Source organism: Gopherus evgoodei, chromosome 17, assembly GCF_007399415.2.
Source record: "Gopherus evgoodei ecotype Sinaloan lineage chromosome 17, rGopEvg1_v1.p, whole genome shotgun sequence".
Taxonomy (NCBI): Eukaryota; Metazoa; Chordata; order Testudines; family Testudinidae; genus Gopherus; species Gopherus evgoodei.
The window spans coordinates 4,093,095-4,663,835 of NC_044338.1; the positions used below are offsets into that span (position 1 = coordinate 4,093,095).

The 570,741-nt window shown below is 45.8% G+C and overlaps 15 protein-coding genes and 2 long non-coding RNA genes across 34 annotated transcripts; 10 read left to right on the forward strand and 7 right to left on the reverse strand.

The window, feature by feature from the left end:
• Window positions 1-10,188: 10,188 nt before the first annotated feature.
• Window positions 10,189-47,340, forward strand: AKAP10 (A-kinase anchoring protein 10). 5 transcript variants are annotated; one of them, XM_030536412.1, is made up of 16 exons: window positions 10,206-10,461; window positions 20,815-20,862; window positions 21,806-21,897; window positions 23,535-23,717; window positions 28,675-29,232; window positions 32,582-32,680; window positions 33,727-33,811; window positions 34,246-34,369; window positions 35,700-35,836; window positions 36,989-37,133; window positions 37,970-38,146; window positions 40,638-40,747; window positions 42,760-42,842; window positions 43,317-43,369; window positions 44,573-44,668; window positions 45,836-47,340. In XM_030536412.1, the coding sequence occupies exons 4-16, from the start codon at window positions 23,636-23,638 to the stop codon at window positions 45,839-45,841; spliced, it is 1,755 nt and encodes a 584-aa protein (XP_030392272.1). In that variant the 5' UTR covers window positions 10,206-10,461; window positions 20,815-20,862; window positions 21,806-21,897; window positions 23,535-23,635; the 3' UTR covers window positions 45,842-47,340. The 5 variants fall into 5 exon arrangements, 3 of the variants coding, with proteins under 3 accessions (XP_030392273.1, XP_030392272.1, XP_030392270.1); XM_030536410.1 differs by lacking the exon at window positions 21,806-21,897 and having other exon boundaries at window positions 10,207-10,461; XM_030536413.1 differs by lacking the exons at window positions 21,806-21,897; window positions 23,535-23,717 and having other exon boundaries at window positions 10,189-10,461.
• Window positions 47,341-53,904: 6,564 nt separating this feature from the next.
• Window positions 53,905-65,846, forward strand: NLE1 (notchless homolog 1). 3 transcript variants are annotated; one of them, XM_030536716.1, is made up of 13 exons: window positions 53,905-53,927; window positions 54,570-54,713; window positions 55,297-55,514; window positions 55,726-55,805; window positions 56,427-56,503; window positions 59,085-59,182; window positions 60,486-60,678; window positions 61,560-61,695; window positions 62,077-62,123; window positions 62,333-62,535; window positions 62,855-63,014; window positions 63,210-63,280; window positions 64,182-65,844. In XM_030536716.1, the coding sequence occupies exons 2-13, from the start codon at window positions 54,579-54,581 to the stop codon at window positions 64,192-64,194; spliced, it is 1,431 nt and encodes a 476-aa protein (XP_030392576.1). In that variant the 5' UTR covers window positions 53,905-53,927; window positions 54,570-54,578; the 3' UTR covers window positions 64,195-65,844. The 3 variants fall into 3 exon arrangements, with proteins under 3 accessions (XP_030392576.1, XP_030392574.1, XP_030392575.1); XM_030536714.1 differs by lacking the exon at window positions 53,905-53,927 and adding an exon at window positions 53,988-54,184 and having other exon boundaries at window positions 64,182-65,846; XM_030536715.1 differs by lacking the exon at window positions 53,905-53,927 and adding an exon at window positions 54,097-54,180.
• Window positions 65,847-73,396: 7,550 nt separating this feature from the next.
• Window positions 73,397-125,653, forward strand: ULK2 (unc-51 like autophagy activating kinase 2). 4 transcript variants are annotated; one of them, XM_030536416.1, is made up of 28 exons: window positions 73,397-73,810; window positions 75,236-75,328; window positions 76,496-76,537; window positions 89,902-89,934; window positions 90,366-90,402; window positions 93,600-93,773; window positions 94,959-95,032; window positions 96,179-96,280; window positions 96,947-97,005; window positions 98,435-98,517; window positions 102,140-102,190; window positions 102,546-102,631; window positions 103,420-103,591; window positions 104,987-105,047; window positions 105,509-105,601; window positions 110,907-111,044; window positions 112,232-112,377; window positions 112,845-112,925; window positions 115,586-115,872; window positions 115,989-116,182; window positions 116,719-116,828; window positions 117,653-117,805; window positions 118,599-118,807; window positions 119,682-119,860; window positions 120,890-121,008; window positions 121,492-121,649; window positions 122,689-122,824; window positions 123,755-125,653. In XM_030536416.1, the coding sequence occupies exons 1-28, from the start codon at window positions 73,721-73,723 to the stop codon at window positions 123,820-123,822; spliced, it is 3,228 nt and encodes a 1,075-aa protein (XP_030392276.1). In that variant the 5' UTR covers window positions 73,397-73,720; the 3' UTR covers window positions 123,823-125,653. The 4 variants fall into 4 exon arrangements, with proteins under 4 accessions (XP_030392276.1, XP_030392279.1, XP_030392277.1 ...); XM_030536417.1 differs by lacking the exon at window positions 73,397-73,810 and adding an exon at window positions 73,978-74,258; XM_030536420.1 differs by lacking the exon at window positions 73,397-73,810 and adding an exon at window positions 77,305-77,455 and having other exon boundaries at window positions 75,278-75,328.
• Window positions 125,654-141,358: 15,705 nt separating this feature from the next.
• On the forward strand, window positions 141,359-154,938 carry LOC115636391 (aldehyde dehydrogenase family 3 member A2-like). The gene is made up of 10 exons (XM_030536408.1): window positions 141,359-141,712; window positions 142,012-142,243; window positions 142,355-142,440; window positions 145,140-145,348; window positions 147,235-147,352; window positions 147,870-148,011; window positions 149,679-149,845; window positions 151,300-151,399; window positions 151,990-152,225; window positions 153,802-154,938. Exons 1-10 carry the CDS (start codon window positions 141,374-141,376, stop codon window positions 153,814-153,816), a joined length of 1,644 nt encoding a protein of 547 aa, XP_030392268.1. The 5' UTR covers window positions 141,359-141,373; the 3' UTR covers window positions 153,817-154,938.
• Window positions 154,939-156,180: 1,242 nt separating this feature from the next.
• Window positions 156,181-174,272, reverse strand: LOC115636419 (multidrug and toxin extrusion protein 1-like). Its single transcript, XM_030536486.1, has 17 exons — window positions 173,569-174,272; window positions 172,153-172,254; window positions 171,828-171,896; window positions 170,516-170,664; window positions 168,978-169,020; window positions 168,250-168,294; window positions 166,653-166,750; window positions 165,438-165,535; window positions 164,610-164,723; window positions 163,985-164,052; window positions 162,905-163,013; window positions 162,436-162,511; window positions 161,576-161,645; window positions 160,765-160,897; window positions 159,364-159,458; window positions 158,314-158,398; window positions 156,181-156,763 (listed from the first exon to the last, which is right to left on the reverse strand). Exons 1-17 carry the CDS (start codon window positions 173,872-173,874, stop codon window positions 156,543-156,545), a joined length of 1,881 nt encoding a protein of 626 aa, XP_030392346.1. The 5' UTR covers window positions 173,875-174,272; the 3' UTR covers window positions 156,181-156,542.
• Window positions 174,273-176,802: 2,530 nt separating this feature from the next.
• LOC115636417 (multidrug and toxin extrusion protein 2-like) lies at window positions 176,803-195,065 on the reverse strand. The gene is made up of 17 exons (XM_030536483.1): window positions 194,919-195,065; window positions 190,555-190,656; window positions 190,029-190,097; window positions 189,049-189,197; window positions 188,385-188,427; window positions 187,375-187,419; window positions 186,659-186,756; window positions 185,949-186,046; window positions 185,388-185,501; window positions 185,053-185,120; window positions 184,280-184,388; window positions 181,235-181,310; window positions 180,748-180,817; window positions 179,872-180,004; window positions 178,992-179,086; window positions 178,396-178,477; window positions 176,803-177,495 (listed from the first exon to the last, which is right to left on the reverse strand). Exons 1-17 carry the CDS (start codon window positions 195,063-195,065, stop codon window positions 177,251-177,253), a joined length of 1,743 nt encoding a protein of 580 aa, XP_030392343.1. The 3' UTR covers window positions 176,803-177,250.
• NXN (nucleoredoxin) lies at window positions 194,473-307,553 on the forward strand. Of its 2 annotated transcripts, none has more exons than XM_030536485.1 (8): window positions 194,473-194,595; window positions 268,885-269,002; window positions 271,201-271,334; window positions 271,761-271,861; window positions 272,692-272,798; window positions 287,597-287,776; window positions 292,613-292,737; window positions 306,383-307,553. In XM_030536485.1, exons 1-8 carry the CDS (start codon window positions 194,563-194,565, stop codon window positions 306,563-306,565), a joined length of 981 nt encoding a protein of 326 aa, XP_030392345.1. In that variant the 5' UTR covers window positions 194,473-194,562; the 3' UTR covers window positions 306,566-307,553. The 2 variants fall into 2 exon arrangements, with proteins under 2 accessions (XP_030392345.1, XP_030392344.1); XM_030536484.1 differs by lacking the exon at window positions 194,473-194,595 and adding an exon at window positions 206,043-206,363.
• Window positions 307,554-314,219: 6,666 nt separating this feature from the next.
• On the reverse strand, window positions 314,220-319,208 carry MRM3 (mitochondrial rRNA methyltransferase 3). The gene is made up of 4 exons (XM_030537017.1): window positions 318,943-319,208; window positions 316,084-316,328; window positions 315,320-315,487; window positions 314,220-314,891 (listed from the first exon to the last, which is right to left on the reverse strand). The coding sequence occupies exons 1-4, from the start codon at window positions 319,206-319,208 to the stop codon at window positions 314,314-314,316; spliced, it is 1,257 nt and encodes a 418-aa protein (XP_030392877.1). The 3' UTR covers window positions 314,220-314,313.
• A 98-nt stretch (window positions 319,209-319,306) lies between these two features.
• GLOD4 (glyoxalase domain containing 4) lies at window positions 319,307-328,249 on the forward strand. Its single transcript, XM_030537157.1, has 9 exons — window positions 319,307-319,441; window positions 319,943-319,992; window positions 321,562-321,682; window positions 322,661-322,805; window positions 323,014-323,150; window positions 324,734-324,820; window positions 325,081-325,194; window positions 325,302-325,388; window positions 326,242-328,249. The coding sequence occupies exons 1-9, from the start codon at window positions 319,352-319,354 to the stop codon at window positions 326,305-326,307; spliced, it is 897 nt and encodes a 298-aa protein (XP_030393017.1). The 5' UTR covers window positions 319,307-319,351; the 3' UTR covers window positions 326,308-328,249.
• Window positions 328,250-331,051: 2,802 nt separating this feature from the next.
• On the reverse strand, window positions 331,052-334,053 carry LOC115636722 (diazepam-binding inhibitor-like 5). The gene is made up of 2 exons (XM_030537155.1): window positions 334,014-334,053; window positions 331,052-332,565 (listed from the first exon to the last, which is right to left on the reverse strand). The coding sequence occupies exon 2, from the start codon at window positions 332,461-332,463 to the stop codon at window positions 332,200-332,202; it is 264 nt and encodes an 87-aa protein (XP_030393015.1). The 5' UTR covers window positions 332,464-332,565; window positions 334,014-334,053; the 3' UTR covers window positions 331,052-332,199.
• Window positions 334,054-334,134: 81 nt separating this feature from the next.
• GEMIN4 (gem nuclear organelle associated protein 4) lies at window positions 334,135-340,153 on the forward strand. Its single transcript, XM_030537153.1, has 2 exons — window positions 334,135-334,201; window positions 336,776-340,153. The coding sequence occupies exons 1-2, from the start codon at window positions 334,192-334,194 to the stop codon at window positions 339,961-339,963; spliced, it is 3,198 nt and encodes a 1,065-aa protein (XP_030393013.1). The 5' UTR covers window positions 334,135-334,191; the 3' UTR covers window positions 339,964-340,153.
• A 496-nt stretch (window positions 340,154-340,649) lies between these two features.
• TLCD3A (TLC domain containing 3A) lies at window positions 340,650-349,246 on the reverse strand. The gene is made up of 5 exons (XM_030537154.1): window positions 348,992-349,246; window positions 347,403-347,486; window positions 344,709-344,913; window positions 343,420-343,515; window positions 340,650-342,726 (listed from the first exon to the last, which is right to left on the reverse strand). Exons 1-5 carry the CDS (start codon window positions 349,111-349,113, stop codon window positions 342,457-342,459), a joined length of 777 nt encoding a protein of 258 aa, XP_030393014.1. The 5' UTR covers window positions 349,114-349,246; the 3' UTR covers window positions 340,650-342,456.
• A 6,786-nt stretch (window positions 349,247-356,032) lies between these two features.
• LOC115636310 lies at window positions 356,033-369,749 on the reverse strand. Its single transcript, XR_003996881.1, has 3 exons — window positions 369,305-369,749; window positions 364,294-364,297; window positions 356,033-356,044 (listed from the first exon to the last, which is right to left on the reverse strand). It is a non-coding gene; the product is annotated as an uncharacterized LOC115636310 (long non-coding RNA).
• Window positions 366,836-458,226, forward strand: VPS53 (VPS53 subunit of GARP complex). 3 transcript variants are annotated; one of them, XR_003996879.1, is made up of 24 exons: window positions 366,836-366,946; window positions 371,821-371,901; window positions 373,098-373,147; window positions 373,833-373,899; window positions 388,842-388,928; window positions 389,221-389,336; window positions 390,585-390,704; window positions 396,901-396,979; window positions 401,140-401,283; window positions 401,958-402,100; window positions 402,793-402,934; window positions 406,018-406,119; window positions 410,078-410,172; window positions 415,309-415,551; window positions 417,278-417,425; window positions 418,517-418,599; window positions 422,812-422,890; window positions 427,843-427,991; window positions 434,172-434,241; window positions 439,892-440,029; window positions 443,021-443,125; window positions 443,538-445,233; window positions 448,007-448,096; window positions 449,828-449,883. XR_003996879.1 is itself a non-coding variant. In XM_030536220.1 (22 exons), exons 1-22 carry the CDS (start codon window positions 366,863-366,865, stop codon window positions 443,706-443,708), a joined length of 2,496 nt encoding a protein of 831 aa, XP_030392080.1. In that variant the 5' UTR covers window positions 366,836-366,862; the 3' UTR covers window positions 443,709-447,667. The 3 variants fall into 3 exon arrangements, 1 of the variants encoding a protein (XP_030392080.1); XR_003996878.1 differs by lacking the exons at window positions 448,007-448,096; window positions 449,828-449,883 and adding an exon at window positions 458,149-458,226; XM_030536220.1 differs by lacking the exons at window positions 448,007-448,096; window positions 449,828-449,883 and having other exon boundaries at window positions 443,538-447,667.
• On the forward strand, window positions 455,183-462,923 carry RFLNB (refilin B). Its single transcript, XM_030536222.1, has 3 exons — window positions 455,183-455,362; window positions 458,149-458,258; window positions 461,082-462,923. The coding sequence occupies exons 1-3, from the start codon at window positions 455,183-455,185 to the stop codon at window positions 461,410-461,412; spliced, it is 621 nt and encodes a 206-aa protein (XP_030392082.1). The 3' UTR covers window positions 461,413-462,923.
• A 3,700-nt stretch (window positions 462,924-466,623) lies between these two features.
• Window positions 466,624-472,004, reverse strand: LOC115636309. Its single transcript, XR_003996880.1, has 3 exons — window positions 471,947-472,004; window positions 470,653-470,926; window positions 466,624-466,708 (listed from the first exon to the last, which is right to left on the reverse strand). It is a non-coding gene; the product is annotated as an uncharacterized LOC115636309 (long non-coding RNA).
• A 2,079-nt stretch (window positions 472,005-474,083) lies between these two features.
• Window positions 474,084-570,678, forward strand: RPH3AL (rabphilin 3A like (without C2 domains)). 6 transcript variants are annotated; one of them, XM_030536666.1, is made up of 10 exons: window positions 485,899-486,003; window positions 492,197-492,293; window positions 509,786-509,898; window positions 512,834-512,977; window positions 515,019-515,148; window positions 522,526-522,612; window positions 537,773-537,944; window positions 557,619-557,732; window positions 558,695-558,868; window positions 567,123-570,678. In XM_030536666.1, the coding sequence occupies exons 3-10, from the start codon at window positions 509,822-509,824 to the stop codon at window positions 567,155-567,157; spliced, it is 933 nt and encodes a 310-aa protein (XP_030392526.1). In that variant the 5' UTR covers window positions 485,899-486,003; window positions 492,197-492,293; window positions 509,786-509,821; the 3' UTR covers window positions 567,158-570,678. The 6 variants fall into 6 exon arrangements, with proteins under 6 accessions (XP_030392528.1, XP_030392527.1, XP_030392529.1 ...); XM_030536668.1 differs by lacking the exons at window positions 485,899-486,003; window positions 492,197-492,293 and adding an exon at window positions 474,084-474,120; XM_030536667.1 differs by lacking the exons at window positions 485,899-486,003; window positions 492,197-492,293 and adding an exon at window positions 476,626-476,707.
• Window positions 570,679-570,741: the final 63 nt, after the last annotated feature.

Below are 570,741 nucleotides of genomic sequence, written 5' to 3' on the forward strand. Positions count from 1 at the left end.
GTGGGAGAAGGGGCTGGGGGGGCAGAGCTGCACCTCCAGCCCCGCTCGGGGGAGATGCGCCCGTGCGCAAAGGCGCAGCGCCGGCTCTGGCCGCCGTGGGGGAGGCCGGGGTGGGGCGGGCTGCAGAGGGAATGGAGGGGGGGTTAGTCACGGGGCGGCTGGGCCCAGGCCGTGGGGCTTTCCCTGCAGCCCCCACGCCCGCCTGGGCGTTTGCAGGTCAGCCGCAGGGCGTGGTGCCAGGCAGGGAGGCAGGAGCGCGCCAGGACGGGAAAGCCACCCGGGCCATGCAAAACACAGCAACCCTGCCTGGCCTCGCAGCGCAGCTGCCGTCTTAATAAGGGGTAGGGGGAAGCCGCATATCCAGGGAGGGGCCCTGACCTTTGAACTGGGGAGTCCCCCCTACCCGAGCGCCCCTGGGGAGGAGGCGCAGAGCCACTGGCCAGCCCCGCACACAGGAGGGCGCGTGCCAGTCTCTTTGCGGGGGGGGGGGGGAGTTCTGTGCGAGGGCTGGGCTTTGCCTCATGCTGCCCCATCTGCAGTCCACACCCCCACGAGGCCGCCACCCGCTCAGCCGCCCCTGCAGTGCCCTCTTCCCCTTACAAATACATCGGACTCTGCTGGGCCCCCAGGCACAGCATCTTCTGGCCATCGCCCTGTGGCCCAGGCATGCCCGGCTTTGCCTTGCTGACGAGCCCATGGTGGTGGGCACGTGCCAGTGCGTTTTCTAGCACCCTAAGTCCAATACGCCTCTAGCAGGAATGGCTCTGCAGGTGCCAGCCCAAAGCACTTGGAAAGCAGAGGTGCTGAGAGCCATTGAACCAAACTGTAAACCCTGTATATAATGGAAACCACTTCAAGACAGTGGGTGGAGCAGCCCCCCTAGTTCCAGCACCTATGAAGCAAGCTTGCTGTGTGCATCCAACTCCCCCTGCCTCTGATGGGGGTTTCACTACCATCAACTTGTAGGATCAGACCCTGTAGATACATAGGTATCCACACCTCTGGGGTGGAGGATATCAACCAATGCACATGCTAGGCAGGGCAGATGAAATTTTGGCCAAGGACAGAAAGGCAAAGCCCTTCTCTAATTTAAAGGAGCCTGAGGTCTTTAACGTCTTCACAGAGGCGGGTAGCAATCGATTTCTCGGGGATTGATATATTGCATCTCATCTAGACGCGATATATCGATCCCCGAACGAGCTCCTATCGATCCCGGAACTCCACCAACCCGAACGGCGGTAGCGGAGTCGACATGGGGAGCCGCGGACATCGATCCCGTGCCGTGAGGACGGTAGGTAACTCGATCTAAGATACTTCGACTTCAGCTACGTTATTCACGTAGCTGAAGTTGTGTATCTTAAATCGATTCCCCCCTAGTGTAGACCAGCCCATAATCTCCTCCAAAACACTGTCCACACTTTCCTTCTGCAGAAGGATAAAGCCAGAGTCAATTGTGTTGTGATTTGACCCTGTGATTCCCGGCTTTTCCTACCTGATGCTCCACCCAATGACATCCCCTGCTTTATGGAAAAGGCTTGCTGGCTTCTGCTGCTTTGCCCTGTTCTTCATTAGCAATAATTGCAGAGGGTTCAATGAATGAAGCGCCTTGGATGCTCTAAGGTACCATGTTGTTTCCTTATTTAGCCTGGAATTTCTGGAAAACAGCAGATCTGAAATGTTTACCTCAGGTTTGCCAGACCCCCAGGGATCACTTTACAGGACTCTTATTGTTAGGGTGACCAGATATCCCGATTTTATAGGGACAGTCCTGATATTTGGGGCTTTTTCTTATATAGGCTCCTGTTACCCCCCCACCCCTTCCTGATTTTTCACACTTGCTGTCTGGTCACCCTACTTATTGTGTCTATGTGTTTTCTGAACAAAAAACAGTCTTTGCTATATTGCCCAGGAGAGCTGAGGACTACCCAAGGCTGCAGGGTGTTTTCCCCATGCTCTGCACCTAGCAGGCTGACCTGCTTCTCAAGTGGGCAGGGGATGCCAGGGAAGCAGCATGCTCACCCCAAGAAAGAAGGAGGCATCGTGCATTGGAGTGATACCTGGGCCTGGCACTCAGTGTAACTCTGGTGGAGTTTGGAGGAAGCTGCACTTAGCTCTGGTTGGCTAAAGGAAAAGTCACAGCAAGATGGGGCAGTTTGCAAGTGTGTAAATGAGTGGGGCTGCACCCATGAATCAAGGAAACTAGTGCCATGCTGACCGAGCCTTTGTTGTCCTGACATTTGGGGCCGTGACCTTCAACCTGTAGTTGCACAGCTTTGGCATCATAGCACAATTATAATTGATCGTTTTATCCAAGTAGTGCCTTGTATGTGGGTGGAGAATAGATTTTCTAAACACTTGGGCTTTTTTAGAAATAATATTAATAGTACATTGACATTCATTGATCTGAAGTGTCCGATCCTATAACTCCACATGTAATTTTACTCATGTGAGTAGTTCCATTAACTTATGTGGCACTACTCCGGTAAGTAATGTTATATGTACATGTAAAGTGCTGGCAGGATCAGGCCCCGACGAACTGTGAGGCTTTATGTACTTGGTAGATGAAGTTCGTTGTTACTGTCAGTAGGGGGAAGATTTCCTGGGAAAAAACACAAGTGAGTGAGTTTTCCTAATAACTATGGAACACTGTTAATGTCACCCACTTAAAGAACTTAGGTGTAGCATTCAGGCCATACAACGTTTTTACCGCTGTAATATTAAAACTGTGATAACAGCAGATGCACACACATAACTGGATAGGATATCAGTTCCACACTGGGCCTATCTTTCTCTTACCAACAGGTTTTTGGTAGTGGATCTTACACTTCCTTGTTTAGCAAAAAGTTCTGTCAGTAGCTGACTGGATCATTATAACTTAAACATAAAGGATTGTTCACATTTCTTCACCTTCCTTCAGTTACCAGTTTTATTTTTTTTAAGTACATGGCAAACTAAACGTATATGTGTCTGGAAAGATTGATAAATACACATTCATCTTTCACTCCATGTTCCACCTGAGATAAAAGCTGAAAAGCTGTGCAGCCTGGTCTCAGAATTAATGGAAAACGTCAGATATCATGTCAGCGTACTTGTAGCTTCATTTAAGCCCCCAAGCTGCAGTTGGATTCAAGCAGGCAAACCCTTATTTCCATGCCAAATCCCATTGAAATCAAGAGCACATGGGTCCAGCTGCACAGATTCAATTATAGGATTGGGGCCATAGAGATTTAGGGGCAGCTTTTTAAAGGGCAATTAGCCACGCACAATGGAATTATTTTTTAAAGCCTAAGTGTTTTAGAGGCACATATGTTATTGCATTTCAATTGGCTCCATGCTCCTACATCACTTGGGCCCTTGTGAAAATTGGCACCCACCCTCCTAGCTTATATTCGACATCACTGGGAGATGGTCACTTACCTTTCCTTTGTGCCTGTGAAAACCGCTGCCTTCATGTCAGATAATTTTCTACATACAGCTGAAAATGCCAAGAAGGGTAGAAATCACAAAGTGGTTGGGTTGAGGGTGGGGGTGTCGATTTTTCTGAAAATAAAAGCTGGACACTCCCGTGTTTCTCTTCTGCAGAGTCATTTTGAATATACCATTTTGCAGAGAATGTTCAAAATCCTAATGATGCTTCCAAAATCCATGGATAGATCAAGCTTTTACTGTCAAACTTTCAGGCCACTCTTGCCCTGTCCCTTCATTTCAGTTACAAGTCACACTGCTTTTCATGAACTACTGGAGAAACTCGGCCTTCATCTTTGGAATCATACCAGACAAAAGCCACTAGCCAGCAACCCAAGCAGCACCGGTTGCTTGAATCTGGGTAGTCATCTCAGGCCGCTCTGATCAGGGTACAGGAGGCAGTGTCAACCAGCTAGTAGGGCTAGAAACAGCAAGTAAACTGGATCATGGCAAGAAACTGATGTCTTGTTACACAATAGTGTCCCTGGGACAAGTTTCAGGTCAGACCTGCCTTAGGAAATTACTTTCACTTACATGACAGGCCCAGGGAGAAAGACTTCCCAGAGGCCTCAGTTTGCAGGGACGTTTTGTCCAAAGACCTTCCGCCTCAGCATGTGGAAATAATTATGTGGCTTCACAGGTTAGTGTCTTCTTAATTTACGCCCTTGGAGAAGGAGCAAGGATTGCTCAGAGGTTCTCTGTGCAGGTTTTCCCTATGCACGTGCACAATCACTACCATGTCCTGCTGCATAAGGCTGGCCCAGGCTGCAAAGATGTTTTGGCAGTTCTCATATAAGGTGACTAGCACCCTCTGGTGGTTTGTAGTGAGGTTTCCTGGGTAGGTGAAAATAGGCGTCTCAGGCGTTAAGGAAGGGTCATTTCCCATGATGTGGCATGACAGAAAAATTATTGGCCCTCTCACAAAGCTGAGGTCACTGACAGAGCATCTGAATCAAAAGCTGGAAATACGTATGGATTCCATCTATGAGTTTAGAATATTTATTTTCTTGCATGGGTCTGTTTATTCTTCACTTGGCTTTTTTACTGCCCGAAGAATCCATGGATGGGGCCAAAATAACACAGCTCCTCTCCTCCTGGTCCATCCGGTCTCAGAAAGCAGGCTTACACTCAATGGAACAAGACAATGAGAGGTCTCCCTGTTTTAATTGTGGCTCAGCATCATTCTTTATCAAGTCAACTAATTTTTGCCTGGCTGGAATATGGAATAATTCCCTTCTTTGAAAACCTCTACATAGCTGAGCAGGCAGTATAAACTCTCTCACTCCCATTAATACTAAAAGACTGAGGTCATCCACCTATGAAATTTTAAATTAATTTTTTTTTGTGTCTAGCCACCTGTTTTCCTATAAATAAGAATTCTAATCGAAGCCACTTTGATTTCAGCCTGAAAACACTGCATATGCTAATAGTATCAGTCCCTCTTGTTAATCATACAGCTTTCCAGGCATCCTGCTGTATATAATTAGGTGTATTGTATTTTTCTGCCATATCCTCTTTCAGCATTAATTCCTAGATTCGTAACTGTTCACATTTTCATGAATTGTTTTTCTCAACCCAGTGAATACAGTTTGTTTTAAAAAAATCTTTCTCTTCAGAGTTTGAGATGCAAATACAAAGCATTGTGCTAGTGCAGGAAAATGAAATTGACTATGAACAGAAAATTTACTGCTTAGTCCAGTTTCATTGTCCCAAGCTGAGTGAAATGGAAAAAATAAAGCAAGCAGCATGACTGACAAAACACATGTGCGTTTTTTTTTAATGTTTTCTGTTTCAATTAATAGTCTACAATATTATTAACAAAGATAAAGGAAATGTTTGGAATATATGATTTTAAACTGATAGTGCCCCTTTAACAATACGTTCCATCTTGATCCTTATACATTTTGTATACTACAGCCCCGATCCTGAAAATTGATCGATTCCATTAGACCCTTATGAAGTCCCATGTAATTAGTGGGGGTCCACATGGGTTCAGTGGTGATCGTATTGCAGGACTGGGGCCCATAGACCAACATTATTCATAGAAAACCTTGTGTTTCTATGTGAGCTGATTTAGGCCCAAGTGTCCTTCCTCTTTACTCATGTGAGTAATCCTATTTAAAGCATCAAAATTACTCTCATGAGTAAGGTCTGCAGGATCTAGTCTGTAGCATGCAGTGTTTTGGTATATCAGAATTTACCTGCTCCTGTTTCGTTGCCTGACTTACGCAACATGCTGGAAATCAAAACTGATGCTAAAAAAGTCTACAAACAGTGCTCACTCATTTTTGTTTTTCTGAACACAGTAATTAGACAGAGAGATCACTTTGGTTAATTATCTGAATATGAGCTGCTTAGTGATTAATAATTTCTAGTTCCACATGATTAATTATGCCCAAACAGTACATCCCATTTAGTTCCTATTAAAATTTAAAGTTTATTTTTTTATCTAAATATGGAGAGGAGGCAAATTCGCCACTCAATTAGGAGCTTACAAGATTTTATTTTCCTTTGAATAATGGGGAGACATCTCCCCACAGCCTCTCTGATATTGGCCAAGGTATGTCTTGAAGTAATATTTTGGCTGACTGCTCAGATAATTAAACTGTCATGTTCTGCTAAAAGCACCAAAACCTTTTATGCTTCCAGGTTAGAGCTCCAGGACCCAAGGCTGACTGATTTCCTGTGGAGCAGAGCTTTTACTCTTCTGCAAATTCACAAAAGGGTGGAAGGGATTTCAATCATAGATATGCAATTCAAGCCAAATACACTCAGGATTTCATTAGTCATTTAGGACATCCTCCAAAGCTTTACAATGAGAGTCATCCCTTTGGACCTGTCCCTTAGAAAAGCGCTGCTGATCCTTTTCCTGCTGACACAGGGTGATTCCCAAACTTTATCCACCCAAAAGACCACATTAGCAGCCTGGCAAATATCTGAGAGTGATACCCTGTTTATTTCAGCCACCCACGTTTTGCATGGAATGGACCGCCTTGATCCAAATAGATAGCCATAGCTAAGACTGTTGGACCATTGCTACCTCCCATGGAGCTGCACCTTTGGTGAATTATGGGCCCATTTCATTAATGTAGTAAAGGTCAGTGAGACTATGGCAAGGTCAGCAACAGAATTCTGGTGAAATCCTCACTCCACTGAAGTCAATGGGAGTTTTGCCATTGATTTCAGTGGAATGAGATTTCATCTGAAGAATCCTGACTCTCGGCACCATTCTTTAACCACACAAATAAAATCAAGGACATTCAAAGAGATGAACATGCTTTCTCATAAACTTCCCTTGTTTTTAACTAGGCACAGCATGGAAGTATTCATGGTATATAACAAAAAACATAAAATCCTCGCTGTCTGGAGACCAGTAGGCACAATGAGGCAGGATTAGGACCAAAGTGCTGGCTTTAAATCTTTATTAAGATTTTTTTATGACAATATTTTTGGTCACATGGTGTCATAAATATGCATAATTCTTTACAGAAAAAATACAGTGGGTGAAGTTCCGACCCCATTGAAATCAAGAAGAGTTTTGTCATTGAGTTCTGTCGAGACCAGATTTCACCCAATGTCACTGACCTCAGAGTGTAGTACATCTAGAGCCCGATCCTGTAGCTGGATCTGCACAGTCAGATCCTTTTAAACACACGAAGCCCATTGTAAGTTGAAAGGGGCATAGGACTGTGACTGTGTGGAGCACGCTTGAGGATTGTGTTATTTTTCTCTTTATAATGGCCATGTTTAAAAAGACAAATACTTGCCCATGGAAGGCTAATGGAAACTTTGTTTGCCAGGTGCTGTGATTTTAGGGTTTCTTGCTAAGGGCCATGTTTTTCTTCTAGATTTGCTCACCATTTGTATATTTTGGCTATTATCAGCCTCTTGTATTGGGTGTTGATCATTAATTTAATTTGGTATTTATAAAATGCTCCTCTCCGATCAGTCTCTGAGCACAAAAATGTATCAGAGAGCACCACAAAACAAGTTAACAATCACAGTGTTAAAGGGAAATAATTAGTTGCTAAGGGGTGTTGATCAGAAGCTGCATTCTGCTCTAAAGATGGCTGCTTTTCAAAGATGAGTGAAGAGATGCTTCTGAATCTCTTATGTAACCCACAGGTTGTGAGGTTTAACTAATCAATATTTGTAAAGCAAGTTGAGATTCTTCAATGAAATATTCTATTGCAGGGTAAGTTATGTATTTATCTATTTTAATTTATTTTATTTGTTACAGAGTTTTCTGATGAGACAAACTTCAGCATCATCATGATACCAGGACAGTTACGTTGCAGAGTGATGACACTACATTGGCATATCATGATGCAGTGACATCACAGAGTATCACAGCTTCCTCCCATGCATCTTTACAACATGATGATGGTTTTACAGTTCTGGATGCTTGTAATGTCCTACGAGTTGGGCTCCCAAAGCGCAGGTTATCCCCAGCTAAATCAGGATGATCCTGGAAAAAATTGGACAGGTGCATTGTAGAGTAAAGGGCCTTAAAAGGAAATCAGTGTCAAGAGCTGTATACTGGAAAACTTACAGCTAATGCTTGTCTTCACTTGTTTCTAACAATGAGGTCTGCCGTTAGGGGGATTGAGCCTGTGGTTTATTCCTTGCTCTGGGTTACTGATATGCATAGCACTGAACTGGTTTTCTGGCACTCATCACAATGATGAAGTGTGCTTTTTATATAAGGTCTGATTCAGGGGAATCTTTCACCTTGTGGGATCTTGAGGAAGCCAGTTCCTTGCTCTGTACCTCGGTTTCCCCATCTGTAGAAGTGAACTGCAATAAGAATACAAAGCTATTACACAGGGTTGTATTTGTTAATGTTTGTAAAGAGCTTTATACTCTTCTGGGCACTCTTGGAATACAAAGTATCATTATTTTATTATTATTCTACTTCCCATTAATTGTGCTTGTCATCCATAGTATATTATATCCTTTCATTTGAGGATTTTTTAACTACTTATAAAAATCTCAAGCAGGATTTTTGCAATATCTGAGACTGCATGGTGCAATTAAACAAAGGTTTGGGTTTTTCTAAGGTCCATGCTTCAAACTTCTACTTAAGGTTTTCCCACATCCAAAATGGACATTTGAGCCTGCAAACTTTACTTGTGTTGCAATATTTGTATTGCATTGAATAAAAGCATTCTACTTCAGGTCATAAGCCAGATGTAATAGTATCCACTGTAGCCAGTGACTACTGCCCCTCAGGGATTGTTACAATGTAAGACCTTGGGCCCCAATCCTGCTAACACATAGATAGTGCTTAACTCTTTGCACTGCAAATAGTCTCATTAGACTAACTGGGACTACTCGTAGTGTGTTAAACTAAGTACATATGTCTTTGCAGGATGGGTACTTTGCAAGGATAGCGTAGCAATCTTATCTCGGTGAAAGATATTAGCATCAACTGAATCCAGAAGCTACATTAAGGGCTTGGCAGAATCTTATCCAGAGGCCGGCTATTCCATAATTGTCCATTATGGGGCGTTTATACTTTCCTCTGAAGCAACTGATACAAGCTACTGTCAGAAAGAATCTGTTGAGCTAGATGGACAATTTATTTGATCCAGAATGGTAATTTTTGTTCCTGTGTTGTCAGAAAGATTCTATACTTCTCAGCGCAGAGAATTTCATTCAGTTTTCTCAACTGTTTGTAGAGGACTTGGTACCTATACGACTCTTTAGAAATAATCATGGCAATGTTGTGTCATAACTGTAATGTCCTTTGTGGTAGAGAAGAAATAAGATTTGCTTGTCGGAATACAAAGAGGGTTCTGGAGACAGATTAACCCTTACTGACACAGTCTGTGTGGCCTAATGTCACAACTCAAAGTATCTCTAAGTTCTGGCTAAGACTAGGTAGGGCGGGAACTTTTGTTGGCTATACACCACCAGTATGTGGGCATTTTGAGACAAAATGATGAAGCCACATTGTGCTCTGATGACATTTTGACACAGCATGGAAGCACTGTGTGTGCCACAATGATGGTACTTCAGTATGATGGTACCGTATGTCAAGAACAAGGATTTGATCCACTGTGAAGGCACATGGCAGTAGGGTTGCCAGCCCTCCAGGATTGTCCTGGAGTCTTCAGGATGTAAACATTTATCTTTAATTAACTATGATGTCATGTGACAAAACCTCAAGGAATATGTCCAACCACAATTGGCAACTGTACATGGCCGAGATGATGTGTTGATATGGCAGCGTGGCCTGTGTCAGTGGTGTTTTGAGACCAGGTGATGCTGTTATAATACAGCGATGACATCACATCTCAGCATGATGACATTTTGACCCAATGGGACATTACATCATGGCACCAGGACCCCCAGATGCAGCATGATGCTGTTACATCAAAGCCTGATGACATCACACCACAGCCAGACAAATGCGACATCATAAAGGCGGAGTTAGTCCCACAGCAGAAACTGACATTTTTCCTTCTCCGCCCCCAGCCCTTTATATGCGGACAAAACCCCAATTTCCCGGCTCTGGGGCTTCTTGCCCTTATCCAAGATGGCTGACTGGGCCTAACTCTCTCTGGCGCCTTCTGCCCTTATCCAAAATGGGTGCCTGCCCTAGCTTAACCTGGGGCATTTTGCCATCATCCAAGATGGCTACCGGCTCCGGGTCCCTTTGCCCTTTTCTGAGCGGGCTTCCCGTACTTACCATGGCGGCCTGACGCCCGGGCAGCCATCTTGGGGGAAGGCAAGAGGCCGCGGGTATTGCCGCGCCGCTGTTTCCCGTGATGCCTCAGGAGCCCCGCTCTCCTCTCGCCGCCGTTGCCCCCGGAAGAGGGAGCTTGGCGGTGGCGGTTGTTGACAATATGGCGGCTGCTGGCTGCTCCGCGGGAGGAAGAGGCGGAGGGAGAGGAGCCGGCAGGAGGAGGAAGGAGTCTCATTCATAGGGAGCCCGGCCCGCTGTTCTCCCCCCTCCCCGCCCCGCCACCATGTCCTTCTTCAGGCGGAAAGGTGAGGGGGCGGCCGCCCGGGGCAGCAGGGCTGGCGGGGCCATGGGGGTGGAGGCTGCGGGGAAGGCGGGGCCGCGGGGGCAGCCGGCCTGAGGAGGGAGAGGCTGTGGGGAGGCAACATAACATGGGGGCAGGAGGGCTGGGGAGGGGAAGGGACTGGCATGGCGGTGGGGAGGGAACACTGAGGGGCAGGAGGCCCTGGGAGAGGGAACAGTAGCGGGCGGGAACATGGGGGGCAGGAGGCTTGGGGATATGGGGGGCTGCAGGTGACAGGGAGGGAACTGCTCTTTCCTGGGGGCACACAGAGAGGCTGAGGTGTGGGACCCAGACCTTTTTGCCCTTTGGGGTACAGAGGAGGAGGCAGGACCTTGGACAGGGGATTGTAGGAGCCTCCCCCCACCCCTTTCCCCCTTAAGACAGCCTGCCAGGGGTCTGCACATTCTTTTCCCTCTGGACACCCATTTTCTCTCCCCTTCTCTGCTGTCGATAAGTGCTTTCTCTTGCATGTTTTCAGGGATGTCCAAGATATGATGATGTCTTTGATGAAGACTTCAAAACTATTAAGCATTTTATTGAAGCATGCAGTGCAAACAGTCCTCAAACAAGGGAGTCTAAAAAAATAATCTGAAATGACTGAATCTCGCTCCTAATGAGCAGGACCTGTCAGCTCTGGCTTTCAGTAAATAACCCTGACTCGTTCCCACCCTTCACCCCACCAAAATAAAAAAAAAGACGTAGTTTGGGGGTGTTATGGGTTTAAATTCGTTTGTTTTATCCTGGCTGCTGCATCTCAGAGTGAGATGTCAGCTGCAGTTTCTCCTTGCCTCGTAACAAGGATCTTTCTGTGACCTTAGGAAATCTAAGCGTATTGTGAAATAGATCCTGGTTTGAAATCTTGGTGATGCAGCTAGCAGCTTCATTTACTGGGGTGGTTCTCAGAATAGTTGTAACTAGCAAGGTCAGAGTTTGCATTCTCTTAAGGAAAGCATGGTTTAACAGCTGTAAAACAGATAACTATTACATGTTGCATACTTCTTGTTTCCTCTTTAGGTAGACTACTACGAATAAAATTTTGTATTAACCCACTCCATCTTGTTAAATTTTATCAAATTAAAATAACACTTGCATGATATAGTAAAACTCAGCGTATTAGCTATTTGTATTGTGATAGTATCCTAAAGCCCCAAGCACCCATTGTGCTAAATGCTGGACAGAAGCACAGATGATCCAGTCCTTGTCCCAATGAGCTTATTATACAAAAGTTATGTAGCATAACTTAAGATATTAATATTTTAAGAATCCGATTTTCCTGATTCCTCTTTTTGTGCAGTGAATACAGGTAATCATTCAGTTACTGGTTTAGATCAGGGGTTCTCAAACTTAATTGCACTGTGACTCACTTCTGACAACAAAAATTACTACACGACCCCAGGTGGGGGAACCCAAGCCTGAGCCCTGCTGCCCTGGGAGGGAGGGGCAAAGCCCAAGCCCCACCACTGTGGGTGTGAGGGCCAAGGTGGAAGGCCAAGGGCTTTAGTCCAAGACTGGCAGGGTGTAACCTCAACCCTTGCTGCCCAGAGTTGAAGCCCTTGGGCTTTGGCTCCGGGCTCCAGCAAGTCCAAGCCAACCCTGGCAACCTCATTAAAACAGGTCGCAACTCACTTTGTGGTTCCAGCCCACAGTTTGAGAACTGCTGGTTTAGATTTTGTTGCTGAATTGGTCTAAAAGCAGTCAGTTGAAACAAAGAGGGTGTTTTATTTTTTTAACATATGGGTGCTAAATTCCTCACTTCATAATCAGTCTCTAGAGAAGTTACATCCCCCAAGAAATGTAACTAAGCCTTCCTGTACTAAGAAAATGAGATAAAGAAACTAACCATTATTTTCATTACTCGAAATAAATGACATGCATTCTGGGTTTTACAGTTTGAGCTAGTCTATTTAATTTCATTTACAAAAGATGAATCCCTTTAAAACAAATAGTAGAACCTTATTTTTACCTGAAGTAAATCTGTTGTACTTTCAGTTCAAAATGTACAATCAGAGGTGCTCACATTTTGATTAGGGAAAAATATTTTCAGCATGCTATTAGTGTTTGGGGACTAAAGTCTGATCCTGAAAGCTGCCAAGAACTCGAGTCCTGTGGGAGCTCAGTAGATACTTCCTAGAATTCCTGGTGTTCAACAGCTTTCTTTAACAGGCTATTTTTCATTCAGCAGAGTCTTCCATGTTTAACTATTCTTCTGATTGTGGTTGATTAGTCAGTAAGTGTGTCCAGTATTTGACACAGAAAATGGGGTATATGGATAATAACTGAAAATGACTAATAGAAAAAGGTAACAATATGACTTAAAATACAAGATTTTAAAGCCAAATATGTTTGACATTTTTCAAGTCGATTTTATAGTCTTACTGCTTCCTTGTTCTTTGAAAATGAAATAATCCTGTTGGTATTAGTGGTCTGAATCATTAGAAAATTAATGTTGTATAACAACACCTCTAATTTACACAGGCTTGATATTTTTTTTAAATGAAAATCACTGCCACATTTGAAGGGTAATCCAGGTGTTTTATTGTGTGTTAGGCAATCTTGTCAACCCATGATAATACTGTAGTTCAAGTAGTAAAACTATCATTCCTTCAAGAGTTTCTACAACAGTTAAGTGGCTGATATGAGTCTCTTGTAAAGTGTCTTGTTATGGAAAAATGGATCCAAACTGCATTTTTTGTTTGGAGAGAGTGAGAAGATTTTATAAGTTTAGATAGGAGTGTTCATTGGCCAGGCTCATATTTTTCACATATGACTGGAAGTACTTTACATGTTATTACAAGATTTCAAGGCCAAAGTAGCAGCACTAATTCTCTTATGTGTGGGGATTAGTGCAGTAGTCCTGGAAAAACAGTTTTAACCCCCCACTTTTCATGGGAGAGGTTTCAGAGATGCCATAAAGTCCACCACAGACTTTGCTGTTGTCATCAGTTATTACGTGGAAGGTGCTCAGATACCGTAGTGATGGGCAGCAGCATGAAATCCTAATATAGATCCAGCTGTGAACTAATGGTCGGATACAAAATGTTCTTCAACTCTGTACACTGAAGTATTTTTGTATGCAGTTATTTTATGTAGGCTCTTGTGCGAAATAACTTTCCCCAGAGTAGACAGTAATGGGAATTGTGGATCAGGTACTCTGTCTTGATGAACTGGTATGGAAACAAAGTGAAATCCATCGATGGACAGCTCAGTGGTTTGAGCATTGGCCTGCTAAATCCAGGGTTGTGAGTTCAATCCTTGAGGGGGCCACTTAGGGATCTGGGGCAAAAGATCAGTACTTGGTCCTACTAGTGAAGACAAGGGGCTGGACTCAATGACCTTTCAGGGTCCCTTCCAGTTCTATGAGATAGGTATATCTCCATATATTATTATTTATTATTTATTATAAAGACAAATGCAAAGAGATTCTCATAGGAAGGAATAGTCAAATATAAAATAGAGGGATACTGATTTTGATAGTACTATGACTAAAGGGATCTGAGATTATTGGTTTTAGCAGAAGTGGCTGAAACTAAATGTGATAGTGCAAACAAACAAAACCCAGTTTTTCTAGGTTACATTAACAGAAATATAACTAAGACTGTGAGTTTGTCACGGAAGTCATGGATTGTGTGACTTTCCAGGACCACCGCAACTTCAGCAGCCGGTGTAGCCGGCCCGGGGCTTGGGCTCATGCCCTCCTCTCCACACCACCCCCCCCGGCAGCAGGAGTTTGGGTGTGGGAGGGAGCTCAGGGATGGGGGTTGGGGCATGGGAGGGAGGGAGGGCTCTTGGTGGTTCTTACCTTGGAGGACTCCCCCAGAAGTGGTGACATGTCCCTCCCTCAGCTCCTAGCTCTGCGTACTGCTTCCGCCCACAAGTGCTGCCCCCACAACTCCCATTGGCTGTGGTTCCTGGCCAATGGGAGCTGTGGAGCTCGCACTCGGGGCAGGGGCAGCGTGCAGAGCTATGAGCCGAGGAAGGGACGTGTCGTCACTTCCAGGGAGCTGCAAGGAGCCAGTTAAGGAGCCTGCCAGTCCCGCCAAATCCCCCCTCACCCCATCCACACCAGCAGGGGTCTCCCCCCAGCACTAGCCCCGAGCACCCACAGCTTCCCCGGGACCCCGCCCCAAGCACCTGTGGCACCCCACGAGTACCTGCGGCACCCCTGACCACTCCCAAGATTTAGTCAGGGGTATATAGTGCAGGTCGTGGGCCTTGAATTTTTGTTTGCTGCCTGTGACCTGTCCATGTCTTTTACTAAAAAATACCTGTGAGTAAAAATGTAGCCTTACATATAACACAAGGAAGATTGTTGGTCTGCAGCCCTGAGAACTGATTAGGCCTGAGAGAGCTGCTTTCAGTTTTGGATACTGCATTTTAGGGAAGGTGTAAATTGGAGGTGCTGGAGAAAACAAACGGTTTTGAATAACCCCGACCATCCTCATTTAAAAACCAGGGTACTGTGTCCAAAATCAATATAGTTGGAGCAAATTGCTAATATAGTATTTTTATAAGAGACAAAGTTGGGAAAGATGAAGAGAACTGGGTATATTTGGTGAAAACTGAGGAAGGAGAGAACTGTCTATAAATATCTCGAGCTCTTATACCTGGGGAAATAATAAACTACATCTTTAGTTGATGAAGGTGGGTCATAAGGCAAGGGGCTAGGGAAATTTAGGGTTGAATAGTAGAAGGGAAAAAAAGTAACTATAAGATTTGTTAGGCATCTGAACCAGCAGCCAAAGGAGGTTATAGAAGGTTAGGAAATTCTCATTAATGAGGATATTCAAGGCCAAATTACACACCCATCTGTTACCTTAGAAATAATATAAACAGTCCTGCCATGATGTAGGAAGAAGGGTTAACTGATGCACATATAAAATGATACAAGACAGCTTACATTTGCTCATCCTTCTTGGCAAACTGATTTTTCTCACTAAATATATTAAATTTCTTAGACCTCGTATGGCAGGCTGCACCTCAGCCTGATTCTTAGTCCTCTGAAAATGAAGGCTGACAGTGGAAATTCTATCAGACCTATACCCCCTAATGTACATGGTGGCTGTTCAGAATTAGCTTTAAGCACATGATATGACACCACCTAGATTGGCTGCAGCAAGATGAAAGCAGAATTCTTGTATTGATATTTTACTCCTTGAAACATAGCCTATATGCATGTACTATCATTCCTATATCTGTAACTATTGCTTTGTAAATTTGTTCTGCTTGTTGCTGACAGTGATACTAGAGTACTTAAGCATATTACAGGTAGTAAGGTAATAACTAGTTAAAGAGTAACAACTTACCTTTACAGAGAAGTTGGCATGGAAGAACAATTAAGTCTTTAGCTAAAGCAATTAGACAGTGGAAGACAAGGGAAACTGAGTAATCGCTGTCACTAGAGGTAACTGAGACTGGACTTGATCCATCAGGTATTGAGAGTGATGCTATTCTGATGCAGTGTAACAAATTACATATGTTAAAAATTACTGAGCTAGACGGGATATGTGCTGAGTTTCCCAGACAATTTTCATCTGGACAATAATGTTCAATAATCTATGTAAAACCTAGTCATCTTAAATATTTTAATGTCTACAGTCATGTATAAATTGAGGGTCTGCATAAAAAAAAAAAAGGAAAACAAGAATCCCAAGTTGCTTAATCAGGGTTTGAATTACTCTATTCCAAAATGAAAGTGCTACCCTCTAGTATAAATGTAAAATGCTGAGTTGCCAGTTCATGGGTCTGCATCGTTTATACTTCCCATTCTAATGGCTGTCAGACTGATAATGCTGCATTGACTATTGTGCAGAACAATTATATAACTGGAGATTGAAATGCCTCTCTAAAATATTTAAAATATTTAAATTGGGGTAACAGCTTTTTTAAAATGTGCTCATATTTTGCCATGTAAAGACTTGATTCTAGTAGTTATAATTTGTATAGATTGTACTTGGAGGATTTTCAAGGCCAGTGTTCCATGAATGAGCTATTTGTAAGTAATCTTTTCAGCTTGTAGAGGCCAAAGAAGTTTTCACTGGTAGCTTATGCACTTAAATATTTATTTAGATGGAACTGGAAGTTACAAGCATGTTTTCAATATCACTTTCATTTTTAACTCTGAGCCGTAAATATTTTGGTGACTTCATAATTTTTTGCCTAATTGATCTTTAGGGTTGTTTTTTTTTTGTAATTGACAAAAATAATCTGTTTACAGCCGTAAGATGCAGATTTTTTTTGGCTAAAATATCTCCCTACAGTACTTATTTTGTAGACACTTTGCAAGCATAGAGAGACAGTTCCTCCCCCAAACAGCATACAACCTAAAATGTTCACCATAAATGCCAAAACATGTTTTAAATTCCATGGCAGAATGCTAATATATACTAGAAAGTGTACCACCTAGATTTAAACCAATCTTTTTTTCTAGCTAACCACATCAATTACATAGGAATCATCTATACAAAGTTCACAGCTTGATAGAAAGCATCTGTCAAACCTGTCATCCAACACAATCAAAGCATTCTTAACTATGCTGATAAGTCAAGTTTGTAATAAAGTTTCAGGTGATGCATGTGCAAATATCCAAATGTTAGATTATTTAGATAATACTATCTGTGAGTTATATCAGGGCATGGGGAGGAGGAGACATGATTGACCTTCACATCTGGTGCTCTGTGAGGTCTCTGAATTCCCACAAATTTGCCATACACTTCAATTAACAGTACTGTGTTGTTAGAAACTGAATACTCTTTTGGGCAGTAATGCAAACTGCAGGAGGTAAATATGTGAAGAAATGACTTGAATAGCTGAGGAAGCTGACCTTGCATGTGCTGTAGGTGACGCAGAATACAGGTTCCTTTTCTTCATCTAGGGTTTTTGGATTCTGCAGATAGTGATCACCCTTCCTCGGACAAGCATGTATGGGTGCAGGGGCCAAATTAAAATTGGTGATGGTATCTTAAGTGAAGATGCACCAAGTTTCTAGGTATTTGTTGTTGTTTTTTAAATCACCATAATCGGGGGTATGTGTGTGTAAATTATTCATAGACTCTAGGATTGGAAGGGACTTCGAGAGGTCATGGAGTCCAGTCCCCTGCCCTCATGGCAGGACCAAATACTGTCTAGACCATCCCTAATAGACATTTATCTAACCTACTCTTAAATATCTCCAGAGATGGAGATTCCACAACCTCCCTAGGCAATTCATTCCATCTAAATAAACTCAAGTCAGCACTTTCTTTGTTTCTTGGTTAAGCTTAAAAATTAAAAGGCAGTGGTGAACTCTGTCTATAAATCAGTGGCAGGATATGGCCCCCTAAGTGGATGCTTTAATATAAGCATCAGAGCTCTAACATCTCTTAGCAAATGCACAAGGTCCTTACAGTAGTGTAAAATGCAGGTTTTTCTGCCTTTGGCATGAGAGGCTTTCATTTCAGTCATGAGTGGTTCCGTCTCTGCTGGTAGATTGACCTCTTTTGCTTTGCTAAAGAGATCAAATATAGCCTTAGTCACCAAATAATTCTATTAAGATTGCTGTTCAGAAATCTAACAACAATCGTGTTCTTGGTATTGTATCTCTGTAGAATGTTTCTTGTTCCTCAGTAATGGGAAGGAAGACTGAGGTTTGCCATTCTTAATTGACGGGGTCCCTTGCTGAATAGGGCCACAAAGGACTGAAGAATGGAATTCTTGCATGCACCTGTTTTACACTGTTACCACCACAACTAACTTTGAGATTATTTTTGCGTAAGAGCTTGTGAATTGTCCTACTGTGCAACATGTGTAGCATGCAACGTTTGTGAATGGGATGCATGCACAAAGCGTAAGTGATTACTACTTGTGTTTTTTGCAGTGGTGCAAAGTGCTTGATCTTGGGAATGCTGGAAGTTGCAACTACCATTTCAAAGCTCAATAGCACCTTCTGTCTAGTAAATTGGTCAGAGACTGTTTTGAGGACAGGCCTTTAAAGCTGCCAGTTGAAAGAAAACACGTGAAGCAGAAATGCATCTTGGAGCAGATAGGCTGGGGACACATTGCCCTTTTTTTGCTGTCTTCTATGGGGCAAGCCATTGCTCAAACACAGTGTACTTTGTTAATATGTAAGACTTTTGGCTTGCTAAATTACCTTTTTATCTCTGGTCCCTTGTAAGATTCTATATTTGCAAATGTGCAGCAAGATACATAACATGACACAGCAAGAAAAGTGCAGATATACTTGTGAAATTGTGATCTATTTAGTTAATTTACTAATGATCTTAGACATTTAAAAAAATATATATATATATAACTCCTCTGTGGTCTAAGGTTCAGTATCAAGGCTTCTGTTATTGTTTGTGTCCCAGTTCTTTGAATCTAAAGATAAATCATCCATAAATAAGTTCTCTTTTGCTCTCCAGGATATATAATGATAGAGTTTTTGGGAGTCATGTACATATTGCTTTTTGTCATTGAAAGTTACATCTTCTAAATGTATATTTTTTTGAGGTTAGGGAGTGCAGGTGTCAGGAGTTCGAATGATTCTCAAAACCTTGAAGTTTTAGACAAGTGGTCCCACTCTCACACTAATTTAAGTACACCTCTACCCTTTTATAATGCCACCAGTTATAACACGGTAAAGCAGCGCTCCGGGGGGACAGGGCTGCGCACTCCAGTGGATCAAATCAATTTTGATATAACGCGGTTTCACCTATAACGCGGTAAGATTTTTTAGCTCCCAAGGACAGCGTTGTATTGAGGTAGAGGTGTATATACAGTTTAGGGACTTGATCTGATAAGTCCTTTAGAGTCATTAGAGGTCCTGGGTCCCAAGGCAGTATTGACCAAACTTGAAAATCAGTAATGAATTAAAACTTGAGTCATCATAAATATCTCAGATGAAATCGATTTTACATGATCTAATGTAGTCACTAGCATAAGTGTAGTAGACAGAAGTAATCTGCATCTGTTCATTGATGAAGCAAACGAAAATCCAAATTTAAAAATTTTATTAAAGCTAATGTTAAAGTATATAATACACAGGTTAAGAAAAAAGTGTCTGCACATCTGGGTGTACTGTTTAGATTATCCACAAGTGCAAAGTTTGTTTTTAAAGTCATAAAATACATATAATGCTTAATCAGCAATAACCCAAATTAAGGTGAATCCGAATACTTGGGTACATCACTCATGAAAAGATATACAGAGAGTTGGTTGTAGAAAGCAAATATAGGAATGAGTGTAGATTGTCCCTCGGTAATTGAGCATATTACTTGCTTTCTTAGCCAATAGAAATGTTTGCTGGTTTTAGTTTTGCTGGTATTTTTTAGTTTTGTCGTAAATGGATTGGTAAGTAGGTAGACATGTATGTGTCTTAACTTTGACAAAGTTAATGCGAAAAATACTTGTCATAATGCTACATAGAACAGTTTATTTGGTTGTATTGGTATTATCCTAAAACAGTAACCTATTTCCCCCCTGCACTTCTGTATTATGAGATTAGGCTTTCCTTTTACACATGCCAGTGTACTTTTTTTGATTATCACTGATAAATTTATTATTTTTCAGTCATCTTCATGTCCTCCTTCAGCCTTTATGCTTTGTTCTGTACTGTTCCTTACGTTGAGACTTCCTCATTCTTGTCTTTCAGATTCTTCCTAAAAACTTCATTTTTCCTTTAAATCTGTTGTGCTTCAAGTTCAGTCTACCATTGTTTTGTTTATATTTGAGCAATATTGTTTGTCAGAATTATACTTATTGTAAATTTCTATATCACCTACTGCTGTGTAAAGTCAGGGACAAGGACAAACTCCATTTATGTCTATACAATGCTGGGCACACTACTGGTATTCAGATAATACTGCGGGGATATAATTTTTCCAAAATTGTGTGCTGTGTGGTTCACAGAAAACATCTGCCAATATTTGTTTTAAAAAGGAACTAGTTCATCCTTCAATTTTGTTTTGAAAACAGTTTACATTTTGAATTTATTTTAAATAAGAAATCAGATAACCGATCTTGTAGGTTGCCTAACTTGGTTTAAATTACATAGTACATGAGCTTTACGGGATGTTTGTATTAATACAAATGTTTTAATTTTTGTGAAAGTTAATCTTTAAGAATGAACTACCAGGTTTCGTATAAAAAACTTAACATCCCCATCCAGCTACTGGATGTATGTGTAGAGTTGAAAATAGCAAATATATTTTAAGACAAAAAGTTGTTTGTTTGCTAATTTCATTACCCACCAAGTCCTGAGTTTGAGATTTTTATATTCTCCTTCAACAGTCCATGCCATCACAAATCTTAAATAGCTTTTTACTCCTTCTTTTATATTTTACAGTGACAGGCAAAGAACAAGAGAAGACCACAGATGTAAAAGCAATTAAAAGTAAGCTCAAGATTTACTGAACTCTATGGAAAGACAATAAGATCCACAACACTGCCATATTTTTTGTAACCAATTGTACATTTCCTTATCACTGAAGAGAAGTACATCTTGTACTAAAAAAGTAAATAGTTAATCTATCTCCAGGTGGCCTATAGTAAATTGAAAACTAATCTTTCCTGATAACTATCATCTTACCAGGTCCAGAAGCATGGAAAGTTGTTCATTCTTTCTTAGGCTTTATTCCAAAATTATCACCTTGCAAATAGTGATTATTCCTTATCTGCAGTAGTTTGCTTTCTGAGGTTTTTGGGAGCTTTTTCTGGTATGTAATTTATTTTGCAATTTTGATAATGTGACTCTGCATTGCCTAACTTACAGAACAGGAGGCTAGGTTCTGATTTTGCTTTTACTAATGTAAATATGGAGCAACTTGAAATCAGGAGTGCCTTCAGACTTACACCAGTGGAGTGGAGGTCCAAATCTTTTTCAGAAAGAGCGGCTACCCTAATACTACACTAAATAGTTCAGAAATTTTGTAGTCATTACATGACTTAATGTCGAAAATTTTCTTTGATTTGTTGGTAACACTTTGTTAAGCCATGGGAAAACAACACGTCTAATTTGTCCATTGTTTTCAGTTTTATACATGTTCACTTTTTAGTTCAGCTTCCCTTTAGTATTGCTACAATAATTAAGCTGCTTTTATGTGCCTCAAATATAACTTTATTTCAGTACTTTATAAAGTGTTACCTGGGCTTTAAGTAAAGTGTACAAGCATCTTTGAGCATGTTGATTTATCTTTGAAGCAGTACAAGAATCAAAGTCATCCTAACCAAGTTAGCAATTATTAGTCATGACTACTTATTAGTTCAAGCAGATTGCTAAGGAAAGGCTATGACATGGCCACTGTGTAGAGTAAAATAAAACTTAAAATACAATTCAGTTTATTACAGAACAAGAACTGCAGATGTCGAGCAAAATGGGAGCAGCTTCCTTGTTTGGCAGAGCACTCTTCAGTGATCTGCATCATATGAGGTTCGAGATTTAACACTATCTAGAAGTTTTAGAATAGGTGTTTCATCCTTAGAGTTTTATTAAACTTAAATTCTGCTTATAATAAAGTTAGGAGCCTTAAATCTAAATTAGAAAGGTTAAACCGTTATCAGATGGGTTTCTTTTTCTACACAGTGTCCTCCAGCAAGTAATCTTCAATTGCTGTGGTCAGCCAAGCAACTAGCTGCTTCCCACAGGCTTGGAAGAACATGTTTTCCCATTCCTGTCTGTAATACATGCCAAAGGCTTCTTGGAGAATAACAAGCAGAATTTCAGTACCGAATATTTCAATTCAAGGAAAACCTCCACATATCTTACAAATTATTTCCAGCGACTACTTGCCGGAATCAGGCCTGTGTTCATGTTTATTCAGTCATGTACATTCAAACAAGTGGAGAGGGAGACTATACTTACCCAGAGTTTTAGATTAGATTGTAGTCTCTACATAGCTAACTTAGCAAAACAAAACCATACAGCCATAGATTAAAAGTATAGAAAACAGACCACAAATCCTCAACAGGTAATTGATAATTACGTGAACAAATCTGACCTATAGTGTCGCATCTAATGAACAGCAAAGGGCCATAAAAACAAAACAGGATGTCATATTTAGGGTAGGAGATCAGCTCACCATATAATTAATTCAAAGATGCCTGTTGTGTGGGCATTAAAGTGTATTAATTCCCAGCCTGTATGTGTCATTAGATATTGCAAATATGAAAGAAGTGTGAAGAATTAAAGCCACTGAAACAAGTTTCCTTGACACATCAGTAAAATCCATTGTTATGTAATAGTGTAATAAGGTTAGGTGGGATAGATCTCTTTGCCTGGCATCCTAGTCAAACTTAATATCCCAGAAGTCTCTAAAATGAATATTGGCATAATGTTGCCTCTTGTTTTCTTGTGAGGAAACTAGCCTCCTTCTCTTTTCTCTTCAAATTCAAGCAGCCAGTATGATCCTTATCCTAATACTGCTGCAACAGATTTATGTATTAGCACTTATAGTCTCAGCTTCAATGAGCTTTTAATTATTTTCTTTGCTCATCAGTGCTTACTCTGCTAGCTTGTTTTCTCTAGTGGCAAGCAAAGATAAAATTATTTTTGAAAGATTAAATGTACCTATTAAAGTTCACAGATGGTTTCAGAGCATTGGATATTTTCTCTGACCACATTAGAAGGTTTCCAAAAAAGAAGTGGAAATTGATCTATTTGTCCTGAATGGGGCTGCTGCTGATGTTCTGTCATTTACTGAAAAAGTGTAAAACTGCTATGATAGTTCTGATCCATGAGGTAGGAAGACTCACAGGGTTAACGTTCTTTGTGTAAACTTAAACATAGAGTCCTTGTTATCTGCTGAACAAATGTGATAAAGGAGAATGGGCAACACTATAAACGGGCTAAGGTGATCTTATCTTTGGCGTGGAGAACCCACTTATTTGTAGTACCTCTGCTCTGGTCAGATTATTAAGCAGAGACTGACATGCAGTACTACAAATGGTGTTTTTGTAATAAAGATGCAGGTGAGCTAACACTGTAACTCATCTCATAGTACTTAGCATGGGATATGGTAGAAAAGGTTGCAAGTTTTTTTCTTTTAATCATTGTTGTCTTGATTCCAGCTCCAATACCAGTACATTCCCCTCAGAGAAGCACTAGAAATCATGCCTTGCTGGAGGCTGCAGGACCAAGCCATGTGGCAATTAATGCCATCTCCGCCAACATGGACTCTTTTTCTAGCAGTCGGACAGCTGCTCTTAAGAAGCAGCCAAGTCACATGGAGGCTGTACATTTTGGAGACTTAGGTAAGACTTTGCTGTTCTCTAATATAGGTGAGCCATATCTTTTCATAGCCTATGAATATTATATGTGCTGACCACTAGGACAAGGTAGCATTGAGACAAGTAGCTTAGTAAGGTTAAGAAAATTAGACACAAGAATAGTAACTAAGTTACACTACGAAGTGCAAAATAACATGGGCTATCCTTCAGTATAAAGCATACTTGTTACCAGTTAGGATCAAAAGAAATGTGCTGTGCCCTATAGTTATTTACAGTAAAGTATATTATGAAAGTCTTGCACATCCTCTAAAACGCTGTTGATGGCACTGTCAAAGAGGATAGCACACTAGATGGGCAATGGGTCTGTTCCACAGTGGTCCCTCCCGTGTTCCTTCATTGCAGGTTCCTCCATGGGTATATGTTAATTTATCCCTATGCTTAGTACATCTGTAAATATTAGATTCCTGATCACTCACTTTATTTTGTTTTCTGTTTAGAACTCTTTTCATCACCAATGGGCTCTCTATAAATGGATTTTGGGGTTGGCTATGGTGAATGCAGATTATATTTAAAAAAAAAATTCACGAGGAGTCCTTTTTCTTCAGACTAAACATTGTGGCCATTTGTGATGCAGGCAGTACCTTTGTACTAGACCTCTAAGGCTACTCTGACAGTGTCAGTTTGTTTTTTTATTAAGGAACTGGAAAACTTCATTGGACTAACTCCAGAGTAGCCACAAGCTTAGATACTTAGGTTCTTATATTGTACTCATTGTGGTATCTTGCATAAAGGCTTGAATTTGCCCTTCTCTAGGGCCATAGATCCTCAGTGTTGGTAGTCACCAGCCTGTAACTGTAGGGGGAAGAATCAAAACTGATTGGAAGGCTGATGAGGGACTAGCCCCCAGCTTCCGGAGACCCCCTCATTTTTGTTGTGCCTCGTGTAGCTGCTGGCAGGGTGAAATCTAACACCTACTGCAAGAGAGAATTTAAAAATATATAAACACTAAAAAACCCAGGTGGTGTGTCTCCTACCTGGAATTACAGCAGCTGCCCCTGCCAACTGATTAGGTAACGGACTACGAAGATGGTAGAGAGAAGTCCGAACAGGACAAGGCTGTGTTCCTTCTACTCTGTATTCCTGCCTGAGAGTGCAGAAGAAAAGGTGTTTGCCTTGTTCATTCCAACTGCCTCATCCTCTGGGTCGGAAAGGACAATCAGATTTGCTAAAGGGTAGAAGGCATCCATTATAAAGACTATTTTGTTTATTTTAATCTAAACAAGCCCAAGCTAAGTAATGTAAATCTTGCAGAGTTCTTATAGTTGATCTCTCTGAATCACACAAGCTGTTTATACAGAGCAGGCAAAATGCCATTTAAATTGACCTAACAAATCAGTAGACTATTTACCAATTATTTGTAGGTTAGACATTTTTGAAATAGTAAACACTACTGAAAAATGAGATTTTTATGTTTAACATAAGAACGGCCATACCAGGTCAGACCAAAGGTCCATCTAGCCCAGTATCTGTCTACCGACAGTGGCCAATGCCAGGTGCCCCAGAGGGAGTGAAGCTAACAAGCAATGATCAAGTGATCTCTCTGATGCCATCCATCTCCATCCTCTGATGAACAGAGGCTAGGGACACCATTCTTTACCCTTCCTGCTAATAGCCATTTATGGACTTAGCCACCATGAATTTATCCAGTTCCCTTTTAAACATTGTTATAGTCCCAGCCTTCACAACCTCCTCAGATAAGGAGTTCCACAAGTTGCCTGTGCGCTGTGTGAAGAAGAACTTCCTTTTATTTGTTTTAAACCTGCTACCTATTAATTTCATTTGGTGATCCCTAGTTCTTGTATTATGGGAATAAGTAAATAACTTTTCCTTATCCACTTTCTCCACATCACTCATGATTTTATACACCTCTATCATATCCCCCCTTAGTCTCCTCTTTTCCAAGCTGAAGAGGCCTAGCCTCTTTAATCTTTCCTCATATGGGACCCTCTCCAAATCTCTAATCATTTTAGTTGCCCTTTTCTGAACCTTTTCTAGTGCTAGAATATCTTTTGTGAGGTGACCAGAACAACATCTGTACACAGTATTCGAGATGTGGGCGTACCATGGATTTATATAAGGGCAGTAATATATTCTCAGTCTTATTCTCTATCCCCTTTTTAATTATTCCTAACATCCTGTTTGCTTTTTTGACCGCCTCTGCGCACTGTGTGGACATCTTCAGAGAACTATCCACGATGGCGCCAAGATCTTTTTCCTGACTCGTTGTAGCTAAATTAGCCCCCATCATATTGTGTGTATAGTTGGGTTTTTTTCCCAATGTGCATTACTTTACATTTATTCACATTAAATTTCATTTGCCATTTTGTTGCCCAATCACTTAGTTTTGTGAGATCTTTTTGAAGTTCTTCACAATCTGCTTTGGTCTTAACTATCTTGAGTAGTTTAGTATCATCTGCAAACTTTGCCACCTCACTGTTTACTCCTTTCTTCAGATAATTTATGAATAAATTGAATAGGATTGGTCCTAGGACTGACCCTTGGGGAACACCACTAGTTACCCCTCTCCATTCTGAGAATTTACCATTAATTCCTGCCCTTTGTTCCCTGTCTTTTAACCGGTTCTCAGTCCATGAAAGGAGCTTCCCTTTTATCCCGTGACAGCTTAATTTACGTAAGAGCCTTTGGTGAGGGACCTTGTCAAAGGCTTTCTGGAAATCTAAGTACACTATGTCCACTGGATTCCCCTTGTCCACATGTTTGTTGACCCCTTCAAAGAACTCTAATAGATTAGTAAGACACGATTTCCCTTTACAGAAACCATGTTGACTATTGCTCAGGTTTGTTTTTCTATATGTCTGACAATTTTATTCTTAACTATTGTTTCGACTAATTTGCCCGGTACCGACGTTAGACTTACCGATCTGTAATTGCCGGGATCACCTCTAGAGCCCTTTTTAAATATTGGCGTTACATTAGCTAACTTCCAGTCATTGGGTACCGAAGCTGATTTAAAGGATAGGTTACAAACCTTAGTTAATAGTTCCGCAACTTCACATTTGAGTTCTTTCAGAACTCTTGGGTGAATGCCATCAGGTCCCGGTGAACTTGTTAATGTTGAGTTTATCAATTAATTCCCCCTCTAGTGACACTTCAATCTGTGACCGTTCCTCAGATTTGTCACCTACAAAAGCCGGCTCAGGTTTGGGAATCTCCCTAACATCCTCAGCCGTGAAGACTGAAGCAAAGAATCCATTTAGTTTCTCCGCAATGACTTTATCGTCTTTAAGCGCCCCTTTTGTATCTTGAATGTCAAGGGGCTCCACTGGTTGTTTAGCAGGCTTCCTGCTGCTGATGTACTTATAAAACATTTTGTTATTATCTTTGGAGTTTTTGGCTAGCCGTTCTTCAGACTCCTCTTTGGCTTTTCTTATTACACTCTTGCACTTAAGCTAGCAGTGTTTTTGCTCCTTTCTATTTGCCTCACTAGGATTTGACTTCCACTTTTTAAAGGAAGTCTTTTTATCTCTCACTGCTTCTTTTACATGGTTAAGCCACGGTGGCTCTTTTTTAGTTCTTTTACTGTGTTTCTTAATTTGGGGTATACATTGAAGTTGGGCCTCTATTATGGTGTCTTTAAAAAGGGCCCGTGCAACTTGCAGGGATTTCATTTTAGTCACTGTACCTTTTAACTTTTGTTTAACTAACCCCCTCATTTTTATATAGTTCCCTCTTTTGAAATTAAATGCCACAGTGTTGGGCTGTTGAGGTGTTCTTCCCCCCCACAGGGATGTTGAATGCTATGTATTATGGTCACTATTTCCAAGCGGTCCTGCTATAGTTACCTCTTGGACCAGCTCCTGCGCTCCGCTCAGGATTAAATCGAGAGTTGCCTCTCCCCTTGTGTGTTCCCGTACCAGCTGCTCCATGAAGCAGTCATTTAAAGTATCGAGAAATTCTATCTCTGCATTTTGTCCTGAAGTGAGATGTTCCCAGTCAATATGGGGATAATTGAAATCCCCCACTATTATTGGGTTCTTAATTTTGATAGCTTCTCTAATTTCCCTTAGCATTTCATCATCACTATTACTGTCCTGGTCAGGTGGTCGATAATAGATCCCTAATGTTATATTTTTATTAGAGCATGAAATTTCTATCCATAGCAATTCTATGGAACATGTGGATTCGCTTAAGATTTTTACTTCATTTGAATCTACATTTTCTTTCACATATAATGCCACTCCTCCCCCTGAACAACCTGTTCTGTCCGCATTGTACATCGGAATGCTCATCAAACATGCTTTTCAAAAGCCCTTTTGGCACTGCTTCCTGTACCATCCGCTGGCTGCACTGCTTACTGTACCATCCACTGACTCTCACAGATTGATTTCACTCATGGATGATGGCACAGCTTGTGAGCCCAGGAAGGCTTGAGTGTTCAATGTTGCTAAAGTGTTATCAGTGCATTCTTACGGCTTATCTTCAGAGTTTTTAAAAATGCGTTCAGAGTTAGAGGAAAGTTATGGTAGCAGTTATAATGATGTCATGGATTTAATATGTGAAAATGTAGAGCATACGTAGCAGAAAGTGGAGTAAGCAAAGTCTGTGCGAGTAGGTTGGTTTTCACACACTCCCACCTCACATGATCTAAACGTGCATTTAGTTGATTAAGGCCTCTTTTGTGCCTAAATATTTGATACATTGATTGAATAATCAAATTTTTCTGGCTTTTTGACAATAGGATGAGAACTTTACTGGATTGATCAAATATAAATATATATATTTTTAAATGGTAGGCATTTCCACTTTCCAAATACTTGTTGGGTAGGAAATGTATTTTACACCAAACTTGTATGGGTACTTCAGAATCCTCTCTTTCTCTCTACCAGTTGCATTTTGGTAATTGTTTATCAGATGCCAAAATGTAGAATAGTGTGTAAACTCTCTGATGCTTTTTCTTTAGGCCGATCGTGTCTGAATTATCAAGCTCAAGAGACCAAATCAAGCCTTTCAAAGACCCTTGAACAAGTCCTGCAGGACAGTGTTGCCCTCCCTTATTTTATCCAGTTTATGGCACTGCGTAGAATGGAACATTTGGTTAAATTCTGGTTAGAGGCTGAAAGCTTTCACTCCACAACATGGTCCCGCATAAGAGCACACAGCCTGAACACAGTTAAACAGAGTTCATTGGCAGAGCCAGTATCTCCTTCAGTAAAACAGCGTGAAACCACAGTATCTTCTCCAGCTGGATTGCTTGATGAGAGGTTGGAGGATTCCAGCACAGTCCATCTGCTCATGACCAAGACAGTACCTACAAACCTGAATGATAGAATTGACAATGTTCAGAACCACTTGCTGTCAAGCCATGATAGCAATAATGCCAGGGTACTTCGTCTTGGGAAGTCTGAGGCAGGGACCCATTCTGTTCCAGCTGAACAGCAAGACTCTTCCAAGCTTACAGTATCAAACAGAAACAGCCCCTCTTCTGCACTAAAGGACTTGTCAGGAAAACTAATGAAAAGTAAGTGCATCAGTGGTTCTCTTACATGGCCAGTTCCTCTGCCTCTTGTCTGCAAGTGGAGGAATGTGGGAGGGTAAATAAAAACCTTTGTAAAAATACATTTTACTCCTATTGTATGGCTGCAGCTGACTGACATATGTAACTTTTTTTCAAAGAAAATGACTAATTTATTGCTAGTATAATAGCTCAGTATAATGGTGCTACATAATCCTTACTCAAATTTTAGGATTCTCAAAGTAGACCCATTAAATCAGATTTTTTACAATGTAGGTGATTTTTCTGCAGAAGCAATATTATTCCCAAGGGAAGGCATGAATGGAGAGATGAAGAATCATCATGTTAAGAGGACTAATTGTGCTAGATTCATGTCTGATTCTGACAATAGCTACCTCAAGCAGCTTCCCTTATCCTGAAATCCTAGGAAAACTCTTACAAATCTGCAGTTGCTCTAGATCTTATCGATTTCCATTTTAAAGACTACATGCTAACTATTAATAGTTTAATGGACACACTCCCCTAAAGAGAAACAAAAGATGTGGGCTTATTACAATTGGAAGAGGTTTAATGTGTTAATTCTGGTCACATTAAGACCAATGGACACTGTGAAGTGGAACCTCTAAAAGGTTATGGGCAAAATCATTCCTGGGCCTGGATGAAAAGGGCAATTGCTTTGAAACATTTTGTCCCATCAGAGAACTAGCAGTAGTGCGTGCTTTCTCTTCTCTAACAATATTGTATCTGTACCACAGAAAATAATGGCATTTGCAGCAGCATAAAATATTTGGGAACTAAGGTAGAGGGGTTACTTTGGAAATGACCTCTGCTGAATATTCAGGGATATATACCATGTACTGCCATCAGACCACTGAAGCCAATGAGATTAGACTGGTGCAACAGAACAGATATTCTCTTTCACTGAGAAAAGAAAATGTTTGTGAGTTGGAAAGGTGGATGGGCAAGGGTTGGGGGATGAAGCTAAATGATCACATTGAAAACCACCTCGTGTTCTATTAACTGAGTCACTAAAGGAACTCTCAGCATTGATACTCTAACAAACAGACCTGCTTAGACCACAGACCCCTAATGGAGCTCTAACCTTAGATTTATCCCATGTAACTTTCTTTAAGATAAATAAAAATCAAACTCATACTGCTGCTGAGAATGATGCCCCCCATAATAATATAACAAAAATTCTTAGTAGCAGCATGAGTTTAAAAAATGGAAGAATTGTATTCTGAAAGCAGGAACTGTCAAGATACTGTGTAGGCCAGTGTTTAGGCTGAACTCTTTTGTATCATTGCAATAAGTCTTTTGAAAGATTTGTGTTAAATATTATGCTGTCAAACAGATTTCAAAACCATTACATACTCTGGCATTGTAACTGTACCTGTATGAGTAATCCTGTGAAATCAAGGCAATCTCTGTAATGGCTTTTCTATTTTAAAAAATTGTAGCAAAATTTGAATGACAGCGGGGAAGTGGTGTGATAGTTGCCTCTGTCTGGAAGCTGTATAGATTGTATCTTGTAAAATAACATAGATAATTACAAATCCTCTCAAGAATGTGTACGGATAATGTTTTTGTCTTGGATTTATTTGATCAAGCTTCTCATAACTGATTTATTCTAACTTGGGGCTCAATCTTTCACACACGTACTGCTGGGAGTAGTACTTATTACCGTGAGCAGGAGCAAAGGAAGTAATTTGATCATTTATGGTAGTAGGTTAGTAAGTGGCATGCCTTGTAATCCCCCTTCTGCTTTTCTCCTCGTCCTGCACCTGCCCAATTTTGTATGTATGTCTAAACAAAAACAAAAAATGAAACATCCCTTTCACAACATGTTGTCTGCTTGAGTATTGCCTCCCTTTCCTCTGACCTTTATCTATCTTGTATATTTAGATTGTAAGGTCTTTAGGGCCGGGACCATTTCTCACGTACAGCATCTAGCACAATGAAACTCCAATTCTATTTGGGGCCTCTAGTTGCTATTACGATTTAAAAAAAGGTCAGAGGCTGTTTGCAGGAACTGGGATTTTTTTTTTTTTAAATAAAGGAATCTAAAGGGTTTGGGGCATAGATGCCTGAAATACTAGACATTGTCACTGAGTTTGCTGCAGAGTTCATTCAAATTTTAGGGGATTCTTGACATTTTTGCTAAATGGAAACTAAAATTAGCTAATGGCAATTTTTATTCAGATTGGAACAAAAATATGTTATTGCTGATTGGATGTTCTTGTGTATAAGAGGAGAGAAACCGTTTCTAGTTGTAATGTAAACCCTCTGCATAGTATCTGACTCAGAATAGTAATTGTAAAGTGATCTTTCTTTGCCTATTCATCTGTATTAACAATTTCCAGTTACCAAAGACAAGCTTGTCAAAAGAGCATAAATTAAGTTTTGTATGTTTACCGAACTCATTTGATCTGAAGAAACTGAACGTATAACTGAATTTCCAGACGTAAAGTGAAAGTGTATTACCCATTAAGGGTTTGTCATAAACAAATTAGTTTTCCAACAATGTGTCTTAATGAAATATAATATAATTAAATGGAATTTTATACTAAGAAGTGACATTTAGGTTGTATGTTATTCGAATAGTTTCTAGTTTCCATCTATTACATTTATGGACTTGATTACTTGAAAGCGAAGGTAAGAGAAACAACCCTTTATGCAAGCTTTGTGTTTGAGGCTAAAAGCAAATGCAATTCAGGTATTAATAATGCCAAGCTAAAGATAGATGTCTGATGTTGCACAGCCTGGTAGTGCAACTTATTTTTTCATTGACTAATTCTGTCAGGGGGTTGTAATTATAACGTATTTTCTGTATTTAAGGATGGTGTCTGTCAGTAGGAGTTAGGACAGCAACATGGATGAATGACAGAAAATAGGTGCATGGGACCTTGTAGTACTTCTGATACCTCAATTTAAAAAATACCAGAATTCCACTGTAACGTGGCAGCTTTCTGCACAACTATAAAGAGGGCCAGAGTTTGGGAGCTTTCTTAGGATTCTTGCTTTACTGAGGTATGGGTGATCTTGGGAGATAATATATTCAGCCCACGTGGTGGACTTGAGGGATTGGAGAGCTGCTCCACTCTTATTCAGTCCTGTTGGCTGGTGCATGGTATTCTTTCAGTAGCCTGGGGTGTGCTATAACCTGCCTAGAGACAAGGCTGTCATGATAGGAATTGCTGTCTGGAGAATAGAATAGTAAGTTAAAAGGTTGGAGGAAAAGAGAGCCATTTCTGAGTAGATGCTTCCTGTTCCTAAGTGAAAATGCATATCATTTACTCATTTTATAGATATACATCAATGGATCTAAAGTTCAGCATGTGTTTTCTTCTTTTAGGTATAGAGCGGGATGCAGTTAATACTTTTACCAGATATATTTCTCCAGATGCTGCTAAACCAATACCTATTACAGAGGCAATGAGGAATGACATAGTGGGTAAGAACATGCTGTATTTGATAAAATAGACTTGACCCATTGCATTTCCCAAAAACAATAGCATTGGTATGCAACAGAATGCATTCCTTTGTTTCTCATGACAACAGAATTGTGTTTTCACTTTTTATGAGTTTATAACATAAGCAGTAAATAGATTGTAAAATATACACCTAATTACTTCAGAAATCTCCAACTATTTATTAGATTTTTCTATGGTGCTTATTTCTGTAGCATCTGAGCACCTCACATACGTTAAGGCAGTGGCTCTCCACCAAGGGTATGTGTACCCTTGGGCGTACACAGATGTCTTTCCGGGGGTACATCAACTCATCTAGATATTTGCCTAATTTTACAACAGGCTACATAAAAAGCCTAGCAAAGTCAGTAAAAACTAAAATTTCATACAGACAGTGACTGTTTTATACTGCTCTATAGACTATACACAGAAATGTAAGTACAATAATTATATTCCAATCGATTTATTTTATAATTATATGGTAAAAATAAAGTAAGCAATTTTTCAGTAATAGTGTGCTGTGACACTTTTGTATTTTTGTATTGTGTGCTGTGGCACTGATTTTGTAAACAAGTAGTTTTTAAGTGAGGTGAAACTTGGGGTACGCAAGACAAATCGGACTCCTGAAAAGGGTATAATAGTCTGGAAAGGTTGAGAGCCACTGCATTAAGGGATTTACCTTCTCAAAACTCCTCTCTAGTTTGGAAGTTTTATAATCCACATTATGCAGATGGGAAACTGAAGCACAGAAGAGAAATGACCTTGCTTAAGTTAATACAGGAATGTTTGGCAGAGTCAGGAATAAAACCCAGGTCTCCTGAGTCCCAGTTCAGTATCTTAACCGTGAGAATATCCTTCTCATTTTATAGACATTTGAAATAATAAACTTTTAAAAAAAGTTCTTTGAACAGTCAGAGCTGGTTAATCCCAGTTGTCTTGAACTGTTTTTTTTTATTAGATTCATCACCAATGATTTCTTTTAGCTAAATAAACCCACCTCCCCATTAAAGTTGGTCTCATCTCTTTACAGCAAAGATTTGTGGGGAGGATGGACAGGTGGATCCTAACTGTTTCGTTACTGCACAGTCAATAGTGTTTAATGCAATGGAACAAGAGTAAGTTGATTCCATGGTTTGGCTTTATCATGTTGTGTGTTCTTTTCTCTTACGCTCTTTTTCAAAAACAGTTTAATAGATCTAAGGATAAACATATTTATACAGTTGATAAGTGAATAGTAACTGTGCTGAGTCACTCTGTGCCACCCAATATACTTGGAACAGTCTGTCTTCCTGCTCCAAACCCCTTCTACTCCAAATCTGTTATCATGATTACTTCCCTGAAGGCATTTATAAACACTACTGCTAGATAATTACACCACTTCCAGTTCATACGGACATACCACACACTATTGTTTCTTATCTATTTTGCCTTTATTTGACTAGATTTTTAAGAATCTTGGGGTAGGGACTAGATTTTATTTGTAAAATGCCATGTTTGCTATTGGCACTTGATAGCTAATAATATTTAATATTTCTTTGTCCATGTGCAGGCACTTTAGTGAATTTTTGAGAAGTCACCATTTCTGTAAATACCAGATTGAGGTGCTGACCAGTGGGACTGTTTACCTGGCTGATATACTCTTCTGTGAATCAGCACTGTTCTATTTTTCTGAAGTAAGTTTCTCCCCCACTGCACCCCCTCAATGTAGTGTAATAAAACCATGTATGCCATAAAAGCTTTATTTGAAGAGCCCTTTATATAACTTGAAAATATCAGCTATATTTAGTGGTAGGGAAAAATGCTTTAAACTGTTTTTTCCTGACTCACTGCAAATGTTCTAATTTCTGTGTTGTATTTTAGGCTGAGCTTTCACACATCTCTTCTCCTGTTTAGAGCTCCTTCATAGCACTCTTTTTGCTCTGTAGCAGGACATTGTTAAGCACTGGAATAAATTGCCTAGGCAGGTTGTGGAATCTCCATCATTGGAGATTTTTAAGAGCAGGTTAAACAAACACCTGTAAGGAATGGTCTAGATAGTACTCAGTCCTGCCATGAGTGCATGGGACTGGACTAGATGACCTCTTGAGGTTCCTTCTAGTCCTGTGATTCTGTGATTGTAACATTTCATTTACCTGCCCCTACAGGACTGCTAGGAGGTTTAATATCTGTAAAGATTTTTGAGAATCTTGAAAAGCCTTACTGAAGTACCAGAAATTTTTGTAGCAAAGTGATGGGCACAACAACGTAATCTCTTGCAGAGTAAGCTGCTAGCAGGTAGAATTGTTTAATCTTGCCTTGGCTTTTAGCTATTTTATAGTCTTGCCAAAAGAAGCATTGACAAGAAGTACTGGGCAAGATTCTGACCTGGGTCATGCTGGTATAAATCCAGAGTAATTCCATTGGCTTCACTAACATGACTTCAGACCAGAACATGGTGAATGTTTTGAATCTGAAACATCTTCAGAGTAGCAGTGCTCTCTAGGTTTGGGGAATTGGGCTTGTCAGCGGGCAAAACTGTTTAAATGGTCTAATAATGTTGCAAACTACACTGGCCCATATGTCTTTAAACAGCAAATTAAGAAGCTCAAACACACACAGCGTGTTTAGTGTTGCATTAAGATAAAGTCTGCACAATGTGAAAATGATTTTTCTGTGTTCCTGTGTGTTTTCATACAATACAGGTACACGTAATTACCCAAGCATCATCTGAGACTGAAATAGTGGCTTTTATTGTTAGTAATTTTTTTATTGTATATTTGAGTGAAGACAGACTGTTAATCCCTGCTTTGCGTAACAATACATCTGAGCATCTAGAAGACCTATATGGTATCTGCCCAGATAACTGTTGTGTGTTGATATGTGATTCAGTTTTTTTGGAGGAAAAAAAAAAGTGGTATCTGAAAAAGGATCAGGTCTGCGTATGTTCACCTTCCACTTCTTAGCTAAAAGCTGTTTTCTCCTCTTTTAAAGAATATATTTCATATTTCTTAATTTCCCTTACAGTACATGGAAAAGGAAGATGCAGTTAATATATTACAGTTCTGGTTGGCAGCAGATAACTTCCAGTCTCAGCTTGCTGCCAAAAAGGGCCAGTATGATGGGCAGGAGGCACAGAATGATGCCATGATTTTATATGATAGGTGAGTTGTTTTAACAATTTACGTTTTTGGCTTTCTGTGCTCTTGATGTATGGGACCAAAGGGCACACGCTGAAGAGCGTGTTTATTAAAGGTGACCTCCAATGTAAATGTGTGGAAAATTGACTTTTTAAAATTCCTTGTTTGCAAAGAAGTCTAAAAGCTTTGAAAGTCATCTTGCATGCTCTTACATGAGAAATACTGAATATTGTCTAGCCTGTTTATGCTGGAGGATTCTATGGGTGGCTGGAGAACTAATGGCCTTACGTCATCACAAGTCCTGGGCAGTTGGGAAGGGAAGGATTTGTTTGTCACTGTGTACAACTCTGGATTTTGAGTTAAACAGGTTTTAATTCAAACTCCTGATGTACAATTGAGAGGCAAAGCTCACTCTTCAATATTCAGACACCCTCATGCCTTCAAGAGAAGGCTGAGAAAGCATCCCACTTTAATTCTCTAGTCTTCCTAGGAGTCCTCCAGGAAAAACAGGTAAGAAAACACTTGTTGTTTTTGATATTTAAGAAGACTTTTTTTTTATTACCACTTTTTTGGGAGGAAGAAACAAACAAACTTGGACATCCCTTTAGCTCTCATAAAGAAACAAGAAAGAGCACCAATAGTGTAACTGCCACTCCAACACTTGCAGGTTGCCTTTAATCATGTTAAAAAAACGATTTCTTAAACTGCTTCTCAAAAAGCTTGTTCTAAAGCTGAAGTTTGAGTACCCAGGGCCACAAGCTGTGTTGAATTCATTTATTGCTGTGTTAGGAACTGGGAACAGTCCCTGACCTATTTCAAAGTAACTAGCTCACCTCAATTCTCTAAAATCAGTTGTTTAATAGTGCAGAACCTGCTTTGGGTTCTTACTGCTTGCCACCTCCTTGCTTTACAACATAATATTGTGTGTGCGCAACACTGCCCATAAGCGGTCACATAATGTACTTTATTCCATTCACTTTTCTCTCATTTTGAGGAGATATTTATAAAAAATGTTTATTTCCTCAGTTCAGGGATTTTTTCCTAACCTTTGGATATCAGTTGTACATTCATTTTGAAGCTAGTGGCCACCTAGTGGTAAAGTTATTTTGCCCACCTGTGAACATTTTGAAACTTGTCTTATATATAATAGTTTTCTTCTACTGTCCTGTGCTGCAGGTACTTCTCCCTTCAAGCCACACATCCTCTTGGATTTGATGACTTTGTGCGATTAGAAATTGAATCCAATATCTGCAGAGAAGGAGGTCCGCTCCCTAACTGTTTTACTACTCCGTTACGGCAGGCCTGGACCACCATGGAGAAGGTGAGAGAGCTTTTTGAAAACATTCTTGGAAACTAGTAGAGAGAAAAGATGATCACTAATAGAATTTTTCCCCCATCTCTAATTTTATCAGTTCTTAGTCTTTCAGCCTCTTGCTGCCTAGGTAATGTAGAATTATTCCCTATGATATATTTTCCAGTGTTCTTTATCCAGTCTGTTTTTAAATCTTCCAAGCAAAGACATTTAGGTTAATTTTCTTTGTGAAGTGGAGGTTATTCCGCAGTCTAATATCTCTCAGACTTTCTTCTGAGGTCATCCGCTAACCTCAGCTGATTTTTTTGTTTCCTTTCGAAACACACTTCCTCCCTCATTACCTCTCTGCTCAGCCCACATCCTTGCAGAAAAAGACTCATTAAAAATACTGATAGTTGATCGTTGGGACTTGCTTTGCAATTCTCTTGAGGGTGCTGTAACTGCCATATAACAATATGCCACTAACTGAAGTATCTGAGTTATTAAGATAGTGGTTAAGTTCTATAACTGGTAAAAACTCTTGAACAATGTAGTGGACATTTTCAGACTACAAGGATAGGGAGAGACAGATTAGGAGCAAAAAGCACAAGGCAAATGCTTAAACCCTTCAGAGACTGAAATGAGAGTTTAAATATTAATACATAGGTGTGAATTTAAAGCACAATACCTGTTTCTGAATAACTCCATGTATGGACATTCTTGTTCAGGAATAGCTCTAAGGGTAGATGAGCCCTTAGTTCCCACATATGGCCTTCTTCTGTCCTGTGTGTGCCACTGTTATAGTCATTCATTCTAATTGTATTTTCTTCCTTTTTATCAGCAAAACCAATTCCTCTGTTTCCTAGGTTTTTTTACCTGGCTTTTTGTCCAACAACCTTTATTACAAATACTTGAATGATCTCATCCATTCAGTACGAGGAGATGAATATGCAGGTGGGAATATTGCACTGACTGTTCAAGGCCCCAGTTGCTCTCCTGACAATGAGCCTCATACAACTGGTTCTGATGGCTCTGCCTCACAGGTAAAAAAAAAATCTGTTTTACTTCCATCCTAATAGCAGTTATGGTCATTCCGCAGTGACATCACCAAGCATGTGAAGAATTTGGTTAAGGGTACATTTTCATGTAATTTAAGTCTCACATTTAGCTTTCCTTTTAAATTCTATATTATAGTAGGAAATCTTTATTCCACCTTATTGTCTGTCTTCAATCAATCAATCAAAAGTAATTTATATAGAAAAATACAATGCAATATTTAATATAGCTCCTATTCCTAACCAAAGTTGCATCTCTTACGATAATACTATTCAAATACCGCTGTGAGAGGTACAGAAAGTACATCATCTTTGGTTTGTTTACAGATAATTACTGAAGAAATTAAACTATTAATGTGCAATGAAGACTTCCTATTACAATTTGCATTATTAGACAATGGTTGTCATTAGAAGTGACTGCAGTACTACAGAGCGGAATCTGAAATACTGTAGGTCTTCACTTAAAAAAACCCCAGTGTCTATGACATTATGTTTTATCTGCAGGAAAATGCTGATTTTTTTTTTTAGTGTTGACAACTGTGAATCAATTGCTGTATGGTTAAAGAATAAACAATGCAAATTATGGATCTTAGGTTTTATTTGCAATAGCATGGTACTTTACAACAATTTAGTTCTTGTAAATGACAGACATTAACCTAGGAGCAGAACATTTCTTTTTCAGGATAAAATAGAGATAGCTATTGGTGTAGAGAGAAGTAGCAGTTAATATCTAACATTTAGGTTTCTATGAAAGCAGAACAGATCCAGCAAATTCTGTTGTGCTTTTTTCATCAAGCTAACCAGATGTCCAGTCAGCTTAACTAGCTAGAAATTGAGAGTCTCTCTTGACTCCTAGATAAGAACTCTTGTGCCTAACCCTCTTGTAATTAGCTGAGCGACATGGTAGTGATATCTGAGTTTGTGCTCCTGTTTGTATATGGTGCAGCTGAAGATGAGTACATTGTGAATAAAGACTTAAAAGATATATTGCTGAGGCAGGCAGAGAGCTTTTTAATGAAACACTAAATAAAATTAGTTTAACTCTTCTGTAAACTATATGGAAGTGAGACTGCAACTGGAAGTGAGATACTCAATTGCTTTCTAACTTCATTGAAATATGAGAGATTAGATTACATTTACTTTTGTTCAGTGACTTGATGAAAATACAGTCTTGTTTTATCTCAACTCCAGGTTTTTCTGTGCTTCATTAATGGCTTCTCTGGTTCCACTCCCATTTCTCCCCTCTTAGAATGCAGCTTTCTCAAGATTGTTCCCTGTGTGTTGCATTTGTAAGTGGGCCCAGCCTGAGAAGTGGCCAACAGAGCAAAGCACATCTAGGAACTTTTCTCTTGGCTAATGGCAAACACATTTTTAACCTGGAATTGTCTGTCACAAGTGAAAAGGAAATTTTAGTTTTGTTCACATTACATTCAGATATGGAACAGGAGCAGCATATAGCAGTGGGCTCCAAGTTACCAGAGACTTAATTCACTTCAGATATTGAGCTTGGCTTTAGGGCAGAACAGTTCCAGAAATCCTGCAATATCACATTTCCTGTCAGACTAACAAAAGTAATAGCAATAACATCAACTGCAAACAGATATTGACATGGTTTGAACACCATATCTGATAAATAAGGGGGTTGAGGCATTAAAGTCACCAGTGTAGCCTGCTAGGTCTGGAAAAGCTGTGTTGCTGAATGGACTAAGCAGAACAAACTGCTAGGAATTTTGCAATATAAATGGCAGAACATCTTAAAAAATAGAACACTGCGTTTAATGGTGTCTATAGTTATGCAGCTGAAAGGAGAGAGTATTCTTTTTTGTGTGCTTCCACTTTAAATACAACAGGGTCTCCCTACATGCCTCACTAGCCTGCTAGGAAGCAGCTGCCATTAATGTTTCCATTTAAATACAGCATGTTAGTGAGTTACTCTATATGTTCACTCACTCTCACTCACCTTTCTTTGTTTTCCTTAAGATGAAATAAGCAACTAGTGTAGGAAATGTATGATTTGTTCTGTGTATGGGAAAACATACTACATTTCATAGGAACCATATATATCCATTGAGGATTAACCACACATGTACCAAGTAGATGGCTGGAATTAGGGGGATTTTTTAATAGCTGCAGCTTTTGAGAGAGCTCCATTTTAAATTCAGAAACAAATATATGCATGTCCATGCAAATCCACTCAGTCAACCACTCTTTAAACAGACATATTCTGACTTGTGTATTACATGTTTGCTTTTTTATGCTCTGTTCATGTAACTGTACTTTATCACTGCCTGATTAAAAATGTCATTTATTCTGAAATTCATATTTTGTGGGGTGGAGGCTGTATAATATTTTTGAGCCTACTTAGAAACTTCGAACTATTTTATAGTGTGCAAGAAAACTAAAATATCACTTGACCTGGTGTGCTAAGTGGCTATTAGTTATCTGCATTTGGCACTAATATTTAGAATTTCTGTTGTAGTCCAGTGTCAAAAAGGCTAATGTTAAAATCCTGAAAAATTTTGATGAAGCAATAATTGTAGATGCTGCAAGTCTGGATCCAGAATCTCTATATCAACGAACTTATGCAGGGTAAGGTTTATTCAGTGTCTATCATTTGTTCATGTCTGTGCTTCATCTTTGTTTCATTTTTGTTGTGTCTCTTTGTATTAACAGTGCAGATTGATGCAAGCTGTAGCACTCTTGTTTGGTTCCAGTAGATGATTATAGTTGTAATGCATTAGTTAGCTGAAAAGTATTCTACCTCTTTAGTTAACTGTATCAGCCAGGGTCTGCCTGCCTCCCTTTTGAATAAAGCAAGCTGTAACTCGCAGTGGAATTTGGTCTGCTTCAGACTCCTAGTCTCTCAGCCCTGGGAGCACTACTGAACAGGGAGTTGAACAATAGTGGTCAACCATGACCCCAGTTCAGGGGGAGGGGAATATATGAGTGTCAGCCCCAAGGCCTGAAATGCCAGTACTGGCATATACGCTGGGCTTGAGACCCGTGAATAAGAGGCCCTGAGTTTTTCCTTTCAAGTAAATATCATCAAATAGTAATTCTGTGAGAAGCCTCTCAACACCTTCAGCAGGTTAGAATATTGAATCTCTCCAGCTTGCAAAGCTGATGGAATCATTCCACCTTCTCCTGCCTCTCCCCTAAGGGCAGGTTCAGTCTTGATATCTTACAGGATAGTTTCACTCTGTGTATTTGTTCTATTTTATTACTTGAAAGTAATGGTTATTTAAATAGTATGATGCACATAGACATGTCTTCATATTTGTGTCTCTCTGACCAAAAAAGCTCCACCAGTTGATAGTTTGAACACTAATAAAAAAAGCCCTTACTTTAAAAATTATTTTAAGCTGCTCTGTGTTGGTTTCAAGATGTTTCCTCCAGTCCATTTCCAGAAATTTAGTATTTTCTGATCTCTTACTGATAGGTGTTGGATTAGAAGGAAGCAAGCCCAGAAAATCTCAATAGTCTATTATGCACCCTTGATTGTCTTCCTCCCTCTCACCAAATAGAGAAGAAACTGTTGCTGTCCATAAACTCAATGGATTGTGCTTTTCTTCTGCCTCTTAAGTCACTTCCTATTGTGATCATCATCAGAGTACTGGAAGCTTTTGTTTTTCTGCCTTTTTTTCCATCTCTCTCAGAGATGCTTTTTCCATGGCTTCTATAATAAGAAAATGTGAATTCCTTAAAATAAGGAGTCAAGTGAAAGGAAGTTGCTCTTTGCAGATATAACAAAAAATAATAGTACTTTTTAAATGGGACTTGCCCCTTTTTTGTTACTTTATGATGTATAAGGAGGTCATGAAAGAAGATGTCTTGGAAACTTAGTTTTTTCTGCTCCTTCTGTGTGTGTCTTCTCCCTCTCCCCCTTAGAAATATCAGGAATGTCAACTCTGATCATCCCTGGTGTTGCCAGAGGACTATCTGGTTATGGGTGATCTCAGGGAATGCATGTCATTAGATATTGTGTTAACTGAAGGGACAGAAATGTCAAATATTTTACAAAGGTTTCTTTTTTCTAAAATGTTAACTAGCCATGGAAATTATGTAGGTGTCAGGAGAAAGTTTAAAACATCTAATTAAAAATCCCTTCCAATCCAACTGCTTAACTTTCACTGTCCTGGTTCCTTTTTGTGTTGTCAGTGTCTTACAGGCTAGACAGGATCTACATTTCTAATGTAAAGAAGTAAATACTTTTGAGGGATGGGGCAATTTAATTAATCATAAAAAGCACAAGCCCACTTTCTTTCATTTTCAGGTCACCTTTAACTTAAATCAGTTGTTCCCTAATAATTCATTTTGATAGCAGCAATTGGGTCACTTACTGACACAGACTTTAATGTGGTACAATCTAATCATTTTGAGGTTTGTACCTCTGTTGAGTTTCTAGAAATGCATTCTGTAAAATAAACTTGGGATTTAGATGAAAGAGGGAAAATATCGGGATGGTAAAACGCTTGCCCTGGCTTTTGGGTCCAAGGACTTCTCAGCCATTGTAGAGAGTCTTTGCTCTGCTTCTACTGGACAGTTTTTCACATTGCACCCCGGTTAACCTGCATAGCTTTGTCTACTGCCTCTTGCTGCAGGAAGATGACATTTGGAAGAGTCAGTGACCTGGGACAGTTTATCAGAGAGTCGGAACCGGAACCTGATGTAAAGAAATCAAAAGGTTTGCTTTCTCCTTCCTCGTTTGCATCTGTAAATGTTTAGTAGCAGCTGCCCTCTTCCTTTCTTGCAACAGCGAAAATGAGCAGGATTCTGCTGTCTCCAGAGCCAGTCCATATATTTTTGTCAAGCAGAGGGAAGATGCTTGAGGGACCATCCTGTACGTTCAGCCCATGCTCATTCCCCAGCCAGACCCTGCTTTCCTGCTCCAGCAGGAGGAGTGTTGTGGGCAATTTCTGGGATTTGAACTATCAACAGAGCATGGCAGGGGGTAGAGATTGCCTAAGAGCTGAGTTGATAAAACCTCCCATGCATTTGAACTTTAAAAAAAGATCTTCACTGGCTCAGCTCCCCCCAGCATTAGCAGCAGGGTCCCCCAGTCCTTGGCCTGGATAGGCTTTTCCAGAGTAGGGTGATGAGACTACTTGGCTGAGTTTACTAATATTTGCCTTGAATGCATTTTCCTTTTTTTCTCAAGGGTCCATGTTTTCACAAGCTATGAAGAAATGGGTGCAAGGAAACACAGATGAGGTATGCCCTCTTTTCAAGCACCGTTTTTTGAGTGTAAAAATCTGGATTTACAATTCCAATTACAGATGAAGAATATTCTCAGGTTCTCAGTCCTGACCACTTTCTTTGGCAGACATTCCTCCACTAGTTTAGCTCATTAACTGTCCTGTGCCCAAATGTTCAGAAAACATAAATGACTTCCGTGCAGTTGAGAGAACAGTTTGATTTTTGGCATTGCCAGCTGGTTGGCTTAACTAATGTAATTGGTAACTACAGGTTTGTAGTCAGGGATGTATTACCCTTTGTTACCAACTAGCTCACATTCCCCCTCTGGAGGGTGTGAGGGCTTCTTGCACCAGAGGGCAAGCAGCCTCTGCGGCATCTCTGAGAGACATAACCTGAGAGATGTTGGGCAGCTCCTTAGATATCTCTGCATACCTTCACAAGACATTACGCTGTGGTTGAGTCTCCCACTATGGATACAACTGTGGGGACTGCAGTATTACAGTCAGCTGTCTCTACCTCACACCCACCTCCTGTATGACTACTACTTGTTAATCTTCCATGTGTGGAATATGAATAGGGTCCATCACTTGAGGAAGAAATGGAGGTTACTTACCTGTAATTGGAGGTTCTTCAGGATGTGTGTTCCTGATCTGTATTCCACCACCCACTTTCCATCCCCTCTGCTGCCGATTGTTTGGACTGTGAGATTAGGAACTGGAGATGTGCTGGCCCTCACCACCCTTTATGCCATTAGTTCAGAGCACAAGGAGCTATGGTGCACGTGCAGGCCAATGGACACTGCTTGTAAAAAAATTAATAAATTACATTTAAAAAAAAATCCAGACTCAGTCAAATGGGGCACGTGCATGCCCAGGTGTGGAATACAGATAGGAACCACACATCTCAAAGAGCCTCCAGCTACAGATAGTAACATCCATTTTTGCACAGACAGTGATAATTGTTCTATAGTGATGCTGTAAAGTGACCACTGCATCTAGGTTGAAGACTAGATTCCCCTCTTCAGGACTGATCAGCTCCCTATAAAGTAAATCTAAGACTCTGCCTGTCACTAAGATGAGTAGATTAGCCCTGTTTAGAAATACTCCTATTTTACAAGGTTTAAAAGGTGACTGTAGTAAAAGCACTTTTGGACCTGTGACTCAAAGAATTAACGATTTCAAACAACTTACACTCAGAAAACAGTTTCCTTTGTTTTAGGCCCAAGAAGAGATGGCTTGGAGGATAGCAAAGATGATAGTCAATGATGTTATGCAGCAGGCACAAAATGACCAGCCTTTGGAAAAAGTTACAAAGGTAAATACAGGAGCCTCAACCATCTTATTCTTTTCCAGTCTGACTTGGGAAGAATGGCACTTGAGCACACTTTTCCTAGTGAGTTTGATAACTAGAGTGTGTGTCTGTACACTGTGCAAGATTTCTTGAGAGTTCTCATTAATATGAAATCAGCTTTTCAGGCTATATGACTGGCTGGCTTGTGGGAGCATTTCATGGCTGAGACACCAAGATAATAGGTGCTTTATAGATACCTTTGATAGAAAGCATCTGTCCATAGTTGCACAATTGTACAAGTCCTCTCATGTTCATTGTTGTTCCTTTGGATCTTTGTAAACAATCTTAATTAAAGAGGTTGTCTTGTTATGATGGGTGATCCATACAGGAATGTCTTAGTTAAGTTCTCACTTGCTATTTCAAATTGAGTGCTAAAATACTTGCCTCATGTACCAATAAAACATTTAAAAGCTTGAAAGCTGTTGCTTATTGGTCACACCAACTTTATCACTGTGCTACATTTATGGTGTGAAGAAATAGGGAAGCCCAGTAGATTTGGCTTTGATTTAGCATTATGTTTAAGTGTTTAATAATTTTTTTAATAGTATTTCTGGTTTTCTGCAATCACACAAGAGTCCAGGTTATGAAACAACCTTTAATGCAACAGTTTTATTATGAAACAATATGGTTGATTGCTGTATTCCTCTTCACTAATCTCTTGGTATTGGTAGTTTAAAATTTCTGAAGGCGCAGGGTAACCTATGAAATCTACCTGCATCTCTGTGCCATCATTACCAAGGAGTTAAGTGTCTACTCAAAACATAGGTTTGTGACTGTCATCTTGTTTCTGGAGGCAGTGATATGAGTGACTTATACAAGTCCCTCTACTTCCGTTTGTCTGTAAACAATCTAATTCTCATCTGAGTAGAGGAAAAGGGCATGTGGAATCCACTCACTTTGTAAAAACAAGAGCCTTTAAAAATCAGTGGCTGCAGACAGTTGGAATTCAAATTTAAGCAAGTACAGTTGCAGTAATTGAAAGTTTCTTCCTCATCAAAAACTCTTTCCAGCCAACTTTGTGCAAACATTTGCCTACACCACAACTGTCTATCCTTGTACTGGATGGTTGATCTGCACAGTTTTCAGCCACCTTGTCTAGAATGTACTTTAATTCTGTGTTTCCTTTCCCAGCTATGATTTTAGAAATGCCAGAGCAAGAAATCTGGTGTTCTGCTTTTGAAGATGAGTGAACTTTTTCCCTTTTGGTGGAGTCTTCTTTAACACAGCCAATGAAAATAAAACACTGTTACTTCAGACAGCTGATACTCCCTGATCCATCAGGGAGGAGGAGAAGGCGCAATCCTATATCTCCTCAACAAAGTACAAAGTAATGTTGTTTTTTTAATACTGCACGTGGCGTTCACAATAATGAAGGTTTTAAAGAGATGAAGAAGCGCTTCATGAACATGTCACTGGAAAACTGTGATCAGCTTCACAAATACTTTACCCCGTCTCAGAAGGACTGTTAATCACAATATCTGCAATGGGACATGGGCCACACTGGGGAGGGGGGAAGGCTTTGTTGTAGTTTCTAGTTCTACTACTACTTGTAATTTTTAAACACACAACTGTAAAGGCCACAGGGCAGCTTCCCTGACCTTACGCATTGGAGAGGTCAGCCTGAGATGAGGAATACATTGGCAGTGACTGATCGAAAGAGCTATACCCATTATATTTTTCCTTACTTGAACTAGATGAGTATTCAATTGTAAGATAAATAAATACATTTTACTTCCTTCATAACTGCATTCGTTTTGAAAAAAAGCATAAAATGGCCAGGAATGAAGACTGGACAATTTAACTCTTTCTGCCCTTAGTCAAGCTGTTACCCTTGCATACACGACGCATTCCTTGCTTCTAGTATGCAGAAGACTTACAAACCAATCTCTTGCCTGTGCAGCCCTCCGTTTCTGATTCATGGATCTGAGTCCAGCCCACTGTGCTGAGCGGACTGTGCCCAGTGGACTCTGCTCCATTTTCTTACTTCTCCATCATGCAGGTATAAAATAACTCCCATTATGAGTTGCTGCCATTCTCCATAATGTGCTATCGTCAAACCAAGACCATATCTATTCCTAGATGTTTGTTTTTAAGGAAAAAAGATCATTCAGTTTTAGGACATTTTGCCTTTATTTCCCCTTCATTATTTTCAGCATTTGCAACTTATATAGCCTTTGTTTTAAACAAAAGCCACAGCATCTACCATACTACTTCTCTCTTGGTCGCCAGACCAGTGAGGTGATTGTGCAGAGCATCTGAAGCACTCAAGTTGTCACTCCGTTATATTATCACTGTATTTTTATTGTGAAGCATTTCTGGTTTGGGTTTATTTTATTATGATTGCTTTGTTTTCTCAAGATTGTGCAAAAAATCATTTTATAAAAATTCTCAATCATCTCCAATGTTCAGAAAGTCTTGATTGACTAGTAAATATTATTCTGTTGCAATATTTGACTGTATAGAGGCACTCTGTGTATTGTCTAAGAAGAAGCAAAAAGGCTGTGTATAAGGTTTTTGGTACTATGTACCACCTCTTATTTCTCTCATGCCCAAGTATTCATGTACTTAAAACATATTATATTTAATTGTGTTGATTTAAAATATATAAATATTAAAAATTGTGTCAATTTTCTGTTTTGATGGCATTTGATTTTTCATACATATCTTTTATGCATGGGTGTCCTCTTTGCTTTTATGGAAAAAAGGAATCCTGAAATACCTCTTTAGCTGGTTAGTTATGGTGGGCCAGACTTAACGGTGTCCTTAATGGAAATGTCCATATATTGGCTAGTTTAAATTTCTTCCTGATGGAAATTATGCATAGAAACTTAGCAAAATGAAGTTTTTAAATATGATAAACTTAGTCTTTTGAAAGAAAATTAAGCATCAATTTAGAAAAGCATAGCATAAGTACCTGTGATGCTCCTGAGGGGATCACTGGTTTGGAAAACATACTTTTGGAAGAGTAGAAAGACTTAAGTTGTAACTCAGTTACTGTGTGTGTGCACAGTGAGATTTTCTGGGAGAACTGACACCTGTGGAGCTGCCCCAGAATAGCACTCAGCATCACACTATCCATGCAGTGGTACAGGGCGGGGAGCCAACTACCTTTGCAATGTCCTGGATACAATATGCAAATTGAGCACAGCTCCTAACAATTCAGGCTTGTGAAGTGTCTCTCTCCTCTTACCTTTGGTAATGCAGTGCTTCTGACTGAAGCAAGAAGGCTTCTGTAGAACCATGACAGCTACACTCAAACACTGACAAATTCATACTACATGCATATGCATCAACTTGGAAAACTCAGGCGATTGATCCTTTGTGCTATTGTGATAAGAGATTTGTCTGGAAGTCTGTGATCACCTTATGCCCATGTCTGTTGTGATTTCGCATATGTATGACTTCACAGATTCTCAGTTACAGCTTTACTGTTATAGTGGTAAAGCATCTTTGATGTATCTTATATCCTACTGATACGTTTCAGTGGTGACATGTGACATTTGTAGTTACACTGAGGTTGTAGAAGTGATGTACTGTTACAGCAAGTGAATGGAACATGACAAAGAATATTCACTTGGGACACCATAGTAAGTTACTGAAAACTTAGCTATCTATGCTGTCTACTAGAGGATATCAGAATAAACACTGATATACAGTTTACTCGGCTTAAGTTCTGAGATGGTAGAAAATGCAGTGAGGAGCCTTGTGTTTTTATCATTGGAGTTATTTGTTTCAACAAGTTTTCCTTCCTAGCCCAGCTTCTGAGGGGTTCTGCACTTAAATCATAGCAACTTGTCACAAGCACAGGATTCTGACTCCACTGCAGGATCATAGAATTTGGCAGGAAAGGAGAAAACGCTTCCTTAAAGTCATGGTGGGGCATTGGAAGACAGACACAATGACACAAAACACGGTGTTTGGTTGCATCAGAATTTACTCTCTTCCTGCTTGGAAAGCCAAGACTTATTACTGAATCCAAACTGCTCTCTACCAACATTAGCCATTTATCCAGCTTCAGAGGAAATGTAAACTCACCAGGTTCAGCTAAATACTTCAAGGAAGAATAGCATGGAAGCAAAGGCCCTGAACCTACACACAGAAATGGCATCAAGTCTTATCTACCAGCCTTCATAAGCAAAGCTAACTCTGAGGGCTGTTAACCCTTAGTCCAGTGCTATGTCTAGACTGTCAAATTAATGTTTATAGGCAATATGACTATTCCTGTCTAAGCTACTTAGCTCCAGCAGTTGGCAAACATTAAGCACTGTTCAAGAATTAGGCTGTTCTCAGCTAGTAGGGAAGCAATAGTGGGTGTTGCTTCATTCAGGGTGTACATACATTAATCCTTTCTTTTCCCTCCATAAAGCACTCGGAACTTTTGTTGTCCACAGGCTTCTAAGGTTACAACATGAGCCTCTGTTCCTGTGGGTGTATTCCAGTTGGGCTGTGCTGGAAGGGAAAGTTATCGGCACCCAGCCCATTTCGTTCTTTATGGTGAATGTCAATGAACTGCAGGTCCATTAAATCTCCCTGCAGATCAGTTTGGCTGCTCATTTAATCAGGATCAGTAATGAAGATAAGATACGAGGAGATGCTCTAGAAAATATGATATTGGACTTCATCTTTGTTACACAATTTTAGAAAATGCCACCTCTAAACTATGATGAAACAAATTAAACAGTAATTTTTCTTCCTGGGTGCTGGCTTCTGTAGCCACTTAGTCTGATTAATGCTCCCCAAAATCTTCTTTTGTTTGCATCACAAGTCAATATCTATTTTTTTGTGGGGGCTTTTTTCAGCCATCAAATTGTTACGTCATGGAGAGTAGCAAGGTTGTTGCGGTTCACCTTCCAGTCTTCTAACTGTGCACTCCTCTACCACGTGTTTGACGTGGGAGATGGCTACTGCCTTCTTGTGGCATAACGCAAAACCAAAGTAGACAAAATGCAGAACGCAGGCTCATATCCTAAACTCCTGAAATGTTGCCTCCCTCTGCACCTGAATTTCAGGGGTGACAATGAGGACCTTGTTCTTTGAGAGTTAATGGCAAAGCTCATTCTGTTCCCCTTCTGTTCTCTTTCCTGTTGCGTGGGCATCTACCTAACTAGCCTGCATTCATTCATAGCAAGCATGCCTGTGGTAGAGAGGCATTTTGAAAGCACCACCTTTCTGCTGTAAAGTGGCTCCTAGGTTGTTAAATTTAACCCTGGAACAGGCACTGTAGATGCCAGAGCCCTGTCTGTTCCTTGCTGTAGAAATGTGCTGCGCAGAAATGCTTATCAAGGTGGAGTAATTGTAAAGTGCTGCAGTGCCTGAGAACTGTGAACTCCGTCCTGTTATAATGGGTGCTGGTTCTCAAATGGAGCAATGCTAGTTTAGCTGTCAACTATTTCTGTGTCCATTTTAGCACCAGCAGCAGTTAAGGTACATACCCTACACTCTCAAACTGCATCCCTGGCTGCTGGAAGCCCTAGGTTCCCTTTCCCCCACTGTTATGTATGCACAAATCTGCTGCCTATTGAAAACTGGTACTGTGGGCATGATATGAAATTAATGGGATGTTTAGATTAGAATAAATAATAGCAGGGCTCTGGCTTGGCTTGCATTGTTCGTTGTCATATTTAATTAATTAAAAAAAATTAAATGAAGCTGCCACAGAACTTGTAGCCCACACTGAAGAACGCTGCATCAGCCAGAGCCTTTGCTCCAGTGTGTCTGGGTGGGGAGACACTCCAGGAAGACGCTTCTTCAGATCCTATCATATAAGCAGAGAGTTGCAAAGCTAGATATGCAGGGACAGCAGCAGTCTGGGTGATGCATGGCTGGAGCCGATGACCTCTCCAGCCTGGATTGCTGTTTCCTTTTTCCGCAAATGCTGATGCTTTTGCTACAAGCCTAATTGTTGGGGATAAACAGCCTAAAATCAAGCTCTACATCAAGGCATCATTGAACCCATGTTCTCAAGAGGCTGCATAGAAGGATGGCCTGCTGGTTAGGGCACTAGACTGGCTTGTGGGAGATCTGGCTTCAGTTCCTGCTCTGCCACAGATATCTTGTTTGACCTTGGGGAAGTCATTTATTCCCATTTTATATAGACAGGACCTGAGAGACTAATAGCATTTCCCTACCTCACAGGGTGGGGTGAGGATAGGTACAGTAAAAATGGAGGTGTTCCAATACTGTAATAGTAGGGGCCATTTAAGTGTCTAGATAGTGATCCCTGAACAGTTTTACACACCTGGCAACTTCTTGCAAGCAGGTGCCCTCAAAATACGAAACACTAGGGAAATCCTAGTGTTCCTCCATGTAGAAGAATCAAAAAGGGACTGCGACACACCAGAAAGTGGTGTGTCATGCAACATGTGGGCTAATTTGAAGATGTTGGGAAAGACGGGTGGAAATCCAAGCAAGTCCTACCCTGGTTTGTAACTTTTCTGAGGAATATGGAAGTAAAGGATCCCACTTGCTGGACGTTTGAGTACAGCACAAAGCATCTTGATAATGAGAAATCTAGGACAGGGTTTCCCAGCCAGTGATCCCTGGAGAAATTGCTGGGGATCGATGGAGAGCTGGCTGGTTCCAGAGTGCTGCTTCCTCCTTATTTCCAGCTGCTCCGAAAGGAACAAAAATTACATGCAACTGCTTTTCTATGGGAGCACCAGCTCTTGTTGCCGCAGAGATGTTGTGGCATCATGAATGGGAGAGGATCATCCATGAGAGAGTCTTGCTAGTAAGGAGTTGCAGAGTATGCTGTGAAAAAGGCTGAACATTCTGATCTAGTGCGTTTTGGGGGTAGATGTGGTGCCCAAATCACAGTAATTAGCACCCTTAGGTAGATAGTAGAATGTGTTAATGCATTTGGCTTTTGCCTCTGGAGGCTTTAAGTTCTGTCTCTTCAGAAGTGAAAATAAGTCAGATGGTCTCCTGGTCTCTCTGCTTTGCAAAACTTGGGAACGATTCAGCAGGATCGTAGTCTTTTCTGCCAGGAAGGAGCCAGGGCTGGAAATAACAAGGGCATAAGGGATTGTGGGATTGTGTATAGTGGGGAGCCCGGGATTGGATTAGTGGGGTGTCACAGGTCAGGCTGGGGGGGAATTGGTGAGATGTGTAGGGGAAACCCTCTCAGCACCCTCACATTATGCCCGGCTCCTTCACTGGCGGAAGTCCTACAATTCTGAAATGAGGGAGGGGGGACTAAGTGTGAAATCTTGAGAGTGGATACAATTTTCAAACTTGCCTGTGATTTAGGCACTTAGGAGCCTGAATCCCATTGACTTAAAGTGCTACATCACATTTGAAAATGAGCCATAGGTTCCTAAGTCATTTAAGTGCTTCTGAAAATGTTACCAGTATCTTAGTGACAAAATCAATGACAAGAAAGGCCAGGGATGAGAATAGAAACAGCTGTGGAAAGGACTGACCATAAATTGATTTTTCTGAGTTTGACAAAGGATCTGATACTTGTGAGCAGGGAGGGAATGATTCTGATCTCCTTTGTGAAGTGCTTTGAGATCAACATGAAAAATACAACATAACTTAGCACTAGGTATTATTAATTTATCAAAGCGACTCTGCTTCTTCCCAAATGATCTGGATTATTTCTCTTTTTTTTTAATCTGTCAAAATGATCTGGAACTAGAATATCAGACTGTACCAATATTTTCTGCAGCTTTCTGCAGCTCTTTGCTGAGGCGTAACAAATTATTACAATCAATATGGCGCTTAATGGAAGAGGGTGGTATGTACCGTCTAAGGCCCTGATCCTATAATGAGCTCCATGGGAACGGATTCGTGAGGGACCACGGGGGTGCAGGTTCTGCCTCCACAGAGCTCGTTGTAGGATGAGGGACATTGTGGGGTCACGAGTGCAGGTCTTTCTAAAAGATGCTTTAGCTCTCTCAGAAGTTACGGACTTGATGCAGAAATTCCTGGGCAGGCTCTCAAGCCTGAGCTCTGCAGGAGGTCACTGACCACAGTAAATCTCTGAGTTGAGACCTAAAGGCTCCTGCTCTTTTAGAGGGATGCTGCAAAACTGAACTGGGCCCCGGAATAGGTTTGGTAAAAGCCACGTCTAAGCTCTGCAAACATGAGGAGGCAGAGACAGAAAGAGAGGTTTCCATTCAATTACCAAAAGAAATAGGTTTTTGTCTGGATGTTTACGGTGACCTATGCTTGGACAAGGTTTGTAACTCACACATTGCAGATGGTCTAAACCATGACAGCCTGAGAACGAAGTGAAACTGAGTCACCTCTTTTCCCTGTCCAGCTAAGAGATGCAAATAGCAAACAAGCAGAGTTGCTGTAGAAAAGTACATTGCATTTTTACTACAACACATGACTAAGCCAAGGTGATCTTGGTAACATAGGTGAGGCCATTTGTGGAGTGGTTTAATGCCTGTTAACAGGACTGGATCCTTTTAAACGCACTAGGTACTATTCATGAAGCTGAAAAACATTTGATGCTTCCCCACTGCTAGAACCCGGATAGACCCTGTGCCCTCATTTGGTGTGTCTGTCTTTTTACAATCTGGAGTGAAATAACTAAAATACTCCCATTTTTTTCTCTAGTCCCTCTTTTCCTGACACCTTGCCACCAGATGCTGGGTTTTTAAGACTGGTTATTTTCTCTCTCCCTCACGTTGTTCCTGCGGAAACCTGCCCAGGGATTTTTGTCCTATGGCAGCTTGACTCAGATGTGTGCCTACATCACAGCTGCAGTTCCCCTTGTCCAAGGATCGCTTGCTATACCCTCTCTTCTCCAGCAGGTGGAAGCAGAGCTTCCTGGCCGAGCTGCGGCCCAGGCGCACAGAGATGAGCTCACCACTTCCTCTCCACGTGGGCAGGGCTGCAGTAAACACGTGGCTGGGGCTGGCCGGGTGAGTGGGGGATTTGCTGGGGCTTGGGGACGGGGGAGGGGGCAGAGGAGGTGTTCCTAACCAAAACCCTTCTAGCAAGAGCTGCCTGCTGGCCCCCCCGGAGAGCCCCGTGGCTACAAACGAAGCCAGAGCAGCCCATAGAGGGAGCTGGGATGAGGGGCCCTGCCCCATCCATCCCTTCCTTACTTTGGGGAGTCCTAGCTGCTCCTGGGGTTGAAGGAGGGCGTCCCTCCCATTGTAAAGCCGGACCTTAGGGTAGTGTTTAACACACACCCCCCCCAGCTGCCAGGAGGGGGCTGCTGAGCGTGGGAGAGGTGGTGCCCAGCCTGGGCTGAGAGATTTACCTGGTCAGGAGCAAGGAGCTGCGGGAGTGAATCGGGCCCCTGCCTCCTCAGCGCTAGGGAAGGAGTTTGTGGCGGGGAGGAGGGGTTTGTGCTACAGATGGGAGGTGTTGGCCGAATTATCTGGGCTTTGGGGTTACTCGTGCAAAGGAGCCCAAGCCAGCGTGTCCCACTAACACGTGAGGATGTTCAGTGGTGCTGACATGGTGCCCCTGGAGGAAGGGTCTGGACTCTGGAGCACTGTGCTGAGCAGAATCGGGCAGGTTAACAATGTATCTCGGGGTAGCAGGTGGATGGTGGGGCTCTGGCTGTCAGTCATCCTGGGTTCTGTGCCTGCCTCTGCTGGGTGACCCAAGGCTTTTGTGTCTATTTTCCAACCTGTAAAATGGGGATAATGGTCGGGGGGAGGAGGAGGCGGAGAGATGTGAGGGCTAATGGCAGGAAAGCACCTAGAGGTCCTCTGATGACAGTCCCTGTTGAGATGGAGAGTGTCCAGTCACAGGGAGCTGTGGAGCAGCCCTCTGGCTGTGGGGTACTCAGTGCTGTGTGGGTTATGCTGGTGCTGATCTCTGGCTGCGGTGGGTTTGATTTATAGTCGCGTTGCACCTGGTGTGGGGCTGAATCCCTGATGCAGGAATGCGCTTGCAGGTCGCCACGATGCAAGGGGACGTGAAGAGGCTGCTGATCCTGTTCAAAGATGAGGCTGGCGAGATCCTGGGGTCCCCCTTTGACGTGCCTGTCGATATCACACCCGAGAAGCTGCAGCTAGTCTGCAATGCGCTGCTCCAGAAGGTACTTCCCAAAGGGCCTCTGTGCGCCCCTCACTGCTCTAATGGGGGTGCAGCAAACTGCTGGTATCCATAGGCTTCATCCCAGCCCCATCTGGGGAGTGGGATTGTACAGAGGGGTGGGGCTTTTCTCGGTGTTGGGATGCTTAGAACCACTCCTGCTGGGCCAAGGCCAGGGCCCCCAGTCAGACAGTTGTGGGAAAGCGAGAGATGAGTGATGGGATGGCTGCTGCCACACCCATGGCTCTGCTCCTCCTGGCTGTATAGATGCCATTCGTAGCACTGCTGGGCCTGCCCTGCCAGTGACACTGTCCCCAGGACTCCCCGGATGCTGAGGGATTGGCACAGAGAGGGGGTGTGTGTTTGTCTGTCTTTCTTTCCCATCCACCCCAGGGCAGATTTGTCAACCACTGCCTCAGTTCTGAGCTAGTGCATCTCCCCAGCCTGGTGCTGCCCTGGGAAGGAGTAACTGGAAACACACTGGGTCCCAAACTGTTTTCCTGGGGTGGGGGGATAACAGGAGGGCTCTGTGAGCCAGTCCTGCAGAAATCTGCCCCTGGCTAGTGCCTCTGCCTCTTGTCATACAGGAGGAGCCGCTGCCCTTGGCCTTCTATGTCCACGATGCTGAAATCATCACGTCGCTGGAGAAGACCCTGGCAGGGCAGGTGGTGGAGACGGAGAGAGTCCTCGACATCATCTACCAGCCCCAGGCTGTGTTCAAAGTGCGGGCGGTGACACGATGCACCAGCTCTTTGGAGGGGCACACCGAGGCTGTCATCTCCATAGCCTTCAGCCCCACTGGAAAGTAAGCGGGGGCGGCAGGACTGGAGATTGCCGGGTGGGGAGGCAGGACAGCGCCGAATGGCTGGGCTGGCTGGGAACAGGGCTGCTGAAGCTTATAAGCCCCTGGTACCGAGTAGACAGGCTACATAGTGGGGAGGGGGGAATGGACCGAGAAGGAACCTTGGCTCCACCTGCCACCTTGAGCCCAGACAGCCTCTTCCGCACCATCTCAGGTACCTGGCGAGCGGCTCCGGTGACACCACCGTGCGCTTCTGGGACCTCAGCACAGAGACGCCACACTTCACGGCCAAAGGTGGGTGCAGCGGGCAAGGGGGGACCCCATGGGGTGTTCTGAGTCCGTGCCCACCCCTCCCGATAGCCTCACTGGGCAGCAGAGCGTGGGCCCTGGGTTCCCTGAGTCGCTCATGCTCCAGAGGCTAGCGGTGGCTCTGTTGCAATGCTGATGAATTCAGTGGGCCGCCCCAGCCGCTGCTCCCTCCCCTTAGCCTTCACTAACATCGGCTTCCCTTTGTGTGGAGGCTGCTGAGCTGGGCCCGTTGCAGTGACTTGCCTCCCCCTCTCGGTTCCCCCATGTGTGCAGCGCGATCCTGTTCCAGGGCACTTTGCATACGGAGTCGGGGCGTTGGGCCTGGTGCTGGCTCGGTGGGAGGGGCACATTGCTGAGTGAGCACTGCATATGTTGTGCAAGCTGCCTCGATTCCTGGGCCCGGCTGTTCCCCTCCTGGGACGTGCTCTGCAAGTGCCCAGGCCACGGCTCGACAAGAAGAGCAGCTGCTCACTGTGAACCAGCAAAGCGCAGGAAGTCAGGCTGGAAGGAGTGCTGGGGAGACCTGCCCCCCAGCTGCCCCTTGAAGACAGGGCCACCTCCAGGCTGTGGGGCTCTCCTCACCCCTGCACTCTCTCCTGTCCGCAGGTCACAGGCACTGGGTCCTCAGCATCGCCTGGTCTCCTGATGGCAGGAAGCTCGCCTCAGGGTGCAAAAACAGTCAGGTACGTGTTGGCTTCGGCTCAGCGAGGGGCCGGATTCCTTTGTGTGGGGCCAGGCCTGGGAGATCTGCCCCGGAGACATCTCATGGAGAGCTCTCTTCCTCTCTGGGGGAGCCCTCACACCCCCATCGATGGCCTGAAACCAGACTAGGCCAACACCAGCCTCCCGGGCGATAAGTCTGCTCCTCTGACAGCCGTGGAAGGAGTAACGCGGCTGGGGCTTTGTTCAAACCCGGGCATAGAACTAGAGAGCAGGAATCCCTGCCACCTGGAGGGAAATTGGGTGTGGCTGGATTATGATTGATGCGTCCAGTTGCTTCTGTGTTAGTCATCGCGTCTAGGACTATGGAACACACCTGCACTTTAGCTACTCGCCCAGGCATTCCCACGAGGGGCTCAGCGGCACATCCCCAGGCAGGAGATCGTCAGGCTGCTGGGGTTCATTGACGGGTTTGCAAAGATCCCTGTGTGCAGCCCTGGTTGGTTGTTGGATGCATTGTATCCTGTGCTGCCCCCTGCAGGCATCTCTCCATGCTGCGTGGTTGGGAGACCGGCTCCTGGACATTCCCTCTGTCTAGCTGCGGGGTCAGTACAGACTGTAGGGGCTGTGCCTTTGGCTGGCACCTGCAGAGCGGTGAAGCTTTCTGGAGCCTGATCGCGGGTGCCTTGCTGGCATCATGCCCTTGCCAGTGCAGCTGCTGATGCAGCCTCGGTCCTGCTGTGGATTCTGGTGTTTGTTATGAACGACGGCAGCGTCTAAAGGCCCTGGCTGAGATCAGGGCCTCACTGCACTAGAGGCTGGAGAGACCCAGGCAGACCCTGCCCCAGAGTAGGCAGGAAAGGGAAGCAGGCCCAGAGACAGGTGGTTTGCCTGAGGTCACTGGCAGAGCTGGGGATAGAACCCAGGGCTCCAGAATCCCAGTCCAGTGCCCTGCGCACCGGGCCATGCTGAGCGGGGCTTCGCTGCAGACGAAGTGCCATCGGTCTCCAGGGTGCGGGCGAGTGTTTAAATCCTGCAAGCAGCAGTGGCACTGAATCCTCACCTGCACCCATCAGAGCCAACTCCCTGCTTAGTGCTCCCCGGGGCTTGTTCTCTTTGTGTCACTGGCTCAGCCTCTCCCCGGCAAGCCCCTGGGGGAGAACAGATCGCAGGGAATATTCAGTGCTTACGCTCCCGTCTCCGAGCCTGGGAGCTGGGTGAGCAGCATCGAAGCAGGGCTGCTCCCCACAGACCAGACATACTCCTGTGCCGCTCTTGCTGCGTTGGAGACCCCGTGGCTTGGTCGAGGGCTTGTGTTCTGCCGGAAGCACAGGGCAGCCCGTGCTGTACATCAAGGGTTTGCTCCTTGTTTGGGAGGCTGCTTGCTTGCTGGCAATGGGCCCTGGGGAGGTAGCTCTTGGCTTAGAGAGCTGCAGTGGGACATGCTTGTTGCCACTACTGAGAGGTTTTCTTATGTCAGAACCCCAGGCTCAGCTGTCCCTGCTCCTTCAGGGCGCAGGGCCTGCCGGGCACCCTCCTGGGGCCTTCTCTCCTCACTGTAGCAAGCTGGGCCTGACTGTGGGTAGCCATTCTGAGCGGCCATGCGAGATGGTGGTGTGGTTGAGACGTGGGCCTGGGACTGAGGGTTCTGGCTCCAGCTCTCCAGCAGCCTCCCTGTGTGATCTTGGGCAAGTCCCTTCATCTCGCCAGGCCTGTTTCCCTTCTGTAAAATGAGGATGATAATCCTTCCTTTCCCTCTCGGGTCTCTTGCTGTGTGTTTATACAGCACCTAGCACGACAAGGCTCCGGTCTCAGCTGGGACCTCTAGGCACTGCTGGAGCGCTGCTAACAGTAACGACTCCTAACCCAGCCACCGACGCGCTTGGGGAAACGACAGCCTCATTCCTTTGCCTCCGCTCTGAGTCAGCTGGGAGCGAACCGCTGCTAAGAAGAGGGGGACCGACTTCCCCTGGGATTGGTTTAGAGACATGAGAGTAGAGGAGCCTGAGCTGCCTGGCCTGCTGTCAGCCTGGAGATGGTCCATTTATACCATTAACTCTTCGTTAACTTGGTGCCAAACATCTGCAGTTCGGTGCCACTCAGGAGGCAGTTCTGGTTTAAACTAACCCTGTGAGCTGTTCTGCTCCAGTTCCTGGCCTCCCCTGGGCAGATGATTAATGCCTCAGCTCCTTGGAGGAGCATTTATTCAGAGGTCAGGAAAAACCCAACAAAAAGCCAGCGCATATCCCGCCCACAGAGTCCGATGATAACCACCTTTTAGCACGTTCTGGCTCTTCCAGTGCTCGGCAAGCATTCGCTAACCTGCTGGCACCGGGTGTGGACAGCTCGAGCAGGCATGCGAAAAGAGCTGGATAATTTGATGGTTGGTGGTTTTGCAGCAATGTGGGCTAAGATGGGAGTGAACAAAATCTCCTGCCTCAGGGTGTCGCCTGGTGGCTGCCGAGGTCAGGAAAGGAATCCATTCTTCATCCCCCTGCCCGTGCCAAAGCACTGGACTGGAAGGGCAAATGGAGCTGGACTTTCCCTGGGATGCATGTTGGGTAGTTTCTGTGATCTAGCTGCCTCACTTGCTCTGTTGTACAGATATTTCTCTGGGACCCAGACACAGGGAATCAGATTGGCAAGGTACTCGTCGGACACTCCAGATGGATCACGTGGCTGTGTTGGGAACCACTCCACATGTAAGTGACCTTCTGGCCAGCCTCCTTGCTTTGCCAGCAAGGAGAGGCCTGCCCCTTGCCTTGGTGGGGGCAGAGTAAGTGTGTACAGAGTGAGACTGAAAAGCAGCCAGTGAATTGGGATCCAGAAGACCCAGGCTCGAGACCCAGCTCTGCCCCCAGCTTGTGATGCAACCTTGGGCTTGGCATGGCTCTCTTGTGCTTCAGTTTCCCCTGCTGTATAATGGGGATAGTGAAGCCAGCTCTCCTTTCTAATGAGCTTTGAGATGGATGGATAAAAGGCTAGGGTAAGTTTCAGTAGCCTTTGCTTTATGTTTTCAAAACACTGTGCAACTGTTACCCCAGCCTCCTGGGGGGTGAGGCTGTGCTACCTCCATCTTACACGGGGGAGAGTGCAGGGAGCTGGGAGTGGCTTACCCAGTGCTGTGCAGAGAGTTGTAGTTAGAGCTGGGATTAGCACCTGGGTGTTCCTGGCTCCCAGTCCTGTGTGCCAATCACTAGCCCAGTGGAAGAGGCCCCTAGGGAAAGGTGGCTGAGGGGTGGCTAAGACTGCGAGCGTCTCCCTGTGTCGATTCCCCGGAGTGTAACAAGCAGCTAGATGTGCTCTTCCCCAGCACACCTCAGCAGGAGCGCAAAGGGGGAAAAGCGGCAGTCCGCACGGTGTCTGTGCCTCATGCACCCAGCCCACGCTAACTGCTCTGCCTGCAGCCCCAGCCGCCTCTGCCATCTGGTTAATTTCTCCTGCAGGCTGATTAACCACACAAGCTCTCCATCCCCTCCATCTGTTAAAGCTCCACCTCAGAGAGGTGGGGGGGAGCTGTAGACGATGATCCAAGAGGTTATCAACATTAAAAATAACTCCATGGAGCAGAACCCTGCAAATTGAATTCCCCAGTAGGAAATCCCAGTGATTTGGAAACAATTAACTGGATTAACAAAAACTGGTTATAAAAGGAGGGGGGGGGGGGATGGGGAGGAGGTTGAGGATCCTGCCTGTGCTCTGAAGAACTCAGGATCTCTGTCTCCAGCCAGCCAGGCTCCTTGTCCCATTCCTGCAGAGAGCGATGAGCAGCATTTCCACTGCCTTGCACTCCAGGCTCTGCCAGTCCTCTCCTTGATTGGCGCATGCTTGGTGCCAGCTGTTAACCGGCCTGCCCCTTCTTAGCATGAGAGTGGAGGGTTGCCTTTCTGTAAGGGTGCTCTTAACTGATGCAAACTCGAGCTGATGCAGACTCGATCGATGCGTGGGAAGAGGCGGCCAGATTTGCTGTCCTGCGCCTTCACTGGCTTCCAATTTTCCTTCTAGAAATCCCGAGTGCCGCTACTTGGCCAGTGCCTCCAAGGACTGCAGCATCCGCATCTGGGACACCGTCACGGGCCGGTGCGATAAGATCCTCACCGGGCACACACAGTCAGTCACGTGCGTGAAGTGGGGCGGAGACGGCCTGCTCTTCTCCTCCTCCCAGGACAGAACCATCAAGGTCTGGAGAGGCCAGGATGTAAGTGCGGCAGTCTGGCGTGGGTCAGCTTCGACGCCAGGGGCCTGGGCAGGGAGGTAGCGCAAATAAAATGATGCATCAAACCTTAATTGTTCCTAAATGCTGGAAATAACCATGTTGTCGCCCATCCTGGCCCTGCATTGTCTCGTGGCTTTAGCTGCATGTGCTTGCTTGCTTTCTGGGCAGAGGCAGCACGTGCTGCCCATGGCTCAGCAGCACCTCCCTCTGGCGGATTTAAGGAACTGTGATGATTGTTTCCAATTGGAATCTTGTCTGCTCCTGGGCCAAAGGAATTGGGTGGTTGTGTAGGGTGGAGATCCTCGGAGCTGCTGTAGAAATGGGAGCTCCTCTGGATAAATGACAGCTTGGCAGCATTGGGTTTGGCACCGCTTGCTGGCAGGAGGGGGAGTGTGTTTTCCCCATGGGTTGTGGTGCTTGGTAATGTAAACTGGAGCCATCAGCAAGGAGAATGTAGAACTAGCCACCCTTGACTTCATGTCTTGGGCCCTGTCCGTCAGGAATGACGTTGAGAGGCAGCACGGCCTTGATTGAAGGTAGGGCTGAGAGCCAGGAGTTCCTTTGTTCTGATCTTGGTGCTACCCATGGCTGGCTGAAGGTGGGGCTGGGACATCCCATGGCCTGACCCCAGCACTACCCATAACTGATTGAAAGTGGGGCTGGGAGCTGGAACATCCCATGGTCTGACCCTCATGCTACCTGTAGATTGAAAGTGAGGCCAGAAGCTGGAATGTCCCATGGTCTGACACCGGCACCTCCCATAGCTGATTGAAGGTGTAGCCGGGAGGTCCTGTGGCCTAATCCTTGCACTGCTGCTATCTCCCTGTGAGTCCTTTCTAAGCAGGTGGTTTTTTTGCTTTCAGGGAATTCTCTGCCGTACCTTGCAGGGCCACGGGCACTGGGTGAACACCATGGCTCTGAGCACCGACTACGTTCTCCGCACAGGGGCCTTTGAACCCGCCGAAGCCTCTGTCAACCCGCAAGACATGAGCGGCACTCGTAAGAGCATTAAGTACTTTGCAGGCTGGAGAGGAACCGGGGGAGGAGGTAGCATGGCCAGGTGGGTAGGGCACAGTGCTAAGAGTCAGAAGACCTGGCTTCTATTCTAAGGTCACATGGGGCAGCTGGGTTCCCCCCGTTTCTCTTGTCTAGAAAATAAAACCATGATTGCAGATTGGGGATGCTATGCAAGCGCTGCATTTCATTGTTAAAAGTGTGATCCTCTGAAGAGGATGTGTTAAACCCCTCAAAATGTCCCTTTCAAAATCCTTCTTGAGTCACAAATCTGGAGGGAGAAGACGTCTTAGATCCTGGCTTTAGAGATGTTACACGTTTCCGTTAACCTCCCGATCGCTAATCTCCCTTCTCTCCTGCACACAGTGGCAGAACTTAAAGAGAAGGCGCAGCACAGGTACGACCAAGTCAGGGTAAGTCTCTGTGAAGAAATCCCTCCTCCCCACCCCAATGCCAGGTTTCCTACCATTGTTGCTGACAAAACAATGAATAAATAAATCTACGTGACTGGCTAAAGATTTCCTCCAGTTCATGTCTGCATCAGGTTTGTGTCTGAGCTTTGAAAGGCTTGGTCTGTGTGAGCCAGGGCTCAGTGCTGGTACTGACTGATTGTTTATCGCAGGGGCAGGGACCGGAAAGGCTAGTGTCTGGATCGGATGACTTCACACTGTTCCTGTGGGCCCCAGCAGAGGACAAGAAGGCACTGGAGAGAATGACTGGCCACCAGGCATTGATCAACCAAGTGCTCTTCTCCCCAGACACGCGAATAATAGCCAGTGCTTCCTTTGACAAGTCCATCAAGCTCTGGGATGGCAGAACGGGAAAGTAGGTTCTCTCGTTCTATTACAGATGCGAAGTTTGCAGTTCACTCCATGCAGTAACACAGAAGGAAATGCGCCTGTCTCACTGCCATGGCTGAGCCAGGACCTTCCCCTCTGCAGCCTTGCACACGCACACACAGTCATTAGCTTTTGCTTTTGAGGTTGTGCACCTAGTGATTAGACTAGGGCACTCGGACTCTGAGCTCCTGGTTCCCTCCTGTGCCACTGACTAACTGTGACCTTGGGCATGTCCTTTATATCTCTGATACAGAGCGTGCATGTGTGTCTAACAGCCCATCTCCACCCCTTCCCCTCTCTGTCAGATACCTCACCTCCCTGAGAGGGCACGTCTCTGCAGTTTACCAGATTGCCTGGTCTGCGGACAGCCGCCTCCTGGTGAGCGGGAGCAGTGACAGCACGCTGAAGGTGTGGGAAGCCAAGACAAGGAAGCTGGCCATTGATCTCCCCGGCCATGCAGACGAGGTAGGATGCCGTTCACCAAGGGGCTCACACTAATCTGCCTAGAAAGGGCAGAGGGCTCTCAAACACTGTGGCCAACACCAGTGTCTCTGAACAGCTGGGGAGTGTCTTCTGCCAGGGGCCTGAGGTTCTTCCCTGCTACTGGGGCTGTGTGGCCCTAAAGGAGTTACAGGAGCACCTCTCACTTTTTGTTGGTAGGTGTTTGCAGTGGATTGGAGCCCAGATGGACAGCGAGTAGCCAGCGGAGGGAAAGATAAGTGTTTAAGGATGTAAGTATCTCCTGGGGCCTGTCCCCCAAGAAGCAGAGCGTGGTGTCTGTGCACTCTGTGCATATTAACACAGCCTGCAAAGAAATGCACTGAGGGGCACATTCTGTATACAGAGCCACTGGGCCCACGGTCACCGTCTCACCTCACCCAACAAGTTAGGCTTTTGTTATGATTAGTCTTATAGGAGCACCCAGGAGCCTCAGCTGAGTTTGGGGCACCATCATGTGAGGTGCTGCACAAACACAGTAACGGACAGCCTCTTCCCCAAGAGGTTCCAGTCTGAATACAGTCAGGTCTTCGGGTTCTCAGTTAATTCTACACAGTGAAACCATTTGGTTCTGCTCCTGCCTTTTTGCTGAGCTTGCATTCCATTCAGCTCTGATACACCTGCTCGCTGGTGTCTAGGGGCCCTCACTTGCTGAGCCTTTCACGGCACAGGGAAAGCTGACCTGAGCAGAACACTTAGAACACCTTTTTCCCCCTTTGAAAGAGATTTTCCCTTGCAGAAACTGGGCTGCTGGGCCGTATTCCAGATTGATAGGCACCCTGTGCCTCACTACCCCAGTGAGAAGCCCTTTTGCACTCCCCAAGGGGGAGGGCTAGACATGCATGGAAGTCAATATGACGGCAGAATTTAGCCCCGTTCTCTGTACCGCTGTGCTAGCAGTTGGCCAGCGTTGGGGAAGGGACACCAGAGCAATCAGTCTCAGATCGTCTCTTTCCAGCCTTGTTCTCCCGCACAGACCTGTGCATACAGGGATTCTCCAGTGGCCAGTTAACTGCGCTCACCGTATGAATCTAGTGCAAAGTGCCTCGCTGTGTCGCTCTGCTGTCTGTGGTGGATGGTGTGAAAATGAGCTGGTGCTGTGCTGATGACGCCCAATGTCCCTTTCATTTACAGATGGAGACGATAGGAGCAGTGAAGAGAACCTGCCGGTTCTAACTGGCCCTGTCAGTATCGCCAGGCCTGGCAGCTAACCCGCTCAGCGTGGACTGTGGTGTTCTGCCTCTTAGGCACCGTACTAGCTCTCCCTAATTAATTTCTGTGACGGGAGATTAATTCAGATTTAATGCGAACCAAAAAACTTGCCCTTCTGCACCCAGATGACTTTGTCTGCAACCATCAGTACACCTGGACCTCTGCTAGCTCCGATTCAGCCTGGTTTCAGAAGAAACTACTACAGCCTGTTCTCTCTGGAGGGGAGACTGGGGAGGGGGTCCGGTCATGCTGTTTCCTTTCCTCCCAAATGGAGCCTGCAGGGGCTAAAGCTTTTAGTGGGGACGGAAAAGTACGTCCTTTCCTGACCCTCGGAGAGAGAAGAATGGGGAAAACCATCACACTGTTACCTTGCAAAATTCTACTCACCCAGTTTGCCTGGGGCAAAGAACTGTTTAACGGGTAAGGAAGAGAGCCTTGGCTGCTTTCATTATTAGGGTGAGAGGAGCAAGGTGGCTTTGCCCCTGGGCTGGGAAACTCTCCACTTACGTATCGTTCACTCTGTTGGCCAACCGCCTTAGTCTAAGGAGCCCCCTTCTGCTTGGCTGTTTGTCCTGAACCAGGGCAGGAGGGAGCAGGCGTGAAATGAAAACTAGTGCAGACGCTGTGTCGAGTTTCCAGATCTCAGTTCTCTGAATTGTGGAAAAGTGGGCACGCGTGCCTGAGTGAATCCGTGATCCCTCCCTGTTCCATACACGTTGCCTAGCTCAGGTGCACTATGCACTGGGAAGGATGGTGTATGAAGCTGCTATTGTGTCTCTTGTATCCTGTTGGAGGTTGTCTGTAGGGTTGAGATTGTTTCTAAAGGCTGCTGCTGTGCCTTTGAAGTCAATGACAAAACTCCCCTTGACTTCCGTGGTGCAGAATTGGCCCCTTACTGAGTTTATCTAGTGCCTTTCCTCTGTCTGATGGGTGCAGGGAGCTGTGTCACATGTCCTGTTTCAAAATCCAGTGTTGTTAATGTTTTTAAGTTGTTCCTAGCCAACGTGTAGCGGGTTTTAAGTTAATGCAGCCCAACACTGTGGGAAGCAGGTCAGCCTGGATTTAACTCACTTCCAATGAGGTTTGAGAAGAGTGCAAGTCCAAATATGATTAATAAGGAACAGATAGAATAATGTCGAGTTCTCTGTCACAACTGCAATAAATTTACATTAAAGTCCAAAGCACTCGCTCTCTCTCTGGCGCGCCTTTGTTGTGGTTTGTGCTGGATGTTCAGCAAACAGTTGTTTGGGTTCGTTTGGTTTTTTTTTTTTTTTTTCAATCGCTATAGTAAACTTTAGAGTTGTTCCTGGCATGGGGATTGGTGTGCAAGCCTAACACGGTGTGGAGAATGCCAACAACGGGCTTGGAAAGGAAGAGGAAGACAGTCCAGCGATTAGGGCTGTAGCCTCAGCCTTAGGAGACGTGAGTTCAAATCCCTGATCTGCCACAGGCTTTCCCTCTGATGTTGGCCAAGTCATTTAGGGCTTGTCTACGCTGTCACTTATGGTACTGAAACTTTCCTCACTCAGATGTGTGAACACCCTTCCCCCCGAACGATGCAAGTTTCAGCGCTATAAAGTGGCAGTGTAGATAGTGCTACAGTGCTGGGAGCCGTGCTGGGAGCTATTCCCCTCACAGAGGTGGGTTTTTTACAGCTTTGAGAGAGCGCTGCTGCCTCTGCCCCCCTTGCCCTCCGAAGTATAAATGCCAGAGGTGAGTTCCCCAGCTTCCCAGGGGTAGTGGAGCTCAGACTCCCAGCCACAGAGCGGCGGGCTCTGGCCATGGGTTCTGGCCGCGTGGCGGCAGATTCCAGCCGCAGACTCTGTCCCCCAGTCGCAGTCTCACACCATCCACCCTATCACCCCGGGCCCATGCTGCCTCCCTACCCACTTCCCCATCCGACCAAGGCTTAACCTGGCTTGCCAGGCCTAAGGAAGTCTGCTGTGAAAAGTGATATTTGTATGCTTGTTAATATCACTTTTCACTGCCTCCCAGCTACCTAGCAAGTCTGCTGCTATGAAAAGTGTTAACAAACACACACATATCATTTTTCACAGAAGCAGACTTACTAGCTGGCAAATCTTAAAAAACAAAAAACAAAAAGGAAAAGAAACAACAAAAGACAAGAACATGCAAAGCATTTTATTTGTGTTTCTATTCTGTATAGGTCCAGTAAAGAATAGACAGAACTATCTGTTACTTGTATTATTGAATCTGCAAAAACAAACAAACAAAAAACCCTACATACATATATTACTGTGATTTGGACATGTGCATATTTATTTGTTTTTCCTAAAATAAATTAAGTATTTTAGGAACAATTGTCTGGTGGCCACATGCTTAGGCCACCAAAAATTTGTTGAGAGAACCCGTGAAATAACCAACCTAGATCTATAGGTAAAGGGGTAATAAGGCCAATATTGCTGAGGTGGGAAGGACTCTGCTGTAGTACATCAGGAGACCCAGAAACAAATGGATCCTGAGGCATTCTGTGACAGATGCCTGAACAACAGCTATTCCCTACACACCTTGTCCCCAGCCTCCATTCAACACTGCCTTGCACCTACCTAGGTGAAGTATCTATGTCCAAGGAGGCTTTTTCGTACAGGTTGTTTCCACCTGTCATAGCGTGTCTCTCATTGGTTACTGACAGAACCCAAGTCACCAGCGGGGTGGAGAGTGAAGATGCCACAAAGCTGGCTTAGCTAGAACCATGGAGCTTCATAATGGTGCTTATTGGTCTCGCTCAGACTCACGAAGTGTTGGCATTTGCTTCTCGTGGCTTGCTCCATCCCAGGGCTGTGGGTCTGCATTTGTGAACAGCAAGTCCAACGCAGAACATTCAGTCATTGCTTGTCATGAGTAGATTCTCTCATTGCCTATTTATTCTTTTACTGATGCCACTCAGAATGTTGTAGTTTTATAGACTCCCCGAGCAGGATACGTCTCATCCCTGCATGCTGCACTGTCAGAATGGTCTGGGTAATCTAAGTTCAGCTGTAGAATGGAAGATAGAGACCAGGATTCATCGTTCCAGAAATTACACAGCCTGTCAGCTCTTCAGAAATGGTAAGCACAACACAAGGTTGGAACAGAAAGTTACTGCTCTCAAATCACTTCCTCTTTTAATATCTCCCACTTTGCAAACCAGCTCATCTGGCACATCTTCACCAGATCTTTAGGTAAGAACGCAATATCGTGTACACACACTGCTTTATTAATACACTTCCTCTGCTTGCCTCTTCCTGAATTTTAAGGCTGTGCAGCCATCTGCACAAGGGAAGCAACCTACACTTTGTTGATGTAAAGGTTGTGGTACAAGTCAGGACGGTTCTAAATTGCAGCTAAGAATACTGTCCTTCAGTCGCTCTCCTTAGGAGAAGAACAGCACAAAGGTGAATGAAAAAGAAACTTCCACCAGGCGTATCTATAGCCTTACTTTTAAGATAACTGCTCAGGATGGAGGAGGAAAAACCCAGAGACTTAGCTGTTGTTTAAGGCTTTGTGTGTTCAAAGAAGCTAATCCACCCTCCAATTTTTCCAAGGTAGGTTTGTCTCTGGAAAGTACTCAGACAGCCCGTCCTGACTGGCTAGCAGCTGTGTAGTAGGGTTGCCAATTTTGGTTGGACGTATTCCTGGAGGTTTCATCGAATCACATAATCTGTAATTAAAGATTAATTCCTGGGGACTCCAGGACAATCCTGGAGGGTTGGCAACCCTACAGAAATGCATGTTCTGAACTATTTAGGTTTTCAAAAGCCAGTGTTTGTGTAAATGTCAGTATATGTGCCTGTATTTTCATTCCAGTTTCAGATGAATTCTCAATGAAATGTGCCACAAAGGTATGCCTATTGCACAGGTATTTGTGTTCCTTGTCTAACACAAGAATGCTTGTAAGTGTATCCGGCTAACACAGCCCTGCTATTACAAGGATCTCTCATCACACTTTCTGGTATGTAATTTTATGCTGCCTCTGTTTACACCACCATTAAACTCCTTACAACTCCCTCATTAAAGCAATGCCTCTTAGCACTGTCCCTGGTTCGTGAGGACTTTGTGATGGGCATGAGGAGGCGCGCTGCTCCTTAGAGGAAAGTTTTGGGGCTACGAGTGAAAGGTCAGGAGTAGTTAAGAAGGGGGAAGTGATGTGCAATCACTTCTCCCAACCCTGACTCAAACAGAACCTGTACTGCGGGAATTCACAAGCCAGCTGTGTGATGACCTCATCATGACCCTTTAGATCACATTTAAATGACTCTCTGCTGATATACAGCATCAATGCTCTGGCCTCTTCTCACCAATGCAGAAGGCTCATTTAGTGGTTTATCCGTAATCTGTGCAAAACTGCAAAATCCCAATTCCAGGAGCTCAGCTCTTTGCTCATTTTTTCCCAGGTCAATAATTTGACTCCCCTGGGGCTGGGGGGATGTAGAAGTCTTTCAGTGGAGACATTAAAAGCCTAATGTCTTACCTGCTCTGTGTGGAAGTTAAAGTCTCTGGATGCTTTTTGTAACAGAGTTTGGGGGTCTTTGGCCCTCTGCTGTTTGTGGGGTACTGTCTGCAGGTTGGGTGGTGGCTGGGTGTCAGTGGCACTATAGGGACATGTTTGTAAAGTTCTCAGGTGTCCTTCAGAATGGGAAGTTGCTTTGGAAACACAGTACTAACATCTTCATTCCAGGCAGATGGAAGCAGGACGAAATCGTGCCGTACAAACACCAAAGGGTACTAAAACCTCCCCCCCTCCGAAAGGTCCCGGAATTATTAGCCTCATAATACAGCTGGAGAATCTCTGAGGCAGAGAGAGGAACTGACTTGCCCAAGGACATGCAGCATGCCCGTTGCAGAGCCAGGAATAAAACATAGTTCTCCTCACTCCCAGTTGCCTTCTCTAACCCAGTAGATCACACTCCTTGACATGCTGCATGACTTCAGCACCCAGGGAATTTCTAGGAGCGCTGTATGTTTTTGGTGTAGTGTTTCTCAGGTTATGTGGCTCGGGCCTGCAGAGATGTTTATTCCCTATGCCCTTCTGGTCCCTGCCCGTGCCATATGACTTATACCTGCTATCTTGGGAGTCCTGACTGGGGAATGAGTGGATCCTCTTATTTGTACATTTTCCTATTGTTTCCTGTCCTCCCTCCTGGGCTATGAATGGAGCTGGATTTCTCCCTTTTCTAAAGACCAATTTTCAAAATGTCACTTTGGTACAAAATGCTGTACCAAGCTAGAGATTGGAGCCCTTTATTTATCTCCACTGTGTGGGGAGCAGTGGCGATAGCAGAAGTGTAGTCTGCCCATTTATGCCTCTCCTTGTTTTCCTGGCAGTATGCCTCACCCCTGTGATCTGCAGGGCCCACCTCCTAAGGGTGAGAGGGGGAATACAGTTACTTATGCTTTGGTCTTGCTCTGCCAAGAGTACAAATAAAGGTGACACCTGTGGACACCTGGAACTGGACTGACACGCAGAAACTCATCTCAGAGAGGCCAGCCAAGACCCCAGTTCCAACTAGTGGCCTAGGCCAACTCCTCAAAGATATTTAGTCTCCAAATTTCAATGGGAGTTAGGAGCATAAATTCCTTTGAGGGATCTGACCCTAAAGCCAAACTCCAGTTCTTTCACTGAGCCACATTTCCATTTATTTTCTGACTTCATCACTAGAGTTCAAATCCTCTGTAGCCGGTTACAAATCCCCATGCAATGAGCAGTAAATGTTGTTACGCTGATCAAATTTCCCAAGTTCTCCCGGTCAGTGTTTCATTCTGGACCACCAACTTCCTGTACAGCTCTCTTCTGAAATTAACCCATTCCAAGGCCAGCAGCCAAGGAAAGCAAGACAAACAGCTAACAAAGCAGTGTGATCACTTGGTGCTGTCAAGGGAAATGAATATTTTTCGACCCAGGTGGGATAATTTCTGGCTTAGAAATTCCTAATGTGTCTGTCTCAACAAATACGACGTATGGCCCATTTGTGTTGTCTTTCTTCAAAGCAGGCTGCGTGAAGTAGAGTTTTTGGGTGTAGGGAATATGCCAGCATGGAGAGACAGACTCATGCCGGAATGGGAGAACAGAGTCACTTTTCAAGAAAATGGGTTTCTGAATGTCTAGCTTGTTAAGACTGGTTTTGTTTTTCTCCTGGCTTGATTTTAAATCAGTGCTGTTAATATATATTAAAACCCAAAGCCTTTGGGTTACTACCAACACCTTAGATTATGATGAAACTGGATTTTTTATCTCATTTATTTTTTAGCATTGATCTGTTTTGCTTTTGCTTTTACTCTGCTGACTCAATGAAATTAGTCTGATCAGTTTCATTCTGGTTCTTGTTTGTTAGCTCAGGGATCATGTTTAAATTAAAAAATATATCCTTTAGTCCTGTTTGAGACAAAAGCATTCATACTGGTGTTCTGTAACACCCCCCCCACACACACACGCTCATCTGTAAAGCCAAAAGTTGTCCTACATAAGTCTAACAGTGTCCCTTTAAGTTATATTTATTGCTGCATGTCTTTTGTCTGCTCAGATCTTTGAAAAAGATTCTAACTTCCGTGGTTTTGACAGATGAAAAAAACCAAGGTAGTAAGTGTGGTGCATTAAGGTAAGATTATGGAGAGCAGCAAAAAAAAAACCCCACAACAACCAAAATAGGGAGGTTAAGTCATGCTTCCCTGAGTGTCTTGGTGGGATACATGTGCCAGAATATCATACTGTTCAGTCACTGTTTGCAGATGCCAAAGTATCACATGAGAGAATGTGTACTGATCCGGTGCACTGACCCTAACTGGCAGTATCAACAACTGTTTGCTATGAGCACCTTCTGATGTTTATAACTGCCTGAGTGCTGCCAAAAGCAAAAGGCAGCTGGTGCCTCCCATTCCAGGTATATCAGTGGTTTGCTGGAACAAAGGCTGGCACTCCAAAGGTGTGTAGTGTTAAGGGAGTTAATCATTCATTGCAGATAACAGTGTACAGAGGGAGGACAGAGAGATCGGTGGAAGAAGTGGGCTTTAAGGATGGATTTGAGGTAAAGAGAAAGAACTTGGCAGAGGGGCATAGGAATGCTGGTCCAAGCACAGAAGGCGGGTGGAAAGATGAAGGGACAATGAGGAATGGGAGGAAATGGAAGTGGGGTGAAGGTTAAAAGCTTCATGTGACTTGCATGTTTCCTGATGTTTGGATTTGTTGACGTAACAGTCCTAAAGCTGATCTGCAAATGTCCAGGACACGGGCTGGAGGTGGAAGGGGCCCCTGCTCGTAGAGTTTGGCCATAGGTAATGTTAAAACATTGTCCGTGGTTTATTACATTTATACATACTAGCTGTGCTTGTGTGTATCCCCCATTGTTGCTCCATGCCTTAAGTCCTCTGCTGGATTTGAGCTGCGGTGTGGTCTTACTAATGGAGTACCAAGTAAATTTCGTAGCACAGAAAAGCCTAAAGAGTTAATAAAAGGAATGCAAAAAATTATAGTGCAGTGCAGACTCGTTTATCTGCAATGTGTTGGGTGATACCAGAAAATCTTGGTGGAGGTGTGTTGCAGGAGAGAGAGAATTCACATGGGAGTTAGGAAGTTGAAATTAATGTAGGACCACCTTGGGCCCCAATCCTGTAGTCAGATCCTTGTGCTTGAGGGGGAATCCCACTGACTTCAGTGGCACTTCATGCAGGAAGAAGGGTCTGCTGGCATGGGTTGGAGGATCACAGGAGCAAGGTCTTGGAGAATATTTCAGATCATGGAGGGGCAGTGGAGTCATCTAAATTTTGGGTCTCAAACATAGATGTAAAAGCTTTTTTTCCTAAACCTGATCCCAGTGGAAATGTTCTAATTAAAATTCATATATTTTTGTCTTCAAACAAGTCAGATTTCCCCTCTAGCATTTATGACCCAACCCTTCCAGCACTGAGAGTTCAGGGGACTAAGTATGGGAGGTGAATATGAACAACTGACTTTGCAGGTGATTTACCATCCATGAGGAGAAATACAAAAAGTATCTGCATCTTATTTTCACTCTGCACTGATAGGACATAACTGCATTTGTTACAAGGGTACTCTGAAGGAGAGGGAGCTGAGTAAATGTGGAGTGAGGGGAAATGTTAGATTTTAAATTCTATGGGGCAGAGACTGGGTTTTGTTACATGTGCACAGGGGGCCTTACTGCTGACATGGGCTCTGCTGGGCACTAACAATTCCTGGAGGAAACATTCATGCCTAGGGGAGTGGGGATAGATCTGAAAGTGGGGTAAAAGTGTATTTTGTATTAAACCCAATTGGACAGTCTGGGACCTGGATACTAAGTGGGGTTAACTGGGAATTTGGTGAGAGATGGATGTGACCTTGACAGTGTTTTGGTTTGGACAAGGGCCCTGCCCAGGGATGGGACTATGAAGATAACAGGCACATTCAGGTCATTAGGGTCACTCTTCTCCCTTGGCAAGAGGGGTCTGTCCTTGGTGGAGCAGATGGGCAGGTGTTCTGACTCAGTGTGACTTCATGCTGATCTGAACGTGTGTGTGTGTGGGGGGGGGGAATAGGCCAATTCAGGTGAAGCCTGGGTGTGTGGTGGCTGGGGTTGCCTCTGGTCTTTGAGGGGTTATGCAGAAAGTAGCCATGAGCTGAGGGAGGCAGGAGGGTAACCTCATTACCCCTGCCCTTCCTCCATGCCCATGACTAAGCTGGGTGTTGTTGGGGTACTGGGGGGTTGAGCTAGGCTGCATAATAAGGGATGAGGGAGGTTGGGGGGGTCAGATAACCCCAGTGGTAGGGGAGGGAGAGATGAAGGTGCTAGGCTAATGGGAGGGATCAAGTAACCCTGCTGGGGGAGGTGGGGGTTCAGGTAACCCCCCCGGAAGGGGAAAAAAGGAATGAGGGGGTGGTCAGGTAACCCCGAGGGGAGGGGGGGCCGCGCTGCCTCAGCGCGGGAACGGGAGCCGGCACTCCCGGCACTCGCGGACTCCTTGGCCGGTGGCGGAGGGAGCCGAGCCCTGGGATTGGCGCGACGCGGCCTATAAATGTCGTGAGGTGGCGCGGCGGCCCCGACAGCCGGAGCGCGGAGCTCGCCGGGCCTGTGGGAGGAGGCAGTGGCGGCCTGAGACGACCCCCTGCCAGCGCCGGGGATCGGCGGCGACAGCCCGGGGGGCCGGGCCGGGCCGGGCCACCCCTTCCCCTGCAGGCCGCCGGGGGCATGAGGAGCGGCCGCCGCAGGGAACAGTGACGTCCCCGGCGCTCTCCCCCTGAGGGGGCTGAGCCCCCCCCCCGCCAGGAGGCCTCTCCTCACCTCCCCCCCATGACAGAAAGCGCCCGTCGCCTTGGAGACGCCCGCCCGCCCGCCAGGCCCGGGGGGGTCGGCGCCGCCCCTAGCAGCATGACAGCAGCTGCCCCCGTGCCCGGGGGCAGCCAGGGGAGAGACCGCCTGCCGCCCCGCCGGGGGCTGCCGTGAGCGGAGCGCTCGCCCCCCGGGCCCAGGATGGAGGTGGTGGGGGACTTTGAGTACAGCAAGAAGGACCTGATCGGGCACGGAGCCTTCGCCGTGGTCTTCAAAGGCCGCCACCGCAAGGTAACCGGAGCCGCTCCCTGGCCGGTTACACAGCCGCTGCCCTGCCTGCCCCCCGGGGCCGGGCCGGGGTCCCGCGAGCCGCAGGCATTGGGGGTAGAAGCAGCTGCCTGGGCTCCTGTCAAGCAGGAAGGGTTGAACCCCGCGTCAGGCAGGGTGACTGGCCGTGGCTGGGAGACACGCAGATCGGTGCCGCTTTGGTGGGGGGGGGGGTTGTCTGCTTTTATTGGATGTGTGCGACTACACCGCTTTTATAACCTCCGTGCACCGAGTCCTTCCTTGGTCGGGGCTCAGACCTGCCTCAGAGCAGAGCTCCATCTACTGACTGGTGCCTGCCTGGGAGATGGGCTTCCGTGTCAGCTGGGAATCCGGACTCCTGCACCATTGCACTTCTAATCTCACAAAAAGCTGTAGGAACAAATAGCCAGCTTTGATGAAGGTCAAAAGCCAGGTAGTTTGCCCTTTCTTTTTACTGCTATCCGGTGGCTCCCAAATGCAGCTGCTGCTTGGGGGGTTCATCTGTACAGGAGACTGGTTTCTTTGTTTTGCAGCAGTCACCAGTGTTTATCTCATTTGATAACTGGAGACCTAATGGAAAATTGGCTCCTGGATTGGCTGAAGATTTCTTAAATTGAAAGGTGTCTCCTTTCCCAGCGTTGCTTCCCTATTACCCCAATAGTATTAGTTGCATTACACCTTCTCACTTTTTATCGTAAGATTTTAGCCTGTGTGTTGGGGACGGGGTGGAGAGAGATCCTGGCACAGTTCTAATTTCCAAAGAAATCTGTGTGCTGTCAAGGAACGCTTCAATCAGTTTTATTCTTCATGGACATTAGAGTGGCACTCTCAACTCGCAGTGGGCCCAATATTTAGATATTTTCTAAAAACAAGTTGTTACAAAATCTAAGGTCAGTAGAAATGATTCCACAACATCATAAATATGCATAGCTTGTTTTTAAACAAATATTTCCCCAGGTTGTGTGCAATGCAGATATTGTAGCATTAAGAGCCTGGAAGTGAAAGTGTATAAACAGTGAAACTGACACTGTTGATGTTAGTTATGGAAGATAAGAGGAAAAGAAAGAAAGAAAGAAACAGCAACAGTAGTGAAAAGCAAACTGGATTTATACAGTCCTTTTCGTTTTAGCAATCTAAGGTGTTAATGTGATTTTTTTTTTTAACTGGAATTTTGTCTTTCTCAAAACAGTTCACCATTGCAGCTTATAATGGTTTTGGTAGATGTGTAAAGTGTCACTGAATGAAAATAACACTAGAGGTTTTGGTGGCCTTATTTGAAAATCACAAAAATAATCACAAAAGGGACAAATTAGGAATCCTTTTATTGTTTTATTGGGCTAACTTTAGCCAGTCACTAATGAGGAAAGTAAACATCTTTTTTGTTTTTAAAAAGACTCTCTTCCTTTGCAGAAAACTGATTGGGAAGTAGCCATAAAAAGCATTAACAAAAAGAATTTGTCAAAGTCACAAATCCTGCTTGGGAAAGAAATAAAAATCTTAAAGGTATGTTAATTTGCAGTGATTTTTAAAGCCTTCTCACTATGCTTTATTTGAAAGGAAATGGGAATTTCAGTCCAGTTCTTATGAGATGGATGGACATATAAGAATCACCATAGTCCTAGTTTTCATAGCCTTGTTAGTTGCAGCAGAGGTCAAGAAATGAATGGGCTAAGAAAAGAGACTGAATTTTTGTTTTATCTCCAGAAAAGGTCGCAGAACAGGTGTAAGGTAGTGGGCTGGGGGGCACAGGGGGACGATCTTCTGTTCTGTACAGGCTGTATGGGTAGAGAATTTTATACAGCAGGGCTGTTAATCTGGCACTTTCACTAGCACTACATTTACTGCAAATAATAGGGGAGCGAGGAGAGAACATGTTATCAGTTTTTTTTTTCTCTGTAAAGATTACTTGAATTCTTCCCCTTCTTTGCTCAAAGGCAGGGTGGTTACTTGAAAATTAGAATGTTTGTGCTGGGATTTGATTCTCCGGACAACCTGCACTCTCCTAAGTAAAATGTTAACTCAAAATTCACAGCATATGTTCTGTGGAGGAAACTTAACAGAAACCTAATTTATTTTGACAGTACTGAATTATGTGAAAACCCTCCATAAGTCTGTGCTCTTTAGCAGTGATCCTGTACCGCAACTCTGCAAGCTTCCCTATCTGTCATCTCTCCCGCTATTTGATAGTCATTATCTGCATTGCTTTATTCTGATATTTTCAAAATGTCATGACACATTATTATCTGGAAGCTCCAGTGTTAGGTACATTATTGTGGCTCTATTTAGTTCCTTTGGCATCCTCTTTCAAACCAGCTACAAAAGAAGTTTAACCACTTGAGTGTCCTGGGAGTTTTGTTTAGTATCATTTAACTTGTCTTCCAATCACTTTCGAAAGCGTGAATCATTGAGGTGAGAATAATAGTCGAATCAATTTATTTTCCCCTAACCAAAATGTTGTGTGAGAGTACAAAGTAAATTCATTCAGGTTTTGGTATAAATTCAAGTATTTTATGGTGCAATACTTAAAACAAAACATGGAAAATAAATTCTGGAAACAAACACTCAAAGAAATTTACCTATCCCAGGAGTTCCTCCTAGCAGCGTAAGTCATTCTTTAGCTGTTCATTATGCCAGACTATATTTTCATGTTGTAATTATTTTGTTTTACAGGAACTTCAGCATGAGAATATTGTGGCACTCTATGATGTCCAGGTAAACAATCTCCTTTTCTGCTGTAAAATGTGTATTAAAATATACCGTATGGGTATGTTGAAACGAATTTCTGTGCTTTTTTTGAATGCTCAGATCATTCTGGTGAAATATTTAATCACTTTCTAAAAGGGTGTTTGCTGTTAAATACAAAGCTTGTACAAAGCAAAAACAAAATACAAAGCTTGTAAGGAGCACAGTGTACTATAGGCTGCAGGGTTCCAAGAGCAAGTGGAAGCATGTGAATCTCTGCAGAGGTTGTTTGTGTAGTCTGGCCCAGAGGGAAAGCATCAGCTGGCACTTATAGGTAACTGGGTGAAGTTACATTAGTGGTAGCAGCTATTCTTTCCTAATTAGAAGATGGGGCCAAGGAAAATGCTGCTAACTGGGAAGTGGCAGCTGGCAGAGAATGGGTGTGTTCACCAGTTAGGACATTTTTCTAACAGCTGTTGATTTGAAGGAATGATTTTCAGTTGTTGAGGTGGGCAGCATGAAGGAGTTAACATAATTTAGAATTCTAATTGTAGAAGAGGGTCAGCGGCTTTGAGATCCCTGTAGTGTGGAAATAGGCTGTTTAATCCTGTATCAGTGGGGCAAAACTGAAAGCAACTGAAGATATAGTGATATGACATTTATATGTTGCAGATGTAGCTAGTGGAACATAGATCTACAATGACATGTATAACACAGGTGTGTGACTGGAATGGGGAATGGGAAAACAATGTGTCAAACCACTTCGACCCTATTTTCCCCCTTTCTTATGTGTCTAGGAATCTGCCTGTAAATGGTTTAGTCCAGCATATTATGGGGAGTGCATGTCCATATGAATTCTCCTTAGAGAGAGATGCAGCATCTGGACTTGAATGACATCCTCAATCATTTCAAGAGAAATTCTGAATCCTGAGTTTTGGATATTGCGAAGTAAGGGGGGAGCTGACTTTAAAACCTGTTGCATAAAACTTATAACTTGGAACTTTTAAATCTACACTTGTTCTGTTAATATATTAGTTTAAGATCACCAGCCTTTAGTTTAAAAAATAAAATTAAAAAAAAGCTTTGCAATTCACCTTTAAGGCACATTGTCTTAGTTTTCCATGTTTTGATGATCTAATTGTTGTTATCGTTCCATTATAAACTCCAGGGGGGTCTAATTCTCCTTCTGATTCATGCACAAAACTCATACTAGTGTGCAGTTAAGGGAGAATAGTACCCTACATTTGTTTATGGAAGCCATTTCTTTACATAAAGTTTATTTGGAAACATGAGTCTCATACTTTCCTGGTCTGTCAGGGTTGGAAAGATGCCAATATAGTAAATGTTCATCATGAGACTTCTTGTATGAGCAGGCCTGTATTCTCAGTTTGAGATGGGGATGGTTCTGCTTGTCATTCAACCTTGTGCTTAATTAAAAGTCATGGTTATAAGTAGGAGAAGGGAAAACTGTATATTAGACCTTGGATATATTTCAGACACATATATAGCAAAATGTAAAACTTGGCATGCTGAGGTTGCTTCTTTTGATGAAATATGTGCTAAAGAATATGACAGTCACACAAATAGGACTTTCAATTTCTGTATAGTGTTTTGTTTGTGAAATATTATACATCATTAATTTATGAGATTACATCAATTTATAGCCCAGAAAGAAAGGCACTATGCTAGGCATCACACATCTGGCAGCCATTGTACCTACTCATTTGCGTTAGTGTTTCATTTTCTAGCCTATATTGCACTTTTTGTTTCCCATAACATCAAACATTTTGGGAATATAATACAGTAGATTAGACTTTTGGAAATCAAGCAGTTATCAAACCACAGAAATGACAGTCCTTGGCTCTGAATGTTGGAGCCAGTGAAGTCTGTATCACAGTAGAGAGTTCTCAGTGTGACTGGGAGTCTGCTTTTTATAGATCTGTCAGTCTGTACCTTTTGTTAACCTTAGGCAGTTTGAGACAGAAAATGCTCATGTTTTAGACAGCACTGTTTGACAGACCAGTTTACTATGTAATCAAAGAACACTCATTTTGTTTTATTAGGTGTTCTGAATGAAAAGCTGGTGGGTTATAAGTAGCTAAAAAGCATGTGGGGGAAATATAAATGTATTTTAATGTAGAATAAATATTTTCAGTACCACTTAGTGGTAAGTGATCTATTTACACAGTGCAGTTATAGCTGTACATTTGTTTACATTCTACTCTGGAATATCCCATTAATTCACAGACTTGATATAATAGATACTTGAAAAAAAGTGACTGAACTTCTGCTTTATTTTGACATAATTCTCATGTTTGATGCATTTCAGGTAAGATAGTTTCTATCACAGATTCCCTCTCCTCTTATCTCTGTCCAGATCCACTTTTCTTGGTATTGCATTGCCTATCAGCTGTCCCACAGTTGGTAATGTAAAGCATGCCCCGCTAAATCTTTTCATTAAATCTAAAGAGACCTTGATTGTGAACAGTCCTGCTGTTAGCACATGGGCATTTGGAAGCATCATACATTTCTCTGGCTTCAACTCTCTCTGAATTCAGAGCTTTGATATACCACTTAGCATGTGTAGCCTTCACTCCATTATAATACTAAAAGTGCCCATTCATCTGGAAATGTTCCCAAATGAATTGGTGAGCCATTAATATGTATGCATTGCTTGGCATTAATATTGTGTTGTACTGATGCCAGCACAATAATTGCCACTGATTTCCATAAGGTGGCTACATGCAGTGTTGGCAGGTTTGAACTGTAGTTAAGCATTTCATATAAGCAGAGACATACTTGCTATTTATGCTGTATTGGGAGCTAAGATAACTGTAGCAAGCCATAGTATTAGTGAGTATGCAGGATAGTTTTTTAGTGGAGCTGGTATCTAGGGCAAATCGGTAGTGTGCACAGTAGTTCCTCAGAATCGTATTGGAATGCAATAATAAATCTATTTAAAACCAATAAAGCCGCAGATATCTGTCCCCATATCAGTCCATTAAGGACCAGTAGAGAAGGTTAAATGCCCAAAGCACCGGTTTAAGCTGGTGCTTCTTATTTTTATTACTGGAGACATTTTTTAAAACTATTTTTTTCTTTATCTGTGAATGAAGGATGAGTAGTTACTCAGTTGGAAGAGTGAGTTTGAGGTCCCAGGACTCCGAAAGGTTATTTTAATGGCAAACTTAAAACCTTAAAAAATAAACACAGAGCTAAATCAGTAATGAAATAGATGGGTAGTCTTTAACATGTGAAGACGGATTATATGATAAAATATTTTAAAATAACCTCTTGTATTTGCCTTCTGGAGCGTGAGTCCAGCATTCTTTGTCTTACTGAAGAGTGAATTACTCCTAAACAGCATCTAAAATCCATCTCCTTTCCTTGTGTTAGGTGTCCGGGATGTTCACTTTTATAGGAGGAACAGAGAATCCTTGGTTCAGATCTTGACAGGTTAATTAAAAAAAACAAAAACAACTCTCACCCAACACTTTAACCCACCTTTTGTAAAGTGCATTGAGATCCTTGGATAAAAGATGCTACTTAATGAAAATATTGGTTATCTGTACACAAAAATGTGATGGGAAATAACTATTTAGAATTAACTATATTTAGGCTGTGAATTTATCCTTTTTTTTTAAGTTGATGATCCCAACTGTGTGTGTTGAATGGAGATTATCCTTTACATAGAGCCAGACTGCTCCTGTTTTAGCAAATAATTTATAATCCAGGAAGTTATTTAAAATATCAGACATCTGAATAAAAGTAGGACGTACATCTTGGAAGTAATGATATAATGGGGTGGGATGAATGTCTCCACCAAATGGAGATTGGAGTTTGCTGCTTGAATAGTAGATCAGAGATCACTGATTTCTGATCTGTTAGAGAAACAGATTTTCTTTAAAGATATTACCTATGCAGGGTTCTCTTTTCCGGGGCTTACTTTATTGCTGGGCAGAATACCCTTAGTACTTCCTGTTATCCTTGAGGGCAGTGGTAGCAAGATAGAGCACAAGCCAGACAACCTGTTGGCCATTGTGCATCACCCCCTGCTTAAATATAAATGCTAACATTTGAACTTTTCATTCAGTTCCTTCTAGACCATGGTTAGGGAAGGAAGTCCCTGTTGGAGACTGCATTTCCGTATCACTCTGTTTTACCATCATTAGTTGTGTATCCTTGTTCGATTTAACCAAACATTCCATCAGTCTGGCTTGGCTACCTAAATTTTTTGAGGTGGTTGCTTCAGTCACTCTGGCATGTTCTTGTTCTTTGCTTTTCTGGGGCTTTGGTGCTTGCTCCATCACCTACTTCAATGTATCTGCCCTTTTTTTTTGATTTGGCAGTTCAGCACAGCATTCTTCTCGTATCACCAACATCTAAGTTAGGATGCTCCAGTGCCATATTTTTCTCAGGTTCTTGTCTAAGGCCTCTAAACTCAGCAACGTCTGTTCCTGCTCATTTGTCCCAGCACAGCCGTTCCATACATCCCCTTAAACATTGAAAACCGTTTCTGAGCTGGTCTACAAAACCACTGTCGTCCACTTTTTTTAAATCACTCCCAAAGTCCACTTATTCTCTTGTGTTCATTTCTCAACAAACAAGTTACTTTTGCCCCAGCATATTATGCACTCACCTCACTGAGCAACTGAATAATCTGTCATTCCTCACCTACATCTCATTACTCTCTTGTTCTGTGGTATGTTGTGTTGTGTCCAATACTATTGGTAAACTTCTTAGGGCAAAGATATTTTCTCTTCTATACTGGGAGACATTATCATGCTTTTAGGCATTGTTTAAATAGTTAATTTCTTACTTATTTAGTAGGACACTTATGATGGACAGGCCCCAAATATTATACTACTTTGACTTCCCTATTGTTGGGAATGCATCTCTGTGGTAGAAAATACAATCAGCCTCTGAAATGAAGGTTGCAGAAGCCTAAAAATAATGTATTTTAAAAAATGATAAAAAGAAAATTCACTCAAGAATCTGAATTTCTAAATCACATAGCACTTGGTAGTAGCTGGAAGGTTGGCTGCCATAATTCTGGTTTTTGAAGAATGCGATAGAATTAGTATGTAAAATTGGTGTATTATGAGAAGGAATTGAGGGATAGAAACAACCTTGTAAAATGTTTTGATCCTGTTGAAGCAAAGGTAAGATGTTGTCCTTAACTTACCACAGTGTGCCTAGTTATTAGAGTTTGTGGGTCATGGCCCTATTTCAAGCACTTACAAGTGCGTAGGTGCAACAGAATAATTTATGAAAGGCAGATGTTTGGTGTGACAGTAACAGAATTTTGTATTATGTAGCAGGCCTTTCTAAGAGTGACTGTTCAATTTAATTCCTACCATAGCTGGTAGTTAAGTACAGCGTTTCGCGTATCACAGAGTGACTGGCCTTGCTATTGTAGTGTATTTCCCATGGCTGATTGCTCTTTATATGACTAATTGGCAGCATGTAGGCTATTTGATCCTATAGTCAGATGTCAACTGACATTTCGTCTGAGACTTAACATTTAGGCAGGACTAGTCAAATGTTCAGTCCCGTGTGGAAGATTATTGCTGTGGTGTGCACACAGGAAAAACTTTAACCCATGACTGGAGTACAGTGAGAAATAGCTACAAATTATATTGAGCAAATTCCTATTAACTAAATCATTAGTGCTTTTGCCAAATATCTGTGTCCCAAAGAGGTGAGAAGCATGCTTGGTCAAGAAATTATAACTAATGTATGGCAAGTTAATTTTCAGATTGGTTAATCAGAAGACGATAGGTATATGAGCTGTCATGCTGACGTACATACACTTGGGACTCAGGTCATAAATGTGTGTTTAAATGGAGCTAATAGACATAGAGCAAGAGAATATCCATTTGAATTGCTGCCATTTCTAGGAGGCAGGGGGAGTGTTCACAGGGTCCTTATTGAAATTGTTCTTCCAGGGTGTTAAAATAATTGTCAACCCATTAAGATTATTCTCTGCAGATGTTAATTCATTACAGAGAACAGTTTCATAAACCAAAAGAAATCTAGGCTATATAACTAGAGTTATAGATTATTGATGGCCACAATTGTTAATCTTGGATATCTGACTTGCGCTTTGCTTTTTAAAAAATGAATGTGTTCTAAATGGAAATATTTTGTTCTGTACCAGACCCTTGATTTGGGCTGGGACTTCATCCACATCCTCATCCTGAGACACCTCCTGAATATCAGGGGTTAAAACACAGTGAGTTTTGATGGACTTAATGCCTAATATTCCCTTCCTAAATGTATGTGTTTAGCTTTCAGAAGACCTGGAATGTTTTGTTAGCATTTTCTATCTTCTACTAGTCCTTGCTGGGAAAACCCTGAATTAGTTGATTCAGAAGTATCACAGGCAAAAAGAGGGTCTGGAGACTGAAATGCAAGGCATGCAAAGAAAAAAATGTTTGAATGGATGTTCATGTGACTCTAGCAGAATATATGGTAAATTTGTTTTGCGTGTTATTCCTCTAAAAAGAGTAGAAGCATAGGCTGGAACAATTGCACTGTAATGATTTTGTGATCTGTTTTAAAAATGTGAAAGCTTTTATAAATTTTAAAAATGAAGTTTTCAAAAACAGCTTTATTAGGTCAGTTTTATTCTTGAATGTTAGGTCTGTAACACATTGGGTCGCTATACTTTTCGGTTTTGAATACTTTTATCTTATGCTCTGTTTAGCAGGTCAACCCAAAGACCACAAATTGAGGGAATGATGGAGGATGTGAATAGTTCTGCTCCTCAGCAAAATAATTCAAAAGGTTTCTTTATGTATCGCAACTTGGAGTTTATATTCTTCATGCTGTCCAAAAATATGGTTGATACCAGATGTATAGTAGAGAAATTTATTGTGAATTTAGATGGTGATGTGAGCTAATTCAGCTGTTCTGTATAGGGAACTTGTATTGGTGGAACATTGAAAGATGTTTGAGTTCGAGGTAAATTTAGTACTCTGTATGGTTGGTCAACCTAAGGCCAGCACTGTGCAAAGTGTTCCTTACAGGACACAAACTAGATATGACTTTTGACCAGATGGGAAAAAACTCCTTGTGAAACATTTAATCTACTCATCTGATTGGTGAAAAGGATTCATCAGTCCTAGATTAAGGCTACCAATCTAGGGTTAATAAAGTTAATCTGAAGTAATGATTCTTACTAGCTATCTTATTTGGCTGCCAAAACACCTCAAACACCCTTTTCTAGGAATAGTGGTTAAGGAAAAGCTACATAACTGCCTTGGTTTATGGAAGAAAGCTCTAGTTTAACTGTTTAAACAACCATAGGAAACAACACAGGTGTATCTGTAAAAGGAAAATCTTGGTGTATTTTTCCCATCTTAAATCTTACTTTTGTGTTTTAGCACCACATCCAAACTTATATCTGCAGTAGGGATACAAATTATGAAGAAATTTGGAAGATAACTCTTGTCACCAGTGTGAGCAAAAGTTGGTGCATATGGAGGATTAGAGCCTTAGTGTGGTGTCAAACAAACAGCAGTGTGTAGGGGCAAGATCCAAGTATTAGATTATGCTGAAATGGTTAGAGTTTAAATACACTGGGGAAAGCATAATTAAAGATGACTCTTGGTTGTGCTGTATTAATAAACAATATTGCCCCACAAAGATACAATGTACAAATAATATTGTGACGTAGGGACCCCTCAGCACCAACTGGCAGAGGGAATCTCCTTCCATAACTGACACAGTCACTGCCCCAACTTGCTGTTGTCATAACCTGAATCTGAAAGGTGTTGTGTAAGGTATCAGGTGCAAATTGGTAACATGCCAGTCGTTAATATTATTGTGTGATGTATGTCTGGGCAGTGTATAAAGAACTACAGAACTGTGCTGGAAATGCGTTCCTAAAATGTGTTGACAGATGGTGCCTAAGCCCAGTCTGTCACAGACAAAAGAAGGTGGTTTTGTGGGCTTGACTATCTCCAAAGTAAATTAAGCAAGATGAGACCAAAGACAGTGAAAGCATGTTTACAAGTAAGGTAAACAAAGCCATCAGGTGAGCAAATCAGGGAATATGACCACTAATTTAAATAAAATAGATTCTCTCCAAATAAATTGTCTGAACTCTAGAGCACAGACAGGTTGAAGTTTCATTTAAGACTTGTTTCAGATATACAGTTTAAAAAATTTAAACATTATGGGAATTGATATTTAGGGATGAACTTAGACAAAATTGGGAAATTCAGCTAGGTGTTTAAACTTTTGGATAGGTGTTCTATGGAGTGAGGGGCTTGAGTTAAGGTTAACGGGTTGTTGGAGGGGAGAGGATTGGAAATACACCTCTACCCCAATATAATGCGACCCGATATAACACAAATTCAGATATAACGTGGTAAAGCAGTGCTCCGGGGGGGCTGCGCACTCCAGTGGATCAAAGCAAGTTTGATATAACGCAGTTTCACCTATAACACAGTAAGATTTCTTGGCTCCCAAGGACAGCGTTATATCGAGGTAGAGGTGCATTACAGAGTTTGTAATCTTGATCCATTGCCACTTGCCACAGTTTCTCAGAAACAAGTAAATGAAATCCTTGGCCATACTGTATTAGTAACCACAAGGGACATATGGGCTGCCTTCAGAGTGGGCAGAAGACAAGAGTGGTCATGCAAACTGCAAAAAACAGCCCAGGTTTCTCAACTTCCTATGTACAAAAAAATATGTGCTTCTGATCCAACGCTCTCTGGCACCAGCCACCCTTCAGACAGTTGAGAAGGAGTGTCCAAATAACTGTGGCATTGCAGTGTTTACTTTGATTTTTAAGTGATATTAAACTAACCGCTTTTTAGATTCCTCTTATTTGGAGAAGGAACAGTCACTACCATGGGACAACTAAAGGGCTTCCTATTTCTGAAGGGAACAATTTCAGTTGAAAGGATATTGCTTCACAGGGAATTCTGGAACATTTGCTCTTTAGTTCTGTGATGAATAAATAACTAGCATTAGCTGCTTGTTGGATTCTGTCATGAGTTGCCATTTTTGTACAAAGAAAACTGCATAGTTTGAGTTGCTAATTCTGTGAAATTGTCAGTTCTAACTGTTCATATTTTTGCTCTATGGATGGAATATCATGCACCAACCATTCTGTTTGCCAGTGGAGAGTAGATATTGGAACTTGAGAAAACTTGCTATGTAACAGAGTAAGACAATTGAAATAGAATTTCAAGAGTTGAAGTGCAGTATGATCTGATGGTAGGCTCCTTGGTTGCCTAAACTGTCAAACTGATAATTGAAATATATAGTTGAGATCTTATGGAAAATCTGGTACATTACACTTCTGTTAAAGCACAAGAGAGGAATTACTGCCAGTGCCACAGCTTGTTATAACTTCCGCTTGTTTAGTGTCTTCCACCCAAAGAACACAAAGCATTTTACAAACAATGAATTCTCATCATGCCTCTGTGAAGTGACATTGATCCCATTTTATGGGTGGGGAAAAAAGATTTGATGAAGGTTGCAAAGCAGATATGTGAGGGCCAGGAATAGAACCTAGGTCTCCTGGCTCTCAGTACTCTTTCTGTAAGTACTTTCCCATTCTTCATCTGTCAGAATGATGGAAATTAATTGGAATGCACAAGTACTTTAATTAGCACACAGAGTTTGCAATATAAGTATTGTGCTCCAAATATTCTAAATGTTGTTTGGTGTAACTGGAAGACTTCTAGAAGAAAATATGACTAGTTTAGTTGGAAGACTTTATTAAGAAGACACACAGCAAGAACCACTATCAAAGAAAAAAGGCAGCTTGAATTGTCATGAAATATTTTCAGTCATCTAAATAGAGAAAGAGAAAATATGTACGTTAGGATTGCCAACTTTCTAATCACACAAAACTGAGCATTCTTGTCCTGCCCCACCCGTTCCCTGAGGCCCTGCCCTGTCCTGCTCCTTCTTTGAGGCTGCGCCCCCATTCACTCCATCTCCCCTCGCTCTCCCCTACCCTCACTCACTTTCACTGGCTGGGGCAGGCGGATGGGATGCAGGAGAGGATGAGGGCTCTGGCTGGGGGTGCAGACTCTGGAGTGGGGCTGTGGATGAGGGGGTTGGAGTGCAGGAGGAGGCTTTGGGCTGGGGCCAAGGGGTTCAGCGTGTGGGAGGGAACTCAGGGTTGGGAGAGGGGATTGAGGTATGGGGTGCAGGAGGGGGCTCAGTGCTGGGACGGGGTTGGGATGCAGGCTCTGGGAGGGATTTAGGATGTGGGAGAGATTTAAGGTGCAGGAGGGGGTTGGGGTGCGGGAGGGGGTTTGGGGTGTGGGCTCCAGCTGGGTGGCTCTTACCTCAGGTGGCTTGTGGTCGGTGGCGCAGCTAAGGCACGCTCCATGCGGCTCCCAGAAGTGGCAGCATGTCCCCCCTTCGGCTCCTAGGTGGAAATGTGGCCACATAGCTCTGCATGCTGCCTGCAGGTGCCACCCCCACAGCTCCCATTGGCCAGGGTTCCCGGCCAATAGAAGCTACAAAGCCGGTGCTCGAGGCTAGGGCAGCATGCCAAGCCCCCGTGGCTGCCCCTGCGTCTAGGAGCAGGACATTCCCGCCACTTCCAGGAGCTGCGCAGAGCCAGGGCAGGCAGGGAGCCTGCCTTAGCCCCGCTGCTCTGCCAACCTGACTTTTAGTGTCCTGGTCAGTGATGCTGACTATAGCTGTCAGGGTCCCTTTTCAATCGGGCGTTCCTTTCGAAAACCAGATGCCTGGCAACCCTAATGTACATGTTTAGCTGACTTAGTGTATTGCCTTCCTGGAAAAAAACATTGTGGTTTGTAGAGGACACACATGCTCCAAGACAACAAAACAAATGGGAACTTCCTGTAATTTGATCTGCTGCTTCAGTATTGGTTGGTTGTTGGTGGGAGTTAGCCCTTAGTTCCAACAGACTCGATTAACTTTCCAAGAAACTTGCTTCAAGATGCACACATCTGTAATGCTTCTTTCAATGTTCTGAGCTGGAGAAAAAGCACCTTGATTGCCTTTATGCATAGCTAAAGGGAGTGGCTAACATGAATACTTCCAAAAGGTTAATTGGCCTGCCTCTGTGTTGAACAAACATTAAAATACCTAGTGCATCTTAAATGTAACTTATTCTTGCAAATGAATAGAAATTACGATCCTTTTAGAAAACAAACTCCAGGAATTAGAATACAAATACTACTTGACAATAATTTTGTGTGTTAGCGCTCTTAGGTAAGCTTTCATTTTTCAGTCTTGTAATTCATGATACCAGCTGAAATGTCTGGGGTCTTTGAGGAATAGTTTTACTGTATTTTGTTCTCAAACACAGGAATACAAATTTTCAGCATTAACAAATTCACCCTAAACTTGGTTTGGTTTTCAATGGTTAAAATCTGGTGTGTGTAGTATTTGGCAGTTTCAAACCAGCAATTATAAATTATTGTAATTAAAAAACATAAGTAGTTGAGTATCTTACTTTTTCTCATTTGTGCAATGCCTGTAGAATTTAGAAATCTGAACCCATAAGAGGTTATGTACTGTGCTTTTTGATTGTCACACTTAAGCAAGTCAGGTCCCTTGCTCGGGGTCTGATCCAGTGCTCATTGAAGTCACTAGAAAGGCTTCCACTGACTGCACTGGCTTTGACTCAGGCTTTGACATAGCACATCAAAGCACAATTTTTAAATGCCCTTTCTTGCTGAGAGTTCAGTGTACCATCAAATGTTTACTAGTTGTCTGTGAACACCTGACAAATCATTTCATAGTTTCATAGAAGTTCTTCACAGTATATTCAGATTCAATATATGTGAAGATTTTAATATAAGCACAAAAAAGTGACTAATTTCACAGCTACTATTTTGCTGTATAGTGCCCCTTCTGACTTCTTTTGTCACTAGTATACGTACAGGCAAACTGTGTATAAATCTGCTTCCGAATGTGCCTTATCCTGTATGGTATGCTACGTCCCTCTCCTACTTTAAACACCTCAAAAACCACCTCTTCCAACTAATTTTCAACTCCCTCCTCCCCACTCTTATGTTAACTTGAGTTCCATTATATAGGGATTGAATGTATTGTCCCACTTAAGAAGAACCATAACTTTATTTTGTGTGTGCTTTTCTCCCTCTCACTTGTTACCTCCTCTTAGCTCCCCCTGACTCCTCATGCATTCTGTCTACTGTTACCCAGTTAGAATGCAAACTCTGAGACAAGGGCTGAGTTTTGACTGTATATAAATGCTATGGAACACATATGGCGCTATAGCCATATGTTGGAAAACTAAAAATGAATCAATATAGAAATCTGAGTGCTGCAGAACACTGTTACCAATGCATACAATTTGTGTAGGCTGTTGGTACAGATGAGCAGACTTTCTCTTAGGTTAAAAAAGAATCTTTGGTGCATAAAAAGTCCGCGTTCTTATTTCCACACTTAAAAGCAGGAAAGATTCCAGTCAGGCTTGTGAAGGGTATGCACCGTTTACTGTTGGGGGTTAGCTAATCAGCCTTTGAATAACTCTTACCCTATATTCAGACTGGGAGTCCCAGTTCCAAATGAGTTGGAAGAGGTCAGAAGTTTGGAAACTCTCACTAGGGCTGCCATATCAAATTGCAGCCTTGAGGTGAGATGCTTAACTCCATGTCTGGAGCATGCCTCAGCCAATGACTCATTGGGGAGATAATTTCCAGAGGTATACAAGGAGCCTGGATTAAGTACCCTGCAAGTACGATAGTACATTTGGGTATCCAGTTTATTCCAGGCATTTGGCAAACTGATGTGTGATTCTTGATTGACCTTCAGTTTTTCAAGTGGCAGGAGCAATGCTTGTTTGAAAGGAGCAGGGAACCTTAGTTTGAAATCGCTCTTACAGGGGATTGGCTGGCTCTGGAAAATCTTAGGACACCTTTTGCCTTGTAACTAGATCAAATTTGACCTAGGATGTTAAAAAACAACAAATGCCATCTAATGGCTGATTGGTTGGACCATTGTCTAGTTGAAGAGGTAGCCAAATATGGGGTGGACACCTGATTGGTCCTTTGTTAATGTAGAGTTGGCTAAGGTACTGAATAGATATGAAGGCTATAGGGACAATGTGAATGACGGTCACACTGTTGCTCTCTTTGCCATGCATTTTGTATGGCTAGAGATTCAGTCTTTGATTTGTCTGGCAATCTTCATGAGAACTAATGTACAATTTTAAAAGTAAAATTTTTAATTCCTGTTGTATAAAGACTTAGGAACATCAATTATTACACTAAAATGTAGTAATTTTGAGTAAGGTCATTTCAGTTAATTGAAAATCTAATACTACATTTGGTTAGAGTAAGGGTTTTTTGGTTGGTTGGTTTTGTTTTGAAGGCCCTATCTTGTCATTACCCTAAATGAGATTTATTGTGCTTTTCTTTCAGGAAATGTCCAACTCTGTCTTCTTGGTAATGGAGGTATGTGTTTGTGTATGTTTCTGTTTAACAGGATTTGAATTAGTCTTCATTTACAAAAGTGCTATAAAAATGGATTGACTAAGCAGATATAACTGCAATATAACCTTGGCTGGCTGAAATTTATAAATCTGAAAGCTGGATCATTAATTTCATATGCATTGTTAAAGACAACAGTAATTGTATGTGTTCTATAAATTATGCAGTGTTTCTGTTCACAATACCATAATTCTTAGCGGAATGTTTCCATTACACACCAGAATTAATAACTATGAATAATTAACAAAAATAATATTCAAGTCAAACAGATGGAAAAGATTTTCTAGATTTTGTTAGGAAAAAACATATAAGAAATAAAAATTAACATTTAATGAATGGAGTGAACATTCAGACATCTACATTTTGAATACCAGCCTTTCCTTTCTTTTCAACAGTATTGCAATGGTGGAGACTTGGCAGATTACTTACAAGGTATTTGATTACCATGTTTCTGTATTAGTTTACTGTCATGCTAAACGTATTCTACAGTTGTAAAATCCATCAGTATTTCTTTTTTGCTTCTGATGTACATATTTTTGTGTATGTGTGTAATATCTCTAATGTAATTTCATAAATGTTGACACTGAACGTGGTCATTGAATGTCCTGCTTTTCAAATTTCACTGTTACAGTAAAGCAACTAATGTTGAATATCTGAGGTGATTTCTGTTTTAAACAAACTCTAGATATGTGGCACCCAGTTTGTTAATCAACTCAGTTTCCAAACGTAAGGAGGTGCTTGTGCCTCGAGGAGGATTTAATGAGGCTATGTTTTGGGGACTGACTTTCCTTTTTGGTTTATTGCTTAGCATTCAAGACTCCCCAGAACAGAAAGCAATGGGAAAAACTGTTACAATCCTGTATGTGAGGGCAATACAATTTACTGTTTCTGGTTAAGTAACAGGATATTTGAGTTTATTTTGTGATGCCCAAGCACATAGGAAATCAGAGATTTGAGCTCCTATATGGCTGAATTAGGAGAAAATGCTTTAAGATAGTGAAACTTACTATGAATGTTAGGTCAGTAAGTTATGGTTTTTTGGTTAGCAACATGGATCACTGTATGAACCCAACGAAATCCCATCAGTTGCTCCACATTCTGATATAAAGTTACACTGCCACCATCTGTTTCTCCTGAATAGTCTTTCCAGTGAAATTTCCCAATGAAATTAATAGTCAGCAAGATTAAAACAAAAGGACCTATTTCTTCACACAACACACAGTCAACCTGTGGAACTCATTGCCAGAGGATGTTGTGATGGCCAAGACTATAACAGGGTTCAAAAAAGAATTAGATAAGTTCATGGAAGATAGGTCCGTCAATGGCTATTAGCCATGATGGTCAGGGATGTCCCTAGTCTCTGTTTGCCAGAAGCTGGAAATAAGTGCCAGGGGATGGATCGTGTTCTGTTCATTCCCTCTGGGGCACCTGGCACTGGCCACTGTTGGAAGACAGGATACTGGCAAGACCGGGGCTAGGGTTTTGAGCGCCCTAGGAGGATGGCAATTTCACCGCCCCGCGCGCTGGTCCCACGGCTCTGGTGGAGCTGCCGCAGTGGTGCCTGCGGGTGGTCCAGTGCTCTGCGGCTCCGGTGGAGCTGCTGCAGTAGTGTCTACGGGAGGTCCACCGGAGCCACGCGAGCAGCCGACCGTCCGCCCGCAGGCACAACTGTGGCAGCTCCACGAGAGCTGCCTGCCGCCCCCTCCGGACACCCTGGGCTGCTGGCTGCCATGGCGGCGCCCTGACCCAGGGGACACCCTGGGCTGCCGGCGGCCGCGGCGGCGCCCTTACTCAGGGGACACCCTGGGCTGCCGGCGGCCGCGGCGGCGCCCTGACCCAGGGTCAGGGCGCCTCTGCAGCAGCTGGCAACCCGGGGTTTCCCTGGGCCAGGGGACCCCCACCCCTGGGCTGCCGGAGCAGCACCCTGACCCAGGGGGCCCCTGCCCCTGGGCTGCCGGCTGCTGGGGCGGCGCCCTGACCCAGGGGGCCCCCGCCCCTGGGCTGCCGGCTGCTGCCAGCAGCTCAGACTCCCTCTCTGTCCCAGCAGCAGCAGCTGCTCAACCATTTTTTGGCGCCCTCAAATCTCAGCGCCCTAGGCAACCGTCTAATCCGCCTAAATGGTTGCACCGGCCCTGGATACTGGGCTAGATGGACCATTGATCTTGACCCTGTATGGCTGTATTTATGTTTGGTAGCTGTTCTGAAATCTAATGGAAGAAGTATTCCAACTCCTAAATTTGTTAAGTTATAACACACACCTCCAAGTATTTGGAAACCAACTTCTTATGTCTCCTTGCAGCTTCAGGTTTTGCATTTGTATAAAAATTGTCCTTTATCCATTATAAATGTTTCTTTTAATGCTAACTCTACCAAAAGCTAATAAAATAAGTGATCAATCTATAAGATTTCTGTCCATTCCTTTTGTCCTTATTCTGAAACAGTTGAATTTAAAACATTCCATTATTTGTAGAGCTGAAAGAAGAAAAGTTCTACTCTAACACTTTGGTAACATGATGCACATTTTTATCAGATTATATTCTAAATCTGAGTCTGTGGTGCCGCTGACCTTGTTTTGATTCTTCCCACTCCCTTTTCTAGGAATTGCATCTAGAAATTTGCTGAATTACTTGGATAATGAGACTTTGTGGAAAAAAGGCACTTTTGTTTTACTAGTGAGAGATTTCACCCTCCTGCATGCCTCTGCCCAGGGCAATGACACAAATTTCAAAATCATGACTTGAGTTCATTTTTGAACAAAGTCTTCTCTTTGGGGAGAAATAAATCATGCTTCCTGGAAAGTTTTTTTTTTTTCTTTTTTAATCCTTGTCACATTCTTTATATCTTTTTGTGTGGAATGGATTTTTGTTTACTAACAGCTGCTGTTACTGCATCTGTGTATACTAAAGGCCTGATCTAGCTTCCATTGAAATGATTGGAAAAACTATACTTATGGTCTGATCGAACTGCCCTTGAAGTCAATTGGTTGTTTTTTTTTAAAAGCTACATATTTTCTCATACTGCACAGTATATTCCTGCACAAGTCATCTAACACCTTTCTAAGAGCTACACAAAAACATTGGTTTATTTTCTTTGAAGCACAGCTGTCATATATGAATGTTATTTCCAGCATAATTTAGCTGCTTGTATGGAATGTAACTTAATGAAAAGAGAGAACAGATTTAGGGTTTACTATTGACAGCATGGTCTTGCACATCTCTTATACTTGTGCAATTCTAAGTAAATGTTTAGTAAACGGTTTTCCTGTTGCTTGCCTCCTGTAGTTCTGTAGTTTTTAGATGGCTCAGAACAGCATTCTGCAGTGACGATGACAAGCTTTACAATCAAAATGCCACAAAGCTGAGTAGACTATTGTAAATACACATAACTCAAAAATATCACTAGTACTAAAGCTGTGGAAATGCATATTGAATGTGTAATTGGGGATTATGCATTTATAGAAAAGCTTTTAAAATACCATTGTTATTAATTGAATGCAGGAATGTTACCTGTTTGGCTTTCTTTCAGACTTTCAGTGCAGCTCAGTGGTGTTAGATTTATTCCATTTTGCTCAAGATAAATACAGGTGGTATTTACTTTCTCATGTGTTTTTTAAATATATGTATTTTCAGCTAAAGGAACACTTAGTGAAGACACCATCCGAGTTTTCCTCCAGCAGATTGCAGCTGCTATGCGTATCCTACATAGTAAGGGAATAATTCATAGGGATCTTAAACCGCAGAACATCTTGTTGTCTTACGCAAGTCGTAGGAAGTCAAGCGTCAGTGGCATACGAATCAAAATAGGTAAATTCTTTTTTTCCTTAAAAGGTAAACTTCAAATACAGTGAAATCCATTCAGTTGCGACTTTATAGTGCAGTAGAACGAAAGGTTCTGCTTTAGGAGTTTATGTTCATTACATTGCTGCAAATCACACACAAACCTGGAGAATAGAAATCTATGCTAGAAGATGGGTCCCTAGTATTAAGAAACTTGAATTATAATGAACTTTTTGGTTAAATTTTATCAAACAGGTATCTTGAAGAAACAGTTATAAAATGCTGATTAATGGTTCTAATATTAAACTATTTTAACTGAGAGACCATAAATCTTTGGTTTGCTGTAGTTTTAAAAACTTGCTTAATTTTTAGCCCATTTCAGAATGTGTGAGAATCAGCAGTTTGTTCATAATTCAGAGTGTGCTTGTGGTGGGAGGACTCCTAAGACTTATTTTTAAAAAGGTTCTAGATGTAGTTTTTGGTGTATTTTTGGTAGGAAGGGGTTTGGCATTGTAATTGACATGGGATATGAACTGTTTCGACCTTACCCTGACTGAATTTCTGAAAATGTTCTATCTCAAGGAATTAGGGCAGTGAGTTTCCATTGAAACAGACATTTTGTATTTAATTTATTTCTTTTATGATGCATTCTATTGTTGAAAATGAGGTATCTGATGTATATGGCCCATTCCAATAAATTCATTCCTGTCTTCTAATCAGTACAGAAAAGGCAAAATTACTCCCCTTGCCACCATATTTGACAATTCTCCAACCTTCTTGTTTGTGCAGAAAGGTTCAGGCATCTGAAATTTAAATTTCCAAACTTTTACCTGAGTGATTTTAATTAAGCAGACTGTGTATTCATCACTCTTAATGAACCATTTATATTTAGCTACTGTCTTTAATCCTTTCCTGCTGATTCCAAAAGGGTAGTCTGCAGCTGGAGAGTTGGCTGAGTAGCAATTTGTACAAATGCTGCTGCTATTTCTTGGCTTGCTGTTAGGGAGGCTGGTGCATTGCTCCTGTTTTGCTTCTCTTTGAGTTTATACACAGCCTTCTGCTACTCCACTAAGCTGGCATTTTATGACAATGCTGCACGCACTTTTCACTCTTAACTTGTGATTACAGTAGATAACGAAAGATAAATCCATTATAGACTGCATAGGTTTAAGCATTATTTTTCTTTTCAATGACGTGTGTTTCTTTAAACAGCTGATTTTGGTTTTGCTCGTTACCTGCATAGTAACATGATGGCTGCCACTTTGTGTGGGTCCCCTATGTATATGGTGAGTGACAGTATTTTAACTACATTCTGTATTTGATACATTGCTATCAAAGAAATAGGATTTGGAGACAGGCGAGTGCATGCTATTTAACGAGGATGATATTAAGGGGAGCATACAGTTTACCTTTCTACTATCTCTTCAGCATATGCTGTTTTGAGGCCTGGAGGTCATGATTGTTAAAATGAGGGGAAAACTGAGCATTTCTTTAGCAGTGCAGTGAAGAAATATTCTGGTAAATTAAAACTGGCCATGGTATCTGTGTTGATATTATGGGTTATGAGACATGTTGGTTCTTGCATACTTCTTGATGCACTAGAAACTAATCTGTAAGCTTACATACTCGTTGCCTTTATACTTGTTGGCATTGTCTTCTGAAGTAGGGCATTGCCTGATTCCCAGTTTCTGTGGAATAAGAAGGGTCATGGAGGGGGAGAAAGGGAAAATGGCTAGAATGCAAACATTGGAAGAAGACTTGGAGTAAACAAACAATTATTTCAGTAGTTGGAATGAAAATGTCATTTATGTATTTTCCCTTCATACTCATAACTCCAGATAGCAATTTCACTTTAATTGCCTTTTGTCTTTCTGAGGCAGTGTGGCTTAGTGGATAAAATACTGGACTGTGACTCAGGAGACCTGAATTCTGTTTTTGGCCGTCCCACTAGCCTGTGGGGTAACCTTGGAGAAATCATTCCGCCTATAGGTTCCTCAGTTTCCCCATCTGTACAGTGGTAGTGATGATACTTACTGCTTTCTTTGTAAAGCACTTGAGATCTTCTGATAAAAAAGCACTGTAAAAGACTGAGGTATTAATCGTTTGGCATGCCTCCATGCATACAAATTGCCTCCTTTTCCTATATTAATACCACCAAGATTTACTTTTTTTTCTCTCCAAGAATGCAGGTGTTCAGAGTTTAAAAAGTAAACAGTCTGGTATCTGAAATCATACAGTGGTACAGGCTAAAATGTTAATTTTTATCCTATCAAAATATTGACCTTGTTGCAGTAAACTGGACATTCTATTACTGCAGTTTGATTTGTGGGCTGATCCTGCTGCAGTGAGGTAAATATTAACGATTTGATTTGTAACACTGTGGCTGCCGGTTTTTCATAATCCCTTCTGTGTAACTTTCCTGTATTTTCCAGGCTCCTGAGGTTATTATGTCGCAACACTACGATGCTAAGGCAGACCTGTGGAGTATAGGAACTGTGATTTATCAGTGTCTTGTTGGAAAGCCACCTTTTCAGGTAAGACTTACTTTCCCTGCCTCTCATTTGATTGGCTTCTGTCAGATGAAAATAACCAATGAATCCACATGGCTGTGGAACTGCCAGCCAGCCATGAGGATTAGGATTCATAATGTCATCTTAGTCTGTTTTTGTTATTGCTCCAAGGAAGGGTGGCTCATGCTCAGTCCTTCTGAGATCTTAGGGTATGGCTACATTTGGAATTTCAAAGCGCTGCCCCGGCAGCGCTTTGAAGTGTGAGTGTAGTCAGAGCGGCAGCGCTGGGAGAGAGCTCTCCCAGCGCTGCATGTAAACCACATCCCTTACGGGTGTAGCGTGCAGCGCTGGGAGCCGCGCTCCCAGCGCTGCTGCCCTGATTACACTGATGCTTTACAGCGCTGTATTTTGCAGCACTCAGGGGGGTGTTTTTTCACACCCCAGTTGCAGCGCTGTAAAGTGTGAGTGTAGCCAAGGCCTGAATGTGTAGTCTGGGATGCATGTGCCTAAGAATGCTCAGTAAAGTTAGTTCTGAGCTCATATCTCCCTTATGATACTGTAAGCCTCTTTACGCATATGCACTTGAATTGGCCAAGTCTCCTTTTTTGTGCACATGTGCATAAACACGTGGGAAGGCTATTCTCACTGCTGAAGTGAGTTTTTAAACAAAGTCACATTTTTATTTGACAGGCCAATAGTCCTCAAGACTTGAGAATGTTTTATGAAAAAAACAGGAATCTGATTCCTAGGTATGTATATTTTGTATAGTAATTTTATATCTATAGAAATCAAGTGATTTGATGGTTACATCTTTTTTTAAAATACAGTTACAGTTTCCCAAAGTGACTATATAAAGAAGGAACCACCTCACCCAAAACATCTGCTGTATGTGTCTGTCAAATCATATCTGTTGACTTCAGTTACAAATATATTTTTACTACTCCTGTTAGTTCTGCATAGCCAGTACAACTTCTGGTTGTAGTCTGGTTGTAGCAAGCCAGCCCGGGCTGGGGTGAGTGGGAACAGCAGAATTGTTAATTAAGTTCCATTTTCAGAGTGTTTTACTGATGAACAAACCAGAAAGAGCACCCAGCTTGACTCTCAGATCTTTGCTTCAGTTTGCAGGGCTGACAGACAACAGTTGGGTTTTTTTGGTTTGTTTTTTTTTAAAGCAGGTTTGGTGTATAAATCATGGAGACAAACAGGGACTATATGCTGCTTTGGGAACTGTTTCAGAGCATAACACATTGTGAAGTTCTTCATCTTGGCTTTATTTTGTTTTTCATTTGTTTTTGTAGTCTGAACTGTGGCATCAAAATGCCAAATCAAAGGGTGTCTCCCCACTTCTACTAACCTACAATAAGGCACTTACTAGCTACTGGGGTATATTTGACACCCTTCCAGAGATCAAGGCAAAGAGTTTCAAAAGTAACTAGTGATTTTTGGGTGCCTCAGTTCTTGGGTGCCCAACTGAAGACATATTAAAGGGGCCTGTTTTTCTAAAAGTTTGGAGCACTACTCCCTCTCAAGTGCCTCAAGTTGAGCTGTCAAGGTGAGGTGTCCTAAATCACTAGTCATTTCTGAAAAACATGGCCCAACTGTATAGTTCTCATCCAAAGACTTTTAAAGGCAGAGCCTTTCCCAAATCTATATTTGCAGGAGGAGTCTCTTCACAAGTCTGGTTGTGGAGTTGAAATCTCCACTCAGAAATCTGAATAATCAGGAGAATACTGGGGAGAGGGGAATGTGTTTACCTTGATAAATTGAAATTAGAAGTCTTAGTTGGTTTACTCCAGGCTTATCAAGTATGAATTCCCCTTATGCCTGGCTTTAATTACTGACCAGCTGAGTTCTTACAACCTTTGATTTGGGGCCACTGTTTCCCTCTTGACAATTGTATGAGTTAGCCACCCCACTTTCCTTTCCTTTGTGATGCCTGGACCCAGTAGGAATTGACATTTAATGTTGCTGTGTTGACTTGGGAGTAATGTAATGCCTGTGGCACATATTGTACCATCCTTTCACTGCCCATGCTGAGTCCAAATGTGTGTCCTGTTTAGGACAGTCAAGCATTTGTTGTGAAGATGCAGTATTGTTCCAGGATGTTCGTTTCCTGGGTAGGAATGTAATATTAATAGAAATTAATGCATATTTGATTCTCTTTCTCCTTGTATACAGTATTCCTAGGGAAACATCAGCATATCTGGCTGACCTGCTGTTGGGTTTACTTCAGAGAAACCAAAAAGATAGAATGGACTTCGGTATGTAATTTTTTCATAAACATTTCCAGGGGCTTTTTACTTTCTCTATTAACCCTGTTGTTTATGTACAGGTTCAGTATAATTTTCCAGTCATCTGATTTAATTGGGTGTAGACACAAGTGAAATTTTTTTCCCCTCACTCATCTTGGTGGACACAGGATACTCATCCACAAATCATTAGGTAATTAACATCACAGTCACCTAGCAGAAATGTCTTCATGTCTATATGAAAACAAATCAAATAAATCTATATCTATGACTTTGATTGGGTTGTTTTTAAAACCAATTATTAAATGTAGATTGGTGTCACTGATCACTTTCAACTGTGGTCTTTTTCTTCAGTGTTAATTTGTTGCAGTCAAGGGAAAATAAACATCTGAGAGTGGGCAACTTCTATTTTTAAATTGCTTCTTGCTGCTTGCTTCAGTGTTGGGTACGTGCCCAAGAACAGTTGGTGTGGAGCAGCCAGTCATATTTTATTAGGTGGTAAACAACTACTTATGCTCTGCTTACGTAATCCATGATTATTTCTAAGAAATGGAATTTCATAAATAATCACTCTAAACATGAACAAACCTTATGCAACCTGTAAGCACTTAAATGTTGTTAATTAAAAAAGCAAAGCATTGAAATAGTAAACTGGTGTACTATTTATAGCATTTCTTTTCTAATGCCTAGTTGTCCTCTGTAATTGTTGGGGAATGTTTCCAACTAAACCCTTGTTCTGCCAGGCCAGATTTATCTCTTGCTGACCAGCTGTCACATGGTAGCTGTGTGCAGAGGAGCTGTACTTTTCTGACTGGTTTGGTTTGCATACTGTTTTTGAATCGATACAGCTGCCTTCGTTGTGCGATACCTTAAATTTAATTAAAAAAACAGGAGTACTTGTGGCACCTTAGAGACTAACACATTTATTTGAGCTTATGCTTATGCTCAAATAAATTTGTTAGTCTCTAAGGTGCCACAAGTACTCCTGTTCTTTTTGCGGATACAGACTAACACAGCTGCTACTCTTAAATTTCATGTTACAGTGATTTATAATTTGTTTTTAAAGTGCTCTTTTGTCTTTAGATTTGCTGAAAACATTTTCCATACCACTTTGATTAGAGAAATACAGCTTCCACGAAATGGGGATTCTCCCTTTGCTTTCCCATATAAAACACATACATGATGCTCTGTGTCAACACATCTGTTTTAACAGTGGTATATAGATCATGTCTGGTTTGAGCTCACACCTATATGATCTGTGTGTATATGTAGAAGGGGCATGAAGGACTGATGTAACACTAGCTTTGTTTGTGTTCGGCAGAGAATGAGTTCCCAAGTATCTATTACGCCTGGGATGATTTGTTTACAGATTTCTATATTTTTCTTATGATTAGAATTAGTGCTAGTAGAGAATTATCAAAGACTGTTAAACCATAGGAGGAGCAGAAAATAATCCAGTCGGAAATGTAATAGACATGGCTGTGAGCTTGTAAAATCTGAATGCTTTATGTGCTGCTTGTTCCCTACACAATAAATACAACTTTGTGGATTCTGCTTGTGCCATCACAACTTAACTGCACAAGCAAGCCTAGGTATTATATATCATTTATGCAAATACAGAAATTGAATCACAATTTGGCCTGTGTCATTCCTGTGTATGTGCAATGAGGAGGCCAGGGAGGAGAATATTCACAATAGGCTTTTTAATTCTTCACTACATTCTTAAGGCTTTCTTCATATAAAAATATTTTTAATTCTTGCTGTGTTCTGCTAGTGGAGTTCTCGCAGGATATCTCAAAAAACAAAAATACATTTTACCTAATTCAGACCAAAAAATCAATAACAGAATAGCTAAATTCCTGATTCTGCAGTTTTTTACTACAGTGGTTAGTCTTGTTGAAATCAGTAACAGTATTCAGAGTAAGTGCTGCACCTAGTAGGAAGTTTTTCAGAATCTGGCCCTTAGCAGAATCTGGATAAAATACCATATACTGTATTGACTGTTTCAGAAGAAGTTGATTTGTAAATTTACATGGATTAAGAGAGAAGTGAACACATCACAAATGCTGATTGTTATGATACCAGTAAGTAACAACGCACAACTAATCTACAGCACAAAGTTATAAATCTTCTTCCTGATCAGATATTCTGATACAGATGAGTTATTGAATTGATTAATGAAATGCAAACAGTACTAACCAAAGTGAGCATGTAACTTAGCTGTCACCTAACGCCTTACTTTTGATTTGGGTTTTTTGGGGGCCACCTGATATCCGATAGGGAAGCCCTGTTATAGTGGGTGCTTCACCTGACTTTTCAGCACTGCCATCTGGGAATAGTGGCTGACAGTGGTTGCTGAAACACATTTGGGGGACCTGCAATACTGAGCTGTTCCCCCTGGTGCTGTTAAAGGAGCATTGGACTGTTTGTGGTGAGAGTCCCGTGTCTCCCTTTGCTGCAGGGGTGGGGTCTTTCTCAGCTCACTGACAACCAAAAAAGGACTTTAAAGGAGGGTACATTAAATATGGTAAGAATGATTAATAAATGAATGAAGAGTGATCATTTGAATTGCTTGTGTTTTGCTAAAATATAAATAGCATTTGAAATCCTGCCTATCACAGCAGAACAGATTGGAACAGCAGGTGCTGTACCCAACCTCAAGAACACCTCATCCTCAGATAAAAGTTAATCATTAGATTACCAGTATTGAGCAACTATGCTCACTTCTTTGTATTGGGCTTTTGAAGAAAGTGCTGTTGCAGAAAGAGAGACTTGCTTAAGTCTAGTGAGCAGCATTGTTGTGTTTTTCCTTCTTAATTGTTCTAAGCAAATTGTAAGCTCACAAAGATCTAGGACTGTCTTGCTTAATTGATTCATTTTCCCTGTCTAATTAGCTGACGGTCTCTTCTGGAACTATAAAGTGCTATCAAACTGGATGTACTAAAGCAATTAAACGTATCTTGGGGTACCCAGTTACTAATGACACATTCAGATGTTTCTGTTGTTGAAGCAATAACCAATGAATTGCTCCAGTTCATTGCACAAATTGTTGAGAAAAATTAAGTAAATTCCACTTTAAACTGTGAAGCCAGCTACAGAGGCAGCGTGCTCTGCTCCTTGGGGAGTGGAACAGAGAATGCCTCATGCTGCTGTGGAGTAGCGCTGATGAGTTCAAAATTAATTTGATTCAGTCGCTGGCCACAACATGAGGGTTTGCAAAAGGGGGAGTACTTAGTGGTAACAAAGGTAAGGGAGCTTCCCATCCTGATAAGCAACGCAGAACTGAATTACTGTAGGGTTACTGAACCCCATCTGTTAGTGACTATGCAAACATTGCCCATTTGTACATATCGGTTATTTACGACCCTGACATTGAGTCATAAAATGTCCCTTAAACATCCAGTCTGATTCTCAGCGCAAGCCACTTCTTTAAAGCTATTGACTGTATTTCCTTTCCAAGTGTAATAGCAACAAATAGCCTGGAAGACTTTAATCTTTTATAAGCTTTTCAGCCTCTGGATGTGAAGTATTGATTCTGTGGAAGGGTAACCACTTATTTCCTTGTATGCTATAATGCAGATTCTAATATGATTTGTAAGTTGACGCACATTTGTTCTCACCTTTTGTTTTGCAGAAGCATTCTTCAACCACCCTTTCCTTGATCAGGTTTCAACAGTCAAAAAGTGTAAGTAGTTGCATTTTTCTACTTATTCTCATCAGTGAGGCATATTAGAAAAAAATATACTATTGAGTAGCATATTCTTTCTGAAACCTCTTCCACAGATCAGCAGTCATGCTCCAGTGAAATCTTTGAGTGTCATGTTTGGTTGAAATGTAGTTGCCATTTACGCATTTCGTAGGCATTTCAGCTAGTCTTAAGTAGCATTGTGTGAATGCATTTTGCAAGGACATGCTGTGTACTTACAAGTTCTGGAAGTGTTTATAAATTAAATCCAGCAGTAGGAAATCATTGCATTTGTGTCAGTTAATTTGTTTGAAAATTCATCTAATCAAATCTCAATCCTCCCTTCCTCCTCCAGCTTGTCCTGTGCCAGTGCCCACATATGCAGGCTCAATATCTGGCAGTTCCTGTGGTAGTTCTCCTTGTCGTTTTGCTTCTCCTCCCGTAAGTGTTCTGTTTTGCTTCCAGAATAACCCTTATCAAAAACATATTCCTCAATTTGCTATTATGTGCGGGCTGAAATTGTCAAATCTCCTCTAACGTGTTTTAATTTCAGCTCTGATAGCCTAAACAGTTACCTTAAAAACAGGCAGAGCAAGCAGTACTGCTGTCTTTTAGTGCAGCAGTTTTGTAAAGATTTTCAATCCTTTCCCATTCTTCATGCTTTTTTATAAAAGACTGTGCCAGATCATTATTTGTGCTGGCGTGAAATCCAACACAGTGAATGAGCTTCCCAGGTAATCCTTGGATAGCCTCTTTCTGGGCTCCTCCTAGGGTCTTTTCGCTGGCAGAGACTGATGGCCATCAGTTCTCCAGCCCTTTTTGGAGTAAGTGCCACTGTCTCTTCCTGGGCCCATGAAGAATGGCGATCAAATGAATAACTTCAGAGTCAGTATCCATTACCTATCTGAATATGAAATTGTCCGTCTGAAACGGCACCTAAGCTGGCTTCAATATATGTTTCAAAAAAATTTTCTTTACAGACATATTTAGTAATAAGGTTCCTTGCCATATGAAAAGGGTCTCACAATTCAAATTAGTATTTTTAAAAGACTTTGGAGAATTTTTATAATTTAAATGCATATATTTTTCACCTTTACTTTTTTTCCCTATATTCTTTCTAGCTAGCTATGCGCAGGGTAGCATTCACCCTATTGTATTGTAAGCCTGCCCCCTAAAAGGAGATCCTGCATCATGAACCATTTGGACTTATGATTCTCACTTTTCTTCAGTCCTTGCCAGACATGCAGCATATTCAAGACGAAAACTTGTCTTCCCCACCATTGGGTCCTCCTAACTATCTTCAGGTATCCAAAGATTCCGCCAGCACCAGTAGCAAGAACTCTTCTTGTGACACAGATGATTTTGTTATGGTTCCACACAACATCTCTTCAGATCACTCATGTAAGAATCTTCTTTATTTTGATGCTTAAGAACACTTCCCACACTCGTTTTAAAAATATTTTTGTATCCTATTGTTGGTTGCTCTTATTTTCTCCAAACCTATCTTAATTTATATTGGGAGCTTGTTTCTTGATATTTCATTGTGCTTTCTTTCCAACGAATACACTTCTGTTTATTGCAGAATGTATTTCATCATTTGTAAAAGAGTGAGGATTGGGGGTGCACCAGAAGTAGAAGGGTTAGTTTCTGTGCACATAACCCAGCATCCTAGCTTTTATTCTGTGCTGCTTATCAGAGTGCCTAAGGGTAGTGATGGCACATGGTTGAAATTAGAGTCCTTTAATTTACAGAGAATTCTGATTTATTAACACTGGGGGAAAAAAGCCCATTGTAAATAAGAGATGCATAGAATCATTAGGTGTCCTAGCAGTTGAGGGTGAACATGCTGTAGCATGTGACTCGTAGACCAGCTAAATATTGCCAGTCAAGTTTATAAGGTTCAGTTTCTTGCCTTTCTTCCATCTACAGCAACTTACTGTCTCAAGCTAAGAAACAATGAAAGACCAGACTTCACAACCATACAGTTTCACAGAAGGCTTATACTCTAGTATCAGAGGGGTAGCAGTGTTCGTCTGGATCTGTAAAAAGCAACAAAGAGTCCTATGTTACCTTATAGACTAACAGACGTATTGGAGCATGAGCTTTTGTGGGTGAATACCCACTTCGTCAGACGCGTGTGTCTGACGAAGTGGGTATTCACCCACGAAAGTTTATGCTCCAATACATCTATTAGTCTATAAGGTGCCACAGAACTCTTTAAGGCTTATACTGTACGCTGTGTTTCGTGGTACTCAGTGTTTTCATTTTTGTTAAACTTGCATAATGGCAACATAAGCCATGGATGTTTAGTGTTTTGTTTTAATCACCTGCTTTCCCCATGCCACTGCAAATGTCTCCATTTTTTAAAAATGTTGTGCAGTATCTTTGGTTCAGTTAAGTTGTTTTGTGTTCCAAGGAGTTTCTGGAGATCAGTGGTGTAGGTTTTGCAGTGCTAATATGCTGTACTGTAACTAGTTACACTTTTCCTTAAATATTAGGATAATTTGGGAATAAAATCTTTCTGATACTACTTTTCAAAAACAGTCTGTTACAGAACCACTTTCTCTGTAACAGCTTAAGTTTGGGTTAGATTTGGGATATCTTTTGTGAAATTATCTGTGAAGCAGTTCATATTATTTCTTGCTGCTAATATGGCGATAGAGTGTCTTCGTTTGCATGTATGTAAAGTGTAATAGACATTAAAAGGATTTCATATAAGAAAGAATATAGAAGATACATTTTCAGGACTTGACTAAATTATGGTGGTTTCAATTTATTCTCTGCCTTTTTCTGTAGATGATATGCCATTGGGAGCAGCTGGCAGACGGGCTTCGAGCGACTTCATGATGTGTGGAGGGTATATGTGCTGGGTTTTATCGAACTAAGTTTCATAGTCTAAAACTGATATTTTAGCACAACTTTACAGTTGTTGGATTTTGGCAGTGACTGGTTTAATTTTATATTGCTAAGTGTGGACTATCCACTGGAAGATGAATATGCCCAGTAGGATATATTTAACTATTTAAATACACCTCTACCCCAATATAATGCTGTCCTCGGGAGCCAAAAAATCTTACCACGTTATAGGTAAAACCGTGTTATATTGACCTTGCTTTGATCTGCCGGAGCGCGCAGCCCCTCCCGCCCCCCGCCTCCCCGAGAGTGCTCCTTTACCGTGTTATATTGGGTTGTGTTATATTGGGGTAGAGGTGTAGCTCGAGATCAGCAAGTTCTACAGAGAGCTAAATGTTTTTTTTTTCTTTTTACAGATAGTCCTTCATATTCTGTGACAATGTTTGTGGCTTCTTGTTTTAACAGGCAGTCACCATTAACCATTTCTGGAAGCTCAGGAACTTTACAGAAACCATCCTCAAGCTCCACCCGAAGTAGTTCTTCTGGTTCAGCTAACAGGTATGTTACTGAGTTGCTCTCCCATCTTTCTAATGATTTCTCTGTTGCTGTAGGGTTTGGGTTTTTTACTGCTGTTGCCTATTGGAAACTCATTTAGGATAGTGCTACTATCTAAGATCTTTCTTTAGTATTTGCTATTAACTGTGTTTTAGCAGTAGAAGGTTGCTCAATTAACTTCTGGCTCAGATGCACCCAGTTAAGTTCCGTGAGAAAAGACAGAATTGGTGTTAGGCTTTTCGATTAATTCTAAATGTCACTAGCAGCATTAGGTATCCAGGCACAGCCCTCCAGAGAATGGGTCTACATGTCTGATTAGCATTATGTAATAAACCATACCGACCTCCAGTTAGGGATTCAGGACATTAAAAGCAGCTATTGAGCTATAAAAAGGGAGGCTGTTGCAGTTAAATGTTGATAAACTGGTACACTGATGTGTGCAGTATTGGTCCCAGGATATGAGAGAGACAAAGTGGGAGAGGTAATACCTTTTATTGGACCAACTTCTGGTGATGAAAGGGACAACCTTTTGAGCTACACAGACATGAGAGGAAGAACTCTGTAACTTGAAAGCTTGTGTCTTTCACCGACAGAAGTTGGTCCAATAAAAGGTATTACCTCATCCACCTTGTCTCTCTGGTACGCTGATAGCACATTGGCTTTTCAGACATACTAGCATACATTAGAGTTTTTAATTGTTAGTAATCTACCAACATCCTTCAGTACCTTGGAAATCTGTGTGTTGATTAGCTATCTGTAAGGAGATGATGGTTCACAATCCCTTTTTCTGTATGTGGAATTCGGCTTTGCAGTATACCTGACTTAAATGTTCAAAACACTTTCCTCCGACAGTAACTGAAGACAAAGTTCTCGGTACAGCTTGTCAGATGATGATGATGACAAACGGCAATTCATTATTTTTTGACTTGGTGACATTTGGAAAACGTCATGTATACCCATGCTTCTATTAGTACTAAACAGGAGAATTTAATTTGTCATTTGATGTAATAATTCATTTCATAGTCCTATTTTTGATACAAGGGAAAAAGGGGATGATTATCCAAATAGTGACTGCAGATATTGACTGTTTCCTTGGCTTATGCTAATGTTACAGGAAGATGATGATACTGCTTTTTTTTTTTTAAGAAATGCTTGTCATAAGAAGAGAAGTTTATCACTTTTTGTTGATCACAAAGCAGTTTGCAAAATTTACTAACATATGGGCTGTTAAATATGAAAGGTGGAGCTTATACCTATTAAGGGCAGAGAAACAGAATAGCTGATTTTTTAATGACTTTTAGGTCTGAGTTGCTTTATATGCAAAATATTGTAAGTATATTCTAAAAGACTCTTTATGCTCTAAAGGGAGGGATAGCACAGTGGTTTGAGCATTGGCCTGCTAAACCCAGGGTTGTGAGTTTAATCCTTGAGGGGGCCACCTAGGGATCTGGGGCAAAATTGGTACTTGGTCCTGCTAGTGAAGGCAGGGGGCTGGACTCCCTGACCTTTCAGGGTCCCTTCCAGTTCTATGAGATACAGCTATATCTCCATATATTTAATGTTAATTGAAGTTATGAAATGTATTTTAGGTGCATTTCCACATATGTAATATCAAAGAGCCACTTATTTGTGCTGGCTCGGAACAGGTGTTTGGTATTCCAACTACAGGTGTTTTAATTACTGCTTGATCAAATTTTGAATGACTAGGTCTGATTATAGGTGACCTGGTATCAGGTGATCTAACAGCCAAACTGGTTAAGAATATGGAGCTGCTTTGGATGTGGTTTGTTGAAAAAGTAGTGTGTGTCTTTTACTGGTGGTTATGATATTTTGGTTTTATACAGTTCAAACTACAAGGTGATTTTGTTTTTCAAGCTAGGAAATATTCGTTTAAAGTTTTTAATTATGAATTTTTCACCAAGTATAATTAAGCCCTATGGAGAAATTTTTTTTTTTCTGATTGACTGGTTAAATTAATTTTACTAAACTGTGTAACTGTATGAATCATACCCAGGGTTGGACTTTGGGTGTAGGCTTCCACTGTCCTCCCAAGAATAGTTGTATGTTTCTTCAGTAAAACAATAAGCAGGGAAATAGATCACAATGTTGACTTTAAATGACTTTGTCATTAATATTCAGGAGATGAGAAAGGGGCAACTCACTTTTTTTAGGGCGAAATGAAGAACTCGCTGTACAAAGCGAAGTAAATGAACTTTGCATATAACTAAGAGGGAGTGAGGTCAAGTGGGGAGAGAACTTCACCCAACCCAGCAGCATGACCTGAACTGTCTGCAAAGCCACCACCCTTGCTACTGCTACAGATATAGTAACCGCTGCACCCCCTGCGCTTGGAATTTAGATGTGGGGCATCCGGTTCTTGGCATTCCCCCATCATGCTACTGGAGGCCTTTGTATAGATTCTGTGTACAGCCTGCCCTCTGTGCACGAAAGCTTTAGGCCCTTACATTCAGCATGTGGCCTTTAAAGCTGTGGTTTCATTACTGTCTTTTGGCAGATTCACCACTGCAGTAGATGAGGTGCAGAATATCTTAATTGTTGTAAAGCTGGGAAACTTCTTTAAATATGAGCTGGAGTTCTGCAGCCTGATCATCCTGCCAGAAAACTGTTGACAGTATTATCTGCTCAAATGTGCTCACAACAACTCCTGAATTAACAACCGTTTCTAGTCACTGAACAGCAGCAAGAAGAGGCACTGCTCTCTATCATTAAGGAAGCACCATCCCCAGGAAGTTGTAGATCATGTTATGTTAGGAGGTATTTTCACAACAGTTTTAGCCATTTGTTTTGCCTCACTGTGTTAGAGTAAAGCAAGTCATGAGATCTTTTTAAAACGTTTAGTTAATGGGAAATCAGTGCTGTATAAGGAAGCAGTATTTCATGTAATGAAATGGCAAAGTAATGAATGCAGCTGTTTCAAAATAATATCAAGAATCCAGATTTCAATAGAACCAAAGCCAGGCACTGGTTGTGGTGACTGCTCATTTCCTTCAGCTTTAGCAAGATGGGTAGGCAAAATAGTTGCTTTTTGTCAACTTCTGTCTGCCACTTCCTTCCCCTGAGAGAGTGAATTTCTTTCTGAATAAAAGATGACTTGGCACTTCTGCCTGCTTGCAGCTCTCAGCTTTCTGTTATGCTGACTGGCTGCTCCTCTGCTCCATCAATGAGTCTCTCTTCCAGTGGTTTTCTGCAGCTCCTTGAAGGAGCATCTCATTAGACCAGAACATGCGTGGTAGAATAGCTCAAATCTAACTCTGGAAGGAGGGACAGAAGGCTAATCTAGAAGACTAAAGTAGTTCTAAATTCTCTTGAAATTGACTACTTCAGGACTTGCTGTCTGATTAGAGTTAGCTTCCACACAGGAGTGCACGGATGTCCTTTCCTCCTTCCAGTTTGCCTTCTGTTTTGTTCCTCTGTTTGCTACTTCCCCCTTCCTTATGCTTCACACTGTTGCGTTCTTTCCCTTCTCACTACCTTCTCTAAAGTTCCTTTGTGGGCCCAACTATGCCCTGTTGCTCCCACCGTGGCTCACAGGCTAGATTCCCAGCAAGGGTTCTTTTCTGCCTCTGTACGGGTGAGGTAGGCTGAGGCTGATTTTTGGGCACATCATCATGAAGGTACCCTTGGGGTTAAGACCAGGGTTAGAAAAGTTGGTCCTTGTAGTCTGCTTTTTTACGATTACACTGAGGTGGTCCTTTCTCCCAGTCTTCAGTATCTGTGTGGAGTTTGTCATTCAGTCATCTGTAGGTGGCTTCTGGAAAGAAATGTTATGAGCCGTATGGGACGCAGGACTAGTACCAGTATGTTAGGTCATCTGCTAGATTTTCAGTTTCTTGGTATATAAAACTTGCTGAGAGATTTCAGTTTATAAAGGTGAGAAACCAATATTGGAAAAGAATAGGAGCATTGCTTTGGCAATAGGGTTAGCCAAAGGAAGTACGTTCTAGAAAAATACTGTTATGTTTGGCATATATGTATCAATTTCCCCACCAGCTGAATAACCATATGTTTTTCTCCTGTACTGTGGTTTGGTTTGCTGTTAGTAAAATTCAGTAAAGTTGTTAGTCTAGAATCACCAGTGCTTCCTTCATCAGTGTGAAAGCATTGGGGGTTTTTTGGGAATGGAGGACTTCAAGATGTTACATAAAATTTGGTGCATTTAGGTATTTTGTCTACATCTGCCAACGCAGAATATCTAATGCAGACTGGCATGTTTTACACACTAATTATCCAAGTGGAAGCACAAGAGAGCCATGGGGGACAGGAGGGAGACAGCATCTAAGACAGAAAAAAACCCTTAAAGAGGACATAAATTAAATTTTTATTTTAAAAAGACAAAACAAACTTGAACAGGTTTTATATTGTGTATTCACAAGTTACTTTGTCCTGGATAGAAGAAAAGCTATGAATCAATTTTTAATGTAAACTAATGCATTATAAATTAGAAAATGATTGAAATTAAATATCAATCACACACTGCTTGTAAAAATGGTTTGATTGCAATTCTTCCGATAATTTTTCTCTCTCTGAGGTTGGTAGTTTGTATGAGGGACCAGGTAGGATATTTGTCTTCCTGGGAGGAATCCGTTAACTGGAAACTGCTTGTTATATTTTTACTTGAAAGTGGTGATAACTGGATAAATTCTTATCATGGAGAAAGTTGATCCACTTATCAAAACTAACTTTGAGAGATAAGTCACTGACACTTATTGGCTGAAGTACATAAAACTCATCTGCAGCTTGATTAAATGGTTTAGTGCTCAGGTGTGGTGTTTTGGTCATTTTGTGCACCTAGGAGTTGATTACATAACATGTTTTCTTTTTATGAATTCACAATGTCTCTTGGGAAATCTCTGATTGTGCCTTAGTAGCTTTTGTAAACATTCCAGTCAATTTTGCTCTTGAACTTCCTGTACTTTGCACAGTGGGTTTTCCTAGAACCGCTTTGTTTTGAAAGGTAGTGAACAGAGGAGTTTGACGGGGAGGAATGGAGTTCTGCTGATCTGCAGACTGTGCTGCATGATTGATTCTACCAGTTAGTGTTGCAGTTCTCTGCACTCAGAAGGCCAGTATAAGAGAAGCTCATTAATGGCAAACTGGTCTTTATCTTGCTGTGGAAGTGACTGAGCCAAACTTGGATAAACTGCAATCTGTGCTGTCTACATGCTTTGCAAAACTGGAGTTTATTTGCCTGTTTCTGGAATTTTCATTAAATATGGATAATGGTACAAATTAGCAAGAGACCCACTTACCAGCAGTCATTTCCTCTCTCAATACCTTCCAACTTCAGACAGTGTCAGCCTTCAGTGTCCCCACGCAGCGAAACGGCACCTATTCCGGTTCCCACTCAGTTGCGGAATTATCAGCGTATAGAGCAGAATCTCACATCTACTGCCAGCCCTGTTTCAAACCCCCATGGATCACCGAGGTGAGTTATTCCTTTTTCTCTTGGCCTTCCTTTGTGTTTATACACTAAAAGATGGCCTGCTTTCTTGCATAGTAAATTACCACCAGAGTTACATTTGTGTAAGCTGAATTATATGAAGAGTTCAATTGTTTTGCACAGAATAATTCAAAACAGACTTTAGAATGACTACAGTGTATTAGTTCATCACAATCTGCAGTTATATGGCTAGCAATGTAGTGAGTTTTTCAGTAAAAGAGAAGTAGAGAAATCCTAGAATATACTTGGTTTATCCACTCTAAAATGTTGCCCAAGTAAGTAAAAGGATGAACTCTTGCTTTCTTCTCCTTCTTTGTATGTTCTATAGCATTATGACATGCACTGAAATGTCAGTAATAAGTTCTTCTGTTCTTATTTCACATGTTAATGATAGGATAAATGCATGTGTTGTTTTATTAGAACATCAAGGGACAGATTATGGTGTGTGAGTTGTTAATTGGCGCTTCATAATAATAAAGAGCTCTTCTTGCGAACTAGACTTGCTGCTTCCTGGTTCACTCCCAGACTTTTCACTCTTTATCCAGCCCATTTATTTTATTTTGGTACCCACTGGAGCCAGAACATTAGGTTCAAGAGACAGACAACTTGCAACCTAGTTTTCTTTTTACAGTTATCTGGATTTTTCATGATTTCTAATTTTGAGGCTATACTGCTGCAGTTTGGCAAGGGCCTTACTTTGTTTTTAATAACTTGTTTCCAACAACTGATCCGCATACCAGGTCCAGTACTTCAAACTCTTCTGATGGGTATATTCTAAGCTCCCTTTTCCTGCCTTAATGATCAGTGTTTGTGTTGGAGTCTGTTGCTGTTGCCAGCTTTCCCACTCAATTGTGCATGCAGCAATGGGAGTTCACAGGGGTCCATGCTCTATTGTGGGCTTAATTGCACAGGCTATTACAACTAGTATCTGAACTGGTAAAACGAGTTGTCTAAAGGTTGGGAACATTTGTGGTAAATGTCTTCTAATTTGTAATAAATTACAGCCGCGTCAAAAGTTGTGATTCCACTTTGTGACCAAAGGATATAAAATGCTGCTTATGTTTGGTGTGGAGAGTTGAGTTTAAGGCTCATTAAAATCATATTTGGATAAGCATCAATTTCATATGCTTCCCTAAAACGTCAAGAGTTTGTTTTGTGTTTGATCTTTTTAGATCTGCAGTGGTGAGACGGTCTAATACCAGCCCCATGGGCTTTCTGAAGATGGGCTCCTGTTCACCAGTACCAGCAGATACTGCGCAAGGTGTTGGACGCAGGCTGTCAACAGGGTCTTCGAGACCGTATTCTCCTTCGCCTTTAGGTAAGCTCACAAATCAGTAGATAATGAGGGGAAGTATAGCAGGAATAATAACTTTTGACATAGAATCATAGACTATCAGGGTTGGAAGGGACCTCAGGAGGTATCTAGTCCAACCCCCACCCCCAAAGCAAGACCAACACCCAACTAAATCATTCCAGCTAGGGCTTTGTCAAGCCTGACCTTAAAAACCTCTAAGGAAGGAGATTTTCACCACCTTCCTAAGTAACCCATTCCAGTGCTTCACTCTCTGAGTGAAAAAGTTTTGCCTAATATCCTAACATGAGAGTATCTGGTAAATTCAGATCTTGTCCGTTTAGATTTCATTTGCAAGAGTGGCTCATGTTAAGTGATTGTTTGAAGAAATAACGTTTAAAAGAAGCCTGCAGTCTGTTGTTCTTATACTGCTGTCCTTCCCTCATCAGTAAGGTAGAAATATAAACTTATATTCTTGCTTTTAATGTGCTTAGTTGGAACCATACCTGAGCAGCTTGGGCACTGTTGCTGTGGTCAACCTCAAGGGCATGAATCAAGGAGTAGAAACGCCTCAGGTGAGTGGCATTAGGTCAAGTTCCATTTCACTGTAAACCTGAATGCACTGGATGAAGTTAGGTTTTAGTCTCACTTTATGTGCCCCATTACCCCCAAGTGGCTTACCGAAGGTTACATGGTAAGTTTGTAGAATTTAGAAAAGTACCTAGGTCACCAGTCTCCATCCCTGTGGTCAGTCCGCAAGACCATAAGAAATTGACTTGTCTCTGTAGTTCACAAGGTTGAAGAACAGCTCTATATTCTGGTCCCCTGCAGGTTATTAACCAAGGATGGAAATGAACTTGGAATATAATCAGTAACAGTAAAGTACTTCTCGAAATGTGGTTGTGATGGATCAGCATGTCATGAGAAATGGCAGCAAGAAATATTAGTGTCTGTGTTCAACATTCCCATCCTCATTCCCTCAGGGAACTGACTAGTGTCTGACATTAGTGTTGCTAGGCATGCAATAAACTTAGTTCATCATAAATCATTAGGGCATGTAGGCAGCAAACTGAGGAAGAAGATCAGGATTCATGCTTTATTTGATACTATTTAAGATGGGGCCTATGGAAGGACTACTCAAAAGGGATACAGAAGAATTGCTCAGAAGAACACACTACACCATTTCTAACTGAAGTTTAAATAGTGACTTTGCCACCAGTGTTGGTCCATTTCTCTCCTGCTCAAGGGGCGCTTATGTCTGAAGAATCTAAAATGTTAGATATCTTATTTTGAAATAATACCATAGGATTAGAAAGGACTGCAAGGGTTATCTAGTCCAGTGGATCTCAACCAGGAGTCCATGGCCCCCTCGGGGACTGCGAGCAGGTTTCAGAGGGTCTGCCAAGCAGGACCAGTGTTAGACTTGCTGGTGCCCAGGGCAGAGAGCCAAAGCCTCACCACATAGGGCTGAAGCCTGTGGCCTGGAGCCCTGCCACCTGGGGCTGAAGCTGAATCCTGAGCAACATAGCTTTGTGTGGGCCCCTGTGGCCCCAGGCAATTGCCCTGACTTTTATATGCAGAAAACTGAGAATTCAGAGGGAGAATCTGACATGAGCACTCTGGAATTGTGGGCAAGCAGGTTATTTCCAAAACAGTCATTGCTTAATGGAATGGAATTAAATCAAGGTGAGGTAGGTCACAGTCACTTTAACTATAGTGAATGTAGGCCTCATAAGGTAATTAAAAGATTTGGCTAAATAGTTACAGACACTTAATTGAATGAACTTGGAAGAAGGTTTAAGATGAGTGGTTTTGGATGCACCAGTTTATGAAACAGAACCTGAATTCAAAAAACTATTGATTTGGCTGCCTCTTAAGAAACGGATATATTGCCACGTTACTATACAGTATAGCATGAAAAACAAGCAAAGAAGTTAACCACTGTGGTGTATTTTCAAAGTTCTTCAACTTGACTTAAAGATAAGTAAAAGTGTTAGCACTTCATTGTCAGAGTTGTTTAAGATTGTGAAGAGGTATGTGTTATCATCAAGGCTGTGACCATGAGACGTCAGTATTATGTACAATCCTCACTTGGTGCAATACCTCATCTGAAGTAGAAGAGGATGCCATCAAATTTCAGTCAATATAACCGATGGCATTGATAACTGGCCATTTTGCGTTTGAAGTTTGATATTAACAAACTAGTTGCATTCCCATTAGGAACACAGAATTTACAGCATCACATTTTAATGCTCCATCTGGAACATGAGCTGCACAGACAGAAAATAGTTCCTTTAGGAAGGGCACTTGTTTTTGGGTGCAACTTTTGAGATAATACTCCTTACTCAAAGCTCATTATTTAACCAAATGGGTCCTAAAGTTACTTTGTCTAGGTTTGCACAAGAAAAACCTGACGTTCGTGCCAAGGAGTGGACTTGTTTTGGGCACGGGGGGTTTTTACGAAATATTCCCTTTGGTGGAAGGTAGAAAACAAATAATTGAAGTAATAGCTCTTTGCATTACCTTGTTCTGTTAGTATCTGCATTCTTTGCAGAAGCCATGAGATGAGTTGCCTTTTATGATTGGAGACTGTTTAATTAAACTTAAAAAAATAAAATAAAAAAAATTGTGACTTATTATCAAAAGATTATCAGAATAGGAAAAAGTCAGAAGGGTGGGTTCCCTTCCTCACTTCCTGTGCTTTTTTTTGTTATCCATTTCCACCTTTAGTAATGTTATGTTTGAAAAGCTTTCCTTTAGTAATTACTGTCATTGTTTAAAGTAACTTCTCAGTGATACTGTCCTAAAAAATGTTCCCTTCAGATACTATAAACAGTAGTGTAATTCCATTACTCTTTCTTTTATCTTGGCTGCTTTAATTGAGAGTTAAGCACGTGGTGTGCTGTATCTGTTGGAGCTGACCCTTTCATTTATTATGGCTCAACTCTCCAGAGGTCCTGAAGCAGCCAGTACAGCTGTCACCTTGAAATCCTGTCCCTTTGGATGACTGACCATGTTGTGTATCACTCCTCACTGTACATCTAGCCTTTAGTTCGGGCAGTTGGCATTCTGAATCCACTCCTCCTGCCAGCTGATGAACAGACATATCTCACAATGATATAAAACCCTGTCCTTTCAGATTAACTTCAGAGTCGCTTAATGTTTCATATTTTGTAGGACTGTTTTGAAGCCACTGCTAGCAGAATCACACTTTCTTCTTGGTGCCTCTCCCCAGGTTCTCCAGTACCACAGTCTCAGTCACCACAGTCCCTCTTGATGGGAGCCAGGCTGCAGAGTGCCCCGACTCTAACAGATATCTACCAGAACAAACAGAAACTTCGAAAGCAACATTCCGACCCTGTATGCCCATCATATGCAGGGTATGGGTATTGCTACTCTCCGCAGCCAAGTAGGCCAGTCAGCCTGGGAACATCACCTACAAAACATATGGGATCATCACCTAGGAGCTCAGATTGGCTGTTTAAAACTCCATTACCAACAATTATTGGCTCTCCCACTAAGGTTTGTTAAACTTAATTCTGTCTGAAAAAAATTGTTACGATATAGTACTTACCTACAGCTATCTCAGTATCTGAGAGTACTCACTTGTATGCTAACCAGATTCAATGCTTGTTTAGGCAACTGCTCCTTTCAAGATACCTAAGACTCAAGCATCCTCAAACCTGCTGGCCTTGGTTAGTCGTCAGGGTTCGGCGGATGTCCCATTGCAGTCTAAAGACATGACTGACCCAAGGGACTTCACGCACTTCCACTCGACACAAGGAAGTGAAAAACAGGCAGTAGAACAGCACAGCAAGGCTCCATTTGGCAGGTAGAAATCATATCTATTTACAAACTGCAGACATTGTGTAGGCATAACTTGTCTATAGAATTGCCATGCTGTTTTGAAACCGGAGTGCTGTTGCGTGCAATTTATAGCCTGTGGTTTGTTTTGAGATATTTCTTGCTATGGAGACATTGGAGGTTAGTGTGTACCACAGAAACCTCATGTGCAGTGTAAAAAAAATAGTGTTGACGTCCTGGACTGCTTCACCATATTGTTGTTAAGTTCCCTTTTATTTGTTTTGATCATCTAAATTTGGAGTTCTAGTCTCCACTGTTAGCCTCCTTCCAGCTTTTACTTCAGAATTCTGATAAACTTAATATGGCTAAATTTGAAATACCATCTTAACCTTTGCGGTCTTTGCACGATTGTAGTCAGTTTTATTTCAGTAAGTGCAGTGTTGATACTACAGAGAATTCTTGAAATGAGATGTGTAACATCTACCAGAAAGCCACCCTCAGTTATGAGGTGCAGAGGAGGCTACATTGAGAATTTTTTTCATTTTCATTTGCTTTTCTGTGTAGATCTGTCAGTACTGGGAAGTTGTCAGATCAGCAAGCGAAGACTATCCTTGGTGGCCAGTTATATGAGGGCAGCACAGACAGCCTCAATACTGAGCGACCAATGGATACAGGTAAAGAACAGATTAATTCAGATATTATTGTAGTTTAAAGCGTACAGCCAAATTATCATTCCATCGGTATTAGGAGTTTTTATCAACATGCTCACTGGTTAAAGTGGTTGCTGTGTCACGAACACTAATGTTGGTTCTAATAATACTTTGACACAAACATAAACTCTTCAGAAGATTTCTGCATGTCTATGTTGAATATCTTTATAAAGCACCATATATAGTTGGGCACTGTCTGTAAATAGTAGCGTCCCAGAACTGCCCTAATTATAAAAATATCAGAGCTGTGTACGCTCATTTGGGTTTTTTTTCACTACCTCGGTTACAACTCCATCTTCTTATTCCAGCTTGTGTGATTGTGCCTTCCATAAACCAGCCAACAGAGGATGCTGTACCAACCTTATGGCTAGAATTACCAACAGTTTTTTTGAAACCAGGGTGCTATCCATGGAGGCCTGATTTTTTTTTTTTTTCAGCCTCCTTCCTGCCTGTCTTATTTTCTATAGCATCTATTTCCAGAGAGTCTAAGCACTGTCTCCAGGTTTTCAAAAGTCATCTCCAGTTCTCTTCCCGAAGAGAAGCGTTTAAGAGCAAATTTAGTTTCAAGTGGAACTTGGAAGGAGATGTGAAAAGCTAAGGGTGCATCTTAGTTCTGTTTGTGTTCAGCCAAGCGGCCCAGCACTACTTGTGGCATGTGTATTATTTGCTGTCAGACTTTGAAGATGCTCTCGTTTTTGACCAGTCTAGTCCAAAGTCTGGCTCTGTTTCAGAAAGTGCTGTGTATTGTATCATAAGGACTAACATACCATGTAAACCTTTTATTTCAGCTCCAGCAGGGGCCTGTGGAATTGCAATGGCACCTCCTTCCATGGTAACTGGAACAAGTTCTAGGGCAGTAATGTTTACTGTGGGTTCCCCTCCAAACAGTGCTGCTCCTCCTACTTGCACCCACATGGTCCTCAGAACTAGAACAACTTCAGGTAAGACACTCCTTAAAACAATGTCTCTTTGGCAAATGTGATGCCTAAATTTGTAAGCTCTTTGGAACTGGGACCTGATTCTTCTCCTGTGTTTGTAAGGTGCATGGCACAGAAAGGCCTCAAGACAATGCTGTAGCAGGTGTCAAACAATAATCAGGACTAGAGAGGAATGTCAGTCTAGGTCTTCTGAGTTTCTCTCCTCAAGAGAGGGGTGGGGTTGCTAGTTGAACATTCTACTGTGTACGTTTGTGACAGTCTGCGCCATGTCTGCGATGGGATCGAACACTGCTCCGTGGCATACCCAGTTGTTTGTTCCAAAATATAAAAAAGTAGATTTTTAAACCTGTCTCTGCCCTTTGGTCATACACAGTATGCAAGGAATAATGCATAAGGTTTGGAAGTGTACTGGAATCCAGCACGCCTTAGTGTGTGCTTTGAAATATAGAAGCCAACAGGCTAAATGCCTTCTTCCATATGAAGTGTGGATGTCCAGCAGATCTGCATAAGGGTGTTTTTGTGAACTTGATTCTGTCTGTTGATTTTGACCGGGTACCTGCAGTCAGAATCCGTGTCAGCCAATCACTTTTTTTCTTCTCACAAAGCCCATTTCATAAGTCTTCACTGTCTAATAAGAAATGCTGCTCAGATGCTGGACTGACGATATAAAGCATAACAAGAAGCTCCCCCAGATGAATTTGTGGTGGCTTCTGCTTTATCTTTTATTATTAACTTTAGCCCAGAGCTGCCAAATGGACCAAGCTGTTGGACTGAATGTGTTTTATTTTTCTTATAGTTGGATCAAACAGTTCTGGAGGGTCTCTCTGCTCTACTAGTGGCCGTGTATATATGGGCTCCCCTCCTGGTATTTATATGGGTTCTTCTCCTCCTGGAGCAGAGGCAGCTCCAAGTCTGAAGTACATGTCGTATGGTACTTCACCTCCCAGCTTAGAGGGTTTTATCACTTTTGAAGCTCCTGAACTGCCTGAGGAAACATTAATGGAGGTACAGAAAAAATAATGTTTTGTCATGTTTGATGCCAATAAATGATTACTTAGAAATGATGGAAATATGGCTGAGCCTCTGCCTGAATTGTGCTTTTAATAGTTTCCTTTTTACTGGACAATATTCCTTTGTAAAGCTTGAAAAAAGTTCCCTATCTGTTTGTCCTTTTCTAGCTGACAGTTATTCCTTGTATCTCCTGTATTTTCATAGGGGACAAAATGAGCATGTCTACTTTGGTTTAACAAAGCTTTCCACTGATAGGACACTATTTCAGTGCCAAATCAATGTTACATGTGTGCTGACAGTGACAGTGCACACCCTGCCATAGCTTACTGCTTGTCCAAAGCCAGCAAACAGGGAATTGTGCCAGCACTTTAATCAATGAACCTAATGATTGTAGAGCTGAATTTAAATTGGAGTAAAGCAGATGTTAAATACTGAAGCTTTAGATCAACTCTGTTGTTAGATACCAAATATGTTATACAATAAAAGCTGAACACTTCTTTTGGTTTCTCCTATACAAGGGTCTAGCATCCTTGTGGTTGCTGATAAAATAATAAATACATGCCACTTGTGAGTTCTTTAGTCACTCTGCAGATTGGTTTCAACAAACTTAGAGCTCAGTGTCCTGACTCTTTGGGCCTTTGTTACAAGGTTTTAGCATATATCTGCAATATGTTTAGATTTGTTTTAAAAGCAAGATAATTCATCTCGATTCTCTTTGAGCTAGTGAGTCCTTGAGCTCCTGCTATTAGTATTAATCCTGTGTGCGTTGCACAGTGTTGCCAAGATGCTGACCATTCCCCAGATAGGCCATATGGCAAATACATGGCAGCTATTGTGATTAAATTGTCTTCTCTTTTCCTTCTGACAGAGAGAACATACAGATACACTGCGTCATCTGAACATGATGCTGACATTTATAGAATGTGTACTGGACCTGACAGCAGTACGGGGAGGAAACCCAGAACTGTGCACCTCTGCAGTGTCATTGTATCAGATTCAGGAGAGTGTGGTTGTTGATCAGATAAGCCAGCTAAGCAAAGAATGGGGGTAGGTATTTGGCTAAGTAGTTGTTATAGAATTAGTGAATTTCAGATGAATTCATATGTCTGCTCATGACAGTCCTCGTTCTGACTTTGTCAGAAGTGACCTTTCTGCTTTAGGGAACGTTTGGTGGTAGTATGAACATTTTTTAACAACTGAAAAGCAAAAAGGCCCATAGAGTGGCAGATGAAGAACTAGGAATCCTGGAAAAGGGAAAGTGTTTTTGGGGGGGTGTTGGGTTTTTTTCCCTCTGAACTGTCAAGATGAGTGGAGGGCAAGGTTGGTGGCTGCTGCCTGGAGCAGTGTTACGCTTTGTCATGCCTGGGAATCTGAGCTCCAGTCTTCACACCCTCAGTTATGGGGAAAAGGGCGCTCTTTGCATGACTCCATCAGTAACCATCTCTGGCTGACCAGGAGCAGCAATACTGCGTTCCAAAAGGAGTCACATCTAAGCCTCTGTCGGAGAAGCAGCTCAGTCCTGACGTGAAACCTTTAGAAGTGAGGAGAAATAAGGTGAACATGCTGGTGATGGGAGTGGAAATCTCAGTCATTTCTCCCTTCCTGCAGGAAAAAAAAACAAAAAACCTAATGTGTGTGATGGTCCTAAATGTTGTAATTCTGAAAGTAACCCCTGGGCGGGAGGTGGAGGGGTGGTTGTAAGAACACTCAAGAGAAAAGTGCAAGCAGGGGCTTTCTGGAAGGACATTGGCCTCATGTAATTAACCTACAAACAACAAATTGGGTTTCTTCTGTTTTGCACATGAAAGCAAAGTTTATATGTGCACTCTCTCCTGGCCAGAGAGATGGGATCTCTCACAACCAGTGCGGCACAGAGGACCTGGGGTGCTTTGTCATTTTTGTACACCTGTTTCCTCACTCCCTGACAGTTATTTCCTGCCAGCACATAGTGTGGGGAGCAGAGCCATTGGGAGGGTGTCTGGTTAATATCTGAGCGTCTGGCTGTGGGTTGAATATCTTTATTTAACAAAGAAGAAAATCTGTAAAAAATCAATGCTAAAATTTATTTTTTTCTAGACAAGTAGAGCAGCTGGTGTTATATATGAAAGCAGCACAGCTACTAGCATCTTCTCTGCATCTGGCCAAAGCACAGATCAAATCGGGAAAACTGAACCCATCCACTGCTGTTAAACAAGGTATATGCAGCCATTGCTTTTGGACACTGATAGTTTCATTTCCTTTGCTTGTGAATTATTGACATTTCTTTGGCCCATCAGTGAAAAGAATTAAGTTGAAACATTCAGGATCTCACTGTGGCCAAACACCATACTCCTTTCTTGCTCTACTAGTGACTAAGGAAACTTCGACTCAGTCAGCTGGGCAAAGGAGGTATTTTAGCACTTTCCAGAACTGACCATGCTTACTTGCACTTCTGGAGAGAGAGAACTGCAGACACAGAATTGCTTAATTACTATGACAAAAAGATGTCGTTAGTGGTTAGGGAATGGGTAATTATTAATATGAAGTGAAAATTATTTGATAATACTCTCCCGACAGCAAAAATGACACAGTAGATGGTAAAATAAAACTACAAAGATAAACACTCACTTGATTAGAAAGCTGACTTGTAAAGTTGAATTTAAATGTTTTAACCTTTTCTTAACACTGACTTTCTCCAGTTGTCAAAACTCTGAATGAACAATACAAATTCTGCATCACCATGTGTAAGAAGCTGACAGAAAAGCTGAATCGTTTCTTCTCTGACAAACAAAGATTTGTAGATGAAATCAACAGTGTAACCGCAGAGAAACTCATCTACAACTGTGCTGTGGAAATGGTAAATCATTCCTTTCACCTGCATTTAGGGTATTGAGATCAGTAAAAATAGTAACACTTTGTGATGGGCACAACCTCCTCTCACACATCTCTCTAATCTAACGAGATAGCACTGCATGTTTGGCCTTAATCCCGTTCGTGCCAGGGCTGATGTAATCTTCCCCCAGATCATTTCTGAAGTGCCTCGCTGATACAGTTGCTCTGAGGTTTTCCCACACATCAGCAGGTTTTGTATAGAGATACTACAAAATGCAGTGCTAAGCTGTACAGTCTATGATGGGCTTCTGTCCGCCTGAGTATCACACAATAAAGCTTACTGATGCATAGAAATAGAACACACACAACTTCCCAATCAGCTGGTTTTAGTTTAGGGAGTTGTTTAGAGTTGGGGGACTCCTAGGTTGGACAAGTGTGTCAGCAGGTCTATAGAAAATAAAAATGTTAATAAAGAAACATGGGGAAAAGGTATCTGTGTATCTGACAAGTTTTGAGTACACAGATATTTGGGTAAACCCGGGAACAAGGTGCAGCAACTGTATCACTTTAGGAGACTGACTTACTTTCAGATAAGGGGAAGTTCTGGTGAAATGGAAATGGATAAATAGTGGGGTTAGACATAAGATCTTGGCAAGTATCCACTGTATTTTACCTCCATGACTCGGTAGCCACATACGGATTAGCTTGTCTCCCTCACAAATAAAATAAGCTTGATAACAGGTGTGTATATTTGAGTAGTTACAATTTGAAATGTACGTATATATGGTACCATCCTTAATAGTGAAGGATCATAAAGCATTTCACAGTCTCTACATACAGGACTCTGTTCACCTAATGGCACACAGAAACTTACTTTCCTGTAACATCTCCATAAGATTATATTAAAAATTATAAAACCAGACCAGCATATTTAAGGTACAGAAGCACTGTTAATTAGCATCCACAGAGTCATGCTCATTAATCAGTCAGTTCTCTGAGACAACTTTTTATAATAGTATTTGCTTAGAACAATTCATATAGCTAATACTAATGAATGCTTCCAGGTTCAGTCAGCAGCACTAGATGAGATGTTTCAGCAGACAGAAGATATTACATATCGATACCACAAAGCAGCCATGCTGCTGGAAGGACTAACTAAGATACTGCAGGACCCTGCAGATATAGAAAACGTTCACAAATGTAAGTTATTTGGAGACTGTATTTTGTGTACCTTGGTAGTAACTGGAAATTCTGGAGAGCGTAAAAAACTTGATCATCTACTTCTCTTCAAAATGCATAAAGTGCTTCTTTATTATAAAAATAGCAACATCTGGCTATGGAGAACAGAATAAACGGGTCTAACGTTTTGGGAGAAATCCTGGCCCAGTTGAAGTCAATGGGAGTTGTGCCATTGACTTCAGGAGAGCTAGGATTTCACCTCTAGTATTGTTTGCCGATCCATGGCAATCCATGCAAAGCCTCTTCACAAGGCAAATGCTGCTGCATGTCAAGGCACAAAGCCTTTTGCAGTATTGCACTTGTAGCGGAAGCTATTACTGATGACTAAGACAAGAGTTTTTAAAATGTAAGAACTCAGAGGAACAAATCTATGTTCCAAAAGTGGAAAACTGGACAAATGAAGGGCAAAAGTAGATTTGTAATAAATTCAATTTAAAAAGTAAATCCAAAGGATAAATGCTGGACTTCTGAAACAAGACTAAACACAAACAGTGGGTAGAAATCCCTGTGCTGAGCTCTGTGTTTAACTTTTTAAATAAAATCCTCTGAATGCAGCTGAACTTCCTTTGGCTGATATTTATTATCTGCCTTGTATATTTAACTCATGGGGAGGCACCTAGAGTGTAAGACGGGCACTTATATTTGTGTATGTATTAAATATATGTAAATCTGTAATTTCATGGTTAGGCGTAGCCTATAAAAGCAGCAAGCACGAGAGGAGCAGCTAGTTTGGATGGTTTTCAAGCGTTCGTCCTTAGCTGATGGTGCTATATAACCTGAAGAGTCATGTCCGTTTTGATGCAATCATTTTATTCTTTCTGCACTGAAATGAATTTGCGCTTGATGTGTTCAGAACTTGACTGTACTTTAACATTTGTGGGTTTTTTTCAGATAAATCTAGCATTGAGCGACGGCTCTCTGCACTTTGCTATAGTACAGTGGCTGTATATGAACAGTAGCAGTATCCCAAGGACCAGGTGGTGTGAACAGAAGGGACCACTCAGTGACATTGTACCCTTTCTTTTTTTTTTTTTTTTTTTTTTTGCTACTTTTTGTTGTCATTGTCCCACTGCCCTGTGGAAGACAGTTTTTAAAGTTCTATGGTGACTACCAAAGAAACAGCAGTAAATTCAAAGAGGAAAAAATCCAAAAGTACAACGTTTATAGAAAATCTGCCTTACTGATAAAGTCACTCGTCCCTTTTTCCTCTTAGCAGCAGAATTTAAAAGAAATAGGTCTTCACGTTTCTAACTGAACTTTGTACATGTACTTTTAACTACAACGATCAGTTTTATTTTCCTTATAAAGGACTATTCAGAATGGATCCTTCTTCACAAAGTATACAAAGCTTTCATAGGGAGATTCCACTCAAAGGTTTGTGGAGGACTGTTTTTTAATTGCCAGTATCAGACTGTTGAATGAGGGTATGAAATTCCAAATGTATAAACCTGCAGTTTGAAGCTTTTGTGGCTAAGCTTGTCTGGATCCAAGCTTACATCTTGTAAATACAGCTCATCAGTGAATAGAGGAAAGGTGGGAAGTAAGTACCTTTTAAAGAATGGGAGGAAGAGGTCAATGGAAGAAATTTTGCTCCATCTCTTCAAAATACTCAAACAATTTTATCAGCTGATATAGAAACAACTAGATGTTCTTCTTCCAAAACAGTTTGTATTGCACTAATTTACTAAAGCAACTGTACATTCATTTTTGAAGAACTGTTAATTTAATTTAAAAAAAAACAAGAGAAAAGGCACAATGGACTTAGCTGAAAAAGTTTTATTTCAGTGTATATAAAATCCTTTTCAGAATTCCAAATGTAGCTTGTCGAAGACTTTCAGACCATCTGTAAAAACTTGTATTCATGTGAACCTTTCCATTTTATAACTATTTATCTAATACTTGAGTAACTACTGCTACAGACTTTCTCAGTAATGGAAATGTTTTGAGTTGCTGGCTGTTTGCTTTCTATATAGGTTTGGTTGCATCTTTGCTTGTGCATGCAGTATGTGCATTATTGCCTGCAGTCTCTGTAAGTATAACAACAGCTGTCTGTATCCTGTTTCTTGGACAGTATTAGAACAAATACTGTAAATTGAGAGGCTCTTTTAGGAGCCATGTAAGACTAGAAATAAGGTTTGGAATTGGGATGCTGATTTAGTGATGTGGGATTTCTACATACAGTGCGTGAAAAATCAGGGTATTTGTGTGTGCATTTTTAGGGAGAGGTGGGAAGCGTCCCATAGCCTCATAGGCATTTATCATTTCAAGCATCCCTTTAGATCATCAGAACAGCAATTCACAAAGTATTTAGGCATCTTCTCTGGAAATGGTTCCTATATTGTACTTTTGGAAGGTTTTTTGCCTTTTTTTTGGGAGGGGGGTGGGGGGAATTCAACTGCTTGAATACTTGAATAAACCATTCTCCAGGACAAAATCACTTTAATCCTCTCTTAGATACCGTGGTCTGAACTATTTTACAAAGTTGTACAGTTCTCATACATCAATATTGTTTTAGTGTACTGATAACCATGTGTTTCCTTTACTTTGACAAAGTAATGTACTTTTACCCTTATTTATCTGTATGAAATTCCAACAGTTAATTTGAAAGTGTTTATTTATATAATATTTGTATTTTTAGGTCTTTAATACAGTGTTTCTACCTCTCCTTTGTAACTGCATGCATTATTATTGAAACTAGGTAATAACTCACTGAACTGTTGCATAATAGCCTTTTTATTATGGCCTGTATAAATGTATATTCAGGTAAAATAAAGACTGACACCAGATGTGTTTCTATGGTACAACCTTAGTTTGTATCTTGCACTATAATTGGGGACCCTTATATTCAAAAAACACTGCAATATTGGCTAGTGTTTAAATCAAGGACAGAACAGGCCCTGGAGATTAAACTTGCTTCACAGGCCAAGAGGTGCATCTGGCAGCAATCAGCTGAGGCATGCTGGCAGAGCAGCGTGGTGGAGCTTGCATTGCTGCTTGTGCTCAACCTCTCTGGTGACAGAATGGTCTCCAGCACGACATGTACTGGAGCTACCTTTCCTTAAAGCAAAACCTGTTAACCTTGATTTGTTTAAAAAATGTCATGGATTTGAAAAACAAGATGCTAAACAGATTTTTGGCTAAGAGCTGGAAATCTTTCAGTGAAATGCCTGTTAGTTGCCTTTAGTAAAGAGGCTCAGTGTTCGAGTTGCTAGAAACACATGTAATTACATACACCTGATAGATGGGCTGGTTCTGAATGACATTTCTGCCTGCTAAAAGTTGCAAAATTTAGTCCTTTCCATTGTGCTGCTGAAGCTGCTTCCCCAGTGGAGTGTGGCAGAGTACCTGAGAAAGGGCTGTTTTTTCTTTGCTATACTATCAAGATTTTCCAGCATTTGCCAGAAAAAGAGAGAAGCTGCTCAGAACCGGACCCTAATTATAAAAAAATGGAAAGGGAGGAGCACGGTGTGCCGCTGGAATAGCTGAACATGCATCTGGCCCTAATACAAAGGTCTGGGGGATAGGCAGCTTTTCCCAAGAACTCGTTGTCTGTCTTTCACAGAATTCAGGCTCTCTCTCTCTCTCCCCTCTGCTCCTGCCAACAGTCTACAGCTGCACAAACAGGAGGGAGAAGAGAGAGCCATTCTTGTTTGCTGGTTTCCAGGAGGACGAGGCAGCCAGTGTTGAACATGGCCTGTCTTTCTGTGTAAACATTCAACACACAGTCTGAAGTTGTCCCCTAGCTCCAGTTCTCTCCATTGAACAGCAAGTGTCTGATTCTACCAGAAGCTTTTCTCACCCTTTAAAAAAAAAAAAAAAAAATCAAGGGGAAACACCTCTCCCCTTCAGTACTGTATTTCTAATTCAGATGCAGTGGACTTTATCTTCCCTTAAGAGGATCATGGTTAGTACTACGTACATTTTTTTCTGCTCTCCATAGCGCATAATGTCCACTGAGCATCTTGAAACCCCGTTTATGTTCTGACTTTGCTATTTTTTACTTGGGAAAGCTGAATTGCCTTCTTTCCCTCTGGTGCAGACAATGAATTCCGGTTAAATTCATTGTGTAGAACACATCAAAACAGAATATTTTAACCCACCAGTGAGATCTCAAAATATTCTCTTTTCTATTAATATTTCCCCTCCTGTACTGCATTTTAAGTTAGGTCAAATCTGAGGCACTAATTATTGAGTCAATTGATACTTTGAAAAGTATCTTCCAGTTCTTTGACTTGCATTTCAGAGAGGAGGGGAGATTGAGGAAGAGTAAAGACAAGACTCTATTTGCCCAGCAGGACAGAAAAGGGGGGGAAGACAGCTTTTCTCCTTCCCTAGTACAAAGAAAGTTGGATGCTGCTGTTTTCAGACATGCTGATGCTTTGAACATCAGACAGCCAGGCTGCCAGGAGACCTCATTCCTTTGTAGCTTGATCTCCACTTTTCCCTCCTTCACTCTTAATTTCCTCTCCTTTGAAATCTGCTTGACACTATCTTCTCAAATGGCCAAAATTTCCTTGGCAGTTTTTAAAGTCTCCTTTTATCCTAAACTACATCCTCTCTAATGCCTCAACTTTACTTGACCTAATCAATGCAGAGGGCATATGCTTAGCTACTCTGCACCCTAGAGCAGCAAGGCATATCTGAGTATCCCCTTTAGGAACATCTCTTATTCAGTAGGAGCCCAGTCTAGCTAAACGTTGGTGCTGCCTTTTGTAGGCAGCAGACTCCCTGTCTTCAGCTGAAAGCTAACTGAATGCAAGCATTGCTGCTGAGTCTTATTCAAATCTTTGCACCAATTGCTTTTCTTTTCTTGCGTTCACATTTTCCATTGCTCCAGCTGTCTACAATGCCTAAAGATCGTTGCTTTGTACGACTGTATGTTGCTCTCACAAACGAGGTCAGCCACTGCCCCCAAAACAAGTGACACCAGAAAATGAACTGAGCTGCTTTTATTCATTTAGGCTCTTCAAAGCCTTTTTCTTTTTACAGGAATTTCAGAAGCTATTTCTGACTCTCCTTTATCTCCATATGTATGCTGGCCAGCTTCCTGGATTTGTACCTTCTGTGACTACATCTCTTCCATCTTGTGCCTCTCTGGCCTGGTTTTGTGACACTCTTAATGCACCCAGACAATTCTGTAGATACAATGGATGCCAAGGGTAGGTCTGTGCAGCAAAATCTAGGCACAGGCTAGTCAACCCAAGCTAGCTTGAATCCAGCTGCATGGGTAACAAGGATAGTGAAGACAGCACGGGCTTCCACACAAGCCCAGCACAGACTTGGGTACATACTTGGCCCCCCCCAGTCTTCACTCCTATTCTTGCCCACACTAGCTAGATACAAGTTAGCTTGGGCAGGCAGCCAACATGTAGTTCTTGCATTGTGGATGCACCCTTATAAATAGGGCCCTATCAAATTCATGGTCCATTTTGGTCAATTTCATGATCATGGAATTTTAAAAATTGTAAATTTCATTATTTCAGTGATTTAAATCTGAAATGTCATGGTATTGTAATTGTAGGGATCCTGACCCAAAAAAGAGATGGGGGGTGGGATGTCACGAGGGTATTGTAGGGGGGGTTGCAGTACAGCTACCCTTACTGCTGGTGGTGATGCCTTCAGAGCTGGGTGGCCAGAGAGCAGCGGCTGCTCGTCGGGAGCCCAGCTCTGAAGGCAGAACCGCAGCCAGCAGCAGCACAGAAGGAAGGATGGCATGGTATGGTATTGCCACCTTTACTTCTGTGCTGCTGCCTGCAAAGCTTGGCCCCTGGTTAGCAGCCACCACTCTCCGGCCACCCAAGTCTGAAGGCAGCAGTGTAGAAGTGAGGGTGGCATGGTATGGTATTGCCACCCTTCTGCACTGCTGCTGGTGGGGCACTGCCTTCAGAGCGGGGTGCCCGACTAACAGCATTCTCATAAGAGCATAAGAACGGCCGTACTGTGTCAGACCAAAGGTCCATCTAGCCCAGTATCTGTCTACTGACAGTGGCCAATGCCAGGTGCCCCAGAGGGAGGGAACCTAACAGGCAATGATCAAGTGACCTCTCTCCTGCCATCCATCTCCACCCTCTGACAAACAAAGGCTAGAGACACCATTCCTTACCCATCCTGGCTAATAGCCATTAATGGACTTAACCTCCATGAATTTATCCAGTTCTCTTTTAAACGCGGTTATAGTCCTAGCCTTCACAACCTCCTCAGGTAAGGAGTTCCACAAGCTGACTGTGCACTGTGTAAAGAAGAACTTCCTTTTATTTGTTTTAAATCTGCTGCCCATTAATTTCATTTGGTGGCCCCTAGTTCTTGTATTATGGGAATAAGTAAATAACTTTTCCTTATCTACTTTCTCCACGTCACTCTTGATTTTATACACCTCTATCATATCCCCCCTTAGTCTCCTCTTTTCCAAGCTGAAAAGTCTGAGCCTCTTTAATCTCTCCTCGTATGGACCCGTTCCAAACCTCTAATCATTTTAGTTGCCCTTCTCTGAACCTTTTCTAGTGCTAGAATATCTTTTTTGAGGTGAGGAGACCACATCTATGCGCAGTATTCAAGATGTGGGCGTACCATCGATTTATATAAGGGCAATAATATATTCTGTCTTATTCTCTCTCCCCTTTTTAATGATTTAAATGATCTCCAGCCACCCAGCTCCGAAAGCAGAACAGTAGTAAGCATGGCGATACTGTGACCCTCCTAAAATAACCTTGCCTAACCCCCTTTTGGCTCAGGACCCCCAGTTTGAGAAACACTGGTCTCCCTCATTAAATCTGTGCCATATAGGGTAAAAGCACACAAAAGACCAGATTTCACGGTCCATGACTTGTTTTTCATGGCTGTTAATTTGGTAGGGCCCTACTTATAAAAGACACAAATTGAGGATCACTGTCTAGGGTCCTGCCAAACCCCTCCAAAACCAAAGCATGTTCTCTCCCCCACTCTGCCCCCCTCTCCCCCTGGAAAAGGCTGTGAACGCAGATTGGATTTGCCCTGTGATCTCAAGTTGAACACATCTGGTGACTCAAAACTGGACATATTCTATAGCTGATGCAATTTCACAGCAATTGAGATCATCCAGGAAGAGAGGCTCACTAGGGTAACCGGGACCCAATCCCTATAAGGTTTTGTAGGTTGAAATCAACATCTTGGATTGCATCCAGAAATATGTAGGAAGACGGTGCAGATCATGGTGCGTAAGTGTAACAAGTTCCATATGTAGCCAATTTTTTTCACTTAATAGAGGACTTGTTGTTGTGGCTAAGGATAATAAAGTACTGTGTGATGGATAGGTTTAAGTAGGATAGGAGTGTAAGATTGACAAGCCTTTATGAGTGATGAATGTATATTGGCAAAGTAAGGCTGTAATGCAACACTGGGGCCTGTAAGCTTTCAGCTTTGCCATACCAGGCCCCAGGCCTAAGGAGGGCTGACATAAGATGACGACCCAGAAATAAGCCTGTACCAGAGTAAGAACTTTCTTACACTCTTTATTCATTAAGTATTGACAGCTTTACAAATCCTTGCCATATAAATATCAGAAACAAAACAATCATTTACAACACTGAGCTTTTGTTTAAAGAGAGAGTGTATACAGACATCAGACCTCTGTTTAACAGCGTGTGACTATATTCTGGAGTGAGTGTCATTCCAACAGCTGCACCATGTCATTTCTAGTGAGTTTTGTTAACAATATATGAGAACTCTTGAAGTTGGGTGATCTTAGGCTTTAGCCCCAGTGACGAGTGAATCCTGTCTGCTGCTGACGACGGCAGCATGGAACTCCAGCGTGAGGTCCTGCCTCTGAGAGGAAATATTGCCCCTCCTGGATAAGTTTTGGCACCACAGGTTTCTGGAAGAACATGCTTGATGGATTCAAGGAATTATCACTTCACATGATGTGATAACAGGGAGGCAGAGGCTGGCAGTCAAGTGACTCCAGCTTAGCCTTGGAGGTTGCTGGACACAAGTCAAGTGTAGTTTTTAAGCCATCCCAGCAGAGTTCATTGTATCCATCCAGGACCAACTTTCAACAAGTATTCTCTGACGGATCATCTCAAACCTCATTTTTTAAACACCTGTGGCAAATTGCTGGTACTATTATAAGTCCTGTGCTTTTTCCTCTTGTGGGGGTTCAGGGCACCATTTCTCACCCCTGAACTGGGGTATCAACTGTCCCACTAGTGTCCCAGAAAAGGGGAGTGGAGAGGGAGGGACCTGGGCCCACCTTCTACTCTGGGTCTCAGCCCAGGGGCCCTAGGGATAGCAGTGAACCACATGAACTAGCAATTCCTTCCCCTGGGCTACTTCCCCCTTCAGCTTGTGGGGTTTCCTGCCCTCTCTCCACTTGGGCCAAGTTTCTCCCAACCCCTTGTGTCTGTAGAGTCCCTCTGCTCTGCACATGCCGAATTTTCCTTTACTTAGGGTCTTGGTCTTCTGGCCTGCCACAGCACTTTTCCAAACTGCTCTCCACTCCCACACCACACCACTCTGCTTCAGCTCCTCCAACTGTCTGATTGAAGCAGGGGGCATTTATCAGATGACTGGCCTCAGGTGCTCTTATTGGCTTAACTGGTTTCTGGTGCTCTAAATAATCTGTAGCAGCCTCTCTTCCCTCTACAGGGAATAAGGCTCTCATCATCCTGGGGTTTACATATCTCCCATCCATCACTCTCTTGCTGCCCTCTGGCCATGCTACATCACACACCATAAGAAGAAAGCTATAGACAGAAGCTAGTGCATATAGTAGCATGGAACTACAATGAAATGCACCTCTTATGAGCATAATAAACTATGGGAATGGGGAGGTGGTTATAGAATTTGGCTGGGCCCAAAAAGTTTATCCACAGAAATAACCAGTGAATGTCTGTGGCAAAACTGAACCTGCTGGTAGCGAATTCACAACCCAAACCCAAACCCAAACCCAAACCCAAGCCCCAGTTAGGAGGCTTCCTTTATTTTACTTGTTTCACTCGGGGGCAGCAGGCTGGAGTAAAAATCCACAGAAAGAAACTGTTTACCTCCTTTTTCACTCTGAAAAGCCTCCTGCTCTTCTCCCATGCCAGCATGGCAATGATGCAGAGTGAGAAAATGCCAGTGAACTAGCAGAGTATTTGCAAGGGCCAAAGTTCAAGTCCAGGCCTGGTAAGCAATTGGAGCTGTGGGGAGAAATGTGATGCGTACAGAACTGACATCCAACTGCCATCCACTTCATACTGGCAAAGGGAAAAGTTCCATTAGAAGCTACTTCTGCTCTGTGTTTAGGCAGCTGCAAATAAAGTGTTGCCTCCAGCAAGAGTACTTGAAAGGAGGCAAACTTCCCTTTTCAAAAGAATATTAGGAATACAGTGGAAAACCTGTAAAAACCCTATACAATGCAGCTGGCCTTCGCCCAGCCCCTTGGGAACAGAATCTTTTTCTTCTTGGAGAATCACTGCATGGAGGGAATAGTTGGAGTAATTTCAAGCAGACCGTGAGAATGTATTTGTGTCTCACCCAGGTAGAGTGACCAGACAGCAAATGTGAAAAATCGGGATGGCGTGGGGGGTAATAGGAGCCTATATGAGAAAAAGTCTCAAAAATCAGGACTGTCCCTATAAAATTGGGATATCTGATCACCCTACACCCAGGCAGTGCTTGTCTCTTGAATATTTCCTACTGTACACAAATTCATGTTTGTTCTGTTATGATGTAGCCTAAAGCAAAGGAAGAAACTGAGGCCCCAGAGGGATCTGCATATTTACATTACAGTACTAGATGTGGTCTGTCTTTCAGGCAGATCCCTGCCCTTTCTCTTCTTACTGACTTCCTGCCCATTGCTGGACTGTGGTTTTGGCTTAACCCTTGCTAAGAGCCTTTCCCGGGATGTTTTGCTTATCATGGCTCTCCTAAGTCTGAGAGACGGCTCACTGCAGTTGTTGTTTGTTCCTTTGGCTTCCAACTGCGATTGGTTGCAGCTCCCTTCCTCCCCACTCATCAGCACTTGAGCTCTTTTTCTCCTTGCTTTTCTCCTTCCTCCTGGAAGAGGCCAAACAGTCTGTCTGTCGAGGGAAGGTGTAGGAGATGTATACTGTAACAGTGGCAGAGACGATGCTCAGAACTCCACCTCCCTCCAAGCTAATGGCGTGATGAGAGCCAATGGGAGAAGGCTTTGTACCCTGCTCCCACACTCCTGAGTCATCCGCTCCTTTTCCAGGCCATCTCGAGCAGCGTCTGGGAGGGGGAAAGAGAACAACACAGAAGGGTTTGTTCTCCGAACCCTGCGCATGCCTGTAATTGATGGGCATGGAAGATGACAGTCTTGCTAATTGGTCCAAGGGGAGAAGACGCCAGAACAAAGTCTAGTGGGGAAGAGGGCTTCTCTCAAGTTCAGGCACTCAATAAAACCTGTAAAAGCAGCAGAGTCCTGTGGCACCTGATAGACTAACAGACAGAGCAAAAGCTTTCGTGGGTGAATACCCAGGAAAGCTCATGCTCCAATATGTCTGTTAGTCTATCAGGTGCCACAGGACTCTTTGCTGCTTTACAGATCCAGACTAACACAGCTACCCCTCTGATACTCAATAAAACCTGTCACATGATGCCATAATGATATCACTGGCACCCCAGTACTGCCTGCCTTATGATTACTCTGGAGTTCAATTATCTCTCCACAAACACCCCTTCTGCCTTGTGTCTTAGAGACTGAGTAAAAACAGATTATTCCCCAAGCTGCTAGCAGTGAGAAACTACCATGGGCGAGCCCTCAAAAAGCCAGCATGTGTTCTTGTCATGTTCCAACTCAAGGATTCCCCCATTCTCCTTGTATCACACATCTGTCTAATCAGCCTGCCACCCAAGGAGGGCTACACAGATCTCTAGAGATGCTGGATGCTTTCTAAATCCACGTCCCAAAAGTCTGCAGCTGCTGATGCTTTAACAGCTCGAGGGGTCAGTGAGAGGGACATGGGGCCCTTCTCTTTCCCCAAGGACTAAACATGCTGCCTCTTTAGCATTGCAGTTGCTGGAAAGCAGTGACTGAGCCCAGCTGTCCCTCAAGGCATGGCAGAGCAGTAGTGTGGTTTAGCAGACAGGGCATTGGACTGAGAGTCAGGAGACCCAAGTTCTGCCTCTTCACCTTTCTGTTTCTCTTCCCACCATTTCTCTGTCCCGTCCATTCAGTTGGTGTCTCAGCCTGTGCGCAGGGCCGAGCATAGGGACCTCAAGGCACTAATGTAATGTTAATAATAGTGCCTAGGCTAACAGGCCAGTTATATTCCAAGGAACAGACTCGCTTGTTCAAGACACTCTGGGAAAAACAGATGAGAAACAAACTCTATTCCACTGCACCATTCCCTCTCTCTGAAGCATAGAGTGTAAAGAGCACCTTACGTGGCCTTCTCCAGAGGCCCATAATCGTCTGCTCGGCGTGGGAAAGACTTTTGCTCTGCCTGCAGCAGAATTTGTCGTCTGATTTCCCTCCAGTCTGTTCAGATTGAGGTGCCTGAATTCTGATGGGGCCTTTGGGGAGGGAAGTTTGTCATGGTGCTCTGGAGATGTGTGTGTTACAACAGGTCTGATGCTGTAATCTTTACTCAGGTGAAACTTCCATGGAAGCCACAGTCTCAGCTACTCAGATCTTCACTCTGAAGTCCTGCAGGGCGTTCTCTAAAAGCCAGCCCAGCCCTAGCTCAGTGACCGTTCCTCTTAGTGCAAATCACAGCATGTAAGCAGTTTCCTTGGCTTACAGATTTTCCATCCTGTAGAGCTGCTGGCAGTTGCTCCCGTCAATCTTTCCCACACCAAGCTCTTTGCCACTGGGATTTATGCAACAGCTTGTGCAATGCTCATGTGCAGACAGCCCCAGCCTGCCAGATTCATGAGCTGAGCCTGGAGCCTGGGCAGAAGCAAAGACTCCCACTGGATTGGCAGGAAGCAGCCGACTTGGCAAGCTCCCTGTTCCAGATCTGCATGTGGCGTGGAGTGAGACTGATCCGAGATCCCTTTGCCCAACATGGAAATGGGCCTGGTACCGTCTGAATGAAGAGCTCAGGCAAAGGAGCTACTAGAATCTGCGGCTTGTTTGCTGTGATCAGAGCTAGTCTTCAGGTGCTTTTCGGTGTACTCGCTACAACAAAAACCATAAAACCCTTCCCTGCCTCTGCATTCCTTCTCCTTCTTTCCCTCCCCCCCAAAAAAACCAAACCACCACCAAACCGTCTGGGGAAACGTTAGGTACCTTTGGCTCGTGGAGGGGATGGAGGTGGGCAGGGGAAGCCAAAAGCCAGGGCGGAGTAAAGTTGTAGCACTTGGCTAGGGTTAGGCTGCTCCCTGACTAGGGCCAGTAGTGAGGAGATCAATGGGAGAACCTGTAGCACTCTACCACCACCTAGTGGGCAAGACTGATGCAGGTTCCAAGGCCCAACCACCCTAGCAGTTACAGCCAGGTTAGGTTTTAGGTTTGGATTGATCTTTAGCATGTTGGCCACAAACGTCTCTGCCCCTAAAGCCCCACTTGAGGAACTAAGGGGATGGCCATACTGCGGCAGCACAGCTGGGCTGCTGTAGCACTGTTGTGCAGACACTTGCTACAACCACGGCCATTTTCCTGTCCATGGAGGTAATCCACCTCTAGGGTGACCAGACAGCAAGTGTGAAAAATCGGGACAGGGGATGGAGGGTAATAGAAGCCTATATAAGAAAAAGACCCAAAAATCAGGACTGTCCCTATAAAATCGTGACATCTGGTCACCCTATCCACCTCCCTGAGAGGCAGTAGCTAGGTCTTCCATCGACCTGCTTGCCTCTACACTGGGGGTTAGGGTGACCTAACCGCTGCACAGGGTGCAAAAGTTTTCATAGCCCTGCGCAATGCAGGTCGGGCAATCTAATTTGTAGGTGTAGACCTCGTCTAGGGCCCTTATCCACAAAGCTATTTAGGGTCCTAACTGGGCTAATCTCCTCAGCCTAGGATTTTCCATGCTAAATATGACAATGTGTCGTAACTGATGCTTTGGAGAGAATTTTGAGTAACCTTGGTATCGAGAATTATAAATGAGCTGTTCAGACAGGGCACAGCAACAAAAGCAAAGTTCAGAAATTTACCTAAAGTAAGTCACGCCCTGTCCCAATTCCCAAATTCTCTTCTGGATCGTTGGCATGCACTCTGCATGTGACTGAGTTAACACACCTGTTTTTAACAAGTGTCCTGGCCAAATTCCAGTTAAGGTGATTACATGCTACTCCCTCACAAACCACCTGCATTTTCAGCTGTTTATTGGAGTATTTACCTCCTGTCAAAAACTGTTGTATAATGTTGCTTAACATTATAGTTAACTGGCTTGTGTTAAACCTCCAGAGGTGGCTGCATCACAGTGGTGGGTGTGGTCAGCCATCTGTATATACTCGGAGTTTCAATTGTTGAAGCCTTTGAGATGCTCTGGGGTGGACGATGCTGTACAAAGATGAGTTACTAACAATTTTATGCAACAGGGCCTCTTACACGAACATACAGCTCTGCTTCACTCCAGCCTGAGGGGACTATGGAGTGCACTGGACTTGAGTCAATATGTTACATAATCCTAACCAGACTGGGGTGATCCTGTTTGAACAGGACTGGTAAGTTTCCCTGGCATTACAAAGGAATGTGCCATACAGAGGCTGGGGCCATGGAAAACGAAAAAACTCCCTATGCGAGTTTGGCCAGCTCTTCAAGCTCCTCACTCTGGCCTCGTGGACCCAGCACATCAAGGCTTACCAAGGACCGAGAGGCACTCTTTGGCTATGTGAGGAAATCGAGACATTTCAGCCTGTCCAACCATTCCTTGCCTCAGCCTGTGTTTTCACTGTACACGGTTTAGGGTATTTCCTGCCCAAAATGTTGGGAAAATTCCTTTCCTTCCCAGATGCACGTAAGTGGCTGCTGCATTCTCCAGGCCATTACTTGTCCTGTCTGTAGAGTGACCCAAGCCCTGTCCGCAAGCCTATGGATTCCTCAGAGCTTGGCCGTCTCACATTCAGCCATCAAACAGAAGTCAGAGAAGCATCTGCATATATTTATGAACTGAGTGAACAGATCAATATCAAATGGAAGCTGGTTTCAAGGCTCACTTTTTACAGGGGTCGTTTTCCCCTTGCCTACACTACTCACGGGAAGTGATTTCTTCAATTTTCTTTGCTCTCAACAGTGTGACATTCTGCCCAGTTTTTGAAAACAATCGGTCATATGTAAATAATCTCACAGCTTGCGAGAGGCCAGGGGAGAACCTGTTCTATACCATGGTCCTCACATCCAGGCTGCATTGAAGTCTTGCAGAATGCTTCTGCACAACATCTCTAAGGGACAGCCTTTCCTATCCATCCACCCAGCCAAAACTGTCATCCAGGCTTTCATCGTCTCGCATCCTGATTATTGCAACACGCTCTTGTGGTCTTGACAAATGCACTCTCGCCCTGCTCAGACCCATTCGGTTTGATGCTACAAGGATCGTTTTCCTAGCCTGTGGCACTGACCGTGTCCCCCTTCTTTTTGAATCCCTCCACTGGCTGCCTCTTTATTGCATCAAACATACGCTACATTCATTATCCGCCTTCAAATTGCTCCTCCAATGTGATGCCTACAAAACAGTTGACGAGTTAGGCTCTTGGTGTGCTGAAAGCACTGCCTGTCATGCTGACCCATACGGTCTCATTGTTTCCATGGACTCCCCCACTGTCCATCTGCATCCATCTCTTGTCTCTTATCTTCTATTTAGAGTTGTTTGCTCTTTGGAGCAGGGGCCCATCTTTTGTTGTGTGTTTGTACTGCACATGCCACTGGGGCTCCGAGGTACCATGGTAATACATGAAATAAAGAATAACAACCTGCCTGACCTAGTTTGGTGTTTAAAATATGTGGGAGGACTCATTCAACAGCGATTTTTTGTGCACCTGTCTGCTTTGGAAAGTTCATTCTTTCACTGGCCTAGCGGTCGCAGTCATTCAGACAGAACGAAGCAGATGGGCATTGCCTAGACGGACTCTTCTCACATGATCTCACTGGAAACTACTTTTCCTTCAAACCCTCTCAACCCTCCCCCCCCCAAAAAAATAAAATAAAATAGAGAATTCAAAAGTTTCTCTGTGGGAGCAGAAACCCCTTAGAAAACAGGTTTACAGATGATTGGGTCAGATGTTGCTAGAGCTGTATGGAGATTCCTTGTAATCTTCCCTCCTCAAAATCATAACATTTCTTTCTGTTGCTTATCTTTTCTTCCTTTCCTGTCTTTATCTTCTTTACCCTCTCTGCCCATTCCCTCTTCCTTAAATCTCTCCTCTCGGACATAGGTGCAGTGAAAGAAAATCCTCTGAGATGCAGCCAGGAAATGGAGTGAGATAGACTGAGACTTGGAGGGAATGGAGTTAAGATTTTAAGGAGAGTGGGAACTGAAAGGTTGAGGAGCTCAAGGTGGGAACAGTGGCCCAGATCCTGAATTAATTCCAATGGGACTTTGGCCCAGATCCTGAAAGGTATTAAGTGCCTATGTACTTTGGACTTTGTAGAACCTGCCAAGAACCCCAGGCAAGAAAATAATTGGCAACTAAATATTAACAGCCCCCAATTATGTAAAAGGGTGTGTTTGTTTTCTTGCAGATACTATACAGGTGACCCTGGGCTTGTGGCCAAATTTCCTTAGTGGGAGGGATGAAGTTAAAGTAGGGAGGTGTCAGGGTTGTGTTCTTTGCACTCATTGCTGTCGAGCAGTCCAGGGAGAAGCTGCGTTTAAGGTAATGTCTTTTCATAACAAGCCACTTTTGTTAAAGCTTAATAGCAAACTACCTACTCCCAGGGAAGGGGAACCACTGCAGCTATTTACTATGAAATATCTGCCCTTTGTTTTCTCAGGCAAGGAAGAGTGCTTCTGCAGGAACAGTTTTCCTCCTCTTGCTTAGGTGTTTTTACATAGTGGAAGCTGTTTCTAGTAAACTCTGACATACAAAGAATGAAATGCTTGTATTGTTTTAATAGAATAGATTGAATGAAGTCTCCATTTACAGTGAAGTTGTTCTATGAACACAAATGGCTTCATTATAACCCGGGGCTCCTATCATTGTAAAATTTGCAGTGATCAAGCTGTGTTTTGCAGGGTGGGTGCCTAGCCACTAGAGCAAATGGTGCCACACTTCAAAATAAATTCATTCTTAATATTTACAGATTTTGGTAGCATTTAAATAAACATGAGGGTGTGGGGGAGGATATGTTTAAATAAATTCCCAAAGTCTGGGACAGAACGTGGGCAGGGCAGATTTGTCAGCTGCCCTACCTGACCCTGGGAACTGGCAAGAGAGCAGCTGGTACCCCATGAACCACTCTGAAATAGACTGACTTAGAGTTCCCTAGGTCAAGCAGCTGTGTTCTGTTGGCGTGATGTCCATAGGTTTTTGCTATTATTTGCATGAACATAGGGTCCTTTGGTGCTCAGGAGTCTCTCTAGCCCCTGATAAATGTTCCCCAACTGCAGCCATAATCTTGTGACTTAATGATCTCAGAGTTAATGAGCAGAGGATTAGTAGCCTTGTCACCAGCTGCAGGGTACTGGCAGCGATGCCAACTCCCTGGGCCAAGCTGCAGCTCTACCAGCTGGGAGGGGTGAAGTAGCTCCATATAAATGCCTCTGTACCTGTTTGTTCAAATGAGCCCTACATGCTCTGTAAATATTGACTCAGGATCAGGAACAGGCCCCTTGGGCTGGCCATACCTGAACCTGCAAGGGCCCTAGTGTTGTTTGCAAATTTGCAGAGTAATTTACCCCATGCCCTAGATTGCAATGGCTCCTGCATTCTCGCTTCTACCCTTGTCTGTCTCTATCTCCAGCTCTCCTACACCTAGTCCCTCCCTTCCAGCCTAAATGCAGGGCTTTGCCTCCTGTCTACTCCTGATCCTGTATCCATGGTCATGTTGCTGCCCTAGGCCCCTGCATCAGCCTGCTAGGTGCTGCACATCAAGTGCCCCTGTTACCAAGGACAGCTGAAACTGCACCTCTATGTGAAATTGAGATCCAAACACCGTACGCTTTCTTTTGCTTGTTCTATATCATAGCTGCTGCTCAGGCCTTTAGGGTGTGTCCCCACTGCAGCTGGGTTAGTGCCTCCCTGACAGCCACGTGCTAGCTCTGCTCCAGCAAGCATGCTAAAAATAGCACTGTAGACATTATGGCATGAGCTAGTGACCCAAGTGTAGACCCAGGTGGGTGGGGAGGCTCAAACACCAGGGGCTAGCCCATTCCACAACCTCCACACCACTATGTTTAGCGCAGTAGCTGGAGTCAGTGTGCCAGGGCAGGAGGCACACTACCAGCTACAGTGTAGACATAGTGAGGCAGGGACTCACTATCTGTGGCACAGCTCACAGCTGTACAGCACTGGGTTCAATTGAGGGACTACGGGCCTGATTTTCAGGGGTACTTGGTCCCCACAGCTCCAAATAAAGTCATGGGGCTGCAGGTGCTCAATGCTTCTGAAAATCAGGACCTAAGAAAAGCAGAATGGGCTGCAGAAGCCACAGATGGATTAAGTATCAGAGGGTAGCCGTGTTAGTCTGGATCTGTAAAAGCAGCAAAGAATCCTGTGGCACCTTATAGACTAACAGACGTTTTGGAGCATGAGCTTTCGTGGGTGAATACCCTGCATCTGAGGAAGTGGGTATTCACCCACGAAAGCTCATGCTCCAAAACGTCTGTTAGTCTATAAGGTGCCACAGGATTCTTTGCTGCTTTTACAGATGGATTAAGGCAGGTCTTATAGACTGGTGACTGGTTCTGCATGACAGGGCCATGCACCTACCCCCCGCTTGCACCCACTCTGCCCCTGCCTCCACCCACACCCAATGCTGCACTTGCTCACCAAGGACCCACGTCTGCCCTAATGCATCCACCCTGGCTCTCCACCCACCCTGCCAGGGACCATTGCCCACCCTGATGCTGCACCCCCCACACACACACTACACCCACCCCGACAGGGACCCACATCCAGAATCCTCTACAAACTCCGTGAGCTTGGGAGCAGGTGGAGCATCTGGGTGACTCTTCCCAGTGTCCCCTCCATTCTCTCCCTGGGGGGGGCTGGGTTCTCCTAGCATCCCCTCTATTCTCGGGGGGGGGGGGAGTCCCTCCCACGGGCCCCTCCATTCTCTCCTGGGGGGGGCTGGGTTCTCCTAGCATCCCCTCTATTCTCGGGGGGGGGCGAGTCCCTCCCACGGGCCCCTCCATTCTCTCCCGGGGGGGGGCTGGGTTCTCCTAGCATCCCCTCTATTCTCGGGGGGGCGAGTCCCTCCCACGGGCCCCTCCATTCTCTCGCGGGTGGGGGGGCTGAGTCCCTCCCAGGGGCCCCTCCATTCTCGGGGGGGGCGAGTCCCTCCCAGGGGCCCCTCCATTCTCTCGGGGGGGGGCGAGTCCCTCCCAGGGGCCCCTCCATTCTCTCTGAGGGAGGCTGAGTCCCTCGCACAGGTCTCTCCATTCTCTCGGGGGGGGTTTCCCCAGGGGCCCCTCCACGCGCTCCATGGGGGTGGGTGGGGCCCCTCTATCTGTTGACCCGGAAGTGCGGTCGCCCCCTACCTGGTCAGGTGACCGGAAGGAGGTCGTGTCCGCGGGGGAGGGGCAGGAGCAGGAGCGGGGCCGCGCGACGCCTCTGACGGCCCCTCCCTCCCGGCAGCTCGCGGCCATGGACACCAGGCAGCGGCAGCGGCAGCAGCAGGTCGTGGCGCGCGCGGGGGCCGCGTTCCGCTCGGGCCGCTCCCGCCCGCTGGGCTTCCGGCTGCGGCAGCTGCGGGCCCTGGAGCGGCTGGTGACGGAGAAGGAGGCGGAGATCGCCGCGGCGCTGCAGGCGGATCTGCACAAGGTGCCCGGTCCCCGCGGGCGGCCCGGGCCCGGGGTGGGTGGGTGGCTGGGGACTGAGGCCTCAGGCCCGGCGGGTCCTGCCCGCCGCCTGCTCCTCGCGTTCGCCTCGGCCGAGGCCCTGACGCGGGGTCACGTCTGTGGAGCGGAGAGGTCCCCCTCGCCTCCCCGCTGCTGGGCGGTCCGCGCCCGGCCCCTGGGAGCTAGAACCGGCCCTGGCCACCCGCGAGCGGCACCTTCAGCTCGGGCCGCTCCCGTTCCGTGCGCCGGGGGCCCGCAGTGACGCGGCCCGTTGTGTCGCAGAGCCAGTGCAATGCCTACAGTTACGAGATCCTGGGCGTGCTGGCGGAGATCGCCCTGGCCTTGGACAAGCTTCCGACCTGGGTCGCCCCGCAGTCTGTTCCCAAGAATATAATGACGCTGACAGACGAGGTCTACATCCACCGTGAACCGCTGGGTGTGGTCCTGGTTATTGGGGCTTGGAACTACCCCTTTGTCCTGGTTATGCAGCCTCTAATAGGGGCCATCGCAGCAGGTATGGTATAGTCCTTATGCCTTGTTTGGTTGGCCTTCCCGGTCATCCCTTCTCCCTTCCTGTGTTACAGGCTCAAGCAGACAACACATTGTCCTGATTTTTGTCTCTTAGGCAATGCTGTAGTAATCAAACCTTCCGAGATAAGTGAAAATACAGCAAAACTTCTAGCTGAGCTGATCCCACAGTATATTGACAAGGTCAGTAAAGGCCAACACTCCTGACAGTTCTGTTGGTTTTAGTTGTTATTCCTTTGTCTTATAGTGCCTGGGCCCTGCACGGATACAAACCTTGTATCTGTATCTGATCCGCAAACATGATCTGTGGATATCTGCAGATATGAAGTGGATATTTGCAGGACTCTAGACATAACATTTGGGTCCACATCCATCCGTAAACATTGTCTGCGGACATAAAGTGGATATCCATGGATTTGCACGGCTTTGCCAATCCGAGTTCCATCGTGCCAAGTACCGTACAGGCATGTAACAAAGATGGTCTCTGCCCTAAAGAGTTCGCAGGTGGATGCAGCAAACAGACAGGGTGGAGGGGAAACACAGGCTAACGGTGAGACTATTCTGAACAGCAGGATCAACTGAGGGGAGTTTATGGGGGGATTAAAAGGAAAATAATGAGGTGGCTTTGCAGGCGTCCATAAGGAGCTCATGCATGAGGGAACATTCCAGGCAGTTAGTGTATTGTAAAGTCAAGCAGACTGAGCCTTTCTGGTCAGTGTTCCGAACTGCATCTGAAGGACAGGACTTTTTGTGGGACCAAGTGTGGTATCGTTCCTTTTAGGTCCTGCTTCTCTGTTAGAAATTGATAGGAGTTTTGCTATTGACTTCAGCAACGACAGGTTCAGGCCTCCTGAAGGTTAAGGTATGAATGGTGACCTGCTCTGTCCAAAAGTATCCAAACTGCAAGCCGGGATGCTGTGATTAGCACTGTAGCACAAAGGGAATCCCAGCACTATTGCATCCTGACTGCTACTGTGAAGCCCTGCACTGTTTAAATAGGATTATTTTGCAAGTTAACTCAGGCACTGTAAAAGGAGAGCATTGCTGTTTGGTAGTGCTGGGGCTAGGGTGCAGCATTATTTCTAAAGTGAACAGCTGCTGCTTTTGTGCCAGTGACATAGAATCAAAATGTTGCAACCACTCTTAATCTGCAGTCATAGCTACTTGGGTGTAGAAACCTGGCTGTTCCTGGCCATCTCTGGTGGGCTAGTGGGTCTCTGAGTTCTCAACAGAGGATAAAGGCCAATCCAGCTCTGGGCCTATATGTGTCCTACCAGTTCCCTCTTAGGGTGAGATTTGCTGCGCTGCTTATGCTCCTCTTTAAGGCCAGTTTTGATTCTCCTATCCTAGCCCTGACAGGACTTGCGGTGTTTGAGTGTTAAAATCTCACTGGGGATAGATGTAAAACTACCAATTTGATTGGCCCCAGCTAGGAAACTGTTCCAGCCTCCTTTCAGTGGAGAGCTGCCTTGAGATTCTGAAACCTACTAGAGTCGGCACAATGGGATGAGTGAGGGGTGCGCCCCTACAAGTGGTTCTGTATTAGGGGTTTGGGAGCGGAGTCAAGAGGGGGCTTGAATGCCAGACATTTTGGAGACTTTCATTTCCCAACTCCTCTGTGCAGGGCTAGCAGGTGATTTGCCAAAAGGGAGTTCCTCCTTCCCACAATATTAAATCAAGCCAGCGTTTTCTGTGCCTTTTGCAAGGGGAACAATTAACCAGCTTCTCATTCAGCCTGGTTTTGTCTGCAACTCGGGTTAACATGTTGCAATTCTTCCTGACTGCTGCCATGGAGCATTTCGTTATAGGTCCTTTCTTACAGACAGTTCAGGCTTCCCCTTCTTAGGAACATGGGACTAGCCATGCTGGATCTAACCCAAGGTCCACCGAGCTCTGTATCCTGTCTGACAGGGGCCAACGCCAGATGCTTCAGGAGGTGCAAGAACCCTGCCAGAGGCAGATGTGTGCTAATCTTCCCCCTACGTGAGGTCTCATTCTGGGCTCTAATAGTTAGAGATTCGCTTAAGCCCTGCAGCATGAGGTTTCCTACCTGCTGGTGGTGGTGGTTGTGAAGCAGTAGTGCCTGCTAGTACCCCCATATTTGATTCCATGTGTCTGCCCTTTTGAAGAATGGGGATGGGATGGGACTTCCTGGCTAGAAGAGAACAGGCTCCTTCAGCTGGAATGTCGGGCAGTAAACGCTTTAGTCTAGTCCATGCCTTGCTAAAGGAACTCTGGTAGTGGGTTTATCAGCAGCAAAGGCTTAATTCTCCCCCCACAGGCAGCATTAGCATGTCAGCACTCTTTTTAATGAGCGCAGCCAGATGGCCCAGGAGAGACAGTTGCAGTCTGTTGCACGTATTTCCTGTGATGCTGCAGTCATGCCTCTTTAGACAGTTGTCTAAAAATAATGAAGCTGTGAAAGTAAACCAGACTTCCCATCATGCTGGAATATTGTGGTGTTTATTCCGATGACTTCTAGTGACACATCAGTAAAAATGTCCAAGAGCTAAGAAGCAAATGCCATTTCTGCACCAAAAACTCCTGCCCTTGGCTTTGGTTTCATTTTGGCTTCTGTAACCTGGTACTGGCAATAATTGTATCCCAAGTGGCTGCAGCTTTGTTAAAGCAATTGGTGCTTTGCTTGCAGGAGTCAAACTTTGGATCTGGAGTTAACAGCTCACATCAGGCGTGGGAGACATTTTGCAGTGTTGAGATTTCTAGGCAAATGGTCCAAATGGGATGGTGACTCTGCATTGGCAATGAACCTGCCATGCAGTAACAGTAAAGTCATGATCTAGTGTTACGAATCTCTTGACATTTATTGCACCAAAGTCAAGTCAGTTACGCAAACATCTTGCTATTTCTGTCTGCATTTGAAGGACCTGTACCCAGTTATTAATGGAGGGGTCATGGAGACAACTGAGCTGCTAAAGGAGAGGTTTGATCACATCTTCTATACCGGGAGTTCCCAGGTGGGCAAAATTGTCATGGAAGCTGCTGCCAAGCACCTCACCCCTGTCACTCTTGAACTGGGTGGAAAAAGTCCGTGTTACATTGATAAGGACTGCAACCTTGACATTGCCTGCAGGTGAGGTCATCCTCTCAAGGCTCAATTGCTAGGGGTGGGGAGAAGTCCATGAGGAGCGTTTGTGGCTCTCACTGTTGGCCACGTGCCTCTCTGACTATGGTGGCGGCTTATGGCCAGACTGTCCTTTCCTACGCTGGTTTCTCTCTGTCTTGGGGTTTTGGTTGGCTCCCACTTGAAGCCACCTCTGCTAGTTTGAGTTTTGACAAATAGAAACTGAAAGATGAACCTTTTATTTTAGCATATTTGGCTCTGTTAATGTTTTTTTAGAGCTTTTATCTAATTAGTTTAAATAAATTTGATGTAGCAGTTTGCACAGTTGCTTATACACCTCTACCTCGATACAATGCTATCCTCGAGAGCCAAAAAATCTTACCGTGTTATAGGTGAAACCGTGTTATATCAAACTTGCTTTGATCTGCCAGAGCGCGCAGCCCCGCCCCCCTGGAGCGCTGCTTTACCGTGTTATATCCGAATTCGTGTTCTATTGGGTGGCATTATATTGGGGTAGGGGTGTACTTGACTGACTGCAGTCGGCGAGGGAGGAGACTTTAAAAATTAGCTTAACCTGCCCCCTCGTTATTTAAATAGACCCCAGTCTTCCCCAAGTTGCTCCATGTGCAAGTAGCTGGCAGGATCGAGGCTGTGGTTTTGGATTTTTGTTTGTATCATCCCATTCAGTTTCACAGCCATCCTGCAGAATCTAGAACAAAGGGCACAAGTCCAGAGTCCCCCAACAGCAATCTCAGAACACTTCCCCGGACTCATGTATGGCAGCTGTCGTGCCTTGATGGGACCCTGCTCTGTGAATTATTGAGCAGTACACAACCAAATATTTAGAAAGGTCTGTTTTAAAATAGGAGGCAACATTCTTTAGAGGCCTAATTCAGTTTATTATGGATGCTGGGGTATTAACATTTTTCCTGCAGCAGAGCAAAAGAAAATGGTTCAGATAGAAAAGTTGTGGAGAAGAAGCATATTATGTTGTACACTCATAACTCAGTTTTCCATTTGCCCAAGCAGAGCTTGAGTCTCTCGTGTGGGGGGTCCCAAGGCTTGTGTTAATTGTAAGAACGCAGAGTTCTTTAACATAAGAAAATCATAGCATGGCACACGTGACTTAGGTCATGTTTCAGTCATTGCAATCACTGAATTTTTTAATCCCACTTGAAGTCTCGCTTTGACTTTCCCGGATTTGGTGGGTGGTACAATCTTTCCCACAACATAGGTATATATAGTTACATGCCTGTGCTGCTGTTTAATCTTGTAAAATGAGACTAAAATCTGTACTGTTTGTACAGACATGTACTAACGGTCTTGCTAGGCAGAGACTTTGGAAGGCTGCAGCCTGTAGATATGATAGACTGATAGCCAATGCTGATGCAGAATGTTACAGAAAGATAGCTGCTGTACCTTGTTCAAGGCTACTGTTCTAACTCTTGGCTATTTTTAATTAAAGCAGAACACTGCAGGGTTCAGGTGCTCTTGAATTGCTGGAGTTTATGCTGCAGTTGATCCATTGTTTTTTAGCATCTGCATGCAGCATTGGCTTCAGAATCCCGTCAGCATCAGCTGGGGGAATCCTCTGACTCTTAATGGGGGTTCCAATGAGATCAGTTTATCTAGATTTCAAAATTTGTTTACGGATCACTAGAAAAGAGCATCATTGAGGTGCAGTCTCTGGTAAGGAAAACATTCCTTCTCCCCACCATATGAGTCATCCTCCTGAAGGGAGCTGTGCTCCTAGGAGATGCTGAACATCAAGATAGTGATCACTTCAGAATGGTTTGGGATGGGTGTGGTGCATCCGTAGTGCCCCAGGTAGAGATGGCTCCTCTTGTCAGTAAAACACTAGTAAATGGAGATCAATCCTTTTCTTCCTTCCTTAGACGGGTAGCTTGGGGAAAGTATTTGAACTGTGGGCAGACCTGCATTGCCCCCGATTACATCCTCTGTGACCAATCCATCCAGAACAAAGTAGTGGAGAATATCAAGAAGACTCTCAAGGTAAGTGTTAAGTGATGTGTGCTTTGCAAATCTGCAGCTGCTTTCCCTGTAATTGTAGTTGTGTGTTTGCTCCCAGACTTCCAGTAATTACAAACCTGTGTTTCAGGCTCATGATGGTGTCAAGTGTGTGCCTTATAATGTTTGTAAACTGCTTGACAACTCCAAAGCCCGTGTTGTAGCAGTGCCAAGTCTGGGGACTTACTCTGTCAGACGGCCCCACTTGTGTTTCCTAGTGTTGATTCAGTTTTCCCTAGCCTGTAGAGTTTCAGATCTGTGCTGTGCAAGTGTAGCTGGAAATGCACACCTGCAGAGAGCACACCAATACATTTCAAGGAGATGACAGGCACTTTGAGAGGCTGAGAAATGGCCTCATCTGAGTAATGACAGGATTTGCAGCCTCTGCAGAAGTCCAGTTGATGTCTGTGCTGACTCTGGCCTAGGGAGGTAGGTGCCAGATTATTGATCAAACATGTCCAGTTTTTAAACCCCACCCCCTTTTCTTTTCTTCTTTTTACAGGAATTCCATGGGGAAGATATAAAAAAGTCTCCAGATTATGAAAGGATCGCCAACAAGCACCACTTTAAAAGGCTCGTGACGCTGCTGGAAGGACAGAAGATAGCTTACGGAGGAGAGACTGATGAGGCTACATGCTTTATAGGTATTCCCTCTACGTTTGCTTGGGACAAGAGGATGGCATATGGGTGTTACCATGATCCTTATACCCAGCTAGTGTCCTCTCTGAGCTGATGTGTAGTCAGACTTCTGGCTCATTTGGCCTGTATTTAATCCAGTTGGTGCACGTGATTAAAATGAAAAGCGAACACATAGGACTATCTCCTCCTACTGCAGCCTGATGTTCCTACAGGAGAGGTGTTTGTGGTGGCTGTTCCAGTGTTTTGATATAGCTATTCATTCTCCTCAAGTCTAGTATGAACAAAGCGCTGGTGAGTGGCAGAATAACAGACCAGCTTTGGTTTCCTCATTTTCAGGTCTTCTTCCTCCCCCCGCCCCACAAGCTCAGCTCTCAGGCTCCTGTTAATCTGTACAAATCTCTTCTAAGTCACCAAGAGGCTTGTGGTACCTGTTTGGAAGTCACACGATGGTACAAAGCCTGTGATTGTGCTCAGGCCATGAGCTCTGCCTATTGCCTTCCCAGCATGGGCCTGGGATCCAGGAAACCTGGGTTTGTTCTCAGCTCTGCCACTGACTTCCTGTGTGACCTTGGGCAAGTGACTTGCCCTAACTGCTAATGATACATACTGTAGCCTGGTCCTATGATAAATGCCAATTGGTGCTCAGCCAAGGAGAGGAGTCCCTAAGGTTCTTTCCCCCTAGATCAGACACAACAGAGTCAAAAACTGACATGTTAGGTATCTTTTAGAGAACCCCAGGTTGTATGGAAAGGGTACTCACCTGGAGAGCAAAACACAACCTTAACCACCATTATTAATATAATTAATAGAGACAAGAAAGCTCCAAACTACAGAAGCAAATAGCAATAATAGAGTATTAGAGAAATCTTAACTGTTAGTCCTTGCCTTGCATATGGTCATACTTATATACTCACACTCCTTTCTTGGAGCTCTGGTGGTCAGAGACGAGACAAAGGACCAGCCCTGTCTCCAGCATGCAAAATGGGTTCGATGGTCCAGATCCCCAGTGCTTGAAGATAGGTGATAAAGGATTGAAGGATGGAGGGGTAGCTGCCTTCTTCACGTGGTTTCTTGCTTATATAAGGCCTGGGAATCAGGCTGAATATTCATACCAAAACTCTGCCTCCTCTGTCCATATTGAACTTCCTCATCCTCATAATATTGGGGCGCCTTTCCCTGACAGGCTAGCATATTCATCTCTATTGCTAAAGCACATTTGTGGTTAGATGTCTGCCAACGATCCTGTCTGAAAATATCCAAGGTTAGTATCAGTTCAGTATTCCTGCGGTTGCTTAGTCTCAGGTCAACTTTTCTCATAAGCAAGCTATTCCCAGTTCCTCAAATCTAGGGCAACTGTTGGGCCACTTTATTTGTGCTAAAGGTCAGAGGTCTGTGCTTTACTTACTAACTTGCTTTGGCCAGTGTCTTGCAGGATGCAGGCCTGTAGGTTCCTTGTGTTACGGCTAGTGAAATCAGGCTAAGCTGGCCCTACGGGCTACGTGCCCACCTTACTAGACCATGAGAACTGCGTTTATTTTCTTTGAAAACTGAGATGGGGATACTAGTCGTGCTTGACCATTGCTGAGCTAGATGCAGGAGAGTGGGTGGGGCTTCCTGAGCAGAGCATTTATTTCCCTGTGTCCTAATTCAGTCTTCTCCCCATCTGTTGTAGCCCCGACTATACTCACTGATGTTAGTCCAGAATCCAAGATCATGAAAGAAGAAATTTTTGGCCCCCTCCTTCCAATCGTGACTATAAAGAGTGCGGATGAAGCTATTGAGTTCATCAATCAGCGAGAGAAGCCGCTCGCCCTTTATTTATTTTCCAATGATAAAAAGGTAGGTCCTGGACTCCAGAGTTGGACCTACAACTCTGCCCTGCATGTTATAAACACAGAGCCAGGTTCATCCTTGGCACAGCTTCGCTGAGTGTGTTTGGCTTTAGCTCCTGTTAAATCCCAGCTCTTGGGTCCTGTGGAACCAGATATTCCCAAAGCTTCTGGAAATCCCCTATACTCCTTAATGGTGGCAGATTAAATCAGTCTATTTTGCCCTCACACCCAGGTGGGAACACAACATAGATGGGTCATTTTGACAGGCGGTTTCCCACCACTTCACTGCTCATCATAATAGCTCACGGTGACTGGACTCTCGAAATGGGTCAGGTCTGTTCGTACACCACCAGAAGAGTGTTACATAAGAATCTGTAGCTTGACAACATAGCAGAGACTGAAATACTAGCTCGGGTAAGGACACGGTCAGTAACAGAGGCTGGTAATCTTCAATTACAATATTAGGCAAGTTGAGGCCTCTGTACTTGCAAAGATTCTAGCTAGTACAGATCTTGTACAGACCACTGAATCAGCTAGAGCTAGTGGGAACGTGAAAAAGCCAAATACATTGTAGGGAGTGGGGTCTGTCTGCCCGGGAAAGCTGAGTCTAACCCAGCTGCTGGTGCAGTTCCACTGAGGGCAGTGGGGTTGTACTTGTGTAGCTAAGAGAATTTGTCATCTTGAATCTGAACTCCTAATTCTAAAACAGGAAAGAACTCTGTTAAGGCAGAGTATTAAACCTCTGTACAAAGGGTAGCTCCTCCTGGAAGGGACAGTTATCAGGCATCTCAAAGTCTGAGCATCAAAAGATCTTGTGCAGTCAGCACCAACTTCTTCATTGTGACACTTGGCCCTAGTTAGCCTGCTTGCCAGCCCTTGGAATACAGCTGCTAATTCAGCACTCTGAGATTTTATTACATTTATACCCATATAAAACCTGCATCCCTTACGGGTGGCTTCTTAGAGTATTTCCCTAGTTGGCCAGTCTCTTGGATTCTCTCGGGCGAACTTTTCAATCCTTACTTCGTCAGGGCTGACAAAATAGCAGCTGAATTCCAAAGCTGTGTGATGTAACCCTGATCATCCACCCGTTCTCACCTCTTGATTCTCACTGCATATAGCTTTGAAATATTTGTCCCTTTAAACATTTCTAAAACTTGACTCTATAGTGGTGGTCTTAAAACATTCATCACAATGCTGTAATCTGACAAGATGCCAAGGAAAATGTTGGGTGCTACATGAACACTACATGGTGCCGTTTTGGAGACTTCCTCAAAAAAAATTTCCCCATTAAATGTCTGGAGAAACAGAACATTTCTGAAGCCACAAGTAGTTCCCATCGTCCCTAAATTTCTTTGTCAAGATCGTTTCTATCACGGTGTTGATCATCCCTCTAAAACTTTATATTAAAAGCAGATGGGAGGCTATCTGGCATTGTATAGTCTGTTTGTGTTTTATTAGTTGATCAAAAGGATGATATCGGAGACGTCCAGCGGAGGTGTCACTGCAAACGATGTCATTATGCACTACACTCTCCCAGATCTGCCCTTTGGTGGAGTCGGTGAGTTACAGGAACTCCGTGTAATAAACCATGAGTGTGCTGTGTAGTCCTGCCCGCTGTATCTTAGCCACTGGTTCTTTCTAATGAACTCTTGACTGATCAGAGCCTTGGCATTCTGTACAGCGGGTGGCCCCTAGTCCTTCTTAAATAAATACAGACAGCAGGTTCCCATAGAAAGGTGCTGGCCTGAATTCCCCCCATTTATCCTCAGAGCAGGTAGACACACACACATAGGCAGCTTCCAGTGCACCCACATGTGTTGCACCAATGTTCCTCCACCATGGCCTGGAATGACCTCTTCTGTGGATGAGCTGCTAACTCAGTTTCCAGGCCCAATCAGTCCTTGGTCTCTCTGCTGGGAGTGTCATCAAGGGGTCCCATTGTGATGCAGATACCTGTTCTCTGGGAACAGGACTTAGGCCCACCAAAGGTTTGACAAAGGGCAGGTTACTGGAGAGGAGCTGGGTTTCGAAAGGAACTTGTCTACGTTGCATATTCTGTGCCTCTGTCACTGCTTGTGTGGATGTGCCGAACTGATTAACTTGCCCAACCAACTGCATGCTAACTAGTGTGTCTGTTGACACATTCAGGGAACAGTGGAATGGGCAACTACCATGGCAGACACAGCTTTGAGACCTTCTCCCATCGCCGCTCCTGCTTAATTAAGTCTCTGATGATGGAAAGTGTGAACAAAATCCGGTACCCGCCAAACAGTCAGAGGAAGCTGGACTGGGCAAAGTTCTTCTTCTTGAAGCGATTTAACAAAGGCCGACTGGGACTCATTGCTCTGGCCCTGCTGGGAGCCATACTGGCTGCGGTGATAAAGGTGAGCTTTGGGGCTCTGTACCATTGTGTATTTTAAATGAGGGTTTCTTTCTGAGCCCATTTAGCACCAGGAGGTCCCACTTCCCAGCCTTGCTCCTCTCCTGGAAGCTGGTCTGCTGTAACTTTTGAGCTGAGATCTGTGTGGTAGCATGGCCAGCCAGAAGCGCTCCAATCTGCTTCTGTCTCACTTAGGCTAGCAGGATCCGGACTGGTAACAGAGCTGAGCTGGTTCTTGGGTAAACCCTCTGAGTCTGCTAGGCCATTATTGCTCCAATTTGGTGGGTAACGTGTGAGAAACTGAGTCATCCTCCTGAAGAACGGGTTGGGACGTGGCTGGATGGGATCTGCAAGGGTTGTTTCCACCACTCTTTTGCATTAGAGCTTTCTTTGGGAATAGGTTGGCTACTTGCCTGCCTGGCTAACAAACTGAATATGTGGCATTTGCAGCTGCGCATTGCTTACAGGGATACTGTGGAGGGGAAGGTTGGCTTTTGGCTCTGCTGCAGACACCCCATGTAACCTTGGACAAATCACTTCCCCATGTGGGTGTGGGGATACTTCCCTCCCTCCCAGAAGTGTTGTCAAGCTCTGGAGAGGGGGAGCAGGGCTGTCTGGGTGGCATGAGACTTGCAGTTTGGAGTAGGTGGAGGATTCAAGAGGGTCCATGACACAATGTCTTAAGTCCAAATGACCATCTTCCAGTAGTGTAGCAAACCAGGACATACACGCTGCCTTGGGCAAGTGAGGGTAACCAGGGGCTGCGTGTGCTGTCATGCCACACAGCATAATGTCAACTCTAACTTCTGAATCTTTCCTGCCAGAGCCTGGGTAGACTTGCAGGCGGAGGGCGACAGAGATTGGCTGGAGCCCCGAAGCACACAATTCTGTCCCTTCCTGAATTCTTTGTTACTGTGCATTATGAGATGAGGTCCCTCTTAAACTATTGTGCCAGTCTGTGACCAACTCTATCTTTGAAATAAAACTTATTCTACCCCCGCACTGCGATACGTGCCGGCTCAGTGAAGAGGGCCACGTTTGGGTTTTCCCAGAATCAGTGGCCTGTGCTGAAGAGAAAAGCCCTGTGTGGTGTCTTGGCAGTGCAGACACTATGTGCTGGCTCAGTCATCGCTCAGAAGCAGCAGGTTTCAAACCCACCTGGTCCTGCTGAAGCAAGATAGGACTTTCCTTGTGTGGCGTACTACCAACGCCGCTTGTAGAGGGGGAATCTTTCAGAGCGGTGGCTGTGGGTACTGCGTGGAGTGATGCAGGCTTCCCTCCTGTCCATCACTCTGACTCTCTTTACCCTTATAGCCTGGTCACATGGGGTTGTGAATGGATGATTCTTCTCTGGCATGCAGCATCTAGGCTGTGGATTCTACACAGTAGTCAAAGTAAGAGTCAAAAAGGGGTGAGAATAGGGAATAAGAGAATGGCAAGGGGACCAGGAAAAGCAGTGCCTGTTGGATCCAGAGTCTGTCCAAGTGGGGAAAGCACACCCACCTTTGTTAATATCTAGGAGTTGGAATTTATTCCATCTCCTTGCTGAAGTTATACAAGATTTTTCTTTGCCTTCACAGGTGGCCTACTCTTGAAGAAAAGTGACCTGACCTGCTATACCCAATCCGCAATACTTGTACCCTGAGCGCACACTTTATGTAATGACCTTTTTCAACTTGAGAGTTTTACCTTTTTTTCTATGAAATGTTAAGGGCACAAAGCAATGAGAGGTAAAGTAAGAATGCACTAGCTAGTAGCAGTGCTGGGGCTGGCACTTCCTGTTGATTTGAAAAGCCATGCGGCAATACAGGGATTAATGCAACAGTGGGCATAAAGTATTGGTCATGCAACCAGCGAGACGAGAACTGCAAAGCAGGAAGCAGCAGCACTCTCCATTCTGTATAAAGACCATGTCAGACGTGGGCTGCTTATGTCTTCTCAGGATTATCACCTCCTGAGCTCGCCCAGTCTATGCTGGAGAGCTAGAACCTGGGTTTACATTTCGGTCTGTGGGCCATCACAGTTCAGTTCCTCCAATGATTTTTCCAGAGTCCTCCAAAAAGAGGGAAATCAGGACCTGATACACTTAATGTAAAGAGTAAAAGCCTAAAATAAAACAGAGCCTGTTTACATCTTAACAGGCAGAGACATTTTCTTTAGGGTTCTTCCCTTTTATGGTACCTGTCTCAGCTCTCTCTGAGCTAAGATCAAGTGTGAGTAGTCTTTTGGCTTTTCCAAGGCCGTGATCAAGTGTCTTGATGTTTTTGGTCTTTTAGCCTCAAGATGAAAACCTTGTCTGTGTCTCTGGGACCTTGAAGTCAAAACATTATCGAAGTACTATCTTCCACACCTTGGAATTAGTCTTCTATGTCTTCCTTTCTGGTGTGGTGGAGACAGATTTTACTAATACTCAAGACCAGTTCTGACTAAATGTACATTGAGGCTGCTGCTTACCTTCTAACCCAGAACATGTATCCCTAGAATATCCCCCAGAAAAAAAAGATTGTCCCCTCGTTAGCCCTGTAATTCAATCTGACAGCACATTCAACTGGCTGCAGCTTCCAAAGGGAAAGACCTGCTACAACTGTTAGAGGGTTGCAAGGTCTCTCATGTAATGCTGCAGTCACCTGTGCTTCTATCTGCCAGGTGTGCGTTTTGTGATGCAGGGGTTGTGTTTAAAGCATTCGGAATTAAAGAACTCACTCTTGGCATATTTCCATTTGCTGTGGAGAGAAGTCAGAACATACTTTCAAGTGAAGTATACCTAATCTCATGATGACACCAGTTAATTAACAGGGGACCTATTTCAGCTGAAGGGGAAGAGACTGGATAAACTTAAGCACTAGAAAAAAGCAACAGAGTCCTGTGGCACCTTTAAGACTAACAGACATATTGGAGCATGAGCTTTTGTGGGTGAATACCCACTTTGTCAGATGCATGTGGGTATTGACCCACGAAAGCTTCTGCTCCAATACATCTGTTAGTCTTAAAGATGCCACAGGACTCTTGCTTTTTACAGATCCACACTAACCCAGCTACCCCTCTGATACTTAAGCACTAGAAGAGGTTCCAACTTTTAAAAAGAAATATTTTTAAACAATAAGGAAAATAAACAACTTGATATACTATTAAATTTAAAGAATTTATATTGAAAAACTATTTGCCTTTTGTTCCGTAGATGTAAATGGATGCTATTTAGTGAAATATATATGTTTTGAAAGTACTAAATAAACACTGACTGACAAACAGGAATGAACTGAGCTTTGTTGGTTCAATAGAGGAGGCAGTATAGATAAGTACCCGAGGGGGAGTCAGGTTATATGCAGTTCTGCCACTGATTCACTGCGTGATCTGAGGCAAGTCTCTTCACCTGACTTTCCCCATTTGTAAACTGGAAATATTTACTCCCCAGAAAAAGCCCTTTGACCTCTAGGTGAACAGTGCTATGAGTGGTAAGTTATTAGAGATGTCAACCTTCCATGCTCTGTCTGTTAGTATCGCCTGGTGCTGGGCATGACTACAGGTTAGGGAGGGAGCCAGCAAAATTATACTGGAAGCTTCATGCTAGAGCTACCAGTATTACTGAAATCTCTTCCCTGCCGTGAGGTGAGGAAGAATGAGATCTGCACACACTGTTCCTGTGTCAACTGATTTGATGCTAATGCAAACTCCTGTGGAAAGCTGTTCCTTCCCTGACTGCTGTCTCTCCCCCCGTGGAGCAGTCCTTTAAGGCAGCATGCATCTAACGCAGATACGTCACTGCTGAGAGCGGAGATTGAGAATATGCTCTGAAGAGGTTCACAGCTAACTAAAGCTCAGTGATTGTCTTCTGCTGTGGCAGCCAAACACTAACATGAATTTCAAACTTGAGGAGCCAGTGTAATACGCTAACCGACGGCTTGAGAAATTTATTCATCATTAAATGCCATTTAATCACCATGCCAGCAGTCCTGTACACACACAAGCTAGTGCTGCTGCTATCTGATTACAAGCAACTTATCACCACAGTGAACTTGTAATATCAGTGCCTGCACTTGAGAAGCTGCTGCAAGTAGAGAGGGCAGTCCTCCAAAGAATTTCCAGCCTGTTCAGCCAGCTGTGGGCTGAGATTCTCATAGCAGCCTGTGGCCATTTCCAAGGGCACCACGTAGAGAAACTCATAGTGCTGGTCAGCTCTAGTCTTCTGATGAAGTGGGATCTTTGCCCTTGCTGTGACAGTAGGACCTGTGGAGTGTTAGTCATCTGTAGCTGGGTCCATGTTTCAACTACCGAGTGAGCCAGAAGGGGTCTCCTTCCCTTTATCCACACCCCTGGTGTGACGCTAGTGGTGGATAGTCATGACCCTTATTAGAATGCCTACTGCGAGTACAGCGATAGCTGCGGTGACAGCCAGCCCGCGCCATATGATCAGCTGTTTCACAGACAGCAATTCACCCACAGTGGAAAGGGCAGGCGTGGCTTCCTGGAGCGTTAGCTGGTACATCTGACCGTCGTTCTTAGTGATGCGTGTCAGAACAACGCCGTTCGGGGCTTCTGCTTCCACTGCAACACAGCAAGGGGGGGGGGCAATGGTAGTGCAGGGCTGTTCAGGCTGTAGAATTGATTTGGCAGCTGGCAGCATTAGGATAGCTGGCTGATACTTCAAAAATAAAACTGATCCCTGGCCCAGTGCTGAAGAAGTCCTTGCCAGTCCTCTCTGGGAGCACTGTCCTTAAACTCCTTCACCACATGCTTGTTTTTTCTCTTGGGAAGAGGGGGTGAATGAGACCTTCTGCAGCCCTTACAACCCAGATGATCCCCTTCTCTTCTGCTTTTATGCCTCAATTCCCATGCTTCTAGCTGGTGTTTTCCCCTCCTCTCCAAAGCCTGCAGGAAGAGCCCTGTGCCTGCCCTTCAGTACAGGATGCAAAGAAAAATAGAACTGAGCAGACTAAGCACTTATTAGAAGTAGGAGGGGTTTTGCTGTCTCTGCTCTTTAAAACCTGTTTATTGTTTTAAAATAAGCTGGCTTGCAGGCCTACTGCAGAACAGGCTCCACCTTCCCAAGTGCTCTGGGCTCCGCCTACTGCAGAACAGGCTCCACCCTCCCAGGTGCTTTGGGCTCCACCTATTGCAGAACAGGCTCCACCCTCCGAAGTGCTCTGGGCTCCGCCCACTGCAGAACAGGCTCCACCTGCCCAGGTGCTTTGGGCTCCACCTACTGCAGAACAGGCTCCACCTTCCCAAGTGCTCTGGGCTCCGCCTACTGCACAACAGGCTCCACCTGCCGGTGCTCTGGGCTCCGCCTACTGCAGAACAGGCTCCACCCTCCCAAGTGCTCTGGGCTCCGCCTACTGCAGAACAGGCTCCACCCTCCCAGGTGCTTTGGGCTCCACCTACTGCAGAACAGGCTCCACCCTCCCAAGTGCTCTGGGCTCCGCCTACTGCAGAACAGGCTCCACCTACCAGGTGCTCGGGGCTCTGCCTACTGCAGAACAGGCTCCACCCTCCCAAGTGCTCTGGGCTCCGCCTACTGCAGAACAGGCTCCACCCTCCCAGGTGCTTTGGGCTCCGCCTACTGCAGAACAGGCTCCACCTGCCCAGGTGCTCTGGGCTCCGCCTACTGCAGAACAGGCTCCACCCTCCCAAGTGCTCTGGGCTCAGCCTGCTGCTTAGAAATTCCCCTTGTTGAGCAGCCTAGGTCTTCATGGGGTGAGAGACAGCAACTCTAAACTGGCATGGGCGAAAGTCCACTCAGCCCAGAGCAGTGCGATGTAACACCCTTAAGTTTCCCTGCAGGTATGCCAGGTTTCCACATTGGGACTCGAGGGTTCCTTTCCTAGCACTAGCCCTAGCATGGCTTGCACTGTAACTAGTGCAGAGCATGGTAATGCTGCTTTTACACATTATATAATCAACGCAACTAAAATCAGCTTTCCCCAAACTGCTTAGACACGTGCAAACACACTGCCCAACATGCTTGCCAAGAACTGGAGTGATTTTAGTTAGCTATCCACTAGGCAGCACTTCAGTTACTCGGGGTCATATGTGTGTTACCTGAACATCTGCAGGTCACAATATTAGGCTATTAGTAAATCAAACCTGTTCCCTACCAGATGGGGGAGAGATCTTGTGCGAGACAGGAGCTGAGTTCAAATCCTCGCCAGCCAGCTGGCTCACACCTGCCCGTTGCTGAGCCTAGGAACATAAACACACTGTACAGTACATAGACGATCGCTGTTGTATGCAGCTGTTAGGAATGGCAAATGTATTTGTCTTACAAAGCAAGCTTTACTAGTACCTTTCAGATATTCAGTTTGTCTCACAGGAGATATTACTGCCCGGCCATGAGATTTGTGTTACATGAATATGGAACTTTTGCTGGCGTGGATGTTGTGAGTAAAGAAAGAACCCAGAGAGCAACGACAGACCAAAAAGTATCCAAGGGCTAAGAGGTTTCAGTTGTGTGTTTTTTATCCAAACTGGTTTGCTCATGAGCTCTCTATCCAGAGTCCCGCGAGGATCCAGTGAGTTATAGGTGACCTGAACTGCTTTCAACTATATATGAAAAACTAGCAGGAGGCCAAATCATGAATAGATTCTGTGGCTATACAGACCCCTTGCATAAAGCCAAAATAGCTACAAATCAGTTTTCATGGTGCTGGCCAGCCCTCTCCTGCAACGTGGAAGCACTCACAGTGCGGGGCCTGGCACCTTTTGCTGGGCTTTGTGTGCTCAGGCTGGCGGCAAAGGTTGCAGGAGCTCAGTGGAACTCAGAACAGGGCCGGGAAGAGGCCTTCTTTCCCTTCTCCTTTGACCACATGGCCAGCTGGCTCCCTGCCATGGGAACAGAGCGACACCACTCCTGGTTAACGTGTTGAGAAGAGTGACTGATTATTGATTATTCAGGAGGGATAGATACGGTGACGAGTGTTAGCCAGGTCACTGGGATTCTAACATTAATATTTAGAGTCAGAGCTGTAAAAGGCATCAGGGCAGAGACCCTCACCCAAGGTCTGCATTGAGCCCACTGCTGCTGTCTAAGTCATCACTATTCAGGGACCCGAAGATGTTCACTGATAGGTCTGCGCCATCACTCCCTGGCACCCTGCTTGTACGCATACCAGATATAACCTGCATTACACTAACGTAAAGCTGCTTACCTCCTCGGAGGCCCTTTTCCAGTTCATCCGCCCAATGTAGATGATGGAGCAGCTGGCTGGGATAAAGGCACTGATCAGCAAGCCGACCCAGAGGCCTGGGAGAGGAAACGCTGGCGTTAACCAGACAAATTCAGTACCCAGATGAAAGCTAGGGTGGCAGGTGCTATAGAAACACGTCGGATGGACACTCCTCCTGCCCCTGCAAGCCTGTGTCTCCTGCTGCTTTGCTGCCTACACATGCTCATCGTGGGCCTGAACACGAGTGCCTGGTACTTAGGACTGGGCCACCAGGGATCTGGGGAATTGCTCCTTGTGGCAGGTGCGCTCCTACCATACGCTTGGCCTCGCCGCACCTGATGGGGAGCTGAGCAACACTGCCACCTAGTGGCCACTGCTGCACAGTACAGTCAGAGCCCTTAATACTACACCTGCCTGCTCAGCTGGCTCCTCCCCAAACCTAGGAGGGACTCCCAAGGGAAGATCCAGGCTCAAAAGAACCCGGCCAGGGAGAGGCCCTGAGCAGCCCAGCCAGTCTAGGCGATCTCCTGTTTCTGCCAGACTCCCCCCCAAGCCCAGGTAAGGAGGGAAAGGGGGGTGTTAACCAGCCAGGGTCTAGATGAATACGCTGGTGGGAGGGAGATGGAAAGGTGGGGGGAGCTGGAGAGGACATTGGTGTTGAGGCCGAGGTTGGGGGCGTGAGGGGGGACTAGGGGTGTTGGGGGTGTGGCCGCAGCCCCTGGCTTGAAGTGGTTTCCATTATATACAAGGTTTGCAGTTTGGGTCAGTGGCTCCCAGCACCCCTAGGGGGGAGGGGAAAAAGAGATGCATTTTGGGGGGTGGGAGATGGAATTTTTCTTGGGCTGTCAGGCAGCGATCGAACTATTCTGGGAGGCAGGGGGTGCGAGACATGGGCTGTGAGAGGGTTGGGTTTTTAGGGAGGGCTGGAGGCTAGATGGAATTTGGGCTGTTTCAAGGAGGGGCAAAGGGAGATAAGACAGATCATTGGAGTCCCCTCTGGCTTTGGAATCTATGAGAGCCCGGCTTCTAAAGCACATTTCAGCTGTGTTAGCATGCACCAAACAGGAGCAATGTCCAAAACCCACCCCCAGCTTCTGACCCCACCCCTCTACCAACACCAGCCAGGATAAGGACTGTGTAACCTTTAGGCTCATTTTAAAGGCACTAAAGTTTTTATGCCCTGGGTTAAAAAAAAAAGGGGGGGGGGCAGCCAAGAGACATGGCCAAAGGCAGGGTAACAACTTAGCCCTGTTCCTGAGACACGACCAATGGAGTCTAACCTAGAACATCTGGAGCTGGGCTCGTTTTGCCCTGGGATTTTGGGCTCTGTATTTCCAGGGCTAATGGGCCAATTCCCTTTCCCCACCTTTCCGATGTTTGTACCTATCATTCCAATCCTGGCCACGAACAGCAGCACGCTTCCCAGTGGCAGGCCCACGGCGTAGTAGCCAACAGCATTCAAGATCGCGCCGATCTTCTGCTTCCCCACACCTCTTAGCACGCCGCTGGTTACGCACTGCAAGGGGGGAGGATAAGACGACTCTGAAGGACGTGCTGGCTGCAGTGAGATCCCTAGGCTCGGTGCTGGCTGCAGCAGCTGCCCACACAGATTGGTTGCTTTACTTCTCCTTATTGACCCCTATCGAACCCCCGGGGGGACACCCTTCCCACAGCTGAGCTCTCACTTCATGGCTGGCTGCAGCCAGGCAGCTGGTAACCCCTGGAAGCTTGTATAAGAGTTTCGCCCCAGAACCTTTCTTCAATCCAGCCCCTCGCAGCCATGGGCTGCTTCCAAATGACCATGGTTTGTCCCTCTCTGTACTCACTGCTCTGTCTCCTGCTCACAGATGATCCACACAGTAATTCCTATAGGCCCAAAGGTAGGGAATGTTTCCTGCATTCCTTTCCTTCTTTCCCATACTTACCCCCTCCCTTCCATCTGAATGCACCATGCACTGCCTATTAACCCTGCTATTAAATGACTTTCCTTTTGGCCAGTTTCCCCATTACAGCGGGTGTATCCGTTCCTCCGAGTCCGTCCCTAGGGCCTGTGAATTTGGAGGCAGATGTTACTCAGGCTCTTAGCCAGGAGCTCTGAATTCTCTCCTTGATCAACCTGGAACTGAATCCCACCAGCATCGGAAATAACGTCTGATAGCAAATGCAGCAGCAGTTAATTCCGTGAAGTACTTACACAGCCGGCTTCAAACACATGGACGGCCACGTACACTGGCATGACCCAAGACACCAGGGCAATGATCTCTCTGTTTAAGGAGTGAAGGAGCCAATCAGGCTTAGAAATAAAGTGCGTCTGTCACAGCTAAACTAATTTGTACCCTGAACACATCGCTGCATCCTGTACAACCTGCTGACCCTCGCAGGCTTGCATAAACGTGCCCGGAGAGAGACGCGCTTACAGCACACGCTTTACAGTGCAACCGAGCCCAACGGTACTACAGGGCTGTACCGCAGGCCGGGACTGAACTGTGAGTTACAGGAAGTTCTGACCCTTGTTTCTTCTGCTGCACTGGGAAAAGTCAGCAGCTCACAAATCACTCTTCACCCTCGGTTGGCTGGTCTTCAACCAGCGGTTGAGGGTTTCGGGTGTCTTCGTGTGTGATCAGGAAAATCAGTTGGGCCGCGTGGCATCTGTACCGCCCTGCTAACTAAGCTTTTTGCAGCAGGCTTTCCCCTCTGACTTGATCAGCTGACGTCTGCCGAAACAAAATGAGCTCTGATCCAAATAAAGAAGAACATACACCGAGGCGCACTCTCTTCTGAGCGAAGCCCAGCTCAGATGCAGCATTGTTTTTCCAGCGAGATCCCGGCTTTGTACTCAGATGACGAAGCAAGACTGAGCATAGGAGAAGGCAAGTGTGTCCACCCCATGCATTGAGGTCCCCTGTAGTCACTGGGAACATTTCCCCTGACTTCAGTGGGCTAGGGAGCAGGCTCTTCCAAGCCTCTGAAAAATCCTTCCCTTGTCTCAATCTTTAATAGTAACCTGTAATCTTTGTTCTGAAAGGACTGTAGTACCAAATCGGAGCAACTCACCTGTCACTGGTAAATATGTATCCCAGCACATCCTTTGTGGCTGCTAATATGACGCCCACCACCAGGCAAAGAAACCCTGAAAGGCAAAGTCAGGACTCAGTCAAGCAGAGCAAGCACAAGCTGACAACTATGTGAAATCCAGTTCCTGTCAGAGTCTGAGCAACCTGGCTCAGGCCACAAGCATAAACAAAACTGGGGCTGTCACCCTGGTCCCTAGGTGTGCATATTTCTCAATAACTGCAGGCGGTCCGGCTGACTCCCAGGACTGCTGCAATAGGATGCTGCAGGGGAGAACTGAGGTGCAACTGGCAAAGATCAGTGTAGGAAGCTTGCAAAAACAGCTGCCCTTGCTATGCCTGGCACTAGGCAGAACCATGAGCATCTCGCTTTGACTGGCACTGTAGCATATGGACTGAGTCCCCATTCCCTGACCACCGAGGAGGGGTGGAGCCAATGTAGAGTCACGCACCTGTGCACAGCATGCTGGTGGTAGAAGATCTCTTGGCCTCCTCTAGGTTCCCAGCGCCCAGCGCGTTCCCCACCTGAACACTGACAGCTATGCTGAGTCCATAGTGAATCTGAAATCCCAAAGCACCGACACACGTTGGTCTGGGGAGGGGACGTTGTGGGCGACAGCGGCCCAGGGGGCCAAGTGTTATAACCCCTCCAGCCGAGACAATCGCTCGGAGGCGGCTGTGAGCTAATGAAGGTGAATGTGGACAGCTCTGCAGAGCAGGAGGCAAAACTTTAGGTCGGGCAGAGGGAGGAGCAACAGCCAGGTGTAACTGGCACCCAGGCAGGGGCTTTCATCCTGTCTCTGACCCCAATTCCCATCTGTGACCTTGGGCAAGTCACTTCACCTCCCAGCCTCAGTTTCCCCATCTGTAAATAAGGGATAACACTGGCCTGCCTGACGACAGGGGAGTGCTGGTAACATCTCTCTAAACCCTGAGCTGCTGGGTATTACGGATTGACAGGCCAGGAGCAGGAGACGGGCACAGGTCTGAGCACATGGGGTGACAGTGTGGAAGCTGGGCCCAGGAGACAGATGTGGGACAGGTTTGGCGCTGACTGTAATTACGGCTAGTACTTCAGTCTGAGTGGCTGTCTGGTGACAGGCACTGGTGCAGTTCTGCCTTAGGCTGATAGGCTAGTTAGGAGTTGGCTCCGTTTGCTAGATGAACAGGTTTAAGGAAGGTCCCTGGGGGCTGCTGCTTGGCTTGTGATTCCCTCCTAGCCCCCACTGAGCATCTTCCTGGGAATTGCTGGAGCAGCTACAAATGAATACAGATATTAGCCCCTTTCGACTCAGGTCTGGGGTTGACTCCCTGCTCTGCCACCAGATGCTCTGTGCGACCCTGAGCAAGTCTCTCTGGGCCTCACCTCCCACCCTGCACGCTGGGGATACTTCCTCTGCCTATTTTGACCATAAGCACGTCAGAGCAGGGGCTGTCTCACATTGCTCACCAGTGCCCAGCACAATGAGGGGGGCTCTCAGGGAGGCCCTTTAGGTGGTGCGGGAACATAAATAATTACCCCGAGTTCTTACCATGTACGACACCGTGGACACCTCATAAATGATGGATTGTGCGGAAAGCTCCACTACGCTCAGCAGGCCTGAATTCGGGGGGAAACATCAGAATTTTGTATTCTGATCCCCAGAAAAGGAGCCTTTTAAAGAGCAGGTGAAACATCAGCAAATCGGTGGCTCTCACCTGTCCGGACTCCTTTCGGGAAGCTGATTTGTCTTGTGTACCCCAAGTTTAAAAACTCCCTCACTTAAAAACTACTAGTCTACAAAATCACACACAAAAATACACAAGTGCCACAGCACGCTAGTACTGAAAAGCTGCAGACGTTCTCATTTTTAACATATCATTATAAAATAAATCGATTTGGAATATAAAGTTTTACTTACATTTCAGTGTGTAGTTTATAGAGCAGCATAAACAAGCCATTGTCTGTATGAACTTTTAGTTTGTACTGACTTCACTAGTGCTTTTTATGTAGCCTGTTGTAAAACTAGGCAAGCATCTAGCTGGGTTGATGTACCCCAAGGAAGACTTCTGCATATCCCCAAGAGTACATGTGCCCCTGGTTGAGAACCACTGTGGGGATCCTCCTTGGTGATGATATTTCTAGTGCCCCATCAGCATGCTACTCCCATCACTAACCTATCAGGAAACTTCCAATTTCGTAGGTCCACCACTCGATGCATATCATGAGCATGCTGGGCACAGCCAGAGTGATGAAGGTGTCCCACTCCTGGAGGCACTCGCTGGACCAGCCTGGGACAAGAAGATGAAGGGTGTAAAGAGTCAGCCTGGGGGTTCAGCACATGAAGAACCAGGAAGGGAAACTGAAACTGCAAGCGACGTAAAAAGAGAAAAAGCCCCGATTCAGGTGCACCCAAACTCCAAGAGCATTTAGAGTTGGACCTAATCTCTTTGGGGCCTAGGCCATGTTAGAGAGAGTGCTAGGGACCAGGCTGGACATTTCTGTAAATCCCAGGGGGAAACAGCCACCCTTTCCGTACTCAATGGGCCCTACCAGACCGCACTGTAACCTCAGCAGGAACTCTGGCAATGGTGAGTGTGGTTCATCCGTTAACATACCCCAGTGGGCCCAGAGAGCCCTAAGTGACACTCACAAACCCAGGCCCCAATTCTACAGATGACTCCCGCACTTGTGCAGAACTGCCAGCAGAATGGGACGGGTGCTGTTCTGATTGCAGCATGGGGACCTCTGGCAGTTTTAGAAGCGAGATTCAGTTCCCCGGGAACGACTTTCTTTCCAGGCTCACCCAGTATTCATAATACGCCCTGTTGGCCTGAGCTGTCACTTACACAACACGGCATCTGGCAGACAGGCTTATACCAAGGTTAATATTAACCCTTCTCACCAACGGAATGAAAATCAATGGAAAGGGAAGCTGAGAGGGTCTCCCATGTGCAGCGGAGATTTTTGCAGACACACGAGAACATAAGAGAAAGATACTACACCTCCCCAGGTCTCCACATGCAGCTTCTTCGCAACAATGTACAGGAACAGGAAGATGGCTTGAGTGTACTGAGCAATAGTATTTGCCCAGGCGGAACCCCTGGGAAAGAGACCGAGAAAGCAAGTTGGGCTTTCTGCTCTTGCACAGAGCCGGCTCACTGGCAGTTGCTCTAGCTGCAGCTAAAGCCTTGCTTAGGAGCTGCACCGAAGACACTCGTGCAGACAACAGCATCTCGCCCACTCCACACACAGTGTTGCATTGCTGAGCGGGTACTCAGTGAGTGGGGAGTTCACCTCCCTCTGAAGCGTTAGGAATCGGTCCCTTCAGGGGGCAGAATGCTGGGCGGGATGGACTAGACTAGCACCTCACCTGGTTATGGCTAATCCTCATGGGCTGGTTTGCTAAGGCAATAACATCTCACTACGTACGATCTGATTGGCCGGGACTCCATAGCCCAGAAGGCTCCATGGAACCGGCTGCTACCAGTCATTTTCCAGCTGGTGTGTGTATATGTGCCCTGTGCTTTTACCCAGATAAATTACTCCATCCTACAAATAACTAACTAGCACCTTCCATGTCCCAACCATTGCACAAACAGGAACTCACAGCTGCTTCACTTCCTACACTATGCTTTTGGGTCCTGCAGTCCGGCCTCCATCACAGCCAGTGTGAGAGAGCACGTGCGGGTTTTACAGAGGAAGGACATCAGGGCAGTGTCTGTTCTGTATCTGGTGAACGTACCCAGTGAGAGGGGTCTGCATTTCTGCAATAGCCAATGGGATCCCTATGGATCGCCTCAGGGCCTGGTTTTATGGATGAAGAGAGATAGTCGTACCACTGGGCCAAGTATTGAGGCCCTTGATTGGTTTTATCCTTTAAGCAAAGTCACACTGGCCTCAGCTGGAATCCATATGCAAGTTAAGAGAGCTTTAGTATCCTCTAGAGATCTAGGCTGTGTCTCAGTAGCCATCCATGACCAAGTCACATTTGTTCACTTGGGCCAAGATTTTTCAAAAGTGGCTAATGCTTTTGGGTGCCCAACTTGAGACACCTTTAAAGGGATCTGATTTTTCAGAAGTGCTGAACATCTGGTCTCTGAAAAACCAAGCCCCTGAAAAGGAGGTCTCAAGCTGGCCCCCCAAAATCAGTACCACTCAGGATTGAGCCCTAACTGGATGTCTAGTTTCTTTCTTCCAAACATTCTGGCACTACTCACATGACTCCGAGGTTCAGCACATAGAGAAAGACATAGTTTGCAATTGCATTTATGATATTTGCAGCAATGCCACTTAGCACCTCTGGCCAGATTATCCTCTGAAATTAAACAAAATACAGATCAGTGTTTTTCTCCAAGGCTCCTGGATTTCTGTTGCCTTGTCTAAAATACACCTCTACCCTGATATAACACTGTCCTTGGGAGCCAAAAAAATCTTACCGCGTTATAGGTGAAACTGTGTTATATTGAACTTGCTTTGATCCACAGGAGTGCGCAGCCCTGCCCCCCAAGAGCACTGCTTTACCGTGTTACATCCGAATTTGTGTTATATTGGGTGGCGTTATATCGAGGTAGCGGTGTTTAAACATGGCTTCTGGAGAAAGGCGTATGTTAGAGCTTCACCAATCTGCTCAATACCAAACTCTTGGGTAGCAATGGAGGGGGAGTGACCGAGGAGGGTAGAACTGGTGATGCTATGATGGAATTTTATTCAAGCGAGCAGCCTTGTATTGAGGGGAAGTAGCTCTGTATTCTGATTGGCTAGGAGCCTCCAGTTGTATCAGGAATTATTGCTCTTTACAAATACCATTCAGGAAGCAGCGGGTTGAGTGGTGAGAGCAGGAGATCTGAGTTCTGTTCCCAATTCCACCATTAACCTGCCATGTAATCTTGGGCAAGTAATTTAGGCCCTAATTTTCAAAAGGGGCCTCTAATTTAGGGTACCTTTAGTCAGTAGGTGCCCAACTTCAGAGCCCCAGGGCCTGATTTTCAGAAGCACTGAGCACCCATAATCCATTTGAAGTCAATGGGAGCTATTGGTGCTCAGCACTTCTAAAAGCCTGAACACAGATTTAGAGCCCACTCCTGAAAGTTCTAGTTCTTAACTGTTCTGTGCCTCAGTTTCCCTACATGTTGACTAGGCACAACAGTACTTTGCACATCCTTGCAAAACGTGGCTGAGATCCTCAGGGCTGTGCAAATATTGTTTCTGAGTGGCAGTTCTTGTTACAGAGAGCTCCTCAGAGAAGGAATACAGCTGCAGAACTAATAACTGCAGCAGGACAGTAGGGTATTAGCTAGAGTCGGGAATGCCCAGGAAAACCCTCCTACCAGAACTGGCTATAAAGACCGACCTGTGGAAAATAAAGCCAGAGAGCAAAATTCACGATCGCTATTGCCTTGGAAAATAGGCGACATGCCGCAGATCCACTGAAATCTCAGCATGTACAAAGCGAGACGATTGATTAGCTGGAGTCTAAAAGGGCAGCTAAATACATTTGGAGTGAGCACCAATGGGAACATGATGTCAGTTTGTTGTTTTTCCCGAACTCATAACAGAGGTAGAATTGGCCAATCATTAGCACAAATGCAAAAGAAGCTGCTGCACTGAACACAGGCCCTGGTGGTTGGCTCAAACTGCAGCAATAGGACACTACCTGGCATGTGCATTTTGTACGGGCTGCTGGACACGGTGCAAAACAGATGTGAGCTCTTGGGGCCAATTACCTGAGAGAGAAACCCTGCGCAATGGCACAGAATGAGACTTGCCCCTTTTACTCAACTAAGATGTGAACATGAAGGTAAAAGAGAAGCCTACCTGATTCTGCAAATATCTCGTCTCCAACTGGTACAGAAAAGCCGCCTGCAAAAATCAGTGAATCAGACTGTGAGATCGGGGGGACCATTCAGAGCAGAGTCTAGAGATTACAGGAGAAGCAGAAAGCACACTGCCCAGCTGGTGTTCCTGGGGCACAGGAAGGAGGGTCTGGTTTGGACGGCATCACCGTGGCTGGGGGTGCAAGACAAAAACGTACTTCCAGTGCCATTCAAAAGACCTAGCGGGTAACAAAGCCCAGGGCTAACTGCAAAGTCAGGGTGAGTGCCGGATTCATCCTGCTCCCCAAATTAAACCTACCAAAGCAGCTTGGTAAACTGGGAAATGAAACTTCAGCAGCCCCAGCACAAAAACCTTAAAGATGCTCTTGGACACTAGGGAAAAAATAACAGTAGTAATAATATTATCTATTCACTAGCCCTTGAAGAGCATGAAAAAATGAATAGTTTACTAGCCTGTCCTAAAAATCCCACAAAGCACTTGCCCTGGACCAGTGCACAAGTAGATCCTTGCGAGGCTCCACCCAGGGCTGTCCCCAATTTTCAACATTCCTGCAGGAAGGAGAGAGACTATTTCACATGCAAGAAGCCACTGCAGGCGAGAAAGGGGCCGTGAGGGGGCGGGTGCAGGCAGCATCTGGCTTTGGGCTCTGGGAGAAGCGACTTCCTAGCAGTGACCGATTGAGAGAGTTGAGGGTAGTGGAAACTTACGGGAAGAGCTGGGATAAAAATCATCACATAAACCTGGGTTAACCTGGGGGAAGATACAAAACCCCACAATTAGTACCAGGGCATCTTCCAAAACAACCCTCTTCCCCTGCCAGCCCTGGCCTGCCCCTCCGCGCTCACTGTGTAATGTGGGGGGGTATGGACCAGCAGGACCAGCTATCCTCTACCTTCCTCCACTGCGGCTACATCTTCCTATAGCACCACAGCTCAGCAGCATTGTTACAAGAAATGGCTTCCCTGCGGAGACCTGTTTGATAAGCCGTGTGCCACGGGATAATCCGCTGCTGTGCAAGAGGGCGGCAGAGAATTTGTCTTCAAAAGGCAGCAAGATTCAGGGCCAAATTCTGCCTTGGGTTATACCCATGGATGTGACCCCAATTAATATGATGACAGGGCTGCATGGGGCGGGCTGATGGCAGAACCCATCCAATAGGGAGAGAGGGGTTGCCCAAGTGTCGCCGAGGGTTGAGCCCGGCCAATGGAGGGGGATACACTGGTGTCGCTGAGGGCTGGGCCCAGCCCATGGAGGGAGCTACGCAGGTGTCGTTGAGGGCTGGGCCCAGCCAATAGGGAGAAGGGAGTGCTCCGCAGGTGTCGTTGAGGACTGGGCCCGGCCAATAGGGAGAAGGGAGTGCTTCACCAGTGTTGCCGAGGGCTGGGCCCGGCCCATGGGGGGGGCTCCACCAGTGTCACCGAGGGCTGGGCCCAGCCAATGGGAGAAGGGAGTGCTCCACCAGTGTCACCGAGGGCTGGGCCAGCCAATGGGAGAAGGGAGTGCTCCACCAGTGTCGCCGAGGGCTGGGCTGGGCCTGCCAATGGGGAGAAGGGAGTGCTTCACCAGTGTTGCCGAGGGCTGGGTCCGACCCATGGGGGGGGCTCCACCGGTGTCGCCGAGGGCTGGGCCCAGCCAATGGGAGAAGGGAGTGCTCCACCGGTGTCGCTGAGGGCTGGGCTGGGCCTATGGGAGAAGGGAGTGCTTCACCGGTGTCGCCGAAGGCTGGGCCCGGCCAATGGGGAGAAGGGAGTGCTTCACCAGTGTTGCCGAGGGCTGGGTCCGACCCATGGGGGGGGCTCCACCGGTGTCGCCGAGGGCTGGGCCCAGCCAATGGGAGAAGGGAGTGCTCCACCGGTGTCGCTGAGGGCTGGGCTGGGCCTATGGGAGAAGGGAGTGCTCCACCGGTGTCGCCAAGGGCTGGGCATGGCCAATGGAGGGGGCTACGCTGGTGTCGCCGAAGGCTGGGCCCGGCCAATGGGGAGAAGGGAGTGCTTCACCGGTGTCGCCGAGGGCTGGGCCCGGCCCAAGGAGGGGGCTACGCTGGTGTCACCGAGGGCTGGACCTGGCCAGTGGGGAGAAGGGAGTGCTCCACCAGTGTTGCTGAGGGCAGTTGCCTGGTCCATAAGGGGCCTGCTCTGCTGTCACTGAGGCCTTAGCACGTAATTTAAGGCACCCATCCCCTTGGTTTCTTGGAGAGTGTGTGACCCGCAGCATGGAACTGTACAAATTGGAGCACACGCCCAACCTGGAGACCTCCGGGTCCTGCCGGACCAGCAGCAGGAGCTGCTCGGTGTTGATGAAGACAGCCCAGCAGGGGAAGCAGCAAAGCAGCAGGATGAGGATGCTACGCTGCAGGATGGTCCCCACCCGCTTCATGTTCTTACTGCCGTATGTCTGGAAAACAAGAGGTTAAATCCAATGGCATCCTTCAGCCATGCTCTCCAGCTCCGACCCCTGGACTGCACTAGGGGTCTGCATGCTCTTCCTACTCGGGGACGGGGTCTGTACAGGAACTGCACAGGAGTGTCGGGCGTCACCCACTGCCTACTGTAGCACAGACACGTTAAAAACATGCCCTGGGATCCTTCAGTGTCCATGCAAAGCAGGTAGGATGTTGGTTTTAGACCGTGGTTCTCAAGCAGAGGTATGTGTAGCCCTGGGGATACTCGGAGGTCTTTCAGGCGGTACCTCAACTCATCTAGATATCTGCCTACTTTTACAACAGGCTACACAGTCAAGTCAGTACAAACTAAAATTTCACAGACAGTGACGTGTTTATAATGCTATAGATAGTGTAGTATAATATATACACACTGAAATGTAAGTACAATGTTTATAGTCCAGCTGATTTTTTTATAATCATATGGTAAAAATGAGAAACTCAGCAATTTTTCAGTAACCGGGCTGCATTTTTATGTTTGATTTTTGTAAGCAGGTAGTTTTTAAGTGGGGTGAAACTTGGGGTACACAAGACAAATCAGATTCCTGCAAGGGGGACAGGTGTCTGGAAAGGTTGAGAGCCACTAGTCTAAAAGCTGCTACCACAGCGTGACTCTCTGACCCCACTTAGTGGCTTATGAATTTGTGACAGCCGCGGTGTTAATGGACCTGGCCCTTTTGCTGCAGGAGTAAGAGGCTCATATCTTTAGCTCCAGAAGTCCTGGGCTCAACTCCTGCAGCCAGACTGCCCTGGGAGAACACTGCCACAGAATCATGACATATGATTGATCCTTGTGAGATGAAGACATTGTGTGACATTGGCCTCTGATGGAGCTTTGAACTGCGTGTTCTAAGGCATTTAGATAATTGCTTAGACAACTGAGTCATTCCTTGATATGATCCTTTCATAGGATCTGCTCACTTGGGTGTCCTGAAGAGCAAAACCTATGGACTTTGGAATTTCTAAGGGTTCTTCTTCTTGGCTCTGACTCTTACAGAAACTCAGACACCAATTATGACAGCACTGTGCAATATGGGCGACTATATTCACCCAGTGTCTTTAAAAAAACCACACATCTCTAAAACAAAGAGATCAGAGACTAGCAACTGTTACCTACCTGGGACATTAATGTATCACATGCTGCAGATAAACCAAACCCCACAGAGGTGCCAGTAACATTTATAACCTGGAAATAGTCATAATGATAAAACAACAGTGAGAAAACATGAACGTGCAATTTCAGACGGTCACAGGTTTCATCTAGGGCTGGGTTTGAAAGGCAAAGGCGATGTCAAAGGTCCTCCTTTATCCCAGGCTGCTATCTTCTGCCATCAACCCACCGTTCCAGCTACCTAGTTACTATTTTATAAGAGAAGTTTAGTATACACGAGCTGGCATGAAAGGATACAGCCTATGAAAAGACTCAGAACTAAAATACTTACAGCGATAGCAAGCGTGACGGAGGCCAACTCAACCTTCCCCAGATGGCCACAGAATATAGAGCTTACAATGTGTATCATAAAGACCAGCAACTGGACCAAGGTCTAGAAATGGGTGGGGGAAGGAGAAAAACAGAGAACATGGTGACTGCAGGCTGCAGAGTCCGAGGTGGGAATACTCTGAGAGGATCCCTGAGGACACACTCTTCCTGTTCTGTATGAAAGAGAGCGTGAGGGATTCTCTGCATGCAAATGGGTTTAATGAATAACATTAGAATATTTAAAAAAAAAAAAACAACAAAAACCCAACCCCCAGATTAAGCTGGTTTTAGGTTTATCTACCAGCCATTGGAAATTCTCTGCAAGACTCAGCCTGATGCGATGACTTTCCGTCACCGACTCGTTTCCTCACGGTTCTAGCTGGTCCCTGGTCAGCCAGCAGCTCTCGGTGTTTTGGCGAAATAGGCCAGACTCTGATCTCTGCTACATCTGGGTAAGCCCAAAGTAATGCTGCCGAGCCCAGACTGGAATGGGTGCGACAGAGCCCAGGCCCAATTTACACCAGAAGTGTCTCACATTTGGTAATAACTGATTGGCTCCACTGATGGGAAGAGTCTTAGTCTAGATGGGCCCCAAGCTACTGCCACCATTTTAAATGCTGAAGCTAGCCCTGCTCCATTCCCTTTGGGTCACAGCATCTCCTCAACCACCCCAGCGCAGCCTCCGGCTCCATCCTACACAAGACACCTGCCCCAAGGCACACTCAGAGAAGCCTTCAGCAGCACAGCCCGGGGAAGGCTGTGCCTGCACCCACGGATCTCTTGCTCCTTCCAGGAATAGGCGCTTTCCCGCTAGCATCTGTGATGTCTCGTCCCTTTCCCTCTCCAACTGAGCACCATCCACCCATGTCCCCAGTGTGTAGGGGCTTCAGCGGTGCCGCATTGTACCCGATCCTATGGTTCCTCCCTCCTTTTCCTCTCTCGCCCATTCCCCCTTTGCTGATTATACCACAGGAAGCGGCAAGTGGTCGTTTCAGCATGCAGCAAAGGGGAGGGGTGGGATCAGGGGATGAACTGAACCAGGGCTCTGAGCCTTGCAATAAGAGGGGGCCTGGATTTTCTAGGAGAACCCACGGAAGAAGGGTGAGTGCTGAGCTGGGCTGGCTAGCTTGCCTGCCTGCTAAGGGAGGAAGATCCAGGATGGGGCAGGGAGGATGACATGGGCCAAACCCCCAAAAGCCATTTAAAAGCTACAGGATTTCATCCCCTGGAATCCATCCAGCAGTCCCCCGCCTGGCAAACAGGATTCAAACCTATGTGACTCAGGGCTCTGCTGCTCCAACCTGAGGGAATCTGCAGCAAGGGGCCCTGCACCAATTCGCTGGGCAAACCCGGCTATTTCTAGCCCTCTCACTCTCACCAGTGGCCCCGACAGCACCAGCAGCTTCTTTGCCTCTTCCCAGAAGTTGAATGGGATCAGCTGGCGAATCCAGCTGCGGTTCTTCTGGCCACAGCCAGAGGATGGTGCAGGCGGGACGATGCTCCTGGCATCTCTGAAGGGGTTCTCATCAGCGGTACCTGCAAGCTCCATGCTGCCACTGCACCAGGGAATAACTGACTCTCTTTTCCTTCCCTGTTGGTTAAACCCGTTCGATTCACCTGACCCGAGTGGGCGACCCTTATGTAACCGCAGCAGAGTGCACTTCAGCCACAGCTGAGTGAGCATGTCCCTGTCCGCCACCCCCTCTTGCTGGCACAGCCCGAGAACAGGTGATGAGTAAAGTCCCTGGGACACATGGAGCAGGCGCAGGAGAGCCTCTAGCAGATACTAGAACGGATACTGTTCTAGGAATGCTTGGTTCTACCTCCGCACAGGGGGTGCCATAGATGGCCTCTCGAGGTCCCTTCCAGCCCTGCACATCTATGATTTTATGTCAGGGCGGTATAGACAGCCCCGATGCGGGCAGCTGGAGACAGCAACCTCTGGGGATGGGGAATTCCTGCAGCCAAACTGCCTTGCAATGTTTTCTTGCATGCTAAGCAAGGCTGGTACTGGCCCATAATTGAATGGGAGGTCTTAGGACAGAAGAGGTGCTGAAAAAAGTGGCATGGCTGATCTGGAAGGTGGCGTTCCTCTTTCTGAGTTGATACTGAAGTAAAGCTTCTTAATAAACCTCTGGCACTTAGCACGAGTGTCCTGGCCCTGAGCTGCATGCTGGATGCAGTGGACATATGTGGACTGAGGAAGGAAAGCGGAATTTGTCCCCTGTGGATTTCACGTTGCTTGCCTGAGGCCTTGTCTGCACTGGCACTTGTTTGTATGGCAGCAGTGCCAGCTGCCCTCGAGGTCCCATTATGCTAAATGCTCTACAAACACTTTTGTCCCTGCCAGAGCACTTGTCGTCGCCAGAAAGAAGCCAGAAAGGGAGTGGGAGGGGAAGTGACTTCGGATCAATGTCAGGGCTGGGAACAGAACCCAGCTTTCTGACTAATAGTGGAGCCATACTGCTGCACAGGCATAGCCAGGACTCTGGGTTTTGTTTGTTTTTTAACCACCACGCCATCCAGATCTGTGTAGAATAGAATTAGAGGGGCCGGTGGTAACAATGCTGGAGTCCTGTCTACACTGCAGCTTCCACTGGTACTGAACTGTGTCACGGGCAAGCAGCGTAGCCAGTGCAACTTACACATCTTCTGGTTCCACTGAGAGAAGGCACACACTTTCTGCTGTGCTGTTGCTGCTAGGTCAGACTCCACTGCAATCAGTGACAAAGCACCCAGTGACTTCAATGGATGCAGGATCAGGCTCTTAAAGAGCTGCCTGCCTATTATTCTGGTTGGCTGAGGCTTTCACTTGATCCCTTCCAGTGGCGGTTGTGCTGTCCTCTTTATAGAGTCTCGTGGTTGCTCCTCAAATCACCTGGCTCCTAACTTTGGATTAGTCTGTGTGGAGCTGGGACGCAGCCTCACACAGAGACCTCTCCTCCTCTCCAACATTGCTTGATTAAGTTCCAAGCTTGCTCACTCCTGCTGAAGGAAACCATTGTTGCCTTTTAGCCTAGCTGTGTTAATGAAAAACCAAGGCTGGGGGAAGCAGGTCAGAGGTGATGCTGGTCCTATAGCATGTAAGTCTGGCCTCCCCCCATGTTTGCAGGGTCAGTGCCGGGGATTTCATTTAATGTATAAGTCATTGTACCCTTACACTGCCTTGCTTTGTTCTCTTGATTTCCCTGCTAGCTGCAGTTCTACCCTCGGGGTTCATCTGGTGGATTTCTCTCTGCGTGAAAGGTTTTGCCTTCTGAGACTTTCTGCATTCGAACAGACTCAGCCTCTGCTAATTTCTTTCCCGTAGTCCTGTGTTAGGATTGCCCTTTATTCCTTAACATCATTTGTATTCTGGTCATTCTCACAGTGACCTTTGTTACAGGTTACTCATCCATAGACATTTCTTACTGCACAAGTCTGTGCCAGGTAACGGGAGTCCAACTCCCTTTTCCTGCACTGTGGGGCTAACGACTGCAGTAATACAAAGCATCTCGGTGCATGAATCACATGCAAGCAAAATTCTGAGCTGACCCCTGCACTATTGTGCAGAGAGGCGCAGGTATTTCTACTACTGTCCCATCTGCCCCTAGGCTGAACAGGGTGAGATGGAACAGCAGTTAGTGTGTCTGCACCCATCTCCAGGAGGGCTACATTACTCATTGTATTGTTCTGAGTTTAGACTAGATCGAAGATTGACCTGGACCAAGGAGCTGGGAGTTCAGATTAGATGACGGGGTTTTGTGGATCTCTTCTACTCAAGACTTAGTAAAGCATTTCTTAACCAGCAGTTACTGTAGTTCATCAAACTCTCACACTCACTGAAGGGAGAGAAGAATCCCAGCACAGTGTCGCACACATGGACCCGGTTGCAACCATGTGCCACTTCTGTAGTCAGAGAAGCCAGCTAAGCAACGGAAGCCAAGAGCAGTTTAAGACATATTGCTAACAAGTGTGCATGGCGCAGTGATGTGGATGCAGCCGCTTAAGGGGAGAGATGTTTGTTTCAGGATGAGCCAGGTTGTTGGAATGGGACTCAGTCAGAACAAACTGGAAACCGTTGTATTCATTTCAGTACCAGTTAGCGATGATAGAGCAGGTTTTGCTGAGTGTGTCACTCTGGCTTGAAAATCCAGAAGAAAAGTGGATTGCTAGTAATGTGTCCACTGGAGTGCATAGCACCAAATGCATAGTTACGAGATCCAGATGTATCATCAGGAAAACTTATTTTTCTTGGATTGTGGTAGGATGACTAGAAACTAGTAACATCAGGATAATCTGGAAGCCACCCCTGAAATCAATTAAACAACCTGAATGTTTATGCATGAAAATGTACTGTATCAAAATGCTGGATTCCAAAAGTGTGAGAGAAGATTTCTTTAGGCAGCATGCCTGGTGAATGCTAGAGAATGCCACACAAAGTGTGTGTGTCAGTTTGCTCCAGCCATTGCTGGGTGATCCTATAAACACTTTTCAACAAAGCAATACTTACCTTCAGTTTGCTTTGTGTTGCATTATAGGAGAGAGTCACAGAACAAGTTCTGAAATGTAAAAAGTGCTCTAGTATAACATGGGAGGCACATGGCACATTCAGGGAAAACTCTGTATTTTAACCAAACAGTGGAACATAAAAAAAGACATGAACAAATACTCCTCAGGATCAGGAAACAGTGAAACCCTGGCAATGTTTGAGTGTCTCTGTCAGAGCATCAGTACCCATTCTCTGCAAGTGTTGTACAATCTGTCCATCAGCTGCGCTGGGGACTTGCCCTACTGGCTCCGTCATCCTGCTGTAGAAGGGATCAACAAACATCCCCTATTCAGGAGCATTGTGCAACGAATGCATGAGTGCTGTGCCCTCACTCAACTTGTTAGAACAGGAACAATCAGGGGTCCTAAACAGGCCACTCTGACGTCACCATAATGCCAAGAGAAGTGGTCCTTGATGTGCTAGTAGAATGAATGAGCATCCTGTTTCACCCCAGCATCACCTCTTCCTAGTGCACCCGACCATGGCCTTGTGCCAAAGTCCACTAATCCCAGTCTTCACACTGCTGCGCCTAGCCATTACCGGTCAGGAGCCGGACTACAACGCCCACTAGCAGGACTGCAATGGCCACAGCCAGAGCTAGCCCGCGACGGTACACCAGCTCCTTCCCTGACAAGACATTCTCTCCTGGAGAAGTGGAGGCCGGTGCAGAGTCCTCCTGCAGGATGAGCTGGCGATCTGGCTGGCTCTCACTCCTGGAGACAGGGTCAGGCAAAACCACCACATTCTGGACGTCCGTTTCAACTGTGAAGTACTCTGCGTGGCAGATAGGTTAGGTTGGAACAGTTGGAACAGGCAGGGTCTGAGCTGGAAAACAAGCTGCAAAGCTTGAAAGCCAGTGGTTCCCAGCCACTCGCCCCATGGCCGGGACAGGCACTGGTGACAGATCATCCTAACCCTCCTTTCCTTACCTGGATGAGCCTGGCCTCCCTTTGTCCGCTTTTAGAGAGCAGTGTTAGGAGCAGCAGCTGTTGGAGTGCTACTCCAGGTGAGGCAATGCAAAACTGAATGGGAAGCAGGGGGCAAGGGCTGGCTGACAACAGAGGTCTGATTCAGAGCGGTGCTGCAGTCCCAGCTGGCTTAGGTGGGAGCCACACTCGGGATCAGGCCCTCTGTATGCCAGGCTAGGTCCCATTCCTGCCAAAGGCAAGAGCTGCAGCTCTCAATCTCTGTCTTCCTGCCTGGTGAAGGGCCTTGTTAGGCATTGCCTGGGGATTTGCTTGCCTGAGACCGCCACTTTGGGTGGGAGGGCCATGTGTGAGCAAAACCATGCTCACACAGAGGTATTGCGGCTAGTCTGCTTCGAGACCATGAAGCTCTGATATCAGTGGGCCCTGCCCTGCCCCGTTCCAGGGGAAAACCCACCCCCATGCACAGGGTGCAGCCCCAACCTGCTGCACTGCTCAGGCCCCCACAGTCCACCCGCTGAATAGTAAGGGGCCACAGGGTACATTATTTTGGCACTTAACCCCACACGTGCCTTATGCAAAACCGGGCTCTTCCTGGCTGTGCAGAGGGGCTGGCTCCATGGAATATGGCAATAGAAGGCACACAGCCTCTCTGTATTACAGGCGTTACAGGCACGTCCAGTCACCATTAGCTCAGGGGGCATCAGAGTACTGCAGCCCCCTCAAGTCCCAGCCCACAGCCACGAACCTGAATTGCCTGTTTCATCAGGTCCAGCACGAATGGAGGACACGGCTACCGGCTGCTCTTTGAGCCCTGCTCGGATTTGAGCCTAAGATAATTAAAAGAGCGAGGTCAGAATCTCCATGGACCCCATACAGACAACAGCACAACCAGTCAGGGACACACAGCAGTATGAGCATACCGCCAAGAACCCTACCACCATCAAGCCCGACACTAAACACTGTGTTCGCTGTGGGGAGAGAACAAGGGAACAAGCCACACGTGACAGAGCTTTAGTCATGTTGCCTAATGCACTCAGCTACTCCAGGGATGAGGCAGGAGAAGAGATGATGCAGAATGGGATTGAAAGTTGCCAGAAGAGCAGAATGGCTTGTTGCGCTGAGAACTGCCCATCCTGTTGATGTTGCAATGGAGACAGTTAAATATTCCACGTGGTTTAGACGTTATCTAGAACTAGGAGTCTAATAGCACCTTTGCCATTGAGCTGCTGTCTTTGGAGAGTCACTTTATTTCTGACTCTGTTTCCCTGGAGGTCTGATTTGCACTAGTGCAAGATTTGACCCACGATCTTTGGAAGCAACTAGGGAGAGTGTGAGTCTTACCTCCTCTGCAGCTTTCTTCCAGTCCATGCGCAAGACAAAAATCAAGAAGGAAAGGGCTTGGAAGAAGATGCAGACGGCCATCCCTATCCACAGGCCTGAAGCAAAGGGAAATACCGGTCAGTTGTCTGAAGACCCTAGGTGAAATCCTGACCCCACTTGGAGTCCATGGTAGCACTTCCATAGACTTGAACGGGAATCTGCATTTTACTCCATGTGTCTAGTTGGTTTCCTAATACTTCAGACCTGATCCTGAGATCAACTTGGAGTCAAGGCCTGTATTGTGGACTTCCATTGGTATGCCTGAAAGACCACCTCCTACGTTAACTGGACCCAACGCTTAGTGTGTCTTTTAATTGCAAAACAGACACTGTGCCGAGTTCTCGTCCTGCTTGCCTGGGTTAGCTCCATAAAGTTGAATTTGTGTTACTAAGTCAGCACACAAATACAACTCTATTTCTTTGGAGTTGAACTCCAGCTTTCTGAAGGCAACGGAGAAGAATTTGGCTCAGTGTCTGTTCCTTTCAAATTGCAAGACCCAAGATATGACGCAAGTGCTGTAGTCAGAGGGAGGCTTCCATCTCTTGGAGGCCCCTGCGGAAAGCAGATGCTTAGCTGAGCCCAGATTCAGTAATATGCGCAAGTCTCATTGCAGTCATTAGAACGGAAACACATGCGTCGCTGAATTGGGGCCCTGGGGAGGTTAAACCTGGGAGCAGAAGCATACAGCTAGTGGAACCAGCTCTCCCCACATTGCGGCCAATGGCAAGACTTTTACAGACTTCAACAGCTGCAGGACTCAGCCCAACATAAGCAGTGACATTTAATTGCACTAGTCAGGATATTCAGCCTCCCTTGTGCTCAGTGTCAGCCACACACGTACCTAGTACCCCAAGCTTGGCGGCAAACATCAGCGAGATTCCAATGGGGAAGCCAATGACGTAATATCCAATGGCATTGGCAATGGCACCGATCTTCTGTTTCCCGGTTCCTCCCAGCACGCCGCCGCACGTAGCCTATGGAAACATGCACAACTCAGAGCCACATAGTGGGAACCTGATGGACCTAGGGGGAGCTTGGTAGCTACTAATAAGACAATACTGCAGCACGAGCCCACAGAGCCGAGAGGGGTTGAAGTCCCATTTCACAAATTTCCCTCCAACGAGGAGATTGTATATAAAGATGCCTGCCTGAGCTAGTATCAAAAGCAGTGGATCAATGCACATAACATCAGCTGCCCTCTGATACCAAGAGGTGTAGCAGCTGGTACACCTGTCCTTGTGAGTGTCCTGGATCAGCTATACTGCATGCAGCAGCAGGCACCCCAATGTTTCCATGGGGTGGGGAACTGGTGGGTGCAAAAAGATCTGAAAGTACCACACCAATGGCCATACCTTGGTGCTATCTGGAGCTTGTGTGTGCTCAGCACCTCCCAAAATCAGGCCATGTGTTTAGGTGTCTAAATAGGAATCAAAGCACTAGCATAAATCATTCAAGTTAGGCAACTTTGACTCCAGATTTTTAAACCTTTAGGTGGCAGGAGCTGGGACACCCTGGTTGTAACAACAAGTGATGGCTACAAGCACCCTTGCTGTTTAAAGTGCCCCAGAATGCCACAGGCTGCTGCTTTCAGATGCATCTGGAATTTTTTCCCTTCAATTTTAGCAGACTGCAGGCAAGCGTCAAAGGACTCAAGACAATAGAAAATGCCAGCCAGTTCCAATCAAGAGTATGTAACTTGGTGCACTAAAATACTCACTGCTATGGCATCAAGCAAGTGGAAGGGAGCAAATATCAGCATCACCTTCGACACCAAGGTAATAATCTCTCTGTTGGGAGAAAGATGTAATGATCAGTCTGGAGTGTGATATAAGCAGCATGGTCTGAATGCAGGGCAGGAAGCAAGGAACTCCTGGTTTCTAATCCTAGCTTGGACACCGACTCACCACCGCTTACGAACAAAGTCACCAAGAGCCTGATCCAAAGCCCAACGACACTCTTTCCACTGCCTTTAGATCGGGCTGAGTTAGTGGTGCCGTAGTGTTTCACACTGGAACCCATGCTACCCAATGGCTTCCTGTGCTGGGGAGATTCTCTAGGGGGTTGGGCTTGCCAGATCTAGGAGAACATACCCCATCCCCAGCCGGCTGCTTCTCAATCTGTCCCTCATACTCAGCAGCTGGAAAACAGTTCCAGAAAAGCCCTTTAAGTTAAATAATCGTCTTTGATGGAATCAAATTACCCACTTGTCGCTGGTGAAGATATAACCCACTACGTCCTTCAAGGATCCCAGTAGGGCCCCAACCACCATAGCAAACGCTCCTGGAAGACAGTCAAGCAACAGGGGATTTGATCAAGATAGGTACCATGTTCTTCTCCTCTCCTGGGCTGCCGTTTGGGACCAAGATCTCTGGGCTGTTGGTAAAATGTTTGTTCCCTGTTTAATATAGTGAGGGTCTGATCTTGGTGGGGAATTTTGGGCGCTATTCCAACAAGCAGCGGGAGAATTTGCTGAGTTAATTCCCCATGGATGCCTTCCCCACAGGTTCTGGCACAAGGGGTAGAGCACTAAATCAGATGCTACTGACCTACAGAAACCTTAATGTCAGACCTTCCATAGAGGAGCTTCACTGAGCCTTCTTTACTGAGGAGTACAGTCCTAATAAGGACAGCATGTGACCCGCCTTCACAAAGAAGTTAAAAAAATAAAAGTGACAGTCCCCATTTCCAAGGCATTTGAAGGCTATACTTTTAACAGCGACACCTCCTTTTTCCCCCCCAAACACTCAACTCACCGTCAAAACTCCATAAAAAACAAATCAGCCTGAAATTTAGTAGGGCTGTCAAGTGACTACATTTTTAATCATGATTAATTTTTTTTAATCGCACTGTTAAACAATAGAATACCATTTAAATAAATATATTTGGATGTTTTCTACATTTTTAAATATACTGATTTCAGTTACAACATAATACAAAACATACAGTGCTCACGTTCTATTTTTTATTAAAAAGTATTTGCACTGTAAAAAACCAAAATAAATATTCTTCAATTCACCTAGTACAAGTGCTGCAGTGCAACTTCTAGCATGAATTTAAAAACTTACAGGTGTAGAATTATGTAAAAAAAAAACTGCATTCAAAAAGAAAACAATGTAAAATTTTAGAGTCTGCAAGTCCACTCAGTCCTACTTCTTGTTCAGCCAATCGCTAAGACAAACAAGTTTGTTTACATTTGCAGGAGATAATGCTGCCTGCTTCTTGTTCACAATGTCACCCGAAAGTGAGAGCTGATGTAGCTGGCATTGCAAGATATTTACATGCCAGATGCGCGAAAGATTCGTATGCCCCTTCATGCTTTGGCCACCATTCCAGGGGACATGTGTCCATGCTGATGATGGGTTCTGCCCAACAACAATCCAAAGTAGTGCGGACCGACGCATGTTCTTTTTCATTATCAGAATCAGATGCTGCCAGCAGAAGGTTGATTTTCCTTTTTGGTGATTCAGGTTCTGTAGTTTCCGCATCCAAGTGTTGCTCTTTTAAGACTTCTGAAAGTATGCTCCCCACTCCATCCTGATCAGATTTTGGAAGGCACTTCAGATTCTTAAACTTTGGGGTGAGTGCTATCTTTAGAAATCTCACTTTGGTACCTTCTTTGTGTTTTGTCAAATCTGCAGTGAAAGTGTTCTTAAAATGAACAGCATATGCTAAGTCATCATCCGAGACTGCTAGAACATGAAATATATGGCAGAATGCGGGGGAAACAGAGCAGGGGACATACAATTTTCCCCCAAGGAGTTCAGTCACAAATTTAATACATATATTGTTTTGTTTAACGAGCATCATTAGCATAGAAGCATGTCTTCTGGAATGGTGGCCGAAGCATGAAGGGGCATATGAATGTTTAGAATATCTGGCACGTAAATACCTTGCAATGCCAGCTACAAATATACCATACAAAGCCTGTTCTCACTTTCTGGTGACACTGTAAATAAAAGGAGGGCAGCATTATTTCCTGTAAATGTAAACAAGCTAGTTTGTCTTAGCGATTGGCTGAACAAGAAGTAGGACTGAGTGGACTTCCAGGCTCTAAAACTTTACACTATTTTGTTTGAGTCCAGTTATGTAACAAAATCTATATTTGTAAGTTACACTTTCAGGATAAAGAGATTGCACTACAGTACTTGTATGAGGTGAATTGAAAAATACTATTTTTTAATCATTTTTACAATACAAATATTTATAATCAACAATATACACTTTGATTTCAATTACAACACAGAATATAATATATATACAAATGTAGAAGAACATCCAAAATATTTAATACATTTCAACTGGTATTCTATTGCTTAACAGTGCAATTAAATCTGCAATTAATCACGATTAATTTTTTGAGTTAATCGCTGGAGTTAATGAAATTAATTGACGGCCCTAAAATTGAGGTTGGACATTAGGAAAATCTTTCTAACTGTCAGGGAAGTTAAGCACTGGAACAAATTACCTAGAGAAGTTGTGGAATCTCCATCATTGGAGGTTTTTAAGGCAGGTTAGACAAACACCTGTCAGAGACAGTCTAGATAACTTAGTCCTACCTCTGCATATGGGGTAGACTAGATGACCTATCAAGGTCTCTTCCAGCCCTACATTTATCTGCCTCACAGCAACATCCAGTACACGTATAATATCAAGTTTAAAAGGGAGACTATAGCTCGTAAATTCTCAGGGATGGGGATTTTAAAGTGCTTAGCTCATATTGTTAATAGATTGGAACAACTGGCTGTAATTTAGGCTTCATTAAAAAACCTGTCTGGGGTAGGGTACAAAACCTAGTATCAGCAGAAAGGTTTTTAGGGTCAGATTTTCGAAAAAGTTGAACAATGGCAAATTCCTCCCCCAACTCCCAAATTAAAAAAAATCTTGCTGCAGTTTTGCATCTGCCGCCCTTTTGAAAATCTGCTCTTTAATTTTTTTTTAAACAGTGAGAGGATTTTCTCCCATCCCCCTTAATTTAAGAAGTTCTCTTCTGTGCTGGAGCACTGCCCCACTGCACAAGCCCTGTGCTGCTTGGTTAGGCCCAGACAGGGGAAGCGGCTGTGAAGAGAGACCAGTCTAGTTTAATCAGCTGCAAACTGATATTACACAGAGTCACCAATGGTGAAAAGGAAATTAAGCCTCTGTAACAGAGTAGTTAACAGGGAAGGAATTTTTCTCCTCTTGGTGCTGTCCCCTTAAGGGCCACCAGGAAAACCTCACTCCAGCAGGCACTGGAGAGAGAACATGCCCACCTGTGCACAGCAGAGCTGTTCTGCAAGACTTCTTTGCCTGCTCTGCATTGCCCGCTCCCAAGGCGTTGCCAACTCTGACCGTAGTAGCCACACTGAAGCCCAGTGGCACCTAAGCATGAGGAAACAGATGAAACCATGTGTTTGTGGTTGGAGTCTGTTTGGCCATGATCATGACAGGATGCCAACGGCTGGCAGAGTCTGCAGCAATCTAGCTCCCCTCTTGCAGGAAGGATCTGTACAAACCAGCATAACTTTCACCCTGTCACCTCTTCATATTGTCTATGACCCTCCCAAGCTATCTGTGCCCTGGGGTAAGTACCGCAGCATACTGGAAATGCAGCAAGTCGTCACTAGTTTGAAGAATTTTCCTGCTGGGTTTAGCATCCATGACTATTGAAGTAATAGCACAGACATAAGGGAAGTGTGACAGGCAGAGGCTGTGCTAGCTTCTTCAATGCACCAATCAGAGGCAGCACCCTCTTATTCCAGACCTATAGTGCCTCCCATGTCAGTTCTGCCAACGCACCTCAGTCCTGAGGTGCATTAAAAAAGCCCCTGCCATTCCAGATCTCTGAACCACCCACCACAAGCCCCAGGTTCACCAATACATCTGAGCCTCAACAGGCAGCAGCCCCTGCTATGCCAGTCTTCTGCTCTCTGCCATGGCTCTGCCAACCCTCCTCCATCTTGCAGTGCCACTTGCTATTCCAGTCTTGGGACCCTTGAGTTCTCGATCCGGACACAAAACGTGTCTCGCAAGCTCGAGCTCTTACCATGTATGCTGCAGTGAACAGTTCGTAGATCACTGACTGTGCTCCCAGCTCCACCACGCTGATCAGACCTAGGAAAGAGGCACAGCTTTTGTTCTGCAAACAAGAATGGAAAGAGACCCTCACTCCTGTGGGAAGACATTAGTGGGCTGTGATCTGACAGCAGCCATGGAGGATCAGCCTACCAAACCCAGGAGAGGATGACAGGCTGGAGTTACCTCTGGGAGCACCAAGAAGGTCTGCTCAGCCACCTGGGGTGGTCCCCAAAACAGCACGAACAACGGGAGACCCCTGCTAACGTGGAGAAGGGAACAGGCATTTGTAGAGGGCTCTTTCACCTGCAAGAAAGCTCCCGATCTCAAAGGTCCACCATTCGATACACTTCATGAGCATGCCGGGCACAGCCAGGTGAATGAAAGAACCCCACTCCTGGAGACATTCCCTGGTCCAGCCTGTAACAACAAGCAGGGAGGGATAAGGAAGGTGGAGTAACTGCCTCCCTCAGTTCCCCGCAGGGCACTGGAGTTGTAATCTCCACAGGCAGCAGCTCAGCATGACAGAGGAGAGCAGCCATAAGCTCCACACTAGAACTCCATGGGCCGCAATCCAGCCATTTCTGCAGTCCCATGCACTGGTGCAATGTGCTCCAAGTGACTGAACTCGGGGCCATGCTTAGGCATGAGCCGGAGGCCACAATCCCCCCCATGCTCCATGCACTGTGCATGAGTCTCAGATGAAGAGGTGGAGGGGATATCCTCTGGCAGCAGCTAACACGTTTACACCTTGAATATATAATCTACAGGGCTGGCTTCCGAGGCATCAGAAACCAAGGCCACACTCCCCTCTGTTCAAACAGCCACGGGATCAGACGAGTAACATAACAAGACTACCAACGCTACCTCCCCAGGTCTTGACATGTATTTTCTTCCACCACACATACAGGAAGAGGAGAACAGCCTGGGTGTATTGGGAAACAGTGTTGGACCAGGCAGAGCCCCTGCAGAGAGAGGTTGAACGGTTACAAGGGGCACGTCTCTATTAAACTGGGCATCATTCCCTCCCCCACCCCCATGTATTTACTCCGCATGGATTCAAAGAACAGGTTAAGCCGGCACTTTATCAGTCTTGAGGCAGGGGAAGCTTTTGCACACCACTCTGGTAATGCACTGGGAGTGATATGCAGAACCCACCTGCAGTTCCAGTCCTGGCTCTCTCAGTTGCAGCTTTCCCAATACACCTGCATGCTGAGCGGTAGCCCCTAGTTAAACCATAACTCAGCTCAAGACAGTCGCGTGTGCAATCCTGTCACATATCTTGGCAAGCATGCGTGTCACTGCCCTGGACTGAATGGACTCACCCATGATGAAGTGTAGCACCATGATGGCCTGCCAGGAGCACACGACCCTCAATAATAGTGATGCCAAACAGGTGTTTCCATTGGCAATCATGGCTGATTCAATTCTCTACAGGCTGGGTGCACCCGAGGACAGAGACCAGCACTACCAAGTCAGGGAACATCCATGAGAGAACAGCAGCCCTGGGCTGGGCAGGTCCCAGGATCTTTGCTAAAACCCAGCGACCAGGAGTCTCTGGCCCCGTTCATACTCACACTACTCCCAGCTTCAGTGCATACAGGAAGAAGGCGTTCATGGCCACATTGAGGAGATTGGCTGCAACACCCATCACGACCTGAGGCAAGATGATTGCCTGAAAGGGAGAGTGAGTGTCTTTGGAAAGAGTTTCCCAAGTGCCACAGCTGGACCCCCAACTCCTGGGCCAGTTTAGGAACCCAGAAGCCATTTTTAAGTGTAACAGTATCATTTGGGAGGGAATTAAGCCACCTACAGGGCCCCAGGAGGCAGCCAGGCTGATATCTCCTGACCAGAGTTTTCAGCCAGGTCCAGCTGAAGGCAAGCAGGAGACCTGAAGGGAGCAGAACCTGCCATTTGGGAGGCCAAATCAATGTTTAGTGCACAAAGTTCCTATGCGGACGGGGATGGGAATGGGCCTGCCATCACCCGCTCTCTCTCTCTCCACCCCTCGAAGACCCTGTATCAGACAGGCTCATCTCTCCAGCCAACGAGGCCTCAACAGCTCCCTCTGGAGCTCACCAAAGCAGCTCTGACCATGGAAGAGGGACAGCGAGTGCCAGGAAACACTGCGCTCCCACCACTGTAGGGAACAAATCCTCTGCCATGTTTCCCAGGCTGTGCCTCCCGCAGGGAGGGAATAAGCTGTGATCCTCTGCTTTTGTGATGGTCAGAAAGACACGTTTTAATCTGTGTCCCACAGTCCAACTAGTTATACAACTAACAGGAGCCCTACCTGGCTTTGTAAATATCTTGTCTGCAGCTGGTATAGAAACGCTGCCTGCAAGACAGAGTTAGGTTCCATTTCATTAGAGCCACCTTGAGGACATACAGGGCTTCCCACAAATTGCTTTTTACCATAACTTAGTGGGGGTCCAGGGATTAGACACCCCACTGTCAGTCCTAGGGCAGGCGTGGGTTACAATTAAGGTCACAGACAACAAGATTCCTCTCTTCTTCAATCACCCCAACTCCCTCTCCAAAGCACTGTGACATGACCAAATACACTGCAGCAGGTCGCTACATCCTGCTTTGTTTTAATGCTTCTAGTTCAGCTGCTGAGCCCCTAATGTTAGCAAAGTTCAGCCATTTGTTTTCCCTTCTCCCCCTCACTGGCTGGATATCTTGCTCTCCTGCTGTTTGGAGCAGTGCCCTTTTCTCAGTTGAGTACTGAATATCTCCTCTCACGCAGGAATAAGGTGATGGTCTCCGAACTGCAGAGAGACATCCTGGGCCTTGCCATTCAGGATGAAGGAACCCAACAGCCTCACAGAAAGTGGACAGAGCATGACTTATGAACAGCCTGTGCTCTAAAGCCCCAGAACACACCTAGTAGAACGCGGTACTTAGATGGCCAGGAAGGCACTTTGTCCAACCCAGGCCTGTTCTGACTCCTTGCCATGTGCCTGGCAGCTACTAATGCATGTGAAATCAAGCAGATTGCAGGTGCCTCTATCGCCCATGGAGACATCAGTTCCCAATGCTCCTGGGAGATAATTTAATATACAAAGATGCTGTCTGCATCGATTCCAGCATGCAACGCTCAGTCTGAGTGACAAGAGGGAAGGTTGCAAGGTAGGACCTGTAGTCTTGGGGGGCTGCACCTCTGTATTAAAAGATTAAAATAAAGTGGGGCACATTGTCAAAATTCCATAAGTCACACAGGCCTCTCGTGTTCTGCAGAGCAGGGAGCACATCCCATTACTCAGAGTAGTAAATTACACAATAACCTTAGCTACAACTTACAGGAAGGGCTGGGATAAAGATCATCACGTAAATTTGGGTTAACCTGGAAAAACAATAAGATTTCCATCCAGTTAACAGTACAGTAAGAGAAGAACCAAACCAAGCAAGTGTGCACCCAAAATCCCCCTCTGCTTTGTACTGCATGTCTTTGCCTGGTAATCCACCAGCATTCCGGGGTTCCTTGCACACAGAGACAAGTAGGGGACCTACACTATAAGGTAAGTGACTTGGAAAATTGTATGAGTCTGAACAGGTCTCTCTCAATCCAGTGCTGGAGAAGAATGCTGGAGTGAAAGCCCTGGAGACAGCAGTCTTCTCAATGCAGAGAGCAGGGGTAGCAGGGCATCAGCAGTGTAGGTGCTCCTATCCCAGCAAGCTGACTCAGTCATGACCTGGAAGGGACAGAGGGGCACGGAGTCTCTGCTGATCTGCTAAAAAGGGAGGCAAGTCTAGTTCTTTGGCTCCCAGACTGACTAAACAGGGCTTGTGGGGCCTGTCGTCACCACACAGGGTCTCCTTAAGTCCTGGTGTGGACTTCACAATCACAGAAGGGCCTGCCAACTATGCTGGAGTGGTTGTCGGGACCAACAGGGGAGTCGGAATGGGGGCAGAGCCTGAACTGCTGAGAGGCAGGGACAGGACCAGATTAGGTATCATGCAGGACCTGGAGACTTCCGGGTCCTGTCTGAAGAGCAGCAGGATCTGCTCAGTGTTGACGAAGAGAGCCCAGCAGGGGAAGCAGCAAAGCAGCAGGATGAGGGTGCCACGCTGCAGGATGGTCCCCACCCGCTTCATGTTCTTACCGCCGTACGTCTGGGGAAGAGAAGTGTTGCCAACAGGTGAGTTATCCGTGGCAAGAGGTGTATGAGGAAATACGGTTAGATCAGTGGTCCCCAAACTTTTTACCTCATTCTGCCCCCCTGACCCTTGTCTGTGCTTCCCTACAGCCCCCCCAGGACCAGGAGTGGGGCCGTGGCTCCGGGAGGGGGGATGCAGATAGGTAAGGAGGCCAAGGTTTCAGCCACAGCTGGGGCACGGGGCCAGCAGCCAGGGCAACAGCTGGGGCGTGGGGCCAGCAGCCAGGCTGGGTGGCTCTCCCTCCCTGCCCCCTCATAGGGACTGGCCCGGGCCCCAGCTGCCTACCCCCCCCCCCGAATGTTCCTTGGTGCCCCACAGACTGAGGGCCTCTGGGTTAGATAAATGGAGCAGGGGAGGGGAGGTCATTTAACTGACCTTGCTGCAGTGCAAGACTTTATAAAAAAAGACTCCAGCCTTGTCACTGGGATCAGAGATGGTATGGTGAGCAGGTCCCAGTAGGGACTGTCAACAAATTACATATGGTCCAGACCAAGATTCACCAATGCCAATAGGAGTTTCTTAACCTCAAAGGATTTGGATCAGCCCCATACGTTGCTAACCGCCTACATTTGGTGGGGGAAGCCCCCTAGGATCTGCAGCGACAGGGGGGAGGAGATGTGCTTGGAGAACCAAACAGGCCGTGAAGCAGACGAATGGGAGGGTGAGATGATGATTGTCAGTTCTCAACCTCCTTCCCCCCTGCATCCCTAGAAGGAAAACCTCTGCAGGCGCAAGACACAACCAAAGGGAACAAGTAAGTGAGCCAGCCATAGGGCAGTTCCCCACCTGGGACATTAGGGTGTCGCACGCCGATGCTAAGCCAGAGCCGACTGAGATGCCGGTAACATTGATAACCTGGAAATGAGAGCACAGAGACAAAGCAACCGATCAGGGAAGGAGGAAGCTCAGGCTGCCAGGCAAGCTCAGAAAAAGAACAGCTGTATTTTTTCCCCTCAACTAGATGGAGGTGCAGTGGTGGTTTCAGTGCCTATTTTTTTAGGCTTCCAAACTTGTGTATAGATAATAGCATATCCTCTTGTTACCAAGGAGAAACACCAAATTTAGTGAAGGGCTGTATTTAGTTGCAAATCAACACATTTAATGGTTACTAACTAATGAGAATAAGCCTTTCTTTCAAAAAATTAACTATAAAAGTACAATGCAAAACAAGATTAAAATAGATTATTTTCACAGAGGTTTCCTGCTTGCAGATTGAAATATGGATTAAAACTAGTGCTTTAAATCACTGATCTGAATCCATCCATCCTGCAGCTGAAATGTTTAATTAGAGGGGAAACAGAATAATACGTACGGATACAGCAAGTGTCACAGCATCTAGCTCCGCTTTTCCCAGATGGCCACAGAATATAGAGCTCACCACACTGATCAGGAAGATCAACAACTGGGCTAGGAACTGGGGTGGAAAGGAAGGAAGGAAGCCAGTCAGACATGGGGTTAGGTTGGAACAGTGGGGAGGGTATTTCATAAACCAATGCATGCAAATGAAATACTTTAGAATTAATCCCAGAATAAAGTCAGTTTGATTTTGTCCGTTAGTGTTACAGTAATACTTAAACCCAGTTTGATGTGTTTGCATGTGTGTTTATATATTACAGTAATACTTAGTATAGTAGGAATAGAGCCTGAGACATGAGCCCTTGTCAGAGGCCTGGTATGAAGTCTAAGGCCTGAACTAAAGTATAGTCAAGCTTTAGGCCTCATACCAGACCCCTGACACATGAGCTTATGCCTCAGGCTCTTCCTACTACACAGCTCCACTGCCCTAGGCTCTGCACATACACTATAAGAGAGAGTTCCTGACCTAAAGAGCTTACAGTCTGGCAAGACAAAGCAACAATCGGAAAACCTGTCAGGTGCTGTGAGGTTTTTAAAGCTTGCTGTTGCCTGCCCTCCCCCCAGGGGGCAGTGTGGCTGTTTTAGTCCAGTTGTTCTCAAGCAGGGGTACTTGTACCCCGGGGGGTACGCGGAGGTCTTCCAGGGAGTACATCAATTCATCTAGATATTTGCCTAGTTTTACAACAGAAACCACATAGCAAAGTCAGTGCAAACTAAAATTTACATAGAAACCACTAGCAAAGTCAGTGCAAACTAAAATTTCATACCGTGACTTCTTTATATTGTTCTATGTACTATACACTGAAATGTAAGTAAAATAATATTTCAATTGATTTATGTTATTGTATGGTAAAAATGAGAGAGTAAGCAATTTTTCAGCAAGTGTGCTTTGACACTTGTGTATATTTGTCTGATTTTGTAAGCAAGTAGTTTAAGTGAGGTGAAATTTAAGGGTACACAAGACAAATCAGACTCCTGAAAGGGGCAAAGTAGTCTGGAAAGGTTGGGAACCACTGTTCTAGGCTATCGCCTGGCAGATCTCTTTTCTCTGGGATTTAAACTCTATAAGCTTTTGCTCCAGGAGGTAAATGTATCTACAGAGAAGAGGGCAAAAAGATTGCACCAAGTGTTATAACTACTCAGTTAATAGTCCCAATATCACCTAACTACCATATTGTCCACCCTATGGCTGGAGGAGGCAGCAATACCCTAGTTCTTGGCCTGGAGAGCATGTGATAGGGCTGAAAGATGGAGGACTGCCACCACACCATTGGCACCCACTCTCCCCTAGCCCACTGGAAGTCTCTCTGTGGATGCCCAGTGGGGTACAGAATCCAGGCAGAGAGACAGGGCTGAGAGGAAGGGGAAGATTATGACAGGATTGTACTCCTGGGTCTTTGTTCATAAATCTGCAATTTGGAAGCCACCAATCTCCCTTAACCCCATGGGGAGCCTCTGGCAACACAGTATCTGCAAGAGCCAGGCTCCTAAAGGGCCAGAGAGACAGTACCTAGTACAGAAGCACAAGGCCTGTTTCTCTGTGAATCTCCCATAATCCACTTGTTTAGGAGGGGGGACTTCTCAGCTAGCTCCCCAAGGGTGAAACCCCACTCATGATGGAAGACTTCCAGCAGGACTTATTGAGTTCAGACTAATGGAGAACCCCAGCCATGCAGTGAATAATCTCTCTGGGGACGCATCCTTGCCCTCAGCAGCATCCGAGCCACGTGTCTGTGCAGGAGCTTGCTTGAAAATGTACATTTGTTCCTTTCGGCTAAATGTGGAGCCTGGTTTTAACATAGCCTCTGAGTTTTGCATTTAATTGTTGCAGTGTTTGTGCTAAGAGGGGGCCTAGAATAACTCTGGGAACACAAGTCGGCGAGGCACGTGCCACAACAAAAACAAAGGCCAGTGTTCGGAAGTTGTGAAGGCGCAGTGTTGGACTCAACTACTGTTTGACACACACACACACACACACACACACACACACACACACACACACACACACACTCTCCAGCACTTGCTCTGAAACGTCTCAGAAGACAGTGAATAAGACAATTGTGCCTCGGTGAAGATTTTCAGTTAATGTCCATTTGCCAGATAAACACAAGAGCCTGCCTCAAGTCACAAGATTTGGGTCTAGGTTTCACGCATGCCAAAGTTCAAGGGGGTTTGGATACGTGGGATTGGTTCAGATCGCATCGCTTTTTGCTTTCATTACAGCAGGGCCTTGAGTCCTCCGCAGAGGCTGGGAATCCTATTGTGCTAGGCATTGTCTAAACAGCGAGAAAGAGTCCCAGACCCAAAGAGATTCCAATCTAAATAAGACCAGATGGACAAAGGAAGTATTCTCTATTTTACAAACAGGAAAGGAGGCACAAGAGAAAGTAAGGGCCAGACTTTCAGAAGAACTCAGCACTCATGGTGCTTGAAAATCTACCTCCGATTGTGGGTGCCAAGCTAAATGACTTGTCTAAGGTCACATAGGAACGTTTGCAGCAGAGTCTGAAATTGAATCCATGTTTCTCAAGCTCCAGTCTAGTGCCAGACTGTCACTCCTCTCAAAACAACATTCTGATCTTCCCTCTCATAACACCTCATCTTCCAACAGTGCCGACGTTGGCCCAAGAACAACATCAGGAGAGGATGGAATCCTAGTCACACATTTCTTCTAGGGCAGAAAGGACAGAGAGAGGTTAGCCTGGGTCAGTACCAAAGGGAGAGAATGACAGAACAGGGCTCCAGTCCCGAAGGCAGCCCTAGGGAGGAGAAGAGACCCAGGAACCTGAAGGCCTGTTTGGCATCAGCCAGAATGTACCCTTGTCTATCATTGGTTTTTAAGGAACTGTCCACAAGAGAGGAAATGAGGCAACTGACCCCGGGATCCCTTTGAGACAGAACAAAGAGTAGAAGCAACCAGGGGCGGCTCCAGGCCCCAGCACGCCAAGCGCATGCTTGAGGCGGCATGCCACAGGGGGCGCTCTGCCAGTCGCCAGGAGGCCGGCAGGCAGGCAGCCTTCGGCGGCATGTCTGCGGAGGGTCCGCTGGTCCCGTGGTTCTGGTGGACCTCCCGCAGGCATGCCTGCGGAGGGTCCGCTGTGGAGCTGCGGGACCAGCGGACCCTCCACAGACATGCCCCGGAAGGCTGCCTGCCTGCCGCCCTCCCGGCGACCGGCAGAGAGCCCCCCGTGGCATGCCGCTGTGCTTGGGGTGATGAAATGTCTAGAGCCTGGAAACAACCCAAAAGGTTCTCGGTGATTGATGCCATGAGGAAAGGAGAAACATGTGACTGGCCACGCTAAAGAAAAGGCTGCAGAAGGGATATTACTAGAGGATTTACATCCTTGCCATTACTGTTGTGATGAGGCAAGATGGATCCAGGTAGGGCAATTTCCTAGGGAGCCAACTGATGCCACTTAGTCCCTGGGGTTGGTGATGAAAACCACAAGGAACTTCCTTCCCCTCAAGGAGTGCATCAGTCTGCAGAAAACCAAGCCCTCAGTTCTTGGCTTGGTCCAAGAAAGTAACTTGAATGTTCTTTGCACCTGGATTCTAAGGCAGTTGTATTAGGCACAAGTCTGACCTTTGGACACAGTAGTAACACAAACATTGATGTTTTTATTTCTTGGTTTGCCAAGGAGCCTTGACTATTGAACTAAATCATGGATCATTTAAGCAGTGATAAGACACGGCAGTTCTGGCAGACAGCAAGTGACACCAGTGTAACAAAAAGAATTTAACCCACAGCCTTTCAAAGGTGAAGATACTTTTATCTTTCAGCCCAGGAAAACTGGCCTTTTTAAGGCATGTCAAATTTGCACATTTCTTCACACTCACTATTTCTTTTAGGGGGAAACTGTAAGCTTCAGGATCATCTTTCAGCAACTGATTCCCTGTGGCTGTTGCTTCCCGAGTCGCATTCTCTGTCTCCATCACAGGAGGACACAGCCTGCTTTACCAGGGGATGCCAAGACAGGCGTGGACAGCCAGCAAAACGGTGAGCTTTTCCTGTCTTGGTTTGGGGGTGACTTTAACCACTGCAGTCCCCCCAACTCCTTGAGGGAGGGAGAACTCAACCAGACCCCAATTTCCCTCAGTTCACCCCACATCAGCTCCATTCTAGTCCCCCTGCTCCTTCCAGGAAATCCCCATCCGGATACCGTCTAACTCCTTCACCTCTTTCCTGCCCCAGCGCCCCTACTCTTTTAGGGGGGTCCCCAACCGGGCACCCCCCAACCAGCGCCCCCCTGTGGCTGCTCAGAGCCGGAGGTCCGTCCCCAGCCCCTGGGCGAGAGCCCCCGGGGCAGGCCGCCTCCTTACCACTGGCCCCGCGATCTTGGCCAGCTCCTGGGTCTCCTGCCAGGCGCCCACGGGCAGGAGGCTGCGGAGCCTCCGCAGGCAGCTTCCCCGCAGCGAGGCTGGCTGGGCTGGGCGCGTCGCGCCGCCGAGGACCGGGGCTCCCTCCATGGCTGGGGAAGGAACGAGGGTGGGCGGCCGGGTTTATATATCCGCAGCCGGGAGCCTCCGCCGCTTTCCCGCCCCAGACACCGGCACCTCCCTCCCCGGCTCCGTCAGAGCTAGAGGCGGGGAGGGGGGCAGCTGGAGGGGGATCCCCGGGCCGCGAACCCCACCAGCCCCGGGAGACCCCCCCAGGAGGGTCCGGCCACGTGGGGGAGGCTCCGCAGCGGGGAGCCGGCGGGCCCGACCTGGCCACGTGGGGGAAAGTCCCGCCCGCGCCGGCCTGCAGGCGCCCATCCTAGTTCCCCGGCTCCGGGCAGGCGCCGCGACCAGCAGGGATCTGTCACTGCACCCCAACCCTAGAGAGACCCCCGTCCCCCCGGGCGTCACTGCACCCCAACCCTAGAGAGACCCCCGTCCCCCTACTGTCACTGAACCCCAACCCTAGAGAGACCCCCGTCCCCCCGGCTGTCACTGCACCCCAACCCTAGAGAGACCCCCGTCCCCCCGGCTGTCACTGCACCCCAACCCTAGAGAGACCCCCGTCCCCCCGGCTGTCACTGCACCCCAACCCTAGAGAGACCCCTGCCTCCCTACTGTCACTGAACCCCAACCCTAGAGAGACCCCCGTCCCCCCGGCTGTCACTGCACCCCAACCCTAGAGAGACCCCTGCCTCACTACTGTCACTGAACCCCAACCCTAGAGAGACCCCCCATTCCCCCAGCTGTCACTGCACCCCAACCCCAGAGAGACCCCCCATCCCCCTGACTGTCACTGCACCCCAACCTCATAGAGACCCCAATCCTTTGGCTGTCACTGCACCCCAAACACAGAAAGACCCCATACCCTTTGGCTGTCACTGCACCCCAACCCTAGAGAGACCCCCGTCCCCCCGGCTGTCACTGCACCCCAACCCTAGAGAGACCCCCGTCCCCCCGGCTGTCACTGCACCCCAACCCTAGAGAGACCCCCGTCCCCCCGGCTGTCACTGAACCCCAACCTCAGAGAGACCCTCAGCACCCTTGGCTGTCACTGCACCACAACCCTAGAGAGACCCCCCATTCCCCCAGCTGTCACTGCACTCCAACCCCAGAGAGACCCTCAGCACCCTTGGCTGTCACTGCACCACAACCCTAGAGAGACCCCCCAATCCCGCAGCTGTCACTGCACTCCAACCCCAGAGAGACCCCCATCCCCCCAACTGTCACTGCACCCCAACCTCATAGAGACCCCAATCCCTTTGCTGTCACTGCACCCCAACCCCAGAGAGACCCCCGTCCCCCTGAATGTCATTGCACCCCAACCCCAGAGAGACCGTCTCAGCCTCAGAGAATGCCCTCCATCCCCACTGACTATTGCTGAACCCCAACTCTAGGGATGCCCCCGACCCCACTTAATCTCACTGCACCCCCACCAACTCCTCATCCTCTAAATTAAAAATTATTTTAATCATTTGTATGAGGCCTATTGCCTTGTTAAAAACTAACAGAAATTTTGTATAACTAGAGTAATTAGATCAACGTTGCAGAGCGATTATACGTGTATACAAATTGTGGGTTGTCTGTATCAAAGGGCATGAAAAGCGACTTTGCCTAGGGATATGATAGACCTCCCACTTTTTTCAGACCATTTTAAGCACTTTCAGGGCTTCCAAGGGCTTTGAATCCCATCTGCCCAGGCACATTGAGAAAAACCCTCTTCTCAGGGGTACTCAGCCCTGACCACAGCCACATGTTACTCCTGAGGGAATTCTGTGCCAAAAAATAAAAAATTTGGTGCAAAAAAATTAAAAATTCTGCCCTCAATATTTAAAAAATATGCAAATTTTGTCAATAAATAAATGTGGCTCCAGCATGGCAGTGGGGAGCACAGGCCACTGGCTGCATTGAGGTAGGAGATCACCCTACAGCTGCCACCTCCCCCAGTATGGGGACTCGGCAGTGAGGATGCACCTGCCCCTGACACCGTGCAAGGGCTGAGCCTCCCCCGGAAATACCCTGTGGCCCTGCCTCTCTGTGCCAGGCACCCCAGGTGTAGCGGGGCAGGCTCAGCCCAGCAGGATCCAAGTATGAAGATGCTTACTGGGGGAGAGAGTGGGAATCCAGGTGTGAGATGAGCGGTTTCTGTGTGGGGCAATCTGGGTGCGGACGGCTCAGTGGGAGATCTAGATGCACAGGGGCTCATTGGGGAGTTCTGCGTGGAGGGGCAATGGGACTCTGCCGGGGATCCAGGTGATGGTGTTTGGGGTTCAGCAGGGGGTCGGTGTGGGGAGATGGGGCATGGCGGGGGGATCTGGATGTGGGGGTTCAGTGGGGGGGTCTGGATGCTGGGGGAGTGGGGCTTGATAGGGTTGGCGTTCAGTGGGTGGGGGTCTGGGTGAGGGGGGCTTGTCTGAGAGGTTCAGGTGTAGGGGATGGGGCTTGTCAGGGTGAGGATTCAATGGGCCTGCTTAACAGGGGAGCCTCAGCTTCTGCCGGGCTCCCGCTTCTCCCTGTGATTCCCCAATCCCCTTTTCTTCTCCATCCCCCTCCCCTCTCTCCCACCTTCCCCTCCCCCTTCCCTAATCCACCCCCTTCCTTCCCCACTCCCTCTCCCCTTCAACCCCCATTCCCTCATTTCCCCCACCCCTCTTACCCAGCCCCACTGCGGGCACTCACTGTTTCACAGAAAATAGGAAGGCTCCTGGTTTTGGGGTCTTTTTCTTAAATAGGCTCCTATTACCCCCCACTCCTGTCCCAATTTTTCACACTTGCTGTCTGGTCACCCTATGCAGAAATGAGAGGGGCAGGCAGTGGCACATAACTCTGTGTGCCCCCACATGCCTTGCCTTTGTTTGGGGGGCAACCCGCCAAAAAAAATGCGCACATGGTGTCCCACACACACACGTCGCTTCCCTTTGCTTCCATGACGTTTTCTGCAGGGAAACACAGGAATTCTGTGGGGGATGGCATTTTGTGTGGGTGCTGGAGAGCGGCGCTTGTTGGCTGGGCACCCAACTCTGAAGGCAGTTCCCCACCAGCAACAGCCCAGAAGTAAGGGTGGCAATGCCGTACCATGCCACCCATATTCTATACTGCTGCCTTCAGAGCTGGGTGGCCAGAGTGGCAGCTGCTGACTGAGGGCCCGGCTTGGCAGGCAGCAGCGCAGGGTGGCAGTACCATACCATGCTATCCTTCCTTCTAATCTATGCTGCTGCTAGCAGCAGCTCTGGGATCCCAGCCAGCAGCCACCGCTCTCCAGCTGCCCTGCTCTGAAGGCAGCGCTGCCAGCAGCTGCGCAGAAGCAAGGGTAGCAGCACCATAACCTCCCCCAATAACCTTGTGACTCCCCACAACTCCTTTTCGGGTCAGGACCCCCTACAATGACAAGTTAAATTTCAGATTTAAGTAGCTGAAATTATTAAATTTACAATTTTTAAAATCCTGTGGCTGTGAAATAGGCCAATATGGAGCATGAATTGGTAGGGGCCTAGTCATAATCGTGTGATTAGTTTACCTACCATGGTGAAACCTTAGGCACATATGGCATGGGAGGGCCTGATTCTGGGGTATGCCAAGTCCCCTGACTTCAGTGGTAGTGGAGGAGACTCAGCACCTGCAAATTGTGGTTAAATTGATTATTATTTATTATTTGTATTACCTAGAAGCCCTAGTCATGGACCAGGACCCCATTGTGCAAGGCACTGTACAAATGCAGTACAAAAAGATGGTTCTTCATGGTGTATTCCAAAGAGTTTTCTTTTCCAATCCCCCAAACTCTTTTGTTAGGCTCTGAAAGAGGGGGAAAGAATAATGAGCCGTTGTTTAAAAATATAGAGCATAGCCCTGTTCCCACTAAATCCATGGGAGCTTGGCCAATGGCTTAAACGGAAACGAGCTTGGGCCTGTGTTTAGCACTGTTCTTTACACAGTTAGTGACAGTTTTCCCTTCCTTAAGGAAGCTGCAGATGCCTGTCACCTGTCAAGGCTGGTCTCTCATAGGTGGGGGAATGTCTTTGACACAGAGGAAAGTCAGGACAACATTTTCAAATGCCTGGATCTAAGTCAGGTTCCTAAATTAATATTTAGGGAGATGAATAATGGCTGATTCAGCTCCCACTGAAGTAAATTGCAGATACAATTGCTCATCACCTTTGAAAATCAGTCTGAAAAGGAAATTAGATGTTTAACTGTAGGTACCCATGTGTGAAAATCTTCGCCATAGCCCATTAGGGAAGGCAGTAGACTGAAGAGATGGAAGAGACACACGTCATCCCAGTCCTTTGATAGAAGGGGAAAACCCAGCATATTTTATTGCGGGTCTTCCTAGGATCTCGCCCCTCACCCCCCAAGTTAAGATAGAATCCAGGGAGTGAGTCTTTGTAAATTTCAATCTGCTCCCTGCTCAGGAAAATGACCAGCAGAGGAGTACAGTTTGATGTGCATGCAGGAATTTTAAGAAACTCAACACTCAGAGACTTGTTGGCTGGTGTCAAGGATGTGGAAGTTGCCTGTAACCATCTATTAATATTCCATCTGCTAGTTTGATTGTTATGTTGTTGGTTATCTACGTGATAACCAAGAGTTAATTTCAGCAGAAGCTGTCTTGCAGGTGCACAGAAAGGGAGACCATAAATTTCAGATAACACCACTGGCAATAGTAATACAGGTGTTACTCCCTTTACCTTCGACCATATTGAGTTCTCCACCCCTGGGTGGGCACTGAGGAGAGGGGAATCCCAGTGGGAAAACTGGAACAAAAAATATTGGGATAAATAAAAATGGGATGAAAAAGACTGTCCCCCAACCCCAGCAGTGCGTGCCTGGGTTAAGATTAGGCCTATCTAAGCTTTAGGTGAGACAGATGTGTAGACTGTTCACTGTGTTGAAAACCCTCTTCTTGTTATGCTTTGTGCCTACTGTTGAGATTAAACAATGCTTTGATTTTGGAAAGGTTGGTTTATGTCACTGTATTCATGCACTGGTCACAGCCCTGAAAGGAATTATTGCAGGGCAGCTGAATCCACTAATCATGGTTGGTAAACAGGGTTCCGATCTGAAGAGTGGAGGAAGAATCCCACCCCAGAGAGGTAAAAGCTAGTGACCTGTCACCTGAAAGGTGCTGCTAGCCCTGAATTGTGACAGCAGATTGCTAGGTGAGTAGTGATTTTATTGATGTTGCAACACCAGTTTAAAAAAAAAAGTTGTGGGTCACATTATCCCATAGTGTAACATCATTGTCTTCAGTAGGTTTACACCTCAGACTTCAGTGAATTTGGCCAGCATTTTGTAGCCTGTTGTTTTGACGTATCCCTATTGAAAAGAGGTAATGTGTAACTAACTGTAAGCAAACTGGAGCATGCAGATACTCTGCCCTGTTAGCGCTGATTTTAGCATCCGGTGCCCAGTTCTGTTCTCAGTTACCCTGGCAAAAATCCAGAATAATGGCATTGAAATCAACGTGGTTACTCCCATTCTACCATGTGAGAGAGCAGAACTTGTCCCTTTGTCTGCAGATTTGGTATATGACTTTTTAAGGCGCAAGCACATCCATATTCTGAACAGCAGTCAAGATCCAGTTATAAAAATAAAAACCACCAATGTACCATGTCTGGAACCCGTAAGATTAAGAGCTACCAAATGAGAGAAGTGTCAGAATACAATAGGTTTATGTCAAAGGCTTAACTGTTTGAAGAGTGTCCCTTTCTTGGAAGAGGCCCTGTTGCTCTCTGATGTCCAGATGCCATGGAAAATCCACTCCCCTTTATGGTGGGCTTTCGCAGTTCTGAGCTGGGGGGTAACACAAAATTAAAAACTAAAGAGTCTTTTGGAATCAAATTCGCTTTTATTTAAGAAATAAAGCGTTGCATGATCAGAGGCATTAGTTGTCAGCGGGTGCAGTGAATCCACAGATGTAGGGCTTGTCTATACAGGGAAATAGTTATTGCAGACTAAGCTATTCCTCAATAGCGATTCCAGAATGGCTTCCTGTGTGGACACTCTGTTCTGGAATAAAAGTCGCTTTAATTTGGAATGATGAGGGCACATTATTCCAAAACAACATTATTTTTATTGCAGAATAGCTTATTTCACAACAGCTGTTCCAGTCAATTTTCCTGTGTATACAAACCCATAGGCTCATCCTGCAGCTTGTGCTGTTCTCAGGACCTAAGCTTTTAACTGCTTCACGGCTGCCTCCTGTTCCCAGGGTCGTGGGCAAAAACCACCTCCAGCAATACTACAAGCAAATCACCTTTGAAATGCTGGATGCTGGTGCAGCCATCACACAGAAGTTGGAGCAGGGACTAACAGCTGCCCAGCTGCATGAAAAAAAATCAAAACCTACTTGCAACCTACCAGCTCACCCACATGGGATGGAGATTACCTACTTATTCTCCAAAAGGTTATTGTCACTTGCAACAGTGCTGTGACCCCCATCACCAGTGAAGATGTACCCTGGAGGTCAAAATAGATGGATAAGGGGAAAAACTTTAATCCCAAAATAAGGACATCTGGAAGAGAGGGTTTCAGAGGACCTAGTAATGGAGACATAAAGGATGAAAAATAGTTTGAGGGAAATCAACAAGGAAAACAGGATGCAGCAGGATACGGGAGGAAAAGTAGAAAATAGGAAGACTAAAGGAAAAGGAGGGAAAAGAACATTGGGCTTGATATTCAAAAGGGTTGAAGCTTAGGGCCAATTTCTCACCTAAGGTGCACCTGCAATCCCTGTGAATTGCTCATGATACTGAACACCTACTTGCTCTAATATCCATTTGTGCATTTTGTATGAAAATCAGGCTTGTATTTGCATACACATTTTCTCCACATGACCCTGGACTTCTGCCTTTTTGAAAATCAGGTCCAGCAGGGTGTTTTTCTTTTCTTTAAGTTCCATGGTAAATTCTCTTATGCATCTGCTTTTAATCTATGGCATCATGGTGATTTAGCCACTGCTACCTAAAAAAAACCCAAATCCAAAACCAAACAACCTGAACGTTTTCCTGGTTTTGGATATCTTAGTTTCATCTCCAGTCTGGCCCCCTTTTGTGGCCATTGATCCCCCTCAATTTCATTTGGAAAAACTGACAGGCATAAATCTTTGTTTTAAGTATCAGAGGGGTAGCCGTGTTAGTCTGGATCTGTAAAAGCATCAAAGAATCCTGTGGTACCTTATAGACTAACAGACGTTTTGGAGCATGAGCTTGCGTGGGTGAACACCCACTTCGTCAGATGCAATTGAACTAACCTCGTTATCTCTAGCTTGCTTGCATATATATACCTGCCCCTGGAAATTTCCACTACATGCATCTGATGAAGTGGGTATTCACCCATGAAAGCTCATGCTCCAAAACATCTGTTAGTCTATAAGGTGCCACAGGATTCTTTGCATCTTTGTTTTACTTTTTCCAGATCCTAATCTCCCAGTCGGGGTTGCTTGGCTCTGGGATTTTGGTTTGGATCCTTCTGTAATAGTAAGATACTCATATGATCATTTACAAATATTTACATATTGATAAGATCTATGTTTAATTTCTTAATATTACCTTCCTACTGACCTTTCCCCCTACTCAGCCACCAACAGATCCCCTTTGCCCCTCTCTGCTTATTTCTCTGTGACTACTCCTTCCTGTCCTAGCTCTCCACAACCCCACCTTCCCTTTTCTGGCAGCTTGTGTCTTCACAAACGGTATAGCCAGACCTGTGCAGTCTCTAGGCACAAGTGGGAGAGTTAGAGAGGCACTGTGTTTTGCCAGCTCAACTCAGAAATGTATGGTTGTTGGTATTGCATTTCAGGTTGGTCTGCTTGGTCTGTAAACTCACATTAATTGCTGCCTGTAGCCACTAGATGTCACTAGAGTATTATTAACTGTGCTGCTAACTTTTGTTGTTTTTTTACTATATCAGTACAACCATAGCACCATCTATTTAAAATTCATATTTGTGTCTGAAATTGTTGCACCTTCACTAGTTACAGGCAACACCCCAGGTTACTAGAACTGAAAGAAGTTAGGGATACAAATTATTTCCCTCTCTTTTCTCCGTTTGTTCGCTTGTTTGCATTTGACAGCACTTTGTGTACAGTCTGTTTCTGTTGTCTCCCTTGTACACTCAGGTAAATAGTCAATTTCCCGCTGGTTGAAATGACCTGTTATGATTAGACCTGTTATGAACGTCAAGAGGAGTGCAGATCCACTTTTACAAATATTTTGTAAAGAAACATTCAGGACATACTATTTCAAGTAGGCTGGTATTTTTAAAAAATAATTTGGAAACGTCAGTTGGCCACATCCCTTTAAAGACAGAAAATAAGTGTATTAGAAGCCCTTGGTTGGCTCCCTGTTTCTTTTCTCCCTCTCTGTCATTATAGTTTAGTGACATTTTTTCCGGTCCTGCAATGAGATCTGTATGGGGACAGGGTCCATTCACGTTGCAGAATCAGGGCTTTATGTATTTGCATAATTTTACTCATGTGAGTAGAGTTATGCTTTTGTTTAACTTTTCTCATTCTTACAGCATAGAAAGCAGAAACAGATTTTCATTCATTCTGTATTTCTTGCAGAGCATCATAACTTCACTTGCTGAATAATTTACTGTGACTGAGAGAAAAAATATGATTGTTCTTACAACGCTTATATCGGACTGCAGATTTGTCTGTGAATCAGGACTGTACATTAAAAAACATGTTCCCTGCTTTGAAGAGCCTGACTAGCTAAATAAGGCAGGACAAACAAAAACAAGACAAAACACATCTTGCTTTGAACCATCTCTGGGGAGCAGGTCTTGGCAGAGGAAAAGAGAGATTGTAATGTTGTAATAATAGTAATTATAATTAATAATAATGTTATTTATATAATATCCCCAGAGGTGTTCTGGATACAGCACAACAATTTAAAATATAATAACAAGCAGAAACACTATAAATCCAGCTGAAAAGCCAAATGAAACATCATTAAATTAAGGGTGCCCTTTACAGCAGCTGGCAGAATTTAAAACTGTTTTCAGGTCTTTTTACAAATGGAAGGGGATGTGCTGTATAATATACACTATATCTGAGTCTGTATAGATACATGTATCTATATATATCTTTGTGTGGCCAGAGAAAGATACTTGTACACAGACATTATATGTAGAAGCCAACATTTTCAGATTTGGGATTGGGAATTTAAAACTAGGCACCAAAAGCCATATTTTGGACCCAATCTTGTAAATACTGACACTCTTGTTTAAATTTACTTGTATGAGTAATCCCATTTCACTCAATGTATCTATCGTCATGCTTAGAGGTTTTGCTGGTGGGACCAGAGAGCTCAGCACCTCGCAGTAGAGAATCCTGGGAGTGGAATAAGACAAATCAGGTTATTTCTTGTCCTATGTTTCTAGTTAATACTTTGGGGAAGATTTTTCCCTTCTGCAATATGTCATAGCCCCATTTCAGTCAATTTTCACCAGTCCTGCAATGGTCTCTGTGTAGGCCCATGGATCTGACTACAAGGATCAGACCTTGGATTACTACAAAAGAAGTAAATTTTCAAGCCCGGTTTGGATGTAATTGTTTATCCTTTGTTTCCATTTTGCATTTCTGCCAGATGGACAATATAATCCAGTTACATAAATGTCACTTTTAGAGTCTTAGTACAAGTGTTTGTTTTTGAAACGCTGCAAGAGAGAAATATTTGTTTAAAAATCAAATGGTTTCATTGGAATTTATAAAGAAATGATGGTAACATTTCCTATTTCTGTTAGGCCTTGTGAAAGCCGTGTAACCCACAACTTAAGTTTGGGGCCAAACTGAAACTGCTTGTCCCTCGTATAACAATACAGGATGGGTAACCTGGCTGAGTTAACTTCCAGGTAATTTACATGTGCATTCATGAGGGTTTGCTGAGTTGTTTGGCTCTTTCCTGACTACAGTTTATATACATCAAAATCTAAATTACTTATGCGGGGCCCTGATCCTGCAAACACCTATCTACCTGCTTAATTCTACTAGTGTGAGTAGTTTCAGTGGGATTGCTAATGTAGTGAGTTAAGCACATGCCCAAGTGTCTTTAGGATCAGGGCCCTAAACTTAACCGTCTGCCAACAGGGCTGGCGGGATCCCAGGGGGTGGGTGGGTGTGTTTACTCTCCAGCTGCAGGATCGGGGGGTGGATTTGGGAGTGCCGGGGCTGGCGGGATCCAGGGGGGTGGGTCGGTGGGTGTGTTTGCTCTCCAGCTGCAGGATCGGGGGGTGGATTTGGGAGTGCCGGGGCTGGCGGGATCCAGGGGGGTGGGTCGGTGGGTGCGTTCGCTCTCCAGCTGCAGGATCGGGGGGTGGATTTGGGGGTGCCGGGGCTGGTGGGATCCCAGGGGGTGGGTCGGTGGGTGTGTTTGCTCTCCAGCTGCAGGATCGGGGGGTGGATTTGGGGGTGCTGTGGCTGGCGGGATCCAGGGGGGTGGGTCGGTGGGTGCGTTCGCTCTCCAGCTGCCGGATCGGGGGGTGGATTTGGGGGTGCCGGGGCTGGCGGGATCCAGGGGGGTGGGTCGGTGGGTGCGTTCGCTCTCCAGCTGCAGGATCGGGGGGTGGATTTGGGAGTGCCGGGATCCAGGGGGGTGGGTCGGTGGGTGCGTTCGCTCTCCAGCTGCAGGATGGGGGGTGGGTTTGGGGGTGCCGGGATCCAGGGGGGTGGGTTGGTGGGTGCGTTCGCTCTCCAGCTGCAGGATCGGGGGGTGGATTTGGGAGTGCCGGGGCTGGCGGGATTCCGGGGGGCGGGTGCGTTTCCTCTCCATCTGCAGGATTGCGTTGTGGGGTCCGTGACCGCCAGGCTCTGGGGGCGGGCGGGCGGCCAGCAGCCCCTTCGGGCTCCGGGAGCCGCGGTCTTGGGCGTCCCGCGGCGGCGGGCAGTGCTGCGCGGCAGCGCCCCCTGCCGGGCAGGCCGGGCGCAGAGCAGGGCTCGGCTCCGCCGGCGCTGGCTGCTGCTCGCTCGGTGCGGGCGGAGCGGAGGCGGCCGGCGGCGCTGGGGGCATGGCGGGCGCGCTGGCTGAGGTGCTGGGCGAGGTGCTGGTGGCCCCGGACGGGGAGGAGGTGGCGGTAGCGGCGCTGGCCGCCCGCGGGGTCTCGCTGGTCGGGCTCTACTTCGGCTGCAGCCTGAGCGGCCCCTGCGCGCAGGTCGGCGCCAGCCTGGCCGCCTTCTACGGGCGCTTCAGGGGGGAGGCGGCGGCCGGGGCCGGGGCGCAGAGGCTCGAGATCGTTTTCGTGTCGGCGGAGCAGGAGCAGCAGCAGTGGCAGGAGGCCGTGCGGGCCATGCCCTGGCTGGCGCTGCCCTTCGCCGACAAGCGCCGCAAGGTGAGAGCGCCCGGGGGAGACAGACCGGGCACCGGCCGGGGGGGGACCGGGCACCGGCGGCGGGGAGGGGGCTGAGGCGACGGGGGACCGGGCAGCGACCGGGGGGGGGTCTGGGGCGAGGGGGGGACCGGGCACCGGCCGGGGGGAGACCGGGCACCGGCGGCGGGGAGGGGGCTGAGGCGACGGGGAACCGGGCAGCGACCGGGCGGGGGGTCTGGGGCGAGGGGGGGACCTGGCACTGACAAGGGGGAGGGGTTGGGCGAGGGGGGACCGGGCGCCGACCCGGCGGGGGGTCTGGGGCGAGGGGGGGACCGGACATCGGCCGGGAGGGGGAGTTGGGCGAGGGGGGGACCGGGCATCGGCCGGGAGGGGGGACCGGGCACCGACCGGGCAGGGGGGTCTGGGGCGAGGGGGGGACCGGGCACTGGCGGGGGGGTGGCTGAGGCGAGGGGGGACGATCCTGTGCAGGGAGGGTGGCGGCGAGGGGGGACCGGGCTGGGGGCCGGGAGGGGGGACCGAGCACTGGCCGGGGGAGCGGGGGGGCGCAGAGGCCCACGGACCCTAAGGAAGAAGGGGGGGTGGGGGGCGGAAGCCAGGGGTTGGGGGCGAGGGGGGCCGGGGATGGCGCCGCCTGTCGGGGAGCAGCCCCGAGGGGAGCGATCAGCCGGCTCCCAGCGGGGGCAGCGGCCCGAGCTCTGTCGGGAGCCGGGTCTCTGGGGCTCGTGCTGCCCTGAGGGGACCCCCGCGGCTCCTCTTGGCCCGGCAGCAGCCGCCCTCTGGGGTCCCCGTTGTGCGGAGCCTGGCCCAGGCCCTGGCCAGGTGGGGCTGCAGCATCCTGCGCGCAGGTGCCCTGGCCTGTCCCCCCTTCTTCCCCCCCACCACCCCGGGATGCAGTCCGGGCAACCCCCTGCGTGGGAGCTGAGAGCCGGCCCTGGGCCCTGGCATGCCCGGGGGTGCAGCCGGCTGGTGGGGGATGAGAGAATCTCTGCCCTTCCTGGGTTACTTCAGACATGGATGGGCTGCTTGGGAGGAACGGTTGGGGCTGGGCACTTGGACAAAGCTCCCTCCTAGTTTGGGCTGCATCAGCTTTCGGGACAGTTGCAAATGTGACACCACCATAATGGTCTATGGGAGTTGCCTGCTTTAAACTCAGGAATGTAGAAGCTTCGTAGCTACCTATAATGTGGGCTTTCAGGAACGGAGGAAGGGATCCGCTCTTTGTTTCTCTTTGTACATGCATGTGGCAGGAGGAGGGTAGGGTAGAGTAGGGTGACGGAGTGATTTCAGTGCCACGGGGTGACCCACGCAGTGCTGCATTCCTCAAAAGCCCCTCTTGTTAGAGGAAAATGGAACACACATATAAAACCACAGTTAACATTTTGTATCACTACTGTCTTATTGCTGGAAAATCACATAGCATACAATTTCAGTATGGTCAGTAGAACATCCCACAGCATTTAGCGGGCGAAAGACACATCTGAAGTGTAAAATTTACTAAACTCCCAGTTCCTAGGGTTCGAATTTGTGGCTGCAGACAAATTGTCCTAAACTTCTAGTCAGTAAAATTGGTTGACACACTTATAGTCATAACCCTAGAGTAATCATCTGAATGAGTTAGTTGTAAGGTTAGACAGTACTTAAAATTGCCCATCACTTTGGCACAGGGTTGCTCTTCAGACTCTGGGCTTGTCTATACAAAGTTGTACCAGTTTAAAATATGATTTCAAACTGATTTAGCTAAACTGATGCCAGAGGTTATGTGGATACTCTTGGTTTAGCTGAAGTTAATTAGAAACAGGTCTCAGTTAACCTGAAATAAGAATGTCCACACAAGGGATTGCACTGGTTTAAATAAATTGGTGCATGTTTCTGTGTAGAGAAGGCCTTAGATAAGTCATTGATATGTGAGAATTACTAATGCATGTGTATAATATTTCACAGTTTCAAAGTACTGGTGGTTGTTGGTTTGTGTTGGTTTTTATGATCCTTCTAGAAGAAATAAGTCAAGGATAAATGGTGTTTAAAAAAGTAATGTTTTTGTGTTTTTTAATACCAAGGCTTACTGCTGATTTTGCTGTGTTTAAATCAGGTGTCAACTTATAAGCCATATCTAGGAGGGATGTGTAAATAATGTTTTATCAAATTGCACACATGTGAAAAAATAAAATCCACTGCCCTTCATTAGGGGAGTGGGACAGAATCTTTGCTTGCACAGAATTTAGGCTGTTTATGTTTTTCATATATAAGCAAAAAGTTAACTTTCCATAAGTGGTGTGGAAGGGAGGAATTATGGTGGGTGTTTGCATTTAGAAAAGTCATACAAATGGTATTTTATTGATAAACATCTTAGTTCCTGGCTGTGTTTGCCAGTGAAATTGAGCAGATATAATTTAGTATTACAAATCCAGGCCCCAGACCCAGAATTTGAGGCACATTGGCAAACAGTGGCACCTAGGTGGGGTAAATTGACTTCACTGTGGTTCTGTGCAGGTTTAAGGGATCTGATTTCAGGACTAGGCCCATGGTTATTGTTAGCTTTACAGAGCCAATTCAGCTCCAGGGATGTGAGCGGGATTCTAGACTGCGTTATGAATTATCAACAAAAACATCAGCTGGATTCAAATAGTGCTATTAATTACCACTGTTTATTTAAGCATGGATGAAATACTTGATGCTGTCCAAGATGCAGACAGTTCCTATCCCGAGCAGTTTGATCTAAAAGACAGACAAAGATCAGACAGTAAAACACTGACAGACCCAGAGGCTGGAGTTTGTGAGAGGTAGAATGGCTAAGACTGGATTTGAAGATTCTGGTTTGAGTATGCAGCACTGGCAAATAAGAAAACTTGCTCTTTACAAAGCTAAAAATAATATGCTCTGAAAGCAATGGAGAGCAAATGAATAAGGAGCCCTGCAGTGCCGTTTTTAGGCATCTTTTTAGAATAGAACTACTCCTGAGTATCTGAAAGTGATGGTTACTTCTGTTCCCTGTGATGAGAGGCCCCTCTGCACCAGTGATTGTTTACTCTTTATAGAAGAAAAAATAAGTTAGTGCACTTTGGAATGGGAGTGGGTTCCTAAGTGAAGACTCTCAGCTGGGCTTTGATTCAAAATTCTTACCTATAAATTCCAGATTGGCCTAAGCTGCAAGGCATCCAATCCGGATTTCAAACCTCTTAAAGGTGTTTGGCTCCAGGGTTGAAGTTCAGTGTTTGGATTCAGGAGCCCTCTGTCACCATGCACCTGGGACCAGACAGCCCTCTTCTGTCTCTGCTAAGAGTCTTTGAATTCCACACTGGCTGGAGTCTTCTCTGTTCTTTAGGTGAAAGCTTCATTGTAAAGAGAAAGTCCAGTGGAGTCTGGGTTGCAAGTCTGATGCCCTCTTCCCAAATATAATTTTATGCATGTTGAGACCTAGAATTCTGGTTTGTGCTCATCTACTGTCGAACTTTTCACTAAGGTCCTCATCCAGCAAATGAATAGACAACAGGCTTAACTTGATGAGCTGTGTACTCCCATTGAAGTCCCCAGTTCTTGCACAATGAAGTCAGGGGAACTATTTGTGCGTAAAGCTAAGCCTACGTGTATAGGATCAGGGCCTTCTTTAACAAGATGGAGTGGGAGGGCAGCTTCATCCTTTAGAGAAACTGAAGTTCCAGTTCCCATTCCAATTTTTGAAAAATTTTCTCTAGCATCAGCTTTTCCAGGCAGTTTGCAGTTCCTCTTCCTATTGGTGCATGAGAGGAAGATGGTTCCAATTAGTAGCAGGCATTTCCCTACAGAAAACTGAGAATTTTTAGCTGGTGGGAATTACATCTGGCATATTTTCTTTAAAAACACAACAACAATTCCCCTTCAATATATTTAGCTTGTGGGGGAGCTGTAAAAGTGGGAGGTGGCATTGACTTGACCTCCTATCTCTTAGATTGTGAGAAAACATTAAATAAAAAGATTACTGAGTGTGAAAATCTTACCCCAAGAAACCCTGAGCTATTCTGGCTTGTCTTTGTGTGGCATGTAAAGTAATTGAAGCTTGTGCTGTATATTTTCAAAACTAAACAGATGTGATGTAGCTTTGGAGAAAGTTTAATCTATGGCTAACAGAGAACGTACTTGTAAGTTATAAGGGCAATTATGACAGGATATAAAATTTCTAAACAGCAGATTTATAACGTCTAGTTCAGATGGTTAAAAGTTTCCTGGTCTAATAGGCGGGTTTTTAAATAGTAGGTTTAATGATGTGACTCATCCAGAAATGCACAAACTTTCTGTTTTTCTCATAAGTACCATTTATTACAGGGGCCCGATTCTACACCAGTGAGAGCTGAGGGCACTTAGCATGTGTGCAGCACCTTGCAGGCCCTAATTTTGTTAGAAAATGTATAGTCTCGTGGCATCTGGACACCCCAACTGAGATAAGGACCTATTGTGCTAGACACTGTATGAACATGCAGAATGAGACAACTGCCCCGGAGAGGTGTCTAGGCTTGGCAGACGAGGATCATTTTACAAATGTGGAACGGAGGCACAGAAAGATTGTGATTTGGTGAAGGTCATACAAGGTGTATGTGGCAGAACCGGGAATTGAACCTGGATCCACAGTCACAGTGCCTTAGACCTGAGTCTGTCCTCTTTATGGGTAGTTGATTCAACTGCCAAGACTGTAAGGTCTTTGGGGCAGAGACTATGTCTTGTTCTGTAAAGCCTGTAGCAGTTTCAGCTGCTCACAAATAATAATAGAACAGCTAGGGTCCTGATTTCGTGTTAGTTAGAGAGATATCTGAGGTCCTTTCTGAACACCCAGGGTGGACTCATTATACCAGTACTAGTATTGCTACAGAGATGGGTCCATGTAAATGTGCATAGTAATTAGCATTACATTTTGATCATTGCTCAGTGGGAGAAGAAAATAGTCATGGTAAAACAAGTTTTTTAAAAAGATTTCAAAAGATCAGTGCGAAGTTCTGTCTTACTCTTACATTTAAATGAGATCAGGATCAGACTGTTTGGTATGTGTACTGAAGCCGATGTGTTCACCAGCATTATCCACTATTAACCAACACTGTTAGTTTAACTTTAGACCTGTATACGTATGGAATTCGAATGTGCTAGCTGGAAGAATCTTGTGCCTTGTAGTGAGCTTGGCAGAGATACAGAAGATGCAAAATTTTCTTTTTAAAGTTATTGTTATTAGAAGGAAAATGCTGAAGGGATTTTGTTTTTTGGATTTTTAAGTACAAAAGAAACAAAAATCCAAAGGGGTGGCAACCAATGGTGAGTTTGTTTTTCTGTTTTGTATTTTCTATAAAGAGCTTAGTGTATTTGTTGGTGCCGTAAACTAATAGTAAATAATGATTGTAAGGATAAGTAGTACTTGTGCAGTATGCCAGACAATATGACTGATCTCACATAGGACAGGCTCTTAAGGAAAAGAAATGGGTCTAAATGTGTGTGTTTTGGTCCATCTAAGTTGGGTGGTTGGTAATTACTGTGCAACACACTGATGGTTCTGGATGTTTACAAATGTAAACAAATTATCTGTCTTGGGTGCTTATCCAACCCAGTAATAGAGCATCTACACAATCTTTAATCCTAACAACATTTTAATGTTATCACAACGCCCTGGTGGGGAAGTAACATTATCTCATTTTACAAATAAGGAACTGAGTCACAGAGAGACAAGTTAGTTGCCCAAGGTCACATGGAAAATTTGAAGTGGAGCAAGGACTTGAATTTGCATCTCTCAAGTCCTAGGCTAGCGCCCTATCCATTGGACCATCCTTCCTTTCATCAAACTAAGGAAGTCCTACAGCTGCCAGCTGTAACATTTTATAATCCTCTGAAATCAGTTATGTTCTTATGTGAAACTTCTGGATTAATTGTAACTGGAACAAGCCACTTTAACTGTGACTAGGTGAATATTCCACCCCGTGTCACTAAGGTTATTCTATAGCAACCATCACCCTAATTACTTAGGGTGCATCTGGCAACATTCTAAACAGAGCCCAGAAATTGCTTTGGATTATTTTTTCTCAACAATAGCTGTTGCTGCCTGTCCTTGGGATAATTCGAATAATACCAGTTTAATACCAGTTGGTCTTGTACAGATGTTACATAGTGGCACAAGCATTATCTAACCCTTTACTCCTCCCCACCCCCCCCAAGAAATGAAGCTGAACAATATGGCTGAAATATTTGACAGTGAATGAATTTTCTCTCATCTTAAAAAAATGTTGAGTGCACAGAAGAGATTGCTCCTCCCACCATAAATTTCTGACACATCATTAATAAATATTGCAAACCTCACTCCCCCCAGCACTAGAATTCCTGCACCCCCAAAATCAAGACATAATCTCAACCCTGTGTTATTGGTAAAAGTGGCATGGTTGGTATCTAGGATACCAGGCACTGTTCTTCTACTGCCACAATAATTTGATAATGCTAATGGTGCAGTTACCAAGGATATAACAATTGGTGGTACTTTCAGCAATAAACTGAATTTGAATAACATCAATATATAGCAATCGTTGTCTTTCAAGCAGGAAATGTAAGGGTGCAATGGAAATCGGCAAAGGAAAACCTTTTGATTAAGGATGGCATTACGCCTCATTCTGAGCCATGGAATGTGATATTGCGGGTTTGCTCAAGAATAAAACCGTTATGTGCTTTGTGTGATTAGGGGTCTTTAACTTTTAATAGACATCTTCCAGTTAAGCTGCTCAGGCCTGGTTTTGGATAGCTGTTGGCAGCTGTTGCTAATTGATTTGCCTTCTGATAATGATTGGAGCTGCTGAGTGGAACATAGGAGAGAGATGTTGGTCTGTGTCTTTGTTTTTATTTAGGGGTTTTGGTTTAACATCACCCTGTTATCTGTTTGCATGAACAGCTGATGAGTTTTGGAGGGTTGTTTTACAAACAACCTTAATTTCCCACTGTCATACAAGGCATTGAGAGCCTCCAGTAATGTAAATGTTTCCCACACAGGTACATCTGTAAGTGCACACTCATGACTGGACAGCATCCTCCCAACTACTCCACCTTCATGAGCCCGTCCTTCATATCAAGAGTCTCACCTCTTTAGGTGGAGCAGCAGAGTCCATTCTGAAGTCTAGTATGGCAAAGACCATGGTGTGTTTGCAAGCAGGAAGTGGCTGAGGGTCAGGGGTTCTCTCTGGAGAGGGAGCTAGGTTGGTGACTGTGAGGTGTGGCATCACAGCAGGATGTATCTTCCGCACCACCTATGTTGTTCCTCTTAGAATGTTGGTCATGTACTCCACTGTGTAAATGTATACCCCTCATCCTTTAATGTGTAGCTTAGGTGCTGAGGGGTAGAAAGAAGTGGGTGTGTAGTGGGAAAAACAACTAATGAGGCTGTAAATGAATATGTTTTGGGTGAGATGCTGTTCCTTATCTTTCCCCAGCCTTACTTGCTTTTCCTGCTACACCCCACCCCCCTTTCTTGCACTGTTGGATTGCAAGTGACAGTTATTTTACATGTCCACTGGCCGCTAAAGAACGAGGTGTAAATTACATGCTTTGCCACTTGTTTACTTATCACCTTATACCATATTAACATGTCTGCTTGAACTTTACCCAGTTTTTTCCATGGGGGTTGCACCGGCCTAACCTGTGTTAAATTAAAAAACAAGAACTTAAACAGCAACTCTTAGTTTTAATGGAACATCTGCAAGTGTTTAATGACAATTGATGTGGTGTCATCTGAATGTTGAGTTGTGGGTGCTGGGCGAGGAGGAATCTCTTCAGTGAAGTGCTTAATCTTTACACATACGGAAATGAAACATTATTAAAGATGCTCCCACTGGGCACACAGTGTCCTGAGAATTGGATCTTGTTTGCCTGGGTTTTATTTTTCTCTTCTGTTAGTATGAAAATGGGGCCTCTTTTAATGTGCTCTGTGGCCAGGAGGAAAGCAGTCTCTTTTCTGTTTTAAATAAAAGAAATTTAAACTTGTGTGCACTAAGGCAAGGGAAAGGAACTCATCTTTGTTCTTTGTCGTGACCGGAGTGATAAAAGAAGGCTAATAGTAATCTGGCACTAACTCCGGAACATGCATGCTGTGCTTTAGGGTCACCATCCGTGGCATGTTAATAGAGGCACACTGTAGATAAGAAATGTGACCTACTTCTCTTACACATTAGCAAATCTCTACCCACAACATCTTTTACAACAAATATACTTTAACGACTTCTGTGGGTTTTTTCTTCCTTCTTCCAAAAGCAAATTAAAAAAAAAAATCTGTGCAAGAAGGCCATCCATCATATGAGGAACCCTACAATAACAAACAGATGCAACAATTCAGGATTCATAAGACAACTGTTGTGCAAAGCCTGGCAATAGTAAGCCACCCTCTCATAACAAACCAGTGAGTGCCCAGCTGTGTGCGCGTGAGCAGTAATGTGCAAGTTAGCAGTCACGTGTGGTAGAGACAGATTCCAGTGTCAAGACAAAGGGTGGAGTTTTATAAACAATAATTAAATCAAGGTTTATGCAGTTATGAAAAATAGAAGTATTTCAATATAAACCATGATTTTCAGAGGCTTATAACTTTGCCATTTGAAATCACATCTGGCCGAGATCTGGGGAGCAAGCGGTCAGTCCAGATGTAGGATTTGTCTTTAACAAAAGATTTTGTAAATCTTGTAAGCAGCTTTTGAGCTTCAAAGTAAAATACACACTCACACACATGTAGTTGCTCTCAGCTGCTGTTTGACTTGGTATTTTTGGTGGGGGGCAGAGGGGCTGTAAAATTTTTGGATCACGGAGATGTATTTTTTAAAATAGTGATCCTTTCATGGTATGGCTACATCTCAGTGAATGACATGGTAGTAGCAGCACCAGCAGATTGTTGTTGTTGTTAATTTGTTACTCAGTGATTCTGAAACAGAGAAATGGGTGATGGATGAAGGTAGCCAAGAGATGCCTGTGTGCTGTTTTTCATTGTCACATTTTAATCCAGATGTGGAGATGACAAAACACATTGCTAAAAAATGCAAAGTTGGTGATTTTGTTTGGTTTTCTCAGTTTGCAGATCTCAACTTCATTATTTAAAAATAAATCATAAGTAATTGGAACAGAACTCTCCTCAGAAATAGCCTGTTAAGGGACCAATGTGAATATTTATTTGAGGAAGAGTTTAACTTTACTGAAAAAATACAAAATGTGAAATTTTTCTCTTCTACATAGTTATATAGACAAACGTGACAGTAAACATTGATTTGAGATTGGAGAAGTTTTGACCATGGAAAAGTTATTCAGTATTTCCACATCAGGAGGACAGCAACAGAGCCAAAACATTTTCTAATCCCTGTGTGTGTTGTTGCTGTTTTTCTGAATTACTTCTGAGTACAGTTTTTATAAGCCCATATAGTGAAATTGCATTGGTTTATCACAGTTTATTCCCATGCAATTATTCCTGCAATTAAATCCTGTCAAGTGTCCACTGCTATGGATTTGGTTGCAGGATAAGGGCCTATGGATGAAATCTGGGTCCCACTGAAATAAATAGCCAAAATCCATACTGACTTTAATGGGGCCAGGATTTCACTCTATATCCTGCCCTATGCTGCTTTAGTTCTTCTACCCAGAGGCAAAACTCTACCTTAAATATCTTGCCTATATGCTGGCACTGCGTTGTTTTCCTCCAGTAGGCTATCACAGAGAATATAGGGCCTGATCTAAAAGCCACACATACTTCCTCTATGATGAAATAATAAGCATGCTCTCTGGTCCATAACTGGTAAGAATTAATGGAACTTTAACTAATGTTACCACCGTAGTACTGAGAGAGCTCCCACAAAGTGTTTCATTGTTAGCAGACACCATTTTATGAGAGAATCAAGGAATTTTCTGCATTTCAGTATTTTTATGTGTCCACTTGGACAGGCTTTTAATGTTATAAAGCAGACTATGGTAAGGTTAGCTAGCACAGTTTGGGTAGGGTTTCACTTCTTTTGCGTTTCATCTGGGTGAAATTCTGTACTTTGGATTCTTGTCTTTCAGCAAAGTTTTCAGCATAGAAACTGGGGTATGGTTTTAATCTGTGTAGTCAGAAGATACTGCGTTTTTTTTTAGTGTGATCAGATCGGGACAGCTCTTTCCCCCTTCTTCCCCCCAGATCAAGACAGCTTCAGCGTAACACTCATCTGTTACTCATTGCTAAAGTTTTGATGTGAAATCTAAAGACATGGCAAACTGAAAGTCTTTCCGAGGGTAAATGTGATGTGGCTAGCGGAACTCTGAATTCAAAAGTGTGTTTTGACCAACGCTTGTCAGCGCATTTCGGATAGTTAGAATTTCTCTTGTGTGTGACACATTCTCTCTCTCTCTTTGTCTCTTTTCTCTCTCTCTTACAACCCCACACTCTCACCCTCACACGTTGTTCTGGGCCAAAGTTCCAGGGAAAATGTTTCAAAGTGATTTTTAATTTCTCTTCAAAATGCAACTTTGTCTTCTGTCAGCTGTGTTTGCTGCTTTGATTTGGCCGTTAATGGTTTGTCAGTCTTTTAAACTGCTTACACGCTATGGGAATCTGTGATTTTATGCTTTACAAAGTAGAGATGTTGAATTAACTGCAGCTTTGAACTCTCCAAGGATAATTTCGGACCTCCTGCTTTCACTGGGTAACAAACTGGCTGCTTAGCTTTCAGATTAGATTAAATATTGAATAACTAAGACTTTATAGTTTGCTTTTTTTAACCAGTTCCGTAACACATTATAGCACAATGGAATGGATCTTTGAAATTCTGATTGAAATGTTTGTTCTCTAGATCAGTGGGTATCTTTGTCTTAATGCCATCTCAACACGAGAATAATTTGGATGGAAAGTAGACAAACTAGAGTGATTTCAAATATTGTAAAACTAGTTGAAATTATTATCATTACCATTATATTTGTATCTATAGTCTGTCTTGATTTCTTTCTTTTGGAATAGATTGCATTAACCAGCATTAAAGTTTTGTACTACTTTAATAAAAGCGTCTCTGATCTGTACAACCTTCAGTAACATCTCATAGCTTTCTGTGAGGTAGGTATTACAGCCATTTCACTGTGGAGTAACCTGAGGCACAGAGCGCTAAGGAATGTGCCCAAGGTCACACAACAAGTCCATGCCATTGCAGATAATAGAACTCTACCTCTAAAACCCTATGTTTTAAATAGACAAGACTGATACAGGGAAATTAAGTGACTCAAGGTCACACAGAGAATCTGTTGGGAAATCTGGATTCAGTTCCCAGTTCTGGACTGGGACTTCCCAGTTCAGAGCCAAAACTACAACATTATCCTTCACTTCTGATTTGTTCATTTCCTGGGAAATGAGGCACAGGTATTGGTGTCAGCAGTCCTCCTTAGCTAGATGGTTTTCGTGCAGGGCATCCCTTGCCTGCTTTTGTGACTGGTGCTGTGGGGAACATTAGGAGTCCTGAAAACAGATCTGTAAAGAGCATGGGAAAACCTGGCGAGAGGCAGACTGATTGAGAATTAGAGAACAAGGCCAGATAGTGGCGTTTGGTGAGTGCTAAAGTGTGGGGGAACTTCACTCTTCTTAATGCTCCAAGAATATCACGCAGTTTCCTATAATACCACTTCCTTTTTGTGCTATATCTTCCAGCAGCCTCTCCAAACACTTTAGAGGCAGATAACACAGTTGCAGAGTTAAAACAATAGCAGAGGAACTAAAGAGGTGTGGCAACAGAGAAGCTGAGAAATGAGGTGGAAAAAAAGACATAAACATACTAAATTCACTAATGGCAGAGAAGAGAGGCTAATGAATAATGCATGTGGAAGTACCCCCACTGCAGTGTGACTATCCTGCTTGTTTGCCCAACTCTAAAATAGTTGCGCTTCCTGAGATTTCCTAAGGAAATGTAATGTCTTACTGTACAGTACAGAGGATTAAAACGATGCAGAAGTGACTGCTGAATACTTTCGTGCCTGTCTTAAAACACTGTGAACAGTTGAAACCAATTTAAGATGTTGAGAATTTGTGGTCTGATCTCAGAATTACTTGTTCTCATTCCGATTGCATCAGGACAAAAGGCTGAGATTTTGCAATGCTCTAGTCTGACCTCCTGCTGGGAATACAGTTTGCAGCCCTGGTCTCAAAACAAACACTCTTGGAGCCCCTAAAGCTGTACAGCAGAATGCAAGAGGATGCTGCCTCTCGGCCTGAGCTGTAGACGTGTGAATTTTAAAAAGGACCATAGATTGTAAATTTAGGAGGAGAGAAGCCGATTAAGAAACTCAAAGCCCCAAATGATGTTGTGTAGATGATATGGGCCAAAATAACTGCAGCAACCATAAACTATGCTTCCAGTCCAATTAGAACGGTAGGAGGGGACGGAAGGGCATAAGTGGAATCTCAGAGAAGCAAATTGAGGACAGAACAGACCTTGAAGTGCTCACTCCAAAGCAGAATGAACGCCTGGAATGAGGGATTGGGCAAGGTTACCGGAGAGCTCGGAAAACATCTCTGTCACCCAGGGAAGAGTACATAGATGTGAATATCAGATGAGGGAACTAAGTAGAATGGGTAGGGGGCTAGTTTGAAAAGGAAGAGTTTGTTCCATGTATGTTCTGTTAGTGACGTTCTGATAATGGAACACAAGTTGAGCTACCCTGCATCCTATATCAGCTTGAGAACACTCCACAGAATTCCCTGGAAATGTTTTTCTGCCTTTTAAAACTGTGACTAACCCTGACCTTACAATATTTCAGTGTGGAACCAGAGTGCAGAGGTCCCTGTTTAAAAATCATTTGCCAACACCATTTTTTTTCCTGTTCTACATGCTGAGGAAAATGGTGGCATCATGAGATCTTAACGTGTGATAGCTGTTGGCAAATGGCATCATTGTGGAGACCGCTGGGGGTCTGACTCCTTCCACAGACGATGAGCATGAGATGGGGTTGACAGCAGGAATGTGGGAGTCAAGGGATCTTCCCGGGGAGAAGATTAGAACTGGGCTGGGTTTGACAGCTCGAAAAGGGGCTCTCTGTGACATGTTTTCAATGCAAGAATGCAAGAGTTGGGTGAGATATAGAAAGGTAATTTTTCTTTTAATTGAGGGAAGAATAATCCAGCTGGTCCAAACTGCAATTGCACAAGCAAGCTAGAGAGAGAGAAAAATTCTAGTCCTATCTGGATCCAAAGAGACTCCACCAGAAGCACAAAGTTGCACCCAATACATCATCAGTATAAACTCTACTTGCACTGCACCCTAGACAAATGAGATTAATCTCAGCCATGAATCTAAAACCCATGTACAGTGTATGCAGATGGGGTTAGGGTCTCACCCCAAAGTCCAATTCCAGCAGAGCTGTGGGAGCCTCTTGGAAGGAGCATGAAATCTGTTATAACGCATGCTGATCATCTAGTGACAAATCCAGGCTGCTAGACCTTCTAAACATGAGCCTGTGACTTTCCTGAGGGGGCCTCTCACTTTGCTCTGCCTCACGCTTATGCTTTCAGTGCCTAATATATTTCCATACATGGAAGCATTCCTACCCCAGCCTGGGCTAATGCTGACATGCCCTTGCATCTGAAGGTTGGTTTCTTGCAGCTGACACTGTACTAAGGCAGATCTCTGAAGTTGTTTTTAGTTTAATGTGCTTAATGAAACAAACAAAAGTCTCACCCAGCTTACTAGCCAGAAAAATCTGTCATTTCCCCTACCTTGCAAAGGTGCTGGGAAGATTAACTAGTTCCTCTTTCTGCTGAGCTTTGCAGATGCTTATTATTTAAATTAGGAAGGGGCCCAAACCACTCTCTGTGCCCACATCTGACTTTTATATCTCCAGAACATGCAGAACCAGCCTCCTTTTTATTGGCCCCCGTGGTGTGCAGTAGGTGTGCCCATTCCCAGACACATGCCCTGCTCCTTTGCCCCCTTCATCATGTCATAGTATAGATGCCATCATCTTTTTTTTTTTTTCTTCTCCTGCCCCTCAGGTTTCTCTTTCATCCTGTTTGTTTTCTGTATAGTCTTTCTCCTCCCTTCTCATCAATGATTTATGATCTTCTCCCCTCCTCCTCCTCTTCAAGAGTTTTTGTCTGCCTCCTGCTCTTGGGGGCTAGCCCTCTCACTCTGTAGGGCTGGTTCTCCTGGGCTCTTGTGATGGAGTTGAATGCCAAAGTAGAACAGAAGAAGAGAGGCTTGTGCTGGTGAGCTGCTGTATGAGCCCCAGGGCTGTTTATAATACCTCCCTCGGAAGAGGTGGGTTATGAGTTTTAACTGAATGTTTGTAAGTGCTTTGAGATCCACTGTGGAAAGGCCCTGCGTAAGGGCAAAGTCTTTCAATACAACCTGCAGACCTGTGCCACCCGTTGTGATATGTTTGAAACTAAAATGGCAAGATTCAGTCAGTTTGATCTCAACAGCTGGTGTTTCTCTCCCTCCTTTAGCCCCAACCCTGTGATGGTTCAAAAGAATTATTCTGACTCCACACTTCCAAAAAAAGAGAGCGAGAGAGCAAAACAGTGCTTTTATTAGTGTTTGCTAGCGATCTGAGTTCCAACCTCTTCTGCTCCTAGTTAAAAGATTCCATGCTGTGCTAGAAATATACACAGAGAGAGTGTTTCATTTGTGAGATGCAGAGCACTTTCCTTGGACTTAAGCGCCCACTTGCCAGACTGCGTTTGACCCTGCTGACCTGTTCATTGTCCTACAGTCAGTGAAGGCCAGTCCTCTGTCTGTGTATGAGGAGTAAATTACTTAGTGGCTTTTGCATTGCTTTTCCCCAGCACTTTCTTCAGAAGCTGCTCGTTGGGCAGCAGCGCGGTGTACTAGAGGCTGCAGGGCTGCTTGTTGGTCAGGCAGTCATCTTTGAGGGCTAATACTGTGGCTTTTTCCTCTCCTCACTTGGCTGTTTCTCTTTTAACCCAGTGCTGGGCAGTGCGGAGCCAAAAGATGCAGCAAAGCAGGATTTGAAATGAAAAGGGAACGGGGTGGTGGTGGGTAAAGTGCACTTCTCGTTTGAAACAAATGAGCTAGTTTAATAATATGAGGAGAAGGAGGATCTTAGTTAAATTTTAGTTGACTTCCTAATTGATCTGTTTCTGTTCCAGCCAAGGCTGGGTCCTGAGGCCATGGGTAGGGGGTCAGCAAAGCATGGGTCAGAGAGACACTGTGGCTGTCTACATGAGTTAGCCAGTTTATTAATCACAAATAATAATTCTCTGACTTTCCATAGTTCCTTCAAGCATCACAGTACCTTTGTGAGTGAGGCAGTCTCTGTGTTTTGGTTTGAGTGACAAAACCTTGATGGGATTAGAACTCGGGAGTCCTGACTTACAGTCCTGTGCGCTAACCACAGTCCTTCCCTGGGAACAACACTTCGGCCAGCTCTTCATACCTGTGTGCTTACACATGGTCCTGAGGATTCTTGGCACTGGAGACGTTGCCAAGGCATTTGAGCCACTATTGATTTAACATGATTTTTTTGGACTCCGCTTAGACAGTCTGAGAGCAAATTGCAGGGCACCAGACCATGAAGACAACCTAGGAGTGCTGCCTGGGTCTTTGGCTTGCAAGAAAGCACTTCTCATACGGAGTAACACCTAAGATAATTTCAACAAGGCCATGGTTTAACCCGTTTCTTTTCCAAGTAGTCAATGACTGGTCTGTACAGAACTGCTTTCCTGGCTGCTACCTTACATGCCTCTCTTTCTTAATGGATTAATGTTTTAGGAGTTTACTCAGCAGCATGTGAGTCTACTTTTAAGACCCTTTCTCAACCCTTAATGTGAGCTACTATAATTTACGGTACCATAGGCAAGAAGTGTGATCTAGTGGTTAAAGAAGGGGACTGTGACTCTGCCACTGTCTCATTGCAGAAGCTTGGGAAAGTCATTTCACCTCTCTGTGCTTCAGTTCCTTCAGCTGTAAAATAGGGATAATCTTCTGGGTATCTCAGGTGGTTCTGAGGCCTTATAAAACAAAGTGCTTTGTGATCCTCTGCTAAAAGGTGTGGTGTGTTATTGTCTACTTCTAAATATTCTCCTGGGAAAGCTGTGTTGGAGAAGTCATTCTTCCAGCTCTCCCAAGGAGCTTGCGGTGACATAGTTGATTATCATGCTTAGAAGATGCCTTTAGCAAGACGAGCTACAGCAGAAATGGTAACCAAATCCCCTACCCTGCATCCATTAACCTTGTAGCACCCTTTGGAAATTCTTGAGTCCAGGAGTTAGAAAGGGATTCAACTGTATAATAAGTAACAAATTCTCTAGTCCCACTAGGGAGTAGGTTTTAGTGCCTTAAGCTTGTTTGGCTGATCTCAAAGCACAGGATTTAGAGGGAACATTTGCTGACTGGTTTTCTTAATGCATGTTTCTGCAAAACGAAGCTTTATTTCTGCAATAGCTCATTGCCTGTGGATGGCCCCTGCTGGGATTATATGGCAAGAAAGACATTTAGTCTCTTGAATACTCTGGAGCCTAATAAATATATATAGTTTAAAAAAAAAAGAATATGGCAGTTTCAGAGAGCAGCACAGATGGTCGGAAATTGAGGGCAGAGAGGACTTAAGTGCTAGCGTATGGCATAGCTTTGATTTTAAAAAATAGGAAAAGCTGTGGGCTGCTGTATTAGCATTTTTTTCTCCCATAGAATCGTAGACTTTAAGGTCAGAAGGGACCATTATGATTGTCTCGTCTGACCTCCTGCACAACACAGGCCACAGAATCTCACCCACTCACTCCTATAGTGTGGGCAGGTGAGTGAATGAGGTGATCTTTGTGGGATAGCTTTATTTTCTGGCTTACACAGTGCAGCATCGTCGCTTCCTGCAGATTGCACTGATCTTTTTTGATGTTAAATCCTGTTGGAAGGGTTTAAAGAAACAAAATATAAACCCAGAATTTTACCCTAAAAGCACTTTTCTCCCTTTTCCTAATTGGTTAAGGGGTGATTTGATCATAGTCTGTGACAGAAATTTGATAATAGAGCTCTGCAGTCTAGCAGACAAAGGTATAACAAGATCCAAAGGTTGGAAGCTGAAGCTGGACAAAATCAGATTCAAACTTTAAACAATGGGGATAATTAACCATTGGAACAGCTTACCAGGGGTTGTGGTGGATTCGCCATCACTGGAAATATTTGCATCAAGATCAGATTTTTTCTGAAAGATCTGTTCTAGGTCAAACAGGAAATAATTCAGGGAAGTTCTATGGCCTGAGCTTTACAGGAGGTCAGACTAGATAATTACAGTCGTTCCCTCTGGCCTTAAACTCTATAAATCTGCAATATAGTAAGTGTCCAGGAGTCCTGTGGATACGTGCAACTCTCCGCTTTCATTTCAGATTTAAAAGTGAGAGCCTCGGCCTCCTGATTGCGGATGAAATCTTAAAAACACAAACTCGACAACAGCTGGCAAATGAAAAGAAACCAATGTATTATTTTTTAAATTGTGTGATTTTTAAAGCAAATCTCTTGGTTTTTCAGTGCCTGGGTTGGTGATACTGCAGCTGCTTCTTCCAGCAGCTAGTTTTCCTCTCAGCGTGTGTTTTCAGGGCTAGCTCTGTTGTACACAAACAGGACATTACTATATTAGCGCCTGGATATGACAGGTCTTGGCGCCTTACAAATACTGGATGTAGGATCAAAGTCAGTGACTAGGTCTTCGTGGGAAAATGGTGCGTTTTTTTTACATCAAGATAATTCCCTTGATGTATAAGAGGTGAAGGGCTTGAGATTTAGGGTGGACCTCAGCTAGTTCCATTGCAATAAAAACTATAATTTCTTATCTTCATTAGGGTTTCCCATCAGGACAGGTCTCTTGATGTGAAAAAAAACAACTTTCTTTGAAGTGAAGACAAAGCCAATGCGAGTTTTGACTCTAAAGTCTTTGAAAGTCAGATCAGACCTTACAACAGTAACTGGAATAGTGGGAAAAGATCCTGTCCTTATATGTGGCTGTCTCCAACTCTTCCATCCTTAAATTCAATTGGGTTCAATTGAACTAGCCTGTCTAGTGCATAACTGAGGCCTTTTTGACCTGCTGCTCAAATAGATCTGGAGTGATAAAGTTAAACTACTTATATTGTTTTTTCTAGGATGTGGTGATTGATTGGACTCTTTCTGCCTTCAGCCTTGTGCTTTTGAGGCATCTCCTAGTAGTGTCTATTAGATGGCATTGCCACACCTTAGTGGGGCTTGAATTTTTGTCCTGATTAGATTTGATTTCGGGTAGCTTTTGTTTTGCTGCAGTTATCCCGACCAGATTCCAGCCTGGGTAACTGCATTTTCTTATCCAAACTCCACCTGCATTTTCGTTCATGTAGAGAATTTTTCAAATGCTGCCCTAAACACTTACTATTGTTTGTATGACAGCACGTAGGGTATATCTACACAATGAGTGGCAGTCTGCAGCAGTAAAGTAAAAAATGGTCCCTGCCCCAGATCTCTTACAGCCAAATTAAGACAAAATTCAACAGCCATACAGAAGGAAAAGGGTCTGGGTAGTTTCAAACTGGTTAGTTTTTATTTTGTAAACTATCAGATAAATATTGCAGTCCCAGCTGGCCGCCTTCCTAGTTGTTGCCAGCTGGCAGCTTCTTGTCAATATCCTGGGCAGGGCCGGCGCTACCATTTAGGCGACCTAGGCAATGGCCTAGGGCGCCATAATTTTTGAGGGGGCGCTATTTTGCCGGGGGGGCGGCACGCGGGTCCGGTGGACCTACCGCAGTCATGCCGGCGGACGGTCCACTGCTGGAAAGGCTCCGGTGGAGCTGCTGCAGTCATTTCGGCGGACGGTGCGCTGGTCTAAAGGCTCCGACGGACCTACCCCAGTCATGCCTGCGGCAGGTCCACCGGAGCCTTTCCAGCAGCGGACCGTCCACCGGCATGACTGCGGTAGGTCCACCGGGGCCGCAGGGGGTGGCGAAATGGCCATCTGCCTAGGGCGTCAGAAACCCTGGTGCCACTCCTGATCCTGGGTATCACAGGTTCTGGTCAGGAGGAGGAACTGGAAGGACGAGGACAGAGTCGCAGCTCTGTGCAGTAGTTTGGATAAGATGTTCCCCACACAGGGGGAAGAAAGCCCCGGAGGTGTTGTGAGAAGAGTGGACAGCTGGGTGATGAATCTGGCATGGTTGGTTAGTGGAGGGGACAGGGGCTATGTGATAGGCATGAGTGGGTAAGTAGTGAGGGGCTAAATTGTATTTCCGGGAAGTTGCTGTCCTCCAGGTGCTTTGCCTTGAAATCACAGTGAGTGCTGGCATTTTATTCCATTTTAAAAATAAAATGCCCTATTAATCCGTCGTGTTTCATGTTGTTCTTTGGCTCTGGTTGACAGTCTGCCTGTCTTGGGCCTCCATCCAAAGTTCTCCTTTTGATGTTTATCTCCAGGAGAGTTTACTCGAGTCTGTATGGCTGAGAACGTGGAGTCATCTGGGTAAAAGCTGATTTCTCTTTTGCAAGTGGGAGACGACAACAGAATGTTCCCCCTTTGTCAATTCCCATCCCTCTAATAATGAGCCTTTATTATTTATTGTACTAAGGTAGAGTCTAGGGCCCCAGACATGGATCAAGGTGCTAGGTGCAGTACAAACACGTAGTAAAGAAATGATCCCTGCCCCAAAGAGCTTATATTCCAAGTAGTTATCTCTCGTGACTTTCATCTGAGCATCCCAGAGTGCTTTGTGAACATCAGTGAATCGATCTGCCAGCAGCCCGTGTGAGATGGTTATTATCCCCATGTTACAGAAGGGGAAACTGAGGCTTGGGGAGATGAAGTGAGTTGTGCAAGTTTATGACAGAGCTGGAAATGGAAGAGATGCCTTAACCCAAGTACCAGTCTTTAACCACTTGACCCAGTTTCAAAGCCCTAGTCTCCAGACTGAAATCCTCACTGGGTTGAGACCAGGGTGACTTGGCTATCCAGGGTGCAGCTTGGTGCTTTCACCACAGTTGCTGGAGACATGGCCTGCCCTGCAGGGTGCTGGGGCCAAACAAACCTCAGCTTTATTGGCGTGGAAAGTTTTACCCAGTAGCCTGAAGTGTGCCCCTTTGGCCTTGTTTGGCTTCCCTGTGACCATAAAAGCTGCACGGGTGCTCTCCAGGGCAGTAGCAGGTGTGTAATGAGCAATATGGAGATGTTGGTGACCTCCAAGGTAAGTTTCAATCGACGAACCTTCCTCTGACCTTACCAATAAAACATTTATTGTGGCCAAACTCTTGTAGCTTGTAGATGTTGTTGGGTGCAAAGGTAAATAATTTTGCTAACTTGGATACAGGTCACTGACTTTTCCTTGGACTCCGTTGGTGTCTGGGGTGGGTTTTGGAGCTGGCATGGAGATTTGCTTTGGTACTTGGTGGAGTCGGTACTTGGCCCTCATGTGCCCAGGTATTGTGCTCTGAGCAGCATCTCTGTGGAACATACTGTTTTATGCAGAGGAGAGGCCTCCCTTACCTGCCTAGCACATCAAGTCCTGGTCCCCCAGAGAAACGCATGCCTTAGAGCAACACAGTAAACAGCCAGGGAGGAATGCAGCAGCCAGCTACTCAAGAGTGGCTAAACCCCAGACAAAGACCAGCTGTTTCAGCAAGCAGTTAAAGAACCTGAATGCTTATACTCCAGATGTTTCCCAGTCCAATAAAATGGGTCTTTCTTGCATACATGGTAGTGCACAGGGTTCACGCAAATCTCTAGCCAAAGCTTGTTGCATTTTTCTAAATGTTGTTTTGGGGGGTGGAAGGGTTTGCATTAAAATTGAAATCTCAAGTTTATTCTGCAGTGACAGTAAAAGAGGGGGATAAAGAATACCCTTCATATTTCTGCTTTACTGTAAAAATCTGGCCCGGTGCACTAGATCTCTGAGTGATTGTACAGACCTCCTGATGTCTGCTGTGGAAAGTTTATTATAGCAGCAGCAGTGGCTACAAAGTGCTGCCTCCTTTGGCCAAACAAATCCAGAACTTTACTCCTTGTCTTTAGGAATCTAAATTCCTGATAGCAGGCCTCAAGAACACAGATTACCCAGAACAAATCCTTTTACCAAGATATAGAATTCTATTAAAGAAACCAGAGGAGCGCTGGAATGAGCCATTCCTTTGTCACACCACCAGCACAGGAGCCAATGCAAACATCTGGCACTGAAACTGAAAGCTGTGTTTCTCCTGCAAGACGGGGTTTCTGTAAGATAAGACTTTATGTTTCTTTCAGTCTTCCCCCCTTTCTAAACTTAGGCTGTCTTTGTCTAGAAAGTTACAAAGGAATAATCATTTTTTGTAGAGGAAGAGTGGGAGTGAGACGGGGGCAAGTGGCATTAAATAAGTCAAGTTTGGTATTTGCAGGTTGTTTTTATAATGGTTGAAGCCCAGATTAGAAAATGAGATTGTTTGCCCAAGTGGAGCGATCTCCATTTTGGGGCTTATGATGAGGCATTTAAGAGTATGATTTCAACCCTACAATATCCATTGTACAAATGTGATGGTTGGGTAGAAAATTCTGTGTGTATTCAGTATTTCGCTTCTCATTGGGAATCAGGGAATGAGGAGCGTTCTGTTTTATTCTATTTAATTGGGTTTGAAATACAGGCACTGAAGTCTCCAGAGCATCTACATTCGTGTCTGTTTATCTAAAGCTAAATTGGCCAACAGAAATGTCTTTACATCCAGCCACGTCAAAGGGGAAATTCAGTCAATCCTACTCAGGAGAAAAATTCTTTAAATTGTTTGAACTTTTTTCACTCAGCCAATCACATCCTGAAAAAATCCCCATGTAAACCATTTAAATGTGTTTGCTGACTAAAACCCACAGTTGCTAAGTCATTTGGGTGAAGCAACCTCTCAGGCAGAAGAAGTGGGGCGATTCAGTGATGACACTGAAAGGGTTTGGGGAGTTATTTTCAACTTTTGCTTTTTAATTATTTTCCAGCAGATACCATCTGGTGTAAATTAGCTCTCCATTGCTACCCCATGTACATTATTTGCTAAGTCACTGCTGTGCTGCAAAAGCTCCAGTGGATTGCTGGGTCTTAAAAGAATGTAGCTTTATGCTGAAGCAGATGCCAGCAGTGAGTGGTTAAAGTTATACATGTGTTAAGCTTAAATCACATTGATATTATCTCATAAACCTAACCAGCTCTCTCCCCCAACCAAAATAATGTGCATTATTTGAATAACCCATTCAGTGCGTAATGACTGCATCCTCATAGCATCGTATGTGTGTATCCCTGAGCAGTTGTAGAGGGACAGTATTTCTAATGGCTTGAGTACAGGACTAGAAAGCTGGAGTTCTAAGATTTGCTCTGCCACTGACTTGTTGTGTGACAATGGGCTGGTCACCTAAGCTCTCTCCTTTAGTTTGTTAATTGGAAATAACACTAATCAGCCTTGGGATAATTAAAGTTTGTACAGCATTTGATAATGTAAAGTGCTGTAGTAATGCTAAATATTATGATTATTATTTATTATGTTACAAAGTTATTGGAAAGAAGATGAGACTTTACCTTTGCAAACATGTAAACAAGAAAGTTAAATGTGGTTGTGTTGTATCTGCATAAATTAACTAACTTGTAGTTAGAAAAAGAAGTTGCCCAAGTAAGCTAGTGCAAGTTTCTTCTAAATTTGCTTTTTAAAAAATATTCTCTGTCTAAAACGTTACCACCCCTTTATCAGATGGCCACAACGCCACTTGCCCACCTTTGTAAAGTACTTTGAGCTCCATAATGAAAAGAGCTACAGAAACAATGGGCATTTTAGGAAAAACAACAAGAGATTTAAATATTTTGAGCTTGCAGTGATTGGTGCTGGTTGTTTTATGTGGATATTATCCAGCCGTGTAAAAACCTCTTCCGTCAAAGAAGCCGTTATTGAAATGAACAATCAGTCTGCTGGCAGTGTGGAACCATGTTTTGAAGCTAATGCATGTTGCACTGACAGCTCTCGTGTGAGTGAATAATAAGGCTCCAAGCCTCCTTGTTAGAAACATTGAAGAACACTGCAGGGTTCCCTCCTTCCCCCTGCTAACTAAATTTCACGAAAGAAAATAAGTTTAATCAAGACCAGACCTTTTTGCAGGAATCAACATGCCATTCTCCTCACCCCATGCTTTCTCCCCTTCCCTCTGCAGAACGCAGGGGGCACTGTGCAGTCTCAGCTGTCACTCCTTGATTATGGAGGAAAAGCCTTGTTTGTTTGGTGGAGTTTAAAGATCCCACTGCAGCAGTCAGAAAACCAGTAAAACGTTAATTCTGGTGGTCTGGCTGCCATCCCGTTTTGTCCCTCTCAAACTCTATTGCTCAGGACATGCCCATCAAGTCCCATCCAAGGATTATTTTCGTTCATGTATGAACTGATTTCCCTTCTGCTTATGTTCCACTTATAAGGAGAGGTGCGAGCTAGCTGATTTTTCTGATGATACAAGATGAGAAGGGAGCAGAGGTTTGTAAAATGGCCTTTGGAATTAGCAACAAAAAGATTGAAGGATCTGTGCCCTAATAGGATTTCGCACCAGTTTGGAGTCAGTCTCTCTCTCTCTTTTAAGATGAAATTTCTTGTTTCCATTTGTGTTGATGCCCTGCCAGAGGTTCTAGCCGCTTTAGCCTTCAGATCTGCCGGAGGTTACTTTCTCTTGGAAGCAGTTCAAGAAACCATCACTCCGTTTCTCGGGGTTTTTTTTGGCCTCTGACTAAACCGCTGCTTTGGCAGCCTAATGTGGGGGCTCTTAAGAGCTTGGACGTTTTACTTTTCAAGTTGTGAGTTTAAAATTAGTTAAGCTGGTAACTGGAAAAGCAAAACTTAAAATAATGTCCTGAAGGAAACATGTTTCAGTAATTAGAAAACACGAAACAAAGTCTATTCAAAATAACAGTAAAGATCTCAGTTAAACCTACCCAAGCAAGGAAATTAAAGACAAGGTTGAAGCCTGTGATAGATTCTCTAAGGTTTGGGCAACTAGGAGAGGTTGGCCAAGTGGATCTTTAGAAGAGGCTTAGCATGACCATTTTTAGACCCCCCTGGGGCCTGATCAGTGTGTGTGTTTTAACTAAGTAAAGGACTTCTGGGTAGGGCCTGTTTGTTTGATACTTGGAGCTGGTCTTTTGTGTCCTCGCTGCAACTACAGGAGCTAAACCCAGCACAGAGACAGCATGCTCTGCTGCAAGGGATGAAGATCACTGAGCTGGTGGCAATGCCTAATCCTCCCACCTGATTTAGGAGTAACAGTGATGTACTTTCAAGAATCCTCTGTGGAAGGAAGGTGGCATTGCTGTGGGAAGAGCTAATTTGACCCGGAGCTATTTGTCCATTGTAACACAACATAGTGACCCTTTGTCTGATGATTCACAGAGACCGAAAGTGCCGTCAGGAACTTTAATGTTGTGTTTGATAGGGGTTTATTGCACTAAACTTGGAATGGCCCCAGGAAATCTCAAATGGCTGGCATCCCTAGGTTGCCAGGACACGGGGCCTTAAGGAAAAGGGCTATACGATGGAGAGGAAAGGGAAGCAGAACTTTCCAAATAAATTCTCCAAGTTAAGGGCCGGTCCTCCATTATTCAGGTAGTGGAATCGTAGGGCTACATTTCAGTCGGACCATTTCTCCTTGATTTTGTGGGTTTGAGTTAACTCCTTAACATTACTGTAAACTTGTTCAATTTCCCCTTTTAGGATAGGATTTTAAAAAGTAACTAACGAAGGGGAACCCCTCCCCCAAAAGTTGTCTCAGAAAGGAAGTGAGTGAGACCTTGTATTACATCATGTTGTATCTGGTCTGGGCGGCAGCATGTGAAAGATGCTGCTTTGTGAGAGCTCTGGGCAGTGTTTATGATCTAGATGGAAGTGTATGAGGCAGGTTTCTGGTATGGTCAGTTAATCAGTGTGCAGGAAGGGTCTTGTGTGTCAACCTGCCTCCTGTGCATCCATTTAAAAAACACAGCCCTTTTGCTCTCCATACCTCCATCTTGCCTTGACATAATAAAATGAGCTAAAACCACAATTGGCCGTGGTGGAAAATGGTTTTCTTGGTGATGACTCGGGTTCTTCTCGTTTTTAGGGAAGATGTGTTAAGTTTGCTGACTGGGGAACTAGCTGAACACACTAGCTATTGTTGTCAATCAGAGCCTGCGCAGCATTTGGTGTGTCAAAGAACTGTATTTTCAAGGAATTCCTATCACGGAGGCATTGGCAGATTGCTTGTTAACACCCTTCAGGCCAGACTATTGTGAAAATTCAAGTTAAGCCTAAATTTTATTTCAGTGGCTTGGAAAGTTGCAATCTGATGGGCTAAAAAAATTCAGTCCAACTCTAACCCTTATTAGAAGCTTGATCTGAAATCTAGTGGCAGTCAAAACAAGGGGTAGTCTGAAAAGCAGCAAAATGGAACAAGAAATGTGCATTTAATTTACAAGAATTCTGTGCAACCTTAGTTCTGCCCCTCTGTGCTACAGTATAGCCTTTAATGACACAGTCACATACTGTTTATTCCACAGGACCCCTGCCTCATTCAGTGCACTGGCTGGACCATGCTCTGGGGATGAATCAGGGTTCTGTCGTGGAGGAATCTGTTGTCTGTAGGACCCATTCTGCATTTGTGGCCAAAGTTGGAAGGTGTGTAGTGAATGAGGCAGGGGATTGCAGGAAGAGAGAGGATGGTTGCTTGGTTAAGGTAGTTGAATGCTGCCCTGGAGAACTGGATTCTAGCTCTGCCACAGAGTTTCTGTCTGAAGCTAGGCAATTCACGTTAAACTGAACTTTTCACAGGTGATTGTGTGTTCTTCATTTTCTGGCGCCTGACTTGAGACCGTGGAGTCTGGTTTGTGGAAGTGCTGAGTACTCACAGCTGTTATTGAAGTCAATGGGATCTGTGCTTTGAACATATAAAGTGCTATAAATTGCTAAGAACTCTGAAAAGTCAGACTGTAAGCATCTCAGATTCAGAACAAAAAATTAGTGGATACTTTTGACCTTTGTGTCTCTGTGCCTCAGTTCTCTATCTGTAAAATGGGGATAAAACAATCCCTTCATATCACAGGAGTGTTGTGAAAATACATTAATTAATATTTGTGAAATATTTGAATACTATAGTGATGAGTGCCATGGAAAAACTCACAAGGAAATTTGTAATTCTGTCTTCAGAGCAGGTTTGAATTGCAAGCAGTAAATAAGTCCTAGGGCCACACATTGAACAACAAGGGTAAAATCAAGTGTTGAATAGCTGCTTATTCAGTGAGCACCATCCACCCTGTACACTGAATGAGGTAGGGCCCTATGAAAAAAATAGTGTGATCATGACATTATGTACTGCCTCATAATGGACAGGGAGGCTGAATGAAGGTGGCACGGGCAGTCTTACTTCTGGCATTTCCTGATTTTTGAGAGCTTGACTTTGCAACCTTAATGTTCTTTTCATGTAGTCTCTTGGCTGTGATATGGTATAAATGGCAGGAGATGGGAATGGCAAGATAGTATCTGATGGCTAAACGAAAGCATGAAGTTGAGCATCTTGTTGCCAGAGGCTCTGATGGCTTCTCAGCCCAGATGTGGTAACTTACTTTTTTGACCTGCAGCATAAAGCTGAAACTTTTTCAGATCAGTCAGAAGGAATCTTGTGGGTTGTTTAGGTTAGTAGCACCAGATGTCTGCTTTTGGCTTAGCCTAATGTCGATTTTGTTTGATCTTTTGATCAACACACGACAGTGGTGCAGAGCCTTGGTTGCAGCAAAGCTGCTGTATCTATTGAAGGAAGGGTTGGAGGAAGTTATTTTTCCTGCGGTTTTATGGAACTTTAGACAGCAGTTGGTCGCTAAGGAAGACCTGACGTGTGATGATTCCACAGTTCTGTAACTTGATGGAGAGGCATGTAGCTGTGAATGTTGTAATGGGGGTGCACTAATAATGGGTTTGCGCAGTCTTGAACCAGTAGTGGTGCCTAGTTTGCTGCTTCCTTTTCCCCCCTCGCCTTCGGAACCTGCTCCGATTCACCTCCTTCCCCACAAAACGTGGGCTCAGGGGCTGGCGTTCCAGTCTATCCATATGGAGAAGCAATATGGTAACCCAAACTGTGCTCCTATTGCAGGGGAGGACCCTAGAGCCTGTCCCTCAGGAAGAGCTCTTCTGAAGCTTTCCACTGATCCCCTCTCCCCTGGGGCTTGACAGGATTTTGAGTGGAGCGCTCACGAATCAGCAGATGTTGCCAGGCATGCACCGGCAGACCGTTTGGTCTAATTCATTCTAATTATTACGATTCTTGGCAGAAGCTCCATGTGAGTCAGCTACAAAGTATCATGTTAAAAAAGTTAGAGTTCCAAGTCTGACTTCAGCCCAGGGAAGTGAGGAAAGTCAAAGTTAAGTCTGCAAATCCAGTGTGTCACTCCAGCCTTACCTCACATCCTTTTTGTTTGGAAGGAGCTGGGGGAGGAAGAGAGACAACAGTGTGAGTCAAGACCCAGGTGTCAGCCCAGATTTGCACCTTCAGCTCTCTGAAGCTGGTGGCAGGGTGTGTAGTGTGAATCTGGGAGGATTGTGAAGGTCTATTAGATAGTTGCTCAGCAGCCCTGGGAGGGGCACCTTCTCTCCTTACATTAGTTCAAGGTATAATACACCAGACCAAAATATATTTTATTACCAGCCTTTCCTAGAACAGGACTCACTTCTTGGAACAGGGCTACAGTTTGAGGCTGTATCAGGGAAAAGCCTTGGGTTTGGGGACGTTCAAATACAGGAAGCCATTCACACAAGTCTTCAGCCTCAAATAGCCCAAAGTTGTGCAGGATTCTCATGAGATTTCTACTAGTAAGTATAAAGCACTCCTGATGCTTCAGGCATCTCTGAACCAGAACTGGGAAATAGATTTCTTCTGGATTGGCTCCGAAACCAGAACCAAAAACCACTGCTGGACTAGAGGCTTTGTAACTATGGAGACACCAGATTTAGGAAGGAATTTCCCCTGCTGACACGGGAGCTGCTGACCATGACTTTTTCTGCCTTCCTATGGAGCGTTGAAAGGAGCTTGTAGAGTTGGCACTGGAGACCCATATACAACATCATCTGTATCCTGCAATTGCTGGGGGTGGGGAGGAGACAGCTTCTGTTTAGTCCCTCCAATCTCATGTCTTCCTTTAACCCTGGAATATCTGCAGTTGAACACCCAGACTGTACAACCCGTGTGGCATTTGTCTATTAATGGTGTCATAGCCAAGGAACTTGCAATCTGGCTCCATAGATGAAATAGAGGAAGGTTCAGACCTTGACAGTTGTGAATCAGTTGTGGGCACTATTGGTGCATTTCAGAACACTCCTCTAGAAACGCTTATGGGCAGTTGGTGTTTTTTTGTAAAGTCTTAAACCACACAACTAATTCCCCTTATTCCCCCTGGAATCTTTTGCAGGCGTCTGCTCTGAATGTGTTTTGGCCTGTCTGTCCATTTCTGGTTTTGAATCCCAGGCCCAGTGGTGGGAAGGTTTTAGAATTAATGCCAGTTGTATTTTTTAAATAGAACTGCAGTGTCCGCTTGTGGGTTTTAAAATAAATATCCTTCCCTTCTCATTTTGCCAGCAAGTAGTCAGAATCCAAGGGCTACACAGCCAGCAACAGCTATGCCATAAGGAAAGGACACAACATTTCCCCTCTCATCATAAATGACTTTGGGCTTTTCTTTTAATCCATCTTGTGGCTCCCAAGAGCAGATTCTGCAGCTGCCACATACTAAGAACTGTTTGGTTTGCTTCTCTGTCCTGCTATAGCATTCAGTATGCTGCCTTTATTGTTAGGCTGGACAATGGTCTCCCAAGGGAAATGGTGCGGAATCCCCACTGCTAGAGTCATTTAAAATTAGACCTGGAGAATGTACAGTGGGGAACAATCCTGTCTGGCGCCTTGTGGGGATGGATGTGACCTAATAGGTCTAATCTCTCTTTTGATAAAGCAGGCAGCATCCCCTAGCAGTTATGTAGAGCTTGGCTGCTTTTTTTGTTTCAGCCACTTGCCCTGTCCCTTGTGTAAGGTTGTCCTTTCCAAACAGTTTGCTGCTCAGCATTAATTTTTATTTTCCTCCATTTAGTCTGGAGGTTGCCTTGATTTCCTATCTGTGGTGTCCTTGAACACATGGCCCTAATGTGCTTTCTTCCTCTGCAGATATCCTTCTGTGCCCAAAGCAGGCAGCTGAGTGCTGGTGGGTTAGCAGCCCTCCTGTTTCATGAAAGATGGACTATTAAGTTCTCCAAAGTGCCCCAGCCTGGGTTTGTCTCTTAGCTGCTAGGAACCAGAGGGAGAAATATTTTACAGGGGAGGGCAGCATGCTGCAGCCAGCCCATTCTTAGCATACGTGTGTATGTTACAGTGATGCTGTTGTTAAGGTGGTTGTCAGTGTTTCCATTAAGAAATCTAGGTTTCCACAGTACTAAGTCATCTGTAAGGTATTTTTTAAAATAGACCATTCCCTAAGGATACTTTATGAATGTGAAGAAACCACCTTGTGTTCTCAGATGCAGCAGTGCAGACTGTGGAGTGTTGGTCATTTGCAGTTGTGTAGTGTAGTTTGTTTCCTGTGGTCGGTCCACTCCTCCCTCAGCAGGGCAGTTTGAAATGGGTCAGCTACATAATATTTCAAGATCTTGATGTGCTTCGAGCTTACAGGAAGGGAAGGAACCAAGAGAGTTGCTGACTGTGCAGATGAATGAAGATGCCCTGCTTTGAAGAAGATCAGGCACTGTCCTATGGAAGATGCAAAAAGGAGACTGTATATTTGGGAAATAAAGATCAACTCATTTTCCTTCCCCAAATACAGTTAATCTGAGCTGGCTAAGGTCCTCTGCACTTTCCATGCTGCGGATGCAAACACTTATTAATTCATATCTTAGTTGCATGAAGTGGTTGATAAATTTGGGACTTGATTGTACCTTCCAGACTTTTATGTGTTAAAATGGTACAGAAAGTCCTCCCAGTGAACAGACAGGAACGCCAGCGTAGGCAATTGGTTTGTGCACCAGGGAAAGAGGACTGTAGATGTGCCTTTTATTGGCATAGGGGAGTGATGCCAAGTGCCTGATGCCCGTGAAGACAGTTGTGGAAAGGGATTGCATATGTTGGTGAAAACTTGTAAATGTCTTTTCTGCATCCCACCCTAAAAAGCATCTGTTGTAGACTCCTTAATCCTGAGGTGGCAGAGCATGTGTTTGCCATACGGACCCCTAGCTGTACTGTAAATCTTCCCCATATTTGGAAGGGCCTGTCAGAGTGCTGTGTTATCCAGCTAGGAGGAGAAAGAGGATTAAAACAGAATCTTTCCCTATTACAGACTGTCTGTGTGAATGGAGTGTGTAACGTTCTTTCCTTTGTAATGAAATAAAGGATCACCACATCAACCCAGGACTTTGGAAAACCTATGGGTTGAATCTTCTTCAGGATTATATCATGGGAGGTTGAGGGGGGGAGACAGTAGGACATGATGAGATATTTCAAATCTGCAAGCTGAAAAGAGTTTTGTTAAAACTTTAATGATCTGCCACCTGCAAACTCCCTGGAGAGTATGAAGGGGAAGGGATAATGGAGAACAGCATTTGGGACATACACTCTTCCCCTCTGCATCCCGGAGAGGGATTTGGTTTTAAATCTTGGTTATTTTATAAGTAGTATGTCCAGACTTGGAAGATGTTAATTATTTTGCATTATGTTTAATAGGGCTCTTCCATGGAAGTTGCTAACCCCTTTCCTTCCCACTTTGTAAACTATCTTCTACATTCAGATCTTGTATATATGGGTCTCTTTTTGTTAGACTGCAGGAGTGCAGGAGTAGGCTGGGTTCCAGCAAGCCAGACGGTGTCTGGAAATGTTCAATAGAGCTGCTGGCTGAGAGCAACTCTTATGCTCTTTGGAGAGTTCAGGAACCAGGAACTCAGCAGAGCAGACTTCTTTTTTTTTATTTTTTTTTTTATTTTATTTTTTTTAATGCTAATAACCCAAAGCACCAAGTCATTATGTTTGGGGTTAAGACTTTCTCTTTGGTCTCCAGTTCAGTCCTCGGGACAGAGATGACACTTGGTTAGTGAAGTGCTGGGTAAAAATCAAAGAGATTCAAGGTTCAGGTTGAGTTCCAGTGCTGGATAGCCCATAAACTTGGACCCTGATCTAGGGTGACCAGACAGCAAATGTGAAAAATTGGGATGAGGTTGGGGGGTAATAGGAGCCTATTTAAGAAAAAGACCCCAAAATCGGGACTGTCCCTATAAAATCAGGACATCTGCTCACCCTACCCTGATCCTGCAAAGGATTCGTGCAGGGGGCCTCTTCTGCCTGTTCAGTGTCCACTGATTCGTTGGCTAGCCCATGACACGTCTGTTCCCTGAAGCATAGCACTGTTCATTGGGCACCTTGCAAAACTCTGTGCAGTTTGTAATAAGCAAAGCAAATACCTTTAACTCCATAAATCACAGATAGGCTGTTTCTGTGTGGGGTTTCTATTATATAAACCACCTGGCTCCATTCTTTATTTCTCGGGGGTCTGGAATTTCCTGGGGTTGGGCATTTATGCAAACCCTTGAGCTCAATGCAGACTCCTCTGGCATGTGTCTGCAGGTGGCAGGGAGAGGGGAACACCAGGGCAGGTGACTCTTAAAGTGCTAGGTTCTGCTACGAAACTGTTTCATGTGATACGGACAAGCAGGCTTCTCTCCTCCCAGGGATCTCATTCCTCACTCTTCTGTTGTCCTGTATGGAGTGCACTGAGTCCTTCCCTGAGCCCTTTGTGTCCTGGCCACTTGTCTGGGCTTGCCGAGAGACAGCATAGACTGGCAGGCTGTGGAAAACCAATGCTGCACATTTCTCTCAACTTTCTCTGCTTGTTTAACTGCCTAACGCTCAGCCTTCCCTTTCTGTTTACTTGAGGGTTTGTTATGACAAATAAGATGGATTTTTCCTGGCTCTCGCATTTACAGTACATCAAGATGCAGTACATGGGTGAAGGCATGAAGTGTGCTGTGATCTAGGAACTTTGGCTGTTTGTGTCTTTTGTCTTGTTGGTGTTTACTCATTGCTGTATGTGCCGCTCACATTTCACCTCCTCAGACTAGACAGGACATCTCGCCTCCGATTCCCGCCAGCTCACAATGCAGAGTCTTGTTCCTGATCATTCAGTCTATAAATAGGGACAGTTGATATAGGGGAAAACAAAGACATACCTCTGAAGTCCAGTGAACCCCACCGGGTGAGGTGAGCTGTTGGGGAGAACGGGCTGGAAAAATGGTAGGTGTTTTGCTAACACGTAGGATGGGCTGGTTTGTAGCGTTCTCTTTCCCTCCTCTTCCCCCTGTAGATCCAGGTTTGTCAGACCCCACAATCAGGATGGTTTCTGCACAATCTCTTCATTGTTTCCCTCCTTGATTGTTGGCTTCTTGTCCTCTCCTCATAGGTTCTTTTACTTCCCCCTGCCTTGCTAATCCATAATGGTGATATCATGTAGCCTAGCAACGCTAACTCTTGCAGAAATGTCTTGAAAGAAAATGCCATCTTCTTTGGTTCTCAGCCAGCTGTACACCCTGAAATATCAGTTGTCTAATCAGATCTCTTAGCATGGCTTTTCCCTTGGCAAAGTTTGAACCCCAGCACTTGGCTGGGACAGAAGAAACCTTGGGCTCCACTTTTCAAAAGACCAGATCATGAACAAACTGATCAGAAGCTTATAAAGTTCAGATGGATCAGGTGTTTCAATCAATATGTGGCTGATTATTCATCTTAATCCTGGGATTCATCTCTGTTCAATGGCCAAGACTTTATGATTCTTCCCATTTCACTTCTGATCATAATTTCTCTGCGAGAGGGAGAGGGGAGGTGGAATAATGTTCACGCCTCAGTCAGTGGGCAGAAATTCAGACAAATGGGCCAGCTAGAAAGGGCCTGTTAAGCTGAGATCCTGCTGCCCACTCCTCTCTCCCGGATGTCCGTAAGTCACTCAGAGAGGGCTCCCGTGATTGGACTGAAGAGGTTTAGCTGCTGCGTGAACGTTAAGATGATAATTTGCCATAATTGATCGAAAAGTTCATACTAGTCATCCCAGGCCTGACTTGTACAGAGCCATCAGGGGATGACCAAGGACACCTCTGTGCTTCCTTCCTTCATCCATCCAGTGGGTATGGGATCTCTGGGGATGAGTATGCATGTGCACAGCAGGATGTGGGGAGTGTTTTGGTCCTTGGGCTTGTTTACATGGGAAAGTTTTACCAGTTACACCAGATGATCTTATTCCTGTTTAAGAGGGGGCTCTTCCTGGCTTAGCTAATATTGCTTTGGGAGGGGTTTATGCTAAAACTTGGAAGGAGGTACATAAGTGTGCACCGGGGACTTGTCCCAGTGTAACTATAATGCGTTAAATTCACACCCTATCGCACACCAGTGTAACTCCCTTGAATAGAAAACCTTTATGGGCAGGTCAAGGACAGTGCAGGGTTTTTGTTTGGACGGGGCAGTGACAACATGGCCAGCTCCTCCAGGGAGTTATGTCACAGGTGAAGAAAAGTTTCTCTCCAGCATTTGCTAGCGAAGAGAAGTTTGCAAAGCAAATGGGTGGCAATTTTTTTGTGGGGGGATATTAAAGCTTGGCAACTCTTTGATCCTATTCGGTATGTTTTGCCAGTCCTAGCCACGAGTTCTTGCCTGCCTGCCCACCCCCTTTTCCTAGCCCATTGTAGTATGCCAGTAATTCTGCTAGTGTATCTCTGGACCTGAGGCCCTGTCTGCAGTGGCAACCTTTCTGAGTGTTAAAAGCAGCAAAGAATCCTGTGGCACCTTATAGACTGACAGACGTTTTGGAGCATGAGCTTTCGTGGGTGAATACCCACTTCTGAGTGTTGTTTCTTTTTCATCCAGTGGATGCTGGGGGACTCGAGCATTTTCTGTTTCACAGACTGCATCCGAATTCTGCCCGGTCTCACACCACATTTAATGGTGAAGTGGACTCTTTCAAAGGGAATGAATGCTGTTTAATAAAGCTAATGTTAAAAAATGATTTAATACACAGGTTAAGAAAAGAGAGTCTGTACATCTGGGTATAGTGCTTAGATTATCCACAAATGCACAGGTTGTTTTAAAAGTCATATAGTAAACGAAGTCCAGGCCCAAATGAACTGTAAACTACCCGCTTTGCAGCCTCTCCCCCAGCTCCTGTGTAAGGGTCTGATCCTGTGAGTTATTGCTCTGTATTTGTGGGGTCTTGGAACTACTATGAATGAAAAAGGCTCTGGGTTTGAGGTTTCTGATAAAATCACTTACTTTCCACCTTAGGCTCAGGGTTTGAGATTTAAATGCAATAAATGTGGTGGCTATCAGCTCATTTCCCAGTGAACATCGTAAAACTGTCCCAGGTTGAGGGCACTTGATACAGCTGGCAGTGGTTTCTGTCCAGGAGACAACTGTGCTCTCTTATGGACAGATGATGCAGCACCGGGTGTGGATGGCTGTCGTGGGGACTTTGGATAAGAGAGAATCCGCTGGATCAAAGCAGCAGTCCTGGGGGACGTAGGGGTGGCTGAGAATGCAGAGCTGCGTCTGCCCATTGGTGGTCAGGAGATTGTGGTGATGGAATGCAGCACTCCATGTGATTTGCAGCTTCAGCGATTTCATGATCTGGACAGCTGCCCTGTGGGATTTCGGGGTACTAAAGAATCACGCACTGGGTCTGGGGGGTGGCACTGGGACTTCGGGGTGCAGGGAAAGCTGCACTGAGCAATGTCTGTGGAACTCCTGAGTAACTGAAAATGGTTCTGAGACTGAGGGCTTTCATGTCCAGTTGTGCATATTTCTGAAAAGTCAGTGGGTCTGGGTATCACTGCATAGTGGGTACCTGTATGTCTGTGTGTTGGGTTTTCTGCTGTGAGCTCGGGTAGAATGATGCCGAGGCAGAGCAGGGAAGAGGCTCTAGCATGCTCTCTGGCTGTTAGGAAATCGGGGCTCCTAACCTCAGAGGTGAAAGTAAGCGGGTATGGGCAGGTACAGAGAACTAGTAAGAAAAGGAGACTGGCTGAGGGAGGGGGAGCCTGCCCCCTGCCCTGCATAAGAATAGTTTAAACTCAGCTGCTCCCTGAGTGGTTCAGCCCTCGGGGTTAGGAGTGGTTTCTGGCATCCTTGTTAATTTCACTAACAGTAGCTGTGGGGAGGGTGTCTTTGACCATGGCAGGGGCAGTCCTCCTCTGCCCCCTGGATGAGGGGATCTTGTCTCCAATACTAATATACACAACAAATACAAGCATTTGGCTCCACCGCTTAAATCCAGAGCTAATAAAAGCAGGTGGAAGGGGAAAAGTCACTGTCACATTGGTTTCTCGTCTCCTCCCTCCCCCTCCGCCAGCCAGGCTGCAGACAAGGCTCTGAATTCCTCCCCATTCCCCCCAGCAGGGGTTCTCCTCTAGGCTCTAGCTTGCAATAGGGACACCGACTGAGATGCCTGCTGCTGCTGCCTGCATAAGAACCGTTTAAACTCAGTTGTTCCCTGCGCAGTTCAGCCCCCAGGGTTAGAAGCTGTTTCTGGCATCCTTGTTAATTTCACTCCCAGTTGTTGTTGGGGTGGGAAGGGTGTGTGTGACCATGACAGGGGCAGTTCTTTTCTGCCCCCGGGATGAGGGGATCTACTATACACAAAAAACACAATCAAAATCAGGAACAATTTCCAAGTTCAAATCTATCTCATTCCCTCCCCAGCAGAGGATCATGGCTGAGATGTCCAAACTGCTTGCAGATCCTTTTTGAAATGTTACTGAACCGCGCAGGGAACAGCTGAATTTAAACTGTTCTTATGCAGGAGGCAGGCTTCTCCCTCCCTCAGCCAGTCTCCCTGCTCCAAGCTAGTGGGAAGCCCCTGCAGTTACTGCTCAGTGCCAGGCAGGGAGAAGCACGGAGCCTAGTGTCCACAGCCTGGCTGGAGGAGGAGGGAAGACACAGAGAAAAATGTGGCAATGAGTTTTCACTGTTTCAGGCTTATTCCAATAGTAAAGTTTCATTACAGACAGTACTGGTAGTAGTAATAGTGGCTTTATTTTCTCTATCTATGTCATGGAATGGGAGGGATCCATGAAGTACATAGGAGAGGTGGGTGGGTTGCCTGCGATTGGACCATATGGGTAAGAAATGTAAATTACTTTCACCCCTGCCCAAACCCCAGGGGTCCCAGCTGGTAGCTCCGGGGGTGATTTAAAAGGCCTGGCTCCTAGCTTCAGCTGAATCCCTGAGCCCTTTAAATCCTGATTTAAAAGCCCTGGGATTTAAAAGCCCCACCTCTTCCGATAGAGGCCACGCCTCTTCCAGTTGAGGCCCCTCCCTCTCTGCAGGACTCTGGAGTACCAGCAAGTCCTTTAAGTTACTTTCACTCCTGCCTAACCTTTAACCTTTGTGAGGAGCCATGTTTTTGCAGTCAGCAAGCCTGTGCCCGAGTGTGAAGGGAATAGTTTGGACAGAGCCAGGAGATTCCTCACTTATGAATCAGTCTCCATGTAGGTGAAAGGAATTTCTGTTGTCTGCTTTGTTTCTCTCCTCTGGGCAGAATACTGCATACTAAGATCACAGCTCAAATCTGTGCCATGAAATCCCTTCAAATCTGCAGGGAGAAGAAGTTTCCAGAAAACTTTTGGCAGCATTCATCCAACTTGGGGGAAAAGATAGGATAGGGGTGGGGGCTCTTTCATTTTACCAAAGCAAAATGTATTCTTTGTACTGCCATCTGCTGGAGTTAAAAAGCTTGATGCTGCTTACCTGGATTGTGAGCTGAAGAGAGGACTAAAAGCTAATGGATTAAATAAAAGGATGCACAAACTTCCTTGTGATCATCATGCAGTCACCCTGCACTTTATCCCAGGTCACTGTGGAAGGAATGTCATATAATGCAGTGTTGTTGTAGCCATGGTGGTCCCTTTCTGTGTCTCTTTACCCATCTCTAAAAAGGGGATTAATATTTGGGGATGTTCAGAGCTTTAATTTGTGAAAGGGCTTGTGTTCCTCAGAAGAAAGCTACCATGGCAGTGTGAAGTATTCTTACTATGTTAGCAATGTATTGTGCTGTCTTCCTGTAGTTTATGCATTTGAAGAGTGCTCCTCTCCCATGTGAGACAGGGTGTCACATTTCATCAGGAGAAATGCACACTCTGCTAAATGTACAACCCTTAGATAGAGGGAAAAGTAGTCTGTAAATTTACAGTAGTCTGTAAATCCCAAAGCAATGCTGGTTTCCACTGTTTATCCCATACTTATTACAGATGACATCAAATTCTTCCTGGAGTGAGAGGCAACTAACTCCATCTTCTTTATCAGACCAACTGTCGTGGTATGTGGATTTACCACTCAGTTCTAGGTGGTAGGGTTTATCTAGGGTTGCCATTCTCAGTGCTGGTGGCTTGTAATCTTGACTTCCATCCTGTGATACTGGCTGGACCCATTTGCTGGCTAGAGCAGGTTTTAACTGCATAGAGGCTAGAGCAATGGACTGGGACTTAGGAGACCTGGACTCTATTCTCTGCTCTGCCACTAGCCTGCAGGGTAATCTTGGGCAAGTCATGTCACTGCTTGGTGCCTCGTTTTCCCCGACTGTGAAATGGGGATAATGATGCTGAGCCTTCTTTGTAATGTGCCTTGAGATCTGCTGATGACCAATGCTATGTAAGAGGCAGATGGTATTATTATCTCTGTTATTCTTTGGGCTTGCTTGATAGCTCTGGATAGCACTTGGCCATTTCAGCATCCAAAAAGTCTTCTTGAAATATCTTGCCTAGACTCCTATCTGCCCTTGATCTCTAAACCTACACACACAAAAAAATGGATCCTGTTTGAGGCACATCTGAAGAGAGGGAGAATCTTCACCCTCTAGAGAGATTTTGATGAGCAGGTAATACAGTGATACCAGTGTGTTCCTAAATCTGGATCCACTTCAGTTTCAGTTCTGCAGCTGTGATTGCTTATGGAGGGGCTGAAGGGAGAGAAGTGAATAATATGGGCTTTTCCTACTTACCAATCTGTCGTCAGTTTCCCTTGTCATGTAAATTGCTCCCTGCCTGCCACACTTGTACATGCAAGTCCTTCTTTTCGGGTTGGTTTCCCAATCTATGCTCAGAGGCTGGTGAAAGATTCCTGGCAGACTTGCGCAATGCCCACTTAATGTTGTTAGTGCTGTTTTGTTAATGAGTGAGCCCTCTGAGTGTCTGAAGTGTCCTTGCGAAGGATGCTGGCACGCTGACAACAGATTGGAAAAGTTGCCGATTTCTCATGTGTTCGCTCAGCAAACTATTGGTGCAGTAAACACAAAGGAATGGAACAGAAGTTCCTTTCACATCTGATGGATATGCTAACCTTTGTTTCCATTATTTCTAAAGAATGGGGCTCCCTGGGGGTTTTATGACTGCTGCAGCAACAACTGGGCTTTCATTTCCAAACATCAGGAAACTCCCTAAAGCAATATATATTTTTTTAAATACAGAAGAGTCCCTTTCTTCCAGAATAGCCACAGGTTGGCTTTGTTGTTAGAGGCTTTTAAACACACACTGGTACAAACCAGACATCAGTGCACCACCCCCTGATATTTGTGTGCCTGTGGATCAGAACCAGAAGTGTAGCTTCAATGCTAAGAACAACCTTATTAACAAGATGTAAATTGAAAGACCATTTCATCTCCCTCAGGGCTGGGTTAGCAACAGGGACACACCATAGCCGGCATTGTTCCTTCTAGCCTCATTATTTAATAGCGCATGTTGGTTAGGTGGCTGCTGGTGGCCTAGGGTGCCAGTCTTCCTTAATCAGGCACTGACCTCACTGATCTACTGACACTTTTATTTTGCCATGTGGTAAATTGAGCTGTGTTTATAGCATCTTATCCTTCAAAATCCCTGGTGAATAATGCAGAGATCAGGGATCTGATCCAAAGCGCACTAAATCTGGTGGGAGTCTTTCTACCGACTTGAGTGGACTTTGGATCAGGACTCAGTGGAACTGTGTTTCAGTCTTTTGATCTGAACTGATTGCCAGTTTTTGTTGCATGCTGGGTTTCCCTCTTTGGGGTGTAGATTCCCAGTGGTGTATCTAATTTACAGTAGTGGAGCAAATGTTAGAACACGAAAGTGGAGCACAGAAGTGCTTTACAGAAAACTTGTATTACCGGGATTAAATTTAAAGTTTTTGTGGTGACCCTGGGCTCTGGCAGTCTGAGACCCTGTGGTGCCCTCATTTGCCCTGTGCGCCAGAGCCCCATGGAACCCTTCATAGCCCTGTTCTCAGCTGTTCTCATTCATAGTTTAAAAAAACAACACTTTGCCCCACATTTCGCAGATTAAAAGTTTATTGCTCTTATCCCAGAGGGATAAAGTCTGTCTTATTCCTCATAAGAGAAGGCCAGGTGCTCCAGAGCCCCAGCTGTGATAGCAGCAAACATGCAGGCCCATATTTTTTCTGGTCTGGAACTTGAGTGGAACCAAATGTTCCCTTGTGCTGTCTGGTCTGAGAGGTGGTACAGAGGGGTCAAAAGCTTTGGGACAAGAAACAGCTGATGAATATAACCATGCTCAGGAATGGAACAGCAGCAGGGTGTGTGCGCGTGCACTAAGGGATGGCTCTCTTTAGGTTTCCTGCCCTTTGATGTGCCTCAGTGTGTGTAATGGACATCTGCCCTCTAAAAGGAAACAGATTTGTGGTATAAATTAAAAAAAAAGGTGGCGGGGCGGGGGGGAGGGAACAGAAGCTTTGCTTAATTGTTTTCACACTGATACAGGGGCTGGCTCTTCTGTAAGAGCAAACAGCACCTGGAGCAAGAGTAGTCTAGGCTGCTCCACTCTGGTGTGGAGGTTGGAGTCTCTGGCTCTGCTGCCAACAACCAGCTTCAGTTCTCCTGTGGCTTAGATCAATGACTTCTTCCCTTTCGTTGTCCAGGCACTTTCAGTTTTTGTTTTTTTTTAATCTTTAATTTTTAAAAGTATCCCTAACTGGGGAAGAGAGGACTGCTGCATGAATCCTGCTGGCAGAGTGCCAGAAACAAAGTGTTAATTTGTATCCAGAGCACTTTATCAAATACACTAAAAAATACATTAGTTATGATGATCCATTAGCTCTTGTCAACTCATTGGGAAAAGGTGGGTTTATTGCTTATATTGCTTGCAGATTTAAACTCCCCAAACTATACCTTGCCCACAAGTCTAAAGAATCTTTAGTGGAACAATAGAGGTGATACAGTATGTTACTAGAGCAATGCATTGCAGATGCAGATTATCTTCCAGTTCAGAGTTATTCCATCTAGCGACACTGGGTCCAGACTAGGAATGTGACAAATTCATGTTCTATGGAATTTTAAGTTCATGAATCCAAGCTGCTTTTTTTTTCCCTTCTCCATCAGTTATTGGAGAGTCAGCAACGTTACACTTTGTATTAACCAGCATTTGCTTGAGTTCCAATTGTTTCCAATAGATGTACGTAGAGTAGAATTTGGATCAATTAAATCATACTATTGTGTTATCCTCTATGTTAATGTACGTGTGCTTGTTTTGTGTACTAAAGAGAGGGCTTCTGTTACCAGGACTGTCATTCTGTCACTGGTATCTTTCAATCAGCCAAGGTGGGATGGGATGTGTGATAAAGAAACCAAAAAAACCCCCCATTCAGTCACAAACTTGAACATACTCTGGGATTTCTTTTTTATTTTAAACAACTCATTCTGCAGCCTCAGGTTCGTGATTTACTGTTTCTGATGTAAATAATTTTCAAGGGTAAGAGCAACTTTTTCAAACTTGTGAGGAATGTAGGTGACTTTGGGACTAAAGGCAGTGATCTACCTGGAAACGAGGTATTCTTCAGAGGTACTCTGACAACTTAGTCTTAGCCAATTAGATTCGCACTCTCAGTTTAAAAAGTAGAAAAAACAAGCTGGTACTTTACCTGTATATGTTCGTATGTCTTGGTATCAGGGCTGGTTGGAAATTTAATAAACAGCCACCGTTCCCTTCCCACCCCACACATTCACAACTTACTTTTCAGACATCCTATGCTCTGTTGCTTTTGTGCCCAACACAGACTTTAAACAGCCGCCCTAATTAGAGAAGCCTTACCATGAAGAGTGTAATAATTATGTCTTAACCTACATTTAGCTGACAATTATCTCATTGTTTGTGTGTGTCTCATAAAATTACTTCGTGTGGGGAGTGACAGAGATGAGGCCACACTATATTTTGGGTTTTGTTGAACCTGGGGGCGCCAAGGGCCTTTTTCCAGAGCATTGGGATTTTGTCTGGAGCTCTGTTGCAGCACCTAATCTACACATTTACTGAACATAATTGCATGCCACTTTATCACCTTGGGATTGCATCTTCCTGGCGAGTGGACAATTGCTCTCCAGAAAACAGTTCTTATCTGTCTGGCTCCATTATTGTAGTGTCTGATCGTTAATGGATGGATCCCCACAGCCCCCCTGTAAAGCAGGACACTGCTTTCATCCCCTTTGTACAGATGGGAAACTGAGGCACGGAGACACTAAGTGACTTGCACAAGATCACACAGGAAATCTGATGGGAGCAGGGAACTGAACCCAGGTCTCTCAAATCCCTAACCACTGGACCACCCCACTCCATGTTATCTAGGTCAGTCAGTTTTAATCACTAAGAGCACAACCATGGGATGCTGCTTCGGATGCTATGGGCTGTGTTTGGTTCTTGGCACGCACTTTAGGTGCCCTGGAATGAAAGCTGCTGATTCTTTGCTTATCGATAAAAGTCAGTTGGCAGGAGAACACTAGGGTCTTGTCCTCCCTATTAGAGCAGGTTCTTGTGGCTCAGCTGGTGGAGCTGCATCATGGTATTGGTCTGAATCTCAGCTGTGGGAACAGGCAGTGTTCAGCCAGTCCTGCCATCAGATGGGGAGATGCCACAGCCTAGATTTAGCCCTGTTTGGCCCCTGGCCATGAGATGAGAGACAAAACAGAATCCTATAGTACAAGGTGAAGGCGGGGTGCAGGCTTTGTTCACATCAATAGGATTCAATGAGAAAGGATAAGCTCTGGTGCTTGTGCCTTTAAAGCGAGAGAATTAACCAGGGGAGAATGTAACCAAAAGAGACACTTAGAATTTGCCCTGTGTGCTTTCTTTCTTTAAAATTTGCATGAGTGTGGTAAAAGGTCATCATAACTGCAGAATCTCTCCTTCGGCTCCTAGCCTGTTGGTTGCTGATTGCAAGAGCCTGTTGCTAAGTGTTCCTGGAAACGGAATAAAGATGAAGCAAGATAATTGAACAATGACCGGAGAGAGAGAAGCTCAGAGCTAATAGTCTAACTGCAGAGCTGCCAAATGAGATGAAGATGTTGGAATTTGACTCTTGATGCATTTAATTAGTTCTGACTGAGGGGTGGAGAAGGGGGTGACCATGCCCTGAGCTTCCAGAACAGATCCTTGGAAAAAACTACTTTAGTTTCAAGCTGATTAGTCAGTTTCAATTTCTGCAGATCTTCTTATTCCCAGATCTTTGCTTTCTAACAAACATTTAGGCTCGTCTACACTCGAAACACTGCAGCTGTAGCACTTCAGTGAAGACACTCCCTACGCTGATGAGTGGGATTCTTCCATCAATGTAGGTACTCCATCTCCCTGGGAGACGGTAGCTAGGTTGACCTAGTGCTGTCTACACGGGGGTTAGGTCGGTTTAACTCTGTCGCTCAGAGGTGTGAAGAATTTTCACACCTTTGAACAGCGTAGTTATACTGACCTAATTTTCCAGTGTAGACCAGACCTTAATTTCATGTACTTTATACCAAAAGGGAAAGAAGCAAAACTTGTATTCTGCACACTCTCTGTGTGTGGTGATTGTGTGAAAAGATCTCATTCCTCAGATTTGTGTTTGCTTATGGCCTGTTAAGGGATTTTGTGTAAGCAATTAGAAACCACAAACAAACCCAAAGCCCTAAACTCCAGGCAACTGCCAAAGAATCTCTTCTGCCAATCTTTGCTCAGACTTCCTCGGGCAGTTTGGGAAGCAAGCCTTTGGGGTTGGAAAGTGGAGATGTGTGTTGTCTACCAGACTCTCGTCTAAAGGGATCTTTGGCTTAAGTGAGATCTTCAAATCATGTCTTGAGCTCTCATCATAATTGGTGAGGAAGGACACTAGTTCACATTTCATAGCATTTTGGTCCCCTTGAGGAAACTGAATGCTGGGGGAGGTACAGAGCAACTGAAGGGTCCAGCGAGAGTGGAGGGCTTTCGGGACTTCACAGAATTGGGTCAATAGGAAGCTTTCGATGCTCAATTCTGAACAAGAGAGTGACATTAACACTGTTATTCAGAAGTTTTTCTTCCAAATCCTTCTGAAACAGGAGATTGCTTTGTCACCACTGTATCCAGTCAGGTCTGAGCTCAGAGGGTTGAATGTGGACTTCTGTCTCGCCTTACTTGTCTCTGTGCATGTATCTCAAACAGTTGCTAAGAGCAGATACTAAGGATTCTATATCTATATACAGAATAAGTGATTTTGCAAGCTCTAGGGGATTTTCCCCTTGTAGTGTGGACGTTTCTATTCCCTGATACTCTGAAAGCATCCTGTACCTGCAGTCCTTGTCACCACAACGGGGAACTAACATTCTCCTGGTATGTTGCAAAATCAAGTAAAACCCTGAAAAACCTCTTGTCCTGTTTTCTAGTATTTTCAGCAATGGTGTCCCCCTTACTATTCTTGCATTTCCCTGTTTAAGATTCTAAAACCACACTATTTTCCTCTCTCTCTGGATCAGTTATCTGGGCCCAGTTTTAATAACTATGTTTCAGAGTGATGTTCATCATCCCAAAACACTTTACAAACTCTGTTCACAGAGCAACAATTGAAATGTGGCCACCTCAGCAGTGTGAGGAGAAGTTTTGGGCAAGAACATATGACCAACTGTTAATCTTGTACAAAATCTTCCAGCTCCCCACAGAACAGACAAGGCCTCTCTTCAACCTGACATCTCAACAGAAAGTTGCACGGGGCTCTACTTCAGAAGGATGGAGTTGACTGTAGTGATATTTGAACCTATGGTTCCAGGGAATTTAAATCCTGGTGCTGCAGCCTCTGAGCCACCTCTTCCAGCTGGCTGTGAGCCTAAAAAGACGTAATGAATGCAGAGTGCATCTTATCTGACATTTTGAATAGCCCTATGGGATTTGTGTTGTCATCAGCTATTGGAATGAGAGTCTCATTCAGTACAAATTGCTGCCAGTGTCTCTGCAGTGCTCTAAGGTTCCATGTAAACTACAGGGCCACAGTGAGTCACTGCTCACTTGGAATCATTCATGTTGCAGGATCAGTTCTTGTTTTTCCTGTTGTCGGATTAACTGACTCCACCCTGCATGATAGACTCCCACAGATGGACTCGCCCCTCCAGGAGATATATTGTGACCTCCAAGGGTGAAGTCAGGATATCGCTGAAGATTCTGACCTTGTTGCTGATTAGTAGCTGTCCAGTTTTTTCTTTTTAATTGGTTCTAAGCTTGTAAAACATGCTGCTTAGGCTTAAATTAGAGAAGATAAAATTGCTCCCTCATATGCTGCTGCTTCTCCTGTTGGTAGCTGCTGTCTGGAGTTGTGGGCCATGGGCAGCTCGGGCTTTGCAGGAACAGATTTCCTCAGCTTTGCACCTGGCCCTCCATGTATTTTCTAAAGTTGAGCCTTGAAGGCTCAGAGGCTTTTCCTGGTCTGCACGAAGGTCTCTGCGGTGGCTCAGCTTTCATCTGGTACCCACCAAATGCTTTTCTCATTCATTTAGTGGACCCAGGTTTGCATTGTATGTATCTGTCATAAACCCCTTCACCCCATGGACCTTGTCTCTGGTCCTCATGTCTGCTCATGTAGCACTGGCTTCCTCTCTCTCCCATCAGTACAACTGTGGCATCCTTTTTGCAAGAGCCTTTTTCTCTATAACTCCATCTTGTTCAGTCTCCTGCTATCTGTCTACCTCATCAATTCTCCATCTCCTTTCAGAGCTCAGCTGAAACCAGCTCTACTCCATTGCCCTATGCCGCTCCCTTTCTAGGTAATTATAGTTAATTCTGTAAAGAGTTTTAGGGGAGCATTTTATGAGAGATGCTGTCTACAAAATAAATGATGAATCTAGTCCCTTGTGTATATACATTCGCTGTTCAGGTGTAAACGTTAAATCTAAACTGTATTTGACGTTAATCTGGACTGGTTTCTTAACATATGGGTTTGATTAATTGCTGGTGCTAGACATATGGTGATATTTTCGTATTTAGACATCATTGACTTGTCTTTTGTCAGCTTTGAGTCTCTGGGCTCCAGCCTCCTTGGAAAAGGGATTGAGTTTTGCTTTTGGACACAGGATGAAAAAGAAAAGGGAAGTAGTTTTGCATGCAGCTTTCTGAAATAATCAGTGTATGTATAGATTGTAAGGCAGAAAGGACCATTGTGATAATCAAGGCCAGTGGTTCTCAAGCAAGGGTACATGTAACTCTGGGGCTACATGGAGGTCTTCCAGGGGGTACATCAACTCATCTAGATATTTGCCTAGTTTTACAACAGACTACATAGAAACTACTAGTGAAGTCAGTACAAACTAAAATTTCACTGACACTATATATGACATGTTTATACTGCTCTATATATTATACACTGAAATGAAAGTACAATATTTATTTTATAATCGTATGGTAAAAATGAGGACGTCAGCAATTTTCAGTGCTGTGACACATGTATTTTTGATGTCTGATTTTGTAAGCAAGTCGTTTTTAAGCGAGGTGAAACTTGGGGGTACGTAAGACAAATCAGATTCCTGAAAGGGGTACAGTAGTCTGGAAAGGTTGAGAGCCACTGATCTAGGCTGACCTCCTACATAACACAGGCCATAAGACTTCCCTGAACTAATTCCTGTTTTAACTAAAGCCCATCTTTTGGAAAAAATCCAGTCCTTTTATTTAAAATTTGCCATTGATAGTGAATCTATCATGGCCCTAGGCAAGCTGTTCCAATGGTTAATTCCCTCACTGATAAGAATTTGCAGCTTGTTGGGCCTTATTCAGATCATTAGACTCTAAGGTGCAGATTTCTCCCATTATTTTCCATGGCCCACCCTTGCTGCCCTGCTGACTCCTCTGAGAAGTGGGAAAGGAGGCGATGATATGGGAAAGGAAAGCATTTTCCAGGCAGTCTTGGCCCATGAAGTCATCCATCATGCTTCCTGGTTAGCGGTTAGCCTGACAAGGATTCTTCTGCATGGGAACTTGTGGCAGCACTGACCACCACAGTCACTGGGGTTCAGTTGTGGTTGCAACGTCCATTAAAGGCGAGAGAATTTGAGGCCCAGAGTCAGCTCTGCAAAGGCCGTCCTTTACAGCTCCACCCGAAGCCATTTCAGTGGTGAGATGTTTATGGAAATGGATTTTAATGGCTCAGAAAAAGAATTCCCCAGCCCATGCGCACCCTGCGTATTTGAACAAATTAAGCAGCCACGGCCCTGTGTGTTACTGTAAACAGCTCCAGGAGCACAGAGGGGATCAGCTGAGGGTCCAGAGCTCACCAGAGAGTGCTTAAGAACAGATGGATTTGGTTAATTCTCTGTAAGTTTTGGCCGGGGTGTGTTAAGGAGTAAATCACTTGTATCATTTAACCCCTTGGAACATTGAAAATGACGTATTGTCTGTCCCTCCTTGCCATTGTAGGGTTGCTCCAGTGTGCTTAGGCTGTGGGAGGAAGGATGGGATTCAGACAGCTGGGTTCTTCTATTTCTAGCTCTGTCACTGACTCACCATGTGGCATTTGGAGGCAGTGTGTCCCTTGTCTGTTCCTGACTTGGCTAACCTGGAAAATGAGAACAACTGCTGACTCTCAAAGGGGCTGTGAGGTTTAATTCTTTCATATCCGTACAAGTGCTTTGAGATCCTCAAGATGGAAGGTGCTTGTTACAGTATTATTGTAGGAGTGCTGGGGCTCCATGAGTCTGTGCCTGTTTGATACCAGAGAGTTGCTCAGGAGCGGTGGTTTTGCATGTTTGGGCAGTTTTTAATTTTTGATCTGCAATATTTTCTGACTGTGCATTTTAGCATCCTCTTCACATTTATAGACAGCATTTGCACACAGGGAGCTTTGGTCCTGTGGAATAACTTCCATGCTGGTTGTCTGAATGTCCTGGGAAGATCCCTCTATCCCTGCTGCTACTGGGAAGCTCCAGGGAACATCCCCAGAGTCCTAGCCAGCCTTGGATTCATTAAAGGACTAACAAGCATGGTATTGCTTTCTCCCTGAGAGCTTTTCTGATCTGATTGTTTAAAGTTCTCTTTCTGGATTGGCTGCTAAAAGCAAAAACAAACCTACACTAATACCTCATTGTGTGCACTGAAAACAATCCCAGCTTCCCTGTGGATTTTGGAGGCCTTTGTGTTTGGTGGGAGCCCTGGTGAAAGCTCATGCTTAAAACATTTTTGTTTGTTTCTTAATGACTTGGGATTGTGAGGCCTGAACCCAGAGATTGCTATCTGTCCTGGCTGCTGGCTGCCTGCAAGCCAGTGGCAGCCACAAAAGCAGACTTTGCAGATAGGAAACCCATGCTGCAATGGAAGGTCATTTTGGCAGCTGGCCTATTAAGAATGACAGATGAGACTTGAGACCTTGGGAGACTCTTATTGTATATTCGGCATCCCAGATCACCACCTCACCCCTCTACCCTTTCCTATAAACATATGGAAAAATATCCCTTCCCCATAGAGAGATGGATAAATTATTATTTTTTTGTTATTACATTATGTTGTTGTAGCTGTTTCTTACTCCAAACTAGTCATTTGAGGGCATAACTTATAGGGCCTACGTTTGATGCTCTTTGCCATCTGTCTTGTATTTCTTTCCCCGTATCCTCTCGTCCTGCCATCTAAACACACTCTGTTCTTGCTGCTTTTTACTTCCCTGTGCTGTGTGGCTCTCTGCTTTCCCAGCTTCTGATAGGGAAACAATAGAGAGGTTACAGCCACATTCAAATGCGAAATATATCCCACAGCCCCGTATCATTAACTGGTGAATGTTAATCCTCTTTGTTCATATGGATCAGAGCATTTCACAAGGGTGCTGGTGGAAAAGGGCCTATCTGACAGTCCTGGAAACTGAAGTTCCTCTTTATCCCCAGAACAGGTGCTGCTGGGGCAACCACAGTGCAAGCTTCCCTGGCAATGTGTGTCTCTCCTGCAGCTGTCCCCTCTCTAGAGGTGGGGGAGAGAATTCAGTCCTTGTTCTGCTTCAGTCTTTGATCTCTGCCAACACTGCCAATAAAGATACCAATCAATGGCAAGTGTAGTGGTGGTTCCTGGGATACAGCCAGCTTTCCACTGTGAACCACCAAACAGCCATTGGATGAGAACGTGAGTTGGCCACCATTGTCCTGAGCAAAATTTGAAGCAGTGACTGGGATGTAAAAGGCTCCACATTCCACTACCCATGACCTGCACCATCTGCAATATTATTTATGATCTTTGTTCCCAGCAGTGCCCATAACGTTCTAGGCTCTGCACGAACAAAGGAGTGGCTGTTCCCAAAGAGCTAAACAAAATTTGAATTCAGTGGGAGGAATTGGTGGTCATTAACGTGTGAAAGCAGTTTCTGCCTGGTTCAGCTAGCACGGTCTTTTGGAAACATCTGCTGTTTGCCCGCTTACTACCAGAGCCGCTCAAACTCTGCGCAGGTGTGTGCGTACCATGGTCAGTGCCTTCTTTCCACTCGCTTCTTTCCCCTTTCCAGGGAGAAGAGTTTGTGTGTCCCATTGTAACTTGACTCCTTTTCCATGCCAATGTTCTGGAGCTGCAGGTGTGCCGAGCTGAGAGCTGGCCATGCAGAAAAGCAAAGTGTACTCTCCCTGGGGGATGGGAACGAGAGATGAACTGAGAGGAGATTAGGAAGTTGTGAGCAGCTAATGGCTCCACCATGAAATATGTTCAGAACTGATACCCAAGCCCGTAATTTATACTCAAATAGCACATTTCCTCTGCTGACCTTCAGTTTGCATCTTGTGAGGAGAGTCTCATCATCTTGACTAGTTTATTGCAGTTGGGTTAGCAAAGGCTGCTTTAAACACTCATGCTGAGTGTGGTGGAAATGCAGACTTCAGGCACCATCCAAGTTTGAGGTTTTTACCCAAGTTGCTTTTCTGATGCTGATTTATTTGTTTAGGAAAATTGTAGTTTAGTGACCAAATTAAGCCCGGAGGACTGAAATATCAGGGTGTCGTTTGGCTGGACTTGGGTGGACATCTGGAAATCCGACTTGACCCATTTATTCTTCCCCGTCCCATGTACTGCCCTGTCTCTAGTTATGGCCATACCAATGTGAAATTGTGGTAGTGACAACATCACAGAAAACATGGGATAACAGTCCAGGCTAGTGACTCAGAATCTCTGATACTTTCCCCATCTTACTTGTTTTAAATCTATTTTTTTGAAGATTGTGGTCAGGTGGGTAGAGCAGGATGATTTCGGGACCACATAGCTTCTGTCTCCAACTTTGCCACTGACTTGCTGTGTGACTGTCACAGCATCCATATACCTCAGTTTACCCGTCTGTGAAGAGGGAATGCTTAATTAGTTCACAGAAGGGTTGTGATGCTTAAGCAAGGGAGTGTAGAACATCATGAGCTCTTTGGTAAAAGACACAATATAAATGCAAAACATTATTATTAAGCTTGTCAAATCTGATTGTGATAGAATGCCCTTCCTAGAAATGTACAGTCTGTAGTGAAGTGTGTATTCTAGTATGTGGCTTGCTGAGTTATTTACCCAGTTTTAAAAGTTCTTCTTTCTTTCAGTTCTCCAGTCTCTGACTCTCTCACCCACTATTTGAAGAGCTTTGCTTAGTTCATGTGGATTAGCCAGTGCAGCTGAGCTCTGGTGCCTTTTTGTCTCCACAATGTATGTACACTCTCAGAGGGCAACCCTATTAATAGGCCCATCATAGGTTCTCCCATAAACTTTTCACTGACCAAATTCTCATCCATACACTTAGGCTAGGTCTACACTGGTGTGTGTGTGTGTGTGTGTGTGTGTGTGTGTGTGTGTGTGTGTGTGTGTGTGTGTGTGTGTGTGTGTGTGTGTGTGTGTGTGTGTGTGTGTGTGTGTGTGTGTGTGTGTGTGTGTGGACATAAGATAAACAACTTCAGCTACGCGAATAGCATAGCTGATGTTGGCGTATCTTAGGTCGATTAATCTGGCCGTGAGGACAGCAGTGAGTTGACTGCTGCCGCTCCCCCGTCAACTCCGCTTCTGCCTCTTGCCCCGGTGGAGTTCCGGAGTCGACGTCAGAGTGATTGGGGATCTATTTTATCGCATCTACACTAGACGTGATAAATCGATCCCCGATAGATTGATCACTACCCGCGGGTAGTGTAGACATACCCTTAGAAGATTAGTAAGGTGTAAAGTTGCTGAATAATCTTACACTTATATATATAATTTCTTGCTTTCCTCATGTACCATGGAATCAGTAAATCTATTGCTTCTGGAGCATGCAGCCATTCTAGGTTTCATGGACCATACAGCAAGCGGAAATTCCTAGGGACTGGTAGGAAACAGGTGCAGCCTGCTGGTATTTCCAGCATGAACAAAATCATGTTTTTTTCCTAAGAAGAGTCTGAACTGATGTCTTTGATCAATTACATTGGTGTAAACATGTAATTTTTCTTTTTAATCCATGCCCAAGACAAAGCCGAGTGACTCTTTGTCCACCTTTCTGTGTTTGAAGCACAGGTCTGTATTGCTGATATTGTTTTGTATTACGCAGACCCTGAGATCATGCCCCGTAGTGACTGCACAAACACTTAGTGAAACAGTCCCTGCCCTGAGGAACTTATCATCTAAATAGACAAGAGAGACAAAGGATAGAAGAAAGGAAGGATTATCCTCATTTTATAGAGCAGGACCTGAGACGGAGTGTGATTTGCCTAGGATCTCTCTGGAAGTCTCTGGCAGAGCCAGAGATTGAACCCAGGGTGCCTGGGTCCTAGTCCAGTGTCTAGACCCTAGGAAGAGGTTGACCCATCGCTATCGAATGGCTGTTGGATGTGGCCTGTGTGAAATGATCCCCATAGGTCAGAGTTTGTGGGGCAGCATGGGGGAAGCTTGCATTGGTGCTGCCTGCACTGTACTTGTTCTGGGTACAGCATGTCAATCCACCTTTCACCAGCCCTGAATTCTCTTTACAAGTCGAAAACCTAAAGCAAACCAGGCCTCCTTTGCTCTCCATTTTTAGCCCTGAGGCTTTTACTCTCCGTAGATCACGTGAACCACTGTTCAGTCACTCCAAGCTCTGCTCAACAAATTGGGTGTTTTCATGTCAGCCGTGGGCTGTAGGAAATCCAGTCTGTCAGCCTGTGCAATTTGTATCCTGCGAAAAGGAGGCAGCTCATGCTCGTGCTCTGGAGTGTCTGCCAGAGCCTAGTGGCCATGCACTGCTCTGCCCTCAAATAAAGTGCTCTGGTTGGCTTGGCTGTTAGTGCAGGAAATTGTAAAGCAAGGTAATTGGGGTGGCTTAATTGGTAATGTAAATGGCTTGTACTGCTACCTGGTGGGGGGAGGGGAGCAGAGTAACAGGAGGTCAGGATGGAACCATGCCTTGGTTGAGGATGGAGCGTTAATGGGATTAGGTATGCTGGAAGGGAGAAAGAGATTTGAATCTGGCTCTGGCTGGGATGAACCTAGTTTACACTATAAAGAACAGGAGTACTTGTGGCACCTTAGAGACTAACAAATTTATTTGAGCATAAGCTTTCGTGGGCTACAGCTCACTTAATTGGATGCATAGAATGGAGCATATAGTAAGGAGATATATATACATACAGAGAACATGAAAAGGTAGGAGGTTGCCCTACTCACTCTAAGAGGCTAATTAATTAAGACGAGCTATTATCAGCAGGAGAAAAAAAACTTTTGTAGTGATAATCAAGATGGCCCATTTCAGACAGTTTGACAGGAAGGTGTGAGGATACTTAACATGGGGAAATAGATTAAATGTGTGTAATAGTTTACACTGGGGTTCCTGCCACCCATGTAGCTGCATTGGTAGATACTCCTAGTATAGACAGGGTTTACATGAGGGCAGCGTGATTTGCACCAGGCAGCGTTCCAAATTGGGATGAGCTGCACCAGTGTAACTCACATCTATCCTAGGGATGTGCAGTGTTTGAAATCACAGCGTGGACAAGGCCTGAGTTGGTGAGTTGAATGATTTTTGGCAATGGGATGATTTAAAAAGAGAATTTTAGGTGGAACATCAAAGGAAATGACTTAACAGTGAGATTGTGGTGGAAGGATGGAAGATGACTGAGATTGTGGTGGTACAAGGCTTGTCACTTGAGAACATTTAAAACTAGATGGGACAAACCACTAAAAAGGTATAGGGAACAACCCCGCACTAGCTCAGGAGATCATCTAGAAAAGCCTGCACTAATTGTTCTCTTCCACCTTTGATCTTTAAATAGTTGTTTTTTTCGTCAGTCACAAAATGAACAATATTCTGGGTGCAAACTTGCAGGCAGACACATGAGTCTCCTGTGACTCTGTACACTTGCCATCCAGCAGCTGCTTTGCAAAAATGTTGGCATTGCCAGTTGACTTATGAATCACATTTGCAGGGATGCTGATGGGACTAGGGAGCCGAGTCCGAGGTAGGCCAAAGGAGACAATACAAATAGCAGTGAGGGCTTTTTTATTTATTTCATTTAGGGTGTTTTAGCTGACGAACCCACATTGGTGGAACAAAGTCTGATACTGGAACATGGCGCTGGAAAAGCAGCTCCCAGCAAGAGCTGCTGAGGCATGCATTACTTGATTGTAATTCCTGTGTGGAATAAGAGACTGTTTACAGTGCTGATTTCAGCTGGCCTGTGTCTTCTCAAGGGTTTGGGTGAGGGGGGAGTAGGGAGAGAACCACATGCCACACATATGGTTCCTTTGGCTGCCCAGTGCCCAATACACACACAGCAACAGGAACATCTTGATCATTGTCAATGGACTCCTCATCAGGTGCATTTCTAGTGGGGTCCTGCAGGGATCACTTCTCAGCCCTGTTCCATTTAACATTTTTATCAATGACCTGGAAGAAAACCTGAAATCATCACTGGTCAAGTACACAGATGACACAGAAATTAGGGGAGTGGCTGATAATGAAGAGGACAAGTCACTGATACAGAGCAATCTGGATCGCTTGCTAAGTGTAAGTAACCAGTATGCATTTTTAATATGGCTAAATGCAAAAGTGTGACTGTCGGCCATACTTAGAGGATGGGGACTCTATCCTGGGGAGCAGTGATTCGGAAAAAGCTTTGGGGATTGTGGTGGATAATCAGCTGAACATAAGCTCCCAATACAATGCGATGGTCACAAGAGTTAATGCGATCCTTGGATGCATAAAAGGGAATCTTGAGCGGGACAGAGAGGTTATTTTATCTCTGTATTTGGCACTGGTGTGACTGCTGAGGGAATACTGTGTCCAGTTCTGGTGTTCACAATTCAAGAAGGAAGTAGATAGAGGGTTCAGAGAAGAGCCACAAAAGTGATTAAAGGATTTGATAGCATGCCTTATAAAGATAGACTAAAAGAGCTCAATATATTTAGTTGAAGAAAGAGAAGGTTAAGGGGTGACTTGATCACAGTCTGTAAGTACCTGCACAGGGAACAAATATTTAATAATGGGCTTTTTAGTCTAGCAGAGAAAGGTCTAACACAATCCAATGATTGGAAGTTGAAGCTACATGAATTCAGAGTGCAAATAAGACACAGTTTTTAGCAGTGATGATAATTAATTACCAAGACCTGTGGTGGATCCACCATAACTGACAAATTTAAAGTCAAGATTGGATGATTTTCTAAAAGATCTGCTCTAGGAATTATTTTGGGGAGGTGCTGGGGCCTGTGTTATACAGGAGGTCAGACTATATGATCACCCTATTCCTTTCTGGCCTTGGAATCTATGAATCATTTTCACTGATCTTGTATATTGCACTTTACGAGTGCAAATGCCTTCTCCTCTGTTTATTAATGCTCTAGGAGGAAATCTCTATCTCTTGTACTTTTTTTTTGCAATTGTTTTTCAGAGAGAAATAAGTAGCAACACAGTAAAAAATAACGTATCCAACACCACATATTCAGCTCTCTATCCTTCCAAACTCAGTTCTCCAGCAGGCATAATTTGCCTTGAGAAGTCCTCCTTTCTACCTAAAGAAATGTCATGCCCCCCGTTCTATTAGGATTAAGGAGGTTCACCTACACAAGGAGATAGTGGAGAGTTGTGAAGGCAGTTGGAGAAGTCCTTCCCTTCTGAGCTAAGCTTGAATTGGAAGGACAGGCATTAACTGGATTTGAATTGACAGGGTGAGGGCATGGTCCGTTGTCCTGCAGCGCCCACCTGCTGCGTACAACATCCGGGTGGCCCCCTCACACTTGTAAATCCATTAGGGCACAATGTACAAGCTGTGAGTTAGCATTAGGAGTGAGGACGTGGGGAGGGCATTCATCTCACAGCACTGACTGAGAATGAAGTGTCATGAACAACTGAGGATGTCTCGACATCCTGGAACCAATCCACAGGACAGAGTTGGAGCTAGCCTGTGTTCTCTAGCTCCCGGAGCCATAGTAATTTTTCCAGCAGAGCAATACCTGTACGTTTCTCAAACAGACCTCTCAGTATTTCAGCTGATAGCCCTGTAATGAGAGACCAACAGGAATTGAGCTCATGTCTGTCTGTCTGTCTGTCTGTCTCTTCCACTGGAGAGAAAAATTACAATCCCTGTCCAAATAGCATATGCAGGAGAGAGGAGGAAGAGAGAATTGGATTTGTTGTTAGTGTCGTAGTGAAGAACTAAACTTGTATTGCATTGCTGGCAAGAAGTCCCACCCCAGGAATTCTCAACCTGTAGTTTATGACTTATGAATCCCCTCTGCAGTCGTTTTCTGTTGTGTGAGGGGGAAGGTAGATTACAAATTTCTCCCATTCCCTGTTCCCGGTCTTGTGCTGAAACATGTTTGCCAATTATAATGCTCCTGCTTTACTTCTTGAAGTCACTCACGTTGGACAATGAGCCTACACTGGTCAGTTTCACTTCCTGATTCTTGGTAATCACTCACTGCTGTTGTGTTTGGATTGTAGATGTTGCAGGGAGCAGTTTAACTCCAAACAGAAAAACTTTTCCATGTTAGGTTCTGTAAACCACAACTGATTGTGGGGATTAAACTAACAGACAATGTGCCTTTAAACAATTCTAAGATTTATCAGTATAATTGTGCTCCTAAGGGGAAAATATTTTATTTTAATTTTTAATTTACAGTATCACTTCTCTGTAAGAGGAATTTAGAGGAATTTTTAACTGCCCCACCCACAGTCTCCAAATACCAAATTAATTTATTTATCTGCTCACTAGAAACTACTACCAATATACTGACTTCCCCAAAGGAAAAAACTAAACCCAGCTGCACTGAAGTATGTCCAATTGTCAGGGTGGTGGAAAACAGGATCTTTTAAGGGGCCTTCACAGGAAATTAACAAGACTCTGAAGGCACTGCCTCCAAAGGAGAATTTGAAGGAAATGTTGCATTGCTTTTCATTTAATGGAAAGCAGCAGCACTCCATATTGGGAACACATTCTCATTATTGTTGACAGATCCGCTATTGAGTTTTTAAATTAACTTTGTCTGCTTGAATTTCCCAGGGTTAGGGCAGAAGCCTGGGTTGCAGTAAATATGATGATATTGCTTGGGCAAATGCCTCTCAGAGCATTCATCTGACTTGGATGAAGACAAGCAAAACTCTTTATCCTAATACGGTTTGAGGAGTGGAATCTAGCACAGTTTCACTCAGATAACATGACAGTGAAGACGCCCTTATTATGGATACCAGTTGCCATAGTGGGCTGCTGCTAACCGAGTTCAAGTGGGAACAAATCTCATGCGTGGGGTTCTGCGTGCACTGAAAGCTGTTTCATGTTATGTTTGTCAGTGGTAACCGTCCCTGCCCAGAGTTTGCACTAGTGAATTAATGCATCCTACGCAGATCCAGGGCTGAGAAGTCAGTCGACATGACCAAAAATAGCACCCTGCAGCTGTTAGTGGAGGGAGAGATTCCCATTCCTACTAGCATGCCAGTGGGGAGAGTGAGAGTCCTCTTTCTCCTTGAGACCCAAACCAGTCGGTTTTATTCTGTCTCTAACCCAGTAAGTTTATAACCTGTCCCCTGGATGTTATATGCTTTAGAACAGAGAAGTTTCCCGCTGTGCGGGTGTTTAGTTTAACACCTGTGATCTGATTTTTGTGTCCAGCTCCAGTGTTCTCCCATGTACTTCATGCTGGTGTTTCCAGCTCACCAAGATGGAGGAAACAAGCGAGCAAATGATTAGTGACTTCAATAGCATAGCAACCAAGAGCAATACTTTGCCCTCCCATTAATGCCTCAAGTCTGAGGCTCTCCAGTCACCTTACCAACAATAGTTAATGAAGCAGCAGATCACTCCACAATGTTCGTTCTGTTTAGCAGATGGGGACTGAGGCTCTGAAATGTTAAGTGATTTGTATGTAAAGTCAAACTTGAGTCAGGATTTGAACTCCGGTTCTGATTTCCAAGCTCCTGCCAATTAAATCCATTGATGACTTCGTGTTATGGATCAGATTACATAACTGGTAACTCGGTTTTCCACCGGAACTGTTCTGTTAAGCTCCTGTACAAGGTACTAGGCTAAGTTCCCTCTAAGCTATCCAGGGCCGCACAGGTGCAGAGAGGCACCTCTCCCCAGGTCCCAGCCCAGGAGCTGCCACTCTCTTCGGGGCTCGGGCTGCTGCGGCAAGAGAGGGCTAGGGGGAGTTCTCTCTCCCTGCCTCAACCCCAGGGCAGCCTGCACTCCAAACCACTCATCCTCGGCCCCAGCTGGAGCCCTCAACCCCTCCCCCACTTCAGCCCTGAGCCTGCTCCCTGAACCCCTCATCCCTGGCCCCACCCCAGAGCCCTCACCCCCAGCTGGAGCCATCACCCCCTACATCCCAACCCTATGCTCCAGCTCTGAGCCCCCTTCCACACACAAACCCCTCATCCCTGGCCCCGCCCCAGAGCCTGCACCCCCAGCCCTGATGCCCCCACCTCCTCCCAACTTTCTGCCCTAGCCCTGAGCCCCCTTCTGGACCCCAAACCCCTCATCCCCGGCCCAACCCTGGAGTCCTCACCCCTCCCCCCCGCACGCCAGCCATGAGTCCCCTCCCACACGCCGAACCCCTCGGCCCTATCCCTGCCACACATCACCTCCATATTGATGCATATAACAAAATTCATTACACTCATGGATGAAAAAATTAGAGGGAATATTGGTACCAGGTATATTTCTGTATAAACTGGTAATTCTATGACAGTGGTGTCTTGAGAAGAGAATGCTTCCACAGCTCCTATTCCACCTGGCCTTCTGTGCGGAGTAGACTGTTTAACTTACCAGGAGTACAGTGTGAATTGGGAGTGAGGAGCAGTCTGAAACGATCAGCTGATTTCAGACTGAAAAGTCTAGATTAATTCCACATCTGTGTTAGGTTTGGCTTGATCCTGCAGATTTGCAACAGCTGTTGGGAAGTGTAGCAAAGAATCCCCTCTTTAAATGCATGATCAAATCCTCAGAGCAAGAAGCATGTTATTTCAGTGTAATTCTCCTCCAGACAGGAAAAGCTGCATTTAAAAGTTGCTGAGGCAGCATTCTCCTGCAGCATCCTCTGATCTTCCTGTGGTTTCTGATTAGCTCACATTTGGCTTTCCATCCACCATGCCTAGCGCAATAGATGGTCCTTTCAGGGGCAAATGTTCGCCTATTTGTACTGTGACTGCCTTTTCTTTCTCTTTCATTTGCCTTACTGTGTGGATCACAAATGCCAAATTGCTCAGAATAAATTTAGCCAGCTACCCTTTGCCAGTAATTGGAGTCTGTTTGTGCCACGTTGACAGCCTTGTAGAGACAGTTAGTGTCTGGGGCTTTGTCAAGCTCTGTGCTTTCACTTTGCACAGGAGCATGCAAACGTTGGCTTCAGGTCTAGATCTTCCCTTCAGTTTCAGGCCACATTGGTGACTTGCTTGGATCTAAGAGGGAATTTCCATAACATGAAACGTTGCGGCCATTCTTGCCTTTAATACAGCTGTGTGGCCTGCTGATGCTACAGGATCCCAGCACTCCATATTCTGTCTTCAGCCAAGCAGCTTCAAGACAGAGCATGACATGCTGGGGACCTGTCATCTCTGTCGGCTTCATTTTTTGTATGACAGGTATTGTTCAAAGGCTGCACAAATTAAAATTCCAGATACTTCACTATGAGGTTAATTAACCATTGGAGCAATTTACCAAGGGATGTGGTGCATTCTCCCATCACTGGCATCTTTAAATCAGGATTGAAAGTATTTCTTAAAGCTCTAGCTCAGACAGAAGATATGGGCTTGATGCAGGAATCACTGGGTAAAATGCTCTGGTCCATGTTATGCAGGAAATCAGACTAGGTGATCACAGTGAGCCCTTCTGGTCTTACATCTCTCAATCTATGTTACTGGTCTATAGCAAATGCTGATCGGTCCTCAGTTTTTCTGTAGTGCCCATCCACCTCTGTAGTATCTCAGTACTGATGGAATCTCTTTGCTGTCTTTGTATTTCCAGATGTTTCACTGTGATTTTAACAACGAAAGTTTCCAACCACCATACGGCTATTTATAAGTTTGAGTAGTTGTAAGGTTAAAAGCTGAGGCTGTCTGGCACTTACTAAGGCCACTATTCCCTTTCATCTCTTAACAAAACACAGAATATTCTTCTTTGTACAAAGGGGGGGAAATCTATCCCGTTCTTGGAGTGGAGAGGAGAGAATCCGAGGGAATTTGAATTACAGAAATAAGCAGTAAATGAAAAAAAGCAGTTTCCTATCAAGGTCATGTACTTTCGGAACAGACCTGCCGTAAAATGAGCCATTCGTCTTTCTCTTAGAAGTGTCTGATCTGCTTTGGAAAGTGGAGTGTGATTGAAAGAGCTCATTGCCATGGGAATGGTGGTAAATCTTGGCAATCATCCTTCAGTGCATGCGTTTTTCATTTCCAATCAGCTTTCCCAATGCACAGGAGAATTATCAAATCAAACTGCTTAGACTTTGAACAGCGCATTCATGTACTTTCTAAAACAGACATCCACATTAATACAGCTAGTGCTTGGAGACCACTAATTTGCTATTCAAGCCTTTCATAACTGCGTTTATATGACAGCACATTCTGGTGTTCTTAAATGCAATTATCTTGTTTGTTCATCTGTGTCTCATGCTGCATTTGAATTATAGCCCAACTAATAGTCTGGACTTATATAGCTGTTTGTCAAGGGATTTATTTATTATCATCACCACAGAGCTCTTCACCAATCTGAGCTGTTTAAACTTCACAAACTGCTGCATTGAGGCAGGTAAGCAGAGCTGTGCAAAAAGTTCTCAGCCCACACTGAACAGGGTGTGAAATTTACCAGGTTTCAGCTTCTTTTACAGCTGGGTTTTAGCACCACCCAGCTTTGATGAGGTTCACAGATGTCTGGAGTGGACGAGGGACTGATGGACGATTTTGAGTGAAGCCATGTGATAGTCACAGCTCTGTGTGGATTCAACATGAAAGTCAGCCATTGTGACTGATTTTTCTTATTTTGCTGAGATTTGTGCATAACTGAGCTGGATCCGGTGGGTCTGCACTTAATGCCCAGCTCTACCATAACAGTGACCTGAGTCTGAGTCCCAGGCTCAATCCCTTCTTCCCCCTTTGGCCTTGTAGTCTGTGCAGCTCCAGAACCTCAGGTTGCTCTGCAGTGATACCTTTGGTTATTTATACAGCACCCACAGATGTGCAGGACATGTAAACCCTATTGATTATACATGGCTGAGTTAGGAGCACTGTTGGTTGGGCATAATGTAGAGACTGCTACCACCATTCCCCCAAAAAGGAAATCTGCTGCAGGATACTGTAGGGCCTTGAGGGGAGTCTGTTGCATATGGCAAAGACACAACAAAATAGAGTAAAATGTGAGCAGCTATTTACAGAGAGCTCTCCAGCTACTTTCTGTAACCTCCTTCTTGTTTGCCACACCCTCTTAGATCCTTGTAAAGATCCCTTTAAACTTCACAAACTTGGATTTACTTTCTGTGTTTTGAACCAGACTCAGTTTAACATGGCTGATGTACATTTAGCAAAGTCTTGGCAGCTTTTGTGGCCAAATCAATTTAGCTTGTGCATCAGCATCATCAATGATGCCAGCTTAGCCCTAGGAATAGTGTGTATTAGGAAACTGGTGCTAGCAGGGCCAGCACCAGGCATTGTTTTCTGTAGGTCCTAATAAATGGAGATTAAAAGAAAAAAACCATTATGAATCTGTATATGCACCTTTTTTAGATATTTGTGACCTAGAGGACTTTGATCATCAAAGAAGTTTCAGGTAGGATAAATTGTGATAGCCTTGTCAAGTCTCTCAAAACACAATAACCTCGACAGAATACAGATTTTTGCCTAGGAACAAGTTCCAGAAGAGCGATTTAGATACTGGCATTAAAACCTAAATGTCTCTCTGACTCGTCCCCTTATCTTGAGTGTCTTTAAGCATATAAAAAGCTAGATCACCCAGTTCATTCTGGCTGGAGGTTGCATCCTTTTCCCACGCCCTTCATCTGTCTTGTCCACTAGATTGTAAACTCTTCAGGGCAGGGATTGTCTCTTAGCACAATACAGAGTCCAGTTCTGGGCACCGCATTTCAAGAAAGATGTGGAGAAACTGGAGAGGGTCCAGAGAAGAGCAACGAGAATGATTAAAGGTCTTGAGAACATGACCTATAAAGGAAGGCTGAAGGAATTGGGTTTGTTTAGTTTGGAAAAGAGAAGACTGAGAGGGGACATGATAGCAGTTTTCAGGTATCTAAAAGGGTGTCATCAGGAGGAGGGAGAAAACTTGTTCACCTTAGCCTCCAATGATAGAACAAGAAGCAATGGGCTTAAACTGCAGCAAGGGAGATTTAGGTTGGACATTAGGAAAAAGTTCCTAACTGTCAGGGTAGTTAAACACTGGAATAGATTTGCCTAGGGAAGTTGTGGAATCTCCATCTCTGGAGATATTTAAGAGTAGGTTAGATAAATGTCTATCAGGGATGGTCTAGACAGTATTTGGTCCTGTCGTGAGGGCAGGGGACTGGACTCGATGACCTCTCGAGGTCTCTTCCAGTCCTAGAGTCTATGAGTCTATGAGAGTCTTCAGCATCTCCATCATACAGTGCTTAACACAGTGGGGGCCCAGTTTCAACTGAGACTTGTGCGTGTGACTCTGATAGAAATAAAATAATACGATGGATCACAATACAGAAGCATGTGCTTTGAGGTTTATTCTGGATCCATTAGTTTGCTTTGCAGAATAACTGAGCATAAAGTATCAGAAGCAGTGGAATTGTGAGTTTTATTAACATTTAGGCTCCATTCTGCTGTTCTTCCATTGCGGTTTTTTGTTCTCCACTGGCCCAAGTGAATGTCATAAATATCTATGGCGCCAGGGAGCGTTTGCAGCACATTATTTGATGATGTGGGAAACTAATGATTCATTTCCTTCCCTCCCTTCCCCTCTGTCCTCTCTGGTTCTGTGTTGTGATCTGATTGCATTTAAGAGGTTGATAATTCATCACCGGGCTGTTTAGGTTGAAGTGCCTTGGAAAAATGTAAGTGAATTGCTCAGATTGGAATGTTTTAGGTACTCGAAGCTCTGAGATCAGCTCCTCAGACCACAGCCTTTCCTGGCTTTTAGTTACAGTTGAAAATGCATTGGAGTGGTTACAGAAGGCTTTCCAAGCCTCATGTACACCTGCAAGTTATGCCTTGCCAGTAGCTATCTTCCTCTTTCTATAGTTCCTTCTAGTGCTGGTGTTTTTTTGAACTCAGAATTTATTTATCTGTACATGCAAAAATATGATGCCAGACGAGAAGTGTGTGACCCCAGGTGTGTTTCAGTTATTGGCGTTGGACAAAGTTAAGTTGTTTGGGGACCTCTAGTCTGCTAATCAAAGTGGCCAAAACTCAGCAGGGTCTAGGCAGAATCATCGCTCCACGTTTCTGGATGTCAGCCATGTTTTCAGTGTGAACATGTCTTGGGAGATAAGTGTAATAATGAATGGTGAGGAAGCAGCTGAAACAGGATTGCCTCATGGTGGTGGTGGTTGCATATCCCATGTACAGTGCCTTCCAGTCAGAGATCTCAAAGTGCTCCACAAGGGGGGAAATAGAGGCACTGGGAGATTAACTCCTTTGTCCCAGGTCACATAGCAAGTGTGTGGCAGAGCTGGGAGTAGAGTGCAAACTTAGCTCATGGCCCTGGGCACCAACCGAGTGAAACAAGGAAGTTCCGGTCAACACGATGCCATTTTCTTTTGAGGTCACCAGGCTAAAAGTAGCTGGGCTCCTGTGTGAGACCTTTGGATGCTTTGCTGCAAACTGCCGCTCTGTCGTCTTCTGCTTCTTTCTGATCACTGGCCTGTAAGGTGCTGCTGCTCAAAAGTATTAATGGTCAAGCTGCTTAGAGTTTACCTCTTCTTCTCCCTCCCGCTCTCTTTTACAGCTAAAACTGTGGAACAAATACAGAGTCTCCAACATTCCATCGCTGATATTTATAGATGCTTCCACGGGGAAGGTTGTGTGCAGAAACGGCTTGTTAGTGATCCGGGATGACCCAGAAGGTAAGACCTGGAGCACTGCACACCCATGTGACGGCTGATAGTCTCCTTCTCTTTTAGCTCCCTTTCCAAAGTGTGCCTGGAAGCAAAACATGGAAACAAATGAAGATCATCAGATTTACCTCATCAAAGCACTGGATTATTTTCAGCATGAAATTCCCTGCATTGTTCCCATTAGAGTTAGGGTTTGATTTTTTAACAAACAAAGGCATCCCTTCTAGGTTTGCTGTCTGAAGTGCAAATGAGGAAAAAGTTGGATGAAATGAAACGCTGCAGTATGCATTTCACTGGGGGGCCATAGGCAGACAAACTGAGGACCCACCTTTTTCATAATTTAAGATCTGTGCTGCTCTCATCTAGTGAGTGGTGCGAATATTAGTAACACCACACAGTCTGAGACAGAACAGTTCCCTTGCTACTTACAGATGGTGCCTAAAAGAAGCTACAGTGTTCTTTTCTAAATCATACCACACAGTGTGTTTATACCAGACCTCGCCTTCTCTGAATCGGCAAGTGATGAATACAAACAAACACTGCCGCACATATTTGTAGTCCCTACACAAAATGAAAGCGGGGCACCTGCCTGCCCACCGTTGACCCTTCAGCATATGTGCCTCCGCATTCCATGCGGTTGTCATTTCCCCAGTGCGGGAATGACAGATCCTGAAAACATGCCCCTAGGTGTAACGCAGAGGGCGGGAGCTGTGAAGCATGACAGGCTAAGTATAATTTGTGGTCTAAGCCATCTGGTAATGTTTCTTTAGCTCTTGCTGAATTTACGGGCTGCTTATTCTGGGAATTGGCAGCAGGAATAGTCAGAATATATAGACGCTTTTTTCAGGTGGGCAAGGAAACCTGTGTGTCCATTATCCAGCCTTAAAGCTAGGGACAAAGCAGCCCTGTGCAAGGGAAATGAAAATGGTGACAGCTTTAAGGAAGCCTGCTGATGTTCCTAAAAGACAAAGACTGAGGTAGGAGTTGAGCTGCAGTAACCGAGGCTACATCAGCTGCTTCTCAATGGTTTTTAAATGGTAGCTGTTCAGGAAGCAGAATGGCTGCGAGGAGCGGGATGGGCAGATTGACCTGTTCTCTAGAAGATGAATAGTCAGAGTACATGGCCTGCACCCCAGCCATGGACAGAGGTCTGCCAAACTCATTTAAAAGGGAAGAATGAAGCAGACTGCAGCAATGACCCGGCCGCCCAAAGCAGTACTATTTGCATTGTTCCCAGAGAGCATTCTGACAGCTCGAGACTGGGTGAATGCGCGCAAACACGCTTTGCGGCTTAGAAGCCACAGGGATCCCTAAGGGTCAGATCCTGCCCCTTTGTGGGCACCGAGGGTCCTAACCAGAGTAGAAAGCAGTGCAGCTGTGCTGCGTGGAGTTAGGGGGATGGGGGGGGCGGGGAAGAGAATACTGAGAGTCTACGTAGGAGATGTGGATCCTTTGCATGATACAAAGCATGGCTTCCCTGGGGTGTCCTGAGTAGGGATGGAGATGCGAGGGCAGCAAGTAGATTTGCAGTTGCACAGGTCCGCTGGGTGTAGGATGACCAGACAGCAAGTATGAAAAATCAGGACAGGGGGTGGGGAGTAATAGGAGCCTATATAAGAAAAAGATCCAAAAATCGGGACTGTCCCTGTAAAATCGGGACATCTGGTCACCCTAGCTGGGTGAGTACTCCATTGTGGGGAGGAGGGGGACAAACCTGGGGCTGCATAAACGACTTCATCCCTGAGACCCCAGTAGTGGCTGAACCCTGGGAAGGGGGGGTGAATCTCTAAGGGACACTCTTCCTCTGTCCCTTCCCCCCATGGAAAGCCTGATTGCCCGGGATTAGGGGGCAGAGAATATGGCCCTTTGTAGGGCAGCTCTCCTCTGTATCCCTCGGGGGCTGGTGTGTGTCAGAGGGTGGTTTTCCCTTCAGAACAAATGTGTTGGTTAACATTTGGTGCTCACCCCCCAGGGGGATGTGGCCCAGTATCTGGGTGGAAGGGGGCAGAGGAGGTCTACGTGGAAAGACATCAGTGCAGATGGATTAAGAGGACTCTCCGCTCCTGTCTGTTGCACGATTGCCCGGCTAGATGCCTTTGGAGAAGCGGGGAGGGCCTCAGTAAAGCCATTTAAAGTGTAAATGCTAGATGTGGCTCTGACTCTTCTTCTCTCTGCCTTCTCCCCTTGCCCATCCCAAACTCCCCTAGGGCTGGAGTTCCCCTGGGGACCAAAACCCTTCAGTGAAGTTGTTGCAGGGCCTCTGCTCAGAAACAACGGCCAGTCGCTGGACAGCACCTCCCTGGAGGGCTCTCATGTGGGGGTCTATTTCTCTGCGCACTGGGTGAGTAGCTGGCACCTCTCCATCGCAGAGTAAATGGAAGGGCTTGGAGGTGAGTGGCAGCTCTGTGGGAAGGCTCAGCCCTGACTGCAGCGGCTCACATAAGATAGCCACACCCTGCCCTGGCTGGACTGCCAGAGTCACTTTTGCAGGGGCAGCTGTGCCTGAGGTGAAATTCCCCTTCCAGGTAGCTGGTGGAGGTTGCACTGGTGACTTGCTGAGTCAGTGCCCCCTATCCAGCAGGCCCAGCCACTTGGCAGACTGCGAGACTGCCTCTAGGCCCCCTGGGAAAGCAAAGATCATGGGGGCCTCATGGGGCTCCCTGTTCCCCCTGCTGAGGGAAGCCATGGAGTGAATCGGGCCCATTGACTTCAATGAGAGCCGTGTCCCTGGTGTCCAGGTACTAGGTGCTCCTCTGTGTTTTTCCAGTGCCCCCCCTGCCGAAGCCTCACGAGGGTCTTGGTGGAGTCCTACCGGAAAATCAAGGAGGCGGGGCAGAAATTTGAGATTGTCTTCGTTAGCGCAGACAGGTAATGTCTACTGTTTGCTTTGGAGAGCTCTGTGCTGTGCCATGGTGCAGGGGCTGGAGGGGCGAGGCATGTCTGCAGGCCAGACTGGAGGAACTCATGCCCCGAAGCAAGGAGAGAGCTAGGAGTTACTAGAAGTCCAGTTTTGTGGTACATTCAGCTGCTTGATATGTGCCCATGGGGTGGAAGAAACTCCGAGTATCAATGGATACGGCACCTGCTTTAAAGAGAGAAACCAATCGGGCCTCTCCCTAGGAGTGCTGTTGGATACACAGGAGACCAGGCTGTAGGTCTGGGGTGAGAGGGAGGCAGGACTGGACAGGGCTGTTCCAGATAATAAGGACCCTGCACCCTAACCTGGTAGCACGAGATGGCTCTGATTCCGCAGTGGCCAGATACCTTCACCTTGCTGGCTCTGGGGAGAAATTGAAGGAGCCAGGGGAAAGATGGATTAGTCAGGGCAGGGGTGGAGTCAAGAGCAGGCCCACAACCCTTGAGGTGGGCTCAACATTTTGCTCTGAGGTTCCTGCATGCCCTGGATACAATCCCGAGGACTGCAGGGCCTTTGAGCAGCAGCTGTCAGAATTGAGATTTTCTCTTCTTGAAATTCGCTGAAAAATCCTTCTTTGGTAGAGGCGCTGGGTTTAAAATCAATGTGGTCTCACCCTGGGTGGGTGCGAGTTGCCCTGCCCTGTGTACAGGTGGGCTCTGGGCCCTGGCAAAGTGTCAGGCATCTGCTAGGCTGCGTATGGGCAAAGGGTTAAACAGGAAAAAGGGCCGCAGAAGGACAGTAATGAGGGTGCATTTATCTGACCTCCATGTCCATTGCCTAGGTCAGAGGACTCTTTCAAGCAGTATTTCAGTGAGATGCCCTGGCTAGCTGTGCCATACGCTGACGAAGCCAGAAGATCGCGTCTCAACCGGCTCTACGGCATCCAAGGTAGGAGACGCCCCCAAGCCTGGCATGAAAATCACTCCTGCCCACTTCTCCCATTTAACTTTGTTCTTAAATGTCTCCTCTTGTTTAAATAAAATTAAAAAACAGCAAACAAAGGGCCTCCGGCAGAGCTCTCTTCTCTGCAGACTAATGTTTCTACCGTAACCTGCCAGCCCGTTAGCCAAAACGGGGCTTCAAAAGCAACCTGATAATTCCTTCTGGAAACTTGGAGCCTTCCGGTCTTATGTTTTATCCCTAATTGATTGATTGATTTTTGTTTTGCTTTTCTTTAAGGTTTCTCTGTTGTTTTCTCGCTCTTCAATGTGATAGGAACTCAGGCCATTGTTCTCGGTAGAGAGTGAGGAAGATGGCGTCTGGTTTGTGTTAGTGACATGAGATTTGCATGTTTGATGTAAACCATGGCTTTGCTTCTGCTCTTCCGGATGTCAGTTCCAGAATTACCCAGGCCTTGGCTGCTGAGGCAGGGGGAGGGAGAGAGAGATTGTGTCTGTGTTTTTCAAGGTGTTCCAAAGACTTTGTGCACTCACAGGAGCTCTAAATGTAACTGATGTAATGCACAGACGCTGCAGGAAACAAAGGACAGCATTGATCTCTCGCCTAGTGGGTGTAGGATGGGGAAGGATAAATGGGGCCATTAGCTAGCAGGGAAGTTTTCAGTATTTATGCATGTTTCCTCCCTGTGAGTAGGGGACTGAAGGGATTGATTTATGATGGGAGATGAAAAGAACTAAGGATAATTTGGGTAAGTGATGGCTCAGGGGAAGTTGTATGATGACAGTCTGAGAGATGCAAACACCACGAAAGGAACGGAGTTTCCGAGGGTGGTCCGAGGTGCAGCTACGGGCCTGCCCTTACACAGGGTCTCGCAGGGCCTCTGTTACACTAAGTCCCCTTTACACTGCTGTGGCAGCATCCATGGGCCATAAAGTGGGTGTAAATGGAATTTACCTAACCCTGATTGTCACGTCAACACTATCCAAAGTGTTCTGAAAATCATGAGAGAGTAAATAATTGGCTCTTTGCATCTGCACCAACAGTTATTCCCTTTAACAAACTAATCTGCTCTGGCCTGCCTTTCCCACATCTATGCTGGCTTTCACGTTTCCAAACATGTCCATGAACCATACATTATAAACTGCCCCAAATGTCCCTCTTGGAGCTCTGCACACATACCAAGGCAGAATCTTGCCTGTAGCTGTTAGGTTATCCTTTGCAGATGCTTTGGGACTGTACCATCCCTGGACTTTGTCATTTGTTACTTCTCCAGGATCGAGATAATAGTTGAGTGCTTTAACCTGTCACCCACGTCTCCCAGTGTCCTGGCCAAATGATTGCCTCCCATTCTGTTACCTCAGTCTCTCCTCCAGCTTATCCTCATTAGTAAACACAAGGGCATCCTGGAGGGATGTGGTGTTAAAATCCTCCTTGTCAAATGTGGATTTGAAGGAACTACTGCTGCAACTAACAATAGTTTATTACTCTGCTGCCTTATTATTGGCTTTTCTGGGTTTGTCTTGTTTTCCAGACCTCTGGTATAGTTGAAAACCCGTGTTATTTGTCAGTGATCTCCCTAGCTATATTTGCTACTGTGTTTCCATTGTACTGTTTGAACGCCCCCTTGACATTCCCTCTGTTTCACATAAAACTCTGACAATGCTGCATTGCTTCCGATAGTGCTCAGGAGCTCTGTGTTTGCTCTCTCTGATTCTCCTTAGTCTGTCGTTCTTCCTGGTTTTAGAAGTCTGTAGGGGCCAGCGAGAAACCTGTCAGTGTAACCCTTAGCAGCCCTGCCGTGTCCCTCTTCATTCCACAAGAGGGGTAGCCTAGTATGGTCCTTTCTCCGACGGCAGGTACCAGGCATGTGCCCCGGAAGTGTTTGTGTTTGTTTCACAAGTCTTTGAATGCCTCAGGAGCCATTCCCAGAGCTGAAATAACAAGCTCTTGTCTTCTCAAAGGCGTCCAGTTCCTGAGGGAGGAATGCAGCCAGATGACCAGATCTCTTGTTATTTTGCTCCTGTAACTGGCTCTCTTTGGCACTGAGGAAGCCAGGGAAAAATGTAAATACAAATACTGAGGGGTTTTTTTTTCCTTTTTTTCCTTAGGGGCCTGCCGGCCACCTGGTGCAGGTAGAGCATTAACTTCATACTCTTTTTTCAGGCTGAGCATTTCCTTCTCACACTCACTGACTGAAGAGCCCTGCCCGTTGCAACCAAGGGTGGGGCAGGCAACTTCCTGTGGGGGAAGAATCGAGAGTTGCTGTAACTGAGTTACTGGGCTTTTATTTGGGTTTCCCTGGATGCCTTTCTCCTAGTGTGGAGTCAGGAGGGTGAACCATTCCCACCTATATTAACTTGCTTGGGCATCCAGCACTATGTATCTTGAGATTTATTCATTTCTTGCATTGTGGCTATTTAGAAATAATTCCCCATTGTGTACCCCATTCCCAAGTTTCATGTGAATTGCCTCCTTCAGTTCACTCCTCCTATGGAACAAGGAGCAGCGATGAATTTTATGAACAAATGGGGATTTTCTCTTACTAATTTTTATTTAGAGAGATGTTTTGGATTGGTAGAAATCCCCGTTGATCCCCTCAAATCTCCTTTGGATTGGCAGTGATTACGGGAGATGCTGCTTTCCTTAAAAATCTGTCTGTCCATCTATCTAGGTTTACAAAGTTGCCCATCACCGTGGTGTCTGAGAGCACTTTGTGAGAAACAAACACAGCAATCTCTCTCTTCCTGCCCAGTTGGGCAGGAACAATTTTAAAGTTATTGTAGGGAAATGTCTCTCGTTCTGGACTCAGGAAAGCAAAACAGATGAGATAGCAGGTCCAATTGCTTTTTTCCTTTAAAAACAAAACAAAACCTTCTGCAAATGCTTCACTTAGTTTATCCGTGGGACACAGAACTTTGCTTCTGATAATCACAAATCTATAACTAACAGATTTTTTAAAAACCCAGATTTTCTTGCCACTCATCTTAAAATAAGAATATTGTCACGTGGTAACAGAAAATTCTGTCACTGAGTTTTTGTAAAATGTTAAGTCACGTGGGAAAGAAGAAAGAAGGAAACCCCTTTTCTAGTGGCTAAAATCTAACTGATGAGTCCATCTGTCGTGTTCGTAATCTGAACTTTTATACGACACTTATCACCATGGCCCCTGATTTCATGATTGTATATTCAAAGGATAGTTAATAAAGTCTGGCTTTATCACAGCCAAAGGAGTTGACCCTTAAAAAAAGTTGTTCTGGGAACTAGAAGAGGATCCGGTGGTATGTGTGTGAGGGATGTATTTATAACGTAGGTGTTAGCAGGGGTGAAATATGTTTGCTTTCAGGTTTATATGCTGAAGATGCTGCCCTGGATACCGTTGGCCTGTATATCTGCCATATGATATGACTGCCATAGGATTGTAGTGGTTTCAAGTTTTGCTGGGCAAGGTGTTACATTCTCTTTTCCTCCATGTCCCCTCCCCCACAGTTGCTTTGTGAGCTGACACACTAGCAGGGAAAGAACTGGGGAAGACCTGAGAACCAGGTGACAATATGCTCTGTTTTAAGCAAGGCAAAAAGAGGCTCTTTTGCACCACTAGCAGGGGGAGAGAGGCAATAAAAGTTCTTGTGAATTGTCCAAGTTGAGCAGCCATGCAGAGGGTGAGTCCTGCAGAAGGGAGATTACTGCCCTTTGCAGACTGAAGAGGCTAGTGCCTCCACACAGAGACAGGCCACTGCTGGAGATGGACTGTCCTTGATGCATTTGCTTTAATTCTCTCCCTCCTTTGCCATGCTTCATAGAGGGCCTCTTCAGCCTTGACCAGAAGTGCGGCTTTCTAGGAGGGGTTAGCTCACGGGGGCCAGTTGTTGCTGGCTGAGGAATACCTGGAGCCTGCAATCACTGCATTTTTGGGGGAAACTTTATTAAGGTGAAGTTACAATAAAACTATTAATAAAAATATGAAATTGCACATTACTTGTTATTGATTGAGGATCAGGTTAATAGTCAAAGAAGCTGGGTAAAGAGCTCTCCTCCGCTGAGCACACGAAAAAGGGTGACCAAGTTTCCCCTTTTTGGTGCTTCTCTTGTGTACATACTTGGTGTAAAAGCTTTTCTATTCCATGGACAGTCCATATTTGACTATGCCACAATTCTATTGTCTGTTTTCCAGTAATGAGCAGTACAAAGTTTTTCTGTTAACAATAACAAGTACATTAATTTGTCATTCTGCCTACAATGTAGCTTCCTTACTGGAGCATTACGTGAACCGGTCAGGGGATGTCTAGGGGAAGCTGGATAAAATGAATCTGTTGAATAGTTTTCTCCCAAAACTGACTAATCACTGGACACAACCATCACAAGTGCAAGTGTGTTCCTCTCTCCCTGCAACCCATCCACTACAGCACCTCTCTAGTAGCAAAAATATGAAGAATCTTAACTGGAGTCAAATACCATGTGTACAGTTACTTATACACATATTCTTTATGAGCTACCCAAACTGAAAATATCGATCCCCTTTCCTTTCCCACATAGAGACCAACTCATCCTGATCAATTTCTTTGTCCAAATCACTCTCCCATCTTTCAGTCTGCGTTGTTTTCTCATCACCATCTTTTTTTCACTCAAAATTGTCTCTGTCTCAGAAACGGAACCTTTTGTTCCAACTTGCTCCTTTGTCTACTCCTCAGACGTGGTTACAGGCTAGATAAGAGCCTTTTGGTATCCAGATTTCACAATAAAATGTTTGACTTGTAAGTATTGAAAATATGGGACCTTGTTATTATTTATATTGTTGCCTGTTCCTTGGTATGATATTGAATCTGGACCCAGGAACAGCTGTCTGGATTGAATAGTCTCAGCTCTTACCCAGAACGAATAGTCATTTACGGGATATTTCTTACGGATGAATTCCTGATTGCTAATGAAAGTAGCAAAGGGACAGGGCCTCAGCAGCAGGAATAGACCAAAGCTGCCATGGGGATCTGGATGAATGGGTGTGACCTACATTTCTTTTTCACCCAATAATTACTATGACTAGCTGTATTTGGGCTCTGATCTTGTTCAAACCGAATCACTGCATATTTTAGAGTCGTTAAAGGGACACTGTCAGACTGAAAATCCAGAAATCCCCTTGTGTGTTTACCTGAAAACAGTAACCATTTATTCTTTTAACTTTTAGGCCCTGATTTTCTGGGTATAGTTTTACACTTGCAGGAAATTCGATTCATAGCATTTAGCTGTCTTGCTATCTGATCATGCCTGGAAATCAAATGGAGGTCTAAATGCTATGAGCAGTGCACATGTATTGTCTGCAGATGCAGAATTATGCCATTAAAATGAGGCTAACAATTGAAATCAGTCCCTTAGATTTCCCTAGTCAGCAAAGCTAATGTGAGATCTTTACCTTTGTATAAAGGGAATCTCTGAGAGATGAGATTGAGTGACTTGCCCAAGGTCACACAGGAATGTCTGTGGCAGAGCTGGGAATTGAATCCAGAAGGTGTCTTGACACAGGACGTACGACTGGGAGTCTCAGCACTGTCACTAGATCTGGAGGAGGAGATCAAAATGTAGAGCGAGTTGGGATTGGAATTCTAAGGGGATAAAGGTCCCAGTCCTGTGAGATGTGTCACATCTTCTGTGTCTGTTGACGTCACTGGTCAGGGTATTCTCCTTCTCTTGGTTAGGGCTCAAAGTGAGTTTCCCAATTTCTCGCTCGCTTTCTGACTTGACCCGCCGCAGTTATCTCAAATGCCATCAGGTGATGAATAAGCCCTTCAGTGATTCAAATAATTTTCTTGGCATAACCTTGAGATTTGTAACTCATCCACCAAGCTAGGTTAATGTGCTGTTCTTCCTGTTAACCTAGGGTGTGCAGCCTCAGTACGTATGAAAGAATTTAAAGCTGTGCTTTGTGGGGCTGGAATGAGGGGAATGTAATCGCTCGCTGGGGCTTGCAGGCATATGTCGAACAGACAAATGTCCATGGATTTCTTAGTGAAATGCTTAGAATGCAAAGACGTGTGAGTAGCCTGCTGTTTTTCACACGTGTGCATGCAGGTCCAGGAGTGCGGCAGTAACTTCACTTGCTTTCCATTACATTGAAAATGGTTCTGGGAAGTCTTTGGAACAAGACTCTTGGGCTGAAATGCACAAGACCCAGCTGGGAGTGTTTGACTCGTCTGAATTTGCCAATTCTAATTTACAGGAGGTTGCTGGGTGTGGGAGAAGCAAGACACTCAGTAGCAAATAGATTGATGCAAGAGTGGTGAGAACCAGACACCAAAATGCTGGCTCCATGATTCTTAGCAGCCCCAGATATTAAATTGTCTCTGTCCTTCCCTGTTTCTCTCTCGTGGGAGACAAGGAAGCATTTTTCCAGTGGAGAGTGCCAATGTCAGGTTATTTGTAAAGCCTTCTGAATTTCCAGATCCTAATGTTTCAGCTCCCATCCACTCTGTCTTAGACAGGTCGAGATGGGCACCTGAAGCCAAGAGATCACTGAGCCTCCAGGTCTCCTCCTCCTCTGTCACTAGACAGGTTTGTACAACGGCTGTTCCTTCCTCAGGCTTCCCAAGTGGAGAGACCTTCCTCCACCCCCTATTCATCAAGTCCCAGCTGCTGGTGATTCGTTTTGTTTTGGTAGCTGGCCTCTTCTCATTCCTGAATGGCTCCATTGCTCAAACTTTGCACTCTCATTTGAACAATAATCTCTTCCCATGGCTGTTTGCTCAGCTCCCCCAAATGGAGCAGCAGGGCACAATCTGCAGCAGCATTTTCTCCAGCTTCTTGGAAGCTTATTAGCTGCTTTCCAACCCAGCAAATGGAGCTTGTACTGTGGGGGTCCCTTGTGTGTTTGAATAGGATGTTCTGGCCACTTCAGCCGTGCCTTGGGATTCCTTATGCAAAAAGATACCTGCCTTGATCTGCACGCCAACTACAAGGAGTCTTTCATGGAACCTGTCTGGTCTATGTAAGTTTCAGAGGTACCAAGACTGTGGGTCACATCCTCAGCTGGTGTAAATTGCCATAGTTCTATTGCAGTCAATGGACCTGGGTTGATTTATACCAGCTCCTGTCGCCTTGGTACCATTGACACTTATGCAGACTAGACAGTTATCTTGTTCATTGGGCAGCCATAAAAATCAAGGCAGTGAACCACTACAGGGTCCTGTTGCTTCAAGGATCTGAGCATTAACATTCAAACAGGGAGCCAAAACTCAGGGCTCTTCTGGGACTGGGAGAAGTTAGGCCAAACAAACGCTATGGCCATGTCTACACTACAAAGTTTTACCGACATAAGTTACATCGATCTAAAGCTGCCATGGTTAGTACATTGTTTGTGCGTGTACATACTTGGCTTCTTGCGTCAGCACTGCACGTACTCACCAGGAGTGCTTGCATCAATGCACAGTGCAGTGCACTATGGGTAGGTGTCCCAGTGTGCAGCTGCTTCCATCCAGCGCACTCTCTCGGGAAGTGTTGGCAATACACGATGGAGCAGAAACAAGTTGTGCAGGGGTGACCAGGAGCAACTGTCTGCATCCCATAATGTCATCTCTAGCCCATCATTTTTGTGTCTTATTAAAAAATCCCATGAACCTGCACAGCCTTCCTCGCTGTCTTCCGTCTTTGACAGAAGCATGGAGCCTGCCCAGCTCTGATCTATTGTCATAAGCATTGCAAGAACAGCACACACGATCCTCCAGTATTTGCAGAGCCATAAGAAGAATTGAATCAGCAGGGAGCATGATGACTTTTTGGCAGACAGATTGCTGTGGGACATGGCAAGAACCGATTCAAAGGTGTTGGTGGCATTCACAAAGCAGCTGCAGATGGTGAAATGCAGCTTTTGGGCCTGAGAAACATTATGATGTGGTGGGATCACATCACAATGCAGACTTGGGATGATGAGCAGTGGCTGCAGAACTTTGGGATGCACGAAGCCACATTCCTGGATCTGTGTGCTGTGCTCTTCCTAGCCCTCCAGCACAGGGACACCAGAATGAGAACTGCGCTGACAGTGGAGAAGCAAGTGGTGATTACGCAGTGAAAACTTGCAATGTCAGATTGCTACTGGTCAGTAGGAAATCACTTTAGGGTTGGAAAATCCGCTGTGGGACATGTTATCATGCAAGTGTGCAGGGACAGTAATCAACTCCTGCTACGCAGGACTGTGCCTCTCTGGAGTTTACAGGACACAGCGGATGGCCTTGCAGCAGTGGGGTTCTCGAACTGCAGTGGAGCAACAGTCAGCACGTGTGTCCCTTTTCTCCAGAGTACATCAACAGAAAGGGGCCTGTGAATCGGGTTCCTCAGAGGTTTCCACGGTGATCAACAGGGGTGGGGTGAGTGTGTGGAGGTGTCTCTGCCAAGTATGGCATGAAGGTCTTTGTAAAAGTGGCAGGTCTGCAGCTCAGCACCGGATTGACTATTCGCCACCCTGGCCTTCAGATATGCCTGACGCAGTTCCTTGGCTTTTATGCGGTACTGCTGCTGGTGCTTGTCGTATCCTCCTTCTGCATCCCCCATGCAATGTGCTAGGACATGTCCACATTTCTGCAGCTGGGCCATAGCTGTGCTTGCACAGACTGGATCTCCTGGGGTTGAGGGGAGAAGAGGATCTCCTCTCTGCTCCAAGCCGGGGCATGTAGCCAGCAGGGTGAGCCAAGCAGTTTCACACAACAATGGAGAGCTGCTAGATGTGCTCGCCAAGCTGGACAATCATGGTTCTGGTCTCTGTGGTCCCTGAGCCATGGTGTTGACAACTCTGAGCACAGCAGTCAGTGTCCGGCATTGTGGGACAGCTGCTGGAGGACTGTTAAGGTTGACGTAAGTAATGCACTGTGTACACTCCCGCTGCATCGACCTCCGTACAGCTACCAGGGCTCAGTGCCACTGGGGGAAGTGGTGTTACTATGTTGGCGTAATGGGGCGCTTACACCAGCAGGAGACAAATGTAAGTGTAGACACGTGCACAAATAGGTTGACACAAGGCAGCTTACGTCAGCGTAACTTTGTAGTGTGGACCAGGCCTATGTCTACACTTTAAATGGTACAGCAGCACAGCTGCAGTGCGGTAGGCTTCAGTGTAGATACTCACTACAGTGAGGAGGGGTTTCTGCTGTAGTTAATCTACCTCCACAAGAGGCGGTGGCTAGATTGACAGAAGAATTCTTTGTCAGCCTAGTGCTGTCTCCACCAGGGAGTTCGTTTGTCTTAACCATGTCTCCCCGGGTTATGGATTTTTCACACCCCTGAGAGATACAGCTATGCCAGTGTAACTTAGTCAAGGTAGCAGGTAACTGAGGAACTTGCCTGTTTTCTATTTAAAGCAGGAGTCCACAACCTTTCGGAAGTAGTGTGCCAAGTTTTCATATATTCACTCTAATTTAAAGGTTTTGCGTGCCAGTAATACATTTTAATGTTTTTAGAAGGTCTCTTCCTATGAGTCTACAATATATAACTAAACTATTGTTGTATGTCAAGTAAATAAGGTTTTTAAAATGTTTAAGAAGCTTCATTTAAAACTAAATTAAAATGCAGAGCCCCCTGGACTGGTGGTCAGGACCTGGGCAGTGTGAGTGCCACTGAAAATCAGCTCACATGCTGCCTTCAGCACAGGTTGCCTACCCCTGATTTAAAGGCATTTGAAGATCTCAGGGCTGTTATGTTTAACAGTGCACTTCCCTGCTAGAAGAAATGAATAGTTGTAGTTAAAGATTGGTGGTCGTGATCAAGTTTTTGGGTTTTTTCTTCATCTGTTGGTGTTGAAATGTGCTGAATTCACAGGCCTGAAGACTGAAGTTCTCAGACAGATCAGGTGCAACACGGATAGTACTGAGTGAAGCAAGCTTCTCCATAATGCCCAGGGCTCTTCGGTCTCTGGGGCTTTTCTGTTAGTATTTGGAGGCTAGTTGTGAGGGTGAATCTTATGAAGTGCTGGAGTGAGATCTCAGATCACTGAACAGCTGTCAGGCAGTAACAACTTCCAGTCGCTACCACTCTGGCTGGATTTGAATTGGTGATTTGCAGCAAATCTCTAGTATGACTCCATTTACTTCACTTGATTTTACACAGGGGTGAATTTGGCTCCTAGAGATCAAAGGCTCTGTACTGCACTGCCAATCCTCTAAGTCAATTTTTTCAATTAAGCTGCATTTTTTGATAATTTGTCCTGAATCATTCAGACTGAGCTAAATCCCGCCCTTTGTAAAAAGATAAAAGTCCATTGAATGCACTGAAGTTGCACTGGCTTCCACCAGGGCTGAAACTGATCTTTTGGAGTCTAAATCCAACCTCTGTTTGAGTTTCTGACAATGAGCCTGTTTGCAAATACCACTTGCGGGTAGGGATTCCAGTCCTGTCCCACAACATAGCCTTGTGCCAATAAACACTCTCCCACTTGGAGTTCATACGCCATGTGTATGCAGACACTTTAAAATGCTCTGCTGAATAAAACATTTGGCTAGACTTCGTAGAAGGGCAAAGCCCAGTTGGACCTGACTGAGCAATCCAGCGCAGTAGGGGCCACAGCGCCCTTTGCCCTGGGGACTAGGAGCAGAACTTTCCTTTGTTTTTGCAGGACTTTTGTAGAAATGAAATATGTGCTTGTAACCTCCAGGAAGACTTCTTCTTTAACACATCTGCTTCAGCCAGGCGGGATGAATTAAAAGATCTATAAAGCTGCATCCACAGCAACTTAAGTGCACTAATCTGTGGGAGAAAAAAAATCTGTTAACAATTGTCAGGAGGTTTTTTTACTTCATTTCCAAGTGCTTGTTTTAATAGACTTCCCACCAGCCTTTCCCTGTAAGACTGACCTTTCCCAACCATTCAGTTGTGTGGAGAATCATACACCTTTACCTTAGCACCAGAACCTTCCCTCCCTCATCCGACAAAATACCATCATGATTAGTAGAATCCCATATTAGTTTAGGGTGACCAGATGTCCTGATTTTATAGGGACAGTCCTGATTTAGGGGCTTTTTCTTATGTAGGCTCCTATTATCCCCACCCCAGTCCTGATTTTTCACACTTGCTATCTGGTCACCTTATATTAGTTCCAGAATGTTGGGACATTCTTGATGCAGCTCTGTTAGCTTCCAGGAAATGTCTGTGATCAAGGATGAATCTGGCTGGGTTTGTTTGGCTATATACATTTATTGGACTTTCCCTGGTGTAGGGTAGGGAAGTGTGTGTTCTCCCCACTCCCCAAGGTAAGAATTGATCAAAGGAGTAACATGTGACGACAGTCCTGTAGGAGACGGAACAGCCAATCAAAGTTCTGCTCCTGCACTGCTGAAGTCCAGTAAGGCATTTTGCCATTAATTTCAGTGAAGAGCGGGGCTGGGTTCCAGGTTTCCTGCCACAGAGATCTGCAGGCCAGCACCAGCGTGTTAGGGGATCTCCCTTCCCTCCTGTTTTTGCTAGGGTGACCAGATGTTCCAATTTTATAGGGACAATCCCAATTTTTGGGTCTTTTTCTTATATAGGTTCCTATTACCTCCCACCCCCTGTCCTGATTTTTCACATTTGCTGTCTGGTTACCCTAGTTTTTGCAGACACGCTAGTCCCTTCAAGCTGATGCCTCTTTTATCCTGAGGTGAAGATTGCTGACTTTCAAAGAGCAAAGCACACTGCCAGTGACTATACTTCTCTTAGCTAGCTTGGGATGCTACTGCTTCAGCAAAATACCACCTGTTCAGCTTGAGTTTGGTCTTTGAGACTTTGGAAACTGACACCGGGGGGCGAAGAGGAAAGTATAATTTTGATCTTGGGCCAAGGTCATCAGGTGCCAAAAGACTGGTCTCAGCCTTACATTGGCGAAGGCTGGAGAGCAGCAGGGAGCAGTTCAGGACTGCATTAGGCCTCATTACATTTCAGCGAGTTTGATCAGGCCGCATGGAATGTGTAGAGTCTCAGTGAGGTGAGTTTCAGGTTTCGCTGTGAAAGTTTCACCCACTTTGGGCGTGGAACTAAAAAGGGCTGTGAAATGAGCCCAGCACTGTGTAAGTTACTCAGGACAGAGCTGTGGGAAGGGAAGCTGGGCCCCTGCAAGACTGATAATGACACTCTCCTGATAGCATTTGTGGCTGTGGCCAAGAAGGAACTCATCCCACCCAAGAGGGATTCTGCGTTTCCTTTCGCTGCAATCACACCCAGCTCGTAAATCACAGTCTGCCGAAACAATGCCTGAGAGCAGGGAAAGCTGAGAGTTGCACGGCCTGTTTCTGTAACACAGTGACAGTTCTCAGCCTTCACTCTGGGAATTCGTACCATCAGTCTGTCGGCAGCCTCTTCATGAGACCTGTGGCTCCCCCTCCCCCAGTAAAACACTTTCCCATCAGGCTTAGAAAGGGGCTGCAGCCACATGTGGGACAAGCTCTCATCCTGTCCCACATGCTTGGGACTCAATCCTGCTGAGCACCTGCCATTGGCATTAGCTTCAGTGGGAGTTGAGGGCATTCAGCGCCTGGTGAGACTGGTCCTTGGCAAGTGACCAGCACTTTCACTACCTCCAGAGCCAGAGTCCCAGACAGTGAAATGAGTCTCCATACAAGTGATGCCTCCAGGATGAACTTTCTGCTCTGAGGAACTAAAAGCAAAAGTGACTATAAACCGACACGATGCAGACTACGCCCAACAGCCTCATTCCACTGCCTGAGCAGAACCAACAGCACAAATGATGTAAGTCAGATTGGTCTTAACAGGTTCCTTCAGTGTGTGGCAATAATGCAGGAAAAGAAGAATTGGGAGAGGGAAGGGGAGGGAGATGTTCTTTTAACCATCTTAGCTATTGATTAACAAAGCTAGGCAGCTGGGGCCTGGAACCACTGCTTATAGCACCCAGTCCTCTCTCAGTTGCTGGGTGCTCCCCTGTCTGCTTGCTGAATCCACCACGCTTCTTCTACACTGTACGCTCTCCGGGGCAGGGGCTAGCTTTTCCTTCTGTGTGGACAGTGGGGGGCCCTCGGTGCTCTGGTGATACAAATAACCACTAATGCTGCTGCACAGGGTTTAAGTTTGCACAACAAGCAACTATTGGAGGGAACCATGCACAGCTGGAATTTAATGTGCAAGCCCATTGGGCGAGTATTTCGAATAGCCTAGTGGTCAGCTGTGGAATAATCAAATGTGAAATGATTGCCTGTGAAATATATTTGTAATCTATGAAATAGTGAACAGCTCTGGCTTCTCGTGCCTGTGAACTGCCGCTTCGATCCCAGGAGCTACCTAGATGTGCCATGTTGGAGTGGGGCATTGTGGGAGAGCTTTATGCTGGCCCTACATGAAGGAAGCAATGCTCTGTAACAGCTGGGAAGCAGGTGGTGGCCTCAGTCTGACTGTTGCCCTTTGCCTGTTCACTGCCCCAGTGGAGCTGGGAGAGTGGCAGCGGGGAGACAATGGCCTGATGTGGAGAAAAAAGAGTTAGGAAGAAAAGTCAGGGGATGGCTCTAAATAAATAGTTTCCCCTTTAAAAGCCTTGTTCTGTACCTTCATGTCCCACCTGTGCTGCTGCCATGTTTGGCACAGTGCTTTTGTCCCTAGTTCTCTTTAATTTTGGCCTCTGCTGGAAGGTCTCCTCTGCTATTGCGTGTTCTCGTCAGCGAAGCTTTAACGTTCACTGCTGTTCCGTGCTGCATTCCAGCTCCCCAGAGGCAAGGGCCCGTGATAGAGGTCCCACAGCTAAGAAAACGTTGGTCATGGCATTAATAAATACAAATAATGCATTGAGGCTTTATGAGCTGAAGTCCTTTCAGGACTGCGCTGCCTCGCTGCAGGGGGCGGGAAGTGTGTTCTCTCTCTGCTCAGTGGGGATCCATAGTAAAAATCCGTAGTAAGCTAATATAGTTCCTGCTATGCAGCTGCTTCTCAGACATCAGGCCTTTTGTCACATTGTAAACGTCAGCAGTGTACATTACTGAGGCACAGTCTGAAGTTGCGAGAAAGCAAGAGCATCTAAACCCAGTCGCATGTGTGTTAGTTTGGGACACAGCCTTGGTCTTACGACGACTGAACAGATTATCTTCAAACATCTTAAGGACTGTGACTTTCTGAGGCCTTGCAATGCCACTTATCCCAGAGCCTAGTTTGATAAGTTAATGGCCACTGAATTGTAAGGATTTATAATGGAAATAATTGCACCCACCTTCCTCCATAGATGTTGTGTAGGGCTGCTGTGCACAGCATGGCCATAGCCAAAGTCAATGGAAAGACACTCATGGATTTCTTTGGGCTGTTGATCAGGCCCTGAGCTGCCATAATCTACCCCAGAGGTGGTTGCATTTGAGGTGCAGCTCAACAGTTCCTGTACATAACATATATAGCACCGTTCACCCAAGGATCTGAAAGCACTTTACAAACTTTAAAGAAGCCTGGCAGGAAAGATCCCTGTGTGGGATTTTTATCTGTCTTGCTGAGCAGTGACCAGATTCACCAAAGCCATAATGACGTGTCCTCAAGTTCACATGGCGAATCAGTGGCAGAGTGAGGACAGAACCCAGGAGTCCTGCCCCCTAGCTTTCTTGCTTTGAGCGCTAGACTACACTCCCCTTGCAAGGTCAGACATAGAACCCAGGAGTCCTGACTCCCAGACTCTAGCCTGCACTCCCTCACTTCGGGAGCAAAAGGTGCTGTAGAAACACGAGAGAGCATTTGTTTCACCACTAGAATGACAGACGTAAATACAAACCCTTGTCTCATCAGCTCCCCAGCCTCCTTCCTCCTCCCCATTTTAGTTATTGTTGTGCCTGAGCCATCCCTTTGTTCTTCCTCTGCCGCAGGCATCCCCACGCTTATCGTCCTGGACGCCAAGGGAGACGTGATCACGCGGCAGGGGCGGGTGGAAGTGCTGAATGACACTGAATGCCGAGAGTTCCCCTGGCATCCCAAGCCTGTGCTGGAGCTGACAGACTCCAATGCGGTCCAGCTGAATGAGGGCCCGTGCCTCGTTCTCTTTGTAGGTATGGAGCGCTGTTGATTTCTTTTTTAATTCCTTCACTTATTCTTTGGGTTTCCTCAGGTGGGGGCGGGGTGTCTCTTCGGAAGAGCTATCAGTGGGATGCTGTTCAGTGTGACGTTCTCCTTGGCAGTGGAGTCAGCAAGGTACTAGATCTCTCTCTTCCTCTCTCTCACACCCAAAGCAGTGTCTGTGCCAGCCATCCTGCTCGGCTTCTGCATGAGCCAGGGCATTATGGGTACCTATCCCATAGTTCCCAGCACAGCTTCTAGAAGCCAGGCTTTACAGAAGTAGCAATGTGCCTTTGGAGAGGTGCTTTACAATTCAAGTGTTCCTGTGAGAGCCATGGAAATCAGTGTTTGCAGCACTGGAAATGCATCACAGTGATCCATGTGCTTCTTGCACCTTTATGGAGCAGAAACGTCGGGAGCATGAAGTTTCCAAAGCTGCAGCAGACTCCAGGGGACACTGTGCTCAGTGGTCACTGGAAGGGGTGGCAGGAGCGTTATGGGACTATGTGGAGAAGACAGGTTTCAAGGCTGCAGCCTCAGTGTCAGCAGATTGTCTACGCTAGCTCCTCAGTGGTGCATGGGCAGCCTTTGCTCTGAGCAAGGGCAGCTGCGTGGTGCTGACCATACTTGTGAACCATCCCAGTCTCTTGTGCACGTGAACCCAGGGTGTGTTCCAGGCAGGACTGGGGCTAGCAGTGCTAACATCCTCTAGACTGGACCAGGCATAGAGAGTGGTGGATGTGCAGACCAAGGATTATCTTGCCCTCCCCAAAACCCTGTGTTCACCCCAATCCATGAAAATGGGGCTCCTTCAGAAAGGACACTCCCACCCTCCAAAGAAACCCACATGTGAGATTCAGCATGACAAGCATAGTGCTAGGAGCCATTAGAACAGAGGTTCTCAAACAAGGGGTTGGGACCCCTCAGGGGGTCACGAGGTTATTACATGGGGGGTAACGAGCTGTCAGCCTCCACCCCAACCCCCGCTTTGCCTCCAGCATTTATAATGGAGTTAAATATAAAAACCAGTGTTTTTAATTTATGAGGGAGATTGCATTCACAGGCTTGCTATGTGAAAGGGGTCATCAGTACAAAAGTTTGAGAACCACTGTGTTTGAACATAAAGTTGAGTTACACCTGGTTTCTTCCCTTAAAGTTGCAATTCTGCAAATAATGCTGATCTCTCTCTGTTTGTGGCACTTGGCTGGATTCTTGTTTAAACAGCAAACAGGTTCCAGGGCTATTCTATACTGTGTTTGTGTGTGTGAGAGGGAGCTGTACTTGTGGGATGGAGTGTGCTATGATGTATTTTGTACAAACAAACGCCATCCCCTAGGATATTATTTGCATCTGAATTTTATTGCCTGCAGGACCAAGTATGTGGAGGGTGCTCTTGGGTCAGAGTATCCCAAAAGAACTTCCATGGGTAATGACAAATGCATTTTGGTTTGATCTACCTCTGCTCAAACTGTTCAGACCACAAACCTGCTGGAACAATGAGGGAGGGGTAGACTCACTGATCATAGCAAGAGAGACCAGTTCTCTCCTCCTCTGGGGTAGAAATAAGAACGGTCATACTGGGTCAGACCAATGGTCCATCTTGCCCAGTATCCCATCTCTGACAGTGGCCAGTACCAGAGCTTCAGGACGAATGTAAGGAACAGGATATTTTTTGGAGAGATCCACTCTATCTTCTCCTTCCAGCTATTGGCACTCAGGTTTAGGGTTGCCCCAAGCATGGGGTTGCATCCCTGACCATTTTGGCTAATAGCCAGTGTTGGACCTATCCTGCCTGAACTTACTGAGCAATTTGTGAACCCAGTTATACTTGTGGCCATCACAGCATCCCATGGCAATGAGTTCCACAAGTTAACTGTCCGCTGTGTAAAAAAGTATTTCCTCTTGTTTGTATTAAACCTGCTGTCTATTAATTTCACTAGGTGACCCCTGTTTTTTGTATTGTGAAAAAGGGTAATTAACACGTCTATTCATCTTTTTCCCAGGCCATTCATGGTTTTATAGACCTCTGTCATGTTTCCTCTTTTCTCTGCTGAACAGCCATCACCTTTTTAGTCTTTCCTTGTGCGGAAGCCATTCCATACCCTTGATCTTTGTTGCCCCTTTTCTGAAACTTGTCCAGTTCCACTACATCTTGTTGGAGATGGGGCGACCAGAACTGCCCACAATATTCAAAGTGTGGGTGTGCCATGGATCTGTATAGTGGCATTATGATATTTTCTGTCCCATCCCTAAATGAAGTTAGTGTTGTAATTATGCTGTGGGATGGCTGTATCCAGGGGCAGGGAGGGATTAGGGGGAGTTCCCTGCCTCTTTCCATACCCTTTGTCATGGAGAGCATGCTTTTCCATAGCATTAATAATATGGCTTTTGTACCTTCACTTTTTTCCTTCGCAGCTTTGCTTTTGACTCTGATTATTTATTCAGCGGAGCCCAGCATGGACGTGAGCGCAGAGCGAAAACCCCTCTGACCCCCGCTCTTTCTCCTGCCTCCTTGCTGGGAGGAATAGCTTGATGGGCCCTGTGTGAGTGAGGCTGTAACTGCACAGACTCACACCTCGGAAGTTTATTTTTATCTTGCTCTGGGTAAAGTTTGTCTAGCATCTGTCGGCAAACGATGTGCGGAGAGGAGACTCCCTGATGGCGATTGGGGGCTCCCCGTGAAGTGCTAGGGGATGCTCCGCCTCCGGTCTCCTAGATGTGATTTCCTCCACCCACCATGGGACAGAATAAAACCACCATGCTATTGCAATATCATGTCACAATCCTACGGTGGCAAGCGGCTCTGTGTGGCACTGCACATAATCACTGTTGAACACCCTGATTATCCTTACAGGATGTAAGAGTGCCAGGTGGAAATCGAGGCTGGTTGGCAGGCATCAGAGCAGACAGGGATCCTAAATTCAGCCCACTGAATTTTCTAATTTAACTGAAGAAGTGGTTTTTTTACCCACAAAAGCTTATGCCCAAATAAATCTGTTAGTCTTTAAGGCGCCACCAGACTCCTCGTTGTTTTTCTTATTTAAGTGAATCTTTTTAGTCTCCAGGTATTGCCTAGACCAGTTGATCTCAACCTATTTACCATTGTGGGCCGCATATACAGCTCTCTCTGTGTTCTGTGAGCCACATCCACACAATATACATACACTACCTGTATGGTTGTCACATGGACCACAGCTGTGTGCGGGTTGAGAACTACTGGCCTAGACTGAGGTTGCCATGCACAATGCAATTGTCGCTCTAGCAGTTCCAGGGAAGAGGTGGCATTTACAGAGACATCCCACGTCCTTTCACATACCCAGCATTTTAGGAGCAGTTTCTGCTCTGTTTAATGAATACTGTGCTAGCACTCTCCATCCAAGCTTCTCCAGACACTCTCTGAACACTAAGCGTCACAGCCATCCTGCAAAGCAGGAAATTAACTCCACATTTTACAGACAGATAAATGAAGCACAGAACAGCGAAGAGATTTGACCAAGGATACATAGCAAGTCAGTGGCATCGTTAGGAAAAGAATGCAAGAGTCAGTTCCCTCAGCACCTGGCTCCAGTCACTAGACACCCTCTTTTTGAAAGTCCCCAAGTCAGTAAGATTTACCAGTGTTTTGAAACAGAGAATCTCTCATTTGGGGGCATCTGGATAGCAGCAACTGTGGTTTATTTTATGATCCTATAGCTTAATGATTCAACTCTGCAGGAGGGTGATACCCCCTAAATAATAGGAGCCTCTGGGCGGCTTCAGGCTCTGGAGAAAGGGCTGGGATCTCTAGGCCTTAGGGGGAGGAGTTCTAGGCTGCAGCATTTGGTTCAACAGAGCGTCAGTTATGAACAAGTGACAAGATTATGGGGTAGGTTGGCCACAGCACAGAGAGCTAAGCTGGAGTTTAGTCAGTAGAGTCTGTGTGTAGAAAATCAATCACAGTCCACCCCCATCGCTCTCTCACACACAGAGACACGGCAGATGATAGCTCTGGAAGCTGTTCGCTGTTTAAACAAGCAAGGGAACCGGGGGAGCGGAGAAGCTGTGTCTGGTGGGCCATGTCTCTGTTCAAGGGCAGACAGAGCTCCCTGCTGTGGTGGGGGGGGTGTTCTCTCAGCATCACCACCCGCCAGGTTCATAGCAGCTGGAGGGTCAGTCTTGTGCTGGCAGAGGGGCAGTCTGTGCCACTGAGAGCTCGGTGGTGGCACAGTTACCAAGAGGCATGTCTGGGGGAGTTTATGGTGGGGATGTTTTTTCCTTGGTTTTGATGCTGAAACCTGCCCCACATCGAGATCTTTTCATCTAGCTGCTGCTCAAGGACATGTTGTGTCTCTTCCTTCCAACCAAGCATTGGTACTTCATTCGTGGCTGGCGTTGGATTGAGGTTCTCATCCCTTTCCACTGCACCTCTGCCAAATCCCAGCTCGTTCCATAGGGCTGCTGCTGTAGAGACTCACAAGTGGGCAAGTGCCTGAGCAGTCATCCCAAGGTGGATAGACAGTGTCAGGTCAGCGTGCTCTCTGGTCTTCAAATGGCTGACTAGCTTCTCCGTGTGTGTTTGGCCCTGCGTTGCAAGAGAGCAAATGCTGCAATGTTTTGGGAGCAGGAGCTGCTCCACCGGTAGGATTTATTTCCCAGGCTCACGTGAAAGTATGTTTCAGCTGCTCCCTAATTGCTACAAGGCGACACTGGCTTTCAAGCTGCTGCCACGTGTTCTGGCTCCTGTTTTCTCTATGGAATAAAGCCTCCCGTAACACAGTGTCTTTGGATCCATTCGATTGTAACCTCCCTCTTGTGTTGCCTTTTTCTCTCCCACTGTCCGCGCCCTGCAGATTCAGAGGATGACGGGGAGTCAGAGGCAGCTAAACAACTGATTCAGCCGATAGCAGAAAAAATCATTGCCAAGTACAAAGCCAAAGAGGAGGAGGCGCCGCTGCTGTTCTTTGTGGCAGGAGAGGTAAGAGGGGAGAGGAACTTCCTTGGCTTTATTTCTCCTGCTTTTTACATGAAGGGCCCAATTCTGCGGCTCTTAGACCTGTCATTCCCATTGCGGCCGGGAGTTCTGTGTGGGGCAGGGCTGCAGGACCAGGATTTTTATCAGCTACACAAGCATCTGCTTCTCTTTGGAAAGTAATTTGGGGGACTTCCTGCATGTCTTGCGAAGAGTGAGCTGATCTCCCACCCACGCCGGAGCACCTGCCCCCAACGATCTCCTGGCACTTTACAGACATGAATGAATACACGAATGTTGTACTGAGGAGAGTTGGCAGTATTTCAAAGGGACACTATTAAGGGCCCGCTGGGTAGGAAAGAGAGAAAATGTGGCAAAAGACCAGCTTGGCTTGACCACGAGATCTTGCATGATGTAAAAAATAAATAGGAGTCATATAAAAATGGAAACTAGGACAAATTACAAAGGATGAATAGAGGCAAACAACACAGGAATGCAGGGGCAAGATTAGAAAGGCAAAGGCACAAAATGTGCTTAAACTGGCTACAGGAGTAAAGGGAAACAAGAAGACTTTTTATCAATATATTAGAAGCAAGAGGAAGACCAAGGACAGGGTAGGCCCACTGCTCAGTGAGGAGGGAGAAACAGTAACAGGAGACTTGGAAATGACAGAGATGCTCAATGACTTCTTTGTTTCGGTATTCACCAAGAAGTCTGAAGGAATGCCTGACATAGTGAATGCTAATGGGAAAGGGATAAGTTTGGAAGATAAAATAAAAAAGAACAAGATAAAAATCTCTTAGAAAAGTTAGATGCCTGCAGGTCACCAGGGCCTAATGAAATGCATCTTAGAATACTCAAGGAGCTAATAGAGGAGGTATCTGAGCCTCTAGCTATTATCTTTGGAAAATCATGGGAGATGGGAGAGATTCCAGAAGACTGCAAAAGGTCAGATATAGTGCCCATCTATTAAAAAAGGAAATATAAACAACCCAGGGAACTACAGACCAGTTAGTTTAACTTCTGTGCCAGGGAAGATAATGGAGCAAGTAATTAAGGAAATCATCTGCAAATACTTGGAAGGTAATAAGATGATAGGGAAAGAAAAGCATGGATTTGTAAAGAACAAATCATGTCAAACCAAACTGATAGCTTTCTTTGATAGGATAACGAGTCTTGTGGATAAAGAAGAAGTGGTGGATGTGGTATACCTACACTTTAGTAAGGCATTTGATACGGTCTTGCATGATATTCTTATCAATAAACTAGGCAAATACAACTTAGATGGGGCTTACTAAAAGGTGGGTGCATAACTGGCTGGATAACCGTACTCAGAGAGTAGTTATTAATGGTTCCCAATCCTGCTGGAAAGGTATAACAAGTGGGGTTCTGCAGTGGTCTGTTTTGGGACCAGCTCTGTTCAATATCTTCATCAACGATTTAGATGTTGGCATAGAAAGTACGCTTATTAAGTTTGCAGATACCACCAAACTGGGAGGGATTGCAACTGCTTTCGAGGACAGGGTCATAATTCAAAATGATCTGGACAAATTGGAGAAATGGTCTGAGGTAAACAGGATGAAGTTTAACAAAGACAAATGCAAAGTGCTCCACTTAGGAAGGAACAGTCAATTTCACACATACAGAATGGGAAGAGACTGTCCAGGAAGGAGTACGGCAGAAAGGGATCTAGGGGTTATAGTGGACCACAAGCTTAATATGAGTCAACAGTGTGATGCTGTTGCAAAAAAATCAAACGTGATTCTGGGATGCATTAAGAGGTGTGTTGTGAGCAAGACACAAGAAGTCATTCTTCCACTCTACTCTGAGCTGGTTAGGCCTCAACTGGAGTATTGTGTCCAGTTCTGGGCACCGCATTTCAAGAAAGATGTGGAGAAATTGGAGAGGGTCCAGAGAAGAGCAACAAGAATGATTAAAGGTCCTGAGAACATGGCCTATGAAGGAAGGCTGAAAGAATTGGGTTTGTTTAGTTTGGAAAAGAGAAGACTGAGAGGGGACATGATAGCAGTTTTCAGGTATCTAAGAGGGTGTCATAAGGAGGAGGGAGAAAACTTGTTCACCTTAGCCTCTAAGGATAGAACAAGAAGCAATGGGCTTAAACTGCAGCAAGGAAGGTTTAGGTTGGACATTAGGAAAAAGTTCCTAACTGTCAGGGTGATTAAACACTGGAATAAATTGCCTAGGGAGGTTGTGGAATCTCCATCTCTGGAGATATTTAAGAGTACGTTAGATAAATGTCTATCAGGGATGGTCTAGAGAGTATTTGGTCCTGCCATGAGGGCAGGGGACTGGACTCGATGACCTCTCCAGGTCCCTTCCAGCCCTACAATCTATGAATCTGCTTGTCCCCAGTGTACAGGTGAGTAAACGGGCACTGAGTGAGCCTGGTACAGAACCCAGGAATCCTGGCTCCCAGCACCCCGGCTCTAACTACTAGTTTTTAACAAACCAATCAAAATAGCGTTTTGGGAACACAAACTCCCCAGCTTCAGGCCTCTATTTGATAAAACTCAAACAAATTCCAGAAGTTTCCAAGCAGCCAAAGGGAGCGTGCCGCTCCTAGCAGTCTTTAAATGCTTTGCCCTTAAGACGAATGGGTAAGTGGGGTTGGCAGTATCAGGGCTGGCTCCAGGCCACAGCACGCCAAGCACGTGCTTGGGGCGGCATGCCGCGGGGGGCGCTCTGCCGGTTGCCAGGAGGGCAGCAGGCGGCTCTGGTGGACCTCCCGCAGGTGTTCCTGCGGAGGGTCCATTGGTCCCGCGGCTCCGGTGGAGCATCCGCAAGCACGCCTGCAGGAGGTCCACCGGAGCCATGGGAGCAGCGGACCCTCCACGCCTGCGGGAGATCCACCGGAGCCCCGGGACCCCGGCGAGCGGCAGAGCGCCCCCTGCGGCATGCCGCCATGCTTGGGGCGGTGAAATGGCTAGAGCCAGCCCTGGGCAGGATCGCCGCACCACAGGGGTTGTTGGCTATGAAACTCCTCTTGTGCCAGTTTTTTCTTTGACATTCCTATAAAATTAGGCCTGTGGTAACATAACATGGCTTGGGGCTGACTTCATGAACAGGTTACTTGTATTCAGATGACAACCTGGGGCCAGGGCAGAGTTTTGAGGATAGAACCAGGGTTTTCTAGATTCTCAGATGTGATTTAACTGGTTGGAGACCCTCAATGCGAGACTCTGGTGTGACTTGTCCGTTCCTGACTTTCAAGCCGCATGAGACTGTGGAGTAACCTCCCAAGCAGAGAGAGACCCTTCCCTGGAGACATCGATAGACGGGTCAGAGCTCTAGCAAATAGGTGGTGGGGAACAGTCGTATTGTGCTTTTCAGCAGAGTGGCCTAGCTGGGACCTGACAGGAGCTCTCCATTTCTGATTCAGAGGGGCCACTACTGCCTTTGCCCTCGCTGGATGAGGACTTGATGCAATCAGCGTGCATTCTCCCTCTGTCTGGGGTGTGTGGAGGGGGGCGGGAGGAGTAGAGACCGCTATGCTGATACTGAGGGTTCAGAGGCTGAGAATTGAAAGCCAGCATCTCAGTGACTGGGCTAAAGACGTAAGATTTACAGGCTTCCCCTGATGGGGAAGGTGTGTTTGAATCTGAGAGTGATGTCACATTGTTCATAGCCCTGCTTCACCCGCCCAGACTGCGCTGCTCTGGGGACTCAGTGCCCTGAGAGGAGATGATGCTTTAACTGGGAGAAGAAGCTGAGTGGCACTTGTCAATTGTGCTCTCTGTTTGCACCCCTGCAGCCACTCAGAAAACGTGCAGGGCGGGATGGTCAGGCTTAGGCGGGCGGGGGTGTGTGGAGAATGCATTGCTCAGCACATGCCTTTGGAGCATGAGCCAGACTGGCCCACTTCTGTTGACTGCGACCCTGTAATGAAGTGTGCTCTAGTGGCCTCTAATTGGAGGCATTCCTGCCTGAGATTTATTGAGAGCTCCCAAGTGGAGCCGACAGCCCCGTGATGGATGTGTCTCTGCGGTCCAGCTTCTGTCTGTCTAGAGAAGGAGCAGTGAGCATGCTTCTGGTGTCCTGGAGGGAAGCGCTGCCTCCCTGGCTCTGCAGCACGCCCGGAGCCGCAGGGACAGGCGGGTGTCATGTCCAGAGGTGTCCCTGCTGTTCAGAGGCTTTGCAGATGGTGCCTCTGGCTGGTGAGTACCACACGTACTGGCAGCCTGCTGTGTGCTCCATCACATGCTGCGACAGCCTCGCTGGCAGTGGGGAGGGCGAATCTGTGCTCAGTGTAGTGTTGTCAGTCCATCGTGCTTTCCCCCCTCGCTGGGTGCAAGAGGTCCTTAGGTCACCAGGGCTACACCAGGTTTCCCTTTACACCCTCTCCCAGTTCTGCATGGTAGGTGACCATCAGTCCTCTGGCTGAAGTTGGTCAAATGTGATTCCTTCCTCAGCTGGCCAGAGAGGTTTCTGCAGGGCAATGCAAAGACCCTCCCTCTTCCTGGCCCTGCTCCATGGGCTGAGCAGGCTGCCTCGGGTGTTCTGTCATGGTCCTGAAAATGAACATAGGCAACTGGGGACTCCAGGAGATTAGTGTGTCCCCAGCTTTCTGTCAGGCCCTGAGGTGGGGCCTTGGCTCTGAGCTGGATGACTCCTCGGCTTTGCGTAGTCCCTCTGCCAGGGCTGGCACTAAAGGAGAATGTGTTGGAAGTCTGGGTCACCTCATGAATATTAGAAACTGGCCAGCTGGCTTGGATCTAAGAAGAACTGAGCTGAATCTTCCCTGGAGACTGACAGGAACCCAGGAAGGCTGGGGAGAACTAGGCTCCTTTCCCTGATCCCACTTCCTTGCACCTTGTGGGCACATCTAGAAGTGGAAGTGCCAAAATACAGCAGCAGAGGCAGGACGCCCCACAACTCCTAGGAGAGTCTGCGCACAAGACATACAGCTGCATTTTTGGCTGCTGGGTGGAACTTCTGAACCCCTGGAGGTTTGCTGGTTGCTGTTTCTAATACTAAGCTCCTCTATATTTATTGCACAGACAGGAAACTTGGCAGGGCAGGCAAAGAGATGAACAAATGCAAACCAGCCTTTTCTTTCAGTCCTTGCTTGGCTACCAGGTGTCCAACCCCATTCAGCAATTCTCTGGCATGGTGCGGTGCGCAGAGGTGCTCCTTTAAGGCCCTATTTTCTTGCTACACCCCAGCAGCACCGAGGGGAGTTGGGATCAATGCTTAAATCTTATTCCCTGGGGAGCTGGCAGCTGACCAAAGCAATTGCTGCAGTGCCAGCACTGACTGGCCCTAATCTGCTCCGCTCTGAGCCAGGCTAGCCTTTATAGGACAATCTGTACTGCAGACACAGGCGTGCTTTCATGGAGCCGCCCTGCTCTGTCTGTGCACAGGAGAAAGGGAACTCCAAGAAATCTGCTGCCTCCAGTCTACCACTTCCTCGGGCCAGTGTAGGAAAGGGGCTTTTGCGTCTGACACAGGCACCAGGGGCTGACTCCAGTCTGGGTGTGAGAGGGTGCAGCTCCTGTGAGGATCACTGAGCTAGATTCAGAGTGACGTGCCTAGCAGGGCACGTTGCAGGCCAGGTGGAAGGGCTGACTCCAGTCTGGGTGTGAGAGGGTGCAGCTCCTGTGGGGGTCACTGAGCCAGATTCAGAGTGACGTGACTAGCAGGGCACGTTGCAGGCCAGGTGAAAGGGCTGACTCCAGTCTGGGTGTGAGAGCTGCAGCTCCTGTGGGGATCACTGAGCCAGATTCAGAGTGACGTGCCTAGCAGAGCACGTTGCAGGCCAGGTGAGTGATTTGGCATTCAGTGGGTGAACAAGAGGAGCGGGGTAAATCCTGCCTGTGGGAACTCGTGCATAACTTCTCTGCAAGCTGCTGGGGGTGGCTCAAGGTGCGTGTGGTCAGTGAAACAGCAGCAAGCACAGGGGCTGAGTGATGGGAATGCCTAGGCTTAAGTTTGGGTCAGCACAACCCCAGCAGTTTCGGTGGCTGAGCGCAGCATTTGACTTTGCTGTGTGACTGTTCACGTTCCATGCCTGTTTCCTCACGTGTCCAGTGGAGATAGCGTTTCCTTAGCTGTCTGGCGGCTGTGAGGATGAGGGTTTGTAGAAAGCCTAGAAGCCCAGAGGAAGGAGCTCAGTGTGAACAGATCTTGTCAGCCCTTTACTAGCCTGTGCCGGTCACTGTAGGCTTGAAAATTACAAACATGTTTTAAACAAGGATTGGAAAATCCATGGTGCCCTTTGACTCCCCTTGTAGGGCCCAGGAGGAAGGGTCTGTGTTTCCCTTTCAGGTACCCAAAGCAGGCAGCTGTCCCAGGGAATTGCTGAGCATGGGGCAGTTGCAAAGCTTCCCATAGCTGTGTAACATACGTGTGTGTACCCAGTCCCCGTGCGCATGCCCAGCCCTTAGTGCTCCCCTCAGAGTCAGTTCCCTCCTGAGCTGCATCGTGCACAGAGGGAAGCCTGCTGTCCCACGCTGCGACTCCCTCCCCGACTCCAGGGGCATGCGCTCCTCTCCGTGACAGACACGTCTATCTCTCTCACATGCTGTACCTCCCCCCACACACACAGGGTCATCTGCCCCGCTAACATCACCCCCTCCCTAGCTCAGCCCGGGGTCTCTGAATAACCTCCTTGTTGGAAAGGTGTATAGTAGAACAGTGCTGTGCTCGTGCCCCTCCCCTGTAACCTCTGGAGCGTTTTCTTCCCTAACCCTCTTCCTTGCTGGCAGTAGCTGAAACGCTGATGCTTATTCATGCTGTTGCCAGCTTCCCAGCCTCTGCGGGTAGGGGAGCATCCTGAAAGTCCCATTCATCACCTTTCAATAGCTCTGACTGCCGGCTCCGTGGCCATCCCTGCATTTCCGGCGGCCCTGCTCAGCAGCTCACAATGCGGCCTGCGTGGGCGCCACCCACTTCTCTCCCGGCGCATCTGAGGCCCATTTGGCATTTATTAGAAGGTTGCAGTGGTTTTGCGACAGTCAAATAAAGGGTGGGAACTCCTGACGCCTTGCGTCTGGGCTGGCTCTTGTGACTCTCGAGCCGTCTTCATCTTCAGGCCCATCAGCCGGTTCCAGGTCGGAAGAGGCACAGGTTGGAAACGTCTGGGAAAATGCGGTGCTAAGGCTCTCAGCAGTTTCACAGAAACAAAGCCGCAGAGACTGGTCAGTCATCCCTCCCCTGCCACATCCACCGTCGAACTGGCTGCTCTCGAAACCCCTGGCTTACCAGGGAGCCAGCATTATAAATTACCTTGTGTGGCTGGTCGCAGCTAAGTTCTGCAGTGCTACCCAGCTGCCTAACAAATTTTTTATTACCGCTGTTGAAAAAATGACTCTGGAAAAAGGCCCAATTTCAGATGCTGCATATTCTGGGTTTGGCCACTGGAGCGCAGAAAAAAGCATCCTACTATGGTGCTTGGAGCCAGGAGCGAGAAATGAATCACTCCAGCCCTGGCTTTGTAATTCCGCAGCTCTGGCAGTGACAAATTGTTTTTTACCCTTTCCCCAGAGCTCTAATTTCCCTGCACGCATTGACCAAAATTAATGCAACCCCTGCTGCACACACCCCCACCAAGCAGCGCTCTGGTTGGATTCATTACAGCCTCCGCGTGTATCTGGGGACATCTTGGATGAGGCTCTATTGTTCCAGGATTCTCTCCAAAATATGTTGTTGAATTGTCATTCTTTAATTGGTTGTGTGCTTGCGTACTTTCCGCGTCGGCCTTTTGCAAGCTCAGATGTCACGTCTGTTACTTGGCTCTGCACCTCTGACTTTTCACACCCTTCCATTCGTTCTTTGCTCTTCTCTGGCACCTTGTGTCTGATGATCACAAAGCATTTCACAAACCGCAGCCATATTGGTTCTGAAACCAATCTGATGGTCGGTACTACGCGATCTACCACAACTACTTAGATCTTCATACCCAGAGCTGGAAGAGAACTCAGATTCCCCTGCTCCAAAAGCACTCAGATTCCCCTGCTCCATTTGAGTTAAAGGAGAATCTCCATTAGCAGCTCTCAGCACAGAGCCTGTCACACAATTGCTCTGTTCGGATCCCATCCAGCAGACGGCAGATATGTACATACATTGGCCAGCTCATTCTAGTACTATCCTGTTTTACAGAGGAGGAAACTGAGGCACAGAGAGGTCAGGTGACTTGTCCAAGGCCACATAGTGACTCAGTGGCAGAATGGTGAATAGAACCTGGAACCCTCTAGCTTTTTGTCCTGTACTGTGACCACTAGGTTACGCAAAGAGCGGGGCCATTAGGAAAATTGCAGTTTGTACTAACACTAGTCAGGTGCAGTGGTGCGCAACTTTAATCCCATAGGAACGGCCATGCTGGGTCAGACCAAAGGTCCATCTAGCCCAGTATCCTGTCTTCTGACAGTGGCCAGTGCCAGGTGCCTCAGAGGGAATGAACAGAACAGGTAATCATCAAGTGATCCATTTCTTGTCACCTGTTCCCAGCTTGTGGCAAACAGAGGCTAGGGACACCATCCCTGCCCACCTGGCTAACAGCCATTGATGGGCCTATCCTCCATGAATTTATCTAGTTCTTTTTTGAACCCTGTTATAGTCTTGGCCTTCACAACATCCTCTGGCAAGGAGTTCCACAAGTTGACTGTACGTTGTGTGGGAGGCTGAGGCTGCGGCTGGTGGATCACTCAGATTCTGGGCTGCGGTGCTGATCAAGTGTCCGGTGCCACTGACAGCCTGGCCAGCAGGTGGCTGAAGGAGTGGCTGGAACAACACAAATGACGTGTTGTGATCTATGCTTTCTCTGTGAGGGCTGATGGACCGATCGATCAAGGTGACAAGGTGACTAACTTTGTACCAGTTTGCTAGTCAGACGTGGGCTATTCCACCCAGTGCCCACTGCCTCCCTCCCACTTGCAATGCATGTTGCCCTGGCCCTCCATGGAGCTTAGTTCTCCCAAGTCCCAGGCTTGCAATCAGTTGCTGTCAGAGTGGGCAGTGGAGGCACTGTGCACAGGATGGACGGAGGGAACAGTGTTAGCTGGCAAAGGCTGAAGTATGTCATGCGAGTACGTGCACGACTGTTCTAACAGCTCTCTTGTTCTCTCATGCGTGTGCATGGGGGTGGTTGGGAGGGGGAAGCGGTGGGTGGAAGGGAGTGTATAGTCATGTCCTGGCTGGGGCAGGGTGGGTGGGTTAAGCAAAGCATTGAGAAGTGAAGAGCAAATCCCTCCAGCTCTCATGGGTCACCGAGAAGCTGGTGTGTAGCCTACAGCTGACTGGGCACATTTGAAGCAGCTAAAGAAACAATGGCTTTGTGCTGAGATTGGATTTCTGAGCTGTATCCTGTAGCATGGGGCAGGCATGCCATTCTCTCAGGACACGCTGGGCGGGAGCATCCTGATGTTCTCAGGGAAGGGGGCCTTTACCTCTTGCTCCTTGCTTTCATCTCGGTAGCCTGGGTGGCACTGACTTGCTCTTGGAGCTTTCTTAGTTGCTCTCCTTGTCTTGTGACAGACAGTTGTGGGCAGAGGAGTACAAACAAAGCCCACCTACTACTCAGAGCTGGTAGTGCCTTTCTTTCTTTGAGTTTTATAACTCAAAGGGGCAGGTGGCCTCAAGGAGGTCATTCCCACCCCCGCACATTACAGCTGTCTCAGTTAAGGATGGTGCAAAGCCTCCAGGAGTACGGGGTGTTCTGGCTCAGCCATCCTCATTCCATCAGGCCATCCCATAGTGTGAAATCACTGCTGGAGTGAGTCTCCATTTGTTGGTCTCTAGGAATGCTGGAACTGAGGCAGCTCAGTCCAGGATTTGAGGGGCTACAGTTTGAGCATAGAAATGGGCTCATCTCATGCCTAGCACCTCTTGGCTAACTGCCATAGCGCAGCCCAGTGATAAACGCTGGGCAATGTCATTAATAGAGAAGCTGCTCCATCTTCATCTGAGCAGCCAGCGCAGCACGGTATTAAGCACTACATGATGGGATTTGTAGTTTCTCTGGGCTGCACCTCTGTATTACAGATGATGGTGGAGCAGTCAGTTCCACTGTTTGCAGCATAGGGCCCACCTACACACACAAATTGTCCAATATAATGCTGGGCAAAACCCCATTTTGCCAGCGCACGTTGCAGTGCACAGCAGCATGCTGTATCGCTACAGGTGTGGGGCACTAGGAGTAGGTTTCCCAGCCCTCTGGCTCATCTAGTAGTGAATAGGGCTACCAAGCCCCTGAGTTAGCCTTAATATTGGCAAGCATCCCCTCAGAGAAGAGAGGGAACAAGACATGACTGATGGGAATACAGATGAGAGAGGACAGAGTGAGGTTAAATGACATAAGGTAAATCAGCCCATATGATACCTAGGTCGTGTCCACTTAGCGACCAGGGCCCCTGAGTCAGGAGTTCAGTAAGTTCCCTACTAATAGGTTGCGTGGTGGAAGTGGGTTATAGAGGGATCTGAATGAGGCAAGGCTGATGCTTGCCCAGTGGTCTCTCAGCCCTCGTCCAGACTAACCCGCGGCATCGGCGGGTTAAAATCGATTGCTCGGGGATCGATATATCGCGTCTAGTCTGGACGCGGTGTATCGATCCCCGAGCGCGCTTACATCGATTCCGGAACTCCATCAATCCGAACGGAGTTCCGGAATCGACACGGAGAGCCGCGGACATCGATGCGGCGCCGTCCAGACTGGTGAGTACCTCGATTTTAGAAATTCGACTTCAGCTACGTTATTCTCGTAGCTGAAGTTGCGTATCTAAAATCGATTTTAATTCCTAGTCTGGACGTGGCCTTAGAGAGTATTCCAGGTGGATGGACAGCAGCCTGGAAGTGTTTGTGTGAGGAGGGGAGTGTCCAAACTGACCTGATGGGAGGAGAGGCACAATGCTGTGATAAAGGAGCTCCTTCCTTCTGCTTGCTCTCTAGGGATCTGGGTTTCCTTGGCTCAGATAAGGACTGCTCTGGAGGAGAGAAGTGTGTCTGAGCTTTTTCTGTGTTCTGCAGTTTTGACTTGAGAAACCAGGGCCCAGCAAAAGAGACTCTTCACCTTTATGTTCAAACATGTTGATCAAGTGCAGGCGACTGGGGGAGACACCTGGTTGTTTGTCCGAATCAAGGGCTTGCTGCTAAGAATTTCAACAGAGCGCATTTAGCAAAAGGCCTTTCCAGGGAGGTGTGTTTGAAGGGAACTTGCCTGCAGAGAGAGCTGTTCTCTTTGTACTGGCTTTTTCTGTATCTGAGAAAAATAGATCAGAGGATCCAAGGCTCAGGATAGAAAAGACTTGTCAGGTTGTCATGTTCGTCCATTTCCCCACCACCAATCTATCTCCTGCAGGATCTTGTCCAGTTTTAAATCGCCCAGGCAGTGAGGTTTCCACCACTTCCCTCGAGGGGCCTATTCCCAGCTGGACAGTTCTGGCTTTTGAAAGCTGACCTATCCTTCTTTCCCGCCTCTGCTCCTAGCTATCCCCTTCTCCCTAGGACTGCCCTAGACAATCAGCATCTCTCCCGCCTTGGGGCTTAGACATGCCAAACACATGTAGGTGCTTATTATATTCCCTCCACCCCTCTGGCATTACATAGCCAAGCTGCACATAGTTGGGTCTTTTCATCTTCCCTCCTCCGTGATTGTTATTCCTGCTCTTCTCTGAGCTCCTTCAGTACTGGTAACTGCCTTCCTCCGGGATGGGACATTCAAGTGCTCTGTGAGAGTTGAAGGGCAGAGTGGGCTGATGAACCAGACAGGTGAAGATGAATGCCTGGCAGCACTGTCCTCAGAAGGCAGTGGCCAGCCTGTCACATAGGAACAGCCCTCCCCGGCCCTGCAGTGCAGCTAATGGCGGGCAGCAAGCAGCAGCCAGGATAGGGAACTGCTCCCTGCTTGTCAGTTACATTCCATGATCCCGGTGGGGAGTGGAGGAAGCCTGGCAGGCTTTGGGGGATGTGCTGGTCTGCTGCGTGGCTTTTCCTGCATTTATAGGGAAACCTGCTGGAGAGTTTCAATCCTAGCTAACTGGTAAGGGGTGTTAAGTTAGATGGAATGTGTGGACTAAAGGTGTTAACATAACCCAGTCACTGTCCAGCATTCAGCAAGTTTTGGGGCTGGAATATAGAACCCTCCGCCAACTTGGAGGCAAACACACCATTAACAATCCTTGTATCGAAGACAGAGAAAAGAAGGCAAAACAGGTAAAGCACTTGCAGTGTTAAGTGCTGGGAAAGGCTTTCTTCTGAACCACATCCCTTGTTCCTTTCCTTTTAGCTGGAGAGCGCTGTTAGAAGGCTGCCCCCCGTTGCACCATCCCTCTGATGATAATAACTGTCCTTGGCGGAGGAGAGAAATTTGTTGAGATGGGTAGGAGCTGATGTTGCTGTTAAAGTCTGATCCTGATCCTCCCCAGGTGGTGGTTGGGATTCAGCTGGAGCTGGTGGAAGTGGTGATGTCATCTGGGCTGCTCTCTCTGGCCGGGTCAGGACATTTCTCTGGATCATGATGATGAACCCCGGGGGTCTCAGGAGATTGTGGGGGTGGTCGCCATGATGGTGAAGCTTGCTCCAGTAGCCAGTTTTTCTCCCCAAAGTGTCTTTCTTTAACCCACAAAGGGAGTGGTGGGTCCAATAGCCAATCATTTTGTCCACCAATTTCAGCTCACTGATTTCTGGTTCAAAACTCTTCCTGTTTATCAGGCATGATCTTAACACAGTCAATGAGTTCTGGTCCTAGGAATCTGGGTTGGGTCTCTGCCTTCTCCATCCAGGGAAGTGGGGGAAAACCTGACTCCCAGGCCTTTGCTGTAACCATTGAGACCAGTGGTTCTCAGCCTTTTTTTAACCCAGGGACCCCTAAACTTAAATAGACAAATCTACAGACTCCCAACTCCTCCCTCATTATTTTGTTGCTCATAATTTGTTTCTTTTACATTACTTCAGTAGTTATCACAAATATTACAGTCGAGAAATTTTATTTGAACAGATCAACAACAAAACAGCAAATTAAAATATTGACAGCTTACCTGATACAAATGCGATCCTTGGGCTTGTTTGGCAGCACACAGCGTGTCCAGTTGAGGGGTAATTTCAGTTAGGCAAGTGCAAAGGTCATCTTGAGCATTCATTCTTGAACAGTGTTTGGTTTTTCATGCTGGTGAGGGCAGAGAATCCATTTTCACATACTGAAGGTGCTTTAAATGATAAACTACAGCGTTTAAAGTAATGTATGGGCAGCAGCAAGTCATTATTGACTTGTAATGTGCGAACTATAAGTGTCAGAACATGGTGTCTCATTACTATGATGTAGGTGCTGGCATGTTTGCAGACACACTTGATTATACTGGCGGACCCCAAGTTGAGAACCACTGCATTAGACCATACTCCTGAGATCACTAGTTATGTGGCAGTCCAAGGGCTGCCAAGTTGAAAAGTGAGGATCCCAGTGTTGCCCATGAGCCTGCATCTCCCACAGCCTTGTGTGTGATGCAGAAGACTGGCCAAGTCCTAAGGCTGAACAGACAGTCACTGTTGAGTTTGACTACCTCGGAGTTTAGCTGTTACTGCAGCTAAACCGTACACCAATACATTGTAATAACAGCTGTTTGTTAGTAAGGATGAGCAGGGCTGAAGCCAGAGAATTGGCATCATTCTCTTTGTTTATGGGCTCTTTCTTGCTGGTTTTCAGGATGACATGACTGACTCCCTGCGGGATTACACCAACCTGCCCGAAGCAGCGCCCCTGCTCACCATCCTGGACATGTCAGCCAGAGCCAAGTACGTGATGGATGTCGAGGAAATCACTCCTGAGATTGTGGAAGCCTTTGTGAGCGACTTTCTAGCGGACAAGCTAAAACCTGAACCCGTCTGAGGGGCTTTCAGCACCAACAGACATTATTTAAAACTAGGTCTCTTCCTCCGCTAGCAGAGTGCTCAGCGTGTTCTCTCGCACGACCCAGTACCCAGCCTTCCTGTGGTGCCTTGTTTTACGCAATGAATCCTCCTCCTAAGCAGGCTCCTGGAGATGCACTTTCAGCAGGGAGTCGCTGGCATTTGGAAACTTTGCTTGTGCTTCATGGTGATATATTCTCTAATAACCAGGCCAGAACTGTTACCGTATCGTTATTTTATACACGGCACTAGCTAGCAGGCAAATGTTTTGCATAGTGTGCTTGCCAACTTAAGCATCAGGGAGTGGACTGGGGTCTCGGGGCTCTTATATTACACTCTTCTCCCTTCTCATCTTCACCCTTTTCTCCTCTGCCCACCTCTTCCCAGACAGACAGTGCCAATGAAGCAATAAGAGAATTCTCCACTTTGCCACCCAACCTCCTTTCCCTCGTCAGTCTCAGTGAGCCCACAGTACCAAGTCGAAGTGTAACTGTTGAAAAGCTCAATGCAGATTGGTCATGATGCAGCAAAAGTCTTCCTCCTAGTTCAAGAACTCCTGTTTCTAGGTTGTATTTACCCTCCCGCCACCTCCACACCAAGCACACAGCAGCCTTAGTTAAGTGTCAGTCATATGCATTTGGGGGAAATCCCATGTACCCCCCCTACACCCCCAACCCCGAGTCAAAAGGAGAAACAATGCAGGGCTGCCCTGATCCTCCTCTGCTGTTCTGACATTTTCTCATTCTCTCTTGCCCTTTTCTGTCCTCTCCCCTGCTCCCTGGTATGAAATGTCCTCCCCCTATACATTAGTTGATTAAGATGTTCTTTGTAGCTGTTTCCCAAGCCCAGCCTCGATGGTGCTGTACTAAACACAAACCCCAAGCTCAGCTGAGCCCCCAGAAAATTGAGGTTGTAAAAACTGTACACCGTGATTGGAACTTTGTAATAAAATGGTTACAGTCACCTGGTTCCTGGAGCTGCAGATTCCTCACAACAAAGCCATCGTTATGTCTGGGGTGAGGGTTTGGAGATGGGCCCTGGGGAGGCGGGGCTGAGGGAGAAGCATGTCTGGTGAAGACCTGCAGGCCTTACTCGCATGAGTAAAGGTTTTTGGTCCTCACTGTGGCCTTTCTGTGCCCAAGGGACTGCTGTACCAGTCTGTGGCTGGAACCAACCAACCTTGGTAGATCTTGGTGCTGTGTTTGATACAAAGAGTTTGTTGTTAAATTGGAATGTGACTCCTAATTGCTGCAGGTTACAGGTTTATCCCATGTAGTCCGTTGTTAGAAGCATTTAAATCAGGCTTTCCAGTGCAGGAGAGTCTAGGTTTTCTGCTTGAGCGGGTTAATGGACACTACTGCGAACAGCTCTGCTGCATGGCATGCATGCACACCCATTCCAGATTGGGACCACACATCTCAAAGAACCTCCAGTTACAGTGAGTAACCTCCTCTTAGAGATCCCGCTGTGTTCTTCCAACAAACCGTGTATTTTGGATTGGTTAGTTCATCCATTAGCTCTTTTCCTTACATTGACCAAGCAGTAACAGTATTAGTGGGCTCTGGAGTATCCCAGAAGCCAGTGGAATCGGAGCTGTAAGGTGAGCATATGTAGAGACATACACAGACACCCCATTGTGTATCAACGCGGTGCACGCACTGAACAGCTGAGGAATGGAAGACAAGAGCTAACCAGGAAACAATGCCATGTGCTGCTACAGCCCCTTCCAGCCAGCTAGGTCCCAGTGCCTTACCAGCGGGCGGTACGTAGGTTAGCGCTGTTGGCCCTGTTTCACAGAGGGAGAAGCAGTTTACTGGGAAGGGAAGTGACTTGCCCAACATCTGTAGTGAGTTGGTGGCCTCATCCCAGCAGGATTTCCCAGGCTGTGGGGGAGAGAGTTGAACACTGGTGTGTTGGGTGGCTCACTCGGAGAGAAGGGATTATTTTGAAGTTGTTAGCTGCTGCGTCCTGACCTCCTGAAGGAGGTGCTACTGTCCCCACTTTACAGACCAAAGAGAGGGAGGGAGGGAAAGAAAGTGGTCGAGCAGCACTAGGCCAGCTGCCTGGACTCACGGGCCCCTGCTTAATTTGCCAGACCACATTACCTTTCATAACAAATCAGTCGCTGAAAGCTGGACTGGGAGTCCCTGTAGGCATTTCCTCAGTCATGTAGCTCTGTCGGTGATCATTTCCTTTAACAAACCTACATGTGTCCTTGGGGAGGGGCGTGTTGGGGAGCCATGTGGTGGTTTGTGTGTGTCGAAGAGCTGGGGGCGTACAAGCTGCTGCTTTCCCCTTCAGCCTATTTGTCACTTATGGCGAGATTGTAGCCTCCCCTTTTATCCATGGTACAACAACCTACTAAGGAAGGAGCTTGGAAAGCCAGCCAGCTGTGTGAGAGAGAGGAGTCGTATCAATCTAGACAGCACAGACAGTGCTTCAGGGCCTGAATTTTATGTAGTGATCATTAACTAGGCAATGAATAACTCAAAAAGCAGCAGCATTGGCTGTTGAATTGGAGACAAATGTTGCAGACAATTAAGCAAAAGAGGGATTGGTGGCTGGTGGCACCGATCTGGGTTCTGGTCAAGGTGCTAATGTCCATTGTGCTAGGTGCTGTACAAATACATCAAGCCTGTCAAGTGTGACTCTAATCCAGGGGGAGGAACTGGAGCCTGTTATGCTGCAGGCTGTTCAATAGTCAATGAGATAGCTCAGTCCACATCACAGAGACCAGGCTGCACACTGGGCAGCAGAAAGGTGCAGCTGCTGGGTGTGACCGAATAGTCCTGTGCACTAGAATTCTCCACTTGTCCCTCAGGCTGGTCTGTCCATGTGGCAGTCAAAACATGGGTGGGAAGGTCTGTCCCATTGTATGCCCCCAGTTGGTGCTTCAAGAGGATTTCTGTCTCTGCAGCTGCTAATCAGGCACCTTTCTTGAGTGCTCCCAGCCCTGAATCACTCAGAATACACCATTGTAAGTGGAATCTGCAGCAAAGTACCTTAGGCCATGTCTACATCTAAAATTTTGCAGCGCTGGTTGTTACAGCTGTATTAGTACAGCTGTATAGGGCCAGCGCTGCAGCGTGGCCACACTTACAGCAACCAGCGCTGCAAGTGGTGTTAGATGTGGCCACACTGCAGCGCTGTTGGGCGGCTTCAAGGGGGGTTCCGGGACCGAGAGAGCAAACCGGGAAAGGAAACCAGCTTCGCCGCGGTTTGCTCTCTCGGTCCCGGAGCCAGCCAGCAAACCGCAGGGAAGGAGACCTGCTTGCTCGGGGTTCCGGGACCGAGAGAGCAAACCGGGAACGCCGCGGTTTGCTCTCTCGGTCCCGGAGCCAGCCAGCAAACCGCAGGGAAGGAGACCTGCTTGCTCGGGGTTCCGGGACCGAGAGAGCAAACCGGGAACGCCGCGGTTTGCTCTCTCGGTCCCGGAGCCAGCCAGCAAACCGCGGGGAAGGAGACCTGCTTGCTCGGGGTTCCGGGACCGAGAGAGCAAACCGGGAACGCCGCGGTTTGCTCTCTCGGTCCCGGAGCCAGCCAGCAAACCGCGGGGAAGGAGACCTGCTTGCTCGGGGTTCCGGGACCGAGAGAGCAAACCGCGGCGTTCCCGGTTTGCTCTCTCGGTCCCGGAACCCCGAGCAAGCAGGTCTCCTTCCCCGCGGTTTGCTGGCTGGCTCCGGGACCGAGAGAGCAAACCGGGAAAGGAAACCAGCTTGATTACCAGAGGCTTCCTCCTTCCACGGAGGTCAAGAAAAGCGCTGGTGAGTGTCTACATTGCATTACCAGCGCTGGATCACCAGCGCTGGATCCTCTACACCCGAGACAAAACGGGAGTACGGCCAGCGCTGCAAACAGGGAGTTGCAGCGCTGGTGATGCCCTGCAGATGTGTACACCTCCTAAGTTGCAGCGCTGTAACTCCCTCACCAGCGCTGCAACTTTCTGATGTAGACAAGCCCTTAGAGTAACTTAAAATCCAAATGGGGGAAGAGGAGTGGTAAGTGAGAAATTCTGCAGTCCTGAAGTTTTGACCAAAGCTGCATGCACAGAAGTGGCTGAGAATAGGCTTGTCTGAGCAGGGTAATTGCTTCCAGATCCCATTGCCACCTAGTGCATGTTCGGTTTACATAGCATGGGTTTCTGGTGCTTGAGGGAGAGAATGGTGTCTGTGCAGTTTGAATGAGAATCACAATAAGGCGCTTAAATGGGATACTGCTGGTTCATGCAGCACTGGCTGATTCTAGACATTAGAGGTTAGGAGCAAAAACCCCTTCTGGCAGAGGCTGCTCAGGCTCCCAGAGTAGGACTGTAGGTGTACTGCTGAATCCATGAAGAACATACACAATATTAAGTGATTTTACAAGTGACTGCAGCAGCTACTCAACTAAGGCTAAAGCAAAGTGTAAATGTTTGTGTCAACCTGGCTCTTCCCCTGGCCAGGGCTGGCATCTGGTTCGGAGGGATGAGCTGTTCTCTCGCTGATGCACTTTCAGTCTTGATACTGGCAGTGCCTTTGAACCCTTCCAACAAAGGAAAGGTTGGATCAGGATGTGCCTGAGGGAACAACCACATTCCTTCCCCATGTATTTATCAAGCATCCAGTTCCCAGGATGGCTCTGTGCTATTACTGAATACAAGAGCCAAAGGAAATGGTGGGCCACAGCTAAATCATTGTACGATAATGACAGCCTCTGAAAATTAGGTTTTTTAATCTGGAGTAAGATAGAAAGGGATCTCTTAGCAGCAGCTGGTATTGTAGCAGGAGCGCTTGCACTAGGGATGTCCACTAAACTAACCCTTTTTAAAAAGTTGGAGGGGAGAGCTAGCTTAGTGGTTTGAGCATTGGCCTGCTAAACCCAGGGTTGTGAGTTCAATCTTTGAGGGGGGCCACTTAGGGAACTGGGGTAAAAATCTGTCTGGGGATTGGCCCTGCTTTGAGCAGGAGGTTGGAGTAGATGACCTTCTGAGGTCCCTTCCAACCCTAACCTTCTATGAAATAGTGTAGGGCACCAAGGGGCATAGTTCCCAAAGGGCTTCCTGCACTCACTCCTGCTGCTCCTCTGTGCCAGGACCTGATCAAGCTTGGGGAGCCTCATTCCACTGGCATGTGATCACCCAGGGCCAGGTTTACTGCACATTGTCCTGCTACCATAGAACCTCCTGCTCCCAGACTGAAGGAGGTGGCCAGGAGCGGCTGAGCTCATAGAGAATCTATTTTTGAATTTCTCCTCTGGCACAGCCCAGAGCCTGTCTGCTGGATGGGGAAGAACCCAAGACATTTCCCATAGAATAGGACTCATTCTGCAGTTCTTTCCCTCCTCACCTCCTCTTTCTTCTTCTCCTTCACGCCCCCCACCCCCTTCAGAGTTTAAATCTGTGCCGGGAGGGCCTAGGAACAACTCTGCTCCCCACAGAGGCTGCATTCATGACAAATACTGCCACCTTCTGGCAGAAGGCTTAGCATCTGACTTAAATTTGAACACAATGCCTGGAGCTAACACTGAGGATTAAACTCTAGCCAAGAATGTTTGATGGCAGAATTAGAAAACTGACAGTCTGTGCAGGGACAGCATACCACCCTAATTGTGCCGCAGAGCATCACCCAGATAAGTCTGTATCACACACACGTACCTCCACCATGTTTGTCTGCTCTAAGGGCTAACATCCTGCTGGTTTGTCCCTGGCCTCTTGCTAGGGTTGGTGTTTACTGAACCAGTGTTGATGTTACTAAGGAACTCCATTAACTGGAATAGCTTCCTGTCCCCTACCCCAGCAGCTGTGTTCACCTCCCACTTCCTTTGCCAAATCTGGATGGGGCATGAAGGTCACAGTAGGAATCTTGCAGCTGCAAGGGTAACAAGATTTCCCACAGACCAACAGTGTACATGACAGACTTGATCTATAGAGGTTTGTGGGTAGGTTGCACCTTTTCAAATGTCAGGACTCTGCATCCCTCCAATGTGCTACTTCTCTTGCCTTCCCTGCTGATGGCAGGGACCACAGGTTTAGGAGTAAGTGGGGGAAGGGAGCTTTTGAACTGATTTAAGCTATTACCATGAACACAAACAGCTGTCCGTGCTTCCACATTCTTCACCATGTTTCTTTGTGTAAACCTAGATACACAGGGCCCAGGATTATGGGAAGGGGGGGGAAATACCACCAGCTGTTGCCCTCCACTACAGCACCTGCAGTAGGACCTCCACCATAAGTAGTTTTAAGGGATACAATGGACAGTTTGCTGGCTTGTCCTGGAGGGGACCAGGCCCAAAGCAGTGCTGCAGGAAGAGACAAAAGCCATTACACTGGAACTGTTTAAATAATGCACGAGGCTGCCTGAACAAACAGGCCCGGGGAGAGAGAACTGCATTCCAAAGAGCAGCTATGGCAATTCAGAGCCTGTGGGCCCCCTGCCATAACTGATTAGCCACTTCATGGCCTCATTGGGGGGCTTACAGAGCACTAATGACACTACAGTCCAATGGATTTTACTGCCAGCTGCTGAGACTTCAATGCAGAGGTTTTTCCCCTACTGAAAAAATGGAAGCCAGGGGTGTTTCTTCTTCTGTGAGACCCACATATCGAGCCCTTGTACAATAGAACTTACACTTCATCCCTGCCGCATTAGTTCTTTTACCTTCCCCATGGCCCTGTAAAGCCACATGAAGCTGTGTAGGGTAAGAATCTCTGCTGCATTATGGGCAAGCCAGCTGTGCAGCATGACCAGCATCCTCTGCCTTACAATGAACATGGGAACCTCTGTGGCAGGGCAGATTGAGTGGGGCCTTGGTGAGAGAGTCCCACCTGCCCTTTTCTTCAGAGTGGGGGATTCACCCACCCCAAGAAAAGAGTCCCCTTAGAACAGTGGTCCCCAATCCTTTTTGTCTGGTGAGCGCCAGACAAGGAGCTATGGATGACCGTAGCGACGGACGAGTATCCGCCGAAATTCGGTGGCATATTGGCAGATGCCAGTACACGGGCATACTTAGATGCCCCGTGGGTGCCATGGAGCCTGCGGGCACTGCGGTGGGGACCCCTGCCTTAGGAGAACTGTGTAAACTACACACGTGATGCACAACCTCTCCTTTGCTTTTCCTACTCCCAGTGATGCGAGTCACTGGAACCTACTTGTGCTCTTGAGCTAGCTTGGTGTACAAGGGTCAGAAGCAAGGAAGTGGGGGGGGGGTGTATTATTGCTCGATAGATGGCACCAAACCCAACCTCATTTCAAAGATGGGTGAGCAGGCCTGGATTTGAGGACTTAAGCTCACTTGATAGGGACTTTAACTAAATCGCTGAAGGGCTGTGTTAGCAACTGCTAAGTCTTTTGATGACCTCTAACAATGGTTCTCTGCTAACCCCCTTATGGCATTCCTAGGGAATCGGTCAGAGCAGCAGCAGGTGCAAAGTCCTGCTCTCTCCAAAGCCTGCACCATGACGATGGCAGCTGCGGGTAAGTGTGGCCCTTGGAGTCCCAAAGTTTGGGCATGCTGCTCAAGGCTTCATGTGTTCACCAATGCTAAGGGGCATCAAGTGCAGAAGGTGGGCACTCTGTGGAGCGACTGGGTGTTAAACATGGGCGTGGACCTCTCGAGGGCAGGTCTGTTTTAACAGCTGTGCAAGTGTAAACTGAACAGCAGTTGCCAAACCTGTGATTTTATTGATTCCTCTGCAAGCTGCCTGCAGGGGAACATACAGAAGAGGAAGCGCAGAATGGTCTCCTGCACAGTTCATCCCAAGGCAGGGAACTTCTGTCCTTTGCTTTCTTGCTTCTCTCTCAACTGCAATTGTCTCTTCCACTCAAACAACAGGATGCTTGCGGCCATGGCTGAGTTCAAACTGTCCACGCCTGGGACCACAGGAATAATCAGTCTCTTCCCTCCCGTGCTCTCTGCGAGCCGAAGTGCTTCTGTGCTCAAACCATGGGTCTCCCCACCAATCACCACTGCTGCTGCTGGAGCCAGTATCCAGTTCTCGTGGTAACACTGAGTGTCAAGTTCTGGGATCCAGGCCTCATCTGTTCCCTGCTCCTCCTCTTCACTCTCTGAATCAAAAGCCAAGTCCTCTCTGCCTATCTGAGCCTTCAAGTTGTGAGGTCTGGAAACCCAACCATAGCTGCTGGCCTTTCCCGACACATCCTCCATCTTGTCCTGTGTTCTTGGGTCATGGCTGTCAGCCACATAGACCTGTGTGTCTGTGGGAAGATAGTTGGAAATGGATTCCCACTCCAGATTGGCAATGATGGGCAGGCGGAAGTGAGCCCCCATGCCTGCACGAAGCACTTTGGGCTCCCAAGGATCTACGCAGCCTGTAACAGAAAACAGTGAAGGTGCAAGGTCTCCACAAGAATATGCATTCGGCATCCTGTGCCAGTGAGAAAGCATATCAAAGGAGAATGCTTAAAATCTCCCTGGGGAAGCCATCATCTGAAACCACCGGGACAGGTTATGGTAGCAGCACACAAACTGGAAAGACAACCTCTCTTAGCTCCCTCAGCATGCAGAGTTATCGATGGGGCGCTGTATTTATGAACACGCCTTTGTTCTAGGCCCCTAGATTTGCTAGGTACCATGGGAGTATCCACAGAACGTCCAACACGCTGTGAGCTGTTGTGTATTTCCATGCACATCAAGTGAAATCTCATCACTTTTCCAAATGGTTGATTTTTCAGTAAACTCTCCTGACCCCACAGCTGAAGTCATCACAGACTCCTGCTCTCCAGAAAGAGGGGCCTACCTTTGGTGAGCAGCACTTTGCTGCAGCCTGCTCCAGCTGCAGATCTCAGTATAGTCCCCAGGTTTCCTGGATCACGGAGATTGTCACAGATAAGGGACAGGGGCAGTGAATTCTGTAGCTGGATAGCTGGGTAAGTCATCTTGGCATGGTCAGGTCTGGAAAAGATTCCTGAGAAAACAAAGAGAGAGAGGCCCATTGGCAAATGAGGCTCAATGGCTTTTCTGACACACCACTGCCCTTGGGATGCATCTGTTTTAATCACTTCTGATTTAACTGATACTTTTGTGGTGGAACCGGAAGTACTGAAGATCGCGTGAGGAGCAGTACTGCTGGAGTCTGCATAAGACTGTTTTCCTAGTAAAGACAAGACTGAAAGCATCATTTAAAAAAACAAAAACCCTCATGGGCATCATCAGCTCAGAGATTGTAGGTGCCATTTTTCCTGTATCACCAAGCACCATCTAGGACGTCAGACACAGGCCTCAGAGCCACCATGAGTGTCAATCATCTTCCAAGCTTTGAGAAGGTCTATTGAAATGTAGTCCCCTCCTCAAGTGGAGGGGCAGTGACCAGACAGTCTCTCACATCAGTTTGAGTGGAAGCAGAGAAATCCTCTCAAGCCAGTTTCACTTGACCTCATGTCACTGGCAGAGTAATAGGAATAGGTTAGCGAAGAGACAGTCAAGTCGTATTTGTCACTACGTTTATTTTAATAGATGCTAAGTGCAGCTACCCTTTGTTTACTATTTCTAAAGCAAACTTACCTATCAGCCCTTGAGGAGTTATGAGGTCAGACCAGTTCTTAATGTCTTCAAACTTCACCTTAACTAGAGTGGTTTTCTTCAGCTTTTCTTCAGGCAGTTCCTTCAGGTGCCCCACAGTGCTGAAGAAGAGAGTCTGGGGCAATGCTCCAGCGTCCAGGGCATCCTTGATAAGTCTCCGACCCTCGAGCAGAATCTTACCATGCTGGTCACGAAACTTCTTTGACTTGGCAATTGTCACCACTTTTCTACAGAGATGACAACCAGTTAAAACTGCTGGGATGTTAGTAACATCTCTGGTCTGCTTTGAAGTTTGCCACTTGCAAGTGGGGGGGTGTCACTCAAAACTTTCCTGGACTCAATATTATTCCTTCTGTCCAATGATTGTCTGCATACATATTTTAGAGTGGCTGCAGCTAGTACTGCTATTGTATGGGATCCGTTAGTCTCACCCTTATTAATCTCTGTAGCAGGATCAATATAAAGGCAATGGTTCTCAATCAGAAGGAGGTGCAGGAGCCAAACTTTCTAGGGGGCCTTGGCTGCACAGCGAACTTTCTTGGGGGCCTTGCATTGATCTGCTTTTCAATACCGAACAAGCCCAAATCTCTCAAGGACTGGCAGCAGCACTAATACAGGTAAGGAGTGTTTTTATAATACCATTTGACTTGCATTTTGATGCAAGTAATTTGCTTGGTATCTCTTGAACAAACTCATTAGCAACAGTAGGTGGCAGTATCCTTCTTGCTATTCTAAAGGAGGAGGGGCCACTGCCAATAAAAAAAAAAGTAGGACATAATTCAAAAAAGGATTGAGAACTCTAAGGGATTTACAAACAGACACAGAAATGGGACTCTGAATAGACACTGACCACAGAGTACCTTGTTAGCAAATTCTTTGCAAGTGCTTTAGCTGAAATCTTAATAGTTATGTGGAAAAAATGCAAAAGCAAGAAGGCTCATGCACCGCGGTGCAGGCAGGCACCAGAGTCAGAAACTTGGTGCCTCTCCCATGAGCTGACAGAAGAATTTCACATATGTAGCATATTAAGGCCTTGTTCAGCTCTTACCATATATATTATTTTAGATTTCCTTGATTTTATTGGTTTAAAAAGTTTGCTCCCTAACATTTCCTGGATGCATTCTGGTGAGTAACAGCTGAGGTTTTGAAAATTGTTCCCTCTACTGTCAGGACTTGCTCTGACAAGTGAATTTCACCACTGGCCCCAGTTTCTCTCTTTCCATTATTTCATGTAGCATGTTTATTATGGCAGTGCTGAAGGGCCAGCCCCATTGTGCTAGGAGCTGTAAAAACAGCAAAGTAAACAATCCCTGCCTCAAAGAGCTTCCAGTCTAAACAGACAAAACAGACACTGGGTACAAGAAAGCATGTAACATGAGCAGAGTGAACAATGTGAAGGCAGCAAACATTCTGCTCGTTCCATGGGGTTTTTTTAAGCCAAAGTAAAGAAACCTGAAGGGAAGCAGGGTGAGGGGCACAAGGCAGAGGAAAAAAGAGTAAAAGCAACAGGGGTAAAGTGAAGCTAAGATGAGCTGGTAGCATGCTTTCCTTTCATGGTTCATGTATGCACTCAGCCATGGAGCTTGCATGCTCCACAGTTGGTGGCAACACAGTTGAAATCATTACTTGAAGCCAAATTTAAAAACCTCACTTGTGCACTAATAACTTGGAGACTTATTGTGATTTAGCAGATAGTTAAAATTGTGATTACTTATTTGCCTTGATGATGTAAGTCTGAATGTTGCATTGACTATCTGAAATGAACACTGATTTTTACAATGAGTTTTTGCACAATAAGAACATAACAATGCCATATTGGGTCAGACCAAAGGTCCATTTAGCCCAGTATCCTGTCTGCCAACAGTGGCCAATGCCAGGTGCCCCAGAAGGAGTGAACCTAACAGGCACTGATCAAGTGATCTCTGTGCTGCCATCCATCTCCATCTTCCGACAAACAGAGGCTAGGGACACCATTCCTTACCCATCATGGCTAATAGCCATTAATAGACTTAACCTCCATTCATTTATCCAGTTCTCTTTTAAACACTGTTATAGTCCTAACCTCCTCAGGCAAGGAGTTCCACAGGTTCACCGTGCACTGTGTGAAGAAAAACTTCCTTTTATTTGTTTTAAACCCGCTGCCCATTAATTTCACTTGGTGGCCCCTAGTTCTTGTATTACGGGAACAAGTAAATAACTTTTCCTTATCTACTTTCTCCACATCACTCAGGATTTTATATACCTCTATCATATCCCCCCTTAGTCTCCTCTTTTCCAAGCTGAAAAGTCCGATCCTCTTTAATCTCTCCTCATATGGGACCCGTTCCAAACCCCTAATCATTTTAGTTGCTCTTCTCTGAACCTTTTCTAGAGCCAGTATATCTTTCTTGAGATGAGGAGACCACATCTGTACACAGTATTCACGATGTGGGCGTACCACGGATTTATATACGGGTAATAAGATATTCCCTGTTACACTTTACAATAGCCACAACCAGAAAACAGGACCAGGCATGGCTAGAGTCTGGCTCCCTGCTTCAGATCAATTCCCAATTACATTCTGCCCACCTCCTTACCCACAACTAAAGTAGCACAGAGCCACTCGCTTTGCCAGCGGGTAACTTGGCCTGCCCCGGCGGGGGGCAGCGGGCTATGGCCCCAGGCAACGTGCCCGAGCGCGCTCTGCCTCTGTCACTGGGGAAGGGAACTGGGGCGAGGTGCCCGTGTACACGTGACTGCTGCCATGGTGACGGGGTCCGGGAACTCCGGGGGAAGCGGCCTGGCGCGGGAGAAGAGGATTCGGAGGTGGGATGGGGGCGAGGGGCTCTCGCGGGGCCTTACCCCAACCTCCTGTCTCCGGCCTCCGCCTTCTCGTAGCGCAGCCCCTGCCCGGCCGGGCTCGGCCCCGGCCGGGCTCCCTTCGGCTCCGCGAGTTCCCGCCCGGCCGGGGCGGCCGCTCTCTGCTCTTTGCGCGGGGGCAGCACGCGGACCGGGCTCCGCCTCAGCGCCCGCACCCAGCGCCGCGCCGCGCCCGCCCCGGCTCCTCCCGGCTGAGCCCGAAGCAGGGCGGCGGCAGGACCCAGCGTGAGGCGCCTGAGCGCCGCCATCTTGGCCGGATCCCTGGTGTCCGGCCTCGCCGGATATCCGGCTACGCACGTGACCCCCCCTCCCCAGTTTCCTAATCTGCCGGCGTGGTGGGTGAATGTTTACGTCATCGCCGTGCGCCGGAAGTAGGGGTAGAAGTCAGGCCATGGGAGCCCGCCGCGCGCTGCACTTTGTGTTCAAAGTGGGGAACCGTGGCCAGAGCGCCCGCTTCTACCGCGACCTGCTGGGCATGAGGGTGAGTGAGCGGGGGGCGGGGCCTCAGCACCCCGGGGGCGGGGCCGGCGCGGGGGCGGGGGCCCCTGCGGGGTCTGCTGGGACCCAGGCTGGGCCGGGTTAGCCAGCTCAGGCGGTGGGGCGGTGACATTGCACCGTAGAGGTTTGGGCTCAGACCTTGCGAGGGGAGAGGGTCGCCTCCGGGAATGTCTGCGCTGCGGTTCAACGCCTGTGTCTGGCCTGTATCCGCTGGCTCCGACTCAGGCTGTTTAATTGTGACGTAGGTGCTAGAGCTGGAGCTCGGGATACTATCGCTTTGTGCTGTCCCAGAGCCCGGGCTCAGCCTGAGTCTGACCCTGTACGCTGCTCCTCTTACCCCACAAAACTGAGTCAGCTGACTGGGAGCTGCGGGCTTTTTGTCACGGGACAGATGTGCCCTAAGCGTTCTGTTGGGGGCTGCTTAGGTCTATTTCCTTTTAAGAACCAAGTAGGCTTTATTTGTTGCATGTGTTCAATCTGCCAGATTCTAAGACATGAAGAATTTGAGGAAGGCTGCAAAGCTACTTGTAATGGGTATGTACCATTATTTCTCTTTGTAATCTTTAGCTAAACTAAAACACCCGCAGATGCTGACTAACCAAATAGGCTTCCTTACAGACCTTTGAGCATACTTCCTAAACATTGCTCATTTCATGTGAAGAAAGTAAAAATGTACCTTCTTGTGTTTGTCTGTGGTGCTTACGTTGGAACATAGCCATTGCTATGGCAGATCAACAGTCTACGTGGTCATGGAAGCCCAGATCTTCAAAGGCAGTTAAGTGCCTAAATCCTTTTGATTTGGGCCACAGATCCTGAAATAAATTACTACTTCATGCTTCTGGGATTTTGTTTTATTGTCTTTAATGATATTAGGGTGCCTAGTGCCTTGTATTATCTTAAATCCATTAAAATAAAATACCCCACTACCGCCAGTGGCCTTTCATTTCTTTTCAAAAAGAAAGAGCTTAGGCTATATTGTCTAACTGTACAATTTGTCTATATCATGATGAGGAAATAGCTTTTTTGACTCCACCTGGTGAGCAGTTTATGCTCTGAAACATGAAGCTTGAGGGCACTTAATTTTGTCCTAGCTCTATCACTATAGCTGCAGTTCCTATGCTTGAGGAATTATGGAGCAAATCATATGAAAACTACTGTTGCTCATTCTTTTGGATGGCTGTGCAGTTGTGCCTTCCTAGTCATACATTAACATAGCTTAGCAGGAAAGGTAAAGGGGTGACTTGATTGTGTATAAGTACCTACGTGGGAATCAAGTATTTGATAAGAGGGCTCTTCAGACTAACAGAGAAAGGTATAACAAGATCCAGTGGCTGGAAGTTGAAGTTAAACATATTCAGACGTGAAATGAGACATACAATTTATCATAGGGTAATTAACCACTGGAGCAATTTACCAAGGGTAATGGTGGATTCTCCACAAGAGGAATCAAGATTGGATGTTTTACTAGAAGCTGTAGTCTACTAATCATTTTGGGGCAGTTCTCTGGCCTGTGTTTTACAGGAGGTCAGACTAGTTGATCACAATGGCCCTTTCTGGCCTTGGGATCTATTAAATTAAGAATTTACTGGAAAATTACCGTGTTCTATCACACTTCATGGGAATCCCTTAGTCATAGTGCCTGCTCCTCCTGTTAGCTGGCAGTAATTTTTTTAAATGACTGTTATATGGTGAATAAGTAACCACTGGAACTTGCTGCTGCAAGATATTATCAAAGCAAATAGTTTAGTAAATTTCAAAACAAGATTAGACTATTTGTAGGAGATCTGCATCTGCTGTTACATAAGAAACTAGATAGGAGAAGATAAAACTATAAGGATCCTTTCATGGCTGAGGACATGAAGTAGGCACCGACTGGGATGCTTTTTCTGTGATATAGTATTGTATGAAAGTTGGTATGGTATGGGTTTCTGCACCTTCCCCTGAAGCATCTGGCACTGATTGCTGTCAGGGGTAGGATACTGGATTAGCTGGACCACTGGTTATGCAGTTCCTATCCTGAGGCACTTCTTACGAGTGTGTGTGTGTGTAGGGAGGTTGTTTGTGTCTGATACTGACAACAAATACATTTGATGGTTGTTCTAGCCCTTATGATGGAAAGTGGAGCAAAACAATGGTGGGCTATGGGCCCGAAGATGATCACTTTGTTGCAGAGTTGACCTACAATTATGGCGTTGGAGAGTATCGACTCGGCAGTGACTTTCTGGTAAATATCACTTGCCCTTCTAGCATTCTTTTGTTCTTGTTGTGAGCTTTTTGGCTAGGAGTCCATCCAGACTATGTCCTGGATGCACTTTCCTGATGCTGGTTGATTCCCGATCTGTTTTTGTTCCCTGAGCTTGTTTGCATGTCTTTTATGCAAGGAAGAGAAGGGGGGAGAGGTGCTTTGTACTCATGCTGCAGTTGGCAGGCCAAGGGGCAGTTGTATTTGTTCTGGGTGGCCCTCACTCCCCACCCCACTGACCACAGTCTTCTGAATGCAGTATCCCTTTTATCTCCCTGCACTTCCACCCAAGGAGGAACTTACTTTCTCCTTCCAGTGGAGGTACTGTGTGCGCTCATTGTTTCACTGGTAGCTCCTCTTCCCCCTGTGGAGTCAGGGCCATGGAAGCCACTCCTCTGGAAGGTGGCAGAACTCTGGATTTGATTTGGCCACTGCCTCTGCAAAACCCAGTTGGTCAGTGCTGTTCTAGTGGGCTATGCAAAGACTGGTTGAGTCAGGATCTGGCCCATTAAACTCGCTCTCTCTGCTTCATATTTCCCTGTTGTGTAAGAGGTGTATTGACCTCAGACAGCTGCACTAATTTTATAAAGGCAAGATAACCAGCCTCTCAGAGGCTGTTTAGACCTTTGTTCAGGATAGCTCCAACTCTTACTGCAGACCACTTGTGTAATTATTGCCCTCTATCTCAGCTTTCTCCTGGAGGAAGATAATGGAAAAGCTGGGGGCAAGGAACCAGTATCTGGGCTGTTGAGGTCTCCTTTGACCCAGTAGGTGTTTTAGCCCAGGGTATAGAGCAGAGACTACATTGATGATTGCTCTCTTCCTGGCAATGGATGGAGATTAGAATTCCATGCTGATACTTGGAAATCTATCGGCTTTTCAGTACCACTAACCAAAAGGATGGTGTTGGTACATCTTTGCACTGGTGTATCGCATGTTTGTGCTTTGTATTCTTGCTAGGGCATGACTCTTGTGTCCAGCCAGGCAGTGAACAATGCCAGGAAGATGGGATGGCCACTCAAAGAAGTTGCAAAGGGTATATTTGAAACTGAAGCCCCAGGAGGATACAAGTTCTACTTGGAAGACAAAGAACAACCAAAGCAAGGTAACGCATTCATACCCTTTCCTCTGTTCATGAGAGACTGAGAGCTGGAACTTCACAAGAGGTTGCAAATCTGTCTTGGCCAAGATTTATGGGAATGTGTGTCTGCCTTCTGTTGTTGCTATTTGTTTCCCATTACCATGAGCACAAAAACCTAGAGTTTAAAACTACAAATACACACCACTAATGGGAAACTATTACAATCTTGCAGATCCTGTGCTAAAAGTAACTTTGGCAGTCTCGAACCTGCAGAAGTCTGTTAGCTACTGGTCTGATCTGCTGGGAATGAAAATTTATGAGACGAATGAGGAAAAGCAAAGGGCTTTGCTAGGCTATGCAAATAACCAGGTTAGTCATTTAGAGAAGTGACTATTTTTTGAGAATAGCATGTTGTGGCATTGGTCCATTTCATAATGATTGTCTCAGACTCACAGATCGTGCCCACTCTTGGCCCTGTGCAGTCCGTGGAGGGAACCCCTTTCAGTGAGACATCCCTTTTCCTGGGGTTCCACACTCTCTCTCGGGGTTAAGCCCCTCCACCTCCTGGAGCCACACCTCTCTGAGCCTTAGCACATCTGTCTCTTGCCGTGGGCCCCCTCAGGGAGTCCATTTGCTCTGGACCTCGGGGTCTCCACCCCCCGAAGGGGACGATGCAACCTTGTTCTCTAGACTGGAGTGACTCTCAGCCAGCGTAAAACAGGAGGGTTTATTGAGCATTGAATACAGCACGGGAAACTCTCTGTCCCTCAGGTCTGGCCTCCCTCAGCTCAGCACAGCACATCCCAATCTCTCCTGCATCCAAGTGGGCCCTGCCTGCTCCCCCTCTCCAGCCAAGAGACCCCCCTGCTTCCCAGCTGGGCATCTGAGATCACCAGCCCCAAGCCCTGCCTCTGTCACAGAGTCGTAAACAGGGTCACTGGGCCTCCTCTCTTCTCTTCTGTCCTCTGGTCCCCTCTGGCTGGAACCAGCTGGTTAGGTCATGGGGTCCTCTCTTTACAGCCCATTGTCCTCCCGCTGGCCAGAACCAGCTGCTCAGGTTGTCAGGTCACCAGTCTCTGGGGTATCTGTCCTCCAGGCCATTGGCTGGGGTCCCAAGTTCCCTCTCCGGTCCTCTGTAACAACAAACTCCCTCTCCCCTCACCTCGTTAAACCAGTAACCCCCAGGGACACTGAGTCCCACTCCCTCTGTATGCAAACCATTGGAAAAACAAGGAAACCATAAGAAAATCTCCCACTCCGTCACAATGACTGAACCTTAAATAAATAAATCAAGCAATCTACTGAGAACAGCTGTTTCTCTAATCTTCTAAATGCTTGCTTTGTCAATCTGTCTGCCATCCTGCCTCCCTGCTAAGCACATATGTGTAAAAAGGCGGAATTGTCAAATTGGTTAGTAGTTCTGCTCTTAACTTTTGAACTAAAAGACTTAAAGTACAGGTATAATAAGGCCTATGCTTCATTTCATATGTAGGGCTTTCTTGAAAGCAAGCAAATAGCTATATAAAAACGAGAACCCAGCTGCAGCTGCTCAGGAAAGAGGCGCAAAGGTTAAGATACTATGAAATATGGTAATTTTGAGTGAAAAGAGAAATCGGTGACCTAAGCTTCCCTTTCTACAGAGAGGTTAACATGAACATGAGATTATCCATTCAGTAATTTGCAGTCAGACTAAATTTGTCAAATACTCAGGGTGAATCATTCTGTTTTTGTTTGTGTACCTGCTTACAGCCTCTTTTTCAAATAAGGTGACCGTGGTCACTACCACTTCAATGCACTGGGAAATAAGCACACGTGGCTTTGATGTGATTAGCTTATTATGTAATGCTGATTGGCATGCATGCAAAAATGTAGTAAAAATTGTATGAATTCTCTTTTTGTCTTCAAATTAGTTTCCCTGCAAGCTAGACTGTGTTTCAATCCCTCTCTTTCAGTGTAAATTGGAGCTGCAGGGCATTGGCGGAGCAGTGGATCATGGCACAGCTTTTGGGCGGATTGCCTTCTCTTGCCCAAAGGAAGAGGTAACAATTGGATTTCCTTCTTCCTCCGGCCCTTTCCTATATTTCCGGGGCTGGCCGTGTGGAGGGTGACTCGTGGTAATACCAATAGCCACTTGAAGGTCTCTCACCGTCAGTATGTGAACAAGATAATAACATCAAATGAAAGTTCTGTTTAACTTTCTCTTTGTGGGAATGTGATGGGGATGTGACTAATGGGTACAGTAAATGATCGCAGCCTGATATGACACCACTGACCTTCAGCTCACTCTTTGTTTTTTAAGTTGCCAAACATTGAAGCACTGATGAAGAAAGAGAAGCAGAAGATTTTAACTCCCCTAGTTAGCTTGGATACCCCTGGAAAAGCAACAGTGCAAGTGGTTATCCTGGCTGATCCCGTGAGTGACGTTTGAAATAGTGACAAAATAAACTTTAATTCAGCCTCCTTCTCTTCCCCCCCCTCCCCCCGGTAATTTCACTTTCTCTCCTGTCAAATCTGGTTTAGGATGGCCATGAAATCTGCTTCGTAGGAGATGAAGCATTTAGAGAGCTTTCCAAGATGGATCCTAATGGCAACAAGCTGTTAGATGATGTAAGTAATATATTCTCTGTATTGTTTGTTGGTGGAGAGGTCGGAGCATCAGGATAGAAATGTATAGACTACCTGTATTTTTTAAAATCTCACTACAGTCCAGTCCTTCAGCGGCAGCTACACCGAGTGCTAAAGGGGGTCTTTCAGATGACAGCTTCATGCAGTTCTTCAGATGTTAAAAATCCCAAATAGCTTTTAGGGTTTGCCTCGGTATCCTGTAAAGAATTTTCATTCCCTTTTCTTGTGAGCCACCCCTCACTTCAGAGCTGGCTGCAGGATGGAAGATGCTAGAGGTGCAAAGTATCAGCTACAAAGCAGCCTAAGTAAGAGTGGAAACCGGCTTGTTGGTTGTAACGACAATCAGGTCAGTGCAGTGTAACAGCTTCACAAGATAATGGGCTGCTGCTACGGAAATGACAAGCGGTTTCAGGAAAAGTCTGAAAACAAAAGGGACATTTCAGAGCAGGAGACACTGTCATGCCTGTTGTACCAAATCACTTTGTCAGATACATTTATCTGGTGCAGCAGTGACAGTCGATCACTGTGCCTTTTTTAACTTGCTTCTGAAACTAGCTTGTATTGTTGTAGGGAGTGTCTGTTGCTTTTGTTGTACTGCAGCCTGGAGGTGATTCCCAAAGAACATTGTTTTTAATTTACAGTGTGGTAGAACTGTTTGCTTCAGGTAATCACAGATCAACTTAAGAGTTGGTCCCTATTGGTGAATAAGTCAGTCATCCAGTTGTTTGCTTGGCACTAACCCAAATAGAATCCTGGACACGTTTGCTTCTGTAAATGGCTGTTGTTGTTTTAATAACTTTATCGTTATACAAATTGTTCACTTCTATTTGTACAGGCAATGGCAGCAGACAAAAGTGACGAGTGGTTTGCTAAGCACAAAATGCAGAAGGCTTCTGCTTAGCTGAAGAGAATTGTCTCATAAATGGTGCCTTTAGCTGCTAAACACCTGTGAAATGTGTCCAGTTTTGCAGGCATGTTGTCCCCATTCAGTGGGAGAGTCTGCAATGCCCTTTGATTTTAATTAAAAAATCCAGCTCTTACTTAGAGGCTGGATTCTCCTTGCAGAAGTCTGTAGGAGAAAAGGGGGAAAGTTGCATTATGCTGTGATGGGTAGGTTGAGTACTTGATTTCATAATATGGGAGGTCATGAACTAGTAATAGGCCACCCTCTCAAGCTTTTCTCTTCCTGTTGGATTGAAAGAGACCAGAGTTTAGCCTAGAAATTCGCTGAATTTGTTTTGGTATTTTAGGTAGCATATATCTACTGCAGTATATGTACTGAGCTATCTTTCTGCAGGGATTTAGGAGTGAAGAATAACTCAATTTCAAACTTACCCTGTTGATTAAGACCAGAACCAGTTCACTGCATCCACTAAAACAATGCTAGCAAGGGGGATTTAGATTAAATTATAGTATTTTTATTCTAACTGGCAGTTCTCTTCCAAATAATTCATGCTGCTAAAACTGATAGAATAAAAATTTGTGGTTCAGAGCTGGGTGGAAAAAAGCTCTTTGGAAGTGTTGAAATACTTGCTTCCAACGCAAAGTATAGATTAAAGAATAAAGCAAATCTCATATTGCTGGTTGGGTCCATTGGAAAATGTATTGGACAACTCCAGAACTTAGAACTTACTGCCATGAAGTGAAAGGGACAACATTAATTGTGCATTAATAGCAAATCTACTTAGTGTATGTTACAGAGCATTTTGTAAGGTCATTGGCTTTAGCAATGCTTGATCTGCTGCACATGGAAAAGAAAAAGCCTTGGGGTAGCTACTGTTTGTTGTGAACAGTGCATGTATTGTGTTTTCATGACCTAGATTAAAGTTGGAACTGAGAGCTTGTCTACATAGGGAAATTGATCAGCATAATTACAATAATAAATATCTAGCTCTTAGCGGAATAGCTATGCAGGTCAGTTTCCCTATATAGGCAAACCCTAAGGCTGACATCTAGGTTTTGATTCTGACAAAAACCTCCCTGAAGCCAAATGTAGATGGATAGTTAGTTGCTGTTAGCTGGCATGTGATTAAAATGATTGAGCATAGCTTATCGTTTTTCCAAATAAACATCAAACAAATCACTGCAGTACTAATGAGAACACGGTGATGAGCTTGGTATAAATGCCTGAGTCAACAGAATGTAAAGTACATGGACCAAGCTTCTTAGCTTCCAAACCATCAAGACACAAAGGTGTGACATAGACCTTAAAATACTGGGCAAAATCAATGGATGGAATTGGGGTGGGAGGGAATTCGTAGACACATTAACCAATTCTCAGCATGTTTCCTGTATTCAGAATTTCTAAAGAATGATGCAGTGACTGATTTGGGAAGAACCAATATAGAGTTTAAAATGTGTGACTTCACAGCTGAGAAATCTGCTCAAGTGACCTCTTCAAAAGCTTTGTTTTGTCTCTGTACTGCCAGTGTAACTGTTCTTTCGTTTCCCCACTCAGCATAAAATCCCGGCTCAATCTCAAACCATCCTTTCAGGCCTGAGGAAACGAGGTTATTTTAGAGACTGAGGAAAGCTGAGGATAGGCCTTATTGGACTAGTTCCGTCCTATGGCTTCCATACACATTAAGCTGCGTTGTCTCTATCTGCTAACTGCAGCGCACCAAACACTTGACATTCCAAATGGGGGTTATGTAGCCAGTCAGACTTCGTTATTTGTGAGCAGGGAAGAGTAAAGTGACAAATGAGCAGCTGTCTGGAAATGAGCTGTGTTGTTAACTGTGTTAATTTAACAACTTGTCTTCCTCTGGGTGAACTGACTTGATGCCTGCTATTGCTGTTAGAACTGTAGAATCGGCATGTTCTGAATAAATATCTACAATACACTTGTTGCACATGTTTACTGGCTTTGAATAACTCTCTGGGAAAAGTTAATTAACCTCTTGTGTTACAAAAACAAGTGAGCAAAAATCAACTTGCAAGCAAATGTCACCCACTTACTTTCATCCAATTTCTTAACACCATAAACACCAAAAGACTTGAAATTAGTCTTTGGTTTAAGCAGAGAGGGGCCAGTTAACATTCAGCTTCCCAGTGTTTTTTTTTGTTTGTTTTTTGAAAGATGGGGCTAAACTTTTTTCAGTTCAATTAGTTACCAGTTGTAAAACTAAAACAAAGCCACGAGGTTTAATTGAAGACTTGAAAAGAAAAAGTAGCTCAATGTTGGAGTAACAGTGGGCCCTTCAGCATCTTTTCCCCTTCAATTTTTAATAGTGGTAGTGTTAAGTTTGTTACCAGTCTTTCACTTTGACCCCTGATATCTTAAGAATTTATTCTAATAGTGCCCTCTCTCTTTGTAATTGATAACACACGTGAGACTGAGTATTAAGTATGGTGAGGGAGCTTTGATTTTAGGTGTGGTTTAAATTACGTTGTATGCACACTCTGATTCTAAGGTATCCAGAGATAAGGCTAAAGATTATATTGGAATACATGGGAGCTTATTTCTGTGCAAAGTATACTGGACAACCAGGGAACACTTGAACAAAAATGCTATTCATTGAAGAAGTTTATGTTTCAGCTTGCCGCAACTGCCAGGTGCAGAGTGCCGTTTCATTTGCAGGTAACAGTGAATGTTTAACACAATCTGCTATATACATGGTAACAGGCCTGGAAGAGGGAAGCTGTAGAGAGGAGTGTGTCAAATTTCTTTTGCTGTGGTTTATTATTTCAACCTGCTTTCATTAATGAACACATCCACAGAGTTAATCCCAGGCTATAATTCTATCATAGTCCTCTACTGTAAGACAAAACTTATTAACCTTTTCTCTTGCTGTTTGCAGAACTATCAGAACTCTAAAAGTCACTGCATCATCCTGTCTAGGTCTATGATCTACACAGTAGAAAGAACTGCTTGGAATATCTTTCAGTTAAAACATCTGTATTTATGTTGTGATGTGAATATGCACCGAACCCCTTGGGCCTCACACTCTGCATAATACTACAGATTTGTCTAATGTTCATATTGAAATGGACTGTGAACATACAGTAAATGTTGGGAATAACATGCTCAAACTTATCTCTGAACGGTTCGATCTCAGCTGTTGTTCAGTTTAGTTTTGAGCGTGTGCTGGATATTGTCTTAACCTCACTATTACGTATGTTCACTTTTAAAGGGATAGTGTCAAAGACCCGTTTCAGTAAGAGTGAAACTGACTATGGAAAGCTGTCAAATACAGTCAAACAATAGAAATATTTTCCATCAAGTTCCTTAACATACAGTAAGCTTCACTTCTAATTCAGGTAAGTGCAACGTTTCCAGACAGTAATGTTTCCAGCCAATACACTTTCATAGTTTTGTCAATTAAGTCTGAATTATTGGTAACCGTTTAATAGACCTCTTCAACAATGTCTGGCCTATTCTTAAACTGAAATGGACCTCCACAGTTGTGTGAACTCTCAAATAGCAGTGTGCTATAACTCTCTCCAAAGTTAATGCTTTGGGTGTCTCAGCCCCCCTTCTGTGGTGCCTGTAGGGTGAGTCAGAGCCTGGGTGCTGCATGTGATGACATCACAATGCTGAGGAGTGCCTGAATCAGTCAATGAAGAGGAGGTAAATCCCCTGACCAGCTCAGCCAGGCAGTGCTGCCAGATGCCTGAAAAGCTCTGCCTGGATCGACGTGCTTCAAATACCATATAACTAAAACATCATGTGATGTGAAGATGCATAAACCACACACAAAGCTTCAGATTCTGTGCATGACACTGTAATGATCTGGCTCTAATTTTTGTCTTGAAATGGGATGTGAATGTACTCCCAGTGTCAGGAGTAGCACGCTTGCTTTCATTCTCAAATGGTTGGATCTCAACCTGTCAGTTCACACAGCCCAGTATGAAATTACAGAGAGAGTGAGAGTGAGCAGTGTGGTTGTGTCTGGTGCCCAAGCCACGAAGGAGGGCCCCAGGCTCCTACATACTGTACAAACATAACGAAGAGGTGGGTTCATTTTATAATGGGTTGGCTGCTGTAACAGTCTCAGGCTAAGCTCAGTGTTTATCTTTATATCATTTACCTCTTAAAAGACAGAGCTGGCAGGACAACCAGGAAAGTGAAATGGAAACTTCTTCTTGTTAAACTCAGAACAGGTGCCTGCTGTTTGTGAACTTGGGCTTTGACTACAATTAAATGGGCTGCCACTGACCGCAGTTCCACAGATTTTAAAATCCAGCTTTTCATGACTGGTAAAGCTTAACAGGTGGGATCATCCATGCCAATGACAAAGTTCCTTCTGTACACTCTTCTATATATTGTCAGAGAGCCTACTCCTTAATGTAGTTGGAGCCCCAATACTCAAAGGTCTTTAAGTGCCCAACTCCCCTTGAAATCAATGGGAATTAGGTGCCTAAATACTTTTTGAGGATCATTTAAGTACATTCCAGTCATGCACAAAGTGACTGATATTTGTCATGTGTCTGTTCTTTCCTCATCTCAGCAGGGCAGAAGTGCGTGCAGTGAAGTGGGGTTCGGGCGTGTTTGTTTTTAATTCTATATTAAATACATGCCACTTTGCTGTAGATTTGTCACAGAACACAAGGTCATAGAAATACACCTTGCACTTGGGGCAGAAGATGATGAGATTTGGCATCATCCTTAGCTGGTGGAAGAGGTCATTCCCCAGCCTGAGGCTGGTCTGCAAGACCACTCTGTATTCTGCAGTAGATGAGTTTAAGCTCATTGGAAAGAGTTCCATTGAATCAGAAGAGCGGAGTGGCCAACCGCTGTCTACCTCCTGACCCAAATTCTCTGCTTGTGGTGCTGCATGTGTGAAGGGCACACAGAAGGTTTTCTAAATAACACTTCGAAGTAATCCTGTGTTTTCTTTAGAGGGGCAAGTACTGTATTTGCAAATGGCAGCTTGGAATTCATCTGCTTCTTGGTCCTTGACATCATCATTCTAATGACATCATAATCTTTGCCCTAGCAACTAACTTAAAGTGAGGAGTGGGAGCTGCTGACCTCTCGATGAGCCCCCATCATCCAATTACTTGCATATATCTAGTAACAACCTCCCACCCTGGCACCGGTGAGAGAGAGACAGACAGAATGGTTTCTAAATCAGTGGTTTGCCATGGAGTTGCTTTAGCTTGCTAAACTGATGTGCTTCCTTAAGAACTGAACATAAGCATGGAATCTGAAGCTTAAAAGGTTAAACGGAAATTAAAGTAGAGAGGGAGAGATCGTGTCTAGATTAACCCTGGCCTGTTCTGGATTAATGATTGCCCACCATTTGACCTTGTAAAGGCTATCTGTGGTGTGTCTTCTCCACACCCCTGGATTACATATTGGCAATGTGGTTTCTTGTTTAATTGTCTGAATTCCACGGGCCCATTTTAGTAAGGGAGAAACTGCACAAAGTCACACAGTCCATCAAGTTCCTTTGTCCCGTAAACTTGAGCAGCTCTTTTAACTATGGTAAGTGCGACACTGGCAGACAGTAATGTGTTTTTCAAAGGGAGGGTGTTTCTTTAAACAAATACACTGGCTTGTGAAGTAAGCCTCTTTAAGTATGGGTAAGAGTTTACCAGAAATCATAAACAATGCCTGGACTATCCTTATCCTGAAATGAACTTCCATACATGTATAGGCTCTCAAAGGGGAGCATGCAAACTCTGCACACTTTTTTCCAGCCACATACACTCCACTGTTGATTAGTTTTATTGGCTTGACAGCTACGCTACATTGATCTAAGGGTGAGAGGAAACTCTCTAGCAGGGATGCTGGGTCAAAAGCTCTGCTAATGGCACGTGGCTGCCTGATATCTACGAATGCTTAATTTTACGCTCCATACTTTTTTTTCAGCTCTTCTGCTTTTGCTATGTAATTCTTCATGGCATCGGCCTTGCTCAACCCTTTGCGTCCATTCCAGGCCTCCCATTTGGCTTTGCCTGTTACATCGGTTGCACAAGGACAGGGAATGTTGATGTCCCCAATGGTGGCTTGTTTGTAGAGACTGTAAATCTCCAGTTTTTCTTGCTCTGAGATCGGAACCTTCATTTCCCTGACCATAGCAGCAGCTTTCTCAAATTCCGCCTGAGACATAGTGAGAGCTCAGCGTCAGGACCGCTCCTTCCTTCCTCAGTGGAGGGCTTGCCAAGATTGTCAAGGGCTGACCCAGGCCACGAGAACTGGAATGAAAGAGAGCTGCAACGGCAGAGTAAGATATTTAAATGCCCCAATGGAAGAGTGTAACTGCCTCTAGCAGGAGCAATACAATTTTCAAATGGCCTTAAAATTAATCCCAGATTAGGGGAGTTAGATTTTTACAGTCAATTTTTCTTGGACCTAGCATTACTTTCCCTTCTGGAGACAGGATGTTGGGGTCTTGTTTCTCTTTATGTATGGCAGTTAATCTCTCTACTTGGATTAACATGGGATAAAAATATAGACTGTTTATAAATATAGCTGGTTTGTAAAGCGTGTGGCCATTTATTCATCAGAAGCCTGCTAAGCATATGGACAGGTTTAGTCTCCTTTTGTAACCAGTGTGGAAGAAGGTCAAAGGAAGACTTGTTCAAAGAAAACAAATTGAGCTAGGAATTTGGTCTTAGCTCTATCTACGTCAGTCTGGATTTCAGGGGCGTTGTTCTGGATTTCTGCTAAGAAGAATATAACCCTCTGTGCCTATATATTGGCAGTTTGCCTCAGAAAGAAGTGGTGTTGCAAACTGTTATGCTATTTGTTTTTCTTAAAGCCCCAGCTGCTGGAGTTAGGTGATTATCCCACAATCTCTTCTTTCATTTAAGAGAGGGTAGAAAAATGTAAATTTTTGTCCCTGATCATTGCAGAGAAAAACCTGAAAACTGTAACTCTTAAACATTTAAAAATCCAGAAGGCAAATAAAAAGAAACCCAATATTATTTTTAAAGTTAATTTTTAGGGGGCCTGACACATGATCTTGGAAGCTTTGAGTTCAGTAGTACTGGAAAAGAACCAAAACCCCACCTTAACCCCATGCTGAATTTTTGTGCCTCAAATGACAGTCAGTCACATGTAAACAGCTGTGATACATGCCCCTTAACTAGTACAGCAGTGGAAGGTTTTCTGCTGTACTAAAATAGATATGTAGAAAGTGCCCTGTCCTAGTACCTAGCTAACCAATGCACATATGCCTATTGATGAAAGTACTTCTCTATAACCAATTGCTGGCTGCTTGTAGGTTTAAGTTAAGTTCCTTAAGGGGCCTGGGCCCTCAGTTTCAAAGCTGAGTGCACCTAAATAAGAGGGAGCCAGTTTGCTGAGCATCTCCTAAACCCAGGCTGGCTCAGCTGAGGTGCCTCCACACTCTGGCTTTCCGGGGGTGGTTCTCCCAGCCCCCTTTCATTAAATTTAAAAATGATGGCCTAACACACACCCCAATTTCAGGGGTGTCAGGGATTCTCTCTGAGTCCCGGAACCTGGGAGCTCCCAGCCCATGGCGCTGAAGTGTCCTGGGGGAAGCGAATCTCCCTGTCCAGGACTCAGACTTTGACCCCAGCAGGGGCTGGTCAGTAGCGGGACGGGCGGGGGTGAGAGTTTTAAGAGGGGAAGATTTTCAGTGTCTGTGGGGGAGCCCCCACCCAGGAGCCGGGCGAGCGGGGGGAATTACCGACCGGGCACCGCTCTGCGATCGCCGCTCCGTGCAGTGCTGGGCAGGCGCCTGCAGAGCCCGCGGCCACGTGGCTCGCAGGCGGCGGCTGGTTGGGAGCGTCACAGAGCCGGGCGCGCCTGGCTCACAGGGCCCGCCCCTACCCTGCCAGGCCTGCGCCGGAGGAGCCGAGAGGCCGGGCCATGGAGCTAGGTGGGTGCTTCGCTGGCGGCGCGGCTGCCGGGTGTAGCCGCGCGTGGGGGGGGAAGGGTTGTGCTGGGACGCGCGTGGCGGGGCGTGCATCGGTGTAGGTGTGTGTGGGGACACGCAGCACCTTAACCCCGCCTCCCCAGCCCGCTTGCCTCACCTGCCGGGTGTTTAATAGCTAGCTCCGGAGTAGAAAGTCGTTCCCACGTTTCTGGCCTGGCTGGGCGCCAGGTATCGCAGCTAGTCTAGCCCGGCGGTTGGGCAAGCTACCCTGCGGTAAGAGCGCGCCCCCGCGGAGTTGCATCACACGAGGATGCTGATCCCAGCAGGGCACGAGCCTTCCCCATTTAAATTAGGACCCGGGGGTGAGCTAAGTAATTGCACCAGATGGCTGAGGAGTCAGCAAGGGGATTAGCGAAAGCAGACCAGCGAGAGAATCCTTTGCCCTGTTGGTACACCCTATTGCACGTACCAAAAAAAGGTGCTTAAGGGATTTTGATTCCATGTATGCGCAGGAGAGACAGACACTGGCAAATTCCTCCTTGCTTCTCATGTGGCTCATGCTGTTGCTAGAATGGCCTGCCAGCATGTGAGGAGCAGAGGGTACCTGCCTGGACAAGAGGTACATAATTCTCCTAGAACAATTATATCGCAGCCAGAAATGCTGTTTGGAAATGGTTCAGAGGGGACAATGCACCTTCTGTGAGCAGGCAGTGTAAACAGACACAAAGATTCAAATCCAATAACAAGTACACATCAGCATCCTACAGGGAAACCCCACTTACTGTGGGAAGCCAGTGCCAGTCTCCTTGATCCCTGCACTGGAGATTTAGAGCCCAAAGCTTTAGGCCAATGGGCTATGTTCTATTAGGAGGAGAATTTGCAGAGTCATTGCAGATCAATGATTGTCTTGTGGCAGTGTTTTAGCCACAGGACTTCCCTGGAAGCAAGGCCTACCCTTTCCTCTGAGGTGGGCACTTGTGTGCAGGATCCATGCAGGGGTGTCCTGGAATGCAGCTCACATTGCAACATTCCACCATGCTGGTACGTTGGTCTGACATTGCCGCTGATGTGTGATGTCACGTGAGTGACTCAACCTGTCTGTGCCTCTAATGTACATGTCCCTGACAGTAGCACTCCTCCCCCATCCCCCATGAGATCACAGTGACTTTAGGCAGCAGGGCCACCATATTCCTTCCCCATCTCCCAAGCAGCCCATTATGCACCTTTTGCCACCATAGCAGTGGAGGGGCAGTTTCACAGATTCCTTCCCCATCTGAATTAGAAACCTTGAGTTCTCTGTGTGTGAGAGAGAAGTGGTGGGGCTAGCGAGCTTAGAAACCAAAGCCCTGTTTGCGCTCTGTGGACAATACTAAGCCCGTAGCACATTTTGTAAGAGGAGGAGTTTAAACTGGTGTCCAGAGCCCACCCCCAGCTGTTGCATTGTGGGTTCAGTGCATGGGTATTGGTACACATCGCCCCTGGCCTGCCTGCATTTCAGTGCTGTATAATTTGTAAAGTGCTTTGAGACTATAGGCTCTATAGAAACACAGGGTGATGATGATACAGTCATCAGCTGGAAAACATCCCTTTCCCTGCAAGCTGTTGTGCATGTGTGTGCCTGTGTAATCCTCTTTCCCTGACACTCCCAGGCTATGCTATGCTAATAAAGGAGCTACTGCACCGTGTGTAAACTGAAGGTGTTTTTTTGTGTAATTGGTATGTCTGTTTGGAGTTCAGGACAGTCGCATGATATCTTTAATCCCTGGATCTGGTGGACTTGCTGCATTAAGGGTTAATACAAGGTTGTTTTTCCCCCTATAAGATGGAAGGTTGAATCTTTTACTTCCTTGCAGCATTTCCGTAACAATCCATTAACATTTCCCAATGTAAGTTAGTTAAGTAAACTATTTGTGTTATAGCAGTGCCCCATGCTAGGAGCTGTGTGTACACATAGAAAGAGACAGTGCCCGCTCCAAAGAGCTTGCAGTCTAAGGAGATGACACAGAAGAAGTTCCAAGGAGTTCCAGAGGTTGACTATGCATTGTGTGAAGAAATACTTCCTTTTATTTGTTTTAAACCTCCTGCCTATTAATTTCATTTGGTGACGCACAAGAAGCAGAGGATGTTGTGAAGGCCAAGACCATAACAGAGTTCAAAAAAGAACTAGACAAGTCCATTGAGGATAGGTCCATCAATGGCTATTAGCTAGAATGGGCAGGAATGGTGTCCCTAGCCTGTTTGCCAAAAGCTGGAAATGAGCGACAGGGAATGGATGACTTGATGATTACTTGTTCTGTTCAGTCCCTCTGGAGCACCTGGCATTGGCCACTGTCAGTAGACAGGATACTGCGCTAGATGGACCCGTGAGCTGACCCAGTAGGGCCGTTCCTATGTTCTTAAGAAAGATAGGAGAAAGGAAGTACTACTAGCCCCATTTTAGAGAGTGCCTAGCCTAAGGTCAAACAAGAAGGCTGTGGCAGAACATTGAAACCAGCTCTTCTGAGCCCTAGTCTAATCACAAGAGCGTCCTTCCTCTCAGATTTAATTGCATGTCCGTGTGTGCTTCTCTTTAAACAGGACCCTTGAACATCTGTGAGGAAACAACCATTCTGCATGGCGGGTTCCTGCTAGCAGCGAAGTTGTATCATCCCAAAGTGTTGACAGAGTTGGCCAAATCCGACTGGCCCCTGGTCGGGCAGCCTATAACTGATGCCTTGAAGGAGATATGCACCAGCCGTTCCTCTTCCCCATCCCAACCCAATGTGTGGAAGAAGAAAGCAATTATCATCATCTGGGCCAAAATCCTCTTCCCCTGCCCCTTGTCCTCCGCAGGCCCCACCTCAGTCGACCAACGGTGGAAGGAAGATGTCTTCTTCTCGGCGGGCAGCATGATTCCGCGTATAAACCACACTGTCCTCTTCGAGCTGCTCAAGGCTCTGAATGCGCCACAACTCTTTGTGCAGCTGCTGCTGGCGCTGCCCGCAGTGGTGCGTCAGCAGGAGCTTCAGCTCTTTGTCAAGTACGTTGTGAATGAGACGTCCCTGGTGGACGTCACCTTCTTCCTGGACGTGTGGTGGGAGATAATGAAACACAAGGAGGGCGAGCAAGACAAAATGATCCTGATGTTCAGCACTCTGGCCCATCAACACCTGTCTGAGTCTCCAGATGAGCCCTGCCACCCCGCAAAGAGATTCAAGGGTGACCCCTTCTCCCTGCAGAGCTCCCCCTTGACCACTGGCCTGTTGATGGTTCTGATCGACGGGCTAAAGCAGCTCTATGGGAGCATCGTCCTCCCCAAGATGAAGTGCTGTGCTCTCGCCAACCTGGTGGAGCTGCTGTCGGTCTTCACGGTGATAGAGCGTGAGTCCAGCACGCTGCCCGTCAAAGCCTACCTAGACAAGATCACATCCGTCGTCGCCATCTGGAACGATGACAGTGAGAACCGGTACAACGGAAGGGGTCTGGAAGAGAAAGTGAAGGAGGCCGAGAGGAGTGTGAGCTTGCTGTCTGTGGCCAAGCTGTCCAGCGAAGAGCTGTTTGTTGGCTTGAGCTTCCTTTGTAGGTTGCTCCAGGGCTGGGGGGAGGAGCTACAGTGCATGCTGAACAACCACAAAGAGATCTGCTATGAAAGCTACCGACTCCTTGACAGCCTCACTGCCTTCGGGAAGAACCTGATCTCCTTTGCCAAGTCTGGAGATCTGAGTGAGGACGAGAAGCAGATGGTGTCAGAACTGGGACAGATCATTGTGGACTTCCTCAAGAAGATCAATCCAAAGCTGAAAGGCAGGAATTCAGACAGCAGTGTCATGGCTTTGGTTGCCATGGCAATTATCGAGAAGAGGATGGACCGCCACATGGAAATGTGCTCCATTTTTGCTTCTGAGAAGGCCTGGGCCTTTTCTAAGGACTGGGTTGCCTGCCTTGTTAAAAACAGAGCCCTCTTCCAGAAACCAGAGCTGGTCTTGCAATTGCTGGAGAGCACTGTCACTGTTAGCCTGTCTGCTGATAACAGAGAGAGCAGGGAGCGGCAGAATCAAGTGATCAAAACCATTCTGGAGTGTTACGCTGAGCTTCCACTACCCGACAAGAACAAAGTGATCTCGGGCGTCTTGGCTTCTTGGGGTGGGCAGGGCCTGTCCTTGAACTTGAAGGCGTTCATGGAAGGTTTTCAAGAGGAGCTGAACTTGGCTTTCAACCAGATCACGCAGAGTGCATCAGATCAAGGTCTCACCAAGGCTGTTGCCTCTGTAGCGAGGCTGACTCTGCTCCACCCGGAGGCAACCGTGAAGAAGATCTGCAACCTTGCTGTCGTCAACCTGGGAACGCACCAGTTCCTAGCACAGATCCTGTGCTCCTTCCCGGCGCTGAGCTTCCAAGAGGCACGAGATGACCCAAACCAGTCGGGCAGCCTGCTAGAGAGATGTCTTAAGGAGACTGTTTGGGGGAGACTCTCCTCCGCTAAGGAAAAGGAGCAGTTTTTAGAATTCTTGGCCTTTCTCATGCAGCCGAGTTCAGGTCATCGACTTCTCTCCGCCGCAGAGGTGACCAAAGCCTTTGTCCTTCCCCATTTGAAATCAGACTTTGCTCACGTCGAGCTGAGCTTGCAGATCCTCAGTAAGGTTCTGGAGGTCCAGCCTGATTCAGAGGAACAGTGGCTTAAGTCCTGCTACCCCTTCCCGCTCCTTCTGAGCCTCTGCAAGCTCCTGGATGGCTACACGAAGTACTGGCACCGGTTCAGGGACCAGCACTGCCCTTCGCTGGAGACCAAAGACCTGATTGCCACCACCCTCTCTCAGCTATGTGAGATGGTGGGGCAGAAAGCTGCCCCCTCCCCAGAAGTGTGGATCCAGTCGCTGGCGTGGCTGCACCGGAAGGTCGAGCTGCTGGACTGGACTGTTGGTCTCCGGCTGAAGAAGCTTTTTGGAGATCACTTCAAGAACGAAGTCCCAGCTACCCTGTTTCAAATTTGCAAGCTCTCAGAAGACGAGTGGACGTCCCGCCCCGTCCCGGCATATGGGGCAGGCAGCGGGCTCCTGGCTTGGATGGAGTGCTGCTGCATATCCACGGCGCTGAGGGAGCAAATGCTCTCTCTCCTCATCGTTGATGTGGACAACCCAGAAGAAGTCAACTTATTCAGCAAAGGGTTCCTGGTGGCCCTGATACAGGTCCTTCCGTGGTGCAGCCACAGCGAATGGAAGAGACTCACGCAGGTGATTGAAAGCCTGCTGCAGAGGCAGGTCCTTCACGTACCTTATACTCTGGAGTACGTGCAGTACATGCCGCTGCTCAACTTCAAGCCTTTTGCCCATTATCTCCAGTTCTCTGTGCTCTTCTTGAGAGGATTCCAGCTGCTCTGCAGCTCCAGCTGCTCCAGCTGGCTGCCAGCAGAAGCCTGGCAGCACGTGGTGAGACTCTACAGCAACAGCCTCACTGACCTACTGGGCTCGGTCAAGAGGGATTCCCTCTCTCACTGGCACTCTGCTGATGACAAGAACACCACGCAGGAAGTGTCCTTCATCTACATCCAGGTGTTCTGCCATGTGTTGCACGTGGCGGCCATGCTGCCAGATGACCACTCCGGTGAGTTGCTCCTGGTCCTGGCCTTGGAGATCCTCTCACAGTACGAAACACTCAGTGCCTCCGACAAGTCCCTGAGCAGCGCACTCAGGAAAGCCAACGAGAAGCACTTCCTGGAGTCCATCACCGATAACGTCAGCAACAAGGAGCTCCGGGCCACGCTCCTGCAGAAGCTGAGCAAGCTGTGAGCCATCCCAGGTGGCAGGCAGGTCACAGATTACACCTGGAGCGAGATTACACTTCGGCTCCACAGATCATCAGAGCTCAGAGGCATGACAGAATGAGACACACCGGTGTTGAACAGAGCCTAAACCCTACAAAGATGAGGAGACGTTACTAGGAGATTTGTAAGATCTATAATAAACCTTTTCTTTTGGACTTGTTTGTGTAGCTGTATTTCTTAACATGCCTGAGAGTGTCATGGTGCATTCAGAAATTGATGTCTGCGTCCTCTGTGAAACCTGCCAGTTAAAATAGCCTCCATTTTAGTTGTTCTTCACTTGCACCCGCAACTCCAATCTGGCCTTTTAATATCTTGTTACTGTGTTTGCTATTAAGGAGTTCCGCACCAGGCCTATGGCCCTGTAACCCTAATCCAGAGGGACACTCAGCCTCCATTGGCTATTCAGTAACTGGGCCCCCTGCTAATACTGTCAGCAAAAGGGGCTTAGATCCTCATGGGCAGATTGTGACGTCACCACCTGCCTGCTGGGGAAAATTAAGTGACACCCCTAAATCTCTAGCAGCTTGGTAATGAATTTGGGTTGCTTCTGTGCTGGGCTGGATTCAGACTGGTAACCCTGACTCCCCCTCAGCCAGCTAGAGCCTCTCTACCCAGAAGGTGCACGTTGAACAAGACAGATTCCCCGTCCAGTGGCTCTGAAAAGAGGTCTTTATTGGTCTCTCTTCCAACAGGCGTAGTAGTGAGTAGGGGCAATGTTAGTGCAAACTTTAAAATGCCTCAAGGGCTTTTTTCCTTTCCGTTACATAAGGCCAATTATTTGTAACAAAAACAGCAAGATAAAAATGCCTGCAACACTGAGAGCATGTTACAAAGTGGAAATCCACCCATCTGACTGGCCTGTGTAGTTCATAATAATAATAAAAACAAAACACGTTACTAATCTGACAGTCATTGCAATGACGTGTTGTTAGAGCGAAGCGTGGAAAGAGCCAATTCCTTTATTCTTCCAGGAACATGTGATTACATCCAGGGTAAGGCCTGATGCCTGAAGGAACTGGGATTCGGAGAGCTAAGTACTTTCAAACACAGTCTTCGGCTCTTCCCCAGCGGCTGAATAAAAGCTACAAGGCAGCTTATCCTTTTGTAAACTCCCTGCTCCACAGATAGGTAAGGGCCAGGTTCGTCCCTGGTGGAGCTACTCCCTTCTGTGGAGTTATTCTCCAGGGACGAATGCAGCCCATCAGTGCTGGCACCAAAGGTTACAAAGAGCCGGTGACTGTCCTGGTGTTTTTTGTGCATATGGTGATTGTCCATCAGGGGTGTGTGCTCAGAGTGGTTGGCGTTTTGCTTGTGCGCCTGCTAGGGTCTTTAGTCCACGGTTATAAAGAAAGATCTGGTTCTCGGCCTTAAGCAAAGTGTTGCAGTCTGGGGCTGGTCTTGCAGAGGGTGTGGTACTAAGCAGGGTCAGGGGAAACAATTAGTGCAGCAGATACTGTGGGCCCAAGTCAGCGTTGGTGTAAGTGGGCATAGGATTAGACTAGGGGTGTCAGTCAGTGACCACTGTTCTGGTGCTGCCACCTTCAGCAGCTTGTTGCATTTCACCTATAATTCCTAGCTCCAGTTTCTTCTCTCTGGTTCTTTTCACCAGGGCTGAATTAGTGGGTTGGGTGATCACAGACCTGGGGAAACACTGCACTTAGGTCTGTATGGAGTGTGGCCAAGGGACAAACCCGTGCTTAGCAGCAACTAGAAACTTCCCCAGAGGCAATGGACCAGATTCAGCCATTGCACAAGAGCAGTGTAAGGGGAGCAGACAGTTCAGAACATCACCCCCTTTTCTGTTTCCTGAGGGCCAGATTCTGCTCTGAGCTGGAAGGGTGTAAATCAGAATAACTCAGAACCTGAGTGAGGTAAACCTGCCCCTCAGTATGTATGACACACTGGTTTTCTACAACTACAGATGGTCAGATCACACCAGTGACCCCTCCACAGGTTACATCCAGCACTGAATTTGGCCCAGAGTCTTCTGTGGGCGTTGCACCCACTTCTGCCAGGTCTGGGTCTGTGCCATATCTTTCAATGCCAATTTCACCTATTAATTGACCAGAATATTTATGACCAACTCTCTTGCCTCCCCTCTGTCCTCTTTAGCATTTCATTGACCAATAGCTAGAGAGTCTGACTACAGCGAGGCTCTGTAGTGCTTCAACTACATAACCCTCCCACTAGCCAGGTTCTCCCGCAGACAGAAGGACACAGGACACTTGAGTGTTACAGAAAGAAAGTCCTTCTGTAACAGGCTGGTGCTGCTTCCCTGAACTGCAGCGGGGACAACACAGCTGCTTTAAAGTAAAAGAGCCTCCTAATACTAATGGGCAACAATGTTCCAGTCCCAACCTGGTACCTACAACACTGATTTTAATGGCAAGGCAGCTGGGAGAAGAGCCATGATGCTGGCTTAGTCTCAAACCTTGTGGTCTGCAGCCTCTGCCGGCGATTATCTATTCTTGGCAGACGGCGAACTGCTGTAGAGTCGGACAGCTTTCCTGCAGATCAGCACGAACCAGTAGAGCTGTGGGGCGATGAGAGAGGCATTGGCCACGTTGCAGTGCATGGGGATGTGGAAAGGCACCATGTAGATGGGAATCCCCATATGCCTGGCGTAGGCCCAGTACATGAATGGGAAGAGGATGATCCGGCAGAGGAAGAATGTCACCAGGATGAGAATCCCATTCACCTTGTGCAGGAGCGTGTCCTGCATTTTTAGCTGCAAAAGAAACAAAAGTGTGGGGGGAAACGCACGGTAAATGCTGCATATAAAGAGTGACTGTCCATTTCTATGTCACTGATTATCCCTGCAGTATTGTAATGCATGGAGACATACAGGCGTGTAGGGAAACAGTCCTTGCCTCAAAGCTTTCAATCTATGGACCTGAGCTAGTACACAGAGAAGGCAATGGTAAGACTCATTGGCTCCAAAGAGCTTTGGATCAAGCCCATGGACAAGACAGCCTGTGAGGGGAGGGTGACTGGTGACAAAGGATTTCCTTAAGAAAGAGGATTGGTGAGGAGAGCTACTGCTCTTTGGCTGGTGACTGGTTAGTGAGGACTTAGTCCATCCATCTTTGATTACAGTATGATGGAAGCAAGTGGGAAACAGGACGCCAGTGTGGCCTTAAAACAGGCGTTTCCAGATGTGTGGATCACAAACAGCTGCTGTGGGGTCCTGACTACCTGCTTTTCCCACAATGTTAAATGAAAGAGGGCTCCTAGTTGGATGGAAAGCAGTTCCAGATGGGTCCTGGGGTGGAAAAGAATGAGAACCACTGATGAATTTCCCAGGTAACCTTGCTCTTAGTATTAAGGCTTTTTTTATCCCAATACTTAGAGGGAGAGCAGCATGGGTAAAACAATACACCCCACTCCATTCTTTTTAAAGAAACATATGGGCCAGGCCTACCTGCATCAGGATTTTGCCCAGTGACACGAACGGAGTGCTCAGTTCCGCCACAAAGATGCAACCAACAAAGAAATCTCCAAGCTCTCCTCTGAGGTACTAGAAAAAAACAGTGATTAGTGCATGGACCTTTTCGTGGCCAAGTGAGGTCCAGTCCAAATCCCACTGATGCCAACTGGAGGCTTCCGAGTGCTTTCAATGGCGTTAGCTCACGCCCCCCTGAACAAAACTGGAAGGAAGGTAACTTTAAGGATTATCATGTGGATCGCAGCTTCTCTGTTGGGTCCAGATGTCTCCCTCCCGCCCCCGCCCGGAAGGTGGACTTGGAAGCAAAGATTTTTAAGCTCATTGAAGATACGAATCGATGGTGATAGATACAGGTAAAAGGTACACAGGCTGATTAAAGCTGCCACTTGACTAAATTTTATGTTCAGACTAAACTGGTTTCAGTCCTGACAGGTTCAGAATAAGTCAGAGCAGAGTGTGGCATGTACTGCTTGTAGACTCTGCAAAAGGAGGTGGAGGACTTTGGCTGTCCCATCTTTAGAGTCCCACCTACTAGTCAGTCTGAGAAATGTCCTAAATGGGAGAAATGTGGTGTCCCGTGTTTCCAGGAATAGATGCTGGAACTAGCGGTGCAGGTGGTGCTGCAGCACCCCGATTTGTGGTTTCCATTATATACAGGGTTTACAGTTTGGTTCAGAGTCCCGTGGCACCTTATAGACTAACAAACATATTGGAGCATGAGCTTTCGTAGGTGAATACCCACTTCGTCGGATGCACCGATGAAGTGGGTATTCACCCACGAAAGCTCATGCTTCAATACGTCTGTTAATCTATAAGGTGCCACAGGACTCTCTGCTGCTTTTACAGATCTAGACTAACATGGCTACCCCTCTGATAGTTTGGTTCAGTGGCTCTTAGCACCCCTGTTCCCGGGTAGAAGAAGGTGCCCTGGAGCAATGGTTGACGGGGGATGACCATGGAGCTGCACAGATGGTTCAGGAGCAGAGTGAAGTGGATGAGGTGGAGCTGGGTGTGGGGAGCCCAGCTGCTGCAGTGGGGTACAATTAAGGGTGAAATCCAAGGCAAAACTCCCATGGATGTCTATAGAACCAGGATTTCACCTCTGTGTTTAGAAACTACTCAGGAGGTAATGGGAATCAACAAAGACCACAACTGAGGGCACCATGTGCCCATGCGTTAGTCCTGGTCTGGAACCAGGTGAGCACTTCGCTGTGTGTCTCACTCATATGTTCGGTTAGACTAGCAATCCTGATTGCTGCCCCTACCTGTGCGACGGGTGTGAGGATGACAAGAATGAAGAGATGGTGCGTCACCATGAGGCGATCCTTTTCCAGGAAGCTCCTCACGCTGGCCAGCGAATGCTTCTCCAAGGTGTCTTTGCTTTTGTGCCAATGGCAGAGGTACATGATGTATATGTCGTAGATCATGTATGGGACGATGACCCAAACATACTCTACTGCGAGCCAGTACCTAAGGGGAGGAAGTGATCTTGCATTACTATAGCCTCGTGCACACGCGGATGGCTGGAAGATGGAGGAGATCGATGTGCCTGGCTCATCAGCATAAAACTCTAGGTTTAGTCTGATCTAACTCCATTGTCTGCAAGGCCCAAAGGAAAACTTGCCTCTAATAGGCCAACGCCTGCCGTGGGCACCCACTTTATCCTGTTGCTCACATTTCCATTACAGTTTCAACCTTTACTTCATAAGCTAGGCTGTGGCTGCTACTCTGCAGAACATTCCCTATTGGAGGATTTTACAGCACTTCCCCCAAGGTATCGCCCTCCTGCTGAACAGACAGAGAAACTGAGGCATTCAGAGACAAAGCTGCTTACCCAAGGTCACTTCAGTGCCACAGCCAAGAACAGAACCCAGGAGTCCTGAGTTCTAACTATCTGAGAAGCTACCTCAGCATTGCCGCAGGTTAGCAGGCAGCTCGAGTGTCCTGCCAGGTTCTGAGTGCTCTGGTCCTGATGCAGCATCTTACAGGATTGAGCTCTTCAGCCCTTGCTTGAAGGGAGAGGTACTTTTGTGCAGAAGCAGTCTCACGATTCAGATAGGGCACTAGTAAATGCTACCTAGTGTGGCTTGTAGAACTGGGCTTGTAACATTGGTGTGCCTCGGTTTCTCAATCAGTAAAATGAGGACAAGAGTGCTTACCTAATCCACATTCATTACTGTTTGGAAAGCACTTTGGGATCCCTGAGTTAATCCCTGTTAGTTGCTTTTGAGATTTCTGCCTGCCAGGTCTGAGAAAGAACCGCAGAGTATTTTATTTATGCAATAAAATCCCCCAGGATGTGGGGTTATTGGGGAAACAGCCACATGTGGCAGCCTGTTCTCAACGTATCTTGGTGTCACAATTGCACAATGTGGAATAACTGTAACTGATGCCTTGCAAAGAGAGAGGAGCCCTTGTAAGAACTGCTAGGAATGTTACTGATTGACAACTTCTGTGCAGAAATGTGTTCTGAGGTCTGAATAACCTCTGGTGTCTTGATGTCTAAAGAAACGTTTTCCTTCCATTCCTATTTCAGATGGGGGGTGAGACAGGCCAGAAGGGATCACCAGCTTATCTACTTTCTCCTGTGCATCACAGCAGCCCCCAAGCGTAAACCTAACAACCAAAATTAGACTAAAGCATTACAGTCCATGGTTACTCTGTATTTGTACAGCACTTGGCCCTATGTGGCCCCAGTCCTGGTTGGGGCTTCTAAAAAGGGCCACGGTACCAGTAACAAAATAATCATTCTTTGCCTATTCATACCGAGTTTCTAATTACTGTGATCTTGAGATACCCCTTTGTAACCAAGTTCCAGGCTGTGTAGACCCCTTTCTTAGCCTGTTCCATGACCATAGCCACTCAGCTCCCGTGTGGAACTCTGTTAAATATTGGTTGAAAATCTAAGGCTCTGGCTACATTACAGAGCTTACAGCTGCGCTGCTGTAGCACTGCTAGTGCTGATACTCTAAGCCAACTGCAGAGTTCTCTCCCGGGGGCTCCAGCTTCCACGATCGATGGGAGCAGCTCTCCACACCGGCGCTTCGGTTGGTGTAACTGACGTCACTCGGGAGGGTGCTTATTCACACCGCTGAGTGACACATACCAACCTAAGATGTAGCCTTACATAACTCCTGAATTATCCCTCCAGGCGTTAAGTCTGAAAGGGTGAGATTGATAAACATATTCCAATTGCCTTGAGCTATGATGTTACACAGGACTTTTACCTGTTCACATGCAGCCACAGAGGGTTTTAACTGTGGCCTATCTATGCAATGGATTTTTTTATAATGAAAAGCTGTGACCTGCAGCCCCATGACTTAGCCTGATCTCTTTAGGTTTCACACAATAAACAGGGTTGAACAAGTGTGATAGTTGGATGGGAGACCTCAAATAATACCCACGTGTTGCAAGAAACAGTCCATTCTCTCCTCTGAGTTAATAATGCATCCCTAGTTGGTAGAGCTGTTTCCTTTGGGGTGAAAAATGGTATATATAAAGTGCCTTTAACTTATCTACTTTCAGCATTCTCAGTAGGTTTTTCTTGTTAGGAACTAGGACTTTCAGTAAGTGTGTTGGTATATCTGTGGGGAAATTGATGATGTCCTCATTTTTTCCTTTTTGGCCAACTGAGCAAATTAAAATCTAAAATGCATCAGTGATGGGGGAGATTCCCTTACCCCATTTCCACTTGAAAAAAGAATGGTATAACAGTGTCTGAGAGCATTCTAAAAACCAACACTTTTTAAAGAATGGCATTACTGGAGCATTTCCTTACAGCTGATTTGAAGTGTGAGGGAAGGAGAACACAGGAAGTTTATTCCTAGCTACCCTTGACACCCTTCCTCTTTATCATAAAAATCTATTTACGGGCTGCCTGCCCAGCACCCCTTTCCGTGATTCTTGAATAGCCTTTGCAAAATTGCAGACTGGCTGTAATTTAGGTTAGGTTTAATTACCTGTCATGTACCACATCCTTGCAATTAAGGACAACAATGATCCCAGAAACAGTAGCCATGGTAGCTTGAACAGAAGACACCATCCTGAAATTGACAAATAAGAAAAAAATCATACCGCTGCTAATCTTGCTATGACTAGAATGGAAGAGCCTCAATGCCTGGAGGGATCACTGACAAAAAGGTGCATATTTACTTGATACCTACTCTGCACCCTTCTAGCGTCAAAAGTGATGGTACCTCTCTCCCCCCCACACACACAGTGTTTGTGTCTGAAACATGCTGATCCTTGGGTGATGTAAACTGACACAGCTCTAGTAGTTGCATCACTTTATCATCAGCTGAGGATATGGCCTGCAGTTTTTTTCAAGGCCTAGCCCTATTAAACACATTCCCTGGAAATAATAATGCAGAGTTCCTAAAATACACATGGTCTTGCCCAGTAGCTGAACTATGATATGTTAAACTGTCCCTTCTCCAAAACATTTGCATTCTAAAGGTATGAAACAGTACAACACAGAGCTGAATCATAGATGTCAGGATTGGAAGGGACCTCAGGAGGTATCTAGTCCAATCCCCTGCTCAAAGCAGGACCAATCCCCAGACAGATTTTTGCCCCAGATCCCTAAATGGCCCCCTCAGGGACTGAACTAACAACCCTGGGTTCAGCGGGCCAATGCTCAAACCATTGAGCGATTATCGCTATCCCTCACGTGCTGTTTGTTTCTGGATGTCTCTTGCATTCACACACACTGTGTATCTGAGAACCATGCTGTGATGTTTTAGATGCACATCATGCAAACATGGGGGGTACTAGAAATGTGCTATTCTATTCTATAGGTATATAACACACAAATCAGAAAGTATACACTATTCTAGAGACATGTTGTATAGACACACAGTCTACACATGTCAGAAATGTTATGCTGTTCTAGATGGGTGTTGCACAGCATCACACAGTCTCACCAGGTCTTCTGTTCTAGGTGCCCATCATATCTACACACTGCACACTCTGTCCTTGTCAGGATAATGCTGCTGGGTTCTGTCCTAGATCAATGGGGATGTCTATACTTACATGTAGAGCGGATACTGCATGCCCAGTTAGCACAGATATCAATAGTGGAGATGGCGAAGTGGCTTAGGTGAGTAGAGTGCCCTACATGCCTTAACCTGCAGGATCCGTACCCTACCCGGGCTCTCTACACGGCTATTTTAACAGCATTGAGTCCCGCTGCCTCCTGCCAGTGCCTCCCCCCCCACACACACACACACTGCGCAATGCTCCACCCGCATGAAGCTACACACTGACACGTGTGGATGCAGCCTGCCTTTCACTACAGCAGGCGATGCCTGGACGCTGCATGTCACCATCAGAACAGATCTAGCGTCTCTCATACACGCTGCCCGTGTCAGGCTCATGCCAGTGGGACCTAGATCAATGTCTCACACACACGCTGCCCTGTCCTGGCTATGCCCATGACTGCCCCCATGCCAGCAGCACTGTGCTGTATCTCCCACATGTTGTTAGCCAGCTGTGCCGACCTAGCCGGTCGCCTAAGAGACTCCGCATGACTCCCCCATGCCCCCGGTACCTGCTGCTGAGGAGGATCCGGTCCTTGAGGCTCCATGCCGGGGCAGCCCAGCCGAGACTCCGAACGGACAGAGCGAAGAGACCCGGGAAAAACACCGACGCGATCGCCAACGTTTGCCACATGAGCTCGGCGGAGTGCCCTGCCCCTCTCTGGCTCGCCCCGCTCTCGGCTGGGCGCTGACAGCTGCCGGGCGAAGGGCTCCCGGAGCGCCAGCAGCCGATGCCCAGCGGGACTCTCCCCGCACCCGGTTTGTCAACAGCAGGCCGGGCGGCGGGGAGGAGGAGCCGAGCCAAGGGTGGTGGGCGGCGTAGCGCCTCCTATCAGCCACTCGGTCAGCCACTCCCTGGGCCTTGCTCCTCTGTCCCCCGCGGTGGAAAGCGTTTACACTGGGGGCTGCTGCTGCGGATTCTGCCCGCAGAACACTAGTGGCGCGGGGCTTCTGCTCGGCGTTCCACCGGGAGAACGTTCGTACAGCGGAGAGTTCCACCCACAGAACGCTGGTGGCGCGGGGCTGCTGCTCGGCGTTCCACCGGGAGAACGTTCGTTCAGCGGAGAGTTCCACCCACAGAACACTAGTGGCGCGGGGCTGCTGCTCGGCGTTCCACCGGGAGAACGTTCCTACAGCGGAGAGTTCCACCCACAAAACGCTGGGTGCGTGGGGCTGCTGCTCGGCGTTCCACCGGGAGAGCGTTCGTACAGCGGAGGGGGCGCCCGTGGAACGTTGAAACGCTTCCCCTGCCTCTGTGGAGTTCCCGGTTAAAGTCTGCGCGGCTGGGGAAGGGGGAAGCGCAAGCCATGTACGAGTTACAACTTACCAGAGCGCTGGGGTGGCAAGTGCGGAAGGGTGAGTGGGTGGAAAAGCTGAAAGTCCATGGCAGAGCTGCCACTGACTTCGAGGGGGATGACAACAAAGGATAGGATCCTTTATTTACAACCACGCTATGACCTGAGCTCTCACTGAAGCTATGCTGAAACCAGATTTTTTTTAATTCTTCACCAAATAAACATTAAGCTATTTATAATAATTTATTTTACTCGTTCAGAATACTCCTAAAAAATTACCAGCCTATGCACAAATGTGCTCCCCCTGCTCTTTACCACGGTGATGAAAAAGCTCGTGATATTGTATATCCTGTAGTTAAAATAAAAAAACAAAAAAAAGTGGATAAATAGAATTTTGCAAGCTCCTGCTGATGTTGATCATTTGTAAAAGTGCCTTGGAGATGCAAAATGCTCAGTGCTGTTCACATTAAAACACTGTCTGTGTTCCTAAGGAGGTTACCTTAGGTCTGAGGTCTCCAGCACATTCTGCGCTGATTCTCGCCTCCATTTAATTACATTCTATCTCTTGCAGTCAGACTGTAAGCTTTGCAGGGTAGGGCCTTTATTTTCTAATATGTTTGTAAGAGGCCACATAGAGCATTACATGAATAATGGCCTGTGGGAAATTCAGCTATGCAACTACCCAACCTCATCTTCACAAGAGCTACTTTGCCAAGTAAAGCTGTGCACTTAGAAGTAGTAAAACAGGTTTGGCCATCTTAACCCACAAACTTTGCAGGCAAGTGTAAAGTTCTGGTATTGCCAAACTAATCTGAGGATGAAACTATGGTAGGAAGATCAAAAGGGGGGAGTATCTAACAGTGTGGTACTGGAAGAGGTACCATAACCAGCATCATCTCCATCTTTCCAGAGAAGAGATTAGGCTGTTTAAACATATAACTTTGCACTTCTATTGCATCCTTTATCTGAGGAGTTTAAAGTGCGGTAGAATCATCAATTAATTTAGTCTCAACACCCCAGTGAACCAGGGGAAACCTTGTGGGTCGAGTTAAAACCTCATTCAAATTGATGTATGAAAACACCCTTCAATTAAGTTACTTGTAAGAGATGATTAAGGGGCTACCCCTAAAATGAGGCCTATTAGAGTCTGCCCAGAAACTAGTACCATGCAGGTGTGGGTAATTATAGTGGGTATTGTAACCAGGTGTGAGAGAGAACATGCAGAAGCTGAGAACAGAGAGAGAGGCAGAGTTAAAAAGGAAGAAAGCCAAGCACAGGGCCGTCCTTAGGTATAGGCAGAATAGGCAGCTGCGTAGGGCCTCACTCTCCCTGGGGGCACCGCTTTCCAGGCAGCCCAGACAGTGTAGAAGCAGGGCTGCTGGGTCCTAGAGAGAGCCGAATGCAGCACAGTCGGAGGAATGGGATTGGCTGCTGGGGTCTCTGGGAAGGGGAGTAGGGGTTGGGGAAGGAGCTCCCCTCCCCTCTGCCCCACGGAGCACCCCCTCCTTTCTCCTCCCCAAGAGCACCCCTCTCTCTCTCCTCCCTCCCCTCTGTCAGGGCTGGGTTGAGTGAGGTGCTGGGGGGCAGGGAAGACTGGCTGGCTGCCTGCTGAGGAATGAAAATGAAAGTAACTCACTTCCTGGGCAGCGAGCCGGGATTGGAATGTCACACAGGGCTTGGCTGGGGTTAGCCAGATGTGTGAAAAATCAGGATAGGGGATTGGGGTAGGGTGAGCAGATATCCCTAATTTATAGGGACAGTCCCAATTTTGGGGTCTTTTTCTTATATAGGTTCCCCATCCACCCATCCCTGTCCTGATTTTACACACTTTCTGTCTGGTCACTCTAGGTGGGGGTAATTGGTGCCTATATAAGACAAAGCCCCAAATATCAGGACTAGCCCTATAAAATCAGGACATCTGGATCTGGCCACCCTAGCTGGGGAGCATCTCTCCCCGGGTTGGCAGCTGCCAGCGATCCATCTCATCTGGGGGGAGCTGCACAGGGCAGGACGAGCTGCTGTGGCTCCATGGGTGCCCCGTCCCTGAGATCAGATGCTGTGCTAACTTCACCATGGTCTGTTGAGTTGGCGGCGGTGCCCATTGGCGTGTGATTGGACCTGAGGGTTTGCTGCTGCTGTTGCCACTCTGCACCCCAAGAGGTGGATTTTGGGGTCCTGCAGTTTTCCATCTATCTCCTCCTCTACTGCAGCTGTTGGACCAGCAGGCTGGGCAGTGAGCCAAGCATTAAAGCAGTAGTGTGTTGCCATTTAGATTGTCATTTAACAGCTTTGTTTACCAAAAATTCTTGCTAACAATCCTGAATCCAATTTCAATATTTTTTTTAAATCAGTATCTTAGCCAAAAACAGAAAATTAAGTTGTTAACAATTATTAGTGACAGGTTTGGTTTGAGGCAGGGAGTGGGTCAGTTTTCATCAGAGAAACAAAAAATGTTGACTGACTTTCCTATTGCCTGTTACTCCTGATAAGAGCCTTCCAACAACTGTAATATGCTCATCTCCTTACTAGTGTATAAAGCAGGGGTCGGCAACCTACGGCACACATGTCAAAGGTGGCAGGTGAGCTAATTTTTGATGGTATGCAGCAGCAGGCTGAGCAGCTCAGCCCATCACTGCTCTGGGGTTCCGGCTGCTGCCCTATTGCCAGCTGGAATACCAGCCATCGGCCCCACTCAGCACCTGCTGCTGGCCTGGGGACCCCCAAGGAACCCCAGGCTGGCAGTGGGCTGAGCAGGCCAGTTGAACCACTCAACCTGCTGTCAGCCTGGGGTTCCATTCACTCAGCCGGCAGCGGGCTGAGCGGGCTGGTGGCGGGCTGAGCAGGGCCGGTAGGGGGTTGAGTGGCTCAGTCTGCTGCCAGTCTGGGGTGCCAGCAGCACTTAGCCTACTGCTACTCCGGGGTTCCGGCTGCCGGCCCCTTGCCAGTCAGGAGCTCAGCCGCCAGCCCCACTCTGCCTCCTGCCAGCCTGGGTGAGCAGAATCCCAGGCTGGTAGCGGGCTGAGGGGGGGGGGTTGGCGGCCGGGATCCTGGCTGGCAGGAGTTGGTGGTCAGAACCCCAGACCAGCAGCGGGCTGAGCGGGGTCTGGGATCCTTGTCTAGGGTTCCAGCCACCAGCCCGCTGCCGGTTTGGGGTTTCATTTACTCAGCTGGCAGTGGCCTGAGCAGGACCAGTGGCCAAGACCTCAGATAATAACAATAGTTTATTTATATAATATAGACATAGAAAGAAACCTTCTACAAACATTAAAACGTATTACTGGCACGAGAAACCTTAAATTACAGTGAACTTGGCACACCACTTCTGAAAGGTTGCCGACTCCTGGTATAGAGTGACCATATGTTGTACTAAGATTCTCCTGCTTTTTTTTTTCCCTGTGAGTCAGTATAACTTTTGCCAGCCCAGAAGTTGGGCAGCCAATGTTTTACGTTTTCACAATGTTTTCTCCAACTTTTGTAAAGTAAATACATAGTTAATATGAGTTAAAAAGGCCAGGAACACTTCTTTATGAAGAATCTGTACAGCAGATCATGCCCATAGACGATCCAGAAAAGAAATTTGAGGTTGAATTTTTTAATGTTGTGATGGATAAAGCAGTATCTGCTGTTGATGAAAGGTTTAATACCTTGCAAGTACACCATGAACAGTTTGGATTTTTGTATGACATAACTAAATTCAACGAAATAGGAAAACAAGAGCAACTAATAACAAAGTGCAAGAATCTAGAGAGCCTCCTGAAGCACGGTGATACTTTTGATTTCAATGGACTTGAACTGTACGAAGAATTGAGTACACTGTCATCAATGTTGCCACATGCAAAATCGGTGATGGACATTGTACAGTTTATTCATACCCGCAAACTTGTTGACATATATCCTAATGTGTACATTGCCCCTCGTATTCTACTGACAATTCCTGTAACAGTAGCATCAGGAGAATGGAGTTTCTCAAAACTAAAGCTCATTAAAAACTATCTCCGCTCTACAATGAGTCAGGAACGCTTGACTGGTCTTGCTATTCTTGCGATCGAACAAGACACGACTTTGTCTTTGTCATACGATGACATTATTACTGATTTTGCAGCCAAAAAAGCCAGAACGATTGCTTTTAATTAAAAACAAATCCTTGTTTCAATACCTCTTCGTATAAATTTCCAATGAAATTTTGATAAATTAAAAAAATATATTATTTGCATCATTCTGTCATATCAGAATTTTTTCTATAGTGCTGCTTCGTTAGTGCTAGTCCATCAGCATTACAGTGTGCTTAATTAAGTTAAACTGGTTTTAATAATGTGAATGTGGCAAGTTTTCCAATGCTATAAGCTTATGTTTGTGTTGCTAAGAGCAGATCAGGCACAGGGGCACCAGTTTAATAATCTCGCCTAAGGCACCATAAATCCTAAGGCCGGCCCTGGCCAAGCAGTTGCCTGCAAGCCCAGTGTTACCCTGGAAAAAGCTAGAGAGATTTTGGTCTGGTGTTGGCTAAAGAGGCTTTGGGACTGTAAATTAAGAAACTGCTCCTTTTGTTTTTAGTTCTTCCTGTGTTCTGAGAAGCAGGACTTTGTACATTCCTTGTAAATAAACAAGATTACATCAAAGAGAATACCAGATGCTATCAGTTTCTGCTTCCAAGTGGAACTTTGCCAGGGCTCCAAAATTTGACTAGTTGGTTCCAATCAAAAAGTGAAAACTCTGGTGTTAGACATGGGATTCAGTTTCTGAGGCGAGAGAGTGTGTAAACTGGTATGGCTGTTGAACCAAGATAGAGCAAATAATGGAGGTACTTGCAGAAATAAAAAATGAGCAGTGAGATTTATAACAAGACCTGTAACAGAAGCTGGAGGCTTCACAGAAGGAATTAAAGCAGCATCTGGAGGTCTTACAGAAGGATGACCTGCAGACAGAGATGAAGTCTCTGCTGGAGCAACAGTTACAAAGCATCCAAACAGACTGGGAAGTCCAGCCACAACATGACCAGGTGAGAATGGTAAAAGAGATTGATGAGGTGACCAGCAATCAGACTGCCATAGACCAGAAGGTCTTCCATTTAAATGGTGGAGACCAAGTAAACTTTAGCCAACCTGGAACTTGCCAATCGAGATGAGCCACAGAGGAAATTGAAGAATCACTGACCACAATCCAAGGCAGCTCCTGGATGAGGAATTGGGCCATCTGGAAGACTTGGATAGAACTGGACATTTACAACAGTTTTCTACCATTTGTAATCCACAGAGGGCCAGGGGGAGAGGTCGGATTGTCCCAGCTCAATAATACAAAAGCCCCACTACCTTTCAGGGAAAAACTCCTTGGGAGGCTCCTTTAGTTCAATTCAACTTTATAGCTCAAATTAATGGTAGGGAGGAGGGACAGAAAGGGGGGTTGCTAGCAGCCAGTTCAATGGTTATTAGTCAGGATGGGCATGGATGGTGTCACTAGCCTCTGTTTGCCAGAAGCTGAGAATAGACAACGGGATGGATCACTTGATGATTCCTTATTATGTTCATTCTCTCAGGGGCACCTGGCATTGGCCACTGTTGGAAAACAGGATACTGGGCTAGATGGACCTTTGGTCTGACCCAGTATGGCCGTTCTTAACTTAATCCCACAAAAAAGATGGAGTTATCCAGGCTTAGTACAACAAGCTATGGACATAGCTATCAATCTGAGCTGGCCAGGGCAAGAACCAAGAGTTAGAAAGAGGGGGAAAGAAGAAACCCCACTTAAACTGTCAGAGGACCTGCAGTGACTTGTGTTCTTAGGACACTGGGTACCGCTGAGACCTTCCAGCATAAACTGGTGAGGGACCAATGTATACATGCTTGGCAAGACTTGGACTTGCATATGAAGATCACCAAAAGGTGGCCAAAGACACTCCGAGAAGCTGTGGACTTTGCCACAGAACTTGAATCTTTTTTTGCAGTGGATGTCTAAAAGAGGAAGCAGCTGCTAATGAGGAAGATGGAAGTGGATCACCATGAGTCCTGTAAGTACAGTTCTGTGTCTAATATATATGATAGAGGGGATTCTAATCTATTATCTGGTTTGTGACTGTGATGAACAATTACAACAAAAGATAAATGTGATTTCTAAAATAAGGAAAATAGGCAAAAATTAAAGGGAAGAAGTTAAATGTGGGTACTGTGACAAAATTGGCTACAAACATTTATAAATTGGGGGAAGGCAGGCTGTTGCAAGTGTGTAGTGAAAGGCCCTCTCCCTTTTCAGGAAATCAGGGAGCCAGGGGAGACACTAAGCTGGAGGGGCAAAACTTGGCGGTATGAGAATTAGCCCCACAGTTTTTGTTTAGATCTGGGCAGTTGAACAACAAAAATGGGAGTTTGGCTATTAAGTGCATAACAGGATGTGTTATGTGTATAGGGATAACTGACGCAGTCCCAAACATAAGTTATTAGATTAGATATGCTAAAAAGGCTAGAGAATAAGGGATCAAAAAATGAACCACCTCATGAGTCTTAAACAGAGACAATGACTAGGGCATGGGCACAGGCACCTCTCCTAAAATTGGATTAGAAGATTGGATCTCTGAAATTTGAGCAAGAAGTTTTGATGACTGAAATAGTGGATGAGCTAATAACTGGCTTGGATTTCATTATGGCTAATAACTGTGTAATCAATGGCAGGAAAGATGTCTTACAAATTCAGTCTGTGGCAGTCCCTTTTAAAGATAGTTTATAGGCAGTTGGGTTGCAGTGAACCAGTTGTCCTGCCCCAGGGGCAGAAACGTAACCATTATAAAAGCTACATGGAATTGTGGCTTTCCAGCAAGAAGAAGAGTGGGAGTGGTTGAAAACCTTCCTTTGAGACCCAGGGCCTCGAAGAAATCAAAGAGTCTACACAGAAAACAAACAAACCTGCCCCTGGCTGTGAGTCTCAGAGCCAGGGTCAACTGATTTGGTTTCCTGGGGGTTGTGTCACATGATTGAAAATAGCAGTGTAGATGTATGGGTGTCAGCCTGGGCTCTGAAACCCAGTGAACAGGGAGGGTCTCAGAACTTAGGCTCCAGTCCAAGTGGAAATGTCTATATTGCCACAGCAGGAGCTCAAGTCTGCTGACCCAGGCTCTGAGACTTGCTGTCACGGGGTTATGTTTTTTTGTTTTTTTTGTAGACACACCTTTAGCTGCTAAAGCGCTTGTTGTTCTGAAATAAGAACTGATCCCTGTTGGTTTTGCTACTTGTCAGAAACGTTCAGCAATAGTAAAGAAAGGAAGCCATTCCAGTGGTCAGCAGAGTGATGTAGCATTTTCAGAGTTGAAAAAGGCTTCTGAGATTGCTCCTGAGCACAGTAGTTAGGCCAACCTACACCCGAGTGTAGACATGGCTAGGTTGAAGACCTGCTAAATCAACCGCCGATCGCTCTCCCATTGTCTCTGATACTCCACCGGAAGGAGAAACATACGGGGGGTCGAGGGGAGGGCTTCTTCTGTTGACCCAGTGCAGTATAAACACCGCAATAAGCCGACCCAAGGTACATCAACTCCAGCCCAGCTATGCTATTCATATAGGTGAAGTTGCGTAACTTAGGTCGACTTAACACCGTAGTGTAAACCTTCCCTTTGAGAGGTGGATTACCTACACTGATGGGGAAAACCCCTTTAGTTGATGTAGGAAGTATCTACAGTGTGGTGCTACAGCAGATCAGCTACAGTGCCATAGCTGTGTCACTAGATAGGCAGATCCCTTGTTAGTTAAAACTGCATTCAAATTGATGTGTGAACATATACTTAATTTTAAATAATTGTAAGAGACCATTATGGGGACACCCCTAAAAGAAGGCCTGTCAGAGTATGCCCAGAAACAAGCTTCATGTGGGCAGCAGGGTTCCACTGCATATTGTGAGTGACCAAATGGAACTGGAAACAGAACAGAGAGAGAAAGGAAGAAGCAGAAAAACAAGAAAGCCAAGCAGTAGCCTGCAAGTGAAGTATGACCCTGGAAAAAGCTAGAGAGAATGTGGTTGTGGGTCTGTTGTTGACTAAAGAGGCTTGGAGCTGTAAGCTGAGAAACTGCTCCTTTTGTTCTTAATTCCTCCTGTGTTTGGAGAAACAGGACTTTGTAGATTCCTTTCAAATAAACAAGACTGCATCAAGAGAATACCAGACTCCATCAATTTCTCTTTCCAACTGGGCCCCAAAATGTGACTAGCCGCTGGGTCATCCCCATTTGACAGGCAAGGCAGCTGGCACATAAATAAGTTAACTAATTTGCACAAGAACACAGAGCTGAGAACATGTCCATTTACCCTGCCTCACAGCTCCCTTCTTTAATCACTAGATAAAGGTTCCTTGCTAGTGAGGTTTTCTCTGATACTGCTATATATCTGTGTAGAGTTCAGCCAAAGCAGACCTGACGCACAAGTAGGGTGATCAGATGTCCCGATTTTATAGGGACAGTCCTGATATTTGGGGCTTTGTCTTATATAGGCGCCTATTACCCCCCCATCCCCTGTCCTGATTTTTCACACTTGCTGTCTGGCAACTCTACACACAAGATAATGAAATCAATTTGTAAATATGAATATGAGTGTCAGGCACTTCCCTAGATGTTTTGTAAATACTGTTGATCATCAGAGTTATTCCCCATCCAGATTTTGGTTGTATTAGCAGCACAAGTGAGCTCCTGTTCCAATAATTTTTGTACTGCCCCATGTCTATTCTCACCACCTTGTAATAAACACATGTAAGTGTAAAAAATCTTCCTAGACAGTCATTTCCCATTTTGTATGTGTGCAACCGATTGTCCCTTCTTAAGTGGAGCACTTTGCATTAGTCCTTACTGAATTTCATGTGAATGGGAGCCTTTCCCTTTATTTTGACAGGTTTTGGATCAAGCCTTTAGGTAGGTGAGTAGCCCCGTTGAGGTAAATGAGTAACGGTTCTGGGACTGGCTGCTATACTAAATTGGGGAAATGGTTTCAATTGTGTTCAAGTGAAAGTGTCCATTTAACAAGTCCACAAATCCAACTCATTTAAACTGTACCTCTGAAAGTTAGTCTATAGTGGGTCTGAAGTGGCAGCAGCAGCGTGCAGGAACATGTATTGTGATTGCCCATATTGTGTAAATCCTGTGAACAAACAAACGAAATTAATGTTCCAAAGTGACAGGAGCAAACAAACAGGATTGAAATAATTCAGGACCGGCAGGAGAATCCGTTCTATTTTTATGTATTTATTTGTAATATAAATCTGTATTTATTTATAGGCAATTTTCATGCTAATTTGCTTTCCCTGTTTTCTGTATTACTTTCAGCATTTCACATTATCGGGGGAGAACAAAAGCATGCTTGTGACACAGTGTGTGTTTCTGATTGTTTCATTGATAACAATCTTTGCTTTCCATCAACCATTACTGTTTAATTGTGTGTTCAGTGTTATCTTCTAAGCAACTATGGGGAGGGTTACTAAGTCCAAGGCCACGTCTTTGGTGTTACATAGATATGAAATTTAAACTTTTTGTTTTGTTTTGTTTTGTTTTTCAGAGTGTTTTGGGTAGTAAAGGTGGTGGTGGTGGGGAGTGAAAATTAACATGAGTTGTTGGATGAAGAGGGGTCATGTTGGGAGAGGCTAGGCTAGGGTGGGGTGGATGAAGGAACTGTGTAAGAGCTGCTAGCAGGCCTAATGTTAACAACGGTAGCTGTGCTAACTTGCCAGGTGAGGGCTCTGCCAGTTAGCACACAGTAAGCAAGGAGAGGGAGTGGAGAGACAGTGTTAAGAATGGGGAGGAGCTGTAGATGAGCAAGCCAAGTGTTTGCGATTTAAGTGTGCTCTGAGTGTACTGAGATTTTGATCATTGAGCAATTCCTGATCCATCTCTTAAGTGGCACGTCAGAAATAAAGGGTGATATTTATTATTACAGCAGGGTTCTCAAACCTGCCTGGAATGTGAACCACACTGCAAGATATTGTTTCAGTGTCCCCCTTTTGTTCCTAATTGTAGAATATGGCCACCCAGAGGGCAACTAGTACAATTATGACATGGGCAAGTCATATTGGGAAAGTATATGAGGTAGGTTTATCTACTTTTAATACAATGTAGCAGCTGGGAAAGAGGCAAAATCAAACCACGTGACCAGCAGGTATTCCACAGCCCCTAGTTTGAAAATCACTGCAGTACAATATGTTTAATAGGTTTGTTGCAGGATAAAGGTCTTACTTAGTGTGTGAGGTCTGCAGGCTACGTATCCTCAAATGCAAACACATACACACACACACAATCGCATGGACTCAGTGGGACTACTCTTGTTCAAAAATGAAGCATGCATATAAGTATTTGCAGGAATCTTAGGGACTATTTCACAGGAGTAAGTTCTGTCACTGTTCTCAGCCCCTGCACCTGTATTTCTCCTGAGTGGTCCAGGAAGGGCCCCACTCTCAAGCTTCCAGCTCCTGAGCCTTTGTGAGTGGAGACCTGTATTTCTTTCCCTTTGGACTAGGATTTCCCATGCTGCACTGTTCCCAGCCTTAACTGTGTGATTCCCAGCAGCGACAGGCTGCCCAAGCACACCTGCTTGCTTTCTCTTCAGAGATTTGACAAGAGTAATTGTCAACATTTGTAAGTTACTACACAGGTCTTTCTAAGCAAACCTATTTTATTCTTCAGGTAAAAGCACTAGAGAGGAAACATATTAACAAACAATAAAGTAACCTACCCCATGCTAATAACCTTACCAGGGCCCAACCCCATTCTACAGTCCTGCTACACCCCAGCCACGGTGTTTCCTTCGTGGTCAGGGCCGTCCTTAGCCATAGGCAGAATAGGCAGCCGCCTAGGGCACCACTAGGTCTGGGGGCACCGCTCTGCTGGGAGCCCAGACAGATGGGAAGCAGTGGAGCATGTAAAAGCAGGGCTGTTGGGTCCTAGAGAGAGCCGAATGCAGCACAGCCTGAGGGAGGGGATTGGCTGCTGGGGTCTCTGGGAAGGGGTGGGGAAGGAGCTCATCTGTGAGTGTGACTCTTTCCCCCCGGCTGAGGTCAGGTGAGGCAGGCTCTGCGGCTCTGGAACCAGTATCCTTCGTTGTCCCCCATAACATCCATTCTTCTCCCCCCTACCCCATGGAGCACCCCACATTTCTCCATCCCCCCACGGAGCACTCCTATCTCCCCCCCTCCCCTCCCTGGCTGCCTACTGAGGAATGAAAGTGAAAGTAACACACTTCCTTGGCAGGCAGCCAGGATTGGAATGGTCGCACAGGTCTGAGCTGGGGATAGCCAAATAGCATGTGCAAAAAATCAGGACAGGGGGTTGGGGTAGGGTGAGCAGATGTCCCACTTTTATAGGGATAGTCCCAATTTTGGGGTCTTTTTCTTATATAGGCTCCTGGTGCCTATATAATACAAAGCCCCAAATATCAGGACTGACCCTGTAAAATCAGGATATCTGGATCTGGTCACCCTAGCTGGGAAGCGCTTCTCTCCCCTGGGCAGAGCTGCACAGGAGAGGATGAGCTGCTGTGGCTCCGTGGGTGCCCCGTCCCTGAGATCAGATGGTGTGCTAACTTTACCATGGAATGTTGGGCTGGCGGAGGTACCTATTGGCATGTGATCGGGCCTGAGGGTTTGCTGTTGCTGTTGCCACTCTGCACCTAAGAGGTGGATTTTGGGGTCCTGCAGTTTTCCAGCTATCTCCTCCTCTACTGCAGCTGTTGGACCAGCAGGCTGGGGGTGAGCCAAGCATGAAAGCAGTACTGTGTTGCCATTTAGATTGTCATTTAACAAATTTGTTTGCCAAAAATGCTTGCTAACAATCCTGAATTCAATTTCAATTTAAAAAAAAAATCAATATCTTAGCCAAAAACAGAAAATTAAGTTGTTGACAATTATTTGTGACAAGTTTGGTATGGGGAAGGGAGTGGGCCAGTTTTCATCAGAGAAACAAAAAATGTTGGCTGACTTTCTTATAGCCCTTTTACTGCTAAATAGAGCCCTCCAACAACTGTAATATGCTCATCTCCTTACTAGTGTATAGAGCAGGAGTTCCCAAACTTTAACCTCCCACGAACCCCTTTCACTAAATTGTGAAATGTCATGAACCCCCTCCTAAAAATGAATATTTTCAGGGATTTACGTTTAAATTTCCTCAGTGTGATGGATGCCCCAACTGCCCGCCCCGCTCTTCCTGGAGCTCAGGCTGGGGTTCGGGCTGCCGGCTCCCCTGCTGATGGGGGCAGGGCTCAGGCTGCCAGCCTCAACTGCCCATCCCCATTCTTCCTGTTACTCAGACTGCCAGCCCCGGTCAGAGCACTGGGGTTCAGGCTGCCAGCACCCTTGCTGACCACCGTAACTTGGGCTGCCAGCCCAAACTGCCCGGCCCCGCTCTCCGTCGGGCTTGGGGTGTCTGCCCTGCAACTGGGTCACACCTGCTGTCTCCAATGCCTGGGGTCCTCTGGCCGCCATTAGTGAAATTTTTCTGGCGAACCCCTTGTAACATTCTGTGAACCCTAGTTTGGGAACCACTGGTATAGAGCAGAGGTCGGCAACCTATGGCACACGTGCCAAAGGTGGCATGCTAGCTGATTTTTGATGCTCTGGGGTTCCGGCTGCTGCCCCATTGCCAGCTGGGATCCTGGCCACCAGCCCCACTCAGCACCTGCTGCTAGCCTGGGACCCCCAAGGAACCCCAGGCTGGCAGTGGGCTAAGCAGGCCAGTGGCTGAGACCCCAGCTAAGCCACTCAACCCACTGTCCGCCTGGGGTTCCAGTCACTCAGCTGGCAGCAGGCTGAGTGGGACTAAATTCAACTAAATAGGAAAACAAGAGCAACTAATGACAAAGTGCAAGAACCTAGAGAGCCTCCTGAAGCATGGTGATAGTTTTGATTTAAATGGACTTGAACTGTATGAAGAATTGAGTACACTGTCATCAATGTTGCCACATGCAAAATCAGTGATGGACACTGTACAGTTTATTCATACCAGCAAACCTGTTGATAGATAGATAGATAGATAGATAGATAGATAGATAGATATATCTCCTCCCAAGACCAGATGGGAGATTCCACAGAAGGACCAGATGGGAGATTCCACAGAAGGTTGTGGAGAATAGCAGGGCTAAGATTCTGTGGGACTTCCAGATCCAGACGGACAATCAGGTACTGGCCAATCAACCAGACATCATGGTAATAGATAAGGACCAGAAGACAGCGATGGTGATAGATATAGCAGTACCAAGTGACAGCAACATCAGGAAGAAGGAATATGAGAAGCTGGAGAAGTACCAGGGCCTGAAAGAGGAACTAGAGAGGATGTGGAAAGTGAAGGCCAAAGTGGTCCCAGTGGTGGTAGGAGCACTCGGGGCTGTGACTCCTAAGCTGGGTGAGTGGCTCCAACAGATCCCAGGAACAACATCAGAGCTCTCTGTCCAGAAGAGTGCAGTGTGTGTTGAGTCAGGAACACTTAACTGATCTTGCTATTCTTGCAATCGAACAAGACATCACTTTGTCTTTGTCATACAATGGCATTACTGATTTTGCAGCCAAAAAAGCCAGAAAGATTGCTTTTAATTAAAAACAAATCCTTGTTTCAATACCTCTTCATATACATTTCCAATAAAATGTTGACAAATTAAAAAAATTATATTATTTGCATCATTCTGTCAAATCAGAATTTTTTCTATAGTGCTACTTCTTCGGTGCTAGTCCACCAGCATGACAGTGTGCTTCATTAAGTTAAATTGGTTTTAATAACATGCATGTGGCAAGTTTTCCAATACTGTAAGCTTATGTTTGTGTTGCTCAGAGCAAGTCAGGCACAGGGGCACCCATTTAATAATCCCGCCTAGGGCACCATAAATCCTAAGGACAGCCCTGTTCGTGGTCACAAGTTCATCACAGCTTCAGCTCAGAACAACCACCCAGTCTTACAGAGCCTCAGTAGGCCCAGTCCTTCCAACTCTACCCCAAGGGTTGTGGTCCTCCATGGATCAGGAGACTTGTCTGTTTGCTGGATCAGAAAGAAAGCCCTGAGCCAGTTTAAAACTAGTCTATTTATCCAAAAAGCCTTTCTTTGTCTGTTAGTCCGCAGATAATCTAGTTTGAACTAGTATATGTACACCTCTCCAGGGGTGGCTTCAAAGGGCTGATAACATAGGAAGTACATTAGCCTCCCCTTCCAACTAGAGAACACTGCCACAATCACACATGCACAATTGTATTTTTAATACAATGGACCCCTAAAAGTATTAATCACTCTACTTCAATAAGGTTTAACTTCAATAAAATTCATTTAGGATATTACAGGTTAGTGTCCGTCTGTCACAACTACAACCAGGTCAGGCCCTGAGGCCCAGTTCTCGAAAGGTATGACCTGGAGTTTCTGACTTTCATTGCTAAGAACAGGTTTTGAGAGTGCCAGCTTGGCAAGATGGGAGAGTGGCACCATGTTAACCTGAAACTCAACAAACCCCGTGTGCGATGAAAGGTCTGTGAGCAGTGGAGTTAGGAACTAATGAGTAGACAAGCTTGTTGGCCACAGGGAAATTTGCACTTGTCTGCGCTGATGAGGAGGATCATCCAACAGGGAGTTATAACAGGGTGTGCAGACTCCATGGGCTACTCATCATGGTAGTTTAGCCTTATAGACAGACGTGTGGTGGTTTTTTTTCCCCCTCCAATCTCAAATCCTGGCGATTACAGCCTGGTTCTGATGCTAGTGTGGCCCAGTGGAACGGGCACCATACAGGGACTCAGAAGATTTGGTTCAGTTCCCTATTCTGCAAGTGATGTGTTGTGAGAACCTTAGGCAAATCACCACTCTGTACATTTGTTTCCGTTTCCATCTGTCTTGTCTAGTTAGACCATTAGCTTGGGGGAGCAGGGATGGTCTCTCACTATGTGTTTTCATAGCACCTAATGCATGGGCGCCTCGAGGAGCTACTGGAATACAAATAAATAAATATTATAACAGAATATAATACATGGCAGTAATACCTGTGGTGAGTTCACTGGGGTCTCTGCTGGAGTGGAATTCAGAAGTGCTCTGCTGTGCTACACGAAAACAGGATTTAAGGCAGACATAATTATGCAAAGAAATATGTAATCAAGACAAACAGATTTTCATTAGCGCTGTAAGGGGGTGGGCCAGCCTGAGCATTCTAGCACCAGGAGGAATAATGGACTTTTGATAAATGAAGGATCATTATAAGGAAAATACACATTTTTTTATTCTCAAGAGTGCTCTGAATACAGAACTGGGCGACAAGAGTTCAATGCCCAACCCCCGGCAACTAATTCACCCTTCAAGCTTAAGGGTGATAACATCTCAGAGGGTCTGACCCTGTTCCCCTTGGGAGTCTTTCTGGCCACTCCAAATTTTAACAACAAAAGCAAGGGCCCTGATAAGGAAAGGTTCATCTTTTTCCTGGTGCCTGCCTTCACACAATGCCAGAAATCCTACTGGGTGCCTCCAGCACAGCACCTCACCCCCTTCTCTAGTGCTGGCAGCCCAGTGCCCCCTGCTCCTCCTCCTGCTGGCAGGCCACTGTCCCCAGTGTCTGCTCCAGTGCTGGCAGCTCAATGCCCCCACCCCCTTCTCCAGTGTGCCAGCCTACTGCCCCCAGTGCCTCCTCCAGTGCTGGCAGGCCACTGCCCCCAGTGTCTGCTCCAGTGCTGGCAGCTCACTGCCCCCACCCCCTTCTCCAGTGTGCCAACCTACTGCCCCCAGTGCCTCCTCCAGTGCTGGCAGGCCACTGCCCCCAGTGTCTGCTCCAGTGCTGGCAGCTCATTGCCACCACCCCCTTCTCCAGTGTGCCAGCCTACTGCCCCCAGTGCCTCCTCCAGTGCTGGCAGGCCACTGCCCCCAGTGTCTGCTCCAGTGCTGGCAGCTCACTGCCCCCACCCCCTTCTCCAGTGTGCCAGCCTACTGCCCCCAGTGCCTCCTCCAGTGCTGGCAGGCCACTGCCCCCAGTGTCTGCTCCAGTGCTGGCAGCTCATTGCCACCACCCCCTTCTCCAGTGTGCCAGCCTACTGCCCCCAGTGCCTCCTCCAGTGCTGGCAGGCCACTGCCCCCAGTGTCTGCTCCAGTGCTGGCAGCTCACTGCCCCCACCCCCTTCTCCAGTGTGCCAACCTACTGCCCCCAGTGCCTCCTTCAGTGCTGGCAGGCCACTGCCCCCAGTGTCTGCTCCAGCGCTGGCAGCTCACTGCCCCCACCCCCTTCTCCAGTGTGCCAGCCTACTGCCCCCAGTGCCTCCTCCAGTGCTGGCAGGCCACTGCCCCCAGTGTCTGCTCCAGTGCTGGCAGCTCACTGCCACCACCCCCTTCTCCAGTGTGCCAGCCTACTGCCCCCAGTGCCTCCTCCAGTGCTGGCAGGCCACTGCCCCCAGTGTCTGCTCCAGTGCTGGCAGCTCACTGCCCCCACCCCCTTCTCCAGTGTGCCAGCCTACTGCCCCCAGTGCCTCCTCCAGTGCTGGCAGGCCACTGCCCCCAGTGTCTGCTCCAGTGCTGGCAGCTCACTGCCCCCACCCCCTTCTCCAGTGTGCCAACCTACTGCCCCCAGTGCCTCCTTCAGTGCTGGCAGGCCACTGCCCCCAGTGTCTGCTCCAGCGCTGGCAGCTCACTGCCCCCACCCCCTTCTCCAGTGTGCCAGCCTACTGCCCCCAGTGCCTCCTCCAGTGCTGGCAGGCCACTGCCCCCAGTGTCTGCTCCAGTGCTGGCAGCTCACTGCCACCACCCCCTTCTCCAGTGTGCCAGCCTACTGCCCCCAGTGCCTCCTCCAGTGCTGGCAGGCCACTGCCCCCAGTGTCTGCTCCAGTGCTGGCAGCTCACTGCCCCCACCCCCTTCTCCAGTGTGCCAGCCTACTGCCCCCAGTGCCTCCTCCAGTGCTGGCAGGCCACTGCCCGTCTCCCCAACTCCAGCGCTTGCAGTGCCCCCTAGCGCCCCATCCCCTCACTGCCCTTCCCGCTCCTCCTCACTCGTGCCCGCCCCCCCGGGCCAGTGCCCCAATCCCGCGGCAGCCCCGCCCCCAGAAGCCGGCAGGCCGGGCGGCCGCTGATTGGCCAGAGGCCTCCGGTGTCCCAGCGGCCCGCGGTTGCCGGAAGCGGCGCGGGGCAGGCCGGGATGGAGGAGGACGAGCTGGAGGGTGTGGGGGAGCTGGAGGCCGTGCTGCAGCTGGCCCCGGAGGTGCGGCTGGCCATAGAGCAGGTGAGGGCCGGGCCGGGGGTTAGAGGGGCTGGGGGAGGCGGGGCTCCTGGGGCAGGGACCCTCTTCTCCGGGCTGGGGGGGAGGCAGGGATGCTCTGCTCTGGGGGGAGGGGGAAAGGATGATCTGCTCTGATCTGCTCTGCTCGGGGGGGGGGACGCTCGGCGGGTGCGGGGATGGGCTGGTTGGGAGCGGGGAAGATTTCCTGTGCGGGGGGGGCTGGTTGGGGGCGGGGAGGCTCTCCTGTGCGGGGGGGGCTGGTTGGGGGCGAGGGGGGTCTCCTGGGGCGGGGGGGGCTGGTTGGGGGCGAGGGGGGTCTCCTGGGGGGGGGAGGAGGCTGGTTGGGGGCGGGGAGGCTCTCCTGTGGGCGGAGGGAGGGGGGCTGGTTGGGGGCGGGGAGGCTCTCCTGTGTGTGTGTGTGGGGGGGTAGGATTCTAGTGGAATCTTAGATTAATTTATTTATCGTTCAGATAGCTGGCTAGAGGGGTGAAAACATTATTTAACTTTCCTAGTAAATAAATGTCTCTCCATGCCTCGTCCTGTTACCCTTTCCCCCGTGTTGCTTCAGGCCTGGACTGTAGAGGGATCCAACGTGCGTGTGGTTTTTGTCAACTATTATAGGCTTAAGTAAAGCACAATATAACCCCCTGGCTGATTTGGATCTTGGAGAGATTTCGCGCTGTCCTACGCTTTCATAGGAGGCCATTGATTTGCAGTGGCATGCTTCAGGGCAGTCAAAACCCTTTCCACTTGAACAGCCCATACATATCCTCCTGGAACCAGAGTCCTCAGATATCCCTTACAATTCTTTGTGCTCCAAAGGAGGTGCAATGGAATTAGCAGCATCCTGTGCTGAAATCCTGGCCCTGTTGAAATCAATGGCAGAATTCACATTGACTTTCTTTGGGCCAGGATTTCACCCCTGGTGTTTGAAGAGGAACCTGTTGTAGGTGAAAATCTAGAGGCAGGGAATGGGAGCTGCCTCACAACACATCACTCAGATGACCCTCTTGAGTGTTAAAGTGAACAAGTTGCAGACTTCCTTTGAATGAGCTAGAGGGGGTGATGAAGACTGACACAGTGGCAGGGATGCACAGCACCTATCAATAAGGAAGGCAGCAGCATTTCTTTGTCATTGTTCAGATCTTGCCTGCGATGTATCATAATTCCTGTGTTAGAGATGAAGAACCACCTAGACAACACAAAACAGCTGGCCCATTAACCTTACTGAGAGCTTTAATTCCTTCAGGGTGGTGAGATTTCTTTCCTTTTTCCTCTCAAAAACATTTTAAGCTCTATATGGAGAGTTAAAATGGGGAGTTTTATATGGAGATTGACTTTGGTCTAGTGTCTGGGATCCAATCTGTTCCATATAATCACAACATAAGCATAATTTCCCACTGCTTTGGGTCAGTAAAGATGGTTCAGGGAGCTAGACAAAGCTTGTAACATTTTTGTTAAACTGTCCATCTGTAAATCTCCACTTTTGCTATAACCATAATATTTTTTTACATGTTGATATAGTCAACTGGTTCTAACAAGGAAACTTTGCCAACCTACTGATTGGTTCCATGTCCTACTCCTGGGGGAATTCTGCAAAAAAATATTAAAAATTCTGCACCAAAAAAAAATTCTGCACATTTTATTTGTCATAATAATGCAATATAATCATGCCAGCTTCAGTTGTTTTGGTAGTTTATTTAAACTACAGTACAGTGGATGGAGAATGGGAGTGGGGAGCATTGGAAGAAATCCCCAAGCCCCCTTGCCTAATAGTAATGCTGCTAGGTTTGACCCTTTATTTCTAGTTATTAGTCAACAAATGTATGCAGCCATATGCTCAGTGTTGCATCATAGGCAACTGAAGAGCAAGTGGGGGCTGGGAAATCAAACTCACAATTTATATTGGCTACTGACCATCTCTAGAAAGGTAAGTACCAAACAGTTCATGGAGCACATTTTAATAGGAATTTTTTTCAGTCCAAAAATTTAGACCAGTTCTAATCACTAAAGCACCATAAGCATTTATAAGACCACATTGTCCTTTACACCACTCTGGCAATGTAAGGGAGCCTTAAAACTTTTACACTTGTTTTATATTCCTGAGGGAATTCACAAAGACATGGGAACAATTCACGAAGCAGGCAGGTTGCCCCACACCTACCTCCCCAGAAACAACCCAAAGCCCTGCCTCTCCACACCAAGTGTGCTGCAATAGCAAGCAAGAGGGACTGTGTGTCTCTTTCCCTCTCACATGCATGACTGCCTAGCCTTCCAGGCCCTGTCCTAGTGGTGATTTATGTCTCTACCTGCTGCTCTGAGTGCCTGAACCAACCTGCCTGCATTGCTTAGGAGAGGCACATGACCGCTCTTGTGGACTTCCGTTTGCTTCCCCATCAGAAGTCATTTTTCTGTGGGGAAGCAAAGAAATCTGCAAGGGACATGAATTCTGTGCATGCACAGTGACGCAGAATTCCCCCAGGAGTAATATCTGGAACAGTTTACAGTCCTAGGACTGCATGCAGAATAGCAAGTGATCTTCAGGTAGAAAGGTTCACAAAGTGAGTGATTCTCCAGGAGTGTTTTGAAGGAGGCAAAGGTAATCAATATTTGCTAAACCCCTTTTCCAAGACTCCTGGGTGTGGGGGATTGCATGAAAGAAAGCACAGAACTGGGAATGAACAAAGGATGGTCTTATGGTTAAAGCTGGGGTTCAGAAATCCGAGTTCATGGCCCAGCTCTGCAACAGGCAGATGAGGGGTGGGGAAAATGCTGGATTCATTAGCTAATGCATTAATTGTAATGTTCTACTTGATGGTTCAAGTGGTCTTTTCCAGCCCTACACCTGCATCTTGGTGATGAAGCCACACAGTTCTTTTCTAATGCTGTGTCTTGTAAATAAAACTTTTGATTTGCTGATTTAAAAAAAAATCTGTGCAAACTTAAAAAATCAATATAAAATAATGATTTTTATCTCCCCTGGGATTTTTTATATCAGGCGACATTAGCTGTAAAGGCTGATATGAATCAGCAGAGGAGGCAGGCTGTCAAGGATAGAAAGGGAGATTTCACCATTCTGCTGCACTAGAGAATACTGCAGTGAAGTAACATTCATTTCCTGCAACTTTTCTGTAGTGATTGAGGAAGCTTTACCCAGGCTGCTGCCCCTTCTCTACTGTATTATGACCTCCCGCATTACCCTTACTACAAGCCTGAGATGCTATACTTTTTTCATAAATATTCTCTTAGTTTTATGTGGTGCCTTTCCGTCACCTCTCCACCTGGTTGTCCTTTAGTACCTTGCTGGTCAAGTGCTTAGGGGCACTCAGTTCAATTTCACTGGTCTTTTCGCTTGTGCCCCTGCAGTTTTGCCAAACTCTACACTCGGCTTACAGACCTATTAGCTTTTCTCTTCAAATGCTCAGTCAAATACACTTAGCTGTGTCAGCTCAGTTACCTGCCCAACCACAATCCTCTCCCCACATCCTGAATCTGATGGATGTGTTTAAATCTCCTGGAATCCATGACTCTCCTTACAGCCATTGCCAACTTTCATCTTTCGTAAGAACTATGGGTACTGTCACCGCTTGTCCTCTAGAAACAGCAGACGATAGCAAGACACAAACAGTTAGTAGTCAAACTGCAGTTGCCAGCTAGAGTAGGAGTCTGAGACAAACTGAGTTTTGTTTATTTTTTTGGCCAGGCTATTAGCTATCATAATTGATCTGCAACTGTTGCCCAGTAGAAGATCAGGGAGTTGGGCCACCTGGCTTCTGCTTCTGATTTTTGCTGCTGATTTGCTGTGTGATATTGGAGAAAATAATTTAATCTCCCTGTGCCTCAGTTTCTAGAGTTCCCCAAGTTCCTGAGCTGAAAGGTGGACAGATATCATATTAATAGTAGTGCTGCCCTCTAAGTTACAATCCTTTCAGAAACAATAGATTTTTCCCTCTTGAAAAAAGCATATCAAATTTAGATACTCTGTGTGCTAAAATAGCAAAAAGTTTGAATTGAAAGTTTTGTGTAGGATTTTCTTTTGCCTGATGCAGCTGCCTATCACCAACTTGGAATGACTAGAATAACACACATGAGTGATGTGATTTACTGCACTTCTAGGACGTGGTTTAGACTGGGGAAGGAGGGATTGATGGCTGCATGGCACAGAACAAACATAGTAACTGGGAAGGTAATACATCATATTTTAGTTTTTGATGGAGGAAAAATAATTTAACAACCTTACTTGGATCATTTGAGCACCTCCTGAAGACTGATTAGAAAGAGTTGCTGCTCTTTTCTCCTTTTCTAGGATAACTAGATCATTTAACATATTTACCCTCTCTCTCTCTTTTCCATGTTTTCATGGTGAAATCTAGGTCTCTAGGGATCTGGTTTGACCATATTCTTAATTCATCATGTTTTATATTACAAGTTTGTGAAAGAAAAAGTCTCCATCTCTCACCAGATGGCCCTACCCAAGAGAAGGACGTGGTCTCAGCGTGAGCTTTTAATTTCCAGGCCATGATGAAAACATCAACATGGTTTTAGATACATAATTAATAGTTTCTGACTCTTGGGAATTTGTAGCACATGATTGATTGTGCTGGTATTGAATCTTGGGATGTGCATATGTATTACATCTGTGTTTACCCAGTCTGATGACTGCAGGGATTTTAGTAGCACAAAGACCTACAGGGGTGTAGTCACAAAAGCTATTTATTCTCCATTGAATTGAGGCCTGACTGCTCTCCATGCAGACCTGTCAGGGCCATGCTGTTAAACATAATCCCATGTCTGTGTTTTAGTTATTAAAATAACAGATACTGTTTAAGTTACAGATGATCAAGCTGATATTTTGTGTTTCTTTTCCCCCTCTCTAGGTGTTTCCCAGCCAAGATCCACTGGACAGGGCAGACTTCAATGCTGTGGAGTATATTAATACTCTCTTTCCAACTGAGCAAGTGAGTCAAGTGCTTGAGGTTCTGCTGTCCTAAGAGCCATAGGGTAACCTTAATGGTGACTCAATGTGCAAATCCCCCTTCATGTCCGTAGAAAGGTTTAAAAATAGACCCAGGGCTTCTTTTTAAAGAGCAGCAAAATTAGGATTTTCAGTTGCAATTACTACTTAAACTCAGACCTAGTGAAGTAGAATGACAGTCTCCCAATGTGCTAGCTGCAGTTTCGATATAATGAAAGTTCCGTTTTGGTCTCTAGAAAGAAACAGTTTCACTATGCAAAGGTTTGTTTGTTTTTGCAGTTGAATTTCAGATCCTGCTGGATCAATATACTGGGAGGCCCCAGGGATTCTAGCCACACCAGGGATGTTTTGAATGTGAAGTGTCAAAGTCCAGTCACAATCAGACTAGATTTTAAAACCATTGTTTCCTTTCAGGGATAAGGAATGGAGATCTAGTGGGGTCGAATCCTTCCCTAGTTCAACCCGTGAACTAGGCTTGGCTTGGGGTTGCAAGGTCTGTTAAGATGAGGAGGGCCTTTGGGTGAGCTCCTGAAAACTTGCTGGAACTTCCTAGATTCTGCTGCGTTTGGGTTGACTGCGGAAGCAGAGCAGGCAGTAGGATTTTTCCTTTTAGGAGCTTCTGTTCAACTTGTTCTGCTTGATCTGCTCACACCCAGATACCAGTCAGGCATTCTTCATTGGCGGGTATCCGTGGATCTCAGGCATTCGGGGCCCATTGCATTCCTCTGGGGATTGCTGAAGTTCAAAGTACTGTAAGGTTGAACCCTAACATACTTTGATCCTATTGGCTTTTTGACTGCGTTATCCACTAGAGGTCACCATCACCATTCCCTTTAACTGCTTCCTCTGAGGGAGGATTTGTAAAATCACAAAGAGAAATTGTAGTTGTACTCAGCTTGTTTATGCATGTGCAGGGGCGAGTTGAAAAGTAATTGTAGTCTGTAGATCTGGCTTCTGTTCCAAGATCTGTCACTGACCTCTACGTGACCGTGAACAAGTCACCAAACTACTTGGTGCCTCAGTTTCCCTATCTAAAAAAGGGAAATTATACTACTGAACCACTTTTGTAAAGTGGTATGAAAGAAAATGCCAAGTATTCAAAGGGAAGTTTAATTCAGTGATTTGCATGTATGTAGCGAAAAAACATTTTTCTTTTGAAAAATTGTTTTTATCTTGCAGTCTTTGGCAAACATTGATGAAGTTGTGAACAAAATCAGACTGAAAATAAGGTAAGTAGCATTCTGTTTCCTTTCATTGTCATATAGGAGAGAGCTGGCCATATGATCATTAGATTTTTCATCCAACTCTTTCCTGTAGTGTGTACTACTCAAATAACATCGCTCTAATGCAGTGTTTCTCAGTCTCGCGAAAGACAATTGGACACTGAAAATTCTGTTACAATTCTAAAGCAAAAAAACACAACTCCCAGAATAACTTTGGTGGCCAAAACCACGTATGTTGGTGAGATCAAACGTCGTAGCTATAGTAATAGTTGTAATGCATAAGCTTTATTGTCATTCTTACGTTTGCTATAAAGATAAGAATAAAAAATATAAGGGAGTATTGAAGTTTTTTTTACATTGAAGAAAGGATTGTCTACCTGAAAGCACTGCTCTAGTACAGGAGAACCAGAAAGGGAAACTGCCCAGTCTGATAACATCGGCCAACTGGAGTGAAATGCAAAAAGTGAATTAGATTTAAAAAATAATTTTAATATTTTGCCAATATTCAGTGTTGTTGCTAATATTCAGGAGAATATGAGGTATTTATAAAAATGTTGGTTTTATGCTGTCAGCACCATTTAAAAACAAACCAACCCATGTACAATTTTTTCTTTCTGTGCACTGGTTTTCACAAATGATCTGTGCCATGTATGCAATGGGTTATGTTGACGTTGTCTGCTTTTCCCCAAAGGAGGCTGGATGACAATATTCGAACAGTAGTGAGAGGACAGACAAACGTGGGACAGGATGGCAGACAGGTACTTGTGTCTTATATCACAAAAAATCCCAAGTCTCTCTTCTCCCTCTGCTAAATAGAAAAACAGCTATGTCATGCAGAAGTTTCAAAGACTCATGGACTTTAAGGTCAAAAGGGACCATCGTGGTCATTAATTTGACCTCCTGCACATTAAAGGCCACAGAATCTCATGCACCCACTCCTGGAATAGACCCTTAACCTCTGCCTGAATTACTGAAGTCCTCAAATCAGGGTTTAAAGACTTCAAGTTACAGAGAATCCACCACTGACGCCTGTTTAAACCTGCAAGTGACCCGTGCCCTATGCTGCAGAGGAAGATGGAAACCCCCCCAGGGTCTCTGCCAATCTGAGCCGGGGGGAAATTCTTTCCCGATCCCAAATATGGTGATCAGTTAGACACTGAGCATGTGGGCAAGACCTGGGAAAAGATTCTCTGTAGTAATTCAGAGCCCTCCGCATCCAGTGTCCCATCATAATGATGCTACAAACATCTTGCACACACATATGTAACACTGTATATACCATGGAGAATGAATACACTAAGTCATATTGGAGAGTCACTTACAGGGACAGCTGTTATTACTCATCTTCTAATCAGTCTGTGGAAGGAGGCAAGACAGAAACTGAGTTTAATGAAATCAAAACAGAAACATGATGCCTGCAGCCGAGTCAGTCTCTGAAGTTGATTCCAGAGGTGTAGGAATAAAGCAGATAAAAACAGGCCCACTGTTCAGTGGGAGTGGATCACTCAGGGGATTGGTACTTTTAACTTGGTCATTGGTTGGAATGTCCTAGGTCATTACTGTGTGACTGAGTGGCCCCCATGAAATGAGATGGCAGGTTTCAGTTTATTCCCTGTTTGACAAGTGTCCATACCCCAATACCCAGAACTTAACAGCAAGACCAAGGATATATTGGCCATGAAGACTGAACTACCTTCTTACCTGTAGATGCAGCAAAGAATCCTGTGGCACCTTATAGACTAACAGATGTTTTGGAGCATGAGCTTTTGTGGGTGAATACCCACTTCCTCAGATGCACTGCTGTATTCACCCACGAAAGCTCATGCTCCAAAACGTCTGTTAGTCTATAAGGTGCCACAGGATTCTTTGCTGCTTTTACAGATCCAGACTAACACGGCTACCCCTCTGATACTTACCTGTAGATGTGATTCATCGTTGAGGCAGCTAGCACTGTTGCTGCATGTCTTGTAGCTATTTTATGGGTAAACAGGGAGCTTCCATATCAATCCAGCACCTTCCATGAGTATTACATTTAGTATTAAGAAGAGGAAACAATGTTTAAGTAGTAGTACCAGGAGACGGGACTGCTTTTCCCCACTAGTAAGACCCTTTGGGTGTATTTTTCAGTTTTTCCTGAAGTACAGTTTGTGTGGGTTTGCTTCTTTCCTTCTGGAGCCCACAGTGACAGACTCTGTTGAAAGCCTCAATCTGAAGTGCACCTGCTTGCAAAAATCTACCACGATGAAAGAATAACTGTTAAGCAAATAAAAGCACTTGAGCCCATGTGCCAAGTGATGAAAGATGAGCTGTTCTGCATGGAAAGGACACAGACCACCATTAAAACATGTTCAGTTCACCACTCCCAATAGACTGATCTTGTAGTTTATAGTCACAAATAAAAGAACCTGCACAAGTAGGTCTTATGAAGTGTGGACTGAGCCCAGAGCTAGGAGCCAAGGATTTCTTGAGTTCTCATCCTGTTTCCGCTGCTGATTCTTGCTGTGGTTTGAGTAAATTATTTAACCTCTCTTTTCCTCAGTATTAATGTCTGAAAAATGGGGGTTGTTTACCTATCCCAGGAGGACTGTTTAACAGTGGTATGGTTCCCTGAGCACTAAATATTACTGAGTCTGGGACACATTTGGCAGATATCATGGTGGAAACTGGAGACTATTCCTAGAATAAGAGAAAATGTGAAAGGCAGCCTGGGTCAGGAGTGAAGTAGGGGGCCAGCAGAGTGGTCAGGAGAAGGGTGTCAGAAGAAATGAGGTCAGAACTACACATGGAAGGGGAGTTGTTGAGGCTAAGGAGAAGTCATGCAGCAGTTAAGAGAAGAGGATTGAAAGATGCTCAGGGTGACAAAAGTGGGGCAGATGGTTTTGGCAGCAGCTTCTTAGACAGACTGAAGGGTGGAGGGATGACTGGGAGAACACAGAGCAGAGGAGGAGAGTGTAGTCAAGTGGGAAAATGATAAGAGCATTGCCTGGGTTTTGGCAGGTCCAGGGGATGAATTTGACGAGGGGGACAAAATAAAAGAAGCTGTTCCTACATGGTGACAAAAGGCCACAGCTCAGCAGTGTGTGTCAGTGCTGAGGAAATGCTTGCTGTGGAATCCTCTGTAGAGAAACCTCTTGCAAGAACCGCTGGACAGAACTTGAGGAGCCTGCTTGGGATTACTAGGGGAAATGATGACTTGCTGAATGAGTTTCCTAGGCTGTTGACGGGTGTGCACTGTGCAGGTCCAGCATCCTCCATGTAAAGCTCTGGCTTATATGTCTCACATCCTTGAACTCCTTAGAGAGTCACTGTGCCATGCTGAAACAGTGCAGGCCTTAGCCAGTACCCTGTGCAGTAGCACTGGAGGGGTAAATATGTTTGTGAAGCCCCTAGTTAGTTTGCTTGTTAGGGGACTTACTAAAATTCCGTCAGAATAAAACCACAGAATATTTACGTCTATGGGCATATTTATGCAGAGCCCCTTTGAAGTGGCTTAGTGCAGTATTTAGTCATGAGCGTTTCCATGTTAAATCACTTTACTGCTGTTCAAGGTAATAGCGCTTTATTTTGCTGAACATAACCAGAGTGTGCCTTGTTAAAGGCAAATGTTCTTCTAGCAGTGCAACTAAGCCTTTAATACTTTCAAAGAATTTGAAATATTGACACCAATAAATTGTTAAAGCAACAGAGTCCTGTGGCACCTTATAGACTAACAGACAAATTGTTGAAAGCTTTATTCTCTCTCAAGGATCCGTGTGTATTTTAAAGGATGCGTTCTTTCCTCTGTGCCTGTACAACATACATGTATATATGTGTGAACACATGTTTTGTACATGGATTGCTGGAACAAAGCTATGTCAATATTGGGAAGGGCAGGCCTAGAAGTATAAAGCTTGCAGGAATGTCAGGAATTCCAGGCCTCAGACATTAGTAGGTCAAAGGGTTCTGCAGTCGAGCAGGTCAGATTACAGAGACAGAGAAAGTTATGAATAGCAGTTTAGTTAGAGATGGAATTTTGCATTCATCTCCCCAGAACCCAGACAGAAAGGAAACACAGAAGAAATAATTGCTATTCCTGTCCATGCCGTAGTTCATTCTTTCTCACTAGCTCTGGATGCAGGCGAATGGAGAGAGAGGCCCTTTCAGATAATGGCCTTGTTAATAGTTTGGGAGGGGGTGAAAACCTTGATCTTTAGCACCGGCTGTCTGCCCTTTTGCTGAAGGGAGCTTTGTTTCACTCATGCGTGTTCCGGGAAATATGGATGCTCAGAAATGTTAAGTTGTTTTAGGGCAAGAGGCCCAGCTTTTCCCTTTTGGATGGAACAGAGGAAGAGCTTAATTTTCCAAAGTATGGTAAGAATTTGTTTCTAAGTACCAACAAGTGAGGCGCATCTAAGAAAAACAGAAGCTCAGCTGTGGAGAGAATCAGTGCTGTAGTAAAGAGAGTAAGGGCTTGTCTACATCAGAAAGTTGCAGCGCTGGTGAGGGAGTTACAGCGCTGCAACTTTGAAGGTGTACACATCTGCAGGGCACCACCAGCGCTGCAACTCCCTGTTTGCAGCGCTGGCCGTACTCCCGTTTTCTCTCGGGTGTAGAGGATCCAGCGCTGGTGATCCAGCGCTGGTAATCCAATGTAGACAGTTACCAGCGCTTTTCTTGACCTCCGTGGAAGGAGGAAGCCTCTGGTAATCAAGCTGGTTTCCTTTCCCGGTTTGCTCTCTCGGTCCCGGAGCCACCCAGCAAACCGCAGGGAAGGAGACCTGCTTGCTCGGGGTTCCGGGACCGAGAGAGCAAACCGGGAAAGGAGACCAGCTTCGCCGCGGTTTGCTCTCGCGTTCCCGGAGCCAGCCAGCAAACCGCAGGGAAGGAGACCTGCTTGCTCGGGGTTCCGGGACCGAGAGAGCAAACCGGGAACGCCGCGGTTTGCTCTCTCGGTCCCGGAGCCACCCAGCAAACCGCAGAGAAGGAGACCTGCTTGCTCGGGGTTCCGGGACCGAGAGAGCAAACCGGGAAAGGAAACCAGCTTCGCCGCGGTTTGCTCTCTCGGTCCCGGAACCCCGAGCAAGCAGGTCTCCTTCCCTGCGGTTTGCTGGCTGGCTCCGGGACCGAGAGAGCAAACCGCGGCGTTCCCGGTTTGCTCTCTCGGTCCCGGAACCCCGAGCAAGCAGGTCTCCTTCCCTGCGGTTTGCTGGCTGGCTCCGGGACCGAGAGAGCAAACCGCGGCGTTCCCGGTTTGCTCTCTCGGTCCCGGAACCCCGAGCAAGCAGGTCTCCTTCCCTGCGGTTTGCTGGCTGGCTCCGGGACCGAGAGAGCAAACCGCGGCGTTCCCGGTTTGCTCTCTCGGTCCCGGAACCCCGAGCAAGCAGGTCTCCTTCCCTGCGGTTTGCTGGCTGGCTCCGGGACCGAGAGAGCAAACCGCGGCGAAGCTGGTCTCCTTTCCCGGTTTGCTCTCTCGTCCCGGAACCCCCCTTGAAGCCGCCCAACAGCGCTGCAGTGTGGCCACATCTAACACCACTTGCAGCGCTGGTTGCTGTAAGTGTGGCCACTCTGCAGCGCTGGCCCTATACAGCTGTACTAATACAGCTGTAACAACCAGCGCTGCAAAATTTTAGATGTAGACATGGCCTAAGACTTTTTACAAAACTAGCAGCATGCTTCAGGAGTAAAAGCTATGCCAGCCAGGAAGTCCTATTTATCCCCTTTTGTCTGGATCCTAGATTCTATATGTCATCTGAATTCTCCAACAATTATATTTTTCCTGGCAGATATTTCCCTGCCTGGTGATTCTGGGTGTCTTCTCATTCCTTATCACCCTGTTTTGGTCCATTTTGTCTTTTGGATTTTGCTGGAAGTTGATGCATGTGTAGAAATGGCAGCTACTATGTAACCTTTTTACTTGCTAATCTAGCTCTTTTCTGCTGTGCCTTCCCCTCTCTACTCCCAGAGACTACGCCATAGCAAACTGTTCTGTGCTGCTTATCTAGAGGAGAACTTTCCCTTCACCCATGTGTTGTTTTTTAATTTAAAGTGTGTGGCAGATGCTGTAACCAAGGGACAACAATCTACTCTAGTGGAGGCGAGCTTGGTTTGTGCATATTGGTGGAGGGATGTATAAATCGGTCAAAAACTTGCTTCATTCTTGGAGTGCGGGTTCTTCTGCGTACGTGTTTGGAGAGAGCATTTCATATTTTGTGAGTTTACCCAGTCTGTAATGTTAATGATTCGGTTGACACAGGTGTGTCTGAGCACAAGATAGAGAGCCAGGAAGTCATGAGTTCTAATCCCATCTCTGACGTTGTTGCTTTTTTTCTTCTCCAGTGGTGGTGTCACACTCTTGAGTCTGATGGTGTGCTTACACTCTGCATTTGACTCCGTTCTGAGTGTGGGACCTTTTAAATAAACATAAGAATTCAATAAGTAACATTTTAAAATACAATTCTCTTTATGGCAAGACTCGGTCTCATAGATTTTAAGGTCAGAAGGGACCATCATGATCACTAGTCTGACCTCCTGTCTGAGAGCATGACAAGTCTGACCCAAATAAAAACTGTTATTGCATTTGGACAGTCTTTTGCAAAGTGCTTTGCTTACCAAAGAGGAACTTGGCTGGCAGCGAGTTTGCAATTCACTCATCGTGTCTGGTATTTTGAAACCAAACATTAAAAACAGCCAGGACAAGAACAATTAAACCTCAGATACCATGTCCTGGTTGTAATGATTTCATAGCAGCTGAGATGGCCATTGTGAGTTCATTACACAGCATGCTGGGGGGGAGGGGGGGACCTTTAAAGAAGCCACTCCCATCTCTTAACCATATAACAACACATAGGTGACCAGAAGAAGCTGTTCACATCTGTCGGGTCCACGTGGAGGTAGACAAGTTTCATATTTTCAGCCAGGTATTGTAACATGGGTCCTGATGCTGCCGGGATAGAGTAACTGATGATTTCTTGGGCATGGAGGATGCAGGGTGGCTTGTAGAATTGAGGGTAAATCACTGTTTTTTATAAACACCCTGGAAAGGCTTTGACCTTCTTCCCAAAGAAATATAATCCCCAGATGCTTAGACAACATGAAAGGTTTTGTTTGAGCCAACAAAAACCAGGAAGAGGTGCCAAGCTGAGCTGGCTCCCTTCCCTGAAGGAGGCAGTTCACTATGGTGTGAGTTATTTACGTGTGGGTGGGAGCAGGCAGAATTGTGGATACAGAAGTTTATTCTACCCTCTGTTTTTATTAAGGGGATCGACATGTACATTGCAGGAGGGGGGAAGAATATTCAGAAATGACACCCTTGTCTTTGAGTTTCCCATCTCTCTTCTGCATAACTTGGCTGCTGAATGAGGGAACAGAAGTCTGGAGCCTTTTGTTTGTAGGTGGCTGGTTCAAATCCTTTCTATTCCAGCAAGAGGGGCCATTTAAAGAGCCGAGCACAAGCAAAGTGGGGGTGCTCTTTTTACCTGCCAACTGCATCTTCCCCTTCTGTCCAGGAGGGGGGAGCACAATGTTGCTTTTGAGACCAGGCTAGCATTTGGTTTTGCTCATCAGCTGGTGGAAAAGAGAGAGTCTGAGGAAGGTATGGTATGTACAGTGGCTCAGATTTTCTCACTAGGCCCGCAGAAAGCACAGTTGTTCTCGATTGTGGGTCTTCACCTACAGCAGCAGGATGCACTCCCTGTGGAACATCAGGCCTTGAGAGAGAGTCAGAGACAGGGCCAGGAAGTATGGAGTTCTAATCCCAGGTCCAGCGCTAACAGCCTCTGTGCTAGAAACAGGTCACTTAACCACTCAGTCCCAGTTTCCCCTTCTGTAGTATGGGGATAATACTACTGTGCTTCACAGGGCCCCTGCACACATCAGTGAGTGTTTGTCAAGTAGATGAAAAATGCTGAATTTTACTGCCTTTTAAACGACGTGCCCAAAATGTTTTATATTACCCAAAGGAAAAAAAAAAAGTAGCAAGATGGTTAAAAATAAGTGCTTGAATTTAAAATTAAAATGAATCAAATGTAGCACCAAAGGAACCACTTAAACAGCTTTACAGTCTGGAATGCTCCATTTTCTCCATATAGTATAACATTTCCCAGTTCAAAGCCGTCTGCTTTCTTGAAATTTTGCCCTAGAATTTACTCCAAATGCAAAGGCCTTTAAATAGTCTGGCTCATTTGGCTTCCCCTTCCTTGTGTGATATTTTTGTGACATCTGTAAGCAATACCGTGAACTTCAAAAATTAACTTGCTAATGACCTCTTTATGCGGGGGGGGGGGGGGGGGGGGGGGGGACAACAGCTGTGGTTGGAACATTCCATGCAGGGTGTAACAAAACTTTCCTTAGGAGTCCCAGACATCAACTATTTCTAATGCCTTGGGAGAGGCTGGGAATGCAGAAGCTGCTGTGGGTCAGTTGTAACAATATGTAGTTCAGGCTGTGCCTGTATTTTGTTGAGAGCCAGTGCTATGGATCCCCCTTACTCCCCCTTTAGGGTTTTTTCAGATCTGACATGGGAAAGGCGCTTACACTGCCCTTGCTAGAAAGCTAAGGTCCAGTTACTGCACACTTTCATATCTGCCCCAGGTTATGATATGGGCAGTTCCCATAGATTTTCCACTACGCATTTAACATGTTGTCAGTACATTTCTAATTTGCTGCCGGTTAGTCCTGTTTATTACCGAAGCTTCTAAATATGTGAGCTATAATTTGTCTGACGATCACTGACTTCTTTGTAATGTTCTTCTGGCCTGAGCCGCTTCGCTCATTCCCTCAAACTCCCTTTCTGTAATGTATCCTCTGTATTAACTTAACTCTTTTGTTCCATCTCTGCAGCCAGAACATTTGCAAGCCTGAGGTATTAAAGGACAAACAACTTGAAATCTAGTCCATTTCAAAATTACTTAGAATTAGTTTCACATCCAACCCCCTCTGCCACTGTTTGTGGCTTTACTATTGAATTTCTCTATTTAAATTTTTTCCCCCAAAACTTCCTGACTTTCAATCATTTCCTTGTGTCCCTTGCTGTTCGTGAAACTGATGAAACAGGTTGTCTTTTATAGGGGAAAAAAATCTTTCCCTCCCAGTCTTTTGTTATAATGATCATAGGTTTTACTGTTACAACAGCAGATGAACATTTTTAGATGGATGTATGAATTTGTTTTTAAGTTGCTAGTGTCCCTTTAAGAAAAACAAAATATGATTTGACCTAGAGGATTTCCTAGCTTAATGGAACCCAGTCTAATTGGCTTCTAGGTCCCAGTGCAATATAAACGTTGAATAATAAGAAAAAAGAAGTGCGCATGTTCTGGACAGGGAACAATCTTGCCTTTTTCTGGTGGGTGAAGATACTAGTTTGGTAACTCAATTGGCTTTGACTGGCTCCCCGCTCTGTTTTTTTTGACTCATAATATTGGTAATATGTTTTCCTTAACCATAGGAGTGCAGGAAAAAAAGATGGCAGCTGCTGGTGCTAATAAGAATGCAAGTAAATTGCTGTCTAGCTTGCACCCAGCTCAGCGGTGAACACTTTTATTAGCCGTCTGGTACTTTCATAAACAATGCTGCATATAAAGATAAATGTGTAGCACCTTTGCCACTGGGGTAAGGTTAGCGATGCCTTCTCTTCTCAAGCCATGTGCACAGTGTAGTGGCTTGGTATGTTTAAACCTGTGAAAGGAGGAAGATGGATTCATCTAGTGTAGAGAAATACCCACAGCTCTCTTGGGTTTGGCAAGGTCTTAGACTGACCTGCATTGGAACTTGCCCTCATTCAGCTATTTCAGTGGAGATCATGGAGGTCTTTACAGAATCGATGCAGGGAGGAAGGGAGTTGCATATGGAGATTGAGCAGAGGAAGTGAGAAGTGAAAATGATGCAGGTGCCACTAAGCCCTCTTGCAGCCTAAGCACAGGGAGGGAGACTGGAAGGTGAGGATAAGACCCCAATCTGGCAAAACACTTCAGCCCATCTGTAATTGAAAGCATGTGAGTAACCCACTGAAGACCATTTTTCATAGGCTAATTGTGCCCTCAGTCTCGCATGCTGCCACCTAGCCATTGTCCAATGCTTGTTCCCTCTTGCCTTAAGCTCTGGTCTAGCAAAACACTGAAGTGCATGAATAGTTGCTTTGAATCAGTGAGACAGCTCATATGCTTAAAGTCACAAATATGCCTAAGTGCTGGGCTTTGGATAGGGTGATCAGATAGCAACTGTGAAAAATCAGGACAGGGGGTGAGGGGTAATAGGCTCCTATATAAGAAAAAGTCCCCAAAAATTGGACTGGCCCTTTAAAAACAGGACATCTGCTCACCCCAGCTTTGGACAACAATTGCCAGGCAGGTAAACAGCTAAATTGTGTGTGCAGCTAGGCTAGGCAACAACATGCTCAGGTTACTGTCACGTCATCCTCTCTCCCTCCCAGTGCCCACCCATTTATTTGTTTCACTCACGTGTTGTCTTGTGTTTAAGAAAAGATTGTCAGCATTTTGGGGTAGAGCCCATCTCTTTACTTAATGTTTTGTGCAATGCCAAGCACAGTGTGGCTGCGATTCATGATAAGGGCCTCTAGGTGCTACCAGTATAACAGGTTAGCTGAAACAAGCAGGCTTTGAAGAGCCCTGTAAAATCATCAGCCTGTTTGCAAAAAGTGTTTAAGCCTAACATTTTAAATAATTTGTAGGCTTTTTTGGTCACAATCACTTTAATATCTCCCATGCCTCTTAGATAGAAAACTCTTCTGTCATGAACCATTCAACAGTCTTGTCTCCTATTTTTCTCCACAGAAACTTCTATCCTGATTAGCAGGCAAAGGCTAATTAATATTCAGGATTTTTGTGTGGAGTGTGTGTGTGGGGGAAGGGGAGAATGCAGATTTAGGGAATGTCTTAAACTCTATGTATAAGTTTTAAAAAAAAAAAAAAATCCACACCGCATGTTTCTTAAAACTCAGGCCTTGTGATTAAAGTCACACAGAGTTCTTAAGCTTTTGTAGCCAATGAATAATAAACAGGAGTCAAGCTGCCAAAATAAATCAAACTTAAGATTCATTTAGGGTCATTTCTCTAGCAAGTTATGGCAGTTGGATGGTCTCTTCCAAGCCGTAGGAACACAGTAAGCCTTTCTAGTCTAAAACATGCTTATTGAAAAGGGTTTTAGGCAAATGGCATGCCAAGAAGAAATACTGTTATTTATTATCCTTTTGGACATTGGCCATTAAAACTGGCATCTGCAGCTACACAAGGAGGTCAAGCATAACTTTTGCCATCTGCTGTGTAGCCAAGTTCAGGGGAGAAGCAAGTCGAAGCGTGACCTTTTCTTGTGCTCCTATATCATAAGTGGGTAAATGCAGTTTGCCACCATCCTGTAGCTCTGTGGTTCTCAACCAAGGGTACACCAACCCAGAGGGATAAGCGGAAATCTTTCAGGAGGTACATTAACTCATCTGTATATTTGCTTAGTTTTACAATAGGCTACATAAAAAGCACTAGTGAAGTCAGTGCAAACTAAAATGTAATACAATGACTTGTTTATGCTGCTCTATATACTATATTATACGGTAACGTAACATGCATATATGCACTGTATTAGACATGCATGCATTTTATGTCATTTACTGATGCATGCAAGCGTGTTATGAGGTTGACGTTGTCATGGTGTGTATGTGGTTGTGATGTAAAAATGGATAGGTTTTTAAAACGAGGAGCTGGAAGCAGCAGTAGTGGTGACAGTGAAATTATAATTCACAGCCTCCCAGAATGACAAGGCTCACAAGTGAAAAATAGGCTCAAATATCACACTGAAATGTAAGTTCAATATTTATGCCCCAATTGATTTATTTTTCACTATATGGTAAAAATGAAAGTAAGCTATTTTTCTGTAATAGCGTGCTGTAATGTACTTGTGTTTTTATGTCTGATTTTTGAAAGCAAGTAGTTTTTAAGTGAGGTGAAACTTGGGGGTATGCAAGAGAGCTACTGCTGTAGCTGTCCAGGGTGTAGCTTGGGTCGTGTTTTGTGCTGGCAAACTTCATTCCCAGATGGACCCAAGCCCGAAATAAGTTACAAAGCAAGATCATGCTGGTGCTGTTTGCCTGATGCCAACTGCATGAAAAGTCCACTCCAACAGTGAAAATGTTGACAACAAGCAGGAGTTTGAAGCTTGGTTTTTACTATGCGGTGCCACTTTCCCCCCATGGGGAAACATTTATTCCGGCCATTTTATTTACATGCCTATGGCTGAAGATCCGTCAGCATTTCCATTTATAAATCCCTATTTTCAGGGTTTGTAATGCAGCTGTACAATCATAGGCCTCAACCTGAGAGTGGATTTATCTTACAAAATCTGAAAAGCATTATTTTGGTCAGTTTTTGGACGTACACAGTGTGCAAACCAAACATGCTGTGATTGATCTAATGTGATTTGGTGGGAACAACTGAAATGCTGAGTTATCTAATGGGCTTTACAGGCACGTAATTGACAAGGACAGGGGTGTTTACAGGCTAACTAGGCAAATTCGATGCATACGATTGTAGTTCAAATACTCAGGGAGGTACAGGCCATGTTGGAGTGGAGATCAGATTTGTTGAATCTGGAGGAGTAATGGAGATCACTGAGTGCAAGAGATAAGGGCAGCTCTCTGGAGCATAGAGGATGGAACAAAATGAGGCATGCATGGAATTGTGTGTGGGAGGTGGAGACAAAAGGTGCAGTTAGAGGAACAGGAGCAGCGTGGAGGGGGGTAAAGACTCAACACTTACGAATTCTAAAAAAAATTAGATCAACAAGAGAGAATCACAGCTTGTCTACACAGGGACTTTACCCATACCATTATACAGGTATAGTTATACTGGTAAAACTCCTTGTGTGAAGACTGTTAGTCTGGAATAGTGTCAACATGGGGGTGTTATAGCAGTAGATTTACAGTGGCATATTTGGACTGGTATAGTTGCGCTGGCCATTTTCCCCAAGACAAGCGCTCATCCACAACACGTTTCCTCAGTGGCTCATGATACGTCTACACAGGAAAAAAAATCCCTCGGCAGTAACAAGCCTGAGCCTGGGTCAAGTGACTTGGGCTTGCAGGGCTGGAGCTGCAGAGCTAAATATAGCAGTGTAGATGCTCCAGCTGGCGCCTGGGCTTGAAAGAACTATTGTTCCAGAATGAGAAACCAAATTCAGTTATTAAAATGTTAAACAGAAAAATGTCAGTCGTGCTTAGAGTCCAGCTCTCCAGCCAGACTGAGCCATGGTATTACCCCTGTAATAGAGCAGCAGGAAGGCTGAGCACTTTTACAGATAGGTATTCAGATAAGATCGTGCCCCGATGGAGGGCTGGAATTGAAAGCCAAGTGACCCATATGTGCGGTTTTACATTCCTTCATTCCATAACTTTTGAGTTTTACATTTAGGTTTATTTTCATCTTTTTTTGCTAGCACTTCTTTGAAGGAAGAGCTGATGCTTGCAGGCCTTTGGCAGTAGTGTGATTTGTGGAGGAAGGGAATTGAAGTGAGGCGGGTGTGAAAATAGGAATGATTTGAATGAAATTGTTGTAAATGAGCCCTTCAGGTCTGCAGATGATAGTGGAATTGCAGACAGCAAATAAGTACAACCGCCATCAGATGTGAAAAGAACTGAATAACTTATGCCAACAAATGATGGATGCACTTCATTATAGAACAACGCACAATGCTTTGAAAGCAAAGAATTGGTCATCCAGCCCAGTGGTCAGGAAAAGATTTGGGAGAGATGCCATTGAAACCAGCTGCTCAGTATACAGTAGCAGCAAAGAAACCTGGGGCAAGTTTCCCCACTGGTGTGAATCAATGTGTATGCTGGCTGAGGATCTTGTCCTCAGGTGACTACTTTTGCATAAGACACATGTACAGATGTGTTTAAAACATGAATTAAAGAGCTCAGTAGGGCCTGATCCTGCTCTGTCAAATAGTCTGTTGGTTTCAGGGGTGTATGAATTGGCCCTTACTGAATACACACTTTACAAAGTTACCGTATCATGGGGGATATGGCTGGAAGCTGAAGTTTTACAGCCGATTTACAAATGTCTGCAAACAGTTTTGTAGTTGAAGTGCTGTCACGCCCTTAACTGTTGCAGTGATACAGACAAGAATGCTGTCCTCTCTCCAAGAGAGATGCTAATGTGTGAGCTTGACTGAGTCTTATTCTTACCCTGCAAAGAAGCTGTTGCTGTGTCTGCCTCTGCTCACATTTCCCACTGTGGAAATCTCAGAGAAACATGGAAGGAAGGAAAGGAAAAATTTCTTGCCTTTCTCTCTTATTTGCAGCATGTTAAATATTTCACCACACATTTTTAACTTGAAACAATGGTCAAAGTGTAATGACCTTCCCTATGTAATATTACCGTGCAGATCCTGGGAAAGTTCTGTAAGACACTAGGCACTATGTGAGTTTAGATTAGGAGGTGGTTGTAACCCTGGTTCAGCATCTAAGCGGCTTTGTAAAAATAAAACAGGGTTTGTTCCTTTTTTTTTTTTAATTTAAAACTTATGGGCACTCCTGGGTTTTTATGCTGGCTGCTTCTTTCCTTTTGCTGTCAGAGCTCAAGCTTTATTGTTGTTAAAAAAACCAGGAACCACTCTACAGGTTGCTATGCATCCTCCTGTCTGTCAATATCGCACCGTGTTACTTACAAAAACAGAACCGGAACTTGGAAGTGAGAGAGCCTCAATGTGCTTGATGTATTCTTAATAGGTTCCCTATGTTGCTGTATGCCTCTTTCTGGGCTACACAGATCTCTGTCTCCCTGAGGGCTGCACTCCTTTTGCTGTTTCTGTGTTATAGCGCCCTGTGGCATGATTTTGGTGCATTGGACCAAGGGGAATTTCTTTGTTTTATTTATTATTTGTGTGACAGTGTTAACTAGAGCCCGGAACCAAGATCTCCCCATTGTGGTAGGGGCGGTAGGTACACCTGGGAAGAGGCAGTGTTGCTCCGAAGAGCAAAACATTCTATTTAAACGAGTTATAAGGGATGGAAGAATTTTAAATTTAAAGATTATTATCCTCATTTTATAGATGGGGAACTGAGTCACAGAAACACTGAGGTGAAAGTCTGTGGCAAAGCCAGGAATTAAACGCAGATTTCCTGAGGCCTAGGCCAGTGTTTTAACCACAAAGCCTCCTTCCCCCTTCATTTAGAAGACTTATTCATTTAGCAAACACGTCAAGTTCAGTTCCTCTGTCCCCTAGGTAACACACTCGATACTTTTTCCATTGATGGCACCTCTTTCATTATCACACTTTTTTTGGTAAGGTAGATATTTTCTTCTCCTGATCCACTGTAAATATGTGGATCAGTTGAGGTTTTAAGTGTCTTTCCAGTTTCACTAGATGGGTGGAAAATATTCTGGTTTTCTTAAATATCATGACTTTCCGGTTGTAATCTGTAGAAACAAACTCGTAGAGCTCTTAACTCAGGCACTTAGAGTCCCATTATAAAATTCACATTGAGCCATCGATCACGGGGAATAAAATCCTATCAATTTATTTTAAAAAGGTCTTGGGAAATATTCCTTGTCTCAGGTCTTTCTAGTCAATCTTGGGACAATACAATTGTATATTGGCCTTTGATATACGGATTGAATGTTGTGTAGTAAAAATGCTACAAAATTTGCACTAGGGAGCAACTGCATAGTTCCTTTGATGATGGAAACTGAGTATGAATCTTTTCCTTCTCTCTCAGGCTCTTGAGGAGGCCCAAAAAGCCATTCAGCAACTCTTTGGTAAGATTAAAGATATCAAAGACAAGGCGGAAAAATCAGAGCAAATGGTGAGTGGAAGTTTCTTCCTGGCCTTTAAAGTGAGCGGGAGATCTTTTGTTCTCAGCATTTGTCATTTGTCCATCCTAATGGTCGCATATTGGTAACACATGCTATTGAGAGTTCACTCTGGCTCTAGTTCTACATGCTGTATGTAGGTTGTGAACCCTTGTCCCTATGTTAATATGGCTGTAGAAGCCAGCATGGTTCAGTTCCAGAGAGGACAGGGCCCGTCACATCCTCTCCTTACAATTTGCTGTAGTGGCTTGGATGTTTAATCAGTCTCTTGTTTTTAATCCCTAGGTTAAAGAAATCACACGAGATATCAAGCAACTAGATCATGCCAAGCGGCATCTGACCACCTCCATCACTACGCTCAATCACCTGCACATGCTGGCAGGGGGTGTGGATTCACTTGAGTAAGTCACAGGAACTTTCAATGGTGCTTTTATAAATATGGGACTTTGCAGCTGTATTCTGGAGTACTGGGCAGCATTCTAAATGGTTCTTTATTAGCCGATTCTTCTTCCAGGGAATGCGTGCTCACAGAATTAGCACCGGCTATTATAAATTCTGTTGTCAGGTCTTTTCTGCATGTACCTGGTAGGTCCTGCAATCCCTGTCCCATATGAGTAGGACCTTGAACTCTTGAGTCGTGTCACTGATAATCAGAATTAGAGGACCATAGTTGCTATGTTGGTGAATAATGTTGTTCCATTCAGTTGGATGTCCTAATTCTGAGTGTGGCCTTTACAAATTAGAACATCCTTGGAGTGATATTTGAGATTAGTGAAATGTATCTCTTTCTTCAGTTGTTTGCATTTCTAAAGTGCCCACCACTACTGTGTGCGGGTGCTGTTACATAAATTGCGAAGTACGTTTAATGACCCTTCAAGAGAAGGGAACCCAACTCTTCCCTTCTGCCTGCATTTTGAAACTACGCTTTATCTGTAGTAGTCTCTAGTTGGTTTGCTTGAGGATCACACTGCCAGGACAATCCACAGATTTTACTTGTTGATGAAATGAGTTTTGCAAGCAACTGGAAAGTTGCAAGACAAGGGCTAGGCCTGGTTTGCGTGGTAGTGAATTACCCAACTGAGAGCCCTCTGCAGAGAACCTCATATTTCTAGGCACTTATAGTTTAAACCCAGCCTTCCCAGCTGTACAGAGCCTAAAAAAGAATGCAGAAAAAGAAATAATTCAATTTGACTTTTCCGTCAGTTGCTCATGAAAGACATTAACAATAGAGTCAAGGCCAACAGCTTTTCATTATAATTCTCTTCCCTATGAAGCTGTAACTCATACTCTTCTGGGATGAGAAATAGCTTGATTTGGGTCAATATGGCAAAATAACATTTACTGCCTTCAAACCCATACTGTGAAGTTGATGCATTCAGTAGTTTACATGTTCTTTGCCAAGAGTTACTTTTGATGTCTGTGTTTTTGAAGCACTATTAGATGTATGCTGTCTCCGTTTATTTTAGCATCAGTTAAAACAACTTCTACTGCTGCAATGGAATGTTAATGAAGATTTGTATATTTTAGACAAATAAATTTCAGTATGTGTGGCTGTGACCCAGAGCAGGATGAGGTAATCTATGGAATTGCCACCCAAGATCTGCCCTTAACATTGAGCCTGGTATTATAATCTCTGATTTCCTCTTCAGGGCTATGACCAGGCGGAGACAGTATGGGGAAGTTGCCAATCTCCTGCAAGGTGTTGTGAATGTGTTAGAGCACTTCAACAAATATATGGGGATTCCGCAGATACGACAGCTTTCTGAAAGGTAAAATGATCAGTCTTTGTTCACTTCACATGCCTGCAGGGAAAGGAAGTTAGAAAATGCATTGCACAGGGTAACTTCTCCAGGAATGTAAAGGCAGGATACATTATTTACAATTTATATCCAGCCAAATGGATAGTTTAAAATTGGATCAACTGGTTCATCTCTTTAACAGGCCATTTTATTCATAACAATGATTAAGATGTATTCACAAATGACCTGGGCTTCCCATTGCCTGGCTTTTAATAGGCACAGTAATTAATTTATTATTAGTGAACATTGTTTTATGAGACCTCGTATGAATCAGTATTTGTAATAAACTCAGAGCTGATCTTTTCCACCACTTTCTTAGCCTCATTACTTTGGCCCAGAAGCATAACACAAAGTAAAAGATATGTACACTTAAAACAAAATAATGTTCGGGGTCCGTTTCTGCCCTGGCTTCCACCTGACTTCAGTGGAGTTGCACAGAGCTTAAGTCAGGGCAGAACTTTTCCTCATAGTGTTGAGTCTGGAGCTTCATGTGTGTCCGATTCTCATTGGTTCATGCAGCTAGAGTCGTCGCTTTATTTTCCCAAAAATAACCAGACAAGGCTATTCTCAGTCCACTGAGTTTTGTATGGTTTCCACCTGAAATTGGCCTCACTTGGCTTTGACCTCAGCAGTGCTAGTGCCATTGAGGTTTGCAGCCACCACCCCACCCAGGAAAAAAATAAATGGACAAAACATGCCTGGTTCTGCTATGAAACTTTTTCATCCAGCTTGGTCATGGTGCTGTTTTTCTGGATTTGATTTAACAACAAAATCCAAACCAGTGAGCTGAGCCTGTGGTCTTTCTCTGCAGTGGTGCATGGGATACTCAGCCTTGATCTCTGGTTCTGGTCTCTTCTTGAATTAGCAGTGTGTCCTATCACCCAGTACCATCCTCTTCTGGCTGATTAAGGGTCAGTGTCGAGTGACCCCCCCCAAGCCTTTCTGGGGTGGGATGGCTTCAGTTGGGAATTTGAGAATGGGGCTGAGAAAACGTTTAGGAGACAGTGTGTTTTACCATCCCCTCACTCCTTGGTGCTTAAAATGAACAACACTGTGTACTTGAGATGGTTCTAAAGGCAGATCCAAAGAATCAAATTCAATGTGTGCTGCTAGCATTCATGCAGGGGTTGGCCTGACCATGTTTTCATAGTAATGTGAACTCATAGTCTTTGCTTTAGCCTAATGTTTGCTTTTTGCGTGCATGTGACAGCCATTCTCAGATATCAAAGAGGGGGCTTGGTATAGGAGAAGGGCTTGGTGGAGCTCTGCAGATGCAGCGTTTAGAGTGGCTTTCGATGGCATCCTTCCTAGGGAAAGCAGCTAGCAGTCCAAGGCAGTATAGGATTGCAGGCAATATTGATGTCATTGCTTTGGTGTGTCTGAACGCTGAACACATACAGGCAGAATCTGACAGCTCCTCTGTACTGCCCTGACCCTTTTTCCAGGAAACCCAGTGGGGATGCATGTGTTGCACCCCAGTACTGCTCCCTTCAGAGTCTGCAGCGAGGCCTGGGAATAACAGGCACATGCACTGATTTGACAAAGCATTTAAATGCAGGCTTAACTTCAAGCACTTGCTTAAGCTTCATCATAATCAGTGAGTTTTAAGCAAATTCTTAAATGCTTTACTGAATCATGGCCACGGTCCATGTACGTGCTGTACTCCAGGAATAGGAAGTGTGCCCTTCTTCTTCTAGATTACTGCTCCTCCGCACAGTACCAATCCGCTCTGAGTGGGGAGCTGTGGGTGAGACTGTTGCTGACCATTACACAGCCACATCTTAATGCTGCTTTTGCATCTAATATATGTAACTGCTTATGCAGTGTGCCAGAATTTGGCCCATGGTTCCTTTTCTGATGTGCAGCCATTTATTTTACAGTGGCTTGGACTGTAGAGTGAAAACTCTTTATAATGCTGGTAAAAGACACAGTGGTATCAAGTCCTACCACAAAATATGGTGGGGGCCGGGAAGAAAATCTTTTCCTGTTTTACTGCCTCTCTAAGATAAGGCTATTAGAAATGTAGGGAAAGTCTCTTCTTACTATTTTTAAGATGCTCTTTGTGGGATTTTCCTTTCTCTGTTTAGACAGTTGCAGACGCACCATCTGGTAAAGGTAGAAGTGGTTGTATGCGGGGTGAAAGAAGAGCTACACCCAACATGTTGCTGTGATCTCATTAGTACTTGACAGGCAGCAAATTACTGTGAAATGATTTATTATTCTGTAGTATCTGACTGAGTTTGATTACACGTGTCCATATTCCAGCATAATTTGGATTTTGCATTTCTTTTCTCTTTCTTTCTTGGAAGTGTTTTAATGATTAATGTAACATTGAAGATGATTTTCTAAGCTTTAACACTATTTTCATCCTTTCAAGTTATTGTTTTTAGTGTATCCATTCATTTGTTCTTTGGATTAATAGTCGATGCAACCCAAAGTGAGTTGAGGGGTCTTGCATGTTTGTGAAATCAAGCAATGCCTCTTAAAAGTAGAGTTGGATGAAGAACGACAACAACAATAATCATTTTGAATATTTTATTTGTTAAATTGCTACATGACTATTTGACTAGTTCTCTTGTTCAGAGTGAATGAGATGAAGCCAAATGTGAAAACTTGGGAAAGAAAAGGGACAGCTGAACACTACTGGGTGGATTTTCGCAAGTCATATGGTTTTAATTTAAGTTCTTGCTGCTTGATGTTGCCAGACTTAATTGTATGTCATTTAACTGTTGTATTTCTGCAGTTGTTTGTAAGTAACTCACCAGGTGCTTATAAGAGGTTTGGGTAGATCCTCTTCTATTCAGATTCTTGTACCAATAGTTTATATGGATCTATTGAGCATCAGATTTTGCATTCATATTCAGCTGATAGTTTTTTCCAGCCATGTTTCTTAAAACAACTACTTATGGTGTATTAAAAGATGCTGATTACAGTAAACAGAGATACTGTTATCTCTCATTTCTGCTCTGCTTTCTATCTGTGGAGGGAGGATATAATTAGTGGTGAGAAACCCACCCATGAAAATGGTTTAAAAAGATTTGCAGATAGTGAGGGGAAAAAGCCTGGAAAATATTTAGAAGAGACATAATTATAAGTCTACCACAGAAGAACAGGCTAGTTCAGCCTCTTTTTATCTCAGCAGGCTGCCAGGCGTAGTCTAATATTTCTGGTAGCTTTGGCAAAAGGAATTGTGATTTCTAGCAATTTACTGTTATTTGAAACTTAGTAAAGTTATTTAAAAAAAAAATAGAGGGGTAGGAGAGAATCAAAGCCTTTGCTAATACCCATGTAGCTAGAGGTTGAAGGCATGTACGAGCAGCCACAGCGAAATGCCCAGTCCGGGCTATTTAGGTTCAAGGTGGCTGCTTTGCGGCCGTCCCAGCACTTGCTGGGAATCAGGTAAAGGGATGTTGTCAGCATAAAATTAGCATTAAAAAACGTCCAAAACTGAGTTAAACTAGCAACATCTGGAATGGCTAAAACTGCTGAAATTTTTAACTTCTGATTTATTTTTCACCATCGATGCTATTGGTTTCATCTTTGCATTTCAGCCTGGGCACTGAAATGAGACAAGGCCGTAGTTTTACAAACGCTTAAACGTGTGCTATGTTTTACATGTGCAAATAGGCCTGGGACTGCTAACACGAGTGAAGTCCCTCAGATGTGTAAATGTAGCTGGACTGAGGCCTCACTCACTGCACTTCCTGTTGCCCTGTAATAATATTTTGAGTTTGTGACAATGAGGGGAATGTTTAATAAAGTATCAGAAAATCACACCTGTCATCCTCGACTTCTTTTAAAAAGAGATTTCTGTTTGTGTTAGCTTTAGTTAAAACCCATTTTAAAGCTTTGATTCAGCAAGAAACATGCATGACTTTTAGCATGTGAGCACTCCCCTTGCAGTCACTGGGACTACTCGCTTGCTTAAAGTTAAGCACATCCTTAAGTACTTTTCTGAATTAGTGCCTAAAACACCAAATTCCAAAATTGGGTCTATAACTACTTGACAGGTCCTCTTTAATTCGTTCAGCTTTTTAGAAGCCAGCAGTTCCCCTATTCTGAGGTTCCTTGTACTTTGTATTTCAGCTTGAGTCAAATGCTGATATTACTGTATCCTGTCAAATTTAAGGAAATGGGAATTACAGCAAACATGTTCATATAAAGTCTCTTATTCACGACTCCAGACATGTTTTGAGCCCAGAAGCTTGTTTGTTTGTTAGTCCATTAAAAGATGCTGCTTTCTCAATCCACTTTTTTTTTCCCTTGATGATCAAGAGGTCTGATCCTACAGTCTTTCCTCACGTGAGTTACTCATCTGACTTAAGCAGGATTACACCCATGAGTAAGGGCTGATGGAGTGGGCTTCTCTGTTGCTACAATTTCCCCCCATAGTTTTATTATATTAATATTCTTTTCATATCTGGACTAGAGCTAGTTGGAAACGTTCCGACCAAACAGAGTCAGGCAGCCCTGGGGAGCTGGCCTAGGAGTCTGAAAGCCTTGGGGTCTACAGTGCAGCATGGGAGTGTCTGCCAGCCTGGGCAACCACTGACTGACATTGATGTGAATCTTGTCAATTTCAGTAAGCTGCAGGTGGGATTCTGAGGAGCATATTTTGTTTCAGAAACACCTTGTATTGGTGTTTCCAAACGGATTCCCTCCGTGTGTGCCCCCCCAATTTCCAGTTCTCAGGAAATTTCAAAATTTGGTGCAAGCCAGAAATCCCAAATTTCAGCCAGCTCCTAGCTTGACCACAAAATAGAAGTATGAATGTAGATCTGAACCTGGAGTATTGTATAAACTTTCAAATAGTAGCAATGGACAGAAAAGAATGTAAGTGAGAATTGCATTCAACGTTGCAGGTGGAGAGCTTTTTGAAGGAAGATCCATCTAAATAAATAAATCAGGGAAAAGCAGATCATATTGTGAGAGCAGTAGCTAAATATATACATACAAATAGAAAATCTCACCATAATTTTTACTGATATGGATTTTTCTGCATTTCGGCACCTAAGTGAAAATGACAGTTAAAGAATCCCGCTTTGTTATTGTCACTTCTTGTAACATTTCAGCTATTGCTGGAACTGAACTGGGAATATTAAAGAAGCAAATCCTTCTTCGATATGGTTGGAGGGTCTTTTTAAACAATCCAAATCCACCCTCAATAAACATTAAAAAAAAAAAAAATCCCAACCACTCTTGCTACCATATCTGTCTATGGAAAAATCCACAGTTTTTTATAATCAGTTTTAGTCCTTTAAAGCTGTTCCAGTACAGTAAAAAGTGATGGAAGGTTTCAAGGGTTGCCAGGGGACTTAAGTGCTTAACTATTTACTTTGGCGCATTCCAGAATGTGTAGGCATTTCCATTTCTATAGAAGAATCAATTAAGCCCTGTCAACTTTTATTTCTGGAAGTTAGAAGCTTTGTTCTCTCAGCTAAGTCAATCAAAAGATGGATCTTGTATATGGCTCTTTAAAGAAAACAAAAGATTGAGTTGTTTAAACATTTCTACCCTCTTGATGTCCTAGCTCTTTCGTTCTCCTAAAGAAATAAAGGACTTATTATGTGTGACTGCAGACAAATGATACTCGAATGGAGGTATTTAACAATAGGTCAGGTCCACCTGGGAGCTGTGAATAATTCCACTCTGGAAATGGAGGTTTTGTGAAGGCTTTTATACATTAAAAATACACTTTTAATTAAAATATCAATGATGCACATAAAGGTGTAGAGGCCTAGGTTGTCTGCCTATGTAAACTGGTATAGTTCTACTGGAGTTAAAAGAACTATTTTGCTTTATACCAGCTGAGAAACTGATGCAGAATGACAGCACTAATTTATAAGAGGAGGATTAAAATCAAGGATTTCTTCCATTAGAACTTAATAAACATTGTCACAGCACTAACTTGTTAGCCAGATGTACTTAGTGCCAGTGGGGTGCGCCCCCCCCCCCCCAAAAAAGGGGAAGAAATCCCACCTGATCCTGTTTTGATGAAATAGCCTACATAATGTAGATATTACTTTAATCTATGCTACGTTTTTGTGTATTTTCATGTAGCTGCTTGGGTTGAAGAGCATATTTTAGCAACATTTGTAGATTTCAAACACAAAACAACTAGTTGTAATTCTGGGAACAAAGTAATTGCTTGTTCTTTCTCTGGCAGGGTAAAGGCTGCCCAAAATGAGTTAGGACAACAAATCTTGGCAGATTTTGAAGAAGCTTTTCCTTCCCAGGGCACAAAGGTATTGTGGCTTTTTTCTCCCTCAAATGAACAGTCTGTTGTTCAAATGTCAAGCATACTCATCTTGGGCTTTTATTTACTATTTGATCTGTGTGACTTTTTTTGTTTTAGGAGATATTTTAGAAAGAAACCGTCTCCTGAGTGGTAGTGTAATGCGTGTAATTTTTCTTAACTGTTTTCCATCAAGTAAATATATGTAAATAGGATGACATTCAATAAAGACAAATGCAAAGTATTCCACTTAGGAAGGAACAATCAGTTGCACACATACAAAAGTGGAAATGACTGCCTAGGAAGGAGTACTGTGGAAAAAGATCTGGGAGTTATAGTGGATCACAAGCTAAATATGAGTCAACAGTGTAACACTGTTGCAAAAAAAAACCAAAATATCATTCTGGTATGTTTTAAGCAGGAGTGTTGTAACAAGACACAAGAAGTAATTCTTCTGCTCTGCTCTGCGGTGATTAGGCCTCAACAGGAGTATTATGTCCAGGTCTGGGCACCACATTTCAGGAAAGATGTGGACAAATTGGAGAGAGTCCAGAGAAGAGCAACAAAAATGATTAAAGGTCTAGAAAACATGATCTGTGAGGGAAGATTGAAAAAACTGGGTTTGTTTAATCTGGAGAAGAGAAGACTGACGGGACATAAGTTTTCAAGTACATAAAAAGTTGTTACAAGGAGGAGGGAGAAAATTTTTTCTCATTAATTTCTGAGGATAGGACAAGAAGCAATGGGCTTAAATTTCAGTAAGGGAGGTTTAGGTTAGACATTAGGGAAAACTTCCTAACTGTCAGGGCAGTTAAGCACTGGAATAAACTGCTTTGGGAGGCTGTGGAATCTCCATCATTGGAGATTTTTAAGAGCAGATTAGACACACACCTGTCAGGAATGGTCTAGATAATACTTAGTCCTGCCTTGAGTGCAGAGGGCTGAACTAAATGACCTTTTGAGTTCCCTTCCAGTCCTACAATTGTATGAATATGTTCTGTATCAGGCTTTGGGGTTGCAAGAGCAGGCCCTTATCTTTTACTGTTTATCTTGTTGGTTCACTTTTTGCATTTGTCCCTTCAAGTTCTGTTGTTCTATGTGAGAGACGTGGCATTGAGTTTATCTCATAGTATTTTAGATCTGTACTAGGTAGGTGTGAGACTGCAATCAATTTCATCTGGCATCTACAGGATCCTTATTGCAGAATAAAACTAAAGTGTGCTTGGGTGAATCAGAAGCATATTGAAGTGAGCAGGGGACAGAGCTTGGATCCTGGATTTTCTGAACTGGAATTATGGTTCAGCCACTGACTCAAGTCACTTAATTTTACTGCTTCAGTTACATCATCTGTTTTAATGGGTTTAATTTTACCTCCCTCACAGTTGTGATGTTGGGATTAATTAGCACTTGAAAACATTAACTGTTAATATTTGTTTTTCTTTTTAAATAGCCCTAGATACTCATTCAATATTCCTGTATCCTCACCTTGTGACCACAAATAATAATGTCTTAGAAACTTAGCAAAACAGCACTGGAAGGGACCTTCTGGGTCATCAAGCCCAGTCCCCTGCTATTGCTGACAACCCAATATCATCCTGTTCATAAATTTATCAAAACTAGTTAGACTGTTTGCCCTCGCTACCCCTAGTGGAAAGTTTGGTTGGGTAAGTTCTCATGCTGTTTGGATAGTGTAGAGGCTGCTGAATGCATTACACGCCTCTATGATATTCTGCCTGAGCCAAATCTGGTGCTTTATGGGCTCAGGTGCCTCTGAGGGGCAGGTGCCTATTGACAACATCTAGACACAGTGCTTTAGTTTTTCTGGCACTCTTTTTTCCATCCTGCTTTCGTTGGGTCAGAGTCCCAGTGGATTCCCACAGGGAACTTGGTAGGCACTTGGAGCAGATGACCATACTGCTTCAGAGAGCATTGGGTGACCATTTGAGAGAGTGGAACCTGTTCAGTTAGAAAATGGATCCTTTCATCCAACTTGAAATCATACCATTTGATATCTTTGATCATTCGGAGAGGCTTCATCTGGATGGTGTCCGATTGGAAGGCTGCCTAGGAAAACATTTTTCATGGTTAGAAACGTTCTTCTAATTTCCAGATTACATTTATTCATGACCAATGTACACCCCTTTCTTCTTGTACTAACGTTCTTCAGTTTAAATAGTTGTTTACCCTCATGATGTGTTTATAGAGAGCAAGTTCTTGTGCTTGATCCCAGCTTTTAATCATTCTAGGGGGCACCCAGCGGATTGGCTCTGCATGGCTCTCCTACCATACTCTCTACTGCAGCAGCCACCAAAAATCTTGTTTACAAAAGACAATACTACCGAGAAAAGTTAATCCCAAGGGGAAGCTCTGACTCTCCAGACTTCATAGAGCAGAGTGGCTGGCTGCAGTTGACATTTCTTTCTCTAATTCAGCAGTCTGCCCCATGAGCTCTACCTGCTGCTGGAAGTGTGCGTATATATGGATTGTAAAAGTTAACCAGGCCTCTTTGCCCCATTGCCAGTCCCTGGAGCAGCATAAAAATGAAAACACCACTATGCTGCAATGAGCCGGTATGTTCGTGCATACTAAGAAGCAGAAGTCCAGCAATAATCTTGAATTACTGTTTACTCAGTGGAGAATTTGGATTCCTTGCACGGGAGGAGCTAACTCTGTCTTCCAAAGTACCCCCACTGCTCCTTGACCATGTACCTAATAAATCATTTGCCTTGTCTCTTCAAGGAACTAACAGGCAAAGAGACCTGCAGTTTCATTGCCTAGGGACGTGACCCATGAATACAACAGAGTCTCATCAGTTTCATGGTTTACTTTTAATATCTTAAATGAGCACCTGAAGGTGCAGTTAATGTCCTAAGTTTTTTCCTTCTCCGGAGGCCTGGGCTCAAATCTGGCTTATTTGTCAGAAACGAAATGAGTCTTGTAGTGAGAGGGTTAGTCCACATCAAAGATCAGCAGTAGCAGCTCCTGGCTAGGAGCAGTTAGTGTGTTGCAGGTTGTTACTGAGTTGTGGTGTAAAGGAAACTTGCAAAGTGGCAGCCTCCTAGTCTCTGGCTTCTGACCATTGTTGTCACTATTGCTTTAAAGAGCTCTTATTTTTAATTTAAAAATTCACTTCCAGGATCAGATCCTCAGCTGGAGTCAGCTGTTATAGCTCCATTGAGACCAGCAGAGCTGCACTGTTTTACAGGTCTAGGCCCCAGTTTTTATAAAAGGTAACAACTTTGGGACCAGCACTCTCTCTTGGCTCTGTACAGCACCTCCCACAGTGGGCCAGGACTAGCCTGCTCGGCCCTGTGGGGATGCAAAAGATTGTGATAATACATGTAACAATTCTTAGACGTGGCTTACTTCTTCTTGCTTATCCGTCTGGCAAAGCCTAGAGTTCTCTGTGACTAAAGCATCTTACATGCAGATGGGCCTCAAAACACTTTAGAAATGTTACTAAGCCCTTGTACAAATATAGGGATCGCTTTGCCCACCACTGCACTGGTAGAACGCAGCAAATGTTTAGGAACAGGGATTGCACAATGTCAGCCTTACTTCAAGCTCATTGAAATCAATGGAGAGGCTTTGGAAGAGCTCCTGAACGAAGAGTAACTTGAAACTCCCCTGAGGCGTGGGATTTTACTGAAGATGCTTCTAAGCAACAGTGATGCTTGTGGTCTTTTGCAGTAAAGCTGTGGTATGTGCCAATATTGACCAGCAATCTAATAACTTTCTCAGTGTTGAAGTGTTGCTCAACTCCTGTCTGCTTTTTATTTTTATTTTATATTTTGACCCTCTGTGTGGATGGGAACACGTTTGCATGTCCCAGGATTGCTTTGTTAGCCCTCCTCCTTCATAGAATTATTCTGTGTGTTTAGTGAAGGGCTTAACAAAAATGATGTGCTGAGCTGGCTGGCTTTCCAGCAGGCAGCAATCAAGTTGTCAAGCCACAGGGTACCTTTTGCTGAGAGATGTTTCATTGTTCATCTATCATAACCCAGATACCTGAGCGTCAATAAGCGGGGGCAGCAGCAGCAGTGGTGGGAAGAGGGAACTAACAGTAGAGGACAAAAACAAGATGAAGCTACAAAAGCCAGTAAATTTTACAATCTCTCCTTTAGGCTTTTTGGCTAGTAAATCTTTTCTTCTTCTTGTTTATTTTGACAGAGGCCTGGTGGACCCAGCAATGTCCTCCGTGATGCATGTCTAGTTGCTAACGTATTAGATCCCAGAATCAAACAGGAAATCATCAAGAAATTTATTAAACAACACCTCTCAGAATACCTTGTACTTTTCCATGAAAACCAAGATGTAAGTGGAACACAGCATGCTGTGGTTGGATTTTACGTATTGCAAAAGAAATAGATTTTGCTTTGTTGGCAGCTACTGATTTCATACTTACCCAGCTTGATTTTGTAATATTTGTTTCTGAACTAACTGTGTCAGAGATGAGTAATGACTTAATGATGTGCTATTGAGTGGATGATGATTTAGGAGATGTGGTCTTGTGCTGTACTTTTTCCTTCTACGCAGCGCTAGCAAGGATCCTGCAGGCAGCTGGTGGTCCAAGGGCCAGAGTTTGAAACCCAGCTGAAAATGGGAATCCAGGAATTCCTAAACTCTAATCCCTCTGACTTCGTCAGGGGTTTCAAATTTCCCTTCTCTAAAACGGGAGTAATATGTACCTTGCTGGGAATAAATGAGAGAATGGTTGAGATTTTCAAAAGCACCTGAGTGATTTAAGAGCACAATTCCCATTGACATTCGTTCAGTAAGACTTGTGCTATTAAATCACTTCGGCACGTCTGAAAATCCCTCCTGTATTTAAGCACTCTGAAGATGTGCTAAGTATTACTTTTGTTGTTCAATTCCATATGACTTCGTTTCTTAGCCCTGCTTCTTCTCTAAACCACTAGAATATACTTAGGCAACATGTCTAAATATTAGCAGCTGCAGGACTGTACAGTGTTCATCATCTCATTCAGGTCGCCTGGCTAGATAAAATTGACAGACGCTATGCTTGGATTAAACGTCAGCTGATGGACTATGAGGAAAAGTATGGGCGTATGTTCCCGCAGGAGTGGTGCATGTCGGAGCGTATCGCCGTTGAGTTCTGCCATGTTACGAGGTGAGCATAGTGAATTTTGCTAAGGGTGCATACCGTAGCAATTGGTGTTTTTCGCTGACTTGATGGCAGATCGGTAAGATTTTAAAATGCTGCTGCTAAATGTCTTTGTAAGTCACAGGCAGTAACCATTCTACAAAGGAAAAAAAATGCTGTTTAGGTGATAATCCTGAAAGAGAATCATTTAATACACAGAAATACATTTAATACACAGATATTGATAAAAAAGGAAAAACAATTTCCCTGCAGCAGAGCTGTAGATAAGTACCGTGGGTGGGAAGCCTGGGACTGCCATCTCGCAGAGCTAGCTCGTTGAAAGCCAGTTCCCCCAGGAGACCGAAAAGTATGCCCCAGCCAAGGTCCCCAAAGCACTTGTCTCTGCTGCTGCTCTCTGACCCCAATTATAAGCACTGGTCTTGTCAAAGCTATGTTGCTGTAGGGTTTTCTAGCAAAGAACAGTACATTGGATGTAGGGGCTGATGTCCTGTTACGCACAAACCTCACAACAACTGCGAGTATGAATTCTGAAACCTAATCTGTATGGGAGTTTAGTGATGAGAGCTGGCCCGCTATAGAAACTGGACTGAGTTACGACCATAAGCTTCAAATTTTTTTTTTTAGTATGTGCAGAAGTAATTGATAGTTCTCTTCAAGCAGGAAATCACATCCTTCATTTCCCTCCCTCTCCCTTTCAGGACAGAGCTTGCTAAGATCATGCGCACAAGAGCTAAAGAGATTGAGGTGAAATTGCTTTTGTTTGCCATTCAGAGAACGACCAACTTCGAAGGGCTGATGGCTAAACGCTTCTCGGGGTGCACTCTGGCTGACGGAACCGTGGTAAGGAAACTTCTAAAGAACAGCCCTACAGCCCCAGCTGTTACGGGAAGAAACTCCCATCCTCCGCTGTAACTGGGGCAGTGAGGTGCTGTAAAAGATATCTTTTGAAAGCTCTCCTCTGCTCCATAGAGCTTAGCCTAGATTGGAGAGCAGAGAGTTTGTGGTGGTGGTGGGATCCTGGGGCACAGAGGACCCTCTTCCTCCCCTACCTCTTGAGGTGAATGGTTATCCTACTTCAACTCTCCTATGCCTCTTTAATTAAATTACAGCTGAAGCCCCTTTGTTATGAAGAACCACCACATAGTTATGCCGCAGTGTATTCATCATGACATGAGTTTCTTGCGCACTGATGCAACATCCTAACTGAACATTTCCCCCTCTTCTCAGTGCTCCTTTCCAATTACTGCCTGGGAAAGGTCCCATCCCGCCTTAGCTGTGGGGTTTACTCTTATTTGCTGAGGAAAGCGGCTTGGGGAAAGGACCCTGGCAGCTTGTATGCTGCCTTGTCTCCTTTCAATGTTCCAAGCTCTGTCTGTTACCAGCATGTCCAGTAGCTTAGGGAGTGCTCCTGGGATTGTCACTCTGCTTTTTCTGCCTGAAATCTAAGCTGAGCAAGTGGAGTGCTAATCAAATGCTGCCTAGACAGCACAAATTCCAGATGTGGCTCAAAGACCGTAGATTTGAGGATCGCTGCTTTGCACTGTTCATCTGCAGAGGCCTGTCTGGACTCTTGTCTTTGAGGGAGCTGTGTAGGTGTAATGGATGATGGATTGAACCATTGCTCTTTGTTGTAATGCAGTGGATGGTGCCAGTTAAAGGAGTTCTTTAACACTGATTGATTGGAGAGTTCTTAACAATTTGATTTTCATTTTCCCAGAATATTTATCATCCAATGTGCTGTTAATTATCTGACTGCATTGGGTTGCTCTCATTATCCCTTCAGAAACGGGATGCACGGAAGCAATTATAATTGAAGAACAACTAAAGAGGAGAGAAGAGGGTTTGAAATAAGGAAAATTAATTTCTTTTCCTGGCAGCCTTTCTCCCACTTCTGATTCTATTTAGGGACCATGTAGCCCTGGATTGCTGTCATCTGAACTCTTTTTAAACATAAAACAAAGCATGTAATTATGTACGAGTATATGGACAATACACAGTGGAGACGCGTGGCAGAGGGGAGCCGTAATGCAGGATTTGCTGCAATAGCACTCTTCTCATGTCTGTGGTTAACTGTTGTGTCAGCAATTCTGTCATAAAGCCCCTGTTTAAAGAGGTTAGAACCAAGTCTTCCCAATGCAGTTTGGGCAAGACTTGGCCAATGGAGTATGTGGGCCCCTTTTGAATGGTAGGAGTGTAACCAATAAAGCCCCATTCTGGCTTTGCATGCTCTGTAGTGTTTGTGTGCATTACAAGGAGTTTGCAGAGGTTTCCTGTGTGAGGGGTGCGCAGATGGTGAGGCCCCACCTCACTTTCTACCAAGCCTGCTGGAGACCAGTGGGCAGAACCCTCAGCTGGCAGTCCCTTTCCTTGGAGCTTTTGTGCCCTGAGTCGTAAACAAAAGATTCCAAATAAAACCAAGCAGACCAAGAACAGAACAATGCCGCCCAATTGCTGAAGCTCTCTCTAGCTTCTTAGCTGTTGTGGGGGCAAAGGATACTTGAGCCAGCCATGGCATAGCCACTTGCTCTCTACCTTTCTGTGCCCACCCCTGTGGAAGTGTGAAAGGGAAAAGAGGATTTGTGTGCGGTTTGGTTAAGAGACAGACCGAAAAACAGGCCAACCTTAACCCTAATAACGCGAGATTTGTGCGAGCGAGTGGAAAAGAACTGTGAGAGAGGTTATAAAAATGAAATGCAGACTATAGCAGAAATTGTTGAGAGAAATAAGATGTCAAGAAGGAATACGTATAAACAATATGCAGCTGTTGCTCATTATTGTCCGTAAAAAAGGTATAAATGTTGGCTCTAATTGTTTACCTAGGGAGAGACCTGCCTAAGTGGGGGAAACCCTGTGTCCTAGTGCACTCTCTCCCTCCATGCAATTGCTAGAGAATAAAGTGTGTCTGACTTGCTGCACCCAACCTTAAAATGAGAACTCTGTTTTTCTCCGACACCCCCATTACTTATGTGGCAGGCAGATCTCTGGGTTAACCCTTCATGCACTGGGGCTGGCTACCTTATCACACTCACATATCACCTGTGATTTTCCCCACAGCAGAGTCTGTCTTGGCTGGCTAGGCCAGTTTGGAAACCTTGTGATTTGGAGTCTCACATGGGGGATGTTCTCCCCCATCTCTATATTTCCACCTAGGCCTGACCAAGAAGTGCTTTACAGTGCTGCTCTCCAATGGGAGCCACTTTGCTCCCCTTCCCCTAGCAGGCTCTTCGCCCTGTCTAGCCTCTTAATGCCTCCACAGCACCATTCGCTCATCAGCCAGCAAAGACCAGTGCTGGCACTAGTTCAAACTCTGCTTCTTCCCTCTTGAGTGTTTAGCACCAGTTCTGGGCTCTGCTTCTAATGCTGGATGGAGCAGCGAGCAGAGTTTGGAGCCCTGAACTGTGACCCGCTGATCACCCAGCTTGTTGGCTATTAAAGATCCCAGGGCTAATTTTGGGAGAGTAGGAATTTGTTGTGGTATCATTAGCCAGAATTTCCCATCCTGAGGTGTATTGGCAGAGTTGTTGCAGTTGAGCCCAGCACTGGAACAGAAGGGCATGCTGCATGTCAGGAGTGAGATGCATTGATAGAGCAGAGGAGGAGGACGGACGATTAGACTTTACTTCTCGCAGGAGGTCAGGATTGAGGTGCACTGCACGTGACACTTGGCAGTAGTCTTCACTGTCAGTCTTTCACTTTTATTGAGCCTTGAGTTCACCTTTGCATTTTTACGAAGCAGACCCTTGGCTGATACTTGCTTTTGATGTTCTGTGGTCATCGGTGATCTGTAGGTTTATTCCCATAAAACAATCGGGCAGTGAGGGGAGACGCAGAAAGGGTTTAGGAAGGCAAAACGAGAATGCAGCAGTGTGCTTGATATCCCAAAAGGAAACTCTCTCCCTTTACTGACTTTCTTTTTTTAACAGAAAAAGACAGAGCTGCCACCTCCCTCCACCAACCCATTTCTGGAAGATGAAACTGGGACAGAGACAGACGAAACTGTGATAGAGAAAGGTGATATAGACAGAGTAAGTCTTCCAAGTTCCTTATCTGCAGACAAGAGAGTCCAAGTTTCTGAGACTTTCTGCAAGTCACTAAGCTTTTTTTTCCAAATTTGTTTGAGAAGTTCTTTGTCATTGCCACATGCTTAGCATGATCTTGGTCCAACAGATACTTCGCAGTAATGGTCCCTCACTTGACAACCTCCCCATGTGACTTCAGGTCATAGGTGCTCACTTTATTGAAACAAACCGGTTTTACTCCTGCAAGGTAGGGAGAATGCACTGGTTCTAGTCTACTTTGCATGTCACCAACAAGGTCAGCAGCTGAAGCGTAACTGCAGGACCTTCGCTGACAAGACACCAGAATACATTTGGGTTTTCAGATCCTAGATGATATTTGCTGTGCTGGCCATTTTGAGAAATGATATTTTGCTTTGTCAGCTGAGCACATTAAATCTAGAACCAGTGAATGAGAATAAATACGTGAAGCTCATTATGGATAACTTTTCACTTTCACTCCAAAAAATGAGTGGAGGGATTTTTATCTTGTTTGTTTTTTCTCCATTCCCTCCCCAGGGATGGGAAAGCGAAGCATTTATGTAACACTTTGCATCTTCAGCGCACTATACAAACAGTAAATGAATGTGCTGGAAGTGGTATTGTTTGTTTTTAATAAGCACAGATCTCAAGGCCAGCAAGCCACTTTATTTTGCTCTGTACAGTTGAAGATTGCAGAGCGTTAATTGTGAGCGGCTTGGGGCAGGGACCGTCTTTTTGTTCTGTGCTTGTTCTGGTCCTGCTCCATGACTGCAGATCACTGAAATGCAAATAATTTAATAATCATGATAAAGAAAGTCCTGAAGTAGATATGTTTTAAAACAAGGATTCATTTCTCCCAGTGGGATATTACCTTGATGGCCTTGGCGATCAGGAATCTGGTTTGAGCCCCATCCTCCTGAGCTTGTAGAGGCAGGAAATGATATGGAGGCAGGATGTTGTGGGCTAGGGGAGGTGTGTCCTTTGGGAATGGCCCTTTTTACCAATGGGAGGTGTGAGCATTGACTCGTTCCTGTCTACCCTATGCTGGCTAGGAGAAAGCCAGCCACGAAGAAAGGTGTTGGGGAGGGAGTAGAGTGTAGGAAAAACTGAGGGGATTCTCAGGGGCACCAGAAGGCAGATGAAGGACTAAATGAACTGTAGAACCATCCCCTGTTTTTAATGAACAGCTGAATGTACTAACTTGTCAGAAGGCAATTCAGGTATTTCTGAGCAGGGAATTGTCTAGTTCCCAGCGTGCAAGGAAGTTGTTTCCTTCCTGGCATCAAGTCTGTGCCAGCCTGTCCTGCTATTCCGTGTAGTGCTGCTTGTCGGGGAGGGAGCCCCACTTTTGGCATTCCCCAGATTACTACCCTTGAAAATGGCACCGTGATTGGCTGGAGCTGTGAGTGCACTCAGCAAAGCCCTGCCCAGCTGCGGCACACCTGGGAAGGAGGTTTGCTCTTAGGCAGCACTTGGTGGCTAACGCTTGCACGTTATATATTTCTCTCGCCTCTGCTGGCAGGAGAGGAGCAGAAAAATGATAGGGTGAAGGTGGAGGGGGCTGGTAGGCAGAAAACCTCTAAGATATTTGTGCTGGTGACTGAGGACATGTGTAAGTGGAAGAGGCTACTAGAGGGAGCAGAAGAGTGAGGGGAAAGAAATCCACCTTAAAAAGAAACCCTTCTGGTGATCCTAGCAGTTAGATTTAATCTGTTTACTTTGGATAGTAATAAAAGGAAACTGGGCCAGCTGCAGACCTCCTTACTGTGACAACAGTAACCTTTTATTATTCCATCAAACTCCAGGAGGAAATAGCTTAAACATCTGCAGCTCTTGGACAGCATTCATGCACTCTGAAATACTGCTTCACTGCTACTGTTAGAAGATTTAGTATTCTGTCTCTCTCAGCCATGCAGGATGATGCAAAGACAGAGAGAGAGACACACAAACACACACACAACCTCTGCTTTAATCCAGCTCTTCCAGCCACAGGAACGGTAAACATCACTAGCCTGGTAAATCCCTGATTCCCTGCTGCACAAGGTGGTCCTGTCAGAGCTGCTAAGACCTCTGAGAACAGTGCTTTTTAGAAATGCCACCTATTGCTTTCTTCCTGAAGCTGAGGAATGTACACACCCAGCTGGAATGCAGAGGTGCTGGCAAAGCACAGGGTCAGGGGATGCTGGGCAGTTGCTCTCTCCCAGAGTCGTAAAAGCTCGCATTCCCCAATGTTGTTGTTCATGAAAAGGTTAATGAAACCAGGTTCATGGAGTGTTCTGGCCCCCATAAATCATTGGTTCACGTAGGCTTTGCAGCCACACGTTATTACTCATTTTTGTGTGCGCTTGTCTTAATTATTTCTCTGAAATGCTGGCGTTTCCGGTCTCTGTGCACATTCCACAGGTGACCCAGAGCCTCCTTGTCTGTTGTTCAGGAAAGCACATGGGAAAGAGCTCTCTAGTTCCTTTTCTTAGGGTGAAAAGGCTTTTTCAAAGCGGAAAACTCAGCTCTTCATTGGCTGGGCATTGGACCCCAGTCTCTGGCAAGGGAGGTGAGAATTCTACCACTGAATCACCAATGCTTTCTTTGCAGGCTTTGAAATTGTCTGGTTGCTAAGAAATGGAGACAACAGAAGAAAGTGTCATTATCAACATTTTAAAATTCTAGATATAGTACAAATATTTGGAGCCTTTAAAGCCCCAATTCAGCATTGCCCTTAAGCATATGCGGAACTTTAAAAACACGAACAGCCCCAGTGAGACATGCTTACACTCTTTGCTGAATCAATGAATGAGCTGGGCTTTGGAAATGTAGATTCACAGAAAGGAGGAGGTGCCATGGTTGTGAGAAAGGCTCGGCACTTTAAAAATATTTTATGTAATAAAATAAGAATAAGAGAGATGACCCCAAATTGTGCATGTACTTAATGTTGCTTACTTCGCTTAGGAAGGAAAAATCAAATGCACAACTACAAAATGGGGAATAACTGGCTAGGTTGTAGTACTGCTAGAAAGGATCAGGAGATTATAGTGGATCATAAATTGAATACAAGTCAACATTGTGATGCACCCTACGATTCTAGGGTGTATTAACAGGAGTGTTGTATGTGAGATGCGAAAGGTAATTGTCCTGCTCTACTCGGCTCTGGTAAGGCCTCTGCTGGAGTACTGTGTCCAGTTCTGGGCACCGCTACACTTTAGGAAAGATGTGGACAAATTGGCAAGAGTCCAAAGGAGAGCAGCAAAAATGATAAAAGGTTAAGAGAACCTGACTGATAAGGAAAGGTTAGAAAAACTGGGCAAGTTTAGTCTTGAGGAAAGAAGAATGGGGGGGATGTGATAAGTCTTCAGATATGTTATGGGCTGCTATAAAGATGGTGGTGATCAATTGTTCTGTAAGTACACTGAAGGTAGAACAGGTAGTAATGGGCTTAATCTGCAGCAAGGGAGATTTAGGTTGGATATTTGGAGAGGCTTACTAACTATAAGTTAAACTCTGGAATAGACTTCCAAGGGAGGTTATGGAATCCCTGTCATTGGAGGTTTTTAAGAACAGGTGGACAAACGTCCCTCAGGGACAGTCTCGGTTTATTTGGTCCTGCCTCAGTACAGAGGGCTGGATTTGGTGACATCTTGAGGTCTCTTCCAGCCCTACAATCTATGATTCTGTGGACATCTTATGATGTGAAGGGTCCGAGCCAGGTTGTGTATGTTATTAGCAATACTTCATCTTTCAAAGCAAATAAACCAGGCAACTAAACACATAAGAATATTGCTAGATTGGGGCAAACAGTGACCCTCTATACATTGTTGGTTATCAAGCAATAGAGTTCTGGGTTATAATAAAGTTCTAAAGAACATAAGTCCTGCTGTGCTATTTCATTGCTGTTTTCTGTAGAAGTTTGATGGCAGGTTTGCAATCATTGCTCTAAATGGTTTCGTTGCAGCCCAAGAAGCCGAAGGCCCCAGACAACCCATTTCATGGCATCGTTTCCAAGTGCTTTGAACCTCACCTCTATGTATATATTGAGTCCCAAGACAAGTGAGTAACAAGCATGCACCTTTTTTTTTCTTATGTATTCTGACAAGAGTTGTCTCAAATTCTGCTTTGCTTGCTTTAGTCAGCAACAGTAGTGTGCTGCCACTCCATCTCTTAGAAAGGATGTGATGTACAGAGATGGGCCTCCCCAAAAAAGAAACTGCAGAGGGATTTTTGTGTTTGGGGGACACACCACGCTAGAAAATTCACAATGAAAGGTGGCCAAAATAGGGCCCACCAAGTCCTGTAACGCAATCTGTTGCTTCCTTGCTGAGAGATGTGACTCTCAGAAACTACAAGTTCCAGCATGCACCATTTTGACAGTCTGGGCTGCCAAACCACATTGCAGATTCCATTAATTTCCGCACCCCTTGCTTCTTCATTTAAAAAGGAGAGTGGCTACCACTGGATATTTGTATTCGAATCAGAAACAGAATTTAGGCTTCTGGTAAGTTACTAGTGTGACCTTGAATTGGGCAAAGTTTGAACATCCCTGAGGTGATTGGATCATGGTGTTATCTCTAGTCCCATAGGCTTGGAGCAGTGATCCATGTTGGTTTCTTGGGAAGCAGACTTTTCTCACGCAATATGAGCAATGAAGACTCAGAGCATAGTCAACTGCACCTCCATGATAAATGCTTATCTTTCATCTCATGTCCTACACCTGTAGTTTTGCTTATTAGTGTTTTGCAACTCACTTATCCTTGCTGTGCATGGGTTTACCCCTCTGTAAAATGGATGTAATATCTACCTTACAGGGGTGTTCTGAGATTTGATGATTTGTATAAAGATCTTCCCATGAAGCATCCTATGAATGTGCTAGCTATTATCAAATGTGTTTTCTGTCACTCCCAGCCCATCGCTTTGCTTAGTATCTGTGTCACCGTACAGTAGTAAAGCATCCATCATCATTTCTGACTTGCTGCAGAATATTTAGAGATCCTTTGAATGGAAGATGTTCTAGCGTAGGGGCTCTCAAACTTTTCCGTAGGCTTGACCACATCTTCATAGGCAGTCTCCTGTGCACCTCCCCTCCCACTGGTGACCAAATAATGTCCCTGTGACAACTGCAGTGACTGATTACAGGGAAAAGTGATAATGGGAAAGTATTTAAAATAGTTTAACTTCTTTTAATATAACTTAAGGGCTGGGGGAGCGGAGGAGGACTCACCATCATGTGACCAGCCAGCTCCCTGAGGGCTACCAGAAGAGAGAGACATGAATGGATTAAAAAAAACCCAAGGAGTCCTTGTGGCACCTTAGAGACTAACAAATTTATTTGGGCATAAGCTTTTGTGGGCTAGAACTCCACGTTAAACTAGATAGAGGCTCCTGGTGGTGATATAATTATTAATTAATATTCATATTATCATAGCCCTAGGAGCGCCAGTCATGGATCGGAACCCTGCTGTGTCCCAGTTGCATTGAAATGCCAGGTAGCAATCCTGGGTCAGTTTTTTCCATGTCCCATAAACCTTTTATGCTTTAAAAAACAAGTGCAATAATCTTCCCTTCTGGGGCTGGATTCCACTCGCACAGCAGAACAAAGGGAAATGTATTTTTTTCCTCCCTGTCCGCAAGCTAAACACCAAAGTGTATGAACATTCCGCTCCTCTCCCTGCCCCCTTTGGCCGATTCAGTCCCTGTTTTCGGTAATCCTACCCCACCCTGCTCCTGCTCTCACAACAATTTTTTCCTCCTATTTTCTTCTGCGGTCCCCAAGATGTTTTACATTAGCTTTATAGCTGCAGACAGCAGGGAGTTCAAAGAAAAACTGCCACATTAGCCAAAAAAAAAAAAAGTTTGCTTTTCTGTACTATCTTTTCTCCTGAGATTGAACTTTTGAGGGATCTGTTTGATTGATATCTGCATAGGGGATGTGTCTCAGACAATTAATGGGGTATTTGGGCAGCAAATAGAAAGGATGGTGGAATAGAAGTGTTGTTTAGTGCTCCCTTAGTTCGTGGCAGAACGTAGCTGGTTCCTTTTCTGCTGGAAAATTGTTTCCATACCAGTGTGAAGAAACATGGTGCCAACATCTGTAGCAGTTTTGCAGGAGATACCTGGAAGAAAGCCTTTAAAGACTAGTGGTTCCCCCCCCCCCCCCCGCCAAGATTGATTACAATTTGAATATCAGGCATCGGATTGCACTTCGGTGTCTCTGGGATATAAGCGTCTGACTTCTATGCACAACTTCTTTGAGCGATATGAATAAATGTAATGTTGGAAATAAACAAAGCTATATTATAGCAGAGCAGTAGCTCTGTTAAAGTTGAGACCTGCTAACTGTTATCAACCAATATTTCTAAATCCCCACACACTCACATTGTCTTGAAAATCACTGTGCCTTATTGTAGTCCAGCAGAGGGTTAGTGTTCTGAATGTGGGGTCACTTGCGCAAGGAGTTCCGGAGGAATCCGATAGTGTGTTATACCCTACAATTGACCTGGACTACTTAATGTTGTTTTCTCCTACTACCGAGGTGATGCATGTTATCTAGATTGAACAAATTGGCTTGTTAAACACAGTGTGTTCTTTATTGATTATTGCTTCATTGCTTGATATCCAGCTCTTCTTCATGAAGATTGTGCATCCTCCCATTCGTCTAATGAAGAACAAAACACTGGCTATTAATTCTGTCTTTGCTTAGCTGACAGCTGTGTCGTGATAGCACTAACTAGGAACTTGTGTTAATTGCATACTGTCATAGATCTAGAAAAAGGTACTGATGTTCTGAAGACCAGGCAAGAGAGCGAATCATGAAAAGGGGGAGCGTGCAAATAGAAGGGTTTGAGTCCAATAGAAACAGAGTAAAATTCTGCACTTGAGTGATTTCATTGTAGTTTCTCTCTCTTATCCTGTTTTGGAAAATTTGCTCCTAACTAGTTTGCCATTGTTTGGAGAGGCTTCTCATTTGCATATGGAAATAAAGATGTCCTGTGGGGAGCAGTCTCATCTCCAAAACCTGGATAGGAGAGATTCCTTTTCTGTCTCTCTCTCTTGCCTTGTTCATGCTTCAGCTCCTAATGGTAGGGAACAACTTTTCCCTATCTGGTGCTTCACGCTCCTGTGAGGCCAATATGTTGCTCCCGTGGTGCGTTGGCAGAAAAGTGCCTATTTGTTCACAGTCCAGCTGCCATGAGTTTGCCAACTCCCAAGCAACAGCTGCTGCAAAGAATTGTCACCGTCTCCTGGCTCATCAAGGCCCAAAAGCACATCAGTCCCCGGGGCCGGCTCCAGTCACCAGCGGAGGAAGCACGTGCCTGGGGTGGCACATGCTAAGGGATGGCATTCCGGCCATTCTTGGGGCTGCACAGTCCAGGCCGCTCTTTTTTTTTTTTTTTGCGCTTGGGGTGGCAAAAATGGCAAAAATGCCGCTCCTGTCAGTCCTGCGCTGAACAAGACCTCCAAAATGGCCTGGGGACCAGTGAGGGTGCTCTGCTGACCGTGCTGGCTCACAGCAGAGATTGTGCAGTCCATCAGAAAAGTGACAAAACAGTTATTTGGACTAACTTAAATGCTTTAGGTAGTTGTACTGCATTTGGGCCTGCAGCTACTGAAGTTAATGGGAAAACTTCATTGACATCAATAGAAGCAAAACTGAGCTTCTTGTTTACAATAACTTCCAAATGCAAATTGGATCAATGTCCACAATTAAAATTCCTTCAGCACAGGACTCTGCCCTCCACCCCAATCCATCCGTCCTCTCCAACTTGCTCACCTGGAAAAGCCTGAAGGAATGGACAGCTTTGCAATATGACCAGAAGACCAGCTCATTCAGTCAGTGTCTGATGTATGAAGGGAGGAGAAGTGAATTCCAGAGTTGAGGATCCTTTACTGACATGGTGATCCGTGGTATTTGGCTACCTGACTTTTGCCTGTGCAGCTTAGTCTTAAAACAGGCATAGAACAATAGCATTGCTTTCCCAGCCATTTCAGACAACTGTAGTTGCAGCTACATGTGCTTGTATTGAGAAGGCTTTGTGGGCACTTTAATGATGTATCTCCCTCTTCTTATCAAGAGGAGTGCACCATGGGAGACACAGTCTGGTCAGAACCTAGGCCATAAAGAAGAATGGGAGAGTAAGGATCCAAACCAGAACTCCCATGAAGAAGCATGGTGCCATTTTGAATGGAAATTTCAGTTTTCAGCAGAATTTTTTTGATATTTTGCTGAAAACCCGCTATTTTCTGTTTGCGGTGGGGTGGGAGTGCTATTTTTCAACCAGCTCTAATGAAACCTATCACACACAGACCAGCAAACCCATCCGTACTCTTAAGAACAGAACCTGGTAGGCTAACACTGATGTGCTGGTCCTGGAAAAGTGGGACCAAAGGGAACCACCTTTGATCAGAAGACTCGTGTTGATTCTGTAGCACTTGCATCAGCCATCTGCCAAGCTGATAAGCCTTTTCTCCCTAGTGGGGTAGGTAATGAGTGAACTTCATAGGGGCATATACATCCTATCCCCTGTAGTGATTACAGTTAGCAAAGAGCGGATTAACTCTGGTGTTCAACAACTCAAAGGAGGCAGCAAAGACTACCATGCTTGCATACAATAAGTAGTCTGTGATTAAAAAGAGCTTGAATAAAAAACACACTTTCACGTGTTAATAATAATTGTTGCTATTAATAAAGATTCTTTAAAGGATTTATGTGTTTTCTGCACAACCAGTGGAAATCATGAAACAACAAATGGCACCAATGCTGTACCATTTTGAGCTTGTCCCTTTAAACGGCATGTTCCACATGGCCTGATTTGGAGGAGGCTGAGCTGTGCAATACGACCGTTACTTCAGCTGGTGCCAGGACTGAAACTTGAGCATAGGCTTTATGCACTTGCATTTAATGTGCTGAACCTGGTCCTGGCAGGATTTGCAATATTTTATATGTGACTGGAGGACCAATTGAAGCTGCCATTAAAATTCTGGATACAAAAGGTCATTATTCTTCCACCCTGTTCTTTGTTGTTGAACAAGTTTTATGATGAATGGGTGTGGGCAGAAGAGGTCTAAAGCATCAGGCTGCTAAGATTTGAATTCACTTAATTAGTATCATACGACAAGACATCTGGTTTTAAGCATATCTTTTTTTTTTTTTACCACCGTATTAAAATCTCTTTCTTTTCCTTGCATTAGAAATCTTGGCGAGCTGATTGACAGATTTGTTGCCGATTTCAAAGCTCAAGGACCTCCCAAGCCAAATGTGGATGAAGGGGGAGCTGTCCTGCCCAGCTGTGCTGACCTCTTTGTCTATTATAAGAAGTGCATGGTGCAGTGTTCGCAGCTTAGCACTGGCGAACCCATGATAGCATTGACCACCATATTTCAGAAGTACCTCCGGGAATATGCCTGGAAAATTCTCTCTGGAAACCTGCCCAAGTAAGTTTTTAGTTTCTCAAATGCTAGGCCATAGTCTGGGGATACCATGTGGGAAGAGATGTGTTGTAACGATAACTGGTTAATAAACCAACACTTGTGAATGCCAACATTGCACTTTCAAAGGAAGTACGTAGCTGTGGTATGACTCCCTTACGTAAATCCAAAGTACTATTACGTTGCATTGAGAGACAGCAGGAGGGATAAACAGAAGAGCTATTGCTGGGATTTTCAGGAGAGTCTCTGGGAGCTAGGACCCTCTCCCATTGTAATTCAGCGGGAGTTGGATACCGTGCCAAGACCAATAAACACTTGAGATCTGACTTCCAGAACTGCTTGTGCACAGCTACCCCAGTGGCCGATTCAGGCCCCAGTTCTCCATTGCCCTACACCTCGTGTCACATGCAAAGTGAGTGTGAAACTACCAGATAGGAAGAGTAGCATTGTACACCCACTTTACACAGTGTGAATATCAACACAAGAGGCCAAGATGTAAGGCAGTGAAGAGTCAGGCCCTTTCACATTGGGTGGTTGTATATGCAAAAGGCCTGACATACTCATCTGTGCTAATCACACATGCAAATTAGAAGCAAAGTTGTACAAGCACAGTTTTGAAAATTAGGACAATGAAGTTGATACTGACGGGATTCATATAATAACTGGTAATACAGGTAATTTCTTTGTAGGGTTCTGAAGTGTCTTGATTGGAACTATTTTAGGGGTGTGTGTGTGTGTGTGTGTACACAAACACATAATTGATCTGAGCTCTGTTAAACAGGTGTCAATCCAGTGAAGTCATGGATTTACACTAATATAAATAAGAGTGAAAATTTTCCCAGTGAATTCACTGGGAAATTGTCAATGTTAGTTACAGATAATGTACACACACGGCTATTTGGTATGTCCAGGCGGTCTCCCTTTCTAAATCTGGGAGCAGCAGAGTGAATTTCTGAAACCAGCTAAAATATTTTACATATGGTAGTGGGGTTACGTTTAGAAAAGTGGAAAGATGAATTTAACGTGTGTTCTCCAGCAGATCTCAGTTGCATTCTTTGAACATATGACTTTTTGTGCTCTATTTCTTCTGTCCAAGATAAATATCACTGTCCTATTTTTTTAAAAAAGGATTTGTATTATAGAGAGTTGAAATAGGCAGGGAATTTCCTGACTCCCAACTGTTCTGATCCTTTGATTAACTGCTGTGTATCAACAAATCAGTAGAAAATACAGGAGATAATCTCTGTATGCTGTTATTTACTGTCCTTTTAGTTACCACAGTATTTGAAATGACTGCTAAACTCTGAGATATATGTTGAAATCTATTTAGTTATCAGATAATAAATAGCTTATTACCATGTTGCATAATAGCTATTGAGATCTTCCTATAGCCATGAAGTGGAGTATTGGAGCAGTTGACAACCAAGGCAGGGTTAGCCATGAAATGTGTATTAAATATCGTTAAGGTCTGATACACTGGAGTGGGCTGGATTTTCCATCACTTGAGGTCACTAAATAAAAACTGATCTTTCTATAAGATTTGCTATAGCTGAAACAGAAGGGATGGGCTTGGTGTCGATTTTATTGGGTGACATTCTTTGGCCTGTTTTATGCAAGTCAGACTTGTTTCTCCTGGCCTTTAAATCTATAAATAGTGCATTTGGTGATGTGTGTACGTGTACTAGGAAGCACAGTTGATGGTTGAGCCTCGCCATTTTTGTCTTTCCTGCAGAACAACAAGCAGCAGTAGCGGACTGACCATCACCAGCCTGCTAAAAGAAAAGGAGGGCTCGGAAGTGGCTAAGTTTACTGTAGAAGAACTCTGTCTCATCTGTAGCATCCTGAGCACGGCAGAGTACTGCTTGGCAACAACCCAACAGGTGAACTTCCCTCTGCAACACCTGTAATATTGTATCCCGTCCACCACATGATTATGCCATGGCAAATCAGGCAATGAAGTGCTGCTGCTTGGCCCTCAGCTGTACTAAGTAATAGCTTGTAATATTTAATTTTAAAATTAAAGGTTGCTACTCATCTAATTAAAAAAGTCAGGTTCTTTGCTGAAATTGACATAGTAATTTCTGCTGTGCATAATGCTGGGTTAATTATGGAACTAGAACATTAATTAAAACCATATTTCAGAGACAAGAGATTGTTGATTTTGCTGCCCTCACTGGATCAGGACAGTTTTGTAACTTAAACCCTAACTGGTGTCTCACTTTTGGGTAGCATTCTTTCATACTTGATACATAAACTGCTTTAATCCAATAGAGGGAGAATCATCAAAATCCCTTCTCCATTATCCTTCAAGGCCTAACTTAATATAGGACCAGGAATGTGGTTAATCACTTCACTGAGTGGCAGGGCACAATGAAAAGAGGGGACACAAATGTTTCCCGCAGGCTGCTCCACCATTGCGGTTAACTCTACATTTAACATGCTCTCAGAATGTCTTAGCTTAGTGGATGCCCTGTGTTAGCCACCGTCTTGGCCAATCCACTGGGGGTTCAACCAAGGACCGCCAAAGCTAAAAGCATGAGCTGCTACTGCTTTAACTAAAGAACCAAGGCGCTCTAGCTGCAGCTGTAATAGACTTGTAGCCTCTGCACATCTGGTGCAAATGGGGACCTGTAACGCACATTAGTGGATTACGCACCTGGTTTAGGTGAGGTAGTGCCCTAGTACATTGTCATGTTAGATTTGTGTGTGGTACTGGGCCAGAAACTCTGCTTTTACAGCCTTGAAAGTTAACTGCTTCAAGGACACACCACCATTGTGTCTAGAGCTTCTGACAGACAGGAAATCTCTATTCCGGATACTGTTACCCACTAAGCAAATCTCAGACAGGTTGCAGTAGTCTAGGACCATTTCCTGATTTAACAAGCTGGCTTTTGCAGGAGTTTAAGCAGCTAAGTTATCAGTTTAGGTAGAAATCTGATGTCTGTCTGTTACTCATTTTGTCCCCTGACAGCTTGAAGAAAAACTCAAAGAAAAAGTGGACGCAAGTCTCATGGAACGAATCAACCTGACAGGAGAGATGGATACATTCAGCATGTATGTCCAGCAGAGTGTTTTTCCATAATGCTGGCAAATGTCATACTAATCTGTTCAATGATGTAGGCCAGGGCAGTACTAGCAGAACGGCTGGTAGATGTAGAATATAAAATGGTAATGCCGTGATGCTTAAGTTGAGAAGTAGGCGTTTCCCAGGTGAAGAAGCCATCTCTCTCCTGGCCAGCCCAAGAACATGAGTGGTATTGACCATTGATGTAACTGTTCCCCATCATTATGGCCAAAGGAATAAAAAGACAGAGTGGAAAGGAAATAGTGAGTTCCCATCTGGAATAATATTTGCATTTTGTCAGCTGCCCGAGATTGCTGTTACATTTCAAGAAGGAAGCTGTCCTGGTACATTCTCCTTCCTACAGTAATTTCCCAGTGTTAATCAGCAGTATTTTCATTATTATCAAACTCCATTTCATGTGTCATAAAATGATCGGTCCCAAATGCAAGATCCTGGCATTTAAGGAACATAATTGGGGGGGAAATTGTGATCGTGTATTAAAATAATGTTTATCCCATGTTAATAATGGATCATCAGTGGCAGCTTCCATCAGAGGACCTCAAAGTTCTCTCCAACCATCTAGCCTATGAGGGAAGTAGTCGTCTTATCCCCCATCTTTCTTTCAGGTGAGGAACCCAAGCCACAGAGTGATTGGCTGGCCCAGGGTCACACAGACAGTCCCTGGCAAAGCTGGGAACAGAACTCAGATATCCTGACTCTCTGATCTGTCGCAGAACCACTGTTCCTTGAAATCCTAATTGAACGAGGGTTTAATCAAATTGTACACTCTTACTGATGCTTCTCGCCAGTCCTGGAGCTAAGATTTAGTAAAGATAACATGCCCGTGTTGTTCTGCTGCTACCAGCAAGGCTTCTTTTAGAAGCTTTTTCCTGTTTGGCTCCAGCTAAGACAATTCCCCCTCTCTTGCTGTAATGGGCAGGATGACAAACAAAATGCCCAAGCAGGATTTTCATACTCTGTAGGGCTCCTATTGCTTCTCCAGCCTGGTTTCCTTCTGATCTGAGGAAGCTCCCTTTCTCTGCACTCTTTCTCAAATCCTAAATAAGAAGAGCGAATCCCTGGCCTATGGCTGAGGTTGGAAAGACTTTCTGTGACTTGGTTGAAACACCAAAGCAAATTAGCCCGGAAGTGGGAATGTAATTTGCCATTCTGCCATGTAGTAGAATTCTCCTCATAAGGGCAGTGTGAGGGTGTGTGCTGCATTCAGCCGTGACCAGCTCTTACAAACCAGCTATTTTGCGTCACCATTCAGTTTCCATTGTGGTTGTCTCACTTGGCGGCTAATGAGATGAGGTTTTGGAAGTCGTTTTGACATACTGTTCACACATCTGCCATTTTGCGTGCTTGAAAGTTAGACCTTCAGGACTGATGCGTCTCATAGCGGAGGCTTGTAAAGGCCTTTAAATCAGAGTAGCACTTTGGCTGGTGTCCTGTCAGTGTAGGACACGCCTCTGAACATCATTTTAATATAGACTTTTTTCTTTAAACAATAAACAAGTCCCTTTTACTGGGATCTGGTGCTTAGTTATGCCTAGGAGTAAATAAAGCCTTAAAATGTTGCTGGTAACACGCCCCACCCACTGTTTTACTGAACATGTCATTAGGCCTAGCAGCTGATTTTTTTCCTTCTCTTTGTAATTGCATAAGAGAAGGCAAAAATCACTGGAATGCATGTAAAGAATTTGTATTAGCAATCAGCTAGGGAAGTGTTTGTCATTGGAATCGCTGTGCAGGTCGTTTAGGAAATGACAGGACATAACAAACAGTGTCTTCTTGAGGCAAACTTGAAGGATAAATTGAATTGTGGTCTGAACATGGAACCAAGAAACTCTTAGGGTCTCGCCCCAGCTCCGCCGCTGCTTTGCTGTGTGGTTCTGGGCAAGTCACTTCGGGATGGATTTCTAAAGGGCTTGTTGTGATCCTACTGAAAGGGTATCTAGTTTGAACTTTCTTGCCTCCTTGGAAAAGGCCAGGCTTGGTGTCCATGCCTGGATGTCACCATCTGTAAAACAGATTATAGATAACTTTCTCCCAGGGATGATGCAGGTTATTTGGTTAGTTTGTAAAGGACTGCAAGCAATTCATGGGACAGCTCATCTTCATCTCCAGATTGTTTGTACAGCTCTGAGCTCAGCAAGGCCCCAGTTCTGATTAGGGATTCTGGGCAGTACTGTAACATAGATGACCAAGCACTCTGCATTTGGTGCTGCTCGGTAAATCAGGCGCTGCTGCAATCTCATTGCTCCTGTAAGCCAGTCAGGCTTATTTTTTAAAGTGGATTCTTCTTCTCCCACCCCCTTCCCCCACCCCCCAACTTGCTATCTACTGCTATTTACACCAGACTCTGTGCCTGGTGACAAAGCCCTAGGTAGGCTACTAACATATGGAAGCCAGTCACGAGCTGTTTGCCTTCTATTAAAATGGTCATGTTTCATTTTGGTGCTAAACCACAACTATTTTCCTACATCTCGCTGACAGCAGACGTCCTGTAGAACCCAGACGTATCCAAGCAGACCAGTTATCTCAATCTCAGTTATCTTGGTATTGCTTGAGCTTGTGTAGTTTCCTTAGGGAGCAAATCATGTGGTGCCAACCAGATGGCAGAAAGGCACACCAGCCATGTAGTAATAGCCACAAGTGTTTTAATTTTAGTGCAAATGCTACCTCATTTATTTTAAAGACAACAGCTGCTTCATCTCTAATATTTTTCAGGGTTGTTTTTGACAGGCTTGCCTGTTAAGGTCACTTTTTAGAACCAAATTCTGTATTGGACAGGAGCAATCTTTCTATTTAGGGCACTGCTCCTGTCTTCATGTGCTTTTATCTCTATTGGAGACATCTGACAGCTTGCATGGGCTTTCGTGTGTTCTGTGTGTGTGTGTGTGTGTAGGAACAATGTGGAGTGAATTGGTAGCTGGTTGATGGTGTCCATCTATGTCAATAATTGCGTTTAAATGTCTAAAGGAAAATTGAGCTGGTAAGTTGCAGAGCAGCATCTACAGAATTTTACTTATGGTAGGGGTGAGAGAGAAAGTAGAACTCAGGGTTTGTTCTGCACTCAGCATGTTCTGGCTAGACCAGCACCATTTGCAAGGCAAATAGCAAAACATGATCATGGAGAATTAAGAGGTCATTCATGAAAGGCTTGAGGCTTGTACTGAGGTTAAAATCTGTTTATTTAGTGGGAGGGTGATTCGTTTTGTATACCTCCTAGCGAAAGCCTGAGGTAAAGGCACTGCTGGGCCACATGTCCATGGAGATGATCCGAGATACAGAAGATTAACATACAATGTTCTTTCACTGTTGTTTTAGGTTAAGCAGCCTCCGCAGGCCCATGATTTTTAAGTCCGAACTTTAGTGTAATGGGATCAAATATGGCTCTAAGTAATATTAGTAATTTTTTTTTCAAGTCATGGTTTGGCATGTCCTATAATTCTGGAGAAATGAGAACAATGGACTAGTGCAATTCTAGACATGCTATAAATGCCCCATCTGCCGTCACCCCGGAAAAAGGAAGGCAGATATTCAGAACTCATGCACAGTCTTAGCTGCATTATTTAAAAACTTTATTGTAAAGTTCTGTGGTTAATATGTGAATAACAAAGTATCAAGTGGAAGCCATCCCAATGCTGCGTAGTATAGAACTGCATATTGGAAATGAAATTTTAATTTTAAAAAGACCAGATGAAGTTTTGAAACAGAATCACAAACAGACTTCAAGGGTGAGCTCTGCTGGATGATTTAGTCATTGGGAATGATCCATGTACATAGGTACTGGAACTAGGAGAGCTGGGGTGCTACCGCTCCCCGTTGCTTGAAGTGGTTTCCCTCATATACAGGGTTTTCAGTTTGGGTCAATCACTCTCAGCACCCGCACTATACAAATTGTTCCAGCAGTGCACAGTAAGTGATCTGGCACATAACTGGGATCCCATTCCCCCTCTGTATGTCAAGGCATGGTGAAAAGCTGTCTCTGTCTAAATTATGTCACATCTGCTGGCTCCCCTGTAAATGGCATGCAAAATTTCCTGGATTCTGAGAAGTAAAAATTCTAGCCGTGTATCTCTTCACAATTCAGTACAAATGTCGCCTATGTTTTTTCTCCTTTAACCTTCAGAGAAGTCAGTTTTGGCACTGTGTTACTGAGTACTATCATAATGCCTGTACTTGATTTTTTTCAGCGTGATCTCAAATAGCATACAGCTGTTAGTGCAGGACCTGGATGCAGCCTGTGACCCGGCCCTTACCGCTATGAGCAAGGTACGTTTTTTAAAGGGGTAGCCTTAAGTCATGCTTTGCAGCTGTTGCTCAGTGACACTATTCAGTTTCACTCGGGATGTTTCCTTTGCCCCATTCTGAGAGTAACTGCATGGTGCCAGCTTAGTTTTTAAAGCTGCCACCACTTTATAGCTCAAGTCGTGCTTCATTTCCAAACAAACTTTGGTGTGACTCCGGTAAGAGCTTCCGATTTCTCACAGCTAAATAAGCCACTTGACCAATAGAACGCTGTCAGTGAATGTTCATCCCTGTCCTTCCTTTTAGCTCTCAATGTTCATGGGAATCTTTGAGACTGGGAGAAATTTGGTTAGCTCTAAATGCCATATGCACTTTGTGTCTCACTTTCCCCTCCACACCCTGTCCAGGAGCTTTACCAAGCTGGCCTGTGAACTGTCTGTCTGGAGGTACCCAAAGGGCAGTATAAGGCTGGGTTGTGCCCTGTCGCTTCTCTGATGCTCCCAGTGACATGTGGCACTGTGACTAGAGAGGCCAGAAGTGCAACCTTTCTTTGAGTCACCAGCTCTTTTGGGTTTTGTGGCAGTTGCATTATTCTCTTTCGCTGATCAGCCGAAACGTAGAGCAATGTTTGTCTTGCCAAGGTGTCGTGAAAAGCCCAGGTTGATTTAGGCAGAGGTGAGGACGATGAAAGTAGGTTGACCTATGAGTTGGGTTTCTCTCAATTAGAAATATTAAGCAGAGGTCTCCATTTTGTAGCATCGACTTACTTCCTAACTGCCATGAGTTTTAATAGCATTCCAGTTCGTGATGTGTTCCAGCTGCAACTACCCTCCACCCCCAGTTAGAGTGCGAGTTGGAATGCAGCTGCTAACAGAATTTGTACATGTCCCAAGTGGAAAGAGAATTTTTCCAGGAAAATAACACGGTGGGGGAGGGGATTAGCACTTCAGGTGTTGCTTATGCGCCCTGTCAGTCCCTTAGATGCTCCTACTTGCCTAAGACAGGATGTCCGAATCCCTGAGCTTGGGTTGTTTATACCATAGCAAAACCGCAAGACTGGGAAAGCAGCAGCTGGTCGGCCATTTATTTTTGTCTTTGGAGCATGAGCAAAATGAAATGCATGTGATGGGAATGATCGGCTATAAACAAGCTAAGCACTGCAAAACTTGCTAAGCAAATCCTTGTCATTTGCACACCCATTCCTCCATTTGCAGCAGGCAGGCAGTTGCTTGAATGCAAGTTTTACTGGAATTTTGAAAGAGCTGGATTTGATGTAAGAGATTTTTTTTATTTTATTTTTTTTTACTTTCTCGAGACCTATTTATTACCTCTGTAGCTGAATAACAAAGACATTAACATTTGGAAGAGTAAAATTTCATTCTGTTTTGGAGGAATGAAGGATGTGCCTCTGAATCCACTCTTATTTTCCTATAATATGAATACATGTCTGTTTCAGAGCCATTGCTTCCTTATTTCAGATCTTTTATTGTAGGTAAACCCTCCAAAATCTGCGAGGCAGACTATTCTGGGTTCTTTTTAATTCTGAAACATGGCTGTTTGCTAATAAATTATTTTCCAAGAAATAGAAGCGAATTATGAAATACCCATGACACCAAGCATCTAAGCATATCTTGGCTTCATTATTCATAGAGATATTTCACACACAAAATAAATAATGTGAATATCCATTTCAGACAGAAATGGTCCTGGTTTTTCTCTTATCGTGAGTATTTTGGGCAAATCTTAAGTGAAGATAGGACTCCACCTTCCAAAATGTGTATGTAGCCTTTGGGTTTCATCTTTGCTTCTAAGTAGATAGTTACTTTTAATAACTGCATCCATAGCTATTGTGGGACATGACTTACGTTTTATGATGATTTCTCTTGGCCCTTCAATTTTAGAGGTGGTATTTATAATTATAATTGGAATGCTCTAAGTATGTGTGGTGGTGCTGCAGAAACACATAAGGACAGCACTATCCAAGAGCTTAATCTGACTTGGATAAAAAGGGTACACTGGACTAACAGTTAAAGAGCAAGAATGTGTGTAGACACCAATGGGATACAGTCAGCTTTGGGAGAGTTCATGACAGAAGTGGGTTTGAAGGAGGAGAGGGATGTTGTTGGATCTGGAAGGCTCTTCGGGTGCAGAGGTAGCATGAAAAGTTGTAAAGAGGGTGAGAAAGAGATGAAAGGAGTTCTGGGACAGCCTTAGGAGTACAAGGAACAAATGGGGCTGGGTGGTATGGAGAGATTTATTGCATCAACCAGAAACAGTATGTGATGGTAGGTACCTTAGATCAGTTAGACAAGGTGTGTCTGCCCCTAATGGCATCATTGTGAAAGCCAAAAAGTAGATGGAAAACTGTCTTGAAAGTGAGGATAAGAAATTTTACTTGGATACAGAAAATAAGAGACTCAGTGAAAGCCTTCAAATAGGGAGTGACCTGTGTGAGGAGTTGGAGAGACTCTTTGCCCAAGGGTATGTGCATGTGTCTGTACTGAATGTACACCAAACACTCATAATACACATCTGCCAGCAGGGAAGTTGCATACAGCAGAAAAGCTGTGATTTGTGGTGCTGACATAACTCACAAAGCTGAACATTTCTCAGTGAAAGGAACAAAACTTGCAAAATAAACACTATTGCAGTGAGGTGACCACATTGCTGTAACATGAACTGCCTTCATTGGAACATTTTTTACAAATTTATATAATAAAAAGCAAGGACTTCTGCAGCTTGAGTTACATAGCAAACCACCAGAGTTCTGCTGGTTGGTTTTTTGAGGATCCTTTCAGAACCCCTCAGCACAATATGCTTTTATCCATACAATTCTCAGTTGCTCATTCTTTATTCTCACATTGTCACATTTTCTCTCTCGCACATACATGAGTTGAGACCTTATATTTTTGGTTGTTTATGTACAATACCAGTCAAAAACTATCTGGGGATATCCCAAGACAAACACAAATGGAAAAAACACTTGAGTCCTGAAGAGTAAATTTAAAATGACAAGAGAAAAGTTACCCTTTACCAGAAAAATTGGGTTCATATTTCTTTGGATGACTTTTCAATATGTGTCTCACTATTCCTTTCGTTGCAGCTACTCTTGTCCTATTGAAAAATGCACACACGCAGCTAATTTGAATTTTACATTTTGATAAGATTGTTTATCAGAATTGCTTTAGGAGTGAAACCCAGCAAAACAAATTGGCTACAGTGGATGGGCGGGGTGAGGGGGAAGTGTTGCACCATTGTCTAAGCAATAGTCTTATGATTATTCTAGAGGTGCTCTGTATATCCTGACTGTGTTAATTTAAAATTACCATCAGTGGGGAAGATGTGGTGCTAGGAAAGTGTGGCAAGGAAACCATTACTAGGTATGTTTCTTCAGATGTGGTGGTTGCTGTGAGCAGCTGAAGAGCAGTTGGACTAGTCTGAACAATCCCTCCAATGGGAGATTTGCCGAGTAAGAGTTACAAACTACTGAACAGATAGTGAGAAAAACGTCCCTCTTGCCTACTTGAGTGCATGTGTTTCTCTTCAGTTTTGTTAACTGACAAAGGCTTTGCGTGGGACATATGTAGACTCTGCCACTCGACACTGGAGATTTGGCTGCTCTAACCCACTAAGTCACCTATGCCACTCATCATTTGCATGGAGTTGAATCTGGAAAGTCATATGGAACAAAGCATCTGTAATAAGTTAAAAATAGCAGGGGAGGTATACGTGCAGATCTGGGGCTTAGGCAAGCAAGTTTGAAGGTAGGTCCTATGCAATCTCATCCCTCAAAGGAAACAAAAATAGCTGTATCTTTCTTCCCCCCCAAATTATGTGCAGTTTTCCATCCTGATTTTCTGTTGTTCCAGTCATTCATAATTCATCTTAATGGCTTCCTTGAATGGTAGGGCCGCAGTGCTAACCTGGAACTATGATGCAACATGGAATCATGAGTGCTTACCATTACTCATTAATGTGCATGTACGGTAAGAGTACTAAGCAGCACCTCTTTGGACAGTCTTACTCCTCAGGGGAAATTGCTGTGAACAAAGATGTCTTTCCAGGGGCCTCAAGACCTCAGCTGTTCACGTCCTTTCAGAAGGTTTCTGCTGTTTTGTTTTGGATATTTTGAACATTGTCAAAGCAGTCACACGTCTTACTAAAGACAGCTACTTTGACTGAAGCTCTAGGAAAATGAGAAGGGGAATGGAGTCATTATTCTTTTGCTGTTGTATAGTTTTATGTATGCATTTTGGATGAGCTGAAGTCTTGCATTCTAGCCTTCCACACCAGTAACATTGAGCTTTGCTGTCAGCTGAGCTCATGTGGAATGTTTGAGTTGCACTGTTTTGGTTTTTTTTTTTTTTAAATCTCTTTTCCATCTAGCTGTCCTCAGCCTAATCCATGTTAATGCTCCTACTTCGATACAGGCATCAGGCCTTTTTCCGATCTTGCAGTCAATTTCTTAAAGGCCCAGAATCAGGATTTATGGGAGCTGTTGAAAAGAAACTTTCAAACAGGCTGGAGTCTCCCCATAATTTACACCAAAAGCTGTTTATCCCTGTGCTCTATCCATGTACATGTGCACACCCTTCCACGACCCATAAGCATTGGTACATATTCCTTCCTCAACTCTGTATTTTGATATATTAGGGCCATTCTAGCTGTTCTTTCTTCACGTCTTCTCTATTGTTCACAGGCCCTATGGTTCTTAGACAACAAGTAACTAATTTGATGAGAAAATAGGTCTTAGTTTCTCTGCCAGGGGTTTAGTCCTCAGTCGGCTGACACAGAGGGCTGCCTGGTTAAAGAATTATGGTGACTTTTTCCTGGAGAGTTTCTACAGGGCTTTGTAAAGGCTGGATTGATAAAAGCCAGTGCTCACTTCAACACTCTACACTGCTGTGTCTTTTTACATTGTCTAAAGCCTAATGAATTAAGAGGTCTTTTTTTTTTTTTTTCCCCCCCTCGTGCAGATGCAGTGGCAGAATGTGGAGCATGTTGGCGACCAGAGTCCTTATGTCACATCCGTTATTCTTCATATTAAGCAGAACGTTCCCATCATCCGTGACAATCTAGCCTCCACAAGAAAATACTTCACTCAGTTCTGTATTAAATTTGCAAAGTAAGTCACTGCCTGTCCCAGCGTTCTCTGGTAATTCTGATTGTCGCTAGCCTGGTTATGTACCTGCCTTTTAGTACATTATATCAGTAGCTTTTGACATATAGGTCAAAAGCATCCAAAGTCTAAGGGAATGGGGTCACCTGCAGCTGTCCATGAGATTGCAAGGTGATTCCATTCCTTGTCTTGAGTGTCCTGCTGAAGCAAATTTACACAGTCGTCTTCACTGGTTCCTTCTCACATGCCCGGACCAGCTGGTAAACTATTTGAATGATGGCTGGAGCACTGCTTTCTAAGTGCAGAGGTTTCTGGGGTGGGCCTCTGCAAAAGACCAGTTCTGAGTGTCTGTATGTGGAGTCCCAGTGCAGGAGAGGTTGACAAATCAGCATTTGGTGGATATTTAAAAGAACACTTCAGCTTCGTTATGGGAATCTCTTTTCCTTGGTATAGACCTGTGCCAGCTCCAACTCTCATGACAATTTTTCTCCTTCTAATAACACATTTTTAAACAACCAGCAGGCTGCCAAGCTGCATTTAACTGGAAGTAAACACACAGTACGCAACCCTGTCCTAGAGCTGCTTATTTGTGCAAAGATACTGATCAGTACAGACTGGAAATGTACCTCAGGTATGTGGGGCCATTGTGGTGATCTGATTCCTGGCCTGTCAGTGCTGGACAGGTTAATAGTGATTGGGGGATGCAGAGAATAAGGAGTTCGGGGCCCAGCTCCCACTGATTTTCATTGCAGTCGAGTACCCACCTCTCTTAGATCCCCTTTAAAATCCCAGCTTCTAAATCTTATTTAGAGCCTTTTAGTGCCCTGTTTCTTAGAGCCAAATTACCTTTGAAGGGATTATGGGCAATTTCTTTTAAACTCCCTTTTGTTCGTCTGAGACCAATCAAACACTGCAGGCCTGTGACCCAGGAAAAAGCTGTTAAAGGCCATGGTAGCGACAGCTACTGGCTGTCGAGTTCTGCATGGCCAGCCCAGCGGAAAACATAAGTGGGAAACACTGCACATGCCATAGTTCATACTTAAAAATACCTAAACTTTTCATTCAGTTCTCATAAGCTAATCTCTCCAAAGTAAATCGTATAGACTTGCAGTTACAGTGTGGCTCTTAGAATCAGAGCTTCGGTTTCTACTTCAGCAGAAAAGGAGGTAGTGGGGTATCTTGAGTGCCATTAGCTTCTTCAACAGGGCGGGTGGCCTGAGAGTTACACTCCCTTTTCCGTCTCTGGATGCTCATTAGTTTGCATTGAGGAACAGTTTCTGATCAGTCATATTATGACACTGCCCATAATCACTGTTCGAAACGCTGTCTCTGAAAATTTATTGTGCATAAGCCTCCTTCGTGGTTACACTTGAATTTTATATAGCTACCATGGTGATAAATGAAACATCCATTTACAGCTGTTAGCAGCACAGTCTTAATACTTTGGCTTAGTTGCCTCCATTTAAACTTTATTGTTAAGCACATACCAAGTGAATTGTGGGTAAAGCACCCACCTCTCCCATTTGGGATGAGTTCAGATCTAAGCCGGAATGAGTGAGTGGATCAAAGTTTGTTCCTTGGTAGTCCTTAGAGAACTGCAAAACTGCCACTCAAAAGACCTCTGTGGACCTGCTCCAACGTCCCTTTAATTTGAGAGAAAGTCCTGATGTTGTCACAGGGCTCTGGATCAGGCCCTGCATGTGAGAATTCAGCTCCTTTCGTACTCCTGATGATGATAATTTTGCCAGTAAGACTTCTAAACAGAACCAGTACACTAGTTAATGATATCTTGATCTTTCTCAGCACTCGTGTGGCATTTTAATACCAACCCATATCTGGGTGCCTTTAAGACTCTCAGTCCCTAGAATATTAACGTTATAGGCTGGTCTGTCTACTAGACATTGTACCTTGTATGTGCAAGACAACACTGAAAATCGTGTTCGCATTTTGTATGTGAACATCTGTATCTTTTTTGCACCGGCAACCACTTCTTAAATCTAATTGTATTGCACTAGGGCTGGTTTTGAGTTACTGGACCACAGGGGAGATAAAGTTTCTAAAGTTGCAAAACTTAAAACCAACTCAAGAAATTTGAGCCAAATTTGGAGGAAGAAAATTCCTCACCAGGGACTTGATATGTCTTTCAGTGTATGCCATTTTTCCCCCCTTTTTGGCCAAGACTCACAGGCTCCCAAAATAGACTGGGGTAGTTGAAATTCAAGATGACACTTAAGACCAACACCAGTGAACCCCTATCTTACATTCTTATGGGTACCTAAATCACTCCCCTATTAAATAAAAAATATAGCGCAAAGGAAGAGGCTTCCACATCTGTATGAACATTTGCTCAACCTACCTTTGGAAGTTGCAAGGAGATTGGAACTGACGACGGGGGGGTAGAAATCCTGGCGTGTGGTAAGGCTTTTAAAGGTAATTATCTTTTCCTCTGCCCCAGATTGACTCAGTGTTAGCTACGTACTGTAGAATGTTGTGGATAATTAGAGTGAAAATTTTCCTAATGACTTGGAGGGACTTTGATCAGGCATTCAGTGAGAATTGTGAAAGAAGATTGCCTGAATGTCACAGCATATGCTAGTGCTGAAGCAGCCTGGAGTAAATCTTGTTGATTCGGGGAGAGTGGCTGATCTGAACTTCAGAGGGTTATTTAAACCTAAGTGATTCTCTATTGCTAGTGACTCAAGAACAGCTGGACGCTTTGAACAACATTCTGTAGCAGCTCATCTCCTCTAAAATAAACGTACTGTGGTTGCTTCTCTGTCTGTCTTGCTTAGTGAGGTATTGTGTTTAATGCATCATCAATGCAAGGGATTAGGAAAACACAAGCTTGGCAAAGCTACTCCTGTTGGATGGGAGCCTTTCAAGTGCTGTGGTTTCTGTTTTCAGGCTCCTAATCTATCTTGCTCTGCTTTATTATTACCTTGGGGACTAGTCTGCTTGTACAGAGTGTTTGGATATGATTTTACAGCTCAAACTGTAAATGAATTGTGGCATTAAAATGTAGATCTCAGAGTACAGTGGAGCACATTTTTCAAAGTGCTTAAACCATGCACAGAGAATATGCAGTTGAATAAATGAATATTCATCTTATTGGGACTGTCTGCACGTGCTATAGGGGAGTCGGGCTTTGGAGCTGACTTTAGGAATTGTGGTGTCTAGGGCTTTGGAGACAAGGAGCTCAGATGAGCTGAGATTCTCAGTCATGCTGCAGCACTCTTAATGGCCTCTGCCAGTCAGCACGTGGAAGAGGGGTAGTGTCACTCATCTTGCCCACCCTGCTGGACATGAGAAGCTGTTTCCAGTTAGACAGGGTATAATATAATAGGCAGCATCCGGGGGGGGTGGAGGGGGGAAGGTCACTCCCTCCTCCTTCTGTGCTCGTCAGGGTGGGCTTTAGGCCAATTCATCCGATTCCCCAGAATCGAGCCCCGTGCCTAAGAGAGCCCCACGCCTTAGGCACCTTTTTAATTTTTTTTTACATACCCAGCGGCGATCCGGGTCTTCGGTGGCACTTCAGCGGCGGGAGGTCCTTCACTCGTTCTGGGTCTTTGGTGGCATTTCGGTGGTGGGGGGTCCGGAGCGAGTGAAGGACCCCTCACCGTTGAAGTGCTGCCGAAGACCGAGACTGCCACTGGGTATTCGAATTGGGCCCTGCAGTTCCTAAAGCCGGCCCTGGTGCTCATTGCAGGGAGAGCAGATGGCCATTCTCTGACGCTTTGAAATTTTCACACTAAGCGAAACCTCCCCTATTGAAGATTGTGGATGGACATCTGAAAGGGGGAATCCTTGGGTCACGTGAATGCAGATTCCCTACCTGAAATGCTGCAGAATTAAGCAGTGTCACTATCTCCCATATGCAGCGTGGAAGTATTAGCACCAGACCTGCCCTTGGGTTAGACCTACATGTGAGATCAAAGATCCACGCTCCTCCATGTGCAGTGAACTGCTGCGGCCAGAACTGCTACTGATCGTCCATTTTATAGGCTCGCATAAACTCGAGCTGTTCCTGGCTCTATCTGATTGGCCATTGGGATTTATTTATACACCTGAAAAATGGACTTATGAGACAGGTAACTTCCATCCCTGCCTTAATGCTCCCCTGCAGTAGGGGCTAGTGTTTGTTTTCCTACCGCTGTTTATGCTGGCTTGCCCAGGCTAGTGTTCTCATGTGGCCAGACTGAAAGCCATTTGGGGGCAGCCCCGAAGCTTGTTCTCAGTAATGATTTTAAAATTGTTCCCCATTGAGACTCTCCTCCCATCCAGGCAAAGATTATTCATTGTGAGAGGCTACGGCCATGAGTTGAGAAGAGAGAGGAGAAAATTCTTCCATTTAAAAAGCTGCTTTTCTTCAATAGTTTTTGCTCATTTAATGAGTGCTTTGCATGTGCTGCAGACACACAGCTTGTGTCATTCTGACCGGAGTAAGGGAAAGAAGAAATTACCTGGCGAGAATAACTGGTGGCAGGACAAAGAGGGTCTTGGCCAGGCTGCTTCCTTCATGGATGGAAATGAAGAGCTTGACAGATGCAAAGGGAAAACCAAACTGAAGTCCAATCACTGCAGTAAGTGGAGCTTTCTATAAAGGGAAAGAAAACAGACCAAGGCAAACAAAATACAAGACTGAGCATTAAAGTCTAAACCTGTTACTGGGTCCCAGACATGGGACAGGAAACATGAGACATGCAGATGTTCAGCCAAATGGAGACCAGGTGAATTACAAATGAGCGAATAAGAGGAAAAGGGGGCGTTAGTGATGTGGTCCTACCAAACTGCTCATCGGGGTCCAGGTAACTTCCTTTTGCGTGTGCTAGCCACTCTCCACTTGCAACTAGTGCAGCCCTTTGGTTTTATTGGTAAGTATTGTGGACCAGAGTCTGATTTGCGTTAAGGCCCCTTTACATCACTCTGGCAGCGTAAAGGGGCCTTAAAGAAGGTGTTGTAGGGGTGTGGGGTAAAGGTGGTGTAACTGGGTGGTGTCCTGTGTAGCTTGGCCTTTTGATTGTCAACACGTGTAAAATTCAGATGTGCATACAATACTGAAACATAACGTGACGTGTCTTCTGTGTACGTTTTATTTTTGATACACTGTGACATAGACACTGTAGTACCTTAACCATGTCTTCTGGACTGAGGGGTCAACCACTGAGATGCCACCTTTTTTTCACCCTCAAAACATATACCCAGATGTAGCCCTTTGGCAGTGTTAGGGAGGGGGCTGATGAGCCTAGAATAACCATTCACCTGCTGGGAGACCATCCCTGGGAGCATGGGGCTTCAGAGGGTGCCAGATTGACATGGAAAATACATAGAACATTGATAAGACTTTCCTTCTCAAAGAGAGGAGAGGGGAGAAGCTTTGTTTCCATTATAAAGATCACCACCTACAAAACCTAAAATCAATAAAAAACAGAAACCTAATCCAGAAAATCTATGTCCTACCATGTATCATTCAGGGTGAGCTTGTGTTTAAGCACTGAACTGGGATTCAGAAGATCTGGATTCAGTTCCCAGCTCTGCTAAAGACTGACCATGTGACACAAACTCTGGCAGCTTCCTTTCGCTAGCTGTAAAATGGGGTAGTAAAGCTGCCTTTCTTCCCATCTTTTGTCTTATCTGCATGGACTGTAAGATCTTTGGGACAGGGACTTTCTCTTACTTTGTGTATATACAGCACCTCATACAGTGGATCTCTGATCTTGGTGGGAATCTCACGGTACTTCTGTAATACTTATTTTTATGTGTGTATATATAGTATTTCTGTATCCTGTACGGAATAGGTTCTTGTTGTTATAAAGATGCTTCCACTCCATGAATGGTTATTGTCCCGGTGTTTTGGTGTTTATTATATAGTATGATAACTTACTTAACTGATACTTGAACTGACACTATAATATATTACTCCATTTTTTCAGAAATTCTTACATACAACATGTACGTGGCCTCCAAATTAACTTTTAGATCAGCATGGTTAAAGAAAAAGAACTCTACTTCACCTATTTGTGTATTTAAAAAAAATATTGTATGCTCACAATCCATTTGAGAGCTGTATGCACTTGCAGTGCCATAATGGAAAATCCCGATTTATTTTGCACAGTGTTAGCTTACCATTTTATATGATTCAGAGTATTGAAATTCAAATATGTCATTTTGGTCTCTTCTTCTCCGCAGCTCCTTCATTCCCAAGTTCATCAACCACCTATTCAAGTGCAAACCGATTAGCATGGTGGGGGCAGAACAGGTGAGAAAAATGAATTACACAGAACTAGGGTGCTTATTGCTAAAGAAGTGGGGTGTTGGTGGTTATGCGTTGTCTGAATTTCAATACAATTAAGTGTCCAGTGATTATTTTAGGGCTTTCTGATCAGTGATGTCATGATACATTTTGGGGAGTGGGGAAGTGGGATACAAAAGATTGCCAGGTGCCGATAGGCAGTGTGCTCTAGGGTTAGATCAGGGAAGAGTTCAGATTTCTGGATTTTGTTTCCAACTCTGCTGTTGCCTCACTGGATGACTTGGGACAAAGTCCCTTCATTTCGACATACTTAAGATTATCCTCCCGTAAACTGGGGGTAGTGGAGCTTACAGTACCTGCCTGACCGTGCTGCAGTGAGGTTTAATGCTCCTAAAGAGCCTGGTGAAAAGCACGCACTGTGAGTGAATGGTTAGTTATGGCTGAAGCTACTGTAGGAAGTACAGCTATCCTCCAGGATCCTCCCTGGGTAACCCACCCAACCTCCCACCACCACCTATTGTGCTGTCCACCTGCTGTCCTGTCAACAGAAGCAGAGGATGATGGAAATTGAAGCCTAAGGCTCCTCTGTGCTTAGCCCCTATCATCAGAAGGATTGGTGCAGAGGCATCCCTGGATGGCTGTATCAGATGTGCCCCCAAACTAGGTCCAACACAGTGCTTAAATGGCGCAGGGGGCCCTGCGCAATGGTGAATTTCATCCATTATTCATATAAATGTCTGATCTTGAAAAGGGAATTGCTGCAGAAAGCGATTCCATTGTAAATGAGTTGGATGCTGTGACTTTTCCAAATCCAGCCATTTAGAAATGGAAAAGCAGAGAAAGAGCAGCCAGAATGGGAAGGCAAAGCCGTTTGCATAGTAAATAGTCTAGAAAGGAGCCAAGGCACATTGGTTTGTCAACCTGGAGATGGAAGCTCAACTGCAAACATTGCCTCCTTAATGGGGAGAATTCTGATCGGGGCCTGAAATTGCCACCAACTCAAAGCCAACAGCTCAGTTCTGAATGATTGCCCCTGCCTCGAAGTGCCCAGTAATCAGTCAATGTCCAGAGCATTCTTATTCCTTTGTGTTCCTAGTCCCCAGACATGTCCATGGCAAACAAACCATGAAGATGATTGGTTAGGAATGTCGTTTTGTCATTTGGTTGTTGCTTTTCTAAGTGCTAGAAGATTTGTAATGACGTAGACATCTGCTAGAGAGCTGCTCTCTTGGTTTCTTTTATGACTTAAATGCAGAGTGTATCAGGTTTTTAAGTTTGTCTCCTTTTTAGAGAGAAATCAAATCATGATAACATGGCTAGATTCAGAACAGGGGAAATATTGTGTCACTTTGTAAAGTTATTTTAGTTCGAGTCGGTAGAACCTGTTTTCTTGAGAACAAGAAGTTTCAATTAATCTTAACTAGAGAGATACAAGCGTGTTGATGGTGTTCAGAACAGTTCCTGAGAGACTGGCTAACGTTAAAGGAAGAGGAGGCCGTTTTCATAGTGCTTTCCCACCACCTGTATGTGCTCACTGGGGAATTGCTCTCAGCACTTTTGAGCATGGTTACATTCTGCTCGAGCAGCCCTGGCTTTTGAAGCTTCTCAGGTGCCCAGCCCCTGACCTGTGTGTAGGTGTCTGTATTTAGTAGTGGGAGCTCAGGGGGAATGTTTCAGAATGAAACGTCCAGGCAACGCCCTCCAAGTGGCTTTTAAATAATGTGAAGATGGTAACCCAGTCCAGCAGAAGCCTTGGACTGCTACGTTACAGCCAGAATGAACCCTGTTGTGCCTAGGTGCTGAGATCAGTTGCTGATGATGTGCTGTAATAATCATAGTAAGATTAAGAAAAATGATGAAAGTGTGAGAGAAGTTTCTGCCTTTCCTTGGCTTTGTTAGTTTGTTTCCCAGCTAGTGTTTTGTTAAAACAGGATGTTAGAACATGGATTGTGTAGATCCTTGTTTGAATTTCCTTTTACAGCAGTTTGGAAAACAAAATGCTGCACAAAAGTGTGGGTTGCTGCATTAGACCATGACTGGCTTTGGAGCTGTGAATGTAGTTTAAACAAAAAATGACATCCTTTCTAGGGCCTGGGGCTAAGAGGTGTAGCTCCCCGCGGTGTCATCTGTGGTTTTCTTCAGGTGCTTTCAGCATTCTCTCCAGTTTTCTTGCAGCATTTCTCTATCCTGCATACCTGAGCCTGCAATGGAAATTCCAGCTGCACGCACAAGCTGGTTGTGTTCATCTGATGGGTCTTGGCTTTTTATGAAGCTTTTAAACAGGCAGATGGAGGCCTGACGCTGGCCTGGTGGCTCAAGATGGACCATCGCAGCCGTGAGTCAGTGAGACGGTCTGGTTGGGAAGGGTTTGGAGAAAAGAAGATTTGAGGAGGCCTTTTGATGCTGTGGGGACCTAAAAGGAATGTGATGGGGGAGTGAGACTGAGAGGAAGAGTCCGGGGGGGTAAGAGAGGAAGATCAAGAGTTCTGGGTGGAGAAAGGAATTGGAAGAGAGAAATAATATTTCAGGATGTGACTTTGGGTGCCTCAATTTTGGGTGTGCTGCTTGAGACCCCCTTTAAAGGGTCCTACTTTTCAGAAAACACTGGACTCCCACTCGCTGAAAATTAGGCCCAGTTAAAATATCTCAATTTGGACATCCAAAATCTAAGGCACTCAAACTTACTAGTAGGTTTTAAAAATCCTGACCTTACTCTTAATCCACATGTTTCTAAAACCAATAAGTGGCTGGCTGTTTTTTTTTTTTACTATTGTGTAATTAAAAGCAGCCAAACTGATTTAAAAAAAATAAAATTTAAAGCTGAGAATTTGTGCCAAGGTACAGCCCAAAGCAAATCTGTTTGCATGAATTCCTGACCCACTTCTCTACAGGTTGTATAATTAAAATGATCAGTGTTGTACATCCCACGGGCTCTGCGTGTGTCAGATCTTAAGATTAAGTACGTGGCAGCCCTGCTCAGGATTCTGATAGGAAATCTCCAAAGTCATCCCAGCTGCTGTTTTGAGAGAAATATAGAAGTAAGGTCCCGAGTACTGGTGACAATCAGAGATCTCATGGCAGTTTTGTCAGGAGTTGATGTTAAGCCATGTGTCCTGGCTAACTTCCATTGTGGGCAATTATATTCTGCCTCCTGCAGTTCCTCTTGTTTTTCCAGATGGATATAATATTCCTCTATTTAAAAACACTCTGGTGTGGTGGTGCTGATACAGAATGGCTGCTGAGGGGAGCTTGGCAAACCCTTTGGAGTGTTCCTGGATGAAAGCTGCTGTGGCACTTATAAAATGCCTTTCATCTCAGGATCTCCATGTGCTTTACAAACCATTTCAGGTGCACGGCAGCATCGTGAAGTAGATAAGTGTTCTCAATTTCAGAGATGGGAAAACCGAGGCACTGAAGTGGTTTGTCTAAGGTCACACAGTGGGGCCAATGGCAGGCTTAGGACTAGAACTCTAAGCTCCTGGCTCCCAGTTCTTGGTCTCCTTTCTTCTCTGTATCTTCCCTAGAGAGCCACAAAAGTAACAGACAGCAAATAGCGCCCTTAAGAAAGCAAGCAGTTTTGTTAGTATCTTTGACATATACTGAAACAGTGAACTTTGATACATACCCATGTATCAGGGAATGCAAATGACTGGCCAGATCAGGAGAGTTTGCATTATCTTTGCATTCGCGTGCAGCTGCTGGGTCTGTCACCCCAGCTGTTCTATCTTAATACACCTGTCTGGGGACTGGGACAGCCCTGCTCTTTGTTTGAAGATGTGGCTTGGGTGGGACAGGCTTTCAGATGGGAGAACAGTGAACTTCTGATTGATGTCTTAAAAGCTACTGGCTGCCAAGGAATCAGAATCAGGGTCTCTGAGTAACATGCTTTTGTGAAATGAAACCAGATCGTTTAAAAGAAATAAAATAAAAAGATGTTGCTGTGTTTGTGTAAAGACTGAACAGCTGCTGCTTTCCCTAATAGAAAGCAAATGGCTGAAGTACAATTCCTAGTTGCCTTGTAGAATAAACATTATTAGAGACTCAAGGTTGTTACTGGAGGTTTCTGAATAACCATGTGGTTAAAGTGATTAACCTGTTACCAGCAGTGCGTTGGTGGTGGTGGTGTTATTAGGGTAATGGAATAACTTGTCCATTTCAGCTCTCTGATCACTGTGTTGTCTAATGCAAACTGAACAGTGCAGGTCTGTTAGTCTTTGATCCACCCTGAATCCATTTCATTCTGAGTGATGCTTGTTCTCTTGGGGCTGGATTGACAAAGATATTTAGGTGCTTAGAGATGTGGATAGGCACTTAGTGAGATTTCCTAAAGCACCTGCATATGGTAGGTGACTAACTCCTATTGATTTTCAATGGCAGTCAGGTGCCTAACCTGCTCTAGGCACTTCTGAAAATCCCGCTAAGCCCCTATTTGCATCATTAGTTGTCTAAAGTCCTTTGTAAATCTGGCCCTGGTGCAAACGTTACCATAATAGTGTTGCTTTTTACTGCCACTGCTGATCTCTAACAGGAGTTTCTCAGTCATTTAACAGCAGTCACATTCAAATCCAGGCACCGGTACAATGTTTGTGAATGTGTTTGTTTTTATTATATGGAATCCTGTTCCCACTGCACTGAACCGAGACCATCAATTCATCTCTCACATGCCTTGAGACAGCCATTGTAGAGTGTCCCTTTTTTAATCTGGTCCACATTTGAGCTGGTGAACTTGCCATGGCCACTTCTTTTGAGATCAGTATCCCAAGTGTATTAACTAATGTCCAATAGCCTTCATATGTTAACTAAACTCTGTGTGCTTAGGACCGTAACACAAATGTTCTTAACTATTGTAGGGATTTTTGCGGTGTTGGTAAGGTTGTAGGGAGCACGCTTCCGCCTGATTCTAGCCCCTTTGCAGGAATGAGCTGTGTATCTGGATACCCAGAGTGTTTCCTGTCCCATGTTAAATCAAATTGTGCTCCAATTCTGATTAAGCAAAAATACAGCCCAAATGACTCAGGTCTCTGCTCCGCGGCTGGTCTCCACCCTGCTTTTTAATTTATACCTGAAGGATTTATGATTAAGCTATGGCTGAGGGCACCTTTTCCAGTTTAGCTACTGATGAGCAGCAGCCCCTTCCCATTATGCTGCGTGAAGTGTTGGCTGAGGCCAGTTTTGTGAAAGTTCACATTCACTGTACTGAGTTACATTGAGTCAGTAAGTGCAGTGCGTTAGGTGTGGAGCTGCCAGTATATGTACTGTTCTGTTGTTTTATTTGTGTTTGCATTAGTGCAGACCAATGGGGAGCATTGCGGGCTGGGAGGCAAAGGGATCAAGGTGTTATTGAGTTGGTCGTAGTAACTCGTTAACATTACAGCTTACAAATGGGTGACACGCTATGAGCCAGATCCTGAGCTGGCGTAAATCACCATTACTCCATTAAGGTCAGGGGAGATCTCCTGATATACACCAACCGAGGGGTCTCGTCCTTTGAGGCTCCATCACAGTGATTCATTCCTTCTGTGCCAACAGTGACGTAAATGCCAAGATGTTCTGGGATTGTGAAGAGTTTAACTTTTAGACTGTGTGGCATTCTAGCTTCTCATGGCACTTAGTAGCTGGGAACAGTATAACGGCAAAATGTGATTAACTATTACAGCTGCTGTTGGATACTCACTCCCTGAAGATGGTTCTCTTGGATCTGCCTTCCATTGGGTCCCAGGTGGTGAGGAAGGCTCCTGCCAGCTACACAAAGATAGTGGTGAAAGGCATGACGCGGGCGGAAATGATCCTGAAGGTAATTCCTGAGATTCTTTATTCTGAGTACTGAGTCTGCTTGACCTGGAAACTGGGAGTGTGACAGCCATGGGGCCCTTTCTTTGGAACACAGCATTACCGAGGGCACACATGCGTATGTGCACATTGGTACAGCGTGGCTGGCATTTCCAGGGCACCAAGAAGTTGGGCACTCAGATCCCATTGACTTTCAATAGGGTCTGGGCTCCTAATTCCATAAGGCACCTTCAAAAATCCCTCCCTATAAGCTTCAGAGCAAATGAAGGATTTGTGTGTGTCTGCATAACTATGGGATTTAGTTGAGCTGGTGTGCTGGGAAAGAGAAATGTCTCAATGACAGAACCCCAGTGTATGGGGAGATGGGTCAAAGGAAACATATGGAAGTGGTTGGAAGGACAGGGAAGGTTTTTTCTTCCCCCACTAAGATGTTTTGCTGACTAGCTCCAGTAAAAGACTTTCTTTCTAGAGCTCATTGCAGACCTACTTAACCTATTTCTGAAGTGAAAGCAGCTTATCCTCTTTCCAGCTTTGTCTCCATTTTAATCACTCCTCACTTCCTCCTGTGCAAGGGCCCAGTCTCTCCCAGCCTCTGCTGGAAGTCCGTGGGCTCTGCACCACACCAGGTTCAGCCCGTATGGAGAAGTGTTGGTCCAGATAAGTTCAGAGAGCCTTGTCAGAGGCCATTAATGTCGGTAATATAACAACATGGTCTGGTGTGGAGTGACTCTGGGTACTCAGATGCCACGGGGCAGATAATGCTAAAATAGTAAATACTAAGAGCTGGATCAACTAGGGATGTAAATAAGGTTTAAAAATAGCAACCGTGTAACCTATTAAAATTCTGTTGGTTAAATGGTTAACCATTAAGGTGGAGAAATTGGGGTGCAGGGGGTGCTACCACCCACGCCCAGAATCCCCACTGCTGTCCCGGGCCTGGGATCACTGCTGCCAGCCCAGTGCCCAGGATCCCGGCTGCTGGTCCCCGGCCCGAGGCAGCAGCGGAGTCCTGGGTGGGGCCGGCAGCAGAGTTTAATCGTTAACCAAAACTGAGACATGAGGTTAAAAGTCAGATGCCTTAAAACAGGGTTTGGCAACCTTTCAGAAGTGGTGTGTCAAGTCTTCATCTGTTCACTCTAATTTAAGGTTTCACATGCCAGTAATACATGTTAACGTTTTTAGAAGGTCTCTTTCTCTAAGTCTGTAATATATAACTAAACTATTGTTGTATGTAAAGTAAATAAGGTTTTTAAAATGTTTAAGAAGCTTCATTTAAAATTACATTAAAATACAGAGCACCCCGGACCAGTGGCCAGGACCTGGCAGTGTGAGTGTGACTGAAAATCAGCTCTCATGCCATAGGTTGCCTACCCCAGCCTTAAAACAACCCACTAGTGCAGGTATCCCTGGCTAACTTCATGTCATGTAAAGCAACAGTAGCCTGGTCAACTAGCAGAATTGGGCAAACCTTCCAAACCCATGAGAAACTAGCCTACTTCAGGCTCCAGTCCAGACCAGGAACTCTGACCCGGGGCATGAACCTGACCCGGCTTTTGAGTGAAACCTTCTTTCCCCGCTCAGAGCACTATGGTTTCATTGGAGATTTGGTAGTTTGGGTCAGTGCAGCTCAGGAGGTGAACTCAAGTTAGTTGAAATCCCGCCGCAAAGCCAGTGTGGAGTTTCCCCCACAGTTCTGCTCACTGATCCCAGTCCATGGGGGTGCCACTGTCCCCATATGGCTTAGATCCTGTGTACCCTAATCATTGTCTCAAGTAGCTTCCTCGGGCCTCAGGCAGCCTAGCTGTGAAATGGAATGAAAAGCAGGCCCTTGCTACAAAGCAGTGACCCTAAATTGTGCTTTAATGGGGAGATGACTGACAGTAGAAATGCAGCCCTCTCCTGCTACCCGACTGGATGCTGTGTCTGCTCTGTATAGTGGAAAGGGAGCTTGGTTAATAAGCAATTCAGGCTCATTGATGGGGCAGCAAGGGGAAAGTCTGGGCTCCCACTGTGCACATCCTGCCTGTCCTGAGCAGAGGATTTCTGGCTCCAGGGCTGCTAGCTGGGGCTTTTCACCAGCACCACGTTCATGGCTTTTCTCCCTGGGCAAATTCCTTTCAGTGGTATTGAAGAGACTCCATGCTTCCCAGTTTAATAAAATGAAATTTCGAACCCCGCCCCCAGTGCCTGCCGGCCCGCAAGCTGGGAGGCAGAGTCCTACAGCAGCTTCAACACAGTACGCAGTCCCTGCAGCCTCTTGGATCTGTTCAGCTTCTGTGTAACAACTGACAATTCATAAATGGGACCCCTCACCCCTCCCTGCTCTGGGATTCGTCACTGCTTTGCTCTGCTAACCTGCCCGCACCTTTCAGTTACCGTATGTGTGGATGGCCTCTTTTCTGTTCTTTAGCCATTGTAGGTTCCGCTGGTTTGCACTGAGACGAGACTGAACGCTGTTTTTTCTACATGGATCCCACCAGCTACCCACAATGGTGTCTGTGGCATTTGCCCAGACAGTTCCATTGTGAGACAGCACTGCTTTGGGCTCTGGGTGAAAGGCCTTGCAAGTCTGTTGGCAGGGCAAAGCACAGGGACTGGGCAGGAGAGTGTTGTCCTGAGCCCTCCGGAGCTTTGATCTTTTTAAAGCACAAAGCTTTATCCTGCAGTTTAAAAAGCAGAATTTGCCTTTACCCAGGTAAAGCTGGAGCAGGACTTTGGCTCATGTAAAATGTGCATCATTCCCCTCCTCTCCAGAATCCCTCCACCTGGATCTAGTTTAAACTGTAACGATTCTTCATCCTTCGCGGATGCCAGGTTCTGTAGGGGACAATTCAACCTAATGAATTTCAGTTTGGCTTTTAGAAGCTCCGCTTGTAAGTCAGGAAAAACTTCTCCCTCCACCATTGATATGGCTCTTCGTATAGCTGGTTGGTGGGTTAATATGTTCATAGCTTGTGTCTGATGCATCTCTCTCTCTCTCTCTCTCTGTCTGCAGGTGGTTATGGCCCCTCATGAGCCCCCCATTGTGTTTGTTGACAATTACATCAAACTCCTTGCTGATTGCAGCACAGACACTTTCCAGAAGATACTTGACATGAAGGTTAGAACCAACCCAGCAGAATTTACGATCCTATAATAAAGTCCCCCTCTGGAGAAATCTGAATGCCTTGGCAACTGTTTCAGTAGAAACATGTAGGGCTTCTGAAGTATGAAAAGGCAATTTACAGAACAAATGCATCCTCCCTGTTCTGAAAGCATGGAGAGCTGCTGCTGATTGCTGGCATTATCGTGCTTTCGCTTTACGCACTCACTTGGGAGTTCAGTCCCTGGCTTCAGGCTTAGCTTTCCTTTGTCCAGAACAGTGGGGTGGCTGTATCCTGCCCTTGAGGGGAGGAAGAGAAGACTGAGGTTTGAACCTGGGTCTCCAGTAGCTCTTTTCCGGCACCCACTGTCCAGGTTCAGTAATGCTCTCACTGTGTATTGTGATTCCACTTCCCTTTGTTTCTTAACAGGGCCTAAAGAGAAGTGAGCAAAGCAGCATGTTGGAACTGTTCCGCCAGAGGCTGCCCGCCCCACCCTCGGGGGTAGAAAACACCAGCTCCATGTCCCTGACGGCACCCACGCCTGAGCAGGAGTCCTCACGAATACGAAAACTGGAGAAACTCATCAAAAAGAGACTGTAGATGAACAAAAGCAACATCTGCCGTCCCCCAGCAACTTTGGCCAGGTCTTGTGCAGGCTCCCCATTATCCTACACTACGTCACTGAAAAATAGCTGCCGAATCAATGCCACGCCCTGAGACGCATTAACCGTATTGCTCTGAATGGAGAAGCATCATGATTTTGGCAAGGGGTGAATGCTTCCCAGGGCTCTGTGCCTCGGGGATAGATTAGCTGAGTGAAACCTGTCTCACTGGGGCTTCTCCAGGCCCACGGCTTCGAGGAGATGCAGTGAGTTGAAAATGGTTTAACTGAATTACATCCAAGGTTCGCCCGCTGCTCTCACGATGCTAGTCGCTCAGCGTCTAGCTGCAGTTCCCATTTGGGGTCTCCCAGTGCTGCGTATTGGACTCTGCCCTGAAAGTGACAAGACGACATCCCTTCCCCATCATAGAGCTGCTTGTTTCTTTAAAAATAAGATTCCCTTAAATCGCTGGCTTCTGGCCCCCAGGACTCTACGAAGCTCCTTATAAATGCCCAGGACAGGACACTGCAACATCTCCCCTGTGCTCCAAGGGCAGGAGTGTGTGCTGAAGCTGTCAGTAAAACAGCAAGGAGAACCCTCTGTGGGAAGCAAGGAAGAAATGAAATCACTGCATTCACTGGTCAAATCACACTTCACTGCTAACAAGCCAGCGGTCTTTGTTGCTTTTGCTGCTTTAAGGCCAAATTCTACATCTGCTGAAGCAGTCTCCAGCTTCTCATTATTTTCTCACGTGCACTGGGCTAACCCGCCCTCTCTAACCCACACTACACCTCTCCCCCTCCTCCACAAAGGGCTGTTCATGGAATAAGCCCTTGGAAGCCAAGCATCAAATGGTACTATCCCACCATGCTTGTGGCCTCCTGTTTCATGCCAGCTGGAGCCCAGAATGTGGGTGTGCCACTTTGGCACCATCGCTGCCCTGAAGGCAGAGCCGCTGGAAATGTTAGTTTTAATTGTAGGCCTGCTGCTGCCAGGATTTCTTCACAGGATGGAACTCTCACTGGCTTTAAATTTAAAGGACCTGGTTCTCCTCTCGCTTACGCTGCCACAACTTGGACTGAGTGGCTCCAGATTTGCACTGGAATATCTGAGGGGAGAATTGGGCCCCAAATCTCACAACGCAGCTTGTTTTAAAATAACCAGAATTGCAATCCAGTTCCCAGTGGAGTCAGCAGAAAGATGCTCCTTGATATCAGTAATAGCAGGATTTGTGTTGCTGGATTTAAATTGTAAAGTGTTTGTGTGAAAAGTGCTCATCTTGGCACGTGCTTGCCTGAGAAGCCTTAATTGAGTGACACAATCACCTCATTATCACCACTGGATTTCTTCCCAAACCCCCTGGCAACCTCTCCATGTGGTTCTAAAGGTGTGTTTCAGACCAGCTGATGATACAAGACCACAGGGATTTTGATGGCGGGAGAGTTCACGTGCAGCTTCTGTATTGTAATCCATGCTTTCCTACCCATTCTGAAGGAGGCACGTGCATGCAGTGTTTGTGTCAGGTGAGGAGTCACTGCAGCTGACTAGCAGTCATCTCAGGAGAATCGCACTCCGCAGCACAGCAGGCTTGCTTTTAATTATATATTGATTTGGGGGCCACTGTGGATACAGATTGGTTAGTGTCTGCAGCCACTGTTCTGGGATATATAGTTCACTTCAGGGAGAGACCACTCCAGATTTATTTTAACCAAACTCCACACGCACAAACCTGTGTCTAAAATTAAAAACCCTGCAGCGTTTCAGTGACACCAAATGAGAAATGTCCTTGTTGAGACTGAAAATCTGGCCTGACTTTGCTTCATGTTCATCTTTTTTGCACTGTCCTGTCATCTCTCACTCCACCTGCTCCTTCCCCGGAGGGGGTGGACATAACGCACGCACACGCTATGGCTTCTGTGCTCATAGCTGAGGAGCCCATGCAATGGTGGGGGATTTGTTTAAATCCTGTTACAAGTAGGATAGAGATCTGTTAGAAGCTGGATGTAATAAAAAAAAAACAAAACCCTGAACCAACTCTGGTCAAATAACTGATGATGGTTGCAATATGTGCAATATTCTGCAGTACTGCATTTCCTTTACTGATAGCTTATTTGTTGGGCGCTAAATGAAGGTAACTATTTGTGTTACTGAGCATTAACACTCCTGTCCCTCCTCGAAAGACCTTTATTGATGTCTAGGTCTTGAACAAATCTAATATTCCTGCTCCATCCCTGCCTTGTTTCCTTTGCCATAATTTGCTAATTTCCAGCTTGTGGTAAGGCAAGCTGCCGAAGTTCCTACCTTCTCTAGATCTGGCTCATCCCAGCATTCAGTGCTTGGGGTGACTCTGTTCCTGTCATAGGTTTTGAAAAGTGGAATCAGAGATGAATGTTTTGGAAAAGGTCCCATAACTTTCCTTCACTTCCCGTTAACATCCCCAAGTATCATTTCTGGTATGATTATAGGCCAGCTTGAACAGTTCTCTTGGAATAAGAAGTTGTGTTTTGTTTTGTTTTTTTTTTTGTATTGGCAAATAGTATATTAAGCCTGCATTTTTCCAAAGGCAATTGGTGATTTTTGGATTTCTGGCTCTGAGGCACCTTCAGTGGGCCCTGATTTTCAGAAGTAGGATGTTTCGTGCCCTTGAAAAATCAGGTCCCGTTACGGTGACTCGAGTCAGGCACCCAATCGCTAGTCATTTTTTAAAACGTAGGCTCCAGTGTTTTCCCTTATCAGCCCCGTGTGAGTGGGAGAGTAGATTCTGTGCCTGGGCTGGTAATGATAATAGTGATTTTTCCAAGACTGATAAATCAGCCTGTGTCCTAATAGTTTATGAACCGATAGACTGATTACAGTAGAATTGGTAAATCAGCAGATAAAATCATTTGTATCTGACCTAAATTGTTAAGAACTGACACTTACATGAGAGTTGAGATATTGTAACACCGTCACTAACCTTGTCTACACCAGGAAATCTTTACAAAAAACTCCTACAATTGAAACTGGTTCGAATGGTGTGCTGGTGTTAAAATGCTGGGAGTCCTAGTGTAGGCAGCTGTTGGAGGCAGCCAGACATGTACACTGGGGAGTCCTGTATCGCTGAGCGTGCACCTGAAACGGTGATAGTGGGAGGAATTTTTGTAAACTTGGCTAAAAGGGGTGACGACAAGCTCCAGTTATGTGAACTTCTGAAACCTTATCAGAAAACCTGTTGTTGGATCACACCACTTCCCCTAGGTGCCGATTTATTGTTTCTGTCGCTTCTGCTACTTTTACAACCTGCGTTCTCAGGAAGTGGTGTTTGCACTTCATACCGATCAGTTTACAAAAGGCAGCCTAAGAAAAGAGGGTGTGTAGGCTGCCTTTCCTGAAGAACAAATAATTAAACCCAATGTGGGTTATTACTAGTCATTACCAAATGCAGTAGCCAAGCCCTATGGGAATGCAAGTTGTTCGCATAGATTCATTATCTGTGTGCTGGACTAGTAACTTCACTTTAATCTTTTCCTCACAATGAAAATTAGCAATAGCGTGGTCAGTGCTGTAATGTACTGTGTGGGGATGAAATCTGAACTATTTCCATGTTTCTTTACCCGGAAGACTCCTAAATTGTCATTCTCTGCCATTCAGAATTCTAGAGATAAAAGGAAAGGTTAGCAAACATAAATAAAATCAGAAGAATGTTAGAAGCCCAGGTGCATTGATTTGTACCCTGTGAAGGGCATGTTTGCATTTGTCTTCCTTGATTTGAAATTTTCTTCTCTTGTTCTTGTGTATTTATCAGAGTGGACGCGTCTGAAAGTGTAAGTGTCATCTGGCTGAGTTGTACATTTTCTGAGGATAAAGGAATTGTGTTTCTGTATAAAATATCTTAAGTTTTCTGTCCAGGAAGTAATTTCTTGATGTATATTGGAGTGTGACACTAAAGCTAATTAAATCATTACTAACGACCCTCTTCTAGCCTGTGTTTTGAAGCAATTTATATAGACCAAACTGGATCCAATCTGCATTTGGAGGGAGGGAATCTGAAAGCTGTATGTACACATGCCCATACACACACCTGCACTGCAGAGAATGCAGCCTTTGTCCTGAGGGTGTCTTGTGGAAGAATTATATCCCTATCTTTGTAGTCACCACCGAGTGTTACCTGATGTGTTTTAAAATCCTCTTGCTTGGTGCTCATGGTATAATATGACACATGCTGGCCTTGTAAACTTTTACAAACCTTTCTGTATCTCATTTCTTCCCCTCTCTTAGCAGACAGGGTTTCCCTCTTGTTATCTTTCCACCTTGCAGATTTCTATGGCTCCAGCAAAGTGACCTTTTGCAGACAGTATTTGTATTAGTAGCAGCAGAGCCAATGGGATTCTTCCCTGCCCAGCCCAGGTGAGAGGCAGTCCAGGAAAGTTAATCTTGTGTTAGTCAATAACGAGATGATGATTTGTAATGTCTCTACTGCTTACCTTCCAGAAAAGGCTTCTCCTGTTTCCTTTATTAATAATGAAAAGTTAGTGACTTTTAGAATATAATAGATATTATTTTATTTTAGTCCACTTCTTTTGCTCTGAGAGTCAGTGGTTCATTTCTCTTTCCAATATGTTTCCCCTTGCCCTTCCTCCATCAAGTGATCAGGCAGAAATGTGCATGTTAATCCACCTCTTTCACCAAATTTGCAGTGATGAATGTGACTCTCTGTGTTTTCATGTGAGTCATAATGAGTTTCTCCTGACTGCAGGTTGGGAGTGGTAACAGAGGTGTTCCCGTCAACAGGCAATTTAAGACAGGTTGGCTCTTTAACATGCTATACTTAAATGAACTGAAATGATTTATTTCCAGCTATGTCACAAGCTGTTTGAACAAAACACATTCCTCTGTGTGAGAGTTGGTATAGGTGGGGCTGGTAGCACCACCTATTGGCTATCATTAAGGTTGTCTGACACTTCCCATTATAAGACCCTGTTTTCTATTCCTTATACCTTTTCCAAATCCTAACTGTTTGGGATGAAATTTTCCATGCCAGGTGTCTGTCTCACCATTGCTCTGCTGTCAGTGAATGCTATGAAACCCAGAAAAGTGTCCTGTGTAGCTCTAGTGCTGTTCCCAATAAAGGATGACAACCTACCACTGCTAGTAGTTACTCCATTAGCTCTGTCAGGTGGATCTAAAGGTTTCAACCTTACTGATGACCCATGTGGTGTTGATATAATGCTGCATAATGGATTTTCTGTTTTTTCAGTTTGCTTTTTTAAAAATCTAGGAAGTTACACACCGAAAAACTACATTAAAATCGCATTAAGGTTGCAAAGTCAAGCACTCAAAAAGTTAGGAAATGCCAGGGCTAATTTTTTTCTGTGCAACCTTAATTCAGCACCCTTGTGTGTGTGCAATATGATACAACCTTTAATTCCATGATCTCTTACTATTTTTCCCACAGACAACCTTTATTCTGGCATTTCCTAACTTTTGAGTTCTTGACTTTGCAACCTTAATAATGTTCTTTGTATGTAGTGCCACTGTGTGTGCAATAGTTATGTTATGGTAGCCATTTGGTTTGTATTAATGAAAGCATGTACTGTGGAACATCAGTAGCAATCTTCCCAGTATGGATATTATATATTTTTCAAGACAGACTCGCCCAAATTCAGGTAGTAACAGATGAACGTTATAGTGTTCTGTTGGTTGGTTTGTTAGCTCATCAGGCTGCAAATAAGAGATTCCGTTCCTGTTTATGTTGATTTTTTTCTGTCTAAACCACCATGAAACCCATTTTCTAACCATTTTCTAAATCTGCAAAGTGATCTACGATTAAACTGATGAATCTGTCACTGAGTTCAGTTACAGCACAAGAGGACGTGGACTGGTTCAATGTTCTGACTCCATCTTGTCTTGTGTTGAGATGCTCTTGCACTGGGTCACCTCGTAGGCTCTCGGCAGAAGGTTGTGAACCTCGTGACCTTGTTAAAAGGGCCACTTTCTTGGGGATCTTTTCTTCTGGAGCCCCCAGGAGGGCACAGTTAATAAAAGGAGCAGCCATTATAATTCAGGGCAGGAAATAGTGAAATGGAAAATACAGCAAACATTCCTGTTAATCTCACCAAACCCTTTGCTTATTTTCAGCTTTATTGCCATCAGAGTTCACAGTTTCCTGCCTGCTGGTAACGCTTAGCACCTACAAAGCGCTTTACAAATGTTAACTGATTTTTCCAAGCACCTGTTTGAGGTAGGTGAATGTTATGTCAATTTTACAGATGGGGAAGCAGAGGTACAAAAATCTTGGGACCTGGTCACGGACACCCAGTGAGTCAGTATAACACAGAGGAGTGTGTTACTGGCTCCGTGCTGAGATGCCACTAGACCACTGTGCTTTCTTCATGTTGGTTAAAAAGGGGCCATATTAGGCAGCAAACAGAAGTGAAGCTGTTGGATTCTGGAGGAACTAGATCCAACTGCTAAGGGGAAGAGTGAACTACCTGCCGGATTCCCAGCTGCTACCAGCAACTGGGAGTGACAGAGGAGTGCATCCTCCAAGCCTGGGTTTAAAGTGTTTGGAAAGGTGCGCCACACCAGCAGTGACACACAGGGTGCTGTGCTGTGCAGCAGAGGGAACTGCTGGAAACTGATCAGGACTTCTAATAACCGGAGTTACATGCAGTCGATGTTCATGAATTTAGTCGACATCCCAGGGAAACAAACATTTATAGAGCATGTTAAATCACCTGCCTTAAAGTTTAATTGAGTGTGATTCAAGCACCTTATGTTTTCGCAGACCATGCTAGGGTGAGAAGCCTGGAATTTCCCATTGTTGGGAAATGATTTTTCCATCGTTATCAAATAACTCAGATTGTGCCTGGTTTTTTTTTCTCTCTCATTGATTTCTCCTCTGGACCAACATCAGTGTAGCTATTGTGTGATTACTGATTAAGCTCAGAAAGCTGGGCCTGTGTGGAAAATCCCCTATGGAACAAGGGTCCTGATAAGTTACTTGCATCCTGGATGCATGTGGGCATTAGAGGAAGTAAATGAGACAGGCAAACAAGCTGTTACTTACAGACAATGGCAAAGATTTTCAAAAGAGACAAATGATTTTGGGTGCCCTCTTTGAGATGCCTTAAAGGGGCCAGGCTTTCAGGAGGGGCTAAGAGCGTGGGCTCCTTTAAGGGATCTCACAATGGGCATCTAAAAGCACTAGTCACGTCTGAAAGTAATTTCCCTCCCATCTTACATGGAGTAACAGGAGCGTTTGTGACACACACTGGAATTGCTTACTGTACCCACGGTCTCACAAACCTCTTCCTCTTTGGTTGAAGTTGAACAGTAACCTGGTGCTGTCTCCCATCAGCTCTCTGTGCTGGGCTGCATCAGCACTTGGATGGGAAATATTCAAAGAATACCAAAGCACTTGATGAAGGGGGGGGGGTAGTGATTCAAGAGATGTACTCTGAGTCGGTCCTGAATTCATACCCCCATATAGCGCTTGGGTGTCTTTCAAATGAGGGGTATAACCTAGAACCGGGTGACTTGTGGTGATTAAAGTTCCCGTGACACTTTTCGTAAGAGTGGGTCCTTTAACTTGCATTGTCAGCTGAGTTTGATGTTCTTTACCTTCTGTTCTAAGTTAGTGCGTAACATTGCTTTGCTCTGTCAAACAGTTGCCACATCTTGTGGTAGGTGAATGGTCCCCCAATGCAGCTTGTAGAAGCACTTTGGGATCCTTCAGAGTAAAAGGTGCAGTGTGAACATGAGAGACTCTTCCTCCTGGCTGTCAGAGCAGGTTTAGCATTTGATTTACTGGACTTCAGTAAAGAGAAGGCAATAAATGAAGACACTGAACTCTTTGGCTTTCTGCAGGGAGTGAAGGGCTCTTGGGACAGTGACACTGGTGCTTTTACTTGAGATGTACAGAAAGGAGCAATCTGGTGTATTCCTGCCTCATCTCCAGTTTAGCTCTTATGGAAGTATTGGCTTCTGCTGTATGGACCAAAGTTCTAAATTAAATAAATCAGTCATCCCTTGGCAGTTTTAACATGCTGTAAATTCAGGCTTTTTGATAGTGGAAATCTAGCGTCCCCCCAGTCCACCCCATCACATTTCTGTAGCTACATTATCAGCTGAGTGTCCTCTGATCTGAGAAGCTTGGCAGCAGCTCTGAAATACTAATCATGTTAGCTTAGAAATGGCTCCTTGAACCTTCTCGGGCCTCTCATTTCATAAAGGCTTTTTGATGGGAGATTTGGAAGTAAAAGGTGATCTGCATTCCCATTGTTAGAGAGACCAAAATGCCCGGCCTCAGGTGTATATAAAACAAAAGCAACAAATCACCTGTCCAGCACTTTTACTCTGACTCCGCTGATTTGAATCAGGTTTTTAATGTACTTTTTTAAATCCAGATTTTGCCGTGAAGACAAACAACCTAATAGCATTTCTTCAAAGGAATGTAAATTCCTTAAGGAAGTATCCAGAGTTCCCAGCAGTACATAGCTGCAAACCACAGACGCCTCTGGCTGAAGGCTCTGTTCTGCTTTTAATTTGGGGGTAGCGGAGGAATTCTTTTGAAGGGTTTGGGTTCGCTTGTGCTGGGCCCATCAGGCTAGATTGTGTGTTACTGTACAGCAACGTGTTTGCTTTGGCTGCCAGCAAACCTTTCTTTCCCCTAGAGGAGTCTTCCCCCATCAAATCTGCTGATGCGGCATGATTATTTAATTAGGATTTTCCAAAAGCCATTCCATTAGTCTTCCTGGCTCTACAGGAGTCTGGAGACCTTTCCCTCCAATCCTCTGTCCCTTGCACCCCCATCAACTGTGCCTCTGTAGCAGAGGCCATTCAGAAATCCAATTAACCGGACAAATGCTATTTATATGGGACAAAATCGTAAGTGTAAGTATGCCTTGGAAAGGACTGTGACCTAAACGCAAAGTTGCATCGCTTTAATAAAAAACGTGCCTTTGAACAGAATTAGTGCAATGTTAGTGTAGAGTATCTCATATCAGTTTAAACCTGGTTTGTATCGGTTTAGCCTAAAGATAAATTTACAAGGGCAGGCTAAGCTGCTAGACAAAATGTATTTAGGACAATATGAGTGTGCCCACAAAGGGCTTAGTACAAGATTAACTAAATAATTTTAAAATAGCACCTTTAAAGCCTGGCCTACACCTAAAACTTAGGTCGACCTAGTTGCATCACTCAGAGATTGTGAAATTTTCACACCCTGAGCTCCATAGTTAGGTCAACCTAATGCCTTGCCATTTGTGGAAGGATTCCATTGCCCTACTTACCTTCTCCAGGAGAGGCAGATTAACTACACACTGAAAGAAAAAAACCTGTCAGGGTAGGAAGCATCTACGCTATTGCACTGGTGCAGCACTGAAGCTGTGCTCCTGTAGTGTAGACATACCCTGAGGTAAACTGGTGCAACTTCTGTGTGCCAGCAAAGCCCTACTGGGCCTTGGTCCCACACAGCCCTAATACATGTGCCTAACATCACGTGTGGGACTACTCCCAGGAATAAAGTTAAGCATGTGTAGAAGAGGTTGTAGCCTGAATAAGGAGTGCAGGTTTTAGACTCTGGGAATGTGCACTGCTGGCTGCCCTGAATAAACACAGGGAAATTGTCAGAGGATCTCGGAGATTGCAGAAATTAAAGGAAATCATATCCACTTGACTCCTTATAAACGCCCCCCTACCCCCTGGGCTCTGATTGAATTATGTAGCCAGACCTTTTCCCCCGGCAGTTCTACATGGAGTAACAGCAGAGCAATATTTTCCTCCATCCCTCCCAAGCAGTGACAATCAGGTGCTTAGAAAGCGCTGACTTTGACCATTACAATGCAATCAGTTTGAAGAGGGGCTTCTTAGAACTCCTCCTGTGTGTGCTAGGGCAGAGGAAATGTAAACCTAGCTGAGGGTTTGCTGCTCTGAACTACCTTGGCTGGGTGGTTTCATGTTTCCATGTGGCTGCTTTTTTCATGTTTCCATTGTGGTCATTGAGATTTTCTCCAGGGTGAATGTAAACTGTTTAAAGCTGGAAGGAGGGGCGAGGGCAGCAGCCCTGTCTTCAGGCCACCTCTGGAGTACAGTACACATACACCCTAGCTAGGGCCAGGCCTCTGTTTTACAATCTGCCTTTATGAGTTTAAAAAATGCGGTGACACCAAAGATAAATAATACTTTGGCAGTTATATTTCACACTTGCACATGGTCTCAGTAAATAGGCTGCTCCCTGGAGTCACAGGATCTGAAATGTATGGCCAAATGAGTGCTTGGCTGTTTGCATTAATAACTAAACCCACTTCCAAGCTGATAAATTCAGGGGAGTGACTTTGAACAGGCACAATGCGGAAGGGTGGCACTCCCGGGTTTAAATTGGTGACTCAGCCCTCTCTTGGGGTGTGTAGGATGTACAGTCATGCAGAGTGGGACTGGACAGGAGTGAATGTGGCTGTTAAAGGAGGGGACGTGAAGATGTTTACACCATAAATTATCAGGGTTGCTTTTGGCCCAATTTGAAACCGCTGGGGCAGGGAGTGCTGGCTGCTGGAATGTGACTGCAGTGAACTAGGGGCTACTAGCCCTTTGGGTGCCCAGTAGGCCAGTGTAGGAAAATCCATCTGTTTCCTCCTCTGAGGGAGACCACAAGCAGATAGATAACTTCTGGATTAACAGTACCTTCATGCAGGCAGGGAGAAGGGTTAGTGTCAAGCTCTGGAAGGCTGGGCACAGGTGCGATTCTGATGGCTGCCTGGCCTGTGTAGACAGGATCGAACAGCATTAGATCTTATTCCTCTTCATAACAAAAGCCAGGACAGACTCATGGAATGATACTGACAGGTAGCTGCATCAGCACAGGATCCCCACTCCCCTTATTGTGCAGATTTGCTGTCTCTCTCAGCCCAGCTCTCCAGAAGTACTGACCTAGTGCGTGGTGTGTGGAGATGCCCTGGGTGAAATTCGGCTCTGTTGAAGTCACTGGAAGTTTTTCCTTTGACTTCAGTGGGGCCAGGGTTTCACTCCTTATTCCTAAAGTCCAGCCAAGCAGAATTCCCTGCAAACTTAGTAACATATAAGGATCTGTGAGTCCCGGAGCAGCCTAGTGGCTCCGCTCAGCTGGAGTGGGACAGAGGAGATCTGGGTGCTGGGTAACCTGGGGCAAGTGACTCTGCCTTTCCGTGCCTCTGTTTCCCCACCTGTGAGATGTAGGCGAGGGAGCTGCTCTGAGAGCTTTACCTGCACGGCGCTAGAGAAGGGAGAGCGCTGTTTAGCCCGTCCCCGGAGCCATCTAAGGCACAGGGGGAGCAGGTTCGCTGCACGGGCGTGTTCTGCAAGCCGCGTTCAGCGTCTAGGGGTCCCCCCTTCCCGGGCGGGGAGCCGCACCCCCTCTGTGGGGCGGGACGCCGGGGCCCCTCCCGCGGCCGGGGCGGGCCCTGCTGCCCAGGAGCCGGCGGGCCGAGCGCGCTCCCAGTGCTGCCGGGCCGGGCCATGGTGGGGACGCTGGCGCTGCCCGAGGGGCCCGAGCCGCTGGACAGGAAGCGGCGCGGCGAGCGGGTGCTGGACAGCCCCGACTCCGGCCTGCCGCCCAGCCCCAGCCACTGGCTGCTGGCCCCCGGCCCCGAGCGCGCTGCGCCCCCCGAGCCGGACGCCGCGGGCCTGGCGCCGCCGGTGAGTATTGCCCGGGCCGGGGCAGAGCCGCTCGGGGCGCTGGGCGGGAGGCTGAGTTGAGGGCGCAAGCACGGGGCAGCGGGACCGGGGGGCTGCCGGGGGGCGCGTGCACGGGGCAGCGGGACCCGGGGGGGGCGCGCGTGCACGGGCCAGGGGGACCCGGGGGCTGCCGGGGGGGTGCGTGTGCACGGGGCAGCGGGACCCGGGGGTGTCAGGGCATGCATCTCTGCTGGGGGTAGCCGAGGGGCGCAGGGGCGTATCGGTGCATGCCCGGGGTTGTGCTGGGGGCGCTGGGTTTAGGCTGTAAAAGTTTCCCTTCCTGATGATCTTGCATCCCCAGCAGGGCTAGTCCCTGGTTCACCCTTAGCAGTGGCTGCACTTTGGTGATCGCTGTGCACAGCAGCTTTCCCCTCTGCAAAGATGCGGCTCCTGCCTGCAGAGTGAGGCAATTCTTCGGCTCTCCTGCCCGCAGAGTAGGCAGAAGCACAGTCGAGCTCACAAATCCTCCTGCGTCTCGTCTGCTCGTGGTGTGCAGAGCTGCCTGGGCCAGTTGTCTCCCCCGGCGTTCCAGCCCCGCTGGCTAGAGGCGCAGCAGCTGCTGGAAAGCTGGAGCCCTTTGGTGACAGTCAGCTCCTCTCCCGAAGCAGAGGGCAGGGGGTTACGGTGGCGTGTCTGCCAGGAATACACTGTAAAGGAAAGCTTGTTTAGCTGGCGGTAAATTGTTTTTATTTAGCTTTTGGTCTCACATCACACCAGACGCATCCATCCAAGCCCGGAGCATGCATTTAAAAACCCAGTCGCATCTGAGTGGCCGTTAGAACTGGTACAGATTTTCACCTGGAAGAATGTACCTAGACAAGAGGGAGGTCAAAAATAAGTGGCCCAACTTCCCCTCCCCTTCACCCAGAACTGTTGCTGCTTTACCGTTTAATTTATCTGTGTGAGAGCTGTACCCACAAAGTGCCCAGCACACTCTGGCATGATGGAAGTACAGACATCAGAACAGTGGCTGGTGGCAGCATAGTAGAATCATGAAACTGAGTTATTAATTTACCATACCTCCCAGCTTTCTGCTGGTGACAGGAATTCCATATGGCCCATCACTCTTGCACACAGACTGTTTGGAGTCATTTTCCACCAGGCCTTTTTAAAGGTCTGTCTCACACTCAGCTCTTGCCAAAGTGAAAGCCACGAACTGGTTTCTAAGGCCATGTCTACATCTACAATTTTTCAGCGCTGGTTGTTACAGCTGTATTAGTACAGCTGTATAGGGCCAGCGCTGCAGAGTGGCCACACTTACAGCAACCAGCGCTGCAAGTGGTGTTAGATGTGGCCACACCGCAGCGCTGTTGGGCGGCTTCAAGGGGGGTTCGGGGAACGCGAGAGCAAACCGGGAAAGGAGACCAGCTTCGCCGCGGTTTGCTCTCGCGTTCCCGGAACCACCCAGCAAACCTCAGGGAAGGAGACCTGCTTGCTCGGGGTTCGGGGAACGCGAGAGCAAGCCGGGGAAGGAGACCAGCTTGATTACCAGAGGCTTCCTCAGGTATGCTGGGATAAATGCTTATTCAACAGAGGTCAAGAAAAGCGCTGGTAAGTGTCTATACTTGATTACCAGCGCTGGATCACCAGCGCTGGATCCTCTACACCCGAGACAAAACGGGAGTACGGCCAGCGCTGCAAACAGGGAGTTGCAGCGCTGGTGGTGCCCTGCAGATGTGTACACCTTCAAAGTTGCAGCGCTGTAACTCCCTCACCAGCGCTGCAACTTTCTGATGTAGACAAGCCCTGAGGTTTAGTGGCCTTAGAATATCAGCCTGGGCTCCGGGGGTGAATTCTGGGGTCTGTTTTTTTTTTTGTCAAAGGTTCTGAGTACCTGCATCTTTCACTAATTTCACTTGGAGTTTGGGGTGCGCAGTACTTCTGAAAATCAGGCCTTTTATTGTAAATAAGGGACACCTCACTGGCTTATCTAGATCAAAGGTATCTTTGTTAAGATAATGCAGGGAAAAGGGAGGAAACTTGGAAACGCCAAAGATTGAACAATAAGATTCTCATAACGTTCAGGGGTCTTTAATACAGCTTTGGGAATGCTCCTTTAAGAAAAGCAGAATTTGCCTGCTTGGAGGTGCTGTGTTAGCCTCATCACATGACCGTTCTCCTCCTCCTCCTCCTCCTCCTCCTCCCCAGCTGGGGCGCCTTCGCAGAAGGGAAAGCGCCTCGCAGTTCATATGGTCTCGTAAGAGATGAGATGGTGGACCTCTCCATTCCTGGAGAAACCCCAAGCTAGAAAGAGTTCCCCCTTTCCTGCAGTGCATGTACGTGCTGAGCTTGGGAGTTGGAAGCTGGGAAGGCTGTTTGGAAGTTTATGCAACTTAATAACCTGTGAAGGTTTCTCTTGCAATTTATGTATATAATTGACTGATGAATCCAGTGTTGAGAGCTTTCATACACACTTTGCAAAATATTAATGATAAAAAACCCAAACATAAATCCCCAAAGCAGATAGTTTACATGATACCATATTAGCCATGGAGGATGTACTGACTCCAGCCCCTCGTGGTGGGGAAGGACCTTCTCTGTATGAATGCCCCTGAAGTACCAGGCACACCTATTGTGTAAATCCGTGGGTCTCCATGGAAGTCAATGGAACGATCAGTCGTTTACAGATAAGTCTGTTTTGGGTAATGTTAACTTTGCCCTTGACATAGGAAGTGACTAAACATGCATCCCCTCCTGGGACTGTACTGAATTGCTATGTTAAAGGGACTCTCTTTGCACTTTTGCAGAATGCTGTGTTCTCCCCCAACCCGCTGCTCTCCAGCTGTCCTGCGAGGTTATGCCCTTTATCCTTTGGCGAAGGAGTTGAGTTTGACCCTCTGCCACCAAAGGAAATAAGGTAAATACAGTATTACAATCACTTAGTGTTTAAACTGCCCCTTCCCAGGGGCATAGGAAGCAGTAAAGATTTAACAGAGTTACTGTGCAAAGGAGCAATAGGATTTATCAATTTGTGCCTTGGATGCAAGCTCAGTTATTTGTAGGACTGTATCGTTCCACCCAGCCAGTACATTCCTCCACTTATGCCTTCACCCAGCCCTTTGCAAAGGAGTGTTCTGTCTCCTTTAACCACCTTGAAGAATTTTCAATGGAAGTCTTTTTATGATGCTTCTTAGTTCATTGTACAGCTGCTAAATCTCGGGTCCTGTTTAATCACTTGAAAGGTAATCATGAGCAAAGATCTTCAAAGGGAGTAGCTTTCTAAAGGGTTGTTTTATTAGCGGAAAGGAATTCCACTTTCTTAAGCTGATGGTTTTATAGCAGAAGGTTCTGTCTGATCAGCAAGAGGTAATCCTGTGAACTGGAGGGAAAAGCTAATACTTCAAGATAGGGAATTTTTTTAATACACTGCCTCAGTTCACAGTATGTGAATTATTCCTTTGGCATAATTTTGCAGTAAAAAGGAACAAAAGTTTCCCTTTCTGTTGGCATAAGTAGAACGATCTTATTGATCAAACAGCAAGCTGATAGATAGGAGGATTTTAAAAAAATTCACTAGTATTGACAAAGGACCCAATCCTGAGGTTGGAATTGATGCTTGGTACCATGCAGGATCAGGCCCGGTGTGAAGCAGAGAGGGAAAATCATTTTAGATGCATACAGGCTTCCAGTCCCATCTCATATTACAAACCCCAGACATTTGTAAAAGTAGAATAAATTATATAGTAAAAATAAAAAAAAATAAAAAAATGTTGTCTGTACCTTTAAGCAAAATGAGCCTAGCGCCTGCTGCCTGGTGGACATAAAACTGTAACTGCAGTTCCCTCAGTTGAGGTTGTCAGAACCAGAAGGGCCCTGCCTCCAACATGCGCCTCTGGTCCAGACCTCACTGGAGGACCTTGTCCGTTTAACACAATATGAAACAGTAATAACACCTGGGAAGAGGCTATTGGCAGTTCCTTTATCCCACTTGGGGGAGTATACACCACGCAAAAAAACTCCTAAGGTTACAGCAGTGTTAAAATAATGGCAAATAAACCGGAGAAAGTTTTAAAAACCCTGGCCAAAAAAACAGGGGTGATCAGACAGGTTGCCCTCCAAAACCGTCAAGCATTAACATAGTGCTGGCGGCCAAAGAAGGGACCTGTGCTCTCATTAAAAAAAAATGTTGTGTGTTTATACCTAACAATACCAATAGTAATAAATCACGCTAGCCACTTAAAACAAATGCATATCTTCCTCATTAAGAGCTAAGTTCTTTATAAAAGTGGCTAAGTAACCTGTTCAATTTCTCTGGCATAGAAAACTGGTTGTTTCAGGAAGCCCTAACTATCCTGTTTAAAATCTTAGTAATTTTTGTATGCTTTCAGTTAATCTCCTGTTGTATTCACAATTGTGTCACCCAGATAACTGCCCCAAAACAGAGTGCTAACATAATGATTTTAAATATCACTGATAAACTAAAAAATAAAAAACGGTTAATTTGTGAAACCCAGTAAGGGTTGGTCATGGCGTACGCCTGACCAAAAGGAGGGATTGTGAAAGTAAAATGAATTATATATTAAAAATAGAAAGGATTAAAGAAATGTTGTCTGTATCTTTAAGCAAAAATGTTGGAATGTTGCAACCAGGTGTCAGGAATACAGACATTAACATAGAACAATTGCACCGTTTAAGGGCAATTGGTGAAGCATTAGCCTTAGATCGATAACAGTTAGTAAGGAAGTAGGATATGCATGCTGTGCCCCAGGTGAATTTTCCTGTTTTGCTTTCTTTGTTCCTTTGTCTAATTCCCGCTCTTTTATCTGTATAAATAAGACTGTTTGGGCCTTGCATGGCACTCACATATTCTAAATGTTATTGGCAAGCGCTGCGCTAATAAACAAGTGGTCTGACAAATTGTAAGTCCTGATTCTAACTTTAACACATTCTTGATATTAATTTTCATAACAGAAATGCTCAATACACTAATTGCATTATTTTTCGGCCAGTCAAGTCCATGGTGGTTTTTCTCATGGAAACAAGTGGGTATAATTGTATTTGCCATGGCTGATGACCCCAAGGAAGGGGAAGGGTAGAGAACTCCCACAGGACACTTGATGGATAAGAATACAGAAAACAGCATCTGTCTCCATGGGAGCTCCAAGGGGTCGACAGTTATGAAAATCAGGCCACAGGGAGTCTAAATGGATCTAAGTGCCTGGTTGGGCTGCCAGAGTCTGAAAAGGGTTTTTTAGGCCCCACCAGGCTAAGAAGATGGTTAAACTGATGGCATTTCTGGAAATTCCAATAGAAAAGGAGATCCTGGCTAGAGCTTGTGCTTGGACTAACAATGAAAATGCCAGGTGTGCTACAAGCAGAAGGTGGTTTTCCTCTACCCCTAAATGGAAAGAGAGAGATCAGTGGGAAAAGATATATTTTAAATAAAAAAGTCTTTGGACTAGGAATCCTAGTGTTTATTCAGCACTTTTCATCCATGGATCTCAAAGCACTTGACAAAAGAGATCAGGATTGTCCGCCCCATTTTACAGATGAGGAAACTGAGGCCCGGAGAGAGGAAGTGGCTAGCCCGAGGTCATATGGCTGAGAGTGGAACCCCTTGTGCCCTAGCTGGGAGATCACCCTGCATCCCATAGTATCTTTGGCTAGCTACATCTCCCAGTGAGCACTGGCTGCTGGAGCGAAGTGAGATTCACACTGGGGTATCTCTTGTGTGTTTCAGGTACACCTCCTCGGTGAAGTATGACTCAGAGAAGCACTTCATCGATGATGTCTATATGCCGGTGGGCTTAGGCATTTCCTCATGCAGCCAAACGGTCGTCTGCATCCCTGATTGCACGTGGCGCAGTTACAAAGCCGAGGTCCACTTTGAGCCTCGGAACAAGCCCTTGCGTTTCACCAGCACCACCATTGTCTACCCAAAGCACACCAAAACTGTGTACACCACCACTCTGGATTACAACTGCAGGAAGTCCATGCGGCGGTTCTTGTCCAGCATAGAGCTGGAATCTGCAGAATACCCTGGGAATGATTACCTCCTGGATGGCTGCTGACTGACACCTGTCTCTCTTGCTATGATCCATCCTAGTCCCTTTCTAGTGTACAAACTCTCCACTAGCTAAAGTGGGCAAAAAATCCTAATTGCCCAGTCACTCTAAGGGAACCTTACCTGTCGCTACCTCTGTCCCAGCTCATAAATTCAGCTTAAATGGCCTGCATTTAATTTTCTATGGGAATTTAGCTTTTCAGGATACCAGTTTATCCTCCTTTAGAGCTGCTGATTCCCTCCCCTGCTCCCACGTTGCAGTAATCAGGTGAAAATAAGGGAAATGTTTCCAAAGAGGAAAAGTTAATTGCTCTTTCACAGATAAGGAAGAGTCTGGGACAGTGGAAAAATGTACATGATTCTTCATGCTGATGTGTAAAACCAATGACAATTCTCTTGCTGCAGAAAATTTAGCAGATAATTCAGCCACTTGTAAACAGAGAGCCATAATTAATTTCAGCTTTGGTCACAGAACCTTGGTAAAGCAGAAAGTGCTGACATCCTTTGGCATAGGCTAGCTGATGGGAAATCCAGAACTGTATATTTAAGCAGATGTTTTTAATTGCTCTCATGCCTGTTTTTAAAGATGGTTCCTTTAAGGAGGAGGGAGGTGGGATGGAAAGAGTTTAATTAGAGCAAGAGTTAAATTGCATTTGGGTAGCTGTAGGCAATCGGCATAGAAGGAACTGGGTTATCTTTCTTCCGGCTCCCCTAATCTTACAGAACATCTTGTGTACTTCTCAGTTAGTTAACCCAGCCTCAAACTTGTGCAACTATTTTGTCAGTGCTGCAGATGCTAGAATTTGCAGGCACTGTACTGTAACTTGCGAAGAATATTGTGCAGAAAATTATCTCTGAAGGTGATGAATTTTGGAACGCCAAGTGTAGACATCCGCTAGTTTCAAACCGCTATATGTGCTAATGCTGGCACCGTTCCTCATTCAAGTGGAGCCGCAACAGTGGGAGAATGTTAGGAAATCCACATTGTGGAGGTCATAAAGTGGAAGTAGAAATCTGGGAATCCAGCAGCATCACCTAGGGTACGTGGGAGTGACTTGCCAAGGAAGGTATTGATTGCGACAAAGGGAATGCAAAACTGTCAACTGGCTAGATCCACAGCCATGCCTGTGCTTTCCTTGTTGGACTTCACAAAGATCATTATTCTGTCTTAAGTTTTTTGATCCGACGGTGTTGATGATTTCACTGGGGCAAGGAAGGTCTTCCATGCCCAGCAGCTTCCTGAGCAGCCCTGCAGTAACAAATCAGCTGGAGATCACTGAGGGTTGGGGGGTGGGCAAGAGAGGGGTGGTGAGAATAATCACTTCAGAATAACCTGCACCTTAACATTGTCTTTGTCACACTGTCATGCACTTTGACCAAACAGAAAGTGTGGCTTTCTAAACCTCCAAAATCACTGTGTCTTTGTTGAAAGAGAGGAGAGCAGCATAGAAAGTGCGTGCTTTCGAAGATGTGGCTTGTACTCCTCATTGATGTAGTAGTGATATTGTGCATGTTCCATAGAAGCCGGTTCATGTCCTTTTTTATATATATATATATACACCCAAACTCAGATGGGGCAAAATTCATCCCTCTGTAAAGCAACAGCCCAAGACTTCCTCTCAAAAGGGGATTTATGTAAGGCATCAGGACAAGGGAAAATGTCATCAGCAGAGAGCAAGGAATGCAGAATGTGTGCTGGCTGGAGATTATTATTGGGGCTGCAGTAAGATAGATCTGCAGTTTTACAAATGGCCTGTGCAGAGGTATACTTTGCAGTGTGGTACAAATGGCCTGTGGAGAGGTATATTCTGCAATGTGCTACTAGTGTGAGCTGAAGTGATTCAAGAGACTGAAAGTGCAATGGAAGAGAGGATTGTTGTTTTTTTTGCCTATTTATTCCCTTGAATCAGTAGTTTCTTTAATCCTTGTTTCCTGCCCTAAAACATTTCCAAGGGAGACTTGGAATGCTGAGTTTAAATAGCCATCCCCATAAGAGACTATGGGTACGGGGATTCTGACCAGACCTTTGACCCCACTGAAGCTATTGGAACTGCATGGGATGTGAATCGGGGCCAGAACTACCAGCATGGGTAGCATAGCCTAGTACCAAATGCATTGAATCTAGTCTGTACTATTTAAGAAATGCTAATTACATTCCCACTAAGACCATTCCTTAAGTGTTTGCCAAAAGTGCACTTGTGACAGGGCACAAGCCAACCTGTGTGTAGGGGTTTCAAACATAACTTCTCTGTTGGACAGGTTATTCCATTATTGCTAGCTTGTACTTTCCTCCTGCCACTGTAGGAGACAGGATACTGGACTAGAATGGATGCCTGGTTTACTATCACTGTTCCCCTGAATTCATTACAAGATTTTGGAGAGAGGTTTTATTTTAAAATTGTAACCATGACCTGTTCCAAGTTAAATTAGAAAGAACTCTTACACTATGGTTTAGGACACAACACATGCTTTAAAAACACAGATTTATTGATGTTCCTCTTTAAAAAGATGGTAACAGATGGAAGATACTTTTTAAAAAATTCAGGTTACTATATTGCAACACCTTGGTTCTCAGTGTGCAAGATCCAATATGTTCTGCTGTCTCTGACAAAAATCCCCCCCCAAAAAAACCAAAAAACAAAGTTTTAATTTGCTTTATCTCATTTAACTAGTAATAAATTATATGAAAACCATAATTGTAGGGAAGTCTCTCTTTAATTCAAGCCTTATTGGTGGTGGTTTGGTCTTGAGTGCAAACTAGAGTCACAAATGGCTGGTTCATCTCTACTGCGTTAACTCTGGCTGGCTGGGAGTAATTACTGAAATTAGTGGGTAAGTACTGTGTGGAAGAGTTAGATATCATTTATTACACAATTTACTTAGAACTAAAGACTTAATATATTTAGCTGATCTTAGATCCTGTTTCTTTTATCAGACTTGATTGTTGCTAAATTCTCTAATAAGCCATATCAAGTATAAAATTGACTATAAAAATATAATACAAATGCTATGGCTTCATGAGTTTAGTAAGACACTTCAAGATGTGCTTTTAAGACCATTGGAAATCCTCCTCACAGCATGTATTTCACGTCTGGTACCATTTTATTCCTAAAGAGCTAGTTCTGGTTTCTGATATGTATTTTGTCACATATTGCAAACAAAGCAGTTGTTGTTTTCAAATGAACTGAGTATTTAAACAGATAAAACTCTCCTTTGATTGTGGATTTTTTTTTAAATGGAGGGGACAGTTCAGGTGCTCTGATGCCACAGTGATGGGCATAGTATATAAAAAGTTATTAGAATTTATAATATATTAAAAAAAACTGATTTGTGACAAGCTGTTCTTGTCAGAGAACTATAACTTATGTGTCTGGATGCCTATTGCCTTGTTAAATGCTTCTGACTTTCCAGGCTTGTAGATTTTATTTTGAAGAGCGATAGAAGGGTAGGAATTGATGCAACAGAATACCAATTCTTTAATTCATAATGAGTTTTTTGTTTACTTTTTTCGCTGCTCATTTGCCAACCCCTTTGCATAAGCACTTGGTTTTCAAGTAATGGCATTGCTGGAATCTAGCGAGTCTTGAAACAGAATATATTTATAAAGAACCAACCTGCCATTGCAAAAGTGCCAGTGGTATTATGCAGCCAATTAAAGGCAATAGGATTAGGGGATCATTCAGTGATAAAATATTAAAGAAAACAGAGGAGTCCTATGCATATAAGACAATAATTGTTAGAAAAGACCATTGCATTCAAATAGGGTTTAAGATGTATTTTTAAATCAAAAGAACATATTTCCAAGCAAGTAGAGGGAAGTTACGAGAACTTATTATCTCTCTCCTTTCAGATGCATGGTCTTTTTTCCCCCAGAACATTTCCTTTTGTCTGCCCTTGGCTATTTTTTAATATTCTGATATTGTAAAAGTAGTCTGAGGAAGCCTGTATGAAAGACATTACTGTGTGTGTGATGAAATGCAAGGGCATCTGAGAGGCTGATGGAATGGGCGGGGAAGCCTATTAAGTGAAAGACTAATGTTTTGGGTTTTTTTAGTTCATTTTGGCCACTGCTGCAGAAGACACCCAGAGCCATGTTGATGCAGCAATCATGATACTGACAAGGACAATCCTGTCACTTGAGAAAAGGGCACTTTTCAATTTAGTGCCCTTTGTTTCTGATTTAAATCGCAGAGTTCAGGGAACAATACAATAAGTTTTTGTAACAGAAGAAAGTAGTATTGTCTAGATTGCCATTAAGAGCAAGCCAGGCACCGAGACCGGGATTTCAATCCTGATTCTGCAATGTATGTGACCTTAGGCAAGCCTATCTGCGTATCACTTACCCTATTCTCTATGCACAGTATCAAATCACATAGCTACTTACTGCCTCAATTTCCCTATCTGCAACATGGGCTAACACCTGCCCACTTCACAGAGGTACTGTGAGGCTTAATGCAGTCACATTTGAAAAGCACTGAGATAATCCAGTAGGACACTGCTATTTATGAATAACATATGAGCAGTAAGAGGGTACTTGAGGGTAGAGTAGTAGGATGTAAAGAATCTTTAATAAAACCAAAATAAATTTTTTTTTGTCCACTTTCCATGTAGTGTTTATAACAGGTCTGGCCGAAGTAAATGGAATACCCTGTTAGTGGGATTAATTCCCCATACTAACAACTTTCTGTGAACAAAGGTATATACAAAGTTTCAAAGTAACGGTTTTGTTGCCATTACTGTTTTAAATACAGATTTAAAATAGAGAACAATACTGGTTTACACAACTTCCTGAGAAATATTTGGTAATGCTGCTGGTTGCAGATCAGACACTTTGCTAGCTAGTTCAGCATTCAGGACCTCTTCATCTTTATTTTCCTGAAAATAAGGACTGGAGCGATCCTCCTGGCTTATTGTCTTACCACTATTTGTGTATGGATCTTTGGTTTGAAGTAACGGGAAATGCGTGAGAGTCAAACATGGCTCTGTGGGTAGCTGTTGCTGGACATATAACCTGTAGCGTTTCCTTCTGTTCAGTTTATAGACACGCAGCCTTTCTTCCTCAGCAGCAGGGTCTTCAAGAATCCCATCCCACCGAAGGCTTTCATTGATCTGATCAGAAATGTCCTGCTCTGTTTGGGTAGAGCCTGAAGTAGTGGAAGCTGATAATAAAAGCTTATTTATTTCTCCATCAGTGTGAATCCCCTTTACAGCATCTTGTGCTGGGTCAGGATCCTTCCTTATGCTTATTTCAAGTAACTGAGCAGAGAGGGTCTGATGCTTCCTGCTTTTGCTGTGATGTTTATCTGGTGAAATGAGAAATAATATTAACAGAGAGCTTATATAGCATCACTGTCACCTGGGCTTTACTGTTCACATGGTGATGAGAAAGACACAGATAAAAAAATCATTAAACATAGCACAGGCTCACTGTCAAGAAACCAGATTTGTTAACAAAATATCAATCACATAAAAGCTCATTGTTGAGGGGGAATACGGATTTAGCTCAATGATTGATGCCATTTATAGAATTACTGTACTCATATAAAATGTACGTAAGCAGAACTTTTAACATACTCATAACACTTTGATACCAGCATCATGCCCACTGGACCAGTATGACTGTTGTGTTTTTGTAAAGTAGTTGTGTACACTTTAGTATTGTGTTTTTTCCAATGTGAATGTTAAACATTTGAGTTGAAAGAATGGCAGAAACTGACATGAGAAATTGTGGCCATTATTTGAACACCACCTCAGGCTTTTAATGCTCTATCAACCAGGGAAACGAGATGGTCCCTGTGCCAAAAAGTTTACAGTCCTAAACTAGAGAAAGTTTTCATGCATCCTCTCTCAAAATCAGATTGAGAGTTTGTTACCTAGGATTAATTTCAGTTTCAATTTGTCTCTCCAGTTAAAGGGCTAGTGAACAGATACTACCAAGAAAAATGTCTCTTGCAAGCTGTGCTGGAGCTATTTTTTAAAGTCTTACTCCATTTAGGCCTCAGCTTCCACCAATGGTTATTCTAACTGGCTTTTGTCATTGTAATAAATTAGTCCTGCTCCCTTCTAAAGTTTAAACTTCACGAAATAGATTTTTAAAAAATCCGAGATGTTTTAGTAATGTGAGTAATGTTATTTTAAGAAGATGCCTGACATAACTTTAATAGTTCTGTTTCTTTACATAATTGAAGAAAACCTCCCCCGTTAAGAAGTTTTGAAATTAACCCCCACTCTGTTAGGGTATCAGGAAGCTAAATACTGTTCATTAGAGGTCAGATAAATTTTTGACTCAAATGTTGAACATTCAACCAACTGTAGTTCAGCTCTGTGAAAGAAAATCAAAAATATTTCCAGCTACCTCAAATCTTGTGGCAGTTTTGTGAAACTACCTACTCTCCAACAGATGTCCTATGCCTCCTACAGCCCACAGGAGGGAGCTACATGTACTTCCAATCAACCATTTGTTTAAAAAAAGAAAAGCAACAAAAAGTACTACCAGGCTATAATTCTAGGTGGAAGTTCTAAAATGCACAAGATTCCTTCTCACCAAAAGCCCAAACTTATTTCCTGGGATCTACAGCAGCCAATCTCTTCTTTTTTTACTATGCACAGTAGTGAAAAAGGATTTCTAATTATCCCAGTATAACCGTTTTCTACACTATGAACAGGTAGGTAAATAAAGCCAATCTCAACTCAAGACTCTGTGTGGTTCTATATTTATAGCTACCCATTCCAAAAAATTACATGCCCTCTGTGACGTTCCCCTAGCCCACGTCAAGACTAACCCGCGGCATCGGCGGGTTAAAATCGATTGCTCGGGGATTGATATATCGCGTCTAGTCTGGACGCGATGTATCGATCCCCGAGCGCGCTTACATCGATTCCGGAACTCTATCAACCCGAATGGAGTTCTGGAATCGACATGGAGAGCCGGGGACATCGATGCCGCGCCGTCCAGATGGGTGAGTACCTCGATTTTAGAAATTTGACTTCAGCTACGTTATTCCCGTAGCTGAAGTTGCGTATCTAAAATCGATTTTAATACCTAGTCTGGACGTGGCCCTAGGATTAGCTGGACCAGTAATCTGCTAGGTCACTCCAATCCTCAACTCAGAGCCAGGCTCACTCTGCTCTGCTGTGAGAACCCCCACTCCTGGGCTGTTCACGCACAGCCTCTGGCATGTAAGCTGCTTGGATTGTGCAACTGAATGACACTAGCTAATATCGCTGGTCCCAGGCACAACCCTATGAACCTCTGTCTTGCAGTGTCCAGTTATGCCCGCTGAATGCTGCAAGCTTATATGAGTTTGTCAATTTACCAAAGAAATTGATATGTTCCAGGCTTGTTATCCCAAGGGGAGTTTCTGACATGCTTCACACCAAACTCATTGCTTCAGGTAGAATAAATAAACACATTTATTAACTACACATATTTTAAGTGATTATAAATCAAAGCATAACAAGTCAGATTTGGTCAAATGAAATAAAGCAAATGCATTCTAAGCTGCTCGTAACACTTTCAGTGCCCTAACAAACTTAGATGCTTTTCACCACAGGCTGGCTGGTTACCCTTCAGCCAGGCTTTCACCTTTGATCAGCACTTCAGTCAGTTGGTGTGGTGTTGTCTGTAGATGGAGGTGGAAGAGAGAGGAAGAGCATGGCAAACATCTCTCCCTTTTATCATGTTCTTTCTTCCCTCTTGGCTTTGCCAGCCCCCTTCAGGGTCAGCTAAGCATTACCTCATTGTATCCCAAACTGACCAAGGGACGGGGGTGACTCACGTGAGAGTCCAACAGATCCTCCGTTGCTGCCTAGGCCAGTGTCCTTTGTTCCTGTGAGGCTGGGCTGGGTTTGTCCCTTACATGCCCTGATGAGGTGTGAACTGCTCCTCGGTTCCTGGACAGTTTTGCCTGGGCTTGTTTTAAGCCATGAGGACACATTTTCAGCCTCATAACTATATACATGAAATTACAACTGTGACAAACTGGGAAAGTTCTTAATGTTTTCTCTGAATACTGTGTTGGTGCCTCAGTGTACCCTAGGCAGTTCTTAAGTATCTGGCAGAGCAAAGGGCCAGTGCACCTAAATGCTGACACTCTGTCTCTTAGCAACTGATGGCCTGGGCCCCTCCTCTGCAAAGGTGCCAGCTGAAGGTGTTGGAGACAAAGGGATCAGGTGACCTCCTGGCCCGGGAAAGGGGCTGAGGAGAGAGGAGGGTCTGGGAGGGGTTGTTAGTCTGGAGCTGGCTGAGGGCAGACGTGGGGGTGTGGCTCACTGCCCCCCAGAATGGACCCAGCCGAGGGGTCCAGTTCTCTGTACCTACAAGCTCTGTTTTAGACCCTGTTCCTGTCATTGAATAAACCTCTGTTTTACTGGCTGGCTAAGAGTCACGTCTGACTGCGAAGTGGGGGTGCAGGACCGGGTGGCTTCCCCAGGACCCCGCTGGGGTGGACTCACTGTGGGAAGCGCACGGAGGGGCAGAGGATGCTGAATGCTCCAAGGAGAGACCCAGGAGGTGAAGACGTGTGAGCTTCTTGCCCTGAACAAGTCTGCTCCCAGGGAGAGGAGGCTCCCCAAAGTCCTGCCTGGCTTGGTGGGGAGGAGTTCCGGAGCATCGCCCAGGGACTCCGTGACAACAACCTATAACGTTACTATAACAACAATGTTCAGTGCATCGTGAGCCTTCCGAAGACACCAGACATGACAAACTTTGCATTGGGTACCACACAATCATAAGGATGAACATGGGGGTGTAGGGTGTTCCTCCGAGGTACAGAGCATCACGCTCTCCAACACACACACACACGGGTATAGCAGGCAATCTGTACCTATGCTGGCTGATCAGTACACACAGTAATATACTCTATAACCTCTAAAGGGTGACAATGCACTTCCCTTACTAACAGCAGGGATAGCAAACTGGAGACAGAGTTGATTCTCCACTACCTTACCCTTTGTGTGGTCATGTGCACCAAGCAAAGGGCATAAAATTGCCACTCTCATTTGGTAACATCTTCCATATACTGGTATAAGTGATGGTCCAAGGCCCTGGAGCATTGGGCCCACTGGAGCTAGCGATATGTTATGCAAAAGTCAACCTGGCCACTGCCAGAAGCAGTGTGGCCTTTGAGAAGTGACAGCTGCTTTCCACCATGCACATCTGCCTCCCATCCACTCCTTGCAGGCTGTGCCCCCATCCTCCAGGTGCTGTGCCCACTGGCACCCATTGCTATAACATAGCATTGCTAACCTGTCTCCTCAGAGGCGGAGGGGCTGCTGCCATGCCCACTGCTTCTGGTGTTACTGTCATCCTGGTCTGCTTTCTTTTTCTTCTTCTTTGGCTTCTTCTTGCCTGTGGCCTGTGGTGGGGATGAGTATGGCGTAGGGGTTAGGATCCCCTTACCTGGCTGCTTGCTGTTGGCCTTGCCTTTCTCCTTGCCAAGCAGCAATTCCTGCACCCCCTTACATCCTGGGCTTTCCTTCATGGGGCACACCCTGGCTCTCACACTGAGCTACTGCTGAGCCTGCAAATAGGGGGAAAGACTTGTTGAAGGGCCTTTGGTGCCCCCTTCATCTGCTGCAAAGTCCACCGTCTTCCCAGTGCAGGCCCCACATCCCACTCAGCGCTCCGCCCCCCCACAGTCCACTCAGTCCACTTCCTTCTGCATCATCCTTCCCCCAAGCCTCCAAGTCTGTCCCCCTGCATCTTACTCCTCACAGCCCCTTAGAGCCCTCAGGGCTTGAGTCCAGAGCCCCACCCCCTGAGTCCTCAGTCCCCCCAGCCCCTGCCCCTGATCACACACTCTAGTGATCTGTCACAGATCTCTACTCACTGCCCATGGCCCTCTGGCCCCTACTCCCCAGACTGATCTGCCCCCAGAGACCCCTGTTCTCCCAGGCCCTGACCGCTGGAGTCAACTCCCCACAGAGCCCCCCACTCCCCAGAGTCCCTCCCCTGGGCCCCTATTCTCCAGAGAGCCCCAGAGACTCTGTCCCTACCCCGACCCCCACTCCCTATAGACCCCCCCCCCGTCCCTGCTGTCTCCCGGCCCTGACCCCTGGAGTCACTCCCCACAGAGCCCCCACTCCTCAGAGTCCCTCCCCCCAGCTCCTATTCTCCAGAGAGCCCCAGAGACTCTGTCCCTCCCCCGAACCCCCACTCCCTATAGACCCCCCCATCCCTGCTGTCTCCAGGCCCTGACCCCTGGAGTCAACTCCCCACAGAGCCCCCACTCCCCAGAGTCCTCCCCCAGGCCCTATTCTCCAGAGAGCCCCAGAGAATCTGTCCTACCCCCCCGACCCCCAATCCCTATAGACCCCCCTGTCCCTGCTGTTTCCCAGGCCCTGACCCCTGGAGTCAACTCCCCACAGAGCCCCCCACTCCCCAGAGTCCCTCCCCCGGGCCCCTATTCTCCAGAGAGCCCCAGAGACTCTGTCCCTACCCCGACCCCCACTCCCTATAGACCCCCCCCGTCCCTGCTGGCCCCTACTCTCCAGACCCCTACTCCTGCCCCCACAGCCCCTCCCCCGGGGCCGGAGGTCACCTTCCCCCCGGATGCCACCGCCTCTTCCAGGGCCCGGCCCGCGCCGCGCCGCCTGCTCCCCCTCCCCCTCCGGACGCGTCTCCATGGCAGCGCTCAGCACCAGCACCCGCGCCCTCCGCAAGAACAATAGTCCGTGTGTCCCCCCGCCTCGAGGGCCGGGCACCGCCCCGCGCTGCAGACGCGGGGAGGGCGGCAGCTGCTCGGCAACGGGCTGTTCCGTCTCCAATGCGACGGGTCTGGCGCCTTGTACACCCCAGGGGTCTCCTGCCGCCATCCCTAAGGGGTGTGACCCGCCCTAACGCGGCGCCAGAGCCCATTGCTCGCTGAGGGCGAGCCTGGCCTGGTTGTCGAGCTTGTCAGAGCTCGCCTGTCCCCGCCTTGTCATCGTCGTGGGGGCAGCCCGCGCCCCAGAGCCCCCCCGGGCCGCGCGGGGCGACAGGGGCTCCCCGCAGGGGCTAGGACTGAGCGCGTTAGGGCAGCTGAGGAGCCCGCCAGGCAGCCCTTCCCTCGCCCCAGTCCCCGGGAGCTCGCTGCTGGCTCGTGTCAGTGACACAGTAACTAGCTCAGGGTATGGCGGGGCGCCCAAGGCGGCACACGAGCTGACTGTCAGGGGCACTCACACTGCCCGGTCCTGGCCACCGGTCCGGGGGCTCTGCATTTTGTTTAATTTTAAATGAAGCTTCTTAAACATTTTAAAAAACCTTATTTACTTTACATACAACAATAGTTTAGTTATATATTGTAGACTTATAGAAAGAGACCTTCTAAAAACGTTAAAATGTATGACTGGCACATGAAACCTTAAATCAGAGTGACTAAAGGAAGACTCGGCACAGCACTTCTGAAAGGTTGCCAACCCCTGAACGATACACACGGTAAATGGGAGCAGTCATCACATTGCTACAGGTAGGCTGACCTAGCGGAAAGGGATCCGATTTCTCTTTTCACAGTCCTCCGTAGGGATGATGCTCAAACACTGTAATTACTCTTGCTAATAGGAGTTCATAGACCCGAGTGATGGGAGCGATAGAAGAACCTGAATAGAGTAACCGTTGGTGGCCCTGATCCTGCAGAGATTTGCACATGGGCTTAATTTTATGCCCTGTGAGTGTGTAAAGTTCACCACATACTCATATGGGGTGTAAATTGGAGCCTAAGGGTACGTCTACACTACAGGATAAATTCGAATTAGCTAAAACCGATTTTATAAACAGATATTATAAGTCGATTGTGTGCGTCACACTAGGCACATTAATTCGGTGGTGTGTGTCCGTGGTTCGAGGCTAGCATCGATTTCTGGAGCGGTGCATTGTGGGTAGCTACTGTAAAAGAATGAGGCCAATAACGTCGATTTGCGTCCATACTAACCCTAAATCGATATAGTAATATCGATTTTAGCGTTACTCCTCTCGTTTGTAGGAGTACAGAAATCGATTTAAAGAGCCCTTTTAAATCGATATAAAGAGCAATGTAGTGTGGACAGGTGAAGCGTTAAATCGATTTAACGCTGTAAAATCGGTTTAACAGCGTAGTGTGGACCAGGCCTAAATCTTGCAAGATCTGGGACTAACTAACTCTGTTATTATAGCTTGCTGCCTGTCACCCTTGCAGCTACTTGTTCCATTTGCAAGGGTCTCCCACAGCCTTTGCCCAATCGCCTGGTGTTTTAACCTTTTATGCCAGTTACAAAAATCATGATTCTGTTTTCGTATACCCGGGTTAGTTAAGCCTCAGCCTCTCAACAGCTGCCACACTTCTTTGCCCTGTAGTGATCCTGTATCTCTGCGTCCCTGAGCCCCATCATTCCCTTCACCAACTAGGACTCTGCTATACAAATTCTCCTCCAGGGCTCTTGGGCTAAGGTCCTCCTGGTCCATGTAGTCATAGTGTTCAAGCATGAATGCTGGAGGCAATCGTAGCAGATTTATCGTGACCAGAGGCAGGCTTGATAGGCTTTCAGGCACTCCTATAAGTGGCCTGCTTGCACCTCTCCTGCTAACAGGCACTTTGAGAAGGCTGTTTTGTCTCCCCTCTGCTGAGTAATTGGTTGGATGAGAGGGAGGGGAAGAGCTTGTTTGCAGAAGCCTGTCAGCAAGAGGGATGATTTATGCAATGTGGAAAAGTCAGGAGGCGACACAAGTTGCCACCTGAGCCAGAAATTCATCTCCATAAAGGTCTGTAAATGATGCATGATTCCTGATGTCCTAACAGAGTAAATGTTCCTTCTGTCTATATAACTCATTACCTAACATGGGTTTTCTCCCTGTGCAGCCCGGGCTAATTTAGGGCTTACTCAGTTTTCTCTTCCTTTGCAGATACGAGTAGCATTGGAGCAATAATCATGTGTTGCAATGATGTGTTTAGTGCACTGTGTTACAGTATTTTGAACTAGGCTTTCTCTGCCTCAGTTTCTTCACCTGTCAAAAGAAGATAATAAAGCCCTTGTCTTTTGGGGGAGAGGGGGGGATAAAGGGGCTTGTGGGGGGCTTAGTTAACTAATGTGTATGCTGGCAGGCACTGTATGTTGGTCCCTAGCAGCTGGAAAGTGACAGAAGTGTTTCCCAGTCACTCTTGGAGCACTCAGCAGGAGGGGCTGAAGCATTGCTAGTGTTACAAGGGAGAGGTATTGTCAGTACTAAACAGCAGTGTGTTAGCAGGGTATTGGAGCCAGAGACAAAGTCCACTCAGTGAGTCAGTGGCAGAGGGGGAAAGAGAAGTGCTGATGGCCATCCATCCCTGTGCTCAGTCTACTACTTCAACCTCACAGGGGTTAGCTGGAGACAGGAGGTGGGGCCTATTAGGGAATGACCCCTATGCAGTACTGCCAATTATCACCATGTTTTCACAACTCTCCCGATGTGATTTTTGTTTTTTGTTTTTTTTGTCGTATCTGTCTCCTGAAAAGCGCTTTCTCCTGTTATTGTCAATGGGGCTGACACCAGCAAGATCGTCTCTATTTCCCTGCAGTCTAGCCACATGTGGAAGTCAGGCTGCCCTTAATAAAGCTGCCTGTTTCCTCCTCCTATTTCAGTAAGACTAAAGCCAGCCTACAGGCAAAATGGGTGCCGTGCTGCTCTGTGGCTCAGGGGACTGGATGCAGGAGCTGGGACGAGCAGCGGGGACACTGTGAAAAGAGGGCAGGGAGCGTGAGGGGGGAGCACAAGACAGATTTCTGGGGTGTAGAGGAGGGAGACTAAGGAAGGTGCTGAGTGTTCAGATGGCAGCTCCCCCAGCTGAGGGGGAGGGAAGGGGAATTCCCTGTGAGCAGCCATTGTTGCTGTGTTGCCAACTGTCCCGTGCTGGCTGTGGGCCATGGGATTTTGTCACCAGCAGGAGGAGCTGTGCTGATAAGTTTTTCCGTTCCTGCAGATTGCATGGTTGGGTACTTGGGCAGAGCTCTGTGTGAGAGCCTGGAGGCCTAAGGACATAGACCTGCCCTGCCACTAATGGCTCCTTTTATGTACGATCCTAGAGCAGAGAGGGGATCTGGGGCAATGGGAGCTGGGGACTTGGCGCTGCTGGGACTTAAGGAGAGGTGAATCCCCAGGTGGTAGAGTCAGGGAAGTGCTGCTACTGACTCCTAGGTAGAGATTTCCCTGGGCAGCAGGAGGCAGAGAAATGTCACTGCCGGGGCAAGAGAGTCACAGGGAATGGCTGGCAGTTCCCCTTCCTTAGAGCTGAGAAGGGTCAGTAGAGACTGTCTGAGCAGCCAGGGTTAGGCAGACATTTGTGCATGCATTAAATGTTGACTTTTCAACCAGAAATTCCCACAGACCCATTGGCAGGGGAGTAGAGGGGAGTTAAAGATAAAAGACTGACTGAAAAGCATGATTGAAAAACAATCATTTTTTGTGTTCAGTGTTATTATTTTGGGTGCCAGACTCACCCAATACTGCCTATGCCTAGAATTTCTCTTCTCCCCTCCTATTTCAAAGCAAATGGTTTCGGTAATGGTTCATGGAGTGAGGGAAGAAGCCTGCAGCTAAGCAAATAAACATGAGATGTTTTTGTAATGTGGATCCTTGTGCCTTAGGAACAGGACTGAGACCACATTCCAGCCATCAACCAGTGATGGTCAAAACTCTGTCTGCTTCAGAGACTGGCAGCAGGCTCTGCATCCCTCATTAAAGAGCAAACGGCCGCACTGTCATTGCATGGGTCATGCAGAGCTGGGCTGTCTCCTTTGCAAGGAGATCCCTTCAGCAGCACTGGCATGGGGAGTGGGGGGAAACTGGCAACACTGGGCCCAGTCTCCCTCCGTGGGAGGGACTTGAAAGTAGATTTCCAGCCGATGAAGCACTTTGCAACAGGTTCCAATTAACATGCAAAGTCTCCCATGTCCCTTATTTTCAAGTGTCCCAACTTGAGAAAACCAAGCACTGGTAAGGGTAGCCTGTGACCGACTCAGCCAGCGCTGGTGTTTCTCTGCAAGTGAGCCATGCAATTTCCAGTGCTGACACTGCTGCATGCATGCACCCTGCGAGTGGGTGAGGCTTCGCAATCGGCATGCACCTCCGTGCCCTTGCAGCAGTGTTTGACCCCTGCGCCTGGCTCTGCACGGACGATAATAGCTAACGCCTGGGCTCGTGCTCCCTGCTCTGCACAGCCCTGGGGCTGCCTCCTGCTGGGATACTCTGATTGGCTGGGCAGGAGCCGGGACTGGCGCGAGCTCGCTGCTTCCCGGCTCCTGGTTCCTTGCAGTTGTCGCTAGAGGGCAACGCGGGTGCTTGGAAGGGGAGTAGCAACCAACGTGTGTGCACGGTAAGAGGGTCGGGGGACGTGGTTACTTGTAGCCTCCAGCCTTCAATTAAGCCATCAGTGAGCGCCAAACATAGCAGCCACGCTTGCAAAGAGAGCCTGCCGGGTGGTGAGGATTAGCTGTAGCTTCTGTTAGATGTAGTCACGGGGCGCGGGCATTTTTTTTAAACAGCTCCCCAAAGAGGAGATTGCCGGAGACTGGGAATGTGATTGCATTTAAATCTGCCAGTGCAAAGTGCTTGCTGTTGCGGGGTGACTGGGAGCGGCCCGGACACAAACCTCTGTTGCAGGAAGTTTTTGTAATTAGAAATTCAGAAAAGAAAGCAAAATAACCCGGGGCAATAACCGCCGAGGGTGTGCCAGCCTGCCTGGGACAGTGTCACTCTCTGTAGCGAGCAGGGTGAGTGGGGTGGGACGGCAGTTTTGCTTGGGATGCTGGAGCAAAACCAGAGACAGGCTGCGGAGTGATTTTAATGCAGGATGTTGTTAACGTGGATGTAAGCAAAAGAGGTGGTCGACCTTTCCCACCCTCCTCCCAAAAAAGAATCAACAAGCTGTTCACGGTCAGAGGTGATGAGGATCCGTCTGTTAAAAGGCTTCCAACCTTGGTGATAAATCACTACATATACTCTGAAGTCGGCACAATGCTAAGATCTCTCTGCCTTTGGTTTTATGGCAAATGAAGTGTTTGCAAATAGGGAGGGGCGGCTTTTTTTAAAGCCCCACCGCTGTGTCTCTTATCCAGATGTGAACCTGGCTGAAAAGCATTTACAATGTAGTGACTGAAGCAAAACCAAAATGTTCTCCTTTAATTTCTTTGACAAGAAGGGGGATTTATTTGCGTTCTGCTGACTTCCCTCTCTTCCCCCACTTCCGGAGATTGAGAGGCTTAGATGGAGAGCTGGAGCTAGTCCATTTGGGGACCCTAAACAGGAATATTTTGCCTTTCGCCCAGCACATACTAATAGTTAATGGGAGCCCTCTTGACCTGCTCAGGGCTCTAAGCAATTATACCTATTGCCAGCTTTGCTTAAAGGCAAAGTTTGGCAACAGGCATGCTCAGGCAGGTTGTTATGTAATCAGACTCCCAGAAGCTTTCTCCCAAGACAGACCTTGAGCTACAGGCAGCTGTTCTCTGACAACAGTTAATAGTTTTGTTCTAGTTTCTAAAATGTCAGTAGCAGGGATTTCTTGATGATGGGTATTCCTAATGCTGCATGGTAGCTAAAAGTTCCCTATGGGATCAGAAGTGAAGAGGGGGGAATGGAAAACAGGAGCAACAATGATATGATATAAAATAACTCAGCATATAAGAGTTTTGTGGACTCTGCCGCCTACAGGGAACTGGCTATTGTGGTTATGATCGATGTGCATTACAATAAGGTCTGGAGACTCCAGCCAGGAAGGGTCTGTTGTGCTTGGTGCTGTACACACACACGCAGCAAGATGATGGTTTATCTTTCTGACAGCTTCTCTCCAATGAGCTGTTTGTTCAGTCCACCTGTTCCCCACTATCTTAGGGCTGGTCAACATTAGAAAGTTAGGTTGACCCAACTACGTCACTCAGGGATGTGTGAAAAATGTAAACCCCTGAGAGACATGGTTAAGCTGACCTAAGCCCTAGTGTAGACAGCTTATAATGATGATAAAGATTGCGGGGCAAATGGACTGTGGGAGATACAGAATGAAAGTTGGGGAAGCTGCTGACAGTCATTTTGGGGGAAATGACTACAGTATTATTATACTGTATTTCTAGACTTGCTAGGAATTACTGAAGCAAAGTAAGCTGTCATGGGATAAGAGGGAAGATGCTCTCATGGATTGGTAACTGGTTAAAAGATAGGAAACAAAGGGTAGGTATAGATGGTCAGTTTTCGGAACGGAGAGAGGTAAGTAGTGATGTTCCCCAGTGGTCTGTACTGGGTCCAGTCCTATTCAACATATTCATAAATGATCTGGAAAAAGGGGTAAACAGTGAGGTGGCAAAATTTGCACATTTCACAAAACTACTCAAAATAGTTAAGTCTCAGGCACACTGTGAAGAGCTGCAAAAAGATCTCTCAAAACTGGGTGACTGGGCAACAAAATGGCAGATGAAATTCACTGTTGATAAATGCAAAGTAATGCATACTGGAAAACATAATCCCAACTGTACATATAAAATGATGGGGTCTAAATTAACTGTTACCACTCAAGAAAGAGATCTTGTCGTCATTGTGGATAGTTCTCTGAAAACATCCACTCAATGTTCAGTGTCAGTCAAAAAAGCAAAGAAAATGTTAGGAATCATTCGGAAGGGGTTAGATAATAAGATGGAAAATATCAAATTGCCTGTATATAAATCCATGTACACACGCATCTTGAATACTGCGTGCAGATGTAGTTGCCCTATCTCACAAAAGATGTACTGGAATTAGAAAAGGTTCAGAAAAGAGCAACAAAAATGATTAGGTGTATGGAATTGCTTCCATATGAGGAGAGATTAATAAGACTGGGACTTTTCAGCTTGAAAAAGAGATAATTAATGGGGGATATGATTGAGGTCTGTGAAATCCTGACTGGTATGGAGCAACTAAATAAGGAAGTGTTATTTACTCCTCATAACACAAGAACTAGGGGTCACCAAATGAAATTAATAGGCAGTAGGTTTAAAACAAACTAACGGAAGTATTTTTTCACACAAGGCACAGCCAGCCTGTGGAACTCTGCCGGAGGATGTTGTGAAGTCCAAGACTATACCAGGGTTCAAAAGAGAACTAGATAAATTCAAGGAGGATAGGTCCATCAATGGCTATTAGCCAGGATGGACAGGGATGGTGTCCCTAGACTTTGTTTGCCAGAAGCTGGGAATGAGCAACAGGGGATGGATCACTTGATCATTATCTGTTCTGTTCAACCCTGTGAGGCACCTAGCATTGGCCACTGTCAGAAGACAGGATACTGGGCTAGATAGACCTTTGGTCTGACCCAGTGTGGCCGTTCTTATGTACTCTGCCTGAGATTTCATCAGTCTCATAATAAATGTAAATGTCATAGGATTGACTCACGAGTAAGGTAGCGGATTTTGACTATGGGGAAATGGGCTCAGTTCCCATGCTACCTTTGATACTTCTGTTGAATTCCTGCTTGTATGTGAGAATGATGGTGCCCCTTTCCCCCATCTGTTGTCTGTCTTGTGTACTTCAGGCCCTATTCCATTCGGTGGGGCTTCATGCAGGTGCAGTGATCGGCCACAGCCTGGATGCTGGAATCATGCAGAATCAGGGCCTTAGATTGGAAACTGTGAGAGGCAAGGTATTCCTGGCTCTGCCACGGAGCTACTGGGTGAAGTTGGACAAGTCCTTCCTTCTGTCTCTACCTCTGATTCCCTCCCACTCAGTCTGAATCTGCCTTGCCTGTTTAAACAGTTAGCTCTTCGGAGACAGGTGATGTCTCTTATTGTGAGTATATACAGCGTCCTGCCCAATGGGGCTTGATCTCAGTTGGGACCTCTATGCACTGCAATAATATAGATAATAAATGTTCCTTAATCCTTAGAGAGTTTCGGCATGTATGGTGCTCTTGAATACTCATTTCCCAGGGGAGAGCTATACAATGTTGCTGAGTACAGAAAGAATGCACTGCTGTAATATTTTTTTGACCACTCAGTATCCAAAACAGATATGAAGATGGTCTGGCAGATACAGTGTAAAACCCAGATTAATTAACCAACTGCTCATCCCATGTTTTCCATGAATTCGTTGAGTGTTGGGTTGTTTAGCTAAAGGACAAACTTTTATATAAACGGGTGCAGATTATATTAATCAAAATGCAATATGAAAATAAAAAAATACCAATGATAGAAAAATAAAGATGGTTCTGTAAGAGAGTTTGCAGAGTTTAAGTGAATGCATTTAACAAAGGGTACCAAGGTGTTATAAATCATATCCCAGTAAATCAAAGTTTTATTGTAAACTCATTCTAATCTTCTGTTTTGGAGCAGTGCCAATATGGAATTATGGCTCCTTAATACTGGTCCACTCCTTTATCAATATACGGGTAATTTCACTGTAACTAATCAATCAGTGCTATTTGTAATATGCTTATCCTTATGTGTATATGTAATAAATATTAGTTCCGGTTGTGTATATTTTACATGGAGGCACAAACATTTTTAGGGCTAGGTAATAATATGATATTTTAAAATACCACAATTTAAGATAAAGGCCCATTCTTGAAACCTTGCTCTCAAGAGTAGAGCCACTTAAATCAGTTGGAGGACTAATGTGAGTAAGGATTGCTAGATCAAGCCTTAAATTTGCTGAAGTGTTCCCACTATCTCCTTTAATCTTAGCTGCCTGCATTGTGAATGTAAAATGAAGTAAAGGTAGCAATGTACTTGTCCTCTTTTGAAATAGGGTTGTCATGACGACCTGCAGTTCAGTATGAAATCTGATGAATGCAACAGGCCGGCACCTCTGACTGCGGAGCTTTGTGATTAATTCCCATATCCTGATTGCTTGTAAAATTACTAGTTTTTCCACCCATATAGAATTGTTGCTACTAGGGAGAAAAAATTGCAGGCCCTTCATCCACAGCAGAGTGGAAGTATAATCTGGCTTTGAAAAATGTCTCCTCACAGAGATTGTGTATGTGTATGTGGTTGTTTCATTAGTACATTGAATCAATGACTCAGGCAAAAGCCCAACTATCTTAAGCAAGTTTCAGAGTAAGTGTGTAGACTATTTAATGTAAACGTGCCTGGATGATGATGTTTGCTGAGATCCAACTACAGTAGTATTTCTGCTACCAGTAAGGAAAAAAACATTCCAATTTCTCAGCAACAACAGAGATGTCTCTCATTGTCTTAGTTAGATCTGGTGCATTAGGGTTCCTGTGGTAGCTGAAGTCAGTGGCAAAATTCCCAGTGGCTTTAATGGGATTGGAATCATCCCTTTAATATATTGTAGTAGCCAAGTCAGACTTCATGGTTGTTGCTATGACCATTTGGTACTTCACAGGAGATGCAGAGATCACCCTCTGGTCTTACTGCTCAAAAAACAAAGGTTTTCAACAAATGAGATCCAAAAGAATCTCTGCTAGCAATACAGGGCATATGACACATTTGAGCAGTTCTTGTATCTGTCCAGTAGATGGCAATTGGTAGAGTAGTGAAATGCAGCCTTGCAGAACTGGATACTTGCTAAATGGCATTCCAGTTGATATCCTGGTGTTGAATTGTGATGGTGATGTTGTATAGTTGTGATCTGATATCTTAGTATGTTTACTGAGCATCACAATTCAGTGGGCCAAAGTGTGATCCAATGGGCAGAATTTCACTCTTCCTTAATGCAGAGAGTCAATGTACTTTTCAGCTTCAGATGCAGCCACCCTAAGAAGTCACTTTTTTGGATTTCTCCTAAGGATCCAATTCAAACCAAAATAGGTCTGACTTCTGTACTTCAAAAGTGTGGGAGCTGGACTTAGTGTTATCAAACTGGGCCCATAAAAAAATCACAGTATGAAATGTTTTAAATGCCTCTAGAGACCAATCCAGGTTATGCGGTGGGGGAACATGAAGACTGAGATAACTGGAACTGAAACACATGTAAAGAAAACAGTGGATCAGAGTGGGCAGGATTAGCTTGGAAGGGCTGGATCAGGTTTCGAAGGGGAATAGAAGCTCAGAATGACTGTGGCTTACAGCATGGCTTACAGCAGCACTCACCAGTTCTGACCCTCACCCCTGAAGAAAGTTACCGGTTTGTCCTTTGATCAGTGTAAATCGGGGAGAATTAATGGTTTCTCGTTATTGTTTGTGTTACAGCAGTTCCTCCTGAGTTCACTTTGGCTCTGGTGCCACTTACTCCCTGTGTGACCTTGGGCAAGTCACTGCACCCTTCTGAGCACTAATTAATGTTTGTTTGGCACTTTTGAATTGTAAAGTGAGGTGTGTATATTGCTATGACCTGCTAGGGAGTGGAGACAAAGCAACCCCAATAGATAATACAAAATAAACCATTCTCAGCCTTTTGATCGCACAAGCAATGTATATTAGGTCCCAAAATGCAGACCTGTAAAGCAAACCAGCCGAGTTAATATTGGCCTATCATGTACACGTGCTCCGGGCATGAAACTTAACCTGATTTGCAGCCCTTCACACAAACAAGGGCTCTTATTGATGTGGAATGGCTGTAGACCAGGCATTTTATAGCATCAGTGGGTTCCAAATATTCTCTTTTACTCTGTTTCCAACAATCCAGGACAGGAAGCAAAACTCCCCTGTCCTTTCATCTATGTAAAATTGCACTTTGAAAACTCCATTTGCTCCTGCATGGAAAGAATTCTGTTTTTTAGAATGGGGCCCTCTGTTGTTCAATGGATAATTTGCTCATTGAAATAATAATTTTTCCTTGTTATCCAAAGATTTCCAGGCATATTACAAATGTAATTCAGTTTTCACAGTCTACCAGCGGCTATTTGACAGAGATACAAAAATGACATGTGCAGAGTCACGCAGGATGGCAGCTGCTGAATTGGAAATAGAACCCAGGAGTCCTGAGTAGCAGTCCCCTGCTTTAAAATCTAGATCTCTCAGACATGGGACTAGAATTTACAGGTCTTCTCGACTCCTCATGCTTTGTCTAACTTCTAGATTGGGGTTCTCAACCTTTTTCTTTCTGAGGCCCCCCTCAACATGCTATAAAAACTCCAGGACCCAGCAGAGGATGGGTGGTGGGGACTTGGGGCTCTGGCCTGGCTGGGGGGGGCAAGGGCTGGCGGGGCTTCACAGCAGTGTCCAGGGAGGCAGTGCCACCTCCACCCCCTGACTCACCTCAACAGACCACCCAGCCTGTCTGGGGGTTCAACTCAAAAAGTTTGAAAACTGCTCAGGGCCCAGGGAGGAGATAGCTAGAGGCTGTTTGTGGGCAGGTCGCAGGGACGGGGTAGCTAGGGGCTGTGGGTGGGTGGGGGGTGTAGCTCAGGGTACAAGGAAGGGGGAGCTAGGGGCCGTGTATGGGCAGGGGGAGCTCAGGGTGCAGGGAGGGGGAAGCTAGGGGCAGTGCACGGGCAGAGGGTGAGCTCAGGGTGCAGAGAGGGGGGAGTCAGAGGTTGTGTGTGGGCAGGGGGTAGCTCAGGGTGCAGGGAGGGGGGAGCCAAGGGCTGTGTGTGGGCGGGGGGTAGCTCGGGGAGCAGGGAGGAGGTCGCTCAGGGTACAGGGGTGGGGTGGCTGGGGCCTGTGTGTGGGCAGGGGGTAGCTCCCTCCCTCGCAGTGCTTACCGTGCAAAACGGCTGTTTCGTGGCTGCAAGCGCTGGGAGCTAGGGGGAAAAGCGGGGACGCGGCACACTCAGGGGAGGAGGTGGAGCTGGGGCAGGGCAGGGAGCGGCTGGTGGGTTCAGAGCACCCACCAGTTTTTCCCCGTGGCTGCTTCAGCCCCGGAGCCCTGCAGCCCTGCAGCAAGGGACACTGGGTTTCAGGATTTCAGCCCCATGACAGGGCTCGAGGTTGCAGCCCCGCAGTGGTGGGTGCTGGGGCTCAGGTTTTCAGTCCCGTGTTGAGGGGCTCCAGGGCTCAGGTTTTCAGCTATGTGGCGAGGGACACCGGGCCTTAGGATTTCAGCCCCGCAGCAGTGGGTGCCGGGGCTCGCACTCTGGGTTTCAGCCAGAGGACTCGCGGACCCCTGGTTGAGAACTGCTGTTCTAGATAATGTTTCTTCCCAGTGCTGAGCCTAGCACCCCAATACTTGACTCCTCGCCCCCTCTTCCCCATGAGGCGAGACAGCCCTGGTCTAGTGCCCATACCGTGTGGTCATTGTAGTCGTTCCCATGTGATCAGTATCGGGTTGCGTGCTGGTGCCTCATGAGCAACCAGCAGTCTTGGAGAGGAGTTCAGCTCTCGACTGGATTTTAGCACAGGTCTTCTCAATGTGTTGTCAGAAGGACAGAGTCCTCTCTGTCAAGTTTTACCCTCAAGTATGTAGGACACCATTCAAAAACGATCGGCTGTTGTAGTTACTTTATATTATTAGAGGGTGGTTTTTGTTCTTGTTTCGTTCTGTTGTTGTATTACAGTGGTGCCACAGGATCCCAACTGGGATCAGGGCCACGCTGTGCTAGGTGTTGTGTACATGGGTAATAGGAGACAGTTCCGGCTCTAATGAGCTTAGCATTGAAATAGACAAGACAGATAAAGGGTAGGAGGGTGCTCTTTCTTCCTCTCTCTGTCTAACCTTCTCCTCATTAAAGGAGAGTGTACGTAAACCAGGCCAGCTCACTCACTCTCTGTATCGGAGTGTTCTCTTGCCTTGCATATTTGTTTGACCGCTGCCTTCGGTTCATGGTTGATTTGCTAATTTCAGTATCTGATGTTATGGAAAAATCTTTAAAACGACCAGTCGAAAATGTTTGTGCTGTGTGTGTGTTCTCCGGGCAACTGGAAAAACGGGCTGCTGCGTATTAAATCTTCAGCTGTGTGCTTGAGCCTTCATCCTGCGTGGGCGCTGGCTGGTTTCCTGGGCGATTGGAGGGACGACACAGAGCTGGAAAGTGACGCACCTATAAAGTAATGGGTCACAGGGACTGCTAATAAAGGGCTGATGAGCCCAACAGAATACATAGGATCCAGTCAGTCAGTACTGGGCTATAGTGGGCCATTAGACCATGGGGGTGAGGGGGAGAGTAATTTTGGTCCCATCAGTGCCTCTTAGTGAATTGTCAGGTGTGACTGCCTGCCTTCTCATGAATGAAACCAAGAGAGGGAGGATCTCCTGCTGCTGAGCACTGGAGAGAAATGCCCCTCAGCTTTCTGCTCCACACGCAGTTCTTGTACCAGTAAAACCATTTCAGTGAGGAGTAGGGTGGGTTTTTTAATGGCTATTGTTATACCAGTGCAACCCCTACTATAGATGCAGTTATACCAGTATAAAGATGCTTTAGCGGGGTACAGCGGTTCCTTTACTAGCTTTGAGATCAGCACCTTGATAGCCGTGTGCTTGCGCCTATGCTTAGGTCGGGGAGGAGGGGTTTGTATTGGTATAGCTACAACTGTTGTATGTAGACAAGACCTTAATGACTCCTGATTAGTATCTGTAGTCCGGCTCCACCGTGGCTGCAAATCCAGGCCTTTGTTTAGCTCCAGCTGTACAGTTCACTGGTTGCTGCCGCATATTTATTTAAGGGCTGAGTAATGCAAGTTGTCTAGAGTGCACCTCATGTTGCCCGGGAGTACACAACAGCAGCCTCATCCGACAGATGAGGACACCGTTCCTGCCTGCGGGAGCTGGCAGCTGAGGAGCCGTGTGACCATCTCAGTGGGCATGGTGAGTCTCACCGTAGGTCTTCTCATTCTGAGTTGGCCATTCTTTACTTGCATGTGCAGAAAGAAGATCTTAGTTAGAAATCCAAACACCCTGCTTTGCTCTTTGTTGTTTCCCCGTGGGCACTTCCAAGAGGCCTGTTATTTCCCTTTGGCTCCCCTGAATACCTGAGCGTGTTCCTTCTGCACAGAAAACCACACAGTGTAGCCACAGTGTTACTAGTGCTACTGTTAATGAGAAGCATACTGCTGTGCACAGTGAAATAGCACGGACGCCTTCAGAGCCCTGCTGACAGTGGGATAAAATTGCACACTGGAGTAGCTCATTTCCTGGTGGGTTTTGATACCTTGGCCATGCCTCTCATGTGAGCATGAGAGTTTGTAATGGAGCAAAACAAGTAGAGATGGTCTCCGGAGCACGTGGTAGAAAATGCAGTAGCAGAGGGAGAAGTTTGGAGCTGCTCACAACTTCCATGTTGCTCCACGGATTCTCCCGAGTGATTTATTATTCTCTGTTCCATATTTGTTCAAAATGCAGAGAAACAAAGATCCGTCACCAACGATCAAATCCAAAGCAGTGCAGGAGAGCTTGGTTCTGCAGGGAGCTAAGCACTCTGGCCCTGATCCAGCAGAGCCCTTGAGCATGTTCTTGACTTTAAACGCATCATTAACTCCAATGGGTCTCATGTGCTCAGTTCTTTTTGCTGAATTGGAGTTGGAGCACCTTGTTGGATCGACCCCTGAAAGAAGGGAAAATGGAACTCCTGATGTATCTTTTATATATTATTTTGTGTGTGTTCATATGGCTCGGGCCCAGGTCCTGCATCCCTCACTCACTAGAGTGGCTTTGTTGAAGTTGCCTGTATGAGTAAGATCTTCTCCCAGGAGTATTACTTACAGGATTGGATCCTTGATCAGCTGCATCATCCAGGCTTCTTCTACCTGCTTCTCTTTACATGAAGAGTAGAGTTTCTTGGGTCTGTAGTTCAGCAAAGCAGGTGACCGGAGCTTGAAAGGTCATGTTACCCATTGTCCAATGAAAGGCTCTAGCCACAGCTGGGAATTTCAATATCAGCTATAAACTCTGAATGTTTAAAACTAACTAGTTACCTTAGGCTGTCTACTTTCCTCCATCCTCAGGGCTGCTCACCATGTGACTCCCAGTGGTATTAAAGTAGAATTTCAGTGAGAGCATAGCAGGGAAATCCCAGAGCAGAAGCAGAGCCCGCTGCATGTACATTACACTGTAAGGTCCTGACTTCCAAAACTCATCCAGGCAGGTCCCGCAGCTGGCATAGGCTGGCGTTGCTCCATAATGCAGCAACGATGATTTATGCTAGCTGTGGATCTGGCCTGGGAGTCTAGGATCCCATATAAAACATATGTAGTTAATTTGCACTGCCAGCTATCATGGTTGAACACATGAGTTGGATATTTGCAAGCCCCAAAGAACAATTTAATTATTTGTGTATGCAAACATCTCATCTGCATGCGTGGTCATAGCCATTGCAGTTGCATGCACATTTTTGACTTCTGCCCTGGGCTCCTGGAGTTTAAATTAGACTTTTATTGTTCACATAACATGCTTTAGGTTTGTAAACTGCAAATCACACCAAAGCCAAGCAGAATGGTTACTTAGCAATCCTCTTTTACTATGTGTATGTGAACTTGGCAGCTTGGGTGTAGTGGTCACCAAGTGTGGAACTGTCTTGTAACGAGATTTCCAGATCCTCGTGTTAAAGAAACAGTCCTCAGTTCCAAAAGGAAGAAACAGGACCCGAAAAGCAGATCAGTTTGTGACCAACTTAGCTGTAGGATGGAAGAAATGATCACAGCCATTTTCCTCCATAGCTTATTCAGAATTAATTTAAACTAGGCCAGGTCTGATGGTTCATCCCCATTAATTGGTTTAGTATATTTGCTGTATAAAGTTTCAGCCCCTTTCTGTATGAATTCATCCTCTGTCCCCAGCAGTATTTCATGCAACCCTTTTATGTCTTTGAGAGACACGTGTTTCCATTCCTGGTCCCATTCGGCTAACACCCTTTGCGTGGGGACAGAGCACGCTGACTTTCTAAAATTCAGAGGACTCTTTCTTGGTTTTGGAGTCTGTATTCACTGCCAGTTACTTAATGGGGGCTGCAGAGATGCCAAGCTGATGTATACAGCACGATGCTCAAGCAACCAAGACCTGTGACTAAAACATGACTGAAAATGTTCCAGTAATGCTGCATCAGGTTGAGCTTATTTTTTGGCTGCTTAGTGAAATTAACTGAACACACATGAGAGGATTTGGAACAACCGCATGAAAAAAAATAAGGGGTCAAAAATGGCACTGGTAATCTGAATATTGGTGAACCTGGCATGCTCCCCAGGTCTCTTGTGCTCAGTCATACTGAGCCATTCTGACACTGTATGGATGGGTGTGTATTGTGGAGGAGCCATTTAAGGTACGTTTACACGGCACACTAAGCCCAAACTCTGACTCCGGTCTAAGGCCCGCTTCTGTCCACACACAAATCGGTCTGAGTCAAGTCAGCAAGCACCTAGGTTCTAGGACCCTGTGGGGGCTTGGGTCAGAACCTGAGTCCTGCTGTGAGGCCAGGTCCACACTACAGCGTTAAATCGATTTAAACAGCATTAAATCGATTTAACGCTGTAACCGTCCACACTACAAGGCACTTAAAATCGATTTTAAGGGGTCTTAAAATCGATTTCTGTACTCCAGCTAAACGAAAGGAGTAACCCTAAAATCGATATTACTAAATCGATTTAGGGTTAGTGTGGACGGATATCGAAGTTATTGGTCCTATTATTTTACTGAGCTACCCAGAGTGCACCGCTCCGGAAATCGATGGTACCCTGGGACCATGGACACACACAACCGAAGTAATGTGCCCTAGTGTGGATGCGTAAAATCGATTTTATAAAACCTGTTTTATAAAATCGATTTTATTAATATCGATTTAAAGCTGTAGTGTGGACATAGGCTTACTCAGGTCCAAGCCGTGTCATTTTGCAGTGTGGATGCAACTCAAGCCACAGACCCAAGTCAGAAGGTCTGCATAGGGCAGTATGGAGGCGTTAGCACAGCTGCGAGACCAAGGTCCAGCAATTGTAAAACAAGGTTTACGATGCAGCGTGGATGCTCAGACATAGGGTTGGAAACACTGCGGATACAACTGCGCTGCAATAAAAGTCTTCCCCCGAGAAGGGTGGGTCTCAGAGTCTGGGCTGCAGCCTGATCCAGAACACATACATTCCAATTTTATAGCCCCACAGCCTGAGCCCCGCGAGACTGAGTCAGCTAACCTAGGCCAGCCGCAGCTGTGCTGTGGAACTTTTATTCCAGCCTAGACATTGCAGCCTGGACCGTGGGTCCCACAGACCCAGGTTACAGTGAAGTGTAGAGATACCCTTAGAGCCAGTGGAGCCTTGCCAAGGGTCTCCAGAAACCGTAGTGATGGGCAGCTTTTAAATGTGTGGAGCAATAGCTTGCACTGCACTCAACCACAGACCTCGGTCTAGGATAGCCCAGGTTTCTCCATCAGCGCATGCTGCAAAGCTCTTGCCCATAAAAGGTGGGTGATGTGTAGCCATGTGTGTGAGAATTAAATGTTGTTGCTGGGATCTTGGGTAACTGGTGGATCTGTTGGTTTAGTGCTTTTCTGAAAGATCACCAAGAGAGACCCAAGCTTCTCATGTAGAGTAGGAATAATCTGAATCAATAATTCATTACACATATCGCCCAGGTCTCATCAAAGACCTAACAGCCGAGTGGTGTCGTGAGGTCTAATTACAAATCCTAGGGTTCTGAAAGGTGCTGGAAACGGTTCATCCTTGGCTGTGCTTCCAGTTAAACTACTTGGTGGCGGTTCATGTGGGAAACTACTTGGTGCTCATTCATGTTGGCCTGCTGTCAGTAATGGACATGCTCTTCCTGGTTTAGACAAGGCTCCAGGTGAAATAAAGACCCTGCGAGCGCTCCCAGCCAGCAGTTTTCTGGACAAGGCTGGCCTATTCTGTACACTTCTGCGTTGATCCAACTCTTTCTCAAAAACTCAAAGCTTGGTCAATGGGTTCTGCTGACCTCCCACAACCCAAGGGCCCCTTGGATTCATTAGCATATCAGAACAGGGACAGGTGTCTCCCTAATGGCAGTTTATAGGCTAATTGGCATCTCCTGACCTTTCCCCCGAGAAACCTTCTCACCAGCCATCTGTCTGGGAAGGAGCAAAGCTTGATGCATTTGTGAATGATTTACTCAGCACAGATACACCTGGCCATGGTGATGCAGGGCCAAGGTCTGAGAGGTGAGCTTTCTAGGGACAAGTCTTGGGTAGGATGGAACATCACAGCAACTCTCCTCCTTCTTGAACCCCAAGGATGTCCTGTAAGGACCCTTTTGTTTGGCTAATGGAATGTTCTTTACAGCATGTGCTTATTAGTCAGGTAACCAGGCTAATAAAGAGCCCCTCATTAGCATTGGATCCTTTGGGAGAGTATTAATGATGTTGTTGGTACTAACAGAAAAGCTGTACAGATACGCCTACCGCTTTCCCAGTGGAGCTCACTGCTCCTTGGCTCCGATGAGATCCTTGTGTGTTATCCCCTTCTCCTTGGAAAGTGATGCTTAGTATGAGGACATCAATCAATGACTTTGACCCTGTTGGCATGCTGTAGAGAGCGAAACTCCTGACGCTCTCAAAGAGAGCGATCCTGGGCTCCATTTGACATCGGGGGGTTCTGCTTCTGGTTGGACACGTGAAACTCTTTATTTTGAAGTGACGTCAGCCCCAGGTTAACAGACACTGCAGGGATCATGTGGAAACACAAACACCAATGTGGTGTGGCCAGAGAGTAGCACAAATTGTGTCTGGTGTCTGTTAGGTGGCGCCTCACCTCTCCAAATTGAATCCATCGTAGGTGTTTGGTTCTGGGAAGTTAGAGTACTAAAGAACAACGCAGGTCTCTGTTAGATTAATGTTCAGAAAATCTGGGTATCAAAAGGAGACTAGATACCTTGGAATTCTTGGTACTTCTCTGTGTGGGGAAGCCCAGTGGCAAATCATTTGATAATGAAAATAGAACCTGCCCTAGCAATGGATGATCCTGGTGGCTCCCTGTGGCAGGTCTGGTAAAGGGACATGCTAGAATTGAACCTGCTCATGATATGTGGTGTGTCCTGGTACTGCATTGCAGCCCTTTGTCCTCCAGCTGGAAAAGAGGATGCTGGGTCATCAAATCCAGTCTTCATCTTGAAGTGGTGCCAACCTTTTTCCATCCAATTCACCTGGGTCTGGCAAATCCCAGTGCATTTAGCTCAGTTTTGTTTGATGTTCTTGGGTTCATTTTGAGCTTGGAACTAGAGCTGGACCCAACTCAACCCTGGGATTCAAAGTACTCTGAACTTTGCATGCATTTGCTGTAGACCCAGATGTCTAGCTGACCAGTAACTGCAGTGGGGCAAACCAACGCACATGCGTCCCTCTCCTCTCCCAGATCCAAACTTGTCCTAAGTTTAGAGAAGTTTGCATCTGATCTCTGCAGTCTGGACCCATCTCAACCCAAAGCTAAAGGTCAAGCTCAGCTTTGTGACCCCAAACCCATGCGCTTTGTGCATTTCTTAGGTGGTGCCCTGCACAACACAGATCCCTTGATTAAAACCCTCTTGAATGTCCTAGTGTAAAAATATCTTTGACCAGGAATGGAGTGTTGTGTAAGCTAGCAGATGATGATTGTCAGAATTTCCTCTGTGCACCTCCTGTGCCACTTACCCTCAGACTGATATGCTTGTCCACCAACTTGGGTATTGCCTATAGAAATGCACCACCTCTATCAATGCAGCGGATCTAAGGGAACTGAGACATGGTAAGGTTTCCTGGCGCTGCAGGTATGTTTTCATAGCCTGGGGTTGGGAGTTCTTTGCAAAGCTGCTGCCTCAGAGATGAGTGATGGCAAAGGCCTGCTTTTGTCATGCTGTGTCAGGTTCACTTCATAGCTGTACTGTTCAGTGTACAGTTGGGACCAGTTTTACAAACCGGCTCTTGGTGTTCAGACCACTGTGGCTGGCAAATTTTTGATCCAGCCCTAGTTGTACATTTTGACTCTGGATTCCCCCCCTCCCCGCCTTTGTGGAAGTATTTGTAAAACCGCATTTAAAATAAAATTAAATCATTCTTGTTCATGTTCCACAGCTTCCATACAAGGGATGGAAGGACCAGAACAGTCATATACTATTCTTCATATTTAGTGCTTACCATCCGTAGATCTCAAAGCAATGTGCAGAGAAAGGTGAGTATCATTATCTCTGTTTTACAGGTGGGGAAACAGAGGCACAGAGCAGGGCAGGTTGCCCAGCAATCCAGTAGCAGAAGCAGAAATAGAATGCAGGCCCCTAGTCTGGTGTACGTTTGTCTGGCCCATCCTGCCTGAGCTTGTTTTGCTGTTAAGACAGGGATCTTGTTTCCTGAGGGAGTGCTGTGGTTCTGAGTCAGGCCTGTAGGGTTAATTAGGTGAGTGCTTGGTTTATGGAGTTAATCATGCAAGGATGTAGAGGTCTGTAAAGCCTTCTTGTTGTTAGGTTTTACAGATCTTGACAGTGCGGGTTACTCCAAGCATGTAACTTCCAAAAGGCACCAGCACATTAGTCTCTTAGCTATATTTGAAACTTCTCAGAACCAGCGTGACACGTGAGAGGTTAGGGTAGCTGCGTGCTCATATCTGGCTCTAAGCGTAATCTAAGTGACAGCCAGTGCTAGGATGCAGTAGTATCGCACAGGGCTGCTAGTTACATTGCTGCAGCCAAGCTGTGGAACGTTCTGTGCCCTGCTGACGTGCAGGAGTGATTGCTCTGGAGATCACAGTGGTTATCTGGTTTGATCGCTTTGGAGACAGCTGCTAGCTGTGTTCTGTAAACCAGCTGCCTGCCAAGCAGGGTAGTGGGAGGTGGGGCTTCGCGTATGGGAGGGGCTGTGGGGCCTGCCCTTGTAATAGGATGAATGTCTGGGAGCAGGCAAGGAGTGGAAGAGTTGTTCTATGGCTCAAAGGAGTGATAATGAAAAATCAGCCCACTGCTGGAATAGCTACAGCTGATGTTATCAGAGAGATCCTGGTCATCTCGGTCTGTATGGATGCAAGGAGTAGGGTGACTTGTTGTCTGATGAAGGTTTATAACATGTACGCACACCCCGTTAGTACAGGGAGAGGGCACAGGGACTCAGTTTGTAATGGGAAGGTTTTCAAGTGAATGAAAGAAAAACCTTTATTGGGGCTGCTTAAATCAAGTCGTCATCGTGGGAGAGGCTTTGAGGGGTTTCATTTGATAGTGGTTTTCCAATGGGATTGACTCAAACTTGGTGAGACTTCTATGGAGGTTCATTGCTCCGGCATCTGGCTGCACAGCTCTCAATCTCTACTGGCTGAAAAACGGAGTGTGAGTGTGTCTTAACCCTGAAGCACCTGTGTAACATTAGGGAGATGGTCCGTCCAATCCTAACGGCTTGTCCTAGCGCTGGGGACTAATGTTGGTGGGTAATTACCATCATGCAGGCCAGCTGCATGACCAAACGGAAGAGAGAGAGGCCCATTTAAACCAATCCTACCTGCCCCACTGCCCCCCACAATGGTGCATTCTGACATTATGAAACTTCATCTAATCTGACTGCTTGATTGGCTTGAATGTCCCTGGCTCTCCTGCGAGCTAAGCGGGCACTTCCAGCTGTTGTTGGGCTGTTCCGAACTCCTATCAGCTTGTCGTGCCACTGCTTGCAAGCTGCTTAACCCCAAGGTGGCTTATTTGTAAAATATGGTCACTGACACTTACCTGTTTCCCTGGCAGGTGTGCTGAGATTGTGTGTGTTTCTCAAGTGAAATCCTGGGGTGGAAGCTGTTGTATTAGACCCCGGCTCAGCCAGGCACTTATGCACCTTGGGGCCTGGAATTTAAGCACGTCCTTAAAGATAAGCTTTGGCAGAGTGCACTGTCATTAGGCGCACTTGCAATTTTAAGAATTTGGGATTAGGCCCCGAATTTGGAGATACTGCTGTGATGCTAGGAGGGAAGATCCAGGTCTGCAATACACGCTGCCAGTGCTGGAAGAGTACAGGAGGCGAGGACATGGTTTAACCTTTTTTTTTCTTTACTAGTCATTTAGTCTCTGTTATAGCAACTGAGTGAATGTTTGTTCTTGTTGCTAAGGTTTCCTCGGGAAAATGGGTGCCGGTGTGTGCCTCAGAGACTAATTACACAGCATCTTTGAGCGAGTAGCAGCTAAAGGAAAACCAGGGTAGAACTGCACCTGAGCCGAGATGGTGGTCCTGAGTGAAGCAGGGCATCCCCCATAGGTAGCTTACTGAGCAGGAGGCCTATTAATTGCATTAACTTGGCTCAGGCTGGCCCCTCGTGTCTAAAAAAAAAAAATACATTAGGAATTGGCTGACTAATTCACAAATTTGTTATAGATTTGAGACTGCTTAGCTAAGCTGATTAGCAAATCAAAGCTGGTCAGAGATCTCCTGCAAGCTCATTTGTACTGGCCTGCTAGAATTTCATGCTGTGTTGGCCAAACTACATATGAATTAGTTTCCCCTGAAGGCCAGCTCAGGCTATTTGTTCACTACAAAGGAAGCTCTGTTTCTACATTAAGGCAGCTATCTCAATGTAAAGTCCTAATGGAAAGAAGACCCAGGTAGGTTGGACCTCCATGTACTGGTTGAGGTCAACCCCAGGTGTGGAGAGGTACGGGCCTGACCTGGACCAGCGGTGGAAAACTACAGTTGCTTGTCTCCAGTTGGATTTACAGTCAGGCAGCTGCCTCCTTGTAAAAACTCACCTTTCTTTGCAGTGAGGACACAGCTTTCACCTGTCTGTGAAGGGCCAAGTGTCCGAGGCTATATCATTGTACATTGCCTATGGCTGCATCCTGCAGCATGGCAATACGTCCCTCCAGGATTCCCAACACTCATTGGTAAGTATCATGTTGGTTCATCAGAAAACACATCAGGAGCTGTCTCCAAGTGCCTAACCCACGTAAGTGACTCCAGAGGCACAGCGTTAATGCCAAACGGGGGACATATGCAATGCTGTAGAAAAGCCTGGCCCAATCACCCACTTTGAGGAATAAAGAGGGCAAAAATATCTCTCTGTAGAATAAACAGGCCCATGGCAAAGGAGTGAAGTACTAAGCTGATTCTCTCGAAGGCTTACTTAACATGATCACTATTAATTTTAAACTGGGAGATGGCATTGTTCTCTAGCAGCACTGCCAGGAGCAGAGAGAACTATTCTCTCTCCCCCCATGTCCATCACAAAATCCATCTGAAGTGGTGTCCTGAAATCCCGGTTCTGGAGCTTCCATCTGCCCCTTTGTATTCTGGGCCAGCCTCTTTGCATTTTGCAGGCTAATTGCAGAAGAGAAGCAATAGGCAAGTGTGTGCTGACGCTTAACGCCCAGAGGTTCACTGACCAAGCTGCTTGGAGCGGACAGCGTCTGCACATTGAGTCTTTTGTGTCTATTAACCCTATCCACTAGCAACAGGTCCTGCTTCTAACAGATGCTGCAGTGTTAGTGAGGATCATTAGTTCAAAGAAAGATTCCAAGCCAAACCCCTTGAATACAACATGCTCCGCCTTTGTTTCCTGAGCCTTATAATTCTGCTTTTTCTCTAGTAGCATAGGCCCATGTCCTCAGAGATATTTAGATCCTAATTCCGCACTGAAACCATTGGGAGTTGGGCACCTAATATCTTTGTGGATCTGGGCCACAGTCCTTGCCAGGCTGGATCCAAGCCAAAGCCAGTTTGGTTCAGTCTCCTATCTTTCGCAATGTTCAGAGCCCCAATGCTTGCAGGAAAGCACAAGAACCCTGCAGTAGGCAGGTGTGGGTGTCATGGTTCCAGGCTGGACTGCACCATCCATTGTGGTCTTTTTGAGTGTACCCCCTCTGGTGTCAGGCCTTGCCTTCACCTCTCTGGGTGGAATGCCACCATTTGCCAGTCCTACACCAGCCTTGGGGACAGTGCCCTGGGTGTGTATCAGTTGTGCTTACCCAGCAGGTCTGCCTGGATGCAACACTTGGTATTGCTTTCTTTGGCAGTCAGTGATCGGAGGATACAGTGACCAGGAAGCCTCTTTAAACCAAAGGATGTATTATTTTAACAGCAGGGGTGGAACATTGACAGAAAAAGGGTTTTAAACCTCTCCCCATCTCTCTTACCCAAAGGTTTACCATCCCCTGATGAGAGCCTTGGCAGGCCTGGCTTCTCCAGATGCCCCACCAGGTCCTGGGGGTCAGCCGTGTCCCCACAAACAGCTTCTTTTCCTCTTGAGAGCGGGAATGCTGCCAGAATTCCTTTATTCATGTGAGCTCTTGGGGTTTTGCCATGCACAACCAAACCAATTTGGTAAGTTGGCTGGATCCAGGAGCTATAGTCTGCAGAGCTCATCGCTGGGGCAGAGTATCTCAACAACCCTGAAGTATTTACCAGGGCATGGCTTATTCTGAGCTATTGCTTTCCTTCTTGCTTATAGCCCCCTAATACTAAGCCAATATGTTCATGCAGTAAGCAGCCCAGCATCCCGCTCAACATACCGTATCCATATGACACTAGAGAGCAACTCCAGTTTTGTCACCGTTTGATAATCTGCCTTCCATGCAGGTCTCTTCCCATTGCTCAGAGATTGGTCTGTGCCCTGAAGATGGCTCCTCTCTTCACAGACGCAGCCCCTGCCCCACAGAGCTTACAGTTGAAACCAACAAGACAGACACAGGGTGGGAGACAGGGGTGATATTCCTACTAGTTTTCCATTGAGGTTCTGCATAGGTAACTTCTCTTAATAGACGTACATTGAGAGGGCCCAGGAGACATTTAATAGCCTCCCCCAGCCACCTTCTCTAGTTGGTCCCTGCTTCCCAACAAGGCCGCATGTTTATGTTTACCTACAAAACAAAAACCTTTTCCTCCCTTCTTGAGTGAGATCCTGCCCTCTGCCATGTCACATCCAGCCGCTCAGCGTGGCACTATGATTTGTCTCGTCATAGACTCATAGACTCTAGGACTGGAAGGGACCTCGAGAGGTCATCGAATCCAGTCCGCTGCCCTCACGGCAGGACCAAATACTGTCTAGACCATCCCTAATAGACATTTATCTAACCTGCTCTTAAATATCTCCAGAGATTCCACAACTTCCCTAGGCAATCTATTCCAGTGTTTAACTACCCTGACAGTTAGGAACTTTTTCCTAATGTCCAACCTAAATCTCCCTTGCTGCAGTTTAAGCCCTTGCTTCTTGTTCTATCATTGGAGGCTAAGGTGAACAGTTTTCTCCCTCCTCCTGATGACACCCTTTAGATACCTGAAAACTGCTATCATGTCCCCTCTCAGTCTTCTCTTTTCCAAACTAAACAAACCCAATTCCTTCAGCCTTCCTTCATAGGTCATGTTCTCAAGACCTTTAATCATTCTTGTTGCTCTTCTCTGGACCCTCTCCAGTTTCTCCACATCTTTCTTGAAATGCTGTGCCCAGAACTGGACACAATACTCCAGTTGAGGCCTAACCAGCGCAGAGTAAAGCGGAAGAATGACTTCTCGTGTATTGTTTACAACACACCTGTTAATGCATCCCAGGATCACGTTTGCTTTTTTTGCAACAGTATCACACTGTTGACTCATATTAAGCTTGTGGTTCACTATGACCCTTAGATCTCTTTCTGCCATACTCCTTCCTAGACAGTCTCTTCCCATTCTGTATGTGTGAAACTGATTGTTCCTTCCTAAGTGGAGCACTTTGCATTTATTTTTATTGAACTTCATCCTGTTTACCTCAGACCATTTCTCCCATTTGTCCAGATCATTTTGAATTTTGACCCTGTCCTCTAAAGCAGTTGCAATCCCTCCCAGTTTGGTATCGTCCGCAAACTTAATAAGTGTACTTTCTATGCCAACATCTAAATCGTTGATGAAGATATTGAACAGAGCCTGTCCCAAAACAGACCGCTGCGGAACCCCACTTGTTATACCTTTCCAGCAGGATTGGGAGCCATTAATAACTACTCTCTGAATACGGTTATCCAGCCAGTTACACACCCACCTTATAGTAGCCCCATCTAAACTGTACTTTCCTAGTTTATCTATAAGAATATCATGCGAGACGGTATCAAATGCCTTACTAAAGTCTAGGTATATCACATCCACCGCTTCTCCCTTATCCACAAGGCTCGTTATCCTATCAAAGAATGCTATCAGATTAGTTTGACATGATTTGTTCTTTACAAATCCATGCTGGCTATTCCCTATCACCTTACCACCTTCCAAGTGTTTGCAGATGATTTCTTTAATTACTTGCTCCATTATCTACCCTGGGACAGAAGTTAAACTAACTGGTCTGTAGTTTCCTGGGTTGTCTTTATTTCACTTTTTATAGATGGGCACTATATTTGCCCTTTTCCAGTCCTCTGGAATCTTCCCCCCGTCTCCCATGATTTCCCAAAGATAATAGCTAGAGGCTCAGATACCTCCTCTATTAACTCCTTGAGTATTCTAGGATGCATTTCATCAGGCCCTGGTGACTTGCAGGCATCTAACTTTTCTAAGTGATTTTTTACTTGCTCTTTTTTTATTTTATCTTCTAAACCTACCCTCTTCCCGTAAGCATTCACTATATTAGACATTCCTTCAGACTTCTCAGTGAAGACCGAAACAAAGAAGTCATTAAGCATCTCTGCTATTTCCAAGTCTCCCATTACTGTTTCCCCCTCCTCACTGAGCAGTGGGTCTACCCTGTCCTTGGTCTTCCTCTTGCTTCTAATGTATTGATAAAAAGTCTTCTTGTTTCCCTTTATTCCCATTGCTAGTTTGAGCTCATTTTGTGCCTTTGCCTTTCTAATCTTGCCTCTGCATTCCTGTGTTATTTGCCTATATTCGTCCTTTGTAATCTGACCTAGTTTCCATTTTTTATATGACACCTTTTTATTTTGTAGGTCACGCATGATCTCGTGGTTAAGCCAAGGTGGTCTTTTGCCACATTTTCTATCTTTCCTAACCATCGGAATAGCTTGCTTTTGGGCCCTTAATAGTGTCCCTTTGAAAAACTGCCAACTCTCCTCAGTTGTTTTTCCCCTCAGTCTTGATTCCCATGGGACCTTACCTATCAGCTCTCTGAGCTTACCAAAATCCGCCTTCCTGAAATCCATTCTCTCTATTTTGCTGTACTCCCTTCTACCCTTCCTTAGAATTGCAAACTCTATGATTTCATGATCACTTTCACCCAAGCTTTCTTCTACTTTCAAATTCTCAATGAGTTCCTCCCTATTTGTTAAAATCAAGTCTAGAACAGCTTCCCCCCAGTAGCTTTTTCAACTTTCTGAAATAAAAAGTCTGCAATGCAGTCCAGGAACTTATTGGATAGTCTGTGCCCTGCGGTGTTATTTTCCCAACATATATCTGGATAGTTGAAGTCCCCCATCACCACCAAATCTTGGGCTTTGGATGATTTTGTTAGTTGTTTGAAAAAAGCCTCATCCACCTCTTCCACCTGATTAGGTGGCCTGTAGTAGACTCCCAGCATGACATCACCTGTGTTTTTTACCCCTTTTAGCCTAACCCAGAGACTCTCAACACTTCCATCTCCTATGTCCATCTCCACCTCAGTCCAAGTGTGTACATTTTTAATATATAAGGCAACACCTCCTCCCTTTTTCGCCTGTCTATCCTTCCTGAGCAAACTGTACCCATCCACACCAACATTCCAGTCGTGTGTATTATCCCACCAAGTTTCAGTAATGCCAACAATGTCATAGTTGTATTTATTTATTAGCACTTCCAGTTCTTCCTGCTTATTACCCATACTTCTTGCATTTGTATATAGGCATCTAAGATACTGGTTTGATCTTGCCTCCCAGCTTTGCCCTGACCCTCCTTTCTCTCTGCCATTATAGCCCATGCGCCCTCCTGTTTCCGACCCATCTCCCAGGTCTTGTTCCCCACTTACCTGTGGGGTTTGCTCACCTGTCCCCGTCGAACCTAGTTTAAAGCCCTCCTTACTAGGTTAGCCAGTCTGTGCGCAAATAAGGCCTTTCCCCTCCTCGAAAGGTGAACGCCATCTCTGCCTAGCAGTCCTTCCTCGAATAGCATCCCGTGGTCGAGGAAGCCAAAGCCCTCCTGGCGACGCCATTTTCGCAGCCAGGCATTCACCTCCACGATGCATCTGTCTCTGCCCGGGCCCCTACCTTCGACAGGAAGAATCGAAGAGAATACCACCTGCGCTCCAAACTCCTTAACCCGTACTCCCAGAGCCCTGTAGTCACTCTTGATCTGCTCAGTGTCACACCTCACAGTATCATTTTTGCCCACATGGATGAGTAGCATGGAGTAGTAGTCAGAAGGCTGGATAATCCTCGACAATGCCTCTGTAACATGTCTGATACGGGCAACTGGCAGGCAGCATACCTCCCGGGATGAACGGTCAGGGCGACAGATGGATGTCTCCGTCCCCATCAGCAGAGAGTCTCCAACCACCACTACCCTACGTTTCTTATTATCAGTGGTGGCAGCAGACCTCCCAGCCTTAGGGGTACGAGGCTTCCCCTCCTTAACTGTTGGGGTGATTCCTTCTCTCCTGCATCAAGAAGAGCATACACAGGCTTTCCCCAGGCTCTGCCTGTTCCTGCAGAGATGCATGTCACCTGCACAGCACCTCACCATGGTGCGTGAAATTTGTTTGCATCTTGACACATCATTGTGAGGGTCTTTGTGTTGCCGAGAATCCCTTCCTATCAAAGGTCTGCTCCCTTCCCCTGCTCCTGATGGAGGCTTCTGTGGTTCATCTCTGGAGAGGCATGTGCAGGTTGATTGAAGCGCTCTGTTGAGTCTATAGCATGAGTGACTGCCTTAGCTGGGTGCTGTCTTCACGTGGCCTCCTGTACCTCTCTGCTTTGAGCTGTCTTTGAGAGGCCTGGTTAATTGAAAAGATGCTTTGGCTCTTTGCCATCTGATGGGTGTTCTGCAGGGAGTTCATCCAAGTGACAGATTTTTCACACTGTGCTGTGTTGCTCACTGATGCATGTGACTCATCTGGAGCTGTTACACACACACACTCACTCTCTCTGTCTCTGTCTCTGTCTCTCTCTCTCTCTCCCCCCAGCCTGATTCATGCTCTCTAGGCATCTTATCCGGAGAAGGGCTTCGAACATACATACATACATACTGTGTTTCTGAGAGATTCACAGAGAGGAACCAGATTTAAGGAAGTGGAATTTTCCTATAGACAGAATGAAGTTTCACCATGCAAGAAGCAGGTCCCATTTACACAATGCATGAGTTCTCTTCTGGCTCTCAGTGTGGTCTCACCTGACCGTGTTCCTGACGAGCAGGCTCTATTGTACATCCTTTTGCACTGAGATACCTGGGACACTACTCAGATCTAACACCTCATAGCTTCCCAGAGCTAATCCCATCTCTATGGCAGCGTCCAACCCTGAGGACATGCAAGATATCAGACTAAGTTCTCTCCATGCTCCCTTGTTTGAGCAGTGATTTTTAAAGCCCAGGAATTCAGACAGTGTCCTCCTCATTCGCTGCTGGAAATAGCTGTGTCAAACCATGTGGGGTCCTTAGTGGATATGATTTCTCAGAGGGAGAGATGTTGAGCCACCCACAATTCCAGGTTAAGTCAGTGGGAGGAGTAGATCCTCGGTACCAGTGAAAAACCAGCAGAAATAATGATTCCACTGCAACTAGTGTATAGAATAATCCATCTAAAGACCAGTCCTGGGTCTTGGTGAGTCCTCTGAGCCATGTTCCTTCCCCCTCCCCTCTTCCTTCTCTCTCCACAGGCAGTGTTCAAAGAACAATGGGGAGCCAGACAAGTGTTCTGGGTAATGAGAAGCAAAAGAGCATGATACTATGTGTTTGGATCAGTCATGCTGGGAGAACATTCCTTATTTACTCCGGTGTGTCTAGAAAACACGCTCAGATCTGTCCTGATGGAAAGCCTTGGTCAGGTGCTGCTTTATTCCAGCCTGTCGTTATCAATAAAGGAGCTAAAGCTCCAAAGACAAGGGACTTATTGGGCCTCTCCACCCAATGGAAAATACACCTGCCGGCGAAGCAGGCTTCTCTGTCCCACCAGGAAGGACTGAATCCCAGGGCTGAAGGGCATTATGCTCTTATGGGCTCAAGAGTTGTTCACTGCGTCTCGGTGTTCTGTGAAGTCAGTGGAATTACACCGGGGTGAAGTTGGTCCCCTGTGTCTAACAAAACTTGCCCCCTTGGATCTCTTATTTGGAGTGTGAGTATAAAAGGCCTGGGAAGTGAGATCCAATGGGCAGCTACTGCATATATCCTCAATCTGCATCTCCCTTGTTGACCCAGCAGCCGGCATAGGAGAAATGTGGGTGAACTCCACTAATCCGCCAGATGCCAGCGCTGTGCCTTTAAACCTGTCACAGCCCAAGGGTTGGCTCTAAAACAGGATGTTTTTCTGCTGAGAACAATTGTCATGTGAGCTGCAAAAGGACATGGCCAGCTTTTAGAAGCAAGGAAGCAGCTCTGGCCTCTGCAGCAGTGTCAAGTTCAGTAGGTTAAAGAAACAGGGATGCAAGCTGCCCTGGTCTGTGTATTTACACAGAACTCCTGTGAACACAGAAAGGGAAGTGGCACTGGTTTGGATTTTAGGGGGAGCCAGCTAAGGTGGTTTTCTCCCTTTGCTACAATGTGCATGCTTGTTACTTTGCTTGGTCTGCACAAGGCCTGAAGGTGGGAGTGCAGTTGCTTTTAGACTTCCCTGGATGTATGACAAACACTTAAGGAGTAATGACATTACTGACTTCTTCAGGTATCCTGGTCTGAAATCAATTGGCCACCACAAAGTGGAATAATAAATCTCAGATTTAGTTTCTAATTCTTATCCCTCAATACTTTAAATGTTCACTTTAAATTCTTAAGTTTTATTGCACCAGTCAGTTTCACACGTGGGCATAAAGAGGCAGGCTGAGGTTTTCAAAACCATCTAGGGAATTTGGACCCCCCATTCCCACTTGTCTAAAACCCCTAGGCCGCTGCGGAAATCTCATGCTGGATTTGGAAGAGTCAGTTGCTGCAGCATAGTCCCTGATCAAAGCTGGCATGCTGGCCTTGATTGAGCAAAGCATTCAGTGAAGCACGTGACTTCAGTGAGACTTAAGCATGTGCTCTAAGTGCTTTGCTGAATCTGGACCAGAATGTTTAGATTTGGAGCTAGTGGTCTACCACAAAGCATTTCCTGGGGAGTTCTCTGGCTTGTCCGAGAGGGCTTCTTGGCTTTAGTTACCACCTTTTGGCTACGTGGGCACCAGTTCTGTTCAGGGCCCCTCCTGCAGCCGTGGCCAGATGGATCAGGCCTAGGGACTGATACCCTTGATCTGAGTAGAATAAGACAATGGTTTTGTCTCAGGCTCAACAGCATTGTTTTGGACCAGAGCGTGCATACAAAATAGCATCAGCCAATAAACATCTGCTGCAGCATCTGCTGACAAGGGCATGTGATGCCCTTCATCACATCACTATGGGATTGTGGCTAAACACCTGGTTCTCAGACTGATTCCAACCATGACGTGTTGAAGTGGCACTGGCATTATTTTCTGGTAAATGTAGGAGACGCAAATCAATCTTGACTATTCTAGACTTCTGCCAGGCTTGGATGGCTTTGCAGTACATTGGGGTTATGGGAGCCGAATCTGTGTATCTCACGTGTGGGGTCAGTCTGAAGCCCTCAGTATTAGCCTAAAAATATTTGTATGTTTCTGTAGCACATTGAACTGATCAGACTTACACCAGTGGGAATCGGACATCTGGGCTGTGTTATCTTTCAGGTGTGTACAGACATAGGGAGTGCATGTGGTGTGTCTGGAAGCTGTTTAAAGTGTGTGTGTGTGTGTGTGTGTGTGTGTGAGAGAGAGAGAGAGAGAGAGAGCGCGCATGTGCACGATGCCTCTGGATGTATGTAATCCTTCAAAGAAGTGTCCTAATCTTGGAAAATGTCTCACTCTTCAAAGCCAGGGCTCTGTAACCCTGATTTAAAATTGCAGCTTCTGTTTGCTTCCCCACCCCAGGGATTCTTGGGGTGTAGAAGGTTTGACTTCCCCCTTTGCGTGAGCAGGCCAAGTATCGAAACTATACAGGACCCTGCTTGCCCGGTCTTCCAAGATCATTAAGAGCTGTAAAAGAAAGTAAGTGTTACGAGACAACCAGGGTAAGCTGACCATGCAGGGAAAGTGCCCAGTGATCTGAACTTTAAGATTAGAGTGCTCATCTTTGTCCTGTCATTTCAGATGCCAGGATTTCATCTAGTTAATATAACCTATTTTTTTTTAACTAGGTCATCTTTTTTATTAGTGTAATGTAATGAGTAAAATTGCACAGCATTTCTCTCTGTCTTCCCTTCCTGGTTGGACTTCCTGAGGTCCAATCTCACAGCTGAATAATTGTCACGGTATCTTTCCCACTGCTAGCTATGCCATGGGATCAGATGCAGCTGATGAGTGTTATGCAGTGTCGTTATAGCCTTCAGCCTGCTGCCCCACTCACGTCATTTCTCCAGCATCAGCAAAAATCCATTCTTTTCATCCCTTGTTGTTCCTATACTTCTACTGCTGGGTAACGAGTCCTAGCTCAGCTCTGGCCAGGAGTCAGGGGGACAAGGAGGAGAGAATCCATTGGTGGACTTGAGTCCTTATTGTTTAGGTTCACAGAGCTCAAGGAGAGTTTGGAAGAAAATAACTGTTCCGTGCGTGGCTGGTATTCCTGTGCCTCGAGGTGGGAGTGCTGTGAAGTGCATGAAATATTCAGCCAGGGCTGCACTGGTGAGCTTAGCACAGGGGAGCGATCTGTTTGCTCAAGCTGTGTGCTTTCCTGTGGAAAAGGGCCAAGGCCATGCTGCTTGTTGCGCATCTGTGCCTTGCATGGAAACAGCAAGCTGTGTGTGTCAACAGCAGAAAGTGAGCCTAGGCTCAGCCAACTGAACAGCAGCGTGTTGGGGTAAGTGCGCTATTTATGGAGACGGGAACATGTGTTTTCTTGGGTTTACTGCACTTTTTGTCGGTGACATGTCTTGTTTGGTATTAACAAATGTCAGATGAGTATTTGCCCATCATTCACACATTTAAATAGCCAGGTTATCTCTGCCCAGCAGGTACAGTTTTAATGCTAGGAAATGTCGCCACCAGGGCAGGTAAATATTGATACGTGTGAATCTATATACTTAATATTAGTGCTTATGCTTTGCTGGAGAGACCTGACTTCCGCCAGAGCTTTTTCTGCTATTCAGTCCCTCTGTGCTTTCGGCTGAAGTGGCACAAGGTTGCTTAGCTGCAAAGAGGCCTCCAGAAGTGTGATGAAGCGGAGACCTTCGCAGCATGTGGTGGTGGCGACACGTGATCTGCGTACGGTCTTATTGTAACTGAACAGCAGGGCCGCTGGTGTGGTCATACTGGTACAGGACAGGGGCAATAGAAGTTCTGTTGACAGATGCTATGGCATCAAACATCAGACAATGTAAATAAGATGATTTCCCTTGGTTGGGAGTGGTTAATATCATCTTAGATCATTAACATGGGGAGAGTTTTGTGGAACCAATATTCTTGGCACTGTTTATGCTGATGGTTTAATTTTTGCATCTCAGGACAGTGGAAACCATCAATGTCTGTTTGATTTTTCTTTATAGATGTTGTGTCTGTCTGCTTGGCAGGGCTGCAGTCCTAGCATTGCAAACCCTCTGGGGCATTTTTGTTCAAAATGAACTGGATTAAAAGAAAACGTCACAGTAAAAATTACTAGCATCAGTGGGGTCTTCTTAGTTTTTATAAAATCAAAACTTCAAGCCACATCTTAAGATGGAAGGTGTTTATTGAAGGGTTGGGTTTTTGAAGTGGAGACCTGTAACATTTTTATTGCCAGGTACAACTGGGAATCTTACAGTGACACACACAATTTGTGGTCGGGGAGACTAGCACACAGTGGGTGAATCTTGGCCCCATTGCAGTCAGTGGTAAAACTCCCAGTGTGCTTTTCACGTCTCATTCCAGTGTAGCTGAGGTAACTGGTGTGTTGGCGATGCGATTGCTTGTTAATGCAATTATTCCCCAAAGGGGAAGCAACCTGTAATACAGCTAGCTATTGCTTGAAGTGCTACCACATTTTGTATCTTATTGAAGGTCATGTGCTTTGCGCCATGTCCTGTATTAATCTAGGCAATAAAGTGTTAACTTGCACGCACATGAGTTCAACCGGAGTGAATCTGACTCCTGAGTTGCCGTCTGTTTAGATGCCTGTGGCATTATTGCAGAGCGAAAGTGACTTGATGCTCCTTGAGCCCTGCCCAGGTTGTACAGGCAGCTTGGCTGCAAAACTGCTAGTTTCTAGGCTGCTCAGACCTCAGAGCACTAAGGTAATCCATAGAGGTCCTTGCAGTTCTTCAGTGTGCAGCATAAGTTGTGCTTTGTCCCATTGCTTACCTAGAGTAGGAATTCTACAATTGATACAAAGAGGAAAATAACTACTGGATGGGGGCACTTACTTGAGATCTCTCTCCACCACCTGGTGATTTGGGTGGATTTTTACTGTAGCCAAACTGGCTTGGTTCTCGTAGCCCTGGTCCTTCCTTGTTAGCATCTAGCTGGGGATAGGCAAGTCTGACTATCCCGCTGGAGACCATGTGTTGGGGAATGGAGATAGAGATGGGTCATAGCTTCTTGCTCAGACATGTTTTGACCATAGGATGGGCATATGTTCCTGGCTGGGTGAGGCGAACTATGAGACAAGTGACGATGCGTTAATGACATGAAACACCTGACATTGCTCCAGCTCGTTACCTTTGGGATCTCTCTTTCTCATGCCATTCTAGAGGGTGATGTGCAGTGTACTGAGCTTCTTCTGAGTCATCCCATGAATTGTTTAGTTAGGGTGAGCAAGTGTGACTCCGTACTTCTTCCTGTCCTTCTGCAGCCATTATGCTGCCTCTCATGTGGCATTGCTCTGTAGGAGGAAAAGAACATCCTCCCAGCTGCTGAATCAGGGATGATAAACCTGAAAGCTGGAGGTGTTGGCCAGTGGAAATGAGCAGGACTTCCCTGCTTGCGTGCATCATTGGGAGTCTTCGCAGGCGCTGAGAGTAGATGTAACCTCTGTGCCCACCTCTGAAAATGCTGACCCGGCAGACTACTTTGGCTTCTCTATAGGCCTAGATGTCCGTCTGTCCATGCCTCTCATACAGGGCCTGTCTAGGTTAGGTGTGAGAAGCGGTTTGATCCCAACGCAGAGGGAAATATTGTCTCCCCACTTAAGCAATGGACATTCCATAATCTCTAGTGAAAGTTCCCACATGTAGCTCCCCGCTTCCTTGGTGCGTGGTGCCTTCAGCTGTGCTCTGCACAGAGTATCGCTAGGCACACGTTGTGTTTACTTTGGTTTAGCACTTAGAGCAGTCCATGGCTTTTCTGCCAGCCCTACTATGATGTGATAGTGAATTCCCCATCAGTCACTGGCACCCAAAGCTGAGCGTAAATGCTGAACCCAGAACTTGCTGGTATCAAGCAGATACTACTGCTTTGCAGTTCAACCTCAGCTGTTGATATGCATAGCAGTGAAGACCTTGTCTTCTAGAGTGCTGTGCATTCTGCAGCATGCTTGGTCTTTGAGCAGATTCCATACCTGTGCAGTTCTTCCAGTGATCACACCCCAGAATGCACTCACCTCAAGATTTATATCTCACTTTAAAACCCCTTTAGGGTTTAGAAGTGTATGGCAAATGATTGCAAACACTCTTCCCAGAGGCCATGTTCCCAGTGAGAACGTTGGACCTGAGGCAGGATTCCTGACTGATCAGTTCCTCTCTACCTCAGCTTATGTGTCAGTAAAATGGGGTGATGATATTCACCTACTTCACCAGGTGGGGGGAGTTGTGAAGCCTGACTTGTATTTGCACAGAGCTTTGAGCTTTGAGCTCGCTTGATGGGAAGTACCACTGTATGTTCACTATATACTGTCTAAATAACACATCACCCTGTATTTCCCTGCAGCAGCTGGGATCAAGCTAACTGTCACCAGATGCACACATCTGCACACGCCTTCTCAGTGGAAACCCCTTGATTCTGCTGGTGTGATAGAGCTGGAGTGTATTGCATTGAAGGTGTAGTGCAAAGTGGGAAGGAACCAGAGGGAGTCAGAGAGTGGGTTTATTTTGTTTGAACACTGTTTATAAAATCCAGTGCATTAAATGAAGCATGTGCTCCCTGAGCTACTGGCATCAGGCATGTTTTGTAAATTAAAAAATAAATGGGCCCATAACTCTTAAGTGCCAAGTGCTTTTAGTCTCAGCAGGAACTGCAGAAACCTACTGGCACTTTTACAGCATTTTGTTGGGGATCCAGAAGACCAAATAGCTACACACCCTCACTCTGAAACTGCTGTTTGGGGAATGCCTCATGCCATCTGCCTGAGAACACTTGGATGAGAGACAAGCTTGGTGAAAAGACTTGGGAGCTTTTATTGACTGTAGACAATGTACTTTGATCAAGAGTCTTTCAGTGTTTTTCTTTCTTGTCCCTGCTGGAATCAAAATTATATAGATCACACCAGGAAGGATGTAGAGCCAGCAGCTGTTCACCTTTCCTCCCCTCTCATTGATTACCCTGGTGTTTCTGAAGTATTAGAAAACCAGTTCAAGCTTAAATCTCTTCTTATGAAAGAGTTTGTCTGTATGCTGCCCTGGGCCGAAGCAACAAGGTTTTGCAATGTGATAAGCAAGCCCCTGTGTATAAAATCCTCAGCGTCTGCAAAGCACAGGCTTCTGAGGAGAGCTGTAGGTAAAAGCAAGTAAATTACAGCTAGAGAAAGCTGTTTAGTGCAACATGTTCACCTGTTAGCCAACCTGCCATCTTGATTAAATACATTTCCTTGTGTAGATCAACTTAAAGCCTCAATTGTTTTTTTTGCCCAGAACATCTACAGGCCTATAGCAGTTGTTGAAGACAAGTAATTTCCTCCCCTGGAGCAGCAGATAGAGACTAGATGTAACTAGTATTGTCTCTGTGTGGGTGCATTGGTCTGGAATTAAACCGAGATCCCTGATTATGGACTGATCCACAGTTCATTGCTGGCTGTTCCATTGGAAAGCTGTAATGGGTACACAGAGATGGTCTGGCATGTACAGGGGATGTGTCTAAAGCAATCACATACTGGTGTTTTGAGCAGCAGCCAAGGTTTGTTTTGTGGAAGGACAAAGAGGCCACGATTCTTGCAGTACAGATCAGGGTGGCAGGAAAGTTTGGCCTAGATGGTTTTCCTGGCATCATGGTTTTAGGACCATCAAAACGCAACTTACAGTTGTGCAGAATCTGTCACCAGCCCTTTGCTGGCTTGGGGCATTAAAAGGCTGGGCACAAGAACGGAACGCATGTCTCCTGCATGGCAGGGCAGAGCAATAGCCCCCTGGGCCTGCCCATTCCCAGCTCTGGGTCCCAGCTCTCCAATGGACTTCTCTGAGGAGTGTGTTTCTCCTGAGACCTTGAGTCTTGCTTTGCAAAGGTGCATGAGCTCTGCCCTCGGTTAGTGCCCTGATGTGTTCAGACCACGAGCCAAGCTCCGCCCTTGGATATGAATGCTGGAGCTCGGCTCCCATGGTCTGCAGGCTGCTGCAGAGAGCAGCACATGAGCTGGGCTTTGAGAGAGCCCTGGGCTGGTGGCTGTGCTGACTCTAGGCAGGTGTTGGTCAGTGACTGACTTAGTGTTTGGTGCTGTTTCCTTTTCTTACAGGTGTGATTCCTCTGGCCTTCTCTCCAGTCTCCTGCCATGGCTGATACTATCTTTGGTAATGGCAGTGATCAGTGGGTGTGTCCCAATGACCGGCAGCTGGCGCTGAGAGCCAAGTGAGTGCTTCCTTCTGTTTGCCCTCTCTCTCTGGCCTGGCCTACACTAGGGGGCGGGGTCAGTGTAAGATATGCAACTTCAGCTACGTGAATAGCCTAGTTGGAGTCGAAGTATCTTATTTCGACTTACCTCCCATCCTCACAGCGCGGGATCAATGGCCGCGGCTCCCCCTGTCAACTCCGCTACCGCCGCTCGCACTGGTGGAGTTCCAGAGTCGACAGGAGCACGTTCGGGGATCAATATATCGCATCTAGATGAGACATGATATATTGATCCTCGATAAACCGATCGCTACCCGCCGATTCGGCGGGTAGTGTAGACATACTGTCTGTTAACAGCAGGGGCCACAGAGTGTGATCTCTTACAGCGTTTACTGTTGCCCTCCAAGCTGATTCTCAGGCTGTGGGTCTGGGGCAGAAGAGGTGGTGCTAGTTGCCTGTGAGAAAGGATTTCCCAGTGGTTAGAGCACTGGTCTGGGGCTTGGGTTCAATTCCTGGCTCTCCCACAAGCTTCCTGTCTATTCTGAGGCAAGTGAGAGGGGTATTGTAAGGATCCATACATTCAAGGCACTCAGATACTATAGTGCACAGATAGGCCAAAACCCAGTTTGTTATTGGCCATGCGAGAGGAACTCAATGGAAACCCCCCGCAATCCATCCTTCCAAACTGGCTTCCCTTGCCAGGCCTGCAAGGTTTTTCCTTCACCAGACTGACTTGCCCCCTTCCCAGGGCTAGTCCACACACAAACTGGAACCGTCTTGTGTTCTTCCCGTGCAAGTCTGAGTGTGGGATTAGCACACGAAAACCAGAGCCGTTCAGTGGACATCGGACACTTCCATTCTGAACAACTGCTGCCCACTGACACACTAGCAGCCAGGTAGCTAACGGGGTGGATCAAAACTCAGTTAGTTACTTGGGCTGCCCACAAATCAGAACCAAAGCCCTAGCTCTCATTCCAGCCCCTGGAGAGGGTTCCCAGCCTGCCCTGCTCGTGAAAGGGTCATGCCCTGTCTCTTTGCCTGATCTAGAGAGTAGGGGAGAGTTGGGTCTCTCCACACTCACAGCTGTGGCTGCTTTTCAGACCCGGCATGGGGCTCGGGCAGGAGTGGGAGAGGAGAGGTGTCTCCTGCTGCCCATGAAACCTGAGCTTCCTCGGAGTTGATGGCTTTTCTCCTGTGCTGAGGAAGGCGCGTAATAATATCCCGCATCATTGCTATCACTCCTCCCTGCCTGAAGGTACTGAACGTGCTCTAAAACCTGAAACTGATACACAAGCTGTGCAGTGATCAGTGCGTCACTGCAGTGCAGCCACCCCTTGGGTGAAATGTGGCAGCTGCTTAAGAGGTAACATGCACTCCAGTGGAGAACTTGGAGAAGGCTGTACCCCACTAACTCTGCCAGGTGCGTTTAAACAGAATGTAATGGCCTGGATTGACCCCTACTCTGGTGAAGTGTGCCAAGGTACTGTTAACGACCACTAGAAGTTGTACATCTGCTCCATAAGACAGCCTGTAACACCAGGCCCGGGCCTTGGTTTGTTACTGAGTCAGAAAGGGGGCACCAGCTAGTGGCTTGCCTGCCCCACTGAGAGCAGTACCTATCCACCCCAGCCTGTCTCCCATCCAAGTAATCACCTGACCTGGCCCTGTTTAGCTTCTGAAATCTGCCAGGACCCACAGCGCAGGGTTTTTCTCAAAGCCACTGCACTGCTCCAGGTGTTATAGTCACAATGCAGCTGCCTTGCTGGAGGTCAACTATGTCATTTGGCTTCCCTGAGGACAGCCACAGGAATCGTTGCTGGGACGCCTCTTGAAGCACAGCCCTGTGCTCGGATGCTGTCTGGAGTTTCCTTTCTGTGCAATAGCTTGCAACCCCCACTCTCCTTTGAGTTCCCACCACCAACCCTATATTTAATAAGCAAAGTTGGTGAATGCAGAAGGCAGTCCTAGCAGCACCCCATCTATAATTCATGGCCTCCCCCAGTTGGCACCTGCTCTTTTTTTTTTTTTTTTTTTTTGGAGGCACATGTCATTTGGTCTTGTTTTCTCTCTCAAGTCAGATTGCTGGCAGGGACGGGACTGGGATAAGTCAGTGGCTTGAATTGTATTTGTTCTAGCTGCTTTCCTCTGGCAGCAGCCTGTGCCCTGTTTCCCCCAGTGCTGCTCCCAGCTGAACCTCCTGGGTCAGCTTCAAACGGCTTAAAAACATAACAGCGCCCAGCTGGTCAGAACTGTGGCCGTAAAACAGGGCCTCCTGCAGTCATGCTGTGTAGCTCCCCTTAGGCTCGGCTATCTGGCACTGAGCCGCATGTTGTCATGGTGCTCTGTGCTGCTCCAGCATATCTAAGGTCCTTTAGTGGTCTCAGAACCCTTTACTAATGCTAGTGAGTTAGGCCTGTAAGCCTGGGAGGTGTAGGAGAATTAAACCATTTGACAGAGAGGAGAAACAGGCCCAGAGAGGGACAGTGCCATCCCTCAGGTGAGTGGCTGAGCTGGGGATGAACTCCCAGGCCTATGGTTCCAGAAGTACCTAATAATGTTGGGTGCCCAGCATGAGATGTCTTAAAGAGGCCTGTCAGTGTGTAGGGGGGGGAGGGACCCCTGCTTTAACCACTAGACAGTGCTTCCTTCTGCTGGCACCCCACCTGGGGTAATGACACCCAAGTGTAAAATGAAAACTAGGCCTGCTCGAAAGAAGGGGCATCCAAGAATGGGAGGAGTTAGGTCAGTGGCAGGAAATCGGTTCTCAGCCCTGCGGGGAAGGTGAAGTGTGGGGCATGAAACAGTCGTGTCGATAGATTCCTGCTTGGGACCCAGCATCTCTGCAGGCAAGTCGATGGCCGTGATTTTCTAGGCTCTGAGGCTCAGGACCTGGGGTGTGGCAGAGGATTTCTATGCTGTTCCAGCCTGCAGTGTGACACTGCCCACCCCGCAGGCTCCAGACTGGCTGGTCGGTGCACACAAACCAGACTGACAAGCAGAGGAAAACGCAGGTGCTGAACCCGAAGGAGCTGGAGGTCATCCTGGAGGTCATCCACAGGGCAGAGAAGCTGGACCTTGTTGAGCAGCAGCGAATCGGGTACGGTCGCCCCTCCCAGCTAGGGACTTGCTGTTTATTTCTCCCTGGATGAGGGCATAGGATCCATCCTAGGAAAGTGGTTCTCTGGTCCTGCTGTGCTCCAGTCACCACGCAGGCTGAGCATCACTGCGGTCAGTGTCTCCCCCACCCAGTCTATCTAGCCCTGGTTTGGGCTGGGCGAAAGGCAGGACAGGAGCTCTCTTCCTTTTCACTCCCATGCTTGGATATTGTCTAGACCAGGGGTTTGCTCTGACTACAGCCACTGGGGCAACAGCTTATGTAGAGGGGGGGTGACACCGTGGCTCTGACCAAGGCCTTAGGAACCCGACAGAGCTGCACAGCTGCCCAGGATTGGGGCTGGGCAGAGCTCCTGGATGACAGTCTCTGCCTGCTCAGTAATTCTCTGGGGTTGTTTGCTCGGAGCAGTGAACGTGGAGTGTTCTGGCTGGCTGGCTTCATGGGAAGGGTTTGTTAGCTGGAGTCATTACCTGACTGGCACCATCCTTGTCCGTCGGTACCTTACCCGTGCCATGTTTCGTTTGACTTTTGGCTGTGTTGAAGGACTGGCCTGGCAGGTGGGACAGTGTTAACACTGCACCTAACTGTATCAAAGCAGGCAAGTCGCCTGGGGGAAGCCACTGGGGGCTTGTTATTAAAGGGCGAGGAGAAAGGAAGACCCCTGGATCAGGCACAGCTTTTGCAAAATTCCCCTGACACACCAATACCTTTCCTTGGAAACTGACTTGCCTGGACCTCGGGGAGGGTGCTATTTAGCGCCAGCCGCGAAGGTGTTTTGTGTCAGTGTATTTTAAGACTCTTCCTATGTGAAAGCTACTACACAAGCATCAGGTGATAACCGCTCCCTCTTGGCTGGTGAGGTAAGGATGAAAAGCCCTAGGCCCCTCTAAGCATCAGCCCCTGGCTTGTTAAAGACCTTGCTGAAGTTCTGTTATGTGGGGGCCACGGGTCACAGAATCAGCAGCGATGGCTCCTTATGGCTCTGCCGTCTGGCCCAACCTCCTCACTATAGGGTCTGCACCCCTTCCAAACAAACCTTGCTTTCCCATCGGTGCCTGGCTTGCTTTATGGGGCTCTGGTCCTAATGAGAACATCAGTGGGTGAAAAATGGCTTTGCCTTTTCTCGCATAGTGTGCTCATGTGCATGGCTGCTGCTTTCTGCTCTTGATAAACTCCATTACTGTTTGTTTTGCTCCCTGTAGAAATAGAGGCACTGCTGGGGAGCTGGAGCTATACTCCGAGCTCTGTACGCCATCCACGTTCTGTAGTCAATTGGCAGCCCCTGCATCCCCACTCCAGCTGCTGTGGAAGCCTCACATGCAGACTTTTGCTTTTTTTGCATGGAAAGCAGCCTATTTCTTAATGCGAAGGCTCGTGGGTGTTTCCCATCCCACTTGGGATTCTGTGGCCTCAGAGTTTGGGCTTCCCAGCTCAGAGCCAGGCATAGGGTGGTATCTCCAGAGCTCCCACCCCTGCACTGGCTGCCCATGGTAATGTCCTAGAACCTGAGCTGTTGCCAGTGGGGATTACCCAGCTTCCTCTGTGCCCTTCATTTTGGGCTGGGTTGTTTTCTTGTAGGAGCCCTGCTTTCTGACATATGCATTTAAAGCCCATCTGGGTCCCAAAGGCAGGAAGCCTTTGCTCCGTGCTGCAAGCTGAAGGCCCTGCGACCCATGTGATGCTGTCCCATTAGTCACCCTTCATTAGAATGCTTCAACATCCCCTGCATGCACTGTGAACATAATTTCTTGCTATGCACTCACTGGCCGAGCCAGGGATACAACATGGCTGTCCCCAGGCTGATTATATTGTGTTAGCTGAGCGTTGTTATTCCCATTTTGCAGATGGGTAAACTGAGTCAGGGGGATTAAGTGATTTGCTCAAAGCCGCACGAAGAGGGGGGATAGGCCAGGAACAGAACCCAAGTGGCTAGATCTAACCACTAGCCCATACTCCTCCCTGCAGAGTCTGCCCCACTGCAGTAATTCCAAAGGAATCTCCTCTAATTTCTGCTCCCCTACAGGCGCCTGGTGGAGCGGCTGGAAAACATGCGGAAGAACGTGATGGGGAATGGGCTGTCTCAGTGCTTACTCTGTGGCGAGCTGTTGGGGCTGCTGGGGACCACATCGGTCTTCTGTCAGGACTGCAAAAAGGTGAGCTTCCTGGCCTCTTGTTTTCCTATAAACACCCAGGAGGTGAATCCAGCTCAGGGTGATCTTGCAGGAGTGCGGGTGGTGGCTGGCTGGACAGCATTTAACTGTGGTGTGCTTTGTAATAAACCCCCCTGAGTATCTGGTCCCCGCCCAGTCCTTAATATCATGTTAAGTCTCTCATTCCCCCAAGATCCCAAAAAAGCTTTACAAGCCCTGTGTCTAGAACACCAATGAACTGCAGCCACCTCTGGGGTGGAAGGCATCAGTCAGGCAAACAGTGGGCTTGCACAGTGGGGCAAGGGGGCAGCAATTATGCTTGATGAGGAACTCTCACAGGAAGCTCCATGCGCCTCATTATCAAGGTCTTGTCCGAACATCCGCCTGGTAACCGCAAGGTGCTCAGTTTCTGTACCTCAGAGGTCTAAAGGTTCAAATCCGCCCTTTTGGAACTATTTATTTCAGGGCTAATGTGTAGTCCCCTGAGCCATCCCCCTGGCTAGTGCATGGTTAAACCTTGCTGCAAACTTTCAGCATGTTCCTGTCCCAGTGATATCCGTGCTGTTTGAAATAGATGGTGGGCTTCAGTTTGCGGGGTTTTTGCGGCAGTGCAACGTTTCGATGGGAGACCACTGCTTGTCCGGACTCCAGCAACTAAGGGGTTAAGCCGGAGAGCTGTGGAGATGACGATCTCCAAGGTAACTACCAGCTCCTCTGAGAGCCTCTGCTGGGATGTTGCTTTTTTCATATACTTGAAACCCATCTTGCCCTGGGAGAAATCTCCCTTTTCCGTAGTTCTGCCTCAGTGACATGCACAGGGAAGCATGAGCATAGGTGCCAGGCTTGGAGCAGGGTGGGGAGCAGCATGTCTGTTCAGGGCCCAGCTCAGCCTTGCAAGGAGGCTGAAGGGAGCCGCCCACAGTGACAATATCCCCTCTGGGTAGCAGTGGCTAAAGTGAGGCCTGTGGGGCAGCTGGAGCTGCCCCATGGACCCCAGTCCCACCACCACAAGGAAAGTGGGCTCATGGAGCCCACAGCATGCAACCCAGCAGTCCTCTCGGATAAAGATGGAGTAGTGCATGCTGGGACCTGTAGTCTCAATGGCTGTATCATGCCATTAAGCTGGCTGCTCTGATCACGGGGGAGAGCGCTGGGTGGAGGGATAGTAATCTGTGTGGACCACGTATCTGTACTGTGCTGTGTCTGCAGTCTGCGGTATCTCGGGCGCGCGGTAGGCTGGAAAGACGGCCCTGCATCGGGCAGCATCTGGGCACCTGCTGCTGTTGGGTTCTGTGGAGCGAGGGGCTCAGAGTTGTTATTCATGAAGGTCAATGCACATTTACCACGTCAGTGCTGAAATCGCTGGAGCCCTGTTCATATTCACTTTGGTGTCGGTGGCAGAGCTCTTTAGGCAGCACCCGTGCTGGTTTGGGATGGAATAACTTGGACCTGCCATGCTGAGCAAACTTAGGTGTGACAGTGTGTTTGGGACCATTACGAAGTGCCTGTATCCTGGCTGGACGCTCGCCAAGCTGCTGTGCTTGGGACCCGCCCGTGAGAGCTGTGTGCTCTTGGTCTTCCTTTGGCCTGGGCAGGTTCCACGTTCCAACACTGTCTCTCTGGTCCCACTGCCGCACCTCAGGGCACAGACTCTTTGTTACCCCTTCACGGAAGTGGGACCTCACAGTCCAGCTGCCCTAGGCCCCAGGACCAGTGCAGATCCTCTAAGACATGCCAGTAACTTAAGCTCACCCTGTTGCAGAGCTCCGGCCTTGTGGGTGCCCTGGGTTACTGCTCCTCTCTCCAGAGACATGTGATAATTGAAGCACAGGACATGCAGGCTTTGCAGAGGTTTCCAGCACAGTTACCTTTTTCTTTAGACAGCACACAAGCTATGCCAAGTTGTACCCGCATGCCCTCCCTGCCTCAGTTTCCTCACCACTCCTGAGCATCCTTTAGGATTCAATTAGAGCTCTCTAGGATGTCCAGGCTCCCCCTCCTGTACATGGCTTCTCCCCCAGATGACCACCCTTTGATCACCTGACAAACAGACTAGCTGTTGCTTAGTTACCAGCTCAGCTGGACAGAACTGGTTCTCTTGTTTTGGCCATCTTCTTTAGCATACCCATTGTATGTCCCTGTTAGATCTAGGCCGAATATCAGTTGTCCACTCACCCAAACCAGGTGCCACTGCTCTGCCTTCTTAGCACAGGGAGCATGAAACAAGAACTTCGTGAAGTCCTAAGACATAAGGAAGGATACAGAGAATTAATAAAATCAAACTGGAATTCAAAAAGTGTACATAGACTGATTTCCCAACTGGTCGCAGCAGTGTTGGGGTGAGTGTGTGCAAATATGTGAACCACCAGGCCCAGATTATTTCAGGGAGATCCTCAACTCAGAACATGGGTGGAAGGAAGGAGAGAATCCCCCTAGAAGACGTAACGAAGGAGCCACCTGCACGGTGGAGGTGGTCCCTGAGCTGAGAAGACCTGGCCCACATGGACCCTGGGCACATAGATGGGGCAAACTGGGTGGTCTGAGCAACTGCCCTTGATGGAGCAGAGAGCAAAGGTCACTTGGGTAGCTTGGACACAAATCCTGCGACTCTCTCAGTTGTTTGTAGGGAGGTAATGTCTGATGCACAGGAAACTGGTCTTTATTTCCTTCATTTCAAACAAGGAGAATTACAGGACATGCTGTACTTCCCACCCTCTTCCTCTGGAAATCCTGCTTTCAGCACATCCACAACCAGCTAGGTTAGAATTGCAGGGAAACATCCATTTACTGGGGCATTTCTGATCCCGCTTCCAGTGAGTCCCACATGCTGAGGATGGGGCAAAGGGTGACATGAACTGTCTCTCAGCTTCCCCCACTGTGAAATAGGGTTAATAATGTTATCGTCCCTGCAGGGTGCCTGGGTGTGTTGGGAACCCTAATTCACCTTGTGAGCCTTGCATGGTAGGCTTGTCCAAGGGCAAACTTATTTGTTTTTTTCCAGACGATGATTCCCCGTTAGCCAGGAATTCATGGGACATGGATTGGAAAGTTCACCTGGAATTCAGGGAAGAATTCTGCTATTTAGTGAATTTCACAACTGCTGTATGGTGACAGGAACCTCTTGCTGTGAGGATTCCTGAGGCTTTGAGCACATTGGGTGCCACTTGTTTGAGGATTTATGGGTTGGTTTCTTTTACTCCCTTTTCAGCAGCATTGTGGGGGTGGGTAGTGACCAGGCATGATGTGCTGCAGACTCGTAAGCCTCAGCAGCTAGAAAGATGCAACATAACTTCATGCTCCCTCCCACCCTCCCCTAAGGAGAGCTCAGTCACGTGTTCCATGTTTTGTGCAATAAGCAGTGACTTGTCAGGGGAGTATGAACTTCTGAAGTTCATAATTTTCTTGCTAATGCTGCCATTTCATTGGAATCCCAACACTGTCCACATGTGGTTCTATAACAGGAATTTTGGTAATGAATGCAACATAATGCATACGAAACAGAGCACTGAATACATCTTAAGTGAGTTGCCTCTGCAAAATATAGAGGCTTCCAGCCCCTTTGAATCCTGTGATTTTTCTTGCTCCTACCTTCTGGTTTAGAATTTGAAGTTAAAATAATTTTTCTTTTTCAATATTAAAAAGATGTTTTATTATTTTAGAAATAAATACAACACAGCAAGTGTGAAATCAGTGTAGCATTTAAATGCAGAATCTACATGCAGCACTGGCAGCAATTACACACAGTCTGGTATTCCACGTACTGAGGATGTGTCAGTAATTACTGTTGTAAACGTATCATAAACATACACCCGTAAAAAATAGGTGAAGAAGAAAGAGTCTGGCATTTCAGCTACTGAATGACAGGTTAGGGGGGTTTTAAGTGTCTGCAAATCCACGTATCTGTTTATGTGAGGCTTTCTTCAGAACCTGACAGTGAGGTTTTGGGGATAAGATTCCAGTTTTCCAGCAAGTCTGAGAAAAACAAAACAAAACAAAAAACCTGAACCCCCAGTGTGTTAAAATATGGAGTTAAAATTGAATAAAAGTTCTGCAATTCTCCACTAGAGGGTGCATTTGAATGCATTATTCCATGTGGTACTTTAAACTTGCCAGTGTGTTAAGGCTGAGTTTGAGTCAGCCTTCAGCGAGAGGAGGAGGTTGGGGTTCAGTGAAACGGGCGGTGGGTACTGACGGCACACGCTGCTGCTTGAGTCGACTGTCCCTGTCAGTTTGTGCAGCAAGGCATTGAGTCCTGACAGCCCCATTCCAAGTGGGGACAGCCGGTTGCTGGTTATTTCGCAGCAGAGGGGAGGAATGAGAATTGGGGAGAAACAAAGAACAGCAGCATTGCGGAATTGTTTAGTGCTTCCTCCAGCTAATACCTGCCCCCCATGTCGGCCTGCTGGCCGGCCACGCAGAGCGCAGCATATAGGGCACAGTTGTTTGTTCCCTCCATTGTGGGCGGCTCCAGTACCTTGTTCTGGAACCATGGAGTGGAGTTTGGTCTCTTGGGCCCATTCGTCCTCAGCTGACTTTGCCCACACGCGGCTGCATTTGCATGCTGGTTGGGTGATGCTGCTGGAGCGATGCCAGCAGAGCTGCGCCCAGCCTGTATTATGAGCCATATTGTGAATGGAAGGGGGCTCAGCGAAGAGGGAGATGTGGCCATGCAGTTTTCATCCACCTGAAGTATCAGAGATGCCCTCTCCCGAACTAGCTGGCAGTGAGATCGGAGTCCTTGGCGGAGGGCAAGATAGGATCGTCAGCAATGTTCCCACCACCTGATGCACTGCAAGGCTCTTTGTCAGCCTCCTGGATATATTTTTATTACTCTGGTATAAGTCGAGGAGTTGGGGTATGCTCTGATTTCCATGTCCACGTGATGATGGGTCCATTAGGAGCCATTCATGGACACCATATTGTGGGAGCCGGAGTTTACATTTGCACAGCTGACCATGCTCTGCAGCCGATGCTTGGGTTGGGGTGAGGGGTTAGGCAATTGGAAATGGAGCAACTACTGCCTGCTCTGCCTTAAGGTTTTGGGGGGTCCATCTCTCCTGTGGGGGCAAGGGGCCTGTTCTGATGTGTGCCCTCAGAGGTGAATGTATGCCAGGCTTTCCAGAGGGTTGTGGTGTGGTGTGGTCACGTCTCCTCTTAGGACCTGCACTTGAAGCCCCCCGCTCTTCACATAGGCCATTGAAAGGTAAATTGTATTGTGAAGTGGGAGAAGAGAGCTCCATGTCCTTTGCTGAGCTGAGATTTAATGGTGAGAGTGACAGTCACGTGTGATTGAGGTTCCAGGCTGTTAGGCTCCATGCAGAGCTCATTTGCTTCTCCCCAGGAGTTCAGGGAACATCTGTGAGGGTCACACGCTCACACAGAGAGAACAGCGCTGTGATTCTCCAGAGTCCCTGCCAAAAAAAATGGTAGAGGGGCAGGGGATTGTTGTCTGTCTGTTGTGTAGTAATGCCCTCTCGATGTAATCACCTCACCCCAGTACAAAGGCTGTGCACCACCTAAGCTCTCGAAATAGGGCTTGAGAAGGATGTCAGCAGAGCCTAAACCTTGGCCGGGTTCCTTGCGCAAGGGTGAATTTCACACGGGGAGAAGAAAACTGCCTTTGTGCAACATCTTCATGAGCCGGAGGTTTGCCCTGTTCAGATTGCAAGCTGCGTGTCACAGTGCACTGAAATACACGTGGCGCTGAGGGCTTGGGTGGCTCATGAGGTTGGAAATGGGACAGGGAGCTGTTCCCCATTACACCAACTCAGAACCAGAGACTCTCAGACTGTAGGGCCAGAAGGGGCCATCACGATCTTCTAGCCTGACCTCCTGCATGTCGCAGGCCACAGAACCTCACCCACCTACTCCTGTAATAGAGCCCTAAGGTCTGGCTGCTGTAAAGACTTCAGGTTACAGAGACTGTACCGTTTACGCTCTGCCAATCTGACCCGGGGGAAATTCTTTCCCACCCCAAATCTGGTGATCAGTTAGACCTGGAGCATGTGGGCAAGACCTGGGAAAAGATTCTCTGTAGTAGCTCAAAGCCTTCCCATCTAGTGTCCCATCACCAGCCATTGGAGATATTTGCTTATAGCAGTCACTGGCTTAAAGCCATCCAAGCTTGGTAGCGAGTATCTGACGGCCTGTAGTATAGTAGTTGCAGGTGTTCATTTTTCGTGGGTTATTGTAAACATCCCCTGGGGATTTAGTTGGTGGCAGAGCCAGGGTTAAAGCTCAGGAGCACAGCCTGCGAACTACACTGACCAAAATAGTTGGTCTTTAGGCTTGTACCCGGTGGAACATGTGTCTGCGTGCCAAGCCCACCAGCATAAGTGGCATTAGTCAGCCCTTTAGCTCAGTTCCAGCAGAGAGGCCAAGAATTGAATGAGACATGGAGACTGAATGTGCATCCTTGGAGCTTGTCCCGATGGGGCAGAGCAGAGGAATATGTAAAATCCCAACTGGGGGCTTTAATTCCTCTTCGCTATAAACAAGATTTCATTCTCCAAGGCCTTTGGGTGAGTGGCTTTTGCTGTGATGTCCAAAGAGGCTCAAAGACTCCATCTCATTCATCATTCAAGCTGCACGCCAAGACTGATATACATCAGCTTTGTTATAGAATATTGGATGATTCAAGCTATAAATGACTTATTATGCCAGTGGAGACATGGAAGTTCCTTTGTGCAGGAATAGATTCCATAAAATGCTATTCAGGTGTTGTCTCCAGGAAATACACCTGTTTATATGGTCTGCTCCATTTCCAGGTCAGCAGAGAATCAATAACCGCCCAGCCACTTTCTGAAAGGAATACTGTCAGGTTAAAAATCACATAGGGAGGGTGGGGTTCTTTTACCTGACTTACTCAAATTGAAAGAATTTTAAAACTCTAATAGTTTTTCCCTATTTAAATTTTATATTGCAGTGAAAATGGATGAGATAATTTCATTTGTGTTTCTTGTCAGCTTCAGTGCTGCTATGTTTGGGTCTTAGAGTTTGTAGGGAAATTATTTCTTAATTTGGGGATCACTTAAAAAAACCAACAACTTGGGAAATATTTCTGTGGGTCTCAGGTTTTGTTTAAATGTTACATCTGATTCTCTTTCGGCCCTGCTATAAATTAGGAGTAACACAACTGGAGGCAGTGGGGCAGATTCTCCTCTCACTGATTCCAGTGTAGATCAGGAGTGACTTCCCTGGAATCACTAGTTATGCTGGTGTAAATGAAAGGAGAAGCAAAATCATTGTTTTTGCAGAACCTAAATTTTGGGGTGAAACTTGCCCCAGCACAGATCCTTCAAAGTGGGATTGTGAGGAGTCGGAGTGAGGAAGCTATTGACGTTGTCCTGTGTCCTTCTCTTTCTCTCTCCTTATTTTCAGAAAGTCTGCACCAAATGCGGAATTGAAAGTCTCGGGACCCAGAAACGCCCTCTCTGGCTATGCAAAATCTGCAGTGAACAAAGAGAGGTAAAGAGCCACAACAGAGAGCGATGCCTTTCCCCAGTGTAAATCTGTGTAAGAAATACATGCCTGGTGCCAGAAATTCATGTGCTGTGCCTCTAAGACAGGGAACGGTAGCGTGGGGCTGGACTTGCGATGCTAAGCTCTCTGTCAGGTTAGCCTGGCAGACAGACACTGAGGTGAGAGAGGTCTAGCTTCTGAGGGAGATGGGTGGAGTGGTGGTGGTGGAGCTCTTAATGCTTCCTGTCTGGTGAGTCACTGGTCATAGGGGACAGCTAGCATGGTCTTGTGGGTAGAGCACCAGACTGGGAGTCAGGCGATGTGGGTTCTGTTCCCTGCCCTTCCACTGGTTTTCCATAGCCAGTGTAAACAAGACTACCACTTTGCACAGTGCTGGCCCTTGAGTAGCAGTAGAGAAAACCTATCACATAGCTACAGTGGTATTTGTCCCACCTGTTCCAGAGCAAAAGCACAGTAATTTTCACCTTGGGGCTTTGTGTTGCAGAGTCCTAGGCTGCTTCCATGATTATTTAATGTCTGGCAACCCCCAACTATGGGCCTCACCCAGAGCCCATTGAAGTTTATGGGAATCTTTCCATTGTCTTCAGATCTGACCCTCTGTCTATCAAGTGCCTGTCACTATGATATCTAAGCATCTACACTGTGAAACCCATGCATTATTCCAGTCCCATCTGAACTCTAAAGCCCAGCCAATGTGTCCCTTCTTTCCACCTGCTTAGCACTCCAGGGTGTCTACACTGCAGTCAGAGGTGTGACTGCAGCACGTGTAGACATACCCAGCTAAGCTATGATCTAGCTAGTTCCAGTAATAGCAGTGAAGCTGCAGCAGGGTAGGATAGTCACTCAGATACATACCCAGGCTCCCAGGTGGGCGTATACAGGCAATCCTGCCACCCTGGCTGCTATGGTTATTTGAGCTAGCTGGATTGAAACTAGCCTAGCTGTGTCTATGTGTGCGGAAGACGCACATCTCTTTGCAGTATAGACATCTACTTAGTTGCTGACGCTTACATGGCAGTTTCAGAAGCATCAAACTGCATCTAGTTCTTGTGGGATCTTCGCCCCAGCCACCTCTAGAATCTGTTTGTTTGGCTCTGAGTGAGGCGTTTGGGGTGCAAAGTCTCTGCCGACAACTCTTCCAGAGGTTGCCTTGTTTGCACAGATCAGAACAGAGCCTCCTAAACTGCAGCAACTAACCTCAAAAAGTGTAGATGGAAACTTTGAAACATGGAGCTGTGTCTGATAGGCGAAGATGCCCCAATATGGCAAATTGCAGAACTAACTGGGCCCAAGAAAACCCTTTTCGCAGTCATTTGGCTGCTGCGAAATTCTATGTACCTAGATTTGAAATGGAGAAGTGGTTTCTGTGCGGTTGTAACTGACAAGCTCACATTTAGCTCCTGCTCAGTATCTGTGGGTGTCTTGTGTGTATAATTCTGGGTTCACAACAGGAAGGCCGTGCTGGGTGATGAGCCTCTAGTGATCTCCAGAGAGGTAATTCTCAAGCTAGTGAGTCATCCACATGTTCTGTACCCCAGACCCAGGTGCAGATTTGTAACGTATGGCAAGGCATTCTTTGTGTTCTGCAGAGAGCTGGGGGCTGGAGCTGAAATGATATTGGTCTCTGGCTTTAATTTCTCTTTCTTGTGCATTATCTTTTCCCATCTCGGTTTAATTGCCTTTTAAAAAATTCTTTATATAAAAATAATAAAAGCCGTGATCACTAGACAGAAAAGAACATTAAAATGTCCAGTAATAAGTGCTATGTGTGCCCAGCATGCCAGGTGACGATAACCTTCGGAGCTTTTCTGTAGCTGAAACCACAGTTCCAACCAAAGTGCTTCTCTGTCTAATGAAAACTGATGAAACCTTTCTTCTTAGACCAGCAGTAAAATAGCCTTATCTCTTCCTCTCTCTCCCCTCCACTCCCCTGGAATTCTGACTCTTCGGTTTCTTTTCGTGTTGCTCGCCAGTGAAAAGTACTGGATGGGCAACCTTGGACAACAAAGTGCCAGAACAGATAGTGACGCAGCAAAGAGCACTGGAGGGGGACTCAGGAGCTCTGGGTTCTATTCCCAGTGCTGCTGCTGGGTGAGTTCTGGCAAATCACATCATTGTTCTGTGCCTCAGTTTCCCCATCTGTAAAATGGGGACGATGATTTTGTAAAGCACTCTGAGATCTAGTGATGAAAAGTGCCTTGGGCTACAAACCCATTTTGCGATATTCCTCCCCTGCCTCAAAAAGCAAAGGAATTAGGGAAAAATCTAATGCCCAGAAAATAAGTCCTTCCTCACTGCTTTATTGGGACTGCAGTGGAGTGGTGCTGTGGCAAGCAGGCTCCTGCAGTTGGCAGTGCTGGGGTTGTGCCTAGCATGTGCAATGCTGGAGCCAGTCGTAGAAGGTGGCTCAGTGGCTGTGATATCACGGAGCTGAGAGCTACTGTAATCCTTTGCAAACAGCAGTGAATCTCAACAGTCCCCCAGTGTGGTAGGGAACTATAGAGCCCCTGTTTGACAAGTTGGGAGCAGGCAAAGAACTTAAGGCAGCTTCGGCAATGCACTTAAGCATGTGCTTATCTCACTGAGTCAGCTGGACTTATGCACATATTTAACTTTAACCTCATGCTTAAGTTTTGCTGCATTGGGACTTAGGTGACTTGCCGAAGGCCCTGGAGAGTTGGTTTCAGAACTGCGATCAAAACTCGTGGCTTCCAGTCCTGTGCTCAGACCACTCCCCATTCAATCCCCAGGTTAGCAGACCCAAGGATGGGTGGCCTGTAATTATTGCACCACACTGTGGCATTCAAGAGATGTGTCCCTAGCAGACATACTTCCACAGGCTTGGGCATCTGCTCCCTCCTTTCCAATCCCCAGGAGTTCCTCACTGGGAGCTGCTGGTCTCCACTTCCAACCCTAGTTCCCAGTGGTGGGAAAACGCTGGCACGAGCAAAGCCTGCGGTTCGAACCAGGGCCGTGTTGAATCATGTGCTTAACTTACAGCATTCCCGGAAATCCCAGGACAAGTTGAGCACGTTTAACTACTTCCCCAAAGTGGAGATGCTTTCCTGACTTGGAGCTGAGGTCTGGAGCAACCACATAGCCTATTGATGGCAATCTGACCCCGGCGCTGCGTAAATCATCTTGATTTTGTATAAAGTCCAGTCGTGGCTCTAAGTGACAGCAGGACCAAACCTTAACTCCAGGCATTCTAAATGTTCCCCTTCCTGCTTTTCTCCCTCCACTGCCTCCCCATTAAAAACCTGTTAGTGCATTAGGCTGGAGTGGTGGGTTGCAGAGAAAATAAATTCTTTTACCATTGTTGTTCCCTTTTAGAAATGCACCATGATTGCTGTGTGTATCTGCACAGAGGGGACTTTCAGTCATTGCTTGTTCAGCAACATTCTGTTCCCAAGGTGTTTTTGTGTGTTCTGCAGCTCGAAAGATGCACACCATTTACCCTGAGTTCTGTTCTCTGAGCAGTCGGTTATTTATGTAGGTGGGATTGGGAAGTGTGATGGCATGTGCCTCTCTGCTGCTGGGCTTGGGAGGACGGCATCTATCAGCCTGTGGTGACGGAAAATGCCCTTGGTTTAAATTCCTTGTGGAACATCTGGGAGCGTAAGATATACAGAGTGGGCTGCAGTATGGCCCTCAAGGAAAATGCTTCCTTGAGAAAACAATGAGCCTTTGCACTTTTATGCCAATCCCTTAAAAGTGCTTTCCCAGCATCAATCAGTGTCCACTCTCAACCCCCCACCGCCTGGCAATGTGGGCAAGTTCTGTCAGCCCGTTTTACAGACATATGTCCTCAAGAGACTAAACTGTTGTGTATGCCCCCGGCAGAGAACAGGAGAGACAGAGATGGCACCGATGCCCCTGCAGTGGCAAGAAATCGATTAGGTGGGCTATGCCCAGTCGATCCCGGCAGATGACCTGCGCCCCATTCTGCAGAGTAAAGGGAATACACACACACCCCGTGTCCGTGCCAATCTGATCCAGGGAATATTCCTTCCAAAGAGATCAGTAGCAAGGCTGAGATGGAAGCCTGCTGCTGGGCGTTCTTAGCCATCTGCCTAATGAATGGGAAGGGATTGGAAGGCTCAGGTGACGAAGGCAGGTTTTTGCTTCCAGGTCATTCTAAAGCTGCTTCCTTTTCCTAATGGCTAGTGCCCAACATAGCACCATCTTCTCTTGGCACCACACCTCCCTCCCTGCTCAGCCCATTGAGAATCCTATAGCTTTCTTGACGTGCTTGGAAACTGGTTGCTTTTAAACAAAAGTTGCTGGCACAGAAAGAACCTGAAACTTAGTTTTGTTTATTAGCAGCATGTGGTTGTTTGTCAGCTGAGTGTTTGTTTTGGGGGTGTGGAGGTGTGTTAATTTAACGCATGTGGCCCAGCAGTGCATTGCTTCCTATATGTACAACACTGGAGCTTTCACACCCGTTGCCTGTGTCACGGTTCACCAAGGCAGGTCTGTAAATCCTTAGGATTCAGTGGGTGAAGGAGACCCATGGGGCTGCACATTCAGCCCTGCTTTTGATCCACCTATGAACAGTAGCTCTGGAATAAGAGCATTAACATGACCTTTCGTGTACCCATGGTGTTTGAAGGCCAGAGCTATGGAATTAGCAGTGGGTCCAAAACTGTATTCCAGATGGATGCTTACCAGTGCACAGAGGTGGGTTCCATAAAAGGCTTTTTGCTGTAACTGAGCAGCAGGCACTGAGAAGTTAATGGAAATGGAAGCTTTGCACTCTGCTGCTGATTGCTTCCAAGGTAATACATGGAAGTGTCCAAATTATCCATCCAGAAAGCCAGTGGTGCCTTCTTGGGTGCATGTCCTTACTACACCTATGGCGTAACGCAGGCAAACAGTTTCCTGTAAACCATCACCTGGTCCCAGACATGCCATAGTAACACAGAGGAGAATGGCTCTCGTGGCCCAGCGGTGGGCACGGTATTCTGGCAGTGGTGCAGAACTGCTTGCTCAGAGCAGGAGTGCGATTTTAACTGTGCAGCTTTGCACTTTGAGTCTGCCTCAGAGCCTTGAGAAGTCGTGCTGGGGCTCATGTACACCCACGATGGTTTGCCTCACCAAGTGCTAGTACTGGATACCTGCCCTCGAATTAGCAACCAGGTGATAGGGTGAGCTACTGGGAATGCCCTCGCAGAAGCAGGTGGGCATGGAGGCTGGGGCGGAGGAGGACACTTTGTGAGTCGGGATATCTGGGAGGGACAGCAGCAGACTGGGAGTTGGTGCCCCTGGTTCTGTTCCCCATCCTGCTGCTGACCTGTTGGGTCACCTCACAGTAAGTCACTTGGTCCTGGGCATTACTGGAATCACACTCGGAGGACAATTTACCTCAAGTCAAATAATCTGAACTAAGAAGCTTAGGCTCCCCTGGCTGCCTGGAAAACGTCCCTGTTCTATCAGAACGAGCCTGCTCTGGCTGGCTGCTGGAATGGAGAAGCAGAACAGGTTCATTCTGTGTCTATAAGTCTGCTGATTTGTCCTAGAGAGCGTCCCCCTGCTGCGCTGAGGAGACCGGGTAGTTCTGCAGTGGTACCTGTTCTGTCTCACTATCTACCTCCCTTCCTTAGCACTCTGGAGCCATTCACAGTGCAGGCGAGATGGTATCTGTGCTGCCACGACTGCTGTTAACTCCCCAGTAGGCCTGGACCAAAACCAAGGCCCAAATAACAAAGGCTGGTATTTACATTGAGTATTAATGGGAGTTAAGTGCTCGACTCCCCATGGCCCTTTTGGAAATCTCAGACACAGTTGTTCAGAGTCCTCATTGCTCTGTTTCCTTGAAGCCTCTGCTGAGCAGGCTGCTTTGAATAGCAATAAGGAATAAGTTCCTCTGACCCAGTGTCTTATTTCTGGAGAGCTGCAGTGATTAATGGATTCTGCCTGCGGCTGATGCACTGGTGCCCCAGCCATCCAGAAGCAAAACACCATGTTCAGCAGTGCTTATTTTACTAAGTGTTGTGTGCAGAAATAACACGCATGCACGCACCCACCCATGAGTGAAAATGCTGCTGAGCAATAACATGGGCAGGTAAACTAGATGGAGCCTGGATACAGTTGCTGATAAAAGATCAGCTGTGAAATCCCTGTTCCCACCCTGCAGTATACAGAGAGGGGTTGTGTCCCTGGCTGTGAAGTGCGGTTGATCTGATCTGCATTAGGCTAGGACTGTTCTCTGGGTGACAGACTAGCAGCCCCAGCAGTGCCACTGCCCCCCTTCCTGGTATTGTTTACTGTAGCTTAGCACTTGTGATAAAGGCACTATTCTTTCTGGGCAGGTTTTCCTAACAGATGCATCCAAGGCTACAGATGGATTTAAAGTGGGACCTGGATGATGTGTACAGCCCACAATGCCATCTGTAGCAATGCGGGCTCAGATAAAGGCAATCCAATCTCATGCTCCAGAGGCCAAGCTCATCACTGTGGGGATCCGGAAGCAAGTCTTACCCTCCACCCCTGCACCATGTGCAGCATCACAGAACTGGCAAGGAGCATTAGCCAGAGTTACATCTAACCTGCTTCTGAGGAGTCCCCACACAGGAGACTGGACGGGACAGGCCCATGGACTGATCCACTGTAGCAAATTCGTCTCCCCAAATGAGCATGTAATCTGGCTGTCTCCCTCGCCTGGTATGATAGGGCAGCTCTCTCTCTTCCATGCAGACTGGTGTCAGCAAGGGGATTGTAACAAGGCCAATTGCTAACCTGGCAGATGTTGGTAAAGCAGTAAGCCACTCTTGGTGATGCCAGGGTAGTGCAGATGCACAGCTGGTACACTGGCAGAGGAACTAATGGAACTTGTTGCGACGGCTATCAGTGGAATATGGCCCAGGTCTTGAGGGCTCTAATCGGGCATTTGTGGCAGTAAGTGTGGTTCCCAGAAGCCTGAGCTGTGACAACTCGAGTTGCCTGCAGTCTGGAGGCCATCCTCCATGGCTGGAAGACAGTTTGGTGTAAGAATGAACATCTTTGCCTTGTGATTCCTTGTACCCACAGTTCTGTGGGTCTCATGATTTCCCACCCGGGGCAGGGCCGGGGCTGTCCGTCAACTGGCATGAAATACCCATCTTGATGTGTGGGGGAGAGGCTGTCCCAACTTGCCACGTGCCTTTCCATGCCCATCCTGGTGGGCAAACAGCCTTCCTTCCTGTTATTTTTCGGAGTCCCTGCATGACCCATTTGCGCTGTAGTTTGGCTGGCTTTGACTGATCCTGCCAGGTTCTACCAAGCGCCTTCCTGAATTACCACTTACTTTATATCTATATATATTTATATATCAATTATTAGTGATTCTATCATCATAATTAAAATCCTCTTGGAAGCATTCATGCACATTTACGTCTGAATTGACACAGCCACATTCATAGCAATAATGAAAACAACTTAAGTGGGGGCAGAGGGAAATAATTTTAAAAAACCCCAACCATTCAGTCCCAGAGAGAATGAAACGCCATCAGGAACCTAACAAAAGCTCCATTATGCCTTCATCAACCCCCTCTGGTTTTTTTTACCTCCGTTTGCTAAATGACGTTTTCAAGGCTGGCTGCATCTCTTGGTTTATGTCAATAAACCACACATAGGAGGAAGATTGCTGCTTTGGAAGAACATATTTCACCTCCTCCCAGGCTCATTATAAATGGCCAAAGCCGAAGGTTGTGCCTTTCCCGCCATGGTGTTTGGCAAAATACCCCGCTGCCAGGGGAGCATTTATTTTGGGTGACTCTGGATCCAATTCAAGTGCCATGCACCTGTTTGTATTTCAAAGAGTTCCCCAATAGCAAGATGCTATTTTGGGGGCTGAGAGTAAATGTATAGAATTAAAATAACATCCTCCCTCACAGACCCATGACAGAAAGGAGGCCTGATGGAGGGTGCAGTGCAGAATAATTGAAGCCTAGCAGCCACCACATTGTAGCAAGTGCTCGAGTCAGAGACACAATTGATGTTGCTATTCAGTAAGCGATGGCAGCATGGCTGCCCTTCAGTTTGTTTTGTCCTCAATGCCTAAGGTAGGAGTAAAGACAGCTGGGTGTAAATAATGGAATTGGAATTGGAAATCTCTGTGTTACGGAAAAGCAGATGAAGGCAAACAATGAAACTAAAGAGCGCTTGCTTGTGTAGCTTATCATCTTGGTGCCGGGCCGTAAGGTTGGATTGAAATGAGTGTGTAGGCACATCCCACACGCGGGCATCAATAATAAATTTATCCCAGTGCAGTGTAATACAAGAGCTAGCATTTACATAAGGCTTTGCATCTTCAGAGAGCACCACAGATGCTAATTAAGAAACCACTACCATCTCTGTTCTATGCATAAGGAAATTGAGGCCAGAAGGCCCAGAGACGCTCAAGGCCAGCAAAGGAATCTGCATAAGAGCTGGGACTAGAACGCAGGTGTTGCTGCCTTCCTTGGAGTAGAAGAATGTTAGGTACGGACACACCCTCTTCTAGTGCAGCTTGGTCCCTCCTCCCCGTCCCCAGGGTGATTGTGCTGTACCAGGCAGTGCACTCTAACAGGAGATGGCCTGTCTGGAAGCCTGGCTCTTCCTCTTCACCTCCTGACAAATCCCTGTACTGGCACTGGTGGGTACTGTATGTAGCCTTTGGAAGGCTGCATCAGCAGGGTGCAGCTTGGCTGCCCCAGCAACTCTGTGCTCCCTGGTTGGAGCAGCTGCCAAGACCAGGAGCCAAGGATTCCTCTTTGTCCCTTCCCCACCCCATAGGAATCTAGTGCCAGTTGTTCTGTTCCAACAGAGGAAGGGAGTGGTGCTGACCTTGGGATACCAGGGTGGAGAGTCATTGCCCCTGGCTTTGAGTGGATCCCCACGACACGATCCTGCTGTCATAGCAGTCTAGGAAATCACACTCCATCTCTGGACAGTTCTGTGTAATGTGTCCGGGCTGGGCACACCTTAAGCATACCCATGGCTTCCCTTCTGCAGGCACAGCCTGACCCAATCACCCCCTTCTCCCCCCTCTTTTCTTGCTTGTTTCCAGCCCTTTGCAGGTCCAAGTATAGCACCCCAGCCCCCTTGAATTGGCTGGGTTGGGATTGCTTCTCTGCCTCGAGTCGCTTCCGAGTTTCCCAGCTGAGGCTAAATTGACTGGGATAAAATAGATGTTTGTCTCCAAGCACCTGGTTGCGACTCTCCTCCTCGGACGTGAGCAAGGACTTGATGCAACTGCAGTGGGAACAGCAGCAGAGCTATAAAATCACAATGAATGTTCTTGGCTCATCGCAGATAGGGCTGTTTAAATCGGTTTCCAGAATGAACAGCTGAATCTGCTGTCCAATGTTTTAATTTGTTTAGGATGAACAAAATCTCCCCCGAGGCAGATCTGCCCAAGCCAAGATCAACTTCATCCTTAGTGCATCTGCCCACAGAAACACAAAGCCATTTCTCTTACAATACTGTGGCCCACAAACAAAGTCTGAGAGTTCAGGGGCAGGGAGATAGAGCAGCCCAGACGATAGTGAATTGGACTGAAGGCAGGCAGCCTGGGTTCTGTTCCTGCTGGCTGGGTGACCTTGGGAAGTCTCATCCCATCTCTGTGCCTCTGTTTCCTTAGCTTTACAATGGTGATGAGATTTACCCTCCTTTGTAAAGTGCTTTGAGAGCTGTGGATAAAAAATGCTATGTAAGAGCTAGGTGCTATTATGTATCGGATGGTTTTGCTATCCATCTCTCCTGATAAGCAGTCCTATGCTGAAATCCGGATCCCACTGAAACTCTCATCGACGTCAGTGGGGCCAGGAGTTTACCCCAAATGTTTGTGTAACCAGCGAGAGTAAACATTGCTTTCCTTGAAGAGCATAAAGCTCAGAGTTAAAAGACCTAAACTGAAGGATTATATGATAGCTTTTCTTTTTGAAGCATCTCTGTAGGTGTATTTTATTTAAAATTAAACAAGAGTCCTGCTCTTTCATCTTCATCGATTGCGCTGCTGGCCTATTTGCTGTGTCCATGAGTTTGATTCATGGCCACTAGAGCTAAACGTCATGTGTCTTGGCTCGAAAAATAATATAAAGCATAGACTATTTCAGACATTGTGTCTGTCAGTAACACAGCTGAGTGTATTGAATTAATAGTGGGTAAACTCTCTTGCCTTCATTCTGTGTTGGAACTGGTCTAAACACAGGTTTTTGTACTGCTATAACTAGTTTTTGTGTATGTGTGTGTGTAAGTGCCTTTATACTGGTGTAATCCACACTTGGCGGGTAGTATCTATTCAACTGTGTCAGTTTCTAAGCCAGTCTAATTATAACAGGACAAAAACTTATGTGTAGATCCACCTTTACTTAGTATGATCCTTTCAGTGTGTACTTCAGTGGGGGCACTTGGGATTGTACCTTCCCTGAAGGTGTTGGCTCTCCTTGGTGTTGGGTATTTTATAGCGACATGGCATATTCAGAGCTGAATTAATAAAGAGAAAAGCAGAGTGCTTCTGTCCCCCACAACAGATACATGGAAACACTCTGTATCATCAACCCCAACTGTTCAAAAATCATGAGATTGGCTTAGAAACCATCAGGGTTTTTTATTTAAAAGAAAATTGGGGTTCTATATATTTGCCCTCTGAGCCTGCAGGAGGCACCCTAGAGTGAGCTCAGGTTCCATTTTCATACTTGTTTTTTATAGCTATAAGAACTAGAAACTTCTTTTAAAAAAAAAAAAAGAAAGAAAGCTGGGATTGTTGCATAATCACCTGACTCCAGGAGTTTGGGCTTTAATTTAAACATCAGATGAAACTCACGCTAAAATCATGAGAGTTTAGGCTATGCCCACGCTGCAATCAGAGGTGGAATTGCAGCATGTGTAGACATAACCAAGCTAGCTTTGATCTAGCTTACTTGAATAACAATAGCAGTGACCTCTTCAGCACAGATGGGAGTGTGGGCTAGCCACCAGATTAATTACCCAGGGTCCCTGGCTTCCCCTGAATCCCCTTCTGCCATGGCTTTGCTGCTCCTGGTGGACTCGCTAGCTAGATTAAAGCTAGCTATGTGCGTATGCCTGCAGTTGTAGTGTAGACGCACCATGGAAAGAGGCTGTGGGCTGTTGCTTTATGTTAGGTCACAACCCCTAATACAAGTGAGGGGCACATGCTTCATAGGCTGGACTTCAGCAGCAGTGCTGCTCTTTTGCAGCCAGGTGGGGAGACTTTCCACAGATTCAGCTTCCGCTGGGTGAAACTTTATCCACTCTAACTTTTGGCCTGTGTCAGAGGCCAGGTCTACACCACAGCCAGGGCCGGTGCTTCCATTTAGGCGACCTAGGCGGTCGCCTAGGGCGCTAGGATTTGAGGGGGGCAGCATTTTGCCACCCTTGGTGGCAATTCGGCGGCGGGAGATCCTTCCACGCTCCAGATCTTCGGCGGCAATTCTGCGGCGGGTCCTTCACTCGCTCCGGGACCCGCCGCCAAAGTGCCTCGAAGACCGGGAGCCACGGAAGGACCCCCGCACCTCAGAATTGCTGCCAACAACCAGGAGCGTGGAAGGACCCCTGCCTAGGGCGCCAAAAATCCTGGTGCCGCTCCTGACCACAGCCTTGCATCGGTATAACTGTGTCCCTTAGGGGTGTGAAAAATCCATACCCTTGAGCAACATAGTTCTATCAGCCTAAACCCTGGTGTGCACAGCACTAAGTCAGCAGGAGAGTGTGTCCTCAGTACTGGCTCCCTCGAAAAGTCTCCACTCCCTCTTACGTTTATCAGCAGAGACAATGTTGTAGGAGCAATGTGAAATGATAAACGTGTTCTTTATTAGCGAACAAGTGGGAGGAGGTGTCGGAGATTTGGCTGTCTGGAGCATAACTGCTTAATTGCCATTGTTTCTGTTGCTATACTGGGGAAGGAATTGGGAACTGTAGTTCTTCAGCCCCTGCCCTCTCAGAAACCACCTCTTCTTATGGAAGTGCACCGTGGCTCAGCTCACGACTCAACCCAGGGTCTGTCACGCTGCGGAAAGGGGTTTCCAGGCCAGTCACTGGTGACCGTTTGATTTCGTGGTTCATGTTCAGCCCTAAAATATTTTCACTTTGGCCATGTCTACATCTAAAATTTTGCAGCGCTGGTTGTTACAGCTGTATTAGTACAGCTGTATAGGGCCAGCGCTGCAGAGTGGCCACACTTACAGCAACCAGCGCTGCAAGTGGTGTTAGATGTGGCCACACTGCAGCGCTGTTGGGCGGCTTCAAGGGGGGTTCCGGGACGAGAGAGCAAACCGGGAAAGGAAACCAGCTTCGCCGCGGTTTGCTCTCTCGGTCCCGGAGCCACCCAGCAAACCGCAGGGAAGGAGACCTGCTTGCTCGGGGTTCCGGGACCGAGAGAGCAAACCGGGAACGCCGCGGTTTGCTCTCTCGGTCCCGGAGCCAGCCAGCAAACCGCAGGGAAGGAGACCTGCTTGCTCGGGGTTCCGGGACCGAGAGAGCAAACCGGGAACGCCGCGGTTTGCTCTCTCGGTCCCGGAGCCACCCAGCAAACCGCAGGGAAGGAGACCTGCTTGCTCGGGGTTCCGGGACCGAGAGAGCAAACCGGGAACGCCGCGGTTTGCTCTCTCGGTCCCGGAGCCACCCAGCAAACCGCAGGGAAGGAGACCTGCTTGCTCGGGGTTCCGGGACCGAGAGAGCAAACCGCAGCGAAGCTGGTCTCCTTTCCCGGTTTGCGCTCTCGGTCCCGGAACCCCGAGCAAGCAGGTCTCCTTCCCTGCGGTTTGCTGGGTGGCTCCGGGAACGCGAGAGCAAACCGCGGCGAAGCTGGTCTCCTTTCCCGGTTTCCTCTCTCGTTCCCCGAACCGCCGAGCAAGCGGTTCTCCTTCCCTGCGGTTTGCTGGCTGGCTCCGGGACCGAGAGAGCAAACCGGGAAAGGAAACCAGCTTGATTACCAGAGGCTTCCTCCTTCCACGGAGGTCAAGAAAAGCGCTGGTAACTGTCTACATTGGATTACCAGCGCTGGATCACCAGCGCTGGATCCTCTACACCCGAGACAAAACGGGAGTACGGCCAGCGCTGCAAACAGGGAGTTGCAGCGCTGGTGGTGCCCTGCAGATGTGTACACCTTCAAAGTTGCAGCGCTGTAACTCCCTCACCAGCGCTGCAACTTTCTGATGTAGACAAGCCCTTTCAAGCATGTTAGAGGCCAGAGCAACTGACTTACTAAAAAGAACTAGCACTATACCGGGGCTGAGCTGGTATAGCAGAACCCCAGTGCTGAGCCTGACAGGCAGCATAGACCAGCGCAGAGGGCACTGGACTGTGAATTGATAAACTTGGGCTTTGTTCCCCACTCTGCCTCTAACCAACTGTCAGATTGTAGGTAAATCACTTAACTTCTCCATGCCTCAGTTTCCTCATCTGTGAAACAGGGACGATGATGATTCTTCCCTGCATGCAAAAAGTCCTCTAGCAATGCTAAATGCTGTTATCATCATCGAGCATTTCAAGCACTGTTTGATTATGCCCTGCTGTAAAAATGCAAGTTGCAGAATCCCTGGTACAATTAAGTGTGCCCCCCATTGCACCTGTGTTTGTACTGAGACCCACACTTCCAAAGTGCTTTGAGGACACAGGGTGAAAAGTTCAGTAAGAACCACCAAGTACGGCTGTTTCCTCCGTCAGCTGCACCAGCCCCAAGCAGAGCTGCAAGATTCACATTCTGCATGAAATATTTAAGGATTTGATCTGTTGTAATATATCCACTTATTCTTGGACACTGTGTCTCATTAGTTCATTATTCTGTGTGCTGGGAGGCTCAAATGAAATTACATTTTCCACTATTTATTCTCCTTCACTGCTGCTCACCTCCTCTGCATCCCCACGCTTTATGTTAAATATGTTTAACACGGTTGCTTCATCGCAGTGTTATTAAAAACTAAATTAGAGAGAGATTACAAGTTACTGCCCTTTCCATGCCTGCTGCACGTTTGAGTTGGCTGAGCTTTCTTTGTGCTTGTATTTTCAAGTTCTTCGAGTGATTGCTCATACCAATTTCATTTAGGTGTGCGCACACTGTGTACACAGTCGTTGAAAAGTTTTCCCTTAGCAGCGCCCGTTGGGTTGGGTCGGCTGTGGAACCCCTTGCAGTAGCGCCTTCATGGTGCTGAATATATGCCCCTGCCGACCCGGCCCCTCCTCAGTTCCTTTGTACCGCCAGTGACGGCCGTTGGAATGGTGATCACTTGCTGAGCAAGTATTCTTTTCATAGTGTAGTTAGTTTAGTTTAGTTGTAGTTTGCAACCAGCTAGCAGGGGAAGCAGTGGATTCTCTCTCTTGAGGTCTTCAGATCATGGTGGGATGCCTTCCTGCGACACGTGCTTTATTCAAGTAACTCCAGAATTAAACAGGATGAAATCCTATGCCCAAAATTTATACCCCTGAGCTCTCTTCCCACCAGGCCAGGAGTAGGACAAACTGCTACCTTTCAGGTGGGGCCAACTTTATTTCCAATGAACCTCCCGTCCCTTCGCCCCATCTCCACTTGCGCTTCCCTGCGGCTAAGTATAACACATGGAAGCCCCTACCAGCTCCTAGTCTGGGATATCCCCTAGCTGTACACATGCTCTCACTAGATAGTCTATTGGTCCCTTGTGGCTGGTTGCACTAGCAAGTCAGCTAACCTGACCTTGCTGTTATAAAGTTGTGCCCTATTTCTAATTTGAATTTATCTGGTTTATTGACATCTCTGATAATCTGTTGCTGCCACATGGGGGAGGTTGTCCATTGCAGAGAGCGCCTCGGGGATCACCGGATCCTTGCAGTGGGTCTGACTGGCGATCTTTGCAAAGCATGCTGGGTCTGCTTCAGAGGAGCCTTTAACTCTCCTTCCTTTTGTGTTTGTCTTAGGAGGAGAGAGATGGAGCTTCAGAAGAGGGCCTGGGGAGAGGAATGTCACTCTAGCAGTGATGAGTGTTATCCCCACAGGGATGTCCTGATGTTCACATAATAACTTGCTCCAGGGAACTGGTGTTACTCTGTCACTGCAGGTCTCAGTTGGGTGGGGGCTAACCAGCCAAAGCATGCTGGCATAGCATAGTCGATGGGACAGTCTCTGGGCCCACATGCTCCTGCTAGGAACACGCACTGGCCTATGGGTAAACACGTCTCTGTCTCCGAACAGGTTTGGAAGAGGTCTGGTGCATGGTTCTACAAAGGACTGCCTAAGTACATCGTGCCTTTGAAAACCACCAAAACCAGTGAACTGCGTCTGCGGCCTCGACAAGCCGAGCCAGATGTGCAAGAAGTGAAGGGCGTTGGGACAGACCGCTCCTACACCTGGGCCAGAGGGAGAGGTCAGTCGTTAATTTCTTCCCTGCGTTTTCCTGTCTCCAGAGGACTGGGAATGAGTCGAGTGCAGTGGGGCTGAGGCCTCTCATTGGTATTCACTCAAGAGTTCTGAAGGAACTCAAATGTGAAATTGCAGAGCTACTAATTATAGTCTGTAACCTATCATTTAAATCAGCTTCTGTACCAGATGACTGGAGGATAGCTAATGTGATGCCAATTTTTAAAAAGGGCTCCAGAGGTGATCCTGGCAATTACGGCCTTGTAAGCCTGACTTCAGTACTGGGGAAACTGGTTGAAACTATAATAAAGAACAATATTGTCAGAGGTATAGATGAGCATAATTTGTTGAGGAAGAGTCAACATAGTTTTAGTAAAGGGAAATCATGCGTCACTGATCTACAAGAATTCTTTGAGGGGGGGGGGTCAACAAGCGTGTGGACCAAGGGATCCAGTCGATATAGTGTAATTAGATTTTCAGAAAGCCTTTGGCAAGGTCCCTCCGAAAGGCTCTTACGCAAAGTAAACTGCCACGGGATAAGAGGGAAGATACTCTCATGGATTGGTAACTGGTTAAAAGATAGGAAACAAAGGGTAGGTATAGGTGGTCAGTTTTCAGAAAGGAGAGAGGTAAGTAGTGGTGTTCCCCAGGAGTCTGTTCTGGGATCAGTCCTATCAACATATTCATAAACGATCTGGAAAAAGGGATAAACAGTGAGGTGGCAAAATTTGCAGATGATACAAAACTACTCAAGATAGTTAAGTCCCATGCAGACTGCGAAGAGCTACAAAAGGATCTCTTGAAACAGGGTGACTGGGCAACAAAATGGCAGATGAAATTCAGTGTTGATAAATGCAAAGTAATGCACACTGGAAAACATAATCCCAACTATACATATAAAATGATGGGGTCTAAATTAACTGTTACCACTCAAGAAAGAGATCTTGTCGTCATTGTGGATAGTTCTCTGAAAACATCCACTCAGTGTACACAGTGCCTGGGCTGGATTTCTGCATTTTCCTGGGTTTTAGGGCTAAATCCAGAGACTGGGCCAGCTGGGCTGTGGTGGGATTTGGCAGACTTGTGCCTGTAGTAAAGTAAAGGGGTTTTGTTGCAGGCCAGTCCTGCTCTGGACTGTTGTGGACTGGGGTCAATGTGACCTGTGAAGGAAAGGAGTGTGATGGGGACTCCATTCCTTTAACTTGCACGGTATGGTCTGCAGCAGTGCCTGTTTCCTAGTGATTCGCACATAGAACTGGGAGCTCTTGGTTTCTGCCATTCGCTCAGTGTGTGACTCAAATCCTTTCCCCAAGCTCCATGCCTCAGTTTCCTTCTCTGTAGCGAGGGGATAATGATACTGCCCCACCTCCCACAAGGGATTATTAGTGTGTGCAAGGCAAAGCACTGCTCATCTCAGCCCGCTCCCTGCAATCATTGCTAATAACGATTGATTACAGGACTGTGAGAGAGGCCAGAAGGGGCGTAGCTGCTCCGTATGTGTGGTGTGCGCATTACATTTATAACAGGCAGAAGAACTCGCTCTCGGAGGCAGATGAGTCAGATCTTTCACTGTTAAGAGATGTCTGCTTTTCCAAATGGGAGAGGCTGGCTTCTGTTGTCTGAGACCCTGTATCCTTCTCTCTTCCACGCTGAAGAGACGTAGATGAAGTTGAGGGCTGTGCGGCTAGGGACGAGAGGGGCGTTCAAATCTCTGTGGTTTCTTCCAGCGTTTCTCAGCCTTTCTGATACCAAGGACTGGCTTGCTGCCTTCGTAAACTGCGTCAGGAAGCTCTCAGGGCTGGCGCCAATCTACGGACTGGTAGTTGAGAAACGCTGGGCTACTCCATCCTTGAGCCCTCTGCTGAGGCTGCCAGTAGAAGGATCGGTTGTGATGTAGCACCTGACTGCTGAGACCTAGGCTGCAGCATCCCATCCGTCCCACCAGCTCATTTAGCCCTTCCCACTGATCAGCCATTAGATGGTGACCATGTTCAGTCTCTGCTGATTTAGCCCAGTGTCCAGAGGCAAAAGGCTCTGCAGATCCTCCTGAGCCATCTGCACCTGCTTGTGTTTGGGCAGGATAGTAACTGCTGTTGGAGAGTGACACAGGTTAACAAAGGTTTCCAGGCAGTCGGCTCAGAGAGGGGTTGAACGAACCGGCTCAGGCTGGGTGAAATGAAGCTGTGAGCCTTCATTCCCCTGGAGCACGTGTGCGTCGGTGGAGTGCAGAAGGGGTTCACAGCACAAACTGATAGGTGCAGTGCTATGAAAGTACACTCCTCCCCAGCCCCGGGATAGCAGCCTACAAAGAGCTTGGGATTTCTGCTGTCCTCTGAAGCATTGATCTTTGCCAGAAGCAGATAAAGTAGACAGATCAATGATCTTATCTGGCCTGGATGCTCCTATGCTTTAGTGTGGTGGCTCCAGCATGGCCCACTAGGTAGAATGAAAGACTCACTTTCTCTCTCCAGCAAAACTTAACAGGTGCTGAATAAAGGAACTTACTGGCAGAATTATACTGGTGTAATTATACTGCTATAGCTATACAGGAATACCTTCCCTCGCGGACGCTCATATTCCAGCCGAAGGGGGGATTTTTCCAATTTACCTTATATTGCCTTGGAAGTGGTATAAAACCCTCTTCTGAGAGAGTAGGAGAGGAACTGAGTCACTGGTAGTCAAGTGGAGTCCAGGCCCAGGCTGCCTATGCTGAGCTAATGAAAGAGAAATAAGCCCCTCTGAGTAGTTAATTGAATAACAAGCACCTGGGCCAGCTAGAAAGCCATCAGGGCTCAGTTTCAGGGAGGTCCTCAGACAGAGAAACTCTTCTAAGGGAGAGGAGCTCCCAAAGACCCCAGGTCTCAAGGAGGAGGGCTGGGCATCCCATCAGCCCAAGGGGTCAGACTTTGTCATGTTTAGTTGGCTTTAATAAAGTGGAACCCCAACAGGGGAATCATCTTACACGTGTTCGGACTGTGTGGACTTCTCAAAGGGCCCTGAGATAAGAGAAACTGAGGCAGGAAGGGGCGTGCCTGCCCTGTTGCAGCCTCCCCAGCACTGCCACCCCAGCATACTGGGGGCAGTGGGCCTTCTTACCTGCTGAGTGGCAGGGAGGTGGCAGGGCCCCAGTCGTTAGTCCTGCCCAGAAATGGGGCCCCAGGCATGTCTCAGTCTGGCCCTGAGGCCATCAGCAAATAGGATGTGTGCTGTGCCGTTTCCCCTCTGAACCAGTGTCTGGATGTGGTAGGTGTGGGGCAGAAGCGCCTCTCCCAAGGCAGCAGAGTGCATGTTCCAGCTCTGTACCACGTCCCCTGTCCCCCTCACATCTTCCACGTACGCAGACAATCTCCAGTTGCTGCCTTTGCTGTGTCGAGCCATCGCTTCTGTTTGGTCACACTCAGCTCTGCTATTAATCACAGCAGCAGCGGAACTTGGTTTCCCTAGCGTCATCTTGGTGAAAAACAATTGGATACTTTTGGAAAGCGGAACTGCCGGTTTCCTTTGTGGACCAGCTGATCAGTGCTGCAGAACTAAAGCACCACCATGTTGTGTTGATTCCTTTCCGTTTCTTTCCAGCGGATTAGCAGAACTGCCTGCTCTCGCCGTCCTGTTGCCTCTTGCCATTAAGCCTCCCAAATCAGGGGAACTTTGAAGTGTTCTTTCTACTCTTTCCCTCATGCTTGGGGCTAGATCTCATCAATGTTAATGCAGGAAATGGCGTTTTTAATAATGAGTCTTGGGAGTTTGGTTTTGCTAACATCATATTAAGGCGCAAGCTAAGGTAGCACTCCCAGCCCCTACTGAAATTTTCCTAATTAAAGACAAAATTAATCAAGAGTGACCGGTTGTGTTTTCACCCAGGAGAGGATTAGAGGAGCTTGTCTTGGCAAATGGACCAAGTGATGTATTTAAGGACTCAGAGTAACTCAACTAAAATGTTCCTCCTTTAAGAGGTTAGCTGATCCCAAACCCATGGAATTTGGTGGGAGTCTTACCGTTGACTTTAGCAGGTTTTGGGTTAAGCCCAGGGTGCCTAAAACCAGTACCCGGAATCTTATTCTGGTACCAGGTGTTTTGTCCTGGATTGTAGCAGATGGAATACGGGAACTAAAAAGGTTATTTTTGTCCTAATGAAATAATAAGCAGGCAGGTTTCTACCTTGTTACGCTAGTGTAAATCTGGAGTGGCTCTGTTGCTGCTAATGGGGCATAATTAGCATAATAATGGAATTATGCCAGAGTTAACTGAGAGCAAAATTTGGCCCAATGACTTTTCAAATGATCCCTTAGGGTACATCTACCCTACAAAACAAAACCGACGGCCACCAGTCTCTGAGCCTGGGTCAGCGGGCTGGGGCTCATGAGGTTTGTGCTACCGGACTAAAAATAGCTGTGTGGACATTCCCACTGGAGCCCAGGCTCCAAAACCCTCTTCATGTTTCAGAACCTGAGCTCCAGCCCTTGTGGGCAGTGGTTTCCCCAGGAATTGAAATTAGGAGGGTTGTTCGCATTTACAGGGTAGGTGTCAGGACCAATGAGATAAATAAAAGAGATATGAATAAAGTAAATGATTTGTTAGGATTATGCAAATTTAACATAAGAATGATGCAGGTTACACCAAACACATGACAGGTCTAGATTTCTAAAAAAAATACATTTAAAAAAATATATTTAATTTAAATTGACTTTTGAAAAGTAAGCCATCATGGAGTAAGAGGAAAGTCCTCTCATGGATCAGTAACTGGTTAAAAGATGGGAAACAAAGGGTAGGAATAAATTATCAGTTGTCAGAATGGAGAGAGATAAATAGTGGTATCCCTGAGGGGTCGGTACTGGGACTATTACTGTTCAACATATTCATAAATGATCTGGAAAAATGGGTAAACAGTGAGGTGGCAAAATTTGCAGATGATAGAAAACTATTCAAGATAGTTAAGTCCCAGGCAGACTGCGAAGAATTACAAAGGGATCTCATAAAATTGGGTGATTGGGCAACAAAAATGGCAGATGAAATTTAATGTTGATAAATGCAAAGTAATGCACATTGGAAAGCAATCTCAACTATACATACAAAATGATGGCATCTGAATTAGCTGTTAACACTCATGAAAGATCTTGGAGTCATTGTGGATAGTTCTCTGAAAACATCCGCTCAATGCGCAGCAGCAGTCACAAAAGCAAACAATGTTGCGAATCTTTAAGAAAGGGATAGATAAGACAGAAAATATCATATTGCCTCTGTATAAATCCATGGTACGTGCACACCTTGAATAGTGTGTGCAGATCTGGTCACCCATCCTAAAAATATATATATTGGAATTGGAAAAGGTACAGAGATGGGCAACTAAAATAATTAGGGATATGAAACAGGAGGAGAGATTAAAATGACTGGGAATTTTCAGCTTAGAAAAGAGATGACTAATGGGGATATGATACAGGTCTACAAAATCTTGACTGGTGCAAAGAAAGTGAATGAGGAAATTTTATTTAATCCTTCACATAACATAAGAACTAGCAGTCACCCAATGAAATTAATAGGCAGCAGGTTTTTAAAAAAACAAAAGGAAGTACTTCTTCACACAATATAAAGTCAACCCAGGGAACTCTTTGCCAGGGGATGCTGTGAAGACCAAAACTATAATAGGAATATAAAAAGAACTAGATAAATTCCTGGAGAACAGGTCCATCTGTGGCTGTTAGCCAGGATGGGGAGGGATGCAATACCATGCTCTGAGTGTCCCTAGCCTGTTTGCCAGAATGGGAATGGGCAACAGGGAATGGTCACTTGATGATTACCTGTTCTGTTCATTCCCTCTGAAGCACCTGGCCTTGACCACTGTTGTAAGACAGGGTACTGGGCTATATGGACCATTGGTCTGACCCAGTATGACCATTCTTATGTAAAAATTAATAATAATAAAAATGTTTAGTACAGAAACTCCCCAACATAATGACCTCCCAAGATGATGATAATGTGAGATAACAACCTTGGCAAATAATGCATTTAAAAAATCTTGGCCTACTAGGAAACATTTATTTAAGTTTCCATTCCCAGTCACAAATCTAGCATTCTGGAGCAAAGTGACTAAAATATAGTCCAACAAACAAATGTTTATTTAACATGCCCCTCACTTTTCCCTCCATCGCACTCCACTCACCGGTGTTGTCCTTGGTCAGTGGAGATTCAGAGTTCAGAGGTGCTTTCACGTGAGTACACTTGCCAGGTGGGGGACAAGAAGGCACCTTGCTTGTTCCTCCAGCTGCTCACTGTTCGCTCTGGCCACGTCTGTTCGTTGTGCCATTGTTCATTCCACCACTCTGTTGCCAATGGCCCTGCACAGTCACCTTCGGCTGCCACCTGGCACTGTGACCTCTGCGAGTTGGTCTCTTGAGGTTCCACCAGCTCTCAGTGATTTCAGCTGAGCTCTCAGTGTGGGAACCTCGCTCGCTGCTAGTGCAGTCTGGGCTGTCTCTTACACAAAAACACTGTCCCACAGGAACACTGTCCCCACAACAGGACTAAGCACTTAGACCTGATTGTCAGTGATTTCAGCTGCAGTGGTCACTTAACAGAACAAAAGATTCTCTGTGGAGCCTAATCAGCTCTGTCTTTAAACAATGGAGAGGGACAGGTCCCCACCCTCTCTCTTGATGCCTTCAAATCATCACAGGTTAAGTACAGTTCTACTGCCCTTTACTCATACAATAAGAACAACATTTCATCCCCCATTCCCCCCATATTCAAGTGGTGTGTAACCCAACCCCAGGCAAAATCTATCACTTGGACAACACAGATCTGTTTGTGGATACCTAGGTAGATTAGGTTTGAATGTAAATATAATCTGGCCCTGAAGCCTTTCCGCACAGCCCCAGCTCATCACTAGCTGTCAGGGAGAGCTCATTTAGACTTTGCTTACAAATCATCATTTGAAATTATTAGGTTGGCCAACATCACCGAAATGAATGCACTGACATCATAAAAAACAACAGCTGTATAAGGAAGCAAGGAAGCTAGTCTGTGTTCATACTTTTAAAATCTATTATACTTTTTCAGATACACATATTTTATCATACATGCTATAAGCTTTTAAAGTGTGTATTAATGTTTCAGTTTAAATTCAGATTTCCAAACAGTCACTAAATTGGTATGTAACTAGCTCACAAAACTTGGGGGGGTGTTGGGGAAATTCAGGAGGGGTGTAGGGAAATGACTGCTTGTGGAACTTTCTACACTGTTCTCTTTGGACCTGTAGCATGAACCCCGTGAGCCTGAGTCTGCTGACCTAGGTGGATGTGGGTCCTCCCGCCACCTCCCTTGAGGTATAGACATACCCGTAGACTCTGTCCTTCTCCCACTGGAGTCAGTGGCAAAATCTGTCCTTGGTTTCAGTGCAAGGGAGTTCAGACCTCTAATTAATTTAGGGTTCTCTCTTCTGAATGTTTTTCACAGTGAGGTTATAGATGGCTTCCTTGGGGGTACCCATCCTGTCCATCTGAGTGCCAAACGTTTTGCCTAACAGCATTTCTCTCTTTTTGATATGCATAGAAGGTGCGTGTGAAACTGGAGGTGAAAAGCCACACATCAGTGAAGTAGAGGAATCGGACCAAATGAGCTACTCATCATTTCTTTCTTGAAAGAGAGTTGTGATCCGAGCACAGGACTGTGAACCAGTGGCACTGACTCTGTCTGCGAGCCAGTCACTTAGCCAGACTGCATCAGTTTCCCCATCTGTAAAATGGAGGTTAAATGGTACTGGGAATCATCTTCCTCATGCTGGGTACAATTATTGGCCTTTCTCCAGAAAAAATAATTACAAGTGTAAACAAAATTACTGATATGTATTTGCTTAGTGCTGCCATCGTCTACATATTGTGCGGAAACCATTACAAAGACCTTACCCCAAAGAGTTTTCAGTCTGAGAGATGCAACCAGTGTAATAAAATCCTACCCAGACATACTACATTTACGTTTGGCCTGATTCCACTGCTGTCAGTGAAGACCTTTCTGTTTCAAATGCTTGTGGAAACGTCAGAAGAGAGGCCGGGATGCTCAGGTCAGACATTGCTCTCACAGTAGGCTGGGTAGTTTGTTTTGAATAAGTAGCTCCCATAAATACCATTCAGGCACCAGGAACAGTGAAGAAGCAGCCCAGGAATAACAAAGCCGCTTTGATAAACCGGGACCCTTCATTGATCCAAGCGGTGCTATTCCTTTCTCGTGTGCTTACAGACCTATGGCTTGTTTGGTTTATGGGAGAAATAATATCAAACGGGTCCTTAGTGCCTTTAATATCCTGTCACTTTCTTCTCTTGTTCTTCTCCGACATGGCTCTAGTGCTCTGGTTGCCACAAAATCACCATCTCCAATGTGGTGTACAACCTTTCTTTCCCTAATGCTGGCTGGATCTTGCTGGGGATCTGCTTCCCCTGGCCTCCTTCCCGCGTGTCTTATGGTAGCTGCCCTCCCCAGATGTGGCAGACAGTTCCCCAACCCCTAAGTTGCTGGCTGCTATACAAGCGCACAGGGAGAGGGAGTAGAGCTGCCAGTCTAATTAGATGAGGTGGACAAAGGGGGTGAAGAAAGGAGGATTGTTACCCCTGTTTTACAGGTGGGGAGCTGAGGCCTACGGGAAGGATGTTCTCTAGGTCAGTGAGTCGAGGCATGAATCACTTGCATTCTGATTTTTCCCCGCTCTGGTGCCCACAGGTCAGCACTTTGTTCCTCTCTGCTCCTGTCACCAGGCCCCTCTTGCTCAGATGTTTAACCCACTCCCTTCTCTTCGGCTCTGCCTGCCCCTTTCAATGCAGCCTTTGCAGATAATCAGACTGCGAGGCCATGTGCTGAGCTGGCATCCCCGAGGCACCCAGCCATGAGCTGTAGTTATGTCGCCAGCCTGCATTGAAAGCCGCACCTCATCTGGGCTAGGGTATGGAAGGTGCTAGGTGACACATGCTAACAGCCTGCTTTAGACAAGACAATGCCATTGGCACATGTTCAGCTGGCAAACTCGACGGGTTTAACATATCTTATCGCTACCTGGCTGCTAACGTGTGTTAGCAACACCTTCCAAAGCCTGGGGCACACAAACCCAGTACGGCCGCCATGTAAAATCCCACCTCTGTTGAGCAGACATGCTCAGAAAGGAATCGTGGCATTAATGTACCTGCCTCTCTCGCAGAACCAGAGAGGTTAACTTCTGAGGCTGCTCGTAATGGGCTTTTTGTTCCCTTGAGCGACAGTAAGGGGAAGATGGTTGGCTTAAGGCAGACAAACGCCTCTTGTGAGGCTTCGCAGTGACCTCAGTCCTCCAGGCTTTTGAAGAGTTGAAGCAAAGCACAGGAGACTTGGGATCAAGCCTTGGCATCAAGGTGAATTAAAGAAACCTGCTTGGCAGCAGGAGCATAATTAATCTGCTGCCTGTAGCTGAGTAGTTGAGCAGCTCAGGTGTGTGCAGCAGCAAGTCTGGAAGCTGAAATCCCTCTGTTATATCCCAGCAGAAGGGGCTCCTCATCCCGGCTATCAGACTGAGGTGAACATTTTGTCACATCATATTTTACATACTTCAAGGGGAGGCCTCTATCGATGAGTCTAGCTTTGAACTCGGGTAAAGGCCTTACAGCAGAGCACACCAGGCAGTTGCTGCAGCTGGTGAATAACATCACATGGGGATTAGGATGGTTGGCTGATTTTTGAGTCCCCTGCGCTGATCCGAGGGGAAGGATGGTCCAGTGGGTCTCTGGAAACCTGGGTTCAATTCCCAGCTCTTCCACAGACTCCCTGGGTGACATGAACAAGTCACTCGGTCTCCCTGTGTCTCAGCTCTCCATCTGTAAAACAGGGATAATAGCCTTGCCCTGCCTCACAGGGGCATTGAGGGAGATCCAGTAGAGACCAAGCTGCTCAGATGCTACAGCAGTGGGGCCACAGAAGGACCTAGATAGAGCAAGCTCCCGCCTGTCAATGTGCTCAATCCTGAGGCAGTCACTTGTTCTTGCACTGCGACTGCTGAGGGGTGAGGGGATGGCTTAATGGTTTAAGCATCACAAATGAAATCCTTAGGCTTGGTGGAACCACTGGTGTGAATTCAGCAACGTGGACCTGTTAGCTGTGCGTGTGGCTTTTCAGGGAAGAGTTTAAAACCCAGTGTCCGGCCTGCTTTACGTGAGCATTATAGGCATGTTCAGAAGTTATGGGGTTTGTCCACATATCCTTGGCCAACTTCTGCATTCAGTGCCTGTCGACTGCTGAGCCTCAGTCCAGAGCTGGCTGCATTTTGAAAGTGCTGGGTGTATGAACCTTGGGATAAAGGGCACTGTGTAAATATGCAATATTATTGCTACTTGTGACACACGTTTACCAGCTGAATTATGAACAAGTCCATCCAACCCCTCTCCCTGCTGGCCCCAGGACTTTAAATGTTCCTTTTAACACAAAAATAATTCTAGTCTTGTCTTCCTGGCTGTGAAGAAACTTTCCCTGCGTGTGACCCTTTGTCCTGCCCTCTGAAACAGCAGCTCAGAGAGGGGCAAGTTACTCCTGTGCTCATTTCGATGATTCTGAAGCCACGTTAATGCCTTTGCTGCCCATAACAGAGGTATGCAACTGTTTTGGGACAGTTAGTGGAGCTTACTCCAGTGGGTGGAGTTTGAAATCATGGGTGGAGCTTAACTAAAATACCATTCCTCATTCCCCCACCGTCTCCACACCCCAACTCTGTAAGGGATCTGGGTAGGGTCCTGGTAACTGTTTATACTGTGTCCTGTGGCCATCTATGAAGACCTGGGGTGGGGAGGAGAAAGCCAGCCAGAAATGGGGCTCTGTTTGGGGCATTCAACTGAAGCGGGTGGTGGGGAAGGGAGGTACAAAGCCTTTGAAACACGCTTGGTCACTGCTTACTGCCTGACACCTGCGAGTGTGCTTAGTGGAAGAAAAGCAGGAGTTTTGTACACACCCATTCTCCCTCGCTGACACCAGGATTTGCTATTGCCTTTAGTCTTTCTGTAATAAACAAGCAGTTGCCATGGGAACTCTGCTATTATTTAAGTCACAAATATGTATTGTCCCCATGAGAATGGCAGTCACGTTTCCTGTCCTCGAGGACAGATCTGCTAGCTATGGTGGCACATTTGGGTGTTTGCAGTAGGACAGGAGGGACCTGGGCCGTTAGGGGAGAGTTGCCAAATTAATAGCAGACACTTTCTTTCAGGCACCTTTGAATCCTACAGGAGAAAAATTAAGGGAGCCCCCTCCTCCAAAAAAAGGGTCTGGTCCCTAAGCAGTGGCATCACGTGTGGTGTCAGAATTTCACACAGCCATGTTCTTCAACTCTTGTCTCTTCTAACAATGGGCACAAGTCCTGTTGCCATGGGGTGTGCTGAGGTGTCAGTCACTCTGCGGGCGGCACAGAGAGCAGCTGTGGGGCGCAAGACAATGCAGTTTAGGTTTCTGCAACATCTTTGTGCAGGAATTATATCCCCAGGTTATGGCACCCAATTAATGCATGTTATGCTCAATTAAAGAGCTAAAAATTGTTTATTATCGAGAGGGCTTAACTCCTCCAGAACATCCCTTTTTCCCCTCAGGCACCGCACCACTCTTTTGCCATCCACCCGTCAAACCCTCTACCTGGACCCTCTTTTCATCCCACCTCTTCCTGTCCCCGCTCCGCCCAGGTACTTATATAGCCTCCATCTCTGTAGTACCCAGTGCCTGCGGCACAGAGCTCAAATGGCTTCCTAAGGCCCTATGGGGGGAGTTGAACACCGATCTCCAGGTGCCTGATTCGGTGATTAGGGCATTAGCCTGGGAACCAGGGTCAGTTCCCTGCTCCGGCACAGACATACTGTGTGACCTTGGGAAGGTCGGATAGCCTCTCCGTGCCTTTGTGAAATGGCAATAAGAGCCCTACCCTGCCTCACAGAGGGGCTGTGAGGAGAAATCCATTCATGATTGGGAGGGCCATTGAAGTGCTTTAGATTGACTTAGCCCCAAGATCAGCCTCCCTGCCTCCATCTCCAGTGCCTGCCACCTTTGCCTCTTTCCAAAGAAAACATCCCTCCTGTCCTTTGCAGTTGCAGCACCATAACTGCACTGTCCACAGAGAAACGTGGAGTCAACAATGGCACAGGGCACCTTGCATGGCCCTGCACCCCTGAATGCATGACTCGTCAGGGCCGACCCCAATGTCGCTTGTAGTTTGTAATTGGTCTTTTCCTGTGAGTGTGAGCTTAGCAGCTGTTTTCTCTGCATCTTTCCTTTGATACTTTGTGGAGGGGGGAGTTGTTGTTAGACACTTCTCCTTCCCCACAGTACCAGGGGCTGATTGCTCCAGGAGAGAGAGCTCAGAAAGTGCTCTTTAAAAACGTGATGTCAACACTCAGCTGCACTCGACTGGTAAACACAGCTCGAATGCGTGGGACTTGGTGCCCACCCCCACTGTGAAGGATTCGCTTGGTAAGACCATTCCCGTTGCAGGCAAGAGGGTACAAAAGCAGTCAGGGATTTGTCTGATTTGTCTGTCTGAGGCTAGAAAACCTTGTGCTGTCCTCCCAGGCCAAGCAGGGTTTGCTGGGTCAGTACTTGCTTGAGAAAGCATCTGGGAATGGCATGGTACTGGTGAATCAGCAGGAGACATTCTGTTCTTCCCACTCAGCCAGATTTCACCGTGGGCTCAGAGGGCCCTGGCCTCTGGCAGCACCCAGGAGGCAGAAGGCCAAGGTCCTGATTACCTGTTGTTTGCTTCTTTTTCTTAAGAGTAATGGTGTTGACTCTGCTGTCTGCCAAATTTCAACTGGCTTCTCATCGGTCTACCAGGGATAGCTCAGTGGTTTGAATATTGGCCTGCTAAACCCAGGATTGTGAGTTCATTATAGGGATCTGGAGCAAAAATCTGTCTGGGGATTGGTCCCGCTTTGACCTCCTGAGGTCCCTTCCAACCCTGATATTCTATGATTCTACCTAAAAGCCTCCTGTAGTTTTATTTAGACTACAGTATTCTTCTTCATCTCCTGTCCTGTTGTGTAGTGTTGCTATGAGCTGTTAAAAGAGCCACTGTGTTCTGCTCCAGACTTGGCTGCAGGAGAACTAATCCCTATATTTATCCCTTTTTAACAGTGTGTTGTCTTAGTTACTTAATGTTTGTAAAGCACTATAAGTTCTTCTGGTGACAGGTGTTATCCAAGTGTCAGGTATTATAATTAATATGAGCTTATTCACAGGGCTATCGAAGGAAAGGGGCGTAAATGTCTATCTGGGTTCTCCAACCTCCCCAAAATCCCTCCTGATTTCTCTTTCTTCACCTCAAATTCAAATTTCCCGGTGCCTACGGGAGTGTGGATAGGAGTCAGTCTTTCAGATCATTAGACAGCAACAGAAGCTGTCAGGTTTATTATGTTGGCACCTAGGGATCCCACACAGCTGAGATCTGGGCCCCATTCTGATAGGCTCACAGTCTAGACAAGACAGACACAGGGTGGGAGGGGGAACAGAACCATAGAGAACTGGCCCAGGTAACTTGCCCAAGGTCACACAGCAGAGCTGGGAGTGGAACCAGAGTCCCTCTTCACTGCCTTATCTGTTGGGCTGGGCTGCTGCTCCTTTATAATTTGACTGCCAGACGCTGAGCATCCATGCCTTGTGACACAGCTCCAGTGCCTTGCTTGGCCCTAGCCCTCGCTCTTTACAGGCAATCTTGGAGTTCTCACCCAGGGATTACCTCGGCTGCTTTATTGCTGCGTGCAGCGTTTCTGAAGCCAGTGGTGACTGCTCTCCTGTCTTGCTGTATAGGTTCTTATACTACTTTCCAGTATCTGAGCGCTTCCAGTCAGGCATTCAGCAATGTGACCAACATCTGTCATGTGTTCATTCTCTCATCCTCTCTCTGGGGGAGGAGCGTATCCAGTGCAGTAGAGTTTTAGGTTTTGTTTTCTAAAATATACATGTGTTAATGTCAGAGATGGCAAGTCAAAGAATTGTGCCTGGCTATTGGAATGGGAGGCGGGGAGGTTTGGGATGATCCTTAGTTCCTGGAGAAGTTAATTGCTCCATCCCCAGGCCACCCCCCGAGAATGCTGTGTCTCCCACGGAGGTGAGCTTCACCCTTATTTGTAGAGAGCTCCATTGTGCCAGAGGAGTGAAGTTGTTCACCACGGCCTTCATCCCAGAGCTTGTGGCCATGAAGCACCTGCAAGATTTTACTGACACCAAGAACTTGATTCTCAGCAGAGGCCTCTCCACTCTGCAGTATGGTTCCCCTGCTGGGGTGGCAAAGCCAGGATTTGTTGGGTTTCAGTGCATGCTACAAAGCCCTTCTGGCTACTCAGGCTTCTGCATGAGCAGCATTCACTGAAGGGGGAAAAATTGAAGGTCCCAGAGTTGGGGAATAGGTGTTTATTGCCAGGGCTTAGAAACTGCTTCCGGCAGCCAGAAGACAGCACCTGCCAATCAGAGGGCAGTACGGGAGATGCTAGTTCTGGGAGCTACAGCTCTAGTGTTCAGATTTCCTAAGCATCTGAAATGCATGTGGCTCTTGTTGGTTTCATGATTGGTCATAGGGTTCTGAACAGCCTCAGTAAAACTAACCCAGGTCTGCCCAGGGAGCCGGCTACGAACCCCAAGATCCTGGAGGTGGAGAGGAGGGATAGAGGAGCATGGGAGATGGCAGAGGCTGCTTGATGGGACACTGATGAAGATCTTTAATTACCAAAAGCAGATTAGGAGCTGGCTGTCCATTCTCATTTGAAAGGCAGCAGCATTGCTTAAAAACATAGCAGTAAATATCAGTCCGAACGAGATGATGAAGGACAAAGATAGATATCACATGCTCTGAAAATACAGCCACCCCGAAGACTCCTAGTGATATATCAGCATCTGCTTGAGCGCCAGATTTATGTTGTCTGGGCTCCGCAATACTCCAGCAACAAGCCAAGCAGCCTTGGGAGAAAAATTACTTTTAAAAAGAAACATCAGCACTCTGGGCAATTTCTACACTAGCAGCAGCAGCGGAAGCTAGAGCAGAGTGGGCTGCTCCTGCCATCAGTGGTGTCTTGCAATCATGAATATCTGTCTCATCCCAAGCCATCCCTCTCTGGCGCATTTAAAGCCAAACAGGGTTGCATGATAAAACTATCTCACCTTGATTCATCGGTGGGCCCTCCTCAGCAGTCACCTCTTCACAGTGAATGATGTAAAGGAGACTTCTCCCAAATAACCCTTCCCTTCCCTTCCCCGCCCACACTTTTCTTTTTAAGTGGCTCTAGGAGGCAGGAGCAGAGATGGAAGAATTTGTTAATCTAAACACCTTGTTCATAAACTCCAAAGGGTCCACTTTTCAGCAAAGGGGAGGGAATTTAAGCTACGTATTAGGATAAGCTTCCTAAATCGGAGGGTATTTAAGCTCTGGAACTGGCTTCCAAGAGAGATTGAAGAGTCCCATCATCGGAGGTTTGTAAGAACAGGTTGGACTCACACCTGTCACAGGGATGCTGTAGGTTATTTGGTTCTGCCTCAGCACAGACGGCTGGACTAGGTGACCTCTCAAGGTCCCTTCCAGCCCAACATTTCTGTGATTATAAAAATCAAGCAGTAGGACCTGGAGGGTGGGGTGCCTGAGGGAGTTAGGTGACTGTCAGTGGGAACTGCATGCCTAAATCCCATGGGCACCGAATCAGAATGCACAATTAGCTGAGGCCTCTGGTTTATAGTGACAGGCCTGCTTGATTCTTGGGAAAAGTAATGACTGTTCTTAACAAAATAAACCCCCTTGTTTTAAGGCTCTTGGACAGAAGAGCCATCCCTGCTGGTACATTCCCATCTGTAATGCAGTTATGGTCTCTGCTATGCGCGGCTCCTTTCTCAGCAGTATTTATTAAAGCTGATGAGAGGTGTGACCAACTTCTGACAGCGCAGTTAGACAGCTGAAGGCTGGGCCAGTCCGGGAGGGTGAATCATAAACACAGTAAGAGTTGCTGCCATTGAGGAACAAGCTGATTGGAGTGAGAAAATTGGCTGGCGGGCTGCACTCCCTCTTCAGCTCCGCAGAGCCATTCTGATCAAGATTGCCCTGTGAAGATAGCTGGCAGCGAGGTCAATTTCTATAGCCTTCCAATAATGCCAGCAGCCAGGTTTAATATACTCAGAGATGATACTCAAGAAATGCGTTATTTTAGATATTAAAATTTTTGTAGTAAAAGAAAATTCATGTCCTACAGCAAGCTGCCTGCACGCGATAATGCTTGCAGAGGACTTTGGTGGAACAGTTCAACAGCCTGCCTGCATGCGGGGAAATATACTAGCCCTTGTCCTGCCTCTGTGCTGTACAGTGTAAATCAGTGTGCAGCTTTGCAAAGCTCGTGTGTTAATCTGAATGCTGGTGAGAAGTGACAGCCCTGTCTTAGGTACTTTATATCTTCCATTTCCATAGTATCTGAGCATCTCACAGTCTCTGAAGCACTTATCCTTCCAATACCCCAGTGAGGCAGGGCATTTCCACTGTCTCCATTGTACAAGTGGGGAACTGTGTCCCAGACAGACAAAGTGACTTGCCCAAGGTGATAGAGGGAGTCAGTGGCAGAGCAGGGAATTGAATCCCAAACTAGCACCCTGACCACTGGTCTCTTCTTCCTCTCTACATTGGGCAACAATGTCCTTTCTTGATCTGAAGAATAGTGACAGTGCGCAGTTTGGCAGCAAGTCAAGCTTCTCCCTGCAAAGACCTGGGGAGAGGAAGGACTCTCTTGAGGGGACCCGTTTACCCTGCATGATATATTCAGTCCTTTCTGTACCCTGTGGACAGCTGAACTCCTCCTTGTGCGGGGATGGGGCTTGGGGCGAAATGCTCTGCTCAGAGGGTCAAGCTGTGGGCCCATCCGGGAGACTGAACTATTGCATAAATGTAGTGCTGGTTCTCAGCACAGGGCTGAAAGCCACCCACTGTAAGCTTCGTTTTCTGGGCTCACTCGGGTTTCTGGTGAGGGGCAGGCGCCTCTGAGAGACCTTTTGGAGCATTGCTCTCTCTTGCCCACACTGTCCGTGGGTAGCTAGCTTACCCCAAGAGCCTAATCCGGCAAAGCACAGAGCACCCTTACCTCCCATTGATTGCAAAGGTGCTTGACCCTCATGAGACCCCAGGCCCTAAATCTTGTGGCTCGTTAATAAATATTCTTCCTTAGGCTGGACACATAACTTGTGCCCAGTTCCTTGTGCTGGAGTTCTGTATTCACCTTGCTGGTACCGAGGTTGAGGGACTGGGACACGGCAGCCCTAGATTCTGCCACCAACTTTTTGGGTGATCTTGGGCCAGTTACTTAATCTGTGTGCCACCATTTTCCCGCCTCACCCTGGGGATAATGGTAATTTCTTACCTTGCAGAGGTGACTCCCTGTATGCTTGGCAAGATGCTCAGATATTATGGTGATAGAAAAGCTTATCAATAAATAGCAGAGAGTGTTTTCTGTATGGGGATGTTTCAGCTTGTCACTTTGATTCTCTTAAGGCTGAGACAAGCTAACTTCACACTTGCCGCAAGGATTTTGAACAATATTTGAGAATGAGACAATGGTTATTGGGCTGCAGATATACTTGCCTGAATTAAATGAGCAAAAGCCACCCAACCAGTCCCAGAGACAAATCCAGCCCAAAGTCTCTGGGCTGAGGTGAGCCAGGAAGGCTGGCAAGCAGAGGGAAGCATTTTGAAGAGCATGCAGCCATGGTGCAGTCTCAACTGGTTGAAGATACACACGCACAATTGGTCCGTTCAGTCTGTAGTCTCGGAGTGCTCTTGGATTCCTCCGTGATGCTGAGCTCTCACATCATGGCATCCGTGAGTACTGCTTTGTAACATCTCTGCCTGCCTAGGAAACACCATCCCATCCTGGTGACCCAGACCTGGCCTTGGTGAGTCACATTGTTGTCATTACTTGGCTGGACTACAGCAATGTGATATACCTGGCACAAAGCCATCAGTACTTAGAAAACCCTAACTAGTGCAGAAAGCTGCGGCGTGTTTCCCCAGCAGCACAGGCTACTAGGAGTGTGCCAGACCTGTCTTCCGCTCTCTTCACTGGCTTCCCACAGACTATCAAATTGAGGTCAGGGTCTTCGGCCTTCTCTTCAAGGAGTGCCCTGGTGCGCTCAGGTCATCTAAAAGGTTGTCTAAAGCTCTGGGATGAAAACCACAGTCGACAGCTGTGCTCCCGTGGCCCAGTGGGACTCTGAACAATAAGGGTGATGCTCATCACTGCAGGAGACAGAACCTTATATGGGGATGTGCTGAGCCGATGGAACGAACTCCCCTGGGAACGAAGGACCATCCCAAACTTCCCCGCTTTCCACTCCCAACTTCAAGGTGCATTTCTTTGACTTTGCCTTCCGTGATATAAACACATAGCAACAGGTATATTTATGTTCAGCCGACCAACCAAATGCCCCCTTCCAAAACAAGACGCTCCTCTGCACACAGTTCTCCTTCGGGGGAGAGGATGAGAGAACAGGTGGCATGTGATAGATTAATGTGGCTTAATGCATGACTGGGTTGTGCTCGGATCGGATACTATCGTGATGAGCATGGGAAACCCTGTATAGAATAGAAGCGAATGTGATTGACACTGTAATACTGAGGATTTAACTGGCACTTTTCATCATAGATTCACAAAGGAGAGTTAGGGCTTGTCTCCATGTTGACGCTAACTCAAATGGAGGTAGGGTGTGAATTTAAAGCACTGCAGCCGTTCCAGAATAGCTCCGTACATGGACACTCCTATTCTGGAATAAGAGTGCTCCACACCCAGAGTCATTCAGGAACAACTCCATGTGCAGACAAGTCCTTAGTATCATAGGCCCCACTTCACCCACGGGGACCTAGGGCACCAAGAGAGGAAGGTTCTCAGAGAAGCAAGTCAGTGGGACTTAGAACCACCCCTCCTGCCTACCTACCCTGGTCACCACCATGCTTGCTGGACTGTGCCGCCTCCTTGGGTGCTTATGCAGCACTTTGATTGCTCTTCATGTACACAGCACACCACAAATAATAACCGTGGCCCACACTGTGATCCACTGAACAGCACTTCACTCCATTGAAATCAGGGCGGCTGCTTGTGGTGTTCAGTGCGGGTCAGCATGAGGACAGGCTGTGGCCACGTGGCCCTGTATGTAATCTGTGAGGCCGTGCCACAAACCAGTGGCGGGGGGCGGGAGGAGTGCGAAAGGACCAGGCCAGTACTTGAACTGAGTCTGTAACACGCGGCCCTGAATCGTAAAACCCCTCTAGAAAGAAAAGCCCGACCAAGTGTGAATAGCAGTGTGGGAGCTACAGGTGAATTGCACCTTCGAGAAGGAACAGGCTTCAGCCATGTCTACACTACAGACCTTACAGCGGCACAGCTGTACTGCTGCAGCTATACCACTGTAAGGTCTCCTGTGTAGCTGCCCTATGCCGGCAGGAGAGAGCTCTCCCACCAGCCTAATTAAACCACCTCTAACGAGCGGCGGTAGCTATGTCGCCAGGAGAGCATCTCCCACTGACGTAGCATTGTCCACACCACCCCTGTCCGACAGACGTGCTAGTGTAGACAAAGCCTTCAAGTCGTTATGTCCTGTGTTGTCTTCTGGCTCCATCTGGCCCTCTGCAGTAAGGACTGTGAATGTTGGGAATGGTCTGACTCCCCTCCCTCTCTGTCTCTTGCAGTGGTTTCTAGCGACAGCGAGAGCGACTCAGAATTCAGCTCCTCTAGCCTGGATGACAAGTCCTTGTCTGGAGGGTCCAAGGGCTTGAAGATCAGGAAGCATCACGCGGAATCAGGTGAGGAATCGGCTGTTACCCCTGCATGTGGGCATGGAAATGGGTGATGGAAATGTAGCATAGGGTGACAATTGTTACTGTGAACTCTGGACCAGCTCCTCAGCTGCTGTAAATTGGCATCGTTCTGATGGCTTCACTTTACGTCAGCTGAGGGTCTGGCTATCCCTAGGAATTACGAGCTAGTGCTGAGGTTGAGAGTCTGCTCAGGGAAGGATAGAGTCTCCATCATGTATGTTTGCAGAGTGCATGGCACAGCAGTGAGCCCAACTGGGGCCCTTGAGCATAACTGAACTAGAGTGGTTAATTAATAATAACGGGAGACAGGATGGCTCGGCAGGACTGGTGATGGGAAGAGTCATCCCACTGTGAGGTCGATAGTTTGCTAAAGGGACCAGCCTCCTGCCACTCCCATCTCTGCAGCCATGAAGCCTTCCAGCTCTCATCCCAAACCCACGTGGCAGTGCGTTGCAAACGTATGGTATATGGTCTCACATTAAAACAATGGCACCGCTTTGGGGTTGGCCTCTCCACCCCTGAAGCTGTGTGCGTGGCTGCCTGCTGGGCGGTGAGCTCCGTGGGGCAGCGTATCACGCTGGGCCAGGGCAGTCCTGGGGCCAGCGAATACAACAGAGTGATTTGAGTCCCGCCCACCCAGACTGGCAGTGAGGGAATGTGAGTGATTCCCATCTGAGGCTACAGAACTCACTCTGGTTCCTCGTGCACATGACTCCACAGCATCAGAATTACCAGTGGAGCAGGCTGGCTGGGGGACTGAGCTGGAGATGGGCCCTGTCCGGGTCAGAAGGAGGCATGCTGGCAGGATGGGGTGTGGGACGCTGACGTCGTGTCTGCTCTGTGGATGTCTAGGGCCAGCAACCCAGCCCCTTCCACACCCATAAACCCCAGCAGCTCCTGCAGACTGAGATAGCCCTGCAGCAAACCTCTCCCCTGTGTCTCTGCAGCGGCTGGCAGTGACTCCCCCAGAACTCCCAGTGGGAGCATCCACTCCAACGCCTTCTCGGAGAGCCGCAGCAGCCTAGGCAGCGAGCGCGGGGGAGGCCCGAGTGCTACTGAGAGCTGCCAGAATGACCTGCTGGCCGAGGAGTGTGACAGCGATGCCAGCAGAAGTGCCCCTGGTGAGTGAAAGGCCTCATCGCCCCCAGGCTGGCTTCCTATCTAGAGCACATGACATGGCGCCCCTCCCAAACCTCAGGCTGGTTTCCTCTCTAGAACACATGGCGCGGCGCCCCTCCCAAACCTCAGGCTGGCTTCCTCTCTAGAGCACATGGCGCGGCGCCCCTCCCGAGCCCCAGGCTGGCTTCCTCTCTAGAGCACATGGCACAGCGCCCTTCCCGAGCCCCAAGCTGGCTTCTGCTCTAGAGTACATGGCGCAGCATCCCTCCCGAGCCCCAGGCTGGTGTCCTCTCTAGAGCGCATGGCGCAGCGCCCCTCCCGAGCCCCAAGCTGGCTTCTGCTCTAGAGCACATGGCGCGGCGTCCCTCCCGAGCCTCAGTCTGGCTTCCTCTCTAAAGCACATGGCGCGGCGCCCCTTCCGAGCCTCATGCTGGCTTCTGCTCTAGAGCACATGGCGCAGCACCCCCCCGAGCCTCATGCTGGCTTCCGCTCTAGAGCGCATGGCGCAGCGCCCCTCCCGAGCCTCATGTTGGCTTCCGCTCTAGAGCACATGGCGCAGCGCCCCTTCCGAGCCCCAGGCTGGCTTCCGCTCTAGAGCACATGGCGCAGCGCCCCTTCCGAGCCCCAGGCTGGCTTCCGCTCTAGAGCACATGGCGCAGCATCCCTCCCGAGCCCCAGGCTGGCGTCCTCTCTAGAGCACATGGCACAGCGCCCCTCCCGAGCCCCAAGCTGGCTTCTGCTCTAGAGCACATAGCACGGCACCCCTTTTAAGCCTCAGGCTGGCAGCCCAGCCCACTGAGCTGAGAGAAGGCTGCCGAGAAAACCCCCATGTGCTTCTAATTGGAATCCGTGCCCAGCATTGTCAGAGAAGCCCGTGTGGCCCTTGTGCAGAGTCAGAGAGGCCCGGGGTTTAGTGGCCAGATGCTGGGTGGTGTTGGTGGGCTGTGATATACAGGAAGTTAGACTGGATTATGCAGTGGCCACTTCTGGCCTTGAACTCTATGATTCTAAGTGTCTTGTCCAAGGTCACAGCTGACTTTCAGACACTAGACTTTCCCCCTAATGACAGGACTTCCCCAAACACCCCTACATTTGCCCATTAAATCCCAGCGTTTGCAGCATGGATCTGAACTTTTATTGAAACAAAGTGCAAATCCAGGTGTTTTACAGGGGAATAAAAATGCTTTGTATATGTTAGGCTGGCTCATAAATTAAAACATGTCACTTCCTGGCCCTCTGCAATGTAACCTCAACCTCCCCACTCCATCCCCAGCCAGCTCAGAGGAATTAGCTGAGAGTGAGAGCAGATCTGCATGCTGCTTTCACTTCTGATCTGGAGCAGCTGGAAGAAACGCATATATTTTCTCTCTGCAGTTCACATTTATATACACAGTAACCCCAGAGGTTGTCATTTAACACCTCTCCCTCCCAGCTGTTCCCGTCAACTTTCTGGCAACTGTTCCTTTTGGTTCTTGAGTCAGTTTCATGGCTTGTGTGTCAAGGTGTAAATTAGATTTGAGAGAACAGTGAAGGGGCTGATCACTCTGCAACATTCATTTCTGTGCTACCTCCTCCCGGCACTCAGCCGCTGGGAGTCATCAGCTTAAAAATCTGCCCTTCCTGCTGTATAAAATCTGACCCCGAAATGCCGGGGTTAACCGCTTGCAGTCAGGTCAGGTGACATGTGGCATGTGTCTAGGACTGTGACTTTCCCTGGGCTACTGCCCAGCTAAACTAGGGTATAAGTGGGATCCGGTCTCAGAAGAGGTGCAGTCAGGTTTGCGTGGCCAACTAGCAAACGTTTGCAAGGTACCTTCTTTTTGGCCTGGGGTCGGTCACCTCCCATTCCTACCACAGAACCATGCGTGCTGGAATTGTTTCATTTAGACAGTGGTTCTTTTGCTGGATAAGTTCTTTGCCATGACCTGCATAATCCTGGCGATGTCAGGGATGGGAGGAGCAGCAGCAGCCATTTCCACTCAAGTCTATTTGATTTTTGTGCTTGATTTGATTGTGAACAGCTGGCCTCAGGCTGGTGGCCCTGTTGGGAGCAGAATGCAGCATCTCATGCCAGCGTGGGAGCCTCGTGGCTGCGAAGATCCACCCTGTCCCATGCAGTGGATTGCAGGGGATAGATTAGACAGGCCATTTAAGCAGTGACCTGTGCCCCCTGGCATGGCATTTGGAGCACTACTTCCACCATCAGGGCTAATTATACCAGGGATCCCCGTCCACCGTGGCTCCACTGCGGTATGTAGTGGCACGGCAGAGGTGCTGCCAGTGTGCCTGAAGCAAGCCTAATCCAAATGGTATGTGCCCTGGGCAGCACTTGGGTGTGTAGCCACACATTGTGTTATGGGCATGCTGGGGGATCACGCCCCAGTGAGCATATCAGCTGTGTCTAGAGCAAACGGGCTCGGGTTCCACTTCTGCCCTGCACTCATGCAGATACTTCAGCGATCCCAGCCATATACTAAACGAATTCAGCTGCTTCTGTTGATTGCAAGAGACAATCGGTCTGGTATGTGTATGGTCTGTGTCCTTTGCTGAGTACTTTATCCTCACGCGCCCCGCCGGGCCTCTCTCATTTGAAGGCATTATATAAACCACAATCTGCAGGTTTGGGAAAGAGTTTTTGCTTTAATTTTTAAAGCTCTGTTTTCCTTCCAAAACAATTCTGGGCTCCAACCCTCCAAAAACAATTTTCTCCACTGTGCACAGATGACATGAGCCTAAAGTTAATGGCTCTGCAAGCCATTTACATGACTGTAGCATTCCCAAAAATAGGGAGATGCTGCAGCAGTGTGATATGTGCAGAGTTTAAAGGCAATCGTGGTACATTATGCATAACATGGCTGTCAGCAGGATACTGTAGTACACGCATGATGTCCTTGTGTTCTATACAACACCTTCATGAGTAATTTAAATCAGCCATTCCATAGTCCACTATAATAAATGCACCAGCCCCACCACCTCGCCAACCATGTGGTGTAAGTCAGTGGTTCTCAACCTTTCCTGACTACCATAGCCCTTTCAGGAGGCTAACGCCTGAGCCCCACCTCCTGGGGCTGAAGCATGTAACTTCAGCCTGTGACATGGTTCCCTGGGCAGCTGCCCTGCTTGCCACCTCCTAACGTTGGCCCTGTACTTGTGACACCACCACCCTCCCCCCGCAAACCCACCCTGGAGGTCGCAACCTGCAAGTTGAGAAACACTGATTTAGATGAGTTGACCTACCCTGTGGAAGACCTCTGCGTACCCCCAGGAGTACGTGTAAGAGACCCACTGGTACCTGTAAGCAAAGAGAAAAGGAGAGCGACACCACTGCAATGTGAAGCCCTGAGCGTGCTACTTCAGACAGTCTAGGAGGTCCAGTGAGCAGGGCACTGGCCTGGCACTCAGGAGACCTTACTCCCAGCTCTGCCTGTCCTGTGGAGCTCTGCCACAAACACACTGTGGAAGTCACTCTGTCTCCCTGTGCTTTGGTTCCCATCAGTACAAGCGGGAGAACAGCCCTGCCCTGACTCACATTAAGGATTGGGAGGCACTCAGGTACCACACCAGTGGGCCAGATGAGTACCTCAGCTAGATAGATCTCTGCCTCTCTTTCCCCTTCCATTCTTTGTCTGTTTAGACTGTCCGTTCTTGCTGTGTGTCTGGCAGTACCTAACAGAACAGGGCCTCTAGGCCCTACTGTCATACGAATAATTAATAACTCTCCTTAAAGACCATTTCTTCTTAATTTCTCTAGGAAGGGCTGGTGCAGATGGGTTCCTAACTGCCAAACACAGTGTATCATACCTGCCAAATCCTCTGTAACTATCTGCAATCTGCTCCGTGCCCCGCTCTGCCCCTTACACTGCAGGGCTCCTTGGTGTGACTAGAGTTCAGAGAGAGAGATGGGGCATGCAAGGAGGAAAGATCCCAGTTCTTTTAAACAATCTGCACCTTGTTGCAGAATAAGATCCTAGTGGGGGAATTTATCTATCACTTTTCTGAACGTCTCCATAACGCTCTAATGGTACCAACTTGTGTCTCATAGCAGTAGCTCAAGTGTTGTTCTTTTTTTATTTTTAATGCAGATCTCATTCTCACCTCTTCTCTAATTCTGTACCAAAGTGCAACTCTCAGATGCCTTTCACATCCTAAGAACAAATCCCAGGTCGCTATCTTGTTGAAGAGTTCCTGTGATGATTCCAAAGCAATTTTACCCTGACAGTCAGTAGCTCGCCCACTCCGGCTCTGGGAAGGGGGAGGGGAGAGGGCTGGGAAGGGAGCATGGCCAGGGGTCTGGTTGTAGGGGAAGACAAAGGACTGGTGAAAAAGGCCATGAACTTACAGTGTATTTGTAACACTTGTGGCTGACCTTTTCAAAGCCACATCATTTGACTGCCCAATTCCCATTAAAATTACTGGATGTCCAAATCCCCTCTGCAGCTTTGAGAATCTGTGCCTAGATCTCTAAATACGGGTCTAAATCTTCAGAAGCAACTAGTGTATTTGGACACTGCAGTTTTGGGGCATCCAATTTGAGATGCCGTAAAAAGGCCTGGACTTCAGAGAGTGGGTGCTCAGCACGTTGTGAAAACCAGGCTCCTGTGAGACATCTCCAGTTGGGCACCCCAGAACTTACAAGCGGCTCTTGAAAAGTGTGGCTGTTACCTGTATTTCTCTCCACTCTGTGGAGTGGGCACGGTGCAGATGGGAAGGTACTGCATTGGCATCTGTGGAGGCTGCTGTTAACAGAAAGGACCCATCCAGTCCTCGATCTCTCTGCTGGGAGCAGCAGCAAAGGTACGGCTGGGATTGTGAGCTGGACGCTAGCCCAGCAGGAAGTGGCCTTGGGCCTTAGGCCACCTGGTGCCTGTGTTGGGTGGGCCCTGCTGTCATTTCCAAAGGCTCTCGCAGAGCTACCTAAATCAGTGGGCTTTTGCTGCTGCAAGTGCCTCTTGAAGCAATTTGTTCCAACAGGTTTGTTTAGCCAGCGGGAGGCTGAGCGAGCAACTGGCTCCACTAGCAGTCCTCCTGTGACAGCCACGGCAGACGCTTCAGCGAGGCGGAGCATGTGCCAAAGCCTCACGGAGAGAGTGCCCCACTCGATTAGCCAGAGGCAGTTCTGCAGTGCTCTGCTGCTTAGGGGAGCCCGGCGATTCACAGCCACCAGTGGGACTGCATTACACCAGCAAATGCACGGACTTCCTTAGTGCAGCAGCTGCTGGCCTTGGGAAGCACAAGCTAAAGAGGAGGGGCGGCTGCAAGGTAGCACTGCTCCCCCAAGCCCAGGAGAGGAAGGGCAGCTGCCCTCTGCTTCCAGCAGGGTGTGGAGCTGCACCTTGCCCTGCTGCCCTTTGTTGCAGGGCTTCGGTTCTGGCTAGCAGGTCTGTCTGTCTCTCTCTCTCTGTGATTTGCCATTCCAGTCAAGGTCACTGGGACAGTGGGCGGTAATGGAGTCTGATCCTGAGAACCACTGAGCTCCCACAATCCCTCTGAGAGCTGCAGGTGCTTTTCAGCCAATCTGGAAATCTGGCCCCTAGTGTCGACTGGAACTGGGCATGGTCTGTGCTTAGAGGCAAGGGCGATGGGAGCCCCACAAGTACTGGCACAGTAGGTTGTGGAGTCTTGGGGCTCCTTTTCTCTAGGAAGTATAACTGTGGTTTAACAATCAGGCTGGCTGGCCCCATGCTGCCCACTGCTGCTGATGTTCAGCATCACCTAGCTCCATGGGCTTGGGATAACTTTCCCCCAGGGATGGCATCCTTCTAAAACTGCCGATTACGCGGTTCATCTGGTGCAGGCTGCAGTCAGAGACAGGCTGCTCGGCTATAGGCACCTTGGTCCAACCCAGTCTGGCACTTCCTCTGTTCCTAGTCCTGAGTGAACCCTGGCTGGCCCACGACTTGGCGCTGAGGATGACTTGTCTGCACTGACGGGTCAGCGACGTGCCGGCTGGCTCAAGGTGCGAACGGTCAAGTGCTGCCTGTTAGGGCCCAGTGCTATGCCTTTTGTCTTCCCGGTGGACGATGGGGGGGCGAGGGAGAGGGGGTTAGGTTCTGCAGATGCACCCTGAGCTGTGGGATGAATTTTATAAATGAAGGGGAAGAAAAAAGCCCCAGTCCAAGCATGTCCCACAGTGAATCTGGCTGTTCTGTGCCAGCCCTGGCTCTGTGGTGCCCTGGGGTTTGCTGATCACCAGAAGGAGGTTCCCCCTGTAGAGAGTGGGCTGTGCAGGGCTCCCGTGGGTTTGTCTCTTGAGTCTCATTTTGTCCCCAGCCTTCCAGGAGGGCTAAATTCCACTGGATCCAACGCATGGGTGGCGCATATCGTAGGGTGGAGGAGGCTGGGCCTCCCCAAACAGTCCTGCATGGCCCCACTCACGCTTTGCCCTGAAGCCCTTCCTGCTTGCCCTTGGCCCCAGCCCAGGCAGACTGCTAATCTTCCAGGAAGCTGGTCTGGGGCAAGGGCCACCACCACCGGCCTGTGGCTGAAACTTGCAGTGGCTGGGGCTGCCCAGCGCTGTGGGGGTCCCCTGTGGGGCCACGCTGCCTGCCCTGTGCTCAGAGGGCACTTGGGGGGGCCACAACTCCCACACAGCACTCGGGGGCTGGGGAGCCATGTGCTAGCTGGGGTGGAGGGGGCTCTGGGCTCCAGCAGGGGAAGGGGAAGCACTCTCAGTGCTGTGATGTGGTCCTTGGTTGTCTAAAAGGGACTACGAAGCAGAGGCAGGAAGTGATCTCCTTACGTAGCGTTGGTTAGGACACTACTGGAATACTGTGCCCAATCTGGGGCCTGCAAGAAGGATGTGGAAATACTGGAGAAAGTTCAGTAAGGACCACGAATATGATCTGGGGGCTGGAAATCAAGCTGTACAACATGAAGCTTAAGGAGCTCAGTTTGTTCGATTTCTCAAAGAGAAGGATGAGAGGTGACTTGCTCACCCTGTGTAGGTGCTTGCGCATGGAGAAGAGATCTGATAGTGGGGGCTTTTCAGCCTTGCTGACAAAGGCATAACAAGATTCAGTGGCTGGAAGTTGAAGTCAGAGGCATTCAGCCTTGAAATAAGATGCAGTCTCCTAGCTGTGAGGATAATTAAACATTGGAACAGCTCACCGGGGCAGGGGCAGGCTCCCTGTGGCTCGGAGTCTTTAAGGCAGAGCTCTTTAATCCAACTTCTAGGAGAAGGTCTATGGCCTGCATGTGCAGGGAGTGGTCAGGCTGGATGATTGCAGTGGTCCCTTCTGGTTGTGGAGTCTGTGAATCCCCCTGTTCATTCCCTATGACCCTGCGCCGTAGAGAGAACCGAATCGACTGATTAAGACAGTAACTATAATCAAAGCTCAAGCTTCAGGGCTTGAGCCAGTTGCCTATAAGGGTCAGGAAGGATTTTTTCCCCAATGCACAATTAGCTAGATGTAATCTGCTGGAGGTGGGGGTCACTTTCCTCTGATGTATCAGAGTGCAGCCACAACTGGAGATAGGACACTGCTGGCATGGGCCAATGTGAGGTGGTACAGAAAGTCCTCTTTCTTAGATGTTAAGCTGATGTCTCTTGCTCACATCCTCAGGGTCAAAATGATCACCAGATGTGGGGCTGGTAAGGAATCCTTCCCTCCCTCATCAGATTGGCAGGGATCTTGGTGGAGGGATGAGGGGGTTCAACTTCCTCTGCAGTGTGAGGTGAGTCACCTGCTAGCATCGTCTGGGTACATCTCACCTAATCAATTTTATGCCATCACAGGGGCTTGAGGGCACCTCAGTTTCTCCTGTGGCATACACAATAGCGTACTCTCCTGAGGACTGAAATGCTTTAGTCTCACTGAAGTCACATGGCTCAATGTAATGGTGTGTGGGTAAAATTTAATGACGTGTGATATGCTGGAAATCAAACTATATGAGCTAATGATGCCTTCTGGCCATAAACGCTGTGAATCTATAAAAGTGCTGGACATCATAAACTCCTTTTGAAATCCTGGGAGTTGAGGCTCGGTGCCTCCCAGGAGTTCAGTGAAGAAGGCTGCTCAACCAGTTCTCCTGTTCTATGAGCAACCCTTCCATTTTCTTTCTTTCTCACCCATTCTCTCCTCCCTCCCCTATTCCCTTAGCTCTGCTTCCTTTAATAAAGTTTAATGGGGCTTGACTGTTTATGCAGCCCTCTCATAATGATACACAGTCATTCTCATCCCTGCTTTTCCTAGCGAGCTTTTCAAATGACGCCTCCTCCCACAGCCAACCAAATCTTTGTCTTTATTTATTTCAAAGGCAAACGACGCATCCACCCAAGTCCCTGGTGCTGATGGGAGCCGACGTCTCACTGCTTGACCCGGATCCAGCACGCTTGTCTGACACATCCAGTCTTGTACTCTCCACGGATTGAGCGAACCCCAGCATTCTGTGGCTTCTGAGTCGCCATGATTCCACACAGACCTTAATTTACTTGCCGTTGGCTGGAAAGAGACATTGCTGTCCACTCAGTGTAGTTTGTCCCATTTTTGTTTTTGCCCCCTGCTGGTTGCAGAAGAATGAGAAACATTTGGATTGGAGAGTTGCTCTTCTGAGTGAGGAAGGGAGCGGGTGACACCATGGTAGCCAGCCAGCTGTATATTAGTATTTCTACTGAGATTCATTTCCCCCCTCTGCAAAATGGAGAGCCCAACACCCACCTTGGTAAGGACATCGCAGTGCAGCATAGTGAGAGCACTGAACTAGGATCAAGATGCCGCTTGTGTTGTATTCCTGGTTCACTGAGTGACCTTGAGCAAATCACGTTGTGCATCTCTGTGCCGGAGATTCCTCGCCTATAAGTGGTTTTGTAAAAGAGTTCTGCCTGCTTTTTTGAAGCGCTTTGAGATCCACAGGTGAACAGCACTACGTGAGATTCACACCCCCACCCACATGCCTGCACATCATTGACCCCCAGGAAAGCCCTTGCAATAAAGCGTGTGAGTGGCGCATAGCCTTGTGCTGCTTCTCTGCACAGGGTGAACTTCCCTCGATAAGCGGCAAGGGTGAAATCCCAGCTCTCTTGAAGTCAATGAGAATTTTGCTACCAACTTCTGTGGGGCCAGGTTTCCATCCTCAGTATTCTCATCACAGTTATTACTGGGTTTATTATTGTTTTAATCAGGGATCCCCATTAGCTGATGTGATGGCACGCCACCCTCCTCCCTTCGAAGGGCCCTTCTTGAACATGGCTGCCTCCTGGGGCTGGTCATTTATTTAGAGAGGAAGGGAGCAGTGGAAGAGGATGGCTGGTGCATTCCTTTAATCTTTCTCTGGTAGGATGTTTCCTTTCCTTTCTGGTCTCTGATGTGTTGAAGTCGGTGTTGTGAGCAGCCTTTCTCTATGCTGCCAACTGTGTGTGTTTTACCTTTCAGCGGGAGAACCCTGCTGACGCCCTGATGGCACCTGGATGGCACTGGGCAGCCATCTCAGCCATGTGTTCTAAAAAGAAGGCTACTTTCCCTTGTGAAGGTGGAAGGAGCCAGGTCTGTGTTTTCTCCTTGCTGTCCCCAGATCTCATGCATCTGTCTGGCTGCAATTTCTTATGCACTAATACTTGGGTCTTCGGCACTGATCTAAACTGGAGAGAGCTGCTGGTCTGGTGCCATCCCCACCTCTTCTCCGAGGTATACACTCTTCCCCAATGTCTGGCGGATGCCTAGAGGCCAAGCCTATGACTCCTATAAAGGGATCAAGCATTTTAAGGCCTGAGCCAAAGCCCAGATCAATGGGAGTCCTTCAGTTGACATCAAAGGGCTTTGCGTGAGGCACATATTCTGCAAAGGGACCCCAAAGAGTGCTGTGCAGGGATGACTGATCACTTTAAAAGCAGTTCATTGCCATTAGTGAGTCACCTTCCCCTTTGTAAACTAGCCACTCTGATCTGTTTAAACCATTTCTCCTCCCCCTTCCCGGCTCACTAATTGACTGTAGGGTTATTAGAATATATATATCAGTTTGTTTTGGTAGGGTTGCTTCTGAGACGTGCAGAAATTGGGGGTTTTGTATGAGGTTGGGGTGGTGGGGGAATATGTGTTTTTAATAGGAAAATACTCTACCGTGTACATACACACGCATTGGATTTTACAAATGACGATAGCATAAAGGTAAATGAGATCAAGTACTAGGGCTCCCAACCCCCACTGGTTTTGCATCCAACCAAGCTCCCTGCTGTTGCTCTTTGTGGTGCCTGCTGAGGTGATGTGCTACAGGATGGGCATTTTAACTTTTGGTCTGGGTTATGAGACTAAGACATGTAGGGCCAGATTTTCAAAGGTATTTAAGCACCTAAAGATGTAGATGGATGCCTAGGTGCCAAATGGGGTTTTCAAAAGCGCCTATCTCCATCTTCATGTGCCTAAATACCTTTGAAAATCTGGCCTAGTTACTTCTGAAAATGGGGCATAAGCATCTAAGTGTCTTGGGCACTTTTGAAACTGTTACCCCAGATTTTTACAAACCAGTTTCCTTCCGTGTCTTATTTACCACCACTTTGTGTTAGTAAGGCAGAATCAAAATTTTCCTTATCACCATCCACCCTGCTTGTTTCATTGTTATACTTCACTCAGCTTGGACTGCCTAGTCAGTTTCGTTGTGTTTCATAGCCACTTCTGCTCTTTGGTTCTAGTTCACCAGCACATATAAATTGTCAACACTACAGGGGGGATGTTTTACTCCTGACATACTCCTCACAGGTTTGTTGGGTTGCTTTGAAACCTGAAAATGCTTCAATTAACATTGTTTTGTGAAACACTCTTGCTTAAACATGGATGTGGGGCTGATACTGTCCCAAAACCCTGTTCACCCCTTGCTCACACCTGTGTAACTCTGTTGACTTCAGCAGAGTTGTCCCTGATTCAGAGTGGGATCTGGAACCTGTTGACATGGATACAGGATCCAGGCCCCAAGTGAGAGAAGAGCCAGGCCCAATCCATGTCAGTGTCTACACTTTGAGCTGGGAAGTGTGAATTTCAGCTCACGGAGACACACCTGCACTAGCTCTCATTAAGCTAGCGTGCTAAAAATAGGGTATAGATGCAGCAGCACCAGTGATCCCAGATACATACTCAGGACAACAATCCCACAGCTGTGAGTATGCTCTGTTTTTAGCGTGCTCCTTGAACTGGAATTTACACCTTCAGCTTGAAGTGTCAACATCCGCCCATGCAAATACAGTATGCAGACATGTGCAACTCTGTGCTAATACTTGTTACAAAAGAGATTTTTCATCCCTTAAAGGTGTATTTCACCCTAATATGTGTTTACATGTCTTCAACCAGGTCTTTATCTTCCTTATAACCAGTAACAGATGCCTGCAGGAAAGGGAATGTGAATGGGTCTCCATTTACTAGGATGTTGTGTGTGTCTCTTCCTTCCCTCATTGTTAGATGTAACATTTTAGAATTGGAAATAATAAAGCTTTGATGCTGCACCGACTGCCTGGCCTTCCTGAAACAATACAACATTTCTGTGTTCCCAAGTTGCAAATATTCTTCAAATCTTCAGGCAGCCTCCAGCAGGGAGCTAATTCCACCACTGGGCTGGTGAATCACAGGTAATTAACAAGTGTGCTGAACCTCAAGGTCCTGTTTTCTATATTCCCACCTCTTAGATATCTAAATGTGGCAATGGAAGCCAATCCACAGGTACATTTTTAGCCTTTTTGTAGAGCATTTATTTCTCTGTTGAAAGCACTAAGCATAATGCAGCAGTAATTACCATCCTGCAAAGAGTCATCATTCTTGGCCTTGTGAAGCTTGTCACTCACTCTCGTCTGGCAGTTAGGGTCTATTTAATATTCTCCATCAAGAAACATCTACAGTATTCAATAAAGCTGTATAGCTATATATACACGTGTGTGGTTTTTGTCCCACAGTGC

Coding starts and splice junctions, on each gene's coding strand:
- MRM3 (XM_030537017.1), bottom strand. CDS start 319,208: ATGGCGGCGCTCAGGCGCCTCACGCTGGGTCCTGCCGCCGCCCTGCTT. Junction 315,488..316,083: donor AACTCCTCAAGGGCTGATAG/GTAAGTTTGCTT, acceptor TTGTTTTCTCAG/GAATCTTTTCCAGACCTGAC. Junction 314,892..315,319: donor CAAAGTGCTGCTCACCAAAG/GTAGGCCCCTCT, acceptor TTTCTGTTACAG/GCTGCGTAGATCCTTGGGAG.
- LOC115636391 (XM_030536408.1), top strand. CDS start 141,374: ATGGGGGTGGGTGGGGCCCCTCTATCTGTTGACCCGGAAGTGCGGTCG. Junction 145,349..147,234: donor AACCTTGACATTGCCTGCAG/GTGAGGTCATCC, acceptor TTCCTTCCTTAG/ACGGGTAGCTTGGGGAAAGT. Junction 148,012..149,678: donor TGAGGCTACATGCTTTATAG/GTATTCCCTCTA, acceptor CATCTGTTGTAG/CCCCGACTATACTCACTGAT.
- LOC115636419 (XM_030536486.1), bottom strand. CDS start 173,874: ATGCTCACTCAGCTGTGGCTGAAGTGCACTCTGCTGCGGTTACATAAG. Junction 165,536..166,652: donor GTGCTGAACCTCGGAGTCAT/GTGAGTAGTGCC, acceptor TCTCTTTCCCAG/GGGTTCCGCCTGGGCAAATA. Junction 158,399..159,363: donor GGAAAAGGGCCTCCGAGGAG/GTAAGCAGCTTT, acceptor TTATGTTCCTAG/GCTCAGCAACGGGCAGGTGT.
- LOC115636417 (XM_030536483.1), bottom strand. CDS start 195,065: ATGGAGGGAGCCCCGGTCCTCGGCGGCGCGACGCGCCCAGCCCAGCCA. Junction 188,428..189,048: donor CAGGACCCGGAAGTCTCCAG/GTCCTGCATGAT, acceptor TTGTTTTTCCAG/GTTAACCCAAATTTACGTGA. Junction 179,087..179,871: donor CGCCAAGCTTGGGGTACTAG/GTACGTGTGTGG, acceptor CCTTTGCTTCAG/GCCTGTGGATAGGGATGGCC.
- NXN (XM_030536484.1), top strand. CDS start 206,043: ATGGCGGGCGCGCTGGCTGAGGTGCTGGGCGAGGTGCTGGTGGCCCCG. Junction 269,003..271,200: donor GATCCGGGATGACCCAGAAG/GTAAGACCTGGA, acceptor AAACTCCCCTAG/GGCTGGAGTTCCCCTGGGGA. Junction 271,335..271,760: donor TCTATTTCTCTGCGCACTGG/GTGAGTAGCTGG, acceptor GTGTTTTTCCAG/TGCCCCCCCTGCCGAAGCCT.
- RFLNB (XM_030536222.1), top strand. CDS start 455,183: ATGGTGGGGACGCTGGCGCTGCCCGAGGGGCCCGAGCCGCTGGACAGG. Junction 455,363..458,148: donor CCGCGGGCCTGGCGCCGCCG/GTGAGTATTGCC, acceptor GCACTTTTGCAG/AATGCTGTGTTCTCCCCCAA. Junction 458,259..461,081: donor CTGCCACCAAAGGAAATAAG/GTAAATACAGTA, acceptor TGTGTGTTTCAG/GTACACCTCCTCGGTGAAGT.
- NLE1 (XM_030536714.1), top strand. CDS start 54,107: ATGTTCAGTGGTGCTGACATGGTGCCCCTGGAGGAAGGGTCTGGACTC. Junction 55,806..56,426: donor GCCACACTTCACGGCCAAAG/GTGGGTGCAGCG, acceptor TCCTGTCCGCAG/GTCACAGGCACTGGGTCCTC. Junction 61,696..62,076: donor GCAAGACATGAGCGGCACTC/GTAAGAGCATTA, acceptor TCCTGCACACAG/TGGCAGAACTTAAAGAGAAG.
- AKAP10 (XM_030536410.1), top strand. CDS start 10,440: ATGTCCTTCTTCAGGCGGAAAG. Junction 29,233..32,581: donor GTCAGGAAAACTAATGAAAA/GTAAGTGCATCA, acceptor TTCTTCTTTTAG/GTATAGAGCGGGATGCAGTT. Junction 35,837..36,988: donor GCCATGATTTTATATGATAG/GTGAGTTGTTTT, acceptor CCTGTGCTGCAG/GTACTTCTCCCTTCAAGCCA.
- VPS53 (XM_030536220.1), top strand. CDS start 366,863: ATGGAGGAGGACGAGCTGGAGGGTGTGGGGGAGCTGGAGGCCGTGCTG. Junction 388,929..389,220: donor CGGAAAAATCAGAGCAAATG/GTGAGTGGAAGT, acceptor TTTAATCCCTAG/GTTAAAGAAATCACACGAGA. Junction 415,552..417,277: donor CTCTCTGGAAACCTGCCCAA/GTAAGTTTTTAG, acceptor TCTTTCCTGCAG/AACAACAAGCAGCAGTAGCG.
- RPH3AL (XM_030536668.1), top strand. CDS start 509,822: ATGGCTGATACTATCTTTGGTAATGGCAGTGATCAGTGGGTGTGTCCC. Junction 509,899..512,833: donor CAGCTGGCGCTGAGAGCCAA/GTGAGTGCTTCC, acceptor CCCACCCCGCAG/GCTCCAGACTGGCTGGTCGG. Junction 512,978..515,018: donor GTTGAGCAGCAGCGAATCGG/GTACGGTCGCCC, acceptor GCTCCCCTACAG/GCGCCTGGTGGAGCGGCTGG.
- ULK2 (XM_030536416.1), top strand. CDS start 73,721: ATGGAGGTGGTGGGGGACTTTGAGTACAGCAAGAAGGACCTGATCGGG. Junction 75,329..76,495: donor AAGAAATAAAAATCTTAAAG/GTATGTTAATTT, acceptor TTTGTTTTACAG/GAACTTCAGCATGAGAATAT. Junction 102,191..102,545: donor GGTTTCAACAGTCAAAAAGT/GTAAGTAGTTGC, acceptor TTCCTCCTCCAG/CTTGTCCTGTGCCAGTGCCC.
- LOC115636722 (XM_030537155.1), bottom strand. CDS start 332,463: ATGTCTCAGGCGGAATTTGAGAAAGCTGCTGCTATGGTCAGGGAAATG.
- TLCD3A (XM_030537154.1), bottom strand. CDS start 349,113: ATGTGGCAAACGTTGGCGATCGCGTCGGTGTTTTTCCCGGGTCTCTTC. Junction 347,487..348,991: donor CGGATCCTCCTCAGCAGCAG/GTACCGGGGGCA, acceptor TGTCAATTTCAG/GATGGTGTCTTCTGTTCAAG. Junction 344,914..347,402: donor AAGGATGTGGTACATGACAG/GTAATTAAACCT, acceptor TCCTCCCCTTAG/GTACTGGCTCGCAGTAGAGT.
- GLOD4 (XM_030537157.1), top strand. CDS start 319,352: ATGGGAGCCCGCCGCGCGCTGCACTTTGTGTTCAAAGTGGGGAACCGT. Junction 321,683..322,660: donor GACTCGGCAGTGACTTTCTG/GTAAATATCACT, acceptor TATTCTTGCTAG/GGCATGACTCTTGTGTCCAG. Junction 322,806..323,013: donor CAAAGAACAACCAAAGCAAG/GTAACGCATTCA, acceptor ACAATCTTGCAG/ATCCTGTGCTAAAAGTAACT.